Below are 552,806 nucleotides of genomic sequence, written 5' to 3'. Positions count from 1 at the left end.
GTCGGTCCTCTGCCTTTACACAGGCCCACCTCTCTCCTTCCGGCCAGTGCTGCGGCTTCAGGGGCAAGCGCCCCTCCTCTGCTCTCACCTTGCTTTCATCACTGCCCCCTAACGAGCCCATGCCCGGCCCCAGCATCTCGCCTCAATGCCGCCTGCACGTCCTCAGCCACATCCTTGCCTCACAGCCTCTCCAATGAGTCCGTTTCTTAAGGTTGGACCTCAGCCTCAAATAGGCTTTAGCCTAACACCCTGTCAAACAGCCTTCTTGCCAATGCCATTTGCATGAGAAAAAAATCAAACAAAAACAAAAACAAGCTGCACATCATGCACTTCTTTCCGGATGACGCTGGAAAGTCCCGACAGACAAACACCCAATGACGCCGAAGCGTCTGTAAGGCAGCGGCACCCCAGACCGCGGTTCCCGCAAGCAGGTATGTAAGTCACAGGGTGCGACAGCAGGCGAGTGAGCAGAGCCCGTGACTCCTAACGCAGTGCCAGTTCCGACAGCACATGCTTCTGTGTGTTCTTTGTTATGAGAAATCTTGGTGTTCAAGGTACATCTGAGTTTTCAAAATAGTCAGAAATCTCAGAGGCCACAGTGATTAATGAAAAGGGTGATTAATAGGGCAAAATTATCAGGAGCCAAAAAGCATCCTACAAAAATATCACAGAGAGATTTTCTCAGACGGCATTGAAGCTGACTTTTAGAGCATATCTGATGGAAGAGTTCCAAAACCGTTTTGGGAAAGGACAGTTTCTCTGGACAAGCAGAGGTCAGCACTCATGGGCGTGGGAGTCCGCTGTATCTGCATACCATCCCGCCATGAGCCTTGCTTTTCAGATGCAGCTTCCGGCATGAGTGGCTCGGTTCCAACTGAGATGCGGCGGATGGCAACAGACACACATCATCTTTCTCACCCCTTGTTCACAACAAGAAGCACGGAGGCAGGTCCCAGGGACTCCAAGGACAACTGTCCTTCAGCCCCTGTGCCTGCCAGGGAGCAGCCATCTGAACACCGAGGACTCTCCCAGGCCAGGTCACTGAGTCAGAGAATGCGTTTTCTTCTTCCAAGGGGCCAGGCTCATTATTGAGTAATTAGTTCTTACTCATAGGCTCACAATGGTGGCTAACCACACCTGAACTGTGTTAAAAACCAAACCAAACCAGAAAAGCATTTCTGGTCTTACGATATTTGTTTGACAACTCAAACCTCTTACTTTCATTTCAAAGATGATTACGTACAGTCTCCAGGTGATAAAATAACACGGCAGGATAAAAATAAAGTCACAAGTGGCGAGGGATGGTTAGTCATCTTTGATATCTGTGGATACTCAAATCCACCATTTAAAATATCTTGGGTGTTACACGTGACAGGCGTCTCTATCAGGAGCACAAGGGAATAAAAACAAGTTTAGAACTCACGTCTGGGTTTCTCCTTTCTACAAACGAGGGTCAGGAGGCCGGCAGGTGGAGCAGCACACCAGTTAGGATTTGAGGGACCGCCACGTGGGCTCTGAGGGCGGAGAGACTGCCAGACACAGTACGGTGGAAGCCCGAGGGACTTTTTAACAGGGCTCCCGAGGCCACACCAGCTGCGGCACAACCTCCAGAGTGGAACTGAACGCAAGAAACCTGTGTATAGGACACGCCCTCAGCGACTTGGGGTTTCCAGATCCAGGCATCTGAAAAAAACGCCACAGCAAAAACAACACCAACCAAAAAAAACAACGCTAATTTCCTCAACTCAACCGGCTTTGACTCTAACGAGGTGCCTCTGGGCCAGTGTCTAGTGACTCCAGCATCAGAGCCTATCTGCCTGATATTCTGTGGTTCTGGTGAAGTCTGGGCAGCATAGCAAGGCTGACTCTACAAAAAATTAAAATGTTATTAATTAAAATTTAAATTTAAATAAAGTATGTGTGGTGAGTGGTAAACTGGGGTTTCAAGCGATTAAGAGGCGAGCCCTCTCCCGAAAGCCCAGGTCCTCCAGGTCCTCCGCTGTCTCACGCCGCCTCGTCCTCCCATCCACCCCGTCCTCCTGGCACTGCGCTCTGCTTTCTTGGCGCCCTGATTCTTTTCTGCTGGCTGCTTCTCCTTCCGCTGCTGGCCTTTAGGAAGCTGATCCTGAGTGCAGTTGGTGGACGGCGACAGGCTGGATGAGGAACAGCGATGGCAGTGACGTGATGTATTGAAACCGGAGGCTGTGCCCGTCGCGGTGGTCGTGGCCAGGAACCCATGCCCAGAGCGATCCACAGCCCTCTCTGCACCCTGGAGCCCAACCGCCTTGACGCTGTCACTCTGGGTGAATGCTTCTCTTTCAGAGGAAAGCATGTGTCTGTCTTCCTATCAGAGGACAGGCTCCCAAAGGCCTGGCAGGCCATGTCTGCAGGGCTAAGCTCGGGGCGCTCCAGCAGGGTGTCTGGCACGCAGGAGAGCGGGGTCAATACTGAGAACAGAAGAGAGGGAAAGGGCAGAAGCTCCAGGGCCAAGGTCAGCAAGAGGAAGGGCCTGGGTAGCCAGGGCAGAAACTCGAATTCTCTCTGACTCTGTTTGTTTCATCTGTAAAAGTGAAATTATGGCTCACGAGTTGTGGAGATTAAATACTAGGTCCACTGAAAGTGACAGCAGCGCCAGCTCACAGGTGATGGCCAGTGCCCGCGTGCCCACCTATGTCACCATCCCCAACCTGGGCCTGACATAGCCCAACGTCACATGTATTTGCTGCACTTTTAGCTGCGATTCACAAAAGCTGGCTCCAGCTGATTAAGCAGAAAGGAGATCAATGCGAGGGTCTCGATGGAAGGACAGTCAGTGCCAGGGCAGCTCACTCTCCCCAGCCATACCAAGGGCCAGACCAAGTGGAGCATCTGGGGGCTTCACCAAGGCATCAGCCCCACCCAGCACAAAGGAAGCCACCCCACAGCTCTGCTGCTGCGTGCCAGGGACCAGCCACCACTGGCACTGCTGCCACCTCCACCGCCACTCACAGCAGCAGTGGCACAGCCCCCAGTGTCCCCTCCCACTGCCACCTCTGAATGGAAGTCTCACCCAAAGGCTTAGGCCAGCAGAGCCGGGTCTGGGCGAAACTGGAAATACATTTCTTATTTTCATAATGGGAAATGGGACTGATAACCTAGGAATTTTCCCCAGGCATGGGAAGACTACTCCAAAGATGAGGAGCAGTCACACACCCACCAGATGCAACCCGATTTCCGAGAGCTTCCCCGGCACGGAGAACACAATAGAGGACACGTGACACGGCACGGCCTCCAACCCAGGAAGCTCCGCCCTCTGCTGGCAGACGGCAGCGAATCTCAGAGCAGGCCGACTCCATTCAGCCAGAACAGACTGCGGCGAGCAAACACCCAAAGACTCAGTCGCTTTCCAAGGAAGATTGTTAAAAATCGTATCTAATTATATAATGTGGATTGAACAATGAGGATTCTCATAAAACCCCATCACTCAAAACTGCAATGTACAGGAATTGTTTCATGTTTGAAATGAAGATTCCCTGTTACAAAATCCCCCTTGTGTGATTTGCTGACTGATGTTGGAAGCAGGCACAGTCACCAAGTCCACATGAAAATGATCCGTTTGAAGGGCTGGAGATGCCCAGGCATGAGCACAGGCAGCAATGAAGCCACAGAGATGATCTTCCCAAAACCGCACAGAGCCCCACGTGAGCTGGGGAGATCCAGGAACAGCGGACTGCGCGTGGGGAGGTGGTCTGGGGAGACGGGAGTTGAGATGGCCGGGGCCGAGGAACCAAGTGTCCAGGGGCACCCAGCGTTCTCAGACTCACCCAGGCACCCTCATCAGAAGACACGGTTCTGCTCCACATCCAGCAACCAAGATGACGTGATCCTGAAACCTGCAGTTCACCCTCCACGCCCGCCCTGTGCCCCCATCGAGTTAGGGACCAGGGCCGCCTTTACAGGCCTGACACCCCCGGGAGAGGCAGGTGCAGGGGACGGGAAAGACAGGCAAAGCGGGACCTGCCCGCCCTCCAGAAAGGCACTGCCACAATCTGTCCCACAGCCAGGCTGAAGTGATCTGACAGTTTCGAATCACCCCTCTCATGTCTACATCCAGACGGTGTCCTACATGTCTGCCATCCCCATTTCTGCAAGTTGTCACTTCCTCCCAGAGACCAGAACAAAGTAGAACAATATTTTTCAAATATTTCAATTTTTCAAAGAATTGTCAACCTCAAAAGTTTCTATTCAGTACAAGTATGCTTCGGAATGAAAAGGAAATAAAGATATTCTCAAAAGAAGGAAAACTGAAGAAGTTTGCCGTTGGCAGACCTACCCTTAGAGGATGGATAGAGAAAGTTTCCAGACAGACAGAAATGATAAGAAAAAAAGGCTGAGAACTTCCGAAAGAAAAGAACAATGGAACTGGCAAAACCCAGTAAATACAATGGACATCTTTCTCCTCATGAGCGTCTGAAACCACATCTGATGGTTGGTGAAAAAATAATACCACCACATCCGATGCTCAGGGTACAAACAGAAAACACTTGAGACTGTATATTTTTAAAGCGGGAGGGCAGAAGGGCCTGGATGGAAGCGGGGCTGATCTATCCCTCTAGAGGCAGTAAAATGCCGTTAACTGTAGATTTGGTAGGTGACATACGTGTACTGTAACATCTACAGCAAGCACTAAGAAACCTATACAGAGCTGTATATTCAAAAACACTACAACTAAATCAAAATGGAATATTAAAAAATGTTCAGCCCAGGTGTGGTGGCTCACATCTGTAATCCCAGCACTTCGGGAGGCTGAGGTGGGTGGATCACTTGTCGTCAGGAGTTCAAAACCAGCCTGGCCAACATGGCGAAATCTTTTCTCTACTAAAAGTACAAAAATTAGCTGGGCGTGGTGGTGGGTGCCTATAATCCCAGCTACTCAGGAGGCTGAGGCAGGAGGATCTGTTGAACCCGGAAGGTGGAGGTTGCAGTGAGCCAAGATCGTGCCACTGCATTCCAGCTTGGGTGACAAGAGTGAAACTCCATTTAAAAAAAAAAATGAAAAAAGGTTCCGGTAACTCAGGAAGGTGAAAGAGAAACAGAACAATGAGAAACGAAGAGAACAGAAGACACACAACAGCATGGTGGGGTTAAGCCCTAGGATATCAATAACTTAGAGGTCAGTAGTCTAAGTGTACCAAAGACAGAGATTGGCAGTGAATAAACACACGCACACACACACAACCCAACTCTATATGGCCTGTGCAGCCTACCAAAAATCCCACCTCCAAAACCCAGAGCATCCCAGGAAAGGGAAAAAAGTGTGGGAGGGTGGCGGCAGTGGAGGGCATCAATACAGCTGGTGCTCGACAGGCACCGGACTTGAGACCCCAAAACAACAGACAGATGCTTCCCAGTGGAACTGAGGTTGGAGACCGGTCCGTGCCTCCCTTCTGTTCTAACACCTGCTTGCTACCTGTTCCAAGGAAGTAACCATGTGAGAGAGGCGGCAGAGCCGGGGGGGCGGGGTTAGGAAAGAGGCGGCGGGGTGGGCAGGGGCCTCTGTGCAGGCTCCGGCAGTGCCCCTGGGTACACAGAGGGCAGGGATGCTCCCTGTGCTGCTCCACACTGAAATATTTGCGTGTCCCCCCGCAGACACCAGGGCACAGCCACTACCCCACACAAGCAAAAACAGCCCCCGAGGGCATGTGCCAACCGCAAGATCACCACACTCTGTTACAGGAAAGGGGATGGAAGGTTGTTTATGTATTAGGCGTGCACTCTCGGCTCAGCGCCAAGGTCAGAAAACAGTGTTTCCACAGCCACGCAAGACCCACTACAGCTAAGAGCTGCTCGTTCTGTTTTCTTCTCTATAACCTAAAGACTACAAGTGGTAATAGGTACTAAGGGTATTCTAAAACTCTTCCCTTGTTAATATTTTCTTAGGGAGAGAAGAAATTCCAGTAAGTTCTCAAAGACTTTTAGAAGTCTTGATAATTTAAAACTAAAAATTCATCTAAACTTTATAGTAAGACTGCATTATATTTATGCTTAAGACAAGAATCTTCAGGGTACAATGGTACTTATGCATGCCATGTTTTGATGGCGTACAAATATTTCAAATTATTTTTTATACTAAACTTTTCTACACTGATAAATATTTTATGATTCTTTCCTCCAAAGCAACAGATTTTTTTTTTTTTTTTTTCAAATAAAAACTCGGCCCAGTTTTTCTTATATTAGGGGAAGCAATTGCTGGGTAAAATATAAATTTTTCTTGAAACTTGATTCTAAAATGTTACATACAAGACCCTGAGCAAACCAATGTCTCTGAACCTCTTATTTTCTTGTTTACAAAATGGAGCATAGGAAGATGCCTACTCTCAGATTACCGGAATATCACATTGCAATAGCTTAAAAAGTGCTTTGAAAAGTGACGGGCACTGTGCAAACATGAGGTTACAGTTTACCTAGGCCTAGTCCGTGCGCAGGTAGAAGGCTCTCTACCTTCTGTGCTTTCATATCTGTTAGCCCAGAAAAAACCCACATTTTCCTTCTCCTTGGCCCTGTGTTACACACTCTCAAGCTGACCCCTCCTAGAAATATGTGATTTTCAAAAATACGATAATCAGCAGTTCTGCATCTTTCGAGATTCTGGAAATGATTTCTTTTCACATCAAAAAAAAAAAAAGATTTTTAGAAATTACTTATGCACCACTTTATGGGGGTGGGGGAATTCCAAGCAAGTCCCCTAAGACCAAGGCCTTGCTTCTTCCCCACTTAGAACACATAGAAGGCAGTGGCGCATTTTAAATCTAAGAACATGAGGCGTTCTCTTACAACAGTTTCTTTTTCTATTCATTTAGTTCAAACAACGTTGAGGCCTCAGATAGGCCAGACCTCCTTCCACTAACTCCTGACTCTCCCTCCATCCCTCGCTCAGGAACCGGAGGCCATGAGGTGTGCCTGCAGCAGCACAGGGCTGGGGACCCAGTCCCAGGGCTCTGGGGGGGCTCTAGTCGTGGGGTGGGGACCACTTGCAGAGCACCAGGATGGGAGGGGGGCTCCAGTCTCAGGGCACTGGGGGGGCTCTAGTCGTGGGGTGGGGACCACTTGCAGAGCACCAGGATGGGAGGGGGGCTCCAGTCTCAGGGCACTGGAGGGGCTCTAGTCGTGGGGTGGGGACTCCACTTGCAGAGCACCAGGATGGGAGGGGGGCTCCAGTCTCAGGGCACTGGAGGGGCTCTAGTCGTGGGGTGGGGACTCCACTTGCAGAGCACCAGGATGGGAGGGGGGCTCCAGTCCCAGGGCACTGGAGGGGCTCTAGTCGTGGGGTGGGGACTCCACTTGCAGAGCACCAGGATGGGAGGGGGGCTCCAGTCCCAGGGCTCTGGGGTCCCTATGCAGTGTCAGGGTTGTCCCCAGCCTCTGCTGAATCCTGCTGAACCTGGACCTGGCCTTCTTTGGGGCGGCGCACCGCACCGCACCGCACAAGGACCTGATGGTCACGCCTCCTCCCTATAGCTTTTATTGACCCAAGATTGCCTTGCTTGGAGAACAAAGCACGGTTCTCCCCTGTCAAGTGTCTGAAGATGAGTCTCGGGCCCCTCCCAAATTTCCTCCAGTCGCCCCCCGAGTCTGTCCATCACTCTGCTCATGGAGTGACCTACAGCCATGTCTGTTCCCATCTGCCCGCTCTGCTTGGGGCCGCTGAGAACCACATTCCCGGTGTGCTCTGACCCTTCACCCACCATACCACTGGCCACAGCCTGCTCAATGGAGGCTAAGGTCACACTACTTTTTAGGTGGCTGTGGCATAAAATCCAGTTTACTGGCAAAGAGAGCCCTGGAAGGTACTGTGCGCTTGCTGTGGGGATGAGGCTCACCTCTGCGGTGTGCAGGTCATTTTTCAGACTGCATGATGGGACTTTCTGTCACCACTCCAAAATACACTGTGTCTAATATTCTATCTCCCGGTTCCCAAGGTCCTCCCAAGGCTCCCTCCCACCACTCAGTGCCTGCTCCCCATTTTCAGCGTGTTTCTGTTCTCTTAAATTTGAAGGTTTATCCTAAGCTTTGCAGGTAAAGCCCACAGGTGAGAGAGAGAAATTCACAGGCCCTTGGTGCAGAAGGCCATAAACATCAGCCTAGTCCAGACACCTGGCACGGACTGCTTGCCCTGGAGCCTGGCCCTGCCAGACCCTTCAGGCAGAGGTCCCAAACCTTTTAGCACAGGCAGGAGGCAGAGTTCAAGTGACAACGCCCGCTCAGCCTCGCTCACCTCCTGTGGTGTGCCCGGTTCTGAACAGGCCCCGGACTGGTGCCGGTCCAGGGCCCGGGTGTTGGGGACCCTGCCTTCAGGCACAGCCTCAAAACAGAGGGGCAGAAAAGCGCCCTCGGAGCACATGGCCTCCAACCATCAGTCGTAGAAACATAGGAGCTGCATGTGCGGCAGATGCTGCTCTTGGCCCCACAGAGGTGACTTGTGGCCTTCACGACGGTGCTGCGGGGTGAACATCCAGCACCCTGTTTTATAAACAAGGTAACTGGGGCAGGCGAGGGGGCAGTGCACAGGGCTGGCCCCAGATAACACGACGACCAAGCCAGACTCGGGCTGCACCCCAGGCCCCCTCCTGGTGGGCTCCACAGGCCTCTGCTGGGGACGTACGGCGCTCGCACTGGAGGAAGACTCGAGGACCCTGACCCCTTCCCTAGGGAGAGTGGCAGCAGGGTCTCCAGAGTGCGGTTCCTCCCTGCCTCCTGCCCACACACGTCACTCTCTTCCTCTTGGTTGAGCTGTTTTGGTAGGCATTCTCTTTCCTTCACTGATGGTAATGCCTCTGCAGGCCGGGTCCAAGCCTAGTCCATCCTGACATCCTCAGCGGCCAGAGCTGTGCCGAAAGACAGAGGCCCTCAGACACCACTACAGGGACAGTGGGCGGGAGGCCCGTGGGCAGGCAAGAGCTAGGAAGGAGCAACCGAGCCGGAGGGCACAAGACCACAGGGGTGACACCAAGCCGGAGGGCACAAGACCACAGGGTGACACGCACTGTGAACGCTGCTCATCTGCCTTCACGCCCAGCTTTCCCTCCTCCTCCTCTCCCTGCCCAGAGGGATTCCACACTAGCAGAGAATTCACTGACAACTCGTCCCTGCCAGAGCCCCACCGAGGGGAGCCCCAAGCAGCGGCACTCCAGGCGCAGAGTTCCTTTTTTCTGGGAGTTTCCCAGGGAAGCTCCTTTCAGGGACACCTGCCGAGGACCCAGAGGAAAGACGTTCCAAAGCGAGCGTGTCCAGGGTCTAGACAGAGCGTGGAGAGGCACTGCGGGGCGTGGGATCTGCGTTCATCCATGCTTTGCACATTAATATGCCCAGGGTCCACAGCACACCATTAGTAAAGATTTCAGGGAGACAAAAGTTACACCCGGATTTTCAACTGCATGGGAGGTCAGCACCCCATCCACTGTGTTGTTCAAGGAATAACTGTATATTTTTAAATGAAGCAAAAATTAAGTAAAATCTAGACATTATGACCTCTCGAGAGCCCTTCCGATCTGAGTGCAAGCAGAGTTCCCACGCAATTGGAGGCAGAGCAGAACTTCACCACCAGAACACACAGGGCCACGCCGCCCACTGGGCGTTTACCGTCAGCCCTCCGCATCCACGGGATCCACAGCCACGAACTCAAACAGCCATGAACAACAATTGTCAGAAAATAAACAGTTAAAATAATACAATTAAAATAATACAAATTTGGCCAGGCACAGTGTCTCAGGCCTGTAATCCCAGCACTTTGGGAGGTAGCGGCGGATGGATCACCTGAGGTCAGGAGTTTGAGACCAGCCTGGTCAACATAGCGAAACCCTGTCTCTACTAAAAATGCAAAAAATTAGCTGAACATGGCAGCAGGCAACTGTAATTCCAGCTACTCAGGAGGCTGAGGCGGAGAATTGCTTGAACTTGGGAGGTGGAGGTTGCAGTGAGCAGAGACCATGCCATTGCACTCCAGCCTGGGCAACAGAGCGAGAAACTGTCTCAAAAAAAATAATTAAAACCAATGCGGTATAATAGCAATCTACATAGTATTTACATTGTATTAGGTCCTTTACATTTACATTATGTAATTTCCATGACATGCATTACATTGCATAGTGACCTAGAGATGACTTAGAGTGTATGGGAGAGTGTGCGTATCTTATTTGCAAATACTGTGCCATTTTAGATCGGGGAGTTGAACGTCCACGGATTTGACATCTGCCCGGGGTTCTGAACCCAGTCCCCTGAGGACACTGAGGCAGCTGTAATTAGAATGTGCACACTCATTCAACAGGTGCCTGTTCTCAGGTCAAAGGGTCTGACCAGGCACTGAGACCCAGGCACATGGGAGATGAGACTCCCCTCGAGGGACTCACGGAAGACAGGCAAGCTGACCGCCAGCTCAACAGCAAAGGCAGCGTGATGGTCTGTGAACTGTGGGTGCCCAGAGGAGAAGGTGCCCTTGAGGCTGAAACAGGGAGAAGGACCCACGACGCCCGCAGCCTCTGTGCTCTGAGGATAACAGCAGAGGGGAAGAGCCGCCACCGGTTCTTTCAACAAAATTTTTGGCACCCCAGGCTTGAGAAGGTTCTTGATGGGTAAGCTGCTTTGTCTGCCTCTGCTGGCCTGTGACATGAGCTCTTCATGGCCTGGCCACCACTGTGGGCCTCATTCTGGAATGGATGCTACCTAACACAGCCTCAAATGAGGGTGCACCCACTGATGAGAAATAAAAACACTTAGCATAGGACTCACACTGAAAACTATTCCTTGTCTGCCTGAAATTCAAGTTTAACAGGGCATCCTGTGTAGGGCAACCCTACTTCCGAGGTACACCTCGTACCTCAGCTTCAACACAAAATGAGAAAGGTACAGGACATATATCACCCAGCAGCTCCAAAGAGACCCGTTAACCCGGTTAGGGTCCCCCAGTGAGGCTGGGTGACTACCTCCGACTCAGAGTCCACAGTGGCAGAGCTGGCATGTGGGCTCCACTTCTTCCACTGGGGCCAGACAGCCGCCCACCCCTTACACACAAAGTCTCACACGAGGTAAAAGCGGTGCTGGGAGGACCCAGCTGGACATCACCTGATCCCTGAGAGAGGACATGGATTCTGAGAGGCAGAGGCCTGAGAGAAGAGCACTGAAGGCTGAGAGATCAGCAGAAAATGCTGCCTGAGAGTCAGGAAAGCCGCGGAGGTGGGTGGGATTCAAGGTGCGCACAGACCTGGGCACTGTGGACGGGGCAGCAGGAGACGAGGGGCGAAAGGTGGCTTCCAACCAGCTCACAGTAGGACACAGAGCCAGCACTCCACAGGAACAGGGGCTGAGCACTCACCGTACTCCCACAAGTATTATTCCCATTTATGTGGATATAAACAGGCTTAGAGAAGGCTCACAAATTGCTGAAGGCCTCAGGGGTAAGAAATGTCGGGGCCAGGCTGAAAATCCCCATCTGCTGAAATTTACAGCCATTTGCAGCCCTCTCCGCCATCAGGGACATAGTAAGGAACCTGGGCTTTCCCGCCCTCGCTTCTGAGAAGCAGTGAGTGTGTGGATCTGTGTTTCAGAAAAGTCACTGCAGGAGTCAAACTGTCTTTGTTCCCATGAGAAACTCAAGGCTCACGCTGGGGCCTGGGCAGAAGTGAAGGAAGAAAACAGGATTCCGATCAGGGAGTGCTCATTACGTGCATCTGACCCTCACCCCAGGGTCTTCATTAGCAGGGGGTCACAGCAGCAGCTGAGGCTGTCCCCAAGCTGCGGGCCTGGGTCCATGGCCCTGAGCCACTGGGACTCAGGGAGGGCGGCACTGGCTGACCCAGCCCTCCTCTCACGCTGGCTCCCCGGAGAGCACAGCCCGGGCGCAGCCTCGGCGGAGGCAGGGCACATGCTCGGCTGTATGTCATCGGGCGCCGCGCTGGCAGCTTTTCACGGCTCTAATTTCCCGAGGACTCTGCGCCAGTGTGATCTACAGTCTTCCTGACATTTCACCTTCCTCTGCTGAAAAATTCATCCCAGTTCGAACGTGGGACACTCGTTCCCAAGTACAGAGGCAGGAGATTGATTCCGGCTGCCGCTAATGCCAGCTGCCATTCAGCCCCCTTTCCTGGGGCCAGGGTCTGAGCTAAGCAATCCCCAATTATACAGCAGACTTTACAGTCCCAATTTATCAATCTTTGCCACATCGTTTTACATTTATTCTCCATCATGGGTGGACATTTATTATTTTTAAGGCTCTAATCTCTTTTTTGGTCTTCCTGAAATGTTACCAGCATGTTGAGGATGTTCGAATTTTCGTAGTACTTGGCTCTTTTTCTGAAGACTATCTTTGCTGTCCCAGGACCGAAGGGTGACAAGCATTTCAGTGACAGGCAAAGAGGAGCAGGAGCTGGGCTCAGGGGCTCAGGGCCCTCAGTGGTCTCACTGCCTGGCCAGTCTGTTGCTGTCCCTCTCTCCTGTCCTCTCCCAATCCCTCGGGGGCCTTCTGAAGGACATGCCTGATCCTGGGACCCCTGGCTCTGGGCTCTGACGCCCCTCTGACAGCCTGCAGAAAGCCTCCTCCCCTGGCCTCCAGCTAACCTCTCTCCAGGCCTGCCTCAGTCTCACTGGATCCACAGCCACGTGCACCTGCAGATGCTCTCACCTGGACCTGAGATATGCCCCACCGGCTCTGCCGGGTGACCTGCACAGGTCACCTCACTCTCAGGACCTGCAGCAAGTGTGCTGGTCACCCCGAGCCCCCCCTGCCAAGGCCTCGTGCTGGCTGTGTTCACACAGCATCTGCTGCTGCTGCTCTCCAGCAAACTGTATTCCCTAGTGCTGCACTCACATGCCCCCACTGTCACCACCACCCGCCCCAACACCTGTACCCTACACCAGTCATCACCATTGCCATCCACCCCACCACCTCCGTCCACACCACCATCCCCATCTATACCCCCAACACCATCACCACCACCACCATCCACACCCCATCACCATCACTAGCATCCCCACCCCCACCATCATCGCCACCACCATACACACCCCATCACCACCTCTAGCATTCCCTACCCCCACCCCACAGCTGAAGGCCTACTGTGTGCCTCGTATGCAGGTGTAGCACGGAGCCCCAGGAGCACATGAGGCACTGAGAGGCAGTTGACTTCACAGCAGCTGAGGGTCAGGTCAAGGCAGAGGCCCCTCCCCACCTTACACAAATAAACACACTGAAGACTCTATGGCTGTATGGACTGAACTGCACCCGCGTCTCCCACCAAATTCATACACTGAAGCCCCAGCCCCAGGGTGACTGTACTGGAGACAGAGCCTTTAAGGAGGTAACTAAAGTCAGAGGAGGTCATCAGGTGGGTCCTGGCTCCCTGTAATGAGAGGAAGAGACATGGGGGTTGAACATGTACAGAGGAGAGGCCACCTGACCACACAGTCACACCAGCTGTGAGCCCAGGGCACAGCCTCAGGAGGGCCAGCCCTGCCACACCTGACCCTGAACCTCCAGCCTCCAGAACTGGGAGGAAACTACCTTGTGTTTCCCAGGCCACCCAGTTCACAGGGTTCTGCTTCAGCCTCCCAGGCCACCCAAGACAGGGCTCAGCCCCTGCCTAACAGGACACACAGCACGTTGGACAGGGCATCACCTCAAGGTCATGTCTGCTTCCCGCTGGGTCCCAGGCACGCAGCCATGGCTCCTAACAGTGCCCCTCTGCGCCTCCAAGTAGAACTGCTGCCGCATGAAAGCGGGTGTGGACCAAGGACAGGGCGCAGACCAGCAGGCCACAGAAGAGCAGGGCACACCACACACCTGGGGTTGAGGGAGGACCTGGCCACATGTTCTTTAGTCTTACTGGAAAGATTAATTCAAATTGGGCTTTCCTAAGCACCCCCTCGTGGGCTGAAACCTGGAGAAAGGGCCATAAACAAAGCGCAGCAGCAAATGACAGAGCAGGACGCCGTGAGGAGCCGCCGTGGGCTGCTCCGGGACAAGCCTTATTTCACATGCTCATTAGTGATCTGGAAGGAGCCGTAAACAGCACATTAATTCCACTGCCAGATGACACTGAATGTGGAGGTGCTACAGAAAGTCAGTGAGGACACAGAGATGATACAAGCGGGATGTGAGTTCTCAGTGAGGAACGTGAGAAACAACACGGGAGTCGGCCTCGAACAAGGAAAGAACAAGAACCGGCCCACTATTGCGGAGCCACGCCTCCTTTCCATAACACCACTGGAGAAAGCAACGTGTCCCTGCTGTCGGGGGGCCCTTGCCACTCGAGCCCTTCACCCCCACAGACAGGACTCTCATTCCGCAGTGCTCAGCTGCACCTCAGCAGTTAGAGTTCTCACACACCCTTCCAAACTCTGAAGCCAAAACATCTGCAGTGACGAGGCATTCCTCATCCCCACGTGTGCAACCCACACTCACGTGAACACCTTTGAGCTCACCTGCGACCTGTCCCCCAAGAAGACCCGGTGAATGTGTTTACAAAGACAATCGTGGGACCCTGCGCTAGAGGGAGAAAATGCCGAAGGATTCTATTACGTCCCCAAAAACAACGAGGAGGAATGCAGAGACCTGGAACCTACCCAAGCAACAAAATAGTGGGCTCCGTAACATCTAATCTACTTCTAAAGGCAGGGGGGAGGAAAGTGTTTAGATCCTTCGTCTCATCGGCCTCTGAACTCCAGTGCTTGACCATGATTACAAATGTCACTCAGAAGTAACAGTTCCATCTCCATCCTGCGCGACAAAAACCAGCAAGAAGAAAACATGTTTATGCAACAGGACCTAATTATGAAATCCGTGCCTGGGAAGTAGCATCCTTGAAGCCGTGTAGCTGCAGGCCCAGTGCTCTGGAAGTGAACTGTGTGCTCCGAGCTAGCGCTGCTGGCCCGGCTAGTCACTGTAACAACTCCCTCGAGGAGAAAAGGCCAATGGAACAGAGGATCCAACTTGATCATTCCCAGAAAGCCCAGATCCCCGTGGCTTGCACGCAAGCACTCAATGGGACCTGTCATCACCGTCGTCTTCACTGTCATCATCATTATCCTGTTTGCTCACGTACAAGATAAGGATGATGAAAATGATAAACGCCAGAAACAGTAAATGCCCTGCCCGAGAACCCACCACAGGCAGTGGAGTTGGGGCCTAAGCGCAAGTCTTCTGAGGTTTCCATCACTCTCATGCCCAAGTACTGGTGGCAATCCACCATGCCCAGGGTGCTCTTCCTCCCTCCAGCAAACCACACTGTACCTGTGGTGACACCGCACCTGTGGGTAGAGCAACACCACCCCTGCAGGTGACACCACACCTGTGGTCATCACCACATCATCGGGCATCACCACACCTGCGGACGACACCACACCTGCGGGCATCGCTACACCTGTGGGCGACACCACACCTGCAGGCGACACCACACCTGCGGGCATCACCACACCTGTGGGCATCACCACACCTGTGGACAACACGACACCTGCAGGTGTCACCATCAGGCATCACCACACCTGCGGGCAACACAACACCTGCGAGCATCACCAAACCTGCGGGCGTCACCACACCTGCGGGCAACACGACACCTGCGGGCATCACCACACCTGAGGGCGTCACCACACCGGCGGGCGTCACCACACCGGCGGGCATCACCACACCGGTGGGCGTCACCACACCAGCGGGCATCACCACACCGGTGGGCGACACGCCACCTGCGGGCGTCACCACACCTGCAGGCATCACCACACCTGCGGGTGTCACCACACTTGCAGACGACACCACACCTGCGGCCGACACCACACCTGCAGAAGACACCACACCTGTGGGCAACACTGCACCAGGCACTCCAGGTCCTGCACACAAAGTCCAGAAGGCAGTCCCCATCAACTCTGCCTCCTCTTCTTGCGCTAAGGTGGGAGGCACAGAACCTGGAGGTAGGCAGGCTACATTACATTTCTCTCCCTTTGCTAGGCTGTGTAACATTTATCACTAACAAATGAACTATTTATTAGACCAGACAGCAATGAAACTCACAGTTTATGGCAAATGCCGAACTCCGGTGAATTGATATTTCATGCTGTTTTCCTCTCTCTCACCAACGTGACCCCAGTGAACTATTTTCATAAGAATCCACAACAAAAAAGGGCCACAAGAAACCCTTTCCGATGCTAATTCGGCAGACACGTTCAACTTCACACCTGTCTGGCTCATGCCTCCAAAGCAAAACCCTCTTCAGCTGACAAACTGGTTAGCGCACAGCTATTCCAGCGCAGACAGGTCAACCAACTCTATTTTTATTAGTCTTGAAAAAATTAGAGCCCAAAAAATAAGTTTAAAATAAAATGCAACATGTTTTCACTTCAAAACATATTTTACTTGAGATGGTGTGAAAATTAAGACGGGCTGGCATGGTCAAGATGTTTTCACATGACACATCTGAACAGGGCGGGGGCTCCACCCAAAGCGTGCTGCGGATGGCAAGGGCGCCACGCAGGCTCCCGCCCAGTGAGAGCTCTCGGGGATGTGCTCCTGGGGAGCAGGTCCTGATTGCTTTCTCTTTTCAAGGTGCCATTTCTTGGCACCAGCATCATGCGAAAATTTAACTCTCACCTTTCCTAGCTGAGCACCTATACCCTGCACAGAAAAGAGGCAGTAAACTTTAACTGTAGACACACGAGCCGGAAGGCTTGAGACATCCAGCATCTCGTGTGCAGCAGAGCGTCCTCTGGGCCCTGAGTCTTAATTAGGCACAGGCTTGAAAATGACGCTGATGGATTCCAACTTTTCTCCCGCCTCTTGTGCACTCCATCCTTCCTCTCAGTCATTTTCTCTCAGAATTCTGCTTTCACAAAGAGGAGCCTAAGAATACCATGTTCCAGGGAAAACCCACTTATCCTCTTAGCTTATTTTCACCAAGCAAAGTAACCACTCAAAAATGCAACTTTCTTCTCTTTTGGTGCAGAGATCAAGGGGGAAATGCATCTTTAAACAAGAACAAGCGTATCTTGACTTTCTTGTTGTATCTGCGGAGAAGAATACAGTTTTCTCTACAAGCAGACTCCGGACCTCGGAACTCGAAGCTCTAAGAATCTCAGGAACCCTCTAGTTCACCACCTTCTTTCTACAGCTTTAAAAGCATTTCCTGGACCAGGCGGGCGCTCAGACATCACTCCAAGTGAACAGAAGGCACAGACACTACACTCATCCACGGACTCCTCAGCAGTGGAAATCTCCACAAAGGCCACACCACTCACAGACACGCATGAACTGAAATGCTACAGGCTGCTCTTAACAATGAAGGGTTCTGAAAGCCAATTGTCAACAGCATCTTATCGGAGGGGTCACTGGTGAATTCCACCCTGACTTCATGGGAAGATGTCCAAAGACCCAGCCCCAGGGCACTGCACTCTAGGATCAGGAGCTATCCACTCTTCCCAGTGGGGTCAGAACAGTCCTCCCTTGCGAGGCCTCCCTGGTGCCGTGGATTTAGGACTGACAGACTTCAGGCTATTTGCACACCATGGTAAGACCCTAACACAGTGTTTAAACTGCACTCACTGGCCAGGCCGCACTGGCTTTGTCTCCAGGCTGCCCTGTTAGACGTGGGGGCCTGGAGTTTGGGACTGGGTCTTCTCATCTCTCTGTCCTGAGGACTTATTGTTTTGTCTCAATCACAACAGAAGGTCAAATAATTTTTTCAAAAAGGCAAATGACAATGAATGTTTAAAGCAAGAAAGAGAAAAGGGTCTTAGCAGTAACCAAGATTAAGTTCCTTTTCTGCAGATGACAGAAATGGAACCTAGAAAGTTCAAGTATCATCCAGGCATGGCTGTAATCCCAGCACTCTGGGAGGCTGAGGTGGGCGGATCATCTGAGGTCGGGAGTTCAAGACCACCCTGACCAACATGGAGAACCCTTGTGTCTACTCAAAATACAAAATTATCTGGATGTGGTGGTGCATGCCTGTAATCTCAGCTACGTGGAAGGCTGAGGCAGGAGGCTGAACCCAGGAGGCGGAGGTTGTGGTGAGCTCAGATCACACCATTGCACTCCAGCCTCAGCAAGAAGAACAAAACTCCATCTCAAAAAAAAAAAAAAAAAAAGTTCAAGTGTCATAGCAGTGATTTTTGGAAAACTCGAGTCTCCTAAGCCGCAATCCCTTGGTCTTCCTCATCCAGCACTGACTGTGGACACCCTAACCTGGTGAACACCAAGTTCACCCTTGGGATGAATTCCACGGACAGTCCCTCTGACAATGGATTTTCATTGATACTATGAATATTCACTGTCAAGTGCTTTGATTTCTAAGCCTTTGGCTGAATAGAGAGGGCAGGTGACACAGTGAAGACAGCCTGGAGGGAGAGCCCAAAGCCAGAATCCCGTATCTGCCCTCGCACCGCCCATGTGGCCTTGAGAGAGTCACTTACATTGCCCCAGTTCCTTCGTCAGCAAAATGGGAAGTCCCCAGGCCAGTGCTCACTAAGGAGCTTCGGGCAGGGCCTGAGCCCACCAGCACTGCCGCTCCCACAGCCGCTGAAGTGAGCGGGTGACCTGGCTGGATGCATCAGCGCACATGCAAGGCCCCCCCCCACAGCCAGTACAGGAACTAAAAGCAACAAACGTGATGAAAACACACAAACTTTCAAGTCCCCATAACCTCTGGCTCTTTCTGGAGTTTCAGAAATTGGCAGATAGGCTAATCTCATGTTACAATTCCTTTCTACGATCTTCTCTTTTTAAAAAAAACCCTAGGCAGGGCGCAGTGGCCCAAGCCTGTAACCCCAGCACTTTGGGAGGCCGAGGCGGGTGGATCATGAGGTCAACAGATCGAGACCATCCTGGTCAACATGGTGAAACCCTGTCTCTACTAAAAATACAAAAATTAGCTGGACACGGTGGCGCGTGCCTGTAATCCCAGCTACTCAGGAGGCTGAGGCAGAATTGCCTGAATCCAGGAGGTGGAGGTTGTGGTGAGCCGAGATCGAGCCATTGCACTCCAGCCTGGGTAACAAGAGCGAAACTCCATCTCAAAAAAAAAAAAAAAAAAAAAAAAAACCCTAGTCACTGAAGAGGCTAACCTCCCAGAATGACAGAAATGATAAAACTTGATTCCATATTTGCAATGAGTCCATATAGGCATGTCAGAAGACTAGAAATTAAGTTTCGGGCTCAAGATGTGGCATCCCTGGTTAGACACTTAGTCTACCCGGCCAGGAATGAGGCTGCTGGCAGGGGCACCAAAGGCGATGTGGGTGTGGTATCTGCCTGAATGGTTTGGGAAACTGATGCCAATATCCCCAGCTTCCCACGACAAATCTGCCCCCATGAGGATGTGCATGCACTTCCTTCATCTGTTTATATTTTTAGTCTCCTTCATGGATGAGGATAAAGAGTTCCTGAAGCTTCCTCTGAGCGCGGCATGCGACAAGGTCTTCCATCTGCATTTTCTCCTTGCAGCCTCGGGGCACGGGTCCATGATGGACGTGGTCCCTCAGCCAACGTTCGCCTATCGTCTGCCTCCACGAAACCAGCCACATGAGCAGCGTCCTCCTGAGGAGTAGCTCTAAAGTTCTCCCTTATGGAGAATTACCATGTGAGAGACAGTCTGGGAGCTAAGGGGACAAGAAGTGAAGACACCCAGAGCAGGGTCTGGATGGGCCCAGGTTTGAATCGGCCTCCAGAGAACCTCTACAAACCCTGTTTCCTCATCTGGAAAGCTAGGATTCCAAGTGTCACAGGGCAAAATGAACCAGTCTGCATAAGGAGACAGCACAGTGCATGGCACGTGTTCAGTCAAGGCCCAGACACATAAGAAGTTGGAATTCACGGTGCCAGAGTGAAAACAGTGACCGGTTACAACAAATGTTTGGTTTTGTTCCTCCATATCGTAGAGCTGTTCCATCCTCAGAGACGGTAAGTGGAGGATGTGCGGTGTCGAGATCCAGAATCACATCTACTTTCAGGAAATTGCTTGATAATTCTGTCCAAGCCGGAGTACTGCGGAGGAAGACTGAAACCATGTACTGTCACTCTAAATGCAAAGAGCTCAGGGCATCTCTTATAACCCAGGGAGGTGTTATGTCTGCCCTGCTGTCCAGGGCTCTCAGGGATTTAGTTCTGCCGACATCACTGGGAGGTAGAAGGGGAAACGAGCTTACATGGATACTGGGTGTGTGTCAAGACTGTCTTCCTAGGAGCTGGCAAGAGCAGCCATCAGTGCTGGGGGAGTCTGGGCAACTGGGCAAAATCTGGAGAGTGGTTATGTTGCGTCAGATCCTGACAACCTGCCTTCTGCCAACAGGAAAAGCCAGTAAGACTGGGAATTTCCTGGACCATGAGTTGGGTGACCTTTCCTGTTATCACATGAATGACAGGTGTGTTCTCTATACTTTTAATGATTCTTTCACAGAAGCGTTTGGCCTTATTTCTGTACTGGAACAGATTCTAAACCTAAATCTGTCCAGAATCAGAGCCTGAAAGATAAAGAACTGGTAAATGAGTCTGCTTCAGTTTTTGCGGGTAACTTAGCCAGTAAATTTAACCTCATTTCTGGAATCTTTTTACCACTGAAAACCAGAATAGATTTATCTCCTAAATTTTCAGCAACTACAAAAACATGCTCGTAACGCTACTTTCACATGTGCTTTGATTTCTAAGATAAAATATTTGAGAATTATATTATTTAACATGTCCAATAATATGTTTTCAAAGTGCCAGCAAAAAGAAGAACGACAGGACGGCATAAGAAATGACGTAACAAAAGCATGCCCCGCACACAGCCTTCCCATGAACCCCAGACAAGTCTAAGGTAGTCCAGGCAGACGGAATTCCTCCCATCTTATAGATGAGAAGACTGAGGCTCAGAGCCAGCAGCACCTCCTCCCCGGGCACTGCACCGATGACGTGTGGTGCTGTGAATGCCAGCGTAGTAGTCTCCAGCCCCTGGATCGCAGGATCCGCCCATGACAGCTCACTGCCCCAGGGGACATGATTCATGACCCCCACAGGGACATCCACTGGGAGCAGCACACATGCCTGTGCGTTCCCAGCACCCACCCAGCTTTCCCGGCTCCTCCCCGGCAGTGGCCCAGCGTGTAGGCTGCGCCCATCCATGTGCCCCCTTCTGCTCCTCAGGACACTGCCCTCCAGGCTGGACTCCCAGGCCACAGCTACACACAGGCCCCGCAGCTTCGGGCAGCTGTCTGCCCTGGAGGGATTCTCCCTTGGTGCCAATCAGGGCAGGCGCCTCATGGCAGCCCTTGGCCACCCACCTGCTCAGGGGAGTGCCTTCTGAGAGCCAGCCCTGCCCAGGGCCCCAAATGTCTATGAAGCGTTTTGTGACCTCTCCTCGCTCTGATAACCAGTCCCTCCGTGTGTCCCTGGACTGGGAGCGCCTTCTCTCAGGATGTCCTGAACTCTGGTCAGTGGAATGACACGTCAGGAGGGAGGCCATCAGGATACCCCCGGGGCTCAGCCTCAAGCGCCCTGGTCACGCAGGTGGGTGCCGGCAGCCTGCACATTCAGACTTCCCAAGTGGCCACTGCCGCGCCTCCAGCACCGGCGTCAGAGGGCCAGGCCCTCATCAGGCTGGGGTCGGCAGCGCCTTGGCTTTAGGGCCTCAGGCCTCACAGGAGCTGTAACAACTTGAAAAGCAGCGCTTCCAGCTTCCCACATCCCGGCAGGCCCGCCATCCTCAGCAAGGCCAAATAACAGCCTCCGGGGCTTAGGCTCAGACTCCTCGGTCCAGATGCAACTGCCTCATCGGGTCTCTTTACCTGTCACCACAAGCAACCCTGCCTAGGGACCCACTAGAGCACTACCGCTATCTGGTTCCCAGGGAAATGCAGCTAAAACGGGGCCGAAGAAGGGGGCTGAGGAGAAGGCCCAGCTCTGGGCTCCCTGCCAGGGCCAGGGGCCAGGACCACCCCAAATATCACCCTGTATCACCCAGTAGCCCCAAGAGGCGTCCCCAGAGTGGGGCCCTCTCGTGCAGAGCACACGTGATTCTTGCAGGTCACAGTGGGAGATGCATCTCCAGAAGGTGGGAATTCTCCCACTACGGACAAACCAAGGTGAAAGGGAGGCGGGTCTTCAGAGAGGAGCAGCATCCTGTCCCTATGGCCCTTTGGACTTGGCAAAGAAAAGCCGAGACAGGGATGTGGTGACGGGAAGCCGGGGTGGGCCGCCTCCACTTGCCAGCCGCCCAGTGAGAGGGCCCATGTCAGCACCAAATCCTCCGTCCCCACTCCCAATCCCCAGGAACAGTTCCTGCTCCTGACCGCAGGAAAGAGACGGCGCATCCTGCTGTGACAGCGTCCTCTGCACACCGTGAGGTGTTTGCATAACGGTGTGGGGACCTTCTGTGAAGGGGCCCTCAGTGAGCCTCATGTGTCATTCATGAGGTGACCGCACAGTCTACTTTGGAACATATCTACATCTATTTCAGTCTATAAATCATGTTTTCATTACTTAAAATCAAACAGAAGTGACGCTACAAAAGGACATACCACCCTTATCCTGTGGTTTCATGCACCCCTGGCACCCTGCCACCAACCCCTGGAGGTGCTGTGCCTGGCTACAGAAGCTGCCATCATAGAGGGAAGGCTCAGTCAGTGAGCAGTGAGGGCAGATGGCCTGGGCTGGCCCCATGCCTCCAATGGGCTCTGCGGCCTGTGCCAGGGGCTCCTGCGGCAGCTGCCCCCCAGTGCAGAGAGGCTACTGCTGCCACTATCCACCTCTCCTGGGGGAAGGTGCATTGGGCTGGGCATATGGTACACTTCAGAGGCACAGAGCCCACTGTTCAGGACTGTTTGCACAGACCCCTGGGTCCCATCCTTGCGGGTAGGTAGGTCCGAGTCTGAGATGAACCTGTTCACCACAGCCCCAGGTTTTCTCATTATTTAACAGTGGTGTTGGCTAATTGTGTCCATTGACAGATGAAAGCTGCAGAGGTTACGTGATTGGTCCAGGATTAGAGAGCTAGTAAGAAGCAGAGGAAAATGCAGAGAGTCCAGGTTTTCCAACCACCAAACCTGGTGCCCTCTCCGCTGCCGGGACCCCCGTGAGGCCGCTGCCTCCCCAGCCTCCACTGCCCTGCTCCCACCATGCCCACCTGAGGAGGAAAGGCCTGGAAAAGAACTGGACCCTTTGACATTTAGCTTTGCTTTCTAATTTTTCAGTGCAGTCTGACAATGGGTCTCACTCATTCACAAATGCCTCCATGGGTGTGCTAAGTTTTCACATCCGGGGTGTGACAGAGGAAGCGAGACAGAGAAAGGGTAAGGGACGCGTTCCAGGTCACACACTGATCACTTCCAGGACGCTGCAGTGATGCAGACCCAGAGAAAGTGAACTGCTCAGCTGCCATGTTCTTTGTGAACATGCATAAAGAACCTTTATGCTGATAAAGGTTCCTCCTGCTGATTTATGACACCTCAGCACCCTTGTTCCCAAGAAAAACCCACTGTATCTTCCTAAATGTCACTGAGATGATGATTTCAACATAGTCAAATTAGCCGATTCAGTCTGTCACTATGTTCTGGGTAGCTATGATGTAGTAATATGGCTTATCACTCGGCCATGTTTCAGAAGAAGAGGGTGCCAGGACAACAGCTGTGTCCAGGCCTGCCGGAGGCTTCCAGTCGGCAGGCAACGAGACAGGAAACATGGAGGCAAATGCTCTGGCAGAAACCGCCTCACAGGGGCAGGGAGATGGGCTGGCACCCTGTGCGGCCAGGGTAGAGAGGGGCTTTCAGGAGGGAGTGGATATGCCATATTTCTTTCTTTGTTTTTTATTTTTTTGAGATGGAGTCTCATTCTGTCGCCCAGGCTAGAGTGCAGTGGTGCAATCTCAGCTCACTGCAACCTCTGTCTCCCAGGGTCAAGCGATTCTCCTGCCTCAGCCTCCCAAGTAGCTGGGACTACAGGTACCCGCCACCATACCCGGCTAATTTTTGTATTTCTAGTAGAGATGGGGTTTCACCATGTTGGCCAGGCTCATCTTGAGCTCCTGACCTCAAGTGATCTGCCTGCCTTGGCTTCCCAAAGTGCTGGAATAACAGGTGTGGGTCACTGTGCTGGCCCTTTTTAATTTTTTAAAATATTTTATTGTCTATACCGAATATCTGCAACATGATGCTATGAGATAGAGCAAAAAGGTCACTACATGAAGTGAATTCAGGTATCTATCCTATCACATAGCTACTCGTTTTCTTTTTTTGTGGCAAAAGCAGCTACAATCCAGTCATTTAGCAAAAATCCCAAATTGATACAAGATAATCAACAATAGCCTTGCTGCAGATGAGGGCTGGGCCTTCTCCGTCCTACACAGCTGCTACTTCCTATCCTCACACCTGCAATTCCCACTAACCATGGTTTTATTCTCCATCTCTGTATACTCAACTTGTTTTGTTGTTTAAACTCCATAGATGAGCTATCCTGTATTTTTTTTTTTCTTCTTTTTGAGATAGGGTCTAACTCTGTCACCCAGGCTGGAGAGCAGTGGCACAATCATGGCTCACTGCAGCCTCAGACTCCTGGATTCAAGTGCTCCTCCCCTCTCAGCCTCCCGCGTGGATGGACCACAGACACATGCCATCACACCCAGCTAATTTTTTAATTTTTCTTGTTTTTACTTTTTTTTTTTTTTTGGTAGAGACAGGGTCTTGTCATGTTGCCCAGACTCGTCTTGAACTCCTGGGCTCCAGCATCCACGTACCTTGACCTCCATTTTTAAGGGTGAAAAAGAGCTCCAATGTGTAGACAAGAGAGAGGGTGGGGAGTGGGCCAGAGCCACAGAAAGGCACGAAGGCAGAGGGATGTCACCTGGGAGCTATGGGAAGCTCGTATGCTGGCACCAGTCCCTGGAACTCAGACCTCCAGATCTAAATATCTGTGCTCACATCTGTCACAGCAGAGTACCTCAGATGGGAAGCACATGAGTCTACCTCACAGAGATGTCCCTCTCTAAGGTCCATTTCCACCTGGTTGTGCCATCCCTACTGCCTGCTCCTCACATGGGGTCCACCACACTCATAATCTAGGGAGGTCAGCCTGGGTTCCCTGGATTGCACTCCCCCACCATGCTCTAATGATCTCGGGCACCAGCAGGGTTCCTCTGGATCAGAGCCCACCCACCACACTCTGCTCTAATGATCTGGAGGTACCAGACTGGGCTCCCCTAAATCAGACTCGAGATGCCAGCTTGGGCTCCTGTGAATCAGAGCCCATGCCACCACACCCTAATGATCTCAGGGCACCAGCGTGTGTTACCCTGGATCACAGGTTCACCCACCATGCTCTAATTATCTCGGGTTCCAGCCTGGGCTCCCTTACATCAGAGTCCATCCACCATGCTCTAGTGATCTCGGGGCCTCAGCCTAGGTTTCCGTAGATCACAGGTCCATTCATCATGCTCTAATGATCTTGGGGTGCCGGCCTGGGCTCCCCTGCATCAGATTCTACCTATCATGCTCTTCTAATGACCTCGGGGTGCCAGCCTGAGCTCTCCTGGATCAAAGGTCAACCCACCATGCTGATGATCTCGGGGCACCAGCCTGGGTTTCCTTGGATCAGACTCCCCCCACCACGCTCTAATGATCTCAGGGTGCCAACCTGAGTTCCCCTGGATCAGAATCCACCCACCATGCTCTGATGATCTTAGGGTGCCAGCCTGAGTTCCCCTGGATCAGAGTCCACCCACCATGCTCTGATGATCTCGGGGTGCCAGCCTGAGTTCCCCTGGATCAGAGTCCACCCACCATGCTCTGATGATCTCGGTGCCAGCCTGAATTCCCCTGGATCAGAGTCCACCCACCATGCTCTGATGATCTCGGGGTGCCAGCCTGAGTTCCCCTGGATCAGAGTCCACCCACCATGCTCTGATGATCTTGGGGTGCCAGCTTGGGCTCCCCTGGATCAGAGTTTACCCACCAAGCTCTAATGATTTCAGGGCAGCAGCCTGGGCTCCCCTGGATCAGACTCCACCCACCACGTGCTAACAATCGCACCAGCCTGGACTCCCCAGATGATGGTTCCATGACCACTCTCTAATGATCTTGGGGCCCCAGCCTGGGATCCCCTGGATCAGAGGTCCTCAGATATTGATAAGGTTCCCCTCGGTGAATTCCTAAAGTTTAAGAGTGCAGAAATAAATTCCATTCTCGCTTTTCTATAGAAACCACAAAGTGCTCCACTCAATGCATATAACCTCAGCTAAATGCAGGAGTTAGTTTCACTCTGCAAACATGTTTTTCAAGCAAGTTGTAAAAGGCTGTTAAAAGACATAGAGAGCAGCAAGAGAAGAGGATGAAAGTTTTAAAAATGGCTTGCACCAGTACAAGGGATCAAGTTAGGACATGGTCACAGAGACACAGAAGGGGAGACAATGGAAGGTCCAGAGTGAAGGGGACACAGACCCAGACCACTGGTGCCCTCTGCTGATTGTGAGGCCACCACACAGTGTCATAAAGGACGGTGTGAGCAGAGGCAGGCACACACTCATGAAACAGTGTGAGAAGAGGCAGATGTACCCACCCAGGAGACAGTGTGAGCAGATATAGGTACACACACACTCATGAGACGGTGTGAGCAGAGACAGGTACGCACATAGGAGACAGTGTGAGCAGAGGCAGTGGCACACACTCATGAGAAGAGGCAGGTGCATGTACACTATGAGTTAGTGTGAGCAAGGTAGGTATGCACACACTCATGATACAGTGTGAGCAGAGGTAGGTACACACACAGGAAACAGTGAGCAGAGGCAGGCACACACACTCATGAGATGGTGAGAGCAGAGGCAGGCACATGTACACTGGAGACAGTGTGAGCAATGACAGGCACACAATCAGATGGTGTGAGCAGAGGCACATGCACACTCATGAAACTGTGTGAGCAGAGGCAGGCACATGTACACTCATGAGACGGTGTGAGCAGAGGCAGGCACGTGTACACTCATGAGACGATGTGAGCAGAGGCAGACGCACATAACATACCCTGATTCAGAAACAAACATTAGAAATTAAAGCAGCAAAGTTGGGTTTTTCTAATGTGTATCTGAAACACGTTTTTTTCCCAATGAACCTTAAGAAAACCTTAGGTGAAACGACTTGTAAATACAGGAAGTGAGATGCACAGAAAGGTCAAGGCCTGCTGGCAGCACGTTCCGAAGGGCACGGACATAGGGAGGGAGGTGACTAAAGTTCCCGGCAGCTCCAAAGGGAGAAATCACGAGAGGAATGTGTCACTCATGCTAATTCCCCGCGTGACCAGGCTTCTTCCAGGTGGCAACATCACAGCCTCTCGTGGCTCCAGGTCCAATTGAGAGCTGCATGTTGTGTTCTTATGTGCTGTGTGTGGAGGCCTGTGTCCTCCTAGGAGGCCAGCCGGCCACCCGCCACTGTCACCACCTCTATGTCGGACCCTTGATCTGCCCCACAGGCTGGTTACTGTGGAGATCTCTCGTTGCAGGTGTGTGCTGTCCCATCGAGACAGCTTCTAACCTGGGCACCATCCCTCATTTGCTCTCATGGGGATGCATTTTCCTTATAAAATTATCAGAAAGGAGAGTAAAAGTTCTTTTCTTAAACTTCATCCTCTATGTAGAAAACATTCCATAAGTTTATGTTACAACAACTCCCCCTTCCACAAATTTCAAGAATGGATTTTTCACAATCCTCACAGGTAATGAGTGAGACAGATCAACAGCAGTTATAAATCCCTAGCAGTAATCGATGGCAATCTGTCACTTGTTCCTTGCATGAATAGAGTTAAGCTAGAAGAGAGATACATGGTTTCATCTGAAAAAGTGTGAATTTTTAGGATACTTTAACCTCTTCTAAATTTTCTAGCATTTTCTAGATAGTGTGACGAGAATGTCACTCTGCAATGAGCCTTTGCCTGTGAGCGCCAGACCCTTCAGCTGCGCATGGGGAACGCAACACGTTGTTCCTGACCACTCTTCTCAAGAATAAGAGAACAGAGAAAGGGTTTCTCGCTTGCACTGAAGAAAACAAGCCGCGAGTTTGTCCGTTTGTGTGAATTTGTGATGTTCATAAAGCAGCCCTGCCGCAGACCACACTAACATCCCAGCGCGGGCTTTCTACACAAGGGTGCCGCCATGCCGCAGACTACACTAACATCCCAGCCCGCGGGCTCTGTGCACAAGGGTGCCGCCATGCCGCAGACTACACTAACAACCCAGCGCGCGGGCTCTGTGCACAAGGGTGCCGCCATGCCACAGACTAAACTAACATCCCAGCGCGCGGGCTCTGTGCACAAGGGTGCCGCCATGCCGCAGACTACACTGACATCCCAGCGCGCGGGCTCTGTGCACAAGGGTGCCGCCATGCCACAGACTAAACTAACATCCCAGCGCGCGGGCTCTGTGCACAAGGGTGCCGCCATGCCGCAGACTACACTAACATCCGAGCGCACGGGCTCTGTGCACAAGGGTGCCGCCATGCCGCAGACTACACTAACATCCCAGCGCGCGGGCTCTGTGCACAAGGGTGCCGCCATGCCGCAGACTACACTAACATCCGACAGACTACACTAACATCCCAGCGCGCGGGCTCTGTGCACAAGGGTGCCGCCATGCCACAGACTACACTAACATCCGAGCGCACGAGCTCTGTGCACAAGGGTGCCGCCATGCCGCAGACTACACTAACATCCCAGCGCGCGGGCTCTGTGCACAAGGGTGCCGCCATGCCACAGACTAAACTAACATCCCAGCGCGCGGGCTCTGTGCACAAGGGTGCCGCCATGCCGCAGACTACACTAACATCCCAGCGCGCGGGCTTTCTGAACAAGGGTGCCGCCATGCCGCAGACTACAGTAACATCCCAGCGCGCGGGCTCTGTGCACAAGGGTGCCGCCATGCCGCAGACTACACTGACATCCCAGCGCGCGGGCTCTGTGCACAAGGGTGCTGCCATGCTGCAGACTACACTAACATCCCAGCGCGCGGGCTTTCTGCACAAGGGTGCCGTCATGCCGCAGACTACACTAACATCCCAGCGCGCGGGCTTTCTGAACAAGGGTGCCGCCATGCCGCAGACTACACTGACATCCCAGCGCGCGGGCTCTGTGCACAAGGGTGCTGCCATGCTGCAGACTACACTAACATCCCAGCGCGCGGGCTTTCTGCACAAGGGTGCCGTCATGCCGCAGACTACAGTAACATCCCAGCGCGCGGGCTCTGTGCACAAGGGTGCCGCCATGCCGCAGACTACACTAACATCCCAGCGCGCGGGCTCTGTGCACAAGGGTGCCGCCATGCCGCAGACTAAACTAACATCCCAGCGCGCGGGCTCTGTGCACAAGGGTGCTGCCATGCCGCAGACTACACTAACATCCCAGCGCGCGGGCTCTGTGCACAAGGGTGCTGCCATGCCGCAGACTAAACTAACATCCCAGCGCGCGGGCTCTGTGCACAAGGGTGCTGCCATGCCGCAGACTACACTAACATCCCAGCGCGCGGGCTCTGTGCACAAGGGTGCCGCCATGCCGCAGACTAAACTAACATCCCAGCGCGCGGGCTCTGTGCACAAGGGTGCTGCCATGCCGCAGACTACACTAACATCCCAGCGCGCGGGCTCTGTGCACAAGGGTGCCGCCATGCCGCAGACTACACTAACATCCCAGCGCGCGGGCTCTGTGCACAAGGGTGCCGCCATGCCGCAGACTACACTAACATCCCAGCGCGCGGGCTCTGTGCACAAGGGTGCCGCCATGCCGCAGACTACACTAACATCCCAGCGCGCGGGCTCTGTGCACAAGGGTGCTGCCATGCCGCAGACTACACTAACGGGCAGATATCATGTGCTGCAAAAACAGACACAATGGAAACACGGCTGCTTTCCATGAAGAACAAGTAGCAAGATTCCTAAAGAAGAGCAGGGTGCTCCAAACGCATTATGCTTCCAGACACTCTCCCCAGAGGCCCTTTTTCCATGGCTCCTTTCTCCTTTCTGCCCATAAGATCCACATAAGGCCAGGTGTGGCAGCTCACACCTGTAATCCCAGTACTTTCGTAGGCTGAAGGGGACAGATCACTGGAGCTCAGGAGTTCAAGACCAGCCTGGGCAACACAGTGAGACCTCATTTCTACTAGAAATTTTTTTTAAAAATCAGCCAGACATGGTAGTGCATACCTGTGTTCCGAGCTACTCAAGAGGCTGAGGTCGGTGGATTGCTGGAGCCTAGGAGGCGGAGGATGCAGTGAGCCAAGATTGCACCACTGTACTCCAGCCTGGTGACAAGAGCCAAGAGTGAGACACTATCTCAAAAAGACAAAGATGCCTGGAAAAGGATTTTAGGACACCTGCGAAGAAGGAAAGAAGAGGGTGAATGCCTGCTGGAAGGAGCACGCTCCTAACAACTCACACCAGTTGGCTGTGGGACCTGCCCGCCCTCTCCACCTATGTTTCTGCTTCCCACACTGTCTGCCCCTGCCCCACGCTGGGTGTGTGCTGAAAGGCGTGTCTCAGAAGCCCTGAGTCTCTTCATTAAAAGATGCTACGGTTCACCAAAATATCATACACACTCATGGAAACAAAAAGAAGGAAGGGGCTACAACAGAGCAAGGACAAAGAAAGCATGTGGGAGCTCCAAGGACAGCCGACAGCAGGAGCTTCTCTGAAGGCACACCGTAGTCGACAGCACAATGGGAGCATGCGCCGCAGGCAGCTCCCACCCACCCCTGCGAGCAGGGTAAAAGCGCAACAGGAGAAAACGCAATTGGCAGACAGGATAAAGTGCAACTCTGATCTCTGCAGAGACTGGTTATAATGAAGTGACAATTTAAGCAATGCCGTCTAATCTAAGTTTGTGGTGCTTTTGGATGTAGTTCATATTTGCTTCATTGCAATGGGAAAGCCTAGTGACTTACAGGCAAGCTACATGTAAAAAGAAGAGAGCACAAGTGTGTTTGCAAAACACATGAAGTCTCTAAAACGTTTTCCCTGCACTGTGTTACACACAGCAAGCTTAGGTCTGTGACCCCAGGCTTTTCTGGAGGCACCTGAAGCAGGAGGGGCTGGTACCTTGTCCCAGGGGCATGACCGTTGCTGCAGAGGACCTGATTCAGAGGAGGTGCAGCACCACGTGCTTCAAAGGGCAAAGAGCCGGGCTGAGCGCACGCCAAGCAGCTGTGCTGCCCCTTCCTGGTGAGAGCAGGTGCTCGCAGCATTTCACACTGGAAAACAGCCTTCCATGAGGGACGGAAATCTCAGTTCTGCTTATGGCAGGAATAAAACAGAATTCTTGGAATTTCGACACAAATGTGGTGGAACAATTTTGTTTTTCTTCCTCGAGAGGCTGACAGATTAAGGAAGTATTTAACGGAAGAGCTACGCTGCCTTCAAAGACTGGCAGAAAGAGTCGGTCTCTGAAAGCCACGACTGGAAATCACGAGAGCCAGGGTAACCTGAAGGACGCAATCAACTTACAGCAGAAGAAGACCAAGAGTTCTTGGCAATTGTGTTCATTTTCTGTAGCCTAACGCAAAGCCCAGTGACAGTGGGGAGCAGCTGAAGGCGGTCCCTGCAGTCAGCCAGGAAGCAAGCCTGCACCCTACAACCCCAGGAGGCACATCAGGTGAGAGCCCTGACCCAGCGGCCTGGAGACCCCAGGCCAGTGCCTGCCGCTGAAGAGGTGTGTGCTGTTGGAAGCCACTGTGTGTGGGACTCTCCTATGCAGTGTAAAATGACTATGGAAGCAGGGGCCATGGTAACAAATGCCTGAAACGTGGGAGGAGCTCTGGATTCCAGCAGTGGGTAGAGGCTGGAAGATTTCTGAGGAGCCACAGAAAGAGCAGAGCTTGCTTGGAACATCCAGGAGGAAGGCGGGTGCCTGCTACAGGAGCAGAAAGGTGGTGCCCTGCCGCGCCATGGAGGCGCCTCCTGTCATGCTGCGGCTGGTCCTGCACTCAAGGGGTTTCCCGGAGAAGAGGGCAAACGGGCGAAGAGCTGTCTGACGGCAGAGTACCTCCAAGCCCAGCCTCTCCTGCAGCAAAGGTGCTGAAATGAAAAGCCTAACTGATATGGTTTGGGCCTGTGTCCCCACCCAAATCTCATCTCGAACTGTGATCCCCACATGTCAGGGGAGGAACCTTGTGGGAGATGACGGATCGTGGGGTGGATTTCCCCCGTGCTGTTCTCGTGACAGCGAGTGAGTTCTCAGGAGATCTGGTTGTTTAAGGTATGTGGCTGTTCCCACTCTGCCCTCTCTCTCCTGCTGGCTTTGAAGAAGGTCCCTGCTTCCTCTTCACCTCACACCGTGATTGTAAGTTTCCTAAGGCCTCCCAGTCAAGCTTCCTGTTAAGCCTACAGAACTGTGTGAGTCAATTAAACCTCTTCATAAATTACCCAGTCCCAGGTAGTTCTTCATAGCAGTGCGAGAATGGACTAATACCCCGACTGTCAGGAGCGTGTGCCCCTGAGAAAAGGCTGAGGATGGGCCACACCACATGTGGTTAGAGCCTAGGGAAGGTCAGGAGGTCACAGCACAGTCCTAGGAAAAGCCTTTGAAGAAGCCGAGGGAGCGCCTCACCCAGATGAGAGGGTGAAGGCTGAAGGTAACAGGTCAAGGGTGAAGAGACAGTCCCTTGGCCATCTGAGCAGGAGACTGAGGCAGAGAAGAGATCGCCTCTAAAAGGTCTGCAGTTAGGCTCTTGTCTGAGGAAGTGAAGCCCCAGGAAATCTACTGAAGACCCACCGATTCTTGAGAAATGTGTTTCCGCTGAGACACTGTCAGCTGGGCCAATCAGCACAGAGAGCAGACAAAATAAAAGAGACTGTCGGACCCCCAACCTCCCGCTGGCAGGAGGGAGGTGCACAGCCGCACCCAGCCACACACCACACTGCCCTCCAGGTGGAAGGCAGGGCCCCCAGAGGGCAGACACAGGGCGGCTATGAAATTAAAGCAGAAGGAGGGCTGGGCGCAGTGGCTCACATCTGTAAGCCCAGCATTTTGGGAGGCTCAGGCGGGCCGATCACCTGAGGTCAGGAGTTCAAGACCAGCCTGGCCAAAATGGAGAAACCCCGTCTATACTAAAAATACAAAAATTAGCCAGGCACTGTGCAGACACTTGTAATCTCAGCTACTCAGGAGACTGAGGCAGGAGAATGGCTTGAACCCAGGAGGCAGAGGTTGCAGTGAACCAAGATGGTACCACTGCACACCAGCCTGGATGATGAGTAAAACTCCACCTCTAAATAAATAACGTGGAAGGAAACATACACAGAATTTGATGAAAGCAGAGCCTAATCACAGAATTTTAGACCACGGCATCCTGGTGACCTGGCTGATACACCAGCCATGCGATCCCTACATAGTGATATTTTGAAGCCAGGGTAGGAGAGGGAAGATCAGATAGAACGCATTAAAAGTATCTAAAAAGTCATTCAGCCTGTGGGACGAATGATGGCGACACTCTAGAAACTGCATATCGAAAACCAAAAAGACTTTGTTCTGGCTTACACAGCAGAGAAAGATCCTATGAGATATCTCTCCACAGAGACAGAATTTAGAAAGTAGTTGCTGATGATGACAGAATGAGGAGAAATGGGGAAAGGGAGGCTCAGTTCAGCGACTGAGATGTCTGCACTGACACAGGCGCACGGCCCCAGAGCCCTGCGAGCCTGCACAGCCCAACGGCGGCAGGAAGAGGCCTATTGGACACAGCCCCAGCCCACAAGTGTGTGTGCACGGAACTGCTCTCACCAGAGGACTGGAAGACGGTCACCAAGACACTACGGGAAAGAAGCGAACCCTCCTGCTCCCCACAGCACAGTTTCCGCATCAGGACACCGGTGTCTGCCTCGTAAGAACCTCCGGCACCGTCCTCCCCTGACCGAGGGGTCAAAGGTCCTGGAACGGCTGATTCCAGCCTCAATTCTTAGAATCTTAAGATCCCAGTAATTTCTGCAAACATCTCACAACAGCACAGCTTATCGGTGTATGCAACACCCTCATTAATGGTTAAATCTTTTAAGTCATGGGTCAACCCATTAGCAATACAAAACCAGTCTCACAAATTACCTCCGGTTACCAAATTACCTTAGAAAAGCCGCACTTACTTCTATTGTAGCAGGTCGCCAGCACGCCTCTGTCTGCAGGACTCGCACTGATGTGCCAGATTTCACCCGCTTGATGGAGGAGGACTTTTTTATTTATCATGTTATTTTCATCGTCAAAGTCTATGATGTGGATCTACAAACACAAGGAAAGAGCACATCAGTATCTCAGACACGCTCCGCAGTGCCTACATTCACATCACGATCACCAAGAAGAATCACATGCCCATTTCATGACAGACACAGCTTCAATTAACTTATTATGCCAACAGCATGGACTCCTGTCATTTAATTCTTACTGGACTCCTCTCCAAAGGTAAGATAGGAAAATCCCTGCGGAGCATTTTTTATTGCAAGCTGCGGAAGACTGCCCTCTGCTCATATCCAGTCTTAAAGAAATGAGGCTCCAAACGCTGTGTCCCCAAGTGGCTCTAAGACTGAGCCTGTGCTGGTGCCAAGGCCAGAGCTGCCCAGGGCTGTCCATGTCGGCAAGGTCCTCCCAGCCTGCTACAAGGCTTCCGGGGAGGGCAGGGGCAGCAGGGTGCGGCTGCTGGGGAGGGCAGGGCAAGGCTGCCTAATTAGGTCTGGGGCTGACCCTGCCTGGCCCACTCTATCTGTATGGGCAGAACTCAACCCATGCATCAGACATGAGTAGGGCGGGCGAGGGTGCGAAGGGGGTGTATGCTCACATACTTCCATCTTCTTTTGAAAACCAAGTCCCACAGCCACTGGTACCTATCATCTTATGATATTAATTAGTATAACATTTTAGCCACTGCATAAAAAAGTTAAATATACTGTCTCCCTGCTTTCCAGGATAATTTCGAGAGGAATTAAAATGATTTCACATTTAATTTCTTACCAATACCTGAGTCAATGAGAAAGCATAAATCCCTTTAAATGTGTACTAAGAAAATACTCATGGATCTGCACAAAAGGTTTATATCCAAGTGCGTTTACTATTGCAACAACTATTGTGATAAACAATTAGAAGTCACCCAAATGTTTGGTCATAAGAAACGATTCAAATAAACTGCAAGTACTTCACGGTAACGTGTCATCACGAGGCCGCTCAGCGTACTTCACGGTAACGTGTCATCGCCAGGCCACTCAGTGTACTTGACGGTAACGTGTCATCACGAGGCCGCTCAGCGTACTTCACGGTAACGTGTCATCGCCAGGCCGCTCAGCGCACTTCACGGTAACGTGTCATCGCCAGGCCGCTCAGCGCACTTCACGGTAACGTGTCATCACGAGGCCGCTCAGCGTACTTCACGGTAACGTGTCATCGCCAGGCCGCTCAGCGCACTTCACGGTAACGTGTCATCGCCAGGCCGCTCAGCGCACTTCACGGTAACGTGTCATCACGAGGCCGCTCAGCGCACTTCACGGTTATCACCAGGCCGCTCAGCATACCTGACAGTAACATGTTATCACGAGGCCGCTCAGCGTACTTGACGGTAACGTGTTATCACCAGGCCGCTCAGCATACCTGACAGTAACATGTTATCACGAGGCCGCTCAGCCCACTTCATGGTAACGTGTCATCACGAGGCCGCTCAGCGTACTTCACGGTAACGTGTTATCACCTGGCCGCTCAGCGTACCTGACAGTAACATGTTATCACGAGGCCGCTCAGCGTACTTGACGGTAACGTGTCAGCGCCAGGCCGCTCAGCGCACTTCACGGTAACGTGTCATCGCCAGGCCGCTCAGCGCATTTCACGGTAACGTGTCATCGCCAGGCCGCTCAGCGTACTTCACGGTAACGTGTCATCGCCAGGCCGCTCAGCGTACTTCACGGTAACGTGTCATCGCCAGGCCGCTCAGCGTACTTCACGGTAACGTGTCATCGCCAGGCCGCTCAGCGTACTTGACGGTAACGTGTCATCGCCAGGCCGCTCAGCGTACTTGACGGTAACGTGTCATCGCCAGGCCGCTCAGCGTACTTCACGGTAACGTGTCATCGCCAGGCCGCTCAGCGTACTTCACGGTAACGTGTCATCGCCAGGCCGCTCAGCGCACTTCACGGTAACGTGTCATCGCCAGGCCGCTCAGCGCACTTCACGGTAACGTGTCATCGCCAGGCTGCTCAGCGCACTTCACGGTAACGTGTCATCACCAGGCCGCTCAGCGCACTTGACGGTAACGTGTCATCACCAGGCCGCTCAGCGCACTTGACGGTAACGTGTCATCGCCAGGCCGCTCAGCGTACTTCACGGTAACGTGTCATCACCAGGCCGCTCAGCGCACTTGACGGTAACGTGTTATCACCAGGCCGCTCAGCGTACTTGACGGTAACGTGTCATCACCAGGCCGCTCAGCGCACTTGACGGTAACGTGTCATCGCCAGGCCGCTCAGCGCACTTCACGGTAACGTGTCATCACGAGGCCGCTCAGCATACCTGACGGTAACATGTTATCACGAGGCCGCTCAGCATACCTGACAGTAACATGTTATCATGAGGCCGCTCAGTGTACTTGACCGTAACGTGTTATCACCTGGCCACTCAGCGTACCTGACAGTAACATGTTATCACGAGGCCGCTCAGCATACTTGACGGTAACGTGTTATCACCTGGCCGCTCAGCGTACCTGACAGTAACATGTTATCACGAGGCCGCTCAGCGTACTTGACAGTAACGTGTTATCACCTGGCCGCTCAGCGTACCTGACAGTAACATGTTATCACGAGGCCGCTCAGTGTACTGGAGAATACTTAGTGGCATGGAACAACGTCTGTAACACACATTTCAGGAGAAGAGAATGTATGAAAAAAATAAGGCAGAAAGCAATGAAAGAAACCGTGTGAATGCTACACCCTTCTTTTGTTTGTTTGTTTTAAAAAAGTATGCCTGTCCAAAAAAGAGAACTGGCAGGTACGTGAGCAGTGCCAAAATGCAGGGATTAGCAGTGGTTTTCCTTTACTTCTTTGTGCCTTATTTGTATTTCTAACATTTTTTGCCTAATTAGGTCTGGGAATGACTGTGCCTGGCCCACTCTGCAATACTTTTGCAATAAAAACAAACATTAAATGCTGTTTTTAAACTGTCCCCAGGATACCCAGCAGCACCTACGCATCATCCATGCCTCAGATGGCCCTTTCATTACTTCAACTGCTCTTCCAAGGATCTGATACGGTTTGTGTCCCGTCCAAATCTCACGTCAAACTGTAATCCCAGGGTCGGACGCGGGGCGTGGTGGGAGGTTCTGGCTTACGAGGTAGAGAAACAGATCCTATGAGACACCTTTACTGTGGGTGATGGGAGATGGGCCTTCACCAATGGGTTAGCACCATCCCCACTTGGTAATGTCCTCATGACAGTCAGCTCTCCTGAGACCAGGTCATTCAAAAGTGAGCGGCACCCTTCTCCCCGCTTGCTCCTGCTTCCGCCACACGATGTGCCTGCTCCCTCTTCAGCTTCGGCCATGATCGGAAGCTTCCTGAGGCCTCCCCAGAAGCAGATGTTGCTGTTTCCTGTACAGCTGCAGAACTGTGAGCCAATCAAACCTCTGCTCTTTATATATTACCCAGTCTCAGTTATTTCTTAACAGCAGTGTGAGAACAAACTAACACAAGGTCCCCCTGAGGAGTCATTCTGGACTTGCTCAGAGGGGAGTTCATACTCAGCCACTGCACAGAGCCTGGGAGCTGAACCGCGGTCTCCCAGGAGTGCGGCAGTGCCGCCAGCACCCGGGCCTGGGGCCAAGGAAAAGCCAGATGTGGCTGGCCTGCCCGATGCAGAGCAGGGGCCCAGTGGGCACACCCGCCTGCGCTTTCCAATCAGGGCCCGTGGAGGTTTTCACAGCAGGTTCAAAACCATTCCCAGTGAACAGCTTCCAATTACAAACCACACATCTAAGAACCAGGGAAACGAACATAGCATTTGTTTCTATACATGAACGTTTATTGCATGCTTTTTCCTTTTCATGCCCAAGGAAAGTTTACCTATAAACAGATTTTCCCTCTGTGGACCTGGTACACATTTTGTATTATTAATTAATTATTAAGTAATTACTAAGTGATATCGAGAAAAATATTTGGTAGAAATACATATGTCCTATGACCCCACATCACTACAATTGGGGATGGGCCCTAGAAACCCCCAAGAAAAGGCAAGGGCAAGAATTTTCACAGCAGATATATTTATAATAGCCGAAAGCAGCAAACATCTCAGATGTTCATCAGCAATGGGCAGGCCGGGCGCCGTGGTTCACACCTGTAATCCCAGCACTTTGGGAGGCCAAGGTGGGCAGATCACTTGAGGTCAGGAGTTTGACACCAGCCTGGCCAATGTGGCGAAACCCTGTCTCTACTAAAAATATAAAAATTAGTCCCAGCTACTCAGAAGGCTGAGGCAGGAGAATCACTTGAACTCAGGAGGTGGGGGTTGCAGTGAGCCAAGGTCACACCACTGCATTCCAGGTTGGGAAACAGACTGGGACTCTGTCTCAAAAAAATAAAATAAAATAATAAAACACAACCGAATGGGTAAATCAGTTGTGGTATATTCACAAATGCAATTCTCCTGGTAATGACAAGTGACAACACACGCACAGACAGCGCTGAGTGAGAACAATCAGACACAAGGAGGAGCACCTTGTGTGATGACCTGAGGCAGAACCAATGGGGTAACAACAGAGACCATCACCGCAGGCCTGCAGCTGGCCCAGACTCCAAGAATCGGAGGGGACCGCTAGGGGGCTCTCCACGGCTGTGGCACAGGTGCAAGTGGCTGTGGGTGGGTGTGCATGCAGGGGTGCACCTGTGTGTGGGAGCATTGGTGTGGCCTATGCATGTGCGTGGGTGTATGGGAGCATGGGTACGTGGCCCATGTCTATATGTGCGTGAGTGTGGCTATGGGGGAGGTGCACGTGTGTGGGGGGGGAGGTGCACGTGTGTGGGGGTGGATGTGGGCAGGTGCAGGTGTGTGTGTGTAAGGGAGTGTGTGGGGGTCTGTGGGCACATGGGTATGGGAGGTGGACATGGGTGTGAATGCATGTGTGTGCAAGTGTGGGTGTGGGGCAGGTGCAGGTGTGTGCAAGGGTGTAGGTGCATGGCTGTGTGGGTGTGTGGGAGTAAGTGGGTGTGGGGAATTGGTGCATGCATGTATAAAGATGCCCCCAGTTGTACATTCTAAATGTGTGCACTTGGATGCATGGTAAGCTACAGTCATACCTTACAGTCAGAAATCCATTTGAGTAAAAACCAGTCACAAATACAGAAAGAAAATTCATTCTTTATTATAACTAATGGCTTAAAATTTTTAAATGAGAATTTCACGATATCAGTTAATATTTATTATATTAGCCAACTTTTTCAAAGTGGTGGCAGCCAGTACAGGGCGGGGGTGTTAGAACTGGTCCACATTATCATTTGTCCAATTCTTCTAGCAGGTTGTCATATGTAAATAAGAACTACATAAATGTTGAAACTAAAACAATAATTTGATTTTGTGAAATATGCCCCAAAGAATAAATGTACAGAAAAAGTATATTATGAAAAGCGACATAGCTTTAAAAGTTATGATGATTAACAGCAATTATTAACACCAAAAATGTTACCAGAGTAGTACACTTTAAAAGCAGGCTATAAAATGTCACGTGATTATGTAACACCATCACAGGTGAGCAGACCACAGGTGATCTAGAAAATCAGAAACAATTTTTATGTTGCTAGGGAATTTTTTGCCTCAGTATTTTTCACATGTCCTACTTATCAGGAAATCCATTAGCACTGAAAAAAAGGATGCACTTAAATGTACCTCTTTGCAAATCTGCTCCTCCGGAACGCACCGCGACATCAGGCACAGCGCCCACACTGGCCCCTCGGCCTGGCTCCAGGCCCCAGCAGACCCTATCTCCTGTCTCCTGCCTCCCCACAGGCTCACCTCCACCTGGGCCCACCTTTCTCCCCATCAAGCAGTTTTCGTTCTTGTGAAGACACAAGGCACAGCTTTCCAGTGAGACTCCACTCCTGGCTGCATGCATCTCCTCTAAGTTCCCCTCCTCCAGCCAGCAAGCACGCAGAGGGCAGAGACAGGACCCCATCCTCCTCAACGTCTCCTGACCTGGGACACTGCAACAGAAATGGTCTTTAACCTTTGTTTCTGAGCGTAACAAGTCTGGAGACTTTCCCACGTACCCTTATTTTATGGATGATTCGTAGAGTAGTGCAAAGTACACATCTCCACGAGCTGCTTTAACATGGGATATTCAAAGCGGAGGCCACCAACCACAGTCAGCAAAAGTCACAGAGCAGTCAGTGGCTGAACTCTCATTGCGCCAGGCACGATGCTAAGTATTCGGTACCCTTTAGTGCCTAACCCTTGAAACAGCCCGGTGATATATTACCATTAACCACAGTTCACAGGTGAAAAGACCGAGGCTTGAAGAGCGGAGGTGCCTGGGCTCCTTCGGTCACACGTGGCAGAGCCAGGCCTACAGGAGCCCCGGGTCCTGGTGAGCTCTGCAGCCCCACCACCCACCCTATGGATTTGCTCTGCAGGGCGACAGCAAGCCAGAGTGACAGGCAGCTCCCAGCTGGAAGGAAGAGCCAGGACCTCCACTCTCTGTTCTCAGGGCATCACTCTACACCCAGCTCGCCTGAAAGTATGAACAACTGTTTGGGCCGGGCGGGGTGGCTCACGCCTGTAATCCCAGCACTTTGGGAGGCTGAAGCGGGTGGACAACGAGGTCAAGAGATCGAGACCATCCTGGTCAACATGGTGAAACCCCGTCTCTACTAAAAATACAAAAAATTAGCTGGGCATGGTGGCGCGTGCCTGTAATCCCAGCTACTCAGGAGGCTGAGGCAGGAGAATTGCCTGAACCCAGGAGGCGGAGGTTGCAGTGAGCCGAGATTGCGCCATTGCACTCCAGCCTGGGTAACAAGAGTGAAACTCCGTCTCAAAAAAAAAAAAAAAACTGTTTTGTTGAATAAACATATGCAGGTACAGACCAGCTCCAAACACAAGCAGCACGAGACAGAAACACCATGACTAAGGGGAATGCAAAAGATTACCAGAGGCCAAAGAAAGACCTGTTGACACCATCTAGGCAGGTCCGGAAAGATGCTGCCCTGTGAGCAGAGCCGAAATGTTACTTTCAACTTTTCACACCACATTGGAGTCTTTTAATGTGTTAATCGTTTACAATGAAGATCAAACTCAGACGTTTTGAATCATCATAAAAATTTTAAAGTTGATTTTACCAGTGCTGGGCTAAGGCCATAGCTGACACTATAAGGATTTAGAATAAAGAGTTATAACAGTTTATTAGGAAGTCCGTAAAGATGAGCTTAACCACCTCTCCCTCCTTTCCTGGAAGAATCAGGCTTGGAGAGAAATGCGGTGTGGCCATGGGCCAGGGCCAGGCTGCTGAGTACAGAGCTGAGGCTGCCGCGCCGTCCATTTCACCTGCGCTTCAAACTGAAACTTTAAAAATTCTAGAGAACTGGAGAAAAAAAAGGGGGGGATGGGGAGCCCAGCATGGTGGCTCACACCTGTGATTCCAGCACTGCGGGAAGCTGAAGCGGGAGGATGGCTTGAGCCCAGGAGTTCAAGACCAGCCTGGGCAACATGACAAGATCCCATCTCTACAGAAAAAATAAAAAATACCACACACAACTAAGACTGGAAATTTAAAAATCAAGAGCCGCCCTCCTAGGGAAAGTGAAAGATCCAATGGCTTCCCCACAGGCAGGAGATTCCCTCGGCCACTGATGGCAAACCTCCCCACTTCTCACCCTGGATGGCCGCCAGGCAGACAACAGGAGATGCCTTCCCTGCCACGTTATCCGTTACTAAACCCACCTGCTCAATGGCAATCTCTTAGGAGTTACGTAGAATACAGCCTGGGACCAGATCTGGACAAGATAAGCCATGGCCCAAACCGCTGGTTTCTTTACTCTGCTACAGCAAGCGACTCTGAAAGCACAGTTTCTACTGCAGTCGGCCTCACGCTTCTGCTCGGTGCTGACATGAAAGCGATCTGCCCATCAGGAGACCTGGTTTCTCATTTGGATTCTGCCATTCCTGACTGTGTGACCTTGGGCAAGTCACCAGCTCTTTCTGGGCTCTCTGTACATTTGGGCTCTTCTCAGCATTTGTACATTTAGACTATTTCTAAGATCCCTTTGTTCTAACAGAAACACATACTGGTCCTTTAGCTAAGAAGGTAAACAGGAAATAACAGAGTAATTAAGTGTGTTACAGATTTTCCAATGCTTATGAGTCCCACACAATAACCACTACTTCCACAAACATGTTACTACTTCTCTCTTAGGCAATTAAAGCCCAGGGTATTAATAGTCCTTGCCCATGAAGCCCAAAAAGTACACTTAGCAGTAGGGGAGAAAAAAGACTCCCCGTTACAGGAACTCCCTGTGCCCCAGAAGCATGCTTCTCAGAACTGCGCAGAAGGTAAGACAGGCTGTGCAGCGTGTGGTCAGGGCTGCGGGGGAGGCTGGAACCTAACAGGGTCACTGGAATGCCACTGGCTGTCTCTGGTAGCAGAGAACAGGGTGGAAGTGCCGGCTCTTCCTTCCAGTCGAGAGCTGCCTCTCACTCTAAAATTCAGAAAGACATAAGTAGAACTCTGTAAAAAAAAAAAAAAAAAAAATTCTTGGGGCATAATCAATACAGTGAGACCAGGCTGGGTGTGGCTCACACCTGTATTCCCAGCACTTTCGGAGGCCGAGGCAGGTGGATCACCTGAGGTCAGAAGTTCAAGACCAGCCTGGACAACATGGTGAAACACCTAACAAAATACAAAAATTATGCAAGCATGGTGGTGCATGCCCCGCTACTCGGGAGGCTGACACAGGAGAATCACTTGAACCTGAGAGGCAGAGGTTACAGTGAGCTGAGATCACGCTGCTGCACTATATGTATACACATAGTGAGACCAAAATTCTCAGAAAGCGAAGTGGAGCACAATTCATAGAGGAAAATCTGAACGTGCACAGCGGGAGGTGGCGCTGTGGCATGTTTCTGTTTCTCTTGACAGGGATGCACAAAGACAAGGGCATGCAGCCCTGTGGCACCAAGTTTATCTTTTCCTAGATTACTGCGGTGCACACAGAGGGGAATGGGGCACTGTGGCACCATGTTCACCTTTCCCTTGATTCCTATTGGTACAGAAGTCCAATGAAAACCACCATCACCAACGTGCCCAAGAAGTGCTTTAAGGAAACCCCTATGAAACAGCTGACTGGGGAAACCCTATGATCCAGAGTCCACACGCACTTCTCCCAGCATGCTTTGTTCACCCAAAGCAGTGACAGACACCCTGCCCCCTCACACCCCACAAACCGAGCACAGGCAAGCACAGCGCAAGCCCACCCATGCGAGAGGGCCGCCACTCGGGAGCTGGCCCAAGGGCGGCAGCACGGCCCGCGGGAGGTTCTGGGTGTTGACTCCTTGTGATGCCGGTGGGACAAACGAAACTGGCCACGGGTTTTGACGCAATGCTCCCTGATATGTGCACCCGGGAATCTGATGGAATTTGTAGCAAAATCCCAGAGCTGGACGGCCAGACGTGGGGTTTCTGGATATCGTGACTTCTCTAGACAGAAACGAACCTGATGTTAGTCTGAAAGGTAATGGACGCCCAACAGGACATCACAAGATTTACCTGTGAAAAGTGAGTATGTTTGCTACCGCGGAACTAACTGCTGCAAAAGTCTGCATCCATCCAACAACCTGCTCAGCGCCAGGCATTGAAAGGACACAGCAGTGAATGGCGCTCGGCCTCACGGTACGTGTCAGGGATGGCAAGGTGTCGAGGACCTCGGAGAAAAACAAATGCAAAACAGAAGCAACAGGATCCTCTAATGTCGAGGCTTATATTAGAGGCATGCGTACGCGAAGTCAGATGCGAGTGGAGAAGAGTCTTCAATTGGTTCAAGCTCAGGAACCAGAAAGGGGCAAACACGGAAAGACTTCACAGAGAAGACGACAGACACTGTTTGTAGGAGACTCGGGACTCAAAAACCTTGGACAAAAGTCATACATTTCCCTTCAAACCCACAGAACCCTCCCGGCTGAAGACCTGTAGGAATGCCCGCTCATACAGTTTGGGTATTTGTCCCTGGGAAATCCGCAGTGCTGGAGGCGGGGCCTGCTGGGAGGTGTCAGGTGCTGGGGGCGGGTCCCTCATGGCCAGGCGCTGTCTTGATGACAGCGAGTTCTCCTGAGATCTGGCCATTTCAGCCTGGGGCCCTCCCCTCACTCCTTGCTCCAGCTCTTGCCATGTTATATGCCTGCTCCCACTCTGCCTTCCGCCATGACCGGAAGCTTCTCGAGGCCGCCCCAGAAGCAGATGTCAGAGCCATGCTTCCTGTACAGCCGCAGAACCATTAAACCTCTTTTATTTACAAATCACCCAGTCTCAGGTATTTCCATATAGCAATGCAAGAACGGCCTGATACACCAGCAGACCTGAGGGTGTGATATGGTGTGACTGTGTCCCCACCCAAATTTCATCTGGAATTCCCATGTGTTGTGGGACGGACCTGGTGGGAGGTCATCGAATCATGGGGGCAGTTCGTTCCCGTGCTGTCCTCCTGAGAGTGAGTGCGTCTCATGGGACCCAGCCGTGTGACAAGGGGAGTTTCGTGGTGTCCTCCTGATAGCGAGTGAGTCTCATGGGACCCAGCAGTGTGAGAAGGGGACTTCCCTGGCACGAGCTCCCCCTCTGCCTGCCGTCAGCCACGTTAGACATGACTTGCTCCTCCTTGCCTTCCACCATGACTGTGAGGCCTCCCCAGCCACATGGAACCGTAGGTCCATTAAGCCTCTTTTTCTTCCCGGTCTCGGGTATGTCTCTATCAGCAGCATGAAAACAGACTGATGCAGGGTCAAACTGATTCTTCAAGAGTGAAGAAAAAGGGGAGTATCAGGGAGCATTTTGTATGTTAGAGCTTAAGACTCGTTGAACTGGAAAGAACCAATTAAAGAATTTCCAAGTACAGCAGACCATCTAGGGATGCATCCTCAAAATACAGGCCCTCTGAAGACAAAGCTCACGCTGAAGACAGTAAGAGACAGAAACGAGAGTCAGGGACACTTGGGCACAGGCTGGAGCCTCTGGATCAGCTCTCACTGAAAGGAAGCCAGGTCACCCTGTGATGCTTCAGTGACAAAGGGCAACCAGGTCCTTTTAGCATTAAAGGAAGAGAGAAGGCTGAGGGAGGAGAGCAGCAGAAGCAGCGAAGAAATCAAGGCTCAGAGAGTCTGGAATAGGGCTGGGAATTTGAATCTTGACCAAGCGCCCTGGTGCGAAATGTTCTGAGCACAGGCAAGGACAGGACGGGCAGGCAGAGGGCCTTCAGGAACAAAGCTTCGTGAATCAAAACAGATGCAGAACACGCAGCTGAACTGAGAAGCTAGGTAGTTACCCAGGGAAAGAAACCAGCCGCTCTGGCACTGCCCTTCTGCAACGTCAGTCTTTCCACTGATGAGGATCCCAGCCACCGGGGCAATGCTTCCACGTCAGAAGAGGCAAAGCCGGTCCCCTTTGTCACCCGGGCACTCCCAGAGATCCCCAGAAGGAAGATGAAGACTCGTGCCTTATCTATGTAAGAAAGAGGAGGGCACCAATATTCAGGGAGAGTCTCTGGGAAAAGCCAACCCCAGAAGCAGTTGAAGCACCTCAGGTAGAAAATCCCTGCCCATGCTAAGCCCTGAGCGCACACCCCCCAGAGGAACTCCAGCTCCTCCTCGAAGGAGAACCCCAGAAAGAGAGCGAGGACCCCAGAAATCTTTGTCCCACCCTGAGCACAAGGAGCTACAACAGAGTCCCATGCCCCAGGAGGAAACAGACAGAAATCAGTTTGTCCCTCCAAGGAAAGTCGGCCATTGTGACAGTCGCCACATTTCCAGAAAGCCAGAGAATCTGCATTGTGGAGTAATGATGCAGGTGCCTGGCACTTCCAGGGAATTCATGACTGCCTAAGGGGAGCCAAGGCCTGAGGCAACGCCAGGAGCCATTCACCCTTCCCAGCCCCTCTCAGAGCTGGCGCTCCAGGGCGAGGGGCAGGGGCTTCCCACTGTGCGGGAAGAGGCCAGACTATTAACAGTCACCAAAGGCACAGGGGCAGGGCTGCACCCACAGCCAGCACAGCCTTCCTTCGTCTCTCCTGCTCTGCACAGATGCTCACAGGTGGATGCTCACAGCTGGAACCATGGGCCCAGGCTGCTCAGGATGCAGCTGACCTGACTTTCAGGAAATCCCACCAAACAGACGCCGATCGGCAACAGCACAGGTACACTCTTTCCACGAGCATCTGCGCAAAAGCGCACACTCCAGGTACAAGAGCATCTTCCTGGCATATGCGTCTGAGCTGAACTGCAAATTCACAGTAGGGAAGGGGGCAGAGAGAGGACACAGGCAGGTTTCAGTCCTGATCCTGCCACACACCAGCTCCACGCTGTGCAGGGCCACCTGCCTCAGCAGAAAACCCGCTCTGCTGACCGAGACCACAGCGGGGAAGCAGCCCTGACCGGCCCTGCTCCAGACCAGGTGCATCCTCCAGCCACTCACCCACCTCCCCGTCTCCACAAGCCTCAGCCAACTATGAGCCCCAGGAAGACTGTGAGGGCAGGGCCCACTTTACTGATCTCAGTGCCCGCACTGCCCACACAGCTGCTCCCAGCAGACTCCAAACACACCCATGGCAAACAGCTGCCAAAGAACTGCACAATACCACCGCAAGACGAGGACAGGGAGGACGCTATGAGATGGGGACAGGGAGGTCACCTTCAAGATGGGGACAGAGGATGCCACGAGACAGGGACAGGGAGCATGCTGTGAGACGGGGACAGGGAGGTCACTGCAAGACGGGGACAAGGAGCAGGCTGCAAGACAGGACAGCGAGCATACCGCAAGATGGGGACAGGGAGGTCACTGCAAGATGGGGAGAGGGAGGACAACATGAGACAGGACAGAAACCATGCTGGAAAACTGGGACAGGGAGGACACCGCGAAGTGGGGACAGGGAGGACGCCATGAGACAGGACAGGGGGCATGCTGTGAAACAGGGACAGGGAGGACATGCAAAACAGGTACAGGGAGGATGCCATGAGACGGGGACAAGGAGGATGCTACGAAACAGGGACAGGGAAGACACTACAAGACAGAGACAGAGAGGACGCTGCAAGACAAGGACACAGAGAAAACTGTGAGATGGTGTATTCGTCCATTCTCACACAGTTATAAAGAACTACCTGAGGCCAGGCACAGTGGCTCACATCTGTAATCCCAGCATTTTGGGAGGTCAAGGCAGGCAGATCACCTGAGGTCAGGAGGTTGAGACCAGCCTGGCAAACAGGGAAAAACCCTGTCTCACTAAAAATACAAAAATTAGCCGGGCGTGGTGGCGTGTGCCTGTAATCCCAGTTGCTTGGGAGGCTGAGGCAGGAGGATTGCTTGAACCTGGGAGGCAGAGGTTGCAGTGAGCCAAGATTGCACCACTGCGTTCCAGCCCGGGTGACAGAGCGAGACTCTGTCTCAAAAAAGAGAACTACCTTAGACTGGGTAGTTTATATAAAGGAAAGAGGTTTAATTGACTCCCAGTGCCACAGGCTGTGTAGGAGGTATGGCTGGGGAGGCCTCAGGAATCTTACAATCACAGCAGAGGGCAAATGGAAAGCAGGCCCATCTTCACGTGGCAACAGGAGAGAGCGTGAAGGGGGAAAGTGCCACACATGTTCAAACAATTGGACCTGACGGGAATGCACTCACTGTCATGAGAGCAGCAAGAGGGACTCCACACCCACGACCCAATCACCTCCATCCAGGTCCCTCCCTCAACACTGGGGGTTACAATTCAACGTGAGATTTGGGTGCAGACACAGAGCCAAGCATACCGGAAAGTAACACTAATAGCACTGAGTCACTGCTTATCCATTTCGCCATTTCACTCAACACTGAACTCAGGACACAAATATCTGTTCAGTTTTTGTGTACCCAGCACATTAAAAAGAGGAATTAAAGAGTTCTGTTAATCTATGAAGTAAGCGTTTGTTGAATGGATGGACAGGTCAACAATATCACATGCCTTTACTAGAAGGAGAAAGACAAAACCAGCAAGTCAAAAACACAGCTTCATACCTATCACACAGATTCACACGCAGACAACTGCAGGCAAGCGTGGCAATACGTAAAGTGCGTAAAAAACATGCTGCTGACTCGAACGATAAGACACTGGGAGACTAACCTAGTAATTACCAGGATGCTCAATTTAGAAGGGAAGAGAAAAACGGGAAAACGCCTTTAAAGTAATTCATTGGACATTACTTCATTCCAAAAGATATAAATTAAGGCAGATTAAAACATTTTATGTCATTTAAGGCTGATTCTTTCCTCCTTTTCTTTGAGACAGAATCTTGCTCTGTCCCCCAGGCTGGAGTGCAGTGGCAGGATCTCGGCTTCCCAGTTGTCAAGTGATTCTTCTGCCTCAGGCTTCCAAGTAGCTGGGATTACAGGCGCACGCCACCACACCCAGCTAAGTTTTTTTATTTTTAGTAGAGATGGGGTTTCACCACATAGGCCAGGTGGCAATGCTGAGGTAGGTTGAACTCCTGACCTCAAGTGACACACCCGCCTCGGCCTTCCAAAGTGCTGGGACTACAGGTGTGAGACACCACGACAGGTCTCTTTATTTTTTTATTTTTTCTATTTTGATAACTTTAGTACCAATGGTTCTTCATTAATGTCATTAATGGAAATGCCATTACCAAATTCCAGCTAAGAGCAGGTACACGATAATTTGCTCATAACTGCCATGCTTTCCGTGGCCCCAATTCGTGTTAAATTCCTGGGTTTCTGCTGGCTTCTGCTTCCTGGAGCTGCGTTTGGAAGGCAGACTGGCGTGCCTCCCATCCTCTCTCTGCACCACCAACGCTCAGGCATGGGCGTGGGTTTTACTCCCAGATTCTCCCATAAGCACCATCCCTAAAACCACAGGCCGTCTTCCCTTTGAGGGGGCCACTGGTAACTATTTTTATAAATAAGTAATTCCCTTCTTATATTTTTTTCCAGTAGAAAAGTAAAACACACACATATATACACATTCCAAAACAAAATATTCTAAAGAAAAAAATTTTACATCCTGAATAAATGTTGCCCCACACCGCCCCAATTCAAGTTTTTGCTTTCTGAGGTTTCAGTTACCTGTGGTCAAGGGTAGCACAAAAATCTTAAATGAAAAATTCCAGAAATAAGCAATTCATAAGTTTGAATTCTGAGTAGTATGATGACGTCCTGAGCCATCCCACTCTGCCCCACCTGGAACATAAATCGTCCCTTTGACCAGCATATTCATGCTACAAAAGCTACCTGCCCTGAGCCACCCACACTGCTCCTGACATCCAACCACCAACACTGTATGGCATGATGGTCCGGATCACCCGTAACAGATGCTCCTGCTTTTGACGTCAACACTGTATGGCATGATGGTCCAGATCACCCGTAACAGATGCTCCTGCTTTTGACGTCAACACTGTATGGCATGATGGTCCGGATCACCCGTAACAGATGCTCCTGCTTTTGACGTCAACACTGTATGGCATGATGGTCCGGATCACCCGTAACAGATGCTCCTGCTTTTGACGTCAACACTGTATGGCATGATGGTCCGGATCACCCGTAACAGATGCGCCTGCTTTTGACGTCAACACTGTATGGCATGATGGTCCGGATCACCCGTAACAGATGCGCCTGCTTTTGACGTCAACACTGTATGGCATGATGGTCCGGATCACCCGTAACAGATGCTCCTGCTTTTGACGTCAACACTGTATGGCATGATGGTCCGGATCACCCGTAACAGATGCTCCTGCTTTTGACGTATCCTCAGAAGGTCAATATTAGCCCAACGTTACGTCGCAATGCCACCATCATTCCCCTCACTTCATCTCATCATGCAGGCCTTATACCATTGCACAGCTTCTCAAGAAGGGTGAGTGGCCGGGCATGCTGACTCATGCCTGTAATCCCAGAACTTTTGGAGGCTGAGGTGGCGGGCAGATCACCTGAGGTCAGGCATTCAAGACCATCCTGGTCAACATGGTGAAACCCCGTCTCTACTAAAAATACAAAAAAAAATTAGCTGGGCATGGTGGTGCGTACCTGTAATCCCAGCTACTCAGGAGGCTGAGGCAGGAGAATTGCTTGAAACCAGGAGGTAGAGGTTGCAGTGAGCGGAGATCACACCATTGCACTCCAGCCTGGGTAACAAGAGCGAAACCCCATCTCAAAAAAAGAAAAGAGAGGCCGGGTGCGGTGGCTGAAGCCTGTAATCCCAGCACTTTGGGAGGCCGAGGTGGGTGGATCACGAGGTCAAGAGATCGAGACCATCCTGGTCAACATGGTGAAACCCCGTCTCTACTAAAAATACAAAAAATTAGCTGGGCATGGTGGTGCGTGCCTGTAATCCCAGCTACTCGGGAGGCTGAGGCAGGAGAATTGCCTGAACCCAGGAGGCGGAGGTTGCAGTGAGCCGAGATTTCGCCATTGCACTCCAGCCTGGGTAACAAGAGCGAAACTCCGTCTCAAAAATAAATAAATAAATAAAATAAAATAGAAAAGAAGGGGGAGTATAGTACATAAGTAACAATCATTCTTCTATTTTATTATTAGTTATGTTGTTAATCTCTTGTTGTGCCTAATTCACAACTTAAAGTTTCCCTGTATGTAAGGATAGGGAAAAACACCATGTATGGGGTTCAGCACTCCCCAAGCTTTCAGGCATCCATGGGGTGGTGGTGGCACATCTCCCGGGTGAACGACATCTGAAGATAACCCTGGGCTCAATTTTTAGTCCTTTTTGGCCTATGTCCTTCCAGTCTTTATTCTAAGAGGAAATTCACCGTGTACTTTGCTTTTTTACACCACGGTGATCATACTGTAAACACAATTTTAACATCCCACTAAATCACCTAACGATTCTTAAGTTGTCATGTTTCTTAGGAGTTTGCAACTTTCAATGAGTGTAATAAGTGAATACCATTTACTGTAACAGATTCAACCCAAGGGAAGTGTGCAAATCTGCCATTTCAAGCGGCAATTTCCTATAGTTCAACCTAACATTCACGCATTTTGATATTCTGATTGCTTGTAATTTATGACTATAAGTATCATGACACTTAATACTCTTTGTGTATAATGATTTTTGTCCAGTTTGGGGTACAGGAATTGCAAATTAAGTACATAAGCACTTATTTAAAAGCTCTAAACTATCACTGATTAGTTGCCAAGTGACTAAGCGGATTTTAAGTCCTTATCGATGTATGAGAGTGACAGTCTCACTCTGTCCTACGCAGGCCTGCAGATCGTTCCACAGCTACTTTAGTGCCCTTTCTCCTGCATGATCAGGTAAGCAGGGCAGAGGCCCTAGACCATGCCTGACGTGGCCTCACGCACACTGTCCCTGTGCCGAAGATAATGCACATCTGCAGAGTCACCATGGGGTCTCATTTCAATCTCCACTTTAGCAACGAGGACACTGGAGTCCAGCAGGAGAATCCATGTGCTCAAGATCACATGGTTACTGCCAGGCCATGAACTGAATCCAGATCTCATGAGTCTCTGCTACAGTGGCCAGAACAGCTAAAAGGTACCATCTGTATGCCCACCTAGATCGAGTGGCAGCGACAGATCAAGTGGCCTGGATCAACGGGGTGAGGTTGTGACCCAGCCCACACTCGCAGGGAAAGAATTCTGCAAGCAATTAAAGCAGTACTCCACAGCCCAAACAGAAGGGGTGGCGGTCACCACATACCCTCACTTTTCAGTTGCCTATAACGCGAGTCTGTACAGCCACAAGAGCAACACAGAACTACAGAAGTCATGCCAAATGGAGTCAGTTTCAATTACTGAACTCAGTCAGTACATACAGATGGACAATATTCTTTGATTTCAAGATAGACTTAAATCCATTGAAAGCTTTATTTTGTTTATGTGGCATTAATTTTTTTCTCAAATGTTGCTGGAAAATCAAGAGCAAAATGGTTATAACACCAAGAATAGGCTTAGTAATTATCATGAACACGTTTGTCAAAAATAGTTACCTGATTATCATATTTAAGAGACTGCGTCCCAACCAAAAAGCGAATGGCATCTGTTTCTGCAGTTTGAGGTGTTAAAGCACGTGCCTGCGGGAGGGAAGAAAAAGCACATTGATGAAGTCAGATTTAATAGAGACTGAAAAGGCAGCTTATCTCATCCACTATTGAAGTATAAATTAGTACAGAGTGTCTGGAAAGCAACTGAGAAACGCATTAAAAGCCTTCAACTTTTGCACACTTTTAGCACAATTCCACTTCAAATTTGTATATGGAAATAATTGTAAGTGGGTATAAAATTAAGCAACAAAGATGTAAATTATTTACACACCAATGGCTAAATTAGTTTTTAGTAAAACTGTTATTTCAAAGGTAAAAGACTGGTCAAACAAATTACACTTCAACAATACTGCAGGAAACAGCTTCCAGCAGTACAGAGCAGGGTTTAAACCAAGTCTTCTGCAGAGAACTAGAAAACCTCAAGGAACAACCTAAATCTATTTCACGGCCTCAGAGAGCTACCAACGCAAGGAAGAAACGCCAAGATCCAGGACAGGAAGAAGCCTGGGGGGAAGCCAGCACCTGGTCCCTCTTCCCCTAAAGGCATCTGCCCATCTGGAAAGCCTGGCTGAGAGGCTGACGCTGAGGAGAGCTTTGACAGACTCACAGAGCCCAGGGCACAAAACCCAAGCACAGCGCCCACCCGGGAAAAGAGGCTGCAGAGCACGAAGCCCACAAGTGTGCAGCCCAGGAGTAAAGACAAGCTAGAAGGAGATCAGCCTGAACAGACTCAAGCTCCAGGTCGTCTCAATCCTGGCTGGAGGAGGCCAGTGCTCCTAGACGAGCCAGCCTCCTGCCAGAAGCCAGTCCTCTGGAGGAAGATAATATCCAGAGTCTCTAAAATCTGACATACACACACAAATGTCTAACATTTAACCAGAAATAGCCAGTCATAAGGCCAAGCATGGCAGCCTCACACCTCTAATCCCAGCACTTTGGGAGACTGAGGTAGTCAGATCACTTGAGTCCAATCTGGGCAACATAGCAAGACTCTGTCTCTGCTAAAAACAATTATAAAAATTATCTGGGGATGGTGGCTTACGCCTGCTGTCTTAGCTACTCAGGAGGCTGGGGCAAGAGGATCACTTGAGCCCAGGAGGTGGAGGTTACCGTGAGCCATGATCACACCACTGCACTCTAGCCTGGGCAAGCGAACAAGACCCTGTCTAAATAGAATAAAATAATTAATTAAAATAGCCAGTCATACAATAAGGCAAAACCACAGGATCAAAAACCAAAAGAAACCACCACCAAAGAAAGAGGGTTACAGAGGATTCAGACAGGTTCCCGGGGAAGCAAGCTCTAAAGCTCCAGAGGTATGTGAAGGAGACTTACTAGACAGTGCTCCTGGGAACTATTCCAAGTCGGGGTGAAGGAGGAAGGGCTGGGCAGAGGGAGAAGATGAAATGTACCACATCTGCAGTGGAGGCCTCAGCCAATCCAATGGGGAGCTCTGGAGCTGGGTAGCCCTTTAGAGTTGAGGCCAGATAGCCAGGCCTTTATACCACCCACCCCTCCCCCATGGGTCAGTCACTGGATGCAGGCTGTCCCCGAGGAGGGGCGTGACCTTGGGCAAAGTGCCTCTGTTCAGCTGGCGGCAATTCTTGGAGCAGAGCCTGGCTGAGAGCTATCAGCCTCCAACAATCACAGAAGAGGCTGGATCTCCTCAGAGAAATGCAGGCTGTACACACACAACAGCATAAATTACGATAGCCATAGTGAATATGCTTAATAATTAAAAGATAAAACTAAGATCTCAGGTGATGAACCTGAGGCTTAGAGACGAAAAAGTTCTACAACTGGTTACTAGAGCTGTGACTAGCACTGCAGGCTTATAAATTCAAAGCCATGTGTTTAGGACAAGCACTGACTGCACCTGGGCCAAGTCCCCGCGGCCAGCATAGTAACAACCCCCCAACCTTATCCACATTCTAATCCCCAGAACCTGCGAATGTTAATTCGCACAGTAAAGGGACTCCGCCAATGTGCTTAAATTAAGGACCCTGAGATGAGGAGGCTACCCTGGATGATTCAATCACATGGGTCACTGAAATCAGAAAAGCTTCCCTGGCTGTAGTCCCAGAGAAAGGTGACCACAGAAAAGAGAATCAGAGAGGTGGTAACACAGCAGAATAGGGTCTGGAGGCAGGGAACCTAAAGCCAATTCACACTGACTTCCTAGAACTAAATTGAAAGGAAAACTAACTTTCCACACCCAAGTAACAGAAGGACCAGAGGCTACAGCCTCTGCAAACCCTCACCTTTTCTGCATGGCAGTAGGCAGACTGAAAGTACCTCTGATTGGTTGCTTTTTGTAACTTTGTAACTTCCGTTTAGCTCTGATTGGCTGCTTTCCACACCAATCACACTGGCTGAGGGCCACCACTTCCCTTACATGGGGTAAACACCGAGCGGCCAACGGGAAACCTCTGGGGGGTATTTGGGCCCTTGAGCCACTGCTCGGCCCTTCCCACTCCGGGGAGTGTACTTTCATTTTCAATAACTCTGCTTTTGTTGCTACATTCTTTCCTCACTTGTGTGTGTTTTCCAATTCTGTGTTCAAGATGCCAAGAACCTGGACACCCTCCAACAGTAATAAGGGCAGCAGTGAGGAGGACTCGGCTGCCTATTGCTGGATTTAGAGATGAATGAGGGAGTTGTTGAAGCAAGTGAAATAGGGCCTGAGGACTCTGTACTTCTACATCGGAGTCCTTGTGGATGAACCATAACCTGACTTAACATGGAAGCAAGCCTGAGAACCTAACTTAGAGGATACACGTGTAACAGTACCTGAGTCTGGGCCCATCCCAGCAGCCAGCCTTCACCCACTCAACCACTGCTCAGTGCTCAAACTGCGTTCCAATCAGGCAAATGCCAGCCTGTAACCCGGCCAGCTGTGTCTGTGCTTCACTGCTGATTTCTGTACTTCACTTCCCTTTTTTGTCTATAAATTTGTTCTGACCACGAGGCATCCCTGAACTCTCTCTGAATCGGCTGTGATTCTGGGGGCTGCCCGATTCAGGAGGTGATCATTGCTCAAGCAAACTCCTTTCAATTTAATTCAGCAGAAGTTTTTCTTTTAAGAGTCCATGAGCCAAGGAATGTGGATGCCTCTGGGAGTTCAAAAACATGTTGTCACCCTGGACGTTAAAAAGCCCGAAAAGCCCCAAAAACGGCACCTAGCCAAGGACCACCTGAAAGGGAATGTCATTGTCCACGGAAAGGCTTGTCTCTGCCTCAAGTCAGGGATGAAGGTCCGCCTAGCGGCAGGTGCTGTGGAGGCATCAGAGGCGCGAGCACCGCCCCTGCCCTGGGGAAACTCGGACTCCCATTAGGACAGAGAAGACAAAGACTCGAAAAGATAAAAAGACACAATGATACACGACTAAAAACACTGGAACGGACCATGATAACAATTTAGCATGTATCGAAATGAACCCAGGAGCTCAGTTAGACAGAAGGCAGGATTAAATGCCACCACTTTAAAATAGAAGAAAACCAAAAATAAGTAAGCTGTATCAGTGGCTATGATACTGAAAAAAGAAGGGCAATTCAGAAAATGCAGAAGCCACTTGAGTGACGATAATGAACCAGCATTCAATTTACTCCATTCTAAAGCAATTTGCAGAGCCGAGAGCTGCATACCTGAAGAGGAATCATGGTAAGCAGGCAGAAAAACCCGTCTAAATAGATCATCTGTTTCAGACAGTGAAGCAGCCACAGTTTTAGACAGCGCTGCAAATTTGGAACTATCTGTTCAAGCTCACACGAGAAAAGACACTTCTTAAAAAAAAGACATAAGTGGAAAATTATTTGTATACACATATCTAAAATGTATCTTTAAATATCAAAGTGAGGGCCGGGCACAGTGGCTCACACCTGTTATCCCAGCACTTTGGGAGGTCGAGGCAGGCAGATCACAAGGTCAGGAGTTCGAGAACAGCCTGGCCAACAATAATGAAACCCCATCTCTACCAAAAATACAAAAATTAGCCAAGTGTGGTGGTACAGGCCTGTAGTCCCAGCTACTCGGGAGGCTGAGGTAGAAGAATCGCTCAAACCCAAGAGGCAGAGGTTGCTGTGAGCTGAGACCACAGCCATTGCACTCCAGCCTGGGTGACAGAGACCCATCTCAAAAAAAAATCCCACGGTGAAATAAAAAGTTTACTTTTAAGAGCTTTCCAAAAACGATTTAATTCGACCACGATTTAATTCACTTCTGGAGTTCTGTCTTGACTTCTCTCATCCACACCTTCCTCCCAGGCACGCTCCCTTTTCTGTGAGTTAGACCCATGCTTTCCTAACTCACAGTTGTCTGGTGCCCAGACACCACCTAAACAGCCCGAGCCAGGCCTGCACTAAGCACCCCTGGGCACGTCCACTCAGTGCTTGGACTTCAGCTACTCTCCTGGTTCCTGTCCGTCCACAGTCCCACCTGCTCCATTCATACACATGGGGATGAGCCCCTCCCTCCCATCCTGCCCCATTCATACACAGGGAGATAAGAACCTCCCTCCCAGCCTGCCCCATCCATACACAGGGAATTGAGAACCTCCCTCGCAGCCTGCCCCAATCATACACAGGAAGATGAGAACCTCCCTCCCTGCCCGCCCCTTTCACACACAGGGAGATGAGAACCTCCTTCCTAGCCTGACCCATTCATACACTGGGAGATGAAACTCTCCCTCCCAGCCAGCCCCGTTCATTCACAGGGAGATGAGCCCCTTCCTCCCAGCCTGCCCCATTCATACACAGGGAGATGAGGCCTTCCCTCCCAGCCTGCCCCATTCATACAAAGGGAGATGAGAACCTCCCTCGCAGCCTGCCACTTTCATACACAGGGGGATGAGAACCTCCCTCCCAGCCTGCGCCATCCATACACATGGAGATGAGAACCTCCCTCCCACCCTGCCCCATTCATACACAGGGAGATGAGAACCTCCCCCCAGCCCGCCCCATTCATACACAGGGAGATGAGCCCCTCCCTCCCAGCCTGCCCCATTCAAACACCTGGGATGAGCCCCTCCCTCCCAGCCTGCCCCATTCATACACAAGGAGATGAGAACCTCCTTCCCAGCCTGCCCCATTCATACACTTGGGATGAGCCCTCTTTCCCAGCCTGCCCCATTCATACACAGTGGGTGAGCCCCTCCAAACCCGACACCCAATCACCCAATACCTGGGCTCTGGCTCTCCCAGCTCGCTCCATCTCCACTCTCCTTTCCCCATTCCATGTTTAAGTTACATTTTAACAACCTCTTAACCAATTTTTCTGACCAAGTTCATGTTCCAGTTTACCTTCAAGCTTGCCACAAAAGCTATTTTATCCAGTCAGATCTGGACCTCAGATTTTAAGCAATGGGTTGAAGACTTCATTTCTTTCATCTCAGACTCTGGGAAATCATACAAAAGCAAGAAGGAGGAGATCACACCACTGCACTCTAGCCTAGGCGACAGACTAAGACTCTGTCTCAAAATCCTGGCTGCTGAGGTCAGGAAGGAGCAGATGCTGGAGGCGGGCTGGGGGAGCCAAAGCCATGCACACTCAGGGAGCAGTCCCCCGACCACGTGCATGCCCTGGAAGCAATGCTGAAACCATGGAGGGGATGACAGCAACATGTTCCCAGCTGGTGGCAGGTGCTTCCCGCACACCATGTGGTAGGAAGGAGAGCAGGGCAGTCAGGGCCGCCTGGTGTCTTCTCGGGAAGCTGTTTCTGGCTCTTAAAGCTGAGGGGAGAGGTGCTGCATCCTGGGCAGCCTGCATCTGCCCATCTCCTTTGGCTTAGCATAAATGACGGCTCAAAGAATTTCCTCACAAACACAACCGTATGATACGTGGTGAGCCTTCCTGCCAGCCCGCAATGGGGCCAGGCCCAGCTCCACATACACATCCTGCTGGACCAGGCAAGACTCGCCATGAAAAGACCAGAGATCAAAAGAAACCAGCACAGGCTCCAAGCAAAGGGAGACGGGCAAGGACAAAAAACAGAAAAAGACATCAAAGGACAGAAAACACAGACCAGGAAGTGTTGCATAAAGAAGAACCATAAAACTTAACAGACCAATCATCTTCTAAAAACAGGAACAAAAAGCAAAGCCGCCAGGCGCGGTGGCTTCTCTCTGTAATCCCAGCACTTCGGGAGGCCAAGGTGGGTGGACGGCTTGAGCTCAAGGGCTTGGGACCAGCCTGGGCAACACGGTGAAATCCCGTCTCTACAAAAAATATATAAAAACCAGCCAAGTGTGGAGGTGTGTGCCTGGAGTCCCAGCTACTCAGGAGGCTGAGGTGGGAGGCTTCAGCACCAAGGTGCAATGAGCAGAGACTGCACCGCTGCACTCCAGCCTGGGTGACAGAGTGAGACCTTGTCATGGATAAATAATAAGAAAAGAAAAAGACACAGAATGGGGAAAAGATTTTCCAACTATCCATCTGTCAAGGGATTAACAACCGTAACATATAAGAAGCTCAGGCAACTCAATACGAAAAAAAACAAAATAGCAGATGCCAGCAAGGGTGGGGTCCCTCCTGCACTACTGATGGGAATGGCAGATGCCAGCAAGGGTGGGGTCCCTCCCTCCTACACTACTGATGGGAATAGCAGATGCCAGCAAGGGTGGGGTCCCTCCTGCACTACTGATGGGAGTAACAGATGCCAGCAAGGGTGGGGTCCCTCCTGCACTACTGATGGGAATAGCAGATGCCAGCAAGGGTGGGGTCCCTCCTGCACTACTGATGGGAATAGCAGATGCCAGCAAGGGTGGGGTCCCTCCTGCACTACTGATGGGAATAGCAGATGCCAGCAAGGGTGGGTCCCTCCTACACTACTGATGGGAATAGCAGATGCCAGCAAGGGTGGGGTCCCTCCTACACTACTGATGGGAATAGCAGATGCCAGCAAGGGTGGGGTCCCTCCTACACTACTGATGGGAATAACAGATGCCAGCAAGGGTGGGGTCCCTCCTACACTACTGATGGGAATAGCAGATGCCAGCAAGGGTGGGGTCCCTCCTACACTACTGATGGGAATAGCAGATGCCAGCAAGGGGGGGTCCCTCCTACACTACTGATGGGAATAACAGATGCCAGCAAGGGTGGGGTCCCTCCTACACTACTGATGGGAATAGCAGATGCCAGCAAGGGTGGGGTCCCTCCTACACTACTGATGGGAATAGCAGATGCCAGCAAGGGGGGGTCCCTCCTACACTACTGATGGGAATAGCAGATGCCAGCAAGGGTGGGGTCCCTCCTACACTACTGATGGGAGTAACAGATGCCAGCAAGGGTGGGTCCCTCCTACACTACTGATGGGAATAACAGATGCCAGCAAGGGTGGGTCCCTCCTACACTACTGATGGGAACATAAGCTAGTACAGCCACTGTGGAAGAGTATGGAGGCTCCTCAAAAAGTCAAAAATGGAGCTACCATATCATCCAGCAATCCCACTGCCGGGTAGACATCCAAAGGAAAGGAAGCCGGTGTGCTGAAGAGATACTGCACTCCCAGGTCTACTGCAGCACTGTTCACAACAGCAAGACCTGGAGTCAACCCAAGTGCCCATCAACAGATGAACGGCTAAAGAAAATGTGGTATACATACACAGTGGAATATTACTCAGCCATACAAAAGAATGAGGTTGCCAAGCACAGTGGCTCATGCCTGCAACACCTGCACTTTGGGAGGCCAAGGCAGGAGGAGCTCAGGAGTTCAAGACCAGCCTGGGCAACATGGCAAAATCCCATCTCTACGAAGAATACAAGAAACTTGACTTGGTGTAATGATGTGCACCTGGAGTCCCAGCCACTCCACGGCCTGTTCAAGTAAGCCTGGGAGGCACAGGTGAGACAGCACCACAGCCCTCCAGCCTGGGTGACAGCAGGAGACTCTGTCTCAAAAAAAAAAGGCCATTATGCTAAGTGAACTAAGCCAAGAACAGAAAGAAAGACAACACATGTTCTCAGTCATATGTTGGAGCTAAAACAAAGTGGATCTTCTGAAGACAGAGGAAACTGATGTTTACCAGACACTGTGAAAAGTAGCAGAACGGTTGGATAAAGAACAGTCGGTTCACAGGTACAAATATACAGCTGGACAGATGAAATAAGACATCGTGTTCGGTATGTCAGCAGGTTGGCTACAGCTGACGATAGTCTACTGTACATTTCAAAATAGCTAAACGAGAATCATTTGAATGGTTCTGACATAAAGAAAAGACGAATACTTAAGGTGATGAATATCTCAATCATATGAATGTAATATCAACTGCACCCTGAAACCATATGCATTTAATATGAATCAACTTAAAAAATCGTTTTAATAAAGAAAAAAAAAAGGCTGTGTGCAGTGGCTCAGGACTATAATTCCACAACTCTAAGAGGCCAAGGTGGAAAGACTGCTTGAGCCCAGGAGTTCAAGAGCAGCCTGGACAATATGATGAGACCCCATCTCATTGATTAATTGATTGACTGATTAGATCGATAGAAACAAATAAATAATAATAAAGAGCTGGACCTGTAATATCAGCTACTCGGGAGATGGAAGCAGGAGGATGGCTTGAGCCCAGGAGTCCCAGGCTGCCGCGAGTCATGATCACACTACTGTACTCCAGCCTGGGTGACAGAGCAAGACCTTGTCTCAAAAAACTTTTTTTAAAAAGAGGCTGAGCATGGTGGCTCACTCCTGTAATTCCAGCACTCTGGGAAGATCAGGTGGGCAGATCCTTTGAGGTCAAGAGTTAAAGATAAGCCTGGCCAACATGGCAAAACGCTGTTTCTACCAAAAACAGAAAAATTAGCTGGGTGAGGTGGCATGCACCTGTAATCCCAGCTACTTGGGAGGCTGAGACAGGAGAATCGCCTGGACCCAGGAAGCAGGGGTTGCAGTAAGCTGAGATTGTGCCACTGCACTCCAACCTTGGTGACAGCAAAACCTTGTTTCAAAAGAAAAAAGAAAAGTAAAAGAGAAAAATTCAAAGCAGAACTCAAAGAAGACACTGCAAGACAACCCAAGACAACCAGATGGGATGAAAACTTGCAGCACAGGAAGGAAGTCTGCGGCGGAAAGGACCCTCATCACAGCAGTGGCAGGGACAGAGTTGAGAAGGGTCCCTTCAGGGAATTTCAGGTCAGAAAAGAAATTTGCCCTGAAATTCAAAACTGCAAAATATCCACAAAACAATAAAATCAAGAAGTGAATGTTCAGGAGAAAATCCGTGTCTAAAGTGCTTGTATCGATAAAAAGAATAAAATAAATCAGCTAAGCAACTGCAAGTAAAAGGCAGAAGACCAACATAGAGGGTAATTAAGATAGAAAAATGCTGGCCACGTGTAGTGGCTCAAGCCTGTGATCCCAGCACTTTAGGAGGCTGAGGCCAGTGGATCACGAGGTCAAGAGATTGAGACCATCCTGGTCAACATGGTGAAACCCCGTCTCTACTAAAAAATTAGCTGGGCATGGTGGCACGTGCCTGTAACCCCAGCTACTCAGGAGGCTGAGGCAGGAGAATTGCCTGAACCCAGCAGGCGGAGGTTGCGGCGAGCCGAGATCGCGCCATTGTACTGCAGCCTGGGTAACAAGAGCAAAACTCCATCTCAAAAAAAAAAAGATAGAAAAATGCTGGCCACGAGTAGTGGCTCACGCCTGCAATCCCAGCACTTCGGGAGGCTGAGGTGGAGGTATCATGAGGTCAAGAGATTGAGACCATCCTGCCCAACGTGGTGAAACCCCATCTCTACTAAAAAATACAAAATAGCTGGGCGTGGTGGTGCGCACCTGTAGTGCCAGCTACTCAGGAGGCTGAGGCAGGAGAATCGCTTGAACCCGGGATGCAGAGGTTCAGTGTGAGCCAAGACGGCACCACGGCACAACAGAGCAAAACTCCATCTCAAAAAAAAAAAAGATAGAAAAATGCTGAGCAAATAAACGGAAATTGTTTTTAATGTTTTGTATTAAAAATTTCAACTGATGAAATTTTTTTAAAAATGGGAACAACCTAAAAGGCAAATCCTCAATTCTCAGAGACTTTGTTCCTCTGCAGAAATACCTCTGCAAGGCTGAATCTTGGGTGGGTACGTCCACGAGGGCTGGGATTTTGTCTGTTTCCTCCTATGCTGTGTTCCAGGCACATGCAAAGTGCCTCATTGCATTATAAATAAATAAATAATTTGTCCACTGAGTAAACGATGAATTTTCCAGAAAAATGTAAGTTATCAAACCTAATCAGAAAAGGCCCAAGGTCACATAGTTAATAAGTGCTATAGTCAGGATGTAAAACTTAGGTGTCTCGATGGCATCTATTATTTTACTAACACTGCTGCCTCTCTGACTGTAACCGACTTAAAAGCAGACATCATTTATATTTTAACACATATTGCTGCACAAAATTAGTATCAAGTACTTCATATGGCAGTGAACTGTGTTTCTATCTCTGTATTTGTCCCTCAATGCTTTAGGCAAAACACATTCTCAAAAGCTACTTGAATAGATGAAAAACAGTGCAGGGCTCTAACAGACCCTGCACAATCCTCATCTTCCTCACCCTCATCTCATCTCCTACCTCATTCCCCCTGACTCCTTCACTCTATTTACATCAGCTTTCTTGCTGTCCTGAACTGCCACGTGCATTGCTTACGCTTTCGGGGCTCATTCAGTTCATAGTCATTTGCTGAACACCTACTATGTGACAGCCATGGTGAACAGGCACTGGAAAATACAAGATAAAAAATAGGCCACTAGTGCGAAAACGGTTAACTCCGAAGACAGTCCGTGGTTTACTTAATATTGGTGTATCAATGTTAATTTCTAGGCTTTGATAAATGTTCCGTGGTTACGTGAAGTGTTAACATTAAGGGAAGCTGGGTGAAGGGTAAGGAAGAACTTTCTGTGTATCTTTGCAACTCTTCCAAATACTTTAACTGTTTCAAAATCAAACACTTAAAAAAAAAAAAAACATACAGTTCCTACTTTCAGGAACTCAAATTCTAGAGGAAAAGGTGGACGTGTAAACAAATGAGTCCACCAAAGTGAGTGAAAACAGGTGAGAAGTCATGTTCGGGGCAGGATGTGAAGGGGAAGGAGGCAGGCTCGCTGTGCCAACCATGTTATCCAGTACAGCCGTTTAACCTCCTGAAGTCTCAGTTTGCTCCTCTGCAAAATGGGAACTAGGGGACGGACACGGGTCCTCGTAGGGCTGGTGGGAGACCTGCAAACCGAAGTCATCATGGGACCGCGCGTGCAGTCAGCAGACAGGCCGAGCAGCACCTGCCACCCTCCAATTGACCCACCTGGAACTCCAGCCCGTAGATCACTGGTGCATCGTCCTCCATGCTGCGGGGAAGCGACCCAACCCCGGCCACTCACACGCTAAGGACCTCGCTACTGCCTGCGCGTCCCAACCTCGCGGGCGTGTTCCCAGCGCCCATTCATTCCCTCCCCACAGCAAGCAGCTCCAAACTGGCAGTCTTTCTGGCCCAGAACGCTTCCGTAGTGGCCACTTCCTCTTTCTAGGTTGCGTCATCAATATGCTCCTCAACAGTGGCCAATGGCCGCGGCGCTGGCTTGTGCGCATGCCCACCTGGGCTTACATCCGGGTTCTCAGCGCGCTGACTCCTGGAAGTAAGAACCCAGCCAAGAGGACAGAGGGTGGTGGGCGGAGGCGGGCGGCGGAGGCTGGCTCTAGGGTCAGGTGGTCGGGAGCGTGCGGCGATTAGCTCTAGCCAGCTATCGCATCTAAGAATCTCACGCTGTAGTTGGGGACCGCCATGTTTTGTCATTTGTACTGTAATTGGCATTCCCAAGCGCCTGGCCAACGCTTCACACGCACTGCCCTAAGGAGCTTCATAAAACCTTGTGAATAAGCTGTTAGGCTTCCATTTTGCAGATGAGACGCTGCAAAGTTGACTAACACAATCGCAGCGCGCATTAGTCCATTGTGTAGCGCACTTTTTTTTTTTTTTTTTTTGAGACGGAGTTTCGCTCTTGTTACCCAGGCTGGAGTGCAATGGCGCGATCTCAGCTCACCGCAACCTCCGCCTCCTGGGTTCAAGCAATTCTCCTGCCTCAGCCTCCTGAGTAGCTGGGACTGCAGGCGCGCGCCACCATGCCCAGCTAATTTTTTGTATTTTTAATAGAGACAGGGTTTCACCTTGTTTACCAGGATGGTCTGGATCTCTTGACCTCGTGATCCACCCGCCTCGGCCTCCCAAAGTGCTGGGGATTATAAGCGTGAGCCACCACACCCGGCCTGAGTAGTGCACTTCAGCTGTCTGACTCCCTTAGGATCGGCCAAAGGTGCCCTAAGTCAGGGTCATACCTAATGCATTTCTGCAGGTGCCCAGCCCTGTGTGGCAAAAGAAGCACTACCAAGGATGGGGTTATCATGAAAGCCAGCGCCGCACCACTGGTAGTACAAGACCAGCATATGCTTCCGAATGAGACTCAGATGGGAAGACCCTGGGGCTTCTAGGGGTCTCCAAAGACTGAAGATTTCTGGTGGAGAGACCGCCCCTCTTGCGCATCCTGCCCAAAGTGCCTGCCCTGGCCTTGGGCCAGCAGAAATGGCATTACAAGGACTCAAAACTACATCATACCGAACGACGCCGCTATCCAGGTTCCACCGGGGTTTCCAGGACCACGCACCTTTCCTTCATATCTGTGATTATTTAGCTTTTCCCTCTACCCTTTATTGATCTTCGTGACAGAAATGGTTGGGTCTGGTTTTGATCAGTTGTACCCTGCACGGCACGTGGTATGGAGTTAAGGCTGGATGAATATCTGTTGAGTGGGTGAAATTTTAGAGATTACATTAAAACTCAAGTAAGCAATGGCCAAGACGTGAGACTCCTATTCAGCCACTGTTTGCTGACATTACCTGGCAGAGCCAAGAGGGGCTTCATGCTTTGGGACTAAATCCACCCACCTATCATTGATATTATCTGTATCATCAATTTTATTATACAAGTACTGCTGGTGCATGGTAAGAAACGTAGAAAATACAGATAAACACAAAGACAAATCCCTAGAAACACTGATTTCTAGGTTATGTTGGCCAAGAGGAATAGCCTAAGCGTTTCCGTTTCATCCGCCCCATCTGCCACAGGCTTGCCTATTGCCTCTGAGTGATAGCATCAGGCTAGATTGAGTGTAGTCTCTGTTCCCATTTCCAACCACAGGGTCCGTTCCCCTCAACTACGGACTCCTGGTTCTCTGGGCACGTTCAGACCTTGGGCTCCAGGCCCTGCCCACGGCAGACGAGCCGGAAACGAACCCCACTTCCGGCCTGGGGCTAGGGCCACCTCTTCCTGCATCGGGCATGCGCGGAAGTAGGAGCGCGGCGGCCCGCTATGCGCAGGCGCACAAGGCCGCCGGGTGCTGGCTCGGCTCCCTGATTCCTGGCTACTGTCACCTTCCTCCCGGACCCTGGTCACGGCCGCAGGTGACCCCTTCCCCCAGCCCCAGTGGGCGGGTGGCAGGTGAGGATCAAGGCCTCGGCTCAGCCCGGGGGCTCTTCTCTGGGACGGATGCTGTGGGCGTGGGGTCCGGGCGCGGGTCGCCTCCCACCCGAGAGCGTCTGCGCTCCGCGGGCCTTGTGCCAGGCTCGGTGCTGCCGCGGCCCTCGCGCTCCACGTCTGCAGAGGCTGGAAGCGTCTCCGCAGCCCGTGGCGGTTGCAGGGAGGGGAAGCTGCCCGCTGGCGAGCCCAGGCGTCCCCGAAACCCCCAACTCCAGGCTCGGTGCCAGCCTGGCCCCCAGCAAGCCCCGTAACTTCTCTTAGGCTTAATTCACCCTCGTGCGGAAAGAGGTTACTAATGACCTGCCCTGCCAAACTCAGCGTTGTGAGGCTGCAATGCAGCGTGAAAGCATTTCAGTCACTGTAAATGTCCGCTGTTGCTTCACAGTAAATATGTAGAGTATATCTACGGTGAAGACGGTAAAAGCATTTATTCGACAGAAAGCGATAGCGTCAAAGATTTGTTTTAACGTGTCATTTTTCCACTCTTGACTACAAGACTTTAGTGGCCCCAAGGAAAAATTTTCTTGGACCTACGGTTTGTACCTTTACTTGAAGACATGGTATTTTTGGATTCAAACATTCTTCTTTTCGTAAATTCAGAAGATAGCGGTGAATAATGAGCCAGGCCCCTATGTGGGATTGGGGTGGGAGAGGGAAGATGCAAATGAAATATTACAGTCACGGTGTCACTCATTCAGTTATTTCTAACTGGATCTTCACGGTGACTAAACTGTGCTGCCATTCTGCTTTCTCGTTAAAATGATAATTGCTATGCTTGTATCTGTGCAGCTCTTCACACTTTAAAAGATGTCCGTGCATGGGCACCACTGCTTAATCCTCTTTATTCTGAGGTACCAGTCTCTTCTAAAAGTTGGAGATTTTCAGGGGTCACTTCACTTGGCTGTGAAACTAAGACTCAACGCAGTTACTGAGACCCTGCATTCAGAGCTCTTTCTGCCCATCCCTGCCTAGCGACATTGCCAAGAGAGCGGAGAGGTGACCAGCACAGAGAAAAGGTTATTGGCAGGAAACCCTGTGTGGGTAGCCTGTCACCATCAGGTATCATCAGTGTGACGTTAGGCAAATCACTTGGCCTTCTCTGCTGTATGATGGAGGTAATAATAATACTTCATAAGTTTATGATGAGTATTAAATAATACAGATAAACTGCTAGATCTGTAGTGAGTGTTCATTACCTAGAGACTTCTATTAATACATGCTACCTAGATTTCCACTACACACTCTAGTGCCCCTATGGAAAGAAATTTCATGTGACTGCAATTTGGTAAAAGATTTATATTCACAATGTCTGTGTCCAGAAAATGAACCTGAGAAAACAAGTCTTAAATGTTATTAGGAACTTTTTATTTCTCAAATACAGAATTACTTAAATTTAGTATTTTTAAAAAATGTAAACAGTTAAGCACAGTCTTGTGCAAAGCCCTCAGACAAGGAAAAAGTCAGATTATTTGCTGCACTGTGATGCAAAGCTTATGTAAGCTTAAAATTCCATTTATGGTTTAATAAAACTAAAGTCCATGACAGGAGGGAGTAAAGACTTATGTACAAATCAAGAACAGATACCTGTGTTTTTCCATTTTTGATTATGAAAGATAAAGACTACCTGTAACTCGTGAGATTTAAAGAGCAAGTTAACCCAGTCTTCCGTTACCAGCATGAGATGGGACCACTTGCCACTGCTGTGAAACTCACATGTGTCCCTCCCCAGTCAAATTCTCATGCCATCACCTCCCACCCCTCCTTCACTATAGTGGGTATATAGTGGTTTTTACTGTATCCTGGCTTTTCTTTTCAGTTTGACCAAATGTGTTTGTGTTCCTAACGCAAAAAAATGTGTTTGAATTCAACATTTGTGTTTAATTTACATTTGAATATACAGAATCATGCTGTTTATTTTTCTACTCATTCTTTGTGCAAATTTTAATTTGTGAGATCCAAACATCATTGATGTGTTGGATATGGAACAGTTCACTGATTTTCACCACTGTTTCAATATTTTCTGTTTTAGTATACCATGCTACTTATTTACTTATTATTTCGTCTACAGGCAGTGTTTATTTCCACTTTTTCTTTTAGGGCTTTAGAAGAAAGGTATTTTGATTTGTTTATGAAAGTCAACATCATAGCTTACGCTGCTCACGTACAGGAATTCCTCCATGGTATGTATGTAACAATGCACTAGGTCCTAGGTGCTGTGACCGCGTATTTATTGTTTCAACCAAGACTCCTTTTAGAGTGAAAGGAGACACGTAATGATTTTACCTGTGGCACAGTGCCTCCCACCGGTAATCTCAGCACTTTGTGAAGCCAAGGCAGGAGGATCTCTTGAGTCCAGAAATTCAAGACCAGCCTGATCAACATATTGAGGCCCCATCTCTATGAAAAATACAAAAATAGCTGGGTGTGGGGACACACATCTGTAGTCCCAGCTGCTTGGGAGGCTGAGGCAGGAGGATGGCTTGAGCCCAGAAAGTTGAGGCTGCATAAGCCACCTTAGTGCCATTGCACTCCAGCCAGGGTGACAGAGCGAGACTGTGTCTCAGAAAATAATAATACTGATAAAATAATAGTAATAACTTAGACCATGGGTGAAAACTTGAATCGTTCTGGGGAAAATCAAGATGTATACTTACCTACGTGATAGGATTTGTGCTTTTTAAACTTTACTAGGTAATACCAAGTTGTTTGTCAGCATGTATGTTTCAATGTATACCCACTTCAGCTCTGTTTTTCATTTTTCTCATGGATTATTTAGGGTCCTGTTAATTTGTAGGAATTCTTTGTTATGTATTCCTGGTGTTAATTCTTTCTCAGTTACATTGTTTCATTTGTGGGGGTTTTTAATGATAGAGCTTTCCATTTTAATATAGCAAATGTATCTATTTTCCGTTTATGGTTTGTACTTATCATGCCTAGTTTAAGAGGCTTTCCCTACCTTGAAAATATATTCTCTTATATTTTCTTTTGAAAGTTTTGACGTTTTGCCTTTCACAGTTATGTTTTGGTTTGTTTTTTGGGTGTTTTTTTTCCCCACTGAGACGGAAGCTTGCTCTGTCACCCAGGCTGGACTGTCGTGGCATGATCTCGGCTCACTGCAACCTCCACCTCCTGGGTCAAGCAGTTCTCTTGCCTCGGCATTCCGAGTAGCTGGGATTATAGGTGCTCACCACCACAATGGGCCAATTTTTTTGTATTTTTAGTAGAGACAGGGTTTCACCATGATGGCCAGGCTGGCCTCGAACTCCTGACCTTGTGATCCACTCACCTTGGCCTCCCAAAGTGCTAGGACTACAGGCATGAGCCAGCCACCATGCCCAGCCCACAGTTAAGTTTTTACTGTGCCTGAGATTGACGCTGTATCTGAGGTGAGGCAAAGTTCCAGTTTATTTTTTCGCAGATGCATGATTTGTCTGCATATCACTCAAGGAAAATCCACCTCTTCCCTTGATGTGTGCTACATACTCCCTTGTGATATTTTAGTCTTTAAACCTTAGATTTTTTTAATGTATTTTAAATAAATAATCATACACGAGAATTATTTTTCTTTTCAGTTTTTATTGTAGCTTTTAATTATTTTTCTTGTCTTAATCCTGCCTGAGGCCTGCAGTGTTAGGCAGCATACAAGTACTGAAGAGGCGTCTTTATCTTTTTTCTACTTTTAAAGAGAATGCTTTAAATGTGTCACCGTTAATTTGAGGTTTCCTCTAGGTTTAGTAGATACCCTTGATTGAATTAAGGGGGTTACTTTCTGTTGCTCGTTCGCTGGTAGGTTTTACCTGGAGCAGATGCTGAATTTTATCCTCTACTTTCTAGTGCCTCTATTGAGATAGTCATGTACTTTTTATTAATCTATCAGTGTGTTGAATTATATAAATAGATTTCCCAACATTAAACCAATAGCACATCTCTGGGATAACCTGAGTATGGTGTGAAAATAAATGATTGCCGATTCAGTTAGCTACTATTTCAGGATTTCTGCATGTGTGTTCATGAGTGGGATGATAGTTTCCCTTTTAGGATGGCCTTGTCAAATTTTGGTCTCAAGGTTATATTAGCCTTATAAAGTGAATTGGGTCATGTGTCTTTGTTCTTCTCTGCAAGGCTTTTTGTACAGTGGGGATTGTCTGCAGGGACTCTTTGGTAGAACTCCCTGGTAATCCATCCCGGCCCTCCGTTTTCTTTGTGGGAAGACTTAACTACTGCTTGTACTTTTTTTTATGGTTATAGAATTATGTGGCCATAGATACATGGTTATTACCAGTGTCTGCTTTGCATTTGAACCTTATATTGGAATGAACGAGAGTCAGGAAGCAGTGAAGAAGCGATTTTGCTACAAGTTATACGTCCCTTCTCAGGAAATCTTACGTATATAGTCTGTATAGATGTAGCTTTATAATATGTATGTCTTCCCATTCATAAAAGCATCATCTAAATCATGTTCTACATCATTTTTATGTGAGCATTTCTCTTGATTTTCTAGAGAAGTAAACTCTCAGATCCCCACTTACAAGCACGTTCTTGTATCTAGATTTTATTTGTGTGAAAGCAAAAGCGATCATCCCTGCCCCAAATTATTAGGGCTTTTTATTACTTTGGTATTTACTTAAGAATAAAATTTATTTTTTCATTTTCTCCCCTTCTCAAAAGTGGTTCACAGGTATTAATGAAAAGTTTGGAGATTGCTTTTTAATTTACAATTGATACAGTTTTTAAGCTTTGTGATTTAGAGGCGTTGTACCTTTTCTCATTTTGATGGTGTCATTCCAGGCGATGCTCTTTGTTACCATGTCTGCTAAGCAGATCTCCCTAAATCTTAGAGGTTTAAAGCAGCAGCATCTGCACAACAGTAAGATTTTTTGCTTAAAAAGTTTCTTCACAAAGGAAATAAAATTATAAGATCTACGAGATTGAATCAGAGTTAGCTTTAGAAACTAGAATCTTATTAGGTCTGAGGGGAGATTAGAGGGAGAGAAAATCCGTTTCTCTTTCTCTCATCATTAGCTTATCTGGAAGGAAACTCCTTTTTCTAAAATAAAATATGCAGACCACAGCAGTGCCTTCAAGTTCTGCTGGGAGATGCAGAGGGCACTGCCTCATGCAGCTGTTTGCCCCTGTGCCCAGCCTCCATCCCTGCCCTGATAGGACCCGAAGGAGCAGCCTTTCCATGCAAAGAGGCTTCCCCCTTTGGGGTTCTAGGGCAGTTTCTTCTTCTTCTTCTTTTCTTCTTCTTTCTTCTTCTCTCTTCTTTCTTCTTCTTCTTCCTCCTTCTTCTTCTTCCTTTCTTCTTGTTCCTTCTTCTTCTTTTCTTCCTCCTCTTCTTTTTTTCTTCCTCCTCTTTTTCTTTTCTTCTTCCTTCTTTTCTTCTTCCTTCTTCTTTTCTTCTTTCTTCTTCTTTCTTCTTCCTTCTTCCTTCTTCTTTCCTCTCCTTTTCTTCCTCCTCTTCCTCCCCTTCTTTCTTTTCTTCTTCTTCTTCCTCCTTCTTCCTTCTTCTTTTCTTCTTTCTTCTTCCTTCTACCTCTTCTTGTTTTCTTCCTCCTCTTCCTCCTTCTTTCTTTTCTTCTTCTTCTTCCTCCTTCTTTCTTCTTCTTCTTTTTTTCTTCTTCTTCCCACACACACAAAAGTTTTTAGTTATTAAGCTTCTCGTGAAAAATCCACAGCGGCCATAGATAACATCACTGCAGCGCCTTTACCCCTTCGGCTTTTCGCAGCAGCAGCACTGGCCTTTGAGTCCCCCTGACTTCTTTCATTCTGTTCCTGCGTTCCTTCCGTTGCTCTCTTGAGCTCTCTTTCTTCTCACACAGGCCATGTCTTGCAAGTCTATGTTTGGGTTCATTTTTCTTGGCATAATCCAGGGAATCATAAATCATGCCAAAGCCAGCTGTCTTGCCACCATGAAAATGAGTTCTGAATCCAAATACAAAGATGATATCCGGTGTGGTCTTGTACATTTCGGCTAGTTTTTCCGAATTTCTGTCTCAGGGACTGTTGCCTTCCCGGGGTGAAGGACGTCAATGACCATTTGTTTCCTCTGAAGTAGTCGGTTGGTCATGGACTTTTAGTGCGGATAGTTACTGTGTTGTTCATGATGGCGGCCTATCCTTAGACAGCCGGGGAGGAAAAGACTAGGGCAGTTTCTTCTTTGGGCTCCTGGTGAAACATCACAGGAAAAAAAAAGGTTTTACTCCTTTTCATTGTGTTTTTGATTCATTTATAACTAATAATTATTGGATGAATGTATGAGTAAGGGAGTTAATAACTGACCAGGCTGAACCAGAAACTTCAAAATACGTAACTTGGATGATCTATTTTAATGTTTTGGGAAGTCTAACTGATTTGGAATATTGTGATGGAAGTGTTGACAGTGAGAAAAGGGTAAACGTATCTAGAGATCAGCCAAGCAGCATTTTTTAAGTAAAAAAGGTACATGTTGTTTTATTCTGAAAAATATCCCTTATCTTTTATCATTGTCTCTTAGATTTCCTTACCTTGAATTTGTTCACTATGAGAGTAAAACTACATAAAGGAAATGTTTTTCAAGGAAAGGAACAAATACTTTTTTATGGTTCAAGCTCTTCGTCTCCTTCTGTGGCCTCTCCCATCCAGTGGCCCCTCAGCATGCCAGCCTCGGCGGTACTGGTTTCCCACTCACTAGCTGTGTGATTTCTGCTAACACAGCCTCCCGAGGCCGAGGCCTCAGTGTCCTCATCTGCAAAGCAAAGACAGTGATAGCAGCTATCTCAGAGGGCTGTTCTGAGAATCGCGTATGAATATACAGCCAGGGGCATAGTATGTGCCAATAAATGTTAGCCGGCTGTGTTGTCAGCTTCCGCCATTGTTACTCAGTGAGCGTGCTTTTGTTTTCTTAGTGTTTAAGTTTTTCATGTCATTCTCACTGTCTCACAGTCCAGAGTTAGGCAGATAATATGAGGTGGGGGGACGGCATGGGGAAGAGTGAAGAGACTATTACAGGTTGAAGAGTCTTAGGAGGGCTTCATGAAAGAGGAGGGACTTCAGCTGAGTCTCAGAATAAAGCAGCGTTTATATGGCTGGAACCTCACACCTCTGGAATGGCTAAGGAGGGTTGGCAAGGACAGGAATTGGGACACTTGTGCACTGTTGTATGACACTGTAGGAATGACTAGTTCAGCCACTATGAAAAGGCTTTTTGGTCCCTAAAAAAGAATTAAAAATAGATTTACCATATTATCCAGCAGTCCCTTCTAGGTATATTCCCAAAATGATTGGAAGCAGGCTCTCAAAGGGGTGTTGTACACCCATGTTCATTGCAGCAGCATTCACAGTGGCTTAAAGGTGGGAGCAACCCACGTGTTCATCGGCAGATGGCTGGGTCAACAAAGGGTGGTGTGCTAGGGTGGCATGTGGTTCAGCCTGAAAAGGAAGGAAAGTCTGCCCAAGCTGCAGCCCAAGTAGCCCTTGAGGACTTTATGCTGAGTAAAATCTGCCAGTCACAAGAAGGCAGTATCAGTGACTCCACTTAATTTCAGTGGGGGGGGGGGGGGGGCGGGGGCGGGGGCGGGGTAGGGGGGTGTTTAATGCGGATTGCATTTTTGTTTTGCAAATTGAAAAGAGTTCTGGAGAACATGTAGATGTACTTGACACTACTCAACTTAAGGTGGTATGTTGTATGTGTGTTTCACCGTAATCAAAAGCACATGGATAAGAAGTTGGAGAAGTGGAGTCTGGGCCATTGCAGCCCATAAGCAAGAGGCATGTTCGGTTGAGGACACGATCACGCTCAAGGGCCTTCTCTGTCTTTGCTTTCAGGGTCATGGAGGACGCTGGCGGCGGCGAGGAGACCCCAGCCCCGGAGGCCCCGCGGGCCCCGCACCTCCCTCCGCTCGCGCCTGCTGATGAGGAGGGGTTGCTCTTCCAGGAGGAGACCATCGATCTCGGCGGAGATGAATTTGGATCCGAAGAGAACGAGAGCGCGTCGGAAGACTCGGGTCCCCTCGTGGACAAGCTGAACGAACACATGATGGAGAGCGTCGTCATCTCCGACTCCCCCAACAACAGCGAGGGCGACGCGGGTGACCTGGGCCGGGTGCGTGAGGAAGCCGAGCCCCGAGGGAAAGGCGACCCAGGCCCGGAGCCCGCGGGCACCCCGAGTCCCACCGGCGAGGCCGAAGGCGACCGTGCACCCGGGGACGCCCGGGAGGACGAGGCCGCGGCCCCCGGCAGTGATGGGACCCCGAGGCAGGACGCAGCCCATGAAACCCCAGGAAGCGAAGCCGAAGCCGCGCTCCCCGAGCAGACGCCGCCCGCCGCGGACCCGGTCCCGGTGTGCACCATCTTCAGCCAGCGCGCGCCCCCGGCCCCCGGGGACGGCTTCGAGCCGCAGATGGTGAAGTCGCCCAGCTTCGGCGGTGCCAACGAGGCTCGCGCCCGGACGCCGCCCCAGGCGGTGCAGCCCAGCCCCAGCCTCAGCACGTTCTTCGGAGACACGGCCGCCAGCCACTCCTTGGCCTCAGACTTCTTCGACTCCTTCACCACCTCCGCCTTCGTCTCCGTCAGCAACCCCGGCGCGGACTCCCCGGCCCCCGCCAGCCCGCCTCCCCTCACTGTGCCCGGGATCGAGGGGCGTTCCGAACCCGCGGCCACCCAAGGGCCCCAGGCCGCTGCGCCCCCAGCATCGCCGGAGCCGTTCGCGCACATCCAGGCGGTGTTTGCGGGGAGTGACGACCCCTTCGCCACCGCCCTGAGCATGAGCGAGATGGACCGGAGGAACGACGCCTGGCTCCCCGGCGAGGCCACGCGCGGGGTCCTGCGGGCTGTGGCCGCCCAGCAGCGCGGCGCCGTGTTCGTGGACAAGGAGAAGCTCACCATGCCGGGGCTCAGGTTCGACAACATCCAGGTGAGCCTGGGTCTGCTGCCTTCGCAGCGCGGCCTCCCCTCTGCCCGGTCTGTGAGATGCTCGCGGTGCCCTTCACAGGAGAGACGCCCTTGTTTTCAGTAGTTCCTAATGGCAAGCTGTGTTACTCTGCCTGGGGTAGTTAGGATCTGTCCGTTTCCCCAACAGAATCTATTTAATGAGCTACTTTCAGAGATGTGGAAATAAACACCAGCAAGGCGACGTTCCACCGTAACTCTCCGCTAGTTTTCTGTGCCCTGTAATACATTTGTGACATTTGAGCAACAGTAAATGATAAATCCATTCTTTTTTTAAAATACGGTAAAACATACTCCTGTTACATAGAACGTGCTTGATGTAGAATCTGTATAGGTTGAATAAGAAAAATATGCGTGACCCAAAAAGTAACAAATCACAGAAATATGCAAATGTTATGCTAAATGATAATTCGCATAACATTTCCATTCTCACCACTAATGAAAGATAGTTGACGCAGGACTTTTTTCAGTGCTGCTTTGCCAGCCGGAGACGTCTACGACCGGGGATGCCCCTGCCCAGGCCTCTCTTGGCCCCGGAGCCGCACCTGGCTGGGCTTTGGCCTGTCCGGTGGCCACGTGACTGTTCTCTCAGCTCCAAATGGGAGGGTCGTGCGAGCAGAGCAGCGCAGGGTCTGGGGCCTCCAACGGCCAGCACAGGAGCAGGCTCCACACGGGGCTTGAAGCTGGACCAGGCGTGTGGCAAGTGACTGCCTCGGCGGACTCCTGCGTCCAGGCAAGGGGAACACCACGGCGCCCAAACACATGCCCGCGACCCCGAATCCCCATAGGGGATGTTCGGGGACTAACGGCGTATTAACAGCTCTCAACTGGCGCGGTAACAGCCCGCTCAGCCCCGTTGCCCCTTTCTGGCCACCACTGCTTCCGCTGAGTGGGGCAGGCAAAGCGGGTGGGGGTGCAGGGTTACAGTATTACTGCAGTCCTGGTACCTGCATTCTGCAGTGACCTGAGTTCTTGTCCTGCCTCCAAGAAGAATGAGATTATGTTGACAACCAGAGTGTGAGGAGGGCGGACAAGAATTTCATTAAGCACAAAACAGCTCTCAGCTGAGAGGGAGGGCGAGGGTGGTCCCCACCAGAAGTCAGGTAGTCTTTCCCCCAGTGTGGCTTGGTCAGGGGCTTATTTGGACTCAGAATGGAGGCGTGCATGCTGATTGTGAGTTTGCAAAAAAAAAAAAAAAAAAAAAAAAGGCTGAAACAAAGTCACCCCTCAAAGGTGGGCACAGCAGTGTAAAAAACCAGTTGGGGAAGGGTAGGTGTGTGTGAAATAGGTGAGGAGGGGTTAATGGACCAGAGGAAAGTGCCAAATGGGACGGGAGGTTCCCAGCCCCTTCCGTGGATTTACCCAGGACTTGTAGTTAGGCTTTAAACTGTCTCAAGCCTGACAGGTTTACCGGACCGCCTCTGTCTGCCTAGGATTTGTCGCCTCCTGCAGCAATCACAGTCAAGGCATTTCCACGTCCACCTATCAACAATGATTTACTGTTTGTGGAAGTGTGGGAAAATAGCCTCTCTAAGGCAGCCCCGGGGGACCAAAAATCGGTACAAACACATTTCAGTAAATTTAAAATGCACATCAAAATGTGCATATCCTTTGACCCAGAAATTCCACTCTTAGGAGTGCATTGTGAGGAAATAATCATACTTGTATATACACACCAGCTGTTGAGATGTCTCTCAGAGTGGTTCATCATTGCAAAGAACCTGAAATAATCTAAAAGCCTGTTATTAGGAGATCTGAATACATTTGACTCACCTCATCTTCCAATGGAATATTTATGTCCTCTTTTAAAATGATGCCAGCGTTGGGGGAGGAAGGCATGAACAGGTGGAACATAGAGGATTTTAAGGCGATGAAACCATTCTGTGTGAAACTTTAGTGCTAGGTACATGTCCTTATTTATTTTACCAAACGCATGCAATGCACCACACCAAGAGTCTACCCTAGTGTAAGCTGTGGACTTTGGGTGACAGTGACGGGTCCATGTTGGTTCATCGGTTGTCATAGGTGAACCTCTCTGGCGAGGTGTATTGGTAATGGGTAAGACTGCGTGTGGCCGGGCGCGGTGGCTCAAGCCTGTAATCCCAGCACTTTGGGAGGCCGAGGCGGGTGGATCATGAGGTCAAGAGATCGAGACCATCTTGGTCAACATCTCTACTAAAAATACAAAATTTAGCTGGGCATGGTGGCGCGTGCCTGTAATCCCAGCTACTCGGAGGCTGAGGCAGGAGAATTGCCTGAACCCAGAAGGCGGAGGTTGCGGTGAGCCGAGATTGTGCCATTGCACTCCAGCCTGGGTACAAGAGCAAAACTCCATCTCAAAAAAAAAAAAAAAGACTGCGTGTCTGGGAGCAGGCAGGGTGTGGAAAATCTCCATACCTTCTGCTTAATTCTGCAGAAACCTAAATGTGCTCTAAATAATAAAATATTCCTCCGATCATTGGTGAATGATAAAATAAATTGTAAAATCTATTTTTAAAAAGATATCAAAACAACGTTTAATGAGGTTCATCTCATCCTGTTAAATCTGAAAATGAGGACAGAAGATAGCGTGTAGCCTGCATAGTATGATAAAAATTTTATAAATATATGTATACATATTTATCAGATTAAATCATATGCATGTCAATTTTAGTTTATTGCAACCAAATTGTGGGACAGAATTAGTAGTTTCCATATGGCACTGTACGTGGTGGGGGGCCGCCCCCCCCCAGTTTACTGGCCTCAGATCCGTCTGTCTTCCTGAAACTGAAAGAAGGACCTACTCCTGAACACAGGTAGGCGCGTCAATAAGCCAGTTGTGTGGCTATGTGTATTTTTACCTAATTGATAGATGGCTGAGACCGAGGAGTGGTGAATTCTCTAGGAAAAGAAAAGTGACATGCTGGAGAAATGAAGCCAATTAATTTCTTCAGATAACTAAAGTGTAAAGCTATAGATATCCATATTTTGGGTGTTTTACATGGCAGTCTTTCCAGAATATTTATTTACTAATTTACTGATATTCGTTTACTATATGTATTGTGGGCTTACACTTTACCAGGCATTGGTACCCTCCTAAGTAGAATACACTGAGCATAGTTTAACCTTTGCAGGATCTTTGGAATGGATGTTTGGATGTATAGGTTTGGATTTACTTTCTCACCGAGTTCTTACCTGTTCTCCCACTCCCTGTTCTTGTCTCTGTACCCCATATCCCCAAAACGGCTTCTCTGTCCCCCCAAGATGGCTTCTCTGTGCTTCACATCCCAAGATGGCTCCTCTGTACCCCATATCCCCAAGATGGCTTCTCTATGCTTCACATCCCAAGATGGCTCCTCTGTACCCCATATCCCCAAGATGGCTTCTCTGTACCCCACGCCCCCAAGATGGCTTTCATGTTCTTCTCCTTGTTTCTTCCCTTCTCTCTCAGGGTCTTTGTCCTCTCTGCCCTGAAATTCTTTTGACATCTGTGGGTCTTGCCTTTAGCACTTCCTTGTAAACCCCCTGTTGCTTGCTGTTTGCTTCTCCCTCTGACTGTAACTCACGGGAAATCTGAAGGCTGCCACAAGAAAGACTTAACCCATTGTTTCCCAACTGGGTGCTGGGATCCAGGGGTCTTAGGTGCATTTGGAGATATGCAGAGGTGTTTTACTTTGGTTGACAAAGGGGATGGGGTGCACATATGATGTTGAGTGGGTGGGGCCAAGAGTACTGAAAGCCTTGCAGAGAGCTCAAAGCTTGCAAGGAATGGAAAGCACCTGTTCCTCAAAAAAGCTGAACGGTCTCTGTCCAGTCCAGTTTCTCCTCTGATGATGAAACAGATCCGAATGACTTGTGTGTTCACCAGCAAACCTGCAGTGTCCCAGGTATCCACTTTCCTCGTGAAACAGAGGCAGGCGTGATACCCACCCGCCAGCCCAGACCAGGACAGATGGCCTAGACAAGAGACAGCAGACCTGCAGGTGGATAATTACAGTGCCCTGTGGCTCAGAGGACGTCAGGCCAATTCCCATGGGCGTGTTTAGTGAGGGAATGCAGCCAGTGCACTGCAGAGCCGGTGCCAGAATGCAGGGCCTGTGTGCCTTAGTTCTGGGCTCTTTGTCCTGTGTTGTATTTCTCCCTACCATGGAAAATGACTAACTGTATTCTCTCAGAAAGACTTCTGTTTAAGTCAGAGAACTAAAAACACCACTAATCATCAGGGAAATGCAAATCAGAACCACAATGAGATGTCACGACTGTTAACCAAAACCTCTGGAAACAGCAAGAGTTGAGGGTGTAGAGAAAGGGACCCTTGTACACTGTTGCTGGGAATGTAAATTCATACAGCCATTATGGAAAACATTATGGAGGTGTCCAAAAAAGTTAAAAATAGAACTACCATATGATCTAATAGCCCCCCGTTCTGGGTGTGTATCCATAGGAATCGAAACGAAATCAGGATGTCAGAGAGATGCCTGCACTCCTGCGTTCACTGCAGAATTATTCAGAGTAGTCCAGACAGGGAATCAACCTAAGTGCCCTTCGACAGCTGAGAGGACAAAAAAAATGTATATAGCGGCTCACACCCATAATCCCACTTCTCAGGAGGCTGAGGCGGGAGGATCACTGGAGCCACGGCATTCAAAGCTGCAGTGAGCTATGATCGCACCACCGCGCTCAAGCATGGGCCACAGAGTGAGACCTGTCTCTTTAAAAAGAAAAAAACATTTTAAAGAAAAGAGAATTCTGTTTAGTCCTTAAACAAGGGGAGACCTTGCCATCTGTGACTGTGTGCATGAACCTAGTAGACATTAGGTTAAGTGAAATAAACCAGACCAAAAATGTTGAATACCACGTGATCACACTTACATGGGGAATCTACAAAAGTCAAACTTGTGGAAGCTGGGGCTCCGGGGTATGAGGGGCGTGGGGAGATGTTACTCAGGGTGCAGAGCTTCATTTATGCAGGAGGAAGGAGTGCTGGGGACGGAACGTACATATAGCACAGTGACTGTAGTTAGTAACATCGAATTGTTCACCTGCAATGTGATGAGAGCAGGTTTTAAGTGTCCTCACCACCCCACACACACACACACACAAATGGTAACTATGGGTAGTGACTGTTGTGTTAACTATTTTCACTCTGGAATTCAGTACACAGTGTCTACTTAAATGGTCATGTTATATACCTTGAATATATATCATTTGCATTTGTCAACTGAATATTCTAAAACTTAAAAATAAAATCTAAAATGCCTTTTCTATTTACCCATGTTAAAAAAAAAAAAAAGAACTGGAAATCAAATGGCCGAATTTTAGTCTTCCATAGAGAATGAGTAGCGGCGCCTTCTCCGGGGTCCCAGAAGTTGCCTGATGCATGGACATATCCCTGATCAGTACGTGAACTTAGGAAGAGCCTTGAATGAGAAGAACTGGTTTGAAATTGTTGCTTTGCCAATAACCTGTGTAACCTAAGGGTTATTCATTGAATGGCTCTATTTTCTTATCTGTAAAATGGAAGGTTTTGGTGAGTCTGTCACCTGTATGCTAAGCTGCATTAACAGAGAAAGCCAGAGATCCGGTGGCTGGAATAGGGTACAGGTTTATTTCTGGGTGGTAGAATGCTTGGAGATCTGTGGACCCATGCTGTGGATTGACACCACCTTCCTCAACCAAGTCCGGGAAGGTTTTGCCATTGCTATCTTCTAGCCATCGGGAAGGAGGGAGAGGCTGGAAATCTCTGGGGTTCTGGAGAGTTCCTTTCACCATGCATTACCTGGAAGACAGTGTGTCCGTTCACATCCCGCTGCCTAGGCTTTAGTCACCTGGCCACACCAACATGCAAGGAAGGCTGGAAGTAGAGTCTTTAGGTAGGCGGCCATGTGCCCAGGCAAAACCGAAGTTCTGTTACTAGAAGAAGGGGAGGGCCAGGCACAGTGGCTCACACCTGTAATCCCAACACTTTGGGAGGCCAAGGAGGGCAGATCATGAGGTCAGGAGTTGGAGACCAGCCTGGCCAACATGGTGAAATCCCGTCTCAACTAAAAATACAAAAATTAGCCAAATGTAGTGGTGTGCACCTATAGTCCCAGCTACTTGGGAAGCTGAGGCAGGAAAATCACTTGAACCCCGGAAGAAGAGGTTGCAGTGAGCTGAGATTGTGCCATCACAATCCAGCCTGGGCAACAGAGTGGGACTCCGTCTAAAGTAAAAAATTTTTAAAAAGAGGAGATCAGAGATGGTGGATGGCTGAGAGTCTCCTCCCATGAGTCCTCCGGCACCAAAGTCTCTAAATCTGGAATCCATAATTACTGCCAGTCTTCAGCCATTGCTGATAATTCCCATTGCTGTGTGTGTTAACAATTATCCAGCTTGTAAGTAGGTTCAAAATCCATTTTCTTTTTCTTTTTTTTTTTTTGAGACGGAGTCTCACACTGTTGCTGGGCTGGAGTGCAATGGTGCGATTCCACCTCACTGCAACCTCCGCCTCCCGGGTTCAAGCAATTCTCCTGCCTCAGCCTCCCAAGCAGCTGGGATTACAGGTGCCTACCACCACACCGGCTAATACTTTGTATTTTTAGTAGAGACAGGGTCTCACTATTTTGGTCAGGCTGGTCTCCAACTCCTGATCTCATGATCTGCCCGTCTCGGCCTCCCAAAATGCTGGGATTACAGGCATGAGCCACCGTACCCAACCCTCAAAATCCATTTTCTAGTAAATTATGTTATAAATCGTAGGTGAGTTTTTAGAATAAACCACAAAGGACTATCTAGGTGAAACTTAGTATATAGAGATAATGTTGTATATTCTGTCTTACACATACACTTCTTCTCTCTCCTGTTCTTAGTAATTTAGCAAATAAGAATGTTAGGAAAGCATAGTCGAGTACAGTCTTTTGTGTGGACATATTTTTGTTTCTCTTGTGTAAAAATACTTTCTGGGTTTTATGATAAATGTGTGTTTAGCTCTATAAGAAATACAACAATTTCCAAAGTGAGTACATTATTTCACATTTCCGTCAGCAGCGTATGAGAGAGAGTTCCAGTTATCTTATATCCATGGCATAGTCAACTTTTTCGATTTTTGCATTTCTCTGATGACTGAGGTTATACAGGCTACTTGATATATAGGATCTGATGTATTAATCCCTTAATATATAGGCTACTTGTATATGTTTATAAAGCATCTCTTCAAATGTTTTCTCCATCTTTCAAACTTTGGATATTTGTCTTACTGTTATGTGTTTTAAGAGTTCTGTAAGTATCCTGGTTGGGAGTGAGCTATTTTACACAACAGATGGTTGCAAATATTTTTTACTATTCTGTGCTTTGTTTTTGCATTTTGTAGGTGTCTTCTGAAGGGCAGAAATTTTCATTTTGGGGTGCAGGTGTACTAGCTACAGATTCTCACATCATTTATTAGTTTCAAAATTATTACATCTTTTTTTTTTTTTTAATTTTTGGAGACAGAGTCTTGCTCTGTCACCTAGGCTGGAGTGCCAGTGGCGCAATCTCAGCTCACTGCAACCTCTGCCTCCCAGATTTAAGCAATTCTTATGCCTCAGCCTCCAAAGTAACTGAGACTACAGGCATGCACCACCATGCCCAGCTTATTTATTTATTTATTTATTTATTGAGACAGAGTCTCATTTCGTCACCCAGGCTGGATTGCAGTGGTGTGATCTTGGTTCACTGAACCTCCACCTCCCAGGTTCAAGCAATTCTCCTGCCCCAGCCTCCTGAGTAGCTGGAACTACAGACACATGCCACAACATCTGGCTAATTTTTTAAATTTTTAGTAGAGACGGGGTTTCACCGTGTTAGCCAGGATGGTCTTAATCTTCTGACCTCGTAATCTGCCTGCCTGGGCCTTCCAAAGTGCTGGGATTACAGGTATGAGCCACCACGCCTGGCCCTTTTTTTTTTTTTTTTGACATGGAGCCTTGCTCTGTTACTCAGGCTGGAGTACAGTGACACAATCTCAGCTCACTGCAACCTCTGCCTCCCAAGCTCAAGCAATCCCCCTGCCTCAGCCTCCTAAGTAGCTGGGATTATAGGTGTGCACTACCACACCCAGCTAATTTTTATATTAATAATAGATACCAGGTTTTGCCATGTTGGTCAGGCTGGTCTTGAACTCCTTACCTCTAGTGAGCCACTTGCCTCAAATTCCCACAGTGCTGGGATTACAGAAGTGAGCCACCATGCCTGGCCAGTTTTTGTATTTTTGGTAGAGACGGGGTTCACCATGTTGGCCAAGATGGTCTTGAACTCATGGCCTCAAGTGATCTGCCCACCTTGGCCTCCCAAAGTGCTGGGATTACAGGTATGAGCCACCATTCCTGGCCTTGTTTTCATTTTTAAAGTTTATTTTTGCCAAACACACAACATGTTTATAGTATCTAGAATTCTAGGTTGACAGGCTTTTTATTTCCATTTAGACCTTGTAAGATGCCATCCCACTGTCTTTTGACTTGCATAGTTTCTGATGGGTAGTCTGTAGTAATTCTTATCCTTGCTCTTCTGTACCTAATGGGGATATTTGTTCTCTGGGTGGTTTTAAGGTTTATCCCTGGTTTTTCAGCCGTTTGGTTCCCATGTACCTTCACACGGGATTTATGTTTATCTTGCTCAGGATTCATTGGCCTTCTTGGATGGGTGAGTTTATAATTTTGGTCAATTTGGGGAAATTTTTGGTCATTATTTCTTCAGGTTTTTTTTGTGGTTTTTCCTCTCTCTCCTGCTTCTGGAAACTCTGGGTGCATACTGCTTGATATTGCCAGAGAAGTTCCTGAGCATCTGTTTGTGTCATTGTCTTTGCTTTCCAGTGTTTTCCTCTTTGTGGCTGAGTTTAGGATTTCTGTTGCTGTCCTTATGTTCACTCACCTTTTCTTCTGACTTTTTAGTTTGCGGCTAACCCTGTTCAGTGACTTTTTCATGTTTTTTATCTCTGGAATTTTTACTTGGTTCTTTTTTGTATCATTTTTCTTTTCTTATCATTTTCAAGCTTTACTTTAAACTCTTGAAAACGTTTATCAGAGGCACCATCAAGTTCTTTTCTGAGCCAGGTGTAGTGCCAGCTACTCAGGAGGCCAAGGCAGGAATCACTGGAGCCTGGGAGCTGGAGGCCAGCCTGGGCAACATCGGTCTCTTAAAAAAAAGAAAGAAAACAAAAGTTCTTATCTGAAAGTTTCATTATCTATGTGATATGTGGACCTGTGTTTATGTGATTTTTCTCTCACTTAGGGGACACATGTTTTGTATGTCTGAAAACTTTTTATTGAAGGGTGGATGTTGTGGACGTCATGTTGTGTGTCTAGCTTTTTCATCTTCCTTCAAAAAGACTTGCCCTTTATTCTGATAGCAAGTGGCTTATTTGCAGATTTAGTTTCATATTTGTTTTTACTGTTTAGAGTGCCTTTAGAGTAGTAGCTTCTACTCTTGAGTAGCCTTTCTGAAGTCTCTACTGACTGGCCCTCTGTTCAGTGAGAGCACTCTACCATGGCAGGCCCACACTCAGCGCCCTTCAGCCCTGCGTGAGCTCTGGGCTGGCCAACTCCCAGCACCCCGTCCTTTCCAGACAGACAGAGCTGCGCCCTGCGCAATACAGCTGCTTAGTGATCGGCAGTGAACCCAAGGCTCCCACGCAAACCCTTTGTCTGCTTAGCTCCCTCCTTCCAGGTCTCGGATATAAGAATTACCCAGTTTGTAAGCAGGTTCCCAAAGCATTTTCCAGTAAATCATGTTATAAATTGTAGCTGGGTGTTTAGAATAAACCACAAAGGACTGCATAGGTGGGATTTGTTACACAGAGAGAACGCAGATTCTTTCTCACGCATACCCTTCACACTTTCTCTCCTGCTGTTGTTAGTAGTTTAGTAAAAGAAGAATGTTGGGAAAGCGTATTTGAGCACAGCCTCAACCTCCTTGGCGTCCCAACCCTCCCGCGCAGTGGTCCAAACAGTGCCATTGGGCTCAAGGGCTCAACACGTTTTCCTTCTGTCGGGTCACAGTCCTTTCCTGCGCCTGACGACGGTTGTTAGATTTATTGTGAGCAGTGCTGCAGCTGTTAACATCAGGATGTTGAGTCCAGTCCCGCTTAGCCTGAAATGGACAGAGCAGAACTTCCTGCTGCTCTTCATCCGTCCGTCGCTTGCGGATTTTTGGGCTGTTTCTACCTTCTGGCTGGTGTGAGGGATGCTACCATGAACACTCACACACAGGTGTCCGTGTCTGCGTGTCCTCGGTTACCTGGGCTGTGCACCTGGGTGTGGAACTGCTGGGTTCCATGGCAACTCTGTTTAACATGCTGAGGAACCCCCAGCCTGTTTTCTAAAACGGCTATTCCATTTTGAATTCTCACCAACGATGCGATGTGTGAGGGTGCCAGTCTCTCCACTTCCTTGAGTTCAGGTTTGTGTTTTGGTTACTTGTCGTAGCTTTTTGGCCGGGTAGTTTCGTGTTTCCCTGGAGCAGAGGGTAGGGCCTCCAAGAATGGACAGCCACGTTTCTGCATTGGCGATGTGGCAGGAAATTCTGTGCCGGGTGTGGGGGCCGCTGCCTTGCAGAATGCTACCCTGTGAGCATTTGTGTCTTTAGGTTTCCCAGACACTCAGTCACTGCTCTGGCTCCTGTCTTGTCTTTCACCATCAAAATCAAGAAGGGACTACTGAGACTATTCATGGCAGGAAGGGCAGCCAGGCCCCCGGCCACCTGCCAGCTGTGAGAACCAGCCACTTGCTCCTCCGTAAGCATACCTGACCCAGAGAATGGGGTGGCGATCTTCATTGCCAGATCACGAAGAGTCCCAGATTGTGATGTGTTCCCATATCTCCTTCGCGTTCCCTGAACCTTGCCCTGGATAAAGTCAGCCCTCACTGAACAGCTTGCTGTGTGAAGGAATCTGTTGGTTCCATCTGGGTTCCGTCCCCGGGGCAGCAGCACAGCTCTGGAAACCCTGGGGAAGCCCCTCGCCTCCCCCAGTGACCGCTGGAGGAGAGGCCGGGCAGGAGCCTCCATCTCCCTGTACCACCGCCGCCTTCCGCGAGCCACACAGCAAGGCGAGGTTTGTGGTGAGACGCTTGTCACATCCTTGGCCCTGTCCCTGTGGGATGGTTGATAGTCATGCGTATGCTAATGTCTCGGGAACTTCCTGCGGTAACTGAAACGTTAACTAACAGAATTTTCAGGACGAGAGATTTTTGCAGCGTGGTCTCATTAGTTGAGCGTGTTGCGGGATGGGGGCGTTGGATTGGCCCGCCCTTCCTGCGATTTGATTTTGCTCTTTACCCAGCTCGCTGCCCCTCTGGCTGAGATAATGCTCTTTGTCTGAGATGAGCTGCGTTTTTGCCGAGCTCTGTAGAGCCCTATGTCTGCACCTTTTATTACTGCTGGATCAGTTAGCTGATTTTGTGGCTCTCATATTTGAAGTACTTCACCTTACGCTCTGAAAGCAGAAATTATAAAACTGCTGCCCCTAGCTCTTTGCCTCAGTGTAAGAAAATGTGATGGCCTCTGTGAGCACCAGGCTTAGCACGCAGGGGAGAGACAGACCTGTGACCCGGGGCCCCCCAGTCCCTCCTGCCACAGGCTGTTGATCTCTCCCAGTAGAAAGCACGCAGCAGAGCGGGAGAAGCAGTGTCAGCAGCTTTTCGGTGGCTCTTGCTGTCATGCTCTGGGTATTGTTCTTCTTTGAAGTGTCATCGTTTTAAAAGATCGCAAAAGATTGAAATAACCTTGCTTCTTAGGAGAAACTACTTCTGTGGCTTTTCTCCAAAAGCGTAGGAGAACAATAGAAAGAGAGCCGAGCTGGTGTTGAAGTCCAGGCGGGGGGCTGCAGGCTCCTCTGCATCCTCGGTCACTGTGTGCCCCGGTGGTCGTCTGCAGCCTGAGCATCAGCTTCCCTGTGCCTCGGAGGCAGCTCTGTGCTGAGATGGAGAGATCTTGGCTTTACTGCCCCCTCCCCCTGCCCGCATCTTGGGGTTGTCCTAGTTCAAGTCTTTCTTCTGCTCACCGGAGACACTGCAGGGCCTTTGTGCTGTGTCCCTGGCAGCAGCTGCTGACAGGTCACATGTCAGGTGACGCCCAGAGCACATGTCCGGGAAGGTCCCGCCAGCTCCGGGCGGCTCGCTGTCTCTGGCATTTCAGGGACCTCAGCGCAGCTGCCCTTTCCCCCTGGGCTGCTCTATCCCCGATGCTGCCCCCGCCTCAGGCATTTCAGGGACCTCAGCACTGCCCCCCCCCCCGTGCCTTTCCTCAGTCAGCAGCACCCCCAGACCTCAGCACTGCTGCCCCCCCGTGCCTTTCTTCAGTCAACAGCACCCCCAGACCTCAGCACTGCTGCCCCCACCGTGCCTTTCCTGTCAGCAGCACCCCCAGACCTCAGCACTGCTGCCCCCCATGCCTTTCCTCAGTCAACAGCACCCCCAGACCTCAGCACTGCTGCCCCCCGTGCCTTTCCTCAGTCAACAGCACCCCCAGACCTCAGCACTGCTGCCCCCCCGTGCCTTTCCTCAGTCAACAGCACCCCCAGACCTCAGCACTGCTGCCCCCCCGTGCCTTTCCTCAGTCAGCAGCACCCCCAGACCTCAGCACTGCTGCCCCCCGTGCCTTTCCTCAGTCAGCAGCACCCCCAGACCTCAGCACTGCTGCCCCCCGTGCCTTTCCTCAGTCAGCAGCACCCCCAGACCTCAGCACTGCTGCCCCCCCCATGCCTTTCCTCAGTCAGCAGCACCCCCAGACCTCAGCACTGCTGCCCCCCCGTGCCTTTCCTCAGTCAGCAGCACCCCCAGAAGGGAGAAAGATAGTGCAGGGCTGTGTCCTGGCCCCAGCTCTGTGTGGAGGCGTGTCCTGCTGCCCAGGGAGAGCATTGCCTTTACTTACCCTGGGCTCTCCCTTGGCCTGCGGTGCAGACACCGAAATGGCACTGAGGCCTGCGGACCAGGATGGTTTTCTCCTCGCTGTTGGGGTGACTAGTTTGTCCCCATACAACAGCCTTGGTAACTTCAAGCCCTTCCCTGGGGCCCCCGAACTGTGCCAACCTCTGAGGCTCATGAAGGCCGGCTCGCCCTCTCACTGGCAGCCTGGCTTCATGTGAGCTACGAGATTGCTCCCGGCTCAGTGTGGGTCATCGGCACATCCCTTCTGTCTCCAGGCCACACAAGAGCACCTCTTCTCCCTCCCCTTGCCCTCTATGTCTTCCCTTTAAAGTAAGTAGCATGCTTCAGATTCCACTTTGAGTGTTCTTCAGCGCCGCCGTCTAAAGATCAGTGTATCAGAGGAGGCAGGTCAGGAGACAGAAGCGGTCCTATGCAGAGATGACTGGATTCTTCCCCGGCTTGCAGCATGAGGTGCGCCTACCAGCTCCTGGAGCAGGGCATGGCTCAGCGAGGCTCTCAGGGACCTGCTGCTAAAGGGGGTCTCGGTTTTCCTTTGGCTCGGCTGGTGACACCAGCACTGAAGAGAGGGCCACTGGTCATGTCACTTCTTTAGCCCTAGCCCTCACAGCTTTCCTGGAGGTCCAGGCAAGCACAGGGACATTGAAGGGATTTGGGAAGACGATTCAGGCCTGCCTGGCCACTGCGTGGTGCAGCCCCTGGTCCCCAGCAGTGCCACCTTCACACTCCTGGGCCTCCCCGGGCCCCTCACCGTAGGCCCCCGCTGGCTTGGCTTTGCCTCTCGCTGCAGGCCTGGTACGGGTGGTGGGATTTACCATTTCCTCTTCAGAATAAAGAGCTCACTTTCTGATCAGTGGTTAATAAAGAAATAATTTTTAAAAATAAGAAGAATAAAGAGCAATTATAAAATTACACATTTTATTGCTGATTGTGGTAATTTAGCTTCTGGTTAATTGAAGTTTTATGGTAACCATTACTTTTACCTCCATAAGCCAGTGGAGAAAAAAGAAATTTTGTTTAGTTACATGTTCTGGTTAGCTGAGTTTAACTGACATTTTATTGTCTTGACATATTTTTCTTATATTCTTCCCAGGGAGATGCAGTGAAAGACTTGATGCTTCGCTTTCTGGGTGAAAAGACTGCAGCAAAGAGACAAGTCCTAAATGCCAGCTCAGTGGAACCATCTTTTGGTGGACTGAAACAGCTAATCGTAAGTGACAATGTGTTTGATTTCAGCCTGGCTTTCTGATAAGTCCTGTCTGTCTTCATGGCATTTTCTCTAGAAGTTAATTACTTTGAATGTTACTCAGAGTTCTTGCACACAAGCAGAATTCTGTTGGAGGAGACGCCAGTCCCCTGCACCAGAAAGCATCATATTAACACATGGATACTTTTAACCCCAGTCAGTTAAAAAGCCATTATTGGAAATGACCGAATTACTCAAATACACTTTGATGGAGTATGCTCCATCACATATAATGGAGATAAATGATTTATGTTCATTCGTAAAATATATTGTATTTTCTGCACATTTTTTAGAAAGTTTATTATTGAATGGATGGATTTCTGAACATCTTTAAGCTTTGTCATGAATTCTGTACGTAGGTTTTTAAAATTCATTAATACTGGGTCACCACTGCTGTACAGGTTGATTTGTTGCCAATGAATTTTTAATCTTAAAGGCAGCTGTAATCATGTTGGATAGCTTTTATAGAGTAAGGAGAAGATACTGGAAGTTGGCCGTATATGTTTCCCTCAGGAATCCTAAGGTAGCCATCGGGTAAGTCCTCTGAAATGAGAGCCCCGTCTCACCGAATCTCACCTCCCCAGTGTCGTCTCGTTAGGAGGCTGTGGAGTTGCTCTGCCAGCGCATCCAGACGGATGCCAAGAGTGGACTTAGCAAAGCCATGCCCCCGTGCCTGCAGGCTGTCAGTGGGCGCTCTTTCCTGAAGGGGTTTGGAAAGTGAGGTCCTTGGTTTGGGAATAAGTCCCAGCGGCGCGTGGTCTGGACTCACTCTTGCTTTGGGTGAACAGTCTGGAGGACGCATCTTCTCTTTGCAGCCTTCCAAAGAGAGAATGGAATTTCCTGCTTCACTTATTTTGCCAATAGTTCCCTATCTTGTTTCTCTCAATTGTTACGGATTCTTCTACCAGGCATTTTAAGCAAATTTTAGTTCCTAAAGATATAATAGTTGAAAGGTTTAGAAATTTCTTGAGGATTAAATTTTGTAGCCCATTGAAATGACAGGCGAGGGTTAGCCTCGTTAGCCTGTGAAGTAAAACAGAAAATGAAAATGTTTTCCAGTTTATTTTGGAGTAGCACATGGCTCAGTCTCAGCTCAGAGGTGATTGTCTTTGTGTCAAAACAGTGATACTACGTAAATCGCTTAGTCACACAAAGACTTTACAGTGAAATTCGGGATAAGACAGTCCCAGTTCCTTTCTTATTCCATCACCTCTGCCTCTAATTCGGCATTTGAAAGCGAGGTCTAGCCTGTCCCCATTCAGCCAGGAATTATGGTGTTTGTGAAGTCCTGAGCCAGAACCACAGGAGAGGAGTGGTTTCTTCTGCGTTAACAGTAGCATTTAGCAAAGTAACCACACTTCTTTCTTAATCGACTGGTTCTCTTGAATTCAGACACATCCTTATTATGTGTGGTTTTGTGACTTCGGTGCCACTTTGGGAGCTTTTCTGGGTTCAGGATGGGTTGGGGGCTGCCTGCTGCACCGACTAGGCCGCCTGGAACCCCTTTGCCTGGGGCCTGGGGCCTGGGGCCTGGGGCCTGGCGCCCGGCTGCGATGACCCAGATCGAAGATGTGTGAGGGCCTTTCGGAAGCACAGGTGGGGGCCGTGCTCCACTGTGACGTCGTGCGGGGACACTGTGCCCTGGGCTCCTGGATTTTCTTGTCCCTCTCTTTTGACTTTAAACTTGGCTTTGACTTTCCACTTTCTAGTGCTCTGTTGTCAGCAGCTCTCTTCCTTCCTAAGAGAACCTAAAGGGAAAAAAATTGGAATCCTCCCCATTTTACTCAAAAGTTAGTTTCTTATATCTTCTTCTCAGTCTTGATTGTTAACTTCCTTTGATCCCTGATCTTTTTCCCAAAAAACCTTTTTTGGAGTCTTGCCCAAAAAGCCTGTTTTTGAGAAAGCACCAAACGTTGGCAAAGCCCCCTTAGTTACTTGGATTTTATCCTGATTTTATTCTATGCATGAACTGGGAGGTGACATGTCACCAGTGTCAATAACAAATGCTGTAACTTGTGGGGGGAGACGGAGCCAACCTAAGAAAATTAAAAATCTGTAATAAGCACTGTGACAGTCAGGAAGCGTGTGTCTCATTCACCAGTGCGTCTGAGGACCCAGCACGCTGGGGCACAGAATGGGTGCACAATAAAGGGATGAGGGGCTGAATAGATAAGAGGACCCCCAGGCTGTAAGCTACTCTTTTGATAAAGAAGTAGCATCAGAATGTTGGGTTTAAAGAAATAGAGAAGGAGCTGATGCAAAAGGATAGAGTGGGGGTGGTTTCTAGTGGAGGGCACAAAGCGTGAGAAGAAATGAAATCACAGGAAGATGAGTCTGGAGAGAGAGGGAACGTTTCTTCCTCTGCCGTGACAGAAAAGGAAAGGAAGGCGATAGGATGAATATCGAATCAAGCACATTTTCAAACTGTGATTCTGAGAACCCCAGGGCTCCAGGGAGGGGCCTCGGGTGACTGGCCATGGCCTGGGGAGGCAACTTGGTGGGGACAGAGTGTCCTGTGGAGCATTTCAGCAGGATCTAGTTTATATGTTAGTCTCTCTTGAGGTTTCTTTTTCTGGGGGAAGGGCGAATGGTGGATGAATTTTACTATTTAAAAAGTTTGGAAAACTAAAATAGTCCAAAATCCTCACTTTGTAGATTAGAAACTAAGATCTACAAAGGTGTGGAGGTTGGCCCTAAACAAATGTCCTCGCTCCTGTTACCAGCGTCCCTTACGTAGTCCACACAGCCCGGCAAAGAGCTCAGTTGCTGGTGGTGGTTTTGCTCCCACCAAATGACTTAGTATTTCTCAGCCATCGGATCTGCGCGCTGTGGGAATTAGGCCTTGCCATTCCGTTTCTAGGATGGGTGGAATCCAGGAGTAGGATGTGCCCGTGAGAAGACCTTGTATCTGATGGAATTGAAGCAAACAAGTTCTCAATTGTGTTTCTTTGTGTATTCATTGAGCAAACACATACTAAGCCTCTTCTCTTTCAAGCAATTACAGTAAAGGTTGCTAAGATAGGGCTCTTGGTCTGTGAAATTCTGCCTTCTTAACCATTTATGGTATTTACTCAGATTTAGAAGTGCTACTCTGTTATTATTTTTAATTTACTTGTCACTGACTTAAAGATCATACACTATGTTTAAAGGAAGTATAAATTCCAGCTTCACACATTTATTCTAACTCTTGTGATTCTTCATGAGTGTCTTCAGACACAGACACAAATTCAGCTGCGCTCCCAACCTCCGGCAGTGAAATTTCCCTTTTCTCTCCTTATGCCCTGTATCCGCTTCCCACAGAGAAGCTACTGGTACCACATCTTGAATACCAGTTCCCACAAGGCTGGGTCTCTAACTGGTGGGAATCCCGAGAGCTCCAGCATGTCCCAGAGCAGAGTTCCCAGCTGTTCCCCACCTTGCAGAGACCGAAGAACCCTTCCAGAGTCAGAGAAGCCAAACCTTCCCCCGGGACACTCCCGTCTCCTTCTTCCTCTGCACCACGCTGCCCAGGCTGTGGAATTGTCACGCACATGATCACCTAACATGCAGAAGTCTTTACTCATTAACTCAGAGGAAGTACAAAAACCCGGGCAGAGACTTTCTCCTCAGATAGAAGCAGGAGATGATCCGAACTGTAGGCGTTTGTATACGAATGCTGCAGCTGATCTGTGAGCCACTGGAAACTGTGTGCTCCCCCAATTGCCTTTCTTCCCAGCCTCTTTTACCATATTTACAGTAGTGCATCCTCAAAAAGGTAAACAAGCATCCCTTGCTTCGGGGGTTAGCAGACTTTTCCCACATCACACTAAGTTTAAATATGAGTAAATGTCAGTCGAATGCTACCGAAGTGATTCTGTAATTATTTCTATGATTGGAAAGCTTTGGAGAGAGATGGAGATACTCTTTTTTTAAAAGGGGAAAAACAGCTAATTTGTAAATGTCTGTATACTTTATAATTTGCTAATGCAGTTACAGATCTCCAGGTTAGCTGTTTCCCCAGCCCATGCTCTGTTCCCGAGGGTGTGGGTGTGGCCCCCTCGATTTGGCCTGGGAAAAGCTGCTGTGATGTGTCATCCTGAGGCAGCGGCTGGACTGGCAGCCTGGTGTGCTTTATAATCATGGGTTTAAACATCACACAGAGAGCCATGCATGTTAGTCGTAGTTAATTTTTTCTGCAGGCTACTTTTTACCCTCTTTGATTCTTCCTGTTATTAATAAATATATACCCTGGTTTGATGTCTTCCTTACGTTGGAAATGCTTGAGCCCAGAAGAAGCTTTATTAACACACCTAACGGGAACTTACGAAAGGTGAGACATGTATTTATGAGAAGATCTTTACCTTGCCCTGGTATTTTAATTCTAATATGCCCTAAAATAGTTCCTGTTGTCTTCAAGGCAGCCAGGAAAGGATCTGAAAGGATCTGAATATCTCCCTAAGTTATGTCAGACGTTCCTAAGATCGTAGTTACAGGGAGATGGATGTCCCTGCCTGGGAGGAGGGCATCTTAATCACTTTAATGGTATCGTAGAGGCAATAATTCCCTTTGAGTCTTAGATGGGGAAAAGTTACTTGAGTGATTTTATGAGACTTTTGCTCAACATTTGGAAGTTGTGTAATGCCTACGTTCAGTTTTTCGAATAGACCCTGTATTGTATTCCCAGTAAAAAAAAAAAGCAAAAGTAACACTGATCTAAAATCTTTATCTCATATCAAACTAACTTCATCGTTAGAATTCTATATGTTGTGTACAGTAATTATGAGATTATCATAAGATTTCCTTCACAAAGTTTAAAATTTTAGGTGGTATACTTTAGATTCTGATTTTAAAAATAATTTCTTTGCTGCGTATTTCTGATATCTATCATTGAAAATGGAGGAGGGCCACTGGGAAGCAGAATAAGGTGGAAAATAACAAGAAAAAAATAGTAAAAACCACACTAAGGAAACAAGCAATGATAATTTCAAATAGCAGGCAGCGTGCGATTATAAGGACTGGCTGTGGCTCTCACGGTGGCCACAGTCACATCCCTTTTGGAAGGAAAAGAGTGCCTGGCATTAGAGCACGATGCTGTGCTGGTTCCTCCTGGCCCATCCTCCCCTCTCCAGCATTTGTCCATTAACCAAGAGCCCTGGCTCTGCCCTGCCTAGGCTGGCAAAATAACCCCGGACACCTATGTGCTTGACATGTGGCCAAGGAAATGTCTACCGTACCTCCAGTGGGAGGCTTGCACCAGGAGACACACTGAAGAAGAGAAAAACTGACAAGCCTGTCACACTGGCAGCACCAGTTGGTAAAGGTGGGCGGCACGCATTGTTGATGGGAATGTGCATTGCCTTGCGGAGCAATTTAACAATAGCTAATAAGGCTGGGTGCAGTAGCTCACACTATAATCCCAGCACTTTGGGAGGCTGAGGTGGGTGGATCATTTGAGCTCGTGAGTTCAAGACCAGCCTGGGCAACAGGGCAAAACCTCATCTCTAAAATACAAAAATTAGCCAGGCATGGTAGCATGCACCTGTAGTCCCACTTACTTGGGGGCCTGAGGCAGGGGGATCACCTGAGCCTTGGGAGGTCAAGGCTGCAGTGAGCCACGATCGGGCGTCTGGATGACAGAGTAAAACCATGACTCAAAAAAAAATTAAACTAGAGAAAAATACTAGTGAAGTACATGCTTTGTATAACCTTTGACTCAACAATCCCACTTTCAATTATATACTTTAGAAAAACTCTTGTGCGAACACCACAAAGATATTCAGCAAGAAGAGCAACCCCAAGGCACATAATCATCAGATTCAACAGGGTTGAAATAAAGGAGAGAATACTAAGGGCAGCCAGAGAGAAAGGTCGGGTCACCCACAAAGGGAAGCCCATCAGACTCACAGCAGATCTCTCGGCAGAAACACTACAAGCCAGAAGAGAGTGGGGGCCAATATTCAACATTCTTAAAGAAAAGAACTTTCAACCCAGAATTTCATATCCAGCCAAACTGAGCTTCAGAAGTGAAGCAAGAATAAAATCCTTTGCGAACAAGCAAGTACTCAGAGATTTTGTCACCACCAGGCCTGCTTTACAAGAGCTCCTAAAAGAGGCACTACACATAGAAAGGATCAATCAGTACCAGCCATTCCAAAATCACACTGAATGCTAAAGAGCTTCAACATAATGAAGAATCTACAACAACTAACCGGCAAAACAGCCACTTAGAATCAAAATGGCAGTATCAAATTCACACATAACAATATTAACCCTAAATGTAAATGGACTAAATGCACCAATCAAAAGACACAGACTGGCAAATTGGATAAAAATCCAAAACCCATCAGTGTGCTGTATCCAGGAAACCCATCTCACATGGAAGGATACACAAAGGCTGAAAATAAAGGGATGGAGGAAGATTTACCAAGCTAATGGAAAGCAAAAAAAAGCAGGAGTTGCAATTCTCATCTCTGATAAAATAGACTTTAAAGCAACAAAGATCAAAAGAGACAAAGAAGGCCATTACATAATGGTAAAAGGATCGATACAACAAGAAGAGCTAACGATCCTAAACATATATGGACCCAACACAGGAGCACCCAGATACATAAGGCAAGTTCTTAATGACTTACAAAAGGACTTAGACTCCCACACAATAATAGTGGGAGACTTTAACACTCCACTGTCAATACTAGACAGATCAACCAGACAGAAAATCAACAAGGATACCCAGGGCTTGAACTCAGACCTGGAGCAAGCAAACCTGGTGGACATTTACAGAACTCTCCACCCCAAATCCACAGAATACACATTCTTCTCAGCACCACATCACACCTACTCTAAAATTGACCACATAATTGGAAGTAAAGCACTGCTCAACAAATGCAAAACAACTGAAATCATAACAAACAGCCTCTCAGACCATAGTGCAATCAAGTTAGAACTCAGAATTCAGAAACCGACCCAGAACCGCACAGCTTCATGGAAACTGAACAACTGGCTCTTGAATGTTGACTGGGTAAACAACGAAATGAAGGCAGAAATAAAGAAGTTCTTCGAAACCAATGAGAACGAAGACACAACGTGCCAGAACCTCTGGGACACATTTAAAGCAGTCTCTAGAGGAAAGTATATAGCAATAAGTGCCCATATGAGGAGAATGGAGAGATCCAAAATTGACACCCTATCGTCAAAATGGAAAGAGCTGGAGGAGCAAGATCAAAAAAACTCAAAACCCAGCAGAAGACAAGAAATTACTAAGATCAGAGCTGAGCTGAAGGAGATTGAGACACGAAAAACCCTTCAAAAAATCAATAAATCCAAGAGCTGGTTTTTTGAAAAGATCAACAAAATAGACAGACCACTAGCCAGATTGATTAAAAAGAAAAGAGAGAACAACCAAATAGATGCAATAAAAAATGATAAAGGGGAAATCAACACAGATTCCACAGAAATTCAAACCATCATCAGAGAATATTACAAACAACTCTATGCACATAAACTAGTAAACCTGGAAGAAATGGATAAATTCCTGGACTCCTGTGTCCTCCCAAGCCTAAACCAGGAGGAAGCTGAAACTATGAATAGACCAATAACAAGGTCTGAAGTTGAGACAGCAATTAAGAGCCTACCTCACAAAAAAAGCCCAGGTCCAGACGGGTTCACAGCCGAATTCTACCAGACACACAAGGAGGAGCTGGTACCATTCCTTCTAAAACTATTTCAAACAATCCAAAAAGAGGGAATCCTTCCCAAATCATTTTATGAGACCAACATCATCCTGATACCAAAACCCGGCAGAGACCCAATGAGAAAAGAAAACTTCAGGCCAATATCCATGATGAACATAGATGCAAAAATCTTCAATAAAATATTGGCAAGCCGATTGCAACAGCAAATCAAAAAACTTATTCATCATGATCAAGTAGGATTCATCCCGGGGATGCAAGGCTGGTTCAACATACGCAAGTCTATCAACGTAATTCACCACATAAACAGAACCAAAAACAAAAACCACATGATTATCTCAATTGACGCAGAGAAGGCATTTGACAAAATTCAACAGCCCTTTATGTTAAAAACCCTCAATAAACTCGGTATCGATGGAACGTATCTCAAAGTAATAAAAGCTATTTATGACAAACCAACAGCCAATATCATACTGAATGGGCAAAAACTGGAAGCATTCCCTTTGAAATCTGGTACTAGACAAGGATGCCCTCTCTCACCACTCCTATTCAATATAGTACTGGAAGTTCTAGCCAGAGCAATCAGGCAAGAAAAAGAAATAAAGGGTATTCAAATAGGAAAGGTGGAAGCCAAATTGTCTCTATTTGCAGACAACATGATAGTATACCTAGAAGACCCCATCGCCTCAGCCCAAAAACTCCTGAAACTGATAAACAACTTCAGCAAAGTCTCAGGATATAAAATCAATGTGCAAAAATCACAAGCATTCGTCTACACCAATAACAGACTTAAAGAAAGCCAAATCGAGCGAACTGCCATTCGCAATTGCTACAAAAAGAATAAAATACCTTGGAATACAACTCACAAGGAACGTAAGGGACCTCTTCGAGGAGAACTACAAACCACTGCTCAACGAAATCAGAGAGGACACAAACAGATGGAGAAACATTCCATGTTCATGGTTAGGAAGAATTAATATCGTGAAAATGGCTATACTGCCCAAAGTAATTTACAGAATCAACGCTATCCCCATCAAGCTACCATTGACTTTCTTCACAGAACTGGAAAAAACCACCATGAACTTCATATGGAACCAAAAGAGAGCCTGCATAGCCAAGTCAATTCTAAGCAAAAAGAACACAGCAGGGGGCATCACACTACCGGATTTCAAACTATACTACAAGGCTACAGTAATCAAAACAGCATGGTACTGGTACCAAAACAGAGATATAGACCAATGGAACAAAACAGAGGCACCGGAGGTAACACAACATATCTACAACCATACAATCTTTGATAAACCTGACAAAAACAAGCAATGGGGAAAGGATTCCCTGTTTAACAAATGGTGTTGGGAAAACTGGCTAGCCATGTGCAGAAAGCAGAAACTGGACCCCTTCCTGACACCTTACACTAAAATTAACTCCAGATGGATTAAAGACTTAAACATAAGACCTGGCACCATAAAAACCCTAGAAGGAAATCTAGGCAAAACTATCCAGGACATAGGAGTAGGCAAGGACTTCATGAACAAAACACCAAGAGCATTGGCAACAAAAGCCAAAATAGACAAATGGGACCTAATGAAACTCCACAGCTTCTGCACGGCAAAAGAAACAGTCACTAGAGTGGATCGGCAACCAACAGAATGGGAAAAAATTTTCGCAGTCTACCCATCTGACAAAGGGCTGATATCCAGAATTTACAAACAACTCAAGCAGATTTACAGGAAAAAAACAAACAAGCCCATTCAAAAGTGGGCAAAGGATACGAACAGACACTTTACGAAAGAAGACATATATGAGGCCAACAATCATATGAAAAAATGCTCATCGTCACTGGTCATCAGAGAGATGCAAATCAAAACCACATTGAGATACCATCTCACGCCAGTTAGAATGGCGATCATTAAAAAATCTGGAGACAACAGATGCTGGAGAGGATGTGGAGAAAAAGGAACACTTTTACACTGTTGGTGGGAGTGTAAATTAGTTCAACCATTGTGGAAGACAGTGTGGCGATTCCTCAAGGCCTTAGAAATAGAAATTCCATTTGACCCAGCAATCCCATTACTGGGTATATATCCAAAAGACTATAAATCGTTCTACTATAAGGACACATGTACACGAATGTTCATTGCAGCACTGTTTACAATAGCAAAGACCTGGAATCAACCCAAATGCCCATTGATAATAGACTGGATTGGAAAAATGTGGCACATATACACCATGGAATATTATGCAGCAATCAGAAATGATGAGTTCGTGTCGTTTGTAGGGACATGGATGAATCTGGAAAACATCATCCTCAGCAAACTGACACAAGAACAGAAAATGAAACACCGCATATTCTCACTCATAGGTGGGTGATGAAAAATGAGAACACATGGACACAGAAAGGGGAGTACTAAACACTGGGGTCTATTGGGGGGAAAAGGGGAGGGCCAGTGGGAGGGGGAGGTGGGGAGGGATAGCCTGGGGAGAAATGCCAAATATGGGTGAAGGGGAGAAGAAAAGCAAAGCACACTGCCATGTGTGTACCTACGCAACTGTCTTGCATGCTCTGCTCATGTACCCCAAAACCTATAATCCAATAAAAAATTTAAAAAAAAAAAGAAAAAGAAAAAGAAAAACTCTTGTGCATGTTTGTAAAAAGACATATTCAAGAATGTTTGCTGCCATATTACTAGTATTAATTTGGCAAAAATTTTATTTAAAACCTTAATATTCAGTAGCCAAAAGAGAATACGTTATATGCAATCAATTAAATTCTTTGGAGTGATTGAAATAAATTTACTAGAGCCACATTCATCAGTATGGATAATTTCAAAAACAATAAAGGCAAATTACAAAAGTCCGCCTACAATGTATAGGCTTCTATTAATTTTTGAAAACAGATCAGTAATTCCTTAGCCCTTTCTGTGAAATCCAGAAACCTCTGAAAACCAAAAATGATTTTGGACAGCACAATCCGACCTGATCGGACTCACTTGGTGCCACCCTGAGTATCGGACACATGAACCTGTTCCCACACTCACCTCTGTTCCTGCCCTGCCCGGCCAGGGGCAGCCTCCTTGTAGCAGTGTTCCTCTTCCTGAGGCTGCCACTGCTGTCCTGTGGCCCAGTCCCTTCTGGTGCAGGCCGGGTAAGGGCCCCCCTCTGTCACCAAGCCCTGGGAACATCGCTGTCCCTTGCTCACAACTTTGCAAAAAAAGTTTCTTCCTAAGACTCTCTTCAGAAACTCCTGTGACCACACAGTAGCCTTCACGTCCTGACAGGCCCCGGGCAAAGGCTGTGATAGCCAATCCTCACGTCAGTGAGGAGGGACAGTTATGGTCTCAGCCAATCTCCCTGGGCGTGAACAAAAATATTCTTGTACCTAGAAATGTTTCTAAAATACAAAGTAAACTTGACTACAGCCAAATAAATATTTTATATTCTCTTTTCAGAAAAAAAACACCATTTGGGAAAGTATAAATTGTAAATGGTAAACTTTTCTAACATAACTTGTGTTTTCTTCTCTTTTTTTCCTTTAATGTTTTTCTAAATTATTGTACAAAGAAGATCATCTAGCTGGGTGCAGTGGCTCATGCCTGCAATACCAACACTTTTAGGAAGCCGAGGCAGGGGAATCAGTTGAGTCTAGGAGTTCAAGATCAGCCTGAGCAACATAGGGAGACCCCCGTGTCTACAAATAATTTGAAAATTAGCCTGATGTGGTGGCACACACCTGTAGACCCAGCTACTCAGGAAGCTAAGGTGGGAGGATCTCCTAAGCCCAGGCACTCGAGGGTGCAGTGGCTCATGACCATACCACTGCACTCCAGCCTGGGCAACAAAGCAAGGTGCTGTCTTAAAAAAAAAAGGGAGGAGAAGGAAAAAATCATCTTTGTGTTCCGTCTACTGATGTGTCTGACTCTCACCAGAAGATGATCTACATCTAAATTAGAGATGAAAGGGCTCTTCTGTCACCTCTGTCCTGAATTGTGGTGGGCTTCCTCCCCAGCTGAGATCTGAGGCTGGGTCTGGGCCTTGCCCTTCGCTCCCCACTCTGCGTCCTCCAACAGGTCTGCCAGCACCAAGCCCTCTGTGCCTCCACCCAGGAGATGCAGGTGGAAAGGCTGTCCAGACTGTGCTGCTCTTTTGTGTTACTGTCTTAGGGAACTGGGTTGTTTTGACTCCTAGAAAATTGGTTCTCAGGCTGTTGTAAGTTTGTGTAGATATTACTACATGTTATTTATAGACCAATCGATATTAACCAGTAAATTGCTTATCTAATAGTGTACACTTCATCAATAGCAATTATCCCAGTAAATCTTTCATCTTCAGTCAGCTGTGGGAAAATTATATTGGGAGAAACTGTAACAAGAACATAAGCATTTCTGCTTTCTATTTTCAGTCAGGAAAGAAGCCACTTTGTTAAAAGATTTACATTTCCCAAAAAAATTGAATAATTAAGATGGTGAGGCTTTTGCTTTATTTTGAATAGTTGTGATCTAGTGTGAGACATAGAAAACAAGTCCCAGAATATGAAATCATAGCAAAAGCTGAAGGCTTTTCGTATGATATGTTTTACTGTTTTTAATCATTTATGGAGTGCTTTATGTTTGCAAAGTCCTTGCAGATAATTTTATCGCACATGTAAATGTTTTATTGGTGGTGAGTATCTATATAGAGTGGGTATAAACCTTGATGGGAGCCTTTACTGTGGAATATTTCTTACTTGTTTAAAAAATATATAAGGCCGGGCATGGTGGCTCACGCCTGTAATCCAAGCACTTTGGAGGCCAAGGCCGACGGATCACCTGAGGTTGGGCATTCAAGACCAGCCCGACCAACATGGTGAAACCCCATCTTTACAAAAAAAAATTATAAAAACATAAAATATATATATATATAAATATATATATGTATCCATAATCAGATTTTTTGGTTTATATATGTTTTTGTACCCACACAAATTCTAATTGCCTTTGAGGTCCATCGAATAGATAATAAATTGAGTTCACTGGGCATTGTGTGGCATCAGAGAATTGAAAATCAGGAGATTCTATATTTACTATATTGAAAGCCTTTTTGTTTTTTCAGAAAAACCCAAAAATTTAGCTTATGCTTTAGCAGCTGTACTTAATAGGAATTTACATCTTCCATGCTTGTTGTGAAAATGCTGTATCACTTCAGCCAGCATGAATTTGGTTCCTGCATATCAAGCACTGTTCTAGGTACAGAGATGGGGTAGGGATAATCCTCTCTGAGGCTACCACTGTGTAGACAGCAGTGGACGTGCACATGGTTGGTTTCTAAAAGGCCAGGACATCAAAGCCCTGTCTGCCTGAGTTTCATTCACAAAACTTTTTTTTCATTTTTTAATTCATAAAACTCTTTTTTTTTGCTTTCACAAATAGCAGGTTTCTATATCAAAAAGAGAAAAGAAACGGGCCGGGTGTGGTGGCTCACACCTGTAATCCCAGCACTTTGGGAGGCCGAGGTGGGTGGATCATGAGGTCAAGAGATCGAGACCATCCTGGTCAACTTGGTGAAACCCCGTCTCTACTAAAAATACAAAAAATTAGCTGGGCATGGTGGTGCGTGCCTGTAACCCAGCTACTCAGGAGGCTGAGGCAGGAGAATTGCCTGAACCCAGGAGGCGGAGGTTGCAAAGAGCTGAGATCGCCCCATTGCACTCCAGCCTGGGTAACAAGAGCGAAACTCCGCCTCAAAGAAAAAAAAAAGAAACATTGAAAAACATTGCTTATATAACCACTGTTCTTTTACATTTTAGTACATGTGTATATACATATGTGTATGTATCTATACCCTACATAGTGTGCATGTATGAAGATGAATGGATATACATATTTGCATATATGCTAATGCACGAAATTCATATGCTTCTATCAGTATGTGTCTTTTTTCTTTTTTTTTTTGAGATGGAGTCTCTCTCTGTCACCTAGGCTGGAGTGCAGTGGTGCGATCTCAGCTCACTGCAACCTCTGCCTCCCAGGTTCAAGCAATTCTCCTGCCTCAGCCTCCTGAGTAGCTGGGACTACAGGCATGTGCCACCATGCCTGCTAATTTTTGTATTTTTAGTAGAGACAGGGTTTCACCATGTTGGTCAGGCTAGTCTCGAACTCCTGACCTCATGATCCGCCCATCTTGGCCTCCCAAAGTGCTGGGACTACAGGCGTGAGCCACCACATCCGGCCCCAGTTTGTGTCTTTTTATTATGTATTGTATATTTAGCATTTCTCCATATTAAAGGGTCTTTTAAAACATTTTAATAGCCACATAATCTGAAGTTGTCGTAAATAATCTTAGGATGAACTCTCTTGTGCGGACTTCTACATGTGTGATTATCTCTTTAGGGTAAATCTCTGGAGGAGAATCACGAGGGCGAAGAGTATGGCCGCTTTGGAGGCTGCTGGTAAACACCGCTCATTGCCGTTCAGAGGGCCGTGCCACGTCATGTTTTCTGCAGCACCTGAGTGTGCCTGCTCTAGTGTCTCCCTGCTTACTCTGTATCTTTTTAAAATGTTTTAATTTCTAATGTTTTAGGCTAACAATGGCATTTGCTTTTTAATACTTTACTAGTGAAGATCAACTCACTAGTAAGTTATAATTTGCATTTCTTTGATTACTGGTATGGTTTAGCATTATTTTTTTCTTGTGCTATCTTCTTGTAGTGCTTTGAACTTCCTGTCTGTTCCATAATTGTTTGTGCATGCCAAGTGCCATACTAAGGAAAGGCTTTTAGAAATTAAAAAGCAATGCATTGAATGAGGCCACTGCCCCAGAGAAGCCAAAGGAGAGACAGGAATTAAGAATAGGAAGGTTTCACCATGAGCAGGAAAGGCTCCACTGAGATCAGGTTTGAGGTCGATTTAAAGGGTACTCATCTTAACAGTGAGCAAGTGCAGGTGAGCTCTGACTGGAGGGGAGGTGGGAGAGGTGGCGTGGTGTGAGGGCTCAGTGACACGGGGCAGCCAGCTGTACCTTCATCCAGAACGATTCACTGTCATCTGTAACTCCAGGGTGGCCAGCTGAAGACTGGGCCGTCATCTGTTCTAAATCGTTGATGGAATTGTGTCTCCCATGTCCTGTGCTGTTTAGACCTGATCTAAACTTACAACCTTGATGAAATTAGGAATGCCTTTCACACAGAGGAAGCCAAATAAACTGATAAGTACCACCTGAAAAGGCCCCACTTAGCCATGGGTATTGGACACAAACAGGAGATGTATTACCATGCAAGTAAGGAAAATCGCCGTGTACAGAATTCTGTTCATTTGTTACGCCAAATGAATGGTGGTCTTTGCTGCCAAAGACCCTTCCAGAAGAAAACAGCTGAACACTTTTAGTGCAAAGGGACAACTCCAGGTTACTGGTAGGACTTTAGTATTTACAGTTCCTCTTAACTGTTCATAACTTGTTCACAGAAATGGGCAGTTTCCTTTGTCTAACCAGTACATACCCTCTTGATCTAGGACTCTGGTTTTTCTGTTGCTTTTTGTACTGCTTTCATTTGTAATAGTCAAAAACTTGACTCCTTGGACTCAAGGGAATACGATCTTGGTTTCTTTCATCCTGGGACAGCTGGTCATTGTAGTGGCAAAGGATTGTCTCGTTATCTTCATTACCCATTGTCATCCCAGAGACCCTTGATTAAGAGCTTTTAGATAAAACATGAGCAGGGTGTCATTCGGTCCGCTCCGTAGCACCAGCAGCGCTGTTGAGTGGTGTTCTGTTAGCGATCAGTTTTATATTTTCTGAAAAGGTGACACATGTTCAAATACCAAATTAACAAATAATGTGTACTTCTGTGTGATTAGATATTATGCAGCCATTATAAATCATGTCCCAAGAAAATATTTGAAGATATAAGGAAGTTTTGAGTGAAGGATACAAAACAGTATATGTTTTTAAAAAAAAAAAAAAAAGATCAGAAGGGTACATGTGAGGATACAGTAAAACAAGATCAGAAGGGTACATATGAGAATACGGTATCATTGTGCACAGTTGACTTTGTTCCTTCACTTCATTCTTGACTGCTTTGTACTATTCCACAAGGTGCACAGAGGGAGACGGCAGATGGGGGTGTTAGCTAACTCTGTGTAAGCAGCTAACCTGCCTGACAGAACTGTAAGTGTTTCACAGGTGTCCGATGTGGAATCATCTCAGCAGCACCCGCCACCCCGGCCGACTGTTTCTGCTGCATCCTCTCAGTTAGCTCATGGTAGCACCCGTTAGCACCGGCCACAGCCCAGGGCTCCTGCCTCCTACATAGTTCATATGAATTATCTCCTCCTCCTGCGCCTCCCCTCCTGTGCTAATTCAGACCCTTGTTTCTCTGTGCCTTCTTCGCTAAGCTAGCTCAGTGTCCTTTTTATTCACATAATACCCCCCAAAGAATTAGAAAACTAGGTACCCGCTCACACATTGTTAAGCTATTTAAAATGTTTTATCATAAATTTAAGTGGTTTCAAAGGATATAATTAATTTTTAGCACATAGTATGTTGCATGTGTGATTTAATTATATTTCCATCAGCACGTAGGACTGCAGATTCAGCTCATTCCGTTTTGGGAAATGTGACCCACTTGGCAGCCAGTACACATCGTAACCAGTCACTCAAACCAGGCACGTGTGATCTCAGAAGAAATCTCACTTCGTCGTGTGATCCAGATCAGCACGGCAGTGGGGTCCTGGCAGCAGTCACTCCACTCTGGATTGAGTCCTTAGAATTCGTTCTCTCCACACAAAGCGCCCTGGGTTCTTGTCCTCCCCTCCTGCCTGCCACTCTGGGGTCTGCCACTCTAGGGTCTGGCCTGTAGCTCCAGCTCCAGCTCAGCCTCACCCCCTCATGACCCTGACCCCATCCTCCAGCTGCCCCTGCTCTGCAGTGCCCTGAATGTGCTCTGCATGTGTTGGCCCATTTCCTCCTGAATTGTCAGGTGTCAGTGGCAGCAGTGTCCCCACAGGGCTGTCGGGCGTGTCCATGCTGTGCCACGTGTGCCCTCTGCCCCCTGAGGGACGGCATCCCCCTCATTCACGTGCATTGCTGTTGTTCATCGTGCAAGACTCTCCACCCCGTGCCGCCGATCTTGGTTTCTCCCACACTGGGTGTCCGTGTTTCATGAACACATGTGCATGTATGTGTTTTAACATGTAGATAATGTACAGTTGGCCCTTCATGTCTCAGGTTCCGCATCCATGGATTCTACGACCCACAGGTGGGAAACGCACTGAAGTGTGCACAGCAACCTTTCAGCTGTGGTTGGTTGAATCCATATGTGTGGAACCTGCAGATATGGGGGATCAGCCTAGGACTTGAGCAGTCATGGATTTGGTATCCCGGGGGTCCTGGAACTGGTCCCCAGCAGACAGAGGGTCTGCTGCGTGTGTTTATGCATCTGTGTGTACATACAGACAGTCCTCACCTTATGTGGTTTGACTTAAGGTTTTTCAACTTTATGATGGGGTGAAAGCGCTCCCAATTCAGTGGGAACTGTGCTGTGAGCACCCACATGGCCATTCTGTTTCTCAGTCTCAGAGAATTCAAGAAACAACATGAAATGTTCAGCACTTTGTAAAGTAGGCCTTGTGTTTTCTGATTTTTGTTGTGAGTGTGTTTAAGGTAGGCTAGGCTAGGCTGTGCTCTGACATTCAGTACGTTAGGTGCATTCACTTATTTTCTTTTTCTTTTTTTCTTTTTTGAGACAGAGTTTCGCTCTGTTGCCCAGGCTAGAGTGCAGTGGTGCGATCTTAACTCACTATAACCTCTGTCTCCCAGGTTCAAGTGATTCTCCTGCCTCAGCCTTCTGAGTAGCTGGGATTACAGGTGCTCACCACCACACCTGGCTAAGTTTTGTGTTTTTGGTGGAGCTGGGGTTTCCCGATGTTGGTCAGGCCGGTCTCGAACTCCTGACCTCAGGTGATCCACCTGGCTCAGCCTCCCAAAGTGCTGGGATTACAGGTGTGAGCCGCCACACCCGGCCTGCATTCGCTTATTTTCAACTCACGGTATTTCTAACTCCTGGTGGGTGTGGACGGAGCATCTGGGTCTGTCTTGACACACTGCTTTGTAGCCATGTGTTCTGTGTGACTGCCCTTCATGCCACATTCATCTTTGGACTCCTGTTACCTGACTAGAGTGTACCTCCTCATAGATGCTTAGAAAATGCTTCTTAAGTGAAGGAGTGACTGGGTGCTTCTGTGCCTCACAGGCCTTCGCACCGTGACTGCCACAGGTAGGTTTCTTTATTCCTGCCCCTGAAACATCAGGGGCAGTCTGCGAGCTTTCCTGTGTCTGTAGGCAGCAGTCCTGTCCTTGGAAGCTGAGAGCAGAAGCACGGCAGCCCCCCAGGCCGCTTCCAGGTCGCACTCCCTGCCCATTCCCTGTGCCCTCCTGGGCGGCCTTCCTCGGCTGCAGGGCAGATGCTCTGTGGGACCTGCTCCTGCTCCTCTCCAGAGAGCCTTCCTCCTTACCTCGCTGGGCCTCCTCTCCCCGGTACATGCTTCCCCCAAACCCACATCTCCAGGGTCTTCTGTCCTTAGCTGCAACCTGCCATCTGCACGTTTACCAGGCACTTTCACATGACTGCTCCACCATCTTAAGTCATTGGTTTTTTTTATCTTCTGTAATTTTGTGAAGCCCAGCTCATCTGCCTGCTGCATCTCCATGTCCGCCTGCCCAGGGTGGGTAGAGACATGTTTGCACCGTCCTCAGCTTTCAGCATTGGTGTTTCATTGGTTAGTTTGTGTCTGGGTCTCTCTCACCCTCTAAGGAGCAGCCCCGGTGCCCTCCCCTCTGCCGCCTTCTGCTCTCCTGCCGGGCCAGGCAACGTAGCACCTGCCCACTTACGGTCTTTAGACTGCCCCAGTCGGTCTGTACACTGCAGCTAGATTCATTTTCCAAACATTTTATTTAAAAATGCATTTCTGTTTAGAAGCACCCAGCTGCCCCCTCTTGCCTGGAACTGGCATCTCACCTTTGTGACCTGATGTTGGAAGCCTGCCCTGGCTTCTGGGACCCGGACTCTTCATTGGCCTTGTGTCCCCCGAGCCTAGCACAGTGCCTGGCCCACAGCAGGTGGTCAGTAGGTGGCCGCTGAGTGAACAGATGAGAAAATGCAGTTCCGCCAACTTTACTCATCAGCTTCTTTGTTATCCTTTCCACGAGAACTAAAACCTCAGGTTTCTCATTTGTAAAAGTGGTCATCAGCCGGGTGCAGTGGCTCATGCCTGTAATCCCAGCACTTTGGGAGGCCAAGATGGGCAGATCACCGGAGGTCAGGAATTCGAGACTAGCCTGGCCATCATGGCAAAACCCCATCTCTACTAAAAATACAAAACTTATTTTTATTTAGCCAGGCGTGGTGGCAGGCGCCTGTGGTCCCAGCTATTCCAGAGGCTGAGGCAGGAGAATTGCTTGAACCCAGGAGGCAGAACTTGCAGCGAGCCGAGATTGCCATTTTACTCCAGCCTGGGCGACAGAGACTCCACCTCAAAAAAAAAAAAAATTGTCATAGTGGCAGGCACAGTGGCTCACGCCTGTAATTCCAGCACTCTTGGAGGCCGAGGTGAGTAGATCACTTCAGCCCAGAAGTTCAGGACAAGCTGGGTAACATGGGAAACCCTATCTCTACAAAAAATACAAAAATTAGCTGAGCATGGTGACACACGCAGCCTGTAGTCCCACTACTCGGAGGCTGAGGTGAGAGGGTCACCAGAGCCCAGGAAGTCAAGCTGTGATCTCATCACTGCACTCGAACCTGGATGACAAAGTGAGACCCTGTCTCAAAAGAAAAGTCATCATAATGCCTACTTTGTAATGTTATTATGACCAAAAATAACAGCCCGTGCATTTGCACAAGTCCAGGAGGGAAAACGTACGTGGAGAGGTTACGGAAGTGCTGTGCTGCGGAGCCCAGGTGGGAGAACGGCGTTCCCTGAGCACTCACCGTGCTCCCAGCATGGTCCTGAGTAGTTTACCTGTGTTAACTGTGAATCCTCACGAGACTCACCAAGAACTACTCATACCTCAAGCTGCCACCCCTCCCCTTCTCCTCACTTTTAACAATGAGTGACTTTCCCCCAGCTTAGGAGCGAAAACAGAGTTCTGGTAGCACCTCATGGCCCTGGCCCTGGACACACGCCTGCTGAGGTCGGTGGGCAGACTGTCCTCCCCGCAGATGGCCCTTGGCCCGCATGCCCTCATGCCAGGAACCTGGAGCCAGGGGTCATCCTTCCTTCCTCATGTGTGATCAGCCTTTCTCCAGCTACAGCCTCCCCATCTGTGTTTTACACACTCAGGTGCTTGGCTAAACACAGACACTGTCTCACGTTCTATGCAGCCGCCTGCCTCTCCTCCCGACAGCCTGGTGGTGCTGACCTCCCTAGAGTGCCTGCGGCTGCCCATCTCTCTGCTTCCCTCTCCTCAGTTTCCACAGTCTTTTTAAGACAGGGTCTCACTCTGACAGTGGGCTGGAGTACAGTGTCATGATTTCACGTCACTGCAACCTCAGTCTCCGGGCTCAGACGATCCTCCCACTGCAGCCTCCCAAGTAGCTGGGACTACAGACGCGTGCTGATTTTTATTCTGTGGAGATGGGGGTTTCACCACATTGCTCTTCTCAAGTTCCTGAACAAGCAATCTGCCCGACTCGGCCTCCCAATGTGCTAGGATTACAGGCGTGAGCCACAGTGCCTGGCCTTTCCACAAATATTACTTTCATCTGACTCCAGTCCGGCCAGCTCTTAACAAAGCTGCTAATAGCTTTTCCTGGAACCTGGCAGGTGTTGAGTTCCCCTGCAGCTGCCTCCTGGAGACGTCCGCTCACTGACCCTCTGGACTAATACACGTCTGTTTCTGCCACTCTGCACCAGCGATTTAAGTAATGACTAATTCACCATCATCAGCCATGAAGGAACGAAACGGAAAACACGTGGCAAATACCAGCCCACTGTTCCGTTGTCACAACATGCAGTATACATAAAGCTCCTGTCACTGCAGAGGCATCTCTGCTCCTGTGCCTTGTCCTCAGGTGTCAGTCACAAGCCACTCACAGGCTGAAGTCACCCACAGTCCTCCTTGAAGTCAGAAGAAGTAAACTACTGACCCATGGGGGCCTGGACCTGGGATCCACGAGCTTTCTCCTTCAAAGGCCACAGAGTGAACCTTGTAGACGTCCTGGCCAGATGGCAGCTGCGGCACCTTCTCAGCTCTGCTGTGGATGCCCAGCTCTTCCATGGTAGCACCAAACCTTCCTGCCACGCACACACGCAGGAGGCTGCGCTCTGCGCTCCTGTGAGCTCTGCCTGCCAACTCAGGCAGTTAGTGGGGGCGGGGCGCCCACAGGATGTACACAGATTGCCAGCAGCAGGCCTGGCTGCTGGAACGTCCTCCTGTTAGCTTTGCTCACATCTACACAGGCGCCTTAAGTTCACCCCATCAGTGCAGGGAGACTGGTGCCTTCAAATGTGGTGATGACGCCACTCTGCCATGGCCCGTGCTCTTGGAAGCCTGCAAAGGCCAGCACCCCCGACCCGCCTCTGCCTCACCTCCCTGGTGCCACCCTGTCCTCGCCCGCTTCTCCAACCTCGCCTCATCCTCATCTGCTCGGCACCCTCTCCACGGCCTTCGTCAGGTCCCCGGTTCTCACTGCATCCCCTTGGCCCTGCACCTGCACTTTGCCCCAGGCTGCCCGAGCCTGCTCTCACCAGGCTTTGCACACACTCTGTCTTCTAGGGTCTCTACCCCTCCCCGCCTCCCTGCTTAACTCCTGTCTGTCCTCACTGTAGGTCATGTCCTGAGGGAAGAGGGCCCCAGCCTCTAGCAGGAAAGGCCAGAGCCTCAGGCCTAGGGAACCGGGAAGGGAGCAGTTATTAGTTGCCCTGGATACAGGCTCTGCCGAGATGCGTATATAGAACCGGTTCAGACTTGGCACTGTGTCTTTCCCTCTCACTCTTTCACATTTGCAATTCAAAGAGAATATACATAGCCATTTGTATTATATAAAGTGATTATTGCATTGAACTTAGACTAGAGAAGGCAGTTGGAGATGGTTTTAGTAAATTATCTTAACCAATCTAAAAATATTTCTGAACTGTCAACCAGAACACAGAACGCCTGTGTTATGGGACGTTCTTCGCTGTAGTGTGGACAGTTCTGGGGAGCGTGGCACCAGCTTGATCTTCACCGTCCATCAGTGGTACTCAGACTTGGGCTAGTGGCCACGCACCAGCTAGTGAAGAAAGCCACAGACTCCAGTGCATGTGTGGGGCTGCTTCAGAGCTGAAGAGCCAACTGTACTATGTATGCACTGGTCTTATTTCCAAAAAAAAGCTACAAGATACATTTTCAGAAACCTCATTTGGGTTGTCCTGCTAATATTTGCTGATTGCTGGTCGGTGCCGTGGAGGCCAGTACTCACGGTGAGGCTGTGGCAGGTACAGTGAAGGCAGAAACTGAGAGAGACGGTGGGCACGCCCACCTGACAGTGAGACGCATGCCAGTTAGTGCTGAAAACCGCACCGACGACACCCAGTGCTGCAGGATGTGCCGGCCCCACGGGACCTCACTGCTGGGGGGAAGGCAGGATGGTGCGGCCGCTTAGGAATGCAGCGTGGTGGCTTCCTCAAGCACTAAACAGACTCCCACATACAACCCAGCAATCTGGTTACTGCATTAGGCTCCTGGATATTTCTGCCAGTCATGCTGAATGCTCATATCCGCACAAGAATCTACCCAAAGATGTTGATAGCAGTTTTATCCATAGTTGCCAAAAAGTAGACAAAACCCAGAGGTCCTTCCGAAGGTCAGCGGATACACGAACTGGTGATCTGGATAGTGGAATGTTCAGCAGCCGCTGAGGAGACCCGGAGGAGCTGAGGTGCCTGCGGCCCGGAGACAGCTGGCGGCTTGTGACAGGTCGCACAGCTAGCGGTCATAGAGCCTGACCTGTCTGATGCCCCGGGCCTGCACCAGTTCCTTCCCTCACATGTGGTTCACTGGGCATGCACACGCCGACTCTGGATTTACGTCGTGACAGTTGGGAATGCGTAGCAGCATGGTCCACACTTCAATGTCTGCCTCGTGCCCGGCACCGTGCTCAGCACTTCCATAGACCTTATCTAATGGTCACATCTGTGAGGTGGGACAGATGACCCCCACTCTGTAAACGCAGCCATCGCTGAGCCTGCGGTGTGAGTGTCAGAGCCCCGGAAGACACAAGCCCCCCTCTCCTGCCTGCGGCACAGCCCCCACTGCAGCTGGAATTCATAGCAAGTCCTTAGCTCCCGCCTGGGGACACCCAAGTAAAGGACAGCAGAGCAACTTCAGGGCAAAGCTGAGCTCGTTTCCCTCCCAGGCGCTTCATGAGCAGGGCCCGAGTTTCCTGTGTCCTGGCGTGGAGTGCAGGAGGTGCAGAGAGGGTGTGGCACGTGTGTGAGTTAGGGTGCAGAAGCGTGTGGCAGGCCCGACCACACGTTTTTAAAATACACAAACTCTTAAACTTCTTGTCAGAGAAGCGCTTGGCATGCACATAAAATCACTGAGTGAATTCTTGAGAAACATATTGTCTGTCTGTGTCCCTCGCTGAGTCATACCGCTAATGAGTGCCCAGACACAGCATTCATTCACCAACCTCCCCACCAGCCTTGCGGCCTCTGCCAGGCAGGAGGTACTTAAAGCCTGGTTACCGACTGGCTACAGAAACGAGGACATCTACAGGGTTCGAAGACAGTGCCTGTTACGTTGAGAAAAGACAGTGAGCATCCATCCACTTTGAGCTTCTTAGAAGGTTTAAACATTCTGATCTTATTTGCCCATTCATTTGCCTAATGGCCCTCCCTTCTCTCTTGCATAAGGGCGGGGGTAAACACAAGAGTCTGCAGGAACCCGCCAGTTTGTCGGTAGCAGCCCGCCTTCCCGCGGTGGAAGCGTAATGTTTACGGGTGGGAACGTCCGCTGTGCATTGCCACATGGGCCTGGAACATGTTGTGTTCACATAGTTCATTGATTTTTTTCATATTGATAAATTAGAATCATGAACATATAGAGCCTTTTAGAGTCAAATGCAGATCGTACAGATGCAAATAAATATATCCAACACAGCATCAAATTTATTGATTTAAATTGACAGAAATCACAAGATAATCTTGCTAACAAGGAAAGCAGTCACATAGATTGAGAGATGTGGGGAGCTTTCCAGTAAGAAGCCCCTCCCAACGTTCTATCAGTTGTTAAATTTTCATGCTTTTATGATTTAATCACCTTGAACTGTGTCTCACGCTTGGCTCTCTCATTGCCTAATTACACGTGCAATGTTGACAAATGGCATTCCCTCCATGCCGCGAGCACACTGACCTTGTCGTGGTTACTTATGGCTGGCTGGGACTGCCTGCAGCAGGGTGAGCGGCTGTGTCCAGCGGCCGTGCGTTCATGTCTGTATTCTCCCATGCCTTGCGTGTGCGTTTGGTCACGTGTCTGCCCTGTCTTGCAGAGCTGCAGAAACTGGAGGGCGGCAGTGGACCTCTGCGGACGCCTCCTCACCGCCCACGGCCAGGGCTACGGCAAGAGCGGGCTACCCACCAGCCACACGACAGACTCACTGCAGGTTAGAATACCTTTCAGGGGCTGTCGCTTAATCTGGCTCATCATAGTGTGGGGACACGGCCTTTCATGCCAATAACAAAACGTATATTTTCATATCCTACTTCTTTCTCTCCTAAGTCTACTGTATGTACCATACTCGGGCACTGGAATTCTCACTGTGCACTGTCAGGACACCTGTGTGTGCCCCAGAAGCACACTGACAGGTGCTCACACTCAGTCTCATGGCGGGACTAGCGTGGCTTTGGGTCAGCAGGTGGGTTCGCCTCACGACTGGCAGCAGTGGCTGGCGGTCTGAGCCTGTGGGAAACGGTGCAGGAGCAGCTGGCTCTGTATACCCAAGGACAGAGGTCCACGTGCCATGGGTTGGCTCGTCTTGGTATAATATCACTTGCTCTGAAATTTAAAAAAAGAAAAAGGAATGCACAAAATAGATTCATGAACCAAAGGAAACTCATAAGAAGGAACAGCCGCAAATGTTGATAAATTCTTACTTTCCCTGGGGAGTTTTTAATTGCTGTTCTAGTTTATGTGGGAATCCTCCGGGAATCATCAGGTCCTTGAGAACCGCGAGGAGCTTTTGAAAGGAGCGGCTCTGGGGGGCCCTGACAGTTTAGCTATTTTCAGCAGGCTCCTTCTCCTTCTCCCTCTTCCCCAAGAGCTGACGAGAAGAGCCGCTCCAGCTTTAAACGTACTTCCCCCCATCACCTGTCCATCATTGGTTTGCTAAACCCTGACCGTTTGTGTAGCGTTTCTCCCACCACCGCCCGCAGTTCAAGCTCTCATTGCAGCGTTGCGTCAGCCTCCTATAGGAACTTACCTCAGGTTTCTTTATTCACATTCATTCCATAAACTACCTCCAAAAAAGTCTTAAATCACAGTTTTGATCATCTTACTTTCCTGCTCAGAAACTATGCCCAGCACCGTGGCATGTGACTGAAGTCCCAGCCACTGGGGAGACCAACGTGGGAGGGTCACTTGGGCCTGGAGTTCCAGGCTGTGGCACACTTGGTTGATCAGGTGTCGGCACTGACCCAACCCCAATATGATGACCTCCCAGGATCCAGGGACCACCAGGCTGCCTAAGGAGGGTGAACCAGCCTCCTTACACACGTAATCTGAAAATGCTGAAGTCCCAGAGGCAGAGTAGACGGTGGTTGCCAGGGCTGGGGGTCGGGGGGAGGGCAGGCGAGGTCTACACTAGGAGCCAGGCTGAAACGGAGCTAGTCAAGAGCTGGATGGCTTCCCATTGCCTCCCATGCGAAATCTCGTCTTCCCTTGTTGTGTGCAGACCCTCAGACCATGACAAGATATGTATACACTGTGGAATGGCTAAAGCACATGCGTTGTCTCACATGCTGTGTGTGTGTAGTGATTTTTAGTATACAGTACAGCGTTTGTAACTATGGTCACCAGGTCTACAGTGGATCTCTTGAGCTTATTCCTCCTGTCTCACTGAATTTTGTTTCCTTTAACTAACATCTCTCAAACCTCCCCTGCCTGCCCCGCTCCCCACCTCGGCCACGGCACCCGCCATCTACTCTGCCTCTGTGAGTTCAGCGTTTTCAGATTCCGCATGTAAGTGGGATCATGCAGTGTTTGTCTTTCTGTGCCTGGCTTGTTTCATCTAATGTCACGTCCCCCAAGCTCACCCACATCAATCCACATCACAAACGACAGGACTTCCTCCGTGAAAGCTGAGTGTGATTCCACTGTATGGCATGCCTCATTCCTTTATCCCTCCGTCCTCAGTAGACACTTGGTGAAATTCATTCTTCTCCTCAGTAAAGTCAGATCAAATTAGGTCATTTCTAAGAAACCCCTTTGAATCCTAAAAGTCTCTGGCTCTGCAGCTCTCTAATGCAAATTCCCCCCATTTTCCCAGATGCTGTCAGAGCACACTGTGCCCTCAGAAGTTGCATTCCGTCCACTCTGTGCCTTTGTCCTGAGGTTCCCTGAACCAGCAGAGCCTTCCGTAGCCTGTGGCCATTTGAAATTCCACAGCCCTGAGAGCTGCCTTCAAAGGCAGCCAGCCCTGGCTTCCCTCCTTCCTGCTCCCATTGCCCCCCCCCGCCCCGCCCCCAGCTAGGTGGCACATTCCTTTGGTGCCTTTTCATCTTCATGACATGTAGCATAGTGCTTTGCATGCACACCTGCTCAATAAGCACTGTTTACTTATTGAGTAAACAATTACATAAAATCATTCACATTGTTATTAAGCTCAATAGTAATTTTTTTTTTTTTTTTGGAGACAGGGTCTCACTATGTTGCCCAGGCTGGACTTGAACTCCAGGCTCAAGCAATCCTCCCACCTCAGCCTCTTGAGTAGCTGGAACTGCAGGCATGTGCCAGCCTCAAGAATAATTTTTTAAACACAATTGTGTAAATACGCAAAGAAAGAAAGTTAGGTTAGCCTTTATTTTAATATTTGAGAAATTAACCTCTAACACCCGCTTCATAAGGAATAGGAATTTCTGAACTGGACATGTGTAGATAACCTCTTATTTCCATCATGTTTTGTGTTTTTAGCTTTGGTTTGTGAGGCTGGCGCTGCTAGTGAAGTTGGGCCTCTTCCAGAATGCTGAGATGGAATTTGAACCCTTTGGAAACCTTGATCAGCCAGATCTTTATTACGAGTACTACCCGCACGTGTACCCTGGGCGCAGGGGTAAGGCCGTGGTGTTTCATGTTTGTGCGTTTGTATGTGCTTCGCTCTGGTTTGCTTTGGTTTATATATAATTTGGTAGCCGCAGTTTTCCTTATTTATCCAGTCTTGAAAAAGCAATTAAGTACCCAGCAACAAGCCTTGGCTTAGGGAATGCTGCCACTCAGATTTCTAATGCCCTGACCTGGAGGCGCTCCGTGGTACGTCCGTTTGAACGTTCAGCAGCCATTTGTCCCTCACCTGCTCTGTCAAGGCAGCACGATTCGGTGCAGGGGCCGGGTGGTCGACTCCCAAGCTGCACTCCGTAGCGAAGAGCCATCCCATATCGGGGCCTAATGTGCAGAGACGCAGCACGGTGACACCAAACGCACCCAGCCATGTGGCGCACGCCCTGACATTTTTCATTTGTCTCTATTCTGATGTAATTTATTTTAAAAATCTGCTTGTAGCTCATCCTTTGGGTCACAGTCACAACCGTTGTTTGGAAAACACTGGGCTACAGCATAGGGCCGTTCTAGGAGGATGACAAGAAAGAGACAGTTGGGAAGGGAGAGGGCGGGTCGTAGCGAGCCGTGTGCAGCGCTGTAGCCTTGTGCAATGCACGTCTCTCAGTGGAGAACCTTGCAAATATGTTTGAAAGCTCTCGTATGTTGTTCTTAAATAGAAAACAGTCCTGGCAGGTGTCTCGTGAGGGCAGTGTAAGCAGCTGTTGAAAGGCCAGGCTCTGCTGTCAGGCATCCCCAGTTACATCCTGGTTCCCCCATTGACGGTAGCCTTGGGGGCGTGATGTGACATCTCTGTGTCCCAGCGTCCTTATTGGTAAAACAGAGATGACAGTCCTCCTTGCGTCCTGGGGTGTCATGGAAGATTAAATGATGCCGTGTGTAAGCTGATTAGAATAGTGCTGCTGTCTAGTACCAGCTGTATTTGCTGGTTTTCTTACTCTCTTCCGGATCGATCAGCGGCGGGAAGGTCTCGTGCCGCCGCGTGCTGCAGGCTCCGTTGTCAGCATTCGTTGGCTGCGGCAGTGAGCTACAGAGAATGGCCCTGGTTGTCAGGGAACGCAGAGCCAGATTGGAGCAGAAAGTCTTTAAAACCGGCAGCACGAGAGATGCAATGCAAAGGCCTGATTAATGGTAAAATAGTAATTCCTGTAGAATCTCGGGAGGTTTCAATACAGATTCTGTTTAAATTGCTTGATACTAGTAGGTAAGTAGATGAACTCAAAGGCTGGAAGTGAAAACAAATCTTTCCACTTCTTTGTGTGTGTTTTTCCTTAAAACTCCGCTGTGTTTCTGGGGAGGGTACAGGAAGGGATGCAGACCCCGGCTTTCTTTATTCTCAAAACTCCGCTCTGTTTCTGGGTACAGGAAGGAATGCAGACCCCAGCTTTCTTCATTCTCAAAACTCCGCTCAGTTTCCGGGGAGGGTACAGGAAGGAGTGCAGACCCTGGCTTTCTTTGTTCTCTGTGCTCTGACCTTCATCATCTTTACCTTTCTCCAAGTAGGGCATTGGCCCGTATTACTCTGAGTTATCCCGGAATTGATAGAGATTTTTATCATTTCTTAGTATAAAGTGTTTTTGGCCTTTAGTCTTACTGGTATTAAAATTGTTTCTTCCTCTGACTAAGGGAATTTGCCCCTTGTAGAAAAGGAAAAATGGAAAGGGTAAGTTTTAGTAGCTAACATAGGGCATACATCAAAGACACTGTCTTATTGGGGCTGGCTTGATTTCATGGAAGTGAACTGACCAAGCGAGGTAGCCACAGAGTCGTGAAGGACCAGTAACACTGCTGTCACTCTCGGCCTTAGGACTCTGTGTCATTCAGGGACACAGACTTCAGACCTTAATGTGTGACGCTTCCTTCCCACCCACCGGCCTGTCCAGTCCCGCTAGCCTTCCACATGACCAAGAGGAACAGGCCGAAGCCAGGGCCACGTGAAGGTGCATGTTCAGGAGCCCTGTCTGCCGTGGCGTGGCCAACAGGTGGAGGAAGTGGGGCCAGGTGGGTCTTGGGTTCTCACTGGCGTTGCTGGCCGAGTGGACTTCTGTCCCCAGGAGTCTGGCTTTTGCTGCCATGAGTTGGATCAAGATGTCTTTACTTCTTCCCTGAAGTATCACTTCTCCCACCCTCCAGCCGGGAAGCTGCCTGGTAGTCCCGAGCTCTGTCCCCAAGGAGCAGGGTTGTATCCGTCCTCTCTCCCCAGCAGTAAGTCTCATCTACCTCCTCCCAGCGTTTCATCCAGTCCACGTGTGGGTGGTTCCCACATCCACTCATGAATTTGAAGAGATACAGCCGTTGCTGGTTATTCAAGGGTACTTTTCTGTCTTATAAATTAGCTGGGCTCCTGATTCTTCATGTCCCTTTCTTGTCTCCACTTCGTTGCCTTTCGAGGGTCATCCTTTCCATGTAAGACCAAATTTCCAGTCCAAAAAGAGTGGGGAGCTGTCACTTGATAGGTTGTGAGGAGAAGGTGGAAAGGTTAAAGGCATGGTTAATTGGGGGAGTTTGAAAGTGTTTCTATTTAAGCAGTTATGCCTGGTAGCTATCATAGTCAAGAAACAGCTGTTTTCGTATTTCTTATAAGGATCAGCTTTGTTTTCCCCCAGCCCAAATAAAACCATTTCTTCCCCCTCAGCCTGACTGTAGGCTGAGCATCTCCTCCGACCCCGCCTTTCCCACGTGATTCATAGTCCTGGGAAGGGGCTGGACACAGGTCTGTGGGACTCTGCCCGGGCCTCGGCCTGGAACTTCACAGCTGATATTTTAGGCATTTTTTCTTCTGCTAACAGGAGTCTCAGGGCCTTGAACACACAGGCCTTAACTGAAACCACCAGACAGCCTGAAGCGCAGAGCTGCGCCAAGCTCTGGTTCCTTTTTCTACTGAGGGCCCTGTGAATTATAGACTCAGAGTGACCATTGTTACCTCACCTGCTTCTCACTTGATGACAGGTGGTTAAGAATGAGTGTGACTGAAAAGCAGATATTTCCTATAGTGAGTGACCAAATAAAAACCTCCAGCTTGACTGGGCATGGTGGCTAATGCCTGTAATTCCAGCACTTTGGGGGCCCGCAGTGGGCAGATCACTTGAGGCCAGAAGTTTGAGACCAACCTGGCCAGCATGGTGAAACCCCGTCTCTACTAAAAACATAGAAAATTAGCCAGGCGTGGTGGTGCACACGTGTAATGCCAGCTACTTGGGAGGCTGAGGCATGAGAATCCCTCGAACCCAGAAGGCGGAGGTTGTAGTGAGCCAAGATTGCACCACTGCACTCCAGCCTGGGCAACAGAGCAAGACTCCGTCTCACAAAAGAACAGCTCTGCCTCCCGTTGGTCTCTGACCTACCTTTAGTCACTGGGGTGCCCAGCCTCACCTTATGGGTCCTGTTTGACAATGTCCTGAAGATTCCGTGGCCCTGTTTACCCATCTCTAAGGAGAGAATTTTGATGGAAATGACACTGAGTTTCCTTTAAGATAAAGAATAAAAATCCACGGGTTCAGGTAGAGAACTACCTATCATCATTCCTTTTCACTTTGAGGACATGTTTTCCTAAGGATGTGCAGTTGAGCCCGGAAAACATGCTTTGATTCTGCCTGAAATTAAATTGCATTGGTAAATGGATAGAGAAGATAGCAGCTACGCATCATTAAGCAGCTAATTTAAATTATGAGATAGACATACATCCTACGTATATATTTTAGCGAAAGTGTATTACCATTCATTCTCAGAAATATGCTGGATGTTTACTCACTTTTCTTCCCATTTTGTAGTGTAACAAAGCATAAATGTAAGATTGTGATTCATTCACTTCATTTTAGCTTGCAATATATAAGCAAACCACGTTGTTAAAATGTGCTTTAAAAGGATGTCATAATGATAGAAACAACTTTTATGAATGAGCTTTAATATATTTCATGTAAATATTGGGTGTAATTTTTGCCCATTCAGAATATTCATAACAAGACATGTAATGAATCGTGTGTAAAAATCATGAAGGTTTTTTTTTTAAAAAAATTCAACCAAGAAAGGAACAGTATTATGGTTGATGTGTTTGTCATTTCTAGCAATTTCAGCCACCTCCAAAGCCCACCCCATTTCTGACCCTGGCACTGTCTTTCACTTGGTTGTTTGGACGCTCCCTCCTATGTACAGCTCCACGCCCTTGGAGCTGAGGTCTGGATGGTTCTGGGTGGGACCCCCAAAGCTACAGGAAGCCAGGTAGCACTGCTGCTTACCTGAGCGTCCTCTCTATTTCCTTCCTTGCTCCTCAATCTCCACCCTCTTTTCCTGTTCCTCTTCTACTGCACTCATTGTTTCTTCTCCTCTCAAACCACACATCTCTCCCTAGCACCCAGGGCCCAGCTCCATCCCTCCCTAGCTCCATCCCTCCCTACCTGCATCCCTCCCTAGCTCCATCCCTCCCTACCTGCATCCCTCCCTAGCTCCATCCCTCCCTAGCTTCATCCCTCCCTAGCTCCATCCTCCCTAGCTCCATCCCTCCCTAGCTCCATCCCTCCCTACCTGCATCCCTCCCTATTTCCATCCCTCCCTACCTGCATCCCTCCCTAGCTACATCCCTCCAAAGCGCCATCCCTCCAGAGCTCCATCCCTCCCTAGCTACATCCCTCCCTAGCTACATCCCTCCCTACCTGCATCCGTCCCTAGCTCCATCCCTCCCTACCTACATCTATCCCTAGCTTCATCCCTCCCTACCTGCATCCCTCCCTAGCTCCATCCCTCCCTAGTTCCATCCCTCCCTAGCTGCATCCCTCCCTACCTGCATCCCTCCCTAGCTCCATCCCTCCCTAGCTCCATCCCTCCCTACCTACATCTGTCCCTAGCTCCATCCCTCCCTACCTGCATCTCTCCCTAGCTCCATCCCTCCCTAGCGCCATCCCTCCCTACCTGCATCCATCCTTAGCTCCATCCCTCCCTAGCTCCATCCCTCCCTAGCGCCATCCCTCCCTAGCTCCATCCCTCCCTAGCTCCATCCCTCCCTAGCGCCATCCCTCCCTACCTGCATCCATCCCTAGCTCCATCCCTCCCTAGTTCCATCCCTCCCTAGCTGCATCCCTCCCTAGCTCCATCCCTCCCTACCTACATCTGTCCCTAGCTCCATCCCTCCCTAGCTCCATCCCTCCCTACCTGCATCGCTCCCTAGCTCCATCCCTCCCTAGCTCCATCCCTCCCTAGCTCCATCCCTCCCTACCTGCATCCCTCCCTAGCTCCATCCCTCCCTACCTGCATCCCTCCCTAGCTACATCCCTCCAAAGCTCCATCCCTCCAGAGCTCCATCCCTCCCTAGCTCCATCCCTCCCTACCTACATGTCCCTAGCTCCATCCCTCCCTACCTGCATCCCTCCCTAGCTCCATCCCTCCCTAGCTCCATCACTCCCTACCTGCATCCATCCCTAGCTCCACCCCTCCCTAGCTCCATCCCTTCCTACCTGTATCCCTCCCTAGCTCTATCCCTCCCTAGCTTCATCCCTCCCTACCTTCATCCCTCCCTAGCTCCATCCCTCCCTAGCTCCATCACTCCCTACCTGCATCCATCCCTAGCTCCATCCCTCCCTACCTGCATGCCCCCCGTAGTTCCACACCTCCTTAGCTCCATCCCTTCCTACCTGCATTCCTTCCTAATGTCATTCATCCCTAGCACACAGGTTCCAGGAGCGGAGTTGGGAGCTTCTTGCATCAAGCCTTTCATCGGAGTTCATATGGGTTTCGGGGTAGTCACTGAAAGTTCAGATTTGTGTTTGGAAGCCAGCTGGCTGAGGGTGGTGAGCAGATTGTCCACATCTTTTCATTCACTGGAAGTCCCCTGCATCCCTGCAGGACACACTTACAGAGTGTGCAGCTTTGGTTCCTCAGACTTCACACATAACTTGGCAGCCGAGCTCTTCTGTCTAGAATTGTCATGCGGCTTCAGTCAGTGCAGAGGAGCGGTGGTGGTCACACTGGCAGAAGATGTCAAAACAAGAAGAATAAAAATCATGCACAGAAAACTTGCTCTCAGCCATGGTCTTATCTCTGAAAACTGAAGCTCAGTTTCATACTGATACCCTGTATCAGGCATCTTCTGGGACAGAGAAAAGATAAGCATATCCTCAAGTTGCCTTTCCCATTGGTAGTTTTCCGATGTTGAAATAGAAGTTCCCTGTCTGTGAATCTTCAGCTGGTTGAGGTAGAGTGCTCTTTCACTGCACAGGAAGTCACCGTAATTCTTCGGCTAGCTGAGGTAGAGTGCTCTTTCACTGCACAGGAAGTCACCGTAATTCTTCGGCTAGCTGAAGTAGAGTACTCGTTCACTGCACAGGAAGTCACTGTAATTCTTCAGCTGAGGTAGAGTGCTCTCTCACTGCACAGGAAGTCACTGTGATTCTTCGGCTAGCTGAGGTAGAGTGCTCTTTCACTGCACAGGAAGTCACTGTAATTCTTCAGCTGAGGTAGAGTGCTCTCTCACTGCACAGGAAGTCACTGTGATTCTTCGGCTAGCTGAGGTAGAGTGCTCTTTCACTGCACAGGAAGTCACTGTAATTCTTCAGCTGAGGTAGAGTGCTCTTTCACTGCACAGGAAGTCACTGTAATTCTTCAGCTGAGGTAGAGTGCTCTTTCACTGCACAGGAAGTCACTGTAATTCTTCAGCTGAGGTAGAGTGCTCTCTTACTGCACAGGAAGTCACTGTAATTCTTCAGCTGAGGTAGAGTGCTCTTTCACTGCACAGGAAGTCACTGTAATTCTTCAGCTGAGGTAGAGTGCTCTCTTACTGCACAGGAAGTCACTGTGATTCTTCAGCTGAGGTAGAGTGCTCTCTTACTGCACAGGAAGTCACTGTAATTCTTCAGCTGAGGTAGAGTGCTCTCTCACTGCACAGGAAGTCACTGTGATTCTTCAGCTGAGGTAGAGTGCTCTTTCACTGCACAGGAAGTCACCGTAATTCTTCAGCTGAGGTAGAGTGCTCTCTCACTGCACAGGAAGTCACTGTAATTCTTCAGCTGAGGTAGAGTGCTCATTCACTGCACAGGAAGTCACTGTGATTCTTCAGCTGAGGTAGAGTGCTCATTCACTGCACAGGAAGTCACTGTGATTCTTCAGCTGAGGTAGAGTGCTCATTCACTGCACAGGAAGTCACTGTAATTCTTCAGCTGAAGTAGAGTGCTCTTTCACTGCACAGGAAGTCACTGTAATTCTTCAGCAGAAGTAGAGTGCTCTCTCACTGCTCCGGAAGTCACTGTAATTCTTCAGCTGAGGTAGAGTGCTCTCTCACTGCACAGGAAGTCACTGTAATTCTTCAGCTGAGGTAGAGTGCTCTTTCACTGCACAGGAAGTCACTGTAATTCTTCAGCTGAGGTAGAGTGCTCTCTTACTGCACAGGAAGTCACTGTGATTCTTCAGCTGAGGTAGAGTGCTCTCTCACTGCACAGGAAGTCACTGTGATTCTTCAGCTGAGGTAGAGTGCTCTTTCACTGCACAGGAAGTCACTGTGATTCTTCAGCTGAGGTAGAGTGCTCTCTCACTGCACAGGAAGTCACTGTAATTCTTCAGCTGAGGTAGAGTGCTCTCTCACTGCACAGGAAGTCACTGTGATTCTTCAGCTGAGGTAGAGTGCTCTCTCACTGCACAGGAAGTCACTGTGATTCTTCAGCTGAGGTAGAGTGCTCTCTCACTGCACAGGAAGTCACTGTGATTCTTCAGCTGAGGTAGAGTGCTCTCTTACTGCACAGGAAGTCACTGTGATTCTTCAGCTGAGGTAGAGTGCTCTTTCACTGCACCGGAAGTCACTGTAATTCTTCAGCTGAGGTAGAGTGCTCTCTCACTGCACAGGAAGTCACTGTGATTCTTCAGCTGAGGTAGAGTGCTCTCTTACTGCACAGGAAGTCACTGTGATTCTTCAGCTGAGGTAGAGTGCTCTCTTACTGCACAGGAAGTCACTGTAATTCTTCAGCTGAGGTAGAGTGCTCTCTCACTGCACAGGAAGTCACTGTGATTCTTCAGCTGAGGTAGAGTGCTCTCTCACTGCACAGGAAGTCACTGTGATTCTTCAGCTGAGGTAGAGTGCTCTCTCACTGCACAGGAAGTCACTGTGATTCTTCAGCTGAGGTAGAGTGCTCTCTCACTGCACAGGAAGTCACTGTGATTCTTCAGCTGAGGTAGAGTGCTCTCTCACTGCACAGGAAGTCACTGTGATTCTTCAGCTGAGGTAGAGTGCTCTCTCACTGCACAGGAAGTCACTGTGATTCTTCAGCTGAGGTAGAGTGCTCTCTCACTGCACAGGAAGTCACTGTGATTCTTCAGCTGAGGTAGAGTGCTCTCTTACTGCACAGGAAGTCACTGTGATTCTTCAGCTGAGGTAGAGTGCTCTCTCACTGCACAGGAAGTCACTGTGATTCTTCAGCTGAGGTAGAGTGCTCTCTTACTGCACAGGAAGTCACTGTGATTCTTCAGCTGAGGTAGAGTGCTCTCTTACTGCACAGGAAGTCACTGTGATTCTTCAGCTGAGGTAGAGTGCTCTTTCACTGCACCGGAAGTCACTGTAATTCTTCAGCTGAGGTAGAGTGCTCTCTCACTGCACCGGAAGTCACTGTGATTCTTCAGCTGAGGTAGAGTGCTCTCTCACTGCACAGGAAGTCACTGTAATTCTTCAGCTGAGGTAGAGTGCTCTCTTACTGCACAGGAAGTCACTGTAATTCTTCAGCTGAGGTAGAGTGCTCTTTCACTGCACAGGAAGTCACTGTGATTCTTCAGCTGAGGTAGAGTGCTCTTTCACTGCACAGGAAGTCACTGTGATTCTTCAGCTGAGGTAGAGTGCTCTCTTACTGCACAGGAAGTCACTGTAATTCTTCAGCTGAGGTAGAGTGCTCTCTCACTGCACAGGAAGTCACTGTGATTCTTCAGCTGAGGTAGAGTGCTCTCTTACTGCACAGGAAGTCACTGTAATTCTTCAGCTGAGGTAGAGTGCTCTCTTACTGCACAGGAAGTCACTGTGATTCTTCAGCTGAGGTAGAGTGCTCTTTCACTGCACAGGAAGTCACTGTGATTCTTCAGCTGAGGTAGAGTGCTCTCTCACTGCACAGGAAGTCACTGTGATTCTTCAGCTGAGGTAGAGTGCTCTCTCACTGCATAGGAAGTCACTGTGATTCTTCAGCTGAGGTAGAGTGCTCTCTCACTGCACAGGAAGTCACTGTGATTCTTCAGCTAGCCAAGGTAGAGTGCTTTTTCACTGCACAGGAAGTCACCGTTGCTTCCAGACTGATCTGTGCAAATTCAGATATTTGATTTTCTATGTTGCTCGCATCTGTTTACTGCTTACTTTTATTTTACTTCTTTTTCTGTTCTAATAGGTTTTTAATAAAAGCCATTTACTTTTATTCTAACCCACTACTTCTGTATCTTGTGAGAAATTTTGCGGATCTGGTTGAATCTACTCTTTGCTCAACAAAAATTGATATTTATTTAAATACAAATATTAAATATGCAGGCAATTAACATAGTTTTTCGTGTTTGCCTTAGACGTTTTTTAACAAATGAAGCACCTGTTGCTGATGCAGCCGGCGACCGGCGACGCTTCTTCCCACCCAGTCCCTCCCAGAAGCAGTCACAGCCATGCCTTACGTACCCCCCCAGGTCAGGTTCTCACATACGCACTGCATCTACACACACAGGCATGCGCACAGAGAAATACGTGCATAGAGAGAGAGTATTGTCTTACAAGCTTTGTAAATGCACATCGTAAGCACATCTTTCTTCATTTACTTTTTTTTCCCGATTACCATCATTCATTTCAATCCGTATCTGTATCTATAGAATGAACAATTAGGATCTTTCCAACCTTTGGCCATGATGAGCAAAGGTGTTATGGACACCCTTGTACATTTCTCTTTGTACATGTTCAGGAATTTCTCTAAAGTATAAATTCAAGGTGGGATTGTGAAGGTGACCATGCTCATTTCCACTCCCAGCCACAGTGTGTGAGTTTCTGTTTCCCCACTCTTGTATGGCTAAAGATTGTCAGACTTTCACCAGTGGGTCTAAAATTCTACCTCCTGTCGCAAATTAGGTCTTTCTGATTTCTGCTGAATTCTGAGTCCTTCGTCTGCAGAGTTTATTCTTCGGTGACTCACTCTTTGATAATCTTGGCCTGTCTGTTGGGTTATCTTTGTTATTAATTGGTTGGGTTTCATTCTACATGGTAGGTATTTAATCCTTCATTTGTTTCGTATTTGGGAAACATTAATATATGCTCCCATTCTGGGAAATACTATCTTCAACCCTGAAAAAAAAATTCTAATTTAAAAGTACAAACATAACCTTTTTTGTTTGCAATGTAACATGTTTTAGGAGTATTTTCTTGAGTCCACATACTGTTATATCAGGAATAATAAATGCAGTGCAGTCGTGCCTTTGTCATTGCCGAGTAGGCTGAGACAGGTAAGGTCATTTAGCAGACAGCTCTCGGAAACGTTTCCTGAGGGAGCTGTTGCACACTGTTGGGACCGTCCTCTGAGCATGGGAGGAGCTCTGGGAGACGCAGTGTTGGGAAGAGAGTCTGCACTGCTGCTGACAGGCAGCTCTTCACCTGGAGCTTCCAAGAGCTCTGAGGCAGCCCCGCAGAGCCCCTATGCACACCTGTTGAAGATGCTCTCTCTCCTGGCCGAGTCTTGAGGCCCTACACCACCTGCTGCCCTGCCGTCTTCAGTCAAGTGCGCTGGGCTGCACTCAACGGGATGCTCCCAGGATCTTCTCCCACAGTCTTTGGACCTGTAGACAGACTCTGTGATCTCCCCACAGCTCAGCCATCTGCTTTCACTGGTACCTCAGCATCCACAGGGAGCATATTCTCCCAGGATACCTCCTCCTCCACCCCAGAGGACAGCAAGGTCGCCATGGATGCCTGCCTCTTCCCAGCACCAAAAGTATTTTGTCTTAAATGTTAATAACTTCATAATTACTATTCACATTAGGGCTTTAAAATACCTTCCCAAAATCCTACACTTTCTCTTTCAAGAGTCATTCTTCATATGCCTGTACTAGCCTTCTTTCTTTAATTTTTTTAAATTAAATTATTTATTTTTTAAGTTGTTAGACTGTGGAACAGATTGTTTCTCCCGCTATAGGGTTTGTAGTCATGAAAAGCGCTGACAGGAATATCCATGAACAGTTTTCCGAGACCACTCACTGCGCTTCGTATTAACAGCTTGCACTGGTGCGGGACGCTTGTTAACAAATGATGAGCCAGTGTTGGTACAGCATTAACAAGTGTTCATAGTTTACACTTGGGTTCACTCTTGTGTCGTGCACATTCACTATGTTAAAGAAAACTAAATGTCCATTCCTGACGAGGTAAATTTCATCCTCTCTCAGTTACATTTTTCCAGACCCCCACCACCATCTTTTTAATCTGTTGTTTGGAATTACCCCTCTCTCTTGTTCCAAAGAAAAATTCGTGACGGGAGCAAGCATGTAAGCTTTATAGTGCTTTGAATTTTTAAAGTACCGCATTCTGCATTCAGTCGCTCACTTCAAGTTTCCACGCAACTAGAGGCAAAACAGGCCAAAAATTCTTCGCATTGGAAATAAAGCAGCTTGCTTATCCTCACTGCGCTGTTTACGACGTGCAGTGCGGCTTCTAATACAAAATTCAGATCTGTGCATTTAGTGTAACGTACAAGAGCTGTGACTTCACACGAAATCGTTCTTCCTGACTTACTCCTTTGTGGATTACCATCAAGTCAAATTAAAATTAAGGGGCAAACACTTAAATTAATTGGATGCCAGATCTCTCTGCTCCTGTGTCAGCCGTCAGCTCCTCTGTGTAAGTAAAGCACACTGTCATTGCATCTTTCATCCCTTTTTATCCTCCCTCCAAAATCATGAAATTCACATTTTGAGTTCTCAAATTAAATTCTGAAACTTTTTTTATCAACATAACCATACGTGATATCTCAGAATTGAATTCTCAGCATGTTTCAAATGTCAGATTCTATTTTTCATGACAAAATTACCTCACCTTGCAGAGTGACCACGTTCTGCTCGAGTTCGATTCCGGGTCTTAATGCTTCACATAGAACTCCCAAGCGTTCATTGTTGGACATATGATTGCTGGTTTATTTGTCCGGAGAAGGCCCGTTAGTTCCTCTTACTGCTTTTCATTTTGCTCACCATTTTTAGGAAATTTGGGAGAACTTTCAGTTTGGGATTCCGTATCTACCGTGAGAACTCCCGAATGGAGGCCTCTCCTTACGCTGTCTGCACAAGATACAGGACGCGGCCAGTCACTGGCTGTAGCTGCAGCCACTGGGGGTCGCGCATGGCTGTGGCAGACTCGTTATCCAGAGGCCGTGACCCAAGCCTCAGTTCGTCTTCATGCTTCAGGGCTTTGGAGACTTCCGTTAGTGAATTATTTAAATAATAAATCTTTAAGGTATTCCTTTCTCTTAGGACTTTCTCACTGTCTTTGTGTAAGAAAGTCCTAAAAGAAAAATGTTTTTTTAATTGATAATGCCACATTAAAGTAAAAAATGACTTGTTGAGAGCTGTCAGTGTGACACTGTGTGCCTGGCCGGGCACAGACACCAAGCAGTATCCCCAGCGTTGAGAAGAGAGGAGCCAAAGGCGTGGCTTTTCCTGCCTGCTGAGATCAGGATAGGGAAGGGCACACCCAGACGGGCGGAGACAGAGGAAATAAATAAAAAGCAGTCTCCCAGCAAAGCATTCACATAACTTGAAAATGAGATGGAAACGCCAGGGCAAACTTTTAAGTTTGTGCCTTATTGAAGAAAGGGTACAGCTGCTAAAATTGGGCAAAGGGTCTGGAAGGCACCTGCAGCCACATTCTCTGAGGCAGGTGGCACAAGCATCCAGGCACCGTCATGTCACACCTGCTCTGGCCTCATAGCAACCTAGCTGCATCCAGGTCCTCCCGCCCTAGTTTGCAGGTGACACAGGTCCACCATATCCACCAGCACAAACAGCTAATGAGTGGCGGCAGGTGGAGTGCCCCACCCGAGGGAAGCTGAAATGCCATCTTTTTCATTTCTCACTGCCCAGCACCAAGGCCCGGGCAAATCCTGGCACATTTCTCTTTTCTTCAGTAGCAGTATGGATTTTCAGCATAACAGGGGACTGTCTGATACAAATTTTGTAGGAGTATTTTCATTTAATGTTTTCTAAATGATAAATGAGAACCCTTCTACAGTATTTATACCAACCTAGATTTTGGCAGGTCACAGCTCTACATGGGAATCTTCCAGAAAAATAGACCCACTAGGAATTGTTTTTCCTCACAGATTTTGACTCGCCTCTCCTTTTTTCTCCTTTCCGGTATTTTTTCTCCCTGCAGGAGAGAGACAGGCCTCAGAGCTGCTGTGGAAGTTCTTGCATATTTCATCTCACTTGACATGAAAGGATTTTACTGAGGTTCCCAAGTTCGCTCTTCAGAGGCAGGGGCTAGGTCTGGTCACTGAGAGAATCAGCTTAAGGGTGTTTTTATGTGCGTTTACTTAAGACAGAAGTATGCATTACACCAAAGCAGCATCTGTATGTATTTTGTTGAAGAAAGGAGTAGTTAGGTTGAGGACTGGGGCCGGACTGCGTGGCTGTCGTGTGTACCCGGAACAGCCTCCTGCGCAGCACCAGGAGCTGCTGAGTCAGCCTCAGCTCAGTGAAATTTACGCACCCCACCTGGAGCTCACCGGCTGCTACCATTTATTGCTTTTTGTTTGTTTAATTCTATGATCCATTTATTTTTTTCTAGAAAGGGCTGACATTTTTCTGATTTAATTTCCTATGTTTTTCTCTTTCATATAAAGTTGTAGATATGTTTTTCCTTTAGATTTTTATTATTTAAGATTTTTAGCCTGCACAAGACTTTTTCACTAATGCAAGTCAACCAGGAAAATCTTTTTCCACTTCAGTGTTCACTTTGCTCCAGGTATTTCTAAGAAGGGCACAAACAATGACAGAATGTTTAAGGAAGAACCTGGCCGGCTTGGGTCACCACTGCTGTCTTTCTTGGTTTTGCGTCTGCCTGGGGAGGGCCCAGCTTTTGGGTTCCCACTGAGGGACACGTGAAAGAGGACTGCTTGGGGACTGCTGCCAGACCTTCCGGCTGACGGTCTCTGCAGAGCTGCCGACAAGTGGCCTGGTGGCCGTATGTTGGCAGGTTTTCATGAATTGGGATTAGGGCATGTTTGTTTACTTGATAACCCATTGTCCACAAAGAGAGGCGGCAGCATGAGGGAACAGTGCCACCATAATGAGGACACGGCCAACCCCCTACCCTGCCACAGAACCCTGGGCAGTCCCCTTCAGGCTGCAATTTTCCCTCTGGACTGAGGGACTGGCCGGTGGAGCAGGAGAACTGATCACCCCCCATGGGAACGAGGACTCCCAGAAGTTAGTTACTGCAGTAGAGGTCAAAGGGAACAAACAGGGTAGAGGCAGTAAGGAAACAATGTATACCTCGTGAAGGACGTTTTCCTGTGGTGTGTAGTGACTGTACTAGATGTGGTACTGATTACCTGTTTGCATTTGACCCTGAGGAATGTCTGTGCATTTCGAGACATTATGAAAATATCATTGTTATTGCCTGATAACCTTTGAGTTAGTGAATTTTAATTTCACATCAGTGAGGTCCTGTTTTATGTTTTAGAGCAGTGCTTCTCCATTGCAGCGTGCACATGAGTCACCCAGCCACTTACGGAGAGCAGGCTCGGACGCAGCAGGTCTGGGCAGGGCCTGAGATTCTCAAGTTCTAACAAGGGCACAGGCGATAAGCTTGCAGCTGGTTGGAATGCACCTTGAATCAAGCATTAATACTACTCTTTCCGCTACAGCTGGCCACTATATTTAATAGTATTTCTGAGAAAAAAAAATATATTTTTAAGTTCCATTTTGAGATCCCAAGAACACAGTTCTTCCCTTCAAAGATGTAGGTCTGATTTTATCTATTTTCATGTGGCAATCCCCATATCCAAACCATGTTCATTAAAAACTCCATTTTCCATCTAATGGAGACACCATCTTTATTGTACACTAAATTATATACATAGTTGGGTTTATCTTTCCTTTTTGTAATTTACAGAAAAATGGAGTAGAGAGTTCCATATACCCTCTTTTCTTCTACACACAGTTTTAAATAACATCTTGCATTTTTATTAATAGCTATAAACATTTTTATTTGCAGAGTACTTTTATTTTAATTGATAAAGCAATATCAGTACATTGTTATTAAAGTACATAGTTTACCTTAGGGTTCGCTCTTGCTGTTCATTCTGTGGGTTTCAACAAATTCCTGATGTCGCATGCAGAACAGTTTCACTGCCCTGTGTATGAATCCCCCACCACCCCTGGATTAATCCCCCACCACCCCTGGATTAACCTCCCACCACCCCTGGATTAACCTCCCACCACCCCTGGATTAACCTCCCACCACCCCTGGATTAATCCCCCGCCACCCCTGGATTAACCTCCCACCACCCCTGGATTAATCCCCCACCACCCCTGGATTAATCCCCCACCACCCCTGGATTAATCCCCCACCACCCCTGGATTAATCCCCCACCACCCCTGGATTAATCCCCCACCACCCCTGGATTAATCCCCCACCACCCCTGGATTAACATCCCACCACCCCTGGATTAACCTCCCACCACCCCTGGATTAACCTCCCACCACCCCTGGATTAATCCCCCACCACCCCTGGATTAACCTCCCACCACCCCTGGATTAACCTCCCACCACCCCTGGATTAACCTCCCACCACCCCTGGATTAATCCCCCACCACCCCTGGATTAACCTCCCACCACCCCTGGATTAATCCCCCACCCCTGGATTAATCCCCCACCACCCCTGGATTAACCTCCCACCACCCCTGGATTAACATCCCACCACCCCTGGATTAACCTCTCACCACCCCTGGATTAATCCCCCACCACCCCTGGATTAACCTCCCACCACCCCTGGATTAATCCCCCACCACCCCTGGATTAACCTCCCACCACCCCTGGATTAACCTCCCACCACCCCTGGATTAACCTCCCACCACCCCTGGATTAATCCCCCACCACCCCTGGATTAATCCCCCACCACCCCTGGATTAACCTCCCACCACCCCTGGATTAACCTCCCGCCACCCCTGGATTAACCTCCCGCCACCCCTGGATTAACCTCCCGCCACCCCTGGATTAACCTCCCACCACCCCTGGATTAACCTCCCACCACCCCTGGATTAACCTCCCGCCACCCCTGGATTAACCTCCCACCACCCCTGGATTAACCTCCCACCACCCCTGGATTAATCCCCCACCACCCCTGGATTAACCTCCCACCACCCCTGGATTAACCTCCCACCACCCCTGGATTAACCTCCCAACACCCCTGGATTAACCTCCCACCACCCCTGGATTAATCCCCCACCACCCCTGGTTTAACCTCCCACCACCCCTGGATTAACCTCCCACCACCCCTGGATTAACCTCCCAACACCCCTGGATTAATCCCCCACCCCTGGATTAATCCCCCACCACCCCTGGATTAACCTCCCACCCCTGGATTAACCTCCCACCACCCCTGGATTAACATCCCACCACCCCTGGATTAACCTCCCACCACCCCTGGATTAACCTCCCACCACCCCTGGATTAACATCCCACCACCCCTGGATTAACCTCCCACCACCCCTGGATTAATCCCCCACCACCCCTGGATTAACCTCCCACCACCCCTGGATTAACCTCCCAACACCCCTGGATTAATCCCCCACCACCCCTGGATTAATCCCCCACCACCCCTGGATTAATCCCCCGCCACCCCTGGATTAACCTCCCACCACCCCTGGATTAATCCCCCACCACCCCTGGATTAACCTCCCACCACCCCTGGATTAATCCCCCACCACCCCTGGATTAACCTCCCACCACCCCTGGATTAACCTCCCACCACCCCTGGATTAACCTCCCACCACCCCTGGATTAACCTCCCACCACCCCTGGATTAATCCCCCACCACCCCTGGATTAACCCCACCACCATCCCTGGATTAACCTCCCACCACCACCCCTGTATTAACCCCGCACCATGCCTAGAGTAATCCCCCACCACCCATGTATTAATCCCTACCACCAACCTGGATTAATCACCCCACCACTCCTGGATTAATTCCCCCAGCAACCTAGATTAATCCCACCACCACCCCTGGATTAACCCCCTACCAACCTGGATTAATTCCCCCCACCAACCTAGATTAATCCCTACCACCAACCTGGATTAATGCCCCCACCATCCCTGGATTAATCCCCCCACCAACCTAGATTAATCCCCCCACCACCCCTAGGAATGTCGAGTCTTTCCATTGTTTCACATTTTCCAGAAGGCCTTAGAGTTGGACTCACACCGTATGTACTGTTTTCAGATTGGCTTCATTCACTTAGGAATGTGCATTTATGGGCCCACCATCTCTTTTTCTGGTTTGATAGTACATTTCTTATCTGTGAATAATATTCCCTTGTATGGATATACCACAGCTTATTTTTCCACTCCTCTGTTGAAGAATGTCTTGGTTGCTTCTGGTTTTTGACAATTACAAATAAAACTGCTATAAACATTTTTTTGCAGGGTTTTGTGTAGATACAAGTTTTCCAATCCTTGGGTAAATCCCTGGGGTCGTGATTGCTGGATCTTACAGTGAAAGTATCCTTAGCTCTGTAAATATCTGCCAAGCATCTTCCAAAGCTTTCACACTGTTTTGCATTCCTAAGAGCAATGAATGAGAGTTCCTGTTGATGTTATTTTTTGGATTTTTAGCTATTCTAATAGGTGCGTAGTATTATCTCATTGTTTTAATTTTAATTTGCAATTCCCTAATGACATATGATGAGCATCTTTTTATATGCTTGTCATTGATAAATCTTTATTCGCAAGCTGTCTGTTCAGATCTGTTGCTTATTAATTGGGTTGTTTTCTTATTGTGGGTTTTTTTTTTTTTTGGAGACCGAGTCTCACTCTTGTCTCCCAGGTTGGAGTGCAGTGGTGCAGTCATGGTTCACTGCAGCCTCCAGCCTCTGTGCTTAAGCAGTCTTCCCACCTCAACTAATGGAGTAGCCAGGACCACAGGCACACACCACACCTGGCTAGTTTTTATATTTTTTGTAGAAAAAAAAAAAAAAAAACCTGCTTGCCTAAGTTTTGGTATTTTTTGTAGAAACAAATGAAAAAGCAGTTTACATGCTGGGATCACAGGCATGAGCCACCACACCTGGCCTGTTGTTGATTTTTAAGAATTCTTTGTACATGTTGGATACAGGTTCTTAATCAGATAGGTGTTTTAGAAATATTTTCTTCCTGTGACTTGTCTCCTCGTCACTTTAACACTACATTTTAGAGAGGATGCATTTTTAATTTTAATGAAGTCCACCTTACTGATTTTTCTCTGTCATGAATTATGTTTTTGGTGTTACATCGAAAAACTTATTCGCAAACCCAGGTCACCTAGATTTTCGTCTGTTCTATTCTGGAAGTTTTAGGGTTTTTGCACTTCACATGTCGGACTGTTTCTGATCTCAAGGTAACTTTTGTGTAAGATGTAAGGTCTGGGTCTAGATTCATTTTTTCTTCATCGGGACGTTTAGTTGTCCCAGCCTCATTTTTGGAAAAACCTGTCCTTTCTCCACTGAATTACCTTTACTCCCTTGTCAGAGATCAGGGTGACTGTATTTGTGAGGACCCATGTCTCGTTTGTCTGCTCTGGGCCGTTGATCTGTTTGCCCATTCCTCTGCCAGGACCACGACATCACCCAGTCTTTTTCATAATAGCTCTGCAGTGGCTCTGTAGGGTGGATGGTGTCAGCCCTCCACATTTGTTCTCTTTAATATAGCGTTGGATATTCTGGGTGTTTTCCTTCTCCATATTAACTTTAGAATCATTTTGTTGAGAACCACAAAATAATGTGCTGGAGTTTTTTTTCATTGGGGCTGCATCGAATCTGTAGGTGAAGTTGTAAAGAACTGGTATTTTAGCAGTATTGTCTTCCTGGCCGTGAATGTGGAATCTCTCAATTTATTCAAGTCTGTGAATTCTTTCATCAGTTTTATAGTTTTCTTCCTACAGCTTTTATGCATATTTTGTCCAGTTTATACCTGGATATTTCATTTATTTATATGGAAATGATACTGTGTTTTTAATTTCAAATTCCCGTCATTTATAGTATCTAGGAAGCCAGTTGACATTTGCGTATTAATCTTGTATCCTGTGACCCTCAATCACTTACTAGTTTAAAGTCTTTTGTTCTTTGAGATTTTTCTTCATAATTATGTCATTGCAAACAAGTGGTTTTACTTCCTTCCGCTCAGGCTGTGCCTTTGGTTTGTTCCCTTGTCATTGCATTCGCTCCCACAAATCTCGGTAAGTTGTATTTTTATTTTCACTTAGTTCAAAATGTTTTCATGTCCTTTTACATGCAGAAGCACCCCCATGTCCATGGGCAGTTGTCAGGGGAAGGGGCAGATAACTGTCTGCCACCTTTGGTGAAGGGGCTCGCAGGAGTTTCACAGCCTGTTTCCTCCCCACTCCTAACTGTATTCCGGATGGGAGTGTTAACAGCTAGTCCATAAACTGGGCTTGAGAACTACCAGTAGAGGTTGTTTCTGTGCTTCTGTAATGGAGCTTGAAGGGTTCTTGAGATCGTCTTTCCCTTGAGGTAGGTGATAAACCACACAGGAGTGATTATGGCCCCTTCTCTACATGAGACAGAAGGATGGAAGTGACACAGCTTACATATAACTTACCATGTTGGGCTGGCTTCACAGTGACATGACTTACACTGGAGGCCAGTCCCCTGTGTCTTTATGCTGATAGTCTAGAAATGTTGATTTCTAGGAAACCAAAGAAACTCAGGCTGTAACTTAAGCTCAGTCATTCTCTTAAGATACAGAAATTATTCACCGGCATCAAAAAAAAAGTTTAAAAGTTTTAAGTTCAATAATTGTTATCTTTTTTTTCTCCAGGCTTAGAGTCATAATAACTATTTTCCATAGTATCCCTTAATTTTGACTATCTTCCTTTTGGACCTTTTTTATTAAAGAGCATAAACATAAAGCCCATTTCAGTGTGGTCGTGGCACACTCTCAGTAATGGCTAGTGAATAGACAGATGGACGCATTGAGGCCCAGAGATGTTAACTGGCTTACAGAAGTCACACACTTGTTTTCTCACCATCTTTCAAACTATATTCCAGATCTGAATATTCATCACTTAGGCCTATTTTGAAAAGCGCTTTACTGAATCTATGTGATTGCCCTCTGCTGGCATTTCTCTATTCTTTATCTCATTTCTAATCAATACATGCTATTTGATCTTTCAATGGTTATGTACTTAGTATACATATTACAGGTTGATTTCCAAATCCTGTTAGAAGAGAATGTAAAGTAACAAATATTTCCCTTACCCTGAGAGATGAGGCAGCCACGTGTGGTACAATACAAGGTAGTTTCTCTTGGGCATCTTCCTCTTTTTAGCACACTCACAGCCAGGTGGCTCTGGGTGATGGATGTTTCAAGTCCAATCCCTTACCTCCTATTGGGACAGCTCAGAGTCAGAACATAGGCTCCAGGGCCACGTGGAATCCAGTGGGAGGCCCATTCCCAGGGCCCAGGCATGAGACTCACCTGTGCTCTATTTTTCCTCCTACCCACTGGTTCCCCAGGAGCAGTTCTAGAACTACTGTCTGGCTTACAGCTTCTCCCTTCCAGGTCTCCTTCTGGGGAACCCAACCTAGGAACCTTCCATTCGAGCTTGCTAAACTCAAGAAATATTAGAGAATACCTGAGCATTCTGGTTTCTCTTTTATTGGAGGAGGGGTTGGTGGTCTCTATGTTTCATTCATTTGGGAGTGGTTTGTTAATGATCACAGTTTAGCTATGGAAAGCGTGGTGACAACCACCTGTCTCCTCTGATCATTGTCTAGACATGCATACATAGAGCTCCACAGAGAAAACCAGCATGTATTTTATAGCTGACACCGTTAAATACTTCACAAGAAATAAAGGGATCTGTCATCACTTCTGCTGGGACATCTGTGACGCCTCCTTCAAGTGTGCCAAGTATGAATGTGTGCTCAGTTATGGCAAACAGACTCACTCAGCGCTGATTGGATTCCAGGCTCCATGGTCCCCTTCTCCATGCGCATCCTGCATGCAGAGCTTCAGCAGTACCTGGGGAACCCACAGGAGTCGCTGGACAGACTGCACAGGGTCAAGACTGTCTGCAGCAAGGTAGGTGACGCTGCCACTCTTCCCTGCTGTGTGGGAGAACACACCCTCCATGCCCTCCCCACAGGACGTGCCTGTGCGGTTTCCTGCCTGTCCCACCTCGTGCACCACTGCTGCTTCTGCCTTCAGAAGGCTGGGTGACCCGGTTTGTGTGGCCTGGCCATCGTGGCTCTTGCTGAAGCCTTTTTTTGGGATGCTAAGGCTTTCTAGCAGAGCTTGAGTCCTGTGATTCTTACTGCCTGCTACTATGGGAAGCTAAAATGCAGAGGCATCTTTCTTGCCAAGGCTGCCGGCTAAAGCTTCAAGGTCAGTGTGCCAGAGCACTCCTGCATCCCACAAGTGCTCACACTCACCTGCCAGGTACAGACAGAGGTGCCGGAGCAGTATTGAAAGCAGTCATGGTTTCAGCTTTCACATCAAAGTCAGTGGTCCTGCATCATCTCTGTCACTCATGATCCTGACTCCAGGCAGAGGCAGAGTGCTTTCCGACTCATTCTTAGTTGTGAAGTCACAGTTAATGTGGGAGGCACCAAACCAGCACGTTTTTACACTAACCAACATTGGGAAGAAATGTGGGACCCAGAGCCTGCGCTGTTTACGGGCTGTTAGATTATTCGTCTCAGAGTAGGAATAATCCTGCCTTTGCTGCCCACGTCCCAGTGTTCTGTAGAGGTTCTATGACATGGGTATGCAGAAGTGCTTTGAAAACTCTAACAACAGGCGGGTAGTCAGGAGCCGCAGCATGTTATGATTTTTGGAAAAACTAAGATTCTTCTTGCCACATTCCTCCTTTGACCTGCCAGCGGTAGTGACGGAAGTTCCGCAGAGTTCCCAGGTGATGTCGTCAGTGTCCCTGCTGAGGAAGGAAGGGCCTCCTGACCTGTGGAGGCGAAGCAGGCACTTCCAGGCACCTGGTGCCCTGGGCGTTGTGCCCACGTCCTTTCTTTTAATACCTTAATGTGAAAGGTAAAAAGAAAACTCTGCTTTCTATACTTTGGTCGGTTGATGGAGAATCGTGTTACCAACTTTTTTGCATTGCAACACTTTTCTTGAATCTTAAAACAGGGTTTAATTTTATTCACAGAAATAGGAAGCACATGACTTGAAATTGAGAAATTCGAAATCAATGACTTTCTAAATTGTACATTTTTTGATTAACCTCCGTGTCACATCGTAGGAAATCTTATAGTGTTTGAGAGAGAAAGTTCTGCATAGGGTGATTTGTGGATGGAGAAGCCAGGTGAGTTGAAGTAGTTTGCAAGTCGGCCATCCTGTCCTGAAGTATTTCCTGTTTCAGTATTGTGCTCCTTAAATGCATACTACCGGCTGGGCGCAGAGGTTCATGCCTGTAACCTCACCTCCTCAGAAGGCTGAGGCACAAAAATCACTTGAACCCAGGAGGCTGAGGTTGCAGTAAGCCGAGATCGAGCCACTGCACTCCAGTCTGGGCAGCAGAGTGAGACTCCCCCCCCCCCCCCGCAAAAATGCATACTCCAGGGTAACACTCAGGGAGCCACTCAGCACCAGCTGCACAGCAGCAGGGACAGTGTAACAGAGAGCAGGAACTTCCCACACCGCTGCCCAGGCACCGCACTTACTCCACCTGACAGACACCTATGCCACATTTGTGCTGAGCCAGCCACTGCTCTGAGTTCCAGTATCAACTCATCTAATCCTTATAACAACCCTGTAAAGGAGATGTTGTTATCCCAGTTTACACATGGGGAAACTGAGGCACAGAGTGCTTAGCTAACCGACTCATGATCATGAGTTGAACCCAAGTCATCTGGCTCTAGAGCCCATACTGCCTTTGTCACTGTAACGTGTCCCATTTGAAGGAAGGAAGACTAAATCCTGTCTTCCACCCTGTACTTGTATTTCTGCTCCAAGGAAGTACAGTGCTGTTAGGGGTCGCTGGACACCCCGTGCTGAGTGGGGACACTGCCCCTTCCCACTGACTGATGTCTGGAGATGGGCTTAAGCCTGTACTCTGCTGTGCCTGGCCCTTCTGAGACTGTGGGGCTTCCAAGTGACAAGCAGTTGACAGCTAAGCATTGTGGGGGGTGGGAGAAACCAGAAGGATTAGTGCAGTCAAATCTTAGGAACGTTTCTCTTGGGCTGACTGGGTAGGGCCACCACCAGTGAGAGCGTCATCCTGCCTCTTGTGCTCTCTGCCAGGCTACAGTTCCACCTGCCTCTCATTCGCGTGAGTACATCACCACACTTCAGGCAACGCTCACATTTAAAGATGCATTTTTTTTTATGGCATGATCCAAATATAAGCCAGCATTTCTTGTGGTACTTAAATGAGGAAATCACAATTTGTGCTAATCCTGGAAGAAAACAGGCAGTTGGATTTATGGAAAGATGTGTGTTGGGCTTTACCTTGAAGGATTTTCATGGTTAATTTCAATATGTAATTTCTATGTGTTCCTTTATGTGCTGACTTAAAATCTGACCCCTTAAGAGAGAGAGCCCCACTGTGGCAGAGCTGGTGGATGCCTGGGCAAGGAGGGAAAGACCCAGAGCGTGACCATGCAGTCAGCCTTGTGTCTCCGCCACCTTCTGCAGCATAAGCAGCGCAGTCGTCAGCTTCCTCGCTCACTTCCTTGCACATTAGGGGCTCGAGGCAGCACGCGGGGCATTCCTGGCCTTTCTGTGGCTGGTTCCATGTTTAACTGAAGCGGTTTTCATCTGGATGTGAACACTGGGCACGTAAGCACTTTGGGACATGGAGTGAGTTGTCTCCCCACTGTCCAGAACAGCTCTATCTGAGCTTGTTCGTTTGTTCATGCAGCAAATGGCCATCAGCATCTACTGAGTGCCACATGCTGGCCGTTCAGGGCTGACTGCAACACAGCCTCGCCGGCAGCGGGTTCGCAGTTTGGGAGACGACGCTTGTTTCACCCGCTCCTTTCAGGTTTGCAGCCATCACCAATACTCATGATCATCCAGAATTTAAAAAGGGAAAGTCTGTGTTACGCTAGAATTTCTTTACTCAAGAAGTGTGTCTTGGTCCGTTTGGTGGTGCCATAAAGGAATACCCCAGAGTGAGTCATTTATAAAGAAAGGTTATCTTGGCTCACAGTTCTGCAGGCTATATAAGAAGCACGGTGTCAGCATCTGCTGCTGCTGTGGCCTCAGGAAGCTTCTCTTTTTTTTTCGAAACAGAGTCTCATTCTGTCACCCAGGGTGGAGTGCAGTCTAGCAGTCGGTTCACTGCAACCTCCACATCCCAGGTTCAAGTGATTCTCCTACCTCACCCCACCACCACTTCCGGCTAATTTTTGTTTAGTAGAGACAGGGTTTCACCATGTTGGCCAGGCTAGTCTCGAACTCCTGACCTCAAATCATCTAACTCCCTTGGTTTCCCAAAGTGCTGGAATTACAGGCATGAGCCACTGCACCTGGCCAGGAAGCTTTTAGTCATAGTAGAAAGCAAAGGGGAAGCCAGTGTGTCACATGATGAGAAAGGGAGCAAGAGAGGAGAGGAGGAGGAGGGAGGGGGAGGCGCCAGGCTGTTTTTAACAGCCACTTTCCAAGGTAACTAATGGAGCCAGAACTCATTCATTACTGTAGGGAGGGCACCAAGCCATCCATAAGGGATCCACCCCCAGGACACAGACACCTCCCACCAGGTCCCACCTCCAACACTGGGGCTCACATTCCAACATGAGGTTTGGGGGACGAATGTCCAAACTGCATCATAGTGTGAAATCTACCAGCACGAAAAGCCAGCTTGCCACTCTTCCTTCAGTGTTGATTTGGTGGGTGAAAGTGAGCAGCTTGGTGTGGCCTTCAGTCCCCTCTGCTCTCCACTGGTGAATAAAGAGAGAGGTCAGACAGAGTCTGCACGGTTCTCCAGCATGTATGTTGTGATTTTCTCAGACCTTGACAACTCAGGGAAATCCTCAGGACGTCAAACCTAAGGATGAGCTAGCGAGGCCTTCACAACCCCGGGAAGATATGTTAGCGAGGCCTCTTCCTGCGTGGAGTGCTCTTTGCTGTGTTGTTTAAGGCATTCACCACAGCTGCCCCAAACCACACACACAGCCTGCTCGGGACACGTGCTGTGCGTCCCAGCACTGAGGCGCTGTGACATGTTGACGCTGCATGGATGTGCGAGGTGCTTTCTGGTATCGGGCGCCGTGCCGAATGCATTATGTTGATCACCCTACTGATGCCCGCAGCGCCTGCAGGTGGCTTTATTACCCTCAGTTCCCAGATGAGGAAAGCAGCTCCGGGGAGGTGAAGTTTCCCCTGACGACTGCAGTGATGGAGCCTGGCTGAGCCCTGCCACACAGCTCCAGAAACCTCACCCTTGAGCCACTCTGCTGTTCTCTGTGCAATTAGACTTTCAAGAGTGTGGCTTTTTCCTCCAAATACAAAATCTTCTCTGATGCCTTTTAAAGCAGAGGCTCTAATGTTTGGTGTTAAGTGTCATTTAAACAGTTACAGAAATTTCAGCAATCCCTACTGCACTTGCTCCTGCCAAAAACTAGTCTCAGTGGTTTCTGGGAACTATGGACTCTTCCAGTGGGTGCGGAGAGTCAAGCAGAGTGAAAATAAATTAGTCTAGAATTAGAATGTTAAACATGTTTCCTTTGGTGCCATTTTCCGTTAGTTCCTCCCCCTCACTCAGGCTGCCAAGGGAAGCTGCGTGGGGAAGCCGCCTACTGTTCTGCACGGTAATTTCTGGTCCCAGTTCCTGATCTGGGCCACACCCAGGCCGAGCCCTGGAGTCCTGGACGAACCCTCCTCTCAGGTCTTCAGGGGACTGGAACAGGCAGGAGGCCAGTGCTAGGGCTGCACTTGGTGGCCGGCGGCCGACCAGGAGCCTTGACGCAGATCTGAGATGCTTAATTCAAGGACATTTGATGAAACAGATCGTTGTTTCTAGAAAGAAAGCAGATAAATTATCTGGTTCCTGTTCCCTGAAGAACTCTGTCCCATTTGTTTTCACTGCTTGCGTGGCATCTCTTACTGATCTTCAAAGGGCATTTTCGAGGCTGGAGGTCAGGAATGACTGTAGAATCAAATGCTTTAGAAGGGGGTAAACAGTAGCGCAGGCGCCACGCGAGCACGGCGGAAGGTTTTCATGCTGTAGTGATCAAGTCAGGCAGAGCATTCAGGTTGCTCAGAAGATGAACGCACTGCCATTTGTACAGAAGTGTGCTGAGCCCTGCTGTCTGATCACTGCCACTCCAGCAGAAGTCGAGTCTTGTCAGGTTCAGTTCCCAGCATGGATTTCCCACAGGAAAAGCAGCAGTTCTCGGTGACAGCAGAGTGAGGCGCGGGAGGCCGTGGGAGTGGCTGGGAGTGGGGCAGCAGTGCCGCCCGTGTCGCTCAGACCAGGCCTCATGCAGGGTGGAGCTTGACATTCAGCTCTTAGGGGAGAGGCTAGAACAGAGCCGCCCCAGTCATCTCCAGGCTGCGGCTCCTGAGCGTCCTGTGGTTTGAGATGCAGTAGCTGCTGAGATAGCAGAGGAGGAGGCTGGTCAGGGTGCCGGCTGTCAAGCGTGGCACAGCCCCCCACGTGGGGAAGTGCTGGTGGTATCACATTCATTTCAAAGCCAGAATTGTAGTTACAGTGTGACCGTGATGAAATAAGTGATACTCATCGGCGGAAGAATGTCCCCGTGTGTTAGTGGCGTAGACAATGTGATGAAAGGTCATTTTAATTCCCCTTTTATTATCCACGTCTCACTTAACGCATGTATTCGTCTTATCTCATAAGACCTTTTGCTGTTGAAGAAATGAGGACCATGGGGCCGGAGCGAAAATAAAGGAAGCCCGAGTACAGCCGGTTACGTGAGGGCGGAGGGCGGGGGGCGGGGAGTGGAGGGCGTGCCGAGAAAGTGGAGCCCCACGGGACTCTCGGGCAGACTGCTCCCGTGTCGAACATACCCCAAAGACTGATTGGAGTCTGTTCAGCACATGTGTTTTAGATTAGAACCATGTGTGAGTTTTCATATGGGGCCCCATTTTAGGAGTTATGATCTTCACAAACTACTTCAGGGTACTTCATTTTATCTGTAGTCTTTGAGCCACTGAGTGAATCAGTAATGTTTGGTGCAAGTGTGATTTCATCAGTGAAGAAGAAAATACACCACGATTTAAAAGAAATTTCCCATGCTGCCGTGGCTTGTTAAAATCAGTGCCTCCATCCTCTGACCCTGCTCCTCCCACGTCCCCTGTAGGCTGTCTCCCTCTTGGTCCTGAGAGAGTGTCACAGACCCTTGGGGAAAGAGCTGAGCAAACACACTTCTAAAAGCCATTTGCCTAAGTAGACATCATACGTAGTGTTGCCCAGTTCAACTGTAGCTTCATTCCTCACTCACCTGCATGCACCCGCCCAGTCTTGAGTTCGGCTTCATCCTCCCTGCAGTTCTGCAGGCTCCCAGCCTTTCCAGCTCAGCTTGGCTGAGAGTTCCATGTTCGTAGAACTGCTTCTTTGCAGACTCACTCCCAACAGCAGGAGGAGGCAGAGGAAAAGGTACATCTTCGTGCACTCTGGAAAAGAAATGTGTTCAACGCTGTTCGTGTAGCTTGCTTCTGTCTTGATGGTTGCTAATGTAGTTGTGAGAGTTTGTTCGTAGGAAGAGTTCATGTCTTTTCTAAAAGGGGTTTTGACAGATGGAGATCTTCAGTTTTGTTGTTTTATTTGTAAGCAAAGTCAGAAACAAGCGAGAACAGGCGTGGCGGGCCTCTAATACCATCAGGGCCAGCGCTCAGGGCCCGCACACCGACAGCGGCCACTTGCCGCCGTCACCACATCTGACCCAGAGGGTTTGTTCGCCCTACTTTTCTGCTGTTCCTGCAGAGAACAGAGTGATGGTGGCTTAATCAGATGACATGGGAATGATTGGCAGGTGGAGAGAAGAAAGGCCGAGTGAGGACAGCTGTCCATTGAGGCAAAGTCCCTGCTCTTTGCCATTGAAGCTCAAGCTCCTGTGTGCTCAGAACCTGCAAGCAGGAGCGTGGACGGAGCGGAGCAGCACTGGGCATCGGGGCTCCCCAGAGGAATGTCTTGACTTGGCTGGCAGTGGAATTCACACCTTCAGAGACCTCTAGAGTTCATCATGGCCAGTTCTGAGATGTTGCAATGTATGATCTGAGTAGAAAGAAGAAAGTATATTTTCAAGGGGTGAGGGGCCCAGAAGACACTGTCCCAAAAGCAGTGGTTGTGAAAGTGGCTTTGGAGTCAGTCTGACCATCTGGAAACTTCCAGGTCCACTCTGACGTGCCAGCTACATGACCAGCTGTCCAGCCTGGGTCCACCTCAGCCTCCTTTCTGCAAGCAAGGAACATTGCTAATATCCAGGGTGGCCAGGGTCACATGTAAGTGACACCACACAGTCCCTGGCATGTGGTCGGTGTTTCATGATTCTTTGAGAGCTTTGGGGCAGCTCCAGGAAACCTCTTTTCACTTTGAAGAGGTCCCATAGGAAGCCCTGGTGGGGCTGGAAGGTCCACGGATTCCCAAAATCTAAGGCCCTCCAGAGTAGACCTGCTCTAGCCTTTAGTCCGGACTCAATCTAAGGCCCTCCAGAGTAGACCTGCTCTAGCCTTTAGTCCGGACTCAATCTAAGGCCCTCCAGAGTAGACCTGCTCTAGCCTTTAGTCCGGACTCAATCTAAGGCCCTCCAGAGTAGACCTGCTCTAGCCTTTAGTCCGGACTCAATCTAAGGCCCTCCAGAGTAGACCTGCTCTAGCCTTTAGTCCGGACTCAATCTAAGGCCCTCCAGAGTAGACCTGCTCTAGCCTTTAGTCCGGACTCAATCTAAGGCCCTCCAGAGTAGACCTGCTCTAGCCTTTAGTCCGGACTCAATCTAAGGCCCTCCAGAGTAGACCTGCTCTAGCCTTTAGTCCGGACTCAATCTAAGGCCCTCCGGAGTAGACCTGCTCTAGCCTTTAGTCCGGACTCAATCTAAGGCCCTCCGGAGTAGACCTGCTCTAACCTTTAGTCCGGACTCAATCTAAGGCTCCCCAGAGTAGACCTGCTCTAGCCTTTAGTCCGGACTCAATCTAAGGCCCTCCAGAGTAGACCTGCTCTAGCCTTTAGTCTGGACTCAATCTAAGGCTCCCAGAGTAGACCTGCTCTAACCTTTAGTCCGGACTCAATCTAAGGCTCTCCAGAGTAGACCTGCTCTAGCCTTTAGTCCGGACTCAATCTAAGGCTCCCCAGAGTAGACCTGCTCTAACCTTTAGTCCGGACTCAATCTAAGGCTCTCCAGAGTAGACCTGCTCTAGCCTTTAGTCCGGACTCAATCTAAGGCCCTCCAGAGTAGACCTGCTCTAGCCTTTAGTCCGGACTCAATCTAAGGCTCCCAGAGTAGACCTGCTCTAGTCTTTAGTCTGGACTCAATCTAAGGCTCCCAGAGTAGACCTGCTCTAGCCTTTAGTCCGGACTCAATCTAAGGCCCTCCAGAGTAGACCTGCTCTAGCCTTTAGTCCGGACTCAATCTAAGGCTCTCCAGAGTAGACCTGCTCTAGCCTTTAGTCCGGACTCAATCTAAGGCCCTCCAGAGTAGACCTGCTCTAACCTTTAGTCCGGACTCAATCTAAGGCTCTCCAGAGTAGACCTGCTCTAGCCTTTAGTCCGGACTCAATCTAAGGCCCTCCAGAGTAGACCTGCTGTAGCCTTTAGTCCGGACTCAATCTAAGGCTCCCAGAGTAGACCTGCTCTAGCCTTTAGTCCGGACTCAATCTAAGGCTCTCCAGAGTAGACCTGCTCTAGCCTTTAGTCCGGACTCAATCTAAGGCCCTCCAGAGTAGACCTGCTGTAGCCTTTAGTCCGGACTCAATCTAAGGCTCCCAGAGTAGACCTGCTCTAGCCTTTAGTCCGGACTCAATCTAAGGCCCTCCAGAGTAGACCTGCTCTAGCCTTTAGTCCGGACTCAATCTAAGGCTCTCCAGAGTAGACCTGCTCTAACCTTTAGTCCGGACTCAATCTAAGGCCCTCCAGAGTAGACCTGCTCTAACCTTTAGTCCGGACTCAATCTAAGGCCCTCCAGAGTAGACCTGCTCTAGCCTTTAGTCCGGACTCAATCTAAGGCTCCCAGAGTAGACCTGCTCTAGCCTTTAGTCCGGACTCAATCTAAGGCCCTCCAGAGTAGACCTGCTCTAGCCTTTAGTCCGGACTCAATCTAAGGCTCTCCAGAGTAGACCTGCTCTAACCTTTAGTCCGGACTCAATCTAAGGCCCTCCAGAGTAGACCTGCTCTAACCTTTAGTCCGGACTCAATCTAAGGCCCTCCAGAGTAGACCTGCTCTAGCCTTTAGTCCGGACTCAATCTAAGGCCCTCCAGAGTAGACCTGCTCTAGCCTTTAGTCCAGACTCAGAAGGGTCCACTTAGGAAGTCCTCAGGTCCTAGTGCCAACTTCTCAGGCTTTGTATACTAGATGCCTCAGGAATAAAATCAGTTCCCTAAACTTTTCCCATGCTCACCCCACGACCCGTGACAGCCACCAAAGGGACAGGCGTGAAGGCTCCTTCCTCAAGGCCTCCTGCAGACAGCACTTTCCACAGGAAGGCCTCGGTTACGCAGCCAGAAAACCTGCTTCACCACCTCCCGGATAGTTGCATATGATGAGAACACAGATTTGGGTCTCTTTAAATATGAATAGGTTACAAATTGCCTTTTTAAATATTGCTTGAGATCAAGCGGTAGTGGTTATATATGAAGTCAAGCAGCTGGGATATTCATTCAAGGCATATAATTTTCTTCACTCTTTGGACAAAACACCAGCAGGTTTTTAACTTTGAATAATTGATCTTCCCTCCTGTACTGTGGTGGATGTTGATGTTTGTCCACCTTGTTAGCCTGAAACCTGTTCCTCCCTGGACTGGCCACGCCATGCCCAGTGCAGTATCCCCCATGATGGGATTGGCTGCAGCCCCTCCACACCAAACAGACCCCTCTGTGGACAGCACAGTCCGAGTCTGGGTGGTCTCTTCAGCCCCACAGCTGTTCCTTCTGTTACTGTCTCCAAACTCCTCTTCCATGCATTTCCAAGCTGTGTCTTCACACGGTTACAGTCACTTTCAGAGACGAGCTCATGCTAAGACGCCCACTGAAGAACCCAGTTCAGAATTTTTTTTTTTTCTTTTTTTTCTGAGACAGGGTCTTGTTCTGTCACCCAGACTGGAGTACAGTGGCATGAACATGGCTTACTGCAGCCGTGACCTCCCAAGTTCAAGCAATTTTTCTGCCTTGCCCTCCTGAGTAGCTGGGACTACAGGCATGTGCCACCATGCCTGGCTAATTTTTAAACTTTTTGTAGAGATGGGATATCACTATGTTGCCCAGGCTGGTCTTGAACTCCTCGACTCAAGCAGTTCTCCCACCTCAAAATGTTAGAACTGACTATAGGCATGACCCACTATGTCTAGCCCAGAATTTTCAAATTAAACAAAACTAAACCTCCCAAGTATGTCAGTACATTGCTCTCAATACACTGTTCCTCATGCAAAGCCTTAAAGGAAGGTGCTGGGGAACTTGGCTGTGCCTGCGTGTTCACCGTCAGTTGATATGCATCGGATGAGAGCTGTAGCCACAGGGATGCACAGCCTTGCTGTTTCTGTGGGTCCGGAGTCCAGCGCAGCTTCTGGCTCAGGCCTGTCCTGAGGCTGCCATTATGATGTTGGCCGCACTGCCCCACCTGAGGGCTTGGCTGGGGCTTGAGAGCTGGGCTCTGGGGGCTCCCTCCTGTACCCACTGAGCTCTGCTGCTGTTGGTGAGAGGCTGGGTTCCTGGGCTTCTCGTGTGTCGCACAGCATGGCAGCTGGCTCCCTGCAGAGAGGGAGCGAAGAGGAGGAAGTCACTGTGCCTTGCGGGGCCTGGTCTCAGAGACCTCCATGTCCCCTCCACCTGGTCACTAAGTCCAGCCCACACGCAGGGATGGGAATGAGGCTCTCCTTTTGAGGAGTGTTGAGGAACACGTGGCCACAGTGGCCGTCAGCTGGGGTCCGTTCCACTTCAGAATGCACTGGCCTCTCCTGGCCCTGCAGGGTGGTTTCCTGCCTCCACCCCAGCCCAGCCCGGCAGCTGTGAGCTGCACTTCACCCCACCAGCTACAGGCTCGGGCATGCGGCTCATGCTGGGAAGCTCATGGACTCCGAGAGGCCTGCCCTTCAGCCTTGGGGGCAGAGGGATCATGATGGCAGAGTGACCACGGGGGCAGTGTGACCGCGGGGGCAGAGCGACTCAGATTTGGGCAGCCAAACCTCAGAGTGTGGAAGCTCCTGGAAGTTTCAGAGGCCCACTTAATATGTAATAGTCAGTGCAACATTGATTTAATTGCTCCCCAATCCCACACACCAAAACCTTTCAGTTTAGCACAGGGATGATGGCGAAAGAGAAGCCACAGAGAAAACTGAGGCATTGAAATGTTTACATTTCCGGTTGCTTCTCCATTCAGCATTTTTAAAGCTTACAGAATGCTTCAAGTCCATTCTCATTGGAGTTTCATGACTTGTAATACAGGCAGGCGGAAAAGTTGGAACATAAGGAAATAGGAAGTCAGAGAAGGCACACTGACAGTCAGCCTGAACTGGAACCCACGCCTTCTGGTCGGGGACATCCCTGTTCTTGTCACTGCAGCACTTCACTGTGTGTAGAAAACGTGAAGGGCCCTGCACATAGGCACGATGCTGCCTCCGCCACAGGTTGATTTTTGTGAAATCAAACAGAATGCTGTTTGTGCTTAAAAACCATCCTGGGCCCCCATCTGTGAAGTGTATGATCCCTGGTAGTTCCCAGCAGGCGCTGAGCACCACCACGCTGCCAGGGCCTGACCAGACCACTCCACGGAGCTCCAGCTCCGAGCAGCTGGGAGCTGCAGGAAGGTGCCTCCAGCACCCGGCGCTTTCCACCCTCTACCCCTGAAGTCACTCTGCCCTCTGTAGTCCCTCTGCCCCTGCGGTCACTGCCCTCTGCAGTCCTTCTGCCCCCGCAGTCACTCTACCCCCACAGTCACTCTGCCCTCTGCAGTCCCTCTGCCCCCGCGGTCACTCTGCCCTCTCAGTCCCTGTGCCCCCGCGGTCACTCTGCCATCTGCAGTCCCTCTGCCCCCGCAGTCACTCTACCCCCACAGTCACTCTGCCCTCTGCAGTCCCTCTGCCCCCGCGGTCACTCTGCCCTCTCAGTCCCTGTGCCCCTGCGGTCACTCTGCCGTCTGCAGTCCCTCTGCCCCCGCAGTCACTCTACCCCCACAGTCACTCTGCCCTCTGCAGTCCCTCTGCCCCCGCGGTCACTCTGCCCTCTCAGTCCCTGTGCCCCCGCGGTCACTCTGCCGTCTGCAGTCCCTCTGCCTCCGCGGTCCCTTTGCCCCTGTGGTCACTCTGCCCTCTGCAGTCCCTCTGCTTCCACGGTCACTCTGCTTTCTGCAGTCACTCTGCCCTCTGCAGTTCCTCTGCCCCCGCGGTCACTCTGCCCTCTGCAGTCACTCTCCCCTCTGCAGTCCATCTGCCCCCGCGGTCACTCTACCTCCATGGTCACTCTGCCCTCTGCAGTCCATCTGCCCCCACAGTCACTCTGCCCTCTGCAGTCCCTCTGCCCCCTGCAGTCCCTCCACCCCCGCAGTCACTCTGCCCTCTGCAGTCCCTCTGCCCCCATGGTCACTCTGCCCTCTGCAGTCCCTCTGCCCCTGCAGTCCCTCTGCCCCTGCAGTCACTCTGCCCTCTGCAGTCCCTCTGCCCCCTGCAGTCCCTCCGCCCCCGCGGTCACTCTGCCCTCTGCAGTCCCTCTGCCCCTGCTGTCGGTCGATCACCACTCTGTGCATCTTCCTGAAGCACTTTGAACTGTCACCTTATCTCTGTCCTCTGCCTCCTAAGCCCTCGCCTGGGTCCTCAGTGGCTTCCTGCAGGGAAGGTGTGGGCGACGTGATCTGGCACACGGGGTGTTCTGTCAGTCTGTGCTTCATATCACACCCCTGCTCCTCACAGCCTCTTCCTGAATGAGCTGGGTGTGGTGTGTCAGGCCTTCATTCTTCTGGGAAACAAACACAGGACTGCTGATTGGTCTCTGATACAGACCCTGGAGTCCGGTCCTTTTGTCTGGGGCAAAAGGAACCAAGGAGGAAATTCCAGCCATGCCACATTTGCAAACGGCACACTGTCGGGCTTTTTTTTTTTTTTCAATAACTGCATTTCCTAAATAATTCAGGCTTTGGATTGAGAGCGTGTCTGTCACTTTCCTTTATAGAAATAACCTTTTGTAAATCAATGTACTGTTACTTTATAAAGCCAGACAACTGTCTCTAGACAGCAATACAAGCTACCAACTGTGAACTGCTGTTTGTGTCCCGTTCACTCATGGATGCTCTTCTGCACCACACTGGGACCTTTTAATTGACATTAAATGACACACCCTGCAAACAAAACAATAGTCACCAAGGATCAGAGGGTTGTGTCTGATGTGCCTGTGCTGGTGTCAGTGATAGGTGCCTTCTCTAGCTGTCCCTTCCTCGGGCCGCAGCACCTCAGTGACTCAGATACCTGCAGGCACTTGTGCATCCATCCCTCTGCCCCAGCCAGGAGGTGCTTTTTTCAGAGGAGGGGTGTGGCCTGCTGGTGTCTCCGTGTCCGACCCATGCGCCTGGGCAGCTGCGTAGGTGGGTCTGGGCTGAAATCAGCTGCTGCAGGTGGAGCTCCCGTTTCCTCACATGCGCTGCTTTTGATGCCTTTGCTACAACGGAGCTTCTGTTTCTGCCTGCATTAATGCTTCATTGGGATGGGAAACTTTTTTTCCTTCTTTCTAGACCTTTCTCTTCCTGCTGCCCTTTGAGGAACCTCATTCCTCCTCCCTTCATTAGCCATGACAGCCTGCAGGGAGCACCAGCGAAGCACAGCTTGTGCAGAGGCCACCACGACCCTGTGGGTGCAGGTCTTCTCTCAGGCCTTGCATGCTCACTACAAAGTTCTGGGCATTTCCACAGGGTTTTCTTCTCTACTCAGCACATAGAGAGATCACCCATGGTGTGGAGAGATGGCCCAGCCCCGCAGAGACCCTGCTGCGTGGTGAGGTCACCCAGGCCCGTAGAGACCCCCCTGTGTGGAGAGGTCGCCCAGGCCTGTAGAGACCCCCTGCGTGGAGAGGTCACCCAGGCCCAGAGACCCAGCTCGTGGGGAGCGCACGGAACAAGCGCAGGAGTTGGCTGACCTGGTGTGTCACACCCCGGGGACCACCAGTGGGAGTGTTCAAAGCTCCGCAGACTGGGGAACTGCCAGGTCTGGCTGGTGCAGCGGCTTTGCCTCTGCAGTGGGTGTCCCCCCACTTTCTTCCTGGGCTCCCTCCATGCCAGCCTGAAGGAAGTCAGCTTCCTTTTCTTTAATAGATTTTCATTTTTGTGGGTACATAGTAGATGTTTATACTTAGGGGTTACGTGAGATATTGTGATACAAGAAGGCAATGTGTAATAATCACATCAGGGTAAGTGTAGGATCCATCCCTCAAGCATTGATCCTTTGTGTTCCAGACAATCCAGTTTTTAAGGTACTTAAATTGCTTTACTATAGTCAGCCTTGTGCTAGCAAATACTAGGTCTTGTTCTGGTTTTTGGTACACATCACCATCCCCACTACCACCCCCACTCAACTGTCATCCCCACTCCCACCCCCAACTCAACTGCCACCCCCACTCCCACCACCACTCCCACCCCAACTCAACTGCCACCCCCACTCCCACCACCACTCCCACCCCGACTCAACTGCCACCCCCACTCCCACCACCACTCCCACCCCGACTCAACTGCCACCCCCACTCCCACCACCACTCCCACCCCGACTCAACTGCCACCCCCACTCCCACCACCACTCCCACCCCGACTCAACTGCCACCCCCACTCCCACCACCACTCCCACCCCGACTCAACTGCCACCCCCACTCCCACCACCACTCCCACCCCGACTCAACTGCCACCCCCACTCCCACCACCACTCCCACCCCTACTCAACTGCCATCCCCACTCCCACCCCTACTCAACTGCCATCCCCACTCCCACCCCTACTCAACTGCCATCCCCACTCCCACCCCTACTCAACTGCCATCCCCACTCCCACCCCTACTCAACTGCCATCCCCACTCCCACCCCTACTCAACTGCCATCCCCACTCCCACCCCTACTCAACTGCCATCCCCACTCCCACCCCTACTCAACTGCCATCCCCACTCCCACCCCTACTCAACTGCCATCCCCACTCCCACCCCTACTCAACTGCCATCCCCACTCCCACCCCTACTCAACTGCCATCCCCAACTGCTGTTCCAAGCCTCTGGTAACCATTTTCTACTTGCCATCTCCGTGAGTTGAATGGTTTAATTTTTAGCCCCCACAGATAAATGAGAGCATACGATGTTTATCTTTCTGTGCCTGGCATATGTCACTTAACACAGTGACCTCCAGTTCCATCCATGTTGTTGTAAATGACAGGACCCCATTCTTTTTTATGGCTGAATAGTACTCCATCGTGTATGTGGCCATTTCCTTTATCCCCTCATCTGTTGATGGACACTTAGGCTGCTTCCAAGTCGTGGCTGTGGTGAACGGTGCTGGCGCACACTCAGGCATGCAGAGATCTCTCCGATAGACTGATTTCCTTTCTCTGGGGTATATATCTGGTCATGGGATTGCTGGGTGGTATAGCAGCTCTCTTTTTAGGTTTTTGTAGAAACTCCAAACTGTTCTCCATAGTGGTTGCACTGATTACATTCCCACCAACTGTGTACGAGGGTTGAGGGGGGTTAATTCGTGGTAACACCAAGGTTTTCTTCTTTGTCAGTTTCTGTTCTTGTGATTATTCGTCAGAAGACAGATTCACTGAAGAATGTCAGTTCACCTAGTTTAAACTGGCTAGATTGTTTTCAGGGTTGCAGTTTTGAACCCCAGGTTGTCCTCTGAGTCATCAAGGTAGCCCAAGATAACGGTTAAGAGGAAAAGTCCTCCGTGTTCATAGCACGTTGTTCTCCGTCTGATGTTAAGTAAGTAACAGCCCTGCAGGTGAAGAGAGTCCGCCTTTGTCCTCAGCATGTGGGGACCAGGGAGTCACATGAACAGAAACCCTTGCCTCCTGGGGCTGGTCATGTGGGGAGCGTTGATTGGCAAGATGATCTAAATTCTCTACGCCAAATAACAGCAGCAACAGCAGCTCGCCTTTCAGAGAAAACCAAAACTCAAAAGAAGTGCCCAAAATTTACAAACCAAGCAACGAAGACTGTGGAAAGTGCCATGTGCTCAAAACATATTTGGTACATTAAAAATGCCATAAGCGCAGTGCCTGGTAGGAATGGGGCTGACCTTTTCACAGGAGTTATCACCACTCTCAGGTGACATACTTGATGCTTTTTTATTTTAAGACAGGGTCTCACTCTGTCACCCAGGCTGGAGTGCAGTGGTGAGGTCACTTGGTCACTGCATCCTTGACCTCCCAGGCTCAGGTGATCCCACCTCAGCCTCCCAGGTAGCTAGGGCCACAGGCCACACACCACCACACCCTGCTGGTTTTTTGTATTTTTGTAGAGGTGGGATGTTGCCACCTCCAGGTTGATCTCTAACTCCTGCGCCCAGGTGATCGCCTGCCTTAGTCTCCCAAAGTGTTGGGATTACAGGCTTGAGCCACAACACTGGTCTTGATGCTTTTCTGAAAAAATATATTCTTTATGAATGATGTCTGCAAACACTTCAAGAGCATCCTAAACACCACCCTCACCGTCAGCTGGGAGCAGAGGCCCTGCCCATTCATTGTCACCCCATGTCATAGGGTGATGTTGAAAATGTGTCCCTGTGGGTGAACTGGATGAGGAAAAGATAGTGCACGTACCCTGTGAAATACTATTCAGCCATCAGAAAGAACCATGTCGCGTCCTTTGCAGCAACATGGATGCAGCTGGAGGCCGTGATCCTAAGTGAATCAGCACAGAAACAGAACCAAGTACTGACTGTTTTCACTCGTAAGTGGGAGCTAAACACCGGATTCACCTGGATGTACCGAAGCAAAAGATAAACACCAGGGACTACCAGCGGGGGAGGGCGGGCTGGGGGAAGGGTTGAAAAACGACCTAGTGGATCCCACGCTGACCACCTGGGTGTTGGCTTCAGCTGCACCCCCACTCTCAGCATCACACAGGATACTCAGGTAACAACCTGTGCACGTACCTCCTGAATCTAAAATAAAGTTGCAATTTACAATAAATAAAATATCAAATGTCTAATATTTTTTAGAAGTTTGTGTGAACATCCCTTGACAGACTGTTTTCATCCAGGGAAATTTGCTGAACTGAGAATATATCATCACAAAGTCCAGACACAAATTCCTTCCCATGATTTTGTCCTTCTCATTTGGAATGTTGCAGATCCTGGCCAATTTGGAGCAAGGCTTCGCAGAAGATGGCAGCATGAGCAGTGTGACTCTGGAGGGCAGACAAGGTTCGCCGGCCAGACTTCTGACTAGATGCTTCTCAGACGTGACTGAGGGATGTCGCCCCAAGCCTCTCGCTTCCTCTCGTTCTCCTTTCCCTTTTGCAGTCAGCACTGCACGCATCCATTCGTGGATTTGCCGCTCACTGCTTTCTCAGGGAAGCCAGGCGGGTGATGCTGTGGATGCAATGTGCGGCTTCTGACCTGCACCCTGTGCACGGGGGAGAGGACGCACCTGCACCACAAAAGCATGAAGCCCGAAACCTGAAGCTCCGAGTGGTGGTCTGAGTGGGTGGGAGGAAGGCCCAGCCCAGCCCAAGGGCCCAAAGAGGCCTCCATATCGGGGAGGGAGGCTCTGGAGGAGCAGGAGAGGAAGCAGGTGCTGGCCAGAGCCTGGGGGCAGGCCCAGAGAGCTGGGCAGTTTCCTGGATCAGTGGAAACCGTCTGGGGGACTGGGTGGGTTGACATGAGCTGATCTCTACAGTGAGGCCATGCCAGCTGCAGCTCAGGGAATGAGCTTCGATCCTGCCTGGAAACCTGGCCTGATCGCTCCTCCCGGTCAGCGCCACCCTATCCTCACTGCCTCACCACTGGTGGCAGCGTCCCCTCACAGTCCTGGTTGCCTGGTCATCTCTTCCTCCCCATGGCCTCTGTCCTACTCAGTGTGCAAGTCAAGTCCAGACCAGGCTGCCTCTGGCTCCGGAGGTGTGCTGGGGTTTCTGGGGAACTGCTGGCCGGTGTGCACTGTACGTGTATGTGTGGTGTGGGGATGGTGTATGTGTGTGTGGTGTGGGCCTGTGTGTGCACTTGTGCACTCTCTTTTTAGTCATTTAATTGCATGCAGAGTAACAAGGTCTGAAGGAGAGACGTCACCATCGCCATCTGCTCGCGGCTGTCCCGTTCAGCATTCTTGGCACCCGGCCGTTTTACCCCTTCCTGGGCTCTGGCTTTGGTGGGAATGAGCATGTAGTTACTAGAGGTCAGAAGGCTTTTCCTGGAGATGGCAGGCCACACAGAGGAGCATTCCTAAGGAGGGTAGGGTTGCAGAGCAGGAGTCTGCAGAGATCATCAGAGTGAATATGTGGTTCATTGAGACAGTCCCTAGTTTACATCCGTTAGGAGAAGATATTCAGAATATCTTTTCACAGAAATAATGGTACAGGGGAGCATGCAAAGCTAGTGTGTTTTAATTGCTGAAAGGCAAAGTGAGTTTTCAATTTTAGCAATTTTTTTCTGGTTGTTCTCCTGAAGCACACCGTGAGTATACATCATTTCTGGGTGATTGTGATATCACAGTGCACCCTCTGTGTCAGCAGCAGGAGGAAGGTCAGCTTCTGGGCTCCTGAATCATAGCCTCAGAAGCAGCCAGGGACACGTGGCTCCCAGTGCCTGGCAATGAGGGAGGCTGGGAGCGCTCCCAGGGGCTGGTGCTGCTTGTGGTAGCATCCTTGCACTTGGCAGTTGGAAGTGTGGACTTCTCGTGGAGGAAGTAGTCTCAGTCCTCAACCTGTGCCTCCCTCCTGGTCATCCCAATGATAAACAGATGCCGTTGGTCAGCCCGCTCCCCCCCCAGGGCAGCTCCCAGGGGGCCTTTGCACACCGCACACCCCAACAAGTCTACAAAGCCAGTTTGAAAACTACTATAAGAGATGGGCCCTGAGGTTGGGAAGCAGTGGGGGGAAGGCTGCTAACGGATGTGCAGGGGAGAGCACAGAGGGGTGGCCAGGCTCAGGGTCACGGCCAGCCAGTGTGTGGCAGCGGGGGCTGGGAAAGGAGGCCAGCTGCGGAGTGCCGAGTCCCCAGAGGAGTGTGTGCCAGCCACTTGAGTTCTGGGCCAGGGCGTGGCACTCCGTGGGGAATCAGCACCTGCATGGCCTGGAGGCAGGGGAAGCCTTGTGGCTGGCTGGGTATGGGTGGGGCCCTCTGGGTGGCCTTTTACGGGGCACCCTCGAGAGGCTGGAGGCCACCCTTGAGAGGCTGGAGGCCACCCTCGAGAGGCTGGAGGCCACCCTGGCCAGTGGCCCTCCTGGCCTGTCAAGCTACAGGCAGTGTCGTTTCTGTCAGCTTTGCTCCTTTTCTCAGGGTTCTGGCTTTGGCCCCGGGGCTCCTCGTCGGGCCATTTGGCCTTGTGTCTGGGCCAGTGCTGACCAGCCACCGTCCTGGTTCTCAGTGCTGCCTCCTTGATGCCAAAGGTCTCTTCCCAAAGCCACCCCTGCTCCCAATGCAAGTGCTGTGTTTTCTACCTCAGCGCAACCTGCAGCGCATTCAACATTCCAGGCCAAAAATCCATTGGCATTAACAATAGGGATCTTTTCAAGTTAAATCACAATTCACAGGACCTGGTAATTGATGCTAGAAAGAGCCTCCAATTTATTTGTGCACTCACAGGCTGCTCTTACCTTGCAGCCTCTATCCGGCTGTGGAGGTCACGTCTGGGCCGGGTGATGTACTCCATGGCAAACTGTCTGCTCCTGATGAAGGTATGTGGGTGGCCGAGCAGGGCTGCCATGTGGTCTGGAAGAGGGGGTCGGAGGGAGCCTCGAGGGAGCCGCTGGTTTAATAGATGCTGGCAGGGATGGGAAGTGGGTAGCTGTGCAGAGAAGCCAGCTAAGAACTGGCTTAACAGGGAGCCCAGCGGCACATTCCGGGGCTAGATTTACTTTCATTTCTACTGCAAGAAATTTCAACAGAAGGTAGAATTTACATGATCAGGTTTCATTATTGAAATGTGGGTCTAAATGATTTAATGAAAAGCATTGTTCATCTTCCCCCTTTTCTCTGAATTCCATTCCCAAAAGGTGTCCTTTGTTCTCCCTGTCTTCCTGGAGGGTGTTTTTTTCACCTCTTGGTTTTGATTTTATGATTGATGATCACAACACCTGAAGACGCTTTCCAATAAGACCCCCTGCTTAGGACGTCACCCCAGAGCTCTCAGCCCCCAGGGAAACAGCTTAGAAATCAAGGAGCTGAACTGAGGCTGTCATTTGTTTTTCCGTGTCTCCTGGCTCTTGCCAGCCTGTGCCATGGTGTTTTTGGCTCCTCTCTTTGTTTGGAACACACCCCATGCCTGGCTCACCTCCCACACTGGGCGTCAGGGTGCCATGAGGGAGCTGGTGGCCCTGCAGCCAGCTGTGAGCCCTGGGAGTGGCTGCAAGAATCAGCAGCAGCAGATCCCCAGAGCAGCACTCATAACACCTGGGCGGTTCTAAGACAGAGGTCATAACTCCTCCCACACCCACATGGCTTTCCTGCAGCCGAGGTCATTCCCGAGCTTGATTTTCAGAAAGGCGGAGCAGGCAGTTTACCAGGTGGAGAGAACTGTGCTCACGGGCTCTGTCACGAACCCTAAAGTCACAGCCCTGCTTTATGCACAGACCCCACAGCATCCTCAGAGGTCACTGTGACCCCGGGCACTGCTTCAAGCGGGCCAGGTGTGGGTACAGATTCACAGCCATCAGCAGCTCAGGCATTCCATCAGGAAGACATGCAGCCCGCACCCCAGCTTTAGTGCAGGGCCAGTGCCTCTGCACCTCTGCAGCAGCATGGGGCTGGATGCACAGGGAGACTCAGGACGTCCTGTTTGTCCTCAGTAACAAACGACTGACGCAGCCTCAAACTGCTGCAAGCCTCAGCCTCCTCCTTTAAAATAAGGGCATAGAACTGAGATCGCTGAAATCCCTTCCAGCTCTGGTATTCACACAGCTCTTTCCCTCCTTCAACACACTGGCTAAAGGAAATTACGGTTTTTAAGTTCTCTGGTTTTACTCAGAGCAGGTTTGACTTCTGTTGCCACCCCTGATATATTCCCACTGAGGTCAGGTGCCCGCACAGCCACTTGGTTCTAGTCCTTGCCCCCTTTTGTCCAGCCCCCTTCCCTCTCCAGGCCCCTTCCCACTCCCCTGCCCACTCCCCTGCCCCGCGCCTCCGTGCTGGAAGGCAGGAGGTGACCCTGAAGCACCCAGCCTGACCCCTCTGCCCCCCAAAACAGGCCATTCTCCCATTGCTGCCTATGGCCAGCCCTGACACCCCCACCTGGCAGCCTGGGCGGTCTGCAGTAGGCCTCTGCCTGCTGAGGACACTGTCAGCTTCACCTGAAAGTCACCAGCTTGCCAGAACATTCTTATGCAGACATGAGGAACAAATTATAAATTCACAGGACTGATTTTCATTAATCATGGGGCTAAAACTCCCCAGGGAGGAAAGTTCCCTGCTCCACTGGCAGCTTTTCTTTGCGTTCTAAGGCACAGGAATAGAAAACAACGGAACAGGTCCACTGTAGCAGTCCCAGCACCACCAGGCTCCAAATGTGAGTCTTCCTCCTGTATTGCTGGGCTCACTACAGAACATACTACTGCATTGCAAACACACTTTTACAATGGACGTGATTTAATTTGAAAGTTGAGCTTAAGCTTTCATTTTCATGAGTTAAAAAAAAAAGGAGTAAATAATTTGCGATTAAAGCCAACCCAAGCATATGCGCTCTCTTGCCATCTAGTGGGCATACAGGGTGTTGCAGCAGTGAGTGTCTCAATAATAAGGGGTATCCTGTTAATTAAATTAGTGTATAGGCTAACAATGAGTTATTTAATCAGCCATCTAATTATCTTGAATAACATTTTTATTGCATTGAAATAAATATCAATTTAAATTCTTAACGATGAACATATTCATACATTGTAGCCCTGGATATCTGCATGATATGCTGTAATGCGCAGTGGTGTGTATTATTAAGCATTGAAAATGTCACTCTCTTCACGCCTCGCTGTAGCCTTAGGGCAGCTGCACTGGCAGCCATATGGATGTAGGTGCCCACTACCTTAGATGGCCTGTTCATCCCCTCCCGGGCACCCCTGGGGGTCCAGTTCCCTCCGACTGCATCCCTGCAGCTTGCCACTCTGCACCTTACCACCCACCGTGGCTCCGCTTGTCATGGAAGGGAGCACGCAGCTGCATCAGCTACCTTCTGTCTTGCTGAGATTACACTGCACAAGTCCTTTCTGGTGGCAGAAAGGTTGTCAGTCTAGTTTCACAGCCACTTACGTGTGGCTGCTGAGAAGAAATGATGAAGATTGAGCTAAAATAGGCTTGTCCTTGGAAGCAAGTTGTTCGTTTCCTTTCCAAAGCCAAATCTACGTGATCTGGAGAATAGGTTAAGCTCTCTCTGCAGAGCTGCTTTTGGCCATTTTCCCTGAAAAGGGCTGTGTCCCCTCTATCTTCAGTCAAGGCATTGAGTAACTCTCAGCCTGAGGAAACTTTGACACAGTCCCAGTTCCTCGTCTGGTTTACTTGATGATGGGCTCCTTGAAGTCTGCCAGGATTCTTTCCCTCTGCAGCCTGGACTCACATCCTGCTCACACCTGCGGGACTGGCGAGCACTGCTGTCGCTGAGCTGGTGGGAGTGGCTGCCGGCTGGTGTGGGGCCCCCCGAGATACCCTCTCTGCCACCTGCCCTCCGGCCTGGAATCCAGCTTCCTCAAATGCATCCCAACCCCGTGCACCCACTCTTCTGGAAGAGCCATGCCTAAAATAACTTTTCCCATCAAGGATCATGGCTTGGTTTTTTAAAAAACCTGTCCTTTGTCATGTTAGATTATCTTCAGAAACACCTCTGGCCCCGAGCACTCAGAGTGGTTGGGGAGTGCGGCTGGCCACAGGGTCACCCACTAGCAGCAGGGGCTGCACCCCACCATGGCCCGCCCTGTGCACTCTTTGGTGGCTGTCTCAGCCTGGAGCATCAGCAGTGGGAGTGCAGCACGGGAATGACCCAGTGACACTGCCGGGCTAATGACAGGAAAGTCAAAGCCCACCTTTTGTCTACTTGAAACCAAAGGTGGGGGCATGTGTGGGAGTAGAACACACACTGCTCAGCATGGTGGGTGCTCGGAAGCCCACTACCTTCCCCAGAGAAGCCTAGGGGGGTAGCTACTGCTTATCCCCGAGCTGGGGCTAGGCAGTGGGTGCAGCCTGTGTTGGAAGGTAGGGCTGCTCCCCTAAACTTCGCAGAGCAGGACCAGCCCAGGCTGCAGCATCAGGGGTGTCACATCCATTCCAACCTCAAGCTTAGTCTGTGCCCCTGTGCCAGGTCACGAAGCCCTCCCCTGTGCAAGGGGGCTCTCTCACACACACACACAACTAGACAGCAGTGGCAGGCAGCAGGAAGGCATGGGAAAGGAGACCGAGGCATGTGCTGTCTGGCTCCTCATGAGCATCAGGCCTTGAATAAAATTCCTTTTAATGAGCTATACTCGAAGGTACTAGACTGGAGACAGTCTTTTTTTTTCTTCCTACCAAACTGGAATTGTACTTGTCTGTCTTTCTTTGTAACATCCCAATTAGCAAGCAGTAACTCCAGTCCCAGTTTGGAGGAAATGGAACATGTAGAAGAGTAAAGAAATAGATGAATAATTAAGAAGAAAAACACCATTGGTGGCCATAGTAACTGTTGACCGCGTGCTTACAGCTCTGCCAGAATGCAGGGAAGCATTTAGTGCAGGGCGGCTGCACGGAGCTCGCTCAGTGAATGTGGTGATCACTGTCATCCTGGAGAGAGCCTGGGCTCGCAGGGGCTTGAGACAAGCTTCCACTGTGTCCCACGTGACTTAGGCAAGACCTCCCTGCTCTGAGACCACTTTGCTCACTCTTGGAGGACTGGGTCCACTTATATCCACCAAGTGCCTTTGATGGGCGGGTGTGATTGGGCAGATGGACAGTGAAACGGTGTTGCCAGGCCTTGCCCTTGAGGAGAGGCTATCAGCCAGAGGCCACTACAGACAGGGCAGAGTGGAGCACACCCCTGGGCAGGCACAGGAGGCTCCATGAGGGATCCAGAGAAGGCCCTTGGCAGAAAGCAGATGGCCCGAGCACAGCAGCCAGCAGAACGTTCCTAAATGTTCCCCCATAGCTGTCTCCACAGAGAGCAGATGACAGTCATGCATTCTCTGGGGGCCACCTCGGTCTCCATGCTCTCCCTCGGCAAAGCTGTTTTGTGAGTTTTCTTTACATTTAAAGATTTGTCCTTAGTTTCTAGCATGGAAAATGTTGAAGAGACGCTTTAAAAATTTGGCTTATGTGTTTGGAGGATGGAGCTAAGACAGACTTTGCCAATTCACATAACTGTCGGGACAGAAAGAGTTAGGTGCAGCCCAAGTGAAATACGAGTCCCTGTTGAGAAGCTGGAAGCAGGAAACAGACCCCTCAGGCCCAACTAAACCCCGACAGCCCCCGTGACAGGCAGGAAACCGCCTGCCCGATGCAGGCTCAGAATCCCAGCCTTACCAGTCGGGAGGGCGGCGGAGCACCACGTGCTGGTGTCCAGCCTCTCCGCCAGCTCACGTGCCAGCGTGTCCTCTCCACACTGCATCTGTACATGCTCGTGCTCTTCAACTGTGTGAAGCCCACAGTGCTGTCCTCAGTGTGTCTTTCTTCCCGCAGGATTACGTGCTCGCCGTGGAGGCCTATCATTCGGTTATCACATATTACCCAGAGCAGGAGCCCCAGCTGCTCAGCGGCATCGGCCGGATCGCCCTGCAGGTACCTGTGCCCGGTCAGGTGTGAGCCAGGAGTGAGCCACGCCCTGTGATCAGAGTTCTTGCTTGGGTGGGCGAGTGTTTGCTTTGAGTCATTTTACTGTAAGAAAGTGCAGAAAATAGTCCATTTCAGATGTGTGTGACCATGAAGAGGGTTGGCTCCTTCCAGGCACTCCGGTGTGACTGTGGGAAGCCCCGCTGGCTCGTGCGCCTGTCGCTCAGTGTGAATCCACATCCAGTGTCCTTGCAGCCAACCCTGTCCCACTGCAGTCAGAATAGCAGTGACTAACCTGTGAGGAGTCTTGGTTCAGCTCAGACTGTAACGGTCACTCTGACACTTTGCCTGAAAGAGCCCTTGGATCGTGTTGCTGGACAGAGGCAAGTCCAAACCTCATGAACAGCGGTCTCAGGGAGGCACAAAGCTGGGACAGGACGCCCTTTGCTGAGAATGGCCTTGCAGCTGGAATGCCTTCTCCTGGAACATTTGGTGACAGCAAGGTCACGGGGAGCATTGAGTCCCACCCTCTGTCCATCAGTTCCACGCTTGCAACCGAGCACAGGGCAGCTTCCGCCCCTCACTCTCGGTCTTCTGAGGTCACGGCCCAAATCTGGGCCAGGGAAAAGAGGCACGACGGCTGAGAGGGGAACAGCACAGACCTTCCACAGGCACCCACGGACCATGAGCCAGGCCCTGCGCTGAGCATTTAACCTAACGGTGGGATTGGCCTGTTTTACACAGCAGCAAACTGAGGTCCCCGGTTCAGTGAGATCCAGCTACAGGAGGCCACGTAGATAATGGGGGTGCCAGAATTTGAAGAGGGCCTCTGTGAACTCAGGGACTGCAGTCTCAATGAACCACTGGTCCTCTCCTGTCCCCCACCCAGTGGCTCACACATGCACTGACACTCATCTGCACACATGCACACACCGTCTCCTGCACGCTGCCTGCTTGTGGAATCCCTCACGGGACAGAGGATGGTGTTAGAGGTCAGCCCTTCTCATGGACCCCTTGCATGGGGCACAGCCGATGACTGTCACTGAATAACCCAGGGCAGGCACAAATGCATGACATGTGAGCTTCCCTGTGACCATCAGCTCCTGCCCACCCTGGGATGCCTGCAGCAACCCTTGTTACCTGTGGGAAAGCCCCATGTGGCCGGGACTTCCAGGGTGCCTGACATGTGTCCTCTGGTTATCACAGTAACATAGTACCCCAGGCCTGCCCACATTCCTCACTGCCCTGGAGATGATCTCAGAAGTTTTATAGTAACATAGTACTCCGGGCCTGCTCAGGTTCCTCACTGCCCTGGAGATGATCTCAGAAGTTTTACAGTAACACAGTACTCCGGGCCCGCTCAGGTTCCTCACTGCCCTGGTGATCTCAGAAGTTTTATAGTAACATAGTACTCCAGGCCTGCTCAGGTTCCTCACTGCCCTGGAGATGATCTCAGAAGTTTTACAGTAACATAGTACTCCAGGCCTGCCCACGTTCCTCACTGCCCTGGAGATGATCTCAGAAGTTTTATAGTAACATAGTACTCCAGGCCTGCTCAGGTTCCTCACTGCCCTGGAGATGATCTCAGAAGTTTTATAGTAACATAGTACTCCAGGCCTGCTCAGGTTCCTCACTGCCCTGGAGATGATCTCAGAAGTTTTATAGTAACACAGTACTCCAGGCCTGCTCACGTTCCTCACTGCCCTGGAGATGATCTCAGAAGTTTTATAGTAACACAGTACTCCAGGCCTGCTCACGTTCCTCACTGCCCTGGAGATGATCTCAGAAGTTTTACAGTAACATAGTACTCCAGGCCTGCTCAGGTTCCTCACTGCCCTGGAGATGATCTCAGAAGTTTTATAGTAACACAGTACTCCAGGCCTGCTCACGTTCCTCACTGCCCTGGAGATGATCTCAGAAGTTTTATAGTAACACAGTACTCCAGGCCTGCTCACGTTCCTCACTGCCCTGGAGATGATCTCAGAAGTTTTACAGTAACATAGTACTCCAGGCCTGCTCAGGTTCCTCACTGCCCTGGAGATGATCTCAGAAGTTTTACAGTAACATAGTACCCCGGGCCTGCTCAGGTTCCTCACTGCCCTGGAGATGATCTCAGAAGTTTTATAGTAACACAGTACTCCAGGCCTGCTCACGTTCCTCACTGCCCTGGAGATGATCTCAGAAGTTTTATAGTAACACAGTACTCCAGGCCTGCTCAGGTTCCTCACTGCCCTGGTGATCTCAGAAGTTTTATAGTAACATAGTACTCCAGGCCTGCTCACGTTCCTCACTGCCCTGGAGATGATCTCAGAAGTTTTATAGTAACACAGTACTCCAGGCCTGCTCACGTTCCTCACTGCCCTGGAGATGATCTCAGAAGTTTTATAGTAACATAGTACCCCGGGCCTGCTCAGGTTCCTCACTGCCCTGGAGATGATCTCAGAAGTTTTATAGTAACACAGTACTCCGGGCCTGCTCAGGTTCCTCACTGCCCTGGAGATGATCTCAGAAGTTTTATTTCCGAGCCATGTTTTGCACAATTTGAGAAGTAGCTGCTGGAATCACTTTTGCATCTGGAAGTGCCTCTCCTTCCAGTGGGAGTCAGTGGCTTGACCACGCTGACTGCTCTGGCAATGAGGCTAGAGTCCAGGAGGGAGGCTCAGGTTCCACAGCATGGTTTAAGCCCCCCATCCAGCATAGGAAATGTGCTAAACTGGCCGTGGGCGAAGCCCTTGGCGTTCACTGTTCTCAGGACCCCAGGAGGGGATGGGGGCACTGCCTCTGGGCAGGAGTTTTCGCCAAAGGAGAATGTGGAGAAAGACAGGCATATGGGCTGACTGGACCCACTGAAGCCCCAAACACGGGCCATTCCATCTGCATCTCTCACTGTTATTTTTATTATTGCTGACGAACGAAGTTGCCAAATTCTGTGTTTTTCTAAAGGAAATGAAGATTGCAATACTTAGCTGTCTGGGATATCTTTTAAGACGCTGTGTGCCATGGCACTGCAGGAGGAGTCCTGCAGCCTCGCATTGTCTGCCATCTCTGCGCGTCCAGAAAACCCAACCCCCACTAAGCTCCTGCTTCAGGTCAGCATGTTGTTGAGGACGCTGGATCTCAGAAGGAAGATGAAGCAGGCAGGTTTTGCCCTCCAAGAACACAGCCATTTGTGACCCTTTGCTCAGTGCCCAGAATTAGGCTATGAATTTCTCAGAAAGAACAAGGATTGCTGTTCAAAAGTGGAATCTGTTCTGAAATAAGAAAATGGAAAGTCTGCTCCTCGGAGCCCTCTCACAGTGGGGCAGCTGTGCTGTCCTTGCCATTCGCCAGTGTGTCTTCTCGTTCAACCTGGCAGCTGTTGGTGTGATAAGTGAGTTTCCGGTTTTCCGCTCATATTTTAGAGCCATCTACATTCAATGCAAAATTTTAAACACAAAGAAGAGGTGCAGGGACAGTGTTCTCAGAAGGGGTGCACCAGCCAGCCAGGTGACAGCTGTCTATTGAAAACTCACATGCCTGCGATGGCCACTCCCACAGTCCCTTCATCTTCATCACACAGAGCCTCCCTAGGGCACTGGCGCCTTCCACAAAGAAGGGCGTTGGGGTTAGGACGAGAGAGAGTGGGGCCAGATGGGAATTTCCACTCCTGAAAGAAATCTGTGTCATCAGCAAGATGTGAGACATCTGTATTCCAGAGGAGTTTCTCACATAATCTCAATTAAGGAAGGGCAGAAGCAATCGATCTTCAAACAGAAGCAGCGATATATTCATACTTCTTCAAATTACTCACTCCCACTTACATTCTGCCTCCTCAGAAGCTCTTGACTTGGGTCTTGGACTGCACTTGGACTAGGAAAGTAGCTTGGTGCCCATGTGCAATTCCAGCAGCCAAGCACAAACGAGGGGCATGTGGGTGGCATGGGGGCAGCTGAGCACAGGGCGGTTCTACAGTGTCGTGGTCAGTCCCTGGCCTCAGTGTTCTGGACTGAAAGGCAGAGCCAAAGGTCATCAGGCAGGAGAAAGCCTCAGCCACTGCAGGAGCGGTGGGAAGTCTGGGATAAACCAGCCACCCCAGGCAGGATGAATGGGGATGGGACGCCGGACCGGTCAGCGCTGTGGCTGAGAGGGCCTCAGAAAGAACTAAGGTCAACTCTGACCCAGTTCCCAGAGGGCAGGGACCCAGGGCAGGGTGGAGAGACACCGCAATGGAGGAAGGGAAGTAAGGGCCAGGGAGGCTCTGTTAAGCTGGGAAAGACCTGAGCGTGTTTTATGGAGGGATACGGCTCCAGGCGGGGTGCAGGCACCTTGACCGTCTCAACCAGGAGGGTGGTTTTATGCACACGGCCGTATACCAGAATCCCTCAGGTTGTAGTCTGAAGACATGTAGGTTCCTGTGCATCAGCCATAGCTCAGCAGAGAGCTGCAGACAGAAAAAGAGACTGACTGCTGGCTGCCAGCCTGAGGCATGGAGTGTGCCGGCTGTGGCCAGGGAAAGGGTGGGGAGAGCATCCCGAGGCCCCTGCCACCCTGTCAGGCCTCATCATCCTGGATGTGACACCAAAGTGCAAGGAAAAAGAGGTAAATGGGATTTTTACCACAGGTAAAAACTGTTGTGCTTTAAACCGTAAAGAAAGGGTAAAAAGACAACCTACAGAATGGGAAGGATTATTTGCAAATCCTATATCCGATAAGAGACTTACATCTAGAATATATAAAGAGCTCTTACTAAAGGAAAAATGATTCATGGCACTTCCATGCAGGAGAGAGCCTGGATGCAACTTCGACTTCAAAGAGGACAGGTGGGAATTTACAACCAAGGATCGCGTAGGGGTCAGCGTCAGCGGATGGAAAATTACCCAGAGGAAGCATCAAGAAGGGGTTTCTGGCCAAGCAGACTTGATAGGGTTATTGCTGACAGCCGGCCAGGGTGGTAGGAGCCTCAGGTGCCCAAACACTGAGGGCGGGGATTTTTCCTAAACTGATTTGGCAGGATTTGTGCTCACACTGGATTCTACAAGGACAGAGAAGGAAGCCAAGGTCGAGCTTGTCTAGTAGAGGAGGCTTCTGCCTGATGCAGCCTAATTTATGCATGACATTCCGCCTGGTTCCCAGCAGGCCCTCAGGTTCTGCGGAGAGAGCAGGTGAGGGAGGGTCTGAGGAAAGGAGAGGACCCCTGGGGCCAGCCTGTGGTGCTCACAGTGGGGCGGGAAGAGGAGCTGGGGAAGGAGAACTCACAGACACGGAAGAGAAGCCAGGTGTTCTGAAATCGACTGCATCTTGTGTTTGTTCATTTATGTACATTAGCCTGAGGGGATCTATCTGCCCAGTTCAAATGTAACAGTTTTTCTGATAAGCATGTTTTATAACATGAAAATTTAGACTTAAACAAGTTTTCTTTTTGGCGGGTTTGGTTTGGTTTGGTTTGGTTTTGAGACAGGCTCTGTCGCCCAGGCTGGAGTGCAGGGGCACAAATGCAGCGTACTGCAGCCTTGACCTCCCGGGCTTAAGCAGCCCTCCCGCCTCAGCTTCCCAAGTAGCTGGGACTATAGGAATGCACCACGCCCAGCTAAGTTTTTTGTAGAGATGGGGGTCTCTCCGTGTTGCCCAGGTTGATCTCAAACTCCTGACCTCAAGTAATCCTGCTGCCTCTGCCTCCCAAGGTGCTGGGATTACAGGCATGAGCCACTGGGCCCAGCTGAAATGAGTTTCTGTATCACTTTCAGACCCAGGTTTCTGTGACTCCGGTTTATCAGTAGTAAATACGAAAAGAACTAGGATTTCTAGCTGACTACAGATTTAATATCATCTAACAACCCAATGAGGCTGTTAAAATAGCTCTGCTAGCTTTGGATGGTTTCGAGTCATCTGACGCCCACACTACAGAGAAGAATCCTTCTTGCCTTCCTCTCCACGAAACAGCTCACAGCCACGGACTACAGGACACTCTGCCTTGAGGATGCTTTAAAATGGCCATTGCCCATCTGTAGTGGCTTCTGTGCCACCAAGGTGGTGAGGAATCCCAAAACTGTGACAGAGAAGCAGGTGAAAGAGCTGAGAACTGGAGCTCTCTTCACCACCAGGAGGGCCTCCAGGTGCAGAACAGTGGTCAAGAAGAGATTGGCTGGGTTGGGAGGCAGTGGCCTCGCCTGCCCTGGCAGAGTCCCAGGGGCCCAGCAGCTGTGCAGGGCACTCTTTCCACGCACTGGCTCCCGACCCAGGCTGCCCTCTCCTGTGGCCCCATCATCTGGAACCTGTGCCCTCCAGGTTGCTGCCGGAGGGGAGGATCCAGCGCAGGCCAGATGCAGACCCGTGGCCCCCCACCCCTCAGTGCCTGTATTACTCGGGGCTCTCTAGAGGGACAGGACTCACAGGAGAGGTGCACATACGGAGGGGAGTTTATCAGGATCACAAGGAAGTCCCACAACAGGCCGTCTGCAAGCCAAGGAGCAAGGAAGCCAGCCCGAGTCCCAAAACCTCAAAAGCAGGGAAGCCGACAGTGTAGCCTTCCATCTGTGGCAAAGGCCTGGGAGCCCCTGGCAAATCACTGGTGTAAGTCCAAGAGTCCAAAAGCCGAAGAACTTGGAGTCTGAGATTCAAGAGCGGGAGGCACCCAGCACAGGAGAAAGGTGAGGCCGGGAGGCAAGGCCCGTCTGCTCTTCCAGCTTCTGCCTGCTTTATTCTGGCTGCGCTGCCGGCTGATGTGATGGGGCCCACCCAGATGTGGGTGCGTCTGCCTCCCCCAGCCCACTGACTCACATGGCTAGCCCCTTCAGCAGCACCCTCACAGACACACCCAGGAACGGTACTTTGCATCCATCAATCCAGTCAAGTTGACACTAAGTATTAACCATCACAGTTCTCAAGGAGGGGAGAGCCAGACCCTGCACACAGCTCTGGTTTCTGCCCCAGGAACACTGAGCACAGAACCAGTAGGGTGGAGCTCCGGGGCTGCACTGCCCTGGGTTTTGTGTTTACAAGTGACGCTGGTGTCTGCTCTGTGTGTGTACCGGTGACTTCTCAAAAGCAGGTTTGGTAATTTCATTTTCGAGAAAGCCACCTGTGCTTGGTCCCTGCTTTGTCATGGATTTGCATAGAATAGACCAGGCTCTGAGCATCATTTCCATTTCCTTCTTTCCACCTGCAGCTGTTTCTCCTTGGACATTTCTGTTTGTTTATGCTTTCTTTTTCTGTCTTAGTTTGTACACTTATTATTTTTGGGGTTTTGTTTTTGAGGCAAGGTCTTGCTGTCGCCCAGGCTGGAGTGCAGTGGCACAATTATGGCTCACTACAGAACTCCTGGGCTAAGAGATCTCCTGCCTCAGGCTGTCGTGTAGCTGGGGACCACAGGCGCTTAGGCCACACCTGGCTTGCTTTTTTTTTTTTTTTTGTAGACAGGGTCTCACTTTGTTCTCCAGCCTGGTCTTGAACTCTTGAGATTAAGCGATCCTCCCACCTTGGCCTCCCAAAGGGCTGGGATTAGAGGTGTGAGCCACCATGCCCAGCCACTGTTTTTTCTTTTTAATAGTGTCTTTTACTGATTTGTTTTCTACATATTCTAGAATACTTTTACTTGCCTTTTTATGTTTAATTAGCTGTGTGACCTCAGAAAATTGCCTCATCTTGCCAGGCCTCACTGTTTCATTTAGAAAGCAAAGCTGGTGACAGCATCTGCAGCACAGGCTAACGAGGGCAGGAGAGCTGTGTCTGAAACACTCGCCGCAGTCGCCGGCACGTGTTCATCTTGATCGGTCTTGATTATGAGCTGTAATCATCTTCGGATCAATATCAAACACTGTCCTGTTAAACAGGACGTTCGTGAATGCAGGACACGCAGCTGTGGGAGCTGAGGGCCACGCTGTGGAGCCCACACGGCCTTTGGTTTCTCTTCAGTCAGCAAGTGAGAAGTCCACAGTAGTAAACTCGAGACACTTCAGACTGCAGGCGAGGGCCGCGGTGGACAGGCCACTGTGTGTGGTCTGTGCACACCTGCATTTTGTGTCTCATTCTGTTTCATTTTTCTCCCTCCTCATACGGTATATCTTCTGTGGGGTAACAGCAGCAGTTGTGAAGGGCCTGAGATATTACTGAATCTGCAATATACAGTAATTGTGGAGTTAGCTGCCAGTTTCCTGCATGCTGGCAAAACATGTAAGATTCTGATGTTAGAGATGAAGGATATTTCTCAAAGCAACACAGTATAGCCAGAGTGGCGTTCTTTTCACCGGACATGGGGCCCTGATTCCTCCAGGTCTTCACCAAGGACCTGATGATGCTGGCAGTGGGCTGTGCTGGAGAGGAATCCTGAACTTAGAACGCCAAGCCCTTGCTCCTGGGAGGTGAGCCTGCCTGCCCTTCGCCCCAGAGGGATGCTGTTTAGCTTACAAGGCTGTCCTCTAACAAGCATCCTTGTGTGGATGCTTTGAACAAAACCCTGTCAGCGTCTGTGCTTGGAAGACATGCAGAAACACCACAGACCCCTGAGAACCATCATCTGAAAATGTGCAGGCCGATTGTAATCCTGGACAGACGCTCTCCAGGAAGTCTGAGTCAACTAGACTGCCCAGCGATCCATCCCCTCAGCCTCCTCCTCACGGAGGTGAGCGGACACCTTCAGCTTGCTTCTCTAGGGACAAAGGACACGTTCTATAAGCTTCTGCCGCGGCTGTGATGTGGAGCTCGCTGCTGGAGAGTCCGACGCCCACAGGCGGCGCCCGGGACACGAAGCAGCTTTGTCCTCACCCTGGTGAGCGCAGTCTGGGCTGTGACAGGACTGTTCCATTTTCACCTGTGCTTGCAAGGCTTAGATCATATATTCCCTTCCTTATGCTTCTGGAGGTGAAAAAAGGCCTGAGTCTGCCTTTGTAAAAGCAAGCTGTGGGGTCGGGAGCCAGGGCCGGGCACTCAGCTTTCCACTCCCCAGGACCCCTTGGCCGCCAGCCTCGCCTGTCCAGCTGCATGTGCTTCAGGTGGCCGCGGGTTCCTGGCACGTGGTAAGAGTGGGTTTGAGTTTGGGTTTGGTCTGGCTTGTTTTTACAGAATTCTGTATTATTTGGTCAAAATGTTACTTTGAAATTTGCAAATGTGGTGGCACCTATCATTTTTCTAGCCACAGAGAACCCATAAGTTGACTTGGGGCCTGCTCATATTATTCCAATATTTTAAGTATTTTATGTTTCATCTTATTATTCATTTTATTTTACTTAATGCTCTGCCAGAATTCACTCCAAAAGGTAGAAATGACTAAACTGTAAGACTTTCCAATAAGGCAGGGACCCTGGCAGCTTGGTCTCCGTTAGCGTTCCACTGTACGGTGAATGTCTCGTCTTCTTACAAAATAGTAACGATTACTAAATGGTCACTCCGGCTTGCCTCTGCCTGACATACCCGCGTCTTCATATTCTGATGTGCCCTTAGGGAACTGAACATATGGGTGTAGACTTCATATTTCTTTTGTCAACTAAACTGACTAAATGATTTTGTCAAAGCAGATTGGAGACATAAAAACAGCTGAGAAGTATTTTCAGGACGTTGAGAAAGTAACACAGAAACTGGACGGACTACAGGGTAAAATCATGGTTTTAATGAACAGGTAAATATTCTAAAACTAAATAGATGTTTTCTATTTCCCAGAGGAGTTTGAGCCCCGCTGACTGAGCAGGAAAGCTCCCTAAAGGCCTCTCTTGCCCTGTGTCTCTCAGAACTGAGACACGGGAAGTACACGGGTGTTTCGTGAATTGTGGTGATGTGCTTTTAGTCACAGAAGTGGATTTTCAAGGCGACATTAACCCTTGTTTTTTGGAGTACCGCTCATGTCGCCCCCATTTTCATCATGCGTGCGTAAAGGCCAGCATGCGGCCATTCTGGATCGTGGCAGAGGTCACAGTTCTGTGCCAGTGCACGTTTGTGAGGAGGAGTCACGCCCTGGGCAAAACCTGCCCTCAAGATCAGAAAGCAGAAATGAAGCAGGTGTCCGTTTTTAGCAGGACGCCATTTAGGTGAACTTACTCTATCTCAGTTAATCGAAACTAGAGTCCTTAATTTGTAAGCCTGAATGCAAAATGCAGCTCATCAGCCTGCAGACCAGGAACCCCAGGCCATGCAGGGTCACACGCTGGGTCTGTGCAGTGTCCAGAGCCCCTGAGGGTTTTGCTGGGGGACAGCAGCTCCTGGGCCTTCCCCGCTAACTGCCACTGTCGCCTGTGTTACAGAGCATTCCTTTACCTCGGGCAGAATAACTTCGCGGAAGCCCACCGGTTCTTCACGGAGATCTTAAGGATGGATCCAGCAAACGCAGTGGTAAGAGCCCCATGCCGCAGACCCCCGCCCTCCACCTGTCACAGACACCAGAAGCATGCACCCACACGTCTCACCAGGGGCCTGCGTGCCTGTGCACACAAACTCTCCAGTCCACCGGCGCCAGGCAGTGGCCATGGCTACTGGGGGACGTGACCCAGCCGGGCCACCTGTGCTCTGCCCCACAGCTTTGCGCCACCTGCAGACCCCCGACACAGGGCCCAGCACAAAGCCTGGAGGGCGGGTGTCTAAGCTGGTTGCGTGGCTGACCCTGTGCCTGTGCTGTTCCCCAGGCCAACAACAACGCTGCGGTGTGCCTGCTCTACCTGGGCAAGCTCAAGGACTCCCTGCGGCAGCTGGAGGCCATGGTGCAGCAGGACCCCAGGCACTACCTGCACGAGAGCGTCCTCTTCAACCTCACCACCATGTACGAGCTGGAGTCCTCACGGAGCATGCAGAAGAAACAGTCCCTGCTCGAGGCTGTGGCCAGCAAGGAGGGGGACAGCTTTAACACGCAGTGCCTCAAGCTGGCCTAGCTTACCCCAGCGCACCACGTCAGTGTGACCCAGTCTTTGAAACTGTCCGTGAAGCTAATGCATTAATGTGACATGGAGGGACTCAATAAAACTCCTACTTAAGTGAGGTCTGGGTGCCTGTCTTCCTGATCCCAAGCCATGGCCCAGGCCACAGCTGCCTCGCAGCTGGCTGGCCTTCAGCCCCACAGTCCCTGCAGCTCAGCCACTGTTCATGAACGCAGGGGGCAGGCGTGCTGGGAGAACGCAGCTCATAGACAAGGAAATCTGGGGTCAGCCTCGGGGCCTTTGTTCCTGGAGGCCATCCTCAGAGGAAAGCTGGGAGCTGCGGCGGGGCCTCATTCGAGATTTACAGCAGGGAGGAGGCCGCCCATGCTCCCCTCGCCCTCCCCACAAGCCAAAACTAAGCGCGTTGGTCTCAATCCAAGTCTCCTCGGCCTGATGCCCTCCGAACACCCCTGATAGCCTGGTGGTGGAGAGGCCATCACCCTTTCTCCAGCGGTTTATACACCCACGCGGAGGGAACCAGCAGCATCATCAAGCACAGAAAAAGCAAGGGCGGGCAGGGGCTGGGGGCGGTTTGAAGCCAGGCACGTGGTTTTCACGGGTGCTTTCATGCCTTTTGCTTTCACGTATACAGAGCTATTCCTGCTTTTAAAGAACTTAACGTACCTGAACGTTTCTTCACTTTATGAGAGAACTCTGACAAGGATTCTCTAAATATCTAGCTTTAAATATCATTCATTTTAAGGACTGTGATATAAACATCTGCACAAGGCGAAGCCATATCTGTTAATTTTTGTAATAGAGAAGAAATATACAAACACAGCATCTACCAGACAGTCTCAACCCATTTGCTGAAATCTAGATTACGCATTAAAATAGAAGAAAAGAGGTTTTGGCTGCCAGACACTGAGAAGGTTTCAAAATCTTTCTCTTCAGAAAGAAAAAAACTTTTCCAGCCCAGAAAAGCTGGTGGTGTAATTAGAAGCCCTTCACCTTGAGGGTCTTCCTTCAAATCCGCCTTCAGGGGTGAGATGCCAGGCTGTTCCTCTGCACAAACCTGGCAGCGCACTGCGGGCATCTCGCGGGAACTGCCAGTGGATGATGAGCCTGTGCTTTCCAGGCCGGTGGCTCAGAGCAGTCCCCAGCCAGCTGTGCGTGAACGCGGGCAGCAGTGCCCAGGCTCCCACTAGACACGGAGGTCAGGGTGCCCTAGCAGGCTGGTAAGCCCAAATCGACCCTCCCTCCCCAGCCCCACCCCAGTCATAGCTGCTGGCAGTGCCCTGACGGTGGGCGCCAGGCCTCCATCGCCACGGGGGAGCTGCTACCCGCCTCACCCCCGGCCACACCTTGAGCCTCTTACAGGCAGCCCCGAGGTCTTTCGCCTTTGTCTTCTCTCCAGTACTTGGTGCATTTTCAAACACAGTACCTTTCCTCTGAATAAATGAGCGAGAATAAACCTGCTGCTGTTTGCTGAGCTCCTCTGTCTAGGCGGGAACTAAAGCAAAACCACGCTGGACTGAGTCCCAAACACCCTAAGATGCTGAGCTCCTACAGCTCTCCAGCAAGCGCGGAGGATTGGAGGGAGGGCCCGTCGCTCTCCAGCAGGAAGGAGCACGAGGAGTGGAGGGAGGGTCTGTCACGCTCCAGCAGAAACAGGAGCATTGGAGGGAAGGCCTGTCACTCTCCAGCACGTGCACTAATGATTGGAGAGTGGGCCCGTCGCTCTCCAGGAGAAAAACGAGGAGTGGAGGGAGGGCCTGTCACTCTCCAGCAGGAGGGAGCACGAGGAGTGGAGGGAGGGCCTGTCACGCTCCAGCAGGAACAGGAGCATTGGAGGGAAGGCCTGTTACTCTCTAGCAGGAACAGGCGCATTGGAGAGAAGGCCTGTCACTCTCCAGCACGTGCACCAATGATTGGAGGGAGGGCCCGTCGCTCTCCAGCAGAAGAACGAGGAGTGGAGGAAGGTTCTGTCACTCTGCAACAGTGCACCAAGGATTGGAGAAAAAGCCGGGAGGGCGGGGAGGGCCTGTCACTCAGCACGTGCAGATTGGAGGGTGGGCCGTCTCTCTCCAGCAAGAGCACATGAGTGGAGGTAGGGCCCATCGCTCTCCAGCATGAGCATCAAGGATCGGAGGGAGGGCCCTTCACTCTCCAGCTCGTGCACCCAGTGGAGGGAGGGCCTGTCACTCTCCAGCAGGAACAGGAGCATTGGAGGGCACGGCTGTCACTCTCCAGCAGGAACAGGAGCATTGGAGGGAAGGCCTGTCACTCTCCAGCACGTGCACCAATGATTGGAGGGAGGGCCCGTCGCTCTCCAGCAGAAGAACGAGGAGTGGAGGAAGGTCCTGTCACTCTGCAACAGTGCACCAAGGATTGGAGAAAAAGCCGGGAGGGAGGGGAGGGCCTGTCACTCAGCACGTACAGATTGGAGGGTGGCCCATCGCTCTCCCGCATGAGCATCAAGGATCGGAGGGAGGGCCCTTCACTCTCCAGCTCGTGCACCCAGTGGAGGGAGGGCCTGTCACTCTCCAGCAGGAACAGGAGCATTGGAGGGCACGCCTGTCACTCTCAAGCAGGAACAGGAGCATTGGAGGGCACGCCTGTCACTCTCCAGCAGGAACAGGAGCATTGGAGGGCACGCCTGTCACTCTCCAGCAGGAACAGGAGCATTGGAGGGCACGCCTGTCACTCTCCAGCATGTGCACTCAGGAGTGGAGGGAGTGCCTGGTGCGCTCCAGCCTGAGCACCAGGAGATGGAGGAACCGTCGGCCGTTTGTCAAGCTCTGCGTGTGAAGTCGTGATCTCGTTTCTTAGCAGTCGTTACTGTCACCATCGCTCAGGCTGAAATTGGCCTGGCCCGCTCAGGGGCAATGCTGCCTTCTCCCTGTCCTCCTCCGGGACTGAGGAAAAAACCGGACTAACCCGTTGCACACCTCGGCATCTGCTGCAGAAACACTGCCGCGGCCTGTTCTCGGCGCGTGTTCGAGAACACAGTACTGTTCACACAACGTTCTGCGGTAACCAAGTTTATAACGTGCAGACTCGATGGCCGGCAAACATGAGCGCGCCTGCCTGAGGAGGAGCCGCCTCCGGAGCCTGACTTCGCCCACCGGGGCGGGTCCCTCCCGCCTTGAATCCTCCCAGTTCTTCCTGGGCCGTTCAACACCCCCGTGTCCACGAAGTCCTGTGGGATCACCCTCGTGGGAAGTCACAAGCCACGTACTGAACCCCGTCCCCACCCGGCAAGCCCCCAGCCCGCGAGCTGGGATGTCCTCTCTGCTGGCTCCACGCGTGTTCCACAGCGCGTGCTCTGTGAAGGGCCAGAGTCGGTATTTGAGGCCTGGTGGGCTGCACGCAGTCCCTGCGGCGTATTCTTTGGTTTGGGTTGGTAAACCAGGCGCTGGCAGGACAGCAGGATGCGCGCACTGCACGTGGCCAGGCCCAGGGCGGTGCCTTCTGCCAGCTCTGGAGGCCCTGAGAGACCGGTGCCCAGCAGCCCTGGCCCCGGGGCCGGCATGGGGCTCAGGACGGGAGGCCTCACGTGCACTGCAGCCACACCAGGAACACCCCGGGATCTGCTGCAAGACCCCCAAGGACCAGCTCCTGCAGTCCTGACCCCGAGTCTACCATCTTCCTAGGGTGTCAGGTGGGTGCAGTCCCTGGCTGACCGACCAGGGGTCCCTGAGGTTATTAGGCCAGCACTGCACACAGCTGAAATGCCCACAACGCCACGCAGGAGGTACTGTCAGCCTCGCACCTTACGGAAATGAAACCATCCCCAAAAGACGCTGGGCAACATCCCGAGGGTCACAGAAACCGTGCAGAGCCAGGACCAGCACGGCCCGTGGTCCCCCAGCATGCACTGCCCGACTGGCACCACCATGCTCCGCCAGGAGGACCAGGAAGAGTCCTGCCCACGGCTCAGGGCTACACCACCTGCCACCCAGGCTGGGAGCCGCTGCTGAGTGTGGGAAACGTGGCACATCCTACCTGAGATGTGCTGCTGCAGAGACTTGATGAAACACTTCTAAAAGGTGTTAAAAGTCCCAGTAATAATTTCATATTGAATACCTGTTAAGACAATAGGAATTTTGGTTATGGCAGATTAGATAAAAATATCATTAAAATTAAGATGCCCTTCAAACGTGTTTGACGTGGCTACTAGAAAACTTGAAGTTACGTTTGTGGAGCCCATTTGTGGCTCCCGTCCTGTTTCTGTTGGATGGGGCTTAAGAACCCAACACGGAAAAGCCCCTGCAGAGGAGCCCTGCTTTGCCGATGGTCAGTGTGTGGCTTTCTGCCGGACGGTTCCAGGCAGCCATGGCTGCTCTCTGGGGACTGAGGCTGCCACGGCCTAGGCAGATGCTGGCCCTGCCGACCTCACCCTCCAAGGGCGTGGAGCATGGGACAGGGTGTTTCCCCTGCTCCATGGCCTTGAAGTGTTGAGGGTAAGTCAGCATTAAAAGCAGTTTTCCCTGGAACACAGTTCTGGCTGGTGCGGATCCAGAACCACGGAGGCTCCCACAGCTGCTATGCCGAGGGCCAACTTCTCCAAGACCACGAAGCATCTCTCCTCCAGCAGCTTCCTCCTGTTTATGTGGCACTTGCATGAGTCTTTTTTTCCCCCCAAATAATTTTCAGGTTTTATTATTTTCCTTTGACACAGAAGAACACAAGTGCCAAGAGAAAGAAAAGGAAGGCGAGGGTGACAGGTGCCTCCTCCATTCCCACCCCTTCCCACATGGCGTTTCACTTAAGGCTCATTCCAACTCCAGGAGGGTTTACGGGAAAGAAGGTGGAAATCAGAAACGTTGGGTAACTTTTCCAAGGACTCACAGTTTAACGTGAGAGAGAGGGAGGGATTCCAATCCAAATCTAACACTGAAGCTCACGGCGGTGCCACGGATCTGTGCTACCTTTGCACATACCATGTGCTGCTTGGCAGTGGGGAGCTGAGAGAGCAGGCCGGGCCGGACCCGGACGGGCTGCCTTGAGGGTGCTCTGGGCACAGCACAGCACACATGGGCACACACTTACACATGCACACATGTGCTCAACATGGAGGACTGCACTCACCCCCGCCTAGTTCCTTTCCGCCTTGAGGTTTACCTTGATTGGACCTGGAACCTGATCACAGGCAGTCTGTTCCCGCGTCACCCACCCTTGTCTGTGGGAGGAGGCCATCTCTGGGCCCACATGAGGCATCATCCCACCAGCGCAGCCAGCCAGGCTCTCCAGCCTCACTCCCCTCGACCCCAGGGCCCTGAGGCTCTGCCCACCGAGATGACCCCCCATGACCTCCATCCCAGCTCCTCCTGGCTGCCCTACCACCCACTCCTTGAATGCCCACAGTGAGCCCAGGGTCCTGCTGCCTGTGGAGTGGGCCCAGCACATCTCCCTGAAGCCCCCAGCTGGCTTGGCCTCTGTCTTAGCTTCCACCTGCTGCCTGGTGTCAGGGGACCCCGCCAGCTCCCACGGCCACTACTCCAGGAAACTTGCCCCAACACCAGCGCTGCTGGAATTCGCATCCGATGGATGGAGTGTCTTCTCTGCATCCTAGGGCCCCTCACACCTGCCAGGGGGAAGCATGGCCCTGGCTCCTTGGGTAGACTATGGGGAGGCCCCAGGCTGTAGGGAAACCCCAGGCTGCGGGGAGTCCCTGGGCTGTGGGGAGACCCTGGTCTGCAGGGAGGCCCCGGCTGTAGGGAAGCCTCAGGCTGTGGGGAAGCCCCAGGGTGTGGGGAGGCCCCAGGCTGTGGGGAGACCCCTGCTGGGGACAGAGGCCAGGCTGGGGGAAGACACCAGGCTGCGAATGAGAAACGGTGTGTCTGTTTCCTGAGGCTGCCATAAGACACACTAAGTGTGAGAGCACAGAACTGATTCTTTCCCCATTCTGGTGGCTGCTGTCAGCGTGCCAGTCCTAGAGAGGCTCCTTCCTCCTCTTCCAGCCTTGGGATCTCCCGCTGCCCTTGGCTTGTGGCCGTATCCAGTCTCTCCTCTGTGGTCACACGGCCTCCTCTGTGTGCTGAATCTCTCGTGGAGCCACTTAAGCTGGGATATGGGCCCCGATAAGCTAGGATCATCTTCTCATCTCAAGAGCCTCAAGCTAACCACATCTGCAAGGCCCTTTTTCCAAAACAGGTCATGTGCACAGGTCCCAGAGCTTAGGATGGGGACGTGACTTTGGGAATGACCAGAAGTCGACCACAGACGCCCACTGAGGAGCCTCCTGAGGCTGCTGTAATGAGGTGCCCAATCTGCCCTAGCATCCATGTATTTTCCAGCCTGCTCCATTTAAATGGGGTACCTTAAGACAGAAATGCATCTTCTCACAGTTTGGAGGGCCAGAAGGCTGCCAGTAAGCTGCGGGCGGGGGTTGTGATCTATGGAGGCTCTGCAGTGGCATCTGTCCCGGGCCTCTCTCCATGGTGGCCGTGGCAGTCCTCGGTGCCCCTGGCTTGTGGTGGCATGGCCCCAGTCTCCCGCACCTCTGTCTCCTAGTCCTGCAGAGACGTGAGTCTTTGGGTCTAGGGCCCACCCTCATCCAAGAGGATTTCATCTCAAACTCCCTATTTCATTACATCTGCAGGCACCATTTCCAAAACGGTCACATTCCGAGGTTCTGAGCAGACGTGAACTTTTGGTGGATGTTATTTAAGACCTTCCATCTCACAGACAGACTCCTCACCTCAACCCTGCTCTGCAGCTACATGAAATCCCTCTTTACAGAAAGGGAAACTGAGGCACAGAGAGCTTGAAGAATCTGCCCACGGCCACACAGCTACTGGAGTAGCAGAACTGGGGTGAGTCAGCCATCTGAGGCTTCATCTACACGGACACCTCTCTGGCCTAGCATCCATGGAGGGCTCCTCCCCTCATCTCTCCACACCCCAAGCTCACAGGGACATCTTTCTGCAGAGGTGGAGCAGGTGATGCTCTCCCAGGGCCTCTGTCCTGGGATCTCTGGGGCCAGCTTTGAGGTCATGATGGGTGGCCGTGGCCCGAAGTCCTGCTCAGCAGCAGCAGCAGGACAGGTCTCCGGAGAGGATGCCTCTGTTTCTGCCCCTGCCAGTGGCATCCCTGTGTCCTTGGGGACCGCCCCTCCACATTCTTCTTCAGAGGCAATCAATAAAGCCGGGCGCCAAGGAGGCTTGAGGAGTGATTAGCAATGGAGCAGGCTGGGAAATCCGCGGACGCCAGGGCAGACCGCATTGATTTCATTTGACTTGCCCTTTGCCAGGCTATTGTGTAACTCCGATGAAATCCTATTTGGATTTTAGAATGGGTGGGTTTTTTCGAACAGTTGGTGCAAACTAAACGCAAGCATTTTTAACATGGAAAATGAAAAACATTGAACTGTAATAATAAAGGCAGGCGGGCATGCTGTGGGGAGAGTGGCCTCTGTGGAAAAGCAAGCTCCGCCCCAGAACCGCCGCGACCAGCTCTGCTCACACCAGGGACAGACCTCGGTGGGAGCACAGTCTCCTGCCCGCCAGCACCCCAGCCCAGCCCCCCCAGCCCCGCTGACCTGGGCACTGTCTTCATGCCTGGATGCTTCCAGTGCGCTGCCCCCACTGCATTTAAGAGAACGTTTTGAAAAATCATCACTTTCCAAAGCAGGAAACAGCAAAACATGGAGCGACTCAGGAGAAGCACCTGCTTCCAGGGTGCCCCGGATGTTCTCTGCAACCTGCCACGGCTGGACTGCAGGCCTCAGCCCCATGGGCATAGCCAGGTGGTCACAGCAAATCTGGTCAGGGCAGGACAGGGGCCAATGAGCCCACAGTGACCTCCTGCCTCAGCCATCCACCGGACCCACCCCTCTCTCTAAGCAGCTGTCCCGCCCAGAGCCCCTGGACCCCTCCCCCAGCCATAAGGCTGCTCCACCCTCTGTGCTCCTCACTGGAGTGTGGCAAAGTAAGGACCCCACTGGCCACTTTCTTATGCATCTAAGGACTCAGTTCCAAGAGCCAGAGACCCCCCAGGCTGCAAGGATCAGGGAAGGAGCCCTGTGCTGCAGGCCACTCAGCCACCTCCCTTCCATGTCCAGGGGGAATGAAGACCTCAGCAGGGTGTGGGCCCCAGGGAGGCCTTGGAGAGCCTCTGTTTCCCCTTATGGTCACTGAGCCAGCCCCTGCTGTCAGCACTGCTGACGGGTCAGGCCATCCCAGGGCCATGGCTGGCCAGTGGCCCTGCACACACATGCTCCCGGATGGCACCCAGGGCCAGAGATCCCCTAATGAATTTCTTGCTGCACCTAGGCTGAGTCGGGGGACTGCACATGCTCTCCTGCGTCTCTGCTGGGAGCTCCCCACGAGTCCCATGCTGTACCTGCTGTGTGTCTGTGACCCGCTTCTGTGACACCCTGGTTCCAGACTTTATTTTCAGTCTCAACACAGACATAAAAAGAGACGTGTGCAAAGGGCGGGGCACAGTGGCTCAGGCCTATAATCCCGGCCCTATGGAATTATGGGAGGCCAAGGCAGGCAAATCACCTGAGGTTAGGAGTTCGAGACCAGCCTGACTAACATGGAAAAAGCCCATCTCTACTAAAAATACAAAATTAGCTGGGTGTGACAGTGGGCACCCATAAGCCCAGCTACTCGGGAGGCTGAGGTAGTAGAATCACTTGAATCCAGGAGGCAGAAGTTGCAGTGAGCTGAGATCACACCACTACACTCCAGCCTGGGCAACAAGAGCAAAACTCCATCTCAGGAAAAAAAAAGAGAGAGAGAGAGATGTGTACAAAGGGACTCTCCGGATGAACTGGCTGCACGGCCCCATTCATCGCCAGCGCTGGCCCCGCGTCTGGCACACAGGAGGCAAGCCCTCCTCAGACATCAGATGCACAGCACGCCCAGCGTCCTCTTCATCAGAGAATGAGGGAGAAAAGAAACCACCAGAGTCTCCTGAGAGTGTTGCTGGAAAGAGCCCAGCTCGCTGGCCGTGCACCTGCAGCCACTGGCCTTGGCCCAGCCGCACCCCTTGAGTTCTCCCACATGGCTGACAGGTGCTCCCTCCACTGGCCCTCGAGGTGCTCGAGGGCTGCAGGTCTTCTTTTGAGATTCAGAGAGTGCCTGCTGCTCAGCACCGGTACACGCCTGTCAGTGCTCAGGGCCACTCACGTCAAGGCCGCCTCCAGGGGCTCCTGGTTCTCCCTGGGATGAAGGATGGGGTGGCACTACCACGTGGGGACCCCCAGCAGCTGTGGGCAGGAGAGGCTGGGCTGGCCAGAAGCCGCTGCAGAAATCGCAGGGCAGAGTCTTCTCCAACAGGCAGAATGGCCACCGGCCTGACTGTTTCTTTCATCTTGTATTTCTTATTTTGTTTCCTTGCCAGATTATAAAACGAGGAAGCATTTGGCGCCACCCCTGCCTAACTCCACGGTCCCTCCCTTCCGGAGATCTCAGAGCACGTCATCCCCAGGCTCACGAGCAGCGGGGCCAGCACCGCACCTCCTTCCGCTTCCATCGTCAAATCTTTCCAATGCGAGATTTTCTTTTTGAATTAAGTTTTTACTTGTTTGTTTTTTGGAGTTTTTTTGAGACAGGGTTTCTCTGTTGCCCAGGCTGGATGTCAGCTCACTGCAGCCTCCGCCTCCCAGGCTCAAGTGATCCTCCCACCTCAGCCTCCCGAGTATCTGGGACCACAGGCGCCCACCACCAGGCTTGGCTAATTTTGTATTTTTAGTGGAGACGGGGTTTCACCATGTTGGCAAGGCTGGTCTCAAACTCCTGACCACAAGTGACCTGCCCGCCTTGGCCTCCCAAAGTGCTGGGATTACAGGTGTGAGCCACCGTGCCCATCCTTTTCATAATCAAGTTTTCACTACATAACTCATAAAACGATTAGAGGCCTCCAGAAACTGCGGCGTCATATCCTTTCCAACAGGAAACAGCTTTCAGATCACACTGAAATGTCACATTCTTGGTCTATGTGACTAAAACCAGACTCCAGCCATCCACCCTCCCACGTGGCTCTGGCACCACACACCAGACTCTGGGAACGCACAGGGAGCCCGACGCTGGGAAGTTATTCTCAGCCCCCGGGGCTGCCATCCCGCCCCCCGCCCTTCCGGGTGGGATGTTTTGCTTTGGTGAGTTACATAACTCACAGGCACCCAGAAACGCCATCGACTGACAGAGGCCTCGCTCTCAGGAAATGGAGGGGTCTGATTGACAGAGTGGCTGCTTCACGTCCCACAATTCATGACTACCAGCCTCTCAGGCTCTCTGGAGAGCTCACAGAAGCACATATTGCAGGCATGCACACTACAGGGTTCTCTGAACCAACTGCATCATGGACTACACTATGGTGACCCCGTGAGCCGCACGTACGCCTCCAGGAAAAAAGAAGCATGGCTAGCTCCTACAGTGTCTGATGAACCAACCTTGCGACATTCCACCATTGCTGCTGCCTCAACCGTTCCTGCCTCAACTGATAAGCCAACCTTGTGACACTGGACCTTGGACCTTGTGACTCCCCCCCACAGTGATGCCCCCCCCCGCCAGCTTGCAAAAACCACTCTGAACTGTTACTTCTGTGACTTCCCACTGCCTACCCCAAACGTATAAAATCAACTCCTGTCCCACCGCCCTCCACTGACTCTGTTTTCAGACTCAGCTCAACCGCACCTGGGTGAATAAACAGCCTGTTGCTCACGCAAAGCCTATTTAGGTGGTCTCTTCATTCAGGGTGTGCCTAACACACACAAGTAGACGCACCTGCACACATGACAGACGTGAGCAGAGACAGGAGACCCCTTCATCTGGAACTGGGTTTAATCTCCTGCAAATCAGCCAGTCGGCAGCCGCTTTGTGCAGTCAGGTGCCCGCTGCAGCCCGGCTTGCCTTTCCGCTGCTCATGTTTATTGAAGGAGGTAACGAACGAAGTCCACACTCCACAGGACGATGACTTCTATGGAAGCTGGAAAACTGCCTGGCTTACTGACACAAATTTAAGAACGAATCTTTTCTCCAAAGTCTTGGGTGAACTATGGCAGCGTGGGCAGTGTGGGCATCTGGTGCCCTGAGCTGGCTGGAAGGAGAGTGTGGTATTCTGTGAGCCAGGTCGCAGCAGTGTGGGCGGGAGGCAGGGGTGGCGTTCACAGTGAGAGACAGCAGGGGAGGCCCCTGGGAAGAATCTGCCTGTCACGGTGGATGGAAGCCGTGATCAGACGTGAGGCTAAATGTGAGCTCTGTGTACAAACAAGGCAACCGCTCGTTGTGTAGGACCAACCATCTGTTTATATTTTAACATCTGATGCAATAACTGAATTTAGTAGCTATAATTTCTAATCAAAAATTAGAATACGTGGTCTGTACACATATGGCCAGAGGACAAGATTTTAAGTTTTCTCTTAAAAACCGAGAAATGGGGACTACAAAAAAATAAAGTGAGGCACGCAGTCCCCGCGGACCCAGCTCCTCCCTGGCTTCCACCTAGCTCCAGTCTGATGAGGAGTCTATCTTTTGCTTCCTTCTGGAAGAGGTCAATTTAGGCTTTTTTAAAATGGAGAGTTCAGGGCTGTGAGCTGATAGAGGAGGCCTTGTCATCGTCACTTTCCATCAGCTCACACGCAGGGACCATCACTGGGGCCTTGGCTAAGGAGGGAGCCTCTCGTGGGGCCGTCCAGCTCTTCTACACTGAATGAGGAGGCTCAGAAATGTAAAGTAAAATTGTAAGCCCCCAACTGACTGAATGGACCCCGTTGGCCAAGGAGACCCTCTAGAAACCTTAAAACCCGAGTTCCCTGGCTCGACGGGCGGGAAGGTCAGATATGCCTCCCTGTACACCCTCCCTTTTGGGGTTGAGACACAACGGGCCAGCATTCATGTTAAAACTGAGATCGCGAGACCACAGAACAGACTGTGGCATTACGACACCAAATCAGACACAGGACCTAAGGCCCTGCCGGGCGAGGGTGGAGTGTCCCAACCTGCGCTTACGTAATAAACTGCCCCCCCACCCCCACCGCCACGAGGGATTCCTTCTCCACCAGCTAAACCAGCGCTGGCCTTGAGATGAGCAAGATGAAAACAACGTGCTCATCCCCCACCCGACGCTGGCTAACCGGCCCCGTGCCGCCAGCCTAACTACAGCTTTGATGGAACGAGAGACTGATTTCAGTCACTTCCCGGTGACAAAAACAAGCCCACACACGGGCTCTGGCCGCTTCACAGAGGCTGTGCGCCGGGCGCCCTCCTGGCCCTGCTTCACCTTTGGAAGCGCAGGGCCTGCCTGGGGGGCACTTAGTGCTGAGTCTCCTCTCCACGGTGAACCTGGTCGTATGTCACGTGCATGTTTGTTCAATACGCCTGCGTCAGAACCACCTCATGAATATTCATAGCTCCTCCTGTAACCTGTTGAATACGTATTTTCATCCGCCCGGTTCAGCATGAAGCTCCTGCCCCAGCCCCTTCTCCTCCAGGTGCCTGTCTTGGGTCTCCATGGAGGCTGTGCTTCCCAGCCTGTGAGATGCCACTCTGCAGATTGTAACTCTTTACAAGAAATTTGTCTTTAGGCCAGGCATGGTGGCTCACGTCTGTAATCCCAGCACTTTGGGAGGCCGAGGCAGATGAATCACCTGAGGTCAGGAGTTCAGGACCAGCCTGGCCAACATGGTGAAACCCCATCTCTACTAAAAATACAAAAAAATTAGCCGGGTGTGGTGGCGCGCCCTTTGTAATCCAGCTACTCAGGAGGCCGAGGCAGGAGAATTGCTTGAACCCGGGAGGCAGAGGTTGCAGTGAGCCGAGATCATGCCCCTGTACTCCAGCCTGGGCAACATGAGTGAAACTCCATCTCAAAAACAGAAAGAAAAAATAAATAAATAACATCTCCTTTTCTAAACTCATAAATCGTGTCATCTTTTACTTAACAGGATGAAGAAATGGATGGTCAAGAAGAGAAATAAAAAATCATAAAGGAGATGACCTATTCACTCTTCCGGACCGAGGAGAAAACCAAACAGCGAACGGAAGCCCCTCAGGAATGAAGACGTCTGAAACAGCCACATTCCAAACTGGAAAGTATCCTGGGGCTAGGACGTCCCTGGGATAGCATGTTGAATCTGGAGCAAGACAGAACAAGGTTGGACGTTTCCTGGATGATCCGCGCCTCCTCCTTAGAAATGAGGGTGAGGTGCCCACAAGGCTGGCAGCCTCTCATGGGGTGGCCTGCATGGTCCACAGTGTGGCATCTACCCCGAGCAGGAAGACAGCAGGGATAAACGGAAGTGCCTTCAAAATGCCAACACATTACCCAGCTTGAAGCCACACTGAAGTGCAATAATCCATAATCTGATTTATTAATATCCTAGTCAGAAACACCATAGCAATGAGTACATCTGTGCCTATAAAAAGAGGGAAAATCACGTGTGTCCAGGTGTATCTCACTCAGCCACAGGCAGAGCCCTTTCTAAATGGACAAACCCGGACACAGTGAAAACCAACAGCCGCCCCACCTGGGAAACTAACAGCTGGGCTTCTTGGAAAAATGCCTGATTTAGAGTCCTGAAGAAGGTGTATTCACACAAAGTATCCGTGGTTTTTTTTTTTTTTTTTTTTTTTTTTGAGATGGGGTCTTGCTCCGTCACCCAGGCTGGAGTGCAATGGCACAATCTCAGCTCACTGCAACCTCCGCCTCCCAGGTTCAAGCAATTCTCCGGCCTCAGCCACCCAAGTAGCTGGGATTACAGGCACCCACCATCATGCCCAGCTAATTTTTGTATGTTTGTAGAGACAGGGGTTTCACCATGTTGGCCAGGCTGCTATTGAACTCCTGAACTCAGGTGATGTACCTGCCTCAGCCTCCCAAAGTGCTGGGATTACAGGGGTGAGCCACCACGCCCAGCCAAGGATCCATCTTCTCTAACATTCCGCTTGAAGAGAGACCCCCACTGTTTTAGGACAGCCTTTCACCTCCCTAGGTTTTCTCCCCGCCTAGAGTCCTGCTTCTCGCTACAGTCAATTTCCTCTCGCCTGGGGTTTTCCAACCCTCGAGCTCTCCTCCAACAGTCCAGTGTTTAAGATACTAGCAAGGGGCCGCCCTGACCCGGGAGATGGTGTAAGTGGGGAACAGGGAACAGAAGCAGGAACGCAAAATGCCAGGCACAAATGTGGACACGCTGCAGGCCTCCATGCACATGGAACTCTAGAAAAGGCAAAACCCACCCACGCAGTGTGCTTAGGAGACGGTGGAGGGGATGAAGAAGGGGCATGAGAACCTTTTTGGGGTGATAAAAATGTCCTGTGTTGTTCTGCCTCTGTTCATGTTGCATTTGCCACAATTTGAAAACACTTAAAATGAGACCATTTTATTGTATGTAAATGATAACTCAATAAAAACGAAAGATGTGAACGATTTCCTGGGAAAAGAAAATGTAATTTCACCTTAAGTGCTTTAGCAGAATTCTATTATCTGCCGCAGCTCTTACTCTTTTTTTTTTTTGAGACAGTCCTGCCATGTCACGCAGGCTGGAGTGCAGTGACCACAGTCACAGCTCACTGCAGCCTCAACTTCCCAGGCTGTAATAGTCCTCCCACCTCAGCCTTGTGAGTAGCTGAGATTGCAGGCATGAGCCACTGTGCCCAAAACTTACTCTTGCCCATAAAAACACAGCTCTGAAGCGACGAAACCTGAGGCGCCACATCCAGGAGGCCGAGGAGGCGAAAGAGTCCGGGGAAGCCAGCCCAGCACACGGAGTTTCAAACGCTACGAATTCTGACAGGGGAAAGTTATATGAAGCAAGAAAGGCAACTTAAAAAGACAGTTTATCATATGAACATTTAATTCTTACAAACAAACAAGCTCTATTTATAATGCCCATTTAGAAATGAATTCATAAAAACATCAGTAGCTTGGCCCTTGATTTAATTACTGAAATAATGCCATACCTCACAGAGCCAGTCCGGGATATTCACGTTATCACACCACCTGCGCATATTTTACATTGAGACGGCGTTTCCTTACACATTTAAGGCTTGAGTGTCCTCTGTACAGTGTGGAGGGAATTTAAAAATTAATCCTAACATAAAGATTTTTATCCAGTTAAATAAAAATACTTAGAAAACGATCTGTCCTTCCAAAACATAAGGTTAACTTGGGCTTTTTCTGTGATATAACACACTAGGCATAATCATATCTCAGAATTGGTGGGTAGAAAATGTATGTACTAATACTCTTCTTAAAATTCAAGAGCTTCATTGTGAAAGAATCTAGAGACCTCACAGTGAAAAAATACTAACACAGCTCATATGTAAATTACTTATATACAAGAACAATTATAGAAAGAATCAATGGGGCAATTTTAACAAACCGGGCAAAGTACCATATATACTTGAATATAAGGTAACTCCAAGCCATGAGCATAAGATGAAGGCCATTAACTTTATTTTGAACAAGGAAGTGGCGTAAGCAACTCAGTCTGTGCCCTTTAAGATGGGAGCCCTTCTCCCACAGCACGCCCCACCCCAAGGCAGAATTTTGGGGAGGGGAAAGAGCCTTCTCTGGCTAGCCTGCTATCGATGATCACACCTTCTTAACGGCAGCCACAGCATGACGTGCAGACGAGCATCTAAGGAAAAGCATTTTGGGAGATGACACTTTGATTTGGGTCCGAGATGAATGCATGAACTGATGCAGGGCCGTGGACCCACTAGTCTCGATCGAGTTAGGGAAAATGGAGGTGACCCGCTTACACTTCCAAGCTGCTTTCTAGACCCTTTCATTACAAAATATTCTGATCAAATCAACTTACAAAGGAAGCCAGCCTCGAGTCTATCCTATAAAAGCAAAGAGAAAAGGACTGATTTTCTGCTCAGTCACCGTACTGAGGACCTTTACGGGGGGCGTGTTAGCTCCCAGGGAGCCCCGCTAGGCTGTCTGCGCCAGAAACTTCACGTACTGCCCCCGGGCTTCGAAGTGGTCAGCCGGCCGGTTGTAGGCCGTCCACACCGGCTCTCCCACGAACAGCCGCATGGCCTTCGCGTAGTTCTGCAAGACAGAGCGACACACCCAGCCCCTCGTTAAACCAGCCGGCCTTCCGCTTACTTTTACTTATTAACATATCGACTTGTTAACGTTAATTGCTACAAACACTTTCCTTGCTATTTTTGTTCTCTGTCTTTCACGATTTAGGCCACATTTTACTCTTGGAAGGAAAATTCTTATCAGGTGGTGAGGGAATGTGTTCTCTTTCTGGGTCCACGAGGGGACGTAGTTTTTAGGGGCAAGAACTTCCCAGAGCCATGCCCCCCACTTCCATCTGTCTCCATCCGGGATATTTAACCGTTTCTGTTTTAATTTTCGAAGGTGTGGGGGGGGGGGAATCAAAAGTCAATCACTTGAGAAGTTCTAAGAAGCTCCTTTCATTGGCCAAGGGTCTTGGAGAAGGCGGGCGTTCCTCCCGGGTTCTAAGTCCCCTTTTTCCACACACCCCTTTGGACTCCATGTCTGAAGCCCCTTCCATGAACACTCTCTCGTGGAAGCCTGTCTTCCCCTCCTAAACTCATCTCTCTCTGTCCCAGGAGTGAAAGCTGCCTTTCCCCTCCTACATCCCATCTTTCTGGATTCTCTCACTCTAAGAGCCAGCCGTTTCTCTCCCCTTCTCCTGTTCCTCTTTCTCTACCCAAATAACTTCACTGTCTGCAGAAACTGTTTGGGGCCGGGTATTTACTTTGCAAGTGCACCTGGTCCCCTCTCTCATTCTCGAGAAAGCGGAAAACCAAACACCTTGGGAAAACATCCTCTCGGGAGAGCTAAGGGCACCCCTCAACCCCCACAGGGGTGCGGCGGCTGCCTGTCCGCACACGCCAGGTAAGTGCAGCCGAGCCTGGTGTTGAACTCCACACCTGAGAAACACCGTTAGGAAAAGCCCCCACTCCAGTTCTGTGCCCCCTTCACCTCCTTTCCGCCAGGCTTGGCTACAGTTTTCCTAAGAATCAGCACCAGGGCCCCCGTGTTGCTGGTGGGCAAGAGAGCTCAATTCAGCAACATCCGCCCACACTAAAAACACACCTTTTAATTCAGTTTTCACTTTCAGGAATTTGCCCTCCAGAGAAATGCACATGAGTGCGAAATGAGAAGCATGTAAGGGTACTTATTACAGAGCTGTTCACAAGAGCAAAAGCTTGGAAACAAGGTATAAACTCATCATTGGGGGTGAACCAGTCACTGGAATAAATTGATGCTTAAATCCAGTACAGCAGGTCCAGCGCCAGAGTCCTACGCAGCTGTAACGAGGGCAAAGGCCGGTAGCACAGCATGCAGAAAAGGTGAAATGCAGAACCACGGGCAGAGTCTGCTGCCTTTTGTTTGAAAAGGTGGATAGTAAGAATCCTGACCAGGCCGGGCGCGGTGGCTCATGCCTGTAATCCAGCACTTTGGGAGGCCAAGGCGGGTGGATCACTTGAGGTCAGAAGTTCAAGACCTGCCTGACCAACATGATGAAACCCCATCTCAACTAAAAACACAAAAATTAGCCAGGCGTGGTGGCAGGCACCTGTAACCCCAGCTACTCAGGAGGCTGAGGCAGGAGAATCGCTTGAGCTTGGGAGGCAGAGGTTGCAGTGAGCCGAGACTGCGCCATCACACTCCAGCCTGGGCAATGGAGCGAGACTCCATCTCAAAAAAGAATCCTGACTGACATGCACTTGGGTATGCATAAAGTCACTCTAAAAATAATTTTTAATAGAATACTGGTTACTTGCAGGGAGAGAAACTGGGGGGCTGGGAATGGGGGTCAGAGGGAGACCTCGGTGAAAGGTCCCCTTCCATATTTCTAAATGTTAAACATGTACATTTAGTATTTAAAGTTACTTCAGTGTCAGCATGAGCCCTCATCGCCTCCAGTGAACCCCAAATCCACCTTATTTGTGTTTACTGCCAGTCCTGACTGGACTGAGCTGCTGTTAATTCCAAAACTGAAAAGTCTTTAAAAAGTGACATCATGGCAACACAACAACCCTACAGATGCCTCACTGCCAAGCACAGGCTGGGGCAGGGCCACAGCTGCTGGGTGTGTCCTGTCTGGGTATGAAACACACATCGGTCCACCAGGATCGCAGGCCGAGGCTGCTGGGGCTGCCATGGAAGGAAGGATAGCTGTCACCTCGGCCCTGCCTGCGGCTCCACGGGGACTCTCCTTGAAGCACAGAGCCACGAGTCCCGAGCCTGGAAAGCACACCTGGAGTCCACAAAGCCACACAGTTCAGCGGCAGGGATGCCATGGCCAGGGACAGCACACAGGCCACGCATGGGGAAAGCACAGCATGCCCACCTTCTCTTCTTCCGCCAGGGACAGCACACAGGCCACGCATGGGGAAAGCACAGCATGCCCACCTTCTCCTCTTCCGCCAGGGACAGCACACAGGCCACGCATGGGGAAAGCACAGCGCGCCCACCTTCTCCTCTTCCGTCAGGGACAGCACATGGGCCAGGCGTGGGGAAAGCACAGCGCACTCACCTTCTCCTCTACAGCCAGGGATAGCACACAAGCCAGGTGTGGGGAAAGCACAGCGCACCCACCTTCTCCTCCACAGCCAGGGACAGCACACGAGCCAGGTGTGGGGAAAGCACAGCGCGCCCACCTTCTCCTCCACAGCCAGGGACAGCACATGAGCCAGGCATGGGGGAAAGTACAGTGCGCCCACCTTCTCCTCCTCTGCCAGGGACAGCACATGGGCCAGGTGTGGGGGAAAGCACAACGTACCCACCTTCTCGTCCACTGTGAAGCGGTGGTAGATCCCCGCGGGGAGCGTGATCATGTCTCCCTTCTGCATGAAGATCCGGATCCATTTGTCCTCCTTGTCCCTCACGTCGAAGTACCCACTGCCGTCCAGGATGTAGCGGATCTCATCGTCCAGGTGCAAATGTTCCTCGTAAAACATCTTAATCTAGCCCAGGAGGGACATTTCTGTGAGTCTACTGGAGACCCCTCACACAAGCTAGCACCCACCCACTCAGCAGCCTGAGCCCTCGGTGGGCCAGGACTGCGGAGAATGGAACTTCTCTCCATCAAAATGAAAACTACACTTGCTAAGAATTATTTTCCTGACAAGCATAAGGGCCAGAGCTGGAATATTTTATGAAGCGTGTCAACAAAAGGGCAGTGAGTGAAGGAGTGAAGAGACGTGCGGCAGGGCTCCGCACACTTCACAAGGGCTGACCCCAAGCCCGCACGGCCCCACCACGCGGCTGCTCTGTCTTCCCCAGTGGACAGACGCAGGAATGGTGGCACAGAGAAGCCAAGTCACTGGCCCAACCTCACACAGTGACACCGCCCCAAGGACACCCTGACCCCACGCTCACATTCATCACGGCAGTCACGAAATCACAACATGAAGTGGGGGTGAGAAGCCAGGGGACATTGCAGAGAGGAAGGCACACATTCCATGGGCGCTTTCTATCTCTTCATGTTGAATTTGTGTATTTCTTTTTTCTTTTTTTTTTTGAGATGGAGCTGTGCTCTCTCGCCCAGGCTGGAGTGCTGTGGTGCGATCTCGGCTCACTGCGACCTCCGCCTGCTCAGCTCAAGTGATTCTTGTGCCTCAGCCTCCAGAGTGGCTGGGATTACAGGCGTGAGCCACCATGCCTGGTCTGACTTTTGTGTCTTTCTGAAGGTCTTTTCTCCCTAACATTTTATAGTAAAAATACTCAAGTACGCAAATACGTTGAGAGAACTGTGCAGTAAATGTCCGTACCCCCTCACCAAGAGTGTGCCCCTGCGATCTCTGCTTGCACTGCTCGCCTCTCCACAGGCCCCACTCGGGAGTGTTTGAAAGTTTCCTTATGTAAAGTTTACACACTTCAGGAAAACCCATGCATGTGTAGAAAAGCAGCGCCTAAGATGAGAACCTCGCTGAGACACCATATCCTGCTCAGCAGATCCTCATGCTCTGAAGCCGCTGCCAGCTCGTCTGCGGGAATGCACGTGGCAGCCCATCGACAGCACACGGCCCATCCACAGCACGCGGCCCATCCACAGCACTCGACGGCCCATCCACAGCACGCGGCTCATCACAGAACATGGCAGCCCAGCCACAGCACACAGCTCAACAGCACACGGCAGCACATGGCTCATCCACAGCATGTGGCAGCCCAGCCACAGCACACGGCTCATCCACAGCATGTGGCAGCCCATCCATAGCACACGGTCCATCCACAGCACACAGCAACCCATCCATAGCATGTGGCTCATCCACAGCATGTGGCAGCCCATCCACAGCACGCAGCTAATCCACAGCATGTGGCAGCCCAGCCACAGCACGCGGCTCATCCACAGCACGTGGCAGCCTATCCACAGCATGCAGCCCATCCACTGCACGCAGCCCATCCCCCCCGCAATCCCACTCAAGGAGCAAACCCTGCACACGCACTGCCGGCAGCACAAACTAAGTTCCCACAAGGCCACTCATCGCTGGATTATTTTCCTCCTGTAATGCTGAAAACTCAAATGCCCAAAACAAAAGAGTGACAGGCCAAATCACGGCGTGTCTACACAGGGTGTATGGTGCAGACAGGTTTCATATAAAACCCTGTCGTGACAACCAGAAAACAATAACATCGGTTATCAACAGGAGTAGGTGAGAACCTTATTGAGGGAATGTGTAACTTCTCTTCCCAGGTCCACAAGGGGCATGGTTTCAAAGGCAGGAACTTCCCAAGACATGCCTGACCTGCCTCCTTTCACATCTCCATCTGTCTCCATCTGGAAGCCTAGAGGTTTTTGTCTACCTTGCCACGGGAAGGTAGACTGCCCACGTAAGCTCCTTTTATTTAGAAAGCCCGAGAAAAGCTATGGGAGGACTGTGGGCTGAACAATCAGATGTCGGAGTCAAAGATCAATCACTCCAGCTGAAGGTTGAAGGAACTCCTCTCATGGGACAAGAACGTGAACAGGGCGGGAGTAACGCCCAGAATAAAAGACCCCCTGCCTCTCACCTGTGTAGATTCTCCCTCTCTGGGATCCCCTCCACAACAGCGTGGGAGCTGGCTTTCTCTCTTTCCCTAGTTCTCTTTTTCTCTCTCGGCCTAATAAATCGCTTTTCTGCAAAACTCTTCGGGTCTGATATTCACTTGAAGTAGCCCACTGCGCCTCCAGGGCCTCTTCCACCATTCCTGGGGCAGGGGCAGGGCCAAGGGCCGGTTACAGTATGGAAAAGGTAGGGGAGAATGAGGGCACCTTTCCATAAATATATATATACACACACACACACACACATGGACTCTTCCACCATTCCTGGGGCTGGGGCTGGGGCAGAGCCAAGGGCCAGTTACAGTATGGAAAAGGTAGGGGAGAATGAGGGCACCTTTCCATAAATATATATACACACACACACACACACACACACACACACACGGACTCTTCCACCATTCCTGGGGCTGGGGCTGGGGCTGGGGCTGGGGCAGAGCCAAGGGCCAGTTACAGTATGGAAAAGGTAGGGGAGAATGAGGGCACCTTTCCATAAATATATACACACACACACACACACACACACACACACACGGACTCTTCCACCATTCCTGGGGCTGGGGCTGGGGCTGGGGCTGGGGCAGAGCCAAGGGCCAGTTACAGTATGGAAAAGGTAGGGGAGAATGAGGGCACCTTTCCATAAATATATATACACACACACACACACACACACACACACACACACGGACTCTTCCACCATTCCTGGGGCTGGGGCTGGGGCTGGGGCTGGGGCAGAGCCAAGGGCCAGTTACAGTATGGAAAAGGTAGGGGAGAATGAGGGCACCTTTCCATAAATATATATACACACACACACACACACACACACACACACGGACTCTTCCACCATTGCTGGGGCTGGGGCCGGGGCAGAGCCAAGGGCCAGTTACAGTATGGAAAAGGTAGGGGAGAATGAGGGCACCTTTCTATATATATATATACACACACACACAGGGCCTCTTCCACCATTCCTGCGGCAGGAGCAGGGGCAGGGCCAAGGGCTGGTTACAGTATGGAAAAGGTAGAGGAGAATGAGGGAACCTTTCCATATATATATATACACACACACACACACACACACACACACACACATACACACACAGGGACTCTTCCACCATTCCTGCGGCACGAGCAGGGGCAGGGCCAAGGGCCGGTTACAGTATGGAAAAGGTAGAGGAGAATGAGGGCACCTTTCCATATATATATACACACACACACACACACACACACACACACACACACAGGGCCTCACTGTGCTGCCCAAGCTGGAGCGCAGCGGCACAATCATAACTCACTGCAGCCTCGAACTCCAGCTCCAGAGATCCTCCTGCCCAACCTTTCAAGTAGCTTGGGTGACACGCACACACAACCATACCTGGCTAATTAACACAAAAATTTTTATTTCTAGAGACAGGGTCTTACTATGTTGCCCAGGCTACTCTGAAACTCCTGGCCTCAAGCAATCCTTCAGCCTTGGCCTCCCAAAGCACTGGGATTACAGGCATGAGCCACTGCACCCAGCCTACCTTGTTATGCTTGACAAAATCACAGACAATATGAAAACAAGATTAGGAAGAAAATCTTAAATGTGAAATCAATCTATTCATAGTCGCCAGAAAGAAAAGACAGACTGGCCAGGTGCGGTGGCTCACGCCTGTAATCCCAGCACTTAGGGAGGCTGAGGCGGGCAGATCATCTGAGATTAGGAGTTCGAGACCAGCATGACCAACATGGAGAAACCCCATTTCTACTAAAAATACAAAATTAACTAGGCATGGTGGCGCATGCCTGTAATCCCAGCTACTTAGGAGGCTGGGGTAGGAGAATCACTTGAACCCATGAGGCGGAGGTTGTGGTGAGCCAAGATCATGCCATTGCACTCCAGCCTGGGCAACAAGAGCAAAACTCCATCTCGAAATAAAAAAAAGACAAACTGAAATAACTTTTCAACGTCTTGTTTGGATGACATCCTCAGTCTAAGACAGAAAACTGCAATCCAAGCTTAGGTTCTCCCCAGTAGGCCTGTTGTTTATAACGCCCTGGGTGTAGCCATGCTGACACTGTTTTGTGTGTGTTGTGGGACTGAGAGAATGGGAAAACCATCACTCTGACCGGGAGCCGGCCTTCTCGCAGTGGGAGGAAAGATGGAAATACTATGAGGAAGGCAAAGGAAAGCCCCACGGATTTCACCGGAGTTAGAGGTGCCCATTTGAGCTAACTACTTGATATACACACACACAGACACATGCACACACACACTCACATGCTAGCATTCACACACGTACACACATGTACACACTCGCACATGCATTCACACATGTACACACACTCGCGCGTGCATTCACACACATGTACACACACTCGCGCATGCATTCACACATGTGCACACTCGCACGTGCATTCACACACACATGTACACACTCGCGCGTGCATTCACACACACGTACACACACTCGCGCGTGCATTCACACACGTACACACTCACGCGTGCATTCACACACACGTACACACGCTCGTGCGTGCATTCACACACACACTGTACTCATCTCGTCCACTGAAAGCACGTGCGCACAGTGACTGCAGTGGCACTCCCATCTGAGTTTCTAAACACCAGGGATAGGTGCCAGGAAGAGCAACTGACCCCACATGAGGTCAGGAAAAGCAGGTGAGCCTGGACACGCTGTGGAGCCACAAAGTGACGCACTGGGGAGGTGCCAGGGGACAGAAGCCAGCTAACAAGGCTCCTGCTCACCAAGTCTGAGGTCTGGGACAATGAGAAGATCAAAATAAACCCAGCAAGAATGGACCACAGACCAACAAGTGAAACAAGAAGGCCTCGGGCACCGTGGTGGTGAATCCACAGCAGGGGAGGGGACATGCCTCCCGACAGTGAAACCCACCCGGGGGAGCACCACTGCTCGGCATGACAGTCACACCCACGAAGGCAGGAATCATCAAGACTCACTAAAAATGTTGACTGAGAGTTTGAGGAAAAATGGATTTTCATGGTCTAAAGGTAACTCTCCACACATTTCTTACTAGTTACAGAGGAAAGGGAAAGGAACCTCCCCATGGAGAACCTTGATGGACGCTGGCTTCACCCAGGCCACGCTGACATCAGCAATGAGCGGACCCTCAGGCACACTTGCTCACAACGCCATCACGGAGGATTCCCACTAAGAACACACAACCTATCCAACACCGAGGAAACCAATGGCAATCATAAAATCCTCAGAAAATAAGGTTATTCTAGAAAAACAAGGATAAGCCTGTATCAGCAAGAGGGTTTTACACCAGGAGAGAAGTAATTCCGGAAGACAGCAATGATGACGCTAATGGAACTTACAGCATAGCAGCAGGCCAGCCTCTGCTACGTGAGATAAAACGTGGCTAAGAAGAGGCCGGCTCATTAACTTGCACGTCAAAGCCATACCATTTACATCCACCAGAATCTAATGATTCTAATGATTCATCTAATGATGAATCTAATGATTAGGGCACTCAGTGAGAAATAAAGACAAGATTTCTTCTCTGACCAGCAAGAATCATTTGGCATAGAGCAAAGAAACTCAAATCACAGCACAGATCTATTTTTGAACAACTTCCACATTCTTAGGCTCTTCTGCTCTTAGTTCTGTCTGGTATGGTTTGTTCACTTACGTACGTTTTCCAAGGAGCTTAGAAGTCACCGCTCCATCCTAACAAGTAAAAGCTGAACAAACTGAAAAATCAACTCTTTTTAAATCTGTAAGAGAAGGAAGGTCACAGAGCAAACCACCACCCCTAACACTGGAGAGACAGGCCAACGAAAGATCCAACCCCTAGCCAGAGCAGAAACCGCCACAGGAACCAGGGACAGAGTCGACAAACTCGAACTGTACTTGACCAGCTGGGGGCTCAGTGTGGACAAGTCTGAGAGCAGAAAACTCCAGACCCAGTCATCAGGGGCCCCACACTTCTGTAAAGTTTACCTGCAAAAGCTCTACCAGGTCCCAACAGTGAGTATCAGAAAAATCCCCTGTGCTTCTGGCAGAGGGAGGGAAAGTGAACCATTCTGAAATCTCAGAATATATCTGAAATCTGTTGTTATGAAGGCCTGAGGTCAGGAGAGCTCAGCTAGCCAGATCCCAGCTTGCTGGGCTTTTATGAGAACCTGACCTGGGTGAAGAGAAACACGCAACTCCAGCCCCCTCCAGAACTCCAGATGGGTGTTTTGGACCGAATACTATTACTCACCTCCCCCAGGTTCATGGTTGAAACCCTACCCTCTACTGTGATGGCATTGGCAGGTGGTGTCTTTGGGAAGTGATTACGATTCGATAAGGTGTTGAGGGTGGAGCCCTCATGAATGGGATCAGTAATGTGCTTATACAAGTCCCAAAAGAGCTCGCTGCTTCTGCCCCGCATGTGAGAACACAGCAAAACACAGCCGTCTATCAACCAGGAAGCCACTCTCACGAGACACCAAAGCTGGGTGTCCTGACCTCGGACGTCCCTGCCTGTGAGAAATAAATGTTTGTGTTTAAGCCACTCAGTTTATGGTGTTTGGTTATAGTAGCCTGTGCTGACTAAGACCAGAGAGGAACGGAAACCCCAAATCCAGCCCCTTCTAGCCATCGTGTCCCACTTACAAGAGGGAGTCTGAGAGGCGCATGTGAAGTTCAGAGCCAAGAGGCATAGGCTCACTGCAAGACTGAGACTGTCCTAGCTAATGCAATATGACAGGAAAAAGAAATATAAGGCATACTGATTAGAAAGGAAGACAGACAACTCTCCTTGCTCACAGATGGTATGACCGTCTAAGTGGAAAATCCAAAAGAATCAACAAAAAAAGCTCCTGGAACTAACAAGCAATTATACCAAGTTTGCAGGATACAAGGTAAACACACAAAATTAATCACTTTCCTATATACCGGAAATACAACAGGTGATATTTGAAATTAAAAACACAAAACCATGTACATTAGCACCCCCAAAAATGAAATGTTTAGGTATGAATCTAACAAAATATGCATAAGATCTATGAGAAAAGCTATAAAACTCTGATGAAACAAATCAAAAACTAAACAAATTGGGAGATATTCCATGTTCATGAACAGGAAGACTCAATAGTGTTAAGATGTCCATTTTTCCCAACTTAATCTATAGGTTCAATACGATCCAATTCAAAACTCCAGCTAGTTATTTTGTACCTATCAGCAAATGGATTGTGAAGTTTATCTGGAGAGGCACAAGACCCAGAATACCCAACACAATGTTGAAGGAGAAGAACAAGGTTCAAGAACCGACACCACCCGTATCAAGACTTGCTACAAAGTTATCATCATCAAGACTGTGACAATGGTGAAATAATAGAAAAACAGATCGATGGAATAGAGATCCCAGAAATGAACCATATAAATATAGTCGATTGATCTTTGACAAAGGACCAAAGGCAATACAATGAAAAAAATAATCTTTACAACAAATGGTACTGAAACAATGGTACATCCACATGCAAAACATTACTCTAGACACAGACCTTACACCCTTAACAAAAATTACAATGATATGGATCACATGCCAGGTGCAGCGGCTCACAGCTATAATCCCAGGGCTCTGGGCCACTGAGGTGACAGGATCACCTGAGGCCAGGAGTTTGAGACCAGCCTGGGCAACACAGAGAGATCCCATCTTTGCAAATTAAAAAAAAAGCCAGACATGGTGGTGTGCACCTGTAGTCCCAGCTCCTTAGGAAGCAGAAGTGGGAGGGTCACTTGAGCCCAGGAGTTTAAGGTTGCAATGAACGATGGTCATGCCGCTGTACTCCGGCCTAGGCAACAGAGCGAGTCTCTGTCTCCTAAAAATAATTATTTACAAAAATGATTACAGAGCTAAATATAAAATGCAAGACTCAGCCAGGCATGGTGGGTCACGCCTGTAATCCCAGCACTCTGGGTGGCCGACGCAGCCAGATCATTTGAGGTCAGAAGTTCAAGACCAGCCTGACCAATACAGTGAAACCCCATCTCTAATGTTCGTAAAAATATGAACATTAGCCAGGCATGGCGGTGGACACCTGTAGTCCCAGCTACTAGGAGGCAGAGGCAGCACAATTGCTTAAACCCGGGAGGCTGAGGCTGCAGTGAGCTGAGATTACAACACGGCACTCCAGCCTAAGTGACAGAGCGAGATGACGTCTCAAAAAAATAAAATAAAATGCAAGACTATAAAACTTCTAAGATAACTTCTGAGATAGGAGAAGATCTAGACAACCTTAAGTTTGGCAATAACTTTTTGGATATGGCAGCAAAGGCACAACCCATAAAAGAAAGAACTGATAAGCTGGACTTCATCAAAACTAAGATTTTCTGTTCTGCTATCAAGAGAATGAAGACAAGCCACAGACTAGAAGAATATATTTGCAAAAGACGTATCTGATAAAGAACTATTATCCAAAATATACAAGGAACTCTTAAAGTTCAACCATAAGAAAACAAACCGATTAAAAAAGGGCCAAAGACCTTATCAGATACCTCACCACAGAAGAGGTACAGATGGCAAGTAGGCATATGAAAATATGCTCCTTGTCCCATGTCATCGGGAATGCAGACTACAAGGAGATAAAGCTGTACACGCAGGAGCAGGGCCAGAGCCCAGAACGCTGAGCACACCCGAGGCTGGGAGGATACGGCCCACCAGGACTTCTCACTCACTGCTGACGGGAACTGGGACAGTCCTACCACTGCACCTGTGACGGTCACAGGACTTCTCACTCACTGCTGACGGGAACTGGGACAGTCCTACCACTGCACCTGTGATGGTCACAGGACTTCTCACTCACTGCTGACGGGAACTGGGACAGTCCTACCACTGCACCTGTGATGGTCACAGGACTTCTCACTCACTGCTGACGGGAACTGGGACAGTCCTATCACTGCACCTGTGACGGTCACAGGACTTCTCACTCACTGCTGACGGGAACTGGGACAGTCCTACCACTGCACCTGTGACGGTCACAGGACTTCTCACTCACTGCTGACAGGAACTGGGACAGTCCTACCACTGCACCTGTGACGGTCACAGGACTTCTCACTCACTGCTGACAGGAACTGGGACAGTCCTACCACTGCACCTGTGACGGTCACAGGACTTCTCACTCACTGCTGACAGGAACTGGGACAGTCCTACCACTGCACCTGTGACGGTCACAGGACTTCTCACTCACTGCTGACGGGAACTGGGACAGTCCTACCACTGCACCTGTGACGGTCACAGGACTTCTCACTCACTGCTGACAGGAACTGGGACAGTCCTACCACTGCACCTGTGATGGTCACAGGACTTCTCACTCACTGCTGACGGGAACTGGGACAGTCCTACCACTGCACCTGTGACGGTCACAGGACTTCTCACTCACTGCTGACAGGAACTGGGACAGTCCTACCACTGCACCTGTGATGGTCACAGGACTTCTCACTCACTGCTGACGGGAACTGGGACAGTCCTATCACTGCACCTGTGACGGTCACAGGACTTCTCACTCACTGCTGACGGGAACTGGGACAGTCCTACCACTGCACCTGTGATGGTCACAGGACTTCTCACTCACTGCTGACAGGAACTGGGACAGTCCTACCACTGCACCTGTGATGGTCACGGGACTTCTCACTCACTGCCTGTGATGGTCACAGGACTTCTCACTCACTGCTGACAGGAACTGGGACAGTCCTATCACTGCACCTGTGATGGTCACAGGACTTCTCACTCACTGCTGACAAGAACTGGGACAGTCCTACCACTGCACCTGTGATGGTCACAGGACTTCTCACTCACTGCCTGTGATGGTCACAGGACTTCTCACTCACTGCTGACAGGAACTGGGACAGTCCTACCACTTCACCTGTGATGGTCACAGGACTTCTCACTCACTGCTGACAAGAACTGGGACAGTCCTACCACTGCACCTGTGACGGTCACAGGACTTCTCACTCACTGCTGACAGGAACTGGGACAGTCCTACCACTGCACCTGTGACGGTCAACACTGAGGGTCAATGTGAGCGGATTGAGGGAGGCAGAGTACTGATCCTGGGAGTTGCCCAAGGAGATTAACATTTGGGTCAATGGGCTGCGGAAGGCAGACCCACTCCCAATCTGGGTGGGCACATCTAATCAGCTGCCAGCACAGCTAGAATATAAAGCAGGCAGAAAACATGAAAAAGCCAGACAGGCCCAGCCTCCCAGCCTACATCTTTCTCCTGTGCTGGATGCTTCCTGCCCTCGAACATCGGACTCCAGACTGTTCAGTTTTGGGACTCAGACTGGGTCTCCTTGCTCCTCAGCCTGCAGATGACCTGTTGTGGGATCTTATGATCGTGTGAGTTCATACTTAGTAAACTCCCCTAATACCTCTGTCCTATGAGTTCTGTCCCTCTAGAAAACCCTAATACTCTTTCCAGCAGTTGTGTTCCTTGGTATTTACGGAAAGAAGTGAAAAACGTATGGCCACACAAATATCCGCAAGAGGATGTTTATAGCAGCTGATCCATTAATTGTCAAAACTTGGAAACAGGCAAGATGCCCTTCAGTAGGTACATGAATAAACTGTGGTACATCCAGACAGTGGAATATTACTCAGCAATAAAAAGAAATGAGCTACCAAGCCACAGAAAGATGAGGAAGACCCTTAAATGCATCTTATTATGGGAAAGGAGCTAATGTAAAAAGGCTATCAACTGTATGATTCCAACTATGTGATGTTCTAGAAACGGCAAAGCTATGGAGGCAGCAAGAAGATCAGCGGTTCCCTGGGGTTGGGCGGGGAGGGATGGAGTGGACACAGAGGGTTCACAGGCCCGTGAAACTACACTGTATGACATGAGAATGGTGGACACGTGCCATTATACATTTGTTCAAATCCACAGAATGTACAACACCAAGAGTGGACCTGAAAGTCAACTGTGGACTGTGCGTGATACTGATGTGTCAATGCAGGTTCATAAGTTGAAACAACGTACTGCTCTGGTGAGTGATGTTGATAAAGGGGAAGGCTGTGCATGTCAGGGGGATGGGTGCATATGTCAGGGGGATGGGTGTGTCTGTCAGGCAGATGGGTGTGTATATCGGGGGATGCAGTATGTATATCAGGGATGGGTGTGTACGTTGGGGGATGGGTGCGTACGTCGGTGATGAGTGTGTATGTCAGGGGGATGGGTGCATACGTCAGGGATGCGTGCGTACATCTGGGGTGGGTGCGTACGTCGGGGATGGGTGCATACGTCAGGGGCATGGGTGCGTACGTCAGGGGCATGGGTGGGTACGTCAGGGATGGGTGCGTACGTCAGGGGGATGGGTGCATACGTCAGGGGGATGGGTGCGTACGTCGGGGGATGGGTGCGTACGTCAGGGGGATGGGTGCGTACGTCAGGGATGGGTGCGTACGTCAGGGATGGGTGCGTACGTCAGGGATGGGTGCGTACGTCAGGGATGGGTGCGTACGTCAGGGGGATGGGTGCGTACGTCAGGGGGATGGGTGCGTACGTCAGGGATGGGTGCGTACGTCAGGGGGATGGGTGCATACGTCAGGGGGATGGGTGCGTACGTCGGGGGATGGGTGCGTACGTCAGGGGGATGGGTGCGTACGTCAGGGATGGGTGCGTACGTCAGGGATGGGTGCGTACGTCAGGGGGATGGGTGCGTACGTCAGGGGGATGGGTGCGTACGTCAGGGGGATGGGTGCGTACGTCAGGGGATGCGTGTGTACGTCAGGGGGATGGGTGTGTATGTCAGGGATGGGTGTGTATGTCAGGGATGGGTGTGTATGTCAGGGGGATGGGTGTGTATGTCAGGGGGATGGGTGTGTATGTCAGGGATGGGTGTGTATGTCAGGGGGATGGGTGTGTATGTCAGGGGGATGGGTGTGTATGTCAGGGGGATGGGTGTGTATGTCAGGGGGATGGGTGTGTATGTCAGGGGAATGGGTGTGTATGTCAGGTATGGGTGTGTATGTCAGGGATGGGTGTGTATGTCAGGGATGGGTGTGTATGTCAGGGGGATGGGTGTGTATGTCAGGGATGGGTGTGTATGTCGGGGGGATGGGTGTGTATGTCGGGGGGATGGGTGTGTATGTCAGGGGGATGGGTGTGTATGTCAGGGATGGGTGTGTATGTCAGGGATGGGTGTGTATGTCAGGGGAATGGGTGTGTATGTCAGGGATGGGTGTGTATGTCAGGGGGATGGGTGTGTATGTCAGGGGGATGGGTGTGTATGTCAGGGGGATGGGTGTGTATGTCAGGGGATGGGTGTGTATGTCAGGGGGATGGGTGTGTATGTCAGGGATGGGTGTGTATGTCAGGGGGATGGGTGTGTATGTCAGGGATGGGTGTGTATGTCAGGGGGATGGGTGTGTATGTCAGGGATGGGTGTGTATGTCAGGGGATGGGTGTGTATGTCAGGGATGGGTGTGTATGTCAGGGATGGGTGTGTATGTCAGGGATGGGTGTGTATGTCAGGGATGGGTGTGTATGTCAGGGGGATGGGTGTGTATGTCAGGGGGATGGGTGTGTATGTCAGGGGATGGGTGTGTATGTCAGGGGGATGGGTGTGTATGTCAGGGATGGGTGTGTATGTCAGGGGGATGGGTGTGTATGTCAGGGGGATGGGTGTGTATGTCAGGGATGGGTGTGTATGTCAGGGATGGGTGTGTATGTCAGGGGATGGGTGTGTATGTCAGGGGGATGGGTGTGTATGTCAGGGATGGGTGTGTATGTCAGGGGGATGGGTGTGTATGTCAGGGGGATGGGTGTGTATGTCAGGGATGGGTGTGTATGTCAGGTATGGTGTGTATGTCAGGGATGGGTGTGTATGTCAGGGATGGGTGTGTATGTCAGGGGGATGGGTGTGTATGTCAGGGATGGGTGTGTATGTCAGGGGGATGGGTGTGTATGTCAGGGATGGGTGTGTATGTCAGGGGGATGGGTGTGAATGTCAGGGATGGGTGTGTATGGGAAGCTTCCATATTCACCTCTCAATTTTGCTGTGCAGTTAACACTGCTCCAGTAGAAAACGTTTTAAACTGAAAGCATTCAGACACACAGAAGCTAAAGGAATCCTTAACAACAGATGTGCACTACAAGAAATGTTACAGGAAGTCTTTCAGGCAGTAGGGAAGGAATATCAGACAGAAACATGGACCCTACACCCCTGAACGAGGAGCACTTGGAATGAGAGCTACACAGTAATGAGAGAAGATTTTCTTCTTATTATTCAAATTTCTTCACAAGATAACTATTTAAACAAAAATAAAAACAATGTAGTGTGGTGTTTATAAAAGTAAATTGGGCTGGGGGTGCTTATGCCTGCCTGTAATCACAGCACTCTGGGAGGGTGCTCAGGAGTTCGAGACCACCCTGGGCAATACAGTGAGACCCTGTCTCAGAAAAAATAAAAAAAAGTAAATTGTCTGAAACAACAGCACCAGGATGAGGAGGGGAAACAGAGGCACATGCTGTGCACCACACACACAGGTGCGATAATACTTGAAGGCTGGCAAATCGCTCAAGGGTGGAACTTCTGGTTTCCAGTCGGACCCGTAAAGCAATTGGAAGTCTTACTTCCCTTCTTTTCTTCGATTCAACAGAGAAATAAAGTCCCAGGACAAATGACTACCCTGAATCTGGAGAGAGCAGCAGATTCACAGAACCACAGCTGAGATCAGTTCCCAGGAGCCATGAACTGGTAGGAACACTGCCAAGGCAATTTTGACAAACTTCTGGAGGCTGAGTGTGGACTCGATTGAGAGAGCGATCCTGGGGGCCTGGCATTATAGGATCACTGCACTTTTACGGGTTTGCACGTCCAGAAACCCCGTCTAGTTCTCACAATGAAGATCTGAGAAAAATCCCCTCCTGTATCAGGCAATAAAAGGGGAAAAGGGACCATTAAAAATAAACAAAAACCCAGAACTCTGTCTGTAACGAAAACCAGGGAAAACTTCACCAGAGCCGCCTCTGATGTGGGGGAAGGGCAGCTGACCAACTCCAGCTCCCTCTAGCCCAAAGGAACAGAAAGAAGTTAACAAACACTTCTGAAGGTCAGACCAAAGACTCAGGCCCACTGAAAGACTGAGATCTAATCATAAGCCTAAGTTTATAGAACACTTCTCCTCCCCCACACCTTACCCCCCATCAACAGGGCTCCAGAACAATAAGTGCAGTAAAGCTTCAGGAAATAAATCTCTTTACAAAGGAGTTTTTAGAAAAGCAAAGACATCCAGAGGAGACAAGCAAACCAGGAAACTGAAGCCTCTGGCATCTGCAGCTACAGCAAACATTAAACGCAGCACAGCTTCTACCCAGATAACATAAAACCTCGCAGGACTGGCCTCTTTACCTCAGCTTCTATGAACAGACACAGCATGTCTGGCTATCAACAAAAACAACAAGGCAGGATAGAAGGCAAGGAAAAGCATAGCACGAAGACACAAAGCAAGCGCAGAGCCTGACTGCGACATGTCACTATTTTGGAATTATCAGAGAGGGAATTTTGAAAACTATGGCTATACAGCAAAGGTGATATGGTTTGTCTGTGTCCCCACCTGAATCTCACCTTGAATTGTATTCCCATAATCCCCGTGTGTGGTAGGAAGTACCCAGTGGGAGGTATTGAAACATCAAGGCAGTTTCTCCCATGCTGTTCTCATGAGAGCAAGTTCTCACAAGATCTGATAGTTCTAGAAGGGGCTTCCCCCTCTGTTCAGCTCTCATTCTTCCTCCTGACGTTGTGTGAAGAAGGATGTATCTGTTTCCCCTTCTGCCATGATTATAAGTTTCCTGAGGCCTCCCCAGCCCTGCAGAACTGTGAGTCAATTAAAGCTCTTTGCTGTATAAATTACCCAGTCTTGGGCAGTTGTTTATAGAAGCATGAGAACAAACTAATACAAAGGGCTCTATGGAAAAAGCAGACAGCATGCAAGAACAGATGGCAATGTAAGCAGAGAGAGGGAAGCACAGAGAGAATCAAAAGAAAATGCTGGAGATCAAAATCACTCTAACACAAAGAATGCCTTTGATGAGTTCATTAGTACAAGGGACTCAGCTGAAGAAAGAATCAGCAAGCTTGAAGACATGTCTATTGAAACTTCCCAAACTGAAGTGAAAAGAGAAAAACGCATGGGGGGCGGGGGCATTGGGGGGAACAATATAGCCCTAAACTATGGAACAATTACAAAAGATATGTATAAATGGTATAACAGAAGTAGAAGAAAAAAAGGTAGAATAAATATTTGAAAAAATGTCCACAAATTTTCCAAAATTGGTGACAGACATGAACCCACAGATCTAGGAAACTGAGAGAACACCAAGCAGAATAAATACCAAAATATTATACCTAGGCATATCATATTAAAACTGCAGAAAGCAAAAGATAGAAAACCTTGAAAAAGACCAAAGGAAAAAATGCACCTAACCTATAGAAGAATGAAGATAAAGAATTACACCAGATTGCTTCTCAGAAACTATACATGCAAAAAAGAAAAAAACAAAGAACAAAAAAAACCCTACCAACCTGGCAATCTGTATCCAGCAGAATTATCCCTTAAAAATGAAAAAGAAGTAAAGACTTTCTCAGACAAACAAAAATGAAAAGAATTTGTTACCACTAGACTGACCTACAACAAATGTTTAGACAAGTTCTTCAAGTGAAAAAGAAAATTATACAGGTCTGAACCTCAGATCTATGTAAAGTGGAAAGAGAGAATGGAAATAAAAAAGAAAAATAAAATAAAATCCTTTATTAATTTTTCTTCATTGATCTAATAGACAGCTGTTTATTCAAAGTAATGTCAGTAACAATCTATTAGTTAATTATGACATATGGAGAATAAAATAAGTAACAGCAATGTTCTAAGAACTGGGAGGGAGGAATTCGGAATACTCAGTTACTGGGTAAATGTATACTGCAAACTCTAAGGCAACCACTGAAAATTTTTTTTAATGATAAGCTAAGAGAAGAGAAAGTAGAATCATATAAAATATTTAATTAAAACCAGACAAGGCAGAAAAAGAGGGGAATACTTAAAAACAACAAAAACAAAGAGCAAGCACAACAAACAGAAGAAAGTCACAAATATGGTAGACGTTAATTCAACAGTATTAATAACCAATTTAAGCATGAATGATCTAAATATACCATTAACAGAAAGAAACTATCAAAATGGATTTTAAAAGAAACCTAACTACGGAGTACTGGGCAAGATGGCCAAATAGGAACAGCTCTGGTCTGGTCTGCAGCTCCCAGCAAGATGGATGCAGAAGGCGGGTGATTTCTGCATTTCCATCTGAGGTGCCTGGTTCATCTCATGGGGACTGTTTGGACAATGGGTGCAGCCCATGGAGGGCCAGCCAAAGCAGGATGGGGTGTCGCCTCACCCAGGAAGCACAAGGGGTCAGGAGATTTCCCTTTCCTAGCCAAGGGAAGCTGTGAGAGACTGTATCAGGAGGAATGGTGCACTCTGCCTCAGATACTGTGCTTTTCCCAAGGTCTTCACAACTGGCAGACCAGGAGATTCCCTCTAGTGCCTGGCTCAGCAACTCTCACCCCAATGGAGCCAACCAAGCTAATATCTACTGGCTTGAAATTCTCACCACTAGCACATCAGTCTGAGGTTGACCTGGGATGCTCGAGCTTGGTGGAGGGAGGTATCCACCATTGCTGAGGCTTGAATAGGAAATTTTATCCTCACGGTGTAAACAAAGCCCCCAGGAAATTCAAACTGGGCAGAGCCCAGCCATATTGCCTCTGCGGTCAGATTCCTCCACTCTGGGCAGGGCATCTCTGAAAAAAAGGCAGCAGCCCCAGTCAGGGACTTATAGATAAAACCCCACCTCCCTGAGACAGAGCATCCGGGGGAAGGGGCAGCTGTGGGCGCAGCTTCAGCAGATTGAAACGTCCCTGCCTGACTGCTCTAAAGAGAACAGCAGATCTCCCAGCACAGTGTTCAAGCTCTGATAAGGGACAGACTGCCTCCTCAAGTGGGTTCCTGACCCCCATGTATCCTAACTGGGAGAATCATCCCAGTAGGGGTCAAGACACATCATACAGGAAAGCTCTGGCTGGCATCTGGTGGGTGCCCCTCTGAAAAGAAGCCTCTAGAGGAAGGAAAAGGCAGCAATCTTTGCTGTTCTACAGCCTCCGCTGGTAATACTCAGGCAAACAGGGTCTGGAGTGGACCTCCAGCAAACTCCATCAGACCTGCAGCTGACGGGACTGACTATTAAAAGGAAAACTAACAAACAGAAAGGAATAGCATCAACAAAAAGGACGTCCATTCAGAGACTCCATCCAAAAGTCACCGACTTCAAAAACCAAAGGTAAATAAATCCATGAAAATGGGGAGAAACCAGTGAGGAAAAGGCTGAAAATTCCAAAACCAGAACGCCTCTTCTCTTCCAAAGGATCACAACTCCTTGCCAATGTGGAAACGAAACTGGATAGAGAATGAGTTTGACAAATTGACAGAAGTAGGCTTTAGAAGGTAGGTAATAACAAACTCCTCTGAGCTAAAGCAGCATATTATAATCCAATGCAAGGAAGATAAGAACCTTGAAAAAAAAGACAAAATGATAACTTGGAATAACAAGTTTAGAGAAAAACATAAATGACCTGATGGAGCTGAAAAACACAGCATGAGAACTTTGTGAAGCATACACAAGCTTCAGTAGTCAAATCGATTAAGCAGAAAACAGGATATCAGAGATTAAAGATCAACTCAATGAAATGAAGCAAGAAGATGAGAGAAAAAAGAGTGAAAAGAAATGAAAAAAGCCTCCAAGAAATATGGGACTATGTGAAAAGACCAAATCTACGTTTGATTATTGTACTTGAAAGTGACAGGGAGAATGGAACCAAGCTGGAAAACGCACTTCAAGATATTATCCAGGAGAACTTCCCCAACCTAGCAAGGCAGGCCAACATTCAAATTCAGGAAATTCAGAGACCACCACAAAGATGCTCCTCAAGAAGAGCAACCCCAAGACACATAATCATCAGATTCGCCAAGGTTGAAATCAAAGAAAAAATGCTCAGGACAGCCAGAGAAAAAGGTTGAGTTACCCACAAAGGGAAGCGCATAAGGCTCACAGTGGATCTCTCAGCAGAAACCCTACAAGCCAGAAGACAGTGGGGGCCAATATTCAACATCTGTAAAGGAAAGAATTTTCAATGCAGGATTTCTTATCCAGCCAAACTAAGCTTCATAAGTGAAGGAGAAATAAAATCCTTTATGGACAAGCAAATGCCAAGATTTTTGTCACCACCAGGCCTGCCCTGCAAGAGCTCCTAAAGGAAGCACTAAACATGGAAAGGAACAACCAGTACCAGCCACTGCAAAAACAAACCAAATTATGAAGACCACTGATGCTATGAAAAAACTGCATCAACTAACAGGCAAAAAAACCAGCTAGAATCATAATGACAGAATCAGATTCACACATAACAATATTAACCTTAAATGTAAACGGGCTAAATGCCCCAACTAAAAGACACAGACTGGCAAATTGGATAAAGAGTCAAGACCCATCAGTGTGTGGTATTTAGGAGACCCATTTCATGTGTAACAACACACACAGGCTCAAAATAAAGGAATGAAGAAATATTTACCAAGCAAATGGAAAGCACAAAAAAGCAGAGGTTGCAATCCTAGTTTCTGATAAGACAGACTTTAAACCAACAAAGATCAAAAGAGACAAAAATAAAACATTATATAATGGTAAAAGGATCAATTCACGAGAAGAGCTAACTATCCTACATATATATGCACCCAACACAGGAGCACCCAGCTTCATAAAGCAAGTTCTTAGACACCTACAAGGAGACTAAGACTTCCACACAATAATAGTGGGAGACCTTAACACCCCACTGTCAATATTAGACAGATCGACGAGATAGAAAATTATCAAGGATTTCCAGGATTTGATCTCAGATCTGGACCAAGTGGACCTAACAGACATCTACAGAACTCTCCACCCCAAATCCACAGAATATACATTCTCCTCAGCACCACATCACACTTATTCTAAAACTGACCACATCATTGGAAGTAAATCACTCCTCGGCAAATGCAAAAGAAGGAAAATCATAACAAACAGTCTCTCAGACCACAGTGCAATCAAATTAGAACTCGGGATTAAGAAACTCACTCAAAACTGCACAACTACATAAAAACCCAACAAACCGCTCCTGCCTGACTACTGGGTAAATAACGAAATTAAGGCAGAAATAAAGATGTCCTTTGAACCAATGAGAGCAAAGACACAATGTACCAGAATCTCTGGGACACATTTAAAGCAGTATGCAGAGAGAAATCTATGGCACTAAATGCCCATAAGAGAAAGCAGGAAAGATCTAAAACTGACACTCTAACATCACAATTAAAAGAACTTGAGAAGCAAGAGCAAACAAACTCAAAAGCTAGAAGAAGACAATGCATAACAGAGCAGAGCAGAACTGAAGGAGACAGAGACGTGAAAACCCATTCAAAAAATTAATAAATCGAGGAGCTGGTTTTTTGAAAAGATCAACAAAATAGATAGAGCACTAACCAGACTAACAGAGAAGAAAAGAGAGAAGAATCAAATAGATGCAATAAAAAATGATAAAGGGGAAATCACCACCGATCCCACAGAAATACAAACTGCCATCAGAGAATACTAAAACATCTCTATGCAAATTAACCAGAAAATCTAGAAGAAACGGATTAATTCCTAGGCATACCCTCCCAACAGACCAATAACAAGGTCTGAAATTGAGGCAGCAATTAATAGCTTATCTACCAAAATAAGTCCAGGACCAGATGGGTTCACAGCTGAATTCTACCAGAGGTACAAAGAGGAGCTCGTACCATTCCTTCTGAAACTATTCCAAACAGAAAAAGCGGGAATCCTCCCTAACTCATTTTATGAGACCAACATCATCCTGATACCAAAACCTAGCAGAGACACAACTAAAAAAGAAAATTTCAGGCCAATATCCAAGATGAACATCAATGCAAAACTCCTCAATGAAATAATGGCAAACTGAATCCAACAGCACATCAAAAAGCTTATCCGTCAGGAGACAGCAGATGCTGGAGAAGAAGTGGAGAAATAGGAGCACTTTTACACTGTTGGTGGGAGTGTAAACTAGTTCAACCATTGTGGAAGACAATGTGGCGATTCCTCAAGGACCTAGAACTAGAAATACCGTTTGACCCAGCAATCCCATTACTGGATATATACCCAAAGGATTATAAATCATTCTATTATAAAGACAAATGCAGGCCAGGCGCGGTGGCTCACGCCTGTAATCCCAGTACTTTGGGAGGCCTAGGTGGGCAGATCACAAGGTCAAGAAAACGAGACCATCCTGGCCAACAGAGTGAAACCCTGTCTCTACTAAAATACAAAAATTAGCTGGGCGTGGTGGCACACGCCTGTAGTCCCAGTCACTCAGGAGGCTGAGGCAGGAGAATTGCTTGAACCTGGGAGGCGGAGGTTGCAGTGACCCAGGATCATGTCACTGCACTCGAGCCTGGTGCCTGGCAACAGAGCGAGAATCTCTCAAAAAAAAAAAAAGACACATGCACACGTATGTTCATTGCGGCATTGTTCACAATAGCAAAGACTTGGAACCAAGCCAAATGTCCATCAATGATAGACTGGATAAAGAAAATGTGGCACATATACACCATCTATGCAGCCATAAGAAAGGATGAATTCATGTCCTTTTCAGGGACATGGATAAAGCTGGAAACCATCATTCTCAGCAAACACAAGAACAGAAAAACCAAATACCACATATTCTAACTCATAATTGAGAGTTGAACAATGAGAACACATGGACACAGGGAGAGGAACAGCACACACCAGGGCCTGTCAGGGGGTGGGGGGCTGAGGGAGGGAGAGCATTAGGAGAAATACCTAATGTAGATGATGGGTTGATAGGTGCATCAAACAACCATGGTATATCCATGGTACATGTATCAAACCTGCATGTTCTGCACATGTGCCCCACTGTAATACATGTTATCTACAAGAAGCCCACTCTAAATATACAGACACAAATAACTAAATGTAAAGGAGTGCAGAAGGATATACCATATTAACACTAATAAAAAAATTTTTGGCCAGGCACAGTGGCTCATGCCAGTAATCCCAGTGCTTTTGGAGGCCAAGGTAACAAAATCACTTGAGCCCAGGAGTTCAAAAGCAACCTGGGCAAAATAGGGAGGCCCCATCTCTATGAAAAATAAAAATGAATTAGCCAGTTATGATGGTGTGGACCTGCAGTCCCAGCTACTAGGGAGGCTGAGAGGGGAGAATCACTGAGCCTGAAAGGTTGAGGCTGCAATGAGCCATGATGACACCACTGCATTGAGCCTAGACAACAGATCAATACTCTGTCCAAAAGAAGGAACAGAAAAGAAGCGGAGGGAGCTGTCTTCATCATCAGAGATAAAGGAGGACATTATATAACAGAAGAAGAAGTGGAGGGAGCTGTCTTCATCATCAGAGATGAGATAAAGGAGGACATTATATAACAGAAGAAGTGGAGGGAGCTGTCTTCATCATCAGAGATAAAGGAGGACATTATATAACAGAAGAAGTGGAGGGAGCTGTCTTCATCATCAGAGATGAGATAAAGGAGGACATTATATAACAGAAGAAGAAGTGGAGGGAGCAATCTTCATCATCAGAGATAAAGGAGGACATTATATAACAGAAGAAGAAGTGGAGGGAGCTGTCTTCATCATCGGAGATAAAGGAGGACATTATATAACAGAAGAAGAAGTGGAGGGAGCTATCTTCATCATCAGAGATAAAGAAGGACATTATATAACAGAAGAAGAAGTGGAGGGAGCTATCTTCATCATCAGAGATAAAGGAGGACATTATATAACAGAAGAAGAAGTGGAGGGAGCTATCTTCATCATCAGAGATGAGATAAAGGAGGACATTATATAACAGAAGAAGTGGAGGGAGCTGTCTTCATCATCAGAGATAAAGGAGGACATTATATAACAGAAGAAGAAGTGGAGGGAGCTATCTTCATCATCAGAGATAAAGGAGGACATTATATAACAGAAGAAGAAGTGGAGGGAGCTATCTTCATCATCAGAGATAAAGGAGGACATTATATAAAAGAAGAAGAAGTGGAGGGAGCTATCTTCATCATCAGAGATGAGATAAAGGAGGACATTATATAACAGAAGAAGAAGTGGAGGGAGCTGTCTTCATCATCAGAGATGAGATAAAGGAGGACATTATATAACAGAAGAAGAAGCGGAGGGAGCTATCTTCATCATCAGAGATAAAGGAGGACATTATATAACAGAAGAAGAAGTGGAGGGAGCTATCTTCATCATCAGAGATGAGATAAAGGAGGACATTATATAACAGAAGAAGAAGTGGAGGGAGCTGTCTTCATCATCAGAGATGAGATAAAGGAGGACATTATATAACAGAAGAAGAAGTGGAGGGAACTATCTTCATCATCAGAGATGAGATAAAGGAGGACATTATATAACAGAAGAAGAAGTGGAGGGAGCTGTCTTCATCATCAGAGATGAGATAAAGGAGGACATTATATAACAGAAGAAGAAGTGGAGGGAGCTGCCTTCATCATCAGAGATGAGATAAAGGAGGACATTATATAACAGAAGAAGAAGTGGAGGGAGCTGTCTTCATCATCAGAGATGAGATAAAGGGGGACATTATATAACAGAAGAAGAAGTGGAGGGAGCTGTCTTCATCATCAGAGATAAAGGAGGACATTATATAACAGAAGAAGAAGTGGAGGGAGCTATCTTCATCATCAGAGATAAAGGAGGACATTATATAACAGAAGAAGAAGTGGAGGGAGCTATCTTCATCATCAGAGATAAAGGAGGACATTATATCACAGAAGAAGAAGTGGAGGGAGCTATCTTCATCATCAGAGATGAGATAAAGGAGGACATTATATAACAGAAGAAGTGGAGGGAGCTGTCTTCATCATCAGAGATGAGATAAAGGAGGACATTATATAACAGAAGAAGTGGAGGGAGCTGTCTTCATCATCAGAGATGAGATAAAGGAGGACATTATATAACAGAAGAAGTGGAGGGAGCTGTCTTCATCATCAGAGACAAAGGAGGACATTATATAACAGAAGAAGAAGTGGAGGGAGCTGTCTTCATCATCAGAGATAAAGGAGGACATTATATAACAGAAGAAGAAGTGGAGGGAGCTGTCTTCATCATCAGAGATGAGATAAAGGAGGACATTATATAACAGAAGAAGAAGCGGAGGGAGCTATCTTCATCATCAGAGATAAAGGAGGACATTATATAACAGAAGAAGAAGTGGAGGGAGCTATCTTCATCATCAGAGATGAGATAAAGGAGGACATTATATAACAGAAGAAGAAGTGGAGGGAGCTGTCTTCATCATCAGAGATGAGATAAAGGAGGACATTATATAACAGAAGAAGAAGTGGAGGGAGCTGTCTTCATCATCAGAGATAAAGGAGGACATTATATAACAGAAGAAGAAGTGGAGGGAGCTATCTTCATCATCAGAGATAAAGAAGGACATTATATAACAGAAGAAGAAGTGGAGGGAGCTATCTTCATCATCAGAGATAAAGGAGGACATTATATAACAGAAGAAGAAGTGGAGGGAGCTGTCTTCATCATCAGAGATAAAGGAGGACATTATATCACAGAAGAAGAAGTGGAGGGAGCTGTCTTCATCATCAGAGATAAAGGAGGACATTATATAACAGAAGAAGAAGTGGAGGGAGCTATCTTCATCATCAGAGATGAGATAAAGGAGGACATTATATAACAGAAGAAGTGGAGGGAGCTGTCTTCATCATCAGAGATGAGATAAAGGAGGACATTATATAACAGAAGAAGTGGAGGGAGCTGTCTTCATCATCAGAGATGAGATAAAGCAGGACATTATATAACAAAAGAAGAAGTGGAGGGAGCTATCTTCATCATCTGAGATAAAGGAGGACATTATATAACAGAAGAAGAAGTGGAGGGAGCTATCTTCATCATCAGAGATAAAGGAGGACATTATATAACAGAAGAAGAAGTGGAGGGAGCTATCTTCATCATCAGAGATAAAGGACATTATATAACAAAAAAAGCGTCAATCTTCCAAGAGAACATAACAATCTTTAACACATATGTAACAAATAGCTGAGCATCAACATATGTGAGGCTAACACTGAGAGAATTGCAAAGAAAGATAGAAAAATTCACTATTATAGCTGGAAATTTCAATACTAACAGTAATTGACATCTGGCAAGTAGGCAATCAGTCTAGCTGGTCTGAATAGCACTGTCAGTCAACTGTTCTTATTGGCATTTACAGATGATTTCATGTGCCAACAACGGAATACCCATTCTTCTTAAGCTCACATGAAACATCCACCAAGACAGTCAACATTCTGGGCCATAAAACAAGATTTCTATTTACAAGGACTCAACACATTTACAAGGACTCAAATCAAACAAAGTTTATTCTTTACACCAGAAATAAATTAGCAACAATAAAAAAAAAATCTAGAAAAATCCCCAAATCATTGAAAACTAACAAATATCTAGAAACAAAACAAAATATCCCCACATGAGTCAAAGATAAAATTAAATGGTAAATTAATTAGAATGTATTTTAAATTACATGAAAATTAAAATGTATCAAAATTATCAAAATGTGCGTGAGGCCACTACAATAGCACTCTGGGGGACATTTACAGCCCGAAACACCTGTATTAAGGAAAGAAAAAACACCGACACTCTGTGAGGTCAAGGCGGGAGGATCACTTGAGGTCAGGAGTTCGAAACCAACCTGAACAATCTAGTAAGACTCCTTCTCTACAAAAACTTAAAAAAAAAATTTTTGCCAGACATGATGGCACACACCTGTAGTCCTCGCTACTCAGGAGGCTGAGGCGGGAGGAGTGCTTGAGCCCAAGCCTTCGAGACTTCAGTGAGCACCGCTACACTTGAGCCTGATGGCAGAACACAATAATAATAACACTAATGTCTGTCTCTAAAATAATAATTATTATTATGAAGAAAAAAACTCAAATCAGTGATTTCAGCTTCCACCTAGAGAACTTAGAAAAAAGAGCTAATTAAACACAAAACATGCAAAAGAAGGCAAATTATAAAGGTCAGAGCAGAAACCAATGAAATAAATAATAGAAAAAGAGAAAAACCAATGAAGCCTAAAGTCCTTTGAGAGGATCAATATAACTGATAAGCCTCTATCCAGACTCAGGAAAGAGAGGGAAGACACAAATTATTAGCATCAGGAATGAGGGAAGCCAGCACTCCATTCTCGACAGATATTAAAAGGATAATAAAAAATATTCCAGATAGTTTTATGGCAATAAGTTTAACGACTCAGATGAAACAGACAAACGCCTTGAGAGAAACAAACAACCACTGCTCATTGAAGAAGAAATGGATCCCCGGAATAGCCCTACATCTAGTAAAGAAACCGAACTTGTGCTTAAAAACCGTCCCACAAAGAAAACTACAAGCCCAGCAGGCTTCACTGGTGACTCTTCAAACAGAAGAATAATAGTATCTACACATGCTCTTCCAAAAAACTGAACAGGAGGGACTGCTTCCCAACTCATTCTACGGGATCAGCATTACTCTCAAACAAAATCCACACTAAGACATTGATAGAGTTTGGCAATGGGTCCCCACCCAAATCCCATGTCAAACTGCAATCCTCAGTGTTGGAGGTGGGGCCTGGTTGGAGGAGACTGGATCACAGGAATGGATTTCTCATGAATGGCTTGGTGCTATCTTCACCCCAGTGAGTGACTTCCTGCAAGATCTGGCTATTTAAAACTGGGTGGCACCTCATTCTCTCTCGTTCCCACTCCTATTATGTGAGATGCCTGCTCCCATTTTGCTTTCTGCCATGACTGTAAGCTTCCTGAGGCTAGAAGCAGATGGTGTTGACAGGAAGGAGATGCTTCCTACACGGCCAGAAGAACTGTAAGCCAATTAAATCTGTTATCTTATAAATTACAGAGTATCCGATGTTTCTTTATAGCAATGCAAGAACAACCTAATACAGAGAAAATGGTACCAAGGAGTGGGGCATTGCTACAAAGTTACCTGAAAACATGGAAGCGGCTTTGGAATTGAGTGACAGGCAGAGATTAGAAGTATGTAGAAGGCTCAGAAGGAGACAGAAAGATGAGGGAAAGTCTGGAACCTTTTACAGCCTGGTGAATTGGTTGTGACCAAAAGGCTGATAGTCATACAGACAATGAACTCCAGGCTGGTGAGGCCTCAGATGGAAATGAGGGATTTACGGGCGACTGGAGCAAACATCACGCGTGTTTGCCTTAGCAAAGAGCTTGGCTGCATTCTGTTCACAGCCTAGGAGTCTGCGGAAGTTTGAACTTGAGAGTGATGACCCGGGATATGTGGTAGAAGAAGTTTCTTTTTTTCTTTTTCTGCCCATGTCCTCCCTCCGGTACAAGAAATTTCTAAGCCCCAAATTGTTCAAATGTCTCCTTGCTGCTTCTAACAGCCTATGCCGAGGTGCAATATGAAGTTGGAACTTATATTTAAAAGGGAAACAGAGCATAAAAAAGTTTGGAAAATGTGCAGCTGGGCCACATGGCAAAGAAAGATTTTTTTGAGAGACGACTTCAAGCAGGCTTGGAGCGCAACCACTTCCTAGATAAATTTGCATAACTACAAAGAAGCCAAGGGCTGACAGCCAAGATAATGAGGAAAAAAACATCAAGGGCATTTCAGAGACCTTCCGACAGCCCCTCTCATCACAGGGCCAGTGACCTGAAAGGAGAGAATGGTTTCATGGGCAAGGCCCAGAGCCCCTCTGCCCTGCACAGCCTCAGGACACTGCTCCCTGCATTGCAGCTGCCGAGCTCTGCTAGAATTCTAGCCTGGGATCAAAGGGGCCAGGTACAGCTTGGGCCACAGCTCCAGAGGGCACAAGCCATGGGCCCTGGTGGAGTCCATGTGTTATTAAACCTGTGAATGCAGGCCGGGCGCGGTGGTTCAGGCCTGTAATCCCAGCACTTTGGGAGGCCGAGGCGGGTGGATCACAAGGTCAACAGATCGAGACCATCCTGGTCAACATGGTGAAACCCCGTCTCTACTAAAAATTACAAAAAATTAGCTGGGCGTGGTGGCACGTGCCTGTAATCCCAGCTACTCAGGAGGCTGAGACAGGAGAATTGCCTGAACCCAGGGGGCGGAGGTTGCGGTGAGCCGAGATTGCGCCATTGCCCTCCAGCCTGGGTAACAAGAGCAAAACTCCATCTCAAAAGAAAAAATTAATAAACCTGTGAATGCACAGGGTGCAAGGGTTGAGGCTTGGGATTCTCCACCTGTGGGGATTCACTCAAGATGCTGGCAAAAATATTAAAGGAAAAGTATTGGAGATCGCTTTAAGGAATAATCACAAACCTCCTTGGAAGGCCAAGAAGTTTGCATCTTTTCAGCAGAAGTGTCAGCTGAAGGCAGCCTAAATCCGCCTTACATTTTGTTAATAGCAAATAGCTAGGGTATGTAGGGGAGTTCATCTGAATTTTTGAGCCTGATGGTCCTCTCAGGGGGAGGTCGGCCAGGGAGATTATCCTCTAATAGTGCTTGTTTTAGGCCTCCCCTTGGAACCTGTCCTTTAATCTTTAAGCTCTAGTGGTGTTGACTCAGAGCGTTTGTCATTTAATGTGCGCTAAATAAAAGCCAGAGAGGCCGGGTGTCAGGGCCGGGCAGTCCCAACTGTTTACAGCACTCTCCAGGGAGTGTAAGTGGCCCAGACACTTGGTCAAACTGGCAAACCCTAATATCTGTGTGTCAGTGTGCCCTATTCATCTGATGTTGGTTGAGTCAAGGTTGGCAGGACAGACCCACAGGTAGTGACCCTGTCATCCACCTAGACAGACCCACAGGTAGTGACCCTGTCATCCACCTTGATTCCAGAGGATGTCTGGAAAAGCCTGGGTGTCTAGGCAAAAGTCTGCTGCAAGGTAGAAGCCCTCATGGAGAACCTCTCCTAGGACAGTGCAGAAGGAAAATGTGGGGCTAAAGCCCCCACACGAAGTCCTCACTGGGGCACTGCCTAGGAGCTGTGGGAAGACAGCCACCATCCTCCAGACCCAAGAATGGTAGATCCACCAGCAGCTTGCACCCTGCAAAAGCTATAGGCACTAAAAGCCAGCCCATGGGAGCACCCTCAGGAGCCCCTGCAACGCCACAGGGGCAGAGCTGCATAAGGTCTTGGGAGCCCACTCCTTGTACCAATGAGCCTTAGATGTGAGACACGGAGTCAAAGGAAATTATTCTGGAGCTTTAAGATTTAGTGGCTGCCCTGCTGAGTTTTAAACTTTCATGAGTCCTGTAGCTCCTTTCCTTCGGCCAATTTCTCCCTTTTGGAATGAGAATGTTTACCTAATGCCTTTACCCGCTTTGTACCTTGGGAGTAACTAAGTTGTTTTGATTTTACAGGCTCATAGGTAAAAGGAGATGAGTATCCGATGAGAGTTTGGACTTGAACTTGAAACTTTTGACTTAATCCTAGAACAAGTTAAGACTTTGGGGGACCATTAGGAAGAGATTATTTGAAATGCAAGAAGGGCATGGGATTTGGGAGGGGCCGGGGCAGAATAATATAGTTTAGATTTGTGTCTCCACCCAATTTCATATTGAAATGTAATCCCCAGTACTGCAGGGGGCCCTGGTGGGAAGTGACTGGATGGGGGTGGATTTCTCATGAATGGCTTACACTATCTTCTTGGTTCTATCCTCACTACAGTGAGTAACTTCTTGTGAGATCTAGCTGTTTACAACATCGTGGCACCTTGCTCTCTCTATCTCATTTCCACGCCTGTTATGGGAAATACCTGCTCCCACTTTGCCTTCTGCCATGACTTTAAGCTTCCTGAGGCCTCCCCAGAAGCAGATGGTGGTGCCAGGAAGCAGATGTTTCCTGTAAATCCTGCAGAACCATGAGCCAATTGAACCTCTTTTCTTATAAATTACACGGTTTCAGGTATTTCTTTAGAGCAATGCAAGAATGGTCTCATATAGACATTAAAAGAAACAAGAAAACACTGTGCTTATTAGTAGTGAATATCACGATTCCCCCTTCCCAGGTAATACAGGGCCCCCTTACCTTTTCTTCATAATTAGGTAGTGTGTCTTTGCATATGGTTATGATGTCCATCCAGGAGTAGTTCCTCTCTCTTCGGATCTTTTCTAATTCTGGATCATTCTCATATTTGTCAGCATCCAGCTAAAAGAGTTAAGCCGCCACACACAAGAGCTCAGATTAACAAGGAGATGTAGAAACCTGCTCTTTCTGGATCTCCAATGTGATTTTATACTTCAAATTTATCATGTGTTATTTTTTTCAACCTTAAACCAACTCTCCTCATCGCTTCTCTCTGTTTAATGGATTTTCCATTCTCCAAAACACCAGCTCTACATCACAGAATTCTATTTGCTTTCTGCCTCCCTTCTCTGCAACAGTCCATCCCAGGGGATTCTTTTTCCCATTTTTGAGATGACGGTCTCGCCACCTCCAGCGTGTCTGACGTATCCACAGGTCCCTCACTGTGCCTTTCTCTGCCACCATCCCACTCGTCTCACTGACCCTCGATGGGATTTCTTTGGTGGGTTTGTCTGCATGAGCCAAAACACTGTACGCCCTCCCAGCCTGCAAGTAAAACCCAAGTGAATTAGGCTGGAATGAGACACCTTCATCATCCGGCCTCAGCTGACTTTTCTATCTGTTCTTTGTCCCCTACGTTTTAAAGAACTCTGCATTCTAAACCAAACAGGAGGATTGGCTATCTTAAAAAATATTGGATATTTCACATCCCACACCCTTGCTCATGGCAGCTTTCTATGCCTAAAATTCCCAGTCGACATTTTCATTTTCATTTATCACAATCCTTTCTCTATTTTTTAAGGTTGAATTTTACTGTTCCTTCCTATGAAGCACTTCCCTGGCGAAGCCCCAGTCAGAACTAGTCTGAACTCGTACTTCAAACTACCGGCAGTGAGTTTAGCGAACTACGTTCTGCTATAAACTGCACATCAGATCATCACTACTTACTGAGCAACACACTCCAGAATACCTCAAAGTGCCGGTCACTGACACGTGATTCTCTGCAACGATAACTCTAAACCTTAGCATGTCCACCGCATGATACGCACAGTACTATTTGCTACAGTCTGACCACGTCCCCCGAATTCTTACATTGGAACCTAATCCCAGTGTGATAGTATTAAGGGGCGGGACCTTTAGGATGTGATTAAGTCCTGACGGCAAGCCCTCATTTTTTTTTTTTTTTTGAGTTGAGTCTCCTTTGTCACCCAGGCTGGAGTGCAGTGGTGTGATCTCAGCTCACTGCAACTTCTGCCTCTTGGGTTCAAGCAATTCTCTTGCCTCAGCCTCCTGAGTAGCTGGGACTACAGGCATGTGCCACCGTGCACAGCTAATTTTTGTATGTTTAGTAGAGACAGGTTTTTACCATGTTGGTCAGGCTGGTCTCAAACCCCTGACCTTGTGATCCACCCATCTCGGCCTCCCAAAATGCTGGGATTAAAGGTATGAGCCATCACACCCAGACACAAGCCCTCATTTATAGGATTAGTGGCCTTCTAAGAGAGATGGAGCTGGGTACAGTGGCTCACCCACGTTACATATATGTATATACACATTACATATATACATTACGCGTGTGTGTGTGTGTGTGTGTGTGTGTGTGTGTGTAATGAGGTCTCACTATGTCACTATGTTGCCCAGTCTGGTCTCAAACTTCTGGCTTCAGGCAATTTGCCCACCTTGACCTACCAAAGTGCTGGAATGACAGAAGCCACCATACCTGGCCCAGGAGAGGTCATTGTTTTGGATTGAGTCCCTGCACTAGGCTCCAAGATGACACTAAACCAAAATAGAGCCACTCATGCCATATGCCACATGATCAAATTAAACTTTAAAGAAGAAGGTGGATCTCAAACAGACCAGCTTTTCCTGAGATCAGAAGATTCCAGTCTTCCTGAGTCAGCATAAATAAGGAATTTGCGGCCGGGTACAGTGCTCACGCCTGTAATCCCAGCACTTTGGAAGACTGAGGCCAACGGATCATAAGGTCAGGAGTTCGAGACCAGCATGGCCAGTATGGTGAAACCTCATCTCTATTAAAAATACAAAAATTAGCCGGGCGTAGTGGCAGATGCCTGTAGTCCCAGCTACTCGGGAGGCTGAGCCAGGGGAATCGCTTGAACCTGGGAGGCGGAGGTTACAGTGAGCCGAGATCGCGCCCCTGCACTCCAGCCTAGGCAACAGAGTGAGACTCCCATCTCAAAAATAAAAATTAAAAAAATAAGGAAGTCGATTGGGCTTTAACCCTTAGGAAAAAGGACCTTTTTGTTAACCATCAGCTTTTTTCCCTATTGTTCTGTTTCTTTGTTGCCACCGTACAAGACCCATTGTTACGCTATTACCACGTGGAACTCTCATTCTATTTTGTAGAATAGAGGCTGCCCTATTCACAAATCAAGAATAAAAGCCAATCAGATCTTTAACCAAATTTGTTGGAATTTTGTCCTTCAACATCACTGATCCAGAATGAATATGAAGAAAGCATATAGGCCAGGAGCAGTGGCTCATGCCTGTAATCTCAGCACTTTGGGAGGCCAAGGTGGAAGGATCCCCTGAGATAGGGAGTTTAAGACCCGCCTGACCAATATGGAGAAACCCGGTTTCTACTAAAAATACAAAATTAGCCAGGCATGGTGGCACATCCATGTAATTCCACCTACTCAGGAGGCTGAGACAGGAGAATTGCTTGAATCCAGGAGGCAGAGGTTGCTATGAGCCAAGATTGCATCATTGCATTCCAGGCTGGGCAACAAGAGCAAAACTCTGTCTGAACGAATGAGAGAGAGACAGAGAGACAGAGGGGGAGACAGAGAGAGAAGGAAAAACTATGTTTGAGCTCATGTAATAATCTAAAAGATGCCTATTTAAATAAATCTTGTTTTATTCTTTGAATACATTCAGAAGTTGACCTGTAATTGCATTCTTGTTCTTAAAACCGTCAAATGCACAATGAAACTCCCCAAGTGTATTAATCTGAACCCTGTGGTTGTTTGGATTGTGGATAAATTAGACATTATAAGCCAAAACTTATTTTCCTCTTATTAATGGAAAACGATAAACCACTTGATTCCTTTGAAGATAGTACCCTTCAGCAAGGTCGGTGTTAAATCTTATCCTGGGAAAAGGCAAATACTGTGTAAACATTAACATGCTCGCCCTGTTTGGCACTGGTATAGCAATTGTCACTTCCCTCTTCTGTTATGTAGGATGGAACAAGATGATCTCCAAATATATTATGCTGGAACATTCTATAATCCTTTTGTAGCAGGAGCGGCTGCGGGAAAGGATCTCTCAGACACCGAATACAGGAGGAAGGAATTTATTTCAGCTGGGAGCAAGGTGGCATAGGTGCCTAACAGCCAAGCTCGTCTAACAAAGGGAGGTTCAGCCTTTACATAGGCTTATACTTTAGATGTTACATGTGGAAGAGTCTTAGGTTCATAGTTTTAGGACTCACATGTGAAAAGGTTTTAGTTTACAGTTTTAGGAATCACATATGAAAGGATTCCGCTTTGATTTTGTTTTAAGTAAAAATAGTGCCTTCTGGAGAGTTTCCCCAAGGCCTAGCCTGTTTTCAGGAGATTCAGGAGTTGCCAGCTGGCCTGCTCTCTCTTTTATTGAGATGCACAGTGGATGACCGAGGGGGAGGGAATCCCAAATGCCTGGGTCTCCCTCCTCACTTTATCCAGGGGAAAAGTGTGGTGCCAGGGTAAACCTGTGTATTTCATTTAACTGACAAGATGCAGACTAGATCCAGTCACCCTCAGCCTATCCCTGAGCCTCCCCTGGCCGTCTCCTCTGCGGTAAACCTTTGTACCGCAAAGCCATTTGCAAATAAACAAGGTGAACCGATCAGGACCAGTGGGGTGCAAGCAATGGGGCACCTGTGCAAAGCCCAGACACGCCTTAAAGTTACCGCTACAGAGGCAGGGCCGACACCGGCGCCAGCCGTGATCCCAGCCAGCTCCACCGCCCTCGGGAACCGTCCCCACCCCACCACCCGGAGCGAACCCCCCAGACACCCCCCGGCAGAACCGAAAAGCACAGCTAACCCCCACCAGCCCCGCTGTTGAGCATGCGCAGCACACCTCGGGCCAGGAACTGACCGCCCACGACTTAGACTCCGCTGCTGAGCATGCGCAACACACCCCAGGCGCTGGGAGCTGACCGCCGACCCCTCAACGCCGCTATTGAGCATGCGCAGCACGCCCAACGCGCCCCAATGCTGAGCATGCGCATCCCACCCCAGGCACCGGGGCCAGGCACCGACCCCCAACCCCACTGCTGAGCATGCGCAGCGTAGCCGGCACCGGGCCACTGCCCCGCACCCCTGGGGGCTGAGCTCTGCGGGGCGCTCGGGGTCGGCGTCGTCTGCACGCTCTGCGAGCCCTGGGCCCGCGTACCTTCCAGTAGAGCACCCCGAGCCGCCGCAGCTGCTCCAGGCCCACCGGGCGGTCGGGATCCGGGCGGTGGGGTTGCCGCGGGTCGCCCGGGGCGTCGTCCATGTACCAGGCCTGCACCATGGCGCGCAGGGCGGGGGCTGCCTTCGAACCCGGGGGCCGCGCTGGGAGCCCGGGCCGCTCCTTCTTTTATAGGGAGGCGTAGACCCGCCGCGGAGCCAGGATTGGGCAGCGGGGCGGAGGCAGGGCCGGCGCGGGGCAGGCCTCTGAGGCGGGGGCAGGCCCTATGGGTCCCCTCTTCCTTCCGAGGCAGAGGCATTCAAACCCCGGCCCTGTCCAGGGCGCCCTGGGTCCTGCCTGAGGCCCGCGGGCCGGAGCCAGCCGTTTGTCAGACCCGCCGCGCGCCGTGTCGCTCAGTGCAGGCATCGCACGTGCCTTGTGTGTGGGGCTGCCGTCTCCCGCCACCCTCAGAGCAGTCTTGTGAGGCTAACGAGGTTAAATGTGCTTTCAGCAAGGAATACAAGGGCAAAAAGAAAAAAGAAGAAGGAGTAAGGATCGTGTTAAGCGCATGCAGCCCGTGTGGGGCACAGGTGAGAGCTGACAGCTCGGACCCCAGGCAGTATCGGGTGAGACCTGGTCCTCCACCTCCCCACTCTCCAGACTTTTGCAGTGTCAGCTGTCCTGTAATTTTTTATTTTTTTTTGACTTTTTTTGCTTTATTTTATTTTGCTTTGTTCGGTATAAAGTGTCATAGGTCAGGTTCCCTGGGAAACTTTCCGAGATGGGGATTTGTCGGCAGGAGAAAATTTTTTTTCTTTTTTTTTCAAATTGCATTTTAGGTTTTGGGGTACATGTGAAGAACATGCAAGATAGTTGCATAGGTACACATGTGGCAGTGTGATTTGCTGCCTTCCTCCCCATCACCTATATCTGGCATTTCTCCCCATGCTACCTCCCCAACTCCCCACTCCCTGCTGTCCCTCCCCTATTCCCCACCCCCCCCCGACAGACCCCAGTTTGTGATGCTCCCCTCCCTATGTCCATGTATTCTCATTGTTCAACACCCACCTATGAGTGATAACATGCGGTGTTTGATTTTCTGTTCTTGTGTCAGTTAATTTTTTAAACTCCCTCCTTTTCCTTTTTTCACTGTCTCTCCCTCCCCCATACACTGTAATATGCCTGTCCTGGAAGAAAAACAAGCTTCCCCTACCCCATTCTGAATTTTTCAATGTACAAGTCCAGTCACTTGCCATCCTAGATGTTTTTCAAACTAGCAAGCTAAAAGATCAGACCATCTCAGCCATGCCCTCAGCCTCTTCAATACATCACGGTGACGCAGACAGGATTCAAACGAGACCGCTGTAGGAGCACAACCCCAAAGCATGCAGTTGACTCTTGAACTTCCAGAAATACTGCACGGAAAATACACACATTTCATTTCTGTTCCCTTGCTCTAGTGACTTTGCAAATGCATCCTCGTTAGAGAGCTGACCTCTCCACCTCTTCACCTGACCCGTTTCTACTCATCCTTCAAGACCGCACCTTAGACGTCTGGCCCATTTTTCTGCTGCACTCATGACAAAGATCCGTGCAAGTCTAAAGGCAATCTCGCACCTCGCATTCTCTCCTTAACCCAATGCAGTGAGGCTGCGCTTCTCACCACTGGAGAACTGCCAGATCCAATTATGGCACTTCTGTTCTTACCAGCAGCATTCCTGACAGTTGCCCGTGCCCTTCTTGAAACATTTTCTCAGCTGGGCGCAGTGGCTCGCTCCTGTAATCCCAGCATTTTGGGAGGCCAAGGCGGGCAGATCACGAGGTCAGGAGTTCAAGACCAGCTTGACCGACATGTTGAAACCCTGTCTCTCCTAAAAAGACAAAAATTAGCCAGGCATGGTGGCACATACCTCTAATCCCAGCTACTCAAAAGGCAGAGACAGGAGAATCATTTGAACCCGAGAGGCGGAGGTTGCAGTGAGCCAAGATCATGCCACTGCACTTCAGCCTGGGCAACAGAGTGAGAGTCTTCTTCAAAAAGAAAAAAAAGAAACGTTTTCTCGTTTTCGTTCATGAGGGCATCCTGGCTGCTTCCTCCCAGGCCCCTCCTGGCTTCTGCTTCTCTAACCACTGGTTGGTGGAGCATTCCAGACCCTCCTTGTCCTGTTCCTGTCCACGCGCTCCAGGCGACCTTCCGTGATGTCGCCTACTCCTACAGCCACATCTCCAACCTGCACCTCGTTCCAGAACCTCAGGCTTGAGTAACATGGCCAAAACAACTGATTCCCCACACACACCCAAACATGCTTCTCCCTAGCCTTTCCTGTCTCAGTCAGCGGCAGCACTGACTGCCCAGTGACTTCATAAAAAAATCTAGGTGTACTCTCAGTTTCTCTTGCCCTCGCCCTAGACATCCAGTCCGATCTGTCAGCAAGTCATGTCGCTTTGAACTTCAAACACACCGCAAACCCGTTCTCTTCTCTGCATCCCTACTCTTTCCGCCATCTTTTCTTGCCTAATGGAATGGACTACTGAAATTGCCCCCCACCACTTCCATTTTTGCCCCAGTGCAATCTATTTGATGCAGAGCACCCAGAGTGACCTTTTGAAAATAGGAACCAGGCCCAGGCGCAGTGGCTCACGCCTATAATCCCAGCACTTTGGGAGGCCGAGGCGGGTGGATCACGAGGTCAAGAGATCGAGACCATCCTGGTCAACAAGGTGAAACCCTGTCTCTACTAAAAATACAAAAATTAGCTGGGCATGGTGGTGCACACCTGTAGTCCCAGCTACTTGGGAGGCTGAGGCAGGAGAATTGCTTGAACCCAGAAGGCGGAGGTTGCAGTGAGCCGAGATCATGCCATTGCACTCCAGTCTGGGTAACAACAGCGAAACTCTGTCTCAAAAAATAAAATAAAATAAAAATAGGAACCAGATGCCAGGCACAGTAGCTCATGCCTGTAATTCCAGCACTTTGGGAGCCTAAGGAGGGCAGATTACTTGAGCCCAGGAGTTTAAGACCAACTGAGGCAACATGGTGAAACCCCGTCTCTACTGAAAATACAAAGATTAGCTGGCCATGGTGGTGTGGACCTCTACTCCCACCTACTCTGCAGGCTGAGACAGGAGGGTCTCTTGAGCCTGGAGTCTGAAGCTGTAGTGAGTCAAGATTGAACTGCGCTCTAGCCTAGGTGACAGAGCAAGACTCAGTCTCAGAAAAAAAAGGAAAGGAGCCCAATCAAGCCCCTTCTGTGCTTCAACCTTCCTTTCTATAGCCGGCCCGGCACCCTCCCATCTTGCTCTCTGCCCTCCAGATACTTCGGCCTTTTGCTGTCTTTGAGTCAGTCGTATGTTCCACCTTCCTTTGGGCCCTTCAACCATGCAGTTTTTCCACCTCAAATGCTCTTCCTACAAGTACCTTTTTCCTGTACAAAATTCTAATTTCATCTTAATGATCCCTTTCTTAGAGAAGCTTCTGACCACTCCCAAGGCAACCAGGTGAGCCCTCCCCGTTAAACACTTTCCCGGTGCTAGTTAGAGTCTGTAAGGACATACTGACTTAGTGTCTTTTCGCCGTAGGACTGACAGCCCCACGTGCTGTTTGGTACTTGCTCAGTGAATGAATTCGTCTGTATTGCTGAGTGCTGCCTGTACCTGGAGGTCAGAGATGGTGTCTTATTAGTCTTTCAGTGCTTGGTACATAGTAGACAATTTTTTGAAAAGTTTGTTGAATGAAAGTGAAGAGAGAGGATGAGGAACACTCCAAACAGTCTTTCCTAGCTACTGTAATCACCCTGTCTTACATCTAATGCTGCTCATTCCCTAGAAAACAGTCATACTAGCCTGGGTGTAGTGACTCATACCTGTAATCCCAGCACTTTGGGAGGCCAAAGTGGGAGGATCGCTTGAGGCCAGGAGTTCCAGACCAGTCTGGGAAACACAGCAAGGCCCCCTCTCTACAAAAAAAAAATTATATTAAAACAAAAAGAAAACAGTAGTTCTAACAATAATAATAGCAATGTATGCTGGGTAATATTTTAAAGATTTGATGCATATTATTCTGTTTGCTCCTCATGATTATACTATGAAGCTGGTATGATTTATTATCCACGTTTTAAAGATGAGACATGGGAGGCTGAGGCAGAAGTTTCAGCCCAGACGTTTGACACCAGCCTGGGCAGCATAGCAGGACCTCATGTCATTTAAAAACAAATGAGACAACTAGGACACAAAAAGCTTAAGAAACTGTGGTCACACAGCCAGAAATGACAAAGCTGGCACCGTGCTCAGGGAGCCTAGTGCAATAGTCTGTACACGTAACTGCCAAAATCTAGTACAAGCAGCCATGATACAGTTTCATCCGTCGTAGAATGAACTTCGTCTTGAAATTGGAAGACCACTTCCAGTCCCCCTGCCACCCCAGGCCGCAGCAGCGCACACAGCGGTGCATCTACCATCTGTCAGCCTCTGCCTTCGGTAGATGTCCTTTTTTCCTATTAGGTTTGGGGGAAACAGTTTTATGCCATAAACAAGCATACTTTAGAAAAGCAAGATGAGCGAGAGTCCCTGAAGAATTGCCGAGGCAGCCCAGCACTTGCTCCTGGCAGCAGTTCAAGCGGCAGAATCAGATGAGAACAGCGCTCGATATTTCACACGGACACTGCCGGCCCAGGGAGTTACTCCTTTGAAGGGGAATCTTTGGAACTTAAACTATCTCTTCCAGAAGAATAGCCAGCAGCAGCCCAAAAATATGTTTCCTGACCGGAATTTATCACCCCAATGTAAGAGGCTTGGGAAGAATCTGTTGAGATGTTTTGAAAGGCAGATGGTAGCCGTCGCCACAGACCTGAGCAGACTGTTCCCCGTCTGGGTTTTGTGAAGTGCTCTCAACCCAGGGGCGCATTAACAACCCACGTAGGGATACAGCAGAGCCACGGAAGACCAGGAAAATCCAAGCTGCTGGAATGTGGAACACAGAGAAGGCACTATAGACAGGGGCGGCAGGTTTTCTCTGGAAAAGGCCAGGTAGCAAACCATTTAGGTTTTGTGGGGCAGCAGTCAAAACTGAGGATAGTATGTAGGTCCTTACACAGCAACCACATGAAGGTGGAAACTCCATTCTTAGTTCATGGAACATACACACGGGCAGCAGACTGAATCTGGCTCGCAGCCTGGAGTTTGCCAGTGCCTGCTGTACACTGTTAATAATAGTTCATTTTTATCTGTCGATCAAGTGTACTTTACCTCTGGCCCGTGGAAAGAACTGCCAAGAGTCTGGGGTGTTTACCCTCCTTGCAACCTAAGAAGTTAGCCTGTCCCAGAGTCATGGGTGTTAACAGAAGACATGAGATTCCTGGCTCAGGGACAAAGCACGGCCGGTCCCTCGGCTCAACAGCGGTAGCTGGGGCCACAGTGTCTGCATTTTTCCACAGGTTTCTGAACCCCAGTCCCCAGCAGAGGACTTGAAGAGGAATGGTACCTGCATTTTCCGTGGGTTGTGTTATAGGGGAGGAGCTTTGAGCTTGGGAGAACCAAAATACGTCCCGCCAGATGACTGGTCATACTCAGCTATTCAGCCGAAAGGCTTCCTGTGTACCTCCCAGTTTGTCAGAGAACGTTAAAAAGATCTCTACTCGAAGGTCGAAATTTAATGAAACCAGTCATTTTTACAGCTTCATTAAAGACATTCTTAAGAGAAAGTTATTTTATTTTTTTGTTTTTGTCATTTGAGTGCAGGTGTGTGAAAAACACAGTGACCGCTGGCACCGTGTGTCCCACGGCGTGGCTTTCCTGGGCACGCACAGCCGAGCCCGGCACTGACTCTACACCTTGAGTACCGTGCTCCACACAGAGAAGATGGCACGCATGACCCTGGCATTCTCAGAAAAATAGTTTGGACTTGAGACGTCCCAATACTGTAAGAACCACAGCTCTCATCTTTTTCGTTCAGGGTACTTCAGGGTGCAGGTGACAGAAATCCAACAAGTCACCTAAGCAAACAAACCGAACAAACACGTGTTGGCTCACGAAACTGAGACGGGTTAGAGGGGAACGCGCCTGGCGAATGGCTGGATTCGCGACTGAGAGCGCTTGGCAGCTCCGTCCCTGTCTGTCTCTTTGTCCCTGTCTTCTCTGTATGTGTCTCTCGCTCTTCGCTTAGCTTTTCTTCTCTTCTCTGCCTCTCTTTCTCCCCTTTATTCCCTCCTGCTGTCTCTCTCTCTTCCTCCCTCTGTCTCTCCTTCTCTCTTTCTCTCTCTCCTCCAGATCTCTACCCTCTTTGCTCTGTGCATTGGCTGAATACTCAGCTACTAAAAGGAGCTCTCTGCATAGGTCGGAAAACAGCCACCAGTAGCTCTAAGACTGTACTTGCTTGTAAGTCAAGGAAAAAGAGGTCTCTTATGTAATGACTGGATAGCCGGTCTCATGGGAGATTCCAGCCCCTTAGATCACTACCCTGGGCCTGGCCAGGTGCCCAGCCTGGGAGGTGCTCTGCCTGGCAGCCCCTCAGCCCTGGGAGCATCTAGGGAGAGGGATGGTGGAAGGGCAGCCCAACAGGCCGGACGTCCATGGTAAACACTAAGCTGCCAAGGTGTCCTGCTGGTGAGTGCTCCCAACAGCTTGCAAATGAAAGAGATGAGCAGAGCTGCTCTCAACGCCAGGCCTTCAGGTCTCACACGCTCCCGGCTGTTCCCTGCTGAACCCAGCCTGAGTGCCGCCAGGGCCAGCTCCATTCGATGGAGGAGCCTGGGTCTACACCGCTCTCCCTGGGAGGGCCAAAATTGAGTAATGTCTTCTAAATGGATCAGCCTGGAGGGCTTGCTGGGAAATAGAGGAAATGGTAAGGGAGTGGGGGGCATAATAAATAATGGAAGAGGGGGTGATGGCTGGAAGCTTCTGAGGAGCGCCTGGGTCAAGAGATTGTTTCGGGAGCATTTGACAGCTAACAGCTACCATGTAGTATGTCTGCAGTGAAAGCAAGGGTCCCTCTGTAAATAAGCCTGGGGTTAACAATAAGACCTGAAATGACAGCCAGTGAGACTGTCCCAGACCCTACAAGTCAAGGAAGCCTGGCAGGACCACAGAGGAAACCTCAAGTGGCAGGAGACTGTAACAGATTCCTGTATCAGAGTCAAGCCTCATACTGCATGTGAAAAAAACACCCAGAACACCCTTCCAAACTCAGTTAAGTCTTGACAGTTTTTCAAGGTAGGTGACAGGGGTGTTTGTACAGTCATCAAACCATTCTCTTGTGTATTTCAAATTTTTTGAAAATTTCCAATTTTTAAAAAAATTTGTATAATCTGTAGGCTGGGTGCTGTGACTCAAGCCTGTAATCCCAGCACTTTGGGAGGCTGAGGCAGGCCGGATCACCTGAGGTCAGGAGATCAAGACCAGCCTGGCCAACATGGCGAAAACCCATCTCTACTAGAAATACAAACATGAGCTGGGCATGGTGGTGGGCGCCTGTAACCCCAGCTACTCAGGAGACTGAGGCAGGAGAATCGCTTGAACCTGGGAGGCAGAGGTTGCAGTGAGCCAAGATCGTGTCATTGTACTCCAGCCTGGGTGACAGAGCAAGACTCCATCTCAAAAAATAATAATAAAATAAATTAAAAAGTTATGTTACCCATAAATCAAGAAGCAACCCATCTGTGCATGTAAATTTTCTTAATTGAAGAAAGGGAGTGTGGGTATGGATTTCTCCACAAAGTAGCAGAAACAGCTGCCTGGAGCCCTCAGTCAGCTAAATTTTGTTGAAACTAATTAAAAGGGAAACATTTCTCTTGGTCTTGATACAGCTTTGAAGTAAAGATGGAGGTTTTTTCCTGGGAGAAAATGCGGGCTGATTGACAGCATCTCAGGGAATGACGCCAGACCCCTGTGCCCCCGGATGGAATCTAACCACACGTCCCCCTACCCCCTGGGGTATCTCATTCCGCATTTGTCATCATCTTCAAGGTCACACTGTCCCCAAAACACTCCAGCAAGATGTCTCCCAAAATGTGTCTCACGTCACCTAAGTTATGAGATGATTAGTAAAAAGGGTTTTGAGGTTTAAAAAAAATGTGAGCCAACTCCACGCCTACTAGCTCCGTCCTGGATGGCGGGAAGGCTTGTGATGAAGACACTGTTTCAGGTAACACAACTGTTGGCTCTTTTGGGAGAGGCATCTACTGCCTCTGAAAATGTCCCACAGAACATTCTTTGGTGAAGGTTGGGAGCTGGGGAGGCCCAGGCAGGGAGGCAGAAACCCAAGAAGGCCGAACAACTCAGTCGGTTCGGGAATCAGGGAGGTGGCTCCACACCCCTGGCTTAGTCCTCGCCGGTGGGCTGGCAGCGTGGGCTCCACACACCCTGACCCAGCAGAGTGGGTCCCAACACACAGGGAGAGCGCAGGGCTCAGAGGCACCCCGCCCGCCCATCCTGCACCTCTCCCCCAGTCTGCAGGGTCCCCCAACACCCCGCAAAAGAGAAAAATCATACACCAGGGAGAGAGCACACACCGGGGAGAGAGCGTGGCACAGGGTGGGGTGCACAGTGCTGTGTGTGCAGAAGTTGGTGTGTGGTGTGTGTGTGTGTATGGTGTGGTGTGTGTATGTGGGGTGGTGTATGTTGTGTGGTGTGTGATATGTGTCTGTGGTGTGGTGTGTGAGGGGAGTGGTGTGTATATATGGTGTGGTGTGTGATGTGTGTCTGTGGTGTGGAATGTGGTGTGTGTATGCTGTGGGGTGTATGTGGTGCATGTAATGCCTGGTGTGTGTGGTAAGTGTATGGTATGATGTGTGTTGAATGCATTTGGTGTGTGTATGGAGTGTGTATGGTATGGTGTATTGTATGTGTTGTATGTGTGGTGTATGGTGTGTGTGTGATGTGGGTGTGGTGTACTGTGTCTAACCATGTGATGGTGTGTGTGGTGTGTTCTGTGTGGTCTGTGGTGTGTGTATAGTGTGTGGTGTGCATACGTGGTGTCTGTAGTGTGGTGTGGTGTGTGTGGTGTGTATAGTGTGTTGTGTGTATGGTGTGTGGTAAGGTGGGTGTGTGTGATGTGTGGTGTGTATGGTGTGGTGTGTGGTCTGTTGTATGTGTGTGGTGTGTGTGTGGTGTGTTGTGTTGTATGTGTGTGGTGTGGTGTATATGCTGTGGTGTGTAGTGTATGGGGTGTGTGACATGGTGTGTAGTGTATGTATGGTATGTTGTGTGGCTTGTTTATGCTATGGTGTGTTGTATGTGTGGTGTGTGGTGTGTATGTGGTGTGTGTGGTGTGGTGTGTGGTACATTGTGTCGTGTGGTGTGTGGTGCATTGCATATGGTGGTGTATGTTTTGTGTTGTGTGTCGTGCATTGTATGTGGTGTGTGTGTTGCGTGTTGTTGCATTGTATATGGTGTGGGGTGTGTTGTGTGTGGTGCATTGTATGTGGTGTGTGTTGTGTGGTGCATTGTATATGGTGTGTGGTGTGTGTGATGCATTGTATGTGGTGTGTGTTGTGTGGTGTGCAGTGCATTGTATATGGTGTGTGGTGTGTTGTGTGTGGTGCATTGTATATGGTCTGTGATGTGTGTATGTGGTATGTGTGGTGCATTGTATGTGGTGTGTTGTGTGGTGCATTGTATATGGTGTGTGGTGTGTGTGTGTGGTATGTGTGGTGCATTGTATGCGGTGTGTGTTGTGTGGTGCATTGTATATGGTGTGTGGTGTGGTATGTGTGGTGCATTGTATGCGGTGTGTGTGTTGCGTGGTGTATTGTATATGGTGTGTGGTGTATGTGTGGTATGTGTGGTGCATTGTATGCGGTGTGTGTTGTGTGGTGTATCGTATATGGTGTGTGGTGTGTGTGTGGTATGTGTGGTGCATTGTATGCGGTGTGTTGTGTGGTGTATTGTATATGGTGTGTGGTGTGGTATGTGTGGTGCATTGTATGCGGTGTGTGTTGTGTGGTGTATTGTATATGGTGTGTGGTGTGGTATGTGTGGTGCATTGTATGCGGTGTGTGTGTTGCGTGGTGTATTGTATATGGTGTGTGGTGTGTGTGTGGCATGTGTGGTGCATTGTATGCGGTGTGTGTTCTGTGGTGTATTGTATATGGTGTGTGGTGTGTGTGTGGTATGTGTGGTGCATTGTATGCGGTGTGTTGTGTGGTGTATTGTATATGGTGTATGGTGTGGTATGTGTGGTGCATTGTATGCGGTGTGTTGTGTGGTGTATTGTATATGGTGTGTGATGTGTTGTGTGTGGTGCATTGTATGTGGTGTGTGTTGTGGTGCATTGTATATGGTGTGTGGTGTGTGTGATGCATTGTATGTGGTGTGTGTTGTGTGGTGTGCAGTGCATTGTATATGGTGTGTAGTGTGTTGTGTGTGGTGCATTGTATATGGTCTGTGATGTGTGTATGTGGTATGTGTGGTGCATTGTATGTGGTGTGTTGTGTGGTGCATTGTATATGGTGTGTGGTGTGTGTGTGTGGTATGTGTGGTGCATTGTATGCGGTGTGTGTTGTGTGGTGCATTGTATATGGTGTGTGGTGTGGTATGTGTGATGCATTGTATGCGGTGTGTTGCGTGGTGTATTGTATGCGGTGTGTGGTGTGTGTGTGGTATGTGTGGTGCATTGTATGCGGTGTGTGTTGTGTGGTGTATCGTATATGGTGTGTGGTGTGTGTGTGGTATGTGTGGTGCATTGTATGCGGTGTGTTGTGTGGTGTATTGTATATGGTGTGTGGTGTGGTATGTATGGTGCATTGTATGCGGTGTGTGTGTTGCGTGGTGTATTGTATATGGTGTGTGGTGTGTGTGTGGTATGTGTGGTGCATTGTATGCAGTGTGTTGTGTGGTGAATTGTATATGGTGTGTGGTGCGTGTTGCAGTGTGCTGTGGTGTATGTGATGTTATGGTGTGGTGTGTGCTGCATTGTGTGTGGTGTGAGTATACATGACCCAGCATTTCCTCCCTCTCCCTCTCCTGTGGGCTCAAGGACATCTAAGTAGGGTGTCCTTCCCTCTGTCTTGGTCAAAGCTTAGGGCAGATTCCATGACAACCGGTCCTCTTTCACCATCTATTTGTAGAAATGTTTTCTCACGGCCACCTGAAGAAGAGAGCACGGCAGGCCTTCCTCCTGCAGGTCTTCAGGTAGGTTTGGAGGTCAAGTGCACAGAGAGGTGGCAGGAAGGAACTCCCACTGCAAGCTACTCATGGCAACAGCGGGGCGTGGGGGGGTCCCACCGAGGTCACTGCTACTAATGAGCCTCGCAGAGGTGCCTCTGAGGGGCCAGCAACACTGCCATGTGAAAAGGACATGTGTGGCATTGAATCAGGGCAATGTGGCGGCCAAAGAGCTGTGGTTGAATGGTCCAAGAATCTTTCCCAGAGCCTTTTAGAAAAAACTTAGGACACTGCATTGTACCATATGTTGTTTGTTTATATAAAACCAGATCACCTTTCACATTCTTTCCTGGTCTGATTCATTCATTCTCTTGTTACCAATAATCTCAACACAATACCTGCCCAGCAGACTCTAAAACCAACAAAAGGAAAACTTCTCACAACGAAACTGAGGAACTCACGGCAGACCCTCAGGCACATGGGAGGGTAGCAGGCTTCTGCTGAAGGTGGGTGTGAAGCTGGTAAGTGGGAAATTGGTTTACTGATCAACTGAAATTCATATTGCAATTTTCTATCCTTTTAGAAAGTCATATAATCTTCTGTGACTCTCCACTAGAAACTAGTGAGCTTCTTTTGCAAAGAAAAATTTGACAATAATGTTGAACTAGAGATTAATGAGTACATGAAGAAATAAGAAGCCCCTGATAGTGTTTTAGAAAATTAAAAATTGAATAAAGTTCTTTACAATCTGAGAACAAACCAACGCGGAGAAAGGTCACTGGATCCTTTTATAAACACAGGCGTTGCTCTCTCAGGGTGGGAGTGCTGGGCCACCACCCACACCACCCAAACCCGCATTAGACTGTGTCCAGCCCTTTGCAGATACACCTTGGAACTCTGATTCCTTGGCCCTCTGGGCAGCTGCACAGGGCCCGAGGTGGCCTGAGCCCCTGAACCAGGAGTAACTCTGCTCAGGGCTCCCGGGAGGGCCCATTGAGCCAAGCAGGACAGATGGCCACTGATGACACACATGCTGGGCAACGGCCAGTCAACAGAATCCAGACGCACAGTCCTGGTGTGGCCAAGGGTGCTGGCTACACCCAACTTCAGCAGCTGGCCCCAGACCAAGAGGCACCTTCGGGATCAGGGCCTGGGGCTGCTGGGAGCTTGAGGTCAAGGCAGAGGAAAGAGGACAGCTCAGATGGGGGATTCCAGAGATGGCTTGGTGGGTCCCTGGGGCCCAGCTCCAGGCAGTAGCCCAAAAGCGCGTTTTGGAGCCCATTTGAGGCTAAAATGCCCTTTTAGAAAGTCATGAAGTAGTTGCAGGGTGAGTGACTGATAATGCATGTTTTGCAATGGAGAGCTTCAATGCTGTGAAAAAGTTCTCGATGGGCCAGGCACGGAAGCTCAAGCCTGTAATCCCAGCACTTTGGGAGGCCGAGGCGGGTGGATCACGAGGTCAAGAGATCGAGACCATCCCGGTCAACATGGTGAAACCCCGTCTCTACTAAAAATACAAAAAATTTGCTGGGCATGGTGGCGCATGCCTGTAATCCCAGCTACTCAGGAGGCTGAGGTGGGAGAATTGCCTGAACCTGGAAGGTGGAGGTTGCGGTGAGCCGAGATCGTGCCATTGCACTCCAGCCTGGGCGACAAGAGCGAAACTCCGTCTCAAAAAACAAAAAAAAGAAAAAGCTCTTGATATGGAAATGCTCGAGTGAATATAAACTCTAATTTCAACTTTACAGTTGTCAATAAAAAGAAAGGAAGATGCTAGTGCAGAACAGGCAAACAAAAAAAAAAAAAAAAAAGAAAGGGCTATTTAACATTTTCATCTATTTTTGCATTTAAAGTTTCTTATTAATAGTGACTGTCAAGAATTTGAGGAGGCTGGGCGGGTGGCTCACACCTGTAATTCGAGTGCTTTGGGAGGCCAAGGCAGGACTGTTGCATGGGCGCAGGTGTGAAGACCAGCCTGGGCAACACAGTGAGACCCTGCCTTTACAAAATAAAAATAAAAATTAGCTAGGTGTGGTGGTGCGCACCTGTAGTTCCAGCTACTCAAGAGGCTGAGGTGGGAGGATTGCTTGAGCCCAGGAGTTCAAGGCTGCAGTGAGCTATGATTGCTTCACTGCACTCCAGCCCGGATGACAGTGAGGCCCTCTTTCTAAAAAATAATAATAATAATAATAAAGAGATCACCATTAAAAAGCTGTGGTTGGGAAGCCTATGGCTATTTTAATTATACACCTGATAGGAAAAGTTACGTGTTCTGAAGGGCGTTTCTTTGGAGGCTGTATACAGGTTTCCCACTCAGTCTCCCCTAACACTTGGCACTGTATTTTTGTTACAAGCACAGCTGCTGTAGCAGCCCAGATGCCAGGTTCCTGCACCTGCTGTGAGGCTGACACAGAACACTGAGACACAGGTGCCAGAGATGGAGAAAGGCTTATTCCATTTGGCCCAAGCAAGAAGACAAGAGAGCAAGATTTCTCAAATCCACCTTGACAAAGAGGTGAAGAGTTTTTATGCAGCTGGTGAGTCAGGAGGGGGGTTCAGGGAATGGAGGGAAAGTCTGTGTTTCTTCCATGTCGGCTAACACCTCCGGCAGCCAGACTTCTGGTGTCAGCGCCTGGTCCCAGCACCTTCGAGGCATTTGTTCATGTGTAAATATTTTTTATGACCTGGACGTGATCTCCTCCTGCTTGACAAAGAAACAGTCGATCAGCAGTGTACAATGATGATGTGGGAACAAGAAATACTGGGCACAAAGCACGTGGTTCACCTGTGCCAGCCAGAGCAGCCCGATCAGAACGTTCATCGTTTCAGTCCTCACTGGAAAGTACTGAGTGCTGGACTCCCAGGGGCCCAGGTAGCAGCCTTGGTCACCTGACAGGAAAGGTGCTAAGGAAGGTGTCCTGAGGGGATTTCATCATTGTGTGAACATCACAGCGCGCACCTGCACAGCCCCGATGTCACAGCCCCCTGCACACCCGGGCGATGAGGTACAGCGTGTGGCTTCTGCGCTGTAACCCTGTACAGCACGTCACTGCTCTGAATCCTGCAGGCAGCTGTCACACAGTGGTAAGAATCTGTGTATCTAAGCATAGAAAATGTTCAGCAAAACACGGAATTCTATCTGATGGGACCACTGGTGTACGCCCAGTGCAGCGCTGACAGAAATGTTGCTATGCAGTGCATGACTGCATGTGAGGAATATTTTTAAATGTAATGAACATTTTCACCGAGGCCCCCAGGGATGCGCCCAGCCCCCTCCACTTCAGCGCAATGTGCTGTGGAAATCATATTTTCCAGGCACGCCCTGACATTATAAAGGCCGGGAAGCGTTGCATGGAGGCCCCATTCCCGCAGCCGGGACTGATGGGCAGAGCCAGGTGAGGGCCAGCCCTCCGTGCCCACAGGGAAGCCAATTGCTGCCTCAGGGGAGGGGAAAGGACGCAGAAACTGTCACCCAGGTCTTTTCTCCAAAAAGCCGCCAGGCTGCTTGACTCTGCCCTCTCGGAGCTCACCTCTCCTGCACGTCTTGGGGCCAGCAGGCATCCTGCAAGCACTGACTGAGCCTGGCCAAAGTCTGGCTCTGTTCCAGGAGCTGGGAACCAGGAAGGGAGCAGAGAGAGAAAACTTCTGCCACATGGAGTTTATTTTCTAGCTAGGGAAACGGACCAAAATAGATACAAATAACACAAGTAGAAAGGCCACAGGTGTGCTGGTAAACGTGTCACAGCCGCTCTGGGGGACGGCGGCCCTGACCTGCACACTTGCTGATTTCTGTGTGTGAGTCCTCCCACTCCAGCCACCTCCAGACTCCCTGTGTGAAGGTGCTGGCCATGGGGTGGGGAAGGGCGCTCGAAGCTGCTCTCGTGGGCTGCTCCAGCCGGCTTGGGCACATCTGAAGGTTCCACATGAGGCTGAGGTGGGTGGATCACCTGAAGTCAGGAGTTGGGAGACCAGCCTGGCCCAACATGGAGAAACCCCATCTCTACTAAAAACACAAAAAAATTAGCCAGGCGCGGTGGTGGACACCGGTAGTCCCAGCTACTCTGGAGGCTGAGGCAGGAGAATCATTTGAATCCAGGAGGTGAAGGTTGCAGTGAGCTGAGATGGTGCCACTGCACTCTAGCCTGGGCAACAAGAGCAAAACTCCGTTTCAAAAAAAAAATTCTATGTACATATATATATATAAAATAACTTAAAAATTTAAAAATCATACAAAGATGCACACAGCAATCTCATCATTGCCCTACTCCCACCACAGCACCCTCTCTGCATTCCCAGCGAAGTGGAGTCACAGCTCAGTGTTTGTGAATTGCTGTGTGTCCTGAGGCATGAGACAGCCTGCTGAAACATGCATCGATAACTTCCGTTTTCCACTTAACAGTGCCCAGAGATCCTTCTGGTCTGTGGGTACTTATGAGATGTCACTCTAACACTGTTTATTCCACAGCCGCTTCAGATGCCAGTATGGTTTCCAGTTTTCTGATATTAAAAACCTGGTCTTTTATTTTTACGCGTGCAGGTGTATCTACAGCATGAATTCCGCAGAGTGGGGACTGGGTTAGAGTATCGCATCTGGAGTTCGGACAGTGGGCCGCACCTGCCTGGTGATGAAGGGTGCCAATCTGCACTCAGCGCCACACAGGGGAGCACACGTTTCTAGGCAGCCTCAGCAACATGTGCACTGTTGCTAATATCATACAGAGAAAACAACATCTTGGTGTTTTAATTTACATTCTCTCGTGAGTGAAGTTGAGCATCTTTTCATTCCTAAAGGGCCGTTTTTTTTGAGACGGAGTTTTGCTCGTTACCCAGGCTAGAGTGCAATGGTGCGATCTCGGCTCACCACAACCTCCGCCTCCTGGGTTCAGGCAATTCTCCTGCCTCAGCCTCCTGAGTAGCTGGGACTACAGGCACGCGCCGCCGTGCCCAGCTAATTTTTTGTATTTTTAGTAGAGACGGGGTTTCACCATGTTGACCAGGATGGTCTCGATCTCTTGACCTCGTGATCCACCCTCCTCGGCCTCCCAAAGTGCTGGGATTACAGGCTTGAGCCACCGCGCCCGGCCCCGTTTCGTTTTCTGTAAACAATTTGACTAATCCATTCTGAGTTATTAGTTGTTTTTCCAATTTCTAGAAGTTTTTACATATTACGGAAATTAGTCCTTTGTGATACGAGTTACGAGTTCTTTTCCTAATTTGCTTTTGCTTACAGCTCTTCAAGACTCTTGTGTGTTAAGCTTTTACTTAGAGTCTTCTTTCACGGTGGCTGGATGTTAAATCCTAGGTTAAAGGCCCTTGCTTACTGCTGTGGTACTGCCTTTAATATACATGGCACTGTGCATACTTAGGTCTAGAGAACAGAGCTCTTCTGCTGGGGGCAGAGAAAGCAGCCTACTCGCCTTTTCCCACTTCACTGACCACATCTGTCTTTCTCTAAAACCCTACCACCGTATACTGGCGGCTTCCCTATCACCAAATCATCTTAATTTGGAGGCATATTTTGATGAAAGTTGTTCTTTGACAAATACTTATATCAACACAAGATCAGAGTTGCCTTGTGCCAACTGCTGGCTCTCAATGGGCTATTAAGAACCAAAGCTGCTTTAACTAGCTGGCCAGGTATTCACCCAGCAAACAGTGTCTTCTGTGTGCCGGGAGGCACAGTGCAGGCAGGTGCAGCCAGCCCTCCCAGTATTACTCCTGGGTGTTTGTGAACTCAGGAACCACGACTGACCACCATGATCACTGCTGTGTTTTGTTCTGATGACATCCTTTTACTGAGTTCTGAACGTCAACTCATCACATGAATAAAAAGGGGGCTTTAGTTGAGTGACCTATTCCTTCTTGCTCCAGAACTCCTGGAATATTACACTTAGGAAAAAGACCAAAATCAACACCAAGGTCCTCCTTTTCAGACACACGATCTGGGGCCCAGACTTGCTCAACCTGAAATCACATCACCTGACTCAGGAATGCAGCATTCACTGCTTCCTACTTAGTTACCCAAGCTGATCACTGGCCAGGAGGGCTTGTTCCTTCTCAGTTTGAGCTCCGACCTCATGCACTTTCGTGCCTGTCGTACAAGACAGCAGAGGTGCTTTCTTCAGGCTTCAGCAATGGCCCGACACCGGGAGGGGAGTGCTGCACGGAGAACACTTCTTCCACAGCCTGTTTGTGCGGCATGAACGCCCTATTCTGGAAGCAGTGCTCCTATATTCCACAATATACAGCACAATCTGATAGGTAACAGTCACTCAAGTATTTTCTGAACAGGAGCTGATGAAGACGGAATTATGTATCATTGTAAATTTCTAAAGATATAAAAAATGCAGCTGATATTTTGATTCTCAGTAATGTATTTCCTTTTAATAGAAAGAAAACTGAGGACATGGACCCTAACACTTCATGACTCCTCCTTAACCGGGTGCGGCTGGATCGTGTTCCTCCAGCTTCACATGCGTTCTGCGGCACTGACACCGCCGCTATTTGTGAAAATCCCACAGACTGTCAAGATTTGAGAGGCACAACTTTTCATCTCCGTATTTCCAATTCTGGTGTAATTTTTCCTGTTTTTAAATCAGATTCTCAAATGGCAGGGGCAGCAGTAGGAGCATACTTTGGATCTTCTCAAATCTTCACCTAAAAACAGAACTACTAAACAGCAAAACCAAAAACTCACGGACATTTGTAACAGAATGAGGTGACAGTGTTGCTGAAGATGTGGAGTGACCTGGAACTTTCCTGCCAGGCTGGAGGGAATGGAAAATGTAAAGCTCACACTTGGAAAAGTTTCCATTTCTTAAGAAGCACACACCTGTCATGTGACCCAGGCATTCCGCTCCAAGGCATTTACCCCAGAGAAACAGAAGACAAAGAAGAGGACATAAATGCTCCCGGCAGCTTTACTTGCTTTAACTGTATTTAGTCAGAAGCGGAAAACAATCGAAATGTATCAGTCAACAGGCAAATAAACAAACTGTGGTACAGCCATACAATACACAATGTGGACTGCGGATACACACGGTGAATGCTGAAACAATTATGCTGAGCAAAGGAAGCACCTCCCACCATAGTGCTTGTTCTATGATTCCACTCACATATCATTCTAGAAAATAGAAATTAATCTTTAGCAAGAGCGAGCAGACCAGTGGTTGCCTAAGGATGGGGGAGATGGAGGGACGGTTTACAAAGGCTATGAAAATACTGTTGGTGGTGATGGCCGTGTTCTGCTGATAGCTTCATGGGAACATGCACTGGTCACTTTACATATGTGCAATTTATTATCTGTCATTACACCTCAATAGAGCTGTTTTAAAAAGCAAGATGGGGCTGGGTTTTGTGACTCACACCTGTAATCCAAAAACTTTGGGAGGCTAAGAGAGGAGGATCCCTTGAGGCCACGAGTTTAAGACCAGCTTGGGCAACAGAGAGAGACGCTGTTTCTATTTCAAGTAACAAAAGTGGTGCGATAACATTTACAACTCAAAGAACCAGAGAAAGTGGCAAAAGAGATTCCAGAGGCAGTGGCAAACACTGAAAACAGGCAACTTAGATTTCAAAACAGAGATAACAGGGATCACCAAAGAAAAAAAAATTGGCAAGAAAAATATAACACTAAACTACAGTCCAAGCAATCTTAAAATAACAGCTCTGAAAGTACGCGTAGAAAGTGCACACCATTCACCTGCAAATACGGACCAGGACAACCAACACCCGCACAGGATACTTTCTAGTACCACTGCTGACTTGAGAGAAAAAGCATCTAAGCAACAACAGCATAGGACTTGTCAGGGGAAGCAAGTAAGATTCATCAGGCTTTCCATGCATCACTGAATGCTGGAAGAAACAGAATAAAACAATTCAGATTCTCAAAGAAAATCTGAGCCAAGAGTTTCATCTCCCGCAAAACTGAATTCAACACCATAGACTCACTGACTATAGACGGGTTATGACAACTGAACACACAGAAATAGAGTCCATGGCGGTAAAAGGGAGCAATTTTTCTGACAATGTAGACACAGTGCTGTTCTCATAATCGCAACTAGTGCTACGGTATTATTTTAAAAACACTAAATGTTAACGTGGAATAAAACAAGTGAGTGAGTATGGGATATTCCACGCCATCATCCTGTCTTCTGAGTGTGGGAGACACAGACACCTTACAGAAGAGGCTATGCATGGGCCCCAGAACCCTGAATTTGTGTTGGGAATATCAATACAGGTTCAGAAAATATTTTTTTCTTTAAATGCGTGTGTGTAATGTTTGTATTTTTTTAAGGTTCTGTCCAATAAAAAGTCTGGAAACAATGACCAAACCTATAGCAATGAGCCTCCAAGACTGTGGATCTGAATTACCATCTCCACCAGAGACGCCTAAAAAAATAATGGATTCCCAGTGTTAAACAGAATTGTTTGGCCTAAAACTGCCTCCGTACACAGTGACTCTGACTTAGGACCTCACTGAACGTGTAACAGACCGCGCCCTGATGTGAGAGCATACTCCTGTAACAAGCAGCAGTCTCGCCGCTCACAGGCCGAAAGGCTGCAGAACACGGTGACGTGAAGCAGAGGCGGCACGGCAGTGAGTGTCTTTCCCTTCCTCCAGCTGTAACTGCAGCCTGCACATGAGGCGCGAGGGAGCGTTCTGAACCGCTTTTGGTCCTGAGTGCTAGCTACCTGGCTGAAGCAACTATGTTCTGCTCAATTAAACTGTGAACTTGTCTAAGGTTTTTTCTTTTAAGAAAACTTTGGGGCAGAAGCTGTACAAGACGGGCCTAGAGCACCTGGACATGCCAGACTGCAGGCGCTATCACTGACTGCGCAGGTGGTCTGTGTGTCCATGAATGCGCATGCACGCATGCTTATCAAAACTCAAGAGCCCAGCTGAAGAGGCTCCCTCTCACTGACCAACGAAGCGAGTCCAACTTAAACAAAGATAAATATCACAATGGATTGAAATCCATCAAATATGCTTAACTCCACAAATTCTGTTTTTTTAAAGACAAGGATTTGCTGTCACCCAGGCTGGAGTGCAGTGACATTGTCACAGTGAGCTGTGACAATGCCACATCCTCAACCTCCTGGGCTCAAGCGAGCCTCACATCTCAGCCTCCAGAGTAGCTGGGACAACAGGCAGGCACCACCACAGCCACCTACTTTTACGTTAATTTTCTGTAGAGACAGGGTATCGCTATGTTACCCAGGCTAATCTCAAACTCCTGGGATCAAGTGATCCTCCTGCCTCAGCCTCCCAAAGTGCTGGGATTACAGGCATAAGCCACCATGCCCAGTCCATGAATTCTTAATATATATAAGTAAAAAACCTTAACAGCTCACCTTCTAAGGATGACAGAGAACTAACGCATTACCTTAAAAACTTACTGTGCAAGAGCAAAGAATCCAGCATTTATCCTGCCCTTCCTATATGAACTGTACCACTGGGTAACCAAATAGTACACAAAAGAAACACTTTCCTAGAACACCATTCCAGCGAACAAAGGCAAGCAAAAAGACAGAATATTACCATTTTGCAACCCCAAATAATAAACAGATCTTGGCTCTGAGCATCAGCTGCTGTCAACATGGACAAGGACTCCCGAGGAGAGCCCCCAACTGCCTAATCTCCTGCCAAAGGGCTCAAATCTGAGGCTCACAAAGCCTCTAGACCCAGCTGCCAATCCGCAGGACACAGAGGACAGAAGATCATGCTGAACTGCATCATGACCACGCGGTCAGCAAAATCTATGCTGTGGGAAGTGATGGGACAAATGGCCCAGGCTCTTCAACAGATAATGGCAGGGAGAACAGCGAGGCAGATAGGACTGCAAATGGAGACTGATCAAGTAAAAAAAGAAAGCGGACAAGACTAAACTGCCATCAAGAAACCAAGAAAGTCACTCTGTCAATGTCAGGAAGGAAGCAGGCAAGGAGCTGGAGAAGGGGGCTGAGGCTGGAGGGGCACTTGGAGAGCCTTCTGGGGTATCCGGCAAAGTACTACTTCTTCCCTGGGTGGTGGACACAAAGGTATTCAATCATTACATTCAATAAGCTATGTATCTGTTTTGTGTCATTTCCTGTATGTTTTTACTTTATGATAAAAAGGTTTAAAACTAAATAATCATGTCAAACTTTTATCTATTTTTGAGAGAGTCTCATTCTGTTGCCCAGGCTGGAGTGCAGTGGCACATGATCTCTGCTCACTGCAACCTCTGCCTCCCAGGTTCAAGTGATTCTTGTGCCTCAGCCTCCCGAGTAGCTAGGACTACATGTGTCACGTGTCACCACACCCAGATAACTTTTATATTTTTAGTAGAGACAGGGTTTTGCCATGTTGGCCAAGAAGGTCTTGAACTCCTGACCTCAGGTGATCTGCCCGCCGTGGCCTCCCACGGTGCTGGGATTATAGATGTGAGCCACCATGCCCGGCCAGGGTCAAACATTTTTTTTTTTAATTTGCACAGTTTTTAACAGAAGAACCAAATACATTTTTGAAAGACTTATTTACACATCTTGGTCTTTACAAGTTGTAACTGTTCCTAGAGAATGGCCTAGCAGCCGAGGTTGCCTGCAGGCAGGCGAGCAGGCACGTGTGGCTGAGACCCAGGGCACATCCTGCCCGCTGAGCTGCCCGCCCAGGCCACAGGCTGCACGTTTCTCTAATGTACCCACAGGCACAAGTCACCATACAAGCAGGAGACTCACTCCTATAAACTGGACGGTAAATGGATGCTTCAGAATACTCCCAGACTTCTGAGTTGCATCTTTTAACCAATGTTTTTTAGATTTCTCATCAAAATATAAGCTGCAGCATTTTAGGCCATTTGCTTTGCTTGCCTGCAATAAAACAAGCAAGAACGTATGGAACCCAGTAAGCATAATGCTGAAATCTCACATAACTCTCCAATCTCAAAGATGTTCAATTTATTATATACTTGGCGAGTTTTTATAAAACTGGGTCCCAGAATGCCACTGCGCCTCCCTGATTCCGTGTGAAAGCTGCATCAGCCCATCCACTGCAACGGTCCCACCTGCAGGCTCTTTTCCACACCAGTAAGTACAAGCATCAGAACAGCCACTGGCTCAAGTTTTCCCAAGGACTCACGTCACATGGGTCAGTCTTCCGATTGTTTAGCTCCTTCTCTGGCTAATCTATCAGCTTCTTCATTGCCCATAAACCCCGAATGACCAGGAACGTGCATCTGTTAAAATAAATGTTTTCCTTTTATTTCTACTCATCTTTACATAAGCAACACACGACTATGTTCTCATTATAAAAGCTCAACCATTCAGAACAGACTGAGTAGCAGAAGCTCAGCTCCAGCGCTCCTCCCCAAACATGATCCTGAACAGCACTGGAGATTCTTCGTGCACTTATGCAATGGATGTATTTACAAACATTCCATTTTGTTTTCCCACAAATACTGTTCATAATGTTATTTCCTCCCCCACGTATTAATTGTACTTGATAAGCTTTCCAGGGAAAACACAGGTATGTACAGATGGGTGGACAGATATGTAAGCAACACACACACACACACACACACACACACACACACACACACACACGCTCCCTTGCAGCGCCGTCAGAATCATGTACGTATGGAACTACTGTCTACACTTATGTTGCCAGAGCAAATTTACATGCCAGGCCACCTAACTGTTATCAGTGCTTCTGGGAAGGCAGAACAAGGCAGGGTTGAACCAATGGTTGTAGTTTAATTTGTTCTGTACTGCTTTAAAAAAAACTTTTTTAATAAAAATGATTGTTTAAAAAAATGCTTCCATCTTGGAGTAAAAGTTCTGTTACCAAGGCTTTCATCACACGTCCTTACTAGTGTTTTAAACAAGATACACTGGAAGTTAGTTTTAACATACGATACATTCCAAAGAAATGAAGGGGGGGACATACAGCTGTCATAGTAATGCCCTGTGCTCGGGTTGGGCATTACTTTGTGCTCTTAAAATATAAGGATTGTAGAACACCCCTCAAACCACACTGCCTGTGTATGTGCCTAGTGATACTCTCATTAAAACTGCATTACTTGTAGTGGCTCATGTCTGTAATCTCAAAGCACCTTGAGAGGCCAAGGCAGGTGGATTGTTTGACATCAAGAGTTCGAGACCAGCCTGGGTAACACGACAAAACCCCATCTTTACTAAAAACACAAAAATTAGCCAGGTGTGGTGGCCTGTAAACCCAGATACTTGGGAGGCTGAGGCACAAGAACCCCTGGCACCCAGAAGGCAGAGGTTGCAGTGAGATCACGCCACCGCCTGGAGTGACAGAGTAAGACTCTGTTTCAAAATCCAAACCAAACCAAACCAAACCAAACCAAAAAACTGTATTACCCATATGGTGATTAAAAGAATCAAATGTGTGTCTGTGGGTAGGTTTGGTTTTTTTTTTTTTTTGAGACAGGGCCTCGCTGTTGCCCAAACTAGAGTGCAGTGGGACAATGCTGGCTCACTGCAACCTCGACCTCCCCAGCTCAAGTCATCCTCCCACCTCAGCCTTCTGAGTAGCTAGACTACAGGCATGCACCATTATGCCTGGCTAATTTTTTTATTTTTTCTAGAAACAGAGTCTCACCATGTTACCCAGGCTGGTCTCGAACTTCTGGGCTTAAGTAGCCAGCCTGCTTGGGCCTCCTAAAGTGCTAGATTATGAAGTGACCACTGTGTCCAGCCTCAGATACGTGTTAGCATACATTACGATGTTGATTTCATGGAAGTTGTTACGTCTTTAAACCACTTACATATACCATTAATCTCTAGTAAATTTAGCTTGTCTGGTCATAACTGCAGTAAGACATTAACATTGAGAAGATACTCACCCACTGGATGTCCATGCCCTGGGTGAGCCTCTCCAGTGCCACAAAGTCCTCTTTGTTGATCACCTCTTTCCCTGTACTTGTCTTCCACCCATTTTTCTTCCAACCTTGAACCCAGTTAGTTATGCCTACAAGAATGCCTGATCACTGGTGAGTCAATCTGGAACATCCTGCCTTCTTCAGTTCCCTAGTCTGACCTCTTATAATCGATCCCACTTGTGCTCTGAGTCACCATCCTTGACTCTTATACTTCCTTAGCTGGCCTTAGTTGCTTTGGCCTTTGGCACAGCCTGAAATACCGCCCTCCCTTCCCTTTCCCCGAACTTGTATTCTACGTATAGCTGTCAGCTTAAGATGGCACTTCTCCCAGAAAGCCCTCCCCAGCCTCATAAGCATCCCCTACAGGGCATTTCCCAAAGAAGTGGTCAACACGCCATCTGAAGTGACTTATGCACACACGGACTAGAAGTATACACATCGGAGTAGCAGAAGAGACACTCCGAAATCCCCACTCTGCTTGGTACCTGACAAGCCAGTGGCATCCCCTGTTTGCATTTCGGTCTTGCCCTGTCACAATACCTCCTATCAATTCCCCTTCATGGTTACTGGAAAAACAGAAGAAATCAACTGTGAAAACTTACCATTTATGGTAAACATGCTGTCTGTATACACAACCAGTTTACTGATGTTTTGAGCCTTTGCTTGTTCAATGGCTTTGCAGGCTGCCTTGAAAAGACAAGTCAAGTCATTCCACAGAAAATGTTCAACTTTGACATTACTGATGCTCAGTCCTCAAAACTGAAGCATCCCTTCTGTACTGTGACGATTACACTCTCTGCATGAAGCACTACTATTACAATCCTCCTGCAGAGACACCTATCTGAAGCAAGTTTTTAGAAGTTTTCTACAAAATTCCTATTTTTCAGAATTGTTATTAAACCCAAGCCTCTTCTTCAAATATCTTATATATAGGTAGGAAAAAAAATTAGCTGATTTATCTGATATGCTCACACTCAATGCTCAATAATGAGAGGCTTCAATACATCTGATAACTTACATGAATTTCTGCTCTTTGGTTTGTCTGTCGCCCGGGAAGTCTAATGCCTACATTTCTGTTTCAAAACAGTACAAAAGAAAGTAAAATTACAAAGTGAATTCTCAAAGTGAGTCTTCTTAATGGATAACAATAAACTAGTGTGTATTTTTATTTGAAATATAAAAGCATCAAATGAAAGTCAAACTAACAGAGAGGCTGCCAGAAGCAGAGAGGATAAAGGTTTACACACTCAGGCACCTGCTGACTCTCGGGTCCCACCAGGGCAGAGGAAGTAAGAGCTAGTTCTCTGTGGACCCTGAGTTAGGACCTGTGGCTCCAGCAAAAAAGAATCCCAGGAGAAAACTCAGGAATAAGAATGGAAGGAGTGAGACCTCAGACTGAAAGTATGAAAAACTTCCAGGAAACAAGGGAGGAAAATGAAATCAAGAAACCAGAAAAACCCTCAGATAAGTTGTTTAAAATTTGGGGTCACCAGGAGATCCAGAGTTTTCTAAAAAAAAAAAAATCAGCAATTTTTGGACCAGGCATGGTGGCTCTCACCTGTAATCCCAGCACTTTGGGAGGACAAGGTGGGAGGATCGCATGAGCCCAGAAATTTGAGACCAGCCTGACCCACATAGTGAGACCTCATCTCTACTTTAAAAAAAAAAAAAAAAAAAAAAAAAAAAAGAGAGACTCCTCCACAGGGCAAGAGAGCAACACCGAAGCCAGGTGCGGTGGGTCACATGTATAATCCCAGAGCTTTTTTCAAGGCAGGAGGATCACTTGAGCCCAGGTCAATGATGCAGTGAGCTGTTTCTGGCACTGGGCTCCAGCCTGGGCAACAGAGTGACACTGTCTAAAAACAAAACAAAGCCAAGTAGAGCTGAGGCACCAACATTCTGAAAAGCAGTGCTGCTCGGCACCAACACAGTCCAAGCTGTTCCTCTGCTACCCCCCCACCAAAGCTACTTATCTGCAGGTTTTCCCAACAGTCAACCAATAAGCAGGTCCGCCTCATCTCACGAGTTGCGGAGCATGATTCGGGAAAGTTCAGCTCCCTTTGATTACTTACAAAGGATGGCCCGGCCCCCAGTAAACGCCGATTCCTGCTCGTGGCCTCCTCCGCCCATTACTGCAGCAGCAGCCATCCGTGTAGACGACAACTGAGTCTCCTGTGGGAAGAGAGAAGTAAACGCTACTGGGCTGACCTTACATGTTCTGTCTAAAAAAACATGCTCAATTCCTTACAAGGGGGCACCCAGCATTTATGCTCGGAATCCACTTACATTTTGGTCTTCCAGGACAGGCAAGTTCAGGGTAAAGGCAGTTACTTTGTAAACTAGAGCCCACTGCAGTAAGGACTACTGTTCACACCCCACACTGAGGGTTCAAATGACAATGACTGTCTCCACAGCAGGGCTACTTTCACTCCCAAGGAGCCGTCCTTCCAGAGACAAGCAGAGCCTCAGCATGGCGGTGAGCCTGCCTGCCAGAGGACCCAGTCTCCTGACCCGTGCTGGTCCCATCTCTTCCGTGGCATATTCGCTACTAGTTTAGTGTAGTTCCCATCTGTTTCTTTCCCTCTAGACAGACGGTGTGATTGACATACCAAGGCTGTAAATGGAAAAGGACTGACGGGGCCACTCTCAGGCCCCTGGTGACCAGGACACTTCAGCAGCGTGGTGGGAACACAGGTCAGGTTGTAAAGTGTTAAAAGAGCTGGGCGAGAGGGCAGACAGAGGTCAGACGCGCAGGAAGTGGAAGTGTTTGTCCTAAGAACGGCAGACTGAGCACAGCGGCAGCAAAGGGGCAGAGACGAGGACGTGCTCCTCATGGGAGTGGGTCAGAGGGCCGAGTGGAGTGTGGGTGTCAGGCAAGGCACCTTAGTTCAGCTGGAACATGACTGTATCAGCACGACTACAAACCTTCCGCCCAGCCACTGAGCTGCTGGAGCCAGCACTGCCATCTGCCATGTTCCAGGCCACCGAGCCTCAAGCATGGCCAGTGGCTGGAAACAGCTCCTTTCCCTGCTACTCCACAAATCTCTGCTTTAATTCCTTCTAGTAAATCACCAAATAAAGAATACTTGTGTGATCTTTTTTTAGATAACTGCAAAACTTATCTATAGATAATACAGCTTGGCACATTTTCTACTGGTTTCTCTTGAATTAAATCAGAACCTACAAATATACTGATTTATATTTTTAAATGCTACTTTTTTTCTGTTTTTTTGCACATATCTGTAAAAGACACAAAGGAGACTTAAGCTCACTACTACCCGGCTTCTCAGGATAAAACAGAATCTCCTGTTTTCCAAAGATTGCAAATGAAAGCTTAAAGTGCTGGTGCTAATCGATTATAATAAGCAGCTGTATGTGGGTGTTTCTTATTTGAAAAAGCTGGAGCCTTTGTGCTTTATCTTGGTAACATTAAGCACCGCATGCATAGGGAATATATTGGTATTTCAAAAGATTACAGTTACTCATTTATACATAAGGGTTTTCCTAAGAACAGCCAAAAATTTAAATCTGCATCACTTGATCAATTATAAAGTAATGACCTTAGAGATTTCTAAATAATCTTTACACATAACAATGAAGATGAAAAACATCAGCTCAAACTTCCCCCATTAAGTGGAAAACATGTTTTACACATATATTTTCATGATGTAACAGGGAAAGCCAAGGAAGATGTACCCATGTAGGAAAACAGGTCTCTGCTAACTGGAGGCGCCGGCTCCACACTGGGCTTCAAGTGCTTTGCATATGGCTCTGCACCTTCATCTCCATCTCCATCCAGTGGCTCACGGAGTCTCTTGCTGGCTTTCATCTGTGATTCTTGTCCATGTTGATTTTCCTGCCCTGAAAGAGTCCACTTGTGAGCTGGAAACAATGAGCGTAACACGAAATGCTAGAGGATGAAGAAATCCAGTACGTTATTTAGCACCATTAAATCAGACTTAAACACCCTCTGCATGTGGCCCTATACCAAGGGAATGACTCCACCCACACCATCTCAGACTTCCATTCTCTGAGAAATCATTCCGGATTTTCCAAGATAAGTTTGATAAAGACAATGTGAGGACGATAGCAAGGCTCCTGTTGAAAATAAAACCTGGTTTTGATGGAGATAATACCGAGGGTTCCTGACCCTTTAGGGATCATGAACAGTTTGAAAATCCGAAGGGCTCTTCCTCCAGGAAAAACATGGACCAAAACTGTGTATATAACATCAGTGGTTGTATCTCCAGCTCAGGTCTGGACACAACCTGCCTCTCTCTGAATTGTGCTTTGTCCAGGATTGTTATGATGACTCAAAGGAGCAGCTGTTGAGTGTTCAAGCATCTCAGTTGCCTCTAGAGACTGTTCAACATAAGATAATTAAAACTACGCTCTGCTCAGTTTTACTTTGCTGTAGTAAAAGTCTGTAAGTAACATTCATGTAAGATCACTTCAGGGTGGATTCAGAAATATTTTTAAAATCTTGTGCTCTAAAGTCATCACCCTGCTCATCAGAGTCTGCATATGGCACTTTCAACTTCCATTTATATTGGGCATTAATCTTATACTGAGCTTTAAACTTCCAACAACCATACTTTCTATAACACATAAAATTGGAAGAAATTGGCCAGGCATGGTGGCTCACGCCTGTAATCCCAGCACTTTGGAGGCCGAGGCAGGTGGATCACTTGAGCTCAGGAGTTCAAGACCAGCCTGGCCAATATGGTGAAATCCCATCTCTAATAAAAAATACAAAAATTAGCCAGGCGTGGTGGCACGCACCTGTAATCCCAACTACTCGGGAAGCTGAGGCAGAAGAATCACTTGAACCCAGGAGGCAGAGATTGCACCACTGCACTCCAGCCTGGGCAACAGAGCAAGACTCTGTCTCCAAAAAAAAAAAAGGAAAAAATTAAGATTGTCTAACTCTGTCCTCTGTAGAAAGGAAACACCACAAAGGTGCATGCCAGGAAAAGAACCACATTCATTCCTGTAAAATTATAATCCAACCAGTCCAATAACTATGCAAGTATTTTTTTTTTTTTTTTGAGTCGTCTTGTCCTGACACCCAGACTGGAGTACAATGGTGCAATCTCGGCTCACTGTAGCCTCTACCTCCCAGTCTCAAGCAATTCTACCTCAGCCTCTTGAGTAGCTGTGATCACAGGTGCACGCCACCATGGCTGGCTAATTTTTGTATTTTAGTAGAGATGGAGTCTCATTATGTTGGCCAGGCTGAACAAATATTTTTTGAAAAGACAAGGAATGACGGCACAAAAAACTGAATGGAACAGGAGATCTGAGTCCTGACTTGTCCCTAATACTGTAAGTAACATGAACCACTATTTTTAACTGTTCTCAGCCTGTTCCCTAATTTGCAAAATGAAAACAATCACACTATCTTCTCTATGTGCCTGGAGGGTAGCTATATAGATCAAATGCCATCTGGCATATACAAGCCTTCGAATAGGTTAGAACGTCACACTGAAGGACACGAGAGGGGACTACCTTCTGAAGCTTCTGGGCTTGCAGATTTCCTGACAAAGGCCCAGGCCTCATCCTCTGTGGCAAACTTCTTAAATCTGGCAGCAGGAAACCGGTCCACCTGAGCCTTGCACTCATTCCTGGAAAAGATGCACAATATTATTGCCTTCTTCCTCCCTAACTTATCCCCTTTGTAATTAAGATTTGTAAAGTTGGAAGTACAGTTGTCCCTTGGTATCAGAGGGGGACTGATTCCAGGAAGGTCCTCCATCCCCATCAGATACCTACATCAGAGGATGCTTAGGTCCTTTGTATTAAATGATGTATTTGCACAGAACCTATGCAAATCTCCTTGTATGCTTTAAATCACCTCTAGCTTATAACACCTAATACAGTTGTTGTATTGTCTTCTCATGCATATTTAAAAACTACTCTATTTTTATTTTTTCCAAATATTTTTGATCTATGGTTGGCTGAAACTGAGGATACAAACTGGATATGGAGGACCAATTTTGGTGTGAAAAGGGCAAAGGGTCACACCTTACAGTTCATAGTTTTATCTTGCGCATCAGACTCTATACGTGTGTTCTTCTGTATGCCAGCCAGCCAGCCAGCACACCAGCGCCACCGGCTTTTGTCAAACTCAAAGCATAATATAATACTGGGGTCTTAGAAAAAAAATTATTAACCATTTCACTACAGCAAAAAGGTCAACTTCTGAGATGCTTCTTCCTCACTACTCTAGCTGGCGGGCATAGGGATACAATCATAAGGAACTTTGATATCTTGTAGGGGAAAGGGTTCTGGTGGCAAAGACGGAACACCTGGGCTCAGGCCCTTCCTCTGTCAGTTACTCAGCCTGTGAACTTCCTGACCACAGTACACCTGAAAATGAGAATAATCCCACTCACCTCCAAGTGTCGTTACAAGGATCCACTGCAAACACTAGCTTATATAGAATTTCTCTTTTTAAAACCGGAACGTTAGGTTAGGTACTGAGTTCCAGTCCCAATTTAGCTGGTACGGAAACTCTTCTGGAAATGTAGCTTGGTTCTGATAACGTGTCCCTTTTTGTTGCACTTTAACTGCAACAAAGATGAAGGATCAAACACAGGGTTTATTAGGCCACCCCTAAGCTTTATGTGGCGTTTCTGATATTCCAAACGAGGATTTAACGCGGTCCAGCCCCTGGCCATGAGCCTCCTGGAACCCCGTCGGCTGAGGAGGAAGGCGAGGCGTCCCCCCAGACCACCCACAGGCACCGTGCACGGCACAGGCTCGGACGACCACGCTCCCGCCGCGGGGGTTCGCTGAGCCCCGGCCTCCCTCCGCCCTGGTGCCGGCAGGGAGGCGCCTCGGCGGGCGGGCCACTCACCAGGTCAGAAAGACCCCGGTCTTGCGGCCCCTCCTCACGGCATAGAACATCCCGAACCCACGAGAGGCGGGGCGACAGCGCACGGCGGCCAAGGCGACTCTGTGGGCCAGAAACAGAAGCCGGCTCATCGCTCACTCCCGTCACCGGGAAGCATTGCGGCTCCCGGCTCAGCGCGGGCACGACCCGGCGCGCTCACCACCGCACTTCCGTCAGCGTCCCGGGAAGATGACGCACAACTGGGCGGAGTCAGGGCGGGGCCTACGGAGGGGCGGGGTCGCAGAGCGGACCAGGCGACTGACCCGCCGGACCTCGTCAGCTTCCGGTCGGTCTTGGAGGAAGCTGAGCCAGGGCTGAGGTCCCGAAGGCGAGCGAGGTCTGGGATGGGACTGAGCCTATAGGAGCCGGGCCTGAGGCGCACTTGGCCGGGCTGAAGCCCGGGGCCCCGCAGAGGAGGGTCGCGATGGAAGCTGTGGGGCCCCTTCTCTCCCCTCCCCGAGGCCGCAGTTCGGGGGCCACGCCCCGGCGCGGTGGCGTCACCGAGGGAAGCCCTTCAATCCCCGGGCGCCCAGCACCCACGTGCGGTGACCGCGGGTCCTCGAGGGCTCCGAGAATGCGGATCTACTCTCAGGGCTGGGGCCAAAAGAACGAACGCACATTTTGTAGTGGGCAGAAGGATGTAAGGAATCATGAATTAGAATAAGCACAAAGGAGGGCCAGAGGGCAGGCCGCGCCCACACCCCCGAAGGGGCGCGTCCCCCTCCCTGCTCCGCTGCACGTGGGTGTTTAACCAGGGGATGTCCAGTGCCTCAAGGATTACCACCTGGGAGAAAACGGAATTGAGAAGGCAACTATGGCCGGGCCCGGTGGCTCACGGCAAGATGCGTGGATTACCTGAGGTTAGGAGTTCGAGACCAGACTGGCCAACATGGCGAAACCCCCGTCTACTAGAAATACAAAAATTAGCCGGGTGCAGTGGTGGGTGACTGTAATTCCCACAATCCCTGTCACAGGGGATTGGTGTACAGATCATTTCATCTCCCAGGAATAAGCCTAGTACCTGATAGGTATTTTCTCTGATCCTCTCCTCCCCCCATCCTCCACCCTCAGGTAGGCCCCAGTGCCCTCTGTTCCCCTCCTGATACCCCTGCATTCTTACTTTGGAACTCACATGTGTGACAGAACACGTGGCTTTCGGTTTTCTGTTTCTGCCTTAGTTTGCTTAGGAAAATAGCCTCCAGCTGTATCCATGGTGCTGCAAAGGACATGCTCTCGTTCCTTTGTATGGCTTCATAGTATTCCATGATATATATACCACATTTGCTTTATCCTAGTCTACTGTGGATGGGCATTGATGTTGATTCCATGTCTTTGCTATTGTGAGTAGTGCCGTGGTGAACATACACAAGCATGTGTCTTTATGGTAGAATGATTTCTATTCCTCTGGGTATATACCCTGTAATGGCATTGCTGGGTTGAATGGTAATTCTGTTTTAAGTTCTTTGTGGAGGCGGGGCGTGGTGACTCACACCTGTAATCCTAGCACCTTGGGAGGCCAAGGTGGGTGGGTTATGAGGTCAGGAGTTCAAGACCAGCCTGACTAATATGGTGAAACCTTGTCTCTACTAAAAATATGAAAAATAGCCCAGTGAGGTGGTGTGCGGCTGTAGTCCCAGCTACTTGGGAGGCTGAGGCAGGAGAATAGCTTGAGCCCAGGAGGCAGAGGTTACAGTGAGCCAAGATCATGCCACTGCACTCCAGCCTGGGCAACAGAGAGACTCCATCCAAAAAAAAAAAAAAAGTTATTTGCGGAATCACTATGCTGTTTCTGCAATGTCTGAACTAATTTCCACTCCCAATATTACATTATCTATAGCTGAGAAAGCTGAAATGTAGAGATTAAGTCACTTGCCCTGAGACGTAGACAGGAAATGGTATAGCCAGGACTCAAACCTGCCTCCAGAGCCCATTCTCCTAAACCTCAGTCATGATTTTCAAAGTGTGGTCCTTGGACCAGCAGCAAAAGCACCACCTGGCTGCTCGTTAGACTTGGAAACTCTGGGCCTCACCCTGGGCCTCAGCATGGGAGCCCTGGGGTGGAGCCTGGTGGTTTGTGTTTGGGCAGCTGCAGCTGACTCTGACTCCTCCATCAGGATGGAGGCCACTGTGCGTGACGGTCCCCACCCTGTGACAGCCGGCCTCCTTCCTTCATTGTTATTCCATCTCCTTACAACAACCCTATGAGGCCGGCAGGGCAGAGGTCGATTTTATTTAACTGATGAAGAAACTGGGTCTTGAGGTTTTATGACTTACCCAAAGTCATCACATTAGTTTTGGAACTGAAACTTCACTGGCAGATCTGGTTCTAGTCTGAGGCTGTAACTAGCACCAACAAGGACTCTGAGAGCAGTAAGGTCAGAGCAGGGGCTAGTGCTTCATTTGACTGCCTTTAGTGAAGGAGGAGAGGGAGGCCCAGAGTGCGGCTTCTCCTCCATGGGGTCTGAGCCACGTTAGGGGGGCACTTACTCTGATGTGCTGATGAGATTCTGTCTTATCTCCTGCAAGCCATTTGTGCTGTACTAGGATTCCGCAGTACAGTTTGGAACCCTAACTGCCCACACCCTGAGAGCCAGTCATGCAAACCCCGTAGGAAATCTCAGGGCAGAAGTGGTTTGCCGTAAGTGTCCCATTTCCTGATTTTTTGTTGGGGTGACCGAGTCTTGCTCTGTCGCCGAGGCAGGAGTGTATTGGTGCAATCGTGTGCCCCGCAGCCTCAACCTCCCGGGCTCAAGTCATCTTCCCACATCAGCCTCCAAAACAGCTGGCATTACAGGTGGGCACCTCCTGTATAATTAAAAAAAAAATGTTTCGAGGTTACAGGGATCTGTGATAGCACCACTGCATTCCAGTCTAGACAACAGAGCAAGACACTGTCTCTTAAATCAAGGAAAACAATTCTTCGTAGAGACAAGGTTTCACTCTGTTGCTCAGTTTGGTCTCAAACTTCTGGCCTCAAGCAATCCTCCTGTGTGTGCCTCTCAAAGGACTGGGATTACAGGCGGGAGCCACTGTGCTCAGCCTCCATTTTCTGATGCAGCCTGGTCACATTCCATTCATTATCCAGCAATCCCCACACCTTCACCTCCTGCCCTGATGCCTAAGGATGGGGAGTGGGAACTTCACTCTGGTGCAGGCTGTGTGGGGTCACCTTACCCATAGAGAACCTGGAAAGAGTGGTCAAGCCCTACTGAGTGTCAGAGTGCTTTGTTATTATAACTAAGCACTGGGAATTCTAAACACTGTCAGGGAGAAATACTCTTCCCAGAAAAAAAAAAAAAAAACCTCTCTTGTTGGTGTAAGTCTAAGCAAATAGTTGTGGTTACTGCTGGGTTTTAATTATATGTCTACAATTCCATTTTAATTCCTAATATTGTAATGAACTTTTCTTTCATGGGAGTTAATCCCAAGGGCTCCCATCCCTGCACCTGGTTCCAACACATGTTTGGTCAGCCACAGGAAATTTATTTGGTTCAGAAGCAAAATGCTAGCTTCAGGCACAGTTTGATCCAGCTGGCGGGCACTGTGACCTCCTGCATGTAAACAGCAGGTTTGAAGCAAACCGTGGTAGCACTCTGACTCTAAAGACGAACAAGGAGAACTTGCTTTACTTCACTTCATTGTATGTGGTCACCTGTATTTAAAACGTGAATCTGTGAAGCAGGGCAGTTGGGGATGCAAAGTGAAATATTTTTGTTATAGTGCAGATTTTAGCTCATGTATTACATATTTTACTGAATTTGAATAATGTCTTTAAAATCAAAATATATATTTTTTGGCCAGGTACATTGGCTCAATCTTTGGGAGGTCAATGCAGGAGGATTGCTTGAGGCCAGGAGCTTGAGACCTGGCCAACACAGTGAGACCCAGAGCCTGGGCAACACAGTGAGACCCTGTCTCTACAAAAAAATTTAAAAATTAGCCAAGTGTGCCTGTGGTCCTAACCTCTTGGGAGGCTGAGGTGGGAGGATCTCTTAAGCCTGGGAGGCTGAGGCTTCAGTAAGCTGTGGTTGAGCTACTGCACTCCAGCCTGGGCAACAGAGTGAGACCTTGTCTCAAGAAAAAAAAAAAAAAAAGGAAATGTATTACTTTTTAAAAGTGTAATTTTTTTTTTTTTTTTTTTTTTTTTTGAGATGGAGTTTTGCTGTTGCCCAGGCTGGAGTGCAATGATGTGATATCGGCTCACTGCAACCTCCACCACCCAGCTTCAAGTGATTCTCCTGCCTCAGCCTCCTGAGTAGCTGGGATTTCAAGTGGTTGCCACCATGCCCAGCTAGTTTTTTGTATTTTTAGTAGAGATGGGGCTTCGCCATGTTGGCTAGGCTGGTCTCGAACTCCTGAGCCTTGGGTGATCCACCCGCCTTTTCCTCCCAAAGTGCTGGGAGTACAGGTGTGAGCCACCGTGCCCCACCAATTGTTGGTTTTAAAACAAAAGAAGAATTAGGAAAATGACGATTACTCCTATTACATGGTTATAATTGAAAATACTTTTTGTTAATTTGTTGCTTATTTGTAACTGACAACTGAGCATGAAAATACTTTTGTTGAATGGACATGGGTGCTGAAATCATCCATTCTGGCTGTCAGACGTGCTTGGAATGGATATAGATTAGATATTGGAATCTGGTTCCCGGTGCTGGTGGTGGAGCTTATTGGGACGTCTTTGGGTCATGCGCCTCTTTGTGCCATCCTCTTGTCCCCTCGGTCAGGAGTGAGTTCTCACTGTTAGTTATTGCCAGAGCTGATTGTTGAAACGAGCCTGGCACCTCCCACACTCCTCTCTTCCTTCCTCTCTGGTGATCTGATGCCAGCTCCCCGTCCCCTTCCGCCATGAGCAGAAGCTCCCTGAGGGCCTCACCGGAAGCAGATGCTGGTGCCATGCTTCTTGTATAGCCTGCAGAATCTTGAGCCAAATAAGCCTCTTTTCTTCATAAGTTACCCAGCCTCGAGTGTTCCTTTATAGCAACACGAACAGACTCAGAACGTCACTGCTACTGCCACAACCCCCGTGTGAGTCCTTCCATGTACACATCCCCTCAGAATCTGCTCGTTGTGGGAGAACTCTCCAGTTTACCCTGAGATGAACAGCAGTGGAAATGCCCCTTGCGGCCCTGGGAATCAGTGGCATATTACTGAGCTGATGGCCTTTAATTGCAGTCTTCTGGGGGCAAGGTACTTCCATGTTTTACCCCAGTAAATGACAGGTCCTAGAGTAAGCTGCGAAGGAGGACAGTGCCAGCAGAAGTTTGATGCCTGGTGCTCTTTTCGGGAAGGCTTTGTGTGGTGATTTACCCGCTCCAAACCTAAGTTTCCTCGCTGGCAAAACGGGGATCAAGTTCCCGGTGCAGAAATGCTACAGAATGGCTGTGGAGGTCAAGGTGGCGTAGTCGACGTGACAGCCTGGAGACCTGAACGATGAAGACAGGTTGGTGTGTGAACCGTTTTCACCCAGTCCTCTGGTGCTCGCCGCCTCCCCTCAGCTGGGACGTGCACATGCCTTGACTTTGGATTCCAGCTCCATGGTTTGCTGGTTGTGTACATCTGGGCTGTTGCTCCAATTCTCTGTTCTCTCCTGTGAAAAACGGAGAGAATTGCCCAGGTGTGGCGGCTCACACGTGTAATCCAGCACTTTGGGAGGCCGAGGCGGGCGGATTGCCTGAGGTCAGGAGTTTGAGACCAGCCTGGCCAACATGGTGAAACCCTGTCTCTACTAAAAATACAGAAATTATCCGGGCATGTGCAGGATGAAAAGAACACGTCTTTTGTGGCAATTAATGGTAATAACAGTGTTTCTTTTGACGAGATACATCGAAGGGGAGCAAATTACCAATTTATGATAAACATCGAGAGTGTAAATATTTCTATATTTTAAATGTTAATATAAGAGCAATTACCTTCCATACATCCACAGGTCACCATGTCTAAGAATGGTTTACCGCCGTGTAAGAAAAGTGGCCTTGACTTAACAGAGCGGGCCAGTGACCTTGCTTGAGGTAAGCATGCGCTAGCCCAGTTCAGCCCCACCCCAGCCTCGCACATTCACCTCGCTTGCTTTGGTCCATGGCTGAGGATGATGATAAAGGCTCTGCCAGGTGTAAGTGGAGGGGAGAGAAAGGACCTTCTGTGAAATGTAGTCCATGAATTCCTGATAAGCAGACAGGTCCATAAATTCATCTCACATGCAAGGACTCATTAGGAACCTTCCTTTGTTATTCACATTGAGATTCCAAGGGGAAGAATGACTTGGAAGCCGGTGGCCTCCCTTACCTATCTGACCTCTATGCTTTCTGCAGCACAGAGATTATATATTCCAAGCACAGCGTCCTACATAACAGAGAAGAAATTATATATATGTAATATATATATATATATATTATTTTATTTTATTTTTTGAGACAGAGTTTTTGCTCTTATTACCCAGGCTGGAGTGCAGTGGCACGATCTCGGCTCACCGCAACCTCCGCCTCCTGGGTTCAGGCAATTCTCCTGCCTCAGCCTCCCGAGTAGCTGGGATTACAGGCACGCGCCACCATGCCCAGCTAATTTTTGTATTTTTAGTAGAGATGGGGTTTCACCATGTTGACCAGGATGGTCTCGATCTCTTGACCTCATGATCCACCCACCTTGGCCTCCCAAAGTGCTGGGATTATAGGCATGAGTCACTGCGCCTGGCCAATATATATATTTTTAATGAAAAAAAAAGTACTATATTTGAACAGGTAAAGAGATATTGGCTTTTTAACTGCTACCCTCCAGCCCCCAGTATTCTGTCCTGGGCCAACTGTCTTGGGTCTCTTGGTCCCTCCAGGATGACACTGTATTGCAGGTACTGTGCTGATTCCCCTGGAAGGAATCTTTGTTCCTTGATGCTACATCTCTTAACTCCCGTCTGTGGCTGTCTTATTTGTTGCTGCTCAAAGTGTGGTTCCCGGATCAGTATCATCAGCATTGCCTGTGAGCTAATCAGAAATGCAGCATACTGGACCTGCTGTGGACTGAATGCGTGTGTCCCCCCAAAGTGCACATGTTAAATCCTAACCCCCACAGTGAGGCTGTGAGAGTGGGGTTCCATGATGGAATGAGTGCCCTTATGAAAGAGGCCCCTGGAGAGCTCCCTCAGCCCTTCTGCTACGTGAGGACACAGTGAGGAGACGCTGTGAACAAGGAAATGGTTCCTCTTCAGATACTGCATTTTCTGCCACCTTGATCTTGGGCTTCCAGTCTCCAGGGGGTGAGAAATGAGTGTCTGTTGTTCATAAGCCACTCCGTCTGTGGCAGTTTGTCTCAGCAACCCAGATAGGCTGAGACAGCACCCGCCCCCACCAAGTCCAGAACTATGGGATCAGCATCTGCGTCCCACCTTGATCCCTGGGTGACCTGCTGTTTGTACACTGAAGCTGGAGACACACTGATTCTTAGAGATCATTTAACTCATGAATTTAATCCTCTCATTAGCAGAAGACTCAGTTGAGGATCTGAAAGATTAGATGATTGATCCAATTATAATTATGCCTGTTCTATAAAAATAATATTCAGAGATAGCAAGATCTTAAAAATCATTTGTTTGGAAAAGTGCCCTCTAAATAAAAAAAAATCTGTGGTGGGGGGTGGGGAAGACCAAAACTAGGTAGTGGGAGGATCAATTGAGCCTGGGAAGTTGAGGCTGCAGTGAGCTGTGAATGCACCACCGAACTCCAGCCTGGGTGACAGAGTGAGAGCCTGTCTCAAAAAAAGAAAAAGAAAAAAGAGGGCAACCCATTTCTCTGGGACCCCTTTCTGCAGTAGAGAGCTCTTCTCTTTCTTTTGCCTATTAAACTTCTGCTCTCAACCTAAAAAAAAAAAAAAAAGAAAAATGTTTAAAATATGAGCAGAAAATTATACAAAAGGTATAAAACGCTTCAAAATGGCCCTTAAACAGGTGAAACACATGGAAAGATGCCAACTTCACTCCAAATTAGAGAACGCAAATTACATTACACTGCAGTTTCATTTTTCACCTGTCAGATAGACACACATTAAAAAGTATGATGACGCATTCTGTTGGGAACGCTGTGGAAAACAAGAATTCCCATACGACACACAATGCTTTTCCAGGGGAAGGTGGCGATACATAAAAAAATTATGCCTTTACCTTTTGAGGCTGAGATCCCACTTGTAGAAATTTACCCTGAAGGGGCTCCTCCAGCGTAAGCATGCTAAGACCCATGCAGGAGTTTCACTGTTGGGGCAACGTTGGGTATGACTCGGATGCAGTCCAAGTGTCTCCGCAGAGCATGGGCTGGGTGAAAATGATCTAAGCGCCCAGTGGAGAGTGACACTGCAGAAAGCCACGGTGAAAGAGCACGAGGGTGACCTCCTGAACCGACGTGGTGTTGCATTGAACTGAGCACAGAAAGTCAGCACCAGAACAAAAGGATGCCAAATTGCAGGGTTTATTGCCGGCGACCACGGAGGACTCACGTCTCTCCAACCCGTGGCAGAGAAAGAAGAGTGACAAGACCTTTTTATACCCACAAAACCACCTTGGGAGTGGGGGTGAGGAACGGAGATGGGAATGAAAGCTGTCAATCACCTCCTAGGCTGAGACGAGGGTGAGGGGGCTCAAGATATTCCAAGGACCAGGGGACTTCTGTCATTCCGATTGCCACTTAAGTGGTTTACAGAGGTCAAGATAAACATTAGTTTATACATTATTTGGACAGGTGTGAGGTCCACATAATTTTAGGTTACTTGGCGCCAGGATGGAATTATCTGGGGGTGCTTACTTTGGTAAACAAAGGCCAGCATTTCTGGCAGTACATATAAGAGAAAGTGTGCAGCTTGTCCTCTCTTTGCATTTTGCAAGGTAATCTTAGTAGTTTATAGAAGCCATGGCTAGCAGTCATTGTGAGGAGAATGGAAACAGTTTTCCCATTTTAAAATGGCACTGTACTGGTTGTAATTCTAGGCCAGCTATATCACATGGAGGGATTGCCAGGAAATGTGGTTAGGGGAACACAAAATACGAAAGTCAAATGCTGCTTCTGTGTAAGAATGACGGGGGGTAAGAAAACCCATTGAAGCAAAAAGAAACCCAGGAGAAGGATGAACCAGAAAGCGAGGTGCGGCAGAGGAAGGAGGGCAGGGGTCTGTGCAGTGTGGCCTTCTCAGGGGAGTGACCTTCTCAGATGGCTGTTTTTCAGAAGCAGAGTGTTTCACATATTCATTCAGAAGTCAACAAGGAGGCCGGGCGCGGTGGCTCACGCCTGTAATCCCAGCACTTTGGGAGGCCGAGGCGGGTGGATCACGAGGTCAAGAGATCAAGACCATCCTGGTCAACATGGTGAAACCCCGTCTCTACTAAAGATAAAAAAATTAGCTGGGCATGGTGGCACGTGCCTGTAATCCTTGTTACTCAGGAGGCTGAGGCAGGAGAATTGCCTGAACCCAGGAGGCGGAGGTTGCCGTGAGCCGAGATCACACCATTGCACTCCAGCCTGGGTAACAAGAGCGAAACTCCAGCTCAAAAAAAAAAAAAAAAAAAAAAAGAAGTCAACAAGGACGGGGTGCAGTGGCTCATGCCTATAATTCCAACATTTTGGGAGGCCGAGGTGGGGAGATCACATGAGGTCAGGAGTTGAGAACAGCTTGGCCAACATGGTAAAACACTGTCTCTACGTCTCTACTAAAAATGTAAATATTAGTCAGGTGTGGTGGCGCGTGCCTGTAATCCCAGCCACTTGGGAGGCTGAGGCAGGAGAATCGCTTGAACCCAGGAGGCGGAGGTTGCAGTGAGCAGAAATTGTACCACTGAACTCCAGCCTGGGCAACAGAGCTAGACTCCATCTCAAAAAAAAAAAAAAGTCAGCAAGGATGGGGGAGAAAATGAAAATGGAGTGAAAACTTAATTCAACAAATATATCCAGATTTCAAATGAACCACATGACCACACAAGGCGGGGGGATGGGGAGGTGCCTTGAAGGAAATCGTAGTATGTCAGGTCAACCTTCATCCTACGATTGTGACTGTTGAAAGACACAAAGAACCCCCCAGCACTGAACTGCAGTGGGTGAGGAGTGTGTTTTCACAGCGCACAGTCAGCAGTACTGAAGCTCCCTGTGGTGCAGTCCGGGGCTGAGAGAGTAAACTGTGGAAATCGGGAGAGGGGGTGCGGATCCCGATTCTCGCTGTTGGAAGAGGGAATTACAAACATGGGAAGGGGAAGGTGAGACCACACACTGGGTGCTGGAGAACGGGGGATAACAGACTGACCGCGTGATTGCTTTCTACTGTTTTAGATGTAACAAAACAAAAAATAAAAACTGGAACACCCAGCTTTACTGAGCTATAATTCATATACCATAACATTCACCCCCGGGCCAGGCGCGGCGGCACATGCCTGTAATACAAGCACTTAGGTGGACTGAGGCGGGCAGATGGCTTGAGCCCAGGAGTTCGAGACTAGCCTGGACAACAGACTGAGACCCCGTCTCTACCAAAAAATACAGAATTAGTTGGGCGTAGTGGTGCATGCCCATAGTTCCAGCTACTGGGGAAGCTGAGGTGGGAGAATGGCTTGAGCCCAGTAGATCGAGGCTGCAGTGAGCAGTGATCATGCCACTGCACTCCAGCCTGGGTGACGGAGCGAAACCCTGTCTCAAAAGGAAAATAAACAACCATCCCTGTGGGTGTACAGTTCAATGGCTTTTAGTAAAGTCAGAGCTGTGCAGTCATCCCCACCACACGGCTCAGAACATCACCATTCCCCGACGTTCCGTCTCCAGACACCGTCACTCCCCCGGGCCCGGCCACTTCTGTCTTGCTTTCCCGCACATATTTGCCTCTTCTGGATTTCCGGGAGGGAAATCACTGGAGATGGAACCACACAGTATGAGGTCTTCTGTGCCCGGTTTCTTCCACCTTGTATGATGTTTTCGAGGTTAGTGCGGATGTAACTTACCTTAGTGGCTTGTCTGTCTTTATTGCTGAATCGTGTTCCATCACACGGCTGGGCCACACTTGTTTATTGACCAGTTGATAGACAGTTGATAAGTGTTTTTGGCTATGGTGAGTAATGGTGCTATAAACATTCACATACGTGTTTTTGTGTAAACATAAATTGTAATTTCTCTTAGCTGGATATGTAGGAATGGATTCTATAATACTGCTATTGGCTTTAGGAAGCTGGAATCTGATTAGCATGAAGGTAGTGAATATGCATGTATATACACAGTCTTCTGAGCAATTGAGCTCTACATTTATGTTCTCTAATAAGAATGTTACTGGTATACATATATAAGTTCTGAATTGAGGCTGGGCCCAGTGGCTTATGTCTGTAATCTCAACATCTGGGGAGGCTGACGCGGGTGGATCATCTGTCAGGAGTTAGAGACCAGCCTGGCCAATGTGGCGAAACGCTGTCTCTACTAAAAATACAAAAAAAAAAAAAAAAATTAGTCAGGCCTGGTGTCAGGCACCTGTGGGTCCAGCTACTTGGGAAGTTGAGGCAGGACAATCGCTTGAACATGGGAGGCGGAGGTTGCAGTGAGCCAAGATTGTACCACTGCACTCCAGCCTGGGTGACAGAGTGAGACTCCATCTTGAAAATAAAATAAAAAATAAATTGAATTGTGAGTCATAAGTCAGAAGATGATTTGGGGCAAAATTCAATGCTCTGTATTCATTGCTAATACATTTCACATGTTCTCTGCTAATCATGTGAAATTCTAATGTACTTGATCACTCCTTGAGCCTTCTGGGGGAAAATGAAAAATTTTGTCTGGTACCGGGTAAAAAGAGAAAAGTGATCTCTCAGGTCCGGCAGCTGCGTGGAACATCAGCTGGACTAGCACCCACAGCACTCCCGGCTTTCCTGTTGAACATAAATAATTTAAAAGAATGTCAAGGCTGGGTGTGGTGGCTCATGCCTGTACCACCAGCAGCTTGGCATAACAGCCATCAGCCTGGCTAACATAGTGAAACCCCGTCTCTACTAAAAATACAAAAAAATTAGCCGGGCGTGGTGGCGGGTGACTGTAATTCCAGCTACTCAGGAGGCGGAGGCTGGAGAATCGCTTGAACCCGGGAAGCAGAGGTTTCATAAGCTGAGATGGCGCCACTGCACTGCAGCCCAGGCGACGGTAAGAAACTCCATCACAAAACAAAAAAAAAAAGACAACAAAAAAAGGTCAAAATCAGATAAGGCTACACTAACCCATGAGTGATGAAGAGAAAAACGAGACCACTCCAAAATCACGTCTGAACCCAGGCAAAATGTGAACATTGTCGAAACGACAAAACGTCCTATTCTCCTGGTTAGCAGCAGTGAAAGCTGCTTCCTTGGCAACTGCAGCTGAGGGCTGGTGCTAGTCCGCTCCACTGAAAATGAAACTCAAGACATAAAAATGAAACCACAGAGGTCCTCCAGCTTTGTGACAGCATCCAATGCAAAGTCCCCCTTCCTCAAGCCCTCCCCCAAATTCCCGACACAAACCAGAATCCTATTCGTGTTTCCTAACGCCTCCTTAGCAGACGTCCCACGGTTGCTCAGGGTGTGTGTTTTCCTCCCTGCCATGAGTGAAGAGCAACTTGCTCAATGACAGGTGTGTTCACGGTGCAGTCTGGAGTTACCAAGATCAAAGCATCAGGCGGATCATTTGGCTGGTCTTGGTGGGACCATGTATGCTAGACTGAAAAGGAACATTGTGAGGTATTAAGTGAAAGACAACTTGTAGCTCACATGAACATCAAGGAAACCACAAAGCTTGAAAGAGCAAAACAGGATTTAGGATATTTAGAGGTTTTTATGAGTATGTGAAATCCCTGAGTTCTGATCTTCCTAGAGATTGAAAAGCAGGAGGCAGTCAGCGGTTCAGCTGGCAGTTCTTTCTGTGGCTGCTGTGAAGCTGTGCACGGGTTTATTGTGGATGGGTAACTCCAGATAGTAGTGAAGTATTTGGATCGAGTACGGAATTAGCACCAAGACAAAAGTATGCCAAATTGCAGGGTCTTTATTGCCGGCGACCATGGAGGACTCACGTCTCTCCAACCCACGGCTCTGAAAGGAGGGTGACAAGACCCTTTTATGCCCGTAAACAACCTCTGGGGTGAGGGTGTGGGGCGGGGGTGGGGGTGAAGGGGTTCAGACATTCTGAGGGCCAGGGGATTCCGTAAATCACCTCCCAGGCAGAGAGGAGGGTGCGGGTCTCTGGACATTCCAAGGGCTAGGGGACTTGTTGTCCCTTCCATTGTTACCTAAGTGGTTTGCATTAGTTGGAATCCACAGATCTTAGTTACTTATTACAAGTCGCAGGGGCCAGGATAGAATTAGCTTGGGCTGCTTATTCTGGTCATTACCAGTAAGCAAAGGCCAGCAATTCTGGCAGTTACAGATAAGAAAAGGTAAGCGGCTTTACATAGTGAGCATTTTGCAGAGCAAGTTAGCAGTTTTATCTACAGAAGCCAAGGCCAGCAGTTGTTGTGAGAATGGGGCAGCCGTTACAACTTGTTTCTGAAAAACAGCTTTGTCTTGTATAAAATGGTGTTATTCAGGCTCTAACTCTAGGCCAGCTATACCACAGTAGCTAAATTAATCCATTTAAATAATTTTGGAGATGGAGCTGTTGAAGTTCTTTCCATCACTGAAAGGTAGAATAGAACCGTCTCTCTTCTAGTAGCTGAAAGCCAACCCCTTTCGTAAACTTAATCCTCAAACTGAAAATGAGCCGAAACCATTGACCTAAACTACCAGAGAACCAACAGCAGAGTGGGAGATGAAGAGGAAACTGCAGAAAATGCAAACACACTGCAGGTCGCACGAGACACTTTTGAATTTTATTAAGTAATTGTATGGGTTATATTAATATTGAATTGGTGGCTCATGCCTGTAATCCCAGCACTTTGGGAGGCTGAGGTGGGCAAACTGCTTCAGTTTAGGATTTTGAGATTAGCCTGGGCATCAGGGTGAAACGCCCCCCCCTAAAAAATACAAAAAATTAAGTGGGCATGGTGGCACACATCTGTAGTCCCAGCTACTTCGGAGACTGAGATGGGAGGATCAGCTGAACCTGGGGAGGTTAAGTCCACAGTGAGCCATGATCATGCCACTGCCCTCCAGCCTGGGCAATAGAGCCAGACCCTGCCTCAAAAAATATATATATTGAATTTTTTAAAAAAATTTGAGACAAAGTCTCCCTCTGTTGCCCAGGCTGGAGTGCAGTGTAGTGCAGTGGCACAATCTTGGCTCACTGCAACCTCCACCTGCTGGGTTCAAGTGATTCTCATGCCTCAGCCTCCCAGGTAGCTGGGACTACAGGCATGTACCACAACACCTGGCTAATTTTTGTATTTTTAATAGAGATGGGGCTTTACCATGTTGGCCAGGCTGGTCTCCTGACCTCAAGTGATCCACACACTCTGGCCTCCCAAAGTGCTGGGATTACAGGTGTGAGCCACTGCGGCCCGCCTGAATTGTTACTTCGAATGTATTCTCTCCTATTGTCAGATAAAGGAAGTAATTGTATTTCTGTGTTTCTCAAGTTTTTTATTACAGGAGAAAAAGAGATGCTATGATAGAGCTGAGGCTTTCAGAAGGAACTGTCCTGTTAGAAGTGGATTGAGAATGTCAATGTGAACTTGTATCTTTTACCAAAAAATTATTTTAAATGCATCTTTTTAAGCTCTGCCCACTGAAATGGCTTATGAGGACCCCCACAATGCTTCCTGCTGCGAAGATTCTGTCTCCAGTACTATTTTTTGGGAAAAAAAAAAAGTATCAGCACTTCTAGGAGAAAAGGCTCATTCTATGTCTCAGGCAGAAAATTACAAGAGGAGCCTGGAACATCTTATGCCAGTAAACAGGACGACGTTCAGACATTCATGGAGATGACAAGACTCAGGTGCTTATCTAAGAGGGGCCCCTCCTGCCACAATTGAGACAATCTGAGCATCCAGGGAGAACAGTGGCCAAGGCTGATCGATGTAGAGCAAATGAAAGTATACTCCAGCATGGGAGCAGCCCGGGCACAGGGACCCAAAGGCCTGTTACAGCATTTCTGGGAGTTTAAATATCCTCTAGAAGATTCCACTGGTTACTTGGGGTATGCCCTATGTACATGAAGTGTGAATCAGCCTTATGTTCCTGCCTCCAGACAGTTTTTCTCCCTTACACAGATACAAAAAAATACTCAATGATCACAAGCAGCAATTAGGAAAATAATTATATGTCATGACCAAGTGGAGTTTGTAGTCTAGCATATTAACAGGCTAAGAAGAAAAACTCGCACCATCATATTAGTTCATAGACACAAAGCATTTGACATACTCCAACATCCATTCATGATTTAAAAAAAAAAAAAACTCAGAAATGCGGGAATAGAGGAGAATTTCCTGAATTACATTAAAAATATCTGCAAAAACCCTAGAGCTAATATTATCCTCAATGGTGAAAGACTGAATGCTTTCCCCTAAGATGGGGAACCCCATTCAACAAAGGACTGGAAACCAGAAAACATTTTAATTTTTTCTCAATTCATAGGTTCACAGAGAAAGATGAACAGAATTAATTTTTAGACTGCTACTTTTATAGAGCAGCAGAGAGAAAACCCAGGTCGACAAGTGCATGTGGAGTAAGGAAATGCAGCTAGTTCCACAAGGGGCCGCAGAATGACTGCCCAGATGAGACTGTAGATGCAGCTGTAGTTTCCTTTCTATTTGGAAAAAACCTCAAGTTACCCCTTAATTTTCCAAGGAGATAGTCACTTGCCCTTTTTAAAAAACATTGTTAGAGAAGCATGGGCTGGGAGCATACCTGGCATTACAAATGTGAGATAAATACCATCTCTGCTCAGTGAAGGTGGCTGGGAATCCTGAGAGGGCACCTGGTGTAATGTTTTTGCATTTTTCACCGTGCCTGGCCCACGGCCGAAAATAACTCTTGCATGACATTTGACAGAAGAGGAAACTGAAGCTCAGATTAAATTACTTGTCCACAGCCGGATCATTGGGAATGAGTTCCTTCCCGTCTGGAATGCTCTTCCCCAGGCGACAGACCCTGCGGCTCTTCATGTCTCAGGTTAATGCCATCCTGTTCCAGGATTCCCGACTTCGGAAAGCATAAGTAATTCCTCCCCAATCTCTCATTTTACCGTTATCTAAGTTATTACAATTTGTCATTATATATCTAGTCATACCGTTTACGTAACGTCTTCTCCACTGAACTGTAAGCTCCATGAGTGCAAGAGTTCACTCGGTTTTACTTAATAATTAGCACCTAGTACAGTACTAGCATAGAGTGAAGGCCTCATAATTTTTTTAAAAATTTATTTTTAGACAGGGTCCTGCTCTGTCACCCAGGCTGGAGTGCAGCGGTGCGACCTCGGCTCACTGCAGCCTTGAGCTCTCAGGTCCGGCTATCCTCCCGCCTCGGCCTCCGGAGTAGCTGGGGCTGCAGGCGCGCGCCACCGTGACAGGCTAATTTTTGGGGGGTGGGGGGTGGGTAGGCCTGGGGTCTCGCCATGTTGCCCAGGCAGGGTCCTGAGCTCAAGTGATCCTCCTGCCTCGGCCTCCCAAGGTGCTGGGATTATAGGCGTGAGCCTCAGCGCCCAGGCAAGTTAGCCTTTTTAAATGTCCCGTCTCCGGAGGTTGCCGAAGTTGGTCTTCTTCGGTCTCCTCCTCTCGCCCAGGACCAGGGCTGGGACGAGACCGGTTCCCGCCTGACCACTTACAATGAAGACAGGAACCTTGGGAGCGGGTACCGGAACGCTCGGGAACGGCACCAAACTACGACTCCTAGGACGGAAAAGCGTTGCCAAGACACTCGTCCCCGGAGCCGCTTCCTGGGACTCTCTAGCCTGCGACCGCTTCTTAGTGGTTTTCCGGTTTTCACCTTCCTCCTCGCGCTGTTTCCGCCTCTTCCCTTCCGCCGCCGGATTTTGACGTGCTCTCGCGAGATTTGGGTCTTTTCCTAAGTCGGCACTCGCCAAGGTACGTTGGCCGTCACCGGTCGGGTCGGACTTTTTCGCCTGAGTTGAAGAAAGCGCCTTCTGGAGTCAGCCCTGGAGCGGCGGGCCTTGCTTACCGGGTGGAGATACAGCCGATTACCCGGCCTGTGCCCTCCGATGGCTTCTGCGGGGCGAGCGGGGCCGGGAGCGGGGTGCGGTGCGGTGCGGTGCGGTGCGGGCAGGAGGGCGAGCCAGCGGCGCCTGCAGCCCGGGCCGCGTAACGCTGACCGCTGTGCCTCCTGTTCTGCCAGGAGAAAGCCATGTTCAGTTCGAGCGCCAAGATCGTGAAGCCCAATGGCGAGAAGCCAGACGAGTTCGAGTCCGGCATCTCCCAGGTGAGAGGGCTCCCCGGGGTCCGGGGTGGGTGGAGGCGCCCCGCCCGGGAGGGAAGGCGGCCGCAAGTGTGCGGGGCCAGGGGTGCTCGGACGCGCGCTCAGGCTCGGCCCTGCTGTTGTCTGCTTCTTAGGCTCTTCTGGAGCTGGAGATGAACTCGGACCTCAAGGCTCAGCTCAGGGAGCTGAATATTACGGCAGCCAAGGTAAGCTGGGGCTCCCTCGGCTGGAAGGGAGGTCGCGGCGCGTCCCCCGCGCACTGCCTGGGAGGCTTGTTGCGTGCCGTGGGTTACGGTTGATGGCGACTTGCCGCCTGGCTGCCTCAGCTGAACTCAGGCTCCGCCGTGTTGTTAGGGAGTGATACCGCCCCGGTGCAGGGAGTGGGGTTGCAGGTCCCCTGCACTTTTAAGTTCTCGCTGTCAACGTGCAGGCAGGGGAGAAACGTGGAGCAGGGAGGGCCTGGGCCGCTTGGGGACCTTATTAGCCCTGACCGAATGATAAATACGGTAAAGAGCTTTGGGGGAGCTCCTCGGATGCGGGCTTCTCTACACTGAGGCCAGAGTTGCCGCGTGCGGGCGTGCAGAAGTGGCAGTGATTGACCTCAGGCCTGCTCGTTCTCCCTCCTTCCTGGAATAAGGAAATAAGATTGGTGAGAGATGAGAACGTCTCCAAAGGTTCCACTGAACGTTAACTCAAAACCAGCGTTCGTTTGTAGTGCAGCTACGCTGTTAATGGTGAGGTCTTCTTACACTCTAATTACTTTCTGAAGCAGTTGATAAAGGGGATTTTTTTTTTCTTTAGGAAATTGAAGTTGGTGGTGGCCGGAAAGCTATCATAATCTTTGTTCCTGTTCCTCAACTGAAATCTTTCCAGAAAATCCAAGTCCGGCTGGTACGCGAATTGGAGAAAAAGTTCAGTGGGAAGCATGTTGTCTTTATTGCCCAGGTATCTGTTCCGCTGTACATGTTTCTGTTCTTGAATTTTGCTAAAATTGCTTGTGTTTACACTGCACTGGTAGTTGGAATCATGAAAACAATCTTTTCATGAATCCGAAGTGGCAGGCTGCTGGGTAAGTTGATTGCACTGGGTAGACAAAGTACAGGCAGGGCACGGGGGCTCCTGGGCTCCTGTCAGCACTGGGAGGTGGAGGCAGGTGGATCACTTTAGAGACCAGCCTGGGGAACATGGTGAGACCCTGTCTACAAAAAACAGAAAAATAAGAAGTTTTAAAAAGAAAAAGTATACTCTTAGTTAAGAGTTGAAACAAGAAATCTGTAACGTGACAGTCTGTTGTGTTTTGAGTTATAGAAATGATTTCCTGCATTTAAAATTAAATTTCACAAGTGTGGTGTGTTGCTTACTGAGATGATCGATCTAAGAAACCTGTTACAGCTCAGATCTGGCTTTGGCATGAGCTGAAGTCTATGGGGAATGAAGTGCCAGGACTGATCAGGAAGAAAAGAAGCAGTGTTCTGGCTCAGCAGGCATGGGGAAAGGCGTATTAATAGAAGCTATGGATTCTGAGTTATTCAAGAATCGGCAGAAGCTCCGTAGAAGGGTTTTCTCAGTAAATTGTCTGGTCTAGGTTGTGCAGCGTTCTCGAACTTTGAACTTACCCTGCCACTCTTCTTGCTTCTAAAGCAGTTTGACAGTTTTAGTTGTTTGTAAATGTAAGGTCTTAATTTTGTCACATGGTAATTTTTACTTTACAGAGGAGAATTCTACCTAAACCAACTCGAAAAAGCCGTACAAAAAATAAACAAAAGCGTCCCAGGAGGTGAGTATTTTAGTAGTTTCTGAAATGTGTGTACCCCTCTTATTAACAACTCAATTTGTGTAAGTTTTGGTTTATAAAAACAAGATACTCAAGTGGGAATTTTTGAGTAACAGCATTTGGTTTCCTCTATAGTTGCACGTGATGGGTTTTAGACTTTTAGATGTAAAACAAATGTATTCTCTTAGTCATTTTATGTCTAGTAGGTCAGTGCTGTCACAAGAGGAGATGATTTCCTCCGATTGTGCACAGGATAGGAATGATGAGAAGGAAACCATTAATTCTGTGTGATGAAGTCTGCTAGACATAGTGGGCGTGGGCTTGGATTTATCTTTGATTTTTGTTTTTGCTGTGGATTGGAAGTGAAAAACCTAGGTGAATTTTGATGACAACATCGCAGGTTAGAACATCACTGCAGTTGAAGATGCCAATGGAAATGATGTGTGAACTTGATGACTGACAGGTTATCTGGCATAAACTCAAATATTGGTAGTTGTCTCTAACTAGATCTTTTGGTATTTTGGTAGTCTCTGTACATTGTTTTACAAACGGGAACTATTAAATCCCTGGGGACTCTTCCCTTAGGGATGAGTTTGAGAAAACAGATGTCGTTATGCCTGTACGCTATGAAATGGATAATTTGTATTGCTTCCTCAGTGGATGAGAAAACCGGTCTGGGCTTGGAGAATTTGCTCATTGCAGCTAAACCTAGTAATGCTAAGGCGATTAAAAAAAAATCAGTCTGGTTCGAACACTAGAAAATAGAAAGTGTTGGGAATCTTGTAATCTGTTACTGTATTGAATTATGGTATGTGGAAAGGTAGGTGCCAGGTTTTCTAGAACTAGAATTCTGTGACCTAGAAAATGTAATTTAAAAAAATCATGACACTTAAAGAGGGTTTTGGAAACTTAGTTCTGAGAACCTGAGTTAGGAAATGAGTATAAAAACCGCCCCTTTGGCCGGGCGCGGTGGCTCATGCCTGTGATCCCAGCACTTTGGGACGCTGAGGTGGGTGGATCACCTGAGGTCAGGAGTTCAAGACCAGCGTGGCCAACATTGTGAGACGTCGGCTCTACTAAAAATAAAAAAATAGCTGGGTGTGGTGGTGGGCACCTGTAATCCCAATTACTCAGGAGACCGAGGCAGGATAAGTACTGCTTAAACCTGATCTGGATGCTGGTATGCACGAATAAAAAATACAAATAAAAAACGCAGGGTGGTGGAGAGATTGCAGTGAGCTGAGATGGCACCACTGCATTTTAGCCTGGGCGACAGAGCAAGATTCTGTCTCAAAAAGGAAAAAAAACAGTCCCTTTGCTTTCTACACAGCTAAAGGACTGTCCCTCAAATCTATGGCTTTAGTTCCCTCTCAGTACAAATCTGTGTTTTCGAAATTTTCTCAGACGAAGGCTTCACAGTGTTTCTAGTGTGATCTAGCGTGTACATGGAAAGCCTTTCCTCCTTCACACTAAGCCTGGTTGGTAGGTTATAGCGATTCTGCCACTTTTCCGATCTGGCTTCCCACTTTCAGATTTATTTTCCCTGCCCCTTACAGCTACCTTTATCTAACTCAGGTTAAATGCCAACATTGATCCTGTTTTCGGGTATAGCAGGGTTTTCCTCTGAAGCGCTCCAGTCCCTGTGGTTTGTGGTAGTTGACGTGTGGTGCCATTGTTCCCCATGTAAAAAGATAGTAGATAATATTGGAATCTGGTTTCCGTGTTGCGTGCTTTCCTAGTATCGTAAGAATGTGCTTAATTAATGAGGTGCAATGAACAGTCCAGTTGTCTTGATTTATTTGCTTTTGGAAAGGTGATGAGGGCTTTGGGGAATGGACTTTGTTCCAGCTTTTGCCCTTTGTGGCTGTGGAACATTAAGATGTTGGCAGTCAAATCGAGAGCCACCAGAAAATGTTAGTGGTGTATGTGGACGCTGCCGGGTAGGAAATACAAATGAGTAGCTGTTCGCTGCTGAGGGTGGGACCTAGACAGCTAACCACGCACGAGGCAGCTCCGTAAATGCTGAAGCTGAGAACCGCGTCCACTTACTCCTCGTGTCTCATGGTACATGGTACTGTGTCAAAAGCTTGCAGTTAATTGAAACTCCTCATTTGTTAGGTAGCAGGTAGGTAGGTTTTGAACTTGATAGAGATACTCAGATAAGGAGCAAGATTGCACTGGCAGTTTGTGTGACGCTGATGGGTTGAAAACCAAAGACCCACATGAACGGGGAGGGGCAGCTGTCCTGGAGCTGGTGATGGAACAGTGCCCTTGGGATCAATGTTGCCTCATTTGGTCCTAGAGAACAAGGAGTTCTGATGGTATCTTGGAGGTCTTAGATAGACCTAGATGGAGAGCTCTTGAAGGGTCTTTTATAGGTAAATTATGTGGTCATACCCGTTTTTTAGAAAGATTACCTTGACATTCGAAGGGGGTCGTTTTGGAGATAAGCAGAAGGTTACTGTAGTGATTTAGTTAAGAAGTCAAACAAGTGAAAAGAAAGATGTATAAAAGGCCTCACTAATCTCACATTGAGATGGTCACTCATTGCCTTGGTGAGTTACATTTAAAAATGGACTAAGCTTTTAAATAAATCAATAAGCTGTTACCCTTTTCTAGGTAGCCAAAGGCTTTAGTTTGGTACGTGAAGTATAACAAGCTTATTTGAAAACGAGGGTTAATTTGACTCAAGGAATCTGGGATTTGCATTTTCATTTAAGACGCGCCCTCTGGAATTGGAGGGCGGGCATTGCTAGGCTACTTACTTTTGAACTATTCTTTCAGCCGTACACTGACAGCTGTGCACGATGCAATCCTTGAGGACCTGGTCTTCCCAAGTGAAATTGTGGGCAAGAGAATCCGCGTGAAACTGGATGGCAGCCGGCTCATAAAGGTTCATTTGGACAAAGCACAGCAGAACAATGTGGAACACAAGGTAGCAGGTCAACACGTTCTCATGGAAAGGTTCAGCCACAGTGCGAGCAGACTGTAGTGTAACCTGCCTCATGTGGCCCCAGAGCAATGAGTGTACACTCCGGGCCAGCTCTTTTCACCCGCGCTTCAGTCTGCTCTCCTTTGGGTTATGTGTCAGGTTTGAAATGGAGATGTTTCAAGAATCCAACACTTGAAATTCTCTGTACCTTTTGGAAGCAGAACAATTCTGTACTGCCTTTTAGTGAGGCTGTGTATTCTTGTAAGTTAGGGTGGGTGATGATGATGGTATTAGCTGTCATAACTGATCAGGACATAACCATGTGGACGACTGCTGGGGTCCCCTGGTGGCTTTGTCCATGTGGCACGGAGGAGCAGAGTGGTGTAGAGTCCTGTCATGGGCCATTGGAGAGGCGTTTGTCCCGGTGGGAAGACTGCTGAGTGTGTGCCCTGAGTGTTCCCTTGTCTTCTCAGTACTTCGTTGCTGAGGAGAAAAACCATAGAAGGTGCAGTTTCACAAAATGATTAGGTTTTAAGCAGAGTGTGTATTTTTCAAAGTTTTGTGATGAATTCTTTCTTTTCTTGTAGGTTGAAACTTTTTCTGGTGTCTATAAGAAGCTCACGGGCAAGGATGTTAATTTTGAATTCCCAGAGTTTCAATTGTAAACAGAATGACTAAATAAAAAATATATTCGCAGTACTCTGTTTCAGGCTTGTTTTTCAAAATTCCGAATTCGTGTATGCACAGCTGTCTTCAGAACCAGTAGCGTCCTGTGTGCGCTGGAGGATTTCAGCGGGAGGGTGTCTGCGAGGACGCTTGATGCCTGTGAGGTTCTGCGTGTGTTCGGGATGTGACGCAGGGTGCCGTCACATGATAGCGCAGAAACAGCTGAATGTCGGCGCTTTTGCATGGTTCAAACTAAAAATGTTCCAGGCACTTTCTTTACTGTGATATAAGTAAAATTTGTCATTTTACCCTTTTTTAACTTTATGGCTCAGTAGCCTAAGCACGTCTCCATAGTTGGGAAACACCTGAACTCCCTTACCATCTGCCGGGTGTACTCCTGTGCTCTCTGGCATTCTGCAAGCCTGTAATAGTACCTGAGCGTTCCACTTAGGGACCGTGAAAGCACCACTGACCGCATCTTAATCTGATGTGACTTAGTCTTCACCTGAAGCTCTGGGGGAGCTTGACGGGCGGGTGGGGAGTCCCTCCCTGTGTTTGGGTTGTGGCCTGCAGACGAGCTGCATCCTCTCTGGACCTCAGGCTTCCCGTTATGAGATGAAAGGGTTAGCCTGCACTAGCGGAGTCTGAGGGTCCCTTGAATTCTAAAAGTCACTGACTTTAATACACGTTTAAGGAATCAGTAAATACAGACAAGTTCTCAGAGTATTTGGCACTTAGTAAAGATGAATGAAAGCGTTTTCCTGTCCTTGAAAACCAAATCAGTTTAGACTCTACTTTTTCTTACATTTTTTTAATTTTTTTGAGACGGGGTTTCACCGTGTTGGCCAGGATGGTCTTGATCTCTTGACCTCGTGATCTGCCCGCCTTGGCCTCCCCAAGTGCTGGGATTACAGGCGTGAGCCACCGCGCCCGGCCGACTTTACTTTTTCAAAGCAGAGTCTTGCTCTGTCTCCCAGGCTGGAGTGCAGAGGTGTGATCATGGCTCAATGCGGCCTCAAACTCCCAGCTCAAGCAATCCTCCCGCCTCAGCCTCCTGAGTAGCTGAGACTACAGGCACATGCCCAGCTAAGTTTTAAAATTTTTTTTGTAAAGACGGGGGTCTTGCTAGGTTGCCCAGGATGATTTTGAACTCCTGGGCTCAAGTGAGCCTCCCTCCTTGGCCTCCCAAGTACGGGAATTGCAGGCGTGAGCCACTGTGTCTGGCCTGGGGTTAACTTGATTTTCAGTTTCAAGGCCTGTGCTGGAGCAGGAGTGTCTAGTGTGGCAGACAGTGGGGGCAAGTGGGATGGTGTTTGGGGACACCAGAGCAGCTCCTGTGTATTCATTCACTGAGCATCTGTCAATGTGGGTCAGGTGCTGGGGTAGACACTTGAAGGGATCAGCTCAAATCCTTACAAGGGCCCCCTGAGGTAGGTAGTGGTTCCCAACATGAGGTCCCAGGCCCAGCAGCCTTGGCGTTGCTTGGGAAGTGATAGAAATGAGAACACTCAGGCCCCATGGCAGCGGATCCTATCGGCAGGTATGGGGTGGGGCCTGGTGATGTGTTTAAAAAGTTTTCCACTTGATTCTCATGCAGGCTCGAGTTTGAGGACCTCTGGTAGTTGACTCCCTGATAGTCTCTGGTGATACGGTGGCGACAGGCCCTGCCTGAGCTCATGCTTCCATGCAGTGAGGCTGTGCTCCTGGATGGCCGTGTGCTGCCAGAGTGGCACAGTGAGAGGGCAGTGCCCAGGAGAGGATGGAGGCCCAGCCCCACACTGCTGAAGCGGGAGGCCAGCGGGGCTCCACTCTCTCAGGGTACTCGGGGACAGGGAGAAGTGGCCGCCTTTAATGTCCTCATGGGACACTGTCCCACAGATTTGGCAGCACGTATGGTGTGACCCCAGTGAGAATTCCCATCCAGAGACAAGCAGGGTTTTCATCCGGCTCCTGCTGTCCAGATTTCTGAGTTATCTCTGAGAAATGTAAATACGAGTTGGGATTTGCACCAGAGCCTTGTCCTGGCCCCCTGGTGTGGACCGGCTCCATGAGAGGGTCAGGGTTCACTAGGCAAAAGGCTGTTCCCAGCAGCCACAACTTAAACACTTTCAAGAAAAACCTTCGGGGAGGGGAGGAAAAGGGAGTGGGGGAGGCCTGGTCCCTGTCCCCAGTGCAGGTATGAGCACGGTTGTTAGTCTGACCCCGCTTCCACTGATGGGAAGTTAAATGATCACTTATTTATGTAACTGCTAGTAATGACCAGGTTATTGGCATTAAAAAAAAAAAGCCTTTAATATTTCAGGAACACAGAAACAAATGGAAAACACCCACGTCAGCTGTGGAGCAGAAGCCGGGCGGTCGGGTTTCGGACGGTCCACGTGGTCCTCGCTGCCTTGCTCAGTGACAAGTGCAGCTTTAGTTCTGGGCCCAGACTCCAACTGGCACGTTTTTTGTGAACTGTGATCTTGGGCAAGCTCTCTCATTGTTGAACTCGGACGGTGGTGAGGATGCCCTGCTGAGGGTAGCTAGCTGCGAGGCCTCCGTTTGTGAGTGATTGTGACTGATCCCAGCTGGCGCCAGTTCCATTCTCTTCTCCCCACTTTGTGTCCCGCACGGGCAGAAGGATGGCTGCCCACAGGACATGGAGTGATGGGCCCGGCCTGCGCACCCTGTGCCCTGCACCTGCTTCAGACCACAGTGGCAGATTCACCTCGAGGCCATCAACATCCGGCTGGGGGCCCTAGCATTGAGTTCTGTGGTCAGATATTTTTACACAGTTAGCACAAAGAAAATATGAAGCACAATGAGTGAAGGCCGCTGTCTGGCTTCGTCACAGCCTCCCCTGAGTGCTGCGAAAGCGGCCCCGCCATCTTTGGCTCCGGCTCAGCGTTTCCCCACCGTGGCACCGTTGGCTTTTAGGGCTGGAGCATTGGATGCTGTGGGGCCATCGCAGCCGTTGTGGGGTGCTTGGCAGCATCGCTGGCCTTTCCCACTAGAAGCCAGTACCATCTCCCCAGTATTGACAACTTAAAAATGTCTCCTGCACGTTTTCGAGCGTCCCCCGAGTCCGAGGGGTGGGAGAGCACACCGAAGTGGAGGCGGGGTTATATGATTGTGGATTTCAGCTGGATATGCTCAGTGGTTCACGGTGTAGGAAGAGGCCATGAGCTACAACTGGTCAGCGGTGTGGTCATTTCACAGGCTAGGGTTACTCTGCACAAAACAAACCCCAAAAGGTGAAATGCCTGAAATCGTACACTTCATATATGAAAGAAAACTGGCAGAGGCTTCCCCGAATGTGACAACCACTGCAGATGCTCATGACGTTACTGGTGAAGGCTTGTGGAGCTGAAGTAAACTGTTTTGAAGCTACCAGTAATAAAAAATTTAAATAACCATGCAAGATGGAGCAAATGCTGAGTCACCTTCTATTCTTTCTATAGAAATTTGTGTTCATGGGAGCAGGCAATGAAAGAATATACTGCCAAATAACATAGAATCATAAGGGCTGGGCCGGGCACGGTGGCTCATGCCTGTAATCCTAGCGCTTTGGGAGTTCGAGACCAGCCTGGCCAACATGGTGAAACCCCGTCTCTACTAAAAATACAAAAATTAGCCAGTAGCGATGGCAGGCGCCTGTAATTCCAGCTACTCAGGAGGCTGAGGCATGAGAATTGCTTGAACCTGGGAGGTGGAGGTTGCAGTGAGCTGAGATCGTGCCACTGCACTCCAGCCTGGAGTGAGACTCCGTCAACAAACACAAAAACGTAAGGGCCATCAGGCAGCTTTTTAAAAACTAAGCTTCCTCCCATCCTGTAGCTTGTCTTTGCATCTTCTGAATGGGATCTTTTCTAGAGCAAAAGGTTTTAATTTTGACGAAGTTCAATTTATCAGTTATTGCTTTTGGAGATTGTACTTTGATGTGAGAATATCAAAGAATGGTTTGCTGAGCCTTAGAGCCTGAAGATTTTTCTTCTGTGCTTTTTTCTAAAAGCTTTGCAACTTTACATTTTGCGTCGAAGCCCATGATCTGTTTTGAGATAGCTTTTGTATGATAGTTATATTGGGGTTATCTTGTTTGCCAGCGGATGTCCAGTGGCTCCAGCACCGTTTGTGGCACACGCCATCTTCCCTCTATTGAGTTGCTTTTGTGCTTTTGTGAAAAAGCAGTGGAGTGTATAGATGCAGATCTGCTTCTGGGCTCTCTGTTCTGCTCCACTGTGTAATGTATACATTGCGTAGATTGATTCCTCCTACTTTATTCTTTTTCAAAATTGTTTCAGCTGTTCTAATTCCTTTCTCTTTTCATAAAATTTTAGAGAGTCTTGTCTATATATACAAAGATTATTGTTATGATTTTGATAGAAATTGTGTTGTGTCCAAATCTTAAAAAGAAGTTGTGTTAAGCTTGTACGGTATATTAATTTTGGGGAGAATCAACATTTTTTTACTCTGTTGAGTCTCCTAAACTATACTTTTACATTTTTTTTTTTTTTACTTCTCGGAGTTCCTGTATTGTATTCTTCAGTTCCATTATACTTTTACATTTTTATTATTATTTTTGAAACAGGGTACCACTCTGTCACCCCGCTGGGGTGCAGTGGCACAATCTCAGCTAACTGCAACATCCACTTCCCAGGCTCAGGTGATCCTCCCACCTCAGCCTCCTGAGCAGCTGGGACCGTGATACCAGGCCCAGCTGATTTTGTATTGTTTTTGTTAGAGACGGGGTTTCACCATGTTGCCCAGGCTGGTCTTGCCCTCCTGAAATCAAGTGATCCCCCACTTCAGCCTCCCAAAGTGCTGGAATTACAGGCATGAGCCACTGTGCCTGGACAAGTCTCCTAATCTATAAAGACGACATGTCTCTCTGTTTATCAGATCTCTTTTGAGCTTTTCAGCAACAGTTTGTAGTTTTCAGCATGTAAGTTCTATATATGTTTTGTTAGATTTACACCTAAGTATCCCTTTTTAAAAGCAATCGTAAATATTATTTTGAATTTTAGTGTCTATGAGTTCATTACTATTTTATAGAAATCTGCTTGGTTTTTCACAGTTTATTTTTATTACTTATTTTGAGATAGAGTTTCACTCTGTTACCCAGGCTGGAGTACCTCAACTCATTGCAACCTCTGCCTTCTGGAGTCAAGCAATTCTCCTGCTTCAGCCTCTTGAGTAGCTGGGATTGCAGGCGTGTACCACTACGCCTGGCTGAGTTTTGTATTTTTAGTAGAGACAGGGTTTTGGCTTGTTGGTCAGGCTGGTCTCGAACTCCTGACCGCAGGTAATCTGCACACCTCAGCCTCCCGAAGTGCTGGGATTGTAGGTGTGAGCTACGGCGCCCGGCTACTTGGTTTTTAAATGATTGCCTTGTATCCTGTCACCTGTTGCACTGATTTAATAGTTTCCAGGAGCTCTTTTGTAGACTCTGGGATTTTCAAAGTCGACAACCATGTCATCTGCAACAGGGACAGTTTTATTTCAGTTTCTGAATCTACACGCTGTTTATTTCCTTTTCATGCCCTGCCATTGTGCCTAGAACTTCAGCACTGCATTGAGTAAGAGGTGAGAGTGGACATCCTTGCTGTGTCTTGATCCCAGGAAGGAAACATTCTGTTTTTGCCCATGAAGTATGATGTCAGCTGTGGCTTTGCTAACATCATACTTTATCAAGTATGAGAGTTTTTTTTTTGAGACGGAGTTTTGCTCTTGTTACCCGGGCTGGAGTGCAGTGGTGCGATCTCGGCTCACCGCAACCTCCGCCTCCTGGGTTCAGGCAATTCTCCTGCCTCAGCCTCCTGAGTAGCTGGGATTACAGGCACGCGCCACCGTGCCCAGCTAATTTTAGTATTTTTAGTAGAGACGGGGTTTCACCTTGTTGACCAGGATGGTCTCAATCTCTTGACCTCATGATCCACCCACCTCGGCCTCCCAAAGTGCTGGGATTACAGGCGTGAGCCACCGCGCCTGGCCAAGTATGAGAGTTTTTATGAAAGATGGCCTTCATCAGGTTGAGAGTTTTTATTGTGAAAGGGTGCTGACTTATGCCAGATGCTGTTTCTGCAGCGCTGATACACTCACGGGGTTTTCTTTGTTACCTTGTGACTGTGGTGCGTTGCGTCAGTGGAGCTCTGAATACTGACATAGCCTCCCATTCCTGGATGAAACCCCGCTTGGTCAGAGTTCATAAATCTTTTTCTATATTGCTGAATTCTGTTCGTGAATATTTTTTTAAGGATTTTCTCATTTCTGTTCATGAGGGTTATTGGTCTATAGTTTTTTTGTTCTCTTTGGTTTTGATATGAGGGTAATATCAACTTTATAAATGAATTGGTAAATATTCCCTCCTCTTCTATTTTCTGGAAGAGGATGTGTAGAATTGGTGTTAATTTCTCTTTAAACGTTTGGTAGATTCTCCTGTGAAACCATCTGCCCTTGAAATGTCTTTCTGGGGAGTATTTAAATTGCAAATTCAATTCCCTTCCTCCTTAGAGGGCTATTGAATTATCTTTTTCACACTGGGCATGCTGGATAGTTTGCGTTTTCAGGAAGTGGTTCATTATGTATAGCTTTAATAATATATTTAAAATAAAGAATCCATTATTTTTCCTGGATTTTATGATTTGTGTGGAATTTCTCCATTTTTACATTTTTATTTTATGATTTTTCTGTCTAAATAAATATTCACCTTTGAACCTAGCTTCTTACGATTGTAATTTTATATGTATTTTTTTCTTAAAGAAGGTTCCACTATCCCCTAAGACATGCAAGATTCAGGCTGCACAGAAGCCCCTAAGATCACCTGGGGCCAGGTCTCCACAGGCCGTGGTCAAGCTCTGCCTTTTGAAGCAAAGTCCCATAGGAACGAGGAAGGAAGTTGGTCGGCTGCGCTGGCTTCTGTCGGGTCGGTGCCAGGCAATGAGCGTCACCCTTCTGAACTTCCACAGTAGTCATGCTTGTTTTTTCCAAAAATAAAAAAAGAGAAAGCCAACAAAGAAACAGGATGGTGGTGTTTGGGTTGGGGAGTCAGCAGGGGCCTCCCCCGGAAAGTCCTGCCCCCTCCCCGAAGCCGGCCTCAGGGAGTTCCTGGTGTTCCCACACCCGGCAGGCCACTCTGCAGGACCCTGGTGGACGCAGTGCAGACAGGAAGCCGCCCAGAGATAACGCTGCAGCTGGCCGGGCAGCCTGATTTGCTGGGCTATCTGATGGCCCAGGCCGAGGCTTCTCCCTGCGCCTGGGACTGCTGCCGCCTCTCTAAATAGCAGCCATGAGGCGCCTCGGGGCAGTGTCCCCGCAGGTCAGCGACTGCCAGGACGCCCCTTTTGCCTAGTGTGTGCTCAGGTAGGAAATGCTGCTGCCTGGGACTGCAGCTGAGGGTTTGAAGGTGCTGCGACCCTGGAGAGGAGAGGCAGGCGGGGGTCCCACCGGGGCTCGAGGTGGGCTCGGGCTGAGCGACAGGGTGGGAATTTGTCCCTGGATCCAGGCAAGAGATTGAATCTCAATAAATCTGGCACCAGAGTTCCAAAGTTTGATTAGTTCATGGCGGAAATTCATGGAGCCTATTGATGAGATGGGTTTAGACTGATGAGTTATGGATGGTGGAGTCAGTCACCCTCCTGGGTGGCAGATTTCAAAGAGCCCAAGACCCAGAGGGCGAAGCCATCTTTGCTGATTCCAGCCTCAGCGCAGTACTTGGTCGCACAGCCTGGCGATTGCTCCTGTGCAGCATCTGAGGGGTCAGGCAGGCAGCAGCCGCCACCGCTCTCAGGGACCAGCAGCTCTGTGTTGGGGTCAGGAGTGGCTCTGTGTGGGGCTCAGGAACGGGGATTGGAGAGGTGAGGGACAGGTGGGTCTTGCGGTGGCAACTTTCAAGGGACGGACTTTGAGTTCAGATTGGGTCATCTCAAACCGAGTTGGGGCCTCCTATCTCCAAAACTGGAACGGAGGAGGGTTTCCTAGGGCAGCCGCCTCCTGCCTGGGTGCCTTGTGCTAGGCACTGGCTCTCTGTTTAGAGCTGGAGTGATGCGATCATTCTCACTTTAAAGAGGAACCTTTAAAGCCATCATGTGTGTGTAGCTGAAATTTTGGCTTGATGGGAAACACTTTGCCTGTGGTAGGCAGAGCAGTGCCCCAATCTTTCACAGCTACTCGATTTTATTTAGAATTTTGAAAAATCCATGTGCCGGGGAAGAGAGCACAGTGGCGATGTGCTGGTGGGACGAGGAGAGGGCAGGGGTCCCTTCTAACTCTGTGCTCCTGGTAGGGAGCTAGGAGGAGCGTGTGCTGTTGTGGGGTGGGATCCCAGCTGCCCTGGAGGGCACACTGTCACTGTAGGGAGGGAGATGCCGCAGGGGCTGGGCTGGGCTGGGGCAGTCACGGTGAGACGGGCCTTCCTATGCTTCGGGATGTGGTTCTCAGGAGGTGTTTGTGGTGCCTATAAGATGCTGGACCTTGCTGTGGACACTTAATGAAATTGTAGAATACCCTGTTTGGCAACTGAAGTCATGATTTTTTCCCATAGTCTATTTCTTTCTTTCTTTCTTTTTTTTTTTATTGTGACGGAGTCTGGCTCTGTCACCCAGGCTGCGGTGCAGTGGCGTGATCACGGCTCGATACAACCTCCACCTCCCAGGCTGAAGCGATTCTCCTGCCTCAGCCTCCTGAGTAGCTGGGATTACAGGAGTGCACCACAGCGCCCAGCTAATTTTTGTATTTTTATTGGAGAGGAGGTTTCACCATGTTGGCCAGGCTGGTCTCGAACTCTTGACCTCAGGTGATCTGCCCACCTTGGCCTCAAAGTGCTGGGATTACAGGCATGAACCACCACACCCAGCCCCATTGTCTGTTTCATTTTTAACATGAATTTCTTCTCAGGATTCCAGGTTTAGCCCCCTCTCCCTGGCTTATCAAGTCTGCCTTTTCCATTGTTGGGAGCGTATGATGTCTGAGGCCCGGGCTGGGAGATAAGGATGCTGTTCTCAGAGAGGTTTGAGGGAGATGTGGCCTCTCCATTTACAAATGAAGTTCCTCGGCTGGGCGGTGGCTCACGCCTGTAATCCCAGCACTGTGGGAGGCCGAGGCGGGTGGATCATGAGGTCAAGAGATCGAGACCATCCTGGTCAACGTGGTGAAACCCTGTCTCTATTAAAAATACGAAAAATTAGCTGGGCATGGTGGTGCGTGCCTGTAATCCCAGCTACTCGGGAGGCTGAGGCAGGAGAATTGCCTGAACCCAGGAGGCGGAGGTTGCAGTGAGCCGAGATCGCGCCATTGCACTCCAGCCTGGGTAACAAGAGAGAAACTCCGTCTCAAAAAAAAAAAAAAAAAAGAAAAAAAGAAAGTCCTCTTATGGGAAGGCAGTCAGTGGGTGAGACCTCTGGGAAGTGGAGGCACTTTCAGAGGCCTGGGTGCCCTCACCCTGTGCCCATCTGCCTGGGTTCCTGCTGTGCATCTGAGAGCACCGGATGCAGGGCCTGGGCCTCTTCTGTGCCCGTAGGTCTAGGTGGGGCCTGTCGCAGGAAAGTGGACAGGAAACCTGTGAATGGGTAGCGGGGTCAGTGAATGAGTGGAGCGAGGGAAGGCACGAGAAGGCCTGGCTGGGGCTGCTCTGGGGGTCAGTGGATGAATGAAGTGAGAGAAGGCACAAGAAGTTCCAGCCCAGCTGCTCCGGGATCAGCGGGTGAGTGTGAGTGAGAGAAGGCACGAGAAGGCCCGGCCCGGCTGCTCCGGGATCAGCGGGTGAGTGTGAATGAGAGAAGGCACGAGAAGGCCCGGCCCGGCTGCTCCGGGATCAGCGGGTGAGTGTGAGTGAGAGAAGGCACGAGAAGGCCCGGCCCGGCTGCTCCGGGATCAGCGGGTGAGTGTGAGTGAGAGAAGGCACGAGAAGGCCCGGCCCGGCTGCTCCGGGATCAGCGGGTGAGTGTGAGTGAGAGAAGGCACGAGAAGGCCCGGCCCGGCTGCTCCGGGATCAGCGGGTGAGTGTGAATGAGAGAAGGCACGAGAAGGCCCGGCCCGGCTGCTCCGGGATCAGCGGGTGAGTGTGAGTGAGAGAAGGCACGAGAAGGCCCGGCCCGGCTGCTCCGGGATCAGCGGGTGAGTGTGAGTGAGAGAAGGCACGAGAAGGCCCGGCCCGGCTGCTCAGGGATCAGCGGGTGAGTGTGAGTGAGAGAAGGCACGAGAAGGCCCGGCCCGGCTGCTCCGGGATCAGCGGGTGAGTGTGAATGAGAGAAGGCACGAGAAGGCCCGGCCCGGCTGCTCCGGGATCAGCGGGTGAGTGTGAGTGAGAGAAGGCACGAGAAGGCCCGGCCCGGCTGCTCCGGGATCAGCGGGTGAGTGTGAGTGAGAGAAGGCACGAGAAGGCCCGGCCCGGCTGCTCCGGGATCAGCGGGTGAGTGTGAGTGAGAGAAGGCACGAGAAGGCCCGGCCCGGCTGCTCCGGGATCAGCGGGTGAGTGTGAGTGAGAGAAGGCACGAGAAGGCCCGGCCCGGCTGCTCTGGGTTTCTCCCACCTACTACTTACCTTCTCTTGGGAGACGGAGATCAGTTTTTGTTGAACTCTTAGGGCTTCTGCAGCGTGAGGGCGATAAAAGCCTTGCTGAACACCTGGCTCTACCTGGACAGAATTATTTCCAACTAGAGAGGAAATTCCCATGCCAGCCTTTGATTCCTGACACATTGAAAAAACATTGAAACCCAGTTTGCATCCTGCCAACACTAAGAAGTGAGGCTTGCCTCGCGCAGAGTGGGTGGGGAGCAGGAGCTTCTCACCGCTTTCAGGAGCTGCTCGGGCAGCAGCTGGGTAGAGGATGCCTAGGAGTTCAGTGGACCAGCACGCCTGGCACAAACCTTGCGGTGCCCTTTTTACTTTTAATTTTTATTTTGTTGATTTCTATTTTTGGGGGACGGAGTCTCGCTCTCTCACCCAGGCTGGAGTGCAGTGGTGTGGTCTCGGCTCACTGCTGCTTCCACCTCCTGGGTTCAAGTGATTCTCTTGCCTCAGCCTCCTGAGTAGTTGGGATGACAGGTGCCTGCCACCATGCCCAGCTAATGTTTATATGTTTAGTGGAGATGGGGTGTCACCATGTTGGCCAGGCTGGTCTCGAACTGCTGACCTCAGGTGATCCACCTGCCTTGGCCCCCCAAAGTACTGGGATTACAGGCGTGAGCCACTGAGCCTGGCCCATTTCAACATTATTAGGAATTTTAGGACAGTGAGAGCAGGGGAGTAACCCATGTCTGCAGATTGCCTGCCTGCCTGGGAAAACCGCGTGGACATTAGATTTGTTGAAGATTCTGCAAATACAGAAGCGCCGTGAGGGAAGAGCAGGAGGCGCTATTTGCAATGCGTTTGTGTGCTTTCCTTCTGTTGTTTGTTCCTTTATTCACTCACTCATTCGTTCACTCAGTTTGGTGCCTGCTAAACTGCGGGCTTCTGAGTGCCCAGAGACCTTTAAGAAGCTGTAGCTTGCACAAATCACTCGCACATGGACCCAATGAGGAAGGAAGGTGGGAGGATTGAAGTCAGCTGGTGGGATCCTGGGTTTCTGCTTTTCAGTCATCCTTATGCTAATATACGCATGGGCACAGGGGAGCAGGGTGTGGGCAGAAGCAGCAGGTGAGGGGTGTGGGAGAGGAGGCTGGAGGTGGGCTGTGGGAGAGGGGTGTGGAGGGGAGGCTGGAGGGAGGCTGTGGGTGTGGAAGAAGGCTGGAGGCAGGCTGTGGGTGTGGAAGGAGGCTGGAGGGAGGCTGTGGGTGTGGAGAGGAGGCTGGAGGGAGGCAGTAGGTGTGGAGAGGAGGCTGGAGGGAGGCTGTGGGTATGGAGGGGAGGCTGGAGGCAGGCTGTGGGTATGGAGGGAAGGCTGGAGGGAGGCTGTAGGTGTGGAGGGAGGCTGGAGGGAGGCTGTGGGTGTGGACTGAGGCTGGAGGCAGGCTGTGGGTGTGGACTGAGGCTGGAGGCAGGCTGTGGGTGTGGAGAGGAGGCTGGAGGTGGGCTGTGGATGTGGAGGGAGGCTGGAGGGAGGCTGTGGGTGTGGATTGAGGCTGGAGGCAGGCTGTGGATGTGGAGGGAGGCTGGAGGGAGGCTGTGGGTGTGGACTGAGGCTGGAGGCAGGCTGTGGGTGTGCAGGGGAGGCTGGAGGGAGGCTGTGGGTGTGGACTGAGGCTGGAGGCAGGCTGTGGGTGTGGACTGAGGCTGGAGGTAGGCTGTGGGTGTGCAGGGGAGGCTGGAGGGAGGCTGTGGGTGTGGAGAGGAGGCTGGAGGGAGGCTGTGGGTGTGGAGAGGAGGCTGGAGGCAGGCTGTGGGTGTGGAGAGGAGGCTGGAGGTGGGCTGTGGATGTGGAGGGAGGCTGGAGGGAGGCTGTGGGTGTGGACTGAGGCTGGAGGCAGGCTGTGGGTGTGGACTGAGGCTGGAGGTAGGCTGTGGGTGTGCAGGGGAGGCTGGAGGGAGGCTGTGGGTGTGGAGAGGAGGCTGGAGGGAGGCTGTGGGTGTGGAGAGGAGGCTGGAGGCAGGCTGTGGGTGTGGAGAGGAGGCTGGAGGTGGGCTGTGGATGTGGAGGGAGGCTGGAGGGAGGCTGTGGGTGTGGATTGAGGCTGGAGGCAGGCTGTGGATGTGGAGGGAGGCTGGAGGGAGGCTGTGGGTGTGGACTGAGGCTGGAGGCAGGCTGTGGGTGTGCAGGGGAGGCTGGAGGGAGGCTGTGGGTGTGGACTGAGGCTGGAGGCAGGCTGTGGGTGTGCAGGGGAGGCTGGAGGGAGGCTGTGGGTGTGCAGGGGAGGCTGGAGGGAGGCTGTGGGTGTGCAGGGGAGGCTGGAGGGAGGCTGTGGGTGTGCAGGGGAGGCTGGAGGGAGGCTGTGGGTGTGCAGGGGAGGCTGGAGGGAGGCTGTGGGTGTGGACTGAGGCTGGAGGCAGGCTGTGGGTGTGCACTGAGGCTGGAGGTAGGCTGTGGGTGTGCAGGGGAGGCTGGAGGGAGGCTGTGGGTGTGGACTGAGGCTGGAGGCAGGCTGTGGGTGTGCAGGGGAGGCTGGAGGCAGGCTGTGGGTGTGGACTGAGGCTGGAGGCAGGCTGTGGGTGTGCAGGGGAGGCTGGAGGGAGGCTGTGGGTGTGGACTGAGGCTGGAGGCAGGCTGTGGGTGTGGACTGAGGCTGGAGGCAGGCTGTGGGTGTGCAGGGGAGGCTGGAGGGAGGCTGTGGGTGTGGACTGAGGCTGTAGGCAGGCTGTGGGTGTGGACTGAGGCTGGAGGCAGGCTGTGGGTGTGCAGGGGAGGCTGGAGGGAGGCTGTGGGTGTGGACTGAGGCTGGAGGCAGGCTGTGGGTGTGCAGGGGAGGCTGGAGGGAGGCTGTGGGTGTGGACTGAGGCTGGAGGCAGGCTGTGGGTGTGGACTGAGGCTGGAGGTAGGCTGTGGGTGTGCAGGGGAGGCTGGAGGGAGGCTGTGGGTGTGGAGAGGAGGCTGGAGGGAGGCTGTGGGTGTGGAGAGGAGGCTGGAGGGAGGCTGTGGGTGTGGACTGAGGCTGGAGGCAGGCTGTGGGTGTGCAGGGGAGGCTGGAGGGAGGCTGTGGGTGTGGACTGAGGCTGGAGGCAGGCTGTGGGTGTGGACTGAGGCTGGAGGCAGGCTGTGGGTGTGCAGGGGAGGCTGGAGGCAGGCTGTGGGTGTGGACTGAGGCTGGAGGCAGGCTGTGGGTGTGCAGGGGAGGCTGGAGGGAGGCTGTGGGTGTGGACTGAGGCTGGAGGCAGGCTGTGGGTGTGGACTGAGGCTGGAGGCAGGCTGTGGGTGTGCAGGGGAGGCTGGAGGGAGGCTGTGGGTGTGGACTGAGGCTGGAGGCAGGCTGTGGGTGTGCAGGGGAGGCTGGAGGGAGGCTGTGGGTGTGGACTGAGGCTGGAGGCAGGCTGTGGGTGTGGACTGAGGCTGGAGGTAGGCTGTGGGTGTGCAGGGAGGCTGGAGGGAGGCTGTGGGTGTGCAGGGAGTCTGGAGGGAGGCTGTGGGTGTGCAGGGAGGCTGGAGGCAGGCTGTGGGTGTGGAGGGAGGCTGGAGGCAGAGTGCCCAGTTGCATGGCCAAGTGGTAGAGTTGGGGCTGATTGTTCACCTCTCCATATTGCACTGAGGAATTGTAATATTGTACAAGGTCGTTTTGGGAGTTAAATCAGACACGCGCCCACATTTGGTACACAATGTATACAAGCTCCTTTTCTCTCCATCCAACGCTGTTTTTAAAAAGTCCCTACCGTCATGACTGGAGAAGGAAGGGGGCCCTTCCTTTGGTGCGTGGGGAGCTGAGAGCCGGGAGAAAGAGGAAAGCCGTGACAGTGAGGGGAAGCCCTGGCTTTCAGCCCCACCCTCCCCACTGGCTAGTCACACAATGCTGGGAAGTGTTCTTAATGTCTCTTTTCTTTGGCTTCCCCGTCTGTGGCGTGAGCCTGATGGTGCCGATCTCTGTGCAGTGATGGGGGTTATTTTTCTCCAACTCAGTGGATATTCTGCACCTGGTCCTCTACAAGGCCATTTCTACAAGGGACTCTGCAGAAGAAGCCAGGTCCTCAACTGGTGCATGATGCCCTGCACTGCAGGATGGCACTGGATGGAAACGGTCTCCCTGTGTCCCTTCCGTGGGAGAACTGACACAGAGGCACTGTGTGGGGCACAGGTGTTCTCGGATGAGGAGCTTCCAGCCCTTTCCCTGGACTGGGAGCCCACGTGTATAATCACAAGAGGATCAGTAGCTGCCACTGGACGAGCATTTCCATGTGCCACACTGTCACGGTGCCACAGGCGTTAATTTCCTCTGCTATCCCTTAGAATAGCCTAGCTCTGTTTTATTTTATTTTGTTTTGTTTTATTTTTTTGAGGTGGAGTCTCACTCTGTCTCCAGGCTGGAGTGTAGTAGCATGATCTTGGCTCACTGCAACCTCTGCTCCCGGGTACAAGTGATTCTCCTGCCTCAGCCTCCTGAGTAGCTGGGATTACAGGCACATACCACCATGCCCGGCTAATTTTTGTATTTTTAGTATAGATGGGGTTTTACCATGTTGGCCAGGCTGGTCTCGAAATCCTGACCTCATGAGCCACCTGCCTCAGCCTCCCAAAGTGCTAGGATTACCGGCATGAGCCACCATGCCCGGCCATTCCTATCTCCGTTTTAAGAGAAGAACAGGGGCTTGCAAAGGGCCTGCGGTGTGGCCAAGGTACTGGGAAGTGGTTCAGCGGACGCGTGACTGCCCTTTACCCACTGCCTTCAGGATGCCAAGTCCCAGGAGGCCTTGGCGACGGCCCCTCCATGGCGCAGGAAGGCAAGCGCTGGCCTGCCAGCCCCACAGTCACAAGGGCGAGCTCCACGCCACCAGCTGTACCCTTCCTCTCCTTCCAGCACCTGCCAGTGGCCTGCACTCTGCCTTCATAAGATTAGATAATCCATACACTACAACCGCATAAAGTTGAGTGAAAAAGACACTGAAGACTGTGTATACTGTGCTGGGATATCTGGTCAAAAGCAATCAAGGCTGGGTGTGGTGGCTCATGCCTGTAATCCCAGCACCTTGGGAGGCCGAGATGGGCAGATCACTTCAGCCCAGGAGTTCGAAACCAGCCTGGGCAACGTGGCGAGACCCCCATCTCTACAAAAAAGACAAAAATTGGCCAGGCATGGTGGCACATGCCTGTAGTCTCAGCTACTAGGGAGGCTGAGGTGGGAGAATCTTCTGAGCCCAGGAAATTGAGGCTGCAATGAGGCAAGAGGGCACCACTGCCCTCCAGCTCTGTCCCAAAAACAAAAACAAGCAAACCTGACCGAATATGGTTTAAGAACAAATAATGTAGGAATGCTGCTTAAACCCTGCCAGAGGAGGAGGGGTTCACATTCGGGATGGCGTCCCTCAGGGGAGGCCGTGTGGATGGGGGCGGGGCTGGGGCTTCGGGGCTGGCGAGGCAGGTGCGCTCACAAGTGTGTGCTGTGTGGTTAGGCCTCGTCATTCTGTAGCATACACAGGATACTACACACATACTTGTATTCACACATTAACTCCAAATGAACTAGCAAGTGAACATCACAAACGGCAGCTGTAGGTATAATAAATTGCTGAAGCTGAGCGATGGGTACAGGGAGGTTCATGGTACTGGTTTTGTGTGTATTTGAAATTGTCCATCATGAATGTTAGTAATGAGGAGAGCCTCAGAGGACAATGCCAGGCCCTGTGATGGCTGTGTCACTGCATGGGGCGGGCTCCCACCCACACCCCTTCTCAGCGGGAACTGGGAGCCCCCACTTTCCTCCTGGCTGCCCCACGCCTGTGCTTTGTGAAGTCATGTCTACTTCCGATTCCTGTGGATTCTTGCAGGATGTTTGAATAAAGGGGGGTGTGGGTAGTTTCTGAATTAACCCCTTTTCCCACCACCCTTCCCATACACTCAGGGGGGTCCGGAGTGGCGGGAGTGGAGCTGAGATTTGAGCAGGGCCTCCGGTGACAGGCTGGTGTGTGGACCACGTGGACCCTCTGGTGTAGCCAGAGCTCATTGCTTTATTTTTTGTGACTTTGAGCTTTTTGTTTTCTTTTCTTTCCTGTGTCTGTGTTTTTTTTTTTTTTTTTTTTTTTGAGACAGGGTGTCACTCTGCCTGCCCAGGCTGGAGTGCAGTGGTGTGATCATGGCTCACTGCACCCTCAGCCTCCTGGGCTCACGTGATGCTCCCACTTCAGCCTCCACAGTAGCTGGGACTGCAAGTGTGTGTCAGCACACCTGGCTAATTTTTTGTAGACGTGGGGTTTAGCTATGTTGCCCAGGCTGGTCTCAAACTCCTGGACTCATGATGTCTGCTGGCCTCGGCCTCTCACAGTGCTGGGATTACAGGCGTGAGCCGCGTGACTTTAAGCTATAAAGGACCTTTCACCCCCGAGCCATTCTTGAACACCCGGGATGAGAGGCAGCCTCGGCTTCAAGGCCTCTAGGTTTTCATAGCGGTAGGACAGGTTCTGTCATCTTTGGCAAGTGAAGCCCTCCGACCTGCATGCCCAAGCTCTGGCTCTGCCCCTCTCTCCCTTCCCCCTCCCTTCATTAACCCTTGCCTCAGTGGTAAAGGATGTCTAACATGGGATGTTCAGGGCGCTGACGCTAGCGGTCTCCACGTCATCTTTCCGTCTATTACCATTCGAGAAGATTTTTTCAGATTTGGGAGAAGGGTTTCAAAGGACTTCCCTTCGAACTGCAGTGCTGCCGTGGGCGTCCTGGCCTCCGCACATTCCGGGAGGACTCCGCGAGCAGCAGGACTTCTGCCTGCAAAGGTGGGCTAGCGCCAGCCAGAAGCAGGGTCTCTGTAGATTCCACAGGGCCCTGGCTTTCGGGGCAATGTCCCCCTCCCCTGGCTTTTGTAGCAGGGCTCTCACAGGGCTGCTGATGTGGGAATCCCAATACTGCAGGTGGCCTTTCTCTAGCAGCTGAGTAGGAATTCTCTGTGTAGGAATCTAGATGGAACTCCTTGGGGTGGGCACACTGTAGGCCTTCAAGCAAGGATCACTGGCCAGAGCTGGCATGTTCTCGGTGCCCAGTGCCTGACCGTGGTGCTGGAAGTCTCTCACTGGAGACTCATGACTGGTGCTCGAGTGAACGAGTGACTGAGGAGTACCTGTGGGGGCCTAAACAGCCCTGCCAGGTGCCAGGCGGGCTGCGCCCCTGGCCTCGGAGGCCTGCTCACCGTCACCGGCGGCCGGCTACTGCAGCTCCCATCACTGTTCATTATTCCTCCTCCGTGTAGGAGTCGGCATCCTGCGCTCAGGATGAGGGGACATCTGGCCCTGGTGGGTGTTCTGATCAGCCTGGCCTTCCTGTCGCTGCCACCGCCTGGACATCCTCAGCCAGCCTCCGAAGACGCCTGCTCCGTGCAGATCCTCCTCCCTGGCCTCAAAGGTAACTGCTCCCTGGACTCTGCACCGCCAGGCAGTGGCCTCCGGGGCGGCTCAGAGACTCCCATGCAGCCAGGAGTTCCGTGGAAAAGCACGAAGCCCGGGAAGGTCTGCCCATCCCCCTGAGCCTTGGTTGCCCCATCTGGAAATCAAGGATTGGGTGACATGATATCTAAGCCGGCTCCGGCCATGGGAGTCCCTCATTCTGAGAATAGCAATTTACTTGCAACTCAGCCCTTTCCAGGGGACCTCGCAGGAAGGCACCTGGCATTCGCGTCGGGCCTGCACACGCGGCCTCTGTCAGCCTCCCCATAAGATGATCCCATTTGGGCTATTTTACAGATAAGGAAATTGAGGCTCAGAGAATATTGGCAATTTGTGTAAGGTCCTAAAGTGCTTCTGCGTTGCTTCCTGGGAACACTTAATATTTTATTTTAAAAATTAAAAAAAATATATCCCTGGTGGTCTAGTGGTTGGGTAAAAAATAAGAAACATGTTTTTCTTGCTGCTTTGCTGCGTGGCTCTGCTTGGGGCCTCTTTTCAGCTGTGTCCACCCTGCTGTTGGAACCAGTGGACCACACTGCAGCCCAGCACAGCCCAGGGGCTTCTGCGTTTTAAATTCTGATTGATGTGCCTGCTTTAGAAATGCTGAATTATGTTGGAAGCAACTTACACTGCTGGATGTGTACGGCTCTCTAAGAAGTTTTGGTGAAAGTGCTTTGGCCCCTGACTTCATGGTAGCATTTGTGGGTTTGTGAGTGGAACCTTCAGCTTTAAATTGGAAGCCCCATCTGTGGGGAGCTGGACTTTGGCTCTGGATGTCATGTCCCCATCTGACGTGGTGGATGCCCCCGAGTCCCAGCCGTTCAATCTTCCCTGTGCTTTGCCAGGTCTGTGGCGTGCACAGGTGGGGGCCGTGGTTTGGGGTCCAGGGTCCCTTCTGGATGCTGCCTTTCCCAAGTGCTGTTGGGAGGGTCCTTCCCGGCCTCCACATCCTGGGTCCTCTGGATGTGTTGTCATTTCCCACATGGGTAGGGTCCCTTCCCAACCCTTGCAGGCTGGGAAGTAGGGCAGGTCTGCATGTGCTGGGTCAGCCATGCTGCGTGATGGGTCACCTGTCCCCCCAAACCTTGGCCTCCTGGTCTGTGAGGTTGGGGAGGCGATGCCGGCTTTGGGCTCTGTGGGGATGCAATGGTGGCACCAGGAGTGAACACATAGTGACCCAGGACCTAGCCCCTGCTCCCTGCTCTGGGACAGTGACTTACAAGGCACTCTCCCTGAGCAGGCTGCAAGCCCTCCCAGGGTGCAGATCAGGTGCCTGTCCAGCATGTGTCCAGCGAGTCCGCAAGTGAGAGGTGAGCACCAGGGCGAGGAGAGCTTTAAAAGGTTGAGGACGCCCAGTGTGTCAGGAATTTGTTACCCAGTGGATAAAATGTTGTGTGCCAGAGGACCTCATCCCTGCCAGCTGCAGCGAGTGTCATAGCACCCCAGGGCCGTTGGAGGTCACAGAGCAGAGACGTCATCCAGGACAGTGCCTGCTTCTAAGGAAACAGACACATACGTAGTCACCATTCGTTAGACAAACGTCCATCAAGAATCTACCAGCCAGGCTCAGGGCTGGGATGAAGAAACCACTGCCTGTCTCCTCACAGTCCCACCATTCAGCCCCGGACATGGGTGGCGTCTGCTCTGAGGAACACAGCATGCGCCCCCTCCCCACGCTCCCCATTGCTTTTTGGATCCTGAAACTTCTGCCGAGTCCACATTTGGCTGAGGAATCCTCCTGGGCACACACACCAGGCTCCGCTGACTGCTGGGGTACTTGAGATGACATTGATTTGCCATTGCAGGCCTGACAATAATACATGATCTTTATGTTTAGAGAGAATGACAACTCCTTTTAATGGGAAGAAACAGTTATTTTTTTCATGGCCAAAAAAGTGACTGTAGGTGGGAAAACATTCAACTGTATTACCAAGTGTGTTGCCCAGAAATTGGAAAGGTCATAGTTCTTCTTATAGGTTTTATCAAATTAATTTGTTTTTGCTTGTTGTTTTTGAGATGGAGTTTCCCTCTTGTTGCCCAGGCTGGAGTGCAGTGGCGTGATCTTGGCTCACTGCAACCTCCGCCTCTTGGGTTCAAGCGATTCACCTGCCTGAGCCTCCCGAGTAGCTGGGACTGCAGGTGCACACCACCATGACGGGCTAATTTTTGTATTTTTAGTAGAGACAGGGTTTCACCATGTTGTCCAGGCTGGTCTTGAACTCCTGACCTCACGTAATCCACCCACCTTGGCCTCCCAAAGTGCTGGGATTATAGGCGTGAGCTACTGTGCCCAGCTTACCAGTTAATTTTAAAATCATTTACTGACATTCCTTAAAATAACATTGATAAAACCAGTAATGGGTCCTGAACAGCGTACGCGGTGGAGGTTTGCTCTTCTGACACCTGTCAGCCTGTCTGTGCCTGTCTCCCCCTCTGTAAAACGAGCCAGGCGGGCTGAGGTCCCGGCTTTCCCCTCTCTGACCTCCCATGGCCCTGGGGTGCCGTGGCACTCGCTGTGGCTGGGAGGGATGAAGTCGCTGGTGCACAAGTTCATGCAGCCTGAGAAGTGGGTAGCATCACCGTCAAGCACTGTCCACGGATCTTCCTCCACTGACTGCGAATATGTCAAAGCATCTCAGGTTCTGCATAAAACGACTGACGTGTGTCTTCCTGGCTGGGTCGGAAATGACCCCAAATGCAATCTAACTGAAAGATGTTTGTTCGTAGATTTGTACATGATTTGCAGGGAAGCCAAGCAAATAGTGAATGCTGGCCGCGTGCTCTTTGTTTCTCTGAGCAAGGAGGGAGCAGTGTTGTGGTGATTGTGGAAAGTGAACCAGACGGTGGAAATGTGAGCCTCTCCTGGCAGAGAAGTAATATGTCATTAAAACTTTATAAAGCCACTCATCCTGGAAAAGGAAAGGAGGCGGGAAAAACAGTGTTGTGCTCACTGGGTCTACATGATAAAATGCACGGAGTTTGCAGGGGGGAGGCTTATAGAAAGCCTGCTTGGGAGTCATTACCTGCAGGGCCATATATCTTTATGAACCCTGGGACCAGTGGAGAATGAACACTTCCAACCCTGACAAATGGGCCAGGTGCAGTGGCCCATCCCTGTGATCCCGGCACTTTGGTAGGCCGAGGTGGGTGGATCACAAGGTCAGGAGTTCGAGACCAGCCTGGCCAACATGGTGAAACTCCGTCTCTACTAAAGATACGAAAAATTAGCCAGGCACAGTGGCAGACGCCTGTAGTCCCAGCTACTCGGGAGGCTGAGGAAGGAGAATCGCTTGAACTTGGGAGGCGGAGGTTGCAGTGAACCAAGATTACGCCACTGGACTCCAGCCTGGGTGACAGAGCAAGACTCCATCTCAAAAAAAAAAAAAAAAAAAAAAAAAAAAAAAGACTTCAGCTCTGAAAAAAAAAAAACAAAAACAAAAACACAAAACCCTGCCAAATTGTGAGCAGTGCTTGAAAACAGCCTTGGTGCTTCAGATGCGTGGACAGGGTGAGTCTGCAAACCAGAGGCAATGGGGACCGCGGAGAAACCAGGGCAGCCCTGCCGTGGATGGGAGACCTCTCTACTCTCTGGTCCTCAGTGCTGCTGAGCCTCAGCCGGAGATTTAAACACCCTCTTCTCATGAAAACCAGCACGGCATCTTCCAGGGTGGATTTCCTTCAGTCCTCATCAGAGCTGAGGAGGGCCAGGCTGGGCGGGCTTCCACTGGGCTTTGCACAGGGGGGAAAGTGGTTTCTGGCTCCAGGGTGGGCTCCCCACCCTGCAGGCACAGCCACGAGGCATTTGGGGTTCCTGCCTCCCAGTGCTGGCTGAATGCGCCCAGCCTGTTCGACTGCAGACAGAGGTCCTTAAGCAGAGCCCTTGAGAGATGGCAGTTAAGTGGATTTTGTGATTAGCTGAGAGATACAAAGAAAATCCATGTTAAATCCTATTCTTTAGAAAGTCTTACTGTTTCTAATGACTTATTCTTTCTTTCCTGCTTTAGTAACCAGAGTTTGCGGGATTACAGGCCTGAGCCACCATGCCTGGTCCTTATTTATATATTTTTGAGGTGGAGTCTTGCTCTGTCACCCAGGCTGGAGTGCAGTGGTGCAATCTTGGCTCACTGCAACCTCTGCTTCCTGTGTTCAAGTAATTCTTCCTGCTTCAGCCTCTTGAGTAGCTGGGATTACAGGTGCCAGCCACCATGCCCAGATAATTTTTGTATTTTTGGTAGAGATGGGGTTTCACCATGTTGGCCAGGCTGGTCTCGAACTCCTGCCCTCAGGTGATCTACCCGCCTCAACCTCCCAAAGTGCTGGGATTACAGGCGTGAGACACTGCATCTGGCCCCTGCTAAATTTTCTTTGTAGAGGTGGGGTCTTGCTATGTTGCTCAGGCTGATCTCAAACTCCTGCCTTAAAGCGATCCTCCTGCCTTGGCCTCCCAAAGTGCTGCGATCACAGGAATGAGCCACTGCACTTGGCCAACAATTAAAAAAAAATCCGATGAGAGACAGGCGATGGATGCAGGTGGAGGTCGGTCAGAAGCTATCATGACAAGCTTGTCCTTACTGCTTTCTCTAGGAGGAGAGGGGACACGTGAGTAATCATGCTGGTTAGTGACTTGTTCTGAGGTTTTGATGCCTGAGGAAGGCGTGGTAAAGACACACTGGCACCAGCACATCCCAGCTTGGGCATTCTCATAGCTGTGTCTTCCCCTGCAGAGTGGACATAGTGCCCGCCCCACATAGGGGGAGGGTTGAAATTATTATGCAAATAAGTCAATGCCGAGTGCAAGCTCCAGGCCTTCATTAGCAGTGTGAGAAGACCCCGGCAGGCCTGCTTAGTGTTACTTCTCTGCGAGCACTGATGGAGCACTCACCTTCTTCCTGGTGCTCTGGGGCCCCAGGGTTGGGTGAGATGGAGCTGTGTCTTCTCCAGGCTTTCAGCCAGCGGGAGAGCGCAGAGTGCTGTCATATAGGCGGTTTGAAATGCTTCCTGAAGGAACCATTCTTTTTTTTTTTTTTGAGACGGAGTTTCGCTCTTGTTACCCAGGCTGGAGTGCAATGGCGCGATCTCGGCTCACCGCAACCTCCGCCTCCTGGGTTCAGGCAATTCTCCTGCTTCAGCCTCCTGAGTAGCTGGGATTACAGGCACGCGCCACCATGCCCAGCTAATTTTTTTGGCATTTTTAGTAGAGACCGGGTTTCTCCTGCCTCATTTTGGGCACCGTTGGCCTAGGTCTCGGCATGGGTGGTCATGCTGTCCCATGGGTCCCAGCCATGATGCCCCTGGGCTGCCTGCGCCCCAGCCTCGCGGCTCGCTCTGTCCACACACCTGGCCCTCGTCAGTGCCTCCAGCCTTCCCCCTCGTCTGTGCACCTGCTGACCCTGTCCTCGGAACGCGCCTGACTCAGCGCCTGGCTGCCCCTGCGCATCCAGCAGCTCTGCCTGAGAGTTCGGATCCTGCCGTCTCAATGACGGCTCCTTTGCTGAGGTTATTGCGTCATTTTATTCTTGCGTCCGGTGTTGCGAATGAGACTCGTATGTCAATCTGATCGTCATTCACAGGCTCGCAGTCTTCAGAACCTTCCCCTCCTGCGGAGCTGACACCGTTTCCTCTTTATTCTCGGTGTTCTTCGGGGTCGCTCCGACACGTCTGAGCTGCTTTTCTCTGGTTTCCCGCGGTTCTCCGCCGGCCTTTCGCAGCGTTCTCCCACGGCTTTCCTCCGTGCTGGAAAAGCGCAGCTGCTGAATCTTCTCAGCCATGAAGGCTTCGTTCCTCTCTCTCCGGAACTGCTGCAAGATGGACACGCGCATTCACGAGATTTTCCTTCAACTCTCAGCCTCACGGCCTCAAACAAAACAAACAAAGCTGCAGTCTCTTCTTAGTGCCGCCCTGGGAACAGCGCTTCCCCCCACCCGGCTTCCCGAGGGGCCTGGGCCTCTCCGCAGACCCGCGCCGCCCAGCGTCGTCCTCAGTTCTTTCCGCCGCCCGTTGCTGCTGACCCCGCGCCTGTCCCCTGCACAGCCAGTGTCCCGCGGCGCCACCTTCCGCCTCCTTTTTCTCCTCCGTGATTCTGGTGCCCCTCAAACCGCGGGGGTTCTTCATGCCGAGTTCATCTTGTCGGATATTTCTGACACTTCTCTTTCCCTTTTACAAGATAGGAAAGCAAACTTGAGAGCGACTTGGAGCCTCCCGGCGGGGAGTGGGTGTGGACGGTGGGCGGGGAGTGGGTGTAAGCGGTGGGTGGGGAGCGGGTGTGGACGGTAGGCTGGGAATGGGTGTGGACGCTGGGCAGGGAGTGGGTGGATGGTAGGCGGGGATTGGGTGTGGGCAGTGGGTGCGGAGTGGGTGTGGACGGTGGGCAGGGATTGGGTGTGGACGGTGGGCGGGGAGCAAGTGTGGACGGTGGGCGGGGAGTGGGTGGACGGTGGAGGCGTGTGACTGGACGTTGGGTGGGGAGTGGGTGGGGGTGGTGGGTGGGGAGTGTGGACGGTCGGTGGCACGTGATTGTGGACAGTGGGCGGGATGTGAGTGTGGATGGTGTATGTACCCTGGGTAGTGAGTGTGGACAGTGGGCGGCGCGTGGGTGTGGACGGTGGGCTGGGAGTGGGTGTGGATGGTGGGCGGGGATTGGGTGTGGACCGTGGGCGGGGAGTGGGTGTGGATGTTGGGCAGGGAATGTGGACGATGGGCGGTGCGTGGGTGTGGACCGTGGGTAGTGAATGTGGACGGTGCGTCAGCCCAGGAGCAGCCATGGACTCTTTGGCAGGTGGCCCTGCGGGGCTGGGGGTGGGGTTGTGCTGCCGGCTGCCATAGCTGTGCTTTTCTTCTTATTACTTGATTTCAATGGTATGTTCCCTCCATGAAGCCAGATAATCAGCTTTGGGGATTTTGTGGCGGGATCTTTCATTTCAATTGAGCCTCTCTGCAAGACAAGGTGCGGATGGAGTTACAGAGAAGGAAACTTTATGTGAACGCTGGTACGACTGTGCAGAGCGGGAAGGTGAACCTGCAGCGTATCAGCACACACACATGCAGATATGCTCACACACGTGTGCACGGAGGCACAGACCGCACGTGCACACAATGCACGCATGATTACACACATGCACACACGCGCATGCTTGCACACACGCACATTGCACACATGCTCACACATGCACACTGCACACGCTCACACATGCACACACCGCACACACGCATGTACACACACACTGCCTCTCTGCAGCTGTTCAGTGGCGAGATAGCGCAACAGGTAAAGAAATGCAGCCGTATAAAAATGAGTACAGAGCAGAGTCCCAGCCAGCAGAGCAGAGCGGCTCTGTTGAGAGAATCTGTAGGAGGCTGAGAAGGCGGAGCCTGGACAGGAGCCGCTGACCAGGCAGGCTGGGCAGAGGGCACAGAGTAAGGAAAGAGGGTCCAGGTAGAGCCACACTGAGGACGGGCTCAAGTAGCGGAGGAGTCACTTACAACTAAATCTAGGGGCATGATAGAATTCCGTTTGCTTCAGGACAATCATTTTGGTGTGGATTAGAGGCGGATGCAGACTGAAGTGGAGGTGCTGGTGCCCACAGGCCTTCCTGGGGCTCCTGGCCTCACTGCGCACACCTCTGCACCGCGCACACCTCTGCACCGCGCCCCTCTCTGTACCGCGCCCCTCTCTGCACCGTGCCCCTCTCTGCACCACGCCCCTCTGCACCGCGCACACCTCTGCACCGCGCCCCTCTCTGTACCGCGCCCCTCTCTGCACCACGCCCCTCTGCACCGCGCACACCTCTGCACCGCGCCCATCTCTGTACCGCGCCCATCTCTGTACCGCGCCCATCTCCGCACCGCGCATACCTCAGCACCGCGCCTCTCTCTGCACCGCTCCCCTCTCTGCACCGCGCACATCTCTGCACAGTGCTCCTTTCTCCACCGCGCCCATCTCCGCACCGCGCCCCTCTTGTACCGCGCCCCTCTCTTTACCGCGCCCATCTCCGCACCGCGCCCATCTCCGCACCGCGCCCATCTCCGCACCGCGCCCATCTCCGCACCGCGCCCATCTCCTCACCGCGCCCAGCCCATCTCCGCACCGCGCCTCTCTCTGCGCCGCTCCCCTCTCTGCACCGCGCTCCTCTCTGCACAGCGCTCCTCTCTGCACCGCGCCCATCTCCGCACCGCGCCCATCTCCGCCCGTGCCCCTCTCTGTACCTCGCCCATCTCTGCACCGCGCCCTTCTCTGCACCGCGCACACCTCTGCACCGCGCCTTGCAGGGGGTTTCCACCAGTAATTCACACTCTTGTCTCCTGCCTCTGGTGACTGAGCCCTAGAAGCAGGTGGACATGCCCACCTGGTCACAGCAGTCCTCACGGTGGAGGCCATGACTGAGCAGGAGCCTGTGCCCTGGGGGGCCCACGCTGTCTGGGCCAGCAGAGGCTGACATAGCCCGGGAGTGCCAACCAGATGAAGTTCAGGGAGAGGCCGGGGTGACGCTTCCATGGGGACACCTGGAGATCCTGCTGCCCTTCTCATTGGTGTTAGTCTGGGGGAGAGCTGGTATTTAGATGGTGCTTGGGGGGCACTGTATGCCCAGAGGCAGACTAGGAGCACCCCCAGAGGGGAACCAGCAAGAAAAACACAGGCCCTTTCTAAGAGAGAAGGTAGGGCAGGGAGAGAACGAGCCCTGACAACAGAATCGGGGGCACCCAGGGTAGGGGCTGGGCTGCAAGTGGAGAGGGGCGGGGAGAAGGGGTCTGGCAGCTTGCAAGGACGGGGTCGGAAGTAACTGTTCTTCCTCCACAAATCACTCTGGGATGCTGTGCTGGCCAGAATGAGCTGCTAACTGGATGTGACTTCTTCCACAGGAGATGCGGGAGAGAAGGGAGACAAAGGCGCCCCAGGACGGCCTGGAAGAGTCGGCCCCACTGGAGAGAAAGGTACCTGCATCCCCAAGCCAGCCTGCAGAGCTCTGCGGATGGAAGCCCCGCTCCCGCTAGAGTCGGGTTGGGAGGAGGGGGCGGTGGTTCCAGAGAGGACAGGCCCTGCCTTCTGGGTCCCAGGGAGGCAGACGGCAGGGGGCAGGGAGAATGCCCCTTCAACAGTACTCCTTGTGCTGACCTGTTTGTGTGGCCCCAGGAAAGAAAGTGCCTTGGGAGTCAGCGCAGGCTCCTGGCCTCTCTAAGGACACGAATAACAGCGTCCAGATCATGTGGGAGTGCTGAGTGAATCACTGTAGTTGTGAAGGTGGCACGGTAAAGGATGCAGACAGGACCCTCGTCGCTTTGCAGCTGTTTCCTCCTTGGTAAAGTCCGGTGATTCTGCCTGCCTTGTGGGACTGTGCAGAGGCTCACGGGAGCGGGATCATACATGTGAAGGAAATGTGTCATGTGTAGAGTAGCGGCCGGTTCACACATGTGAAGGACATGTGTCATATGTGTAGAGTAGCTGCCGGATCACACATGTGAAGGAAATGTGTCATGTGGAGAGCAGCTGCACAGTACATGGCAGGATGGAGTGCATGGTGGCCGTCACCCTCAGGATATACTCCTTGTTACATGTGAAGGAAATGTGTCATATGTGTAGAGTAGCTGCTGGATCATACATGTGAAGGAAATGTCTCATGTGTAGAGTAGCTGCTGGATCATACATGTGAAGGAAATGTGTCATATGTGTAGAGTAGCTGCCGGATCACACATGTGAAGGAAATGTCTCATGTGGAGAGTAGCTGCTGGATCATACATGTGAAGGAAATGTGTCATATGTGGAGAGTAGCTGCTGGATCATACATGTGAAGGAAATGTGTCATGTGGAGAGCAGCCACACAGTACATGGCAGGATGGAGTGCATGGTGGCCATCACCCTCAGGATATATTCCTTGTTACATGTGAAGGAAATGTGTCATATGTGTAGAGTAGCTGCCGGATCATACATGTGAAGGAAATGTGTCATATGTGGAGAGTAGCTGCTGGATCATACATGTGAAGGAAATGTGTCATGTGGAGAGCAGCCGCACAGTACATGGCAGGATGGAGTGCATGGTGGCCGTCACCCTCAGGATATACTCCTTGTTACTGCTTTACAGTTTTAAAAATGAGTTTTCTTTCTTTCTTTTTTGAGACAGAGTATTGCTCTGTCACCCAGCCTGCAGTGCAGTGGCACAGTCTTGGCTCACTGTAACCTCCACCTCCCAGGTTCAAGCCATTCTCCTGCCTCAACCTCTCGAGTAGCTGGCATGTGCCATCATGCTCAGCTAATTTACTTTTTCAGTTTTTAGTTGAGTCGAGGTTTCACCATGTTAGCCAGGCTGGTTTCGAACTCCTGGCCTCAAGCGATACATTTTTTTCAAGTCATTAAAAATTGTCTCTAGAAATGCTTGCTCAATGTGTGCACATCCTTCTATGAGAACATACACTAACTTAGCCAATCCCCCAACCAATCTTCTAACATTGGAGAGTTGTTTCCAATTAAAAATTATTATAACAACACAAATATAGTTAAATATATATTTAAGCCCATGCACTGTCTTTTTGAAACGTTTTTGAGGTATAATTTATGGACATTCCCATTTTGAGATTATAGTACAATCAGTTTTGACCATCACATCCACCTGTAACCTCATCCTAAGCAAGAGCTGGAACATTCTTATTTCACTTAGCGTGATGCCTTCCAGGTTTATCCAGGTCACAAATGGTAGGATCCGCTAATATTTTAAGACTGAATAATATTCCACTATAAATATGCCATGTTTTCTTTATCCACTCATTGGTCAATAGACATGTAGGCTGAAACTCTAGGTATCTCTTCAAGACCCTTATTTCAGCCCCTTGGCTGTGCACCCAGTAGATACACTGCTGGAGCATGTGGTAGTTCTGCTTTTGATTTTCTCAAGGAGCCTGCAGACTGTTTTCCATTCCCACAGCGAGGTAGAGGGCCTCCCCTTTCTCCACATCTTCTGCAGTATGTGCTCCCTTTTGATGTTTTGTTACCAGCCATCCTAACAGGCATGAGACGGTATCTCACTGTGGCTTTGGTTTCTCTTTTCCTGATGCTGAGTGATGTTGGGCACCTTTTCATATATCTGTTGGACACCTGTATGTCTTCTTTAGAGAAATGCCTATTCAGATCCTTTGACCATTTTTAAATTGGGTTATTAGTTTTTTGCCAATTGAGTTTCATGCGTTCCTTATCTATCTTGGATAATAACCTCTTGTCAGATACATGGTTTGCAAATCCCGTCTCCCGTTCCAGAGGCGCCCTTCCGTGTTGTTGATCGCTTTCTTTGCTGTGCAGAAACTCATCAGTTGGGTAGGTTAGTCCCGCTTATTTACTGTAGCTTTTGTTGCCTGTTCTTTTGGTGTCATATCCAAAAAAACTATGCCAAGACCAATGTCAAGGAACTTTTCCCTTACGTTTACTTGTAGGAATTCTGTGATTTCAGGTTTTACATTTAAGTCTTCTATTTTGAGCTGATTTTTATGTGTGGTATAAGACAACGATTTAATTTCATTTTTCTCGCATGTGAATATTCAGTTTTCCCTGTAGCATTGCTTCGTGCTTTTGTTGAAGATGAGTTGGCCGTGTGTGTGCGGCTTATTTCTGTGCTTTCTGCTCTGCTGTCTACGTGTTGGTTTTTCTGCCAGCGCCTGTTTGAGCAAGTACACTGCTTTGATTACCGTCTATCTAGAATACAATTTGAAATCAGGAAGTGTGGTGCCTTCAGCTTTGTTTTTCTTGCTCAAGACTGCATTGGCTATATATGGCCTTTTATGGTTTCATAAGAATTTTATGATTTCTTTTTCCATTTCTGTGAAAAGCGCCTTTGGAATTTTGATGGGGATTGCACTGAATCTGTAGATTGCTTTGGGTAGTATGGACATTTTGAAATATTCATTTTTTGGATCCATGAACATGAGATATTTTTTTCATTTATTTGTGTCTTCAATGTTTCATAGTTTTCAGTGTACAAGTGCACAATACTTCCTTAGTTAAATTTATTCCTAAATATGTCATTCTGCTTGGTGCTACAGTCAGGGAGATTGTTTCCTAACTTTTTTCGGGTAGCTCATTGTTAGTGTATAGAAATGCTGCTGATTTTTATGTGTTGATTTTGTATCCTGCAACTTTACTGAATTTATTAGTTCTAAGCATTTTTAAGTGGAGTCTGCGATTTTATTTATATGAGGTCATGCCATCTGCAAATAGAGCCAGCTTGACTTCTCCCTTTCCAATTTGGATGACAATGATTTCCCTCCCTCCCTCCCTCCCTTTCTCCTTCCTTCCCTCCCTCCCGCCCTCCTCCTTCTTCCTGCCTTCCCTCCCTCCTTCCCTCCCTCCCTCTCTCCCTCCTCCTTCCTTTCCTCCCTCCCTCCCTCCTCCTTCCTTCCTTTTCTCCCTCCCTCCTTCACTCCCTCCCTCTTTCCCTCCCTCCCTCCCTCCTTCCTTCCCTCCCTCCTCCTTCGTCCTTCCCTCCCTCCCTCCTCCTTCCTTCCTTTCCTCCCTCCCTCCTTCCCTCCCTCCATCCTTCCTTCCCTCCCTCCCTCCCTCCTTCCTTTCCTCCCTCCCTCCTTCCCTCCCTCCATCCTTCCTTCCTTCCCTCCCTCCCTCCTCCTTCCTTCCTCTTCCTTTCCTCCCTCCCTCCCTCCCTCCCTCCCTCCTTCCTTCCTTTCTTCCTTTCTTCCTTCCTTCCTCTTCCTTTCTTGCTCTGTCTGTCTCCCTTTCCTTTTCTTTCCGTTCCCCTTTCCTTTTCTCTTTCTTGCCTAATCATTCTGGCTACGACTTCCAGCACTATAGTGAATACAAGAGGGGAGAATGGGCATCCTTGTCTTGTTTCTGAGTTTAGAGTAAAATATTTCAGTTTTTCACCAGTGAATATAGCTATTTTTAATATCTTTGTCTTTTAACCTTTCTCTACTGCATTTCTGATTTTATTTGAGTTCTCTGTTTTTTCTTAGTCTAGCTAAAGGTTTGTCCATTTCTTTTGCCTTTTCAAAAGGCAACTCTGTTTTGTTGCTTTTCTGTTTCTATTTGATTATTTCTGCTCTGCTCTTTGTTATTTCCTTGCTTCTGCTAACTTTGGGCTCTGTTTGTTTCCAGTCCCTTACAGTATAAAGTTAGATTGTTTGTTTGTAATCCTGTTTTCCTCCCATGTGGGTATTTAATATTACAACGGTTCCTCTTAGAATGGCTTTTTGCTGTATCCCCTAAGTTTTGGTACGTTGTGTTTTCATTTTAATTGTTTCAAGATATTTTTTGATTTCTTTTTTGCTCACTGATTGTTCAGGAATGTGTCGTTTAATTTTCTCGTGTTTGCAAATTTTCCAGTTTTCCTCCTCTCGCGGATTCCTGCTTTTATACTGCTGTGTTGAGAAGAGATGCTTGATGGGATTTCAGTCTCCCTGAATTTGTTAAGACTTGTTTTGAGGCCTAATGTATGATCTATCCTGAAGCATGCTGCATGTGCACTTGAGAGAAACGTGTCTTCTGCTGCTGTTGGGGGGAGTGTTCTCTTTATGGGCATTAGCTCCGTTCGGTCTCCAGTGGAGGCTATGCACAACGTTTTCTTGTTGAGTTTCTGTCTGGGGGTCTTTCCACTGTTGAAAGTGAGGTACCGAAGTCCCTACTCTTTGTGTATTGCTATCTATTTCCCCTTCAGATCTGTTAATATTTGCTTTACATATTTAGGTGCTCCAATGTTGAATGAGTATATATTGGTAATTATTATGTTTTCTTGATGAATTGACCCTTTATCATTACATAAAACCCGTTTTACTCTTGGCTACAGTTTTTGACATGGCCTGTTTTGTCTGATATAAAATAAATACAGCTACTTTTATTCTGTGTTGGTTTCAATTTGTGTGGAATATCTTTTTCCATCTCCTCATTTTTAGTCAATGTGTGCCCTTAAAGCTGAAGTGTGTCTTCTTTAGGCAGAGTATAGAGTTGAGTCTTCTGATTTTTTTGTTCACTAAGCTACACTGTGTCTTTTGATTGGATAATTTAATCCATTTGCATTTAAAGTAATTATTGATAGTTAAGGATTTACCGTGGCCATTTTGTTCATTGTTTTCTGGTCACTTGGTAGACCCTCTTTCTTCCTTTTTTCTGCAGTACTGTGCTTTGAGTACTTTTTCTTCCCTTCCTTCCTTCCTTCCTTCCTTCCTTCCTTCCTTCCTTCCTTCCTTCCTTCTTTCTTTCTTTCTTTCTTTCTTTCTTTCTTTCTTTCTTTCTTTCTTTCTCTTTCTTTCTTTCTTTTGAGACAGAGTTTCGGTCTTGTTACCCAGGCTGGAGTGCAATGGCGCGATCTTGGCTCACCGCAACCTCTGCCTCCTGGGTTCAGGCAATTCTCCTGCCTCAGCCTCCCGAGTAGCTGGGATTACAGGCGCGCACCACCATGCCCAGCTAATTTTTGTATTTTTAGTAGAGACAGGGTTTCACCATGTTGACCAGGATGGTCTCGATCTCTTGACCTCGTGATCCACCGTCCTCGGCCTCCCAAAGTGCTGGGATTACAGGCTTGAGCCACCGTGCCTGGCCTTGTTGAGTACTTTTTCTTTATCTTTTGTGTATGTACTAGGTTTTTTATTTGCGGTTACCACAAGGCTCATATAAAATGTTTTATAGTTATAACAGTCTATGCTAAACTTATAACAGCTTAGTTTTGATCACATGCAAGAACTCTACACTTATACCCATCCAACATTTTATGTTTTTGATATCACAATTTACATCTTTTTTTTTTTGATTGTACATCCATTAACAAATTATTGAGCCAGGTGCAATGGCTCACACCTGTAAATTCTGGCACTTTGGGAGGACGAGGCAGGCAGATCATGAGGTCAGAAGTTCAAGACCAGCCTGGCCAACATGGTGAAACCCCGTCGCTACTAAAAAATACAAAAATTAGCCAGGCATGGTGATGTGCACCTGTAGTTTCAGCTACTCGGGAGGCTGAGGCAGAAGAATTGCTTGAACCTGGGAGGCAGAGGTTGCAGTGAGCCGAGATCGCTCCACTGCACTCCAGCCTGGCGCCTGGTGACAGAGTGAAACTGTCTCAAAAAAAAAAAAAAAAAAGAATGGCTCCATTTGTGAGTTAATAGGTTAATGTGTTGTGACAGGACTGGGCTTGTCATTATGAGAATGGGACTATTAGAAAAGCTGGGTGGCCTCTCTTGTGAGCCCCTGACCGTGTGATGCCCTGTGCACCTCAAGACTCTGTGGAGAGTCCTCATCAGATGTGGCTTCTTGATCTTGGATTCCCAGTCTCCAGAACTGTAAAAAATAATTTCTTTTCTTTTCATCTTTTCTATTGAATATGGCAGATACTCAGTAATGGCAACAGAAAACGGACTAGGACAAGTGTATGTTAGTTTTATCAGTTATCTCTGCACTTTCAAATGTTTTAATGCAGTCACTTCAAAAGGGTACTGATTACCAGCCTTTTGCTTCGGTTTGAATAACTTTCCTTTACATTTCTTGTAAAGCAGGTCTGGTGGTGGGAACTCCTTTAGCTTCTCTGTATCCGGGAGACTCTGTTCCTCCATTTCTGGAGGATGGCTTTGCTGAGTACATGATCTTATTGCCAGTCTTTTTGTTTCAGTTCTTTGAACATCCGATCCTGCTCTCTCCGGGTCTGCAAGTTTTCTGCTGAGAAGTCTGCTGATAGCCTTATGAGGGTTCTCTTGTATGGAATGAGTCTCTTTTCTCTTTCTGCCTTCAGAATTCTCTCTTGTGTTTGATTTTTGGTAGTTCGATTATAATGTATTTTGGTGAAGTTTTCTGTGCGTTGAAACTATTTGGAAACTTTAAGCTTCATGTACTTTGATGTCTACATTGCTCCCCAGTTTGGAAAATATTTAGCCATTAATTCTTTAAATAAGCTTTCTGTCACCTTCTCTCTATATTCTCCTCATGCAACTTCCATAATGTGAATGTTAGCTTTCTTGGTGGTATGCTTTAGATCTCATAGGCTTTCTTAATTTCTTTTAATGCTTTTCTCTTTTTTTTTTTTTTCTGTAATGGGATATTTTCAAATGACCTGTCATCAAGCTCACATATTCTTTTTTTTTCTTTTTTGTTTTTGAGACGGAGTCTTGCTCTGTCACCAGGTTGGAGTGCAGTGGTGTGATCTTGGCCCACTGCAATCTCCACCTCCTAGGTTTAAGCGATTCCCCTGCCTCAGCCTCTCACGTAGTGGGACTACAGGTGTTCACCACCACTCCTGGCTAATTTTTTGTATTTGAGGAGAGATGGGTTTTCACCAGGTTGGCCAGGATGGTCTCAGTCTCCCGATCTCCTGAACCATCAGCTTTGGCCTGCCAGAGTGCTGGGATTACAGGTGTGAGCCACTGCATCCAGCCTCTTTTCTTTTGCTTAATCAGTTCTGCTGTTGATGCTCTCTATGCATTTAAAATTGTATCATTCTGTTCTTCAGCTTTAGCATTTTAGTTTGTTTATTATTTTTTAAATCTCTATCTCTTCATTGAATTTCTCATTTTTAGTGTATTGTTTTTCTGATTTTGTTGAGTTGTGTGACTATGTTCTCTTGTATCTCCCTGGACTTCCTTAAAATGATTATTTTGAGTTATTTGTTAGGCAATTTGTAGATCTCCATTTCTTTGGGATGGGTTTACTAGAATATTACTGTGTTCCTTTGGTAGTGTCGTGTTTCCTTGATATTGTATATTCTTTAAAATCTTACATTGCTGTTTTCTCATTTAAAAAGCAGTCACGTCTGGAAATCCCACCTTCGCACTTAGTTGGACCCCGAGATGCAGAGAATAGGCAACCACCGTGCCCATGGCCACATGGCTTGGACAGAACTAGGAGCCCCAACTCTAGGTGGAAGTGGTTTGCTGGGAGGGAGCAGTATTGTTAGGCACGATGTGGTCCCAGCCTCAGCTGAGCAGTGCAGAGACCACAGAGGTGGAGCCAGACCGTCCTGGGCACACTGGGCCTGTCTGTATTGTGGCTCCACCACTGTCAGTCACGTCAGCTTCTGGAACTGGCTTCATCTTCCCAAGCCTCCTTTTTACGTACCTATAACATGGGGGGTGGGGGTCGGGCATCTACCTCTCAGGACTACCAGGAGTGTTGAGTGGAAGGATAGACACACAATGGCTTGAATGCGGCAGCTGCCTGGTGCCTGGTGGTTGCTGTTATTAGTCTCTGTTTGCACAGAAGAAAGTCTGGGCCCCGGTGCTTTTGTTCATGGGAACTCATTAGGAAATGAGTGTGACTTCCGGCCTCTGCAGTAACCAGCTGACGTTCTTTCTGATAATTGAGGCTGTTTCTGTGAGCTGTAAGTGCTCTGTTCTGGATAATGTTTATTCTCAAGGACATTAGGTCAAAGAGAGAATAAATATGTTTACATGTGATGTGGTGTTTATGGGAATAAACTTAGGACTTTTTATATGCAACCTGGAACAAATCCCTTCTCTGAGACCCAGGACACCCTGGGCGCTCTGCCTTTGTGGTAGGCGGTGCCCAGGCCCCAGGGGGCTCAGATGTGCTGGGAACCAAGACCTCAGCCACCAGCACCCTCCACACACTCACCCTGGAGTCTCGCTCTTCAGTGGGATGCAGCTCTGCCAGCTCCCCTGGCCCACTGGCTCTCCCGGCCATGGGCTTGCTGGCTGGGTGCTAGTGGATAGTTTTCTAGCTGATTGCAGCAGGGGCACAGTGGCTGTTCCCTGATGTCCCATCACTGACGTCTCTGGCTTCCATGGCATTACGCTGCGGAGACTCATTTGGAGAGAACCGGTGACCTCTGCAGGAACTTGGGGGCCAGGACTTCCCTGGTTCTAGGGTCCTGGGAACCACTGCAGTGCCAGTCAAACTGGGGCTGCAACTCAGTTTCTCCTGGGCACAGTGATGCTATGACGATGACACTGGGCACTATAATGGGGGCCACAATGACGAGGGCATGATGACAGGTTGAATCTGAGCACAATGATGTGGGTAGATCTGGGCACAATGATGATGCTGGGCATGATGATGCTGGGCACCATGATGCTGAGCATGATGATGGTGGGCACAATGCACTGAGCACGATGATGGCACGATGGCGCTGGGCATGATGATGAGACATGATGATGGAGTGGATCTGGGAACGACACCTCTGGGCACAATGGCGCTGAGCACGATGACGCTGGGCACGATGATGCTGGGCACGATGACGCTGGGCATGAAGATGGGACATGATGACGGAGTAGATCTGGGCACGACACCTCTGGGCACAATGGCGCTGAGCACGATGACGCTGGGCACGATGATGCTGGGCACGATGACGCTGGGCATGAAGATGGGACATGATGACGGAGTAGATCTGGGCACGACACCTCTGGGCACAATGGCGCTGAGCACGATGACGCTGGGCATGATGATGCTGGGCACGATGACGCTGGGCATGAAGATGGGACACGATGACGGAGTGGATCTGGGCACGACACCTCTGGGCATGATGACACTGAGCACGACGGTGCGGGGCACGACCACAGGGTGGATCTAGGTGTGATGACACTGGGCATGACGGTGCTGGGCACAACACTGCACATGATGACGCTGGGCATGATGCTGGGCATGATGATGAGGTGGGTCTGGGCACCTGTCCCAGTGCGTCTTGCAGGGGGTCCTGAGAAAGAGGAGTATGCCTGGGAAGGGTAGGGCCTGGGTGTGACAGCGTTGCTCTCATGCCAGCCCTGCTGCTGCCCAGCCTGTGGCCACTCCAAAACATTGTTTTCAACTCCTGACATCAAAATCACAGCCCAGGTCTGCAGATGCGCTCTCATCCTTGTGTCTTTAGGTCCGCCCAAGACCTGGCGTTTGGAAGGCCCTCCGTCCATGATGGAAAAATATCTTGATGTTTATATCTTCAAATACCTCTGTAATCTGTGGGTTATCCCAGTCTATGGCCAAGGGCCCCCAATCTGTGTTGTCCTCCCTTCCCCAGGTGAAGGAGCTGCCCGCCGACTGCTAGACAGCTGGTCTGTGGGGCGAGGCTTTCTGCTGTGCTGGGTGGGGGCTGTGCTCTCTGCTTATCTATGGAATCAGGGCTCTGCTTCAGGGGTACCCATGGGCTCTTGTTGAAATGCAGCTCCTGGCCCAGGCAGGCGGCCTGGGACCCTGCACTGGTCTTAATAGCACCCCGGTGCTGCTGCAGGCCTGGGCTGTCCCTGCTGGTGGGGGTCGAGATGCCTCTGCTTCCGAAAAGTACATGCTCTGCCCACATAGGGGGCTGGCTGCAGCTGGGGCTGCCCTGGACAGGTGGCTGGGTGTGCATGGGGGTTGTTGAGGGGGTGTCCTGTTGCCAAAGTGAGACCCCCACCACCTCTGCTTGGGGGGCCGTGCTGCTGGATGGCCTGTGCTGAGGTAACAAAGCCAGGCCGTGGCCCAGGGAAAGCCCAGCTGTTAAAATCGCCAAGGAAGCTGACTTCCAAATCCTCTTTTTGCCCCTTCTCCACTTCAGAGACTGTGTGACATGTTCATTAAAATTAATAAGAACTCTGCACCTGCTTTGAGCTGCCCTCACTCCTCATGCGTGACCAGAGGATAGATGGGAGGCACAGCACCGCTCATGATACTGACAAGTGTGGGCTGGGCCGCAGCGTTAGTTCCCAGTGCACCAGGTGCCGTAGCCAAGAAGCTCCTGTGGCGGGAGAGGGAAAGGATGGAGCGGGGGGCAGCTGGTGCATTCCTGTTGCTGCACGCAGCCAGTGGGAGGGGGCATTGCTTGCTTCTTGCCAAAAGCTTTCTGTTGTTTGGAGGTGCATGAGGCCTTGGGAGAAGGAAAAAGGCGTTAGGGCTCTTGTTCCAGTCTGCTCTCCTGGGAGAACCTCTGGGTCTGTAAACACCCTGCTGTTCTGCCCACGGGTTAGTTTCCAAGAAATATCTTCAAGTTGAAACAAGTTGGCTACAGAAAAGGCTGTGGTATGAAGCCGAGAATGATAATCTCAGTGGATTTTAACAGTTCTCAGCTTTTCTTCTTCCTTGAAACACCCTAAAATAGAATATTTCTGTCAGAAGCAGCAGCTCACACCAATAGGTCCCGGTGTGTGTGGCTGCTGTGTGGATGTTGGGGTGTAGTGCTAGTGAAGGTCTCCTGGGTGCTTTCGGGGTTCTCAGTTAACCCGAGGTTTAAACTAGCTGTATAAGCTTGAGTTCTGTGAGGATAAAAGCATGCTCATGTACATGCACTCAAGTACACGTGTATATAGCATGTGCATGCATACATGCTCACACAGCACATGTCTGTGCATGTATGCTTGTATGTATGGACACACATATATGTTGTATATATGTGCATGCATGTGTGCATATGTGTATGTAACGCTGTGTATTTACATATGTGCAATTGTGTGTATGTGCATATGGCATGTGTGTGAATAGTATGCATGTGTATGTGTTCCTATAGTATGCATGGATGTGTGCTGTGAGTATGCCTTTGTCTAGGTATGTGCTGCTGGATGCCTTGTTTTGAGATAACAAAGCCAGGCCATGGGTCCAGAGAAAGCCCAGCTGTTAAACATCACTGAGGAAGTGGAATTCCAAGCGCTTTTCCATATGTATGTATATGTGTGTGTTTGTATTCATGTATGTATGAAGGTTTGTAAGTTTTTGTTGTATGTGTATGTGGGTATGTTTATATGTACCTGTATGCCATGTGCACATACATGCTATGTGTGGTTGTATTTCTACATGCACGTTTGTATGAATATGTGTACATGCATGTATAATGCATATATGTGTGTATGCATGTGTGTATTTGTGCATGTGTTATGTGTTTGCATATTGCATATCTCTGTGTTAATATGTATATGTTTGTGCACATGTATGTATGTGGTGACTATGCATGTCTCTATGTGCATATGGCTGCATGTGCACGTGTGTGTAGTGTGCATGCACGTGTGTATGTATGCATATGTATGTGTGTGCATGTCTTTAGTATGTGTATGTGTACATGCACTTATGTGTGTACAGTATTTGTGTGTATGTCTGTCCATAATGTGTGAGGGGACTTCAAAAAGTTTGTGGAAAAATGGAATTAAAAAATAAAAATAAATATATAAACTTTATTTCTCAATATGAGCACCACCAAGTTCAAGACACTTTTGTAAGAATTATACCAGCCATTTAGCCCATCCCTGAAGAACCGAGGGTCCTGGGAATAGAGCCATGTCAATGTGGTCTTTTTTACATTGTTTGCTGAAGAAAAACAGTACCCTTTACAGATATTTTTAGGGTTAGGAAACAGAAAGAGGTCAGAATGAGCCAAATTGGGGCAGCAAGGTGTCTGCTTAACGATTTCCAGTGGAAATGCTTGCAACACTCTGCCTGTTTTCTAAGGAGGATGAGCAGGAGCGCTGCTGTGGAGAAGGGCCCTGCCGAGGCGTTCCTGGGCGTTTTCTGCTGAAGCTTTGGCTGACTTCCTCCAAACACGCTGGCAGTAGGCAGAGGTTCCTGTTCTCTGGCCCTCTAGAAAGAGAATGAGCAATGCCTTGAGCACCTGAAAAGCCTGTTGCTGCGACCTTTGCTCCCGGCCAGGCTGCTTTGTTCTGCTGGACCACTTCCACTCTTGGTAGCCACTGCCTTGATTGTTTTGCCACTAGGATTGTACTGGGAAAGCCAGTTCATCTCCTGTTACAATGCTTTGAAGAAATACAATACAATACATGCCTGTGATCCCAGCACTTTGGGAGGCCTAGGTGAGTGGATCACCTGAGGTCAGGAGTTCGAGGCCAGCCTGGCCAACACGGTGAAACTAAACACCATGGTCCCTACTGAAAATACAAAAATTAGACGGATGTGATGGCACACACCTGTAGTCCCAGTTACTCGGGAGGCTGAAGGAGGGAGTCACTTGAACCTGGGAGGCAGCGGTTGCAGTGAGCCAAGACTGCACCATTGCACTCCAGCCTGAGCAACAGAGCAAGACTCTGTCTCAAAAAAAAGTTAAGAAAAACATTTAAAAAATGTTCCTGAGACATTGTTCACAGAATTTTAACAGTAAAGCAAAGCAGACTGACCAAGAGCAAAGGTCACAGCAACAGGGTTTTTGGATGCTCAAGGCATTTTGCTTGTTCCCTTTCTGGAGGCCCAGAGAACAGTAACCTCTGCCTACTGCCAGCGTGTTTGGAGAAAGTTAGCACTGGCTCATCCGGCTGAGGGAGCGTTTGGCCAGCCCAGGCCCAGCTGCGCCCAGTGCCTGGCCCTTCCTCCAAAAGCCTCCTTGCAAGGCTGAGGGGACCCTGGTGGTCCAAGCCATGGGTTTAGGGCAGAAGAGAATAAAAAGGGATAGGAGGCTTTGGGCCACCTGTAGCTGCCCCAACTCCCCACCAGCCCAGTGCCCTTGGTCACGGCTGACACAGGCCAGCAGGCTCAGAGGGGCTCTGCTGGGAGTGGGCTCTGCTGGGAGGGGCTCTGCTGGGAGTGGGCTCTGCTGGGAGTGGGCTCTGCTGGGAGGGGGCTCTGCTGGGAGTGGGCTCTGCTGGGAGGGGCTCTGCTGGGAGTGGGCTCTGCTGGGAGGGGCTCTGCTGGGAGTGGGCTCTGGCTGCTGCTTTGCACAGCCTGGTCTCTTGGCCTCTGTCTCCTTTCCCGGGCTTGGGAGTGGGGAACTGCTTGTCCTCCCACAGTAGCACGAACCCATGCCAGGCATCCAGTCCCGGCTCTTAGCAGGACAGCCTCCCTGCAGTTCCTGGCCCGTGGAGCGCAGCTTTGGCTGCATGGGGGGTGGAAGCCCTGCAGGCTGGGGCCTGCCCACAGTGGAGATGCTGGGTTTGCAGCCCTGGGCGTGGAGTCAGGCAGCCTCGGGTTGAGTGACATCCATGCCATCAGTGTGTGCTGCTGTTCCCAAGACACTGAATGCCCTGAGGTGTCACTTGACAGACAAGGAAACTGAGGCTTACAGAGGGTGGTAACTTATGCAAGGTTTCGTGGTGGAGCGTTGGGATTCGGGCCAGGCCTGTCTGATGGCAGAGGCTGTGCTCTGAGTCACGGGGCGCTGTGTTCCTTCCTGGCTCATGGTGTGACCTGCGCTGGTCACTTTACTCTCAGTTCAGAGATACTGCCCTCACTCACTTACCTTCTGGGGCAGAGGGCAGTGTCTCAGTCTGCTCAAGCAGTTGAAACAGGTACCACACAGCGGGCGGCGTAAAGGACAGAGATGGTTTCCCCCTTCCCCCCGGTGGTGGAGGCTGGAGGCTGGAAGTCAGGGGTCCGGGTGCCGGCGGAGCATCGTCCTGCTCTGTCTCATGTGGCCTTTCCTCCGTGGCGCACAACCCTGGCATCTCCTTCTCTTCGTGTAAAGTCACAGTCCTGTTGGACCAGGGCCCACCTGTGTGGCCTCTTTGAAGACCCTGCTTCCATTGGGTCACATTGGGGTTAGGGCTCCAATGGCGGGATTTAGGAGGATGTCATTCAGCCCTAACAGATGGAGGTGACAGGAATGTTGCGAAGCTGAAATCAGCACGCACGTGTGGAGGTGCTTTCCTGGCACACAGTCTGCCTGGGAAGATGGAAACATGAGCAGACTCCTGGGACCTTCACTGAGTCCCCACTTGGAGAGGGGCAGCGTCAGAGTCACCTTCCCATGAAAAAGCCCAAACACCACAGGGGCCAAGGAGCATCGTGGCAGAGGCGGATGTGACCCTTCATCTGAATGAAGAGTCAACTATTTGCTAAAAAGCTTCCACCTAGAAAAGATGGGGACGGCGCAAGGGGCTTCCTTCCGATCTGGCAGCAATTTTTCCCTGAGACCCCGAGAGGTGAGATGTGAAGCTGGTCAAGGACACTGGCGGGGAGAGAGAAGCGACCCAAAGAATCCCCTTCCCCTGTCTTCCCACCCAGTGACCTCCTCTCTGGAGGACGAGGTCAGGCCCCAGGCTGACAGGTAGTTGGGATAGTGAGGCCCTGGAGATGGCAGAGGAGAAGCCCCTGGGGCACAGATGCACTGGGAGAGGCACACTCCTCCCACCTTAGCGAAAGACTCATTAGCGATTCAGTCCGTCTACTGGAGGAGGCACGTGTCTGCTGTTTAGACAAGTTAGAACCTGAGATTGAGTTGAGAGCATTTGGCCTTTAGCCATTTCTAAATCGCACAGCCAGATGTTAATGCAAATCCAAGGTCGTTGCTGACACTCCAGCAGTAGAGCTCAGCTCTTGCCCTTAGAGAATATGGCAGCCACTTTCTCCATAGGGGTTCCCAGAAACCAGGCACAAATGTGGAAGCCCCCCTCTGGCTGCTTGCTGATGGTGAGGGTGCTGTGAGTGTGTGCAGCCTGATCTGGTGGCCTGAACCTCCTCGAGAGGGTGCAGGGGGACCACAGCTGACTGACGGGGGAGCAGCTTGAAGATGTGGACGGGCGGGGATAAGAAGCATAAATATTGATGCTGTCCTGGCCCTCCTAGTGGTCAGCACAGAGCCTCAGGAGCAGAGCGGTGAAGAGCTGGGGACAGGAGAGTTTGTCTTTGGACAGAAGGCCTGAGGAAGACACGTGTTCCCTGCAACGCACAGACAGGGTCTGGGACCACGCAAAACAGCAGGTGTGCGTTTCAGGGAACATGAGTTTTTCTGTGGGGCCCTCTGTAGGAAGCTGGGCAGGAGCAGGGTGAGGCGGGGGGCTCAGCTTGCAGCTTCAGACCTCGGTGGGGGGGGGCGCCCTGCCCTTGCAAACCCATCTTGCCCTAACTGTCTCCCAAAGGCCTTGTCTCCAGATACCTCACCATGGGGTCATGGCTTCAACAGAGGAATTTGGTGGGGGGGCGCAGTTCCATCCAATGCAGGGAGTGACATGCTCAGGCCGTGCCTGGGCACTCAGGGTGGGTGGCTGTGTCCATCTTCCAGGGAACCAAGACACACCAGGGTATGTCCTGGGGAAAGGCAGGCAGGCTGGGGCAGGGACTGAGGGTTTCTAGCTGGGTAAAGGGAAGATTTCAGACAAACAACAGTTTTTAAATGTTTGGGGGACTCTTGGAGAAAGTGAATTCAGCTGGCTTTCAATTTCTGTGGGTCAAAACCAGGCTTGCTGGGCAGACCCAGCAGAGTGGCAACTTCCCTGCTCCCCCGCCCGGAGAGCTGACCGCAGTGAAGCCGCGCCTTCAGTCACACTCCAGGGTAGAGTTGCAGTGGCCGACGTCCTCCCTTGCAGTGAGCTCTGCGCATGTGCGCCGCAGCTGGTCGAGCCTTGCAGTGGAGCTCTGTGCATGTGCACCGCGGCTGGTCGATCCTTGCAGTGAGCTCTGCGCATGTGCACCGAGGTTGGTCGAGCCTTGCAGTGAGCTCTGCGCATGTGCACCGAGGCTGGTCGATCCTTGCAGTGGAGCTCTGCACATGTGCACTGAGGCTGGTCGATCCTTGCAGTGAGCTCTGCGCATGTGCACCGCGGCTGGTCGATGGAGCTCTGTGCATGTGCACTGGCTGGTTGATCCTTGCAGTGGAGCTCTGCACATGTGCACCGAGGCTGGTCGATCCTTGCAGTGAGCTCTGCGCATGTGCACCGAGGCTGGTCGATCCTTGCAGTGAGCTCTGCACATGTGCACTGAGGCTGGTCGATCCTTGCAGTGAGCTCTGCGCATGTGCACCGCGGCTGGTTGATCCTTGCAGTGAGCTCTGTGCATGTGCACCGAGGCTGGTCGATCCTTGCAGTGAGCTCTGTGCATGTGCACCGCGGCTGGTCGATGGAGCTCTGTGCATGTGCACCGTGGCTGGTCGATGGAGCTCTGTGCATGTGCACCGGCTGGTCGATCCTTGCAGTGGAGCTCTGCGCATGTGCACCGAGGCTGGTCGATCCTTGCAGTGGAGCTCTGCACACGTGCACTGAGGCTGGTCGATCCTTGCAGTGAGCTCTGCGCATGTGCACCGCGGCTGGTCGATGGAGCTCTGTGCATGTGCACCGCGGCTGGTCGATGGAGCTCTGTGCATGTGCACCGCGGCTGGTCGATGGAGCTCTGTGCATGTGCACCGGCTGGTTGATCCTTGCAGTGGAGCTCTGTGCATGTGCACTGGCTGGTTGATCCTTGCAGTGAAGCTCTGTGCATGTGCACCGGCTGGTCGATCCTTGCAGTGGAGCTCTGCACATGTGCACCGAGGCTGGTCGATCCTTGCAGTGGAGTTCTGCACATGTGCACCGAGGCTGGTCGATCCTTGCAGTGAGCTCTGCGCATGTGCACCGCGGCTGGTCGATGGAGCTCTGTGCATGTGCACCGCGGCTGGTCGATGGAGCTCTGTGCATGTGCACCGCAGCTGGTCGATGGAGCTCTGTGCATGTGCACCGCGGCTGGTCGATGGAGCTCTGTGCATGTGCACCGCGGCTGGTCGATGGAGCTCTGTGCATGTGCACCGGCTGGTTGATCCTTGCAGTGGAGCTCTGCGCATGTGCACCGAGGCTGGTCGATCCTTGCAGTGAGCTCTGCGCATGTGCACCGCGGCTGGTCGATGGAGCTCTGTGCATGTGCACCGCGGCTGGTTTATCGAAGCTGTTGGTCCCGGTCACCCTTCTCTCTCCCTGCTCTGGCATCTTGCTGCTATGAAATCTCCAGGTTGGAATAGTCATGACCCAACAGCAGGCATGGGTGCCCAGCACCTGCCGTAGGAAGAGCAGGCCAGGTGGCTTCAGCAGGTGCTGGGCACACAGGCTGCTGTGGAGCGGGATTCAGAACAGTGCAGGGCTGGTGCCCTGAGGAGGAGGGTGACACACTGAGCACTCCCTCTGGTGTGGGGTATGCCCCTCCCTCCGTGAGACCTCCTGGCTGTCTGCCCGGTCCTGGGCCTGCCTGGGTCTTGGGCCCTGTCCTCACTGGGTGCCCCCCCAGCATCAGTGCCTCTCATTGCTTCGCTGTGTCCCTGGCTGCTCTGCTCTCCTTTGGTCCCTCCCTGAGCTCCTCTTCCTCACCTGGGGCTCCTGAGGGCCGCGCCAGCCCCTGCCTCCCACTGGGAGCTTCTCTCCAGTGCCCTCTGTCTCCCCTGCCTGTCCCCATCTCCCCACCTGCCCCGTGGCCTCCGCCTCTGTGCCTCTCCAAAGCCGCCTTTCCCTGCCCCCACATCGGGGAGGGCTTGCTGCCCAGTTCCGCCGTGTGCGCCTCACCCACGGGTCCCATCAGGCACGAGGCTCTGCCAACACTGCCTTCTGGGTGTCTCTCAATCTGGGCAGCTCTTCCCACCCTCCCAGACCCTGCCTGCCGTGACCCCCTTCACCCCGGCCTCTGCCCTCGGCCTCCTTTCGGGCCTCCCAGTCTCTCCCGCTGATGTTGCTGGACACAGGTCTGATCTCGCTGCCCTGTTCTCCAACCCTCCGCAACCCCCATAGCACGGAGCATGCACCACGCCCTCTCCTGTGCTTTCCTAGGCTCTGAGGACGGACGAGGAAACTGCATCCCATGCCCCTTTTCTGTTCCCTTCCTCTCACCTGCGCTGCAGTTGCTGGACGGCTTCCCCGATGCACCAGCAGGCCGTGAGCTCTGACTCTGGCAGCCGGCGCCCTGAACAGTGGGTGGCACACAGTGTCCAGTACACGAAGCAGAGTCACTTCCGTCCTGGCTGGGCCCAGCCTGGGCGCCATTAGGTTTGCCCCCTGCCTCCCTCATCCCCCCATTGTCCCTCAGGCTGGATGTGGCCCGCAGCTGCCAGCATCAGGAGAGCAGCCTGGGCCTCAGAGCAGCAGAGCGTGGCTCTGGTCCTGGCTCTGCCATGCTGGGCTGTGTCATTTTCATAGCACATAAGAGAATGCATGTGAATGCGCTTTGTGGATCAAGGCTGCGTTTTTATGCAACGTAAGCCAGTTTTTTGGGTGTGTATGTGGTTTCACTTTAGCAAAGCTCACTGAAGTCTGTATTCCATTCTCTGGTTTCTATTTATTCTGAATTGAGGGAATGTTACATCTGCTTTGTAAAACAGACTAGGAGTTCCTGGCAGGGCAGACCTTGGTTCTAAGGAGGCAGGTGGCATCATGGAGGGACAGAGTGTTATCTGCGTGTAGTAGGAAGCCCTTCCCACCACCACCATCTTGCAGGATGGCCCACATTGAATTTCAGTATTTCCTGTAACAGTGGGTCATGACTGATCATGAATTCCTAACAATGTGTAAACATGTCCATGAAAAAAAAATGACTGAGTTAAATCGGATTGCCTGTTCTTTTCCTGGTTTTGCCCTATGTACTTGTTTGCTGTTTGCTGCTTGGGCTGGTGATCAGTGGTAATCACCAGCAAACAGGTAGGAGCAGATGCTGAGGGCTTAACACTCCATGAGGGGAGTGCTGAGAAACTCCTGCCACGCACTTAACTTGTTCTAGAGACTGGGTGACGGTGGCACTCTTAGGGCTTGGTCCAGTGATCACAGAGACAGTCCTGTGGGATCTTGGTGTACCTTTTGCTATGAATAGAAGGAGAAGGGTGGGGGACACACACTGCCTCACACCACTGCTGCACACACCCAGGCCGGGGACAGGGGCCAGCAGGTCTCAGGGATTGGGCATACTGCTCTAGAGCAGGTCAAGTCGGGAGGCATCTGGTGAACTGCTCCTGTGACCCTCCTCCCTGGCTCAAGTTCACACACCAGAGAGGAGCTGGGGCTTTCCCACCCACCCCCTACCCCCACACCATGTTCCGGACAGTGCTGGTTATGTTCATGCCTGCAGAGAGTGGGTGTGTGATGCGGGGGTGCAGGAGGAAGAGCTGGGAGGCATTGCCTTGCTGGGTTGGAGGAAAGGCAAGCTCTCCCCTCACACAGGCATGGAGGGGATGGGCTGTGGTTGGGTCTGGAACTTAGGGATGCCCCGTTTGGCCCCTCCATTCTATAGTGTGTGTGACTTCTAAGGGGAGCACATTGTTCTCCGGGAGCTGCATCAACAGGCAGCCTCCCTGTGACAGTCACATATGTGACCCTGAAGACATGCAGAGCTGTCTTTCTTGTCTCTTCTATGTGTCTGTGTTGTTAGTGGGGAGGGCCATCAGGTCACCTGGGCATGTGTGTGATGGAGGAGGCCACAGGGTCATCTGTGCATCAACCAACTTTGTTCTTATTGTTTTCTACAGGAGACATGGGGGACAAAGGACAGAAAGGCAATGTGGGTCGCCATGGAAAAATCGGTCCCATTGGCTCTAAAGGTATTTGTGATTCGATTCTTGCCTCATTTCCCCAGCCCCAGGCTCAGGGTCTGGATACCCTGAGAATAACTCTAGCCTGAACCATCTTGTCTGGTGCACGTACTTATTTTCTGGGCACAGTGGATAAGAAATCTGCTGCAGTGCTTACCTTTTTGGGGTGCTTGGAGCTAGTTGCTGGCTCTGTGCCTGCAGGGTGGGGTGAAGTGCCCCCCGTTCTGCGGGATTTTCACAGCGCCCCAGGAAGGAGGCTGCAGCTATCGCGTGTGGGCAAGACTCTGGCTGTGCAGCCACAAAGTCCTTAACAAGTCTGGTAACACACTTTGCGCCTCACGTAAGAAGCGGACAGACCCTGCTTGGGAGATGTGGTGTCTGCTCCCCACCAGCTCGAGTCTCTCAGGTGTTTCGAGATGATGGGTTGATTCTTGGTGAGAACAGGGCTGGGATGGCAGCAGTGGGTGTGAACAGCAACTATGGTGCCCACCCAGGCTCAGGCCGCACCTGTGGGTTCTAATCGCACTGTCTCCGCTGTTGCATGGCCTTGGTGAGGTGGGCAGATCAGCTGTGCCTCCCTGATGAAAGACTGAGGCCAGGACAGCCAAGGGGTTGCTCAGAAGGCTGCTCCTATGCCCCCGGGGCCATCTGTCAGTGGACATCTTTGGAGCGCTTGGCTTGTTCCAGGCTCGTGCTGGGCTTCGGGGGACAGAGCTGGTGGGAGGGCAAGGAGCTGGCCGTCCCTGAGCTCTGCGGTGTAGACTCATGAGTCTCCAAGGGTCCTGCACAGTGTGACAATGCGGCTGAGCTGCCCTGAGCACCGGCGGTAGGGGAGTCTGCTGTGGTCTGTCCGATTCTGGGGCCAGGTTCTACCTCATTCATCTGTCCCAGAGCAGGATGGCCCAGGTACCAAGAGGCCACGCTCTGGGCTTGAGCTGTGAGGGGTTCTGGTGGTTTGCTTGGATCCGTGGTCACAGACTTCCCGCTAGCCCAGCCTGTACCTGGCAGAAAGGGGTCTGTGGCCATGAGAGCAATGCGGAGGGGCCCAGCTCAGCCTCGGGCCTCCTCCTGGAAGGCACCTTCCCTGCCACGGCCAATCCAGGAAAGAGCATGCAGAGAACCACGGGATCCAAGGGAGGTGTGGGCTTCACAAACCCACCTGACGTTATGGTAAAAGACTTATGGCCCCAAACTTGCCATTTTAAGTATTTTAAGTGCATAGTTCAGTGGCACCGAGTATATTCCAATGTCGTCCGGCCATTACCGTTTCCAAAACCCTTCTGTCTCTCCAAAGAGAAACTCTGTACGCACCAGGTGGTGGCTCCCCGTTCTTCCTTCCCTACCCTGGTCACCTCCAATCTGCTTTCTGTCTCTGAATTGAGCCATTCTAGGTATTTCACATCTGTGCAATTTTAACAACGTTTGTCCTTTTGTGTCTAGCTGATTTCACTTAGTGTCATGTTTTCAGGGTTCGCCTATGTGGCAGTGTGGTCAGAATTCCCTGTTTAAGGAATTATGTTCCACTGTATGGATGGACCACATTTGTTATCCATTCACCTGTCGATGGACACGTGGGCTCCTTCCACCTGTGGCCTCTTGTGAATAACGCCACGTTGCACGCCGACACGCACACAGGGATGTGCACACTTTTCCCATACGGTGTGTGCTCTAGGTGGATTCCAGTGTCTCCTAAGGGGCAGCTGGGCCAGGCCGGCCTTGTTTACCTTTGCTGAGATTGTCGTCCTGGGTTCTGGTCAAGCTGTGCTTTCATTTCCAGCCTTCGATGCTAATAAAAGAACATAAAGGAATCAGGTGGGTGGAGGCTGAACTCCTTCCCTCCTTCTGTGAATGGAATCTGGACCCACACGCGTCCCTTCGCAGAGGGTTTAGGTCCTCTCCGTGAGAATAAAGCAAATGTCTTAGGGCTTGTTTCTTTCTTTCTTTCTTTTTTTTTTTTTTGAGATGGAGTCTTGCTCTGTCGCCCAGGCTGGAGGGCAGTGGCGTGATCTTGGCTCACTGCAACCCCTACCTCCTGGGTTCAAGCAATTCTCCTGCCTCAGCCTTGTGAGTAGCTGGGATTACAGGCGCGCGCCACCATGCCCGGCTAATATTTTGTATTTTAGTAGAGATGGGGTTTCACTGTGTTAGCCAGGATGGTCTTGATCTCCTGACCTCGTGATCCACTGGTCTTGGCCTCCCAAAGTGCTGGGATTACGGGCATGAACCACTGTGCCCAGCCGGGACTTGTTTCTATTAAGTCGCACGACTTAACTTCAGAGCCGCTGGAAAGTCCTGTTGCCATAATTTTGTTCACCCCCCTTGTTTCGTAAGTTGAGGGGCAGGGTGGTAAGATGGCTTGTCCCACCTAATAGGAAGTTGGGTCCAGGCCAGGATGGGGTCCAGGGCCCCTGGCCTCTGGGCCCTCCAGGACATCAGGCTGCCATGAGCTGGGGCAGGAAAGACTATTGGATTGGATGAGCTCTGAGGCTGGCCCTGCGCTCCCATTTCGTGCTCGATATGGATCTTCCTGATGTTTTGAGAGACATGGGGGCGGGGGAGGGGATGGTGCTGTTTTCAGGAGTGGCCGCTCACTCATGTCACCAGGGATTCATGAGACGGGGTCTGCAGAGTGTTTGTCAGGTATCCTGGATTTTCCAGAACCTACTTAAAGAATGATCACCTGATAATCCCCATCACCCCACGACACGTGTATGCTTCATATCACATAAAAAGCACCGGAAGCAGGAATTGCCTGCAGACTGGAGCTCCGGCACGTCACAGCTACAAGAGGGCCTGGGAGAAATCCACCAGAGAAATCTCATTTTCAGTCTTGATGTCTTTAATGCGTAGATCACATCCGCCTCTTCATAGTGACTTGGACCTTGTGTTTCGTTTTCAGGTGAGAAAGGAGATTCTGGTGACATAGGACCCCCTGGTCCTGATGGCGAACCAGGTATGGCATAAAGCGTCCAAGGATTTTTAATAAAACGTATTCAAACTTGCAGTTTTGAAAACAATGTAAGTCGTTAAATAGAAGTGCAACGTGCTGGGGAACAGAGCAGGTGCCGGACATGCGGTCCCCGTGCCCGTGATAGTCTCAGAGATGCTTCCGTGTTTGATTTCCTTCCACCTGAATGTGTGACGACCTCTCAGGAGCATCGTCTGCCTGTCCACGGTGTTATTCTATCTGTGTGCATAGTGGGGCTCAGTGATGCCGGTCCCAGGGTGAGCATTCTCCAGCTCTTTACCTCTGTGGGCACTAGGGGTCTCCTCCTACCACCAGATTTCTCAGAAGGCACATCTGAACTCTGCGGCTCTTTCCCTGGTTTCACACGTCCCTGCAGCCGACTCCCCCAATGGTGCTCCACTGATACAACTCCCCTTGGAGGTCCCAGAAGCTGGGGTCCAGCCCAGGTGGTCCCAGGGAGATTGGGTCCAGCCCAGGGAGCTTGGGTCCAGCACAGGTGGACGTGGCTTCCCTATGGGGCACCTGCTTCCTGCTGCTGAGTCACCAGGACACCACGTGCCCTGTCCTCTGCCCCTGCCCTCTGCCCACCTTCACGCCCCCCACTCTGCTCTTTTCCTCCCAAAGCTCCTTCTGCAGCCCTCTGCTCCCACCCCAGAACGGTGACCTCCTTCAGCCCCTACACAGTGGCCCTCATGAGGTCAAGCCCCAAGGACCCGTGTCTGGTGGGCATCTCCACTGGGGGCCTCATGCTCCCCATCTTGCTCACTGTCGCTCTTCCCTCATGCCCTGAATCACCCACACTGAACACTCATGCCCCACGCACACCCCACACTGCACACCCACCCCTCACACCCCACACTGCATGCTCACCCTTCACACCCCACACTGCACACCCACCCCCTCACATTCTGCACTGCACGCCCACACGCTCACACCCCAGTGTATGCTCACCCCTCACACCCCACACTGCACACTCACCCCTCACACCCCACACTGCACACTCACCCCTCACACCCCACACTGCACGCTCACCCCTCACACCCCTCATTGCACACTCACCCCTCACACCCTACACTACACGCTCACCCCTCACACCCCTCACTGCACACTCACCCCTCACACCCCACACTGCACGCTCACCCCTCACACCCCACACTGCACGCTCACCCCTTACACCCTACACTGCACTCCACCCGTCACACCCCACACTGCACACTCACCCCTCACACCCCACACTGCACACTCACCCCTCACACCCTACACTGCACACTCACCCCTCACACCCCTCACTGCACACTCACCCCTCACACCCTACACTGCACACTCACCCCTCACACCCCTCACTGCACACTCACCCCTCACACCCCTCACTGCACACTCACCCCTCACACCCCTCACTGCACTCTCACCCCTCACACCCCACACTGCACTCCACCCATCACACCCCACACTGCACGCTCACCCTTCACACCCCACACTGCACGCTCACCCCTCACACTCCTCACTGCACTCCACCTTCACACCCCACACTGCACACTCACCCCTCACACCCCACACTGCACTCCACCCCTCACACCCCTCACTGCACACTCACCCCTCACACCCCACACTGCACACTCACCCCTCACACCCCTCACTGCACACTCACCCCTCACACCCCTCACTGCACACTCACCCCTCACACCCCTCACTGCACTCTCACCCCTCACACCCCTCACTGCACTCTCACCCCTCACACCCCACACTGCACTCCACCCGTCACACCCCACACTGCACGCTCACCCCTCACACTCCTCACTGCACTCCACCTTCACACCCCACACTGCACGCTCACCCCTCACACCCCACACTGCACGCTCACTCCTCACACTCCTCACTGCACTCCACCTTCACACCCCACACTGCACGCTCACCCCTCACACCCCACACTGCACGCTCACCCCTCACACTCCTCACTGCACTCCACCTTCACACCCCACACTGCACACTCACCCCTCACACCCCACACTGCACTCCACCCCTCACACCCCACACTGCACTCCACCCCTCACACCCCTCACTGCACACTCACCCCTCACACCCCACACTGCACACTCACCCCTCACACCCCTCACTGCACACTCACCCCTCACACCCCTCACTGCACACTCACCCCTCACACCCCTCACTGCACTCTCACCCCTCACACCCCACACTGCACTCCACCCGTCACACCCCACACTGCACGCTCACCCTTCACACCCCACACTGCACGCTCACTCCTCACACCCCACACTGCACGCTCACCCCTCACACCCCTCACTGCACACTCACCCCTCACACCCCTCACTGCACACTCACCCCTCACACCCCTCACTGCACACTCACCCCTCACACCCCTCACTGCACTCTCACCCCTCACACCCCACACTGCACTCCACCCGTCACACCCCACACTGCACGCTCACCCTTCACACCCCACACTGCACACTCACCCCTCACACTCCTCACTGCACTCCACCTTCACACCCCTCACTTCACACTCACCCCTCACACCCCTCACTGCACTCTCACCCCTCACACCCCACACTGCACTCCACCCGTCACACCCCACACTGCACGCTCACCCTTCACACCCCACACTGCACACTCACTCCTCACACCCCACACTGCACACTCACCCCTCACACTCCTCACTGCACTCCACCTTCACACCCCACACTGCACACTCACCCCTCACACCCCACACTGCACTCCACCCCTCACACCCCACACTGCACACTCACCCCCTCACACCCCTCACTGCACTCCACCCTCACACCCCTCACTGCACGCTCACCCTTCACACCCCACACTGCACGCTCACCCCTCACACCCCACACTGCACACTCACCCCTCACACCCCTCACTGCACTCCACCCTCACACCCCTCACTGCACACTCACCCCTCACACCCCACACTGCACACTCACCCCTCACACCCCTCACTGCACGCTCACCCCTCACACCCCTCACTGCACTCCACCCTCACATCCCACACTGCACACTCACCCCTCACACCCCACACTGCACACTCACCCCTCACACCCCTCACTGCACTCCACCCTCACACCCCTCACTGCACGCTCACCCTTCACACCCCACACTGCACACTCACCCCTCACACCCCTCACTGCACTCCACCCTCACACCCCTCACTGCACGCTCACCCCTCACACCCCACACTGCACACTCACCCCTCACACCCCACACTGCACTCCCTCCGTCACACCCCACACTGCACGCTCACCCTTCACACCCCACACTGCACACTCACCCCTCACACCCCACACTGCACTCCACCCATCACACCCCACACTGCACGCTCACCCCTCACACCCCACACTGCACTCCACCCGTCACACCCCACACTGCACGCTCACCCTTCACACCCCACACTGCACGCTCACCCCTCACACCCCACACTGCACTCCACCCATCACACCCCACACTGCACGCTCACCCCTCACACCCCACACTGCACACTCACCCTTCACACCCCACACTGCACACTCACCCCTCACACCCCACACTGCACTCCACCCATCACACCCCACACTGCACACTCACCTGTCACACCCCACACTGCACACTCACCCCTCACACCCCACACTGCACACTCACCCCTCACACCCCACACTGCACACTCACCCTTCACACCCCACACTGCACGCTCATCCTTCACACCCCACACTGCACACTCACCCCTCACACCCCACACTGCACGCTCACCCCTCACACCCCACACTGCACTCCACCCGTCACACCCCACACTGCACACTCACCCCTCACACCCCACACTGCACGCTCACCCCTCACACCCCACACTGCACTCCACCCGTCACACCCCACACTGCACACTCACCCTTCACACCCCACACTGCACACTCACCCCTCACACCCCACACTGCACACTCGCCCTCACACCCCACACTGCACACGCACCCCTCACACCCCACACTGCACTCCACCTGTCACACCCCACACTGCACTCCACCCCCTCACACCCCACATTGCATGCCCACCCCCCACACCCCTCAATGTACGCTCACCCCTCACACCCCGCACTGCACGCCCACCCCCTCCCACCCCATACTGCATGCTTACCCCTCACACCCCACCCTACACTCCACCCCCTCACACCCTGCACTGTATGCTCACCCCCACACCCATTGCACACCCATCGCCTCACACCCCACACTGCACACCCACCCCCTCCCACCCCACACTACACACTCAACCCTCACACCCTGCACTGCACGCCCACCCCCTCACACCCTGTACTGCACACCCACCCCTTCACACCTTGTACTGCATGCCCATCCCCTCCCACCCCACACTGCACGCTCAACCCTTCACACCCCACACTGCACGCCCACACCCTCACACCCCTCGCTGAGCTCCACCCCCTCACACCCCGCACTGCACACCCACCCCGCACAGCTCCCAAGCTGCCCACTCATCCCCCTTGGCCACGTCAGCCACGCGTCCTCTAATCTTCGTTTTGCTTCAGCACCTCTGAGCTGGGGTCGTTGCTGCTCCCACAGACTGGCCCCTCTCACTCCCACCCCTCCCTCATTCAGGCCTCATTGCTTTCCAGCTGCATTCCTGGAATAACATCCTGATGGTTCTGTGCTCTTCAGTCCTTCTGTTTGACCACAAAAGATACTTAAGAGACACTAGATTTGGGTGGAAGATATGGTGTTTCAGTAACTAGAATATTCTTTCAGTCAGACTCCAACCCCCCTCTCCTCCCTGAATTCTCCCGGGAAGAGAATTCAGTGCGTCCAGTGTGTTCAGTGGGGTGGCGGAGAGTGTCCTTGGCAGGTGTCTGCTCGCTGGAGTCAGCCTTTGTCCCCCAGACACGCTGTGACTCTGTGATCTCACTCGCTCTGCAGCACCGTTCAGAAGGTGCTCCCTCCCTGAGAAGGATCTGACCCTTGGAAACCAGAGAGAAAAGAGAGGGGCCCGATTTCGGAATAAAAGTCTTTGTTTCACAAGCTCTTCCAACACCACAGACATGGGTGTCCCTGCCGTGTGACTTGGTCCAGTACGAGTGTGCTGGGATCTGCGTCACTGAGTGACTGGGCACCATCGCTCAGGGTACCTCCAGGCACTCAGACAACCTGAGCCGCCTGGACAAAGCCTCTGGGAGATAGGAGGATGTGAGGCAGGTGAGGACGGGGCCAGGAGAGGGGACATCCAGGGTCGAGCTGCTGCCATCAGGCCTACCTTGGTCAGAGAGCGTGGAGGTTAAAAGAGAAAAAAAAAATCCATCCACTTCCTGGCAGCATCTCCTCAGAAAGCCTCTATCACCTCAAATGCAGCGAGCTTGATGATAAAATAGATTTTAGAAAATGTGTCTCAGATAAAACTTCCATTAAAAAATCCCCAAACCAAAGCAAACCCAAGAAAGATGGAGTTTCTTTTTTTTTTTTTTAAGGCGGAATCTCGCTCTGTTGCCCAGGCTGGAGTGCAATGGTGCCATCTTGGCTCACCACAACCTCCGCCTCCCAGGTTCAAGCGATTCTCCTGCCTCAGCCTCCCAAGTAGCTTGGGACTACAGGTATGCACCACCACGCCCGACTAATTTTTTAATTTTTTGTAGAGATGGGGTTTCACTATGTTGGTCAGGCTGGTCTTGAACTCCTGACCTTGTGATCCGCCTGCCTCAGCCTCCCGAAGTACTGGGATTACAGGCATGAGCCACCTCATCTGGCCCGAAAGATAGAGTTTCAGATGTGCAGTTGTGAGCAAGCGGTCTCACGTATGGGTGCAAGGGAGGTGGTTTGGGCTGTAAGTGATAGCTACTGTCCAGGAAGATGGGATTAAGCTTCTACCGGATGTGCCAGACTGCAGTGGGGGCTGAGACTCCACACGGGAAACTGGGAAAAGGCGCAAAGCCCGCCTGCATGCCACAGCTATGGGGTGGGTGGTGGGTGCTGGGCAGGCCCAGGCCCCAATCCTGGGGACAGGCAGAGGCAGCCGGGCCACGGGGAGCCCCAGAACCATGGAGGCGATGACCTGGTGTCGCCCTTCACAGGAGGAAGGCTGGGGTCTGCCTGGGGACTAGGACAACTCACAGCCTGGAGACTGGGTGGCAGAGCTGGGAGGATGGAGGGTAACTCAGCTGATCGGTCAGCCAGAGAGGGCTTAGGACAGCTGTGTGTGCTGGGCACCGTGCCGGCTTCGAGCATCAGAGGGACTTCCCACCTAGCCAGAGGGGCACAGAGACTTGATTTTGGAGCCCAGACTGTCTGCCTAGGCCCGGATCTCAGACTCTCTGTGGCCCGTGGCTCTCAGTGGCCTCAGATGTGGTGCAGAGCTAGCAGCCACATGTAGTCCCAGGCATGTGGGAACGAAACGAGCTCACAGAGAATGAGATCTGCTGCCCGGAAAGGCTGTGAGGAGCTCCCATTATTTCAGTGCGGGAGGTGGCTTCCCGCCAGGGCTGTATGTCTCCTAATCAGGACACAGTGCTGCTCCCTCTTGTGTGTAAGGAAGGGCAGACACCAGCTTCATTTCTCCCTCCCCATCAGCTCTCTATTGTGTGTAGGGAAGGGCAGACACCAGCTTCATTTCTCCCTCCCCATCAGCTCCCTCTTGTGTGTAAGGAAGGGCAGACACCAGCTTCATTTCTCCCTCCCCATCAGCTCTCTCTTGTGTGTAAGGAAGGGCAGACACCAGCTTCATTTCTTCCTCCCCATCAGCTCGCTCTTGTGTGTAGAGAAGGGCAGACACCAGCTTCATTTCTCCCTCCCCATCAGCTCGCTCTTACCACCATTTCAATACATGCAAGCAATTCCCGTCTTAAAGCGGAACGGCTGCAAAGCCCCAGAGCCCCTCTCTAGTGGCTGCGCGTCTGCAGCTCACCTGAGGTCTGCACTCCAGGACTCCGCCTTGCTCTCCACAATCCTGCCCCTTTGTCCAGCTGGGACAGCCCCTGGCCCCTAGGCGGTGGGTCCCAGGCCACTCCAGCCGTCCTCCCACCAAACTCAGCAGCACCTGTGCAGTGGGCATGGCCTGCCCTCCTGGCTTCCTCCCAGGCTCTCCCACAGCTGGCAGGTACTCCTGGTGATACTGCCCTGAACCCCCTCCCTGAGCCATCCCTCAGCCCCTGTGTGTGCCCACAATGCCCAGCTCTGTGCCCACTTCCCAGCTGATGTGTTGCAGTCACCTCTGTGTTGGCAGATTCTGCCTCCTGTGCTCAGCCAGGGATGGCCCTGAGGCTGCCTCTACAGCTCTGAGAGCAGACGCTGCTGCCCCCTTTAGCTCCCCTCAGCCCTGCGGTGCCCTAAGCCATGGAGGCCTGCTGGCCGTCCCCGCCGTCTTCCTCAGGATCTAGCTTTTCTCACTGCATGCCCTCAGCCAGGCCCACTTCCCCGGGTCCGACCTGCCCCGGGCTGCTTTGCCAGCCTGCATCTCCACTTATCCTCCCCTACAGCTGGCAAGGTTTCAAATACACGCATCTGCGTATACAGAGGGAGCTCTGCTCCTGTTGAGGTTCCACTGCTCCCCTGCCTTTAGGATGAGGTGGGAGATGGTTGTTGTGGCCAGAAAGGCCTGTGTGGCCTGTTTATTGAGTAAAATGAGTCTTTCTGGGGAGGGGTCCTTGCCTCTCTTCTGAGCCGGAGCCCTTGTCCAGCCTTTGTAATGCGGGGGCCCGTCCCCTGCAGGCCTCCCGTGTGAGTGTGGCCAGCTGCGCAAGGCCATTGGGGAGATGGATGACCAGGTCTCCCAGCTGACCAGCGAGCTCAAGTTCATCAAGAATGGTACGTGGCTCCGGCGCTGCCCTCCCTCCCACCCGCCTCCCACCTCCCACCTCCCACCTCCCACCTCCCAGCCTGTCTGAAGCACCCCAGTGAAGGCCCTGCTGTGCCCACACCTGCCCTGCCCGCCCCTGCTGCGGATGGCTGTGCCTTAAGTCTGTGGCAGAGATGCAAGTGCTGGCTTTTCAGCCCCGCCCTCCCCACAGCCGTCGCAGGTGTACGGGAGACGGAGAGCAAGATCTATCTGCTGGTGAAGGAGGAGAAGCGCTACGCAGATGCCCAGCTGTCCTGCCAGGGCCGCGGAGGCACACTGGGCATGCCCAAGGACGAGGCTGCCAACAGCCTGATGGCCACATACCTGGCGCAGGCCGGCCTGGCCCGGGTCTTCATCGGCATCAATGACCTGGAGCGGGAGGGCGCCTTCGTGTACTCTGACCGCTCCCCCATGCAGACCTTCAACAAGTGGCGCAGTGGCGAGCCCAACAATGCGTACGACGAGGAGGACTGTGTGGAGATGGTGGCCTCGGGCGGCTGGAACGACGTGGCCTGCCACACCACCATGTACTTCATGTGCGAGTTCGACAAGGACAACATGTGAGCCTCGGGCGGCTGCCCACTGGGGGCCCCGCGTGTCCCTGCAGGGTTGGCAGGGCCAGCGCCCAGGTCACGGTGACAGCCCGGGAGCTGTCCCTCTGCGCAGAGGGCAGTCACTCCAGGGCAGAGGCTCATGGAATGGAGGGAATGGTGCAGGCTTCAGAGGAAAAGGAAAGTGCCCGGGGTTCTGTGTCTGGAGAGGCAGTTTCACTAACGGTATTGTAGCCCAAATGTCACTGTGTAATTATACCCAGAATTGCTCTTCCCTAAAGCTCTTGCCTTTGTCCGAGCGATCCAATAAAGTCTGTAGTGCAGTAGTTAAGTACAAACAGTGGTACTGGGGTCTTGAATTACTAGCTTTTAATTTCTATATGGAAAATAACTCGCTTAACTTTGACAAACGCTTCTGTAAATTACATTAAGATATAGCTTCCTTTGCACTATTATCCAACTAAAAACAATTTTGCTTGGCTTCAAACCCAGATTTCAGAGAAACAACAACAAAATTCTCCAAACTTTACTACTAAATGTGTTCAGTCATTTTTTCCTTAATTTTTTCAATAGCTGTATTAGTTATCTTTAATTTTCATGAATTAATTTTCGTGGAGGTGAGGTTTTGCTATGTCGCCCAGGCTGCCTTGAATTCCTGGGTTCAGGCGACCCACCCCGCCTCGGCCTCCTGGGTAGCTGGAACTCCAGGCAGGAGCCACTGCTCCCAACTTGTATTAGTTTTCTATTGCTGCCTAACAAATTACCCCAAGACTCAGCGACCTAAGACAGAAAGATTTATTACCTCGCAGATCAGGAATCTGCACAGGGCTTAGCTCAGTCTTCTGCTTCAGGGCGTCTCCCAAGCTGGAACCCAGGCCGCTCCTCGTGTGTTTGGGCAGAACTCAGGTCCTCCTGGGTTGTTGGACAGAGGGCCTCAGTTTCCCACCAGCTGTGGGTCACAGCTTCCTGCAGTTCTGTCACCTTCCCCAGAGCAGCCCAGGAGAAGAGCTGAAGAGAGAAGCCTCGGCCCTTCCTAAGCTGATCTGGACGTGCCCTGCTATCTGTGTCCACCGCCTCGCCGTAAAGGAACCCCGAGGCTGGGCAATAGATCAAGAAAGAGGTTTATTTGGTTCACGGTTCTGCAGGCTGCACCAGAAGCATGGTGCCAGCATCTGCTCCTCGTGAGGCCTCAGGCTATGTCTGCTCTTGGAGGAGGGGGAGGGAGAGCCCGTGCCCACAGAGATCACCTGGGGGAGGGAAGCTGCAAAGAAAGAGAGGGAGGCACCAGGCTGTTCTGCCTCATCACGTTGGGGAATGGAGAGGGTGGGAACTCGCTCACTACGGTGAGGACTGAGGCCTGACCATGGCACCAAGACACTCACGAGGGGCCCCAATCCCTGACCCAAACACCTCCTATCAGGCAACACCAGATCCAGAGAGGCCAAGCAGGAAACCACAGCACGTGCCTTCCCTCTGCCGTGCTCTGCTGGCTCGAGGCCAGGCACCCGGGACAGCCCACACATGGGGGGAGTCCGGGAGGTGGGGACCGCTGGGGGTCAGTTCACCAGGAGGCAGGGACCGCTGGGGGTCAGTTCACCAGGAGGCAGGGGCCGCTGGGGGTCAGTTCACCAGGAGGCAGGGGCCGCTGGGGGTCAGTTCACCAGGAGGCAGGGGCCGCTGGGGGTCAGTTCACCAGGAGGCAGGGGCCGCTGGGGGTCAGTTCACCAGGAGGCAGGGGCCGCTGGGGGTCAGTTCACCAGGAGGCGGGGGCCGCTGGGGGTCAGTTCACCAGGAGGCGGGGGCCGCTGGGGGTCAGTTCACCAGGAGGCGGGGGCCGCTGGGGGTCAGTTCACCAGGAGGCGGGGGCCGCTGGGGGTCAGTTCACCAGGAGGCGGGGGCCGCTGGGGGTCAGTTCAGAAGTGGCCTACCTCAGTACCTCACAGTTATTTTTTTTTGTATTTCCGAATCCCAATAAAAATGACATATCTTCATTTCTGAACTAGAACACAGGTCCAGCTCACCCAGCTGGTACCGTGGGGCGATGGAGTGGAGCCGCTCCCAGGGCTCCTGTATTTGTGCTCATCCTGCGAGGGAGGTTTCCACGGCCCTCTGCGCTCAGTTATCTGTTCTGGGTGTTTGTACAGGGGGAAGGCTTGGAAGATAAAGAGAGTGTCTCCCTCCCCCATCTCCCCTCCAGAGAACAAGGCAGGTTTGCCTGCAGCCTTGGAAAATAGAGCGAGTGTCTCGTTCTGGGGCACAGGCAGGCATGGTTACCGTCCAGTATAATAAAGATGGTATCTCCCTCCAGGAGAAAAGGGCAGGCACGCGTCCTATCTGCCAGAGAAGAGCCGGCTTCCCTAGGCTCCGGGGTCCTCCGTAATGGACCCACCGCAGGTTCAGGTGCTGTCTGCCTTCTTCCTAAACCCTGCAGGGAGTGGAGCTCAGGGTACTGCTGCAGAAATGCCGATTCCCTCTCTGAGCCGGGAGTCTCATGTCTTCAGCCGGCACCCAAGAACCTGGGCCTGTAAGGAGGGTAAAATCTCAGCCCTTTCACCATTCTTGACATTTCCTTGACTTTAATTCTCATCTCTTTGGAAGGACATAGCAAAAGTTTATTCCAGACATGAGCGGTCCCTGGTTTGGCTGCATGGGAAGAGGAACACCTTGTCTTCATGGAGCAGGTTCCAGTGAGTGATGCACAGCTGGAGAAGCAGGTGCCGGGCCTCGCCTGCTGGAGGGGAGCCCGGGAGAGCCGCCAGGCTTTGGCTTCACTGGCGCAGACTCCGTGTATGAGAGACTGAGTCTTCCTGCAGGTGCGTATATCCTTCTGGTGCTCACAAGTGACGGCAGCCGTTCGCTCACCCTCTATCTGCTCGCCGCACATTCTCACTCAGCAGTCAGTCTGGACAGTTCTGCTTCTCACTCTATCAGACCCATGATTCTCCATGTGGCAGTTCCACCAATACCTGGAGTGGAGCTGAGGCATTCGGTGATGATGCTGTGTGTGTGTTGGTGGGGGGGCCAGGCTGTGTGTGGGGAGGGCGGTCACTGAGCAGGTCATCTCACTGAATGGGCAGGTCCTCAGTGGTCCCCACTTCCGGTCTCACAGGCTGTGTTCTGCTGTCCATCGTCCTCATGAGGACGCAGAACCACTTTCTCAGCTCCCCACCCCTCAGCCCTCAGCCCCCCATTGCCTCGGAACTCTCTGGTTGACTGAGGTTGGCCTTGAAATATAGGGCCCCAGGCAGGCTGTGGGATTGAGTGTGTTAGACCATGTAAAGGTCATTTGTAATATGTTCAATGCAACACACACATATGTCTAAGAAGTAGAAATCCTCCTTTTCTTTAATCAACTTTGCTCTAGTTGGGGGTCAGTTTTTCTAGGCCTTTTTCAAAAGCGTGCATATGCACACACACACATGTGATTATATGCACACACATGATTATATGCACACCCACATGTGATTATATGCACACACATGATTATATGCACCCACACATGATTATATGCACACACACGCAATCATATGTACACACACATGCAATATGTGCACGCACACACGTGATTAAAACGTTAACTGGAGAACGGGTGGGTGGCATGCCTTCTTCATCGACAACTTGTCTTGGAGCAGTTCCCATGCTGCTTATGGGGTCTGCCTGCTCCTTCCATCCTGCCACAGAGTATTCCAGAGTGCGGCCCCTGGGGTCACTCACCATCCTCTCCTGATTGACGCTAGCGCTGTCTCCAGCCCTCACCCTCTGGGGGTCACGCACCCTCTCCTGATGGATGCTAGTGCCGTCTCAGCCTTCATTCTTGCAACAGGCCTGCCTCAGGCTCCTGGACTGCACTTTGAGGTGCACCCCCCACCACTGAGACCCCATCTGAAGGGGAGAAGCAGAGCTGGCAGCTCAATGGCTGCACTTAGAGTTTTGAGAACCGATCCGGCGCCGAGTCTAGATTTGTTATTTGCAGGTGGCAGAGGAGAGACCAGGCTCTGCTGATGATGGTGCTGTGGGTGGGTGTGGGGGCAATGGATGGTGGGTGTCCTGGGGGCAGCAGTGCCAGGGACCCCGGCAGCCCTGCCAGCCTCTCCACCCTATGCTTATCTTGAGTCTGGACCCTCAGGGTGGGAGGAGGAGAGATCTTTGGCCTAGAGAGGTTTGTTCTCTTCCATTTCTTCCCCCATTAAGGAGCAGAGGTAATTATTTTAATGGATGAGTCTTATTCATTATGTGGAGTGGCTTCTCCCTGACATGTCTCCAAGTCAAACAGGAAAGCATGTCTTCCCATCTGTCTGTAATGAGCCTTTCACATGCTCGAGGCTGCTCTGCCTAGGCTGGGGGAGCCAAGATGCTCGTGTCACTGGAGACGCTCTCGTGCACACATGGTGTTGGTTCTGTGCATGCGAGGCTGGCTGGCTCTTCCTCACCTGCTCAGGAGCGTCCACTACCCACAGAGCCTCCCTGGCTGCCCCAGGCCCACCAGTCCTGGGTGCCGCTGGGCTTTGGGACCCTGTGGGGTGTGGGCTACTGCCCTCAGAGTGGGTGGAGACCCTGCTTCCATGTGTGGATTCCCTGGTTCCCTGGCCACCAGGGAGCCTGCCAGCCAGGCCTCCACTCCCACAGGGCTGCCTGCAGCACCTCTGTCCCTGTCTCCACAGGCCGTGGGCTGCCCACTGCCCCCCATTCTCTGCTACAACACCAACCCCGTCCTCCTGTGAATTCACTCGGACAGATGGCCGCCTGTTCCGCCGGCACATCACATGATCCGCTGTGGCCCAGGCTGGGGCACGCCAAGTGACAGTATGATCTTCATGAAGTAACTGAAAGTTCCTAGTCCTCAGTGTCCTCATCTGTGGAGTGAATGATTTTCACACCTCCCACTGGGGGATTGTGAGGATTACATGACACCGTGTGCGCAGAGCAGTCAGCGTGGTGGAGTGCTGGGCGTTGAGTACTGAGCACTTGAGCCCGTAGAGAAGCCACCGGACAAAGCAGCAGTGACAGCCCCGGACAGTAAGTCCTCGTGCACGTCATAGCTTCTGGGAATGGCAGGCTCAGGTGAAGTGTCTGATGAAACCAGTTCCACACTGGGCGAATTGACGAGCAAGACTGCTGTGTCCAGAGCGTAACTCTGATCGCAGTTATCACCCGACTTCGAAACAAAGACTCCAAACACTCCTAATATCAAATTCTGCAGTAGATGTGGTCTACACACACATTTAAGAAAGATTAATAAAAACAGATCCGTGTCACCAAGTGATTCCGGTTCAGGGGTGCGGGTGGCCTGAGCCTGACCTGGCAGCTCAGGGTGCTGGGTGGCCTCCAGTCCTGGAGAGGATGCCCTCCCCCCGCAGGGCGACACACCTGTACTCACTCACACACAGGGACTCGTGCACACGTGTGGACACAGGAGGAAAGCAGCGTGTCCAGAGACAACCCAGGCAGACACGGGGAGAACAGCAGACGCCACAGATGGTGGCCCCGGCTGGGGGCAGGCGCTTTCCTCCTCAGTGCTGGGACGAAGTGAGGTTGGACGGAACATGGAGATTCGGGGACCCGCTGCCTGTAGCCTCTGCGTTCAGCAGCATCCAAGGCATTTTCCAAACTTGCTTTGTCATGACCTGGGTGTGACGTGTAACTGCCCTGAAAGGCACAGAGCCATCATCTGTGGGCCTCCACCTCTTCCTCCACTCTTATGCCTGATTTGGCCAGAAAAGAAGAGCCATTTGGCACTGGTGGCAGGGTGACCTCACTAACTTCCCATGCAGAGCCTGGGGGTAGGTCTGTCTGGGTACCTGGAGCTCAGGGCCATTTTGTGGGCCTGCACAGGTTGTGCACTGCACAAATCCAGAGCCACTATTCCTAGAGCTCCAATCTGCACAAGTATCCATGGCAGCTTTGCAGGCATCCATGCCTTAGACACAAGGAGGCTGGGAAGCACATATGTTTGAAGGGAAGAGGGCAGCGCTGGCTGAGAGGGCAGAGGAAGCCGGGAGACCTCCTGGAGGAGAGAACATTCTCTGTGTTCTGGGGTTTAGGGAAATAAGCAGCAAAGCTTGGCTCCAGGTTCCTGCAGGAGCCCCCACTGCTCCTCCAGGGGGGCAGAGTGGCACCCACAGGGCTGTTGGGGCAGCCGGGATTCCCTGTGTGGCCGACCACCAGGCTGATTGCCCTTGAGTTGACCCAAGCACCCTGCCTTGCCCAGACTGAAGCTGAGCACCATCTGCTGGGGACTGGGTGAGAGAATGGCACAGCACGGTGACCGTCAGGTGGAAGCCTGGCGAGGCTAGGGCGAGGGGGCAGCTCCACCCAGCAGCATCCTGAAGCCCCTCTGCCTGGTGAACGAAATGGCCCTGGGAGCTCCCTGCCCCATAGATCTGTGGGTGTCAGCAGTGCATGCTCGGCTCCTGGGGCGTCCCACACCTGTCTAAGGCTCAGTTTTCTCCCCATTCAGGCGAGGAGCTTGGACAAAAACACCTCTGTGCCTCCGCACTACCCTCCACATCTGGGTGCCCACTGCCACGCAGACCCCCACCCCCAGCCCTCCACCCGACTTCATGGAGGGGAGTCCCTGTTAACAGCAGGCATGGTGAAGGCGCACGGGGCCTTCCTTTGTACCTGGTTCATACAGCGCTGTAGGATTATGCTTGCTTTAAAGCAAACGCGATGACCTATAAACACTGGGCATGAACTCAGAACCATGGCCGGATTTAATTCCCACAACCTTCCAGGGGCCCATTGTGTAGACTGCAGACTCTGATCTGCAAAGTGGGAGGGAATCGCTTTGGTTAAGGGGAGAGCCGGGATTTATTAGGTGCTGCATTGAGGCATGACCGGAAAGCGGGCACGCATGTATTTTTCAGAGCCGTGTCTCCAGCGTGGGCTGAGATGGATGAGCGCCCAGACGCCGCCCGGGGCTGCCTGGCGGGGGCTGCGGATCCGCGGCTCCATACTGCCATCTAGTGGGCAACGAGGACGAGGACGGCGGCGCCCACCCAGGCGCGGGGAGGTTTGCAGAACCAAGGAGGGCGTCCAGGCCGCGGGTCCTGGCAGGAATTCTTTCTTTTGGATGGTGTGTGTGCGCATGTGCGCGTGTGTGCGTGCATGTGTGCGTGCATGTGTATGTGCATGTGTGCATGCATGTGTGTGCATGTGTATGTGCATGTGCGTGCATGTGTATGTGCATGTGTGTGCATGTGTGTGTATGTGTATGTGCATGTGTGTGCATGTGTGCGTGCATGTGTATGTGCATATGTGCGTGCATGTGTGTTCATGTGTGTGTGCATGTGTGTGCGCATGTGTATGTGCATGTGTGTGCATGCATATGTGCATGTGTGTGTGCATGTGTATGTGCATGTGTGTGTGCATGTGTGTGTTCATGTGTATGTGCATGTGTGTGTGCATGTGTGTGTTCATGTGTATGTGCATGTGTGCGTGCATGTGTGCGTTCATGTGTATGTGCATGTGTATGTGCATGTGTGTGCATGTGTGCGTGCATGTGTGCGTGCATGTGTGTGTGCGCGTGTGTGCGTGCATGTGTGCGTGCATGTATATGCGTGTGCATGAGGTGGGAGGGGAGATGAGCCACAGACAGTGAGAAGCGTGGACAGAACAAAGAGCAGGCTGCAGCAGCAGCAGGCAGAGGCCGAGTGTCAGAGCCTTAGGAAAGCACCCAGCCCTGCTCCGCCCGAGTTCGCATCCTCAGTGACACCCACGTTGTGTCCCTGTGGTGACAGCAGCCACGCAGACATGACGGCCGAAAGAGCAGTCAGGAGGAAGATGGGTCACTGTGGCCGTGATGGCAAAGCCGAGCCGCAGGTGGAGGCAGGAGGCGTGCACGTGTTTCGTCAGGGGCAGGCCCAGGTCCCTGACAGATGCCGTGTGGCTCTCAATCGTCCTCATTTACGGGCAGCTGTTCATCCTCCCTCAGGCCTGAAACGGCTCTCAAGCTCTGCTCACACTGCAGAAGGCGACTCAAGGTCACTGGCATGGAAACCGTGCCCTTCCTTCGCGTGTGTGCCCAGCGGGGGCTGTGGCCAGTGAGGGCTGAGGTCACCAGGCACGACCCAGCTCCGTTCAGCAGATCTGAACCACGAACCGCACGTTTCTTAGTTCAAGCAGGAAAATCGCAGTGTAGCTAATTTAAGCACAAAGGGAATTTGTTGAAAGTGTTTTGGGAGCATGCAGGAATTCTGGGCGGCCTGGAGCCCTGCCTGGTGTGAGTGGAAGGGAACAAAGCCCGGGGATCACGCTGCCAACCACGACCACGGCCTGTGAAGGCCCCTTTGCTGTGGGCAGCAGATGCGGTTGGTTGCTAGGCTGCCTGCTGTTGCCGTGGGAGCAGCTGTGCTGCTGTGTTTGCATTTCTTTAGCTGCCCATGCAGAGCCTCGGGGCGGGTCTGTCTGGGTACCCGGAGCTCAGGGCCATTTTGTGGGCCTGCACAGGTTGTGCACTGCACAAATCCAGAGCCACTATTGCTAGAGCAACAATCTGCACAATCATCCGTGGTAGCTTTGCAGGCATCCATGCCGTAGACACAGAGGAGGTGGGAGGCACATGTTTTTCAGTTTCTATGGTGGGACGAAAGTGTGCTTCCTAAGGATGGAGATACCCCGAACATTGTATACCAGTTAGATTTTGCTGTGGAACAAATCACCCCAAAACTTGGTGATTTTGCTTTTTTGGAGGTGGAGTCTTGCTCTGCCACCCAGGTTGGAGTGCAGGGGCACCATCTGGGCTCACTGTAACCTCCGCTTCCTGAGTTCAAGCGATTCTCCTGCCTTACCCTCCCAAGTAGCTGGGACTACAGGTGGAAGCCACCACGCCTGTCTAATTTTTTGTATTTTAGTAAAGGCGGGGTTTCACCATGTTGCCCAGGCTGGTCTTGAACTCTTGAGCTAGGCAATCTGCCCCTGCCTCGGCCTCCCAAAGTGCTAGGATTACAGGAGTGAGCCACCACAGCCAGCCACGACTTTGTGATTTTAAGTAATAACCACCCATTTAACCATTAATCTTAACTCTGTGGTCAGCAGTTTGGACTGAGCTAAGCTGGGCAGTTCTGGTCTTGGCTGGACTCACTGGTGTCTCTGGATACTGGCGGGTTGTGGGTCTCCAGTGCCTCCACTGGGAGGCCCGTTCTGCAGCCTGCAATTTCTCCCCTCAGGTAACCGGCCCTAGCAGGGTGACAGCAGCATTTTGGCACTGCTTCAAAAAACAAGAGTGGGTGCACGTGAGGCCCCTTGAGGTGAGGGCTCAGAGCTGGAGCACCACTCTGTCTCATTCTGTGCCAGCGTTGGTCATGAGGTGAGCCCAGGGGGCAGGAAATAGATGCCACCCATGACAGGAGAAGCTGTGGAGTTCCATTGCACAGGGGGTGCATGGGACTGTGGCCACGTTTGCAGTCTGCTGCTTGTGTGAAGGAAGTTCAGATGTGGCTAGAATCAGACAGACATCCACCGTGGCCGGATCTGGGGAGGAGAGGGAAGGGCATTCCAGGCGATCTGCAAGGGACATGTGTTAAGCTGAAGGGCCAGTGGCTGAAGTGGACCCGCCCCCTGACAGCTGCAATCGAGCCCTGGCCTCTTTCCCTGACAGTGTGCCCGGCACAGTGAGCTGGGGTAGGTCCTTTCGCTGAAAAATTTCCATCAGGGTTAGTTGGGAGATGGTGGCACCTGTAGGTGTCAAGAAGACAGTTTCTGCCATTGCTCTTGGACTCAAGTACCACAAGGGTGCTGCCAGGCCACGCCGAGATGTTCTGGGCATCCTTGGTGACCTCGAGGTCACCTCACTTCCCTCATCCTGTGGGCCATGATGGTACGTGGCAGAGCTGAGGGAAGACTCTGGTGAGGGCCAGGCCTGTTCCAGCATGTCCTGTGTGTCCTCCCCTTCCTGTGCTGCAGTCCTCAGTCATACGCTAAGCCTTTCTCATTCCTCATCCCCCATCAGGCTTCCCTGCCTGGGCTCAGCATCTCTGGGTGTGTAATAAATCATCCCACAATGAATAGATCTTAGCTTGCATAGTTTATTGGCCCAAAAACTTGGGAGGAGCTTTGCCGGGTGGCTCTGTCTCAAGGATTCTCGAGAGATTGCACACAAGTCATCTGCTGGAGCCACGGTCTTATCTGAAGTCTTGACTGGGCCAGAGGATTAGCTTCCAAGCTGGTCTGCTCACATGCTTGCGAGTTATTGCTGGCTGTTGGGAGGAGGCCTTGGGTCCTGACATGGGGGTCTCTCTAGAGGGCTGCTGCATGACCTTATGACAAGGCGGCTGGCTTTCCTCCGTGTGAGTGATCCAAGAGTCCCTGATGGGAGAAGCTGCAAAGTCACGTTGCACAGAGGTGTGGGCGGGCTGTGGCACTGCTGTTTCTCCCACACACGGGAGGGAAAGCAGGGGCTGCAGTGGCTTCGATGGGGAGCCTCAGAGCCACATGCTTTCTTTCCCGTAATGCCCTGCTGGTTGCTCTATGAGGCCCTGCTCAGCACGGAAGGGATTTATCACGGTGTGAGAGCCAGGAGGTGAGATTGTTGGGGCCATCTACAGGGCTGCCAAGCTCGCTTCTCACGGTTGTGCTTTTTGTAGGTGAAAGCCAGTTCATCCGACCCACATATTCAGGTGATCGTCTGACAGAAGCTGAAGAGCTCAAGACACATTCCCCGAGCACTCATCATGAGCCAGACACTGCCAGAGCTCTGGGATGACACAGTCAGTGTGTGCGACTCTCAGTGAACCCTCGGGTGCGTGGGCAACGTGACTGTCTTTTCTGCATGTTTCCATTCAGCTGAGTGGAAGAAACGTATGCTCAGTCAGTTCTGGACTTCGTGCCCCATTTCCCTGGGGTCGTGTCACAGACAGGGCATGTGCAGCTCTGCCTGGAAAGCACAGAGGCAGGACCGTGTGACCGGTTTCAAGCAGAGGTTGCGTGGATAAGAAGCAGAGCTTTGCATCGACTTTGTAACACTGCACAGCGAGCCAGCTGAGTTAGAGGCTTAAGCCAGCATCCGCCTCCCGGTATCTGTGGGCAGTGTCTGAGCCGCTCCCTGGACCCCCGCTCAGGCTGCAGTCCAGGCGTCTGTGGGCTGCTCCCCTGCCTCTGCCGACAGGACCTGCCTCCTCGTGCACTCCCGAGGCTACTGGTGAGCTGGCTGCTGGCCTCTCTGTAGGGCAGCTCTCACTGCCACAGCTGCTCCTTCAGGGCAATAAAGGATAAAAACCAGGGGCAGGGTCAAGACGTAAGTCACAGGCTTCTAGAACCTTGCCTGGGAAGTGACACCCATCACCTTTGCTGCGTCCTCTTCACCAGAAGTGCGCCACTGGGCTCCGCCCACATTCGGGGTGAAGGATCAGGCATGGATGCAGGTGGAGGGGCGGGCACCATGAACCTGCCCTGCCCAGGCTGGCACGTGCATCCCAGGAGTGTTGTATGAGGGTGGGCGACATGGAAAACATGCACAGCTCATGTGACTATGAAAGGAATGACTATTTTGTTTTTGAGACAGGGTCTCACTCTGTTGCCCAGGCAGGAGAGCAGTGGTGCAATCACAGCTCACTGTAGCCTTGAACTCCTGGTCTCAAGCAGTCCTCCCACCTCAGCCTCCCAAGTAGCTGGGAATACAGGTGTGTGTCACCATGCTTGGCTAATTAAATTTTTTTTTTCAGAGATGGGGACTCACTGTGTTGTCCAGCTTGGTCTCAAACCCCTGGGCTCAAGAGATCCTCCCACCTCAGCCTCCCAAGATGCTGGGATTATAGGCACGGCCCATTGTGCCCAGCCTTAGAATGATGAGTTTTAAGTATTTACCTAATTAAAGGGACAGCGTTAAGGAAACCACTAGCCTCTTATAGCTGGAGCCGGAAGACAAGCCCCGAGCGCTGCCCTGTGCTTCTGTTGGGGCATCGCACAGCCTGTCGCCCGCTCGGGTGGGTGGTGGGTGGCCTGCTGTTAGCAGAGCCAGCAAGCTCCCACTGGAATGGGGTGTGGAAGAAGAGGTGGGAGGTGGTTGCGTCTGACGAATGAACATCAGGTCCCCACATCAGGTTCCCCAACATCAGGTCCCCACCCAGTGAGGGAACCCCCCTCCAGCCAGGGAGCCAGCCCCTCCAGCATTGCCGGCTGATCTCCTCGCCTGCTGGGAGCCCGGGAGGCCATGGATGGTGGCATTATTCTGAGGACGCTCCAGCCCTTTTCGTGAGAATCCTCATGTCTTGGGAGGACCAAGGCCGGGGTGCCGAAGCCCTTACGGAGCTCCAAGAACAGCCTCACGTTTGGCTCAGGCCGCTGCTCCGGGACCACCTCCCTGCCTGCTCTTGTTCTCCTCCCACCACGGATTGGTCCACAGGATGTCTGCTGCCACCATGGAAGGTTCTGCAGCTGTGCAGCCCAGCCTGTAGGTGGCACCACTGCTGTATGTGGCTGATGTCCACAGGGTGGACAGGGTATCCAACATTTCAACTTCACTGAATTAAATTAATTTTAGCGTTAGAGAAGCACTGAATTTAGCATAGTGAGTGTCTGCCATGTCGGATGGGGCAGCTAGCTGTCAGAGCCCTGGGCCCACGTCGGATGGGGCAGCTGGCTGGCAGAGCCCTGTGCCCATGTCGGATGGGGCAGCAAGCTGGCAGAGTCCTGGGCCCATGTCGGATGGGGCAGCAAGCTGGCAGAGCCCTGTGCCCATGTCGGATGGGGCAGCAAGCTGGCTGAGCCCGGGGCCCATGTCGGATGGGGCAGCAAGCTGGCAGAGTCCTGGGCCCATGTCGGATGGGGCAGCAAGCTGGCAGAGTCCTGGGCCCATGTCGGATGGGGCAGCAAGCTGGCAGAGTCCTGGGCCCATGTCGAATGGGGCAGCAAGCTGGCAGAGTCCTGGGCCCATGTCGGATGGGGCAGCTAGCTGGCTGAGCCTGGGGCCCATGTCGGATGGGGCAGCTAGCTGGCAGAGTCCTGGGCCCATGTCGGATGGGGCAGCAAGCTGGCAGAGTCCTGGGCCCATGTCGAATGGGGCAGCAAGCTGGCAGAGTCCTGGGCCCATGTCGGATGGGGCAGCTAGCTGGCTGAGCCTGGGGCCCATGTCGGATGGGGCAGCTAGCTGGCAGAGTCCTGGGCCCAACGTCTGGCCACAGTCCGGCAGCCCCAGCATCATCCTGGTACTCAGGGAAATCTCAAGCCTCAGGCTGCATCTCAGGATCTGCAGCCTCAGAATCCAAGCTTTAACCAGCTCCTGGGCAATTTGGAAGCACATTCGCAGCAGGAGCCAGCTCGGTGTGGAGGGTGGGGGTCAGGGTGGCTTCTTCCCTGTGTTTATCTGTCTGTGCCACGGCCTAGGCTTAGCGAAATCACAGAATAAAAACAGGCCCTTCTGTTCTCTGCACTGTGATCGGAGGCAGCCAGCGGGCACCTAGCCGCTGCTGTGGGAAAGTCACAGGTACAGAACTGCCAGGGATGAAGCCACATGCGTTAATTTATTAAAATACAGTCAGCTACGGAAGGAAGCATAGGATGTGGTTTTGATGTTAAAGAATTTCATCTGGATAGGGAGACGGATGTGTAAACACAGACTCGAAGGTCAGGGGAACTGAGATCAGAGAACAGACGCTGGACACGTCCTCACTATGGCCCGGGTGGTGTGGGCATGGCAGGGCTCAGAGGCCGGGGTTGGGGTGGGGTTCCCAGAGGTGGCCTTGAGCTGGCCTTTCAGACGGCTTTGCTTTCCTCAAGGAAAGATGGAGTTCAGGAGGAGAAGGCCCGGTCAGGCCCTGGGGAACGGAAACCCAGGGAGGAAAAAGGGAGTGTGTGGGTGGTGGACCTTCCTGGGACGCAGGAGCGTGTGGGCGGTGGACCTCCCTGGGATGCAGGAGCGTGTGGGCGGTGGACCTCCCTGGCACGCAGATTGTCTTTCTGGAGCCCCGAAGGCCCATGTGTGCTGTCTGCAGTGCCGATGTTCTGGTTCTGGCTCAGCCCCTCCCTGCGCAGGAGAACTCAGTGGCTTTCCTGTCTTCAGGGCCTCCCCTGATTCCCCTGCAGAGTGGAGAGCTGGCCGCAGGGTGGCTGTGTTGAAGCAGGGCAGTCACGTCTGTGACCGTGCATCCAAGCTGGGCTCAGAAGTTTCTTTTTCCATGGAAAATTCTACCGTAGACTATGGGGCCTGTGACGGCGGGAGGCGTGCGTTCATTTTGTGTGCCATGGGCTTAGTGTCCGCTTGGCAAGGGGCCCTTTCTCAAGCGTTTGTGGGCTTCTTCAAATTCCATGAAGGTGTTGTGTGCATTTGCTTTTTCTGGGACTGAGGGGCCGTAGCCTTCTTCACCCTCCCCCGAGGGTCCCCGTCTTCTCTGGCAGGTCAGGACCCACTCCTGGGTGTGCTCAGTGTTTCAGTTAATAATGATTAGTGAGTAGGTGACATCTAGAGAGAAAACTTTAACTCAGGGTACTGACCGACCTGGGAAGGTGGGGATTTCAGGCGCAGGCCAGTGTCCTGGGGCAGCTTTGTTAGGGGCAGTGACAGGCCCTGGGACACGTGGGGACCGGGTCTGGCTCCAGGCCTTGTGTAAGGGTCTTGCTGAGGCCTATGTGGCTTCTCTGGGGAGGGGCTGCTCCCCTTCTCGCTTCCATCTCTCTGCAGCCCTTGTGACATCATACAGGCACAGCCAATCTCTGGGAAGTTCTTTCCCTACCTCAGGCCCCTATACTTCTCTCTGAGCTGGCACTCAAGCACCATGAGATGTTGGCTGGCTTCTGGGGAGCAAGAAATCCATTTCTAAATACTGGATTTCTGACTCCTTGGTGAGCTGGAGTGTGGTTTATAAATACCTTGCTATCTTTAAGGTTGGCACTGCTGAGAGAGCAGGGTGACAGAGATGAATTCCAGTAACACAGCCAACGTTGGATGCCTGGAAGGTAAGAGTGGGCAGGTGGCGGCTGGGTGTTGTGGAACCGTGTTGGCATCAGACCTGGAGGGGTGGCAGACCCCAGTGGGTGCTGTGGAACCGTGTTGGCATCAGACCTGGAGGGGTGGCAGACCCCAGTGGGTTCTGTGGAACTGTGTTGGTATCAGACCTGGAGGGGTGGCAGACCCCAGTGGGTGCTGTGGAACTGTGTTGGTATCAGACCTGGAGGGGTGGCAGACCCCACTGGGTGCTGTGGAACTGTGTTGGTATCAGACCTGGAGGGGTGGCAGACCCCACTGGGTGCTGTGGAACTGTGTTGGCATCAGACCTGGAGGGGTGGCAGACCCCACTGGGTGTTGTGGAACCGTGTTGGCATCAGACCTGGAGGGGTGGCAGACCCCACTGGGTGCTGTGGAACTGTGTTGGTATCTGGCGTAGCCCAGGTACATGGAGGGGCCCCAGAGGCGGGTCAGGCTTCTGGGCTCTGGTCTCTGATCTGCTTGGTTTTAAGTCATGTGACTCTGGTCTTTTTAAAAAAAAGTCTAAAGAGGCCTGGCATGGTGGCTCATGCCTATAATCCCAGCGCTTTGGGAGGATGAGGCAGGTGGATTGCTTGAGCAGAGGAGTTCTGGCCAGCCTGGGCAACACGGTAAGACCCCATTTCTACCACAAAGACCACACAATAGCTGGGCATGGTGGCGCATGCCTGTGATCCTAGCTACTTTGGAGGCTTGAGCCCAGGATGGGGTGAGGGTGGAGGTTGCAACGAGCCACGATCACACCACTGCTCTCCAGCCTGGATGACAGAGTGAGACCCTGTCTCAGAAAAACAAGCAAACAGAAAAAGCTGAAGAACTAAGGCCGTGGTGAAGTAAACCGCCTGGATTCAAAAGCAGAGTCACAAAGTAGAGCTAAATGTAAACGTGCATGCCGGCTGCCGGCTGCCAGGGCCTCGTGCAGTTGGCCACCGGCTCCTGGGGTCCCTGCTCAAGGTCGCTCTGTGGTCTAGACTTTGACCTTTAACCTTCTCTGAGGGGCGGGTGTTAGGGCCTGTGCCGTGGCTGGAGGCCTACCTTTGAGCATCGTCTCTTCTTTCTCACAGTTTTTAATCTTAGGGGTGGGGACACTTTTCGCATAGCAGCTTTCGAGATCGTGGGGTGCTGTGGTTTGGATGTTCCTCCCCCCCAGCCTCACGGTGAAATCTAATCCCGTGTCGGACGTGGGGCCGAGCGGGAGGACTCTGGGCCATGGGCCGGGTCACTCATGAGCGGCTCAGTGGTTCTGGAGGTGGCGAGTGAGTGGGTTCTTGCTGTTAGTCCTGTGAGAGCTGCTTGTTAGGAAGAGCCTGGCGCCCCTCCTCGCTTCCTCTCCCGCCCTGTGGTGTCTGCACGCCGGCTCCGCTCACCTCCCACCACCAGTGGAAGCAGCCTGAGGCCCCCACTGGAAGCACGTGCTGGCTCCACGCTTTCCGAACGGCCCTCAGAAGCGTTTCTTTATGAATTGTCCAGCCTCAGGCAATTTTACGCCTTCATAGCAACACAAATAGGCTAAGACATTGGGAGAACACAGATAATACATTTTCCAATATTTGGGGAGGTGCTGCTGTTTCACTGTTTTTCCATAGTAAAGTGAGAGGGGCTGTGGTTTCAGGCAGCACGACCTGGGGTCTGACTCATCTGCGTTCACAGCCCATCCCGTTCCCTATTCATTAGCTGTATAACATTGGGCGAGAGCCTCCATCCCGTCTCTGGGCTTCTTAGCAATGGGTATAATTATATGCGACTCCAAGACTTGGGGTCCGGGAGATGCGAGAACAAAGAGGGCGCTATAGAGATGATGCTTAGAGATGTCGGTTCCCGTCCTCCTGCTCCCAGCTCATTGCGCACATATGTTTTGAAAACCATGCCAGGGATCTGACCTTAATGCACCCAAGGCAGAAAAGCCTCAAGTTGGGGTGCAGGGAAGGCTTTAACTGAGCTTGGCATGTGGGGGCTGCTCCTGGGCTGCATCTGCCAGGAAACAAGAGATGCTTGATGTTCTTGGGGAAATGCTTAGGGCCCAGAGCATCTGCTGGAGGGAAAAGAATGAGCATTCCCAGAGAAACCGACCAGCGCGTGGGCCCTTCCCTGGGATTCGGGTTAAGTGTCCCGGGCTTGTGAAACGCACACAAAAGATGCAAGTCTTTGGCTTCGGGAGGCTGTGAAGAGTCGTTGCCCCGCTCAGCCTAACCGTCTTAGCAGCTCTCCGACGATGCCTGCCACTCTGGTAGCGACGGATAACTCTTCCTGGTTGTGGGGAAGTGTGGATGAAAAGCTCCAGGTGTGTATTATAGTTTCATGTTGCTGTTGTCACAGGTCCCTAGTGTCTTACAGAATGCAGATTCCTCGTCTCATGGCCTGTTTGGTGGACCTCCAGGTGGGCTTCTCGGATCCCTCTGCCCTGGGTCTCCTGAGGCTGAACTCAAATACAGGTGGGCTGGTTCCCCTCAGAGGCTCTGGGCTCATCCTCATGGGCTCGCTGAGATTGTTGGCAGAATCCAGCTCCTCGAGCTGCTGGGACTGAGGTCCCCTCTCTTGCTGGCCCATGTGGGGCTCATGCCAGTACCTCGTGGGGGTGTCTCTCTTAGTTAAAGGTCTGCCTTTCTGGCCTAAAGACGAAGTAGTTGAAACGGTTATGAGTGGCCACAGAGAAAATGGGGCTGAATTTTATACCCCCGCCTCCACTTTACCACCCCTGCTGCTTCTGTTAAACGGAAGCACTTTATTAAATGGGGGGTGAATGTGTCTTTGAAACTTATCTCCGTAGGATTTTACACGGGTCTGTTTGTTTTGCTTTTATCTCAAGGTAACACATTTTAAAGACATTTGAGTAGCAGGGTCTTCACTGCAAATGGAGCTTGGTCAAAAGAATAAAAAAAAGAGTTGAAGGAACTATTTCTTGGAAGCTGCCGAAAGGTCCCTTTCTAACTCCTGTTCTCTAGAGAAGCTTACAGCATGGGGCCAGTGAGCGGACGTCGACTTGTGGAAGGCTAAGGACAAAGGCCGTGGAGAATTTCTCACCCCAAATTAGATTCATTTCTGCCAAGGAAGACAGTTGTTTCTGGCTGGGTGTGGTGACTCACACCTGTAATCCCAGCATTTTGGGAGGTCCAGGTGGGAGGATCGCTTGAAGATAGGACTTCAAGACAATCTACCTGGACAACAGAGCGAGACCCTGACTCTACAGAAAAAGTGAAAATATTGTCTGGTGTCGTGGTGCGCACCTGTAATCCCAGCTACTCAGAGGCTGAGGCGGGAGGATCGCTCGAGCCCGGGAGTTTGAGGCTGTAGTGAGCTATGATCGTGCCGCTGCATTCTGACCTGGGCAGCAAACAAAGACTCTGTCTCCAAAAGAAGAAAAAAACAAAACCAACCCGACCAAAACCACCCAAACCAGATGTTTCCAAGTGTGGATTTCATCTGAAAAAACAAACTTAGTCTTGAAAACTTGTTATGCGTTGTGAAGTACCAAAATGGCACCTCAAATATATGTAAATGTTTCACACAGACTTCTGTGTGAAAATAGTTTTAATGAGCTTGAAGTGTGTTCACCCGGTTTGAATAACAGAGTCAGCCTGCGTGTTCACCCTCGGTGGCAGCTGGCGAAGCCCGGCGGGTCCTGGAAAGGGCCTGTTGGCTTGATGGCGTCAGCTGTAGATGGCATCGCTGCACTGACTGATGTTTTCTGAAGAAGAGCTTTTAATTGTTTCCCAAAGAGAAACATTTACAGAGGGATCATTCTTTTCCTTTTTTTTTTCATCTACTGAGTTGAAGTCTTTTTTTTAAATTAAATTTTATTTTAAGTTCTGGAAGACGTGTGCAGGATGTGTGTTTGTTTCATAGGTAAATGTGTCCACGGTGGTTTGCTGCAAAGACCAACCCATCACCTGGGCATTAATCCCCATATTCCTTAGCTGCTTGTCCTGATGTCCTTCCTCCCCCCACCCCCTGACAGGCCCGAGTGTGTGAGCTCCCCTCCCTGTGTCCGTGTGTTCTCATTGTTCAGCTCCCACTTAGAAGTGAGAACACGTGGCATTTGGTTTTCTGTTTCTGTGTTAGTTTGCTGAGGACAGTGGCTTCCAGATCCACCCATGTTCCTGCAGAGGACATGCTCTCATCCCTTTTTATGGCTGCATAGTATTCCACGGTGTATATGTACCACGTTTTTTCAATCCAGTCTATCATCAATGGACATCTGGGTCGATTCCATGTCTTGCCATCGTGAATAGTGCTGCAATGACCGTGTGCATGCGTCTTTGTAGTAGACCGATGTTTATTCCTTTTGGCGCATACCCAGTAATGGGATTGCTGGGTCAAACTGAAGAGTGTTATTGTCTAAGTTGAGTGTGAGCTTCAGTGGGGTGGGGCTACACAGAGCAAAGTGTGGAGGCTGCTGGTACCTTGAGAAAGCGTGTAAATGCTTTTCTCCTTCCTTGTTGAATTTACAGCGTCTGGTGCATGCATGTAAGACGGAACGCCCGCTGGAGGCTGCTGGAGGCACACCAAAGGGAAAGATGAAAGACTGTAAACAAAAGGCTGGCCTGCACCTCCAGTGCCCTCTGCTTCGCAGGAAAGCTGAGCAATACAGATGGGTGTGGGTCACGCCCCACGTTACCAGGACCCCTGACGTCCCCACCACATGGGGGTGGTTGGGAGGGAACATTACATGATTGACTTACATAAAATGCTGGAGCGCTCTGCAGGGGGCCTGGTGAGCTTGCTGGAACTGGGGGAAAATGTTCAGCTGTTTCCAGAGAACCACTGGGTGCATCCAGGGTTCTGTCATGACTCAGCGTATCACATAGTTGGCAAGCCTCAGCTGTGGGCCCGTGACTGGCCTGGCACTGTGTGATTTTGTGTGCAGTGGAGGACGACGATGAAGAGGTGTGTGCAGGGGGAGCCCAGGGACTTGGCGAGGAGACCCATGGGACACAGCCAGGCTGCTGAGTCTCTAACCTGCCCATGCGACAGCCTCCCCACAGCACTCAGCCAGGGATGCAGCAAACAGGACACGGCTCGGTCAGCGTCGCGCCACGAGCTCTGTGAAGAAGCGAGTTTAATTCTAGCCACTCTGTAGGTTGTGTGTCTGTGTGGTGGTTTGGCGCTGTTTTATTATTTTATTTTATTATATATATATACTTTTATTAGCGCTGTTTTAAATTCCGCATTGCATGGTGGGATGACTGCTGGGTGAGTTCTGCACTGTAATCTTTTTAGAGATTTTCCAGCACAGTAAAGTTCTCTTCATGACAGGCCTGTTCCACACCTGTGCTGCTCAGCAGGGAGGCTGCTGGTGCCCTGGGAGCACACGAAATGTGGCCAGAGCAAAGGAGGAACTCGATTTTGAGTTTCATTCAAGAAATTGAAGTTTAAATTTGCAAAATACCCAGGTGTGGTTAGTGACTTTCAGATTGGACAGTGTGGGTCCTGGCGAAGGCACCATCAGCCCCTGTGTTTCCTGGGGCCACTGGCCTCTGTGCCTGCACCCGAGGTCTCCCCTGCATGGCTGTCCGTCCTTCCCTGTCCAGCCTGGTATGGCATCCACTCTTAAAGGGAGGTTCTTGAGCCTCCAGAGCTGACTGAGTGTCTTCCGTCCCCTGCTACACCTCGAGGGTGCCTCTGTCACCGCATTCCCAGAGATGGTCACCACCCCATCTGTCCCCTCCACTGCACCACAAGCTGCTGAAGGGCAAGTGCATGGCTAGCCCTGGGCACGGTGCCTGTGTCTCCAGGAGCTCTGCTCACAGTGTTGAGTGAAGGAGCACAGGACCAGGTGGAGCCTGTTTGGCCAACACTCCCACGACACTCATCCTGCTCCAGTGCTCTTCTAGAGGCTTCCCGGTGTCGCTCACGTTTGGACACATCGTGGCTGGCCATGTGGTTCACTTGCAGCTGTGGGCTTCAACAATTTACTTGATCTCTCAAAGATGTGTTCCCTTTCACTTGTAGGATGTGAATAATACCAAAATTGCAGGTTGTTCTGATGATTAAAATGAGAGAAACTGTATGAACAGGGCCTGACACTCTGTGAGCTCACGGTCACTGTTAGGGGATTCACTAGGGACCGGCCAGTGAACCAGAAAAGACTCACTGCTGGCATGGAGCGTGCATCTGATCAGGAAAGACAGATAATAAATGCTGCACACATGCGTACTCACATGATGTGGGCACTAAGGCCGGCCAGGTAGGGGTGTTGGGTTGCCTGGGGGTGGGGCTGACCTATAAGGAGGTCAGGGCAGTGTTGCTGAGGAGGTGATTCTCAGGTGAAATCTTGGACGGGGGCATGGAGCAGACACAGCCGTGTGGGAAGGAGCATTCCCAGCAGTGGGAACCACCTCTGCAAAGTCACAGAGGCAGGACAGAGGGGAAAGGGCCCTGGGTGAGGGGTGCTTATGGCGGAGGTAAGGAGAGCAGCTTTCATTCCGAGTGAACCGGGAACCCTTGCAGGGCTGGCAACAAGCTGACTTTTGTTTTTGGAAACTTGCTCTGGGGCTGGGCGAAGAACGGCCTATAGACAGGCATGGGCACATGTGTTGGGGATATTTTATTTCCCAGGAGACAGATGGTGCCAGTGTCTCTCCCCTCTCTCCCGCTCCACCCCTGTGAGTATGTAATGTGCATAATGTATATGACTTTTTTTTTTTTTTTGAGAAAGAGTCTTGGTCTGTCGCCCAGGCTGGAGCGCAGTGATGCAATCTCAGCTCACTGCAACCCTCCCGGCTTCAAGCGATTCTCTGGCCTTAGCCTCTCAAATAGCTGGGATGATAGGCACCTGCCACCATGCCTGGCTAATTTTTGTATTTTTTTTAGTAGAGATGAGATTTCACCATATTGGCCAGGCTGGTCTTGAACTCTTGACCTCAGGTGATCTGCCCACCTCAGCCTCCCAGTGTTGGGATTACAGACGTGAGCCACTGTGCCCGGCCATGTGTATGAATTTGATTGTGAAAGGTTTCAAACATACCCCAGATGGATAAAAATATCAGATGGTCCCTGAGTGTTTCCACTGTCCAGTGGTAACAATAGTCACCAGCACACAGCCCGTCTTACTTCACTTTGGCCTCATACACTTCCTTCCTTCTCAGACTGTTTAGAACATAATTCTGGCTGGGCACAGTGGCTCATGCCTGTAATCTTGGGAGGGCACGGTGTGTGGATCACTGAGGTCAGGAGTTTGAGAGCAGCCTGGCCAACATGGTGAAACCCCATCTCTACTAAAAATACAAAAATTAGCCAGGTGTGGTGGTGGGTGCATGTAATTCCAGCTACTCAGGTGGCTGAGGCAGGAGAATTGCTTGAACCAGGGAGGTGGAGGTTGCAGTGAGCCAAGATTGCACCACTGCACTCCAGCCTGGGTGACAGAGGGAAACTCCATCTGAAAAAAAAAAAAAAGATAATTCCACATTCTGGGTCCAATGGGCAGACGGACAGGATCCTGCACAGACTGTGGGTGTGAGGAAGGGATCTGAAGATGCCACCAAGGCTTTTGCCGCAGGGACCGGGAGGATGGGGCTGCTCCTCCCCGAGGTGGGAGGCTGTGGTGAGGCAGGCTGCGGGAGAGCCAGAGCTGAGGCCTGGACTGTCGGCTTTGAGATTCGGTTCAAATCCAAGGGGGACGGTTTTGAGTCGGCAGATGGAAATTCATGTGAGGAAGGCGCTATGCGTTTGGGATAATTGGAGAGCAGGTGATCTTAGGAGCCACGAGTCTGGTTGACATTACCAGGGGATAAGGGCACATGAGGAGGAGACTCCAGTGAGCCCAGGGGCGTCAGCACCAAGACTCAGGGAAGAACCAGTGAAGCAGGATGGCAGGAGCGCCTTCCCACCTGCAGGTGTGACCGAGTCACCCTGGAGGGGCTGTTCCCATTCAGGTTCCTGACCATGGACTACGGAAGCAGCTGTTTGCTTTAAAAAAGTGTCCGTTTCATAGGCAAAATGGTATTTCATCATTAATTATATTCCTGGGATTTCAAGGAAGAGCTGACTTCTCATGCATGGGCTGTTTGTATTCCTTCCTTTGTGAATGAACGTAGCTCTTAGGAAGATGTTTTTGTGTAGTTTTCTCTTTCACCATGAGGGATACACCATGGAATATTATGCAGCAATCAGAAATGATGAGTTTGTGTCGTTTGTAGGGACATGGATGAATCTGGAAAACATCATCCTCAGCAAACTGACACAAGAACAGAAAATGAAACACCGCATATCCTCACTCATAGGTGGGTGATGAAAAATGAGAACACATGGACACAGAAAGGGGAGTACTAAACACTGGGGTCTATTGGGGGGAAAAGGGGAGGGCCAGCGGGAGGGGGAGGTGGGGAGGGATAGCCTGGGGAGAAATGCCAAATGTGGGTGAAGGGGAGAAGAAAAGCAAAGCACACTGCCATGTGTGTACCTACGCAACTGTCTTGCATGCTCTGCTCATGTACCCCCAAACCTAAAATCCAATAAAAAATTAAAAAAAAAAGAAAAAAAGGCTCAGAACAAAGACCACCTCTTGACTTCGGGGCAGGGAGGCCCTGGGGCCAGTGCCACTCTCCCTGCTGCCCTCAGGGTCTCTTCCCAGTTCTCCAAGGCTCTGCTTTCTCAGCCTCACCACGAGGGTGCTGGAGTTGGGCTAAGTTCTGTGTTAGGACCTGCCATGGAGCGCACGGCCCTGAGTCCGCCTGGCTGGAGACATCTCTGTGGCTTAGTCTCTGCTGGCTCCAGAGCATGGCCCAGCCTGCCTGTCAGTGGACTTCTGTTCCCACGTGGGGTGCTCTTCTGAGCGAGTGGGCTCTGCTGTTCCCCACACCTAGCTGGGGCCTACCACCCAGGGTCTCAATATGTGTGTTTTGAATTGTTTCAAAGAGTATTAAAAGCAAGTTATTTTCTAAATGGAAATAATTTCTCCCTTTTAAACAGTAAAAGAAGACTTTGCATTTTACGGTGATTGGGTTTGTACAGTGATATTTTAGTCTTAAATACTTTAGAAGGAAGCCGTGCTGTAATTCCTTTCCCGTTTCAGTGTGTTTAAGCAAAGTCCCTTACTGGTTCAGCCTCATCGAGCAGAGGGCACCTATCAGGTCCAGTTGAACATCTCAAACCTTGGCATGAGGAGCCTGGATGAGGCCTCACTCCCTCCCACAGCCTTGAGGTTGACTGAGCTACCATCTCCCTTCCAGGACACATGGCTGATACTCCAAAGGAGGGAAGATTGACCCGATTTCTGGACTTCACCCAGCTGATAGACATGGCATCTGAATCCGTAGGAGGAAAAGTATGTGGGTCTCTCATGGCTAGAACAAGTGTATAACGCATCTATGCTAAGGATGCAACTCACCAGTGCAGAGACCCTCATGCAAGGATCAGTAGGAACTGGGCTTAAGGGATGGCCCGTCTGAGGAAGCCAGTGAGCAAGAAAGACTTCCAAAGAATTTATCTTAAACTGGTGATAATTCTCAGCAAGAACAACACTGCCTTAGGTTCTGTGTCTTTTACTAGAGGACAAACTGTGGTCCTCTGTTGTAGGTAGGCCAGCGGTCCTCTAGCTGTCGTTAGATCGGAAGTCCTCTAGCTCTTAGATCGCAGGTCCTCTAGCCCTAGTTGGATCGGATTTTCTCTAGCTCTAATTAGATTGGAGGTCCTCTAGCTGTAGTTAGATTGAAGTTTCTCTATCTCTAGTTAGATCTGAGTTTCTCTATCTCTAGTTAGATCTGAGTTCCTCTAGCTCCAGTTAGATCAGTTTCTCTAGCTCTGACTAGTCTAGCAGTCCTCTGACTCTAGTGTGTAATGAGGGTCACCTGGATAATTCATTAAACATATTGTACATAGATGCTGGAGTGCAGGCTGTGCTCAGAAACACTCTGGCACAGAAAGGGAAGACCCTGTGCTTGTCCCCTGGAAGCTTACACTCTAGTAGGAGACAGATATAAGTTCAGATCAGTGCTGTGACTAGCATAAGGCCAGGGTGCTCGGAGAGCAGGTAGACTTCAGCTGTGGGCAGGCCTGGGGTGGGGGTTGGGGTGGGAGGGATGGGGAAGGACCACCCGTGTGCTGCTGGAGGTGGCTTGCTGGAGAGCAGCTGTTGGGCAGCACAAGGCAGTTCAGGCAGAGGTGCCTGTGATGGGGAGCAAGGGAGCCCACATACTCCAGGGGGCTCAGTGCTTCAAGCACACATTGGGCATTTGTGGGGAGAGTTGGGAGCATGAGTCTGGAGAGGTAGGTGTGGCCCCATGTGCTCGCCGAAGGCTTCTGCTGAGGAGACACAGGGAAACACGGAGCAGGGTGGACCCTGTTATGTCCCCCTACCTGCCATTTGAACCCTGGCACAGGTCATCCCATGCATCAGGTCTCCTCTCGGCTCTGCCACCGAAAGAGCTGGCAGCTGCGAAACAGCTCGCTCTTCCTGCCTTTTGAACTCCTGGGCTGGAGACGGAGCCTGGGGCAGGGTGCTCTCCAGGCTGCAGCGGCTCCGAGTCCTGGGTTGGGTGGGGTGACCACAGCCTGTTTTGCTCGGGAAAATCTGGTTTACCTTGTTTTCTGGGTGTACAATGAGTAGCATCGACCTCGCTCTCAAAACAACCCTGCTTTGCTGGATGAATGACCAGGGCAGCCCGCCTGCAGGGTGACCTATGGTGGCCCTTGTGGAAAACACAGAGCCGCCAACCACCCGTGTGATCCAGAGCTTTTTATTCATTGCTCTGTTTGTAAAAGTACCACAAAACCTCTGGTTCATGAAAAAAGGAAAGTTGGTTTAATTGCTTCCCGAGTGTAAGAAGTTAGCGCTCTCACCTCCGGATGGTAGAGGGGATCAGAAGAAGGGTGGGAAGAGAAGACGGAGGAGGAGGCAGGCAGTGCTGTGGCACATTTAAAGGCATCGGGGTTTAACCGCAGCTGCGTCGCTTCCCCGAGGCGATTTCAAACTTTCTTTTACTTCATCTTATAATGTTTCACTAGAGAATAAAATAAAATGGTTTTGGATTTATGGTCACTTTTTCTTTCTTTCTTTGTCTAGATTTTCTTGCAGCAGATGACTTTTTTCCCCTGCAGAAAACCTCATGAAGGTATTGTAAATTGGCATTCTGCAATGTCAAGCTTGACGTAGAGAAATCTATGCAGCCATGCTAATTAAAATCTGCCTGTATATTTGAGATTACAGTCATGTGATATGCACCAACGAATTAGCATATTAGAACATTAGAAAGACGTGCAAATCGGCACGAACTCACAGCAAAACACAGCAGACACAGGAATCTGACCACAGAATTCGGGACTGTGTTTTTTTTTTTTTTTAAGACAGAATTTCGCTCTTGTTGCTCAGGCTGGAGTGCAATGGCGTGATCTCAGGTCACCGCAACCTCTGCCTCCCAGGCTCAAGCGATTCTCCTGCCTCAGCCTCCCAAGTAGTTGGGATTATAGGCAGGTGCCACCATGCCTGGCTAATTTTTTATACTTTTAGTAGAGACGGAGTTTCTCCATGTTGGTCAGGCTGGTCTTGAACTCCCAACCTCAGGTGATCTGCCGGCCTTGGCCTTCCAAAGTGCTGGGATTACAGGTGTGAGCCACCGCACCTGGCCCAGGACTGCATCGTTTCAATGGGAAAATACCAAAGTCCTCAAATACTGCTCTTCTGGCCAAGGTGAATTTCATAATCTGTGTTAGGGAGAAAACTGATCTACGTCTTGAGTTTTCTCGGAAATGTCTTACCTGCCTAATTATAAAAGTGCAGGACAGCTTATTAAACAAACAGAGAAAATGCTGACGAACACAGGAAGAAACGGTGGCTGTGCTGGGGTCCTACTCCTCTGTCACACCCAGTGTGGAGATGCGGGTTCTCGTGAGTGGAGAGACAAACACAGGTGCCTCCAGTGTGGGCAGCGGCTGTCTCGTCACCCTGGTGAGGTGGCTGCTGTCTATCTGGGCAGGACCTGGCTGGGTCCAGTGCAAGTTGAAGTTCGGCCCTGAGAGGGAGAAAGTGAAAATCAGATGAGGAAGGGAACCTAACTCGTTGTAGGTCGCTCAGTCACGAGAGGCCAAGGCGCTTACCATTTTACCACACGGCCTATCTTTGCAATACTTAAGTGCACGCATACCTTGACCTAGCTGTCCCGTGGATTCACATCGTTTGCACAGGTGGGCAGAAGCAGGTAGAAAATAAACATTCATTCTGATATTGTTTGGAGAGGAGATAATGAACGTAAAGGTTCATTGATAGGGAACTGGAGAGATGGCGGCTCTTCCAGACGTGGACGACTGTGTGGCTACTGGAATGAGTCGGGCCTGGCACCGTGGCTCACAACTGTCACCCCAGAACCTTGGGAGGCCAAGGCAGGAGGATCACTTGGGCCCAGGAATTTGGGCCCAGCCTGGACAACAAAGCAAGATCCCATTTCTAAAAATAAAAACAATGAGCCATAAAACAGTGGTTCGTGTCGTTTGTAGGGACATGGATGAATCTGGAAAACATCATCCTCAGCAAACTGACACAAGAACAGAAAATGAAACACCGCATATTCTCACTCATAGGTGGGTGATGAAAAATGAGAACACATGGCCACAGAAAGGGGAGTACTAAACACTGGGGTCTATTGGGGGAAAAGGGGAGGGCCAGTGGGAGGGGGAGGTGGGGAGGGATAGCCTGGGGAGAAATGCCAAATGTGGGTGAAGGGGAGAAGAAAAGCAAAGCACACTGCCACGTGTGTACCTACGCAACTGTCTTGCATGCTCTGCTCATGTACCCCAAAACCTATAATCCAATAAAAAATTAAAAAAAAAAAAATAAATAAATACAAAAAAAAAAAAAAAAAAAAAACAGTGGCTGTGTGTACTTGTAGTCCCAGCTACTAAGAAGGCTGAGCTGGGAGGATTGCTTGAGCGTAAGAGGTCAAGGCTGCACTGAGCCGTCGTCATGACACTGCGCTCCAGCCTGGGTGACAGAGCGAGACCCTTGTCTCAAAAAAAAAAAAAAAAAAAAAAAAAAAAAAAGGCAAGCTCTGCATTCACTGGCAACAAGAGAGATCCATGCATGTGTATTTTATGTGCATAAGACAGGGTTGGAAGGCACACACATCAAACAGTGAGACGTGATTACCTGTGAAGAGAGGTGGGCTTGGAAATAGAGCAGCAGAGAGACAGGGTGGGGCATTGTTTCTTATATTTTATACTTGAGCATACACAATATAACCACACACACATGTGTATATATAGTCACACCATAAAATCACATGAGAAATATATATAAATACGTATATACACATTTCTCCTTTTTGAAAAACGTAACATTACAGATAAATGTAAAGTTCACCTTTCACCTCCAACTTGAATGCCAATCCGCCCCCTCCATTCCCACCATTAACACTGTTGTAGGGTTGGAAAAAGTTTTAGTCAGTTGGGGCTGCTAAAAGAAAAGATGGTTGGTGGCTTACACACAGTGATTTCTTGAAGTTCTGGGGGCTGGGAATCTGAGACTGAGCCTGAAACAGCGGCAGCTCCAGCGTTTGGTGAGGCCACCTTGGGATGGCCGCCTGCTGGTGATACCCTCAGGTGACAGAGGAGAGAGAGGAAGAGGGCCATCTCCCGCCTCCTCCCGGATGGGCATTCATCTTGTCCCGGGGGCTCCACCCTCGTGACCTCATCGACTCCCAATGTCCTTACCTCTGAATCCCATCACTTTGGGGATTAGGTGCCAACATATGAATTTTGGCAGGAGACAAACATTCAGTCCATTACACAGAATTCTTCTAATGTATTTTATATACTTAAATATATATATATTCATAAATATGTAAGATGTTTTATATTTTAAAATTTATATACATATTATCACAAAGCATTTAACATTCTGTGCACTTTTTTTTGTGGGGTGGGGCTGGATCTCGCTCTGGTCAGGCTGTCAGGCTGGGGTGCAGTGGTGCGGTCATGGCCCGCTGCAGCCTCGACTTCCTGGGCTCAAGCCATCCTCCTGCCTTGCTGGGACTACAGGCATACACCACCATGTTTAGCTAATTTTTAAATTTTTTGTAGAGATGAGGTCTTGAGCTCCTGGGCTCAAGCAATCCTCCTGCCTCGGCCTCCCAAGTTGTTGGGATTACAGTTGTGAGCCACCGTGCCCCGCCCTAAACTTGCTTATCTCACTGCGTGTTTGTGAATCCCATCTGTGCTGATGCAGTGGGGCCAGGCCACCCTCTTGGCTGCCGAATAACAACTGTCCATGTTGTTGTGGCCCATTTTATGTCCTCCTCTCCCCGTTGATACACATTTAGGTTGATGACATTTTGCAAGTATTGCAAACAACCTGTGCAAGTGTGTGTGCACCTGTGTGGCTCTGCCTCTGAAATTGGTCCTTGGTTTTTCTCTCTTTTTAAGAACACGTCTGTTGGCCAGGCGCGGTGGCTTATGCCTGTAATCCCAGCACTTTAGGAGGCCGAGGCGGGCAGATCATGAGATCAAGAGATCTAGACCATCCTTGCCAACACGGTGAAACCCCGTCTCTACTAAAAATATAAAAAAATTAGCTGGGTGTGGTGGCACACGCCTGTGGTCCCAGCTTCTCGGGATGCTGAGGCGGAAGAATCGCTTGAATCCAGGAGGTGGAGGTTGCAGTGAGCCGAGATTGCGCCACTGCACTCCAGCCTGGTGACAGAGCAAGACTCCGTCTCAAAAACAAGAAGAAAACGTCTGTCATCACATGGTTTGCCAGCTTTATAGCAGCACCATTTTCCTGCCACTGGCTCAGCAGCGTGCATCTCCAATGTCCCTCACACTTCTCAGCCTCAGTCCGATCACAACAACTGCCAACCAAAACTAAACACAAAACGTTTGGGGCCTTGGAGGTCTGGGGTTTAAGTGTGAGGTGTACCTCCTCTTCTCCTTCGGGGTCCAGAACAGAGTTTTGCAATTCCAGAAGAATAATGGAAAGCCTGGAGTGTGCGCTATCTTTAAAATGTGATTTGATTATAACAACATTCAAAATACCATCAACTTTCATGTATAACGCTAAATACTTGGCACTTAAGTATTGGCCAGGCACATATAAGGCTGACCACAGCCACGGGAAGTAGATAGCACAATGGTTATTTGCATTTGACAGAGGAGGAACACTGAGACACAGGAGTGCGGGTACCACTGGCCACAGGTTCCCTGTCTGGGAGGCTGGGCTGGGTGGCACACCTGGGATCTGGTGGGGTCTCTGGTAAGCGTCACATGCAGCGGCTCCCATCAGAGGACCCCTCCACCCCGGGCCCGGCTACCTCTAGTCCCTTCCTCTGCTCCTGCTTGGGGAGCTCCTTCAGCAGGAATGTAAGATCCTCTTTGCACGACTTGATGGAAACAGGGAACGTATCCTCACGCTGGGCCACCTGCCAAGCGCGGCAACTTCTGAGCATCCACACCATCCATTCGAGGGTCTTTCATGTTGGTTATTTCAACTTCATGACACTCTGCAAGGATGTGTTTATTCTTTCTCCTCGATCTGGAAGGTGAAGAAGTGCGCTCAACTGTCTAAGGAGGCTTCGTGGGGCGTCGGAGCTCACGCATCTCCTCAGGGTTCGCAGAGTGTGCTGTGTGGGTTCATCTGGACCCCGAGTATCCAGCCTGCTCTTCCGACGACTTTGGAGGAATTCCTTATTGAATACTCTGCCTGGCCTGCTTGGAAATCTGACCAGCCTTGCTCACTTTAATACCATGTAGGTTGCTGTGGGGCCCACAGAGTGCCTGGTGATGTGGTTATACCGGCGGCGATCAGTGGTCAGTTTTGCGTGCTGAGGCCCACAAAGAAGTAACATTTCTTTCTCTGAAGATGATAAAAGCAGAGGCATCCCTCCATGTGGAAGGGGCTAGCTGGGCATGAAGGTGGTGGCAGAGGCTCCCCGAGACCCGTGCATGCACCATTCCTCTGGGCCTGTGGGACAGAAGTGGACATGTTGGAAACCAGGAGATCACATGAATGTTAATGATCAACTTGTTGTGTGTCTTTGCCCTAGAGTGACAGCCCGTGCTTTAAGGAACATGAATATACTGAGTTTGGGAAATGGATGGATAGCTGGGAGACCAGGAGAAAAAGGATTCCAGGTAATAACAGTGGCTCGTTCATTACAGTGCGTCTAACACCGCAAAGTTAAAAACTTGCTGTTGCAAAGCCAGTGTCCGTTTCGGGTCAGCTTTAACTTGGGGCCCTTGGAATGCTCTGTAATCTTGGATGTGCTTATCTGAACATCAGGCTGTGAGTCAGGAAGGGGTGGCGTGAGCCCGAGTCACTAATGTTCCACCGCCTGGAAAAGGGCGTGAGAAGCACTTTGTTGGGAAAATGAAAACGCTGGTGAGGTCTGCGGATAGAAAGAAGAGAGGATTTTTAACTGAGCAACGTGGCAGACATACCTCAGGCAGCAGGCACCTCGCGGGTCCTCACCAATGCCCTCCAGAGTAGGTCTCCTTAATCCTATTTAACTGCCATGGAGACAGATTCCTGGACTCAGCCCAGGGCACCCCGTTAGGAAGATAAGCTGGGAACTGGGCCAGGGTCTGTCCTTCACTGTACCTGCGGTCTTTCACTCTACTGTGAGACGTGATTTTATCATTGCTACTACTCAGTCTCAGTCAAAATAAACCTTTCAAATGTGAAGAAAAGCAAACGAATCCAGGCATTAGGTTGATAATTGAGTTTTTACTTGCTACTATCTCAAATATGACAGAGACATTCGATATTTCCAGTTTTCTAACTTTCTGTTTTTTCTCTCTCTCTTTTTTATTGTACTTTAGGTTCTGGGTACATGTGCAGATCATGCAAGGTGTTGCATAGGTGCATGTATAACCAGGTGGGTTGCTGCCTCCATTCCCCCTTCATCTATATCTGGCATTTCTCCCCATGTTATCCCTCCCCACCCTCCCCACCCCACACTGTCCCTCCCCTAGCGCCCTCCCACTGCACCCAGTGTGTGATGCTCCTCTCCCTGGGTCCACGTGTTCTCATTGTTCATCACCCACCTATGAGTGAGAACATGAGGTGTTTGATTTTCTGTTCTTGTGTCAGTTTGCTGAGAAAGATGGTCTCCAGGTTCATCCATGTCCCTACAAAGGACATGAATTCATCTTTTTTTATGGCTGCATAGTATTTAATGGTGTATATGTGCCACATATTCTTTGTCCAGTCTATCATTGATGGGCTTTTGGGTTGGTTCCAGGTCTTTGCTATTGTACACAGGGCTGCAATGAACATATGTGTGCATGTGTCTTTATAGTAGAACGATTTATAGTCCTTTGGGTATATGTTGGGTAATGGGATTCTGGGTCAAATGGAATTTCTATTTTTAGGTCCCTGAGGAATCTCCACACTGTCTTCCACAATGGTTGAACTAATTTACACCCCCACCAGCAGTGTAAAAGTGTTCCAATTTCTCCACATCCTCCTCAGCATCTGTTGTCTCCAGATTTTTTAATGATCACCATTCTAAGTGGCGTGAGATGGTATCTCAATGTGGTTTTGATTTCATTTCTCTGATGAACAGTGATGATGAGCATTTTTTCATGTTTATTGGCCTCATATATGTCCTCTTTTGAGAAGTGTCTGTTCATATTCTTCACCCACTTTTGAATGTGTTTGTTTGTTTCTGACTTTCTATAGTACTTGAGGCAGTATTAATTTCTAATCATTCTGGACATTTTAAGGTGGTTTTATATCCGGCAGAAAAACACCAAGAACTCCCTAGTGGCAGACCTGACTTCAAGACTCGGAAGGCTTTGGTGGACGCAGGCAGGGTGTCTGGCCCATGGTGGGCTGGGGGCTGGAGGGCACTGTGGCAACTCCTGAGCTTGAGATGACAGCAAACACTGTCTGCAGGAGAACCAGCTCTGCTTACTGCCTGCTGAGCGTGGCGAGGCGCTTTCTACATCACACCACTTAATCTAAGCTTTATGGAAGCTAATGTCAACTCTAATTTACATTTGTCTTGAGAAAAGGAGATTCTCAACTCTAAGAGGTAAATTTGCCAAGGACAGTCATAGGAAATGATCCATCTGGAACCAGAATCAGGTCTTCCTGAATCCCAGGCCAGTGCATTTTCTGGTCTGGCTTAAACTGAGGATTTCTGTTGGGGAATGGTGGTCACATGTGGCCAGATTATGAGAGATCCTGCAGTCATATTCACTAAGAACTACCCTAACAGGTTTTCCTGTGACGGACAGAAGTGGTCCCTGCTGTGGGCCAGGTGCGTGTGGGGTGCCTCACGTGCCGCATCTGCTGCATCGGCCCTAATGAGGCTGCTCTTGTCCTCTGCGTTGTACAGGTCACGACAGGTGCGTCCTCAGGCTGGGGATCCAAGGAGTCATCTGGGGCTTCGACGTGGACGTTTCTTACTTCATGGGAGATTACGCTCCTCAAATGTCGATTCAAGCAGGAAACTTGGAAGAAGGTGACTTCGGAACCACGTCCCCCAAATGAGAATTATGGAGTCACATGGTTCCTCCGGCCAGCCACACCCCAACAACTGCTCACTTTCGATATGACCTAGACGGCTTCAGGAACTGGCCATGGCCTCTTTACTGTACCAGGGCTGTAGGACTAGGACTCCTAATAGAGGGCTCTGTGGTTTTTGATTTGTGGCTTAACAGCATTCTTTGGCCGGATATAGATTTTATCATTCCCACGGTCCTTAGGCCTCACACGGAGGCAGGCCGTCATCCCTGGGACGTGGGTGAGCAGGTTGCTGGGTGGGCAGAAGGGAGTGGGTTGTGCCTCAGATGACCTGGCTGATGTGGAGCCATGTCTGGGACAGCTGTGGGTGAGCAGCACCGGCCTTGCTTTGGGCTGTCCCAGTGCGTGTGACGGGGCAGCTGCTATGGCATTTTTCATAAGGTTTCCTATCTGCATCTTGGATTGCTGGGCATATGAATCCCGCAGGCTCTATAAATAAGACCTATTCTGTGAAAGGGCCACATGCACAGAGCAGACCTCAGGTGCCAAAGAAGCCAAGAAACCACAGAAAGAAAGAGGCCGGCAAATCCAGTGTGTTGGTAATGGGTGTTTTACTGGGGGGACTTACAGACAGAAGCATGAGAGGGCTATGTCTCTGCACTGTTACTCCCCAGATCCAGGGCTCACACGCTATAGGGAAAGTGTCTGTGTGCTCCAGCAGGACAATTGAAGGCAGCCTCCAGGATGGGAAGAGCGCTGTGTGCGTCATAGCCTCCGACTTGTGCAGTAACATCAAAGTGCACATGTTCTAGACTAAGGACAGTGAATCAAGTTGGAATCATACTGACAGGATTGACTTAATCAGACATCAACATGGCAGGTCGCATCCAAGATGGAGTCACTTTGTCTCCACAGACCTGTATTTTGATTTCTCTAACAGCTATCTGATGTTGACTTTAGCTTTAATTTTTGAAAAACATGGGGAGCTATGTGTGTTTATACATGTACTTAGGGAAGCTAAGTCAGTGTTGGTTGGCAAGTTTATACTGAATGTGCAGTGCACACAGTACGGCACGAGGCTGTGGACATGAACGGGCGCTGATCCCCGAAAATGGCTGGGGCACCTGAACAGTAAATGATGCTGTGAGGCATGTTACTCTAAAAGCAAAAAATGACCAGCGACAAACGAGTAAGCTTGTTTTGGCAAGCCCCTCAATCGTCCATGAGTGCCTCTATTTCTGAATTGCCCAGTTATGAATTCTAAGGAGGCACTGGGAGAGTTGGTATTTCTGGAATTGCCTTTGTAATTGTCCAACTTTGAAAACTCTAGTGATGTGATAAACTTGTTGAAGTTTGCGCTAACTTGGAGATGACATTTACTATTTGAAAGCGAAGGTAGTATCAAACATACTGCACTACTTTTTGAAATGACTGCGTTAATATATCAAATATTGAGGAACTTCAACACGTGCGTCTATTGCTGGGATCATTTCATACTTCGAAATATCTTCAGTGTTATTTGCAAAGTGAGAATTACCATACAACCCACAAAGAGAGTAGATTCTCTTTGATTTTGAACCCTAACCTTAATCCTGAATGGTCAATCTGACTATAGATAAACTACCAGAAATTCCGTAAAGAGGAATCAGGACCGGAGCCGCAGCCACACCCGAGGAGTTTGAAGCCACTGCCGAGGTACCTCTCACCCAAATGAATTGGGTCTTGTCACCAACTGTTAGGACAGTAGGGAAACTGCTCTGCACACCTGGCTGTGCAAGGTGACACCCCACCCTGGTGCTCCCCACATCGTTTGCTTACCCACTGTGGTCTTACAAACGTCTCAGTGGTTCATTCAACCCGGGAAGAGTAAGCACCATGGCCCATTAGGGACATGGAGCCCTGCTTCTCAAAGAGTCCCACCAGCACCCACATGCAAATGGCTGCTGGCCCTGATGAACACACATATGGAAACACAGTAAGCATTTAAACACTTCTTAGAGCAATTGATGAAGTAACTTTTCTGTGTGATGACTTTAATAAAAGAAACAGTTGAAAAAAACAGGGCTTGTGTTTTGGTACATTCTTTTTTTTTTTTTAAGTTTATTTAATAATTAATTTGTATTTTTTTTACAGAAATGTTGATCCATAACAGACAGGAAAGTAACTAACAGCAGCAGTAAACAGGGCCTCTGATTTGAGAAGTGCTGACCTAGAGAAAATCATTGCAAGGCTCAGCCAACAGATTTCCCCAGATGTCAGGGTGCACAGCAATAGCCTTGGTTTCTATTTGAATATTCATGTCGCTACTCCTCAAGGTGAAGACTTTAGGAGGGGTCTGAGGTCTTGTCCTTCATTTGCAAGCCTCTGCCACCTTCACCAACTGGCTATTTTCATCAGTGTGAAAACAGAATAGGCTTTTATTCTGTTTATTATTAAACATGGGCTTGATGTGTGCTGTTTTCATTAAAGTGTTTCAGTAGGTATTCATCGTTAATTTTTTTTCAAGGTATCTCTGCCCCTTAAGTCCCACAGAGGCAACAGGATGACAGAATTTATTGTTTTCAAGAGCAGTTGCTGACCTTTCTATATTTATTTCTAGCTAAAATCCGATGACTAGAGTTACTTGGTTCCCATGACAGAGCTTAAGCCAGGAAACCCTGCTTCCGGCTACAACAATTTTCTTGTCAATTCCCAGCAGAGATGGACTCATATCAGACTCAACATTTTCCTAGGTAAATGTGAGAGGAACTTATCTCCAGTTCCACGGCTTCTTTATTTTATGTTGATATGTTTATAAAATAGGAAATGGATTGCTCTTTCCTTCTCGGTGATTTATCTCTCTAGCATTTCAGGATTGTAATTTGCCCTTTTTATGTTCCGGAAAGTTCTTGTTTTAATCCACCCATCACTAGGCGGTTATTGAAAAATTATCATGCAAATTAGGATGTGGTGGAACTAAGTTGTATTAGGTTAGATAGATCCTAACTAGATTTCAGAAGTATGTTACATTAGCAGCTGAAGTGGTGTGTGGGGGTACGTGGAAATGACTCATCTTATTTTTAATAGCTTTATTGTGATATAATTAAGATGCAGTTCACCCATTTGAAGTGTACAATCAGTGATTATAGTATATGCATAGACAAGTACAACCATCACCATAACTTTAGAACATTTTTATCGCCTCAAAAACAAACCCCTTACCCTTCAGCTCTCACCCCTCATCTCCCCTCTCCTGAAGCAACCACTAATCTACTTTCTGTCTTGATAGTTTTGACTATTTTGGACATTTCATATAAATGGGAATTATATAACACTGCTCTTTTGTGTCTGACTTCTTCCATTTAGTATAATGTTTTCAAGATTCGTCCACGTCGTAGTGTGTATTAATACTTCATTTCTTTTTGTGTAAAACTAATATTCCATGTATGGATATACAGGTTGAGCATCTCAAATCTGAAAGCCCAAAATTTAAAATGTTCCAAAATCTAAAACTTTTTGAGTGCTGACATGGTAAAGGAAATGCTCACTGAAGGATTTCAGATTTCAGATTTAGGATGTTCTACCTGTAAGTATAATGCAAGTGCTAAAAAATCCTGAAATCCAAACACTCTGGTCTCCAGCATTTCAGAAAAGGGGTACTCAGTCGCCACCACACTTTGTTTCATTCATCAGTTGACGGACACTTGTTTGTGTCTGTTGGCTACTTTGAATTATGCTGGTGTAAACATTTGTGTACAAGATTTTGTGTGGACATACGCTTTCATTTGTCGAGTATATGCCTAAAGTTGGAATTTCCGGGTCATGTGATAGCTCTGTGTTTAACTGTTTGAAGAATGACTAGGCTTTTCCAAAAGCACTGCACCGTTTTACGTTCTTACCACCCACGTGAGGGAGTGCTGATTTCTCCCAGTCTTTCCCAACACTTGCTCTCTTACCTTTCCCTTGCATAATTGCTCCAGCCAGGACTTCCAATATTATGTTAATAAAAGTGGTGAAAGTGGGCATCCTTGTCTTGTTCCAGATCTTAGAGAAAAGGCTTTCATTTTTTTGTCCATTCAGTATGATGTTACTTGTGGGTTTATCATATGTGTTATATGTGGTTTTTGTTATTTTGTACGCTTTTTTCTATACTCAGTTTATTGAGGTTTTTTTTTTTTTTTTTCCAGCACGAAGTCATGTTGAATTTATCAAGTGCTTTCCAGCAGCTATGGAAATGATCATATGGTTTTTGTTCTTGGTTCAGTTAGTGATGTGTCATGTTTATTGATTGATGTATGTTGAGCCATCCTTGCCTTCCTGGAATGAATTTCACTTGATCATGGTGAATGATCTGTTTATTGTGTTGTTAAAATCAGTTTGCTGGTGTTTTATTGAGGATTTTTACATCTATGTCCATCAGGTCTATTAACCTGTAGTTTTCCTTTTTTTGTTGTGTCTTTCTCTGGTTTTGGTGTCAGGGTAATACTGGCCTTGTAGAATGAGTTTGGAAGTCTTCTTTCTGCTTCAGTTTTCTTGAAGGGTTTGAGTAAAATTTGCATTAGTCATTTCTTTTATGTTTGGTAGAATTCTACAATGAAGCCATAGGTTCTGGAATTTTCTTTGATGTGAGACTTGAAATTTCAGCTTTGATCTCATCACTAACGGTTTATTAAGGTTTTCTGTTTCTTCATGGTTCAATCTTCATAGATTGTATGTGTTCAGAAGCACATCCATTTCGTCTAGGTTTTCCAATTTGTTGGTTTGTAGGTGTTTATAATAAACTCTAATTAGTCTTTGTAATTCTGTGGTCACATTTCCTTCTGACTGAGCACAGTGGGCTTTACTGATGGTGCAAGACAGGGTGTGGCTCTCTAGACTCCTCTCTCTTTAGGGGGTCTGGCATGGAAACTGTGTCAGGGGGAGATTCTCAGTAATGCGGGAGACTGCGTGTGGTAGGGACTCCATAGCAGCAGAGAACCTCTCTCATCCTCTTGCGTTCTTGCTGGGGCTGTTGGTCCAGGGGCTCTTACTCTTTGTAGGCCATGTGAACCATGAGGTCCACTACCCTGTTGCTCTAGCCAAATTCATTGCCATACCGGAAATGAGCTTGACAAAGTGGAAGTTGAGGGCAATACCAGCCCCAGCATCAAAGCTGAAAAAGTGCATTCTGTTAAAGTCAGAGGATACGACGTGGCACTCACTGTAGCCCAGGATGCCCTTGAGGGGTCCCTTCAATGCCTGCTTGCTTCACCACCGTTTTGATGGTACCCTATTTGTCAGGCTTCTCCAGATGGCAGGTCACGTCCAAAATGACATGGAGGTGAGGATCTGGAGCACCATGCTACCGAACTTTCCATTCAGCTTGGGGATGACTTTTCCAACAGCTTTTGCATTGCCAGTAGATGCAGAGATGATGTTCTGTAGAGCCCTGTGGCCATCCTGCCAATGTTCCCAAGAAAAGGCACCCACGATCTTCTGGGTGGTAGTGATGGCATGAGCTGTGGTCATGAGTCCCTCCATGATGCCAAAGTTGTCATGGATGACCTTGGACAGGAGGGCTAAATGGTGGGTGGTGTAGGAGGCATTGCTAGTGATCTTGAGGCTGTTTTCATACTTCTCATGATTCACACCCCACATAAACATAAGGGGCACCAGAAGAGGAGGCAGAGATGATGGCTCTTTTGGCTTACCCCTCTGAGACCCAGTCTTCTCCATGGTAATGGACATTCTAAGGGACTCAACAATATAATCGGCATTGGTGTCATTTCATTTGCTTTTGGGGGGGTCTTGCTACTGGAAGATAATGATGGGATTTCCATTGATGTCAGGCTTCCCATTCTGAGCCCTGACGACGTTTTGGAACTTGCCATGGGTGGAAGCATACTGGAACATGTAGACCAGGTAGTCGAGGTCAAGGAAGGCATCAACGTTGATGACAATATCCATTTCGCCAGAGCTAAGAGCAGCCTTTGTGGCCAGGCGCTCCGTATGGCCAGTTTTGTTTACCTTGCCTTCATTTTGGTGTCTAAGGGACATAGCTGGCACTGCGTATGAAAATGTAGGTGTCTATCAAATGGAAAAAGAGAAGAGAGCCATCTCATTTTTTATGTATCCATTTCTATTTTTGATTTTTTTGGGTCTTTTCTCTTTGTAATTAGTCTAGCTAAAGGTTCGTCATTCTCAGCAAACTGACACAAGAACAGAAAATGAAATACCGCATTTCTTACTCATAGGCGGGTGGATAAACAATAAGAACACATGAACACAGGGAAGGGGGAACACGCTGGGGTCTATTGGGGGGAATAGGGGAGGGACAGCGGGGGGGGGAGCTGGGGAGGGATAGCATGGGGAGAAATGCCAAATGAGGGTGAAGGGGAGGAAGACAGCAAAGCACACTGCCACGTGTGTACCTATGCAACTATCTTGCACGTTCTGCACATGGACCCCAAAACCTAAAATGCAATTAAAAAAAGGGGAAAAGAAGGGAAAAAAAAGGTTCATCACTTTTGTTTCTTTTCAAAAAAGCAACTTTTTTTGTTTTGTTGATCCTCTGTATTATTTTAGTCACCATTTCATTTATTTATCCTCTGATCTTTATTTTTTTCCTGCTACTAATTTTGGGTTTGGTTTATACTTGCTCTTCTAGTCTTTTGAGATGCATTGTTAGATTAATTTGAGGTGTCTTTACTTCTTTGATCTAGGTATTTACTGCTACAGACTTCCTCCTAGTACTGCATTGGTTGTATCACGTTTATCTTTGTATGTTGTATTTCCATTCTCATTTGTTTCAAGCACTTTTAAAATTTCCTTAATTATTGGCCCATCTGTTGTTCAGAAACATGTTTAATTTCCATGTGTTTGTGTGTTTTCCAAGGTTCCTCTTATTATTGATTACTGGTTTTATTCCACTGGAGTCAGAAAAGATACTTGATATGATTCTACTTTTTTGAATTTGTTTAGACTTGTTTCATGGCCCAAGACTTGGTCTATTCTAGGGAATATTCCATGTACGGATGAGAAGAATGTGTATTCTGCAGCAGTTGGGTAAAATGTTCTGCAATGTCAGTTAGGTCCGTTAGATCCAGTGGGTAGTTTAACTTTACTATTTCTTTGTTGATTTCCTGCCTGGACTATTTGTCTATTACTGAAAGTAAGGTGTGGAAGTCCCCTATTATTATTGTATTGTAGTCTCATTATCCAGTTAGATCTATTAATGTTTGCTTTACACACTTGAAAGCTCTGGTGTTGGACACATAGATATTCATAATTGTTATATCCTCTTGCTGAATTAAACCCATTTATCATTATACAGTGTCTTGTCTTTTTTTTTTTTAACAGTCTTTGATTTGTAGTATCTGATAAAAGTGTAGCTACTCCCATTCTCTTTTGATCTCTGGTTGCATGAGATATATTTTTCTATCCCTTCACAGCAGCCTACTTGTGTCTTTATAGATCAAATGGGTTTCTTGTAGGCAGTATATAGTTGGGTCTTGTTTCTCAGTCTATTAAGCAACAGTATGCTTTTATTGGGAATTTTGAGTCTATTTACATCAAGTATTGTCATGAAATGAGAGCTTACTGTCATTTTGTTGCTTTTTTTCTGGTTGTTATGTAACTTTCTTTTCTTTTTCTTTCTTTCTGCCTTAGTGGTTAACTAATTTTTTCTGATAGTATGTTTTAATTGATTTTTATTTTTAGTGAATCTATTATAGGTTGTTGCATCGTGGTTACCATGAGGCTTACAAAAACATCTTATAGATATAACAAGTTATTTTAAAGAGAGGCCAACTCATCTTAGATCACAAAGAAAAAATAGAAATAAACAAAGACAAGCTAAAAAACTCCACATTTTTAACTTTATCCCTCCTCCCACATTTGACTTTATGCTGTCTCAATTTGCATGTTTTTATATGGCCTATCTTTTAACACCTGTTAGAGATATCAACAAAGATTACTATGTTTGATAGATTTGTCTTTTGAACTTCATACTAGAGTTATGAGTGGATTGCACACTACAATTACAATGTTAGAGTATTCTGAGTTTGTTAATGCACTTAATTTTACTAGTGGGTTTTATGAATTCACGTTTTCTTTTTGCACATTAGTGTTTTTTTGTCTCAAACTGAAGAACTTTAGCATTTCATTTAAGAGTGGTGGTGGTAAACTCAGCTTTTGCTTATTCAGGAAACATTTTCTCTCTCTTTCATATACGAAAGATAGCTTTTCTGGATACAAGATTCTTGGATGGCAGTCTTTTTTTCTTTCAGCACTTTAAAATGTCATCCCACCCCACTTCTTCTTGGCCTGTATGCTTTCCATTGAGAAGTCTGTTGCCAGATGAATTGAAGCTTCTTTATGTTATTTGCTTTTTTTTTTTTTTTAAATCTTGCTGCTTTCAGGATTTTTTATCCTTGACCTTTTTTTTCTTGAAACAGGGTCTCAGTTTTTTCTTGAAACAGGATATCATTTTATCACCCAAGCTGGAGTCCAGTGGTGTGATCACAGCTACAGGGTATCATTTTATCATCACCCAAGCTGGAGTCCAGTGGTGTGATCACAGCTCACTGCAGTTTCAAACTCCTTTGGTTCAGATGATCCCCCCATACCAACATCCCAAGTAGCTGGGACCCCTGGTACACACCACCATGCCTGGCTAATTTTTGTATGTTTCTGCAGAAATGGGGTTTTACCATATTGCCTAGGCTGGTCTCAAAATCCTGGGCTCAAGCAATCCACCCACCTTGAACTCCCAAAGTGATGGAATTATATGCCTTGGAGTAGTCTTATTTGGATACAATTCATTTGGTGTTTTCTGACCTTTCTGTACCAGGATATTTATTTCTTTATCGAGTTTTGAAATTTTTCTATTATTTCTTTGAATAAGCTTTCTACCCCTTGCTCTTGTGCAACTCCCTCCTGAACGCCAATAATTCTCAGATTTGTTCTTTTGAGGTAATTGTTTATATCTTGTAAGCAATCTTTATTTTTTCATTTTTTTCTCTTCTGTGTATTTTTAATAGCCCATTTTTGAGCTCATGGATTCATTCCTCTGCTTGCTTCATTATACTCTTAAAAGCCTCTAATGAATTTTTTGGTTCAGCAAATGTGTTTTTCCATTCAAAAATTTGTTTGATTTTTGAAAATTATTGAAATCTCTTTGTTAAATTTCTCTGATAGACTTCTAAGCTGCTTTTGTGTGTTACCTTTGAGGTCACTGAGTTTCCTTAAAATTGATATTTGGAATTATTGCTCTCAGAGTTCGTATGTCGCTGTGTTATTATGATCAGCCACTGGTTCCTTGCTTTATCCATTTGAGGATGTCATGGTTCTTTGCTGTTGTTTCTTATGAACGTGCATCTATGCTTGTGCATTGAAGGGTTAGTTATTTATTCCAGTCTTTTCTGTCTGGTCCGTTTCCATTTTTACTGAATATGCTTGCTTAGATGTACAGCGTGTCCAACATTTTAGCTTACCTGGGCCACATTAGAAGAATTGTCTTGGGACATACATAACACTAACGATAGCTGATGAGCCAACACACACAGACACACACACACACACACACACACACACACACAAATCTGATACTGTTTTAAGAAAGTTTATGGATTTGTGTTAGGCTGCATTCAGATCCATCCTGAGCCTCCTAAGACCCACTGGCCATGGGCTGGACATGCTTAGCTTAGAGAATCTTTATAAATTACCTGTTGATTTTCTTTCCTGTTAGGTAGCTGCCTCCTTTTCAGCACTAGATGGCAGCATAAGCCCAGAATTGCCTCATTTTTGGAAAACAATAATTACTACCTATCAGAATAGGGGAGGTCCTCAGGGCATGTTCTAGTGGTGTGGGAGGCTTAGCTAGGTGCTTGTCCCCAGGGGACCTGTGGACCTAACCTCTTACTGCATGGTGCTGCTGAGCAGCAAGTCTGATCCAGGGGACCTGTGGACCTAACCTCTTACCGCATGGTGCTGCTGAGCAGCAAGTCTGACCCGGGGGACCTGTGGACCTAACCTCTTACCGCATGGTGCTGCTGTGCAGCAACTCTGATCCAGGGGACCCGTGGACCTAACCTCTTACCGCATGGTACTGCTGAGCAGCAAGTCTGACCCGGGGGACCTGTGGACCTAACCTCTGACCGCATGGTACTGCTGAGCAGCAAGTCTGACCCAGGGGACCTGTGGACCTAACCTCTGACCGCATGGTACTGCTGAGCAGCAAGTCTGATCCAGGGGACCTGTGGACCTAACCTCTTACTGCATGGTGCTGCTGAGCAGCAACTCTGATCCAGGGGACCTGTGGACCTAACCTCTGACCGCATGGTACTGCTGAGCAGCAAGTCTGATCCAGGGGACCTGTGGACCTAACCTCTGACCGCATGGTACTGCTGAGCAGCAACTCTGATCCAGGGGACCTGTGGACCTAACCTCTTACTGCATGGTGCTGCTGAGCAGCAAGTCTGATCCAGGGGACCTGTGGACCTAACCTCTGACCGCATGGTACTGCTGAGCAGCAAGTCTGATCCAGGGGACCCGTGGACCTAACCTCTTACTGCATGGTGCTGCTGAGCAGCAAGTCTGATCCAGGGGACCTGTGGACCTAACCTCTTACCGCATGGTGCTGCTGAGCAGCAAGTCTGACCCGGGGGACCTGTGGACCTAACCTCTTACCGCATGGTGCTGCTGTGCAGCAACTCTGATCCAGGGGACCCGTGGACCTAACCTCTTACCGCATGGTACTGCTGAGCAGCAAGTCTGACCCGGGGGACCTGTGGACCTAACCTCTGACCGCATGGTACTGCTGAGCAGCAAGTCTGATCCAGGGGACCTGTGGACCTAACCTCTGACCGCATGGTACTGCTGAGCAGCAAGTCTGATCCAGGGGACCTGTGGACCTAACCTCTTACTGCATGGTGCTGCTGAGCAGCAACTCTGATCCAGGGGACCTGTGGACCTAACCTCTGACCGCATGGTACTGCTGAGCAGCAAGTCTGACCCAGGGGACCTGTGGACCTAACCTCTTACCGCATGGTGCTGCTGAGCAGCAACTCTGATCCAGGGGACCTGTGGACCTAACCTCTTACTGCATGGTGCTGCTGAGCAGCAACTCTGATCCAGGGGACCTGTGGACCTAACCTCTGACCGCATGGTACTGCTGAGCAGCAAGTCTGACCCAGGGGACCTGTGGACCTAACCTCTTACCGCATGGTGCTGCTGAGCAGCAACTCTGATCCAGGGGACCTGTGGACCTAACCTCTTACTGCATGGTGCTGCTGAGCAGCAACTCTGACCCGGGGGACCTGTGGACCTAACCTCTGACCGCATGGTACTGCTGAGCAGCAAGTCTGATCCAGGGGACCTGTGGACCTAACGTCTTACAACATGGTGCTGCTGAGCAGCAACTCTGATCCAGGGGACCTGTGGACCTAACCTCTTACCGCATGGTACTGCTGAGCAGCAAGTCTGATCCAGGGGACCTGTGGACCTAACGTCTTACAACATGGTGCTGCTGAGCAGCAACTCTGATCCAGGGGACCTGTGGACCTAACCTCTTACCGCATGGTACTGCTGAGCAGCAAGTCTGATCCAGGGGACCTGTGGACCTAACCTCTTACCGCATGGTGCTGCTGAGCAGCAACTCTGAATTTGGGTTTCCTGTGGCTGAATCAGACAGTTTCCATGGCTGGGATGGGATGTCTCACTCTCAGTGTGAAGCCTCCACCTTGTGGACGATAAGATGGGTCATTGTGGCCCCAGTGTTTCAGTGTCCATGTGTAAGGTAGAACCCTTCCCTAGGAGTCAGGGCTGGGTCAAATAAAGGAGACCCTGTGTCTCAACCACAGTCACCCGGGACTTAGTCTAAGCAACAGGCATGTAGGGGCAGCATGAGGGGCTCTGATGTCCTGCGTCTCCTGGGAATACAGCCCCACAGCCATGGGCTGCACTTATTTGCAGTCTCCACTTTGCTGATGTGGGAGAGAGAGTGAAGGTGAGGTCTCGATTCGTGTACCACAAAGACTCACGGTTCTTTCTGAATTTTAGCAGATATTCTTGAATAGATGTTGCTGAATTTTCTGTATGCCCTTAGGGCCATTTCCAGAGACCTGAAGTGTTTTCCCATCTCCCAACCCCTCTAAATTTCAGCAGCCCCACTGAGGAATAGGACAGCAAACCCCTCATGCTCTCATGCCGGAAGTGGCTCTCTGAAACCTGATTTTTGATGCAGTGTTCCTCTGGTGATCATGCTTTAAAGTGAGACACAAAGACAGAAAGATCTAAACACAGGTTTGCCAATAGTAATTACTCACTGAAATCATCTGATCTAAAAACAAGTCATTCACTTACAAGGATGGGAAAAGCTTACAAGAGATGCAGGCCTTTCCCCACTTGTTAATTTATCATACACTATGAAATAACGACTTTGAGCTAGAGACGGGGCATTGGACATACAATTATTTTCCTGGAAATGTGTAGGGCAGAGCCAACAGACTGTAAGCTTCATGAAGAAAGGGCCATGGGTCCAGATCATCATTTTTGTACACCTGACACTTAGCACAGCATGGGGAACAGAGGAGAAGCTCAATAACTATCTGTTGTTAGCTTTAATTGACAGAGTTCTTGTCCTTATGAAGTGAATATCCCCATGGGAGACAGAAAAATATAACTGCAAAATAGTGATACATATCACAACAAAAGCATTTTGGTAGAGTCATAAACATTTCCATTTTACCATTTCTGACCCACCAAAATAGCAACTTTATATGTCCAACCCAATTTGTATAGAATTCATGAGTCCAGGGAGGGTCTAAAACAGTTTCTGAGTGGAAGCTCTGCTTTTCTGGGTTGAATGTGAAGGCTTCCTAAGCACATACAAGCTGTTTCCTAATTGGTCAGTGCTGACTGCCTGAAGAGGAGAGGGGGGCAATATCTATATACAGATTCCACGCCCCAACTCTTATGGCATCTTTAACTGCTCCATGAGGATTCTGCCTGGGATCCAGGTGTAAAGAGGAAGGAAACAGGGGAAAACCAGGCTGGTGTCACAGGGACACATTGGGTGGGAGTGGGCTGGTTTAAATGAGATGTCCTCAGAGGATGAAGAGTAATTTCTGGGATCCCTTGACAGTTTTGATTAAACGCAGGTTTGGATATTAACTCTGTAGAGAAAAACCTTATTTTTTAAAAATGTGAAATCGACTTTACTTTCAACAGGTGAATATCTTCTATATCATTAAAGCCAATGATAACATTTAATGAACCAGAATGGCAGTGATATTACTCTCACAGTGTAGCTCCTGCTGAATTACTCCCTCTAGGATATTTTCTAGGGTTTTATGCCAATGAAGCTTGGTTTTATTTGTTGTAAACCACAAGACTTCCATTGTTTTGTCAAAAAGTTTTTCAGATCACTCATTTTCAGTAAATTTTTACAATAAAAACATATAGGGCTTGTTTTAGAAAAACGTTTTGCTTAAATTAATTTCCTATGTTAAAAAAGCTTGGCTTCCACCTTCTAGGAATTAATATTCAAAGAAACCAAACGTTCCTTCTACTAGACTCCAGCGCTGTGAGTTGATCTTGGCGGCACTTTGCCTCTCTGCAGACCTAATTTCAGGCTGCTGTGGTTTCCAGCACAATTTGATTTTGTGAATATTACCTTGTGTATTCTCAATTGCGTTGCTAAGCAGTGTGGTGGTGTAAATATAAAAACAGAAGGTTCTCTTGTCTGAGTCTGTGGGAGTCAGCGATGCTCATTCCTAGCACCAAACATTATGTGTATGGTAAATTTCCAAAATGCTGTTTGACTTGGAGTTGTTCATTTAATTAAAAGAAAAAACTTCAATGCCTACTATGTGCCTGGACGTCTTCTAGGTAGAAATGATACAAGAGTGGTACAGAAGTGAAAACACAGCTATCTTGTCTGGACTGCAAGGATTTTGCACTCTGGGTTTGGGAGACTGATTTTAGCAGGAACTTGACAAGATAACTTGGGACTGTGATTAGAACTCTGGAGTAATAAGCAAAGGGATGTGATGACATGTAACCTGGGGAGTCAGGCAGTGGCCGGATGGAGCAGGGAGGAGATAACTTCAGAGGATGAGAGGGAAGCCGTTCTGAGGCCCTGGCCTTAAGGTGAGGAACATAAGTAGCCTTTTGGAAAGCGGAGAAAGTTGTTCTGGCACAAGGTAATGTCAAGTGCAAAGGCCCTGGGGCAGTGGGCTTGTTGTACTTGAGAAGCAGCAGGCAGGTGTGGCCAAATCCTACCAAGGGAGGAGGCTAGAGAAGACAGGAGGGGCCTGCAGTTTATGACACACAAGCAACCATTTTTATAAACAATAACTAAGGCACCTTTCCTTTCCAGATGGTGGAATCGCATGGCTTAGAGTATTCGGTACTGGACGAAAGACTGGACTGCAACTGACCCCAAAGAACCTGAAGACCTAGTGGCCATCGCTTTTGGGGGTGTCTGTGTAGGATTTAGTAATGCTAATTTTGGGCACCCAAACAATATAATAGGTAAGAAGATATTCTCGGAGCTGGCTTATTTAGGAAGTCTGGCTACCAGCAATAAATACGCCAATATGGTCAGAATGTTTTAAAAGGAAAGGCGTATCTCAAAGCATGGAAGTAGATGAGATTAATCTTCCATGTGTATGATTTGATGTCTTTACGACATGAAATAAGTCGACATTAGCAATTTTTCTTCCTAATTTTGGCCTAAGTAGCTGCTTTAAAAGGAAAAGTAAAATTTAACTAACGCTATGATTGTTTGTGAAGTTATGGAAACATTCACTTTAGTGAAAAGAACGTAGCAATGCTCAGGTGCGTAAGATCTGTAATATAATTACAGCAATGTGTTCTTCCTCACACGTAAAATCATACAGCTTACCATTCAGCAATGTTATTTTCTGTAGGAGTTGGCAGGGCAAAGTCCATGGTGGATGGCTGGGAAACTGCAAGAAGGCTGCACAGGCCACCGATATTAGAAGGAAGAAGTTAGAGGCCGGGCGCCGTGGCTCACGCCTGTAATCCCAGCACTTTGGGAGGCCGAGGCGGGTGGATCACGAGGTGAAGAAATCGAGACCATCCTGGTCAACATAGTGAAACCCCGTCTCTACTAATAATACAAAAAAAAATTAGCTGGGCATGGTGGCGCGTGCCTGTAATCCCAGCTACTCAGGAGACTGAGGTGGGAGAATTGCCTGAACCCAGGAGGCGGAGGTTGCGGTGAGCCGAGATCGCGCCATTGCACTCCAGCCTGCGTAACAAGAGCGAAACTCCGTCTCAAAAAAAGAAAAAAAAAAAAAAAAAAAAAAGAAGTTAGAGGAAGCAGGGCGGGCGGGGGCGGCGCGGGGCGGCAAAGCCTGTTTACACAGACTGCACACCGCCTGGGGAATAATGCAGTAAAGGAAGTGAGCCGGCTCGGCCTGACTGCTCCAACCTCCTGCTCTCACACACACCAGAGGGGGGAAAAAAAGAGGAGCGAGAGAAAGAAAAAAAGGGGGGAAAATCAGGATCTCATTACAAGAGCCACAGATCCTCTGCAGACGCCTGTCAGCATGGAAAGTCGGGGGCTTTCGCCCGCGTCCTCCTAGAAATTCCCCCGAAGAAGGATCTTGAAGACTCCCCCACATCTGGGTATGGAGAGTGCAATCACGCCGTGGCAGTTCCTGCTGGATCAGAAACAGGAGCATTTGATCTGCCGGACCTCCAACGATGGTGAATTCACGCTCCTCGAAGCCGAAGAAGTGGCCAAGCTGTGGGGACTCCGAAAAAACAAAACAAATACGAACTCTGATGAGCTGAGCAGAGCCCTGCTACTGTTATGACAAGAACATCATCAAGAAGGCGATCGGGCAGAAGTTTGTGCACCAGTTCGTCTCTTTCCCGGAGATCCCGAAGATGGATCCGCGTGCGGTGGAGGTCGGCCTGGAGAGCCTTCTGCTGCAGGACAGCGACGGCAAGGCCTCTCCCGAGGGCCGTGAGGCTCACAAACACGGCCTCGCCGCCCTCAAAAGCACCAGCCGCAATGAATACATCCACTCAGGCCTGTACTCGTCCTTCACCATCAATTCCCTGCAGAGCCCACCGGACGCCTTCAAGGCCATCAAGATGGAGAAGCTGGAGGAGCCGCCCCAAGACAGCCCCCCTACCCGCCCCGTGGAAGAAGTCAGGACTGTGATCAGGTTTGTGACCAATAAAACCGACAAGCGCGTCACCAGGCCGGCGGTGTCCCTGGCTTCCACATCAGAGGCTGCAGCGGCGACTGCCTTCCTGGCCTCGTCCGTCTCGGCCGAGACCTCTTTAATGTTGCCAAAGGCTGCCAGTATTTCGTCTGCCTCACCCTTCTCATCTCGGTCCCCGTCCCTGTCCCCCAACTCACCCCTCCCTTCTGATCACAGAAGCCTCTTCCTGGAGGCCGCCTGCCATGACGCCGATTCCCTGGAGCCCTTGAACCTGTCATCGGGCTCCAAGACCAAGTCTCCATCTCTTTCCCCAAAGTCCAAAAAACCCAAAGGCTTGGAAATCTCAGCGTCCCCACTGGTGCTCTCCGGCACTGACATTGGCTCCATCGCCCGCAACAGCCCAGCCCTCCCCTCGGGATCCCTCACCTCAGCCTTCTTCAGCGCACAGACACCAAATGGATTGCTTCTGACTCCGAGTCCAGTGCTCTCCAGCATGCATTTCTGCAGCAGCCTTAGTCCAGTTGCTCCACTGAGTCCTGCCAGGCTGCAAGGGCCAGGCACGCTGTTCCAGTTCCCCACACTGCTTAGCGGCCACATGCCAGTGCCAATCCCCAGTCTGGACAGCTGCTTCTCCAGTACTGCTTTCTTCCAGCTCTCAGAAATCCTGATGACGTCTGGCCACAAGTAAGGACTCATTAACTGATAAACAAATTTGTCCCCCTGGGCTAGTTTACCTGTGTCATGAGAAGGACATTGTGAAACTGTTAATTTGGTTTGCACTTTTCATAACAAGGACAGTCTAGATTTATGTTAGCATTTAAAACACTTTTTTATATATATTCGAGTGTATATGAAAATCTGTTTTGCATTAAGTGAATTTTAATGTTTTTGTTGTTATATCCTTTTAGTCTTAAGTGTTCAACACTGCTGACAGTGAACAACTTTTCTTAATGGTTTGCAGTATAACTAATAAGGATGTGAAGTTTTTTTCTCTTTAATTCTGCATATGCTAAACTGTGTGCTTCTATAGACTATAACCAGCTGCGCCTTCCATTGCATTTAGGGTTATGTAAATGATATAGTTTTAGTATTAAGAGGAAATGTTTGAAAGATGAAAATTAGTATCAAACAAACAGCTCTCTAGTAGAATTTCATTATTTTTCACCAGTGGGCAATACGAAAGCATATTCATATCACATTTTTGTTTTTAATTGCAATTGTATAAGAATTGCCTTGGAACCTCTTTTGAACTGAAACTCAGTAAATGTCCAAGTAATGTTTTTATAATAAACTAAGCCATATTTAGACAATAAAAATTGATAAAAGAAAATGTTCTAAAGTGCATTTTTAAAAGAATGAACTTTGAAAGGCTAGCCTCCTTAGTTGTTTACAATATCTTTTAAATGTCTTCCAGACAAAAATCTGAGATGGAAAAGCTATATCAAGTTCTTGCTGTTCCAGGCCTGAGAATATCTCCTAGGTTAGCATACTCTTATTTCAAAAAAATGGTTTTCTCCATTTTCCGTAGAGACTCCTGACCATCTGATATATTCACTGTGCCAGTATGAGTGGGGGTTCTTCGAAATCCTTGCAACTATAACTAACATTTAAAAAGCTAATGCTTCGGAACAGGCTCGCAGAATGGTGGTGAACCCAGACAACTAAGAAATAATTCTGTAACACTAGGTATCTTCATCAGTATAGTCAGTCAAAATTTCTGATGGATCCAAAACGTGCTGTAATACAAATAGGCAACTGGAGGTACTAAAGGGCTTGCTTGAGGAAATTGAGAGGCTACACCGCTTTACATACTACTGAAGTCATGGGGAGAATGAAGGACATCTTGACAGAAGAAGAATTCTACAGGAACCTCATCATTGCGGACCTGAACTGAGAACGACTTGGAACACTGCAGTAAACCCTCCTGTGTAATGTGGTTTGGGGCAGTGTTAATACACACATAGTTTCTGTTCCATCAGGAAATCAGCAGGCACCAGTCCAAAGGTACCACACCTGCACATGAAGAAGGAACGTTCTAATATGAGAGACCTGGAAAGCACCCAGAGCTTTAAATTCAAGGTTAACTATGATCCTTAACTACAAATGATAAAAATAACTTGAAATGTGACTAAATAACTGATGTAAACTGGGCATGAAGTGGCAAGATTATGAGAAAGGATTCAAAAATGAGGTTTGTGAAAACATTTCTTGAATCTTCAGAAAAAGTCTAGAATATTGCTATGATACTTAGAAATTCTGGGGTTTTTCAACTGGAATTGAGCATCTCTGTGGGGATAGGCCCTTACCAAGGGATAAAAATCCAAACACTCTAATATGCCTCCTTGGCTATAAAGTCATTGCAGTGATTCCAAAATCCAAGAATAGACACTACCTCCCTGTCCCCCTGCCCCTGCCATAGACTAAGGATAATTCTATACCTGAATAAAAGGAGCTGGCCCAGGGAACTGATAATTACCGAACATACAATGATGGTGCTAGAAGTGGCCTTTGAGAATGCTTCCCACCACCTGTTTCCAGCTCAAGACAGGTGCACATCAGAAGCTGAGAGTTGCCTAAGGCTGCACAGCTCACTGAAGGTGGAACAATGATTGGTGTTCAGTCCAATTGTTCCCTCCATGCCTAGCTGTAAGTAATAACTGGTTCAAAACTACGCATTAGCAAAACAAACGAAAAACTACATAAAGACAGAGCATTTAGAATTTTGTTGTGAGATAAGAGAACACGTTCAAAACGCATGATTCTTATAGAGAAACTAAAGGAAGTTAACGTGCAAAAGTCTCAACCAAAAATACTATTTTTAGCTACTTGTTTATACAAATGATGGTTGGAAATATTTAAATGCCTACAGATCTGATTCTTATTTTCTTTTCCTTTGGAAACTGGGATTAATGTATACTCTACATCCATTTGTTAGAAATGGAAAAAATACAATTTTTGATGAATGAAAATACTTCTGTAACACAAATAGAGAACTGGAGGAACTGAAGTATAACTTGTATAGCTCTGCCTCGTTCTGTGTGTGCGTGTTTTATCAGAAGTATTTCACTCAGAAAATAGGTTTCAAATAACATTAATCACTTTCTTTTCCTTTTTATGTCTGCTTAATCAGTGTTAAACTGCCATGGGAAAAGTTTTATAGAACTATATAACCTGAATGTTGGTCTCTTTGTACACATCTTTTCTATGACTGAAAATCTTCGTTCACTTTCATACATGTATCATTTTTACTGTCATATTATTTTTGTTCAATAAAAACTTTGTGATAAAAAAAGAAGTAAGAAGTTAAAAATAACTGATTTTTCTACAAAGTATTTTTGGAACTTCTTTTTCGTTTAAATAAACGTCTGCTTATTTTAGAAACCTCATACGCATTGTTCTAAACGCTAATTACTGTGATCTACATTTTCCAAATTTCCTCTTGTTTTCATGATAATATCAGGGCAGAGACTCAGAAGGCCAAACGTACTGGTCATTTTCAGATGCTCCAATGCATATTTGGAACATTCCTCTGTTTCTTCAATAAAGAAACAAAAGGAGCTGCGATTTAGTAATACAAAAGTTATGAATAAACACGTTGGGAGATCTGGGGAAGAGCTACTAGTTTAGCAATGTCTAATATCTGTGTATCTCAGGATTGCACCACTTACATGAACTTGTGACAAACGGAGCACTCGAGAGTTCATACAGTTGTTTAATTTGGCCAGTTACTGATTCCAGAGAGAGAAACCAAGATGAAGCGAAACAAAGCAAAACAATACCTTTCAGTTTGCAAAGCCCACTGAACACTTGGTCAGAAAAGTGCCCTCCCCTTCCTAAGTTGGATTTCATGTCACCTGATGCTTTGAGATATCAGTGAACAAACTCTCGGTTCTCAAAACTACGGTTTGGATGCACATCATGTATCGGTATAGGTTTGACCAACAAAATATGTACCTTGAAAGGTCAAAACAAACTAATTAGAAGACCTGTGGGCTGGATTAGATAAAGATCCCTGCATGCATAACATTTTGCAGGGATCTGTAATTGACATAGAAAATCACATCAGAAATTCAGAAAAACTTATCTGGGATCCAGTGAACTTACAAATTGGCACGAGACATTTAAGGAATGATAGCAAAGAGGCGACTTACATGAAAGTCATTTACACATCAGGTCACAGGAAACATTCTTCTATAGTAAGAAATAAAAGAAACACGTCAACCTTTTTCACTTGTTGGTTTTCTGGACTGGTTTCTTGAATGGCTTCAAGTTCATTTACCATTTTCTTCTTTTCTGAATTCCAGAATGATGAGAATGGCATTTTCTTGGTTCCGGATTGTGAATGGGCGGTTTTCCGATTGGCACATCCTGGAGTGATAAGGCAAATTGAAATGGACACAAAATATTTTAAAGGTAAATGCAAATCTATAAAGAAGTACATTATAATTGGTGTGTTTATTCTAAAGACTGAGTTCTATGGAAGTGAAACTGAGGACACTGGGCTCTCGGTGTGGAATCCCCACTTAAGCTGTATAATTTTGAGCATGCCATTTTAACCCTCAGAACTCTATCATCTATCTATCTATCTATCTATCTATCTATCTATCTATCATTTATTTATTGAGATGGAGTCTTGCTGTGTCTCCCAGGCTGGAGTGCAGTGGTGCCATCTCAGCTCACTGCAACCTCCACCTCCCAGGTCCAAATGATTCTCCTGCCTCAATCTCCCAAGTAGCTGGGATTACAGGCACCCAGCACCATCCCCAGCTAGTTTTTATATTTTTAGTAGAGACGGGGTTTTGTCATGTTGGTCAGGCTGGTCTCGAACTCCTGACCTCAGGTGATTCACCTGCTGCAGCCTCCCAAAGTGCTGGGATTACAGGTCTGAGCCACCGTGCCTGGTCCTTATTTACTTATATTTGAGACAGAATCCCACTCTGTTGCCCAGGCTGTAGTGCATAAGCACCACTTATGAAAACGTATGGTGCTATCTTGGCTCTCTCTAACCTCTACCTCCTGTGTGCAAGTGATTCTTCCTGCCTCAGCCTCTGGAGTAGCTGGGATTACAAGTGCCTGCCACCACGCCTGGCTAATTTGCGTATTTTTTAGTAGAGACGGGGTTTCACCATGTTGACCAGGCTGGTCTCGAGCTCCTGACCTCCGCTGATAACAACCGCCTTGGCCTCCCAAAGTAGTGGGATTACAGGTGTTAGTCACCACACCCAGCCAATGCTTTGAACTTTAGTAACCCCTCTCAAATTCACAGTTTGGCTGGATGATCCCCAAAGTCATACAAGATTCAGCGACACTGTCCGGCTCTTTACTAGGCCCTCGGAGAGAGCCTGCGAGAAGCACAGGGATGGCAGGCACCATTTTATAGAGAAGGGTCCTAAGCAGATTGACCAGGGGAGGGGAGTGACCATTTCTTCCCCAGGCTTCACTTTTAAGACAGTGATTTACACATTTTTTAAAACTGTGCTCTTCTAACTGTAAAAAAAAAAAAATACTTGGACAAACAACCCTGATATTGTATATTTACTTTCTTATGAAATACATTATGTGTATTATTAAAAAAATTCACAAGAAGTTGCCACACTTTTATAATTGTTATGTGAGATTTTATAAGTACTGGATTGAGTATTACACATTAGCCATCTTTGAATAAATAGTGGCAGTTTATATTCATGTTTTGGGCGAGTGGTTTTTCAATGTCTTGGGAGTTATTGTGATTTTACTCAATTGTTAACCATGATATCAAGTTTAAGGCTAGGCTCATCATCAACAGTAGTGCCTATAGTCATTTGAAGAAGTCTTGGTAATTTTAACTTATTTAAAAAAGACTGCATTTTATCTATTTTTTTCTTTTAATTATTATTTTAGGTTTAAGGGTAAATGTGCAGGTTTGTTATCTAGGCAAACTCGTGTCATGGGGGTTTGATGTACAGATTATTTTATCACCTAGGTATCAAGTGTAGTACCCAGTAGGCAATTATTTTCTGATTTCCCTTCTCTCACCCTCCACCTTCAAGTAGGCCCCAGTGTCCATGTGTTCCTATTATTTGGCACCCACTTATGAAAACACATGGTACTTGGTTTTCTGTTCCTCTGTTAGTTTGCTAAGAATAATGGTCTCCAGCTGCATCCATGTTACTGTGAAGGACATTCTCTCTTCTTTTTTATGGCTGTATAGTATTCCATGTTGTATATGTATCATATTTTCTTTAGCCAGTCTACAATCGATGGACATTTAAGTTGACTCCATGTCTTTGCTATTGTAAACAGTGCTGCAGTGAACATACACATGCATGTGTCTTTATGGTGGAGTGATTTATATTCCTTTGGGTAGACACCAAATAATGGGTTTGCTGAGTCAAATGGTAATTTTTTAGTTCTTTGAGGAATCGCTACACCACTTTCCACAATGGCTGAACCAATTTATACTCCCACCAGCAGTTTATACCTGTTCTCTTTTTTCCACAGCCTTGTCAGCATCTGTTATTTTTTGATTTTTTTGTAACAGCCGTTCTGACTGGTGTGAGATGGTATCTCACAATGGTTTTGATTTGCATTTCTCCAGTGATTAGTGATGTCAGGCATTTTTTCATATGCTTGTTGCCCGTGTGGGTGTCTTCTTTTGCAAAGTGTCTGTTTATATCCTTGGTCCATTTTTTAATGGGGTTATTTTTGGTTGAAAATTTGTTTAAATTCCTTATAGATTCTGGGTATTAGCCCTTTGTCAGAAGCATAGGTTGAAAACGTTTTCTCCTGTTCTGTAGGTGTCTGTTTGCTCTGCTGATGGTTTATTTTGCTGTCAGAAGCTCTTTAGTCTACTTATATCCCATTTGTTATTTTTAATTTTTTTGCTTTTGTTGCAATTGCTTTTGACATCTTCATCATGAAATCTCTGCCAGTTCCTGTGTCCAGAATGGTATTTCCTAAGTTATCTTTCAGGGTGTTTATAGTTTTGGGTTTTACATGTAAGGCTTTAATCCACCTTGAGTTGATTTTTGTGTTTGGTATAAGGAAGGGGTCCTGTTTCAATCTTGTGCACATGGCTAGCCAGTTATCCCAACGCCTTTCCCCATTGCCTGCTTTTTTAGACTGCACTTTAGACCTGGTTATGTGGCCATGTTTTTTCTTTTCAATGTGGCTGACTGAGGGTCAGGTGAAATGGCAGCTCTGCTATTTTCTTGTTCATACATGTTTGCATTTTTTGTGGTATGTTTAATCCACGGTTCTCTGCATGAATGGTTTAAAATAACTTGTTTATTTTTGTGAGGGATTCTTTAGTTAAAACTAAACAGTAAATACACTTAAGCAGGCAACCAAAATTGCAAGAGATCATGAATCTACCACTGTCAATCACTCAGGAACAATATGGAAATGAGGGAGCGTGGTGGTATCCACCTACAGCAGCATAGTGAGTTATATCAAATACACAAAGCTTACTATAGATACACACACATGTATGTATATCAAATAGAAATAGCGTCCCTGGGCCGGGCGCGGTGGCTCAGGCCTGTAATCCCAGCACTTTGGGAGGCCGAGGCGGGTGGATCACGAGGTCAAGAGATCGAGATGATCCTGGTCAACATGGTGAAACCCCGTCTCTACTAAAAATACAAAAAATTAGCTGGGCATGGTGGCGCACACCAGTAATCCCAGCTACTTGGGAGGCTGAGGCAGGAGAATTGCCTGAACCCAGTAGGCGGAGGTTGCGGTGAGCCAAGATCGCGCCATTGCACTCCAGCCTGGGTAACAAGAGCGAAACTTCATTTCAAAAAAAAAAAAAGAAATAGCGTCCCTAATGTTCTGTACTTGCATCCTTTGTGTCTGTATGTACCCCAGGGGCGTGCTCAGCCATCCTGGAGATCACTATTTTAAGAGATGGGCCACAAAGGGGGCATGTGAGCTCTTGCCTCCTCTTGTCCAGAGTTTTTGATTAGCAGCTCTTCTCTGTGGGTCTTAAAGTCTCAAAGAGCCCCAAAAGAAGTGTTCTTCATAAACAGAGGGGGACCTTCCCCCCAGGGCCCTGTAACTCCCCCGAGCACAAGATTCCTATGGTATTCCAAAGACAGAAGACTCTCAGGAGTGTATACTCTCACCTGAAGATGAGTCAGAAATTCCCAAATCCATGTGTGTGACTGATGCCCAGCACTAGCTAACATATAACTCAGTATTTCCTTTTGATCGTCATGTTAGAAAATATGATATCATAGGAAAATATTTTCCATCTTCATAATAATTTCAGATGAGCCACACAGCAGTCTGCAAGTAATTAAATCTGCAATTGAGGAAGCTTATCAAATACATTCAGATTTCAAAGTAACAACACTGTGCATTCAAACTGAAATGCACCAGCCCCTTCACATATGGTGGACTGCTTCCGATTGCTCTGAAAAGGAAGTGTCTATTTCAGAGGCAATCTGAGCATCACAAACTGGTTTGTTCCTTCTCTCACATCTTCATACCTCTGCTTTTGCTGGGCTTTTCATTCTTATGACAAGGGCAGAAAGTCACTCTGTGTTGCTGCAACAGGCAATGCTCCTGACAGCTGTAAAGTGGATGGGTGCGTCCTGACAACTCAGGAAGAAGACATGGTCAAGAGAAAGTGGATTCTCCCGGCCCACAAGTGGAAACCACTGCTTCCGGCGACCACGGTTTGCGTGGCGCTGGTAGGAGCCAGCACTCAGACTGGGCTATTTCCCTAAGATTCTCTTTTGAAGGATTGGGATACAACTCCAAGGTTTCTGCTCAGTTTAGTGGTAAAAATGAATGAGGTTGTAAAACCCATATCTGCTAACTCAAATAAGAAGAAAGGCTCTATTTCTGTCCGCTTTTGTATTTCTAGTCAAATTTTGTTAGAATGAGATTGTTAAGCGCTCAGAATGCATACATGGAAACTTTGTAGAAGGGGTGACTACCACATTTAAAGCTATCATGGAGTGTCCACCTGCAGGATGGACACTCTGAGATATTTCACAAGTGTCTTCTTTGATCTAGAAAGAGGGTCAGGCTGGAGGTGAGAGCTGCTCCCATGTAAAGATAGGAAATAACCTCGGGGAGAGACCAAGATAATCTCCTTTCATTTTCTTACCAATTTGCTTATGTATAATCAACTATAAGAGATAATTGATGGGCATTTAGGTTGCCCATCAGCTGTTTATTGGGGCCTGATTATTCATGTATTATTTGGGTACCCTGTCCCTACTAGCAGATGTTTATGGAAAGCCCAATTATCATCAATGAATCACTTATTTTAAAGCCCGAGTACAAGGCAAAGGTTTGCCCTGGGTGTGGGGTCATTCAGCCACACATGCCCTCTGTTTTTTTTTTTTTTTTTTTTTTTGAGACAGAGTTTCACTCTTGTTACCCAGGCTGGAGTGCAATGGCGCGATCTCGGCTCACCGCAACCTCCGCCTCCTGAATTCAGGCAATTCTTCTGCCTCAGCCTCCTGAGTAGCTGGGACTACAAGTACGTGCCACCATGCTCAGCTAATTTTTTGTATTTTTAGTAGAGACGGGGTTTCACCATGTTGACCAGGATGGTCTCGATCTCTTGACCTCGTGATCCACCCGCCTTGGCCTCCCAACACATGCCCTGTTAACAGACCAGGATCCCTTGCATCTGCTCGCTTTTCAGCTGTTCCCCAACGAAAGTCACCTGTTCAACAGCCTGACCCTGGAGCTCCAAGATGTCATCACTCATGCCAGGCTCATCATTGTCCCCGACGGGGGAGTGAGCCGCCTTTGGCTCAGGGGCTTCCCCAGCTCCATCTGCCTCCTGATGCCCTCAGAGAAAGAAGCCCATGATGAAGTTCTTGGTGAAAGTGGGCCTCAGAGCAAACCCTTAACACACACAAAGCCCTGGTGTCGGATACATGGCAGTAATTTCCCAGTCATAGGCGTCTTCTTCTTCTTCTTCTTCTTTTTTTTTTTTTTTTTTTTGAGACGGAGTTTCGCTCTTGTTACCCAGGCTGGAGTGCAATGGCGCGATCTCGGCTCACTGCAACCTCCGCCTCCTGGGTTCAGGCAATTCTCCTGCCTCAGCCTCCTGCATAGGCTTCTTTTCAAGTGTGTCCAACACCTGGTGATTTAATAAAGTGGTCATCTCACAAATTGATCTCTGCAGTTAATGTTACTATGAGGCATTTGGTAGGTTACATACTGGCTGTGGCTGCGAATGGTAGGTCTCTGAGGAATTACTTTCTTTTGGACACTGTAAGATTGATATTCACATATAAGATGTTGATATTGATAATATCAATATTCCATCCCTTCAGTGTGGACTTCCAGCAGGCATATGTAGCCTACTGTCTTTGAAACTTTGTCGAGCTCATCAAAACCACTGGGAAAATTTATTTCTAGAATCACTTGAATGATTTCTAGGATCACTCAAGAGGACTGGCCTGTCTTTACCCAGAATAGGAACGATTTTTCCAAAGTCCACCTCTCGCTTTGAATCATTCTTAACTCAAATGAGGCTGTGTTCTGAGTGGTACACACCTGACACCACATGCCCGTGGCTGCAGCGGCTGCTCCTCACCGGCTCCCAGTGGCTCTGCACAGCTCCTCCTCGGGTGGAGAAGCTCAAATTCCCCACCTGGGCCAGGAGTCCCAGAAGATTCTGGGGCTGAACTGGTCAAATTCAACCTAAGATTAAAGAGAGGCTCAAAAATGTGAAGAGGCTCCCAGCACCCATCCAATGCTGATTGTCTAGATGGCCCTGGTCCCTCCCTCCCTCCCCTCCTCTCTATGGCTTCTGCAGAGGAGGGCAGTGAGTATAGCAAGAGGGCTCTGGGGTGCTCTGCACAATCACTCTGACCTCTTCATTTTCTTTTCCTGAGCTCTGCCACCAAGACACACACCTGCCCAGGGCTCCTGGTTACCCCCTCACCTGCCCAGGGTTCCCCATTACCCCCTCACGTGCCTAAGCTCCCCATTACCCCCTCACCTGCCCAGGGTTCCCGTTACTCCCTCACCTGCCTGGGGTTCTCCATTACCCCTCACCTGTCTGGGGTTCCCGTTACCCCTCCCCTGTCAGGACTTCCAATTACTCCCTCACCTGTCTGGGCTCCCCATTACCCCCTGACGGGTGCCCGGGGTTCCCGTTACTCCCTCACCTGCCTGGGGTTCCCCGTTACCCCTCCCCTGTCAGGACTTCCAATTACTCCCTCACCTGTCCGGGCTCCCATCACTCCCTCACCTGTCCGGGCTTCCCATCACTCCCTCACCTGGCCGGGCTCCCCATCACTCCCTCACCTGGCCGGGCTCCCCATTACTCCCTCACCTGGCCGGGCTCCCCATTACCCCTCACCTGCCCGGGCTCCCCGTTACCCCCTCACCTGCCTGGGGTTCCCCGTTACCCCTCACCTGCCCGGGCTCCCCGTTACCCCTCACCTGCCTGGGGTTCCCTGTTACCCCCTCACCTGCCGGGGGTTCCCCGTTACACCTCACCTGTCCGGGCTTCCCATTACTCCCTCACCTGTCCGGGCTCCCCATTACCTCTCATCTGCCCGGGCTCCCCATTACCCCTCACCTGCCCGGGGTTCCCCGTTACCCCCTCACCTGCCAGGGGCTCCCCGTTATCCCTCACCTGCCCGGGCTCCCCGTTACCCCCTCACCTGCCCGGGCTCCCCGTTACCCCTCACCTGCCCGGGGTTCCCCGTTACCCCTCACCGTTACCCCTCACCTGCCCGGGCTCCCCGTTACCCCTCACCTGCCCGGGCTCCCCGTTACCCCTCACCTGCCCGGGGTTCCCCGTTACCCCTCACCGTTACCCCTCACCTGCCCGGGCTCCCCGTTACCCCCTCACCTGCCCGGGCTCCCCGTTACCCCCTCACCTGCCTGGGCTCCCCGTTACCCCCTCACCTGCCCGGGGTTCCCCGTTACCCGCTCACCTACCCGGGCTCCCCGTTACCTCCTCACCTGCCCGGGGTTCCCCGTTACCCGCTTACCTACCCGGGCTCCCCGTTACCTCCTCACCTGCCCGGGCTCCCCGTTACCCCTCACCTGCCCGGGGTTCCCCGTTACCCCCTCACCTGCCCGGGGCTCCCCGTTACCCCCTCACCTGCCCGGGGTTCCCCGTTACCCCTCACCTGCCCGGGCTCCCCGTTACCCCTCACCTGCCTGGGGTTCCCCGTTACCCCCTCACCTGCCGGGGGTTCCCCGTTACACCTCACCTGTCCGGGCTTCCCATTACTCCCTCACCTGCCCGGGCTCCCCGTTACCCCTCACCTGCCCGGGGTTCCCCGTTACCCCTCACCGTTACCCCTCACCTGCCCGGGCTCCCCGTTACCCCTCACCTGCCCGGGCTCCCCGTTACCCCTCACCTGCCCGGGGTTCCCCGTTACCCCTCACCTGCCCGGGCTCCCCGTTACCCCTCACCTGCCTGGGGTTCCCCGTTACCCCCTCACCTGCCGGGGGTTCCCCGTTACACCTCACCTGTCCGGGCTTCCCATTACTCCCTCACCTGCCCGGGCTCCCCGTTACCCCTCACCTGCCCGGGCTCCCCGTTACCCCTCACCTGCCCGGGCTCCCCGTTACCCCTCACCTGCCCGGGCTCCCCGTTACCCCTCACCTGCCCGGGCTCCCCGTTACCCCTCACCTGCCTGGGGTTCCCCGTTACACCTCACCTGTCCGGGCTTCCCATTACTCCCTCACCTGCCCGGGCTCCCCGTTACCCCTCACCTGCCCGGGGTTCCCCGTTACCCCTCACCGTTACCCCTCACCTGCCCGGGCTCCCCGTTACCCCTCACCTGCCCGGGCTCCCCGTTACCCCTCACCTGCCCGGGGTTCCCCGTTACCCCTCACCTGCCCGGGCTCCCCGTTACCCCTCACCTGCCTGGGGTTCCCCGTTACCCCCTCACCTGCCGGGGGTTCCCCGTTACACCTCACCTGTCCGGGCTTCCCATTACTCCCTCACCTGCCCGGGCTCCCCGTTACCCCTCACCTGCCCGGGCTCCCCGTTACCCCTCACCTGCCCGGGCTCACCATTACCCCTCACCTGCCCGGGCTCCCCGTTACCCCTCACCTGCCCGGGCTCCCCGTTACCCCTCACCTGCCCGGGCTCCCCGTTACCCCTCACCTGCCCGGGCTCCCCGTTACCCCTCACCTGCCCGGGCTCCCCGTTACCCCTCACCTGCCCGGGCTCCCCGTTACCCCTCACCTGCCCGGGCTCCCCGTTACCCGTCTCCTGCCCTGGCACCGCGCCCCTCACCTTGGCGGTCACAATCGCTCGGGGTCACGTCAACATGCAGCCCCCGCCCGGCAGCCCAGTCCGTCTCCGTCCCGCGCCCGCGGGTGGAGCGACCTCCAGTCCGCGGTGCCTGGGCCTGGGCGCAGTTCTGCAGGCGTCTCTGCCCGCGTTGCCGCCTCTCGGCCCCGGCGAGTGAGGAGCGGGGCGCGGCCATGGGCACCCGCGGGCCCCCCGCGCTGCTGGACACCACGCCCGCCAAGACCATCGTGGTGTACCGCAACGGGGACCCGTTCTACCCGGGCAGGAGGTTCGTGCTGCCGCGGCGCCGCGCCACCACCTTCGAGGCGCTGCTGGAGCAGCTCACGGAGCAGGTGGACGTCCCGTTCGGCGTGCGCCGCCTCTTCACGCCCACGCGGGGGCGCCCGGTGCTGGCGCTGGACGCGCTGCAGGCGGGCGGCAAGTACGTGGCTGCGGGCCGCGAGCGCTTCAGGGAGCTCGAGTAAGTGCGCCCCGCGGCCTCGTGGGCCTGAGCGTGGTCGCGGCCGTGCTCCCCACGCACCCTCCCGGCTCGGGCGCCCCTCTTCCTGCGTGGATCCAGTGCCGCCGCCCCGGGCCGCCCCGAGGCCACGTGGTTTCCTGGGGCCGAAGCCGAGGCAGCCCCGAACCCAGGGTTCCTTCTTACGGGGCAGGGCGGGCTCTGGCCGGCAGCGAATCAGGAGGCCAGAGCGGCCAGGCGGGTGTGGGGCAGAAACACTGGGGAGGGGTCTAAGGGAGGGTGTGGGGGCGGGGCGTGGAAGACGTGGGGGCGGGGCGTGGAAGACGTGGGGGCGGGGCGTGGAGACGTGGGGGAGCGGCGTGGAGACGTGGGGGGCGTGTGAGACGTGGGGGAGGGGCGTGGGAGACGGGGGTGTGGGAGACGTGGGGGGCGTGGGAGACGTGGGGGCGGGGCGTGTGAGATGCGGGGGAGGGGCGTGGGAGACGTGAGGGAGGGGTGTGGGAGACGGGGGGCGTGGGAGACGTGGGGGAGGGGCGTGGGAGACGGGGGGCGTGTGAGACGTGAGGGAGGGGTGTGGGAGACGGGGGGCGTGTGAGACGTGGGGGAGGGGCGTGGGAGACGGGGGGCGTGGGAGACGTGGGGGCGGGGCGTGGAAGACATGGGGGGCGTGGGAGACGTGGGGGGAGGGGCGTGGGAGACGTGTGGGGCGTGGGAGACGTGGGGGAGGGCCGTGGGAGATGGGGAGGGGCGTGGGAGACGTGGGGGCGGGGCGTGGGAGACGTGGGGGCGGGGCGTGGGAATGGGGCGGCTTGGGCAGTTCCTATTTGAAATCTCTGGGGGCGGCGCCTCTAACTCCATGTTCATCACCTCTTGGTCCTGCGTGCGTTTTCAAGCTCGCCTTTAATGAAAACGCTGCCCTCCCACGGTTTGTGTCTGTAATCCCGTCGTTGCCCGTGTCTGCCTTGTGTGATCTCAGCTGCTTTCCTCTCCTGGCCCTCTGTTCCGGGCAGGTTTACTGGCAGTTTGGCCGGGAACTACTCCTTTTGCGTGGCTTTATGTGGGGACATTCTTCAAGGGCTGAGGTAAAAGTGAGATTATCCCCAGAGGATTTCCAGTTTCTTCTTTCAAATGCCAGGAATGCTCCGAGTTCAGAAATGCTCGGAATTAAATCAGCAGCTTGAGTTTTGTTTGGTATTTTTGAAAAAGTAGCAGGAGTTAGGCTGAGGGCTTGTGTATGGTTGCAGATTCGTAGCGGCATTTGCGAAGAAGCGAATTTACCATCCAGTTGTTTCTGAAGAAAAATCCTAAGTCACAGGCATCACAGTTGTGAAGAGGTGGAATCTGGATTCGCACATTTCAGATTGAAATTTATTACTGTGATAACCCTGTTATGTATGAGAATTCATGGACAAAATTATATTCCTTTATGGCCATGTGATTGGTGATGATTTGTGGGGTTGGTCAGATGGCATGAACATCTAGAACTGAGATCCTGCCCAGAATCCAGCGTTGTGTTGTTTTACAATTAGAGTATATTTCTACAAAAATGGACTTTAAAGTCCTTTTCAATACATATATAATGAAAAGTATTTGATTTTATCCCAAGATATTTCCTTGTAAAATTGGCCTATGTTTTGTGTGTTAGTAAATGAGGAAGGAAACCTGTCAAGCACCTGCCACAAAGTCTGGAGAATTCCTGGGAGATGTTACTGTTTCCCTTCCTGTGGGGCTAGGCGTTTCCTAACACACCCTGTTACACCTCCAGTTTTGTAGAGAGAGCCTCCAGTCTCATGGTTTATTTAAAATGTTGTGGACATGTGGCATATATATTGAGAAGACATTGAGATGTTTTCCTTCCCAGTGCTCTTCATGTTGCTCATGACTTTGTGGAAGGAAAGAGATGTCACCCACTGCAGAGGGAGGGGGGTTGGGGTCCGTGTGGCAGATGGCCTGGTTGCGTTGCATTTTCCACGCATGCTCAGTGCTGTAAAAGAGGGGCCACGTCTGCGTGTGAAGTTCAACACGGAGAGTACATGGGGCTCCTTTTCTAAAGGTCAGTGAGCGTGAAATTGGAGTTCAGACTTTGCTGAACAAGGCTCTGAAACATGTGGCTGGATTTTCGCTGAATTTTCACTGGTGTTAGTAAAGTAAACCAGCGCTGGAAATTTATTTTCTGTAATGGCTAAGCTGTTGAGCAGTCCAGTTAATTTTCACTGGAAAATAATACTCCAATTGTGTCACCAGCAAATGAACTTTGAAGTGAAGCCTGTTGATAGATTAGTGATCCGGGAGCCCCCTCCTCATAATAGTGGTTTTGAGATGGTGCATTAAAAAGAAACACCAACAAATTTCTCCAATATCCAATCATTATTCAGACATTTCCTGCATTATCTGGAACACATTAATTTGAGACCCAAAGAATGTAATTTTTTTCTTCATAAAACAAAGTATTATAAGGTAATTACTTTTCAAAAAAATTAAAAGTGTCATATAAAGCCTAGAACTAATATATCTTTTGTGGAGAAAGCTGTATTTACAACAAAATCGAAATCAGGGTGTTGTGTATGTGTGCATGTGTGTGTGATTAAGGGAGGGACCCCAGAGAATCTGAATGCTCAGGAATATTCCCCTGTTTACCTTAGAGCTTGTTGCTTAGACGTGTGAATGTGCTGTTTGCATCAAAGTATCCTGGTTCTTCCTCACCCCAGCATTTTCTTCTCATTTCCCTGGCCACCCATTTGTACCCTGGGAACTAGCAGATGACAGGAGAAAGAGGAGAAGTGGGTGGAGAGGAAGCTGTGATAGAGGAGTGTTGGCGTTAGAGCCAGAGACTGGTGGAATTTAATCCTGGCTTTCTCTATCTGAGAAACGTTTAACTAGTTAAATAACCTCTCCAAGACTTGTTTCCTCATCAATCAAGCAGCCTGGCTTAACGCCCACTCTACAGGACCGTCGGTAGAACAGAATGAATGCAGTACTGGGAAACGCCTGGCACTGACTCTCACGGGTGGTTTCCTCCCTTCCTTTGTTGTCTGGAAGTAGCCAGGAGGGAGCTTGCACCCAACGGCCCCATCTCTGCTTCCCAGACCCACTCCCGCCCACCTCAGGGCAACTCAAGCCCACCCAGCAGGCTTCTCTAAGTGCCTGGGTTCAAGACCTCAGGACAGAGGCTCCCTGAGGAACTATGGTCCTTTCTTTCTATTTATATATGTTCTTGGGAGTGTAACACTGAAATAATAAATAGTATTTTGTGTTTTTGAAGGATCTTTTTATGTGTTAGTTTTTCTGTGTTAAATTTTATTTTTTGGTTCCATGTAATGAAAATCAGATGTCTCGTGAAAGGTTAATGGCCATACACAAATACGAAGTTTGGGAACTTAGAACCAATCTAAAATGGTTATTTGGAAAATAGGGGGACTAGACTAAGCTGTTGAAGAGCGGATACAAGGGCCTGTAAGCAAGTGGAGAGGTGCGCCCCGGCTCAGCCAGCGGCCATGTTTGTCTCACTCACACAGCGGAAGGCACGGGCCGGCTCAGCCAGCGGCCATGTTTGTCTCACTCACACAGTGGAGAGGCGCGGGCCGGCTCAGCCAGCGGCCATGTTTGTCTCACTCACACAGCCGAGAGACGCGGGCTGGCTCAGCCAGCGGCCATGTTCGTCTCACTCACACAGCGGAAGGCATGGGCCGGCTCAGCCAGCGGCCATGTTTGTCTCACTCACACAGCGGAGAGGCGCGGCCCATCTCAGCCAGAGGCCATGTTTGTCTCACTCACACAGCGGAAGGCGCGGGCCGGCTCAGCCAGCGGCCATGTTTGTCTCACTCACACAGCGGAAGGCGCGGGCCGGCTCAGCCAGCGGCCATGTTTGTCTCACTCACACAGCGGAGAGGCGCGGCCCGTCTCAGCCAGCGGCCATGTTTGTCTCACTTACACAGCGGAAGGCGCGGGCCGGCTCAGCCAGCGGCCATGTTTGTCTCACACAGCGGAGAGGCGCGGCCCGTCTCAGCCAGCGGCCATGTTTGTCTCACTCACACAGTGGAGAGGCGCGGCCCGTCTCAGCCAGCGGCCATGTTTGTCTCACTCACACAGCGGAGAGGCACGGGCCGGCTCAGCCAGGGGCCATGTTTGTCTCACTCACACAGCGGAGAGGCGTGGGCCGGCTCAGCCAGCGGCCATGTTTGTCTCACTCACACAGCGGAAGGCGCGGGCCGGCTCAGCCAGCGGCCATGTTTGTCTCACTCACACAGCGGAAGGCGCGGGCCAGCTCAGCCAGCGGCCATGTTTGTCTCACTCACACAGCGGAAGGCGCGGGCCGGCTCAGCCAGCGGCCATGTTTGTCTCACTCACACAGCGGAAGGCACGGGCCGGCTCAGCCAGCGGCCATGTTTGTCTCACTCACACAGCGGAAGGCGCGGGCCGGCTCAGCCAGCGGCCATGTTTGTCTCACTCACACAGCGGAGAGGCGCGGCCCGTCTCAGCCAGCGGCCATGTTTGTCTCACTCACACAGCGGAAGGCATGGGCCGGCTCAGCCAGCGGCCATGTTTGTCTCACTCACACAGCGGAAGGCGCGGGCCGGCTCAGCCAGCGGCCATGTTTGTCTCACTCACACAGCGGAAGGCGCGGGCCGGCTCAGCCAGCGGCCATGTTTGTCTCACTCACACAGCGGAAGGCGCGGGCCGGCTCAGCCAGCGGCCATGTTTGTCTCACTCACACAGCGGAGAGGCGCGGCCCGTCTCAGCCAGCGGCCATGTTTGTCTCACTTACACAGCGGAAGGCGCGGGCCGGCTCAGCCAGCGGCCATGTTTGTCTCACACAGCGGAGAGGCGCGGCCCGTCTCAGCCAGCGGCCATGTTTGTCTCACTCACACAGTGGAGAGGCACGGCCCGTCTCAGCCAGCGGCCATGTTTGTCTCACTCACACAGCGGAAGGCGCGGCCCGTCTCAGCCAGTGGCCATGTTTGTCTCACTCACACAGCGGAGAGGCGCGGGCCGGCTCAGCCAGGGGCCATGTTTGTCTCACTCACACAGCGGAGAGGCGCGGGCCGGCTCAGCCAGCGGCCATGTTTGTCTCACTCACACAGCGGAAGGCGCGGGCCGGCTCAGCCAGCGGCCATGTTTGTCTCACTCACACAGTGGAAGGCGCGGGCCGGCTCAGCCAGCGGCCATGTTTGTCTCACTCACACAGCGGAAGGCGCGGGCCAGCTCAGCCAGCGGCCATGTTTGTCTCACTCACACAGCGGAGAGGCGCGGCCCGTCTCAGCCAGCGGCCATGTTTGTCTCACTCACACAGTGGAAGGCGCGGGCCGGCTCAGCCAGCGGCCATGTTTGTCTCACTCACACAGCGGAAGGCGCAGGCCGGCTCAGCCAGCGGCCATGTTTGTCTCACTCACACAGCGGAGAGGCGCGGCCCGTCTCAGCCAGCGGCCATGTTTGTCTCACTTACACAGCGGAAGGCGCGGGCCGGCTCAGCCAGCGGCCATGTTTGTCTCACTCACACAGCGGAGAGGCGCGGCCCGTCTCAGCCAGCGGCCATGTTTGTCTCACTTACACAGCGGAAGGCGCGGGCCGGCTCAGCCAGCGGCCATGTTTGTCTCACACAGCGGAGAGGCGCGGCCCGTCTCAGCCAGCGGCCATGTTTGTCTCACTTACACAGTGGAGAGGTGCGGCCCGTCTCAGCCAGTGGCCATGTTTGTCTCACTCACACAGTGGAGAGGCGCGGGCCAGCTCAGCCAGGGGCCATGTTTGTCTCACTTACACAGCGGAGAGGCGCGGGCCGGCTCAGCCAGCGGCCATGTTTGTCTCACTCACACAGCGGAAGGCGCGGGCCGGCTCAGCCAGCGGCCATGTTTGTCTCACTCACACAGCGGAGAGGCGCGGCCCGTCTCAGCCAGCGGCCATGTTTGTCTCACTTACACAGCGGAAGGCGCGGGCCGGCTCAGCCAGCGGCCATGTTTGTCTCACACAGCGGAGAGGCGCGGCCCGTCTCAGCCAGCGGCCATGTTTGTCTCACTTACACAGTGGAGAGGTGCGGCCCGTCTCAGCCAGTGGCCATGTTTGTCTCACTCACACAGTGGAGAGGCGCGGGCCAGCTCAGCCAGGGGCCATGTTTGTCTCACTTACACAGCGGAGAGGCGCGGGCCGGCTCAGCCAGCGGCCATGTTTGTCTCACTCACACAGCGGAAGGCGCGGGCCGGCTCAGCCAGCGGCCATGTTTGTCTCACTCACACAGTGGAGAGGCGTGGGCCGGCTCAGCCAGCGGCCATGTTTGTCTCACTCACACAGCGGAAGGCGTGGGCCGGCTCAGCCAGCGGCCATGTTTGTCTCACACAGCGGAAGGCGTGGGCCGGCTCAGCCAGCGGCCATGTTTGTTTCATTCATACAGTTTTCAAAGATTTGAGTTGGCTCTAACATTTTATAATTGGGAAAATTCATGTAATACTATGAACTTTTGGTCTTCCTTGAAAAAAATAGAGGATTTGTCTGTTCAGAGGACTTGGTTGTAGTTGCCCGTGTCTCCCCCGTCTGGACCTGTGAGGCAGTGTCCACCTGAGACGGGAAGGGCTCCCGCTAGCCACAGCCCCCGCCAGTCCCTGAGACCACCCTTGGCGAGCGTCATCATTTGATGGGGACCTGCATCTCTGCCTCTTGATTGGATATTTAGTTCTTTCTTTCCCTTCTATTTACCAGTCTAAATGGACCCTTCTCTGACTATTGCTAAAACTATCAAAAATGATAATCTCAAATACATATATTTTAAAAATCAGGAATAAACCTTAATATCACATATAATTTGAAGGCATTATTTATTACCCATTAAAACATTTTATTTTTGAGGAATATGGAAGTCCCGAAAGTCCCCAACAGTAAAAAAATTGTGTTAATGGGACTCAGACACATTTTATGATGGGGCCTCTTTTTCCAGTTTTCAGTTTTGGCAAAAGGGGAAGTGTCAAATTTCTGGGAGCCAGGAGGGAGCAGGGGAGGTGCAGGGGAGCTGGAGGAGGGTCTGGGTTTCTGTTCCTGCTTAGCCTGTCATGGGAACATTGATGAGCTCACAGTTCTGGGCCTTCAGTGACCTGCTCAAAAAATGCTGTTAATTAGATGATTTCTCAGGTTTCTCTTTAATAAGGGAAAGCAATGTCACTTAAGAGACACTTCAAAGGGGCAATGCCACTGGTGCCCAGTGTGAAAACTGTCCTCCCGCAGCACTGCTGCTGTATTCTGACGTGGGTTCTAACACCGGGAAGGTTTTAGATTCTAGTTCCAAACTGCTGTGGGGTTGAATCTACTAAGCCTGAAAAGGACTCATCTCTAAAGAGTCTGAACTTTCTATGTAACTGTCTACCTTCTGATTATGTTTTCTTCTTCTTCTGCAGTTATATTCATATAGTTCCCCGAAAACCTGCAAAGATAAGGAAGTTGAAGGAAGTAAGTGCTCGCTTCTAACAACTAATAAAGGGATAAACTGGACGACTTGGTAAAAATCGAAATGTCAACGTAGAATAATTGAAGTTTTACAGAAGCAGTGTTTAGCAGAGAATGCTATAAGGACGCGTTGCCCTTGAAGTCAGAGCAGGCTGTGCAAGCTTGTCATACGTGTCAAAGCACTTAAGTAACCAAGCGGTGGGAGGTAGTGAAGAGAGGCTGAGACGTGCAGAGGAGAGAGTCATCTTAGAGACACGCCATGCAATTAATTAAAGTCTTCGCTTTCCTTTTGTTTTGGGGGGGTTTGGAAAGACAGGTATCAGGAAAAGTTATTTAGAGTTAGGCAGCGCTGAAGCTAATTATAATGCTAAATTTAAAGATTTGTCGCAAGTTCTCAACATTTTTGTACTTGATAGACATTTATTAGGTCTACAGGACAGAACGTTCCATCACGCTCTTTATATCACTTGATTTTTAGTAAAAATAACAATTTAATTTGTTTAAAGAGACATGCTTTTTTTTTTTTTTGTAAGCAATACCACAGTTTTAAGCCAGGTAGCCTGTTGATATTTAGAATTTAACATATTTTTTACTTAAAAAATGGACTTACTTTGCAGAATATTACATGGGTGAATTATTTTGAGGGCATCTACTTCACTAAGTTGCAATACTGCTGTTCTTACATTTTCTCACCTGTGTCATGGAGATGATAACCGATACCTCAGAAGCTTGTTGTAAGGACTAAATGATAAAATATACATAACGTGCCAGCACTAGGTAAGTGCTTCCCTGCCACATCTTACAGAAGCTGCTCTTCTCTGTGTCCTCGGAATGCCACCCAGAGCTCCACGCAGGACATGCCAGCAGCCCCAGAGCTATTGGCAAGCAACAGCTTCTGGAAGTGTTCGGCTGCTTTCTTGGAGTCTGCCCTTCAGGGCAGTTAAAATAAGTCAAATTTATTACGTTGCTCACCTCAGGTTGTAACTTGCCAAGGGCACGAGGGCAAGTTTCCAATGAGACAGCAATTCTGGCAGTCATTGAATTTCAGGGCTCCCTGAATAAAGAGAGTGGAAATGATTCGTGGTCATCTGCACACCTCTGCACCTGCTTCCGCTCTCCGTGTGGAGCTGGGAGTGGGATTAAGCAATAATTCTGGAAATTACCGTCGAGAGCATTTGTTAGAGTGTGAGTCTCGGTTCATCCTTTAAATATTTCAGTGATTTCAGTAAGATATGACTTAAAAGGCAGTATATCAGGATGGGGGGGAATTTCAGAGTATCTTGTGAAAACATCTTGTTTTCTCATAGAGGAAGCCTTGGTCTACAGAAGTGAAACGCTGGGCAGGCGCGCCAGGATTTCAACACCCACGCAAGCCTTGTCCTCCTAGAGCAGGCACTAGGTTGCTGGGCACTCACTCTATAAGGCTACATTACCCAAAAGAGTTTAAACATGTTTTATTTTAGTATTTTTTTTTTTTTTTGGCTAGAAGATTTTTAATGTTCCCAACACAAAGAAATGATACATGTTTGAGGTGATAGATATCCTAATTACCTGTTCATTACACATTGTATACATGTATCAAAATATCACATGTTCCCCATATGTATGACTATTATGTATCAATAAAAATTATGTAATCTTCCTCATTTTTCCAAACATGTTTTATTTTTGAATTTCTACTTTGTTCTTTTCAAAAATGTGATTATAAAAGTAGTTCCTATTGAGAGGAGTATCAAGAATACTGTGTAGAAAATTAAAACTACAGTGAGATCCCATCTCATACCAGCCAGAATGGCTATTTTAAAAATCATTTTATATATTTTTTCTTCAACTTTTAAGTTCAGGGGTACGTGCGCAGGATGTGCAGGTGTGTCACACAGGCAAACGTGTGCGATGGGGTTTGGGGCACAGATCATCCCATCACCAAGGTATTAAGCCCAGTATCCATTAGCTGCGCTTCCTGATGCTCTCCCTCCCACCTCCCTCCTACAGGCACCAGTGTGTGGTGTTCACCTCCCTGTGTCCATGTGTTCTTATCATTTGGCCCCCACTTACAAGTGGGAACATGTGGTGTTTGGTTTTCTGTTCCTGCGTTAGTTTGCTGAGGATAATGGCTTCCAACTCCATCCATGTCCCTGCAAAGGACGTGGCCTTACTCTCTTTTATGGCTGCATAGTATTTCATGGTGTATATGTACCACATTTTCTTTATCCAGTCTGTCATTGATGGACACTTAGGTTGGTTCCGTGTCTTTTCTATCATGAATAGTGCTGCGGTGAACCTATGTGTGCACGTATCTTCATGACAGAGTGATTTATATTCCCTTGGTTGTATACCCAGTAATGGGATTGCTGGGCCAAGTGGTATTTCTGCCTGCAGGTCTTTGCGGAACCACCACACTGTCTTCCACAATGGTAGGACTAATTTACCTCCCACCAACAGTGTAAAGTGTTCTCTTTCTCCACAACCTTGCCAGCATCTGTTGTTTTTTGACTTTTTAATAATATCAAAATGGCTATTTTTAAAAAGTCAAAAAACAGAAGTTGCTGGTGAGACCATGGAGAAAAGGGAGTGCTTATACACTGTTGGTGGGAATGTAATTAATTTACCACCGTGCAGGGCCACTGGAAGTTCTCAAAGAACTTAAAACAGAACTACCATTTAGAGAGGAAAGTAACCGGAAAGACACGTGCGTTCATACATTAACTGCAGCCCTATTCACAATAGCAAAGTCATTGAATCAGCTTGTGCCCATCAGTGGTGGATGGAAAAGAAAATGCGGTACATATACACCGTCGAATACCATGCAGCCAAAAAAGATCCAAGTTGTGTCCTTTTCAGTCACACGGATGCAGCTGGAGCCATCATCTGAAGTGAATTAATGCAGGAACAGAAACGAAGTACTGCATATTCTCACCTACAAGTGGGAGCGAAACAGTAGGTAGTCATGGGTGCAAGTTGATGGCCGTAGACACTGGGGGCCACTATTAATAGGTGGGGGAGGGAGGCAACGGGGCGAGGGTTGAAAAACTAACTACTGGATACTGCGCTCACTGCCTGGGTGACAGAATAAATTATACCCCAAACCTCAGCATCGCACAAGGTACTCATGTAGCAAACCTGCACATGTACCCCCGAATCTAAAAGTTGAAATTATTAAAAAATATACTGCACGGGAAAGCTCAATGAAGAGAATGAAAATAATTACCAATTTTGCCTCCCAAAGATTACCGCTTTGCATTTTGTCATGTCTATTTCTATTTTTCTATGCACAGGTAGCAAATATAGATACACAGACACACATGCATGCACATACATATACACATATATGTTTCCAGAAACAGGATTAATACATACTCTCTTCTAATCTGCCTTTTATTTACTATGTGCCATGACCATTTTCTCATTGTAACTGTCCTTTTGAGACATGATTTTTTAACGCCTGAAAACGATTCCACCATGTGAATTTATCATAATTACTTAGCCCAGCCTCTTTGAGCACACTTTGCCTTTTTGCTATTTTAATCAGTGATATAATATAATGGACCCCTCGTAGAGACATGTTTGTTCACATTAATGACTATTTATAGAGAAGTAGAATTAACATGCATAATTTTAATGTCTTTGCTATTTACTTCTGGACTGGCTCCCATAATATTTCTAAAAACTCACGTTGCTTGTGAGGATGGAGCAGTATCATGTCAATGTGCATGGCCTGGACGTGCCTGATGCTCATGATCTGCCCCTGTTTTCTTTTGTGGAAGTAGTCACTCCTAAAAAGGGTTTCCAGTTATTATTGTTTGTTGTGTAAACGCTTGTCCTGGTGGGACAAGCATTTGCTTGGACACAGGTCAGTGGTGGACCCAACCCTGAATGAGTTGGAGCCATCGCCGAGAGCTTTGGCCGACACACGTGATTCACTCCAGGAACTCCGCTGAGCCTGGAGGGGACTGTAAGAGTAGCTGAGATTTAGAGCCATGTCCTGCTGTTGCACACGGGGACACAGCCAGCCAGTCACAGGACCGAAGGCTGCCTGCCACTCCCAGTGGCGTTACTACTACTTACTAAGCCACAGTTTGCCCGCCTTCTGGCTTATGGGCATGCACCTATGATCACAGAGACAGTGTAATACCTAATGAGCTAAAAGACTTGTCGGCCAATGCCATGGCTCACACTTGTAATCCCAGTAGTTTGGGAGGCCAAGGTGGGACGATTACTTGAGCCCAGGAATTCTCGACCAGCAAGACCCTATCTCTACAAAAAGTGAAAAAAAAAAAAAAAATTAGCCAGGTATGGTGGCGCCTGGGAAGCTGAGGCGGGGGGATCACTTGAGCCCAGGAGTTTAGGATGCAGTGAGCTATGATTGCACGGCAGCGCTCCAGCCTGAGCAACAGAGTGAAACCCTGTCTCAACAAAAAAGACTTGTTTTTGCTTGTTTTCTTTATGTTCCAGAAATAGAAATGCTTTGGTCAGATGCCAAGTGCTAGGACTGTAGGGTTTCTTTGTGAGCCCTCCATGCCATCGATTTTGTATGTGGCCATATTCACGTGACCAGGGCTGAGATGCCTGCACGCCACACTGGGCATGGGAGAGTCGTGTCAGTCCTTGAATGCTTCTTCATCGTGTTCAATGTCCTGAAGTTCCTTCTCTTTTAACATGGAATGTTGTGTGGCTTATGTTCTCAGCATGTTTTCACACCTATAGTCTCATCTACAAAAATGGAAAAATAGCAACCGTGTGAGTGAGGCAGAGCGGGCCTTAATACCTGCCCTTTGAAAGATGAGTAAAGGGTTGAAGAAAGGTTAAGCGCCATCTGCAGTTGGGTGGCTCGTTTGCAGCAGAGCTTGGACTAAAACCAAGCATTCTAGGAACGATTCCAGGATTTCTCCCACTCTTTTCCCAGGGAAAGACCCATGACTGCTTTTGTACAACTTGCTAGTGTTAAATGAATTTCTTCCATTTAATTCATAGAATTAAGTCACCGCAGGAATTTTTTTCTGATAGATGTTCAAGCCCTTACATCACAGAGAGAGAACCCTGGTGTGCAGTGGCAGCGGAAGGCACCCCACAGTATTTTGAGTAAAGGTACAAAGCAGTTCTCCCAGGGGAAATGCAGGACACCAGCAGGATGGGGCACAGCTTTCTCCAGGAGCCATGTGAGGGGCTGGGGAAGCTTCTGTAGGAAGAGCACCAGGATGAGGGCCTTTCCCCTCTGCTGCTCCACCTCTTTCTGGGGAGAGTTGAGAACAGCCGCATCCTGGGCGCCCAGGGTCAGGGGAGCTGCATGCCTCAGCCCTAAAAGCTCCTGGAGACCTAGTTGGAAGCTAAGGCCATGTGTATACTATATAACACACTGGGGTTTAAGGATTGTTTATGGTAGCATTTTGTTTCTAAATTACAAAAAGCTGGGGACAACCTGAATGTCCACCAATAGAGAAATGGCTAAATGACTCGTGGTGTGTCATCTGGGATTAGATCCACAGGGACTGATCTAAAGTAATGTCTTTCAGACTGTGGGCAGGATTAAGTGAGATTTTGTGAAACGCTCAGCCTGGCGCTTTTGACAAACAGCAAGAGCTCAGTGAGTAGTCGGTGCTGTGATTATTCATAAGGCCTTGACATTGCAGCTGATCTTATCCAAATTTCAGATCCATTGTTGCCTGCAGTATGAATCCCAGTGTAAACTGTTTTACAGATTCAATGTGGCATAAGTTTTTGCCAAGTCCAAAAGTTCAGTGTTTAAATGTTTTACTACGTTATTTAGTCTTATTTTGTGATACATTACTACAGAATAGAAAGACCTAGCTTCTGTAAATTACTCTTTCACATAATTTCTGTTTTGGTCAAAATATGTTAGTGAGAAAGTTGAAGAAGCTTCCCAAGAGATTTTGATTTATGTAGAAATTTACTTAAAATTAATTAGAATACTATAACATACATTTAATATTATAACAGAAATGATTTTTAAAATAACTTCAACATAATGAATTTGAAATTGCTTATCATTAAATGGAGGGACAAGGAAAATTAGATTAGCAAAAAATGCTCTTGCGATCTTGGCTTTCATTGACTGTGTCATGTTGGTGAGAAAAGCGTCCCTGGTCTTACTTCAATGGAAGGACTTCTCTCATAGTAGTCCTTTTAAACAACATGGAAATTTCTGGTTTGCAATCTCAAGTTTTAGAGATTTGGGCAGATTTACTAGGAACAGATAAATCCCAATTCAATGTTTTCTCTCCCCCATGAAGGATGTGTTCCGATTCTGCTCTTTCAGGGGCCTGTCCTGGACTAACAACAAGTGTACCATTCATTTAGACCACATTTTTGTCATGGAAGAGAAGGATGTGATTTGCTGAGATGAAGTTTTTAGATCATAGCTACCAGTAAATACCAGTAGCTGCCAGTGAATCTAACTTAAAGATGTTATAAAATTAATTTAAATATGCATTTTCATAAACTGTTTTACATGATTTCCTGCCTTACTGAAAAGCCTGGAGAGTAAAATTTAACTTTGTCCAAGTGACTGAAGCTTGGGCTGCGGTACTTCCGTCTGGCTGAACCTATATTCACTTCCTCCATATTTCTTAGTGGTCTGGCCAATGGCAAGACCACTGTTTGCTGTTTGCTGATGCCCTGTTGGGGACACATTTTTTTGAAGCTTCTGTTTTCATTTTCAGGGAGGGGAGCATCACATACTGGGGTCTGTTGGGAGGTTGGGGGCTAGGGGAGGGATAATCGGGGTTGGGGAATGATGGAGGGACAGCATTAGGAGAAATACGTAATGTAGATGACGGGGTGATGGATGCAGCAAACCATCATGGCACGTGTGTACCTATGTAACAAACCTGCACATTCTGCACATGTACCCCAGAACTTAAAGTATAATAATAATAAAGTACCATATAATTCATGCTCATTGTAGAAAAATGAGAAAGCATATGTAATTTAAAAGAAAAACGTATTCATGTCCTATCATTCAGAGATTAACCACTGTTTTTCCATATGCTTTTGATATGTACACATATACCTATGTACATGTATATACTTCTAGCTTTATAAATATATTTAAGCAAAATGGGAGCATAATCTACATTTTTTGAAATTTCTTTCTATTTAATGATGCATTGTGAAATCTCTACATGTCAAGGAATAGGCTCCTGTAATACTCTTTAGTGGATTTAAAGTATTGCATTAAGTGACGTGTGACTTATGTTTTTAAAACCAGCCATGTTTTGCTTGACATTTAGAGAACATTTTTATATATCCTACTAAACTGCTCTCTTGAGAGGTTATACCAAGTTAAATCTGTGCCCATTGTGAGACTGGGTGTTCCCCACACCACCCACATGCTGTGTGTTATCCTTAATTTTCCTGACACATTGCCATGCTGGTGCTGTAGCTTTGTGGAAATATCATGGGCTCTGTCATTTAGATAAATTAACTTCTCTGATGCTCAGTTAATGGGTATGACTGTATCTATGAAATAGAGGTTAAATGTATTCTGGTCATCACAGTGTTCTAAAGTTTCAATCCGTCCATCCGTCCGTCCATCCATCCATCCATCCATCCATCCATCAGATTTAATCCCAACACTCGTGTATTTGGAAGTGTTTGCTTTCCATCCATCCATCCATCCATCCATCCATCCATCCATCCATCCATCTGTCCATTCATCCATCCATCTGTCCATCATCAGATTTAATCCCAACACTCGTCTATTTGGAAGTGTTTGCTTTCCGTCCATCCATCCATCAGATTTAATCCCAACACTCGTGTATTTGGAAGTGTTTGCTTTCCGTCCATCCATCCATCAGATTTAATCCCAACACTTGTGTATTTGGAAGTGTTTGCTTTCCATCCATCCATCCATCTGTCCATCCATCCATCCATCCATCCATCCATCCATCCATCATCAGATTTAATCCAAACGCTCATGTATTTGGAAGTGTTTGCTTTCCATCCATCCATCCATCTGTCCATCCATCCATCCATCCGTCCATCATCAGATTTAATCCCAACACTCGTGTATTTGGAAGTGTTTGCTTTCCTGTGGCTGATTGCACCAGAGCAGCAACACATCATCAAATAATATGCATATGTCCACTAAGCCCAATGATTCTTTCACTAAAGAATTCTTGAGCACTGATTATGTACCAGGTACTGTTTGAAGCAGTTGTACAGAAAGGGAAAACATCCCTTCCCTCAAGGAGCTTGCACTTTCGGCGGTGAGACAGACAATAAACAAAAGCCATACAGTGTAGAGTATGTGGGGGATATGAAATGTCATGCTGGGAGCTGTTTGATTTTAGAGAGGATGACCAGGTGGTCTTCATTGAGGAAGTGACTTTCAAGTCCAGGCTCAAAAGAAGTGAGGGAGCTGGCAATTTGATATCTTGGGTAAAAGCATCCTGAGAAGGAGACCTGATGGTGCAAAGGCCCGTGGCCTGTTGTTCAGGGAGTGACATTTGACTTTGAGCCAGAGTGTCTGGCTGCCATGTTGATAGCCACAAGTAGGAGGCAGCTGCAGTGATCCAGGCAAGGGACAGTGGGGATTCAGGTCAGTGTGGTGGCGTTGGTGATTATGAATTCATGCTGGGAGTCAGTGTGGGCAGAACAAAGGGGAGTTCCGAGGACAGGGTCCTGGAGTGCTTAGGGGGCAGGGAGGTGAGAGGGAGCAAAGAAGGCTGGAAAAAGGCCAGGTGAGTGCAGGATGCTGGGTGGTGAGAGATGGGGTGGGCCATCTGTGTCAAACGTTGCTGGTCAGACGAGGAAGATGAAGACTGAGAAGGGACCGTTGGATTTAGTAACGTGGAGGTTGTGGGCAGAGAAGAATAGAAGAGAGGTGGGAGATACAAATAGCTCTTTAAACAAGTTTTGCTCTAAAGGAAGGAGAGAAACGTAGAGGCAACTGGAGGGGGAGACAGAGCCAAGAGAGTTTTTCTTTTTTTTTTTTTTTGGGACGGAGTTTCGCTCTTGTTACCCAGGCTGGAGTGCAATGGTGCGATCTCGGCTCACCGCAACCTCCGCCTCCTGGGTTCAGGCAATTCTCCTGCCTCAGCCTCCCGAGTAGCTGGGATTACAGGCACATGCCACCGTGCCCAGCTAATTTTTTGTATTTTTAGTAGAGACGGTTTCACCATGTTGACCAGGATGGTCTCAATCTCTTCACCTTGTGATCCACCCGCCTCGGCCTCCTAAAGTGCTGGGATTACAGGCTTGAGCCCAAGAGTTTTTCTAAGAAGTGACATCGTGTGTGATGATGGGAGTAGCCATTGCAGAGGGAAAACTGATGATGTGAACGAAGTGGGGAGAATTACTCGGGAAATGGCCTTGAGTGGGTGAGGATGATTATATTCATAATAGAGTCATAATTATATAAAATTGTATAGAATTATATACAATAGTAACCGCTGTCTCCATAGGACCTGCATATTCTGGACATTCCGTGTAAACAGATTCAGGCGATATGTGGCCTTTTGCATGTGGCTTCTCTGAGCGTGATATTTTCCAGCTTCATCCACGTCACGGCGTGTATCAGGGCTGCATTCCTTTCTAAGGCTGAATTCCATTCGGTTGTGGATCCAGCATACTTTGTTTGCCGTTCATCAGGAGACGAACATTTGGGCCTTGCTGCTCATAGCCCTGCTGAGAGGCCTGAGTGGTCCTCTCTCTCATCCTGGAAACGATTTCTTTTTTTTTTTTTTTTTTTTAATTTTTTATTGGATTTTAGGTTTTGGGGTACATGAGCAGAGCATGCAAGTCAGTTGCGTAGGAACACACATAGCAGTGTGCTTTTCTTTCCTTCTCCCCTTCACCCACATTTGCCATTTCTCCCCAGGCTATCCCTCCCCACCTCCCCCTCCCACTGGCCCTCCCCTTTTCCCCCCAATAGACCCCAGTGCTTAGTACTCCCCTCCCTGTGTCCATGTGTTCTCGTTTTTCATCACCCGCCTATGAGTGAGAATATGCGGTGTTTCATTTTCTGTTCTTGTGTCAGTTTGCTGAGGATGACGTTCTCCAGATTCATCCAGGTCCCTACAAACGACACAAACTCATCATTTCTGATTGCTGCATAATATTCCATGGTGTATATGTGCCACATTTTTCCAATCCAGTGGAAACGATTTCTTTCCTTCTCTTCGGAAGTTCTTCTCTCTTCTCATGTTCTATGACTCTTTTTCTTTTACTTGTGGGACTATAGTCCTTGCCTTTCCTTTCAGGGTGCTCTCCAAATCCTTTTCTCTTGTAGTTCAGGCCACCGCCACTCCGTTCCCTCATGACTTCCGCAGTCATCCATGTGCTGAAGACGCACGGTTCTCTCCAAGTCAGGACCCATATCTCCAGCCACTGTCACTTGGATGTCCCAAAGACATCTCGAACTCAGCATGCCCGAGTTTGAACTCTGCCCTCTGCCCCAAAACCCATTTTTTACCTTGTGTTTCCTATTCCAGAAGATGCAACTGTCCACCCAGCTCCTAAAATCAGAAACCTGGGCATTTTTCTCAACCGTTACCTCTCCCAGCAACCCCTAGTCCCTCCCTGCCCACGCATCCCACCTCCTGATTTACTCTCGGGTCAGCTCACCTGCCGTCATCTCGGCTGCTCCTAGCCTCGTTGAGGCTGCCGAGCTTGGTCACCTGGAAGGAGTCTGTGCCTTCCCCTGGTCTCCCTGCTTCTGACCTTGTCCCTTTTTAGTGTGAGCATGTTGCTCCCCTTGTTCACACACATTAAGGCACTTCTCTTGGCTCCAGGGAGGTGAAGTCTGTGTTATTTACCATGACCTTTAAGGCTCTTTTTGATCTGGCCCCTGTGTTCTTCTCCAGCTTTGTCTCTTACTTCTCCCCACTCTGTGTCTGAGATCTAGTCCTCGATGGATGTCAGTTTCCCAAAGGCCTCTCCCCATACATGCCTCCTCAAGCCAGGGTTTAGTGCATGCTGTCCTTCCTGCCTTATTTAACTCAATTACTGGTTTCTGCTTATAATTCAGGTCTCAATCTAAAGGCCTCTTCCTCCAGAAAGCCTCCTTTCTCCCCAGTGAGGGTCAGACGTTCCTCTCCTGTGCTTCCATGGTACCCATGCTGGCCTTAGCAGAGCCCCTGGCACCGGGTGATGGAACTGCTTATTGACTTGTCTATCTTCGTCCTTCTGTGCTCCCAGCCCTCCGTGGCCAGAGGAAGGTCTTGGCCTCAAATGTTGGTCTTTTCCACCACTTTGTCCTATCTCTTAGCACAGTTCCTACCATCAGAGGCGGGTCCTCCGTGAATAGGCATTGAATAAATGAATGAAGCAGTATTGAGTGCTTACAGGAAGGCTGGAGGTTGGCAGGGCCTTAGGGGCCCTCTCCTCTCCTTGCTGCTTCTGTGGATTGGCCTAGATGAGGCCTTGCTTCTTTCTGTGTGGGGCTCCACAGGCTCCACAGACTCTCGGGCTGTCTGATTCTATGGGACAGCTTCTCTGGCTCTTAGAGTCAGCGATTTTGGAGGCATTGAGAGAATCAGTTCTCATTATATTTTTTAGCAGGGTGTGCCTCTGTGGGCACATGATGCATAAATCAGGCGTGTGGCTATTTCCATCAATGAGATTCATGTGGCCGGGCCGCGGGTTGGACCCAAGGAGTGAGCCTCTCCTGTGTTCAGCTCCAGGACATGCTTGGCTATTGCTGTCTGAGAAAGTCCAGTGCCTTGTGGACTGGGGGGCAGTATAGGGAAGACGGGGGTCAGTTCTCATCGCCATGCAGTCAACACTGGAACTAAGCAGACCCTCACTGAGCACCCACTCTGAAACAAGCACCGTGTGGGGCAGAGTATTTTCCTATCAAGCGCCTTACAAAACCCTGCAGGTTTGGTGCAGCCATTTTCGTCTCTAGGGGCTCTTCCCCACTGCCTCCCAAGCCTCTGGCTGTCCACATTGGATGCCATTCTGCTCCCCCTTCTGAGCTGGAGCTGCCATCTTTCTCTTTCCTGCCTTTCCCAGTGTGCTGAAGGGTCACAGTGAAGATTAGGGTTGATGTGGGTTGGAGGTCAGGATGATGGGGATGGGGCAGCCGTGTCAGGCATCCCCCTGCCTATACAGCCCATCCCACAGAGGGCTGGATGGGGCTTGCCTGATGTCTTGGAATGTTGGTGGACACTCCCCATGTTCTAAAGCATCAGGTGTAAAAACGTCAGAGATGCTTCAGTTACCAAACAGGCCCCATATCACCCTTAAACCTTATATAAGGACTGTAAGCTAGCAAGTTTATTGAATGAAGAAACTATTGAGAGTAGTGAACGCTGTGGCATTTTTTTTTTTTTTTTTGAGACGGAGTTTCGCTCTTGTTACCCAGGCTGGAGTACAATGGTGTGATCTTGGCTCACCGCAACCTCCGCCTCCTGGGTTCAGGCAATTCTCCTGCCTCAGCCTCCTGAGTAGCTGGGATTATAGGCACGTGCCACCATGCCCAGCTAATTTTTGTATTTTTAGAAAAATGTGTATTTTTAGTAGAGATGGGGTTTCACCATGTTGACCAGGATGGTCTCCGATCTCTTGAACTCGTGATCCACCTGCCTCGGCCTCCCAAAGTGCTGGGATTACAGGCTTGAGCCACCGAGCCTGGCCACGCTGTGGCATTTTCTCTCTCCTCCCTGTGGGTGCTTCATGCCCCTTCAAATCAGAGGTGAGGTTCCAGAGGATAGCTCAGAGTGCTGGGGTGTGGTGGGAGGGACCAGGTCAGATGCTGCAGGGTAAAGCACCTCTTGAGAGGATGAGGGTGTGCTTGGGACACCCCAGCCCATGTGCTAGGGGTTTGGGTTCGCAGGTGAGTGTGGAGGTGGCACCTGCTTCTGTCATCCTCAAGGCACCTGAAGAATGATGGGCTCTGTGCTGCCTGTGAAGACAGCTTGGGGAGATAGCAGCTGTGGAAACTGCACTTGTCCCCTCTGGGGAGCTGGTGTGGCAAAGGTCTGTGCCTTTCCCTGGGAGGTGAGTCACTGCCTCAAAGGTAGCCAGACTTGAGCTGTTTAAGAATCATTGCCAGCCACGGTAAAGGTCTGTGGGGATGCAGCAAAGGGTTGTGATTTGAAACAAGAGTCAGCTGGGGAAGGTATCAGAAATATTCTGCATCAGGAATAGTCCAGCGTGGAGTCTCTGTGAGGTTTTCAGAGGAACTCACTAAAGTCTGCAACCTCCCTCCCTCCCCAAAGAGACATATTTGGACATCTGCCAAGGAAGAGGAGCTAGAAGGTCAGATGACAGTAGCTCCAGTTGTATTAGATGCTCCCTTGTTCTGATGCCAAGATGAGTAGGAGATTGAAGGCAGAGGAAAATACTATGAAACAGTGAAATAACCATGCACCCTTCCCATGTGCAGCTGGGTCAGGCTTGAGCTAAGGGGAGAAACTCTCAATGGGATACAGGATTAGGATTTAAATTGGACTGGGCACCACATTATCTATGTCTGTTGAGATGATTGTATGATTTCTTATTTTTAGTTAATATTATGAATTACATGAAATGATTTTCAAACATGGAGCCAACCTTGCATTCCTGGGGCAAACCCCATGTGATCATAGAGTATCTGTTTTATATTTGTTGAATTTTATTTGCTAACATTTTGTTTAGAAATTTTGTGTCTCAGTCTGGGTGTGGTGGCTCACGCCTGTAATCCAAGCACTTCGGAGGCCAAGGTGAGCGGATTACCTGAGGTCTGGAGTTCAAGACCAGCCTGACCAACATGGTGAAACCCCTTCTTTAAAAAAAAAAAGGTTGTGTCTCTTTGGGGAATCTCTTCTCTCCCCTCAGCACTGTCTCCCCTTTCTCTTTGGGATGTCCTTTCCCCCCAGACACCCTTCCTTTCCAGGGCTCAGGCCTTTGTGCGTGATCCCTGCTGCTGTGTTGACAGACAGCCAACTGCCTTTCTCTGCATTGTTGTCAGAGGCATTTTGGAGATAGTGCCTTGGCCCGAAGAGCAACCAGTGCTGGAGATTTCAGTTTCAGGGTCAGGCTCAGGGGGAAGAGGCTTTTGAACAGCAGATTGACTGGTCCTACTGCGTCCCGCTTCCTCCCTTCTCACCTCCCTGCTGACTCTGTAGACGTCTTCCTCTTCCTAGGCTGGGCACAGATCATCAGTCTCTCTTCCCCATCCATAGGTCAACATTCATCAGCGACTGTGCTCTTCTGTTGTAAGTATATGACCCAACCATTTGCAGAAAGGAGCAGTTAACTTTGGCAAAGTTTGTGCCGATTAAGTGTAAGTGGCATGCCCCTATACTCGCCACACCTCTTCTGTTCTTGGTTTTGTCTGCTCACTACTCTGATAGTTTCAGTCTTCCCTCTTTCTTCCTTTTCAGTTATTTTGTTTGTAGTGGAGATAATGTAGGTGATTAACATCAAGCCAGGAGCGGTTGGTCTCATTTGTTACTATTTTCTTTTTACAAAGGGTGTCACGGAAGGGTGTCTTCTGAATGTTGCCCGCTCAGGAATACTTGTTGCTTAGTTAATTGCTTTGCATGTGTGCTCCCCACTGTTTGAGAAGGGGGTTAGGGTTGCTGGGGTGGTGATGATGGTGATGAGGAGAGAAACTTAGGGATGCGGAGATGTTGGTAATTCAGAATGCACCTACTGCACAGTTGTTCTCAGAGCCTTCTCTGTTAATTCACCTCTCATGGTGCTGAATACACGAGAGCTTGATCAGAACAATTTACTTTGCATGAGATCCTCCTGTGATCGTTTCCTGATTAAGGCCAGGACACCTAATAGCTTTGTGTTCTTGGGACGATCATATGACCTCTCTGATTCTCTGCAGGCTTTAGTTGGATATTTTGCATGGAAAGGGCCATGGGATATTCGTGGAGGGTAGCTGGAGCAGCATGAAGAGGTGGAGAGAGCAGGGACTTTGGAGCTCAAGAGAAAACAACAACAAAGCCACAATAATTGCTGTTTGATATGGTTTTGCTGTGTCCCCACCCAAATCTCATCTTGAATTGTAACTCCCACGATTCCCGTGTGTTGTGGGAGGAGCCCAGTGGGAGGGATTAAATTATGGGGGCGGGTCTTTCCTGTGCTGTTGTCGTGTTAGTGAATGAGTCTCTTGAGATCTGATGGTTTTAAAAAAACAGGAGTTGCCCTGCACAAGCTCTCTTTGCCTGTCACCATCTACGTAAGATGTGACTTGCTCCTCCTTGCCTTCCACCGTGATTGTGAGGCCTCCCCAGCCATGTGGAACTGTAAGTCCATTGAACCCCTTTCTTTTGTAAATTACCCAGTCTTGGGTATGTCTTTATCAGCAGCGTAAAAACAAACTAATACACTGTTATCAACTGAACCTTCATGTCAGTCATCTGCTAAGCACTTGACAATGCGTTATCTATTTGTGCTACTTGCTTTGGAGGCAACAGCGTTATGAGGCATGCACTATTGCTATTAGCATTGCATGCAGGCGGCAGCTGAGGCTGGGGAGGTTATACAGCTTGATCAAGGCCACACAGCTAGTAAGTGTCAGAGCCGGCACTGGGATCCTGGATGATTCAAAGCACAGGCTCCTGAGAACTAGGCTACATTGGCAAGGATTCCTGTACTCATTTTGCTAAAATGTAAAATACAATGTTTTTGATGGCTTATCATGGCCAGGACACTTAATAGCTTTGTGTTCTTGGGACGATCATATGACCTCTCTGATTCTTTGTTACCTAGATATTTTGCCTGGTTATGTTGAGGGTTAGGTATGAATGCAGGTAAAGAGTCTCCTGAAATGCCTGATCCGCGGTGAGTATTCAGTAACCAGCGGTTGCTCCTTGGGGAGATATACCTGTGGTCAGCTTGAGTCTTCCGCCTTTGATTTGGATTTGGTTGAACTGCCTTGGTTGAAGAGGTCTAAACCTCCTAGCCTTCAGCCTCTCAGCACAGATGAGTGGTGTGAGTCTTTGGCTCTGACCAGTGTGAATGAGGCTGTCATCACTCTCAGACATATGTGCTTGACATTGCTCAGGAGATTATTTTATGAAGTACAGAGAAAAAAAATGTCCAGAATCACTTTATCTAATTGCTGGGGTTATTTAATTTGGCAGGTGATATCAGGGTTAATGAATCATTAACAGCTGAAAAGAGCAATTAGCTCATTGTTCCTGTAATTTTATGCAACCAAGCAGAAAGCTGCTTCTTAGGGTGGCTGTATTTTAATAGAATGTTGCAGAGGATAGTTTCTGTCGTTTCGTTTTCAAACGAGGTCTGTAAATTCATGCTTGCTATTGGTGCTCATGGCGTTGGTTTCTCCCATGAGTGTGCAGGTGTGTTTAATTTTGTATGTAGTATGATAACAGGGTGAACTGGATGCAGTTGTGCATTTCCACATTCTTCCGTGGCCTCTTTTCCTGGAATCCTTTCCAGAGCAGCAGAGCTCTTCCTCCCTTGTCATGGTAGCATTCATTCATTATTCATTTGCAGTCATGAAATAGTTATGAATTCCTATTAGGGGTCACTCATCATTCAGGCACTGGGGGTACTTGGTTGAACATGACAACAGGGTCCCTGCTCTTGGAAGCTTCCATTCTACAAAACGACGATGGAAGCAAAAAAGCAGAAAGGAGAGGCAGGATGAAGTGCTCGGATGGAGGCGGGGGAGCCTCTCTGAGGAGCTGACATCGAAGTGACTTCTTAACATAAGAGGGGCAAACCAGGCAAAGATCGGTGAGGACGTTCCAGGCTCAGGTCCCGTGTGGGAACAGGCTGGTGTTTCAGGAACTGCAAGAACGCAAGCATGTCTGGAGTGCAGGGAGGCCAGGAGGGGTGCAGAGGCAGGGTGGAGAGGCAGCCAGTGCCAGCTGCCTGAGGGTCAGCATGGAGGCGGGTAGGGCAAGGGTGGGCCTCACCGAGAGGCATCACACCACCTTCTGATGTGCGTTTACAAAGGCTGCTTTGCTTGCCACGCGGGAAGGATCCTCGTGGGGCAGGGGAGAGATGGTGGAAGTGGTGAGAAGCGAAGGGTCAGAGGTGCGGCTTTGAAGTTGAGCTGACGGATGCACGGATGGCATAAAGGATGAGAAGACCCAAGAATGCCACGCAGACTTTATAGTTGAACAAACGGGGCTGGGGTGGCTCCATTTTCTTAGGTGGGGAAGCCTGGGTTGATCCATTGGCTACAAATAAAATCAGAAATTCTATTTGGCCCGTATCAACATGGAGGTGCCTGAACAGCCCCCCTCCCCGCTTCTCTGTCTCCGTCTGTGTTTCTGTGTGTGTGTGTCAGAGGGGGGGGGACTCTCATATTTATTGGATTGAATATTTCTTACTGTTATAGGTATTGCATTGTGCCTTTTATAAAATGTTATCTCATTGTCATCTCAGTGTTATTCTCGTAAGAACTCTGTAAGGCATGACGATCCCCATTCTAAAACTTAATCAGCTGCGGCTCAGAGAGGCGTAGTTGCCTCTCCAGACCACGTGGACAGTAAGAGCTGGGATTGGAATCCAGGTTTGACCATTTCCAAAGCCTGGGGTCTTCCCGTCTGCCAGGCTGCCTCTCGGGCAGCTCTCCGTTCTGACGGAAGGCATTGTAGGATCTCAGGGAGGTGCCAGAACGGCCTCTCAGTGGCAGCTGTGGCTGTCTCGGCTCCTCCCCCAAGCCCCTCTATGAGACACACCTCCCTGGTCTTCTTCAGGGACAGAAGACCCGGAGTAACTCCTATCCCCGCTCCTCTTTCAAAACCCAGTTCTCACTGTAATGAGGTATGCAGCTCACTCTCTCTCACTGTGCATCTGGGGTGCATGGCTTGGGTGCTCTTCTTGGCCAAGGCTTTTATAGGTGACATTATTCAACTTGGGGTGATGTAGTCCAGCTCCTGTAACATTAATAGGTTAAGTGGTTCGTCTCATGGTCTTGTGCGTGAGTTGTGGAACCCGGTGGGGTCTGGGTGTTGAGGAGACAGAGGAGCAGGGCCTCAGGAGGACCCTCCCTACTGGGTCAGGCAGGAAAAATTATTACCACTGTCTGATTTGGGAAGCAGAGCCCCCCAGCTGGTGATCTGGCATTGGAGTGGGCAAGCGGGCAGGCAGCAGGACACTGGCAGAGGTGAGGTTTAAGAGCTGAGTCTCAAGGCAGAGCTGGGAACTGAGGGAGGGACACTTTTGTCTCACCTGAACTCCTCGTCAGCATGGACTCCTAGATGCTGAGCTGCTGGAACCTCTTCTGTGCTAAGTAGGGTCTAATTGGGAGGGGAGAGGGAGCTGCAGCTTGGAGAGGAGGGCGTGGATTAGCAGCCTTAGATGTGGAAGGAGGCCCTGTTGACCTTCTGGGGGATGGGGTGTGGGCAGGGCCCGTACCACCGTGTGTCTGTGCCGCGAGTTTCCTGGGTGGGTGTGAAGTAGGCAGTAAGAAGGATGCCGAGTAAATCCGGCTTAGTGCCAGGAGGGGTGATGGATTCTGCTGCAGCTGAGAGGCGGCTTCCCAGTGCTGGGCCTTGGACAGGTGGTGAAGGTGGGCGCTCGAGGTGGAGAGGCTGTGGGGCTGGAGCAGAGGCCCTCACTGTGCAGCAGAGGCCCTAGGAAGCACATGGACTGGCTGGGGGCCAGGGTGGCCGAAGGAGCATAACATGGAGGGTGTGGGGTGCAGAGTGACGAGGCTGCCGGCTGGGTCAGGAGGGAGACTGTGTCCAGCGGTGTTGTGGGGAAGTTGTTGGTGTCCGTGGGAGGTGACAGAGTGGGACCCTGGTGAGGAGCCCTTGAGTGGATGTCACCAGCATCCAGGTGAGAGCCGGGGGTGTGAGCCAGGCAGTGGAGCTGCAGCGGATGTGTGGGCAGAGGCAGACAGCGTCCCCATCTGGGGGAATCCAGGGGTGGGAGGTGTGAAGGGACCCAAGCTTCTAATCCTGGTGGACGGGGGATGTTGTGGAGACGGGACATGGACAGGGGAGCAGCTCTTCAGAGGAAGGTCAGGCCTGAGGTGCTGAGTGTCCTCGGTGAGCCTCAGCCTCGTGGGTGGGTCAGGATCTTGGCACTCGGCACGGGGGAGGGGGGCTAACATCCCTTCCCAATAAGAGCTCCCCCATTTGCTTTTCTGCATACTCTTAAACAGGGTGGCTGTGAGTATGACAGGCTCTGCTTACCTGGGACAGGTCTCAGAAGTTCTTTTCCCCATTGGTGTTTCATCTGCAGTGGACCTGAGACAGGCTGTGGCCATGTGTGGTGGTTGGCTGGCCTCTCAGGCTGCATTCACAGCAACCAGGAGAGAAGGCCGAGGGGCTCTGCCTGCTGGCCACGACATTCTGGCTGGAGTCTGATGATGGAATCAGAAGCGACATGTCCATTGTTGGGGCCCCATAACTTGGCCAGCAAAGCTCCTTGGGCACCACGGGGAGCCTCCCTAGCATGGATGCCCGGCCTTTGGTGGCACCTTTGGCAGTCGGCCCAGCCCCCGCACCCTGCACCTCCCCCACATGCAGTGCAGAGCCCTGAGCCCTGGATCACCTCGACTGCACTTGCCAGGTCTCCTCCCAGCACCTGACCCGCCCCTGTGGGTTCTAGTGACAGAGGAATTTCCCCCTTTGCTCCTGTTTTGGGGCAGTGCTGTGCACACTGTTGAATTTAGCAAGTGTTGGCTAATTTGAACTGAATTCTCAGGCTTATTTTTTCCTTTTCCAGATCAAACCGGTGGTGCATTGTGACATAAATGTGCCTTCCAGGTGGCAAACATGTCATCGTATATCCCGACATATAAAGTGAGTACAGTATTATGGGTGAAAAAATCAAACTGTGCCATAGCTGCCTAAAAACAAGACTTTCTAACCCGACAGACGCTCCTTAGTGTCCTTGCTGTCCCTCCTCCTCCTCCTCCTCACCCCACTGTCTCCTGCTCTCACGCCCCGACAGCTGATTTCTTTTTCCTAGACCACCTTCTCTCTGCCTCAACTGTTCAGGTGCTACCCTTTCTTTCTCCTCTTGAGCCCTAATTTTGGAAAAGAAAAGCAATCCAGTGCCGTTGTCTGCAGAACGTTCACCCGGGGATGCGAAGAGCAGAGCTTCACACACAGCTTAGTTTTAGGCTCTTAAATTTTGTTTTGATTTTTTTTGACTAAATATTTGGTTTCTATATAAATCAAGGTCATAACCACACCGTTGACATGTAATACTGTTATAATGCAACAGTTAAACGTGTGAGTCCACAGCAGAAGGCATGTGTCGTGAAACAGGAAACTGTTTTGGTGTTTTTAATGTAGCAGTTGCAGCTGCAGCATGTTGAAGGGAAACTTAAAAGCTGTTTCCTCGCCCCACCACCTCTTGCTACCAAAGGCCCTTGCGGGCCACAGCACATCCGAACCAGGTACTGCTGCAGGAGCAGAATGCATTAGAGCCTCGCTGGCCACTGCCCTGGGATGCCCCCGGCAGTGCCAGGCACCGAGGTGCTCAGCGGAAGGCAATGGGACTAGTCGTGAGCTCTGTCTGTGTCAGTCTGCATTATGTTTTTGGGGTTGGAAAAAGACAGCGCACTTGACTCAAACTCAACGTCGGTTCACATCCCGGCTTTTGTACTTACCAGCTTGGGACCTGCACCTGCTGCTTCACTCTGGGGCTGTCTCCCGCTGTGGAAAACAGGGCTGGGGATATCTGTGCAGCACGCTCTGGTGGGGGTAGCTTCAGGAATGTTTGCAGCTAGCCCCACCGGGCTTGTCACAGCGTAGCAGTTCTCTGATCGACCGTTCTTCCCTGTGTCCTTTTATTGGGATGTTTTAGTATTTTAGTGATTAAAAGCCCTGACGTGGACATCTTTCCATTTTACCACGTGCTGGTCCGAATGGAAGCAATTTTAGTGAGTTTCCAGAGAATCCTGGGCTGTTCATGTGGGGGTACCAGCAGCGGTGTCTCATCCCAGCCCTGTGTGAGCTGGAGTCACTGCTACCATGTGTCCTCTCAGTCCCGAGAGGCAAGGGCTTGGAGGCTCATGAGGCTGGAAACTCCCTGATTCACGGGACAGATCCCCAGGCTGGGAAGGAGAAAGATGAAGGAAAGACGGTGACCCCGAATTTGCCAGACTTGGCTCCTTGCACTTTTCCTTAGAATCTCAATGGCCATTTCTTTAAAATACCTTACTTTAGGCCGGGCGCGATGGCTCATGCCTGTAATCCCAGCACTTTGGGAGGCCAAGACGGGTGGATCACGAGGTCAAGAGATAGAGACCATCTTGGTCAACACGGTGAAACCCCGTCTCTACTAAAAATGCAAAAACAATTAGCTGGGCACAGTGGTGCGTGCCTGTAATCCCAGCTACTCAGGAGGCTGAGGCAGGAGAATTGCCTGAACCCAGGAGGCGGAGGTTGCGATGAGCCGAGATCGCGCCATTGCACTCCAGCCTGGGTAACAAGAGCGAAACTCCGTCTCAAAAAAAAAAAAAAAGAAAAAAAACCTTACTTTAAGCTTCTTCAAGGGGGCCACCTAAATACATCTTTCGTGTACCTGAGAGCTGTTTTGAAATAATAAATGACACAGTATTTCTAAGTTCTGTTAATGACATATTTCCTGCAGAACATATGGCGACTCAGGGAACGTCGTTGTGTTGTGACGTTGTGAGTCCTTCTTGCCAAAGGCACCATCACTAGACCACATTTGGTGGTGTGACCCAGGCCGTCAGTGAGCCTCACTCACTTGACAGACATGATTATTCTTTTCAATTAGAAGCCACCCACTGGGGCAGCATTGGCCATCCTTTGTCTCGGTGTGTTGGAAGTTCCACTAGATGGACCCAAATATCCATCTGAATGCAGGGTCCTTCCTACCACGAAAAATCCTGGTCAAGTTCCTTGGAGTCCTTGTAACTATAAAAACACATAAACAACAGTTATGATGGCTTTCAGAGGCATAGATGCTCAGGAGAGAGAGGCTGGCCGTGACCTTTCCTGGCTGAGGAGGGTCGGTGAGGGGTGAGTGGCTTGTTGAGCTGTGTTCTGTGGCAGCTGGATGCTCCCACATCCAGACAAAACCTGGGGCTCCCACAATGGGGTCACCTAGGGCTTGAGCTGGTGGTGAGTGCATGGGTTGGAAGTCATCAGTCTGGAGATTGAGGCTCAGATGGAAGCTCTGGTCCTGGTACTGACTGGCAGTTCTGGAAATTAGGATTCTGTCCTCCGCCAGAGACTGGGAGACAGGCCCCATCCTGCCTGAGGCTTGCAGTTCAAGGGAGGGGTCTTAGGTGCGGGAGAGCGTCTCATTGCAAGAGATGTGTATTTGTCAATGCTCTAAGAAAGCGGTCAGGAGCCTATCTCAGGTGTGGGCTGGGGCGAACAGTACATGTTCCTGGCAGCCCTGGGTTTTTTCAGGTGGGAGTTTAGTGGTGGGGCTGGGGTCATCCTACGGCTGTGGCCTGCTGCTGCTGGACACGGGTTAGAGTTGGTTGTCTTGGTGCAGATTTGGGGCAGAGTTGTCATAGGCTGACACTCAGTTCTGCAACACTCGGTCCCTCTTCCTGTTCATGAGGGACAGCAGGTATATTTCTTGTAGAACAACCACTGCCTGTCATAAGGGGGAGTTGAGGAGGACAGTCCAGCTTTTGCTTCCAACTGCTGTGTGTTCAGGAGGAGCTGAGAGATGGCCGAGGAGCACAACCCTCCCACAAGGGTGGTGTACATCGGGAGATGAAGGCATGACCGCTGGAATGGATACAAAGAAGCCTGAGGCCAGGCACAGTGGCTCATGCCTATAATCCTGGCGCTTTGGGAGACCGAGGCAGAAGGATCACTGGAGCCTAGGAGTTTGAGACAATCCTGGGCAACATAGTGAGACCCTGTCTCTAAAAAAAAATAATAAACTGAGTCTCTCAAGTAGCTCCGTAAACCATCCAGTGAGTGGAGGAAATCCTTTAAAGGCGAGTCAAGTCAGTCCTTCTGGAGGGTATAAGCTGAGTCAGCTGTGTCTTGGGTATGAGCCTTTGCTGTGAGGGTCTCTTGCCAGATTTCCACTCGAGTGTCATCTACAAACAGGTAACACTGAGGACTGACTCTGCACAAACACCTCCCTGGCTGCCAGTCAGTAGTCCGAGGCTAGTCTGTTTTGTGAAGTCATTTACAAAGTGCTGACACTTCTGGGGTTAATGATGCCGCAGCTCGTCCTGAGTTGGAGAGAGAATCTTCCAGGTCTGGGGCTGGCTTTGCTGACCCCCTTTGTAACCTTGTAGTGTATCCATTGTCACAGGCAAGGGTGCTGCAGGAGGAAAAGTCCACCCTACTAGGCGGGCTCCGGGCAGCAGGTCCCACTTAAGGTGGGTCCCTGTCCACCAGTGCTTGGTCCACAAGTCTCAGGACCAGAAGCTGGAGCAGCACTCGTGTTTCTGAGTCTCCTTTGCGAAGTTTGTCACATTTAGCCACTTTAAGGTCAGCATGGGCCACATGACAGGACCCAGTCCACTGGCTGGTTGCACTTTCTAAGTGTTATGACCACATCATACACAATAATGACCTTTATGAGCATCAGGTTATTGGGTATTGCCTGTCCTGGTTGTGACAGGCTAAGCAGGAGTCATCCCCAGAGGGAGGAAAGTAACAGTAGACTACTGTCTTCTTGCTGGTTGGGCGTTTTAGTCGTGTTCAACCCGCAATCCCATTTGCCTGGTTTCTTTGCCAAATAATTTCCTGTGATGTTGACGTCATGGGGTGTTGAAGGAAGATGATGCCTAAAGGGAGTCTGGTCCTTACACTGAGCCCGTTTCATGGGAATAGAAAGTGTCTTGCCACAGGGACACGAAGGGTTCCCTGTGTCCCACAGACAGGCCAAGTCTATTAGGCTGATTTCCTGTGAACGGTCACGTTGCTGAGCTCACGAGGCCATGTCGTAGTCCCAGCCTTGGGGGACTACAAGTTACAGTTTGTGCCACTTCAGAAGGGGACTGCTCTGGTGGTATGTATGGGATGTTTCCTGTCAGGACCTTATTTATGGGTAAGACGAGGCCACTATGAAGGGGTTCCCAGTTTCAGGACTGAGTAAGGAAGGGGGCGGTGAGTGCAGACCCAGGAATTCACCTGTTGGTCTCATTGGCTGCCTGGTGAGCCGAGAGAATGAGGGAGTGGTGACCGCCCTAGGAAGGCACAGGCAGAGTGAGACTGGGGGACCAGGGAGGGCCCAGTGGAAGGCTGGGTGTGGTTCTGGGGAGCAAGGAGTAGTTGATGCAATTGGGAAGAAGATGCAGGAATCGTAGGAGGAGATTTAGTTTGTTGGGGAGTGTGAAAAGGCAGGAGCGTCGTGGGCTCTTGTTCCATGATCTGGAGAGAAGCCACCCGTGTCATGGCATCACCTGCTGGTTCCACGGTTGTTGGGACAGTTGTCTGCCTCTGGCTGTCATCTGCTGCTGGAGGCCGTCGGTACAACTGTGGTTTGAGACCTCTGGTTAGATGCTTTCCAGTCTGAATCATCCTTATATGTTTTTTTAGCCATGAGACATGGACAAAGGTTGAACACCTTGTAATTGGATCAGCAATGAACAAAACAGCACGAGGTCCTTCTTGTGTGGATTCAAGGTTAGTTTCCTGATGGGGGCACTTCCAAAATACCAGATCTCATATCTGCAAATTGTGTAAAGGCTGGTCAAGGAGTTTGAGAGGAAAAGTGGCGTTGATTGTAGGACTGTGTGTATTTAATTAGCTCCCGACAGTGTCTGAGGATGTCAGACTGCGTTAAATTGAAATCCCTTGTTAGCCAGGGGGTGTGGGGCATTCTCAGGTCTTCCTGTAATGGTTTCAAAGGGAGACCGTGTCTGAGGAGGATGGGGTGAGGGTCTGGGAGTCAAAAGAAGGATGGGTGACACCCCTGGCCGTAGAAAGCCCAGTTCTTCAGACAGCTTAGCCAGCTTGGACTTTGGACACCATGGGCTCTTCCTAAGAGGCCTGCTGGCTGAGGCTGTAAGGGCGGTGGAGTCTTTGACTGATGTGTTGTATTTTTAGTGCTTGTGTAATTTTGCTAGTAAAATGTGATCTTTCATTAGAAATTGTAGAGGGGATACCCCAAGTGGGATAGATTACTTCCAGAAAAATGTTGGCAACTGACATCGTGGAGGCATTTTGGCATCGGAAAAATCTCTAGCCGCTTAGAAAACATGCAGATCAGTGTGGGGACATATTGGGGACGTATTGGCTGCTGGGACTCTGGTAATTGGATAAAGTCTGCTTGTCAGTGAAGGAGGGGGCCAGAGAAAGCTGTTTCCCTTCCTCAGCCCATGTTTAGAATTTTCCCAGGGCTATGTTTCTGGCAGATGACGTGAGGGGCAGCTGCTTGGTCCAGATAAAAGCTAAAGGGTTCAAGCCATTGTTTGTCCAGTATGTGCTGCATTTGGACCTTTCTGGGCTGAGTCAGGTGTAACCATGTACAGTGACTCTGGCGATAGACTTGGGTGGGGCATGTGGAGCTCCTGTGTTATTTCCTTGGGAGGCATCTTGAAGAAGTTGTTTCCTTCACGGGAGGTTAGGTTGCCATAACAAAATACGTGGGGACTGGGTAGTTTATAAACAACAGAAATTTTTGCCCACAGTTCTGGAGGCTGATATGGAGGTGCCAGCGGGTTTGGCATCTGGCACAGAGGTGCCTTCTCTCTGTGTCCTCCCTGATGGAGGGGCAGGCGAGCTCTCTGAGGCCTCCTGTATAAAGGCACTCACCCCAGTCATGAACCTAAGCCCCTCATGACCGCATCTCCTTTCAAAGGCCTCCCCTCTGATGTTTTTGCATTGCGGATTTGGTTTCAACGTGAACTGGGGGATGAGGGGACACAGAATTCAGACAGTAGCAGAGGGCGAATAACCCCATCAAGGGCCCGGAACCAGCGGTGTGGGCTCAAGGCCAGGAGACCATGTGGGTTTCACAAGTGGTGGGGGAAGAGGTCCCAGTTTGGCTTATTTATTAGCCCATTTATTTTCCCAAGTCTCATCTGACTTCTTTATACCATACCCCTCCATTTTAATAATAGCAGTTTGCTGGGGCAATAACAGTGCTTCCAGAAGTTCTGCTGTTTGACTCACGTACTGGCTGCTGTTGTGCATCCCCCATTTCCGTAGCACCAACATCACATACTGCCCAAAGGCATGGTGGCTGGCAGCGTAGGTGTTTCACCTTCCTTTCTTCTGTCTTCATGCAAGCCCCAGTGAGAGTGATTCATTCAGCCTCCTTGGCTGATTTAACACATGGCAGGGCTCGATAGCCAAGAGGTGTGTGCTGATCAGTGATGGGATATCCAGCCTGGAATGGCTCATCCTCCCTCCAGAGATAGGAGCCATAAAGAGTGAGATCTGCTTAGGGCAGAGGGGTTTCTGATGAATCTAATCTAGGATGAGATGATCATCTGATGTTAGTGACATGGGTGTCCCGTCCATGGTTAGTGGATGCAAGTGGCAGGGTTAAGGCTTTGATGCTATAGTATGGTTATGTGAGGGGGGAAAGCAGTAGATTTCATAAGAGGGAATTTTGGCCACAGAGAAATGCTGTATTCTCATTAAGCAGTAGGGTCTGTAAGGTCTGAATGGGATGAGGAATGCATGTGTCCAGAGAGGCAGCCAGGACAAGACTGGTAATTGCAGCCCTGGCTCGCTGGTGGGGGATATGCCTCAACTCCGGAGCTCGGCAGAAGCGCTCACAGCCCAGCTTTTCATGTGTTGGGAATGAGACTCCAAGACATAATCCTCTCCTTCATTAACAAGAAGGACGAAGGCAGGGAGGAATTGGAAAGTTCGAGGTGGGGTGAAACTAGAGAGCCCTTCAGGTTCTTGAAAATGTCTTTAGATGGGGGGTTCCTTACTGCTGGGTCTGGGGATGACTCCCTCATCATGGCCTAAAAAGAGGAGGCAATTGGAGAGAAATTGGGTGTCCACATCCTGCAGCACCTCACAAACCCCCCCTGCTCCCGACCCCAATTGTCCTTTTGCTTCCAGGAAAGGAAAATGTTGAGGATTAGAAACTTGGTCTTTTTTTTTTTTTTTTTTGTGACCAAGATATCATAGCCCAGATACCAGACACACAGAGAGGATAATTGACCTTGGCGTCTAGCCACTCCACGGCCTAAGGAGGCATTCAGCACACAGAAGGGAGCTGTTGTAACTTTCAGAACATAGGAGGAGATCATCCACAAATTGGATTACAGTCGAGTTTCCTGGGAATTTTACCTCCTTCATATTTGCACTTACGGTGCATGAGAACTAGGTAGGGGCCTCAGCAAATCCTTGGGGCATAAGGGTCTAGGAATATGGTTCATCTTCCCAGGTGAAGGTGACAAGCATGAGGAATTTTCACGACAGGGAATTCTAAAAAGGCAGGGCACGCATCGATGACCGTGGAATGCGGGGTGTCAGAAGTGATCACAGCCAGGACAGTGTCGGCGTCAGGCACCAAGGAAAACCTCGGTTTCACAGGCTTTTGATCTTAGATCCGTGGATATTTTTCCATTTGGCTTATTAGAGGCTGGAACGGGAGTGTGGCATGGACTAGAAATATCGGGCAGTACCTTTCAAGTCCCTCTGGTTTTAAATGATTTTTGGGAATCTTGGGGAGCGGCATGGAAGGATATATTTCTGTCTTTCAGGGTTCTGCATCCAAATACATCTTACATTTGTGGAGTTTGTGACCCACAAAGCAGGAGGAGTCCTGCCTAACAGCTGACGATGCCCTTGGCTAAATGAGTGCCAGGTGGAGGGAAGCCGAGAACTTAGGGAAGTCAGACACAGTGTCAGGAAACATAAACGAGAGGAAAGGAGTCCCTGGGGACACAGTGGATCCTAACACCCTGATCAGGACAGGACCCCTGCCTCGGAAAGGAGTCCCTGGGGACACAGTGGATCCTCACGCCCTGATCAGGACAGGACCCCTTCATCAGAAAGGAGTCCCTGGGGACACAGTGGATCCTAACACGCTGATCAGGAGAGGAACCCTTCCTCGGAAAGGAGTCCCTGGGGACACAGTGGATCCTCACGCCCTGATTCAGGAGAGGAACCCTTCCTCGGAAAGGAGTCCCTGGGGACACAGTGGATCCTCACGCCCTGATCAGGAGAGGACCCCTGCCTCAAAAAGGAGTCCCTGGGGACACAGTGGATCCTCACGCCCTGATTCAGGAGAGGACCCCTGCCTCGGAAAGGAGTCCCTGGGGACACAGTGGATCCTCACGCCCTGATCAGGAGAGGACCCCTGCCTCAAAAAGGAGTCCCTGGGGACACAGTGGATCCTCACGCCCTGATTCAGGAGAGGACCCCTGCCTCGGAAAGGAGTCCCTGGGGACACAGTGGATCCTAACACCCTGATCAGGAGAGGACCCCTGCCTCAGAAAGGAGTCCCTGGGGACACAGTGGATCCTCACGCCCTGATTCAGGAGAGGACACCTGCCTCGGAAAGGAGTCCCTGGGGACACAGTGGATCCTCACGCCCTGATCAGGAGAGGACCCCTGACTCGGAAAGGAGTCCCTGGGGACACAGTGGATCTTCACGCCCTGATTCAGGAGAGGACACCTGCCTCGGAAAGGAGTCCCTGGGGACACAGTGGATCCTCACGCCCTGATCAGGAGAGGACCCCTGCCTCGGAAAGGAGTCCCTGGGGACACAGTGGATCCTCACGCCCTGATCAGGAGAGGACCCCTGCCTCGGAAAGGAGTCCCTGGGGACACAGTGGATCCTTACGCCTTGATCAGGAGAGGACCCTTTCCTCGGAAAGGAGTCCCTGGGGACACAGTGGATCCTCATGCCCTGATCAGGAGAGGACCGCTGCCTCGGAAAGGAGTCCCTGGGGACACAGTGGATCCTCACGCCCTGATCAGGACAGGACCCCTTCATCAGAAAGGAGTCCCTGGGGACACAGTGGATCCTCACGCCCTGATCAGGAGAGGAACCCTGCCTCGGAAAGGAGTCCCTGGGGACACAGTGGATCCTCATGCCCTGATCAGGAGAGGACCGCTGCCTCGGAAAGGAGTCCCTGGGGACACAGTGGATCCTCACGCCCTGATCAGGAGAGGACCCCTGCCTCGGAAAGGAGTCCCTGGGGACACAGTGGATCCTCACGCCCTGATCAGGAGAGGAACCCTTCCTCAGAAAGGAGTCCCTGGGGACACAGTGGATCCTCACACCCGGATCAGGACAGGACCCCTTCATCAGAAAGGAATCCCTGGGGACACAGTGGATCCTTACGCCCTGATCAGGAGAGGAACCCTTCCTCAGAAAGGAGTCCCTGGGGACACAGTGGATCCTCACACCCGGATCAGGACAGGACCCCTTCATCAGAAAGGAGTCCCTGGGGACACAGTGGATCCTCACGCCCTGATCAGGACAGGACCCCTTCATCAGAAAGGAGTCCCTGGGGACACAGTGGATCCTCACACCCTGATCAGGAGAGGACCCCTTCATCAGAAAGGAGTCCCTGGGGACACAGTGGATCCTCACGCCCTGATCAGGACAGGACCCCTTCCTCGGAAAGGAGTCCCTGGGGACACAGTGGATCCTCACGCCCTGATCAGGACAGGACCCCTTCATCAGAAAGGAGTCCCTGGGGACACAGTGGATCCTCACGCCCTGATCAGGAGAGGACCCCTTCCTCAGAAAGGAGTCCCTGGGGACACAGTGGATCCTCACGCCCTGATCAGGAGAGGACCCCTTCCTCAGAAAGGAGTCCCTGGGGACACAGTGGATCCTAACACCCTGATTCAGGACAGGACCCCTTCCTCGGAAAGGAGTCCCTGGGGACACAGTGGATCCTCACACCCTGATTCAGGAGAGGACCCCTTCCTTGGAAAGGAGTCCCTGGGGTCACAGTGGATCCTCACGCCCTGATTCAGGAGAGGACCCCTTCCTCTGTCCTTTCGAGAAGGCAGGGGTCTAATTGAGCAGATTAACACAAGTCACCTACGGACGGCTAAAGTAAAAGAGCACCCACCAGGGCTTCAGGAGCTGTAAACATTTACCCCTACACACTGCTGTGGGGTCGGGCCCCACAACCTGCCCATCTGTATGTCCCCCTAGAGGTTGAGCAGCGGGGCACCGAAGAAGTGAGCCACATGCCCCTCACACGTCCTGTGATGGGGACAAGGGAACTTTTCCTGTTTCACAACCGCTGTTAACCTTAAGGCACCTTTACTCCTCATGCTCGTTCTGTAGCCCGCTGTTGTGGGTTTTGTCTACAACATTAATTATATTTGACCCCTTTCCCCCTGTAGATATAAATTCTGCATAAATAATTTTTAATGGCTGTATACTTTATGGTGTGACCGTGGCATCATTTATTTAACCAGTCATCTATACTTAGACATTTTATATTTTTGGCTTCATACATAATTCCATGAGAAATGTCATCATCTATAAGTCTTTGTCCACTTGTCTGTGGGGTGAATTTTGTGGTGTGGGGTGACTGGGTCAGTGATTATCGATCCCTTATATTACATTGATCTATTTTGCCAAAGTGTCCTTCAAGAAGGCTGTGCGGATTTCCAGCTACATCAGCAGTGGGTTGGTATGCCTCTTCCTCAATACTCAGGATAAGACTATACATTAAATTTCTTAAAAATTGGGACAAAAATGTAACAAGTCCTTGTTTAAACATTTATTACTTTTATTCCTGTTAGTAATCTCTATTTAGAAAAACTTGCAGCCTAAACCAGGTAAGAAAACCAATAGTTGGAAACACTGTAGCAAACCTGCATTGTACCTGTGATAGCACGTTGAGAAGCGACGCTGTGACTTGCAGAGAACATTTCCGTTGATGACTTCTTGTGGGCGGCATCTTAACTGTGGAAGAAGCTGGACTCTGGGTGGATTGGAAGTCTCTTTTGCCACAAAACCTTAGCAGAGAAAATGGATTCTCTGTATTGTGACAAACATATTAAATTAATATTTGTATTTACTTTAAAGTGAGATATTTCTCAAATTCTAAGTTTTTTGAATTTGAGGAAAAAGACAACAAAATGGCAGTAACAGTAAATGATAATGTCAAAAAAATAACCAGAATAGCGAAGTTGAGCTTCTGTATTGTTAAAAGATATCAAAGATAACATTTATTATTTTTAGACTTAAACCATACATCTTGTATTTTACACTATTTTAATGTGAATTACAAGAGTTTGAAACTATTGCAAGTGTCTGATTACGGCCTAGTCTTATGAACGCTTCCAACTTGGTATTGGGTTTTGAAAATCTAAGTAGTTCCTTTCCCTCAACACATAGAAATAATTAACAAGCCCCCCTGCAAGATTACATCGAAGCTGCCCTAAAACTCAGGAGTGAAATACGTGGTTTCTGTTAATTTTTCAAAGGAATGCATATAATTTTCTTTGGGAGATGATCTTGGCTCCAGGGAAAGGGAAAACAGCTACATTCTTTAAGGCGAAATCATCTGCCTGTTTTCCACATGGACACAATTTTCTTTCATTTTACCCATCACAGTCGTGGAAGATGTGTTTTTAAACAGTGGAGACATTATAAAATGCCCAGATTTTATCAAGCTGCACAGAATGTCACAATGTGGGGTTGGAGCCTCACAGCCTGCCTGTCTGTATGCCCTCCTGGAGGTTCGAGCAGCGGGGCACTGAAGAATCGAGCCACACCCCCATCGCACGCACTCTGAGGTGGACAAGGGAACATTTCCTGTTTCACAGCCACTATTAACCTTAAGGTACCTTCACTCATGCTCTTTCTGTAGGCCACTGTTGTGGTTTTTGTCTACAGCAAAACCATAATATATGTGTATATATATATATGTCTACATCACCAGGCTCTGTGACATTCTATGCGGCTTGATAAGGTCCTCTACAGGGTATGGTATGCAGTATTGGAGGCTGCTTAGTGCATCCTGTGTGTGTGTGTATACATATTTATTTATATTTATATATATGGAGGATTTATTATATATATGTATATACTTTGAGTTTTCAATGTTTCCCCCTTAATGTATTAATGGATGTTTTTCTTTTTATTCTTACAGTGTTTTTACAAATGGAAGATTATTTGTTCCACCTGCAAAGATTATTATACCCCAGTTTAGCCTGTCTGATTGGGATATCGTGCTGGCCATGATTGGAGAAAAAGTCTTCCCTCTAGGAGGTGTCCGGAAGTAAGGAGACTCTCAGCTGAAGGACAGCCGGGGGTAGCAGCCTGTGTTTATTCTCTTCTATGAGAGTTTTCTGCCCGGACCAGCAAGGTCTAAAATGATTCACCACAAACTCTTAATTTTAATTCTTCTAACAGATGGTATCGTCTCAATCTTGGTACCATACTCACTTTTAACCTGTCTCATTAATTTATTCATTCAACAAACCATGGAACATCTGCTATGTGGTAGGGGTAGAGAATACAGCCTTGCAGAAAAGAGTCTTGCTCCCTTGAAACCCCTCCTGATGGGGCCAACCATTCAGGTTGCTAGAATGCTGCAGTTGTTCGTGTTCCCTGTCCTGGATCCGGGAACCAGCTGCGGGTGGAGTTCTCGGGAGTAGAGTTTGGGGTGGGAGAAAGGGAAGCCACGGAGGAGCATGCAGAGGAGCTGCAGTTGGTCTGGTGGAGCCAGGCCTGTGGGAGCTGGTGTTTGAATTGAGTCTTGGCAGAGATGGGGGGAACTGAATTCCATGGGACAGAAGGGCATGTGGGAAGGAACTGGTGTGTGTAATGGCTTCTCGCATGGGCTTGGGGGTCCGATGTGCAGGAAAATCTCTCCACCGTCCGTGTCTTTGTTATCTCCGGGACATTTCTAACTTCTCGATGCATATTTTGTCCTCTGGAAAACTGGAAGTAATAATAATACCTACTTCCAAGGGTCCTAATATATGTACAGTGCTTAGCGTAACACTAGATGCATAGTAAGCATGAAATGGGGTTTGTGATTGTGATTGTGACAGTCGATGAGGCACAAACAGGCAGAGCGTGTTGAGGAAGCACGCCACTGTCATCACAGGAAATTCAGCACTACTGTGAGGGAAGCGGCCGGTCCCGTGAGTACCTTACAGACCAGGCAAGGCGCTTGCTGTCTTGCAGCCACTGTGTCCCACTGGCGTGAAGGAAAGCTCACAGCGGTCGTCATGATGATGGATTGAGGGTGGGAGGTGAGAGATGTGCACTGAGCCAGGTGACTGTGAAGATAATCTGAGGTGGCCTTGAGTTTTAACCACATTCAGGCTGAAAGTGAAGGGATGGGAAAAACATCCCATGCAGGTGGAAACCAGAAGAGAAGAGGGACAGCTGTACTTACATTGGAAAAAATAGACCTCATGTGAAAAGCTGCAGCAAGAGATCACTGCATTGTTAAAAGGGTCAGTCCATCAAGAAGGAAGGTCAGTCCATCAGGAAGGAAGGTTAAAAGAAGGTCACTGTATTGTTAAAAGGGTCAGTCCATCGAGAGTATACAACATTTATAAATATATACGCAACCATCGCTGGAGCACCTAAATACACAATATGCCAGTATTCCGAGAACCGAAGGGAGACGTGGACAGCAATGCAATAAATAACAGGAGGCGACTTCCGTACCCACTTTCAACAACGAATACGTCATCCAGGCAGAAAGTCGTTAAGGGAACTGCGGACTTAAGTAACGATAGAAACCCAGTGGGCTCAACAGCCTTCTGAACATTCTGCCCACCAGCAGCAGAGTACACATTCTTCTCGTGTACACCGCATTCTTCAGGGTAACTCACATGTTAGGCCACAGACCACGTCTTAGCAAATGTGAGACTGAAATCATATCGAGTATTTTTTCTGACCATAATGATACAAAACTAGAAATCAGTGACAGGAGCAACATTGGAAAATTCACAAATATGTGTAAATTTCACAGTGTGCTCCTGACAACCACTGGGTCAAGGAAGAAATCTAAAGGGACATGAAAAAAGTCTCTTGAGACCAACGAAAATGGAAATGCATACTAGAACTTATGGGAGTCAGCAAGAACAGTTGTAAGAGTGAATTTTATAAAGAAAAATGCCTATAATGGCCAGGCGTGGTGGCTCATGCCTGTAATCCCAGCACTTTGGGAGGCTGAGGTAGGTGGATCACCAGAGGTCAGGAGTTCAAGAGCAGCCTGGCCAACATGGTGAAACCAGTCTGTACTAAAAATACAAAAAATTAGCTGAGTGTGGTGGCAGTCGCCTGTAATCCCAGCTGCTTAGGAGGCTGAGGCAGGAGACTCACTTGAACTGGGGAGGTAGAGGTTGCAGTGAGCCAAGATTGCACCATTGCACTCCAGCCAGCAAAACTCTGCCTCAAAAAAAAAAAAAAAAAAAAAAAAAAAAGAAAAAAAAAGAAAAATGCTTATATTAAGGAAAAATAAAGATTTCAAACAACCTCACATTACACCTCACTTTCATTAACGGAATGAAACACAGAAATCATACGATCATCTCAATAGATGCAGAAACAGCACTGGACAAAATTCAACATCCTGTCACATCAAAGCTCTCAGCCCATTAGTATAGAAGGAATGTATCTCAACGTAATAAAAGCCAAATAAGACAAGCCTGCAGCTAACATCACACTCAATGGTGAAAAGCTGAAAGCGTTGCCTCTAAGATTAGGAACAAGGTGAAGGCGTCCACTCGTTCCGCTTACCTTCAGCGTGAGGCTGGAAGTCCCAGCAAGGGGAGTCAGACACGGAGAAGAAACAAAAGGCATCCACACTGGAAAGGAAGACGTCAGGTAATCTGTGTGCAGGTGATACGATTTTATATGTAGAGAACCCGAGACGGCACCAAAAAACTAGAATAAAAGAATTCGGCAATGTTGCAGGACACTAAACCAACATACAGAAATCAGCTGTGTTCCCACATAATCCCAGTGAGCTATCTGGAAAAGAAATCAGGAGAACAATCCCATTTACCAAAGCACCAAAAAGAGTAAAACACTTAGGAATAAATGTAACCAAGCAAGTGAAAGCTCTCTACACTGAAAACTGTGAAACACCGATGAAGGAACTTGAAGAAGGTACGAGTACGTGGGAAGACCTCCGTGTTCATGGACTGGAAGAGTTAGCGTTCCTCCAACGTTATACCAGAGCAACTGCAGCAATGAGGGTCCTTTTCTGAGGTGGGGAGTCCTGCAGAGGAGCAGGTTTGTGTGTTGACGGCAAGTTGAAGAATCAACTAACGCATGCCTGTGGGACCCCCCGGGCCTGGGCTGCAGACGGAGCTGAAGCCTGACTTTTAGACTGGCGATGTGTTAACTCCGTGGCCGGTGGAGCTGTGTGTGTGGATGCGGCCCCAGGGAGAAGCCAAGTCAGATGCATCAGCCGCTGGTCATCTTGTGAGAATGTGGGGCCGTTGTGGTCAGATTTTTCACAAGAAGTCAGAAACGTCAAATCATTAAAACAAAGACAAGAACCCTTCTCTAATCGGTTGCTTTTATGCCCCTATTCTGCCCACAGGCAAGGTTTTGGATATCCTATAAGTATCCTGTAAGGGGATCTTTGCTTTCCTCAGCAGCTCTTCTGCCTCAGGTTTGTGCCCTCGTTGTCCTGTTGCTGGACTGGGTTTCCACCTTTATGTGGCCCTGCCCGTTGTTGCCTCATCTGACCACTTGGCACTTGATCCTGCCTTTGCCCAGATGCGATTGTTTTGAATTCTTTTGCCTCGTTTTCTGTGAGATGGACTCCTGGCACTCTGCCTGTTCCCTGTCCTGGATCCGGGAACCAGCTGGGGGTGGAGTTCTTGGGAGTAGAGTTTGGAGTGGGAGAAAGGGAAGCCAGGGAGGAGCATGCAGAGGAGTTGCAGACTCCAGAGCAGAGGCAGGGTGTGGTGGTGGGTGCCTGGGGTGGCAGAGCGGCCTGGGAGGGCACAGCCTGGAAGCCTGGGCCAGATCGGCTTCCAGCGAACACCAGGGCCGAGGCCGGCGAGCTGAGACCTAGAACGTCCTCTCTGACTGCACTTAGCAGGTGGCCATGGGCTCTTTGAGATGGAAGCCAGGTCCTGTGGGTGGGCTTGAGTTGGGGGTGAGAAAGCAGACATTGGAGTGTAGGGACCACGTAGCTGTGACTGGGGAGAGTGGGGTGATGTAGGAGACGTGGGATTGCGGCTTGAGGGGTTCAGGGCAAAGACGTGGTCAGCACTGAACAGGAGGGGCCTGAGCACACCTCTCTTCTGTGAAGAGAGGTGAAGTCCCAGTGGAGGGGAAGAGGGTGAAGGTGGAGGGAGTGGGGCACAAGAGCCAGACCCTGAGCAGGTGGCAGGTGGTGTGACTTGGAGGATGGGTGGATGTGTAAGCCGTGCAAGGTGGGGAGCCACCCTTCCTGCAAGGCAGGGGTGGAGGTGAGGATGGATGCAGACACAGACAGCTTTGAGGTAGGTGGGAAGGAAGGTGGCAAATTATGCCTAATGGACTCTAAAATGGGAAAAGATTGTGTCTTGCGAATGGACAGAGGAGGATGGGGGCAGTGGGAGAGACATGGAAGGGAGGATTGCTGAGCAGGGGTGAGGGCCCTGATAGACCGCACGCTGAAGATTGGTAGTGGAACCAACCCGTAGCTGTGTGTGCTCTCGGGCACTCAGAGCCGGGGGTGAGAGAGGAGAAGGCAGACGGGCGGTTGCGTGGGGTGAAGGCAGGGAGGGACAGGCGGGGCGGGGCTCCTGGCACTGCAGTGGAGTCGTTGCTGGTGCGGATGGGTAGCCGGAGCCAGTTGGGTGGCCTCAGGCCCAGGGTCTAGCTGTTGTAGCAGATTAGAGGAAGGTGAAGTAGGAGAGCCGGAGACTGGGAGGCCAAGAGGCTACAGGGGCGAGGTTGAGACATCCACCTGGGGATGCTTCTGGGTGATAATGAGGTGTGAAGGACTGCGCTGGGGGGAGCTGAGAAGGGGGCGGGGATGAAGATCTTCCAGGCCGAGGAGTGGAAAAACGCCGCGCCGTAGGGAGGGGTAGGAGGAGCCCACCATGGGCAGCCCTGGTCCCTGTTGGTAGACGCTGTGGTGGAAGAGCAGAAACGTTTAGTCCTGCCCTATGCTTTCGTCAGCTCCCTCTCGGGGGTAGGTTAAAAACATCAAAGAGGGATTTACAGTCACCAGTTGTGAGACCAGCGATGAAGACTGATGAACACGTTTGAGTAGGGCGTAAACTGTTGGGCCGTTTAGCGCAGTGGAGCCATGAGTCATCTTGTAGCAGCGGCGAGTAGCAGGTGGAAGTTAGATACTTCTGCACAATCAGTACCAGGAATGCCCCCATCCCCCAGAATGCAGCTATAAATATTAGCGTATTATTCTCAAAGAAATAAAGCTGTGTGCATCAGGTAGACCTGTGTATATTTCTGGGAGAAGCTAGAAATGATAGTGGAAGAAATTGATTATTTTTTTTTTTAAGACTCACTCTGTTGCTGCCCAGGTTGGAATGCAGTGGCGCAATCTCAGCTCACTGCAACCTCCACCTCCCGGGCTTAAGCAATTCTCCTGCCTCAGCCTCCAGAGTAGCTGGGATTACAGGCACCCGCCACTATGCCTGGCTAATTTTTGTATTTTTAGTTGAGACAGGTTTTTGCCATGTTGGCCAGGCTGCTCTTGAACTCCTGACCTCAGGTGATCTGTCTCTCGGCGTCCCAAAGTGCTTGAATTACAGGCACGAGACACTGTGCCTGGCCTTGGAATAAATGTTAAGTGTCACATTTAGAATGACAGTAGTGAAAGTAGGAGAGAAATTCTTATATGGTGGAAGTAAGAAGGGAGTAGAATATTTAAAGGGAAAAAAGGACATTAGATCAATAAGCTAATTTATTTTTTTTTGCCTAGACCTAAATTAGTTTTATATGGTTGGGTTTAGAAAAAGCGCAGAGCTTGGAAATGAAAGAAATGCTTAGAAAGTACAAATACTAAGCTTTAAGGAGTGATACTGCAGAGATACGCACACTGCAGAATTAAAGAAATCCGTGCGTGTGCTACTGTTGAATGGGAACTGCCGCTCTGCTTCTCATACATTTGAGAAATTTGCATTTCCCTATATTTATCATTCTTTAGATAATGCTAATATGATTCAGCTGATATTTCCATCATACCTTTTCCTTGTGTGGGTTAGAAACTAAGCCAGTTCTTTTTTTTAGGAGACTCTGTCACCCAGGCTCAGTGCAGTGGCTCCATCACAGCTCACTGCAGCCTTGACCTCCTGGGCTCAGAGGTTCCTCCCACCTCAGCCTCCTGAGTAGCTGGGTTTACAGGTGTAAGTCACCGGCCCTCAGCCCCACTGAGGGGCCCTCAGCCTCACGGCGAGGGGAGTGTGTTCATGAGAGGGAGCACAGCTCCAGGGGAGCCCAGTCTAGGAGACCTCCCAGAAGAGACACGCACTCCAAGAACTGGCAGACATGCAGGAGTCGGGGCAGGAGGGCACCTTCTCACATCAGCACCTGCGGGCTCTTGTGCCTCACCCTAGGCCAGGCCCTGGCCAGGGAAAGCAGAATTGGATGGGAACCACAGGGCCCACTCTGAGAAAGGAACGATGCTTAGCGTGGAGTGGGGGACATGGAGGATGAAAGAGGGCAAGTTGCCTGAGGTCAGCAATTCTGAAAATTCCGTCCTCGTCTCCTGCTGGAAGGAAAAGGTGATGAGCTATGCTTGTGAATGTCTCTGAGACTCTAAAGTGGAATGATCCCCACTCTCCGTTTTCAGTTTCCCACTGTTGAGTATATACTCTGCACCAAACGCTAATCTGGGAGCTGGGAGGTGGTAAACAAAACATCTGGAAGAACATATTCTTCGACACTCAGGACCGCACAGCTTGCTGGGAGACAGGTCCGCTAAGGGAAACAGTTACATTGCAATAGGAGGCCGTGCTGGGGCCCGGCCAGTGAGACAGGGGAGGACCTCGAGCTCCGTGGGTGTCTCAGAGCAGAAGGCCCACATGGCTGGGAGTAGGAGGAGGCTTTAAGAAGGCGGCAGATCTATCCTGGGTTCTGGAGAGCTGGATAGGGGAAGTAAGGGAGGTGTTCTGGGTGGGGGAACTGAGTGGACCGTGGCCTGGCTGTAGGAGCGAGGAAGTGTGAGAGGGGCCTGTCTGTGGTGAAACTTGAGTTTTAGAAAATGCTGGGAGATATGTGTGGATACCCAGGGCTGCAGCAGGTGACAGATGGCCTTAGTGGCTATATGCAGAGTTTTACGATGTTTTAAGGCTAATGAATGCCAGGGCAGGACACACACACACAGCACACACATGTGCTTTCCTATGGCCCACACCTGTGAGCTGGCCCTGTCCCCTCTGAGGCAGGGGCTTCCTGCCTCGGTTTCTGTACAGGATCCAGCGTCAGTCATGTTGCTCGGCATCATGGGCACAGCTGTCCCTTATCCACCAGTGTGTTTTCAACGTCAGCATCCATGATTTAGGTGACACTCATTTTGGAGGGACTGTGGTGACCCATGAACTTGAGTTTGCTGATCTTGACTAAACTGATTAGGAAAGAGAGAGGTGCCCACCCCAAAGGCAGTGAAAGGTCTGAGGAGGCATAGTGGGGCATTGCCATGGAGCAGCCTGGCCACCACTATTCGTGGCAGCTGCTTGCCCAGTTGATGTTCTTTCTGGCTCAGCACAGTGTGTCCCGGCCCAGGGAATAGCCGAATCCCAGCTTGGGTGCCAGGTGCAGCACACACGCTGGACACGTTGAGTGTGGGCTGACCTCACCCATCTCAAAGGAGAAGTGATGTCTTTTGCTTCACAACATACCAAACCTTTATTTGTTGATTCAACACATATTTATTGAGAGCTTGAGGGGTTTCCCTCTAAGCTCTAGGGGAATGGGGTGAGCATGGTTGCCAAGTACTATCTGAGGCAGGAGACCCCCACCCAGGCGACACTGAAGGTATTTGAGAGGCAGACACCCAGACAGCACAACAGAGTGGATCCATGGGGGACCGACAGCCTGAGCGCCTCTGGGGCTAACAGCTCTCCAGGGTGAAGGCCCCGAGCAGATTCTCATCCACGTATTTATTTGCTCTTAGGCAGGTAATTCTTAATACACAGGTGCTCTACATTTACCCATAACGCAAGAATATCCCAAGTAGGCAGCTGTTACCTGCCCACCACTAATTACAAACTGAAAGGTATCCTCCACAGAGGAGCCGCGGGGACAGGGTCAACTTCATGCTTCTCAACATCTTCCCCTTCTTCATTTCAACGAAGCTAGGTAAGCAAGTACAGCTCTATCTTGGTGAACCAGTTCTTGGAGGATTCTGGATTTGCACCTGCAAACTACACAAAGAGAAAACAGATCAATAATATAATCACAACAGCAATCATAGGTCCTCCAGGTGTTTTCATCCAAATTTTCGGGCTGCCAGTCCATGGGCAGCTCCCTCAAGCCCCTCGGAGCCTGACTGCCTTCTCTTACTTTCTTCCTTAAGGAGTCGGGACCCAGAAATCTTTTGGGAAACAGGGCAGAGGTGATTCTTCTGTAACTGCTTCCTGCTGAAAAGGGGTGGAGGGTCTTCTGAGACCCTCCTCCTTGCTTACTTCCTAAAGGCCTTTCCAGGTGCTGTTTTATTCTGTTCCGATTATATCCAATCTCATGGTTTTCAGAGTCGCCAAGGCTAATCTATGACTCTCCTACCGCCGGAAGATATGAAGCGGGGTGGTGAACACAGCTCCGAATCTACAGAGCTTTTATTTCTTGTGAACTTCTGATGTGTAAGAATAAGGGCAGGCCCTTATTTTTAATTTAATTTAATAATATTCTCTATATTTTCCTTCCCAGACCTTTGCTGGTTTTAGGGTCGTAGGTATTTTTCAAAGTTCTTTTTACTCAACTTATCATCGGCCACACTATTTTTGGTGGTGGTCCTACTAGTTCCTCATCTCTCCAGACAATAGAGTTGTTGGTCTCAGTATGTATTAATTCTCAATAACTGCAGTTTATCTGCCATCTGAATTCTTATGTTCCACTATAAGAGGGCTGATGGGTGCAATCAATGCTAAGTATCCCCTTAGGGGACCAATAATCAATAATCCCGTAGGAATTGTTGCCCCACACCTCAGCCTCTAGCCCAACACAATCTCTCCAGATTAATGTTCTTAACTTAGGGGCCCGTTCTTCACTTTATTGGTATTCAGGTTTTGATGGCCAAAACATTGTTACTTTATTTCCCAAATTATTACGGAAAATACTAAGGCCAGAGATCATTAAAGGCAGAAAACAATATATGCCCAATGTGTGGAACTTTCTTTTACTTCTGTCCCAGCTCCAGAAATACTTCAATGGTGACAACCGTTAAAGGCTGTCCTGCTTGCTTCAGGTTTTCCTCCACTGTTTGTAAAAGTCTCCCAGTTTGACCCCAAGTCAGTGGGGACGTTTGGCATGTTCTCCTTGTGGGAACGGTACTCCACCTCAATGTTAGTCTCACCATCTCTGCAACTGGGGGGTCCGCTGCAAGTCTCTTTTGGTATCTGGCTCATAGTATGACTTTAAAAATTCTGGATGGTTGGCCGGGCGCGGTGGCTCATGCCTGTAATCCCAGCACTTTGGGAGGCTGAGGCAGGTGGAACATGAGGTCAGAAATTTGAGACCAGCCTGGCCATCATGGTGAAACCCTGTCTCAAAAAAAAAAAAAAAAAATCTGGATGGTACCCACACCATCTACAGGTTGATTTGGACCTGTAGAAATACAATCAAGTCCTCTCCCACTGGTTATCACCCCTTTCCCGATCCTTTGTGAGTGGATCTTGCCACCAGATGAATTAATCGCCTTCCAGTTTCTTCCTGGGATTGTTTACTCAGGTGTTGTTCAGTGACTACATTTTCTAAAGCCTCCAGTTTTTCTTTTTTGGCGGCCGTGGCTCTGTCCATATGGGTTTGTCTGTCATCTATGTCAAGGCGATAGGCTCTGGAGGCTTAACAATGGCTGCCATCAAAAAGAATACCCTAAGTCCTGGCAAGAGTTTTGTCCTTTAACTTCTAAAAATTCCTCTGGGCTCTGCAAATTTTCTTCCAATCCTGTCCCAGGCACAGAGCCCTTATCCTGCATCATCTGGTGGCCTGGGGTGCTCTATGCTTGTCCAGGTATTAACACCTGAGCTCCCCATTGCTGTAACAAATCTCTTCCCCACAAGTTAACAAGGATTTGCATCATAATAGGCTGCAGAGTTCCAAGCTGTCCCTCAGGCCCCTCTCAGGTGAAAACACGACTACTTTGGTACACTTCAGAGGCCTGTCCTACTCCAAGCACATAAAACTAAACATTTTCCATGGGCCAAGATAGTGGCCAATGTTGGAAAGAAATAGAAACACCTGCTCCAGTACCTACCGATCCTTTACATTTCTTTCCTTGTATCACAATCTCACATGGAGGACGTCAGTAATTTGATTTACCCAACATGCTGCTCCATCTTGTTTATGCCTCCGAATTCTCCTGTTCTTTTAGTGTCACTTTTTCCTATTTTTTCCATATGGTGTAACTAAAAGCTGTGCTATGACTTCCCCAGGCTCAGCACTCCAAGGAACGGAGGACACTACAATTTGAATTTCCCCTATAAAGGCAGCATCAATAACTCCTGTATGGATTCTGACTCCTTGAGCAGTAAGACTAGATCTCCCTAGAAGTGAAGGGCCGCACACTCCTGTAGATACTTATGCAGCGGCTCTCCCGGTAAAATGCTTACTCTCTGAGAACTGCACACATCTGCTGTGCTGCCAGCTGTGGCAGGGAGCAAGCGTTGTGTAGGGATAAGGGAACAGTTCCTACTGCACAGGCCCCAGTTTGAATCAGGCCCGAGGCGGCCCCCAACCCCTTTCCTGAAATCGGATTTTCTTCCTTGTCAAATCTTGAACGACACTGATTTACCCAATGCTTTCCTTTTCTACATCAGGGACACACTCCAGGCTCAGTTTCCTTTTGTTTCAAAGATGGTAAAGGCCTTGTTTTTTTTATAAACAAGTTCTGGTTAAAGTATCCCAGGCTATTGGAATCAGCTGGTAAGGAGTAGTCACATTTTCTAACAATCCCAGCACAAATGGAGACAGGCCCATACTGGCTGATGGCCTGTCCAAACTCCTTCAGCAATTTCAAGAGAAAGGGTTCAAAAGCAACCCGCACTTGCCCCTGCTGCTGTTGAGGGTGTACAACACCTGGAAACTGCCATGCCTTTAAATCTCCCTCTTTTCTCGCTTGTTGAATTCCGGCTTGGATGGAACCTGTTACCGTAATTCTAGGAGTGCAAACGCCTGACTGGTTACCGTAGCTCTAGGAATACACATGCCAGCAGAAGCAGAGGTAGAAATAACAGGAGGATCTGGCCATCTTTCTACAAGATACTGAGGGGGCGCTGCCATGCACACCTTTTCCTCATTTGACTTCTCACCCTTTTGCTCTATCATTTCTCTACATACTTCATCACACTCCTCTCCTGAACCTTTTCCTGAATCCTTTTCCTCATCGTCTGTCTGAAACAGCTCCAAGGCAGAACTCACGAAAGCCCGAATAGACCACACTAAATAAGCCCTGCGTTTGCTTGATCTTTGTCCCATGTTACCCCAGTATGGCCAAGCTCCCCCAGCTTCCACCCTGAGAGAATTTTTCAAACATTCTTGGGCTAATTCCGAGCTCCCCCAACTAACCCTGGGAGATTTTTCTCAAGTGTTCTCAGTCTACTTCCGAGTTCTCCCTAACTCACCTGGGAGTCTCCCTGGGCTCCTCCCGAGCTCCCCAACTTACCCCGGGGATTTTTTCCAATAGTACTCTGGCTACTTTTGGGTTCTCTCCATCTCACCTGGGAATCTCTCCCTGGGCGCCTTCCTGGCTTTCCCTGACTCACCTAGGAGATTGTTTTCAAACATTCCTGGGATACTTTCAGCTTCATCTCTTTCTCCATTGCTCAGGCAACCCTTCATCCTAGGTTCGAGTACCCACCCTTAGGCTCCACTTAACAAGTACCAGCTTGGTTGGGAGACCCCCACCCTGGTGGCGCTGAAGGTATTGAGAGGGAGACACCCAGATAGAACAGCAGAGTGGATCTATCCGGGGACCAACAGCCTGCCAGCTGAGAGGCTGACAGCATTTCCAGGCTGAAGGCCCCAAGCAGATTCTCATCCACGTATTTGCTCTTAAGACAGGTGATTCTTATTAATACACAGGTGCTCTACATTTACTCATAACGCAAGAATATCCCAAGTAGGCAGCTGTAACCCACCCACCACTAATTACAAACTAAAAGGTATCCTCCACAGAGGAGCCGCGGGGGCAGGGGCAACTTAATGTTTCTCAACACATGGTCCTCGAAGGGTGGGTGTTGTCTGGTGGAGAGACCACAGATGCACTCAGGAGCAGACCCCTGAGATATGCCATGCAAGGGGTGGCACAGAGAGGAATGAAGCAGGGCAGGGCCTGGGGTGAGTGACAGGGCTGGTCAGGGTGGGCTTCTCTGAGGAGGCAACATTTGAGAACACATCTCAACGGCACAAAGAAGCAAAACACATCGTGATCTGAGTGGAGATTATCTCCATTAGAGGGACCCTCAGGCACACAAGCTCATGCTGGAAGCCACCAGTGGCAGGGCAGTGCCTAGGGAGAGAGGGCGGGAGCTGCTGATCCTGGAAGTGAAGGCTGGCTTGTAGACTTCACTGAGAAGCTTGGGTTGCGAGTGTGGTGTGAATCTATTGGCAGGTTCTGAGCACAGAGTGTTATCACCTGACTATGGGGTGGGATGGGGGACTTGCTTGGAGATGCCTACAGGTGATCCAGGGGAGACCACAGTGGCTGGGGCCAAGGCAGGCAGGTTCTGGCTGTGTTTCTGTATGCTATGGGGCTTGCTGATCAACCTCCTCATGTAGGAATGAATAATTGAGAATTGGGGTGTGGGGGAGGCGGTGGGATTGGTGGGGAGGCAATGCGGGAGGGGAGAGGAGGAAGAAGGGGAGGAAGACTCCCAGCCTTCTGATCAGAGCAGCTGGGACACTGTCGGTACCATTCCTAAGAAGGGGGAGGTGGGAGGAGGAACAGGTTTTGGGGGAGTAATGAATTAAATTTTGGATGCCCCCTGTTTGCGAGGCATATTGGACATCAGAGGGGAGATGCACCAGGCTGGATATGTGAGTGTGAAGTCAGGGAAGAGGTCAGGTTGGAGAAACGGACACATGATCTGAGTGTCATGGATGGTATCAGTGGTGGTGGCACTTGTGGGATGGAGTTGGTGTTGGAGGAGAGGCCTGAAGACAGTCCTGGGCTCGGCTTTCTGATAAGTAGCCCGTCAACCTTGGACATGGTTATTTGTGGACTTGTCTCTCCTCTTCCATATTTTAAGCTCCTTAAAGTTTGGGACCCTGTCTGATACATCTCTGCTTTTTAGTCCCTTAATAGTGGGGGACTAGCTGAACTAACAGCTGGGATCCATAGACTTGGAGGCCAGGATTCAGAGCCCAATGAGACTGTGCATTCAGAGAGTCTGAGACCTTAGCCGAAAACCAGATCTGTCTTTTAATTGCTACATGGTCTTGAAAAGGAATCTCATTAAACACAAATATTTAAAAATTCCTGTAAGACAGACAGGCTGTTTTATTTTGGGAAAACAGCCAAATTGGCTGTTTATTGGTAAAGGATTTAATTTAGAGATATTTACATTTTCTACTATATCCCCAGTCTTTTAAGGTTCATTAAAAATCACTTAATAATTGACATTTTTGTAATGTTTTCCAGTTTACAAAACGACTTTGCAAATGGCTGTTTGATTTAGTCCTTACATTTTCTGATACAGGTTATAATAGAAATCCCTAGTGTTTACCATTTTATGATGCAAAACACGGTTATTTATGCGCATGATCTCAGTCGCTGTCTGTATTCTTGGTCTTCATCTGCATGAGACTCACACTTCAGTAAGGGCTGCACTTCTCTGGATGTGATGTCCCCGCCCACATTTCTATGTCTGCATAGGTGTCATCCAAACATATCATACAGGCTCACATTTGCACGTGGATGCATGTGTCATTTTTCTGTCTGTGACTTCCTTTTTGTCTTATCCCACCAAGGAATTTCTACTCACCCTTCACCCTGGGAGTAGACTTTGTACCTCTCTTAGAAGAAAATGAGGCCAAGATGAGTTTAGGGAAGAGTCCGAGGGGCACATGCCTGAGCCGTGTGTTCCTCCAGCTTGCGGGCAGCCAGGTGTCCTGTTGGCCCCGTAGGGTTTAAACCATAGTTTGGTGGCATGGCTCTGTCTCCATTTAGGGGGCACCTCCTGAATCCTGCGTGGAGCCATCCAGAGTCCTGTTCTTTCTATTTTTCCATCCCTGAATGAAAAGAACACAGCTCTCTAAAAGCAAACAAATGAACATAAAGACAGCTAGCTTCATTCCTTCAAGACTCCTGCTGCTGGAGGGAAAGCCTGACACGCTTTTGGTTTATGAGGAGACATTCAAGTGTAGCTTTTTCAGGCACATTTGTTATAGTCATTTTACTGCTGACAGCTCATTTTCCCTCCACCTCCTTCTACCCAAGCCATCAGCCCCACTCCTCACCTCTAACATGCTGCTCAGCACTCGGAATCCCTGGACCCACACTGCACACTGCACACACCTTCTCCCCTGCCAGTCGCCAAGCCTTGGTGTTTCTGGGCTGATTGATTTCTGCGTCTTCCCCCTCCCCATCCAAGAACATAAGCTCATTTTTATGTCCCTTGGTCTCCCCTCAGCAGCTCCTATCGCATGGCTATGATCGAGAATTGGAATTTTGGGCTATGATGAACATGTTTTGTTTGATCTTAGCTTTTTTAAAAAAAGACAACACAGGCTGGGTGCGGTGGCTTATGCCTGTAATCCCAGCACTTTGGGAGGCTGAGGCAGGTGGATCACAAGGTCGAGAGTTGGAGACCATCTTGGCCAGCATGGTGTAATGCCATCTCTACTAAAGATGAAAAAATTAGCTGGGAGTGGTGGTGCGGGTGTGGGGCGTGTGCCTGTAGTCCCAGCTACTTTGGAGGCCGAGGCAGCAGAATAGAACTTGGGAGGTGGAGGTTGCAGTGAGCCGAGATCACGCCACTGCACTCCAGCCTGGCGACAGAACGAGACTCCGTCTCAAAAAGAAAAAGGCTAATACAAATTGGCCTTGCGTTTGGTCACCTTTACTTCACATCATTCTCATAGTGACTCCTGGATTCGCTGTTCCTCTCATTTGACCACGTCCTCTAAAAACGCTCTTGGCGTGGGTCTCTGTGTGGCCAACCTCCCGAGTCCGTCTAAGCTTGAGGACATTTTTATCTCATCCCTTCTGTTCATGTGAGGGTCTGGCTGGCTTTAATGTTCTTTTCTTCTAGATTTTGAAGGTATCAGTGTCTTTCCCATCTGTGCTACTGCTGAAAGGCCCCAGTCGGTCCTGTCCTGAGGGCGGTGCAGCTGGGTCTTCTGCCCCAGTGCCTTTGGGATGATGTCTGTGACAGGTGTCACACCCAGGTATCTGCCGGTGAGTTTTCCTGTGGTTTCTGTTCTTTGGCATCTGTGGACTTTTTCACCTGCAGCTTATCCTCTTTCCTCAATTCCAGGAAATTAATTTTCATGATTTTTACACATATTTTCTCCTTGCACTTTTACTATAACTTCCTTTTGGGATTCTTCTCGGCGGCGTTGGCACGGCTGCTCACCCTGGTCTCTCAGCTCTTCTTCTGCAGATCCTGTTTCTTCCTCCCTGCTGTCCCCTAAGTGCGTTCCTCAGTTTCACCTCCAAACAGCAGCTAGCACTTCGGCCACGTCCATTCTCCGATCCACCCATCATGATCTCTCTTTCCAGGACTTGAGTTTCACCTCAGTATTTCTACTTGCTTCTGTTTTATGGTTTCGTATCCTTGTTCATCCTGGGAATATCTGCCACCTCTTTGCTGGCATTTTTTATATTCACGCGTGAATTCTTGGTTTGTCTGTTCCCCTTCAGAGCCTTGCTGTTTGGCCCGGAAGCAGTCACTGGGAGGACACCTTCTCCTTAGGACCACTGTCAGTTCCCTGTTCCCTGGTCAGGCTTCTGCATGTTCCTGATTTACTCCTGGGGATACTGGCACTGGCTGTCCAAGTCCACCAGAGGGGACTGACTGTCCCCGGGCCCTGGCAGAGGAAAACGGAATTCCAAGTGCTGGGTGTGCCATGGAAGCCTGTGCTCCAGCAGGCTGGCTCCGCACGTGCTGCTCCGCCACGCCTCTCCCAGTCTCCTGTCTTGATGCCTCTTGCATTTTCTCCAGGGTCAGTCTCTGCAGCAGCTCTCGGGATAGGGTCCAGGAGCAGTAGCAGCAGCAGCAGCCAAGAGCTTGTTAGAAATGCCCTGCACAGGCCTTCTCCCAGGCTTCCTGAGCCGGGAGCCGTGCAGTGGGTGGGGCCCAGCACTCTGAAGCTGGGCTTCAGGGCAGCTCTGATGCCCGGCTCTGCAAGGGATAGGTTCCGTAGATGCTTCCTTTCCATGCCCCCTGCGTTTCTTCTCTTCTGCTCCTACTCTTCCTGCCCTAATTTGTTCCTTCCGCTCAGGCTCTTGTGGCAGCTCTGAGTCTCCTCCCACAGGGGCAATTCTTCCTCAGTCACGTCCTGGCCACAGCTGCCCGCTCATTAGCTCTAAAACAGTCTTTATCCAGTGTTCCTTGGAAATCTTCACTCTGACGAAGTTAATGATGAATGCTCCTCCCCAGAATTCAAGGCTCTTTGGAAACTGCCCCTGTCCTGCTCATTCACAGCTGGGTCTGGCCTCACCCTCAGTGGCTGTCAGCTCCCCTCCCCACCCTGGGTTCCAGCTTTTTGCGCAGAATCCTCCTGCCCAGATGGCTTCATCCCATCGGTACATGATGACATCCCACCCACCCTCCCAACCCTGTTTCAAGTTCATCCACCTTTGTGAAGCCTGCACTGGGTTCAGCCTTTCTTCTCTTGGGACCCCAGCCATTTGCACTTCGCCTGTCCTGTCAGCTTTGCAGGCTTTTGGGTGCTTCCTGACTCTGGAGAGGCAGAGACTTTCTCATGCATATTTCTATCCAATGCATTGCCTTCCTCATCGTCTTACGCAGATGGAGGCTCAGCATTGAATTAATTGCATCATTTCTTAAATCATTCTTAAATAAACTAGTGGAGTACCTGCCAAAAAGGAGTACTGAGTAAAAAGTAGACTAACATTAGTCTTTTGGTACTTATAAATATGCATATTATTTGCTAATAAATCCTGGTTTGTTTTCAAAGTAGTTATAACAATATGAGCCAATTTGTGGTAATTTTAGCTGTTATTAATTAAAATTAATTGAATGCTAACCAAGAGTATAACATGTTCTTGAGAGCATCTGAGCACTTTTATAATTAAAAATATGCTTTAATTTAAAAAATCTAAAAATGGAAAGGAGGTCTCATCCTGGAAGAGCAGCTCCCATCGGGATTCACTGGCCCATTCGGGTAACCCTTGCTTATGATGAGTGCTGTTTCTCCAGTGGTCCGTGCACTAGTCATAGCGTCTGCATACATACCCCGTAGTCTCCATAGCGTCTGCGCACGTACCCCGTAGTCTCCATAGCGTCTGCGCACGTACCCCGTAGTCTCCATAGCGTCTGCATACATACCCCGTAGTCTCCATAGCGTCTGCGCACGTACCCCGTAGTCTCCATAGCGTCTGCATACATACCCCGTAGTCTCCATAGCGTCTGCGCACGTACCCCGTAGTCTCCATAGCGTCTGCGCACGTACCCCGTAGTCTCCATAGCGTCTGCATACATACCCCGTAGTCTCCATAGCGTCTGCGCACGTACCCCGTAGTCTCCATAGCGTCTGCGCACGTACCCCGTAGTCTCCATAGCGTCTGCGCACGTACCCCGTAGTCTCCATAGCGTCTGCGCACGTACCCCGTAGTCTCCATAGCGTCTGCGCACGTACCCCGTAGTCTCCATAGCGTCTGCGCACGTACCCCGTAGTCTCCATAGCGTCTGCATACATACCCCGTAGTCTCCATAGCGTCTGCGCACGTACCCCGTAGTCTCCATAGCGTCTGCATACATACCCCGTAGTCTCCATAGCGTCTGCGCACGTACCCCGTAGTCTCCATAGCGTCTGCGCACGTACCCCGTAGTCTCCATAGCGTCTGCATACGTACCCCGTAGTCTCCATAGCGTCTGCGCACGTACCCCGTAGTCTCCATAGCGTCTGCGCACGTACCCCGTAGTCTCCATAGCGTCTGCGCACGTACCCCGTAGTCTCCATAGCGTCTGCGCACGTACCCCGTAGTCTCCATAGCGTCTGCGCACGTACCCCCGTAGTCTCCATAGCGTCTGCGCACGTACCCCGTAGTCTCCATAGCGTCTGCGCACGTACCCCGTAGTCTCCATAGCGTCTGCGCACGTACCCCCGTAGTCTCCATAGCGTCTGCGCACGTACCCCGTAGTCTCCATAGCGTCTGCGCACGTACCCCGTAGTCTCCATAGCGTCTGCGCACGTACCCCCGTAGTCTCCATAGCGTCTGCGCACGTACCCCCGTAGTCTCCATAGCGTCTGCGCACGTACCCCGTAGTCTCCATAGCGTCTGCGCACGTACCCCGTAGTCTCCATAGCGTCTGCGCACGTACCCCGTAGTCTCCATAGCGTCTGCGCACGTACCCCGTAGGCTCCATAGCGTCTGCGCACGTAGCCCGTAGTCTCCATAGCGTCTGCGCACGTACCCCGTAGTCTCCATAGCGTCTGCGCACATACCCCAAGCCCTGTGTCACTGATCCTCAAATCTCTATCCCATTTCTTCTTTCTGTTTTTGCAGATTATTTACAATGGATGGGCATGTTTTGGATAACTCAAAGGATTTGCAAGACCATCACTTTTACGTTGCTGTGGGACTGGAGAGCTTCAAGCATTTTCCTTACTGGAAGTCTCCGAGGGTGCCCAGTGAGGTCCAACAGTGAGCATGCTTCATACCTTCCCTCCTGAGTGCTGGAAACAGATTGCCTTTCCCCTAGTATCTCTCCCAAATAGGTCCAGTTCAGTTGTTGGTTATTTTTCAGTAGTGAAACGTAATATTCTTAAAGATGATACAATTTTAGGTTTTAAAAATGAGGTGTGGGGGAACTGCTCTTGTATGACGTATTCACAAGGACAGCAAGATCTACGCTGGGTCTGTTGCTTTTCTCTGGGAAACCAGGAGTCTTAAGAGATCGAGACTTGAGATGTGCGATACAGTTTCAGAGCCGATTCAGGCACAGTGTGCCTGCCCATGGCGCAGCAGCGTGCTGCTTTTTTTTTTTTTTGTTTTGGCTTGCTTTTCCATATCTTAAATACAGTCTGTGCCGAGTGTCGCTCCCTCCTGGTGAAAAAAGCCATGATTTTTATAGTCATTCTGGGCGTGGCTAAGCGGGTGCCCCACTGCATGTGTGTTTATGGCCATGAAGCAGTGACCGGAAGGGAGATGAAATGTTCTGAGTGGTCCCGGAGCCCATCTGTGGGATTCTTTATTCTCAGCTGTTCAGCCCTGACTGATGTGTTTGAAATGCATTTCGAGTAGGACACGATTTGAGGGCTTACTAGGAACCTTCCTGGAATTAGTTCATCATCAAGTTTTTAATGGTTATTATTATCTCAAGCAAAGAAAAAGAGCTGTCATTTTTCCTCTCATTGTGGAGCAGGACAGATGGTTTGCACGCCATGCAGGTGGCCAGCCTTCCTCTACACCTGAGGTTTTGTGGCACGAGTGCCTTCTGCATTTGGAGAGCTTGAACCTCCGTTGAGGGTGCAGCGTCCGGGATGGCCTCCTCCCATGCTGCTTCACGTGCTGCTAGGATTTGTACTTCAAGGCAGGAAAGGTTCCCTTTGTCCTGTCTACTGAGGACAACCCCACAGAGTTTGGTATCCAGGCAGATGGCTGGGTTGGAGTCCCACCTGTGTGCCTGGCACACGTGGCTGTTTCTTGACTTTATTGACTTAATTCGTGCTAATAATCCTGATAGCACAGTGAGGAGGAGCACCTCGGGGCTGTGGAGTTGAGTCGTTCTTTCTACCTGCCCCCCACGTGTTTCCCACCTTGCAATGTGTTTTGCTTTTTGCCATCATCTGTTCATTGGGGAGCCCTGACCGGGTCTCAGTGGCTTAAATCTTTTTCCTTTGCTGAAGTTGTTGAGCTTAGGGTCAACAGGAGGCTGCGTGCAATCGTTCAGAGACTGAAGCTCATGTGGCTTACACAGAATAGACCAAGGAGGTGCTCTTTTGCAGAGAATCCTGGGGTAGAAGCATTTCCACATCTGAATAGCAGCTATTGGAGAAATCCTCACTAAAGAGGAACTAGAAATGGGATGCCTGCACTTGTGAAGGCGGCGGGTGGGCAGGGGATCTGTGCTGTGGTAGGAGGAGGATGGGCCATCTGACCTCCAGGAAGGAAATCGAGCAGATTCCTGGGCCGCTTTCTGTTCCTGGGGCTGGGAAATCATTGTTGCCATGAGCCATGTCCTCTGTGGACAGCTTGCTCCTCCTCATGGTCACTCCCCTCCTGAAGACCAGGCAGCCTACATTTTATAGCGATAACTCCGCAGGGAGTTACATTTCAAGTTGAATATCTTTTGTCTTGCAGAATATATGCGAATGTTGAAAAACACCTACAGAGAAAGAAGAAAGTAAATAACGTTTTAAAACAAGTAAGTAACTTGTTCCTGATTCTGGCGCCTACTGGCATTAACAAGGGCACAGTGCAAGGCGAGGGCCTGAGCTATAAACAGAGCTTCCTGGGCCAGCATTAGTACCAGGCTTATAAAGAAAAAGCAGGTGCACTCCTGAGAGTGGTGTAATAGGAGAGGAAGTTTATGCTTGGAGCGCAGAGCCTGGAGCTGAGAGCTGCACACAGGTGTTTGTAATGCAACCTAGTAGGTGTGAAGGCAAAAATACATCCGAACTCTTATGAGACAGACAGGAGAGTAATGGATTCAAGCTCAGCATAAGTGGCAGTGGGCTCTGGCGAAGGGTGGGAGGAGGACATTCCAGGCAGATGTGACAGTAAGAAGCCGCTCACTGCATGCGCATGTGTGTATGAATACATATGTGTATGTATGGGTTTATGTGTGTGTATAAATACATGTGCATGGAGGCATGCATGTATGGATGCATATGTGTGTGTGAATATGAATACATGTGTGTGAGTGTATGCATATATGGATTCATGTGTATGCATGGATGTGTGTGTGCATATGCATACATATGTGAATGGATGCATATGTGTACATGGATGTGTGTGTGTGCATATGAATACATCTGTGAGTGGATGCATGTGTGTACATGGATGCATGTGTGTTTGTATATATATGTGTGTGAGTGGATGCACATGTACATGGATGCATGTATGTGCATATGAATCCATGTATGAGTGGATGCATGTGTGTGCATGAATGTATGTGTGTGCATATGAGTACATGTGTGAATGGATGCATATGTGTGTACATGGATGCATGTGTATATGCACATGAATACATGTGTGAGTGGATGAATGTGTGTACATGGATGTATGTATGTATGGATGCATGTGTGTGCATATGAATACATATGTGTGTATAGGTGCACATGTGTATAGATGCATATATGTATATGCATGTGTGTATGGGTGCATGTGTTTGTCAGGATGTTTATATGTATATAAATACATAAGTGTGTATGGAGGCATGCATGTATATGTATGAATGCATGTGTGTATGGAGGCATCTGTGTGCATGTGTGCACATGAGTACATGTACAGATGTACATCCATGTGTGAATGTGTATGAATGCATATGTGTGCATATGATGTGTATATATGGATGCATATGTGTGTATGCATGTGTGTATGCATGCATGTGTATTGGTGTATAAATGCATGTGTATATTTGGAGGTGTGTGTATGGATGCATATGTGCATGCATGCATTATGCATGTGTGGATGCATATGTGTGCATGTGTGTATGTATGCACATGCATGTGTGAGTATGAATGCATAGGCATGTGTACAGAGGCATATGTTTGTGTATAGAGGCATACATGGGTGTGCATATGAATACATTTGTGTGCATGGATACATATGTGTGTCTGCATGTGTACCTATGTGTATGGATGCATGTGTGTGTGTGTGTGTTTCCTAATCAACACAGAATTTGAAGTTGCAGCAGAAAGCATGAGGAATAATGGCAAGGAGGTCTGAGGGTACAGGATTAGAAAGGTGTGCAGAAGCTGGATCCTAGAGGGGCTGACCAGTCCTCCTAACATGTTTATGTGATCCTCATATATCCCTGACCATCCTACCCAAACTGTCTTTTAGTGGTTCAACTGACATTAATATTTATTCGACAAAGCTGTTGAACGCATACCCTTGCCAGTGTCTGTCTGCTGGCTCACAGGCTTGAATGCCCTCCCTACTGTGGCACACTGGTTTTGAGTGTCCACATTGTCCTGGTCTGTTTTTTCCAGTAACTAACAGCCCTGGGCTTTGCTTTTCTGCTGTTGCAGCTCAGGTTTCATGATTGCCATTTTAATCACCCTCCCGCAAATAGCTTTGACTTTCTCACCCGTGAGCCACCGTGTGCATCTGGCAAGCGTCTAGCCCGGGGTGAGCCCCCCCACCCTTCCCCTGCACTTGCACTTACGCAGCTTGCTGCTGCTGGAGGTAATGACACTGCTGACCTGAGTCTTCACGCCGAGTTCACAACCACAGTCCTTATCCACCTTCACTCACTGATTAAACCTTATGTTTAAAAAAACGTTTTTCTGAATACATTTTGCTAAGCTTTATTGGAGATTTTTGCATGTCTGCTCCTGAGTGAGGTGAGCCTGTCTGACTTCTTTCTCACGTTGTCCTCGTCTGACTTTTCCTGCCAGGGCTTTTCTTCTGAATTGACTCATTATTTTTTGTAGCTTCTTGAGTCAAATGATCGCCTTATTTATTTGAATTTTCTTTTTCTAGGAAATGTATTTGAGTATTAGGTGTTTGTTGAATGGATGAATGAATGATGGTCATTGAGAATACAAAAATGATGTGCCTTGCTATATTCATTGTCCCTTGTATAAAGGTCTACATCTGTAAAGATGTATTATCTTAGAACTCAGTATTAATATGTTTTGGCTTCACTTGAAGAGCGGGTGTGTTTCTAAGAATGAAAATAATTCCACACACAGGGCTTCTCCGAGGCTTGAATTTATGATGAGTTGCAGCAACTTAGCCATTTATGATAAATGTGTTTGTTTCTTTACTTGCTTGTCCCAGGCTTTCCATTTCTAACCTGCTAAACCTCTTTTACCTGTTTTCTATGTGAACTGCCACAGCATCTTTTTGGAAAAGAAGGTACAAAATAAAAAAAAATTACAGGAGTGATCATGCATTAAGATACTGCCTTGTGAAATATGCCAGGCTGTTGGGACCCTTGGTGGTATGGACACTCTCATAACATCAGCCAATCAAAGTATCAGCTTTCCCTAAAATTGGATGCTGGATTTTCTTTTGAATTTGTAAGCTTAAAAAAAAGTACCTAGAATACAAAGCAGAAAGTCTTTCTTGACCCTTCAATGAACAAATCACAAACATGACCTGGAACCTGTGACCCCCAGGATATCTGGCCTGAACGGGGCACTTGTTGATTCCCCTGGTCGTCCAGAGGCTGTGGTGAGTTGTTGGCAGCATGCTAAGCACACCCTGCCAGCATGAGAGACACGAAGACGAGGGAAGCATAAATTTCCACGATTGGAGAAGTCAGAGTGTCAATAAGCGTGACAGTAACCCTAGCGGACCTCATTGAGCCCTCCTGCTCAGTAAATTAAATCCCAGTAATTAAATCAACCCAGATTCCACCAGCACCAACACCTCCCCACCTCCACAATTCCAACAGATCAGTGATGCTTCTCCTATAAACTGTTTAACTTCTACATCTGCCTATGTCTCCCCATTGACATGCCCAATGGAGTCAGAAAGAAACACCTGATACCCATGGTGGGAAAGCACTGTGAGAGTGGGCAGGTAGGGGGTCAGGGGAGCTGGGCTCCCCAGGAAGATGTTTTTATCTGCGGGGACCCAGGTTTGAGCAAGGGAGTGCAGTAAACCATATCTACTTGATATTCACTGCTACTGATGGAATAAATTGTATGGACCGAAAAGGGAGCAAAATGCACAGGGAGGGGCTGGTCCTGAGCAACTGTGACATTCCCAGTGAGGTGACAGGTGGAGCAGAGCAGTGGGACTTGGGAGGTGCTGTGCATCATGGATTCTATGGAGGGCACGTTCCCACATCCTGGCATCCCTGGAACAGGTGCAGCTGATGTTGACAGTGTCTCAGGACTCCTGTTGGCAGCCATGTTGCAGGTGCTGGTTGCTCATCTGACTGTGTCTTCAATTGAGTTGGGGGCGGGATTGATTCTGTACATGTTGAGTTCAACTGCTGTGTAAAATGTTCTCAAAATGATTTTGCTATGGCAGAATTTAAACAAAAAAGTTATTATATACACAGAAAGGCCTAAAAGTAGAACATCAAGATGCAAATTTGCTATTGATTGGGTATATTCTTCCTCAATTCATCTATTCCTGCGGAGTGGCAACCAGCTCTTGTGTAGGACCTGAGACAGGGAGGTAGACACACAAAGGCAGAGCTGCCAGCATCAGTGATCTACGTGGTATAACGAGCCACCCCCAAACCAGGGGCTTCAGGCAGCAAGGGTTTATGGTTTCTCTAAGTTCTGTGACTTGGCTGTACAGGTCTTGGGCTGGTTTCACCTTGGTTGCTTCTGAGGCTGTGTTCAGTGGAAGATTGGCTGGATTGGGTTGTTCAAGCTGGTCTCACCAACACGTCTGGCAGTTAGTGCTGGTTCTTGAGCATTTACGTTCCCTTCCATGTGGCATCTCATCTTCCAGCGGGATGCCGCAAACTAGCTCAGATTTCAGGAAGTGGAGAAATAGGCTCTCCCTCAGCAGAGGAGCACAGGCGAGCTGTGTGTAGCCTGAGAGGGGAGGGCTATGTGGCCAGCAAGTGACCAACCACATTTGGGTACGTTTTATTCCTGAGTGGTGCAAAAGGATTGCCTCCCACTCTGCAGGGCATAAAGGACCAGTGCCAGAATGTGCAGATCAGATGCCAGCGACTTGGAGGCTCTTCAGAGACGATGCTGGGGCAGCCTTCCCATGCTACGTGCAGAAGTGCTGATGCCTTTGACTTGCAGTCAAAAAGTGGCTTAGAAGAGTCAGACTCTGGATGTAACATCTTGGGGGTATTCAGGTGATTTGTTTCTGTTATATTCTCATTTTTCTTAAAGTGCAAGCATGCCATGTCCTAAAAATGGGTGTCTAAATGGTTCTAGAAGGGCTTTTTCAGTAAGTAGAAAACAGAACTTCTAGGAAATTAAAGCACAGAGACATGCTTTAAATAGCATGTCCTTTCTTTCTTAGTGGCGTGTAAAATAGCTATGTGTTTGCAGTATGATTCATGGAATCCTGCCTCAAAGATGTGAGAGGGAGAATAGCAGAGTAATGTGGCACCTCGAGATCACTGTGAAGGAAGTGGGAGAAGTCAAGGCTGACTTCGGAATTCCAGGGATGGCGGGAGGATGGCGCATTCAGGAGCCGGGATCAGGTCTGCAGGAGGACGAAGCAGGACTCGGGGTTGCGCATTTGTGTGAGAAGTTGCTTAGCTCTAGAGGAGTACATTTATTACATGAGAGTGGTGGGAGGCGTGAGAGATGATATTCATGCATAAAAGTGTTTTTGATGTCAAGCAGAATTCCTTGCATGTCCAGCAGAGGACATATCTGTTTCTGTGATTGGGATTATCATTGTGGGTTCTCTGGAATGGAAGGATGGGCCTCCTTCACATCTAACTGATTGTCTATGAAGTGACTGACATCTGTGTGTGATGACGTTTTTCCTTAGTAAACTAACTGCTGCCATCAAGGCACAGCTGTAGAGTTTTAAGAGCAGGCGTCTGGACTCTGACCTATGCACTTGGAATCCCAGCTGTACCTAACATTTGCGTGGCTTGAGTGGAGTGGATCTCCCCTCTGTGGGTCTCAGGGAAAGCTGACTTCCTCCTCTCTTCCCTCCTATTTTACATTTTCTGGATCTCTGTCATCAGACTTCCTTCAAAGCCCATGAAGTTCTAATTTAAGCTGTTGAAGGTACATGGTCCAGAATTTTGGAAAGATGTGAGGGCACAGCTCTTTGCCTCTTAGTTCTTTTTCCATATTGAATAAAAGAAGACTTTTGTCTTAATTCAGCAAAATAACTTGAATTTGCACTGTTAAAAATGCCCCTTTCCCTACCATTTGACCCAGCAATCCCGTTATTTAGTATATACCATTACTGGGTATATAACCAAAGGATTATAAATAATTCTACTATAAAGACACCTATACAGGTGCACACATATGTTTATTGCAGCACTATTTATAATAGCAAAGACTTGCAACCAATGGAAATGCCCATCAGTGATAGACTGGATAAAGAAAATGTGGCACATGTACACCATGGAGTACTATGCAGCCATAAAAAAGAATGAGTTCACATCCTTTGCAGGGACATGGATGATGATTCTCAGCAAACTAACACAGGAACAGAAAACCAAACACCACACATTTTCACTTGTAAGTGGCATTTGAACAATGAGAACACATGTACAGAGGGAGGGGAACATCACACACTGGGGCCTGTTGGTGGGTGGAGGGAAAGGGGAGGGAGAGCATTAGGACAAATACCTAATGCACGCAGGGCTTAGAACCGAGGTGATGAGTTGATAGGTGCAGCAGACCACCATGGCACATGTATACCTATGTTGAGTGTTGTACATTTGTGTGAGAAGTTGCTTAGGTGTACTTTAATTTCCTAGAAGTTCTATTTTCTACTTACTGAAAAAGCCCTTCTAGAACTATTTAGACACCCATTTTTATGAAATAGCATGCTTGCACTTTAAGAAAAATGAGAATATAACAGAAACAAATCACCTGAATACCCCCAAGATGTTACATCCAGAGTCTGACTCTTCTGAGCCACTTTCTGACTGTGAGTCAAAGGCATCGGTGCTTCTGCATATTCAGCACATGCATCCCAGAACTTAAAGTCGAAAATTTTAAAAAAGCCCATTTCCCAAGAAAATGGCAAAAAAAATCATGAGTGAGGTTTTACTTATTAGCGCATCTGAAATGTACTTTGAAAATAGCCTGCATGATTCTGTTGGTTCATTCACTTACTGCTTGATTCAAATACTTGAGCACTGGAAAATCTGTCATTATGAGTCTGCTGGTGTCCTGTCTGGCACAATTAACTGGAGCTTGAAGCTCCTCATTTTATTATATAGCATTCAGTCTGACAGGAACTGCATTTACTGTGATTTTAATAGCTATTACCTTCCAAAGAAGAAATGCTGATTTAATGAATGTTTAAAATTGCATTCACACATTAAAATGAATGTTTTATGGTGCAGGCATCTGTGAGAAATCAGTAAATAGTTAATAAGCATTGTATTGATATCACATCTGCAATCAGAACATTAATATTAAATACTTGTCTTTTGGGCATGGAGTGCGAGTGTTGGTAGTGGACAGTAATGAAAAGGAGATAAAGCATATACATTTAAGTGGTGTGTGCGTGTGTGTGCGCGCGCGCACGTGTGTGTGTGTGTGAAAACAGTTGCAGTGGCATGTGTGGTACCACACGGAGACCCACACTTTAATAACCTGGTCTGAACAGTAAAGTTCACTGTGAAATGAATGCTTTGGAATTGACATTTTCAGGCTATGACAAGGCTGGAGCAATATCTCACAACAGTCAAGGCCACAATTGTTGTCATCTTTTAGCAGCCTGAAGATGCAACAGCCAGGTGCAGTGTTTACAAATCTTCCAGTTTAATAAATGTTCAAAGCAGGGCTGGTTCATTGGTAGAGGTCCTTGACCCACTTGGGATGGAGCTGGGACATTCGCGTGGGAACCTTTTGCTGTCGGCATTTTTCATTCCCTATTTGTGGATGGACTAACTCTGAAATAGGTTGTTACTGTCCTTCAGTTAGGCAAACTGTCTGACTCATCCCAAGTTACCCTGGGAGGCTGCCTTTTGTGTGCCTGAGCTAGACAATCTCTTACAATAGCATTAAAATAAAGCTAGATTAATTGAAATAGGCTCTGCAGAAAAATAATAGTTTTTAAAGCACTGCAGAGAAATAAAACCAACATGCCTCTGGTTCATTTTCTGAAAACATTTTTAGTAGGAAGAAAGATGAATGAAATTGAGAAGCAGTACCTGTCACCTTTGTAAATAGAGCTCACGTTCATTTCAGAGGGGCTCGAGACTTGAGTCAGAGAGAAATGTGGGTGTAAGGCATGAGGTTCATCTGTGCTTCCTTGTGGAAGCTGTGGACTCTTCCTTGTGGAAGCCGTGGGCTCTTGCTTGTGGAAGCCGTGGGCTCTTCCTTGTGGAAGCTGTGGGCTCTTGCTTGTGGAAGCCGTGGGCTCTTCCTTGTGGAAGCTGTGGACTCTTCCTTGTGGAAGCCGTGGGCTCTTCCTTGTGGAAGCCGTGGGCTCTTCCTTGTGGAAGCTGTGGGCTCTTCCTTATGGAAGCTGTGGATTCTTGCTTGTGGAAGCTGTGGGCTCTTCCTTGTGGAAGCTGTGGGCTCTTCCTTGTGGAAGCTGTGGGCTCTTCCTTATGGAAGCTGTGGGCTCTTCCTTGTGGAAGCTGTGGATTCTTGCTTGTGGAAGCTGTGGGCTCTTCCTTGTGGAAGCTGTGGGCTCTTCCTTGTGGAAGCTGTGGATTCTTGCTTGATCTGTGTTTTCTTGCTGGATCAACTTTTTTACCAAGTGCTGCTATAGATCCACATTCCTCTGACAACTAAAAGGCATCTGGAGTGCCATGCACTTTGTCCCAAGTACTCAGCACGTAGTCCTGCTCCTGTCCTTGGATACTTGCAGGCTGGAAGGAGAAACAGTTGTTTAAGTGGAAAACCGCAAGGCATGTGGTCGTGGAAAGGGGATATTGGGGGAAGGAAGCTGTGTGTATTCATTCATTCCTGCACTGCTATAAAGAAATACCTGAGACTGGGGAATTTATAAAGAAGAGATTTAATTGGCTCACGGTTCTGCAGGAAGGTTGACAGTAGCATCTACTTAGCTTCCGGGGAGGCCCCAGGGAGCTTCCAGTCATGGCAGAAGGTGAAAGAGAAGTAGGCCTGTCACATGCCAAAAATAGGAGCAAGAGAGGCAGTGGGGGTTGGGGGGTGGAACCACACACCTAACTTGATCTCGTGAGAACTCGCTCACTGCCGTGAGGACAACAACAGGCCATCAGAGATCCACCCGAGTGACCCAAACCCTCCCACCAGGCCCCACCTGCAAGGATGGGGATCACAATTCAACATGAGATTTGGGTGGGGACAAACATCCAAACTGTATCAGTGTGGGAACAAGACGACCTTTGAGTTGGGTCTTGGAGAATGTATAGGAGAGTTCTCTAGGTGGCTGAGAGGAGGCAGATGTTCTGGAGAGAGGAGGGCTTTTGGGGAGCTGACAAGCTGGGGAACAGCAAGCCTGTGTGAGGCTTCCTGGGATGGGGTTAGGGATGCAGGCTGGGGTGGGCGAAGGCCTGAGTACTGGGGGAGGGTGGCAGGAGTTTGGACTTATTTGGGGGATATGGACCTTGAGTGCTTGGGATATGTCTGTATGCTGCCCACTCATTCGCCTGAGAGAGCCCCTTTACAACCCTACCCTGGACAACCATTGATGCCCAACTGCTGCTTGTGTGTCCGGAGTTAAGTCTTACCCCCTCCACTCACTCACAGAGGTTCATTCTGGCGTTTGGATGAGCACTGGCCAGCTGCCAGCCTGGCTCAGAGATCCCTCCCTGTCTCAAGTGTTGTGGTCCCCAGCACAACCCCAGGAGGCAGGCACTGTCCCCATTCTATTGCACCTAAGAGCGACCTGAGACCACAGAGATGACATGGCACGCTGAAACCCAGCACTGGTGAGGGGGCTTGGGATGTCACCCAGCTCAGGAGTGCCCGCTGCTGGCCAGGCACCTAGAATGGTCATGGATTTTTCTAAAAGGGAGATTTAATTAGTGCCATAACTGAAGGCTCCTTGCCCTCGACCCTGGCTCACACCCAGGGTTTTGTGTTCTTGTTCAGTTCCGTGTCACCAATGCAAGAGAACCCGCCAGGGTGGCTCTAGTCCCACCATGCTGCACAGGGTCTCTAGTCTCACAGGCTTCTGCTCTTACCAGTTTTCTTTGCTCTCCCTGGAATATATGTCCCACCATTGACTATTCCCATTGTCTGACTCTAAGCACCATTTTCTCTGTAAATCCATTTTTGGTCACATTCCACCTTTTTTCACAGCCCACCCTTTAGAATGGACTCTTCTCTTTTGGGCTGGACACAAAACCAAGTGAGGCACTCACACTTGGTGTTACCTGTGCATTTCTCTCTGCTGTGCTCTCCAGGGCAGAACTGTGCCCTTTAGTTATGTATTTCCAGCTGGATACTTGTAGACACTCAGTAGGTGATTACTGGGGGAATGAATGAATTCACCCACCAGAGCTGCTCAGTGACCGTTGAGGATGCTACTGCTCAGATACAAGAAAAATGGAAGAAAATCTGAATCCTGCTTTATTACAACCTTTGCAAATGTTTAGTCTATTAGCATGATAGTTTACAAGAACAGACTAAATTATAATTGTAATGTTACCAGAGGAGGTATCGACTTCAGTTATTGTTACTTACCTCTGTTATATGCAACTAGGAAGATATAGTCTCTGCTCTCCTCTGACCCAAGTACTGTGAACTGCTTTGAGACTTCATGTTTAAAAGACAGAGAGTTTAAGTTGAGCAAAATTAAGAAAAGTAAGTGTAATACTAGGATTGTGTGTGATTCAGTTTGTAAGGTCCTCATGTAGTGTTTGGGGGTTAGATGCTATTTTCCCTTTTCCATGGAATTAAAATTTTGTTGCTTTTAGTGAGTTTTTCAACTTATATTATAATTTGGGCTGTTTCAGAAGTCAAGATCTTCCACTTAAGTGAGATTCATCAACAAGCTTTATATTCTGAAGGTTGACTAGGACTGACTCAGGCTTGGGCCAAAGTTTAGGGTGGGGAAGTGGGGGAGGGAAGAGCATATTTGCATGTCCTACTGATGGCATTAGATGGAAAGGACAGTGGTATTGCTTCGTGCTCTGAATGCATGGTCCATGTCACCAGTGAAGGGCAGACAGACATCCTGAGTCCAAGATGTGATACCTGAGAGGGCCTCCAGTGAGGGATGTGTCACTGTCATCTAATCATGCAGAAACAGCAGACACAGCCCAATATGGTTTGGCTGTGTCCCCACCCAAATCTCATCTTGAGTTTAGCTTCCATAATCCCCACATGTCTTGGGAGGGGCCTGGTGGGAGGTAAGTGAATCATGGGGATGGGTTTTTCCTATGCTATGCTTGTGATAGTGAGTAGGTCTCATGAGATCTGATGGTTGTCTAAAGGACAGTTCTCTTACACACACTCTCTTGCCTGCCGCCATGTAAGATGTGCCTTTGCTCCTCCTTTACCTTTGCCTGCCACCATGTAAGATGTGCCTTTGCTCCTCCTTTACCTTTGCCTGCCGCCATGTAAGATGTGCCTTTGCTCCTCCTTTACCTTCCACCATGATTGTGAGGCCTCCCCAGACATGTGGAAATGTGAGTTCATGAAATCTCTTTTTCGTCATAAATTACCCAGTCGCTGGTATTTCTCCATAGCCGTATGAAAATGGACTAACACTTAGCCAACTCTAGATCTTTCTATTAAACAATGCAAGACAGGCCTATATTCTTCAAAGATGCCAAGATCATAAGAGACAAAGTCTGAGGAGCTCTTCTAGGTGAAAGGAGATTTAGGAGGCCTGGCATCTAAATGTGATTTGAATCCTGAACAGATCTTTTCTTGAGTGAAACATGCTATAAAGCACATTTTGGAGCAAATACAAAATTGAAATATGGATGGTAGAATAGATGAAAACACTACATCAGTTGAATATCCTGAATTTGGTAATTGTCTGTGATCATGTAAGGGATGATGTTTCCATTGTCAGGAACCACCCCTGAAGTGTTAAATAGATCACCCGTCTTCAGTATTAAGTACTAAGAGGCAAAGGTGCATGATGTAAGGCACCTTCTCCCAAACAGTTTGGAAAAAATATGTATTTAATATAGATACTGGCCTGCAGAATCTGTCTCTGTCAATGCCTTGCCATTTCTTGTCTGAAGAATGTCAGATTTTCAACTCCTTTCCCTACTTTCTTTCCATCCTCCTGCTCAAATTCGTTAAATCAGCAGAGATTTACTGAGCAACTGTTATGTTTGCTTAATTGAACACATGCACATATTGAGAGCTGATTCTGTTTAGCACTGTGGTTAGCTATGTCCAGGTGTCACAGGAACACTCCAAAGAGACCGGGGCTTGAGCTGGGGTTTGGAGGATAAGCCATCATAAGAAGGTGAGGAAGGGAATTTCCAGGTGGAAGGGAGCTGTGGGGGCACAGGTGTGGTTAAGGAAAGGATGCTTGAACTAGGAAGGCAGGTGGGTCTTGGAGCATGAAAGCCACTGTGCAAGGCTCAGGAGTTTGGATGTCCTCTCAAGGCTGTGGCTACCTCCTTTGGGGTTTGAATGGTGGGACGTCATCAGGTGTGCTGGCATTATTCACCTGTTCAGTTAACAGATATTTACTGGGCATCTGTGATGTGCCAGGCATGGTTCTAGGCTCTGGGAATTCATTAATGGAGAAAAAACCCCAACATCCTTGCCCTTGGGTGGCTTCTAACCTTCTGCTGGTGAAAGAAAAACACAATAAACATCATCAATCAATTGTCTATGGATTACATATGCTGCTGTGGGTAGAGTGTGAAGGGCAAGGGAAGTGACCGGGCACCCCTCTTGGGAGTGACAGGGCAGAGGGACTGTTGAGCCAAGACTTCACAGGAGGCTGCCCCTGATTTCACGGAAATGAGGTATTTGCAAAAACTCACGTTTCCTGTGTGTGCTTGGATAGGTATGAGGTGAGAAATAAATAGGTGTAATGACAAGGTGCCCCCTGTTCGCCCAGTCATCCTGCAGCATCCAAAGTTGCTTTTGTTCCAGGTGACTTTCCAGATCAGGGTGGGGTCCCGCGTTTGTGTCTCATTGCAGTGCCCAGGGTGGTGGGAGTGGGTCACACTGGGCTGTTCTTGTTTGTCGTGTGTTCTGTGTCACAACTGCTTCTGTGCCCTCATTACCAGGGTGGGTCATGTATGCTTGTCATTGTTCTTTGAGTACTATTCCAGAGATAAGAGGACACACACGCACACACACACGCACACACACACACGCACACACACACACACGCACACACACACACATGCCCACACGCACAGGGTGTCTGTCTTAGAGGCCAAAGATATGGAAAATGTGTCTTAACAACCAGAGTTCAGGGAAGCTAAAAAGAATCAACTAGACTTTCAGAATTCCAATCCCTAGCCAAAGTACAGGCACCATATACCATTTTCCGTTTCCATGACCTGCTAAGATCTCGTTTCTTCTACTTAAGAACTTAATTTCAACTCATAGGAAAACCCCTTAAAATAGGTAGAAACATTTTGTGTGGTCGCATGTACAAAGTTGGAGGGCTATTTTCATATCTTAATTTCCACAAAGATAAAAAACCTGGTAGTTTGCATCACATGCAATATAGTAATGGCACGAAGAAGGTGTTTTTAGTTTATTTCTTAAGTGACATAGAGCTCGGGAGAAACACCTGTTTATATACTTCAGCCTCCATTCACTTCCAAGTACTTGAGAAAAGATAAAAAAAAAAAAACCTAAAAGAGACAGTTAGTATTATAAAGATAGTTCACGGGATGGAATTGGAATGGTGCTAAGGGAATCGCAGGCCGTCCTGACTTAGTTCAACTTAGGATTTTTGACTGTGTGATGGTGCATTCAGTAGAAAGCCGTAGGCTACGCTCTTGAAACACCGGGCAGTGACGGCCACAGCTCCCTGTCAGCCCCGTGCCCTCTGCAGTGGACGGCGATGCCAGATGAGCTTTGCCGCCTCCAGGCCAATGTAAATGTTCCCAGCGGGTTTAAGGTGGGGCTGCACCGTGGTGTGCAGTCGGCTATGTGTATTAAACGCATCTTCCGCTGCAGACACTTTCACCTTGGACGCGTTCATCAGGGTGTGACCACATCCTCATCTGAGGAGCAGGTATCTGCATACCATCTCACTTTGTGTTCTAGTTGTGCTTTGTTGTTATTGTTCGCAGATTAAAAAACACGAGAGTTCTCCTTTACTGCAACCCCAAAGGAAACTGCCACGTGGCTCATTTTCATCACCTCCTCTCATCCTGCTCAGAGGCTCCAGTAGAAACGACTTTGTGGTGCTCATTGAGCAGCAGTTTCCATTCGGCTTTAAAGAGTGTCTCCAAAAAACCAGAGGCGCCTCTTTGGTGTGCTTGTTCCCTAAAGCAAGCCCTTCTTTGGTCAGGTTTTAGGAAGGCCCCTACAGTTAGGAAGTGGATTAATCTCGGCCTGCCAAGGTCCTGGGAAGCAGGGAGAGAATTATGTTTGCTGCTTTTCAGCGGGGAATGCAAGTGACAGAGTAGACGAGGCTGTGTTTGAAGTGAGGCTTCTTGCTCGTTTCCTCCTGCTCTTTCTCGGAGGAGGCTGTGTCTTCCCGACCACAGAGAGAGCCTGCTGGACTCCTTGTATCCCACTCTTCCTAATGGACTTTCTCTTCTTCATTTGTCCTGTAGGTGGATTCCAAAGGAGAAGTACCTCCTAAATATGATGGCATACCCCCTAAAACACAGGATTCCGTTTATCATGCCAAGGAAGAAAAGAAGAGAACATTGATAGAACCTTCAGTCGAAAGGGGCGCAGGTGACTTGCAATTTGTTCTACTGTAGGCAATTCGAAATGTTACCAGCCGAAGAATGTGGGATTTTCTTTTCAGAAAAATTTCATACTCCAGAAATATAGTTTGACTTGTAACTATCTGCTTTATTAATAAAATGTTCAGCTTGTAGGTAGGTCAGTTGTGGGCAGAGCAGAAAAACAAAATTTCACTGCTGAAGGCAATGGGATTCTCTAAGCAGGGGCCTCCAAGATAAATACAGGGTTTCAAATCAGTTTCCATCAGGACTGAGGATCTTCCCCCGGAGGACTGACGACATAGAAAGCCACACACAAATCTATCTTTTGGGAGAAATATGAAGATAGAAGCCACCTAGATTGTTTAGCTGTACTTTTTGAGTATAGGAGATACTTAAAAGATGGATCTTAGAGCTGGTTTTTCAAATGAGGCAATTTTGAAAGTGCTCTTCGGTCTATTTGTTAGCACTCTGCTGCCATTACTAACTCTTACTGAGCTCTTGCTGGGTGCCCAGCTCTGAGTAGGCACTTTCAGGCCCTGTCTCATTTATGCGTGTGTAGGATACTTAGTAAGAGACTGTGAGTCGTGTGGCTGGTTATGGAGGAGGAAGAGGGTGGGGGGAGAGGCTTTCCTGCGCGTCTCTGCAGCTGCTGAACATCTTTGGAAGTAGTTTTTCCTAAACACCCTTCCTCCCAGCTTGGCTTCTTCTTTTCATTTATTTTGAGACGGTATCTTGTTCTGTTGCCCAGACTGGGGTGCAGTGGCATGATCTCAGCTCACTGTGACCTCCAGCTCCCAGGTTCAAGTGATTTTTGTGCCTCAACCTCCCAAGTATCTGGGACTACAGGCACCTGCCACCACACCCAGCTATTTTTTTTGTATTTTTAATAGAGACAGGGTTTTGCCATGTTGCCCAGGCTGGTCTTGAACTCCTGATCTCAAGTGATCTGCCTGCCTCAGCTTCCCAAAACGCTGGGATGATAGGTGTGAGCCATCGCACTCAGCCCGCTTTGGCTTCTGTTACCTTCTAACACCTCTCAGGTTTTCTCCATTTTGCACCCTGATGATCTCTTAGCTCCGTCTCTGTCTCCTCTGTCTACCTCTCAGCTATAGATCTGGATATCCCCTAAAGCTTCCCTGGTTCCCTTCCCCTCCTGGCCCTTTCCACTCCACGACGAATGCCCGAGCTATGGGGAGGCGAGGCAGCTGCATGAGTACATAGGTGGGAGAGTGGCCTACGTGCTCATACATGTACAGTTAGGGTTATGGGGTGATGAGGTACGAAGCAGGTGTGTCAACATGTAGGCAGGAGATTGGACAGGCGGCTCTTAGACCAAAGCCTGCTGAACCCACTCCACTTAGCATATTACTGTATATCAAAAGTAATAGAAAATTTGATTACTGTGTATAAAATCTCTTCCTTGGCAATGTACATCCCACCCAAGCAGTGGGGGCTGCCTGGCACACAGGCCTTCCATCTGGGAGGCAGCCTGGTGCTAGGATGTGGCTGTAGATCCCAGCTGTGGCCCTCACAGAGCATGTAACTGTGGGCCAATTCCTTATTGACCATAGGCATAATAAGTTTGGGGATGTCCATGAGCTTTAAATATTGAATGCCTGGGACACAGTGGGTTCCCAATGAATGTCACTTCCCTGCCCCCCTCTCACCTTCCATTGTGTCACCTGCAAGAGTAGGGGCTCCTCTGGCTCAGTTCAGGACTCTAGGGTCAGTTCTCCTGGGGCTGAGGGCTGGGAAGGGGGAGAAGGGCGAGAATGGAGCAGGTGAGGGGTGAGGTAGGCCCAGGACTCATGGCTGAGAAATGAATAGGTCTGCATTAGAGTTTCTCCTTCTCCTCCTCTTCCCCACCTCCTCCTCTCCTCCTCCTCCTCCTCCTCCTCCTCCTCCTCTTCCCCTCCTCCTTCTCTCTCTCTCTGTCTCTCTCTGTCTCTCTCTCTCTCTCTCTCTCTCTGTCTCTCTCTCTCTCTCTCTTTCTCTCTCTCTCTCTCTCTCTCTCTCTCTGTCTCTCTTGCTTTCAGACAGAATTTCACTCTTGTCCCCCAGGCTGCAGTACAGTGGTGCGATCTTGGCTCGTTGCAACCTCTACTTCATTACTTCATGGGTTCAAGCAGTTCTTCTGCCTCAGCCTCCTGAGTAGCTGGGATTACAGGCTCCTGCCACCATGTCTGGCTAGTTTTTGTATTTTTAATAGAGATGGGGTTTCACCATGTTGGCCAGGCTGGTCTTGAACTCCTGACCTCAGGTGATCCACCCACCTCCACCTCCCAAAGTGTTGGGATTTCAGGCGTGAGCCACTGCACCCATCCAAAGTTGCATTTTCTTAAAATTTATCCTATTACTTTGCTGTCCAGTGGGGTTACTTTGCATGTATTTATTTCTAACTGAATTAACTGGACACAGGCTTGTTGGACAGAGATCTTCCCTGTATTTCATCTCGTGGACTGACTACGGTGGCAGGTGGCCACAGTAATCCCATGACTTTCAGGGTCTAGGGCCTTCACGGAGACAGAGACAAAAGCAGATGGGGCTAAAATTGAGGCCATCATGCTGAGTACCTCAGCAGATGCAAACAGGAAGGGCGAGAGGGAAACGGGGTGAGGTAGACAGGGTCTGGGACCCCTGGCCAGGTGGCCTGCCTGACAACGCAGGAAGCTCCAGGATGTCGGCTTTGTAACTTGGGTTTGGGTCGGAAATGTGCATGGACTTCAGTTTCTCCATGGGTTTGGAAAGTTTGTGTGATTTTTCCCCAGAAGGTGATGTGTATAAAGCACCAACTCCTAGCCAGGAAACCCAGGGAGCACTGGAGGTCAAAGAAGATGGCAACGTGCAGCTGGAGGTGCCTGTGGACCAGGTGGGTGTCGCGGGCCGAGGTCCTTGGGGTCTTCACTCCCTTCCGTCAGCTCTTGCCTGCCTCAGCAGCATCCTTAACCCTCTCCCTGCAAATTCTCTCTGGACTCTAGAATGTTCTGCACTCCTCCTAGTTACAGACTGCTCATCTCAGATCTGGTGTCAAGCATTCTCCTGTGTGCCCACCTCCCCGACAGGTTCTGCTGGAGAGACTCCTTTTAACACTTCACTGTGTGTGACTGCAAATTTGGCTTCACCATTATTTGATGCTGTGTCTCTCCCTCACTAAGCTACTAACTCCGTAAGGAAAGGGGCTGGCTGCCTCGCTCACCACTGGGTCCTGTACCTGGCATGGAGGGGGCTTAGTAGTTTTTGTGGAGTGATGATTGAATAATGGAAGAAACAGTGTGATCCGATGGCATGGGTATGAAGCCTCGAGCCTCTGTTTCCTTATCCACAGATGGGGATGCTGTCTCGGTGCAGGTCTGTGTGTGGCCTGCGTGTGTGGCCAGCGCTGGTGCGTGGTGGACGCTGGGGCACCGTTCCCTCCTCCTGGCCGCAGGGAGGAGGGGGGAGCAGGGTTCTGAGAAGGGGTGCGGTCAGGCCGGGGTTCCAGCCCAGCTGTGCACCTGGGTGAGTCTCCCGTACTCGGGCAGATGGCAGATTGTGCTCGATGATCTCCCAAGACGCTCGGCTTTGTCTTCACCACCCACCTGAAGGCAAAACAAGCACATTTCCAATTCTTAGTTTTTGAGTGAAGAATGTGTATTTTCTAAAAGGTAAATACTAGCATTAGAGCTCCATTTTTATTCCTCTGAAATAGATGGGGCTCCACCCCTGCTCCTGAAAGCATAAAGCAGCGACTCCGGGTATACAGCGACCTTTCCCACTCCTCTCTCCGGGGGGATTGCTCTCACCTTTGGCACTTTGCTTTTTAACTTCTGCTGTATTTCTTATTCTTGGGGACACATTTGAAAAGTGTCATGGACCTCATCTCGATATTCTAGCTTTCCGCTTCAGCTTCTGGCATTTTGGGTACCTTTCCTGTGAGTCCTGTCGTATTTTCTAAATTCCTTGTGAGATTATTTTCTCTTTTCCTCGACATGACAAAAGTGACTAAAATATTTGATTTTCTTTGAAAAGCCAAACTAACAGTGAAAATATTAAGTATTGCCCGCTAAGAGTTTTCTAGGGATGAGGAAAGTAGGACATTTACGCTGCTGTATGCCAAATGTACCCTTGTCACTAGGACATTGCTGTGGCTCTCTGGGTTGTAGACTGAGTGTGTCCAACACAAGTTTTCAGCACAGGCAGAGTCCTAGGGTGGCAAGTACTGCTGTCATAAGTGCTCGCGGGTAATAAACATGCTCCTAAGTTCTGCTTGCCGGCGAGTTTGATTTCCATTGTGTTTGAGGCCGTGGAGTGAATTCGGTTACCCCACAATCATGTGACATGAGAGGGCCCGCAGGTCCCTGGGACACTCCACCCACCAGCCGTGGAGAAGGAGGGGCTTCTAGAAAGAGTCTTCTGTGTAGCAATTCTCCATACCAGGCAGGGCGAAGTCTCAGTGAATGGAACTTTCTCACTGTCAAGTTCTGTGGCTTTGAGTGACACAGAAATAGGCTTTCAGTCACGATGGTGTCTGTGGACATGAAGACCTCCTGAGAGTGAGCTGGGTCACCCGTCCTCCCTCCGCATCTTCCGTGCGTGGCATGTGTCAGAACGGGAGCAGAAAGAGCTACTGTCAGCTGGGATGCTGGGGATAGCTGAGCGCTGGGGGGACCTTTCCTGCACAGCACACCTTGGTGGGGGATGATGACTCATCTTACCTCCCACTCATCAGGTCCTGACATGCAGCAGATGTTCCAGAAAGGTTTATGAAATCTGACAGAAATTGATAAGAGAAAATCCCATGTGCTCGATCAACGGAGGCAAAGCATGAAGCTCAGGCTGTGCAGACACAGCGGTGTTGCCCAAACTGCATTCTGCATCTTTGAAGAAGGTCCCTGTGGAAACGCACACATGGGAAGCGCCCCTCTCATCTCTCTCCTTGGGGGAATCATGGTGCACGTTACTGTAGTAATTGTTTCAGAGAAATCCTAGAGTCAAAAATTGTATATGAGCTTTTGGTGAATCCTAATTATTTCCCCATGAACCTTTTCTTGCTGGGACTCTCGTGACACACAGTTTAGGCCCCATCTGTGTGCTGTTGTCCAAGGACCTTCTTCCCTCCTGTGGAGCAGGAACATGGGATATGGTTCCTGCAGAGCCTCTATTCCTGGGGCAGTCATGGCCTGGGTGGGTGGCCGCGTCCAAGCTGTCCCTGCCTGGACAACTGTGCATGAGGGTGGCTGCCTGGCTTCCTGGCCCCACTCTGGCCCTACGCTGCACACTGGGCAGGCTCTTGGCTCTGAGTCAGGGTGATTGGCATCCCCATGGACACAGGGAAGGTGCATGTATCTGTGCCGTCAGAACTTTCCAGGCCATTAATGAAGGACAGTTTGTCCCTGATAATATGCCTTTATGGTGCTGACTTCTTTCGTAACCTGGAATACTGTCTCTTGTTTTTGAGTAATTGGTTTTAACTTTGTGGGTCGGCCTGAGCGCCTGACACTCTGTGTGTCCTGTGTTTGCAGTGTTATGCTTTCTCCTGTGTAGTGGTACTATAAAGATAAAATATTACCAAATGTAGCCGGGCGTGGTGGCTCAAGCCTGTAATCCCAGCACTTTGGGAGGCCGAGGCGGGTGGATCACGAGATCAAGAGATCGAGATCATCCTGGTCAACATGGTGAAATCCCGTCTCTACTAAAAATATAAAAAAATTAGCTGGACATGGTGGCGCGTGCCTGTAATCCCAGCTACTCAGGAGGGTGAGGCAGGAGAATTACCTGAACCCTGGAGGCGGAGGTTGCGGTGAGCTGAGATCGCGCCATTGCACTCCATCCTGGTAACAAGAGCGAAACTCCATGTCAAAAAAACAAACAAAAAAATTACCAAATGTAACATCCCGACTAGTACATGTGTGAATTTGCAGTCAAGGCTTCTAGATTGAAGAAGAGAACCTCAAGAATGCAGAGTCCTCTAAATTCCAGGCCGTAGCTTCGTGGTCATTGACACTAAGTGCACAGCATCCGAGCGTCCCTGGAGAGAACCTCAATGTGGGAGGACGATTCAGTTTTCCTGTAGCAACTTCGGTATCGGTTACTAAACTCTCATTGTCAGGTTTGGATACATGAAGGATGTGGCCCGTCTTTGGCCCCTGCAGAGGGAGGGGCCTCATATCAACTTTATGATTTGTGATGATAAGTAAGACTTTGACTCCGCTGCCCCCTTTCCGGTCACCTGTCCTTTATTCCAGTGTCTAGGAACTTCTCCCGGCACTTGTAACTCATTTCTGGAGCATCTCATAGCTGTGCAGGGAGCATCGAGTGGAGCCTGGCCTCACTGAGTGTGGGCAGGGAGGGTCAGAGGCTCAGCTGGGAAGCCAAGTCGCTGGGCTGTTGGGTGTTAGTCTTCCTGACAGTGCAAGATGACTGTTCGTTGTGCATTTTGACCTGTACTTGCATTTCTAGAATGTTCTCATTTTTCTTGTCCGGCCTTCAATTGTTTGTTTTATTTATTTACTCCCAGAGAAACACATACTTTTAATCAAACCAGTCACTTTCTGTCCTCCAGCTTCGGTTACTCGAGTATCTATCAACCGAGACAGGGATTTCTGCAGAGCCTGTGGCTTACCTGCAGGTATTGGGAGGTTCACCCCGGCGTCCCGGGGCTCCTGGCTGTTTGGAAAACTCATCTTGTAGCACAGACTTGACACGGAGACCCTCACAGAATTCTGTGAATGCCCATCTGTGGCTCATGACAGAATCAAGATTGGGGTTCTGCGTTAGGGAGGTGGTACCTTGTGTCAATCCAGTGATCTCAGTTACCTGGGTCATAAAGTGGGGAAGCTTCAGAGTCACGGAAACTCATTTGTCCTGAACTAAGTGGTTGTGAATAGGAGCTGGAATGGGAGCAAGAGGGAGGGGGTTTTTGGGTGGAAGCTCTGGGGCGTGGCCAGCTGTCAGAGAGAGGTGATTCACTGGTGGTGTGGCTTGGATAATCACCCATCTTTAATGACACTTTTTTTCCCCTCCTAGGATGCATTCCCTCCTTTCTTGAGTTTTTATTGTTAAGAAATTATAATTTATTTTCAAACTTTTGTTTCTCTTTGGTTATACAGCAGGTAGTGTATCCCCTTGGCATCTACCCCTCCCCCACCATTTCCGTCAGCGGAGGGGTTTGGAGGTGGAGGGAGGGGCATGACCTCTGTGCCTGCTGCCTGATAAGCTTTCAATCTCAGAGCACGGTGAAGTTTTACACTGACTTCTCAAGTCATGCTACCCCAATGTTAAGGAACATGTTTTTGCTGTTACAATCCATGCCAAAAATGGCACCCAGGTGTTAAAACATGAATGTTGAAATTCTGATTTAAGTACTACATTTTTACAAAAGCAGTCTTCTGCCAGTGATAAGATTGTATTTATTTTTGTAACTACTTTAAGAAGGTGGGGAAATGTGTATAATCGGAAGCCCTGCTGAGCCCAGGACACTCACCTGCGATTCCTTTCTTGGGGAAATCGTCTAGAATTTACTGTGAACATGGCCAATTCCACGTTAGCAGAGCAGTTGGCTTCATCATTCCCCAGGTGGCAAGTAGGCTGTGTGAACCCCAGGTCTCCAGCTGAGGTGTGAGAAGCAGGGTTTGACTGGAATCACAAAAGATTGGGTCCATTTCTACTCTTCTAAAATTTGGTTATTTTTAGAGAGTCTCAAAGAGTCAGTTCAAAAGGAGAGTATCTTTCCTTGGATTCTCAAATAGCAACTAGGGCAGTGCCCCCTGCACCGTGCCTCCCGGGGCGTGATGCATTTCCCTCTGGAAAACGAGAGAAGAATAAGTCACCAACCAAAGCGAAACCAAAATGCTTGGGACTAATTAGGAGAAGGTCAATCTAAACTTGGATAATCTGTGCACCGTCTAATTAGAAAAAAGCTAATGAAGCTTTAAGGCTTTGGTACTTTTACATGTGTAGAGTAACTCAGATGGAGGCCACCTGGGTCCTTGGGGCACTGGCTTTAATGAATAAATTAAAAGTGTAATTAGCTATTGTAGTTGTACAGGTGTTTTGGCTAAAAGAATGGGAAACTTGAAAAGAAGTGGCTTGACAATCAGGAACATTTGTCAGGCCACGGAACAGAAGGACTCAGCCTTCTGTGTGGGAGAGGCTCTGGGGTTGGTCCCTTGAGCCTCGGGGAGTAGCTGGACACCCCGTTCTTCCACCGCCTCCCTCCATGCCTTCACCTTTGGCCTTGGGGTTGTCTCCTCATGGTCTCAAGGTGGCAGTCTCTGCTAGCACACTGAGACGTGTGAAATCTGGGGACAGTAGAGAGACCACACCGTTTAAACAGGGAGGAAAGGCTTCCCCAGGGACCACTCTGAAAGTTACTGTGTGTCTATGCCTATCTTGTCCCTAGCCAGGGAGAGGCGATTGACCTCTGGTGGTTTACAGGAATCAACCTTTACCTCTCGTGTCTGGAAAGGACACCAGGCGCTCCTGGATTTTTTTTTTTTTTTTTTTTTTGAGATGGAGTTTTGCTCTTGTTGCCCAGACTGGAGTACAGTGGTGCAATCTCAGCTTGTTGCATCTGCCTCCCGGGTTCAAGCGATTCTCCTGTCTCAGCCTCCCAAGTAGCTGGGATTGTAGGCATGCGCCATCACGGCCAGCTAATTTTTTGTAATTGGTAGAGATGGGGTTTCACCATGTTAGTCAGGCTGGTCTTGAACTCCTGACCTCAGGTGATCCACCTGCCTCTGCCTCCCAAAGTGCTGGGATGACAGGCTTAAGCCACTGCGCCTGGCTGAATTTTTTTTTTAAGTGAGGAACAAGGTGAGGGTGGCTGTGAGCCAGGCAGCTGTCAGTGTCTGTACAGGATGTTTAATCTGTACCATCTGCCCCTTCTTCATTGTAGAAGGAGAGGTCCTTCCTTTCCTACGCATCTCTCCCCTCCTCCCAGATGCTGGACCCCGTCCCACTCAGAGCCTCTCAGGAACTGCGTGTCATCAGCGGCTTAATATTTCTCTTTCTCTCCTTGGTGTCTTCAGCTTCTCCCATGCCCAAGTCCTTCTGGCTGGCATGTGAGCACGCTGAAAGCACTCTTGTTATGAATAAAAACGACTTTCCCTTGGTCTGAGTCCTCCTGGAGCGCGTCTCTCTCCCCTCTTGCATGGAGCTGAACTGTGGGAGTGGTGCCTCCTCACTTTCTCCATTTTCTCCCCTCTTCTTCTATCTGTAGTGGCACAAAACAGCTTTTCTGCTCCATGCCCCCAAACCCAGCACATTCCTCAGTTCTCGTCACGCGGGACCTTCCCACCCATTGGCACTCCTGGCCACTCTCTTTTAATGTTCTCTTCCTTCGGCAAGAGCATCTTGTCCAAGAAGACTCCTGACTTCCTTTATCTCCGGCCACTCGTTGTCCTCCTTCTCTCAGGCTTCTGATCATCTCGCTGGCCATCAGATGCTGGTGTTCAGCAAGGATGAGGGCTGGGGCGTCTTTCCCTCTCACTCTGGACGTCCTCTCTATGATATAAAATTGTGTATCGCCATGCGTCAGTGTCTGTGACCTCCAGGAACATATGCACCTCTGCCGAATTAACATCCCTCGTGATGTCCTAAGACACTGAAGCTCAGCAGAGGGACAGTGCAACTCACAGTCTCCTTCCCCTGTCCTCAGGCCTTCTTGTCCTGTCTCCATGTGTGAATGACACCCGGATCCACTCAGCAAGACGACAGAGAAAAGAGGTATTCCTGAGACTGACCTCTCCAACCCTTCCGTTTTCAGATCTTGGACTCTGTCACTTTTACCTCCTAAACGTGTCTGGAATCTCTGCACCCCTCTCTGCCTGTGTTACCATCGCTCTGGTCCCCCCTAGCTTCCTCTCCTGGGTAGATCACTGCTGTCACTCCTGCTTTGCATGCACTGACCCCAGCAACTCTGAAGCTCAGCGCTTCTCCCTGCAACACGGCACAGGCTGTTCCATGCGCCAGGCATAGTTTTTCCCTCTGTTTTTGTATGTTTACATGGTTTCATCCTTCAGACTTACCTTAACAGTCAATTACTATTAAACGGTCTCCCGTACTTGTTAAATACTACTGTATTCTCCTTCTGTTCCATGGACCTCTCCTTGCAGCGCCTGTCACAGCTGTTTTGTTTGTGTGGCTGTTTAATTGATATCTGTCTTCCCTCAAAGACTCTCACCTTCTCGAGGGCCATGTTCCTTAGCACTCACAATCACTTGTGTCTTCTGGCACTGTGGGATTCAGTACGGCGGGTCTCCTCTGTATCCTTGCTGAATAAATGGATGAATCAGTGATTGACATCACATAGATTATTCTTTAAAATAACGTTTTTGATTGAATTTATATTGATTATTCTTTAAAATAACATGTTTTTGATTGACATTATATTGATTCTTAAAATAACATGTTCTAGAAAAGCTTATTTTTTATTACATTTTAGGTTTTGGGGTACATGTGAAGAACATGCAAGATTGTTGCATAGGTACACACATGGCAGTGTGATGTGCTGCCTTCCTCCCCCTCACCTATTTCTGGCATTTCTCCCCAGGCTATCCCTCCCCAGCTCCCCCCTCGCTGTCCCTCCCCTATTCCCCCCAATAGACCCCAGTGTGTAGTGCTCCCCTCCTTGTGTCCATGTGTTCTCATTGTTCAATACCCACCTATGAGTGAGAACATGCGGTATTTCATTTTCTGTTCTTGTGTCAGTTTGCTGAGAATGATGTTCTCCAGCTTCATCCATGTCCCTACAAAGGACATGAACACATCGTTTTTGATGGCTGCATAGTACTCCATGGTGTATATGTGCCACATTTTCCCTGTCCAGTCTATCATTGATGGGCATGTGGGTTGGTTCCAGGTCTTTGCTATTATAAACAATGCTGCAATGAACATTCGTGTGCATGAAAAGCTTATTTTTTACATGGTTTGAGCACTCCCCATAGAGTTTTATTTATTGCCACTGCTTTTCTACATGAGCTATAGGAGGATAGTGCTCATATGGGCTTGGTCTGAATTTTCAGAAGGTTTGAGGTCTGGGCCGATGGGACTGGCCACACTGAAGACATACCTACATGTTTGCCTCGCTGTGGAAGTCTGTCCTTGCACATTCAAGGTCAGCTGGCAGGAGCCGTTGGATCTTTATGGCTCATTACCAACAACAGTTCTTTTGCTCTGTCACGCGGTGAGAGTGCACCTCTCTACCCACTTCGACTCAGGGTGGCCATGCCACCTTCCTTCCCTGGTGACAGGTGAGTGGTCCCAGGCAGGGGCATGAAGAGCTAGCGTGTGATTTCCCACACCGCATCTTCTCTTCCTTTGCAATCAGGAGGCGTCCGGGCCTCCGTCGGTGGGTTTCCTGAGTGACTGTGGGGCCAGGACACCCCCGGCCAGCTGTGGCAGCATGCAGCATGTATACCTGGTTCGCTTGTTACTGCAGCCTCATCAGCCTGTCCTGACAGCTACAGAAATATGAAGGAACTTGGTCCTGGAGAGTCTTTTCTTTGGCCACCAAACCACCTGCTTTTCCCCAGTAGCAGAGAGAGGCTCCAGGACACAGATTGGGACAGATTCTTGTCTTCTGCCAGCGTGCCATGAAAACTAGGAATAACCATGGCGAGCGAGAACCCACTGCTGTGTGAGGGGTGAGGTCAGGCAGGCTGTGGAGGGCACCTGCTGACCGGAGAGCAGAGGGCCCTGGGCAGGGTCCTCACGGTGCCCTGAGAATTACAAAAGCACCTGATGACCAGACCCTCTGGAGCGAACTTACCGCTCCTTATAAGAAAGATGTTTCCCCAGCAGTTCTACCAAGCAGGTTGGCATTTTGCTGGTGAAGCCAAAGGCAAAAATGCAGAGCGGATGCTATTGTGTATTTGGAGAAACTGCAGTGACTTCCCCGGCTCTACCCATAGCAGTGGTCTAGAAGGTTGCACTATTTCACGTGCTCTCTGACCTTTTAAAGGAGTTCAACATAAGTAGTTGATAAAATGTGCTGTATTTTCTCCCCAGAGACCAGCTGAGATAGTTAAAGAAGATGAAGAGATACATGAGAACACCCCCGATTTTGAGGGCAGCAAGGTGAGTTCATTTTATTTTGTTTTAATGGCCTGGATCTAACACATGGAACAGAGCTCACGTGTGGTGGTGAAAGGATCCGGATCACAAGTCGGTTCTAAAGCACCAGCCAGCACAGACTTGGAAGGGAGTGCATTTCCAAGGCAGGCCGCGGCCAAGATCAGGTTTCCCGTGTGCAGCCAATTACATGAGTCATTTTAACCGCATCTATACCTGTCCTAATGACTTTCCACTGTACCTAAAAACTCTTTCCCAGGAAGTTTCAAGATCATACTTTTAGCAGGGAACGTCAGGGAAGGTGAGGGAAGGCAGCAGGTGTGCGTGGCTGTGTGGTGTGGGCATCCGGGGCGCTAGCTTGTGTGGTTCGAGGTGCAGTGTCAGTAGCCGGTCCCGCTGGCCAGCGCGAGGGTGAGGGCTTGCGGTGCACGTGCGCAGATGGCAGCGGGAACCAGCGCGGGACGCTTGGCTTGCTCCTCTTCCTATCTAGGTGTCCTGGAAACATCCTCCACCCAGCGAGCGTGTGACTGTGGTCCTTTATGAGATTCTGCAACTCATCGTCCATGCAAAATATGTGTATTGGGAAAACAGAATTTATTTTAAATACACACTTTTTAGCTAAGAAATAGACTTTGAGGAACTTGTTTTCAGAATTCTGTCTCTGGATCTTTATTTTTGTTTCAAGGTAGCCTCTTGGTTTTTCTTTTCTTTTCTTTTCTTTTTTTTGAGATGGAGTCTCGCTCTGTAGCCCAGGCTGGAGTACAGTGGTGCGATCTCAATCTCGGCTCACCACAACCTCTGCCTCCCCGGTCCCGGTTCAAGTAATTCTCCCACCTCAGCCTTCCTAGTAGCTGGGATTATAGGCACGAGCCACCATGCCCAGCTAATTTCTGTATTTTTTAGTAGAAATGGGCTTTCACATGTTGGCCAGTCTGGTCTTGAACTCCTGACCTCATGATCCAAAATTTGGCCACAGGCAGGAAGCTGTATAAATTGATAATGGCACAGGAGGCTGTGTCATGAGCTCCTGGATTCATGAAGTCTGGGAGGTGCAGTCTCAGTCTATCCTCCAGGGCTGGAAACAGGCAGGGACTCCCTGCCGGGAGTCACTTGTTGGTCTTAAACTTACCCTTCAGCTTCCTGGCTGCCACCTCGAAGAAAGTGGAGGCGTGACCCCAGGGAGCTTGTACAAGCGTGTTGGAGCCACGCAGGTCACCTCACCGTGCTTGACACAACTTGGAAAAGGGTGGTTGTTGGAAGGGATATGGGTCCTCAGGAAGTTGGTTCAGGTTTTAGAAAACACCAAGGCAGCTTCTGATCTAAAACAATGATAACACACTTGTAAGACAGCTCATTCTTCCTTCCTTATATTCCTGGACAGTTTTGGAAAGGTGCCCTGCCTGTATCTGGCTGAGTAGGGAAGACTGTCGGATGAAGAGCAAAGACAGCTTTTCCTTTCTTTGGTGACGGAGGGCCAGGCTGCTTTCGGAGAGCCGGAGTGAGGGCAGACGTTTGTCTCAGAGTGTTAGGCTAAGAGGGGCAACAGGCTGCGTGCTTACCTTGCTCACCCTCGAGGACAGGGTGCTATTATGCGAATGGCATATTTCAGTAGTGATATAACCCAGGCCTTCTGACTGCAGTGAGTTTACGCTCTCTGCTGAGACCCTGTGCACACTGGCGGCGGAATTTATCGTCTATGCCTAACTGACTTGTTATGGAAATCTACTCAGGATGCATATCAGTGACTTGATAACAGCCAGTGGCAGATTTAATTTCTTAGAGTGGATCAAAATGTCATTCTGGCAAATCACTGGAATCCAGTGGCAAACCCAAGCACCTAGTCCTTAGGGATCTGGGCTAAGGACCTAAGCTCCTGGGGAAAACGTGATGGGGACAGCTATGCTGCGGTTCTCTTGCCTGAGCATTAATAACAGGAGATGCGACAGGAAGGGCGAGGAGCAAACGGAGGCATCCCGAGCGCGACGGACACCAGGGACTGCGCAGACGTTCCCACGTGCCCAGCCTGTCTCTACCGCACACTCACTCTTTAAGGAAGGCAGAGTAAACAAGATTAAAAACAATGAGATGGGGAGTTTAGGTAGCATGTTGGCGTCACGCAGAAGGTGATGGGTCTTGGAACTGAACCCCGTTTTGAGCGATTCCAAAGGCTGTGTTTTCCTCTTCCCCTGAACCATGCTGGTTGTATATCACTTCCCAGAAGAGTATTTTCTGTCTCAGGCTTCACACTGTGTCCCTCATAGATACCATCCTTCACTGGTGTTGTGTACTGCTCCAAGGGGGGCAAGATGGCTCGAGAGTTTTAGTTCTAACAGCTCCATCTTTGCTTCTAGCATGACTGAAACAAAACTTTGTTGCTGTGAAGCAACCCATGGGGTTGAAGGTAATTGGCTTGAAAATTTGGCCCACGTTTTTGAGGGCTCAAGAAGAGCAAGCACTTTACATGCAGTAAGAATTAAAAAGAAGCAGGACTCAATTAGCCCTTGCTGGCCAGGAGCCACAGTGAGCTACCCCTTCTCGCAGTGACCTGTAGTTCACTTGGCATTTCATTTGTACATTGACAAATTGATTACATGACATTTATTTGATATTTGTTATATTAAAAATTTTAGGCTTATGAATGCCGGCTTGACCTCCTCAAAGACAGCGATTGTGCCCTATGATCTCATGTGTCATTCAGTGTCTTATATATTGTAGGTGTTTAATAAATATCTGCGGATTTGCTTTCAGTTGCCTATGATGAAGTTACTTAAATATGTAATCCTGGAGTAAAATGCTAATTACCTGGCAAAGTTGTAAGAAGACACATTATAAACATTATTTATAAATATATATTGTTCAGGCACAGTGGTTCATGCCTGGAATCCTAGCAATCTGGGGAGCCAACACAATGAGACCCTGTTTCTACAAAAAGTTGTGAAATTAAAAAAGCAGCCAGGCGCAGTGCTGTGCACCTGTAGTTCCAGCTCCTCGGGAGGCTGAGGTGAGAGGATTGCTTGAGCCCAGGAGGTCGAGGCTGCAGTGAGCTACAATGGTGCCATGGGTGGAGAAAAAACAGCAACTACTATATATAGAAAATATTTCTGATGTTTGATCACAAAGGTGTTATTTTTGTGGTAAAAGTACACATGGTTTTTGTGGTGACATATAAAGACAATTTGCCATTCAGCCATTTTCAGCGCACAGTTGAGTGGCATTAATCACAGTCTCTGTGTTACACGGTCACAGCCACCGTCTGCTTCCAACACCTTTTCATCTCCCCGCACCGAAACTCTGTGCCAACCCCCGTTCTATGCTAGCTCCCCATTCCTTGCTTTGCCTAGCCCCAACTGTGTTGTCATTTGAAGCACGTAAAAACAATCCCAGCTTGAAGGAGCTTTTCAGATGCAAGTGTTATGATGGCATCCTCCTCACTCCGCAACCAGGGTGAATTTATTTTATAACTGTGTGTGTCAATAGCATAGGAGTGGGAGCAATTGAAATCAAAAGCAAAAATAGAACTGTGCTTTTGGATGACACTTCGTCATCCTCAGAATATGTTAAACATGTTAATTATATGGTCACGACAATTCTGACTATATTAGGCACTGTAATAATATTTTTCATCCTTAAAAATGGAATGTTAACATTAACTAATTTGCAAAGCTCTCCTGTGATATAATAAAGATGAAGCGTGTACATTTTCCTTTTACCTGTTTCAAACTGTGTCCATTGCACACAGTTTTAATTACGTTGGGTGCTTGAGAACTGTCTGAATCAGGGTAGACTGGAATTTTCTCCAGATCTCGGTGCTTGATTTGTTTGGACTCATTGATTTTAAAACGTCTTATGTGCAAACAGCAGTTTTTAATTTATGCTACCTGCGAAGTTTGTAAAGCAATGTGTGAAGGTTTTGAAAAGGTTCGATCCCTTTCCAAAGCAAGATGGAAAGTATGAATGGAAATACTGAAAAATGTATCCACAGGCCTCATATGTAGGGCTCTCCAAGGAGGGTATGAGTTTCCTCTCCTTGGAAGTCCCTCCATGTGGTCGGTAGCCAGCTCTGCAGGGATGCTTTAGAGGAGGGTTATGCATAGGAGCGGTCAGGTATTGTGTGACTCAGGTTTTTTTCTGATTCTCAATTGTCAACCTTTTAATAGTATTTAGGTGTTTCCCACTTTTGAAAAGGCCATATAAAAATTTCATGGGCAATTTTGTGTATTCAATAAAGAGACTGAGAGAGTGGAAGAGGGAGAGGGAGAGGGAGGTTGGCTGTGATTTGGGGGTGGTGATTTTCTCCTCCTCCAAGAGTATGCTGTGCACATTGCAGCCTCTCCGGTGCTGTGCCCGATGCCTGCTGTGCCCCTGCCTTTCCAGCTCTCACCTGCTGCTAGCGCTCTCTGCAGATGCCAGCCTCTTCCTTAAGGCTATCTGGATCCTTCTGCCCCTGGGAGCATCTTTTCCTCCACTCACTCCTCACAGGATTTTCTTTATCCTTCCTGTGCCGTTTGGCTCCACTTAGAGCTGTTTGTGTACGTCTACTGTCTCTTCTGAGTGATTTACAGGTTTTGAAGGAAGAGTCTTGACCTAATTCATTTTGGTGTCATCTTTAGCACCTTTCCTATCACCTTGCACACAGGAGTAACTGACCTTGAGTTTGCTAAGACCCCGGAGTAGCTGATCTTGAGTTTGCTAAGACCCTGGAGTAACTGATTTTGAGTTTAAGACCCTGGAGTAACTGATCTTGAGTTTGGTAAGACCCTGGAGTAACTGATCTTGAGTTTGGTAAGACCCTGGAGTAACTGATCTTGAGTTTAAGACCCTGGAGTAACTGATCTTGAGTTTGGTAAGACCCTGGAGTAGCTGATCTTGAGTTTAAGACCCTGGAGTAACTGATCTTGAGTTTGCTAAGACCCTGGAGTAACTAACCTTGAGTTTGCTAAGACCCTGGAGTAACTGATCTTGAGTTTGGTAAGACCCTGGAGTAACTGATCTTGAGTTTGCTAAGACCCTGGAGTAACTGATCTTGAGTTTGCTAAGACCCTGGAGTAACTGATCTTGAGTTTAAGACCATGGAGTAACTGATCTTGAGTTTAAGACCCTGGAGTAACTGATCTTGAGTTTACTAAGACCCTGGAGTAGCTGATCTTGAGTTTGGTAAGACCCTGGGAGATATTAGGTGGCCTATGTGCAGCATTGGCGGCAGAGGGGGCATTGCACAGCCTCTGGTGTGAGGCTGGAGTGTGGCCAACCTGGAGTTGAGCGTGGCCCCAGTAGAGGGGACTAAAGATGAAGGTAGATATTCAGTGAGTCTCAACAAGCTATGTCAGAAGACGTGATTACCCCCAAAGCCTTAGTGTTTATCTACATGAAAATGTAACTTTTTTTTTTTTCAGAAAATGCCATAAAGCCAAAAGCTAAACAAAATAAGGAAGAAAATATTTGCAACACAAATCAGATTTTCTTGATTTATGCAAGAGTCATAAATCATTAACACAAAGCCCGTTAAAAAAGAAAGACAAATAAGACACACAGGAAATTCACAGAGAATAATACAAATTTCCAAGACACAAGGACATATGTCCATGTCATTCCTAACCAAAAAAATGCAAATAATAAAAATGAGTGTTTTGTCATTACATCAGGTTGGCGATGTCCAGTGCTTAATAAATCCAGATTAAGGATTTGTTTTACACTACCCGTCTTGCAGATAATACAACACTATATTTTTATGTTAATATAGATGCAGAAAAGCAGCAATGCTTCTTACTAGGGTTCTGTATAAATCAATGCAGCCTTTTGGAAAATATTATTAACATATAATACAATAACGTTTGTTATATTAATATAACAAATATTAATATATTAGAATATATTAATTAATGACTATTAATAATAGAAACAAATGCATTGTTCATCTACAGGCTTGATTAACTTAGGCTTCACCAATAGAATGGCATACAGGACATCTGTGAAAATAGATAGATAAACTCATATAACTGAAGGATGGGAGCTCCAAGATGTTATATTAAGTGAAAAAAAAATCAAGGTGCATCGGAGAATACAGGTGTAACATGCTGCCTTTTGCATAAGAATGAGCAAAGAGATGTACATAAAAACAAAGGGTTTAGAATGGGAAACCAAGTGGAAGGAAGCAGGAGGAACAGAGCAGTGAGTTGGTGAGGATGAGGCTTGAGGCTTTACGCCAAAGTCCTGAGTGATTTTGTTGATGAGAAAGAATTTGACCTCCCCAAGAAGCTGAGTAGAGGCAGGGAGATTAAGGTTTTATTTTACGCCATCTTTCTTTCAGATTGTTGATTCCTATATCTATTTTTTTAATACTAGGAAAACGAAGATGCAAGGCTTTGTGAAGACGTTGAAAGAAAGGTTTGCATCAACGATAGCTGTGGTTTTGTTCGAAGACAGAGCTAACGAGAGAACGCATGGATCCCCAGCTCTTGGCAGGTGCTTTTTAGGAGCATAACCTTTACGCCTCTGTCATACACCGTAGCTCTGCTTTCCAGAGTTAGAAAACAAACTCAGAGGAAAAAGAACCATAATGAGGCCTTTCACAGAGGTGGACAGTTCCTCGGGAAAGGCAAATAAGAACCAGGAATGAAAAGTGCTTCAGGGCCACGTGTGGCTGGCGTCCGAAGGTGCACCCGTCATGACTCTGGGAAGATGCATATGAATTATCTGCCAGCTGCACCTGTGGTCACTCACTTAGGCCTTCCAGGCAGTCATAAAAGCTGCACCATCAGACGCCAGCCATGAAGGTAAAGGTGGATGTGCTTGCCCGGTGAGGCTGTAGGAGTGGGGGGCTCACAGCCCTGGGGAAGTGGATCCGTAGCTGCGCCGGGGACCCCACCTGGCAGCAGAAGGTGCTCCCCCACCGAAAGCGTTGCTCTCCCCGCCGTCATCAATAGCTCAGTCCTCAGCGGGACTGAGTTCTTATCCTAGGTTGGTGGACGACTAAGTGATGATAGTGATTTTTGGCTGAGTGTGCCAAGTTTCATTTATTTAGTCCTTAGTTTTCTTAGATTCCTCAGCACTCCTCAAAGGACGTGAGCCCTGAGTGCCGACTTGGGAGGTGAACCTAACCGACACCAGTGCGTGGACACTCTCCGCCTGGCCTTGGCTGCTCCAGCACCTGCCGGGTGTGTGGCTTTGGGAAGACTCCTCAAAACCTTATTGCCTCAGTTTCCTCCTCTGTTCAAACTTTGTCCGATTGTTTATTTATAACAAAATCAACCTTCAGGAGAGAATATGCATAAAGTCTGCTCAGTGTTACCACCTTTTTTCTTATTATTAGAAATAGCCGATTTGCAAAAGAATCCAGATGGTATCATGGGGGAGGGGAACAGGTATGAGCTGTGTCCTGCCTGTGCATGGAGCCCCTCATGTGGGTGTGTCCTGCCGTGGACAGAGCCTCTGGTGTAGGTGTGTCCCACCCATGGATGGAACCTCTCGTGGGGGTGTGTCCTGCAGTGGACAGAGCCTCTGGTCTAGGTGTATCCCGCCTGTGGACAGAGCCTCTTATGTGGGTGTGTCCTGCTGTGGACAGAGCCTCTCATGTGGGTGTGTCCCATCCATGGATGGAGTCTCTCGTGGGGTTGTGTCCTGCTGTGGACAGAGCCTCTGGTGTAGATGTGTCCCACCCATGGATGGAGCCTCTCATAGGGGTGTGTCCTGCCATGGACAGAGCCTCTTATGTGGGTGTGTCCTGCCGTGGACAGAGCCTCTTATGAGGGTGTGTCCTGCCGTGGACAGAGCCTCTTATGTGGGTGTGTCCTGCCGTGGACAGAGCCTCTTATGAGGGTGTGTCCTGCCGTGGACAGAGCCTCTTATGAGGGTGTGTCCTGCCATGGACAGAGCCTCTTATGTGGGTGTGTCCTGCCGTGGACAGAGCCTCTTATGAGGGTGTGTCCTGCCATGGACAGAGCCTCTTATGAGGGTGTGTCCTGCCGTGGACAGAGCCTCTTATGTGGGTGTGTCCTGCCGTGGACAGAGCCTCTTATAAGGGTGTGTCCTGCCATGGACAGAGCCTCTTATGTGGGTGTGTCCTGCCGTGGACAGAGCCTCTCATGTGGGTGTGTCCCATCCATGGATGTAGTCTCTCGTGGGGTTGTGTCCTGCAGTGGACAGAGCCTCTGGTGTGGGTGTGTCCCACCCATGGATGGAGCCTCTCATAGGGGTGTGTCCTGCAGTGGACAGAGCCTCTGGTGTGGGTGTGTCCCGCCCATGGACAAGCCTCTCATGTGGGTGTATCCCGCCCATGGACAGAGCCTCCTATGTGGGTGTGTCCTGCTGTGGACAGAGCCTCTTATGTGGGTGTGTCCTGCCATGGACAGAGCCTCTGGTGTGGGTGTGTCCTGCCCTTGGACGGAGCCTCTTATGTGAGTGTATCCTGCCCGTGGACAGAGCCTCTCATGTGGATGTGTCCTGCCCATGGACAGAGCCTCTCATGTGGGTGTGTCCCACCTGTGGACTGAACCTCTGGTGGGGGTGTGTCCTGCCCCTGCAGGAGCCCCTGGTATAGATGTGTAGGCAGCTTTGTGGCCAGAAGAGCACTAAATTCCTGTTTCAGCTTTGCCACCAACTGGCTAGATGCCCTTTGTTAAGTAACTTGATTAATTCAATCAACAATCATTTTACATGTTTATAGATTTACTTACTCTTCAAGAATCAGTGAGACAATGGATTGGAAAGTTCCTGAAAAGTATAACATATCTAGGTTTAAAATGGTGTTTATATTATTTGTACTTAAGCTAGATAACGGAAGTTTTTGTTCCTCAGCTTGAAGTTAGACATTTGGTGGTCCCCACTCTTAACTCCCTGGTTAAGATCATGTAATCCATTTTGTGATGCAGCTCCCGTCCTCTGCAGCTGACCTAACGCACGTGGCTGGAGAAACAATAATCTGTGTTCAGCGTGATCCTCCCGTACGCATAAATAATATCTGGTTTTCATGTCAAGTAATTCTTCGGAACATTTATCACTTGCTTGGCATACATGTTACTCTTTTAAAGGGACTATTTTACCAAATGCAATGGAATGAAATGAATGCAAATTTGGCCCCATGCAAACTATGAGCAAATAGTTTCATTTTTCTGAGCCTTGGTTTCCTGAGCTGTGAAACGGAAGTAGTTTCTAACTTGTGAAATGAGTGTACAGATTAGAAATATTTGGAAGTGCCTTACTCAGTGGTCGGGGAATAAATGCCATCTACTGTTGTTACTGTCTTTCTCTGGTTGAATCATGCCTCCAATGGAGGTCTAACGTCTTTGAAAGAAGGAATGAGATTTTACTCAGCACCGGGCATGCACAATGCCTTACTCACAGTCAACATTGATTATGTTTTTAAATTAACTTTTCTCTGTGATACCTCACACTAGTTTTAAAATTAAGAGTACTTCATTAAATTTTAAAGGACTTATGTTGATTGTAGACTTATTAGAAAATGCAGATAAGAAAATAATGAGAAAGTAAAACCCTGAATTCCTCTGCTCAGAGTCTATTCTCACTTTTGTGCATGTTTTTCAGGACTGTTTTCCACTTGAAGTTTACTTTTTGTGTAGAAAGAGGGTTGGAACTTGTCAAATAATGGAAAATTATAAGAAATACTATGAATCAGTATTGAGAATATTTTCAACATGTTAGGTTTTTTCCTCAGTATACTTCAGAATGTCGATTTTATTTATTCGAAATAGATGTAAACGTTTTTGAGTAGAGCTGCCACTCACTTTAAAAAGAGCAAGAACCAAACAGCAGGCATCGCGTCCTTATGAGGAGCTTTTCCAGGGCTATGGTGCCAGCGCTGCTCCTGGATGTCATCTGCTAAACATTTGATCTCAAATCAGAATTTAAACATTCCATGCTTACATTTAAAAAGTTTTAAAGAATTTAAAAAGTTTTATCTTTTCTTCTGCAACAAATATTTGATTTGATTTCTCATTGGCTATATTTTTGTGATGAGAGTGAAAAATTGAGAGACTTAAGAGGAAGGAAAGTGAACAGATGGAATAATTTATCCATTGATAGATTTTAAAATGTAAACTACAATTTTAAGTCATGAATCTAGATGTTGAACAATTCTACCTCCATCATATGTTGGACAGATATTAGACTTTCTGAACTGTCGCACCAACAAAGAGCATTCAGAGTCCACCGGCTGTGCAGTTTGTAGTTTCCTTTTGTGTTTTTGCATCATAGAATATAAAATGAGCATATCAATCCTTCTAGCATCCAGCAGCACGACAGGATGCCGTAGTGACAAGTTCCAGGTGCAACGTGTATAAGAAGATAATTGTGGCATTTTTTCCCCAAAGGCTTCAAAAATCAAGTATAATTTTGATCAACAATAAATGTGCTATTAGTAAAAAAAAAAACTTAACATAAGGTTTTTCGTATTTATAGTCATCAGTTTGTGAAATGGCCTATCACCTCTTAAAGGTGTACTTTGTCAGTTTTATAACAATGTTATGTATAATCATATCAAAGCAAAGTCCTTTTAAATGAATGTTGGAGGCAACATTCAAAACCTGTTAACACCCTTTGTTAAATGTCCTCCTTCCCTCCTTTCTTCCCTCCCTCCCTTCCTTCCTTCACCCTTCCCCCTTCCTTCTCTTCCCTCCTTCCCTTCCCTCCCCCCTCTCCTCCTCCTCCTCCTCCTCCTCCTCCTTCTTCTCTCTCTCTCTCTCTCTCTCTCTCTCTCTCTCTCTCTCTCTCTCTCTCTCTCTCTCTCTTTCTTAGACAGAATCTTGCTCTGTCATCTGCAAGCTCTGCCTCCCAGGTTCAAATGATTCTCAATTCTTGTGCTTCAGCTACCTGGGTAGCTAGGATTATAAGCATGGCGTGTGCACTACCATGTTCAGCTAACTTTTTTCAAAATGTTTTTAGTAGGGAAGGGTTTCACCATGTGGGCCAGGCTCCTCTCAAATCTCTGACCTCAAGTGGTCCATCCACCTCGGCCTCTGAAAGTGCTGGGATTATAGATGTGAGCCACTCTGCCTGGCCAAATGTTTTCAGTGTTATAGAAAAATAGTGGGTTTTGTCTGCCTTTGTAACATTTATATTTTATCCCTTTGGAGTAACAAGAGTGAAAAACTGCCAAGCACAACACAAAACTCCACGTGGAATCTGGAGGCCCTTTTCCTGCCCTGATTTCCAGACTTCTTTGGAACTGGGAGCTGGCCCCTGTGCTTCTCTTGAAGAAATGCCTTATGGTAAATAGTACCAATTCTCATCATTGCTCAACTTTACATTTGTAGTATATTTATTTATATTTCTGACCTGATCTTTCACTCTTTTTCTAATGCTATGCCTTTAATTGTTCTGAGTCACCTCTCTAAAGAAATAATTACCCATTCTGGTCATCTCTTAACGCTCTCATCCTTCAGGAAGCATGCTATTATAATGATGTCATTTTCAAATACTTTGCCTTTTTCCAATTATCCCCAAGTTCTTTTGTGTTTGCATTCAAGTTTTCAACCACTCTCCATTGGCTGGTTAATTTTTTGCCTACTAAATGCTTACTTCTTTATGTCTGGAGCACACTTTCTGCTTATGTGTCTCCTCCTTCCCTGCCCAGGAGTACTCCTTGCTCAAAAAGTTCTTAAGTAACTAAGCCTGGGCATTCTAGGATCAAAGAAAGAGAGACTTGATCGTCTCGTAGCTTTTAGGCTTTGTTTCATGTTGAAAACAAGGAAATTTTTGACTTTGGGTGGAGTCATAATGACAAAAACATAAGAAAATAGAACACACAGTGGGTAACTTCAGAACAGCAATGATAGAACAGGAGTTATCTATGACTGATGAATGTTATGTGCGCTTGTGTGCTTGTTTTCTTACAACAAAAAGAGTCTTGTCTATTTTGCTTTTTAATCTTCTTGTCTTGATGACTGTCCCCCAAATCATAGAGTACTTAGAAATTCATTGGGGATTGAAATCCACCGGACTGACGAAGGATCTTGAAGGAGTTAGGTCTTCCCAAGGAGGCCCCTCATGCTTCAGGTGCTCTGCGGAAGCAGAGAAACCGTGTGCCTTCTGCCCGTGTTTACCCAGAATGCCCCAAATGAGATCAGGTGGAAGGAGTGGGTAGTTGATGTGCTACTAGCTATTAGACAAGCGATAAAACAGTACAGCCTCTTTAAACGATCAAAGTAGTGGTTTATATCAGTGAACATAAATCGTATTTAAATGATTTAATGTGGTTAAGAAACGCTAAGCTCAGAACATTGGCCAATTTCCATTGCCTTCAGCTACTGATGAAAACAACGTTTAAGTGCCTTTCTGAAGTGAAATGCATGCACAGATCCATAACAGTCGTTTCTTCTCTTCATGCGCTTTCTCAGCCACTCAGTGCAGGGTGTTCATGTAATTAACATTGCCAGAAATGCCAATAAAGCCAGGATCCAGCATTGTCTCTGACTCAGGATTTTTGCAACAAAATGAAAATGGCATTGATTCATTAATTGATTTTTAAGATTCATTGCCTCCCAGTATCTTTACCGTTTTCTCTCTTTATTATGTTGGTAGCACTCCGTCACCACAGCTCAGTCTTTTATTGCTTCGCTAAGAGACAAAGTCAATAGTGATCAACATTGGAGTCTCAAAAGTGAAGTGTAAGTTCATCAGTAATACTAAGTGGGGTTGTGGTGAGATATTAAGCAATGAAACTTTTAGAAAATTACGTGGTTCTAGAAGTAGAAAGCTTGGATCCCTCTATACATAGGAGATTCATTTGCATTCACATAATAGGAGAAGGATATTCGCTTAAAAATGGAAAAGATGCCTTACCTCCTCTGCAGACTCAGATATACGTTCTGGGCGGTGCTCTTCATTAATAAAACACAAGGTATTGCATTGGTATTTCATAAGAGACAGTCACGGATGAACCAATCTGCCTTTTCGTATGGTGGGCTCCAAGGAAACAGGTTTGTTGTATTCATGACAATTTTAGAAATCACAGCCAGGGTCCTGAAGAAGGAAGTGGAATGGCTCCAGTCTAGCCTAGTGAACAAAGTTCACTTTTGTAGCAAGTGAACAAAGATCAGCGGACACAGGTCAGTTTTCGCCACCTTGTCTTCCATCTTGGAAGCTTCCCTGCTTTCCTTCTGGTTTCTAGGCCGAGGACTCAAATTCTCATCCTCTTTCCGACTCCCCAGGGGACTCGGATTTGCTTCCCAGCTACCCTGGCAGCCTGATGACCCTCATGCCTCTCAGCACTGTGTTGTTTGCAGTGGCCTGGGTGCCATGCCAAGGCTGGGCCAGTGCCCTTCCTCCCCTCCCACTGGCAGAATGTCTTCCCCTTGAGGCTGCCCTCTGGGCAGAGGGCAGGATCCAGGTGGTGCTCTCATGACAGACCACCACAGGGCACTCTCTGTGGCTCTGATACGTTCTAACTTATTTTTGACCTTGACAGTGAAAGGGAAAGGAGATGAGATGAAGCTGGGTGTTGAGGAGTACCCAATTCCTCAGTAGCCTTTGTTTGGCCATTTATTAGTTCTTTTTTTTTTTCATTCACCAGTTATCCACATATTATCTGTTACAGAAAATTGGTTTTAAGCAGATGGACAAAATTCTTACTTTGGGCCATCTGCTATGACATAGATAAAGAACAGCAATGGGATTTTAAACTCTTAATTAGAAGTGTCAGTGTAGGTACCTCCCATGGGGTGAGAGTACACTGAAGTAGTTCATAGAAGTTGATGCCCACCTTGCAACACCTAAGCAGCAGGAATAGGCCCCAGAGAAAATAGAAACAGTCCCTGCTAGTTGAGCTGATGGTCTTCTCTGAGCCATGTGTCCAGGCCCTGGCATCTGGGGCTTCAGAATCCATTTCTGTTCTCTACGAGTGACCTCTGGTCTCACTTCTGTTGGCCTCAGGTTGGCAGGTGTTTATTAAAATATGGCCACACAACACACAAGCCATTGTAGTCATGAAAAGAAAGCATTTTATTTGTATTTACTCGGTTTCCCCATGAGGTGCAGAGAGGCTATTTGTAACTTTTAAAATATATGAATTATTTCAAATTATCCTTATATATATGGTCAATTTATGATATTTCTGCAAGGCACCAAACAAGCTGGAATTTAGGTTTGTGTAACATAGACATGGGCATAAATATAAATTTTGGACACAAAAAGTAACATTTCAAATTTTCATTTTTGGGAAGGCTTAATGAGAAATCTTTCTTGGCTACCTATACAGCACTCTGTGAAGGTACTTTTAGGGGAATTTATTACTCAGTTACCTGAAATTCACAGCCGTATTTTGGAGAAAAATGTATCTTCTCCCGTGAGTAATTTGAGCAAAGAAAATCAAACGTGAAGAGGAAAGGAGCTTGAAAGTCCGCTGGCACTTTGAATGGACAAATGAGGTTGTTCAGGGGCCTTTTTTCTTGATTCCACACATCTTCTGGGACCCTGGCAGCTTTTCCCAAGAGAAAGCCAGTGTGAGAAGCAGCTGGGAGCTGTGACTCAGAACCAAGACTCGCTGTTCAGATTGTGTGCAATTCCATCCTTAAGGCCATATAATTTCCATTTAAGGCACAGCCTTTGTTTCCTGTTCGTCCATCTTCAGGATTTGTCTTTATTGATCATTGAAGGAGAAGCATCCATGGCACTGCAAAAAAGAGTTCCATAATTGCGAACTCACATTTTCTGCTTGTGAATAGAATGAATAGAAAAAGGTAGGCCTTAAAAAAAGTCGTAGTGTACCTAAATGCAGATTTATACCTTGATTTATACTTAAGAATACATATCACAAATCGGTAAATATTGTAGACACAGATTGCATGTGAACTTAACAAGCTGTCTGTGTACTTGGGATGGGTGAAAATGCTTCTAAATATCCTTCAGTGCCACCTTCTGCATCTGAAGTCTTTGCAGTGTTCCTGCCACATGACTTTGTCATTACTGTCCAAATATGTGTTACATCCTCTATGCACCTGCAGCTGACAAATGCGCCTGTACCAGGCGAGCTGGCTCCCTGTCCTGCCGTCCCTCAGCAGAATGGACTGGGTCTGTGGGATCTTACAATTCTAAGCCAGAAGCACCACTGAAATTGTTACTCTCCACTGCTTTTATATGAGTGGAGAGGAAGTCGAAGCATCTCTTTGGTAATCTCAATACTATAATTTAAAAATGTTTAGTTGGTCTCATAAAATGATTTGGTAAGAATTCCATCTTTTTGGATTGTTTGGAATAGTTTCGGAAGGAATGGTACCGGCTCCTCTTTGTACGTCTGGTAGAATTCAGCTGTGAACCCCTCTGGACCTGGGCTTTTCTTGGTTGGGCTATTAATTGCTGCCTCAACTTTAGCCCTTGTTATTGGTCTGTTCAGGGTTTCAGCTTCTTCCTGGTTTAGGCTTGGGAGGGTGCAAGTGTCCAGGAGTTTATCCATTTCTTCCAGGTTTACTGGTTTATGTGCATAGAGTTCTTTGTAGTAATCTCTGATTGTAGTTTGTATTTCTGTGGAGTCTGTGGTGATATCTTCTTTATTGTTTTTTATTACATCTGTTTGATTCTTCTCCCTTTTCCTTTTTATTAATCTGGCTAGTGGTCTGTTTTGTTGATCATTTCAAAAAACCAGCTCCTGGATTTGTTGATTTTTTGAAGAATTTTTTGTGTCTCTATCTCCTTCAGTTCTGCTCTGACCTTAGTTATTTCTTGTCTTCTGCTAGCTTTTGAGATTTTTTGATCTTGTTCCTCTAGCTCTTTCAATTTTGATGATTGAGATACCACCTCACGCCAGTTAGAATGGCGATCATTACAAAGTCTGGAGACAACAGATGCTGGAGAGGATGTGGAGAAATAGGAACACTTTTACACCGTTGTTGGGAGTGTCAATTAGTTCAACCATTGTGGAAGACAGTGTGGCGATTCCTCAAGGACCTAGAAATAGAAATTCCATTTGACCCAGCAATCCCACTACTAGGTATATACCCAAAGGATTATAAATCGTTCTACTATAAGGACACATGTACACGAATGTTCATTGCAGCACTGTTTACAATAGCAAAGACCTGGAAGCAACCCACATGCCCATCGATGATAGACTGGACAGGGAAAATGTGGCACATATACACCATGGAATACTATGCAGCCATAAAAAGCAATGAGTTCGTCTCCTTTGTAGGGACGTGGATGAATCTGGAAACCATCATTCTCAGCAAACTGACACAAGAACAGAAAATCAAACACCACATGTTCTCACTCACAGGCGGGTGTTGAACAATGAGAACACATGGACACAGGGAGGGGAGCATCACACACGGGGGTCTGTTGTGGGGGGCCAAGGGAGGGACAGTGGGGGTGGGTGGGGAGGCCTGGGATGGATAACATGGGGAGAAATGCCAGATGTGGGTGACAGGGGATGGAGGCAGCAAACCACATTGCCATGTATGTACCTATGCTACAGTCCTGCATGATCTGCACATGTACCCCAGAATCTAAAGTACAATGAAAAAGAAAAAAAAATGTTCAGTTATATCTCTATTACAACAGAAATGTTTTAAATGAATTCCAAGTATCAGATAAAGGTATCTTCTGCATCTAGTGCCTATCAGGCATGTCACGCTCTGTGCCAGGTTCAGACACAGTGAGACGCAGCAAGGTACAGACCAGGTTACCACATCTAGACTGTTGCTCTCCTCAGAGACAAGAGGCTGGGCAGAAAGGTGGTGGGTGGGGGGACAGATGCCAGGTTATGGGCACAGGGGCTTGAAGTGTATTTTTAATGCAATGTTTCTATTTTGCTTGTGTTGTATAAAAATATCACATAAATATATACTTGAAAAAGAGAGTGATATTTTAATAGACTTTGTTGATAACTGTGGATAATCTTTGGTACCACACCAAAACTTGACAAGTGAGCTTCTTAAAGGTTGGTTACAGTGTGAAATCAGAAACCATATCAGTGAAATTTTTATTCTCTGTTACATTAAAATCTATTGTTATATCCTGTACTTTGAATGCATTTTTACCGATGCAGCATTTTGGAACATGATGCATTGGTCATTTGGAAAAGTTTGGTTCATTGAGTTATGCAAATGTATGGCATATTTAATTATATGATATTAAAAAATCACATGCATTAATATTTTCATCAATACCTTTAGAAAAGACTTTTAGTGTTGGGACACTGTCAAACACGTGCATGCTTTGTAAATCTGCATTTTTTTGAGTGCTCAACTTTTATTATTCAACCCAAATACTATGAGTTGTTTTTATAGAATAGCCTCATTTTGAGAAAATGCCTGCTAACTACCCAAGAATTAGTAACTATAGTTTGTAGGTTACTTGTTCTTTCGAGTAAGGTGGCTCCGTGAAACAAGTGGCTAGTTCAGCTTGCACTGTGCGCACTCACGCAAGTGCTGTTGCTTGAGATAATTGTGTTGCTTCAGTGTGCACCAGAAGTGCTCATTTCCTTACACAGGTTGTTACAAAGGTCGTGTACTCAAGGTCAGTGTTTAATCGCATTCATAATTTTCATTCCTTCATGAAGGACGTTTTAAGTGACACTGGCATTTTCTCAAGCCCTGCAGGTGTGTGGCAGTGAGTGATTCGGTGGTAGTGAGTACAGCCGGGAGCAGGGCAGTGGCTTGATTTGAGCATGGTTTTGACCGCACTGACCCCCGGAAGGTTCTATAGGCCCCCAGGAGTCCACAAACCACCTTTTGGGAAGTCATGCGTTAGATGAGGGTGGTGGTGATAGTTTACGCATCCACGGTACAAAAACAGTTCACTTCCAACTCCAGTCTCGCATTCTAGCCGGACTCACTGAAGTAGCAGTTCTTCCAGCAGCTGCTGATATCCTAGAATACCAGGTTGTGAACAGAACTACTTCAGGGCAGAGCGAGAGCAGATCTGTGCTGCTCCCTGGCTGTGTGACCTAAGCGTGTAACCTGTCCCAGGCCATGGCTTTCTCATTCTACTGCATGGGTGACAGCACCCTAAAGGGCTACTGGGAGGGGTGCATAAGGTGAATAAATGGTGAGTGCTGGGCACACAGGAGGAGCTCAGTGTTGTCATTATTTGAGAACTGACAAGAGAAAATATTAGAAGTAGAACACATTTCTTAATGTTTATGAATCAGAAATTAAGAAGAAAAATATCTCTATAATTGTAACCCATCAGTGGAAAAACAACAGCTGTATTTATATGTTTAGGACAAAAGGGATCAAATCCCTGTGTGAAGGTGTATCCACTTAGCATCAGAGTCTTGGCCTGCGTGGCTCCTGGGTCGGAGCCCAGCACGGAGCTAGAGCTTGTGGACTCCCTGTATACTGGCCCTTGGCTTCTGCACTGGGAGCTCACAGGCTCCTCCGAGGCTGAGCCACCTCCCTTTCCCTGCAGTGTGCATGCTGACCCAGCTCTGCTCAGTGCATCTCCCTTTTTGATCATGGTTCTCCCGATAGCCCTGTCTCCCCCAGGACTCTTGGGCTCCCAGCCCTGAGCTGATGGGACATTACTGGGTGTAGACCATTTTGAGGTTCAGCTGTCCTTGTTGACCCTTCCTGGAAGGCGTGGCCGGAACTCTTGGGGTTCAGCTGAGCTTTTCCTACCTCATTGTCCCCTCAACACCACATTCCTAAGTTCCTGATGGAAATGCTATGTGAGATCAACTCAGAAGAGCTCCCATAAGAAAGATGTCATTTGTTTTTCCTGTGTGGAGATGAAGTGAATGTGGTTTGTAGTTCATGGAAAGTCATGCTTAGTTCTCAGACCCTTGATGCTGTTCGAGGCACTTAAGTTGCATAGTTTGAATGCAATGATCTCAATCTGTGGATCTTGATCTGTGTGTTCTAGGCTGGACCTTTCCCACTCTTTCCCAATAAACTGCTGCTGTGCGATCCCTTTCATCTATCTTTAGCAAATCCCAGTGTTGCTAGAAGTAAATAAAGGTTGCCTTTCACAGCCTTCTAGCAGTTTTTCTGAACTCTGGGGTGAAAGTTAGACACTGCACCTTTAAATGTAAACAATGTAGGTTTGACTGTTTCAGCCTTGGAAAGACGTTGAGATGACCTCTTGTTCAGCATTCCAGGTGTGGTTAACTTTTAAGTTAGATGGCTTCTTTCAGCCCCAGAAGTAAACAGGTTCCCCTGTGTTTCGTCCATTCAGGCTGCTATAGCAGAATACCATAGAGTTGGAGGCTTATAAACAACAGAAATGTATTCCCCCCAGTTTGGGAGGCTGGGAAGTCCAAGGTCAGGGTACTGGCAGGCTCGGTCTGGGGAGGGCTTGTTTCCTGCTTAATAGATGATGCTCTTTTCCTGTGTCTTCATGTGGTAGAAGGGGCAAACCAGCTCTCTGGGGTCTCTTTTAGAAGGGACTGATCCCATGATGGGGACTCCACCCTGTTGACCTGGTCACCTTTCAAAGGCCCAGCCTTCTAATGTCATCCCCCAGGTGGGGGGAGGTTAGGATTTCAACACGTACATTTTGGGGGAACACAAACTGTTAGACCCTTCTTTCCTAAATGGCCTCCATTTTCCTCTAAGATATCTTCATTCCTCAACTCTCAAGGGTCCCTGGGCCTCCGTCTGTGCTGCCTTGTTAGTGTCAGGTGTCTTCCCCTCTTCGGACTTTGGTTCTACTCACTGGTAAGCAGAGGCATCAACTACTTTGAAAAGCTGCTCCTGGCTCTTCCAGCGTATGTGCCCACCACCTTGTTCCCCCACCTATATTCATTTATTAACCCAAAATGGTTACTGTCGTTTGCTTTGTGACTAGTTCCATGTGAAGACTGCTTTCAGTTGCTTTTCCATGCCAATAATGGATATGTAATAATTGTACTTTCTCCCTATTTTCTCATCAGCCCCTTGAGATGTGGCTCTACCCCCGACAGTCTTGTGTTGCCTTTCTTTCTCATAACCTTTCCATCTTTAATGGTTGAGTTCAGTGATTACTTCATTATCTACTCTATCCTTATAGTCTCTGGGCGTGTTTTTTGGACCCTGCCTGTCCATCTGTTGGATGTGACTCCTCCATTCTGTGACACGCTCTTGTTCACATCTCAGTGCTGGCTTCTCTGTCTTGGCTCCAGCCCCAAACACAGAACCTGCGTCCTGTCTTCATGGGTTCTCCTCCTCACTGCTTTACTTTGTAGGTGGCTTTACCCTGAAGACTCTGAACGTAATCTCAGTTGGCTTGTTGGTCCCATTTCTGTTTCCGAATGCTATTTCAGTCCCTCTTCAATGAAACCTCTGCTGCATTTCATTTTTGCAGAGCTTCTGCAGCGGGCAGTCCGACCTTAGGACTTTATTTGACTCTGCATTTCCATTTTAAGATGCCACTTCATCTCAAGTCCAGTGTCCTAAGCCAGCAGACACCTTCATCCTCTTCTCCATCAATTGCACCTTTATTCTCTCAGCTGCCCAGGCCCTTGAGGCCTGAGCCTGATATTTGTGCCTCTTTTCACAGCACACCTGTTTCCAGCCAGCAATTCTGCAGGTTCTTCCAGGGTGCCATGTCCTCTCTCTCCCTTCTGATGGCTTCAGTACTGGCTGATGCAGGTCAGCCCCTGGCCTTGTGCTCCTCTGACTCCAGGTACCCTTGCATGCAGGTGACTCTTCCATGTTTGCCCCTTTAATCATGTCACTACTCTGTTTCAAACCTTTACTCTCCCCACATAAGTCTGATCTCATCTGTGAAACTACCCTGACTACTGCAAACTTTGGTAGCTTCTGAAATCCTGAAAAACTTAGTCTATATTAACATAATTGGACACTTAGGCCTATACTATCTCCTTTGGTATGTGTTTCAAATTAATTTATTAGTCCCTCAGTATGATTGCAAGTACTCTGAGTGCAGAGACCACACCTTACATTTCCCTGGTAGCCGGTGATACTGACCTGTAGAACCCTGGTCATAGAGTAGGTAATTACCTCAAAAGGTAATTGGTGATTCGCTGCTATTTGAAATTTGCAGGAAATTTAAAACAAGGATCAGGATCTCTTTAGTTTTCTGTCTCTGCAATGGAAATTTTCCTCCATTTTTAGAAAAGAGCTCTATTGTCCTGTGTTCTTCCTTTGTGCCTAATGTATTGAAGGACTGTTTCCATTCCACCTCATGCCTTACACATTATTTCATTACCTGCTTTTCTTTTCCTGGTTTCTGATTCTGAAGAGCCCCACTTTAAAGGACAGTCAATTCATAAAGGAAGGACCTAGTAATCCTCCTTCTTAAATTGTTTTTGGAAACATTTTCTTGTCATGCTTATACTTGCTTTTTCTATTTATTACATTATCGTCAGTATTTACTGAAATCCTATCATCTTACCAGTAAACACTTTTGATAATCAAAAGTAAGAATTTTGATTTGAAAAGATCTCCTTTCCTTCATCCTATAGGAAGGAAAGGAATTCTCCGTTGAATGCACACCAGATGCATAAGAAAGAGTGAGTCTTTTCCAGGGGAGAAATACCAAATGTGGGTGAAGGGGAGAAAGCAAACAAAACACACTGCCCTGTGTGTACCTATGCAACTGTATTGCATGCTCTGCACATGTACCCCAAAACCTAAAATGCAATAAAAAAAAAAAGAAAAAAAAAAAAAAAGAAAGAGTGAGTCATTGTTATAATGGACATGGCCTTCATGTAATTTCAGAGTGCTTCTGCCTGTGCTGTACTCACAACGGAAGAAGTCTTCACAGCGAACACCTGACTGCGGCCGGCTCTTGCCCCCATTCTGGCCTCCTAAACATTGTAGTGTAGACTGAGGAACAGTGTACTTTCTATTGAATTATTGGCGACATTCCCTTTCTAGGTGTATTTTGTCATGACTAGATTGTTATTTATTTATTTATTTTAATTTTTTATTGGATTTTAGGTTTTGGGGTACATGAGCAGAGCATGCAAGACAGTTGCGTAGGTACACACATGGCAGTGTGCTTTTCTTTCCTTCTCCCCTTCACCCACATTTGGCATTTCTCCCCAGGCTATCCCTCCCCACCTCCCCCTCCCACTGGCCCTCCCCTTTTCCCCCCAATAGACCCCAGTGTTTAGTACTCCCCTTTCTGTGTCCATGTGTTCTCATTTTTCATCACCCGCCTATGAGTGAGAATATGCGGTGTTTCATTTTCTGTTCTTGTATCAGTTTGCTGAGGATGATGTTCTCCAGATTCATCCATGTCCCTCCAAATGACACAAACTCATCATTTCTGATTGCTGCATAATATTCCATAGTGTATATGTGCCACATTTTTCCAATCCAGTCTATTATCAATGGGCATTTGGGTTGATTCCAGGTCTTTGCTATTGTAAACAGTGCTGCAATGAACATTCGTGTACATGTGTCCTTATGGTAGAACGATTTATAGTCTTTTGGATATATACCCAGTAATGGGATTGCTGGGTCAAATGGAATTTCTATTTCTAAGGCCTTGAGGAATCGCCACACTGTCTTCCACAATGGTTGAACTAATTTACACTCCCACCAACAGTGTAAAAGTGTTCCTTTTTCTCCACATCCTCTCCAGCATCTGTTGTCTCCAGATTTTTTAATGATCGCCATTCTAACTGGCGTGAGATGGTATCTCAATGTGGTTTTGATTTGCATCTCTCTGATGACCAGTGACGATGAGCATTTTTTCATATGATTGTTGGCCTCATATATGTCTTCTTTCGTAAAGTATCTGTTCATATCCTTTGCCCACTTTTGAATGGGCTTGTTTGTTTTTTTCCTGTAAATCTGTTTGTGTTCTTTGTAAATTCTGGATATCAGCCACAAACAGATGGAGAAACATTCCATGTTCATGGTTAGGAAGAATTAATATCATGAAAATGGCTATACTGCCCAAAGTAATTTACAGAATCAACGCTATCCCCATCAAGCTACCATTGACTTTCTTCACAGAACTGGAAAAAACCACCATGAGCTTCATATGGAACCAAAAGAGAGCCTGCATAGCCAAGTCAATTCTAAGCAAAAAGAACACAGTGGGGGGCACCACACTACTGGATTTCAAACTATACTACAAGGCTACAGTAATCAAAACAGCATGGTACTGCTACCAAAACAGAGATATAGACCAATGGAACAAAACAAAGGCACTGGAGGCAACACAACATATATACAACTATACAATCTTTGATAAACCTGACAAAAACAAGCAATGGGGAAAGGATTCCCTGTTTAACAAATGGTGTTGGGAAAACTGGCTAGCCATGTGCAGAAAGCAGAAACTGGACCCCTTCCTGACACCTTACACTAAAATTAACTCCAGATGGATTAAAGACTTAAACATAAGACCTGGCACCATAAAAACCCTAGAAGGAAATCTAGGCAAAACTATCCAGGACATAGGAGTAGGCAAGGACTTCATGAACAAAACACCAAAAGCATTGGCAACAAAAGCCAAAATAGACAAATGGGACCTAATGAAACTCCACAGCTTCTGCACGGCAAAAGAAACAGTCACTAGAGTGGATCGGCAACCAACAGAATGGGAAAAAATTTTTGCAGTTTACCCATAGATTGTTATTTAAAACTTAGAAATATAAAGTAAAGTAGGAGATGAATGTGAGCACTGATGTATGTAGAATTACCTTCTGTTTTTTCTTTATTGATAACCTAAATAACTGAAAATCAAGAAAATTACCAAATAGCATCACCTACGTGAAGCATTGCCTTCCCCCAGCCACAGGAAATCAGGTTCAGGGCCCATGACAACTGATACCTTTTATTCCCTCTGCCCAGTCTCTAGACGGCAGTGCGGTCAAGAGAAAGTGGAAGTTTCAGACACTTAATTCAGAAACAGCGTGAACAGGGTCCAGGTAATCTAGGGCGAACCACAGAGAGAGGTGCCATTCAAATCCGGCAGCAGCTCCCGGCTGGCACCCGGGAAAACCTGCCAGGTTGATGAATCAGACCCCTCGTGGTGGAGAAAGGCTCAGAGCGTGGTTGATGATGGACGAGATTGACAATGGATAGGAGGAAACATCCGGCAACTTCATTCTCTCATCTCCATACTGAGTCATGTGACTGAGGTGGACGTTTCTGGAGAATCTGTTTCTTCAGTGGTAAATGGAGCAAAGTCAAAAGAGGGACTTTATTAGCGCTGCCTCACATCAGCTGCACTGACCCTTGAACAAACAGCAACAAGTAATGTGTCACCTTGTGCCTGTATTTCCAGTCCAGTGCTTCCGTGAAATGTTTCAGAGAATATTTTATGACATTTAAAAAGAAGTAATTAGGTTTTTGCAAATAGAGTTTAGTGTTTAACTTCAGAGGTGGTGATTAGGGCTCACATTGTTCACCACATGCTTTGATGCCGCATGCCATACTGAATGGTTTTAGTGAGAACAGTGTGATAAAATACAAATGCAGCAATGCCTCACTTGTCTCCTTTTGAAGCAAAGATGTTTCGCAAAAGTGAAATTTGCATATATCTGATGTTCCTGTGATTAATCTACAATCACTTCATTTTTATTTTTTATTTTTTAAGACAGGGTCTCCCTCTGTCAACCAGGCTGGAGTGCAGGGTGTGATCCTCGCTCACTGCACCCTCAGACTGCCCAGTAGCTGGTACTACCAGCATGCAACACCATGCCTGATGAATTTTTTTGTTGTTTTGTTTTGTAGGGATTCGGTCTTGCTGTGTTGCCCAGGCTGGTCTTGAACTCCTGGGCTCAAGTAGTCCTCCTGCCTTGGCCTCCCAAAGTGCTGGGTTTACAAGCATGAGCCACCATGCCTGGCCTTCAGTTCATTTGTAAAGCCCTGTTACCTGATAAATCGCTCATGATTTTGCACGTCGAGACTCCCTTTGCTGCACTGCTTGATGCTTTCAAGGACGGCTAGTGTCTGGGCTTTTCCTTTCCTTTTCTTTTTTTTTTTTTTGAGGCGGAGTTTCGCTCTTGTTACCCAGGCTGAAGTGCAATGGCGCGATCTCGGCTCACTGCAACCTCCGCCTCCTGGGTTCAGGCAATTCTCCTGCCTCAGCCTCCTTGGGGCTTTTTCTTATTCTAAATGGCTCCAGCCTGCTGTGCTTCCTGCGGTTTTGGTCTCTCCTCTCCCTGGATCCCCATGGTTGCTGTTGGTATGCTTCTAGCAGCTTCCTCACACCTTTCCGACATGCGGCTTCTGCTCTGCAGCAGGGAGAGAAACAGAGTGAAGCTCGCCCACATTGTGTGAGTGCCTGTGATGTGTGAGTAGAGGCTCATCACTTGAAATCCTCCTTGACAAAGTACATGAGCCTCAACGCGTGGGCTTGTGATGTATCGTTGAGTTTCTTTGTTGCTTGTGGCTGCCTTCTGGGTGGGGGATGTTTCCAGGTACTGCGGTTTTCAGTTGCGTGAGGTGTTGCTACAGAGTCCTTGGTGGATCCTGGGCTGCATTCTGAAGATGACTGGAGTTGGGGTGGCCTCGCGTAGCCTCTGCTTGTCCCAGCCAGCACCTCGGGTAGTCCAGCTCCAGAGTGTATTATCTTAGGACTTGTTTTCTTCAGAAAGCTATTTTAACAGCATGAGGATATAATTTACATATGCTTGAACTTGAGGGTTTTTGGCACATGTGTGCAAATGTGTAATTGTGGTTAAGGAGAGCTCGTGATTCTTCCCTATCAGACTGTGCATCTCAGCCTTTCTGAGCGTTCTCACTTTCCAAATTTCCCGCTTCCCTTTCTAGATGCTCAGCTGCTCACACATCATTTGCCGCCTTGAACGGAAAGGCTGGGGTTTTTGGCAGCTGCAGCAGGGGTGGGTGAGGTGTGTCCAGGCAGAGGGCTGGAGGTGCATCGTTTTCTGTGAAGTCTGTAGACAGTCGACTCTTCCTGTGCTGCCATCTTCTGCTGGGACTTTTCAAGGGCCTTCATGAGTGCTTTCAATAATTGTAGTAGTTTTACTCAGTTTTTTGATTCTCATATCAGGAAGAATCACCCAGCCCACCATGTCAGGCTGCTGTTTCCTTCTTGGGCCATTTTATCTTCTTTTTAAAACTTGAGCTATAATTTGTACACAGTGGAACTCATCCTTCTTGGTGTCCAGTTCTAGGAGTTTCGGGAACACACAGTCATATAACTGCCAGCATAGTCAGGGTATGGAACAGCCCCCCCCCACCCCCCCCACATTCCCTAGGGCCCCTCTGTGGTCACCTCCCTATTCCCCTGCCACCCTTATGCCCTGGCAACCATTGATCTGTTTTCTGTCCCCTAGTTTTGCCCTTTTCAGAATGTCGTATGGCTGGGGTTATGGAGTATGTGCGCCTGTCCCTGTGGCACATGAGAGGTTCACCCATCTGTGTGCACCAACAGCTCATTCCTCTCAATTGCCAAGTAGTGCTCCATTTTACAGATGTACCACGGCTCATTTATTCATTCCCCGTTGAAGGACATTTGGGTCCAGTTTTGGAATATTTTAAAAAGAGCTGCTATCCATTGATATAAAGACTGTGTAATGCCTAGGAGCGGGGTCACTGGGTCATGCGGTGGATGTATTTTTCGTTGTGTAAGAAGCTGGCAAACTTTTGCTAAGCAGCTGTATGTACAATTCTGCAGCCATACAGTGAATGAAGTTTCAGGTGAACTGCAGCCTTACCAGCAGTTTACACTCTCAATTAAACATATTTTTATTTAGTAAATTGTCTTGGAGTTGTATTTCATTTGTGATTTTACTTTGCATTTCCCTAGACTACAGAGTCCTTGGTGGATCCTGGGCTGCATTCTGAAGATGACTGGAGTTGGGGTGGCCTCGGGTAGCCTCTGACCCAAAGACGGCTAATGACATTGAGCGTCTTTTCATGTGCTTATTTGCCATTCACATATCATCTTTGGGGACCTCTTTGTTCAAATCTGTTGCCTCTGTTTTTTTATAATTGGAAGGATTGTTACCATTTTATTGAGTTTTGAGAGTTCCATTTGAAAATTCTTTTTTTTTTTTTTTTGAGATGGAGTCTCACTCTTCACCAGGCTGGAGTGCATGATCTTGGCTCACTGCAACCTCCACCTCCCGGGTTCAAGCGATTCTCCTGTATCAGCTTTCCGAGTAGCTGGAATTACAGGGGTGCACCACCACACCCAGCTAAATTTCGTATTTTTAGTAGTGTTGGGGTTTCACCATGTTGGCCAGGATGGTCTTGATCTCCTGACCGCATGATCTGGCTGTCATGATCTGGCTGCTTTGGCCTCCCAAAGGAAAATTCTTTGTCAGATGTTTTGAAAAAAAATTTTTTTTTGCCGCTATGTGGCTTGTCTTCTTGTTCTCTTAACATTGTATTTGAAGAGCTGAAGCTTTTAATTTTGAAGTCCAATTTATCAATCTTTTCTTTCAGGGATGGTGCTTTTCATGTCCTTTCTAAAATTTATATGTTTAACCCAAAGTCTCAAAGATTTTCTCCTGCTTTATTATAGCAGCTTGGTTTTACGTTTTACATTTATATCCAGGATCCAGTTTGAGTTAATTTTTATATGTAGTGCAGTATAGGAACAAGGATTTAAAAACATTTTGCATATGAATTTGATTGTTCTTGTACCATTGTTGAACCACAATTTCTGCTTAAAAATTATTTGTATATTTAAGAATCAGTTTCAACCATGTTTGTGTTGTGTTGCTTTGTTTCTGGACTCTCTGTTCTATCCCATTGATCTCTTTTTCCTTTCATCAATATGAAGCTTTCTTGATTACTGCAGTTTTGAAATCAGATTATATAAAAACCTCCAATTTTATTCTTCCTTTTCAACATTGTTTTGAGCCATTTTAGATCTTTTGCTTTTACAAATAAATCAGTATTAGATGTGACTTTTCCATTTCTGTAGCAATCCTGCTAGTATTGATTGGGATTGCATTGATCTATAGATCAATTCAGGGAGAATCTGCATGCGAATGATATTGGATATAAAATACCATGAACATGGTCTATCTCTCCACTTATTCATGTCTATTTTTTAAAATTAGTGTTTTGTAGCATTTAGTGTCCTGACTTTTTTGTCAGAATTATCCATAAGTATTTTGATTTTGTAGATATTGTACATGGCACTTAAAATTTTCCATTGTTTATTGCTAACATGTAGAAAAACAATTGATTTTTTCTATATTGATCTGAATCCTGACATCTTCATGAGGTGATCTCATTGATTAGTTCTGGTTGTTGTTTTTTTTTTTGAGATGGAGTTTTGCTCTTGTTACCCAGGCTGGAGTGCAATGGTGCGATCTCGGCTCACCGCAACCTCCGCCTCCTGGGTTCAGGCAATTCTCCTGCCTCAGCCTCCTGAGTAGCTGGGATTACAGGCACGCGCCACCGTGCCCGGCTAATTTTTTGTATTTTTAGTAGAGATGGGATTTCACCATGTTGACCAGGATGGTCTCGATCTCTTGACCTCGTGATCCACTCGCCTTGGCCTCCCAAAGTGCTGGGATTACAGGCTTGAGCCACCGCACCCGGCCAGTTCTGGTTGTTTTTAAAAATAAATTTCTTTTTTTTTTTTTTAAAAACAATGGGATACATGTACAGAACATGCAGGTTTGTTACATAGGTCTACGTGTGCCATGGTGGTCTGCTGCACCTATTGATTTGTCCTCTAAATTCCCCAACAGGCCCCGGTATGTGTAATGTTCCCCTCCCTGTGTCCATGTGTTCTCATTGTTCAACTCCCACTTCTAAGTGAGAACATGCCGTGTTTGGTTTTCCGTCCCTGTGTTAGTTTGCTGAGGATGATGGTTTCCAGCTTCTTCCATGTTCCTGCAAAGGACATGATCTCCTTCCTTTTTATGGCTGTAAAAAGGTGTATATGTACTACATTTTTTTAATCCAGTTTATCATTGATGGGCATTTGGGTTGGTTCCATGTCTTTGCCATTGTAAATAGTGCTGCAATAAACGTACATGTGCATGTGTCTTTATGGTAGAATGATTTATAATCCTTTGGGTATATACCCAGTAATGGGATTGCTGGGTCAAATGGAATTTCCAGTTCTAGATCCTTGAGGAATCACCATACTATCTTCCACAATGGTTGAGCTAATTTACATTCCCACAAACAGTGCAAAAGTGTTCCTATCTCTCCACAGCTTCACCAGCATTCCTTGTTTCCTGACTTTTTAATAATTGCCATTCTGACTAGTGTGAGATAGTATCTCATTGTGGTTTTGCTTTGCATTTCTCTGATGATCAGATATTGAGCTTTTTCTCATATGTTTGTTGGTTGCATAAATGTTTTCTTTTGAAAAGTGTCTATTCGTATCCTTTGCCCACTTTTTGATGGGCAAAAAGTTGTGGTTCTTTTTTTCTTGTAAATTTAAGTTCCTTGTAAATTCTGGATATTAGATCTTTGTAAGATGGGAAGATTGCAAACACTTTCTCCCATTCTGTAGGTTGCCTGTTAATGCTGATGAGAGTTTCTTTTGCCATCCAGAAACTCTTTAATTAGATCCCATTTGTCAATTTTGGCTTCTGTTTCAATTGCTTTTAGTGTTTTTGTCATGAGGCCTTCTTTGCCCATGCCTATGTTCTGAATGGTATTACCCAGATTTTATTCTAGGGTTTTTATGGTGTTAGGTTTTATATTTATAAGTCTTTAATCTGTCTTGAGTTAATTTTTGTATAAGGTGTAAGGAAGGGGTCCAGTTTCAGTCTTCTGCATATGGCTAGCCAGTTTTCCCAGCACTGTTTACTGAATAGAAGATACTTTCCCTATTGCTTTTGTCAGGTTTGTCGAAGATCAGATGGTTGTAGACATGTGGTGTTATTTCTGAGGTCTCTGTTATGCTCCATTGGTCTATATGTCTGTTTTAGTACCAGTACCATGCTGCTTTTGATACTGTAGCCTTGTAGTATTGTTTGATGTCAAGTAGCCTGATGCCTCCAGCTTTGTTCTTTTTGCCTAGGATTGTCTTGGCTATATGGGGTTTTCTTTGATTCCCTATGAAACTTAAAATAGATATTTCTAATTCTATGAAGAATGTCAATGATAGTTTGATGGGAATAGTATTGGATCTATAAACTACTTTGTTTTTCCATTTGTTTGCATCCTCTTGTATTTCCTTCAGCAGCGGTTTGCAGTTCTCCTTGAAGAGGTCCTTCACATCCCTTGTTAGCTATATTCCTAGGTATTTTATGCTCTTTGTAGCAAGTGTTAATGGGAGTTCATTCATAATTTAGCTGTCTGTTTATTGTTGGAGTAAAGAAATGCTTGTGATTTTTGCACATTGATTTTGTATCCTGAGGCTTTGCTGAAGTTGCTTATCTGTTTATGGAGTTTTTGGGCTGAGATGATGGGGTTTTCTAAATATACTATCATGTCCTTTGCCAACAGAGTCAATTTGACTTCATCTCTTCCTCTTCGAATATCATTTATTTCTCTCTCTTGCTTGATTGCCTTGGCTTGATTGACTTCCAATACTATGTTGAATACAGGAGTGATAAGAGAGGGCATCCTTGTCTTGTGCTGGTTTTCAAAGGAAATGGTTCCATTCAATATGATATTGGCTGTGGGTTTGTCATAAATAGTTCTTATTGAGTTATGTCCCATCAATACCTAGTTTATTGAGAGTTTTTAACAGAAAGGGATGTTGAATTTTATCAAAGGCCTTTTCTGGATCTGTTGAGATAATCACATGGTTTTTATTTTTTGGTCTGGTTCAGTATAAATTGATCTGGGTATATTGAACCAGCCTTGCATCCCAGGGATGAAGCCGACTTGATCGTGGTGAAGCTTTTTAATGTGCTGCTGCATTCGGTTTGCCAGTACTTTATTGAGGATTTTCACATCAACGTTCATCATGGATATTGGCCTGAAGTTTCTTTTTTTGTTGTGTCTCTTCCTGGTTTTGGTATCAGAATGATGATGGCTTCATAAAATGAGTGAGGGAGGACTCTCTCCTTTTCAGTTATTTGGAATAGTTTCAGAAGGAATGGTACCAGCTCCTCTTCATACCTCTGGTAGAATTTGGCTGTGAATCCGTCTGGTCCAGGGATGTTTTGGTTGGTAGGCTATTAATTACTGCCTCAATTTCAGAACTTGCTATTGGTTCATTCAGGGATTGGACTTCTTCCTGGTTTAGTTTTGGGAGCATGTATTTGTCTAGGAATGTATCAATTTCTTCTAGATTTTCTAATTTATTTGCATAGAGGTGTTTATAGTATTCTCTGTTGGTTGTTTGTATTTTTGTGGGGTCAGTGATGATATCCCCTTACCATTTTTTATCGTGTCTATTTGATTCTTCTCTCGTGTCTTCTTTATGAGTCTAGCTAATGTTATATCTATTTTGTTAAGTTAAAAAAAACAGCTCCTGGATTCATTGATTTTTTTGGAGGGTTTTTTGTGTCTCTATCTCCTTCAGTTTTCTTTAATCTTGATTATTTTCTGTCTTCTGTTAGCTTTAGGATTAGTTTCTTCTTGCCTCTCTAGCTCTTTTAGTTGTGATGTTAGGGTGTTGATTTGAGATCTTTCAAGCTTTCTGATATGAGCATTTAGTGCTGTAAGTTTCTCTCTTAACACTGCTTTAGCTGTATCCCAGAGATTCTGGTATATTGTCTCCTTGTTCTCATTGGTTTCAAAGAACTTCTTGATTTCTGCCTTAATTTCATTATTTACCCAGGAGTCATTCAGGAGCAGGTTGTTCAATTTTCATATAATCATGTGGTTTTGAGTGAATTTCTTAATTCTGAGTTCTAATTTGATCGTACTGTGGTCTGAGAGACTGTTTGTTATGATTTCCATTTTTTTGGCATCTGCTGAGGAGTGTTTTACTTCCAATTATATGGTCTATTTTAGAATAAGTGCTGTGTGACACTGAGAAGAATGTATATTCTGTTGATTTGGGGTAGAGAGTTCTGTAGACAGCTACTAGGTCCACTTGATCCAGAGTTGAGTTCAAGTCCAGAATATCCTTGTTAGTTTTCTGTCTCGTTGATCTAATAGTGACAGTATGATGTTAAAGTCTCCCACTATTATTGTGTGGGAGTCCAAGTCTCTTTGTAGGTCTCTAAGAACTTGTTTCATGAATCTGGTTGCTCCTCTATTGGGTGCATGTATGTTCAGAATAGTTAACTCTTCTTGTTGAATTTCTTTCTTTTTTTTTTTTAACTGTTATGTAATGCCTGTTTTTGTCTTTTTTGATCTTTGTTGGTTTAAAGTCTGTTTTATCAGAGACTAGGATTGTAACCCCCTGCTTTTTTTCTTTCTCTTTCCATTTGCTTGGTACATTTGCCTCCACCCCTTTATTTTGAGCCTATGTGTGTCTTTGTACATGAGATGGGTTTCCTCAATACAGCACACTGATGGGTCTTGACTCTTTATCCAATTTGCCAGTCTGTGTCTTTTAATTAGGGCGTTAGGCTATCTGAATTTAAGGTTAGAATTTGATCCTGTTGTCATGATGCTAGCTGGTTATTTTGCAGTTGTTTATGTGGTTGCTTCATAGTGTCACTGGTCTGCGTACTTCTGCGTGTGTTTGTCGTGCCTGGTAATATTTTTTCCTCTCCATATTTAGTGCTTCTTTCAAGAACTTCTCTTGAATAACATCCCGAAGTGTGTTTTTCAGCTGTTTCCATTTTCCCTGTCTCCGTCTGGTACTCCAATTAATCATAGGTTCAGTCTTTTTATGATGTCCCACATTTCTTGGAGTCTTTGTTCATTCCCTTTCATTCTTTTTTCTCTAGTCTTGTCTGCATGTCTTATTTCAGCAAGGTGACCTTCAAACTCTGATATCCTTTCTTTCGCTTGGTTGATTCGGCTATTAATACTTGTGTATGCTTCACAAAGTTCTTGTGCTGTGTTTTCCAGCTCCATCAGGTCGTTTATGTTCCTCTCTAAACTGGTTGTTTTGTTGACAATTCCTCTAACCTTTTATCAAAGTTCTTAGCTTCTTTTCTATGAATTAGAACATGCTCCTTTAGCTCAGTGTAGTTTTTTGTTATCCATCTTCTAAACCCTACTTCTGTGAATTCATGCATCTGATCACCTAGTTCTGTGCCCTTGATGGAGAGATGTTGTGATCATTTGGAAAAAAGAGGCCCTCTGGTCTTTTTTTTTTTTTTTTTTTTTAGCATGTTTAGGTTGATTCTCAGAACTGCCAGGAGGAAAGGCTAAGTCTGCTGGTCTGCAGACACTTTGGCCACCCCTCCTCCTAGGGAATCCAGGTTCTGTCCCCAAGCCTCTGGCTGGAGTTATTGGAGTTCCTACAGGAAAGCTCCATCCAATGAGGAAGGATGGGTCAGGGTCAGGCCTGAAGAGGCACTCTGGCCACAGACTGTCACAGGAGGTGTGTTGGGTGTAGGGGACAAGTCTTGGGACAAAGCTGTCCAGCTTCCCTGGCTCCATCAGGGGAAAAGCACAGCCTGGGGCTATAGAGATGGATGCCACCCCACCTCCCCCCACCTCCCAGGGAGCTTAGTGTATTAGGCGTGGAGGGTCCCAGCACTGGCTGCTATCCCTCCTTGAAGGAGCTCAGATGGCTTAGACAGCAGGTAGCTGCAGTGGTGCTGATTTCCCCTCCTCCTGGGAGTTCAGTAGGCTTAAGCAGCTTCCCGCTGAGAGGCTGTTAAGAGTATGTGCGTGTGTGCATTCTGGGTTTGGGATGCTAGGTCCCAGTGGTGTGGGTTCATGAGTGGGATCTTCTGATCAGAGAAATGCAGTGTTCCATGGAAAAAGCACAGTTTCCCTGGCTGGGTAGCACACTAGCACACTCACTTACCACCTCCCTTTGCTGGGGGTAGGGGTTCCCCTGCCCTGTGTGGCTCTCAGGTGGGTGGTGGTACCACACTGTTCTTCCTTCCCTCCTTCTTCCTTCATCCCTCCAGCTCCTAGTCAGTTTAGATGAGAGAACCTGGATACCTTGGCTGCCGATGAAGGATTCAGATGGTTATTGTGGTTTTCTCCAATGGGAGCCTCCAAATGCTGCTGTTTCTAGTCGGCCATCTTGGTCCCGCCCCGTCTGGTCACTTTTTGCAAATTCTTTGGGATTTTCTACTTATACAACTGCTTTGGCTGTAAATCAAGACCATATTGTGTCTTTTTTTCCTATGTGGATGCCTTACTGAACTGGCTAGGGTTTCCTATGAGATGCTGAATAGGAGTGGTGAGGTCAGACATGCTTGACTTCCTCCTGATCATAAGGGGAAAACATTCAGACTTTTAATGTATAGATTAATATACAATTTTTTTCTACATGCCATTTATTAGCTGGAGAAAGTTACTTTGTTTCCTGATTTGCTGAGAGTTTTACCACGAACGGATGTTGAATTTTGTAAAATGGCTTTTTGGCATCTATTGAGATAATTTGTGGTTTTCTTGCGTGTTGGTTGAGATACCATATTCTTACGCTGATTGATTTTCAGATGTTGAGCCAGACTTGCATTCCTGGGGTAAACCCTGCTTGTTCATGAATCCAAGGAGCCCTGGCACCTTTAATTGAAGAAAGGTGTTTAGAAATCAAATCTCCTTTATTTTTATAATTACATATTACTCTATAATTCACATGCCACTACCCTTTAGAAGTATAATTAAATGCTTTATATTATGTTCACAGAGTCGGATGTTCATCAATACTATCTAATTTTAGAACACTTTTATCATCCTAAAGGAAACTGTGTGCCCATGAACAGTTACTCCCTATTCCCTACCCCTAGTCTACTAATCAACCTTCAGTATCTGCAGATTTGCCCATTATCAGTATTCCATATAAATTGAATCAAATAATGTGTCCCTTTATGTCTGGCTTCTCTTACTCAGCACAATGTTTTCAAGGTTATTCCATATTGTAGTGTGCACCAGTACTTTATTCTTTTTTATTTTTTATTTTTAAATTTTATTTATTTATTTTATTTTTTAGAGACAGGGTCTCCCTATGTACTGTAGTGTAGTGACTATGCACAGGTGCAATCTCACTACTGATGAGCATGGGAATTTTGACCTGCTCCATTGTTGCTTTTTTTAATATAATTTAAAAAAATATATATTTTATTGCACTTTAGGATCTGGGGTACATGTGCAGAACATGCAGGATTGTTGCATAGGTACATACATGGTAATGTAGATTGCTGCTTCCATCCTCGTCACATATATCTGACATTTTTCCCCATGTTATCCCTCCCCAACTCCCTGTCCCCCCACTATCCCTCCTCTAGTGCCCCTCAACAGACCCCAGTGTGTGATGCTCCCCTCCCTGTGTCCATGTGTTCTTATTGTTCAACACCCACCTATAAGTGAGAACATGCAGCGTTTGATTTTCTGTTCTTGTGTCAGTTTACTGAGAATGATGGTTTCCAAATTCATCCATGTCCTACAAAGGACATGAACTCATCGCTTTTTATGGCTGCGTAGTATTCCATGGTGTATATGTGCCACATTTTCCTTGTGCAGTCTATCATCAATGAGCATTTGGGTTGGTTCCAGGTCTCTTCTATTGTTAACAGTGCCACAGTGAACATATATGTGCACGTGTCTTTATAATAGAACAATTTATAATCCTTTGGATATACCCAGTAATGGGATTGCTGGGTCAAATGGAATTTCTATTTCTAGGTCCTTAAGGAATTGCCACACTGTCTTCCACAATGGTTGAGCAAATTTACACTCCCAACAGTGTAAAAGTGTTCCTATTTCTCCACATCCTCTTCAGCATCTGTTGTCTCACGATTATTTAATAATTGCCATTCTAAGTGGCATGAGGTGGTATCTCAATGTGGTTTTGATTTGCATTTCTTTAATGACCAGTGATGAGCATTTTTCATATTTTTCTTGGCCTCATATATGTCTTCTTTTAAAAGGGTCTGTTCATATTCTTTACCCACTTTTGAACAGGTTTGTTTTTTTCTTGTAAATGTGTTTTAGTTCTTGTAGATTCTAGATATTAGCCCTTTGTCAGATGGGTAGATTGCAAAAACTTTTTCCCATTCTGTTGGTTACCAGTTCACTCTAATGATTGTTTCTTTTTCTGTGTAGAAGCTCTGGAGTGTAATTAGATCCCATATGTTTATTTTGGCTTTTGTTGCCAATGCTTTTTGTGTTTTATTCATAAAGTCCTTGCCTATGCCTATGTCCTGAATGGTTTTGCCTAGGTTTTCTTCTAGGGTTTTTATGGGGTTAGGTCTTATGTTTAAGTCTTTAATCCATCTGGAGTTAATTTTAGTGTGTCAGGAAGGGGTCCAGTTTCTGCTTTCTGCACATGGCTAGCCAGTTTTCCCAACACCATTTATTAAACAGGGAATCCTTTCCCCATTGCTTGTTTTTGAGAGGTTTGTCAAAGATCAGATGGTTGAAGATGTATGGTATTACCTCTGAGGTCTCTGTTCTGTTCCATTGGCCTATATCTCTGTTTTGGTAGCAGTATCATGCTGTTTTGATTACTGTAGCCTTGTAGTATAGTTTGAAGTCAGGTAGCGTGATGCTTCCAGCTTTGTTCTTTTTGCTTAGAATTGACTTGGCTATGTGGGCTCTGTTTTGGTTCTATATGAAGTTTAATATGTTTTTTTCCAGTTCTATGAAGAGGGTGATAGGTAGCTTGATGGCGATAGCATTGAATCTATAAATTACTTTGGGTAGTATGGCCATTTTCACAATATTGATTCTTCCTAACCATGAATATGGAATGTTTTTCCATCTATTTGTGTCCTCTCTTATTTCGTATAGAGTTGTTTGTAGTAATCTCTGATGGTAGTTTGTATTTCTGTGGAGTCTGTGGTGATATCTCCTGTACCGTTTTTAAAATCACATCTATTTGATTCTTTTCTCTTTTCTTTTTTATTAATCTGGCTAGTGGTCTGTCTATTTTGTTGATCTTTTAAAAAAACCAGCTCCTAGATTTATTGATTTTTTAAAAGGTGTTTTGTGTCTCTATCTCCTTTAGCTCTGGTCTGCTCTTAGTTATTTCTTGTCTTCTGCTAGATTTTGAGTTTTTTTTTTTTTGATCTTGCTCCTCTAGCTCTTTCAATTTTTATGGTAGGGTGTTGATTTTAGATCTTTCCTTGCTTCTCATGTGGGCATTTATTGCTATAAATTTTCCTCTAGACACTGCTTTAAATGTGTCCCAGAGATTCTGGTACTTTGTGTCATCATTCTCATTGGTTTTGAAGAACATCTTTAGTTCTGCCTTCATTTTATTGTTTATCCAGTAAACATTCAAGAGCCAGTTTTTCAGTTTCCATGTAGTTGTGCAATTCTGAGTTGGTTTCTTAATCCTGAGTTCTAATTTGTTTGCACTGTGGTCTGAGAGACTGTTTGTTATGATTTCCATTCTTTTGCATTTGCTGAGGAGTGATTTACTTCCAATGATGTGGTCAGTTTTATAGGAGGTGCGATGTGGTGCTGAGAAGAATATATATTCTGTGGATTTGGGGTGGAGAGTTCTGTAAATGTCTATTAAGTTTGCTTGTTCCAGATCTGTGTTCAAATACTAGATATCCTTTTTAATTTTATGTCTCATTGATCTGTCTAATATTGAGAGTGGAGTGTTAAAGTCTCCCACTATTATTGTGTGGGAGTCTAAGTTTCTTTGTAGGTCATTAAGAACTTGCTTTATGTATCTGGGTGCTCCTGTATTGGGTGTGTACATATTTAGGATTGTTAGCTCTTCTTGTTGCATTGATCCTTTTACCATTATGTAAGGCCCTTCTTTGTCTCTTTCGATCTTTGTTGTTTTAAAGTCTATTTTATCAGAGACTAGGATTGCAACTCTTGCTTTTTTTTTGCTCTCCATTTGCTTGGTAAATCTCCATCCATCCCTTTATTTTGAGCTTATATGTGTCCTTGCATGTGAGATGGGTTTCCTGGATACAGAGCATGGATGGGTTTTGACTTTTTATACAACTTGCAAGTCTGTGTCTTTTGATTGGGGTATTTAGCCTATTTACATTTAGAGTTAATATTGTTATGTGTGAATTTGATCCTTCCATTTTGATGTTAGCTAGTTGTTTTGCTCATTAGTTGATGCAGTTTCTTCATTGTGTGGATGGTCTTTACTACTTGGTACGTTTTGAGAGTGGCTGGTACTGGTTGTTCCTTTCTAATGTTTAGTGCTTCTTTCAGGAGCTGTTGTAAGGCAGGCCTGGTGGTGATAAAATCTCTCAGCAGTTGCTTGTTGGTAAAGGATTTTATTTCTCCTTTGCTTATGAAGCTTATTTTGGCTGGATATGAAATTTTAGGTTGAGAGTTCTTTTCTTTAAGGATGTTGAATATTGCCTCCCACTCTCTTCTGGCTTGTAGGGTTTCTGCTGAGAGATCTGCTGTGAGTCTGATGGGCTTCCCTTTATGGGTAACCCAACCTTTCTCCCTGGCTGCCCGTAGCATTTTTTCCTTCATTTCAACCCTCATGAATCTGACGATTATGTGCCTTGGGTTGTTCTTTTTGAGGAATGTCTTTATGGTGTTCTCTGTACTTCCTGGACTTGAATGTTGGTGTGCCTTGCTAGGCTGGGGAGATTCTCCTGGATAATAACCTGAAGAGTGTTTCCCAGCTTGGATTCATTCTTTCTATCACATTCAGTTGCACCTATCAAAGGTAGATAAGGTCTTTTCACATAATCACCTATTTCTTGGAGGCTTTGTTCATTTATTTTTACTCTTTTTTCTCTAATCTTGCCTTCTCATTTTATTTCGTTGAGTTGATCTTCAATCTCTGATATCTTTTCTTCTGCTTGGTCAATTTGGCTGTTGAAACTTGTGTATGCTTCACGAAGTTTTTGCGTTGTGTTTTTCAACTCCATCAATTCATTTATATGCTTCTCTAAGCTGTTTATTCTCATTAGCATTTCATCAAACCGTTTTTCAAAGTTCTTAGCGTCTTTGCATTGGGTCAGAACATGTTCTTTTAGCTCAGAGGAGTTTGTTATTACCCACCTTCTGAAGCCTGTTTCTGTCAATTCATCAGACTCATTTTCCATCCAGCCTTGTTCCCTTGCTGGTGAGGAGTTGTGATCCCTTGGAGGAGGAGAGGCGTTCTGGTTTGGGGTGTTTTCATCCTTTTTGCATTGGTTTATTCCCATCTTTGTGGATTTATCTACCTGTTGGTGACTTTCTGATGGGGTCTCTGAGTGGATGTCCTTTTTGTTGAAGAAGTTCTTTCTGTTTTTTATGTTTCCTTCTAACAGTCAGGCCCCTCTGCTGTAGGACTGCTGGAGGTCCACTCCAGACCCTGCTTGCCTGGGGATCACCTGTGGCAGCTGCAGAACAGTAAGGGTTACTGCCAGTTTCTTCTGTTATTTTTGACCCAGAAGGATACCCACCACATATCAGCCTGAGCTCTCCTTTATGAGGTGTCTCTTTGGATATACGAGGCTCAGACACCTGCTTCAGGAGACAGTCTGTATCTTATAGGAGCTCAGGTGCTGAGCTGTGAACTCTGTTGTTCCATTCAGAACTGCTGGGCAGGGACCTTTAAGTCTGCTGCAGGGGAACTCATAATCGCCCTTTTTCCCCTGGTGCTGGGTCCTGGGAAGTTGGGGCTTTATTTATAAGTTCCTGACATGCTGCTGCCTTTTTTCAGAGATGCCCTGCCCATTATGAGGTAATCTAGTCACAATCTGCCAGCAGAGGCGTTGCCGACCTGCTGTGGGCTCTGCCTAGCTGCTGTGTGAATTTCCTTGTGGTTTTGTGTATAGAAATATAGTTAGAACTGCCTTGGTAATGGCAGTCTGCCTCAGTAATGGCAGAATGTCTCTGTAGTGGCAGACTGCCTTGGTAATGGCAGATTGCATCGGTAATGGTGTACTACCTTGGTAGTGGTGGACTGCTTCAGTAATGGCAGATGCCCTTCGCCCCACAAAGCTGGACCATCCTGGCTCCAACTGTGCTTGCTGTGAAACTCTCAATCCAGAGTGTTTCAGATTGCTGGTCTTTTTGTTGGGGTGGGATCCACCAAGCCAGATCACATGGCTCCCTGTTTCAGCCCCCTTTTTTTCAGTTGAATGGGTGACTATATCTCCCAGGCGTTCCAGGCATCAGTTGAAATGGCCGTCCGGATTTGTGTGAGTTTTTGTGTGGAGACCTGCTATGCTAGGTGAAACAGCTGTGCTGGAGAATTGTGGTGCTACTCCTCCTGGGAATCTCCTGGTCTGTGGGCAGTAAAAACTCATTTGCAAATGCAGTGATCACTCACCCTCTGCATTTTCTCTGGGAACTGTACTCCAGAACTGTTCCTATTCAGCCATCTTGGATCTCTCTGACCTGCTGCATTTCTGACCTGGGCTGGTTCACTCCTCCTTAGGCAACCTGGTCCCTCACTTATGGGAGGTCACCATATTGATGCCAAACTTAGTGTGGTCACCCCATCGGCATAGTGCATGACAGCCCAGAACTTGTGGGGTCAAGTGGTCCTCCCACCTCAGCCTCTCGAGTAGCTGGGACTACAGGCACACCCCACTGCACCTGGCAGTACTTTATTCTTTTAATGGCCAAATAGTTTTCCATTATGTGTTAATTCTTTAAATGTTTGGTACAGTTCACAAATAAAGCCATTTTGTGCTTAGTTTTTTCTCTTTTCATGGGAAAGTGTTTGATTGCTATTCAGTTTTTAGTTATAGTTGTATTTATATTTTATATTTCTTCTTAAGTTACTTTCAGTTGTTTGTATCTTTCTAAGAATTTATAAATTTTTGTAGCTTATTTAACTAATTGGCAAACAATTGTTTATAATAGTCTCTTATAATCCACTTTTTTTCTGTGAAGCCAATAGTGTTATTCCCTGTATATTCTTCATTTTATCTGTTTTAGTATTCTCTTTTTTTTGATCAGTCTAGCTAAAAGTTTGTCAATTCTGTTGATTCTTTTTTTTTGAAAAACTAGCTTTCTGTTTCACTGAATTTTCTCTAGTTTTTAAATTTTCTGTTTCACCTTTTCTGCTTTAATCTTTATTATTTTTTCCTTCTGCTTGCTTTGAGTTTTGTTTGCTTTTTTATTTTTGTATATCTTCTTAAGGTGGAAGGTTTGGTAACTGAATTGAGATCTTTCTTCCTTTTTAATATGGCTGTTAAAGATATACATTTTTGATATGGTTAGTCTGTGTCCCCACCCGAGTCTCCTCTTGAACTCCCACTTGTTGTAGGAGGGACCTGGTGGGAGGTAGTTGAATCATGGGGTGGTCTTTCCCGTGCTGGTCTCACGATAGTGAATAAGTCTCACGAGATCTGATGGTTTTATAAGTGAGAGTTTCCCTGCACCCACTCTTTCCTGCTGCCATCCATATAAGGCATGACCTGCTCCTCCTTGCCTTCCACCACGATTGTGAAGTTCCCCCAGGCACGTGGAACTATAAGTCCATTAAACCTCTTTCTTTTGTAAATTGCCCAGTCTCAGGTATGTCTTTATCAGCAGCGTGAAAATGGACCAATGCAATTTCCCGCTAAGCGCTGCTCTAGTGATATCCCGTAAATTTTATTGCGTTTTACTTTTCATTCATCTCAAAGTATTTTCGAATTTTTCTGTGGTTTCCTCTCTGATCTATCTTTTCACTTAAGAGCATGTTTTTACATTTTGGTAAGTTTTCCAATTTCCTTCTATTACTGATTTCTAATGTCATTCCATGGTGTTTGGAGAACATACGATTTAAAGCCTTTTACATGTATTGAGACTTGTTTTATGGCCTAATATTTGGTTTCTCCTGAGTCTTGTTCTACATGCACTCGAGAAGAAGATTCATTCTGCTGTTGTTGGATGGAGTAGAGTGTCTTATGTCTTGGTTTATGTTGTTAACGTTTTTCATTTCTTTGTTGATATTCCACCTAGATTTTGGAAGTAAAGTATTGAATTTTCCAACTGTTAATGTTGAATTATCTATTTATTTCCTCAATTCAGTCAGTTTTTGCTCCATGTATTTTGGGACTCTGATATTAGGCTTTTTCATTTGCAAAGGATATTTTCATGGCTATAGAATTCTGTGTTGATAGTTTTTACCTTCTGCCCCAGCCCCTCATCTCTTTTGTGAGCAATCAGTGAAGTTTGCAGAAAATACCCTGGGAGTGAGTGCAAGCTTTCCTGTGCCAGCAGCTTCTACAATCACCCACATTCACCAAAACTCTTAGCAGAAATCTTTTTATGCCTTTCTTTGGCAGTCTTGTCTTTCTCTCAGGCCATGCCCTAGGGAAGCCAGGCTCGAATCCTGTGTCTTCTAGGAGGAGTTTGTCTTTCCTTAGATTTCAGGCTACTTGGTTGCCTTGTGACCTGAACTCTCTGATGGGTTCAAGAGAGTTGTAATTTTGTCGATTATCCGGCCATTATAGTTGTTTTCTTTCGAAGTTAAAGCTGGGTCATTTTTGATATGGAAAATGTTTAGGGAGATGGGATGGCAGTGGAAAGCTTGCAGCAAGCCATGAAATAAGTCTGTAGGTCCAGGGCTCCAGCGTGGTCATGGTACTGCCCTGATTTGGGTTGGAGCCTGAGTGTTGACTAACAGAGCTTATCTAGACAGTGGGGATCCTGTGGGCTTCATATACCTTAGTCTGGACTTCCAGGGCAGAATGAAGCTGATCACTGCTGCAGCCGGGAGAGGCGGGTGGCCTTCCAGCTCCGGCTCTCATGTTTTGACAAATCATCGTTGAGTACATTAACATCTTCAGTGGACTAACCTTTACCACAAGCCTCAGGATCCAGAGGTAGCTGAGCACTAATATCCTGAGGACTCTTGTTTATCATTCAGAGAAAAGAGTATCAGCTGCTAATACTGATGGTTTCTATTTCGGGAAAATATTTCACAAGTGTCTTTTAAGAAAAACTTTCCCTTAAGACACACCACAAAGAAGAAAGGTACGTCCACTGCCATGTGTGTTCCTATGCAACTGTCTTGCATGTTCTGCACATGTACCCCCAAACCTAAAATGCAATAAAAAATTAAAAAAAAAAAAAAAAAAAGAAGAAAACTACGTCAAAGAAACAGAAATGTATATATTCTGTAATAATTCAGCCACGGATGAAAATACTTGTAAGATCCTATTGCAAACAGCTGGCACAATGTAGGCTAATTTTGTTTCTTGAAATATAGTTTAAAATATGCAGAGAACACTCCGTGGGGAAAGATCTTCCTTTCCGTCTACCACCTTCTTCTTGCTCCCCATAAAAACCTCATAATAATATCACCGAATTGTGAATTTCTGTAGTTTTTCATGGCTGTTTATTTGTTACCATATTTTTTTTCCATTTGTAGTTTTTAAAGCAGTTTGCCAAGAGTTTTCATGTATATGACTTTCTGGTCTAACTTAGTAGCTATGAAAAGAAGAAAAATGATATATCACAGTATTAGTTGATATAATGCTTGGGAAAGTGCTTTGCAAATTATAAAAATCTTCTGTAGGTGTTAGCTATTGTTTTTTAATTATGTATGTCAGATATTTTGTAAATGAGGAAACTGAAGCATAGGGAAGGAGGTACCCTGGCCAACAAGGTCACAGGTCGTTTCCCATGTTGCTGACCTTGCAGCACGGTAGCCGGCACTCACTGACAAGCTACATCTTCTGAGGTTTGAAGGGCCCCTCTCCATGGGAAGGAATGGAAAGCCCAACAGCTCATTCCACAGCTTTGCACTGTGTCTAAGATCTTTATCAATAACCTTCGTGTTCTTTGGATGTGATTTATAGTGCAAATAAAGCACCTGCAGCCCCCATTAAAAAAAAGTATGGTAATTAAGAGTCTATGAGATAATATGTCCTATGAGGTATTTCTATGGCCTCCCCGCCCCCCTCCCCTCCCCACTACCCGCCTTAATTGTTTATTAAGTGAACCCATGTGTGAGGACCTGAACGTTGTTCCTCTTGAAGACAGATACAGGAGTCTGGACCAAAGGAGAGGTTGAGAGGAGCTCTGCTAGCTCACAGGCAGGCAGACAAGCCACACCCCAGTCCTGGCAGAAGCCCATCCCCCATCACGGTGGCTGACTTATCTTAGAATTCAGACTTGGTTACAATCCGATTAAATTAACCCTGAGGGGAACCTGGAAGGGGAGGAAATCATCTCAGAGCTGCCTGAAGGCTACGTATGGAGTAGAGAACATCTGGGCCTCGTTGTGCACGGAGAGGCAAAGCCATGTGGAAGGGGAGGCAGCAGGGGCAGGGCCGGGGTGGGGGTCCACTTTGTGTGTCGGAAGCAGCAGCCTGTGACAGGTCAGACAGGGACACGAGAGGGTCACGCGGTTCTCAGTTCCCAAGCTGGAGTGAGAGCTCTCTGGGCAGTCATCTTCATGCTGCTCTCGTCTGTGGAGACAGGTCAAGGAACAAAGGAACACAGGCTTACTTGGGACTTGTCATACATTACGCTACTTGGAGTTTCAAATTCAAAAGTTCATTGTAATTGTTGATATTCCTTCAGTCAACATCTTTCAACAATTGGTACGGAATGTTGGGGAAATGTGCTTTTCATTGAATCCTAGGGAATGTTTACCTTCTGATCTAGTCTTCTTGGTAACTTAAGAGAAAAGATGTCATTCAGTGTGATAAATGCCAACAAGATGATCAGAGAAACTTTTTCTGCTTTCAAGAAAAATGGTTTATAAAGCAGTTCCCCAGATATTAAAGTACAGAGGTGCGATTTTCACCACGTTGGAGTAGAAGCGCCTTTGGGCCCCAGATCGCCACCTAGTGACCAGAAAAGAACTCGCTGGCCATACCCAGTTTGATGAAGCGTCCACCCAGTTTTAGAATGCGGGTCTAAACTGTACCGTTCTTTTCTTCTCGTTATTTCATTTTTAATCGAAGGATGCTGTTCAGGTGACAATTTGCCCCAGAAAAAATACCAGTGGGCAAAATCTAGCCGGTTTTCCCCTTTCAGCCCTTCCTCTGCCCTTTCAAGTCAAGGTTCTGAGCACTTTTTAAAAATCACATGAAAGTCTGCAGACCTTTACTGGGCCTTAAGCCGATCAAACATACAGGGAACCATCTGCTGTAATCATAATTTAAAAGTATGTGCAGATTATAAAATGCCTTTGTAGACATTTCCTTTTCATATTTATTTTCACGGTAACCTCGCCAGGTGGTTATTCTCAATAGAATGATTACCTGTCTTGTGCTTGGTAACAAAGGTGACAATAGAAACAGCAGAAATTCAAGAAGATTGCCTCCTCTATCCCACCTATTCCATGGCCAGGAAAGTGGTGTGCTGGGTGCGGGGCTGGGTGCAGGGCTGGGTGCGGGTGGGTGCCGCTCCCCCTGGCCATCCTCTCTCTGTGGGCTTGCCTGTGGGTTCCTCATCATGTCAGCACTGGGCAGCCTGGGCAGCCTGGGCACGTGACTGTGAGTTATTTTATAAGCTCACTGGTTTGTTTCCAAGTGCCCAGTTACCCTTTGGATTCTCCTCAATAGCATCATAGTTCAATTACAGCCTTCAAGGTCTCTGAGCTGTTTTTCAGTGTGCTGTGTTACACAGGGCCATTGAAGTTAATCAGCCAGTCTGAGGCCACCAGAAACTGTGGCCCAGCAGGCAGATTTATTTGGGAGGAGGGAATGAGCCCATTTCACACTTCACTTGAAACATGTTACCTTTCCTGCTGAATGCTTACGACTGCGAGTGGCCATCAATCCTACCAAACTCCATAGAATCAGGCGCTTAAAAGTCCTGGCATTCTTACCACTTGTGACACCTTGTTTCGGAACACTGCAGTGCCTTCTGACATTTTGTGAGTTTGCAGGTTTTATTTTTCTGGGAGAATGAGGCAATTTTAAGTCCTTGAAGTTTAATTCAAGGCAGTAATAAGGTTTTCTTTAGCTCACCGGGAATAATTTTTGGCTGGTTTATTGAAGTTATTTTGGTTTGTTTTTGAGAATTAGGAAGCGAAGGGGTATTCAAAAAGAGGGCACAAAAGAAACAAAGAAAATGCCAATTATTTTCCATGATAATTTTTCAGTCTGCTTTCCTTCGCTTTGAAGTGTTCGCAGTTCCAGCGGCCCAGGCACAGGAACACACGGTCACTCTGCCCAGGGCCTGTGACGCCGGCTGTAGGAATCCTCTTCTTTGGGTGTGTGCAACACATCCGCTTCCTACCTCTCAGTCTCTCTGTGCTGTGAGCCTGAGAATCTGGACAGGTCGCATTTTCAGGCCAGATTCTCATTCCATAAGGCTTCATTAGATGTCTTTTTTTTTTTTGGCTTTGATTTTAGTCAATCTGGCAACTAAGGAATGCTTAAAAATGAATTAATGTTTTTATGATCACAGATTAGCTCGGCTCTGTGGTGAGCCATTATTGATTGTTGTTCAAAAAGCGACCGGCATTTGGGGACAGAGTTTAGCAGGCAGCAATGGCCCTTGTGGAGGACGGCGCACACACTTGCGTGCCCGACCCGCCTTTTTGGTCACAGGGTTCCAGTTCAAAAGCACATCTTGCCATGCTGCACGGTTCCTACCAGCTTTTCCTGTCTATTTTGACAGCCTCCTTTGACTTGTGATAACAGCTTGCTCCAAGCAAAGTTAATCATAATGGTTTATTTCTTAATTCTTTTTATATCTTTTGGTAAAGCTATAGAGATTTACTTCCCTGAACCAGGCTTCTGCCCATTTTCCCTGCTGTTTTTACGATTTTCCTTAAAGCCACCCTAAGCAGAGTGGAAATCTCTGGGTTTCAGGGCCTTCAGTCTCTCCGACCCCTTAGAAAACCCTTGTGCCCCTCTTCTCCTCTTCCGATTAGGTGGCCGGTGGATGAAACCTCTGCTTTGATGGCTCTTTTCACTTATGACACATCGTGTGAAATTAAGTCAGTGTCGGCTTCTGAAGCTTGCCCTTCTAAGTCTTAGCTTCTGTTGTGGAAGGGAAGTGGCCACCTTCTGTGCAGAAGCCATCAGAGGAGCTGAAGGTTAGTGCCATGTAGGTCATAGCCCTGGGCCATAGATAAGGATGTTGGCCACGCAGCACATTATTTCACCGAATATACATCTTACTTTACCCAAGGATAAGGAGAGCTGAAGGAAAACCAAATGGTTCACGTTTGCTTGTGCTTCAGGCCCTGATATTTGTGCTGAGAATGCTCATGTATCCATCAGCTCACCTAAATGCTTCTGCGCAGTTCACAAATATTTGGTCAGTGATAACTTAGGCACGTGGTGTCTCTTTTGATCCTGGAAATTATGAGTGCTTTTATTGGTTTTTTTTTTTTTTTTGGTACATCTATGTGCTGATGTTCTGTGATCCCCTGCTTAGGTATAAAATGATGCCTAGGACTGCAGTGTGGTGCAGGGGAGAGCCAGCCCTGCATCCAAAAGACCTGGCAGTAGCCCTGGACCTGCTGTTGAGGGGCTGTATCCACTCAGGTGCATTGTGGAGGGCCCACGTCCTCACTGGTCAGATGAGGCCAAGGAATTAGATTCTCCTTCTTGGTTCCAACTCTTGGGAAATTTGTGAACCCCACACAGGTTCAGCCCTTCCCATTGTCATCATGAGCCTGATGGACATGAACAGAGAGCTTTTATGTTCCGCTTGAGTCTTCTCTTCTCCAAATGAAGTCAAATGCCCAAGTTCCTCCAATATTAGGCGTATGCCTTGATTTGTAGTCATTTTCTTCACATTGATTTAAATGCCTCTGATGGTGTGGCCCTGGCCCTGAGCGCAGGACTCAAGGTGAGGGTGAACCGTGCAGTGTCTCTCCCGCAGTGTCTAGTGTATACCTCCCTACACTGCACTTCTCCAGAGGATGCTAGAGATGGCGGGAGAGCTTTTCTTAATTTCCAGTGGCCACAGTGGCAAATTATCATGGATTCAGTGGCTTACAACAGCACAGTGTTATGATTTGCAGTTCTGTAGGTCAGAAATTCAACACGGTCTCACTGGGCTGAAAACAAGTTGCTGGCTGAGCTGTGTTCCTTTCTGGAGGCTCTGTGGGGAATCTCTTTGACTTTTCCAGCTCCTAGAGGCTGTCCGCATCCTTTGGCTTGCAGACCCTTCCTCTGTCTTCAAAGGCAGCAACACTGTGTTCCTCTGAGCATCCTTCTGCAGCCACGTTGCCCTCTGGCTCTCCTCTTCTGTCTTCCTCGTTCACTCTTGAGAATTCTTCTGATCATGTTGGGCACTGTGGATGATCCAGCATACCCTCCGTCTTTATTAGCAATGTTAATTTCACTGCAACCTGATTCCCCTTTGCCACGCACGCTAACGTAGTCACAGGCTCTGGGCTTAGGATGTGGTCCTCTTTGGGGGCCATTCTTCTGCCTCCTGTACCCACCAAGTCTTATATGTGCCAAACATAGCTTCTGTATCCTGTGATCACATAAACTTAGGTTTCGGACACAAGTAGAGGGTCTTTCATTTGCATCTGACACATTTTTCCTACACGTTTTGCATGCTGTCTGCCATATACCATTTCCACTGCCATTGTGTCAGCCCTCCAGGACTCGGAGCTCACCTTTTAAACCTCGTTTTATGAGCATGTCTACCATGACGTCCTTTGGAAGTGTACCCCAAGTCGAGACCATATCACTGATCATCAGCTCAGTTTAGAAACGTTACTGCCGCTAAAAGGTGAATATCAAGCTTGTCCAGCCATATAGGAGGTCTAGCTTACTTAAATACTTCTTTATCATTAGGATTAATGAAAATAAATGAAATGGATATTTGAAGTTTTTAATAAAAAGAAGCATAGCAAGTTGCAGAAGAGAGCGGAGGTTAGCTGTTCAGAAGTCCTTTCCTACCATAAGGCGTCATTGCTTAGCTGGAGTCCATTAGCTTTAAGCAGTGGAGGTAAGTAGCAGTCTTCTCTGTCGCCCCTACGTGGCAACACTGATTTTGAGTACAGAATGTTTGAAAGAGTCTGCTCTCTGTTTTCTCCTTGTTTTTAAAATAGGCTTTATGTTTCAGAGCAGTTTTACTTTCATGGCAAAATTGAGCAAACAGTACAGAGATTTCCTGTTCACTCCCTCTCCGTTCCGCTCATTCCCATCCCTGGCCCAAGGCTCCTTGGCTGTCAGCGTCCATCTCCCACCAGAGTGGTACATTTGTCACGACCAACGAACCAACACTCACCCATCACATCACCGTCATCCAAGTCCGCAGTTGACATTAGGGCTCCCTCTTGGTGTTACCCATTCTACAAGTTTGGACAAATGTGTAATGACACACATCCCCCATTACAGAGCCGTGTAGAGAGGATTCACTATTCTAAAAATCCTGTGACCGCCCCCCCCAGCCCCGTCCATTCCCCTGTCCCCTTCAAGCCTGTTGTAATCACTTTACAGTGGGTCTCTCTACTGTCCCCATGGTTTCGCCTGTTCCAGAATGTCATAGGGTCGGAATCATACAGTATGTACCTTTTCAGACTGTGAATGCTCAGCATGGACCTCCTCCAGCCATCTTTTTCTACACATGACTTCAGTGTCTTTGCCTGCTCGGGGTCTGTGGGAGGAAATGCAGAGATCCCCTGGGAGGTCACTTGCACTGCACACTAAGGTACTGAGGACAGCTGGGGAAGGGGAGGAGCATCACACATTACCTCCTGGGAACGGTGCTGTGTATCTCATTTATATTCGTTCTTTTTATCCTCGTGAGGATTGCTGTTGAAATGGTAGGTATTAGTTTTCTAAGTTTGAACTGAGAGAGACTCAGAGAGGTAAATTATTTTTCCATGGCCATATAACTAGAAAGTAGGTTTTAAATCTAGATTTGTCTTGCTCCAAAGCTTCTATTATTCCCATAAATACATGAGTTTGCCTTCCCAGGGGCAATGGAAGTGCTTCTCCACTTGCCATGTAATTGTTCTGTGACACCAGTCACTCTAAGGCCCACACAGGTGTTATGTGGGTTGAATTTATAACATCTTTCTAAGAAATGCTGAGTGTCCGCTTACATTTAAATAATGTGTGAACAGGACAGCCAGGCCCACTGCGGCATTCTTGAGCCTCTCTGCTCTCTTTTTTAATTATTAAAGCAACTTTTATTTATTACCAAGGAGACTTGAGGTGGTTTGCAATAAACATAGAGATAAGAGAACATGGAAATCCTTTAAAAGAAGAATACAAATATAAACACCAAGCGATAAATTAGAAAGTCAAGTAGAGGGAAAATCAGGCCATTTGTATGAAATGAATGACATCAGGCAGCATCCTGGAGAAAGCCTTCAGGTGGGAGCGCGGCTCTCACTTCCCACGGGAGTCTCCGGTTCCCTGCGGGAGCGCGGCTCTCACTTCCCACGGGAGTCTCCGGTTCCCTGCGGGAGCGCGGCTCTCACTTCCCACGGGAGTCTCCGGTTCCCTGCGGGAGCGCGGCTCTCACTTCCCACGGGAATCTCCGGTTCCCTGCGGGAGCGCGGCTCTCACTTCCCACGGGAATCTCTGGTTCCCTGTGTCATTTCTATTCCTTATATGTCTCTAGGTTTAATCATTTTTGAATATTTGAGTTTCTAGTTGGTGAAAAGAAACTCAACATAGTGAACTAGAGGTCTGAAGCCATCAGAGGTTCTAGTCCCACTAATAGGAATACACAGTGAAACTGTTCAGGTCATTGATTTGAGGCCTTGAGTCTCATTTTTTATATTAAATTAAAGGTAAGGACAAGATCATTGATTTATCTTTTTTCTTTTTGAGACAGCATCTCACTCTGTTGCCCAGGCTGGAGTGTAGTGGCACCATCATTGCTCACTGCAGCCTCAAACTCCTGGGCTCAGGTGATCCTCCTGATCCTCCTACCGTAGCCTCCTAAAAGGCTGGGGGACTGCAGGTGCACACCACCATGCCTGGATTTTTTTTTAAAATTTTTTGTAGAGACAGGATCTCGCTGTGTTGCCCAGGCTGATCCTGAACTCCTGGCCTCACATGATCCTTTTACCTTGACCTCCCAAAGTGCTGGAATTACAGCAATAAGCCACTGTGCCCAGCCAAAATCACTGATTTTCAATATTTGAAAGAAAACATCAGAAAACTTTATGGTGGAGAAATCTGACCTGCACCTCCTACCTGTGGTCAAGGTTAATCTCGCCACTGATGAATTAATGCAGATGTGATACACCTCTTGGTATGATGCAGGGCACTTGATCTCTGTGGAATTGTCCCCTCCAGTCATAATTACAGTCTATATATGAGACAATATCAGTTATACCCAAATTAAGGACATTCTACAAAATACCCAACCAGCACTCCTTGTATTTGCCAACATGGAAGTCGTTCATAGGCTAACACATTGTTCCTGTAGAAAGGTGAATGTGAGCCCGGTAGGGGCTGGTCCAAAGAGTGTGAGCAGTGGGATGGGGACACCAGGCCCGGGGACACGGGGCAGGAACTGGGCCTTTGCTGAAGGCCGGGTTGTTTTTGGAGGGGCACATGGTGAAGGCTGGGTTGTTTTTGGAGGGGCACATGGTGAAGGCCGGGTTGTTTTTGGAGGGGCACATGGTGGAGGCTGGGTTTTTTTGGGGTCATAGCTATTACAACATGTTTGTTCTCATCTAAATGGGAACAGATTGAGGATGTAGGATCAAGAGAGGCGACAACTGCCAGGTGGGCCTTCCTCAGCTGGCCAGTGGTGTGGAGTCCATGTGCAGTGGGAGGGTTGGTTCTATCCTGGAACAGGACTGCCCCTCTGAAGGACAGAGGATGTGGACACAGATCCCGGGAGGTGAGGAAGTGTGGGTGGGGCCGGTGGACATCTTTTCTGAGTGCTCTTATTTTCATACACAGAGGCTGGACTGTGAACTGTGAGTGTGGATGGGGGGTGGTGGAGCTTTGGAGAAAAAGGAAGCACGAGTTAGTTACTTGGAAGAGTGAGCTGCTGGAAGAACTGGAGCAACGATCCGGGTTACGTCGTGGCAGTAGGGAGCCCTTGAAGTCAGTGATCGCGAATGGAAGGTGTGGGTCCAGGGGCAGACAGTGGCTGCAGAGTCGATACAGGAGGATGTGGACAAGTTAGAGGTGGGAGGGTGAAATGGTGGCAGGGCTGGTGGAACAGAGGTGCTGATGAGGTAGGAGAATCGGAGTGGAGGCATTAGAGGGAGAGGGCTGTAAAGACGGGAGGTGGAATGGAGGTGGGTCAGAATTCCTGGGAATCACAGGGTCTAGGGTGTGGTCTGTGATAAGAAGCAGGATCATGAGATGTGATGAGGCCGAGGCACTGAGAAACCATGATTGGAAGGTTTGCATTGAGTAGCTGTCGTGGTCTCCAAGGATTACGACGGAGACAGAGGAGAGAGAAACCAAGGGCTAACATGAGCTGGGAGTAAGGGGTGTGGCCTGGAGCTCAGTAGACAACTACTCAAAAGAAAGAGGATGGATGGTAGAATCTGATGTCAGGAGCTTCCCAGAGGCTTAAGGGTTTTAGGGAGGACGAAGGGGTGAGGATCTGGAGACAGCGGTGGGTACAAGCAGGGGTGACCAGTGGTTCAAGCGTGTGGAAGAGAAAAGCATCGTTCGAGACGGTACCGTGGGGCTGTGTCCTCAGGAGAGTCAGACTCTGAAGTATGTCTTAAAAATCTGAAAAGCACATAGGCCGTTTGAACCAGGCATCCCGTCTAGAAGTTTGCCCCAAGGCCACAAAATTAGAGCTAAGTTCTTATTCCCTATTGTTAGACTTATTTAGGTTACAACTTACATCACATGGTGGGTTTATGATTTAGATTTATTTCCAGATTTTGGCTTTGCTCTGTTTCTCAGATTTTCTATGATGAGTGTGTTTGAATATAGAAAATAAAAATATTTTTATATTTTAAGAATAAAAACGTCTATAGTGGTTGCAGGAGAGATCATTAGGTTAAGCCGTTATTCTAGGGCACAGAGGGACAGGAAAGCCTTCAAGCCACCATCAGAGATTTTGTGAATTCAAACCACTTTTTGATGTAAATTGTAACCCCCATAAGGACTTGGTAAGGTCTTTGCTGATTTATTTAAAAATGTTCTAGCCCACAGAGAAATCAGTTGCCTAGGTAATAGTTACCAAATATAGAAATTAAATGCTATCTAACTCCGGGTTTCTAACTTTTCACGAACTAATTATACCTTCAACCAAAACATTGGATTTATTTTCACAAATTTGAGCCTGACATCTTAATTCATAACCAGCAGCTGTTGGGGCTTCTGGCAGCCACAAAAATAAGTGAAAATAAAAACTAGGTTTTCAACCGAGTATTGACTGCAGTACTTACGTAATGTTCAAATCACATAATACTTTAAAATGTACAATTGGGGAAATTCTTTGTGGACAAAGGCAGTGGCTTTTCCAACCTCATCCCGCTGTTATGGTCTGATTCCTTGTGGCCTCTGACCTCACACAATTGTAATCAAAACCAGCCTTCTCTTGAAACCCTTCATTCCTGTTCGTTTTTCCCTCTGCTCTAGTTTTCAGATTTCCCCAGCTGCTTGTGTTGGCCGTTTAATGTCTCCAGCCAGCTCTTCTGGCGGCTTCTGGAATTCCTCATTCCCGGCTGTCAGCTCCCGCATCTGCTCTCACGTCTTTTTCATCTCACTCGCCAAGCTGTCAGGGATCCAGAACAGCCTCCGTCTAGTTATGTGGCTACTGAGTTCAATGGAAGTGAAGTGCTTATTAGCAAAGAGATTTCTGTGTTAATTATGCTGATAGCAGCTTGGACACACAGATACACTTACGGGCATATATCTAGACTAGAACAAGTATTTTCCTGCCAAGTTGCTGAATCGGCAGAGACGCCCACAGTCTTCACCATAGCGGAGATCAAAGCAGAATTGTTGGAAAAGCTGTTCAATGGGGAGATCAGTGAAAGGTTTATTGCATTTATGGATATGACACTTGTGTGCATTTGTGTGTTTTATCTTGTGAGTGTTGGTGCAAACATACATTTGTACTTTTGGTATTTTTCATTTTAGAGTGAGTATTGTTTTATTGCTCTTTGCTATTGAGGTTTGACAAAGCAGCTGCTGTGGAAGCCGAGCCGGTTTACATTTGCTGGTTGCTCACAGAGAACGCCCAGCACCTGCATTTTACTGGTCAGCTGGAAAGACCCTGTCACCTCCTGAATCTCATGGAGAGCAGGGGAAATGCCACCACATGTGGCTGGCTGCCTGCTGTGAAATCCCACTGCTCACTCACGGACCCTTCAGGAAGAGGGGAAAGAAAACCTAATTCAAGTAAAATATGCTTTTTGGGGAGGGGTTAGGGGGAAGAAAAATAAGATCAAAATTCTGCCAGTGCCCTATAATCTCAGAAGGTACAATTTGTGTAATGTTGGGATGATTTTCTGCAGAATAGAAGCATAATTATGTTTTTTACTGAAATTGGCCCTAAATGTTCTCTAAGCTAGTCAGGGGTACATTCCAGTAAATCTTTTATCTGTGGATCTTATATTAGAGTATGATGGTTTCACACTTTTTGGTCAGCTCACTAGTGTCTAGATTTTTGTTGTCGTTTGCTTGTTTCCAGTATCTCTCAAGAACCTCAGCAAGAGTGAAAAAGTGATTCCATTTCCTGCTAAGAGACCCTATGACCAGTGCTCACTCACGGACCCTTCTGTGTGACACAGGGCACAGCGCGGGCGAACGTGTCTGCAGCGAGGCCCCGGCGATTCCCTGCCCCGCTGGGGGCGTCACCAAGCTTCCCACTGATGGGCAGCCATCCCCTGTGCTCATGTGGCCTTTGAATAAACCACGCTCTCATGACTCTGCCTGGAGCCCCCTAAGCCATCTTGTGTACGGCAAGCTTCAGGTCAGCTGACAAATGAAGATTTTGGCGTACCATACCGTGACACGGTCTGTCAGTCAACAATGCAGTTTTGGCAGATTTTCCATCATTCAATTAGTTTAATCTTTCACTGCATTTACTCTGATAATATTTTGTACAGAAAAGCTCCTGAAACTTGTGATAAGAAGTATAAGTTTTAGACGACAGGCTGTAGACACACATGAGTGTCCTTAGGGGACATTTTCAGCCACTCAGGTGCCTGTTGGGTTGTGGGCTGAGTTCTGAAAGAACTCCAACAGAGCACACAGACGCAGTGCCAGGAACGTCTCCTAGATGACTGGATTTAAAAGGGAAGGTGAACGCCGAAGTTTTTGAAAATGCATTTTACTCTGTAGTAACACAGCACAAATATTATTTTATATTAATATTTTATATCTTTTTATATTACATAATAAATTAATATTCATGTGCATACATGTTAATATCTTAAATCTATTTTTAATTCTGCACATTCTAATCTTATGTGTTTTGGGGAATGCTTTATGTGTGGGACTAGCAGACTGCTGGTTCATTCATTATGTATATTTTATTCTTTTATTTATCAAACATCTTTTTGAGTTTCTTTCATGTGCCAGGCTGAGCTGGGAACTTCAGAAACCAAATGAGTAAACGCAATCCCTGTGCTCTATTGCTGGCAGTCTGGTGGGGAAGACAGACCTGACACAGAGAATCATGCCCAGGTGCAAGGGAGGGCCAGGTGTGCGGCATGAGCAGCAGGTCTCCCTGTGGGATCAGCAGAGGGTCGCTTCGCCCTCAGCGTACTCAGCCCCTGCCTTTGCTTGGCACATAGTCATGTATCACAACGTGTGACTTTGTATTTTCTTCAATAACAACCTCCCTTTTTGTGTTCAAGCTTTTAAGTGATAATCACTATCATATCATGTAGGCATCAATTTTTTCCATTCACAGTGTGCTTTCATTGTCACGTCATCTCAATCCTCCAGTTCCTAAAGATCCACGTTTGTATCTCTATTTGCAAAGAAAGAATGAACTGAAACCCAGTTTCAGTTAAAGGAAGGTGACTGGTTCAGGATTGATCTGAAAGTAGACAGAGGCACCAGGACTTATGTGTCATTAATCATTTTTAAAAACAGACAATATGGAACTGCTGACCCTGGGCCAAGTGCTATCCAGAATGTGGAGGGAATCCATTGGAATTAGACTCAGTTTTGTGTTTCTCAAGAAGCTCATGTGTATTGGTGTTGGGGCACAGATCTATAGACAAGAAATTTGAGCAAGAGAGATGAGTGTTAAATTACAGGTGTGTACTGGATACCCTGGAAATATACTACAGAGGGAACAACTGACTGTCTGGGCCTGGGAGGGAGGCTGCAGGGATTTATAGAATGTGTTATAAAGGAGAGGATTGCAAAAATGAATTGGGAAGGGCTGGTAGGAGGAATTGGCCAACTTGACAGACTGTGGAAGGGGATGGTGGGCAGAGGAGTCAGCCAAGTGCATGGAAGAGTGAGGGTGCATTTGGGGAGTGCAATGAGTTTGGTGCAGTTGGAGCAAAAAGTGAATGTGCCTCAGGAAGGAAGAGTAGGTGAAGGAGATGGAGGTAAAACAAGGTTCAGTTCTTAAGGTCCGTCAGTGAGAGAAGGCAAGGCTAATTTGTAGTTAAAAAAAATCAATTCCCGGCCGGGCGCGGTGGCTCAAGCCTGTAATCCCAGCACTTTGGGAGGCCGAGGCGGGTGGATCACGAGGTCAAGAGATCGAGACCATCCTGGTCAACATGGTGAAACCCCGTCTCTACTAAAAATACAAAAAAAATTAGCTGGGCATGGTGGTGCGTGCCTGTAATCCCAGCTACTCGGGAGGCTGAGGCAGGAGAATTGCCTGAACCCAGGAGGCGGAGGTTGCGGTGAGCCGAGATCGCGCCATTGCACTCCAGCCTGGGTAACAAGAGCGAAACTCCGTCTAAAAAAAAAATCAATTCCCAATCTCAGTGGCTTTCCACAATAAATCCTTATTTCTTGATCACGACAGCCTACTATGAATTGGAGGCCTTCCCGGGTGGGTCTCCTCCACATGGTGACTCAGGGGTCCTTGATTTTGTGATGCTGCTGTCCTCAACACATGGTCTCTGAGTTTGCTACAGGAGGAGAAAGGGAAGACATAAGGAAGCCACACTAGATACCCAGCCATCTCAGCCCAGAAGGGACACACCACCTTTCATGTCCCTTTGGTCCGAACTAGTCACCTGGCTCCATTTTGCTGTGTGCTGTCTGGTAACACATTAAGGGCAGCTCTACAGCAACATAAGGATTCTGGTCTTTATCTTTTAGGAAATGCTAAAGCAGGGAGATGACGTGACCACATTTATGTTTCTAAGAAGTGCTGTGACAGCAGTGAGAGAAGGGAAAGGGATGAGAGGATTATGTGCATGCCTCATATTCTCTATCAGGTATGAAGGGGCTAGACAGGAAGTGACAGATTCCTGGGAGCAGACAAAATTGACCACACCTGGCCACACAGTGGATATAGGCGGCGAGAGTGAAATTGGAGTGGAGGTTTCTAGTTTGGGTCTGGGCAGATTTCGGGGAAGGGAGTTGTGAACGTGCTGAGTTCTCCACGTCAGCTGAGCTACCCGGCCCCTCTCAGGTTCTGCAAGGCTGCTCACGGAACACATCTTTTCAAGTATTATTTCAAAGAGTGTTGTTTTCAGTTTTCAGGAGCATTTTTAATTTCCTCTGCCAAACGGCATTCATCCCACAGGAAAGTCAGTGTTAGCGGGAAATGTAGTTTGGCTGGTGAAAGGTGGATTGCATGGCTTCCTGAGCTCCGAAGGCTGGTTCTCATGTGTTGGGGTCTCCTCTGAAGAACATGGCCTCTAGATTCTCCTGCACTCTGATTTCTTTCTTTTTCATTTTACTGAAAATGCCTTTTTCTGTTTTACTGACTCATAGAAAAAGCAACAGTCTGCCCTGCGACTTCTCAGTTTTTAAATGACTAATGGATTGTGTCTGTGTAATTAACATTTGCTAACACAACTTTGTCTCTGATGGTATTGCGTCCTATTTTGTGCTTGTTGGAGATAAAGCATGCAAAGACACATTGCATGTGTAATACCCTATGTGAAAATGTTTTTCTTAGTATTACCACTGTCACTACAAAGTCAGTAATACAGCAGCAATATTCGTCTTTTTTTGATTTATTTCAGTTGGTTTAGATGGCTACTACATTTATTGGTGATTTTGTTGTTTTATTTTGTTCACTGAAAACAAGAAAATGAACCATATGACATTCTAGAGGAAAAAAATGCACTTCTACTACTAGAAACCCCAGTAGAAATAGAAGCCCATAACAAACCACCGATGAGACAATCACAAGAAAAATCATCACCAAGACAAGAAGAACAAACACCTGAGGAACAAGAGTCCCCCGAGCAGCCATAGCTGGAAGAGCCATACCGAGAGCGGACACCTCAGACTCCAGAGTCCCCCATGCAGCCATGCCCGGGACAATCACACCAAGATCAGACACCTGAGAGGCCGGAGTCATCCACACAGCTGTCCTTGGGACAGTCATCCCGAGAGCAGACACCTGAGATGCCAGAGTCCCCCATGCAGCCATCCTTGGGACAGTCATCCCGAGAGCAGACACCTGAGACTCTGGAGTCCCCCATGCAGCCATCCTTGGGACAGTCATCCCAAGAGCAGACACCTGAGACTCTGGAGTCCCCCATGCAGCCATCCTTGGGACAGTCATCCCAAGAGCAGACACCTGAGACTCTGGAGTCCCCCATGCAGCCATCCTTGGGACAGTCATCCCGAGAGCAGACACCTGAGACTCTGGAGTCCCCCATGCAGCCATTCTTGGGACAGTCATCCGAGAGCAGACACCTGAGACTCTGGAGTCCCCCATGCAGCCATTCTTGGGACAGTCATCCGAGAGCAGACACCTGAGACTCTGGAGTCCCCCATGCAGCCGTCCTCGGGACAGTCATGCTGAGAGCAGACACCTGAGAGGCTAGAGTTGCCCACTCAGCCATGCCTGGCATGGCCATCTCAGAAATACACAACTCAAGGGGGTAACAAATAAAACAACAAATCCCATGAGAACAAAATGCCAACCATGTCATGAAGAAAACAAACTAGGAAGGATCACAAGACAAATGAAAATAAAAGTAGACATTTTTTCACATGCTCAAGAGGCATACTGGTGGAATATTAAGATTGTGAATTTCCTATTTTGGTGGCAAGACTTAAAGTTTTTAAAAACATGTTGTAAGCCTAAATTCATCTGGAATTCCTTCCTCTAGTCCCTAGCTGTGCAAGTCTGGGAGGGAAGAGAGTGGTGGGTGAGACTGGGTGAAGTATTGCCTGTCTGGGCAGACCTTCTCTTTCGCTGTCAGCCCATACCTGGCATTCCAGACTGACTTGGCCACCTTACAATGGCACATGTAACATAGTTATCTGTAATTTATTCTTCCTTTTAAAAAATGAATTAAGGCATATTATAATAACTATGCACATCTGTTTTTATCTACACACAAAACACACATGTATGTACGTATCTTTGCCAATATAGGTGTATATATATATATATATATATATATATATATATATATATATATATGCCTTGTATGTCCCAAATGGACTGTAGAAACCTATGCACGTTTTTGGTGGCTAAGAGAATGGACTCTCAAGTCAGTATGCAGATTGGGCCTTTCCCCTCATTAAGGTCCGTGTCTCAGTTTAGAGCTAATAACAATAACTAACTCATAGGCTGTTGGGAGAATTGCTTATCATAAGCAGAAAGAAAGGTCCTGGACACTCAAAAGGCACTAAGAAACGTCGGCTAATCCAGTTACTTCATGTGGGTGGGTGTCTTTCGTTTCTGTTACCAAGCGAGAGAAGACAGGCAGAGTCCCTGCTAAGATGAGGCCTGCCCTTGACTTCAGGTTAGCTGAGCTTCCTGCTGGCCGGCTCAAAGATGGCAATGGGGATTCTAGAATGGTCCAAGTCCTCTTGAAGATCAGACCAGTCTCACACCATCTGCCAATTAGTGGTATATACAGTGTTGCACATAGAAGAAGAAAGAAAAACTATTATTCACCATATTTCCATTTCTGGATTTGTAGTTAGACTTCACTGGAGCATTTGTTACACTTTAAGGGGGAAATTTGTGATCAAATAGAAGCCAACGCCATCTCATCTTGAGTGTTTTTTAATTAATAAGTTTCTGCTAGAGAGCACATCTACTTTGATTTGACTCCATGGTAAGCATAGAGTATACATTTTAGTGCTGGAAAAGAGCTTTGAAACACTGCATTTCTCACTGCTTTTGTGGGTGAATTCTCTTCCAGCTGCCCTGGTGCCTGTGGTTTAGACCAGCAAACTGCTGTGGAAGGAATGGGTTAGGGCTAGAGAGCGAGGCCCTGGCCTGTGCCCCACCATTTCTTGACCACAGGGTCCTGAACAATTTACTTTTCCTCCCCGAACGTTAGCTGTCTTCTGTAAAATGAGAACAGTAGGATCATAGATTGTTAGAGCTGGAAACAGATTTAGAGATCAGAGAATTTCCAACAGACATTGTACTGTGAAGTACCCATAGGGGTTATGTGGCTCGCCTGAAGTCACATGAGACCTGTAGCTTGGAGGGAGCAGGGATGAGACTGGAACTCAGGTTTTTCTTTCCTTCCTTCTTCCCTCCCTCCCTCCCTTGCTTCCTCCTCTTCTTCTGCTTCTTCCTCCTCCTCCTTCTTCTTTGTCATCTTCTTTCTTCTTCTCCCCCACACCTGTCCTCTTCCTTCTTCTTCTCTGCTCCCTCCTTCCCTCCCCTCCTCCTCCTTCTCTTCCTCCTCATCCTCCTTTTTCTTGTGACAGGGTCTTGCTCTGTTGCTCAGGCTGGAGTGCAGTGGCACAATGGCAGGCTCAAGCGTACTCCCCCCCAGCCTCCCGTGTAGCTGAGACAACAGGCATGAGCTATCATGTCTGACTACTTTTCTTTTTTTTGGAGAGATGGAGTCTTACTATGTTGCCCAGCCTTCTTCTTTATTAAAATTAGATTTCAGGTGTATTATAGTACTCTATAGAATAGAAGTGTTGTATAGATCAAGTGGAATTAAACTCTGAACATTTTGCTAGAGGTAAAAGACAGTTATTTTACTTAATGGATACATAATAAAAAAATTTAAATGTTGCCTCTAGATGATATTCACATTTTGGGGCTTAGTTTTAGAGTGGTCTTGATACTAGGAAGATGGCTTAAATAGCTCTTCAAAAGAGTTATTCAGCATCATGATTGAACCAAACAATGCAGATTCAAACAGTGCTGTAGACTCAGCACACTCAACCTGGTTAGTCAGGACGGGGGCTGTGGGGTGAGAAGTGGGAGAAGATGAAGGAAGGGGCAGAGGATTGGCAAGGGGTGTTTAGATGAACTGAAGTGGAGTGGCCACCAGCACTGCACACAATCTGATTTTGAAATCAGTGTTCTAGGTTGTTTTCTGAGGCCGTTCTGCGTGTGACCTGTTGCCATTGTGTGTGCTGTGAGGAGCTGTGCATGCTGCAGGTCCCAGGGCTCACCCCGATCTTCCCAGGAACAACACCCAGAGTCCAGACTTTAACAGCAATGCCAGCTCCTGGGAGAACCAGAAGCAAACTGTGGCCAGATCACAGCTTGGAGATGGTTTTTGTTAACCTGCTTTTCTATGTCTTTCAGATGGCCCAGGAGTGGAAACCTGTAGACTAACAAAACCACCTTTATTGTCTACCTGAAGTCCACTTCTCTTCAACCGTGGGGCTTCCGTCTCACATATGGACATGTTAACAGCAAGAAAATCACATCTGGGGTGAAACTGAAGCCCCACACAGTGGTGTATTCTCAAAAGCTAAGGACGAGGTTTCCCACTTACTCCCTTTCTCGGTGATATTTCTTTTTAGTAAACATTTTAAAGAATGAAACATGGTTGTTTATCATTAAGTCCCATAAAGATCATCCTGCAAGTGAGAGGAATTTGAAAAACACTGTGTGTGTTTTTCCCTCATGATTTTTTCTTCCTGGAATGTGTATGGGAAGGTATCTTGTTTGTATGTAACTTGGAGATTATCACAAAAACAGGTACTGATAACCTTTGCTATGTGAAGTTTAAAGTATAAAAATATCTTACCTTCTGAATGACTAGTTCAGTGTGAAAAGGAAAAAAATCCAGGGTTAGCTGGTGACATGGTTTGGCTGCATGTCCCCACCCAAATCTCACGTCGAATTACTGTTTGAACAGGACAGAATGAGATATTGATACTGATGCAGGCACAGTCATAGGTTAGATGGTGGTAATCTCTCTGGTTGCTTTCACATTTTCAAATGAAGCATACAGTCATTTCAGCAATTGAGAATGAAGAGAGGATGTAAGAAATTTTAAGAGAATAAAGGATATACAATGAAAGGTTAAGTAAACTTACAAGATAAATGGACAATGATGAATGCCAATTTAAAGGTTATATCTTGAGATTTTGTCCCTGTAAAGTGATCCTGATCCAGACCCCGAGAGAGGGTTCTTTGATCTTGCACAAGAAAGAATTCAGGACAAGTCCACAGTGCAAAGTGAAAGCAATTTTATTGAGAAAATAAAGGAATAAAAGAATGGTTACTCCATAGGCAGAGCAGCCCCAAAAGCTGCTGATTGCCTATTTTTATTGTCATTTCTTGATTATATGTTATTGACAAGGGATGGATTATTCATGCCTCCCATTTTTCAACCACACAGGGAAAGTTCTTGACATTGCCATGGCATCTGTAAACTCTCATGGTGCTGGTGGGGATGCAGCAGTGAGGCTGATCCGAGGTCACTCTCGTTGCCATCTTGGTTTTGGTGGGTTTTGGCCAGCTTCTTTACTGTATCCTGTTTTATCAGCAAGGTCTTTATGACCTGTGTCTTGTGCCAACCTCTGATCTCATCTTATGATTTAGAATGGCTAACCATCTGGGAATGTAGCCCAGAAGGTCTCAGCCTCATTTTACCCAGCCCCTATTCAACATAGAGTGCTCTTGTTCAAACACTCCTGACAATTTGAAAAGAAAAAATGGAAAGGAAAATAAGGATGATAAATTCAAGTTGGAAGATGAGAGAGCTTTCTTTGAGACAAAGTTGGCAATCATAGAGGATGGCTTAGGGAGGCATGAAAGAGAATATGTGATATTTTTAGATATTGAGAAATTTTAATAATGAAGCCTAGGCTAGATAGTTATACAATTGCTTTTAAAATTTAAGACTAGGAAAAAGATTGTAAGTTGCTATTTATCAGGAAATATGATGGTGCCTAAAGAAGTACAACATAGGAAGAGAAAGAAAGTTTAAGGGGGCTCTGGAGTGAAGCGCTTCTTGGGGGACATGCCTTGAAGCCGTTGGCATGGAGTCAATAGTAAGTACCACTGGACATCATCTTTTTTTTTTTAAATTATACTTTAAGTTCTGGGATACATGTGCAGAATGTGCAGGTTTGTTGCATAGGTATACACGTGCCATTATGGTTTGCTATACCCGTCAACCTGTCATCTACATTAGGTATTTCTTCTAATGCTATCCCTCACCTAGACCCCCCACCCCCTGACATGTCCCGGTGTGTGACGTTCCCCTCCCTGTGTCCATGTGTTCTCATTGTTCAACTCCCACTTATGAGTGAGAACATGCAGTGTTTGGTTTTCTGTTGCAGTGTTAGTTTGCTGAGAATGATGGTTTCCAGCTTCATCCATGTCCCTGCAAAGGACACAGACATCCTTTATTATGGCTGCATAGTATTCCATGGTGTATATGTGCCACATTTTCTTTATCCAGTCTATCATTGAGGGGCATTTGGGTTGGTTCCAAGTCTTTGGTATCGTGAATAGTGCTGCAATAGACACACATGTGCATGTGTCTTTATAGTAGAATGATTTATAATCCTTTGGGTATATACCCAGTAATGGGATTACTTGGTCAACTGATATTTCTGGTTCTAGGTCCTTGAGGAATCGCCACACTGTCTTCCACAATGGTCAAACTAATTTACACTCTCACCAGCAGGATAAAAGCACTCTTATTTCTCCATATCTTCTCCAACATCTGTTGTTTCCTGGCTTTTTAATGATTACCATTCTAACTGGCATGAGATGGTGTCTCATTGTGGTTTTGATTTGCATTTCTCTAATGATCAGTGATGATGAGCTTTTTTTTCATGTTTGTTGGCCACACAAATGTCTTCTTTTGAAAAGTGTTTGTTCATATTCCTTGCCTACTTTTTGATGAGATTGTCTATTTTTTTCTTGTAAATTTGTTTAAGTTCCTTGTAGATTCTGGATATTAGCCCTTTGTCAGATGGATAGATTGCAAAAATGTTCTCCCATTCTGTAGGTTGCCTATCCACTCTGATGATAGTTTCTTTTGCTGTGCAGAAGCTCTTTAATTAGATCTCATTTGTCAATTTTGGCTTTTGTTGCCATTGCTTTTGGTGTTTTAGTCATGAAGACTTTGCCCATGCCTATATCCTGAATGGTATTACCTAGGTTTTCTTCTAGGGTTTTTATGGTTTTAGGTCTTATGTTCAAGTCTTTAATCCATCTTGAGTTAATTTTTGTGTAAGGTGTAGGGAAGGGGTCCAGTTTCAGTTTTTTTGCATATGGCTACCTAGTTTTCCCAACGCTATTTATTAAGTAGTGAATCCTTTTCTCATTGCTTGTTTTTGTCAGGTTTGTCAAACATCAGATGGTTGTAGATGTGTGGCATTATATCTGAGGTCTCTGTTCTGTTCCATTGTTCTATGTATCTGTTTTGGTACTAATACCATGCTGTTTTTGTTACTATAGCCTTGTAGTATAGTTTGAAGTCAGGTAGCATGATACCTCCAGCTTAGTTCTTTTTGCTTAGGATCATCTTGGCTATCTGGGCTCTTTTTTGGTTCCATATGAAATTTAAAGTCGTTTTTTAAATCCTGTGAAGAAAGTCAGTGGTAGCTTGGTGGGAATAGCAATGAACGTATAAATTACTTTGGGCAGTATGGTCATTTTCATGATCTTGATTCTTCCTATCCATGAGCATGGAATGTTTTTCCACTTGTTTGTGTCTTCTCTTATTTCATTGAGCAGTAGTTTATAGTTCTCCTTGAAGAGGTCCTTCACATCTCTTGTATGTTGTATTCCTAGGTATTTTATTCTCTTTGTAGCAACTGTGAATGGGAGTTCACTGATGATTTGGCTCTCTGTTTGTCTATTATTGGTGTATAGTAGTGCTTGTGATTTTTGTATACTGATTTTGTATCCTGAGACTTTGCTGAAGTTGTTTATCAGCTTAAGGGGATTCCAGGCTGAGATGGTGCAGTTTTCAAAATATACAATCATGTCATCTGCACACAGAAACAATTTGATTTCCTCTTTTTCTCTTTGAATACCCTTTATTTCTTTTTCTTGCCTGACTTCCCTGGCCAGAACCTCCAGTACTATGTTGAATAGGAGTGGTGAGAGAGGGCATCCTTGTCTTGTGCCAGTTTTCAAAGGGAATATTTCCAGTTTTTGCCCATTCAGTATGATATTGGCTGTGGGTTTGTCATAAGTAGCTCTTATTATTTTGAGATACATTTCATTAATACCTAGTTTATTAAGAGTTTTTAGCATGAAGTGGTGTTGAATTTTATCAAAGATCTTTTCTGCATCTATTGAGATAATTAAGTGGTTTTTGTCATTGGTTCTGTTTATGTGATGGATTACGTTTACTGATCTGTGTATGTTGAACCAGCCTTGCATCTCAGGGATGAAGCTGACTTGATTATGGTGGCTAAGCTTTTTGATGTCCCACTGGATTTGGTTTGCCAGTATTTTATTGAGTATTTTTATATAGATGCTCATTAGGGATATTGGCCTGAAATTTTCTTTTTTAGTTGTGTCTCTGCCAGGTTTTGGTATCAGGATGATGCTGATCTCATAAAATGACTTAGGGAGGAGTATTGGACATAATCTTTTAAAGACTTAGCATTATATCAAGTTAGATTTGAGAGGACTGAGACACTAATAATAGAATATTTCAAGCATTTTTCCATGAATTGAAGATGATACAATTAGGCAGGGCAAAAGATTTCCAGTGGTGATTCTTTTTGTTTTTACTATAGTGTTTAGTAACATGGTGTGAATCTTAGTGAGATTCCCTTGTTTGTGAGGTGTTACTTCCTTCTTCCTGTTTTTCGGATTCTCACTTTGTCTTTTGATAGTATGATAATAATGTATCTGGGTACAGATCCCTTTGAGTTTTTATTCTAGAGTTTGTTGAGCTTAGTGTTAAGCTAATGATTAAACAGAGATTTCCTGAAATGTTTTGATTCAATGTCTCCAGAATTTTCTGAGGGATTCTGTATGTGTTTTGGGATATGCCTTCAATATTCCAGCAGTGAGTTTACAACTCTGTCTTAGCCTTAACTTCCGGCTCATGCAGAGCCTCAAGGTCAGCTAGAGGTGAGGGTTTAGGGCCTTCTCAGATCTTTCCTGGGCATGCACACAGCTATGCACACGTAATCTTGATTCTTAAGGATATGTCAGAACTTTGCAAAGTCCCCTGTAAGCACCTTACTTCCTTGTTTTTCCTTAGTACTAAAAAGTTTTTTGGTCAGAGTCTTATTAGCCCCAACTAGTATTATCATGTCAGGTAGCTGTGATGTTAAACAACTGCCATTAATTGTTTTTGACAAATGGTCCGGGGATAGGGCCATTCGTACAGAGAGAACCCTGAGGTCAAAGAAAAGCAAGCCTTGAGAGTGGAGCTTTCGTAACACTGTCAGACAGGTCAAATAGTGACAGTTTTCTGAGTATGAGTG

At 48.8% G+C, this 552,806-nt stretch overlaps 9 protein-coding genes, 2 long non-coding RNA genes and 1 pseudogene across 39 annotated transcripts in view; 8 read left to right on the top strand and 4 right to left on the bottom strand.

Annotated features, from left to right (window-relative positions):
• The window catches only part of EIPR1 (EARP complex and GARP complex interacting protein 1), a 184,431-nt gene extending 120,775 nt beyond the window's left edge, over positions 1-63,656 (bottom strand). For all 3 annotated transcript variants that reach the window (XR_013526784.1, XM_078350020.1, XM_078350022.1), the window contains exons 1-3: positions 63,483-63,656; positions 52,148-52,231; positions 34,078-34,210 (exon numbers count right to left, since the gene is read on the bottom strand). Coding sequence is in view for 1 of the 3 variants with exons in the window: in XM_078350020.1 (XP_078206146.1) it covers positions 34,078-34,210; positions 52,148-52,231; positions 63,483-63,524 (259 nt within the window). In the remaining 2 variants the exon portion in view is untranslated. The remainder of the gene's footprint in view (positions 1-34,077; positions 34,211-52,147; positions 52,232-63,482) is intronic.
• A 1,894-nt stretch (positions 63,657-65,550) lies between these two features.
• Positions 65,551-172,845, top strand: TRAPPC12 (trafficking protein particle complex subunit 12). Of its 4 annotated transcripts, none has more exons than XM_008981200.3 (12): positions 65,551-65,632; positions 73,515-74,601; positions 88,608-88,724; positions 112,929-113,042; positions 115,568-115,706; positions 136,863-136,975; positions 154,326-154,398; positions 156,796-156,869; positions 161,821-161,919; positions 171,399-171,499; positions 172,119-172,206; positions 172,497-172,845. In XM_008981200.3, the coding sequence occupies exons 2-12, from the start codon at positions 73,519-73,521 to the stop codon at positions 172,737-172,739; spliced, it is 2,244 nt and encodes a 747-aa protein (XP_008979448.1). In that variant the 5' UTR covers positions 65,551-65,632; positions 73,515-73,518; the 3' UTR covers positions 172,740-172,845. The 4 variants fall into 4 exon arrangements, with proteins under 4 accessions (XP_008979448.1, XP_002758104.1, XP_008979449.1 ...); XM_002758058.5 differs by having other exon boundaries at positions 65,551-65,669; XM_008981201.4 differs by lacking the exon at positions 112,929-113,042 and having other exon boundaries at positions 65,551-65,669.
• Positions 172,846-187,515: 14,670 nt separating this feature from the next.
• ADI1 (acireductone dioxygenase 1) lies at positions 187,516-225,454 on the bottom strand. 2 transcript variants are annotated; one of them, XM_008981199.4, is made up of 4 exons: positions 225,295-225,454; positions 220,895-221,014; positions 191,459-191,638; positions 187,516-188,738 (listed from the first exon to the last, which is right to left on the bottom strand). In XM_008981199.4, exons 1-4 carry the CDS (start codon positions 225,412-225,414, stop codon positions 188,619-188,621), a joined length of 540 nt encoding a protein of 179 aa, XP_008979447.2. In that variant the 5' UTR covers positions 225,415-225,454; the 3' UTR covers positions 187,516-188,618. The 2 variants fall into 2 exon arrangements, with proteins under 2 accessions (XP_008979447.2, XP_078206149.1); XM_078350023.1 differs by lacking the exon at positions 225,295-225,454 and adding an exon at positions 224,980-225,028.
• LOC144579357 (uncharacterized) lies at positions 225,175-228,215 on the top strand. The gene is made up of 2 exons (XR_013526785.1): positions 225,175-225,881; positions 226,752-228,215. It is a non-coding gene; the product is annotated as an uncharacterized LOC144579357 (long non-coding RNA).
• A 10,386-nt stretch (positions 228,216-238,601) lies between these two features.
• On the bottom strand, positions 238,602-256,355 carry RNASEH1 (ribonuclease H1). Of its 9 annotated transcripts, XR_013525996.1 has the most exons (11): positions 256,135-256,334; positions 255,671-255,844; positions 254,784-254,899; positions 252,972-253,136; positions 251,348-251,447; positions 250,294-250,348; positions 249,878-249,962; positions 249,240-249,364; positions 247,508-247,604; positions 239,174-240,530; positions 238,602-239,089 (listed from the first exon to the last, which is right to left on the bottom strand). XR_013525996.1 is itself a non-coding variant. In XM_035271471.3 (9 exons), exons 1-8 carry the CDS (start codon positions 256,260-256,262, stop codon positions 247,518-247,520), a joined length of 873 nt encoding a protein of 290 aa, XP_035127362.1. In that variant the 5' UTR covers positions 256,263-256,334; the 3' UTR covers positions 238,602-239,089; positions 247,508-247,517. The 9 variants fall into 9 exon arrangements, 5 of the variants coding, with proteins under 5 accessions (XP_035127362.1, XP_078204449.1, XP_078204450.1 ...); XR_008476134.2 differs by lacking the exon at positions 255,671-255,844 and having other exon boundaries at positions 249,240-249,376; XR_013525995.1 differs by lacking the exon at positions 255,671-255,844.
• Positions 256,356-273,093: 16,738 nt separating this feature from the next.
• Positions 273,094-278,904, top strand: RPS7 (ribosomal protein S7). Of its 3 annotated transcripts, none has more exons than XM_035273321.3 (7): positions 273,094-273,150; positions 273,419-273,502; positions 273,634-273,705; positions 274,301-274,444; positions 275,212-275,276; positions 278,058-278,208; positions 278,793-278,904. In XM_035273321.3, the coding sequence occupies exons 2-7, from the start codon at positions 273,428-273,430 to the stop codon at positions 278,868-278,870; spliced, it is 585 nt and encodes a 194-aa protein (XP_035129212.1). In that variant the 5' UTR covers positions 273,094-273,150; positions 273,419-273,427; the 3' UTR covers positions 278,871-278,904. The 3 variants fall into 3 exon arrangements, with proteins under 3 accessions (XP_035129212.1, XP_035129215.1, XP_035129213.1); XM_035273324.3 differs by having other exon boundaries at positions 273,094-273,247; XM_035273322.3 differs by having other exon boundaries at positions 273,094-273,319.
• Positions 278,905-286,027: 7,123 nt separating this feature from the next.
• COLEC11 (collectin subfamily member 11) lies at positions 286,028-337,543 on the top strand. Of its 5 annotated transcripts, none has more exons than XM_078348523.1 (7): positions 286,028-286,212; positions 296,601-296,752; positions 305,647-305,718; positions 325,803-325,874; positions 328,765-328,818; positions 336,528-336,623; positions 336,827-337,543. In XM_078348523.1, the coding sequence occupies exons 2-7, from the start codon at positions 296,623-296,625 to the stop codon at positions 337,216-337,218; spliced, it is 816 nt and encodes a 271-aa protein (XP_078204649.1). In that variant the 5' UTR covers positions 286,028-286,212; positions 296,601-296,622; the 3' UTR covers positions 337,219-337,543. The 5 variants fall into 5 exon arrangements, with proteins under 5 accessions (XP_078204649.1, XP_035129211.1, XP_078204650.1 ...); XM_078348524.1 differs by lacking the exon at positions 286,028-286,212 and adding an exon at positions 288,422-288,550; XM_078348526.1 differs by lacking the exon at positions 286,028-286,212 and adding an exon at positions 288,776-289,317.
• Positions 314,195-324,496, bottom strand: LOC144579196 (uncharacterized). Its single transcript, XM_078348521.1, has 2 exons — positions 324,178-324,496; positions 314,195-323,355 (listed from the first exon to the last, which is right to left on the bottom strand). The coding sequence occupies exons 1-2, from the start codon at positions 324,328-324,330 to the stop codon at positions 321,784-321,786; spliced, it is 1,725 nt and encodes a 574-aa protein (XP_078204647.1). The 5' UTR covers positions 324,331-324,496; the 3' UTR covers positions 314,195-321,783.
• Positions 337,544-351,882: 14,339 nt separating the features above from the next.
• On the top strand, positions 351,883-396,564 carry ALLC (allantoicase). Its single transcript, XM_035273317.3, is given in 16 exon segments — positions 351,883-352,094; positions 360,258-360,341; positions 361,290-361,384; positions 361,845-361,867; positions 363,134-363,170; positions 368,088-368,175; positions 370,386-370,511; positions 372,129-372,208; positions 373,113-373,245; positions 384,852-384,887; positions 384,890-385,006; positions 385,405-385,502; positions 390,981-391,089; positions 395,215-395,336; positions 396,320-396,472; positions 396,474-396,564. Coding segments are annotated over 16 exon segments (1,398 nt in total). The 5' UTR covers positions 351,883-352,054; the 3' UTR covers positions 396,531-396,564.
• LOC144579197 (uncharacterized) lies at positions 352,107-355,930 on the top strand. Its single transcript, XR_013526222.1, has 2 exons — positions 352,107-354,554; positions 354,929-355,930. It is a non-coding gene; the product is annotated as an uncharacterized LOC144579197 (long non-coding RNA).
• Positions 385,877-389,968, top strand: LOC100412655 (ETS domain-containing protein Elk-3 pseudogene; annotated as a pseudogene). Its single transcript, XR_001907208.4, has one exon. The product of XR_001907208.4 is annotated as an ETS domain-containing protein Elk-3 pseudogene (transcript).
• A 3,388-nt stretch (positions 396,565-399,952) lies between the features above and the next one.
• On the top strand, positions 399,953-547,926 carry DCDC2C (doublecortin domain containing 2C). 8 transcript variants are annotated; one of them, XR_004733850.3, is made up of 13 exons: positions 399,953-400,373; positions 407,747-407,798; positions 427,407-427,483; positions 432,179-432,265; positions 439,681-439,809; positions 458,377-458,514; positions 460,174-460,237; positions 474,332-474,458; positions 477,220-477,320; positions 486,440-486,508; positions 492,845-492,964; positions 540,706-540,987; positions 547,693-547,926. XR_004733850.3 is itself a non-coding variant. In XM_035273313.3 (12 exons), exons 1-11 carry the CDS (start codon positions 400,087-400,089, stop codon positions 492,929-492,931), a joined length of 1,026 nt encoding a protein of 341 aa, XP_035129204.2. In that variant the 5' UTR covers positions 399,953-400,086; the 3' UTR covers positions 492,932-492,964; positions 547,693-547,926. The 8 variants fall into 8 exon arrangements, 4 of the variants coding, with proteins under 4 accessions (XP_035129204.2, XP_035129202.2, XP_035129203.2 ...); XR_008476500.2 differs by lacking the exon at positions 540,706-540,987 and adding an exon at positions 534,921-535,074; XR_013526220.1 differs by lacking the exon at positions 540,706-540,987 and adding an exon at positions 484,089-484,156.
• Positions 547,927-552,806: the final 4,880 nt, after the last annotated feature.

The sequence above is a fragment of the Callithrix jacchus genome, chromosome 14 (genome assembly GCF_049354715.1).
Source record: "Callithrix jacchus isolate 240 chromosome 14, calJac240_pri, whole genome shotgun sequence".
Classification (NCBI taxonomy): domain Eukaryota; kingdom Metazoa; phylum Chordata; class Mammalia; order Primates; family Cebidae; genus Callithrix; species Callithrix jacchus.
The sequence above is the reverse complement of the archived record's forward strand: the minus strand, read 5'-3'. Positions and strand labels throughout refer to the sequence as shown.

Coding starts and splice junctions, on each gene's coding strand:
- TRAPPC12 (XM_008981200.3), top strand. CDS start 73,519: ATGGAGGACGCTGGCGGCGGCGAGGAGACCCCAGCCCCGGAGGCCCCG. Junction 88,725..112,928: donor GTGGACTGAAACAGCTAATC/GTAAGTGACAAT, acceptor CCTGTCTTGCAG/AGCTGCAGAAACTGGAGGGC. Junction 136,976..154,325: donor TCAAGACTGTCTGCAGCAAG/GTAGGTGACGCT, acceptor GGAATGTTGCAG/ATCCTGGCCAATTTGGAGCA.
- ADI1 (XM_008981199.4), bottom strand. CDS start 225,414: ATGGTGCAGGCCTGGTACATGGACGACGCCCCGGGCGACCCGCGGCAA. Junction 221,015..225,294: donor TCGGGGTGCTCTACTGGAAG/GTACGCGGGCCC, acceptor TAACTCTTTTAG/CTGGATGCTGACAAATATGA. Junction 188,739..191,458: donor GCTTCACAGTGGACGAGAAG/GTGGGTACGTTG, acceptor TCTGTCTTGCAG/AACTACGCGAAGGCCATGCG.
- RNASEH1 (NM_001285492.1), bottom strand. CDS start 256,262: ATGAGCCGGCTTCTGTTTCTGGCCCACAGAGTCGCCTTGGCCGCCGTG. Junction 254,900..256,134: donor ACCGGGGTCTTTCTGACCTG/GTGAGTGGCCCG, acceptor CATCTTTTCCAG/GAATGAGTGCAAGGCTCAGG. Junction 253,137..254,783: donor AAGCCCAGAAGCTTCAGAAG/GTAGTCCCCTCT, acceptor GGACTCTTTCAG/GGCAGGAAAATCAACATGGA.
- RPS7 (XM_035273321.3), top strand. CDS start 273,428: ATGTTCAGTTCGAGCGCCAAGATCGTGAAGCCCAATGGCGAGAAGCCA. Junction 273,706..274,300: donor TGAATATTACGGCAGCCAAG/GTAAGCTGGGGC, acceptor TTTTTTCTTTAG/GAAATTGAAGTTGGTGGTGG. Junction 274,445..275,211: donor ATGTTGTCTTTATTGCCCAG/GTATCTGTTCCG, acceptor TTTACTTTACAG/AGGAGAATTCTACCTAAACC.
- COLEC11 (XM_078348523.1), top strand. CDS start 296,623: ATGAGGGGACATCTGGCCCTGGTGGGTGTTCTGATCAGCCTGGCCTTC. Junction 305,719..325,802: donor CGGCCCCACTGGAGAGAAAG/GTACCTGCATCC, acceptor TGTTTTCTACAG/GAGACATGGGGGACAAAGGA. Junction 325,875..328,764: donor CGGTCCCATTGGCTCTAAAG/GTATTTGTGATT, acceptor TTTCGTTTTCAG/GTGAGAAAGGAGATTCTGGT.
- LOC144579196 (XM_078348521.1), bottom strand. CDS start 324,330: ATGGCGCCCAGGCTGGGCCCAGCCAGGACGGAAGTGACTCTGCTTCGT. Junction 323,356..324,177: donor GTCCAGCAACTGCAGCGCAG/GTGAGAGGAAGG, acceptor TTCCTACGGCAG/GTGCTGGGCACCCATGCCTG.
- DCDC2C (XM_035273311.3), top strand. CDS start 400,087: ATGGGCACCCGCGGGCCCCCCGCGCTGCTGGACACCACGCCCGCCAAG. Junction 439,810..458,376: donor CCTCTAGGAGGTGTCCGGAA/GTAAGGAGACTC, acceptor CTGTTTTTGCAG/ATTATTTACAATGGATGGGC. Junction 458,515..460,173: donor GTGCCCAGTGAGGTCCAACA/GTGAGCATGCTT, acceptor TTTGTCTTGCAG/AATATATGCGAATGTTGAAA.